We start from the raw sequence: 514,163 nt of genomic DNA on the forward strand, positions 1-514,163 counted from the left end.
CCCTATTTTGTACGCCACTGTATATTTGGAAAAACAGCACCCTTGATTAATTTTGATTATAACAACCGTTTTTGAGATAATTCAGTTTTAATGTTTGAAAAAATAATTTCAATATGAAATCAAGATCTTTTGTACTTGATACTTATCAATAAGTAACAAAAAATAATTCCTTGGAAATTATTGATATTAAATTTATTTATTTACCAAAAATATTAATATTTTTACCAATGTGAAATAAATAAAATTATTTCAGTTAATAAAATAAATAAATGTAAATTTCAGTCACAATTAAAAAGTCATTTATATATATATATATATATATCTAAATTTATTCTTTTTTCATTTCATTTAAATCTTCATTATTGGGCGTATTATATTTGATTCTAAATTTTGATTCCCTGTTTTAGAAATACCTTGTAAATATAAAATACAGTTCCCTGAAAATTGTTTATATTAAATTTATTTTTTATGAAAATCAATGTAATATTAAAGTCTATAATATTCTTTTTTATTTCCTTTGAATATAAAACAAATTTTTATTAATATAAAACTGCAAATTATAAATTTATATAAAATTATGAAATATATAAAAATTAATAATAAATATACGTAAATATATAACTATATTTTGTTATGTAGTTATTTTATGATTAGATATAGTTATAAATAAGTAACAAAATATAATTTCATGGAAATTGTTAATATTAAATTTATTTATTTACCATAAATACTATAATAATATATTTATCATAGTGAAATTAAAATTTATCAAGTTCATTTTTATTTTATAAATAAAATAAACTTAAATTTCTTTCACAATTCAAAAGCTCTTCATTCATATTAATGGAAAATTTTAATCTCTTTTGATTTCATTTAAATCTCCATTATTGGAGATAATATATCTTATCCTAAATTTTGACCAATATGTATAGAAATACCTTGTATATCAATGATTAATACAATTGTTAATGTAATATTTTAAAGTTAAATACTTCTATGTTGTAACCAGGCGTACTACTATAAAAATACAGTTTCATGAAAATTGTTAATATTAAATTTATTTTCTTATGAAAAACAAAATAATATTGAGGTCACATAGAAAAATAAAAGGAATAATATTCTTTTTTATTTCCTTTACCGTAAATACAATAATAATATATTCATCAGAGTGAAATTAAAATTTATCAAGTTCTTTTTTATTTTATAAATAAAATAAACTTAAATTACAATCACAATTCAAAAGCCCTCCATTCATATTAATGCAAAAATTTAATCTTTTTTGATTTCATTTAAATCTTTAAATTTTGACCATCACATTTAGAAATACTTTGTATATCAATGATTAATACATTGTTAATGTAATAATTTAAAATTAGATACTTCTCTGTTATAATCAGGCATACTTATATGTAAAAAATACAGTTCCATAGAAATTGTTAATATTAAATTAATTTATTTATAAAAAACAAAATAATATTTGTCATATTGAAAATTAAAACTGATAAATTTATTTCCCTTAAATTGTAAGATAAGACAGATTTTTATTTATATAAAACTGCAAATTATAAATTTATATAAAATTATGATCATTAATAAATATTAATAATTATTAATAAATATATTAATATTATAATATATATTATAATATATTAATATTAATAATTATTAATAAATATATGTTAATATAAAACTATATTTTGTTATGTAGTTCTTTTATGATTAGAAATACTTATAAATAAGTAACAAAATTATTTACCAAAAATACAATATTAATATATTTCTCAGAGTGAAATTAAAATTGATCAAGTTCTTTTTTATTTTATAAATAAAATAAATTTAAATTTCATTCACAATTCAAAAATTCTTCCATTTACATTAATGTATAAATTTAATCTTTTTTGATTTCATTTAAGTCTTCATTATTGGACATATTATACCTTATCCCAAATTTTGACCACCATGTTTTAAAGTTAAATACTATATTATAACCAGGCATACTAATAAGTAAAAAATACAGTTCCAAATTGTTAATATTAAATTTATTTGTTTATGAAAAACAAAATATTGGTCATATTCAAAAATAAAACAGATAATTTTTTTTTATTCCCTTTGATTTTTATTTATATAAAACTACAAATCATAAATTTATATAAAATTATGAAATGTATAATAATTATTAATAAATATACGTTAATATAAAACTATATTTTTTTGCGTAGTTAAAAGTATGATTATAAATACATATAAATAAGTAACATAATATAATTTTATGGAAATTGTTAATATTAAATTTATTTACTTACCAAAAATAAATAATATTTATCGGAGTGAAATTAACATTGATTGAAGTTTTTTTATTTTATAAATAAAATAAACATAAATTTCATTCGCAATTCAAAAATCACTCTGTATTAATGCATAATGAAAAAAAAAATATTTTTTTGATTTCATTTAAATCTTCATTATTTTCCCTCTTTTAGAAATATCTTATACATTACATTGTTAATGTATTAATTTAAAGTTAAATACTTCTATGTTATAATTGACATATTAATAAATATTTCCTTTCAGTTGTAATATGATATTAATATATAACTGCAAATTATAAATTTACATCAAACAATAAAAAATTATAATTAAAAATAAATATGCATTAATATAAAACTATTTTTTGTTATGTATTTTTGTGTCATTAGGAATATTTATAAATCAGTGATAAAACAAAATTTCATGGAAATTGTTAATATCAAATTTGTTTATTTACCATAAACACGATAATAATGTTTATGTCAGAATGAAAATAATAATAATTTTCATTAAATTTATTCTTTTTTGAATTTACTTTTAAAATTTAAATTATATGGTTGTATTTTTTTCAGGGGAAAAAATTATTTAGAATTTTTTTGAAGTGCGGTGGGCATTTTTTGGTAGGGGGAAAATATTATGCGTTCGCGTCACCGACATGCTTATACCAGTATATCTGTAGCTATACAGTTGACATATAGTGTTGTCTATATCTTATAAGTGAAATTGACAGGATTTAGTCAAAAATTTATTTAAATGTGTCCAATGATCGAAAACTCAGTACCACAAAACATAAAACGACAATCTAATAATTGAAAGTACAAAAAGTCTAAGTATTGTTGAAATTAATGGTGACAATAATGCAAACAATTAAAATAATATTAAAAATCAAGTACATTGAAATTTAAGTAAATACAAATACTATCCATAAATAATATGATTGTATATTAATTGTTATTTCAATTGAATTGTATTTATATTTTGTCACGATCTTGTACAGCCCGTAATATATTTAAATAATAAAAAACCACATAATCATGCATAAAATTGTTGCTCAGAGTGTCAATAGATGTGAAAACCAGATTGATGTTGATTTGATGAATTTAATTCAAACGTTATGAAATTTCAAATTTTAATGCTAAAAGTTCTAAGTTTTCACTTCTATCGACAGTGTCCATAACTGCCAACTTTAATTTTTCATCATTGAACATGTTCTGTCTGCTCCTTTTAGTATTTTTTTTTTTGTTATTTGAATATTATTTTTATTTACTTAAATAGAGATAATTATTACAACTCGGCAACGTCGCAAAACACATATAGCTGAACACCAATCCGGCGCATGTATAAATGTCAAACCTGTGTTCAGCCAATCTTACCTGTTAGTTATACGGTTTTATTGTATGTGCTCAAATTTAAACTGACTAATTATTTATGGTGTTTTAACCATCTTTGTCATGGAAATATTCGACGCTGATTCAATAAAAATAATCGCTTTTATGTAAATTATTTAACGTATACCGCCAAAACATAAAGTAACGCCAATTTCAAATTAAAAGCACATAGAATCGTTACATTCACAGAATGTCCAGTCAGAACAATTAAAAATATGGAACTGGTGGTGGTTCTGGAGAATTTAATGATTTGTGAACAGTGTGGTGAAAGTTTTAAGAAAAATAGTGAATACAACAACCATTTACAAACCCACAAAGTGTGCTCAGATTTCGTTACAAATAATTATTCTGAACCCCCATTGAGTCCAAACTCGGGTAAGTTCAACAATTAAATAAATTACGTATAATCCAATCACAAATCGGATTAACAGGTGAAGAGTCAGATGACCGCGACCAACGGCGTAACCTAGCTTCGACTTCGCAACTGACCCCACCCAAGGATGAAGAAGGAAAAAAGAACTTCCGGAAGAGGCTCCTCGATGTGACCGAGGGACCAAGTCCCAAAGGGAAAAACAAGTTCGTGTGCAATATTTGCGGAAAGATATTCTACTCTAAGTCCCATTTCTATGAACACATTCAGCTTCACACGGGCATCAAGAAATTCGGATGTCACATTTGCGAAAAGAAGTTCGCTTGTGAGTCCTATGTGACCAAACACAGGCTGATCCACGCAGGGCATAAGAAATTCAAATGCGACGTTTGCGGAAAAAGTTTCTGCGATCGGTCAAATCACGCCAGACACAAGATGATTCACACCGGGGAGAAGAAGTTCGAATGCGGCGTTTGCGGGAAGAAGTTCGTGGACAGCTCCAATCGTGCCAAACACGAGAAGCTGCATGATAAGAATGGAGAGAACTGAAGACTGTTTTGGGTACTATAATGATGGTTATAGTGCACGTTTATAAACACATCTCTTTTTTGATACACCTTTATGTAGTGATTTATTTTGTATTTTTGAATAAAGAAATATATTAAGAATATTTGAAGTTATTTGTTACCTATATATAGGGTGATTCATGGTAACGAAAGAGACAGGTTGATTCACCTAACTTATTTATTAGAAGTGTGTGGAGAACGGAAGGAGGTATTGATTTGAAATTTTCATAGCAATTATAACTTGACTTGAATTACTCTTTTAATTTATTTCCAACAAAATTTTGTTTCCGGTTGTTCCGGAAATGACATCAATTTTTTTATCTTCACTGGTCCACCCTGTATATTTATGGATTTTTAAATTCTACGTATAATTGCAAATAAAATTGTTGTACCATGTCCTATACCTAAACTGAATAGTTTTCGGATTATTAATATTTTTTCAAATATTTCGACAGTTCAATTAATCAATTAAAATGTCTGTAAAGCCACTAATTTTGATGCTATTTAATTTGTGTCATACACGTTAACCATCACATCCTTTATGTAGTCATAATTAGTACTTCCAAATTTTATACAGGGTGTTCATATTTTACGTATATTTGTGTGCATATTAAAATATCAAGAGCACGTATAATTCTTACGTCCCTCAGAACGCCCAGTTTTAATTTCTGATAAGAACGTCAATTAAAAATATGGAACAATTGGTGATGGTCCCGGAGAATTTAATACTTTGTGTACAATGCAGTGAAAAAATTAAAGAAAATGGTGAAGCAATAACAAGTTACATAAATAAATTATGTATACTGTCAAATTGAATTAAAGGTGAAGCGTCAGACCAGTGTGACCAACGGCATAAATTAGCTTCGCCAACTGAAAACTCCAAACAAGAAAAAAGAAGTTAAAAGACATTTGGAGGAAGTATTTTGACATAACCAACGTGTCAACTCCTAAAGAGAAAAAGAAATTGGGGTGCAATATTTGCGGAAAGATATTCTGCTTTAGGTCCCTTCTCTGTAAACACATTCAGCTTCACACGAATATGAAGGAATTCAGATGTGACATGTGCAAGAAGGTGTTCGCTTGTCAGTACTATATGATGAGACACAAGTTGATGCACAAGAGAAACAATAAATTCGAATGCGACGTTTGTGGAAAGGAGCTCTCTGATATGTTCAATCTCTCCAGACATAAGGTAATTCACACGGAGAGGAAGAAATTTGAATGCGGGGTGTGCGGGAGGAAGTTCGCAGATAGGTCCAATTGCACCAGACACGAGAAGATGCATAATAAAAATTTATAGAATCGAAGACTGGGTACTAACCATAATTATGGTTATAGTGCAAGTTTATAACTACATCTTTTAGGATACACCTTTATTTAGTGATCTATTTTGTATTTTTGAATAAAGAAATATATTAAGAAAATTTGAAGTTATTTGTTATCCATATATAGGGTGATTCATGGTAACGAAAGAGACAGGTTGATTCATCTAACTTATTTATTAGAAGTGTGTGGAGAACGGAAAGAGGTATTGATTTGAAATTTTCATAGCAATTATAACTTGACTTGAATTACTTTTCTAATTTATTTCCAACAAAATTTTGTTTTCGGTTTTGCCGGAAGTGACATCAATTTTCTTATCTTCAATGAAACACTCTGTATATTTTTGGATTTTTAAATTCTACATATGTTTTCAAATAAAATGGCTGTACCATGTCCTATACTTAAATCGAATAGTTTTCGGATTACTAACATTTTTTCAAATATTTCGACAGTTCAATTAATCAATTAAAATGTCTGTAAAGCCACTAATTTTGATGCTATTTAATTTGTGTCATACACGTTAACCATCACATCCTTTATGTAGTCATAATTAGTACTTCCAAATTTTATACAGGGTGTTCATATTTTACGTATATTTGTGTGCATATTAAAATATCAAGAGCACGTATAATTCTTACGTCACTCAGAACGCCCAGTTTTAATTTCTGATAAGAACGTCAATTAAAATTATGGAACAATTGGTGGTGGTGCCGGAGAATTTAATAATTTGTGTCCAATGCAGTGAAAAAATTAAAGAAAATGGTGAAGCAATAACAAGTTACATAAATAAATTATGTATACTGTCAAATTGAATTAAAGGTAAAGCGTCAGATCGTGCGACCAACGGCATAAATTAGCTTCGCCAACTGAAAACACTAAACAGGAAAAAAAAAGTTAAAAGACATTTGGAAGAAGTATTTTGACATAACCAACGTGTCAACTCGTAAAGAGAAAAAGAAATAGGGGTACAATATTTGCAGAAAGATATTCAGCTTTAGGTCCATTTTCTGTAAACACATTCAGCTTCACACAAATATGAAGGAATTCAGATGTAACATTTGCAAGAAGGTGTTCGCCTGTCAGTACTATATGATGAAACACACGTTGATGCAGAAGAGAAACAATAAATTCGAATGCGACGTTTGTGGAAAGGAGCTCTCTGACATGTTCAATCTCTCCAGACATAAGGTAATTCACACGGAGAGGAAGAAATTTGAATGCGGGGTTTGCGGGAGGAAGTTCCCAGATAGGTCCAATTGCACTAGACACGAGAAGCTGCATAATAAAAATTTATAGAATCGAAGACTGTTTGGGTACTAACCATAATCATGGTTATAGTGCAAGTTTATAAACACATCTTTTAGGATACACCTTTATTTAGTGATCTATTTTGTATTTTTGAATAAAGAATTATATTAAGAAAAGTTATTTGTTATGCGTATATAGGGTGATTCATGGTAACGAAATATATAGATTGATTCACCTAACATATTTATTAGAAGTGTGTGGAGAACAGAAGGAGGTATTGATTTGAAATTTTCATAGCAATTATAACTTGACTTGAATTACTTTTCTAATTTATTTCCAACAAAATTTTGTTTCCGGTTTTGCCGGAAGCGACATCAATTTTCTTATCTTCAATGGAACACTCTGTATATTATTGGATTTTTAAATTCTACATATATTTTCAAATAAAATGGCTGTACCATGTCCTATACTTAAATCGATTAGTTTTCGGATTATTAACATTTTTTCAAATATTTTGACTGTTTAATGGATCAATTAAAATGTCTGTAAAGTCACTAATTTTGATGCTATTTAATTTGTGTCATTCACGTTAACCAAAGACCATCCTTTGTGTAGCCACAATTAGTACTTTCAAATTTTATACAGGGTGTTCGTATTTTACGTATATTTGTGTGCATATTAAAATATCAAGAGCACGTATAATTCTTACGTCACTCAGAACGCCCAGTTTTAATTTCTGATAAGAACGTCAATTAAAAATATGAAACAATTGGTGGTGGTGCCGGAGAGTATAATAATTTGTGTCCAATGCAGTGAAAAAATTAAAGAAAATGGTGAAGCAATAACAACTTACATAAATAAATTATGTATACTGTCAAATTGAATTAAAGGTAAAGCGTCAGATCAGTGCGACCAACGGCATAAATTAGCTTCGCCAACTGAAAACACTAAACAGGAAAAAAAAAGTTAAGACATTTGGAAGAAGTATTTTGACAACCAACGTGTCAACTCGTAAAAAGAAAAATAAATTAGGGCGCAATATTTGCAGAAAGATATTCAGCTTTAGGTCCATTTTCTGTAAACACATTCAGCTTTACACAAATATGAAGGAATTCAGATGTGACATGTGCAAGAAGGTGTTCGCTTGTCAGTACTATATGATGAAACACACGTTGATGCACAAGAGAAACAATAAATTCGAATGCGACGTTTGTGGTAAGGAGCTCTCTGACATGTTCAATCTCTCCAGACATAAGGTAATTCACACGGAGAGGAAGAAATTTGAATGTGGGGTTTGCGGGAGGAAGTTCGCAGATAGGTCCAATTGCACCAGACACGAGAAGCTGCATAATAAAAATTTATAGAATCGAATACTGTTTGGGTACTAACCATAATCATGGTTATAGTGCAAGTATATAATTACATCTTTTAGGATACACCTTTATTTAGTGATCTATTTTGTATTTTTGAATAAAGAAATATATTAAGAAAATTTGAAGTTATTTGTTACCCATATATAGGGTGATTCATGGTAACGAAAGAGACAGGTTGATTCACCTAACTTATTTATCAGAAGTGTGTGGAGAACGGAAAGAGGTATTGATTTGAAATTTTCATAGCAGTTATAACTTGACTTGAATTACTTTTCTAATTTATTTCCAACAAAATTTTGTTTCCGGATTTGCCGGAAGTGACATCAATTTTCTTATCTTCAATGAAACACTCTGTATATTTTTGGATTTTTAAATTCTACATATATTTTCAAATAAAATGATTGCACCATGTCCTATACTTAAATCGAATAGTTTTCGGATTATTAACATTTTTTTAAATATTTTGACAGTTCAATTGATCAATTAAAATGTCTGTAAAGCCACTAATTTTAATGCTATTTAATTTGTGTCATACATGTTAACCATCACATCCTTTATGTAGCCATAACTAGTACATTCAAATTTTATACAGGGTGTTCGTATTTTACGTTTATTTGTGTGCTTATTAAACTATCAAGAGCACATATAATTCTTACGTCACTCAAAACGCCCAGTTTTAATTTCTGATAAGAACGTCAATTAAAAATATGGAACAATTGGTTGTGGTGCCGGAGAGTATAATAATTTGTGTCCAATGCAGTGAAAAAATTAAAGAAAATGGTGAAGCAATAACAACTTACATAAATAAATTATGTATACTGTCAAATTGAATTAAAGATAAAGCGTCAAATCAGTGCGACCAACGGCATAAATTAGCTTCGCCAACTGAAAACACTAAACAGGAAAAAAAAAGTTAAGACATTTGGAAGAAGTATTTTGACATAACCAACGTGTTAACTCGTAAAGAGAAAAAGAAATTAGGGTACAATATTTGCGGAAAGATAATCTGCTTTAGGTCCATTCTCTGTAAACTCATTCAGCTTCACACTAGTATGAAGGAATTCAGATGTGACATTTGCAAGAAGGTGTTCGCTTGTCAGTACTATATGATGAGACACACGTTGATGCACAAGAGAAACAAGAAATTCGAATGCGACGTTTGTGGGAAGAAGCTCTCCGATATGTCCAATCTCTCCCGACATAAGGTAATTCACACGAAGGAGAAGAAATTTGAATGCGGGGTTTGCGGGAGGAAGTTCTCCGACAGGTCCAATCGCACCAGGCACGAGAGGCTGCATAATAAAAATTTATAGAATTGGAGACTGTTTTGGTGCTAACTATAATCATCATCATCATCATCATAGTGCATGTTTATAAACACACCTCTTTGGATACAACTTTATTTAAAAATATATATAAAAAAAGAAAATTTGATGTTATTTGTTATTATTATACAGGGTGTTTCATGGTAACGAAATATAACTTGAATTACTTTTCTAATTTATTTCTAACAAAATATCGTTTCCAGTTTTGCCGGAAGTGACATCAATTTTCTTATCTTCAATGGAACACTCTGTATATTTTTGGATTTTTAAATTGTACATATAATTTCCAATAAAATAGTTGTACCATGTCCTATACCTAAACCGAATAGTTCTCGGATTATTAATATTTTTTCAAAAATTTTGACAGTTTAATGGGCCAACTAAAATGACTGTAGAATCACTAATTGTGATACTATTTAATTTCTGACATACACGTTAACCAATGACCATTGTTTAAGTAGTCATAATTAGTATTTTCAAAATTTATACAGGATGTACGTATTTTACGTTTATTTTACATTACAGATAAAATTCTGTAACAAGTCATATACCTAAATCCACTCATTTTTGAATTGCTTTGGAGGAGTCATTATTAATTCTCTCAAATTTTTACTTTTTTAATATATAATTTAATTATGCTAAATATGTGGTACATTGTGTTACATTGAAAATAACAAAGTTATTCATTTTTTAAGATGTACTATATTAAACAAAATATCCCCTTTATTTAATTTATTTGACAAAAAATATTTTTGTATATTATTTTCCATTATTAATAAAATAAAATTGAAGTTTATTCAACCTTTATATTAATAATTTATACAAAAATGTATTTTTTATAAATATATTTAAATTGAAATGTTGTAAATTTGTTTAATAATAAAATATACATAGTGAATTAAAGAATTGTTATCAGTTAAATTGAATGTTCACGCATGCGCCTGAATGTAAACTACAAAATATTTTGTATTTTCAATCAGTATATATTTTTGTGTTTTAATTAATCTACTTATATTTAATTATAATTTATTAAATAAAGTGTAAAATGATTTATGATTAACTATTGAATAAATAAATAAACTGATATTTGCTTATTATCCATGTACAAGGAGATTCAGTGTTTATCATATCAAAAGAGTCCACAAAGCAAAAATATATTAAAATATAAATTTATTAAACCCGTATATTAATCAAATATATATGGTAATTAAAATAATTGTTATCAATTAATTTGTATGTGGTTTGTTATACATTATAAAATATTTGGTATATTTCTTTTCACGTAATCTATAATCAATATTATTTATAAACGTCAACTTTTGCCGCCTGTTTTGAGATGGCGCCATGCTCGTTCTAATATAAATATGCTGTGGTCTATTTTTCTAAACAATTTTCTTGATTAAAGTATTGCGAAGTGTTAAAACAACAGCAAAATTTTGAGTGATTTTTTACAATTATAAAAATTGCAATTATTAATTAGATTACGATAATTTCCAATGCATTTAGTATTCCCTGGCTTTCGGCACGGCGTCAAAGATGGCGCTCCATTTGCAACACTTCAAAAAGTTCACGGACGAATTTTTAATATATAAATATCCCATCAGCCAATAAATTCACAACATCTAGAATTTCCTCATTTAAAAACATTAAAAAGAATGCGACATGTACCGAAAATTCAAAAAGTTTCGGGCAAAAATCGGCTTGTCTCAAAATGTTATCAGATTGGCAGCCCTGCGTCGTCCACTCGATCCGTCAAACTTGTGTACTGTAAATATTTGGGCATCTCGTTGCGCCGTACGTACGCGTAATACAAAACAAACAAAAAAAAAAAAAATGCACGAGTCGAAAACAACGAATTCCTGACTGGACCGCAACGCAATTCCGTCCGTGACGCAACGACGCAACTCAAAATCGGTCGGCGAGAGGTGCCCGTAACCCGGTGTCCAGTGTTGGCCGTAAAACCCATGTTTGGACCAGTGCCGCAAATCTAACTGTAACCGAAGCGGATCGGGCAACGAAAAAAAAATGCGTCCGAAAACGTTCCCGCGATTCTAATCGGTGCGGTATTTTTGATGACACGGACAGTTTGCACGGTGGCAACATGAGTAGGACCTTTTGTGCTTTCATTTGTGCGTTTATGGTGTCGGTTGCCTTAAAACACGGTGAGTGATTTACAATCTGTCGGATAGGATTTTCAATGGGGCTTTTGTTTGCCGGATGCGTGAGGTTTAATTGATAGACGGAGTTTCGTATTAGAAAGCATCGCTGAATGGTTAAACTGGCACGTTAATCCACTTTTTTAGGGGCCGTAGCATGCACATGGTACAATTGTTGCGTCTGTTCGATTGAAATTGGGGTGGAAACTGGATAAAACCGTATCGTGAACGGTAATTTCGATGATAATAATCGTATTAACTGAATGGATTTAATAATTGATTTATCTAACTAAGTGTCTAATGATTATGATAAAATATTGCTGGTACAGTAATAACAACATAAGGTTTTATTGTTTTATTAATTTATGCGATAAGTTGGAAAATGGTCTTTTGTAATCAGAAACCTTTGTACTTGTATGCATTAAAATAGATTCACAATGTTCATTTGTATTTTTTTCTTTTGCTTATATACAAAGAAATTATAATGATAAAACCTATAAGCACAAACAAAGTTTAATTATTGATTAACTGTTGATAAATGAAAGTGATAAACATGAAAGAAAATCTAAACAAACTTTTTTGATTTATACATTTATTTCTTAGAATGAAATTCATACTGTAACAACCAGGTACACCTCCTGTGATTGTATGTAGCTCCATTTGATTGCTAATATGTATAACATATATATTTATTACATAAATACAATTTTCTAAATGTTTCAGATATCAACTGCTGATAAAAAATTCGTGGAAGAATAATTTTTAATGTTTTTTCACTGTTCACAAGATAAACAAGATAATTACACCAAATATTAGGAGTACGGTTTTTGTCTGTAAATTGCTTATTTTATGCCCTAAGGTTATGAAGACCTGATTAAAATTTAAGGATTTCTTCACGTTCTATCATTCATATGTAAAAATAGTTTCTTTGCTTGAATTATTTGAGGAAACCTAAGGAAAATACTCAATTTTGCTTTATACTATCTTATTTCATATTATAACAACTATAAATTATCTAATAATTGGGATGAAGCTTAAAAAGATCTTTCGTTTGAATACCAACATGTATATTGAAATTATTCATTTAATTGAGTTATCAAAAAATAATATTTTTCCCTCCATAAATCATATACCTATTGCTGCCGAAAAACTTATTTTAAAATAGTGGTTTTAAATGTTTGTACTAATAAAGAGAAACAGGTTTTAGAAGTTTTTACTTTTCTCATAAACACAAATTGAAAATAATAACAGGAAATGTCAGGAATCGATTTTTTCTATATAACTTTCTTATTCCATAGCCCATGGATTATGAATATCTGCAATAAAATGAGAAATTTCTTCATAAACTTTTGTTTAAGTATCAACAATTATAGTGAAGTATTTTACTTGGTTGAATTAGTTGAGAAAACTACAAAAAATCATACATTTTTGACTGCTTTTGCTTTTAACTTTCTTATTTCATACGCTAACGACTATGAATTATCTAATAATTGGATGAAGCTTAAAAAGATCTTTCGTTTGAATACCAACATGTATATTGAAATTATTCATTTAATTGAGTTATCAAAAAAATAATATTTTTCCCTCCATAAATTATATACCGATTGCTACCGAGAAACTTATTTTACAATAGTGGTTTTAAATGTTTATAGTAATAAAGAGAAACAGGGTTTAGAAGTTGTTACTTATCACATAAATTGAAAATAATTACAGGAAATGTCAGGAATCGTTTTTTTCTATATAACTTTCTTATTTCATAGCCTAAGGATTATGAATATCTGTAATAAACTGAGAAATTTCTTCAGGAACTTTCGTTTAAGTATCAACAATTATAGTGAAGTATTTTACTTGGTTGAATTAGTTGAAAAAACTACAAAAAATCATAAATTTTTGCTTTTAACTTTCTTATTTCATACGCTAACGACTATGAATTGTCTAATAATTGGATGAAGCTTAAAAAGATCTTTCGTTTGAATACCAACATGTATATTGAAATTATTCATTTAATTGAGTTATCAAAAAAATAATATTTTTCCTTCCATAAATCATATACCGATTGCTACCGAGAAACTTATTTTACAATAGTGGTTTTAAATGTTTATAGTAATAAAGAGAAACAGGGTTTAGAAGTTGTTACTTATCACATAAATTGAAAATAATTGCAGGAAATGTCAGGAATCGATTTTTTCTATATAACTTTGTTATTTAATAGTCCGTGGACTATGAATATCTGCAATAAAATGAGAAATTTCTTCAGAAGCTTTCGTTTAAGTATTAACAATTATAGTGAAGTATTTTACTTGGTTGAATTAGTTGAAAAAACTACAAAAAATCATAAATTTTTGCTTTTAACTTTCTTATTTCATACGCTAACGACTATGAATTATCTAATAATTGGATGAAGCTTAAAAAGATCTTTCGTTTGAATACCAACATGTATATTGAAATTATTCATTTAATTGAGTTATCAAAAAAATAATATTTTTCCCTCCATAAATCATATACCGATTGCTACCGAGAAACTTATTTTACAATAGTGGTTTTAAATGTTTATAGTAATAAAGAGAAACAGGGTTTAGAAGTTGTTACTTATCACATAAATTGAAAATAATTGCAGGAAATGTCAGGAATCGATTTTTTCTATATAACTTTGTTATTTCACAGTCCATGGATTATGAATATCTGCAATAAAATGAGAAATTTCTTCAGAAACTTTCGTTTAAGTATCAACAATTATAGTGAAGTATTTTACTTGGTTGAATTAGTTGAAAAAACTACAAAAAATCATAAATTTTTGCTTTTAACTTTCTTATTTCATACGCTAACGACTATGAATCATCTAATAATTGGATGAAGCTTAAAAAGATCTTTCGTTTGAATACCAACATGTATATTGAAATTATTCATTTAATTGAGTTATCAAAAAAATAATATTTTTCCCTCCATAAATCATATACCGATTGCTACCGAGAAACTTATTTTACAATAGTGGTTTTAAATGTTTATAGTAATAAAGAGAAACAGGGTTTAGAAGTTGTTACTTATCACATAAATTGAAAATAATTGCAGGAAATGTCAGGAATCGATTTTTTCTATATAACTTTGTTATTTCACAGTCCATAGATTATGAATATCTGCAATAAAATGAGAAATTTCTTCAGAAACTTTCGTTTAAGTATCAACAATTATAGTGAAGTATTTTACTTGGTTGAATTAGTTGAAAAAACTACAAAAAATCATAAATTTTTGCTTTTAACTTTCTTATTTCATACGCTAACGACTATGAATTATCTAATAATTGGATGAAGCTTAAAAAGATCTTTCGTTTGAATACCAACATGTATATTGAAATTATTCATTTAATTGAGTTATCAAAAAAATAATATTTTTCCCTCCATAAATCATATACCGATTGCTACCGAGAAACTTATTTTACAATAGTGGTTTTAAATGTTTATAGTAATAAAGAGAAACAGGGTTTAGAAGTTGTTACTTATCACATAAATTGAAAATAATTGCAGGAAATGTCAGGAATCGATTTTTTCTATATAACTTTGTTATTTCACAGTCCATGGATTATGAATATCTGCAATAAAATGAGAAATTTCTTCAGAAACTTTCGTTTAAGTATCAACAATTATAGTGAAGTATTTTACTTGGTTGAATTAGTTGAAAAAACTACAAAAAATCATAAATTTTTGCTTTTAACTTTCTTATTTCATACGCTAACGACTATGAATTGTCTAATAATTGGATGAAGCTTAAAAAGATCTTTCGTTTGAATACCAACATGTATATTGAAATTATTCATTTAATTGAGTTATCAAAAAAATAATATTTTTCCCTCCATAAATCATATACCGATTGCTACCGAGAAACTTATTTTACAATAGTGGTTTTAAATGTTTATAGTAATAAAGAGAAACAGGGTTTAGAAGTTGTTACTTATCACATAAATTGAAAATAATTGCAGGAAATGTCAGGAATCGATTTTTTCTATATAACTTTGTTATTTAATAGTCCGTGGACTATGAATATCTGCAATAAAATGAGAAATTTCTTCAGAAGCTTTCGTTTAAGTATTAACAATTATAGTGAAGTATTTTACTTGGTTGAATTAGTTGAAAAAACTACAAAAAATCATAAATTTTTGCTTTTAACTTTCTTATTTCATACGCTAACGACTATGAATCATCTAATAATTGGATGAAGCTTAAAAAGATCTTTCGTTTGAATACCAACATGTATATTGAAATTATTCATTTAATTGAGTTATCAAAAAAATAATATTTTTCCCTCCATAAATCATATACCGATTGCTACCGAGAAACTTATTTTACAATAGTGGTTTTAAATGTTTATAGTAATAAAGAGAAACAGGGTTTAGAAGTTGTTACTTATCACATAAATTGAAAATAATTGCAGGAAATGTCAGGAATCGATTTTTTCTATATAACTTTGTTATTTCACAGTCCATAGATTATGAATATCTGCAATAAAATGAGAAATTTCTTCAGAAACTTTCGTTTAAGTATCAACAATTATAGTGAAGTATTTTACTTGGTTGAATTAGTTGAAAAAACTACAAAAAATCATAAATTTTTGCTTTTAACTTTCTTATTTCATACGCTAACGACTATGAATTATCTAATAATTGGATGAAGCTTAAAAAGATCTTTCGTTTGAATACCAACATGTATATTGAAATTATTCATTTAATTGAGTTATCAAAAAAATAATATTTTTCCCTCCATAAATCATATACCGATTGCTACCGAGAAACTTATTTTACAATAGTGGTTTTAAATGTTTATAGTAATAAAGAGAAACAGGGTTTAGAAGTTGTTACTTATCACATAAATTGAAAATAATTGCAGGAAATGTCAGGAATCGATTTTTTCTATATAACTTTGTTATTTCACAGTCCATGGATTATGAATATCTGCAATAAAATGAGAAATTTCTTCAGAAACTTTCGTTTAAGTATCAACAATTATAGTGAAGTATTTTACTTGGTTGAATTAGTTGAAAAAACTACAAAAAATCATAAATTTTTGCTTTTAACTTTCTTATTTCATACGCTAACGACTATGAATCATCTAATAATTGGATGAAGCTTAAAAAGATCTTTCGTTTGAATACCAACATGTATATTGAAATTATTCATTTAATTGAGTTATCAAAAAAATAATATTTTTCCCTCCATAAATCATATACCGATTGCTACCGAGAAACTTATTTTACAATAGTGGTTTTAAATGTTTATAGTAATAAAGAGAAACAGGGTTTAGAAGTTGTTACTTATCACATAAATTGAAAATAATTGCAGGAAATGTCAGGAATCGATTTTTTCTATATAACTTTGTTATTTCACAGTCCATAGATTATGAATATCTGCAATAAAATGAGAAATTTCTTCAGAAACTTTCGTTTAAGTATCAACAATTATAGTGAAGTATTTTACTTGGTTGAATTAGTTGAAAAAACTACAAAAAATCATAAATTTTTGCTTTTAACTTTCTTATTTCATACGCTAACGACTATGAATTATCTAATAATTGGATGAAGCTTAAAAAGATCTTTCGTTTGAATACCAACATGTATATTGAAATTATTCATTTAATTGAGTTATCAAAAAAATAATATTTTTCCCTCCATAAATCATATACCGATTGCTACCGAGAAACTTATTTTACAATAGTGGTTTTAAATGTTTATAGTAATAAAGAGAAACAGGGTTTAGAAGTTGTTACTTATCACATAAATTGAAAATAATTGCAGGAAATGTCAGGAATCGATTTTTTCTATATAACTTTGTTATTTCACAGTCCATGGATTATGAATATCTGCAATAAAATGAGAAATTTCTTCAGAAACTTTCGTTTAAGTATCAACAATTATAGTGAAGTATTTTACTTGGTTGAATTAGTTGAAAAAACTACAAAAAATCATAAATTTTTGCTTTTAACTTTCTTATTTCATACGCTAACGACTATGAATCATCTAATAATTGGATGAAGCTTAAAAAGATCTTTCGTTTGAATACCAACATGTATATTGAAATTATTCATTTAATTGAGTTATCAAAAAAATAATATTTTTCCCTCCATAAATCATATACCGATTGCTACCGAGAAACTTATTTTACAATAGTGGTTTTAAATGTTTATAGTAATAAAGAGAAACAGGGTTTAGAAGTTGTTACTTATCACATAAATTGAAAATAATTGCAGGAAATGTCAGGAATCGATTTTTTCTATATAACTTTGTTATTTCACAGTCCATAGATTATGAATATCTGCAATAAAATGAGAAATTTCTTCAGAAACTTTCGTTTAAGTATCAACAATTATAGTGAAGTATTTTACTTGGTTGAATTAGTTGAAAAAACTACAAAAAATCATAAATTTTTGCTTTTAACTTTCTTATTTCATACGCTAACGACTATGAATCATCTAATAATTGGATGAAGCTTAAAAAGATCTTTCGTTTGAATACTAACATGTATATTGAAATTATTCATTTAATTGAGTTATCAAAAAAATAATATTTTTCCCTCCATAAATCATATACCGATTGCTACCGAGAAACTTATTTTACAATAGTGGTTTTAAATGTTTATAGTAATAAAGAGAAACAGGGTTTAGAAGTTGTTACTTATCTCATAAACACAAATTGAAAATAATTGCAGGAAATGTCAGGAATCGATTTTTTCTATATAACTTTGTTATTTCACAGTCCATGGATTATGAATATCTGCAATAAAATGAGAAATTTCTTCAGAAACTTTCGTTTAAGTATCAACAATTATAGTGAAGTATTTTACTTGGTTGAATTAGTTGAAAAAACTACAAAAAATCATAAATTTTTGCTTTTAACTTTCTTATTTCATACGCTAACGACTATGAATCATCTAATGATTGGATGAAGCTTAAAAAGATCTTTCGTTTGAATACCAACATGTATATTGAAATTATTCATTTAATTGAGTTATCAAAAAAATAATATTTTTCCCTCCATAAATCATATACCGATTGCTGCCGAGAAACTTATTTTAAAATAGTGGTTTTAAATGTTTATACTAATAAAGAGAAACAGGGTTTAGAAGTTTTTACTTATCTCATAAACACAAATTGAAAATAATTACAGGAAATGTAAGGAATCGATTTTTTCTATATAACTCTCTTATTTCATAGCCCATAGATTATGAATATCTGTAATAAACTGAGAAATTTCTTCAGGAACTTTCGTTTAAGTATCAACAATTATAGTGAAGTATTTTACTTGGTTGAATTAGTTGAAAAATCTACAAAAAATCATACATTTTTGCTTTTAACTTTCTTATTTCATACTCTAACGACTATGAATTATTTTATGATTGGATGAAGCTTAAAAAGATCTTTCGTTTGAATACTAACATGTATATTGAAATTTTTCATTTAATTGAGTTATCAAAAAAATACATTTTTCCCTCCTTAAATCATATACCCATTGCTGCCGAAAGACTTATTTTAAAATAGTGGTTTTTAGATGTTTATACTAATAAAAAGAAACAGGATTTAGAAGTTTTTGCTTATCTGACAAACACAAATTGAAAATAATTGCAGGAAATGTAAGGAATCGATTTTTTCTATATAACTTTCTTATTTCATAGTCCATGGATTATGAATATCTGAAATAAAATGAGAAATTTCTTCAGAAACTTTCGTTTAAGTATCAACAATTATAGTGAAGTATTTTACTTGGTTGAATTAGTTGAGAAAACTACAAAAAATCATATATTTTTGCTTTTAACATTCTTATTCTATACACTTACGACTATGAATTATCTAATAATTGGATGAAGCTTAAAAAAAGTTTACACCAATAAAGAGAAACACGGTTTAGAATCACAAACACAAATTGAAAATAATTACAGGAATCGATTTTTTCTATATAACTTTCTGATTTCATATCCCATAGGTTATGAATATAAAATGAGAAATCTCTTCAGGAACTCTTGTTTAATTGTCAATAGTCTTAGTGAAATATTTTACTTGGTTAAATTAGTTGAAAAAGCTACAAAAAAGATATTTTTGTTTTGATCTTTCTTATTTTTCACTTGTTTCATAAACACAAACTGAAAAAATTTACAGAAAATATTAGGAGTCCCTGTATTCTCTCTAAATATTTTATTTCATACTCTTGGTTATGAAGATTGGATATCAAATGAAAAATATCTTTGGGAACTGTCATTAAATACCAACAGGCAAGTGAAATATTTTATTTGATTAAATCATTTGATAAAAACTACAAAAAAATACACATTTCTGCTATAAATTTTCTTTAACAATTTCAAGTACCAAAAGTCCATAGCGAAATATTTATTGGTGGTTGCCGCCAAGTACGTAGAAATACACAAAAAAAAACGATTCAAAAAGTCTCTTGAACGTAACGAGGTCGATAAAAACGAAAGTCCGTCCGTAATCCCGTTTATTTATGACACGTAATAAAAGAAGTCCATTTTACAAGTGACGTAAAAACAAAGTCACCGTCACAAACATCCGTTACCCCAGCACCCGCACCACGGCACTTTTCCGTTCAGAGGCACGTTCGACAGCGTGGACATCTTCCTCTGCGTGTTCATCGTTTCGCAGCTGCTCATGCTGGTCCTGTCGCTGTCGTCGTACGCGAATCCCATACGGTAGTCCAGCGAACGGTCGGTGCACACGGAGTAGGAACGTTCTCGCAGCAGGCGCGGGTCTATGCTGGACATGGTGTTGCGTCTGATCTTGCTGCGGTCGGAACGTTTGTGCTTTTTGTGCTTCTTGTGCTGGTCTGAAATTACAAAAAAATTATAGTCGTAAAAATTATGTTATTTGGACATATTTTTCTTCCGAAGAGGTTCGGCTTCCCCAGGTCCTGGTGACCTCCTCGGAGATGATGTCCACACCTAAGAAATATTACACCGCGGAACCCCAGGTCCTGGGGGACCCGCTGCAGATGGTGTCCACATCGGAGATGACGTCCACCATGTGACAATAATCATTACCTTCTTCTTTGACGTGTACGTGTTTCCTGTCCGGACTGACCGAAGCGCTTTTCCTGCCCTTCTTCTCCGACGGCTCCTTCTTGTCCATCTGCGAGTTCCGCTTCTCCAGACTCGTTTTGCTGTCCGAACTCGTCGGCGTTTTCGGTTCCACGTTGCTCGTCTCCGTCGTCGACTTCTTGGACTCTATACTGGGCGTTTTTTGGTGCAGTCCTTTGCTCTTGTCGCCGAATTTTATGTCGAAGATCGAATGTTTCTTGGTGTCCGGTTTCTCAGCTTCCGCCTTCTTCTTGTCTTTCTTGCCCTTGAAGTGTATCGACACCTTTCGTCTTATGCTCAGTTTCGGCGATTTGGCGGTTTCTTGGGTTTCCTCTTTGAGATCGGCTTCGGGTTTTTCGGGTTTGGTCGTTTTGAACTTGAGGTTCTCCTCGTTCTCGCTGGACACTTGCTCCGACGAGGCGTCGTTGGATTTTGACTTCTTCACCTCCTTATCTATAACAAATATCAAATCTAATATCTATTCTATCCAAAAATTAAGCAGGAACATACCGTTTTCTTTAGGTGTGACCAGGAAGTTGTCCGGGTTGTATCTCATGTGAAAATAGTCCGAGTTCACGTAATTGTCCTTCAGGTTGCCGAAGAAGAACGGATTGTTGTCGGGTTCTTGAGGCGGTGGCGGCGGCGGCAGAGGACTTACACTCAAAGGGGGTGGTTCACCGAAAGCTGGAGTCGTCAAAAATTGCACGTCCGGCGGCTGGTGAATTTCGGGCGGCAGGAGGCACAGGTTTTGTTGGGAGGCTGACAGGTCCTCCAGGGGTTGTTGGTTCAGACTTTCGAAGCTCCTGTAAGTGTTTTATTTATTTAAATCACTTTCATTGAACAACTTGTAGTTTCAGTGTAAACTTGATATGTTGCAGTTATATCAGAGTTGCAGAGTATTACATGCGAAAATTAATTATTACATTATTACGTTACAAAAAAGGTTTCATTCTTACAAAGAAAGTAAACATAATTATAATTACTCATGGAGGGGTTGAAAAGGGTGAAACTGGACAATTAATGTTGGTTACATCGTTAGAATTAAAGATTTCACTCTCAAATTTTTAGAATAAGCACTTTTAATATTTATGAAGAAGATTCATTTAATTTTATTTACTGACAGAGGGTTGTAGAGGTAAAAATAATTAATTAATATTATCTGCGTCGTTACAAAAGAGGTTTCACTCTTAAATCTTTAGGAAAAATGACTTTAGACACTCAGAAAGAAAATAAACATAATTATAATTACTCATAGAGGGGTTGAAAAGGGTGAAACTGGACAATTAATGTTGATTACATCGTTAGAAACAAAAATTTCACTCTCAAACTTTTAGAATAGGCACTTTTAATATTTATGTAGAAGATTCATTTAATTTTATTTACTGACAGAGGGTTGTAGAGGTAAAAATAAGTAATTAATATTGTCTGCGTCGTCACAAAAAATGGTTTCACTCTCAAATCTTTAAGAAAAATGACTTTCGATACTTACAAAGAAAGTAAACATAATTATAATTACCCATGGAGGGGTTGAAAAGGGTGAAACTGGACAATTAATGTTGGTTACATCATTAGAAACAAAGATTTTACTCTCAAATTTTTAGAATAAGCACTTTTAATATTTATGTAGAAGATTTATTTAATTTTATTTACTGACAGAGGGTTGTAGGGGGTAAAAATAAGTAATTAATATTGTCTGCGTCGTTACAAAAAAAGGTTTCACTCTTAAATCTTTAGGAAAAATGACTTTAGATACTCACAAAGAGAATAAACATAATTATAATCACTCATAGAGGGATTGAAAAGGGTGAAATTGGGCAATTAATGTTGGTTACATCATTAGAAACAAAGATTTCACTCTCAAATTTTTAGAATAGGCACTTTTAATATTTATGTAGAAGATTCATTTAATTTTATTTACTGGCAGAGGGTTGTAGAGGTAAAAATAATTAATTAATATTATCTGCGTCGTTACAAAAAAGGTTTCACTCTTAAATCTTTAGGAAAAATGACTTTAGACACTCACAAAGAAAATAAACATAATTATAATTACTCATAGAGGGGTTGAAAAGGGTGAAACTGGACAATTAATGTTGATTACATCGTTAGAAACAAAAATTTCACTCTCAAACTTTTAGAATAGGCACTTTTAATATTTATGTAGAAGATTCATTTAATTTTATTTATTGACAGAGGGTTGTAGGGGGTAAAAATAAGTAATTAATATTGTCTGCGTCGTCACAAAAAATGGTTTCACTCTCAAATCTTTAAGAAAAATGACTTTCGATACTTACAAAGAAAGTAAACATAATTATAATTACCCATGGAGGGGTTGAAAAGGGTGAAACTGGACAATTAATGTTGGTTACATCATTAGAAACAAAGATTTTACTCTCAAATTTTTAGAATAGCCACTTTTAATATTTATGTAGAAGATTTATTTAATTTTATTTACTGACAGAGTGTTGTAGGGGGTAAAAATAAGTAATTAAAATTGTCTGCGTCGTTACAAAAAAAGGTTTCACTCTTAAATCTGTAGGAAAAATGACTTTAGATACTCACAAAGAGAATAAACATAATTATAATCACTCATAGAGGGATTGAAAAGGGTGAAATTGGGCAATTAATGTTGGTTACATCATTAGAAACAAAGATTTCACTCTCAAATTTTTAGAATAGGCACTTTTAATATTTATGTAGAAGATTCATTTAATTTTATTTACTGGCAGAGGGTTGTAGAGGTAAAAATAATTAATTAATATTATCTGCGTCGTTACAAAAAAGGTTTCACTCTTAAATCTTTAGGAAAAATGACTTTAGACACTCACAAAGAAAATAAACATAATTATAATTACTCATAGAGGGGTTGAAAAGGGTGAAACTGGACAATTAATGTTGATTACATCGTTAGAAACAAAAATTTCACTCTCAAACTTTTAGAATAGGCACTTTTAATATTTATGTAGAAGATTCATTTAATTTTATTTATTGACAGAGGGTTGTAGGGGGTAAAAATAAGTAATTAATATTGTCTGCGTCGTCACAAAAAATGGTTTCACTCTCAAATCTTTAAGAAAAATGACTTTCGATACTTACAAAGAAAGTAAACATAATTATAATTACCCATGGAGGGGTTGAAAAGGGTGAAACTGGACAATTAATGGTTATATCGTTATGATATATAGATTTCACTCTTAAATTCTTAGAATAAGCACTATTAATATTTATAAAAAAATTTATAATTTTATTTACTTACAGAGAGTTGTTGGGGGGGTAAAAATAGCCAATTCATGTTGTTTGTGTGTTTAAAAATAAAGATTTCACTCTTCAGGGTGGAAAGTTTAATTAATATTAATTAATTAGTTAGTGAAAATGATATTTTTAAAGACTTCTTAATGTGACAATCAACATAAATCAATATTAATTGTCCATTTTCACACACTTCAATTTTCCATGAGTAAATACAATTTAATGAACATGTTACGTCAGGTATTTACATTAAACAAGCCTGTTAATTTTATCCTTCCAAGTGTACAGCAGCACCTGCCCTTGTTCTTTACCTTTGAATGTTCTTGTACTTCTCGAAGCCGATGAGCGGCATCGCCGTGGGCATCAGCACCACATTCAGCTCGCTCTTGTACGGCTTCTGCTCCTCGTGTTGCGCCGGCTCCTGAACGGGCTGCTGCTGTTGTCCTCCTCGCTGTAAATTTGAGATCCTTAGTATTTCCTAACGGACGTCAGAGGCGTGAGAAACACAATTCTACCGTGGGGCCGCGTGCGAACTGACCTGCGATATCGACTCTATGTCCTTCAGCAGCTCCTCCAAGTTGCCGCCGTTGCTGAAGGTGCTCTGACTCGGCGTGTTCGTGTACACCAGCCCGTTCTCGCTGGACGTGCCGAACGGCACGTTGTCCATCTTCACCAGCAGGTCCGTGGTCGTCTTCTCCATGCCGTGCAGCTCGGGACGTTCCAGCGCACTCTTCGGCACCAGCGTGATGTTCTGGTAGATGTTGTTGGCGGACGTGTTGACGATTTTCTTGCTGACGTAGTTTCGGTCGGCGTCCGAGTAGTACTGGCCCGGGTACAGTTGGTCGGTGCGCATCTCGTCGCAGCTCTTGCTGGTCTGGATGGGGGAGAAGAAGTGCCGGGGGGATCTGTCTTGGACCGGCAACGTACGGGACTTGGGGACGTTCTCGTAGATGGGGTAGCTCTGGTCCGGCTGGATTACGTTGTTGTCGTACCAGTTATCGTTGGGCAGTGAGTTGCGGGCCGATGTGCGGTCGGAGTTTTCGGTGCTGGGTTCCTCCGGCACCACCGACAGGTGGTCGAAGTCTTTGTGGATGTTTTTCAGGTTGGTTTTTTGGACGTTCTCCAAGTTTTGGGACGTTTCCACCTCCTCCGACTCCTCCGAGCAGGAGCTGCAACTTTCCTGCGTAACAATGTATCAACAACTTTAAAAAAAATTGAAAATTTTAGTTTTTCTCACAGACGAAACATTTTTGGTGGTTATTTTGCTTTTTAGTTTTTTGAAATTTAGATGGAAAAACTAAATATTATTGTTTTTGTGTTTTATTATAATTTATTTTATAGTACTTCTTTTGCTGCTTTCTTGTCGTAAATTATTCGTGAAAATCAAAAATTTATCATTCTTTCATTCATTTTGAGTGTACATTCTATAAGTTTATTATAAATAATAAATAAATACTGCAAAAACTCAATTAATAGTTGAGAGAAAAAAAAAAATATATTATTCTTGCCTTTATTTTAAAACTTGTTGGTTTCATAATTTAAGTATATTTTTGAATATTAAAAATTAAACAACAATAGTTATTTTGGCACCTTTTTGTCGTAAATTATTCTTGAAAATCAAAATTTGTCATTTATAACGAATATCTTAAACTAATTACAGTAAGAAATTAATTAATTACTGCGAAAAATTAATTAACAGTTTTTTCGTTACTTTTTTGTCATAAAATTTTTGTGGTTTTTAATGACTTCGTTGATTAAATTTATTTGTTTTATTTTGTTTTTGTTTAAATATATAAAAATAATCATAACAAAAAACTAATTGATGGTTTCCAATATTTTTCTTAATTCAATTTGTTAATTTTATTTAGCAAAAATTTAATTTTTTAATTAATTTATTTTAGCAAAAAAACTAATTAATTGTTATTTATTATTATTTATCTTAAATACAATTCAAAAACTAATATATATTTATTCTGCCCACTTTTGGTCATCGATATTTGTGTCCCAAAAATCTAAAGTTTGTTAGTCTCTAATTTTTTTAATTAAATTTATTGATGATATGATTAATTTTAATTAAATTAATTATTTTAATCATATAAATGTAATCATTACTAAATTTTTTTTAATATTTTAAATATCTAAAAAGAGTCACTGTAAAAAGTTAATTAATGATTATTTTGCCTCATTTTTTCTGTTAATTATTTGTGAAAACTAAAAATTTATTCATCTGTAAATATTTTTTTTTTAATTAAATTTATTATTGTTTTAAATAATTTCTTAAATTTCTAAAAATAATCACAAAAAAAACTAATTGAAGTTTATTTTGCTGAATTTTTGCAGCAAATTAATAATAAAAATCTAAACTTTGTTGGTTTCTTAATTTATTTTTTTATTTCAATTTATTAATGATTTGTTTATCTTTAAATATATAAAAATAATCACAAAAAAACTAATTAATTGATATTTCGCCGTCATTTTGCTGTGTATTAGTTTTGAAAACTAAAAGTTTGTTGGTCTCTAATATTTTTTCTAATAAAATTTATTCATATGATGTTTTAATATTTTAAATATCTAAAAAGAATCATTGTAAAAAGCTGATTAATGATTATTTTGCCGCATTTTTGCTGTAAATTATTTGTGAAAACTAAAATTTGTTGATCTTTAAATATTTTTTTTAATTAAATTTATTATTAAATTATTATCTTAAGCAATTTCTTATATATCTAAAAATAATAAGCACAGAAAAAACTAATTAAAGTGTATTTTGCTGAATTTTTGCCCTAAATCAATAATAAAAATCTAAAATTTGTTGGTTTCTTAATTTATTTTTTTTTATTTCAATTTATTGATGATTTGTTTATTTTTTAAATATATAAAAATAATCACAAAAAAAACTAATTAATTGATATTTTGCCGATGTTTTGCCGTGTATTAGTTTTGAAAACTAAAAGTTTGTTGGTTCTAATATTTTTTCTAACAAAATTTATTCATGTGTTTTTTTAAATATCTAAAAAGAATCATTGTAAAAAGCTGATTAATGATTATTTTGCCGCATTTTTCCATAAATTATTTGTGAAAACTAAAAATTTGTTGATATCTAAATATTTTTTTTTAATTAAATTTATTATTGTCATAAATAATTTCTTAAAAAAAAAATAAGCACAAAAAAACTAATTAAAGTTTATTTTGCTGAATTAATAATAAAAATCTAAACTTTATTGGTTTCTTAATTTATTTTTTTATCTAAATTTATTAATGATTTATTTATTTTTTTAAATATATAAAAATAATCACAAAAAAAACTAATTAATTGATATTTTGCCGCTGTTTTGCTGTGTATTAGTTTTGAAAACTAAATATTTGTTGGTCTCCAATATTTTTTCTAAGAAAATTTATTCATGTGTTTTTTAATATTTTAAATATCTAAAACGAATCATTGTAAAAAGCTAATTAATGATTATTTTGCCGCATTTTTGCTGTAAATTATTTGTGAAAATTAAAAATTTGTTGAACTCTAAATATATTTTTTAATTATTATATTTTTATTAATTATTGTTATAAATAATTTCTTAAATATCTAAAAATAAGCGCAAAAAAACTATTTTAAGATTTATTTCGCTGAATTTTTGCCGTAAATTAATAATAAAAATTTAAATTTTATTGGCTTCTTAATTTATTTTTTATTCCAATTTATTAATTATATGTTTATTTTTTAAATATATAAAAATAATCACAAAAAAAATAATTAATTGATATTTTGCCTCTATTTTGCTGTGTATTAGTTTTGAAAACTAAAAATTTGTTGATTTCTAAATATTTTTTTAATTAAATTTATTATTGTCTTAAATATCTAAAAATTAATACACAGAAAAAAAACTAGTTAATTTTATTTTGATGACTTTTTGACGCAAATTAATAATAAGTAATTTAAATATATATGATAATGTTTTTTTCTATTTAAATTTATACATATTTTCTTTATTTTCATAAATATCTTAAAATAGTTATTAGACAGAATTAATTTATTGCTTATTTTGCCTTTTTTTGTTGTATATTTGTTACGAAAACCAATAGTTTGTTGGTTTCTTTTTAAAGTTTCCTTCATGATTTGACATAAGAAATCAAAAAATAATATATTCTTTATTTCGCTGATTTTATGTCGTAAATTAATTTATTTAATCAAAAATTTTCCAATATTGTATTCGTTTTAAAGTTGAACTGTTTGGTAATTTATTTAATTGTTTAAAGATATAAAATTAATTACTTCAAATAATTAAACAGTGTTGATTTTGCCACTTTTATGTCGTAAATTTGTCATTATAACCATAAAGTTGTCACTCCTGTATTTGTTTTGAAATTTAATTGTTCCTTTGTTTATTTAATTGTTTAAATATCTTAAAATTAAATAGTGTTTATTTAGCTAGTTTGCCACTTTTCTATGCATCTTTAAATTGGATTGTTCCAAAATTTATTTAATTGTTTAGAAGTCTAAGATTAATTAAAATAATAATTTATTTTGCTTTTTTGTCTTGTGAAAACCAAAATTGTGCCACCAGTATTTATTTGGAATTTGATTATTTCATAATTCATTTAATTTTTTAACAGCAAAAAAATTGATTAGTGATTATTTTGCCTCCCAAATCACCAATGATTTACCGTATCACTGCTGCTGCTGCACGTGGTCGACGACGACGAAAACTCAATTTTCTTTTCCTTCAGCAACTTGTCGAGCTTATCGTACTCATCCCTGAGGCACCAGATCTCCTTTTTCAGCATCTCGTTCTCCCGTTTCAGCTTCTTTATGTCCGACTGTCCTGCAACCATCGTCATTATTAAATGCCGAGACGTTTGGCAACCAAGCCTGGCCGTGTCAAACGGTTATTAATGTCAGTGAGTGTGCTGGCCTAAATCCAGAAATAAAATCAGCAAATTTTCGCCAAAATCGGACGAATTTTTCACGACCTTGGCACCGATTTTCGGTCCCGACTATCCAGGTCACGTTTGAGTTATTAGTTTTGATGTTAATCAAGTGGAGTTAACGTCCCAATTTTTGACGTTATTTTTAGTTAACGAAATATATTTTTCACGGTTAAATTCTTTGATGTTTGGGACGTTCCTTCGGTTCCGTTGCTTTGTCGGATTTACGACTTTGTTTTGCGTTATTTTAACTTATCAAATGCCCAAAGTATTTTAAGCCTCCGACGCAAACACCGACCACATAAAATAAACAAGCCAAGCCAGGTACGAACACTATGGCAACAAACCTCTTTCGATTTCTGCGTTGATGTTGATGGTTTTCAGTCTTAGCTCCTCGTTCTCGTACAGCATGCCCCGCGACGACTTCCGGTCCAATCTACGAACAACAGACAAACCGTTTTACACCCGAGGTGACCAACAACAACAAAGTATAAAGAGGTCGCAGAAATTCCAGCTCAAAATAAAAACAAAATAAAAACATCGTGTTACTCAGCCAAAACTCAAAAGCACTGAAGGAACGTGGGGCCCCGACGAAAACACCGGACTTACAGTTCCTCGTCCTCCCAACAAAAAACACCCTCCATTTTTTCGACAAACTGAGAGCAGTTTTTATGTTGTGCGGAGGTTAAAATTAGAGCGGAACGGGAGACGCCGACTTGGGAGCAGCCCGGCACTGAGACGCGTGGAGGGAATCTCTCGACGTTTTCGTCGGTCACGGCGCCGTCGATCGGTTCCGCCAAAGGGATAAAGGCACTTTCGGTTTCGTGCGAATTCGATTTTTACTTTTTGTGCTTTCGCAGTTTGCGTCGCAGACGATTGTTCGGCATCATGAAGTCCATCGGGTTGGAGTCCTGCTCGTAGTTCGCCATTGGGTGTTTGTTTTGTTTTGTTTTGTTGTTGGTGGTAGCACGCACGTTCTGTGACTGAAGTCGAGTGGTTTGGCGGTGTTTATTTTTAATCGGACTCGTATGAGTTAGGGCCGCGTGCCGTTTTCGTTTCACGTTTTTGTCGGTTGTCCGTGCGTTTTTAATTATTTACTTGTCGACGGTTGGATGTGGGATGATTAAAAATAGGTTTTTGGTGGTCGAAACTTTTCAGTGCCTCGATGGAGGGTTTGCTAATTTTTTTCTTACATTGAATTATATTGTTTGTGAACTTTCACCACCCAATACTGATTATAAAACAGTTATTTTATTTGAATTTTTAATGAAGAAACTAAGAAACTACATAAACTAAACATTTACAAAGACCTCAATTTTTCAAAGAGATCTAGAAGAACAAGAATTACTAGAAAAAACATAAATTTTTCTTTAAACTTTCTTATTTGATATATCAAGGTCTATAAAAAACTTCATTATTGGACAGAACTTGAAAAGGTCTGTCATTTGAGTACCAACATGGATAAGGAAATATTTCATTTTGTTTAGTAATTAAGAAAACTATGAAGTGTCTACAATTTTGATTTAAACTTCCTTAGTCGATCCTCTAAGAATTATGAAGACCTTAATTATTGGATAGGGCTTAAAAAGACCTGTAATTTAAGTACCAATATTTCTAACAAACTATTTCAGTTGATTTAGTTGTTTAAGAAATACCACGAATAACAGAATTTATTCTCTAAACTTTCTTAATTGATATTCTAAGGACTATAAAAAACTTAATTATTGGATAGAGTTTGAAAAGATCTGTCATTTGAGTACCAACATGGATAGGGAAACATTCCATTTTGTTTAATAATTAAGAAAACTGTAACGTGTCTACAATTTCGTTTTAAACTTCCTTATTCGATACTCTAAAAATTATGAAGACCTTAATTATTGGATAAGACTTGAAAAGACTTGTAATTTAAGTACCAATATATCTAAAAAACTATTCCATTTGATTCAGTTGTTTAAGAATTACCACGAAAAACAAAATTTATTCTCTAAACTTTCTTAATTGATACTCTAAGGACTATAAAAAACTTAATTATTGGATAGAACTTGAAAAGATCTGTCATTTGAGTACCAACATGGATAGGGAAATATTTCATTTTGTGTAGTAATTAAGAAAACTGTAAAGTGTCTACAATTTTGTTTTAAACTTCCTTATTCAATACTCTAAAATTTATGAAGACTAGTTATTGGATAGGGCTTGAAAAGACATGCAATTTAAGTACCAATATATGTAACAAACTATGTCATTTGATTTAGTTGTTTAAGAATTATCACAAAAAAACAGCATTTGTTCCCTAAACTTTCTTAATTGATACTCTAAGGACTATAGAAAATTTAATTATTGGATAGTACATGAAAAGATCTGTCATTTGAGTACCAACATAGATAGGTAAATATTTCATTTTGTTTAGTAATTAGGAAAATTGTCTAGTATCTACAATTTTGTTTTACACTTCCTTATTCAATACTCTAAAAATTATGACCTTAATTATTGGATAGGGCTTGAAAAGACCTGTAATTTAAGTACCAATATATCTAACAAACTATTCCATCTGATTCAACTATTTAAGAATTATTACTTAAAACAGAACTTATTCTTTAAACTTTCTTAACTGATACTCTAAGGACTGTAAAAAACTTAATTATTGGATAGAGCTTGAAAAGATCTGTCATTTGAGCACCAACATGGATAGGGAAATATTTCATTTTGTTTAGTAATTAAGAAAATTGTAAAGTGTCTACAATTTTGTTTTAAACTTCCTTATTCGATACTCTAAAAGTTATGTAGATCTTAATTATTGGATAGGGCTTGAAAAGACCTGTAATTTAAGTACCAATATATCTAACAAACTATTTCATTTGATTCAGTTGTTTAAGAATTACCACAAAAAAACAGAATTTATTCTCTAAACTTTCTTGATTGATTCTCTAAGGACCATAAAAAACTTAATTATTGGATAGTGCCTGAAAAGATCTGTCATTTGAGTACCAACATGGATAGAGAAATATTTCATTTTGTTTAGTAATTAAAAAAACTGTAAAATGTCTACAATTTTGTTTTAAACTTCCTTTTTCGACACTCTAAAAGTTATGAAGATCTTAATTATTGGATAAGGCTTGAAAAGATCTGTAATTTAAGTACCAATATATCTAACAAACTATTTCATTTGATTCAGTTGTTTAAGAATTACCACAAAAAAACAGAATTTATTCTCTAAACTTTCTTGATTGATACTCTAAGGACTATAAAAAAACTTAATTATTGGATAGTGCCTGAAAAGATCTGTCATTTGAGTACCAACATGGATAGAGAAATATTTCATTTTGTTTAGTAATTAAAAAAACTGTAAAATGTCTACAATTTTGTTTTAAACTTCCTTTTTCGACACTCTAAAAGTTATGAAGATCTTAATTATTGGATAGAGCTTGAAAAGATCTGTCATTTGAGCACCAACATGGATAGGGAAATATTTCATTTTGTTTAGTAATTAAGAAAACTGTAAAGTGTCTACAATTTTGTTTTAAACTTCCTTTTTCGATACTCTAAAAGTTATGTAGATCTTAATTATTGGATAGGGCTTGAAAAGACCTGTAATTTAAGTACCAATATTTCTAACAAACTATTTCATTTGATTCAGTTGTTTAAGAATTACCACAAAAAAACAGAATTTATTCTCTAAACTTTTTTGATTGATACTCTAAGGACTATAAAAAACTTAATAATTGGATAGAGCTTGAAAAGATCTGTCATTTGAGCACCAACATGGATAGGGAAATATTTCATTTTGTTTAGTACTTAAGAAAACTGTAAAGTGTCTACAATTTTGTTTTAAACTTCCTTTTTCGATACTCTAAAAGTTATGAAGATCTTAATTATTGGATAAAGCTTGAAAAGACCTGTAATTTAAGTACCAATATATCTAACAAACTATTTCATTTGATTCAGTTGTTTAAGAATTACCACAAAAAAAACAGAATTTATTCTCTAAACTTTCTTGATTGATACTCTAAGGACTACAAAAAACTAATTATTGGATAGAGCTTGAAAAGACCTGTCATTTGAGCACCAACATGGATAGGAAAATATTTCATTTTGTTTAGTAATTAAAAAAACTGTAAAGTGTCTACAATTTTGTTTTAAACTTCCTTATTCGATACTCTAAAAGTTATGAAGATCTTAATTATTGGATAAGGCTTGAAAAGACTTGTAATTTAAGTACCAATATATCTAACAATCTATTTCATTTGATTCAGTTGTTTAAGAATTACCACAAAAAACAGAATTTATTCTCTAAACTTTCTTGATTGATACTCTAAGGACTATAAAAAACTTAATTATTGGATAGAGCTTGAAAAGATCTGTCATTTGAGCACCAACATGGATAGGAAAATATTTCATTTTGTTTAGTAATTAAGAAAACTGTAAAGTGTCTACAATTTTGTTTTAAACTTTCTTATTCGATACTCTAAAAGTTATGAAGATCTTAATTATTGGATAAGGCTTGAAAAGACCTATAATTTAAGTACCAATATATCTAACAAACTATTTCATTTGATTCAGTTGTTTAAGAATTACCACAAAAAACAGAATTTATTCTCCAAACTTTCTTGATTGATACTCTAAGGACTATAAAAAACTAATTATTGGATAGAGCTTGAAAAGACCTGTCATTTGAGCACCAACATGGATAGGGAAATATTTCATTTTGTTTAGTAATTAAGAAAACTGTAAAGTGTCTACAATTTTGTTTTAAACTTTCTTATTCGATACTCTAAAAGTTATGAAGATCTTAATTATTGGATAAGGCTTGAAAAGACCTATAATTTAAGTACCAATATATCTAACAAACTATTTCATTTGATTCAGTTGTTTAAGAATTACCACAAAAAACAGAATTTATTCTCTAAACTTTCTTGATTGATACTCTAAGGACTATAAGAAACTTAATTATTGGATAGAGCTTGAAAAGATCTGTCATTTGAGCACCAACATGGATAGGGAAATACTTCATATTGTTTAGTAATTAAAAAAACTGTAAAGTGTCTACAATTTTGTTTTAAACTTCCTTTTTCGATACTCTAAAAGTTATGAAGATCTTAATTATTGGATAGGGCTTGAAAAGTCCTGTAATTTAAGTACCAATATATCTAACAAACTATTTCATTTGATTCAGTTGTTTAAGAATTACCACAAAAAAAAACAGAATTTATTCTCTAAACTTTCTTGATTGATACTCTAAGGACTATAAAAAACTAATTATTGGATAGAGCTTGAAAAGACCTGTCATTTGAGCACCAACATGGATAGGGAAACATTCCATTTTGTTTAATAATTAAGAAAACTGTAACGTGTCTACAATTTCGTTTTAAACTTCCTTATTCGATACTCTAAAAATTATGAAGATCTTAATTATTGGATAAGGCTTGAAAAGACCTGTAATTTAAGTACCAATATATCTAACAATCTATTTCATTTGATTCAGTTGTTTAAGAATTACCACAAAAAACAGAATTTATTCTCTAAACTTTCTTGATTGATACTCTAAGGACTATAAAAAACTTAATTATTGGATAGAGCTTGAAAAGATCTGTCATTTGAACACCAACATGGATAGGGAAATATTTCATTTTGTTTAGTAATTAAGAAAACTGTAAAGTGTCTACAATTTTGTTTTAAACTTCCTTTTTCGATACTCTAAAAGTTATGTAGATCTTAATTATTGGATAGGGCTTGAAAAGACCTGTAATTTAAGTACCAATATTTCTAACAAACTATTTCATTTGATTCAGTTGTTTAAGAATTACCACAAAAAACAGAATTTATTCTCTAAACTTTCTTGATTGATACTCTAAGGACTATAAAAAACTTTATTATTGGATAGAGCTTGAAAAGATCTGTCATTTGAGCACCAACATGGATAGGGAAATACTTCATATTGTTTAGTAATTAAAAAAACTGTAAAGTGTGTACAATTTTGTTTTAAACTTCCTTTTTCGATACTCTAAAAGTTATGAAGATCTTAATTATTGGATAAGGCTTGAAAAGACCTGTAATTTAAGTACCAATATATCTAACAATCTATTTCATTTGATTCAGTTGTTTAAGAATTACCACAAAAAACAGAATTTATTCTCTAAACTTTCTTGATTGATACTCTAAGGACTATAAAAAACTTAATTATTGGATAGAGCTTGAAAAGATCTGTCATTTGAGCACCAACATGGATAGGGAAATATTTCATTTTGTTTAGTAATTAAGAAAACTGTAAAGTGTCTACAATTTTGTTTTAAACTTCCTTTTTCGATACTCTAAAAGTTATGTAGATCTTAATTATTAGATAGGGCTTGAAAAGACCTGTAATTTAAGTACCAATATTTCTAACAAACTATTTCATTTGATTCAGTTGTTTAAGAATTACCACAAAAAAACAGAATTTATTCTCTAAACTTTCTTGATTGATACTCTAAGGACTATAAAAAACTTAATTATTGGATAGAGCTTGAAAAGATCTGTCATTTGAGCACCAACATGGATAGGGAAATATTTCATTTTGTTTAGTAATTAAGAAAACTGTAAAGTGTCTACAATTTTGTTTTAAACTTCCTTTTTCGATACTCTAAAAGTTATGTAGATCTTAATTATTGGATAGGGCTTGAAAAGACCTGTAATTTAAGTACCAATATTTCTAACAAACTATTTCATTTGATTCAGTTGTTTAAGAATTACCACAAAAAAACAGAATTTATTCTCTAAACTTTTTTGATTGATACTCTAAGGACTATAAAAAACTTAATAATTGGATAGAGCTTGAAAAGATCTGTCATTTGAGCACCAACATGGATAGGGAAATATTTCATTTTGTTTAGTAATTAAGAAAACTGTAAAGTGTCTACAATTTTGTTTTAAACTTCCTTTTTCGATACTCTAAAAGTTATGAAGATCTTAATTATTGGATAAGGCTTGAAAAGTTCTGTAATTTAAGTACCAATATATCTAACAAATTATTTCAGTTGATTCAGTTGTTTAAGAATTACCACAAAAAAACAGAATTTATTCTCCAAACTTTCTTGATTGATACTCTAAGGACTATAAAAAACTAATTATTGGATAGAGCTTGAAAAGACCTGTCATTTGAGCACCAACATGGATAGGGAAATATTTCATTTTGTTTAGTAATTAAGAAAACTGTAAAGTGTCTACAATTTTGTTTTAAACTTTCTTATTCGATACTCTAAAAGTTATGAAGATCTTAATTATTGGATAAGGCTTGAAAAGACCTATAATTTAAGTACCAATATATCTAACAAACTATTTCATTTGATTCAGTTGTTTAAGAATTACCACAAAAAACAGAATTTATTCTCTAAACTTTCTTGATTGATACTCTAAGGACTATAAAAAACTTTATTATTGGATAGAGCTTGAAAAGATCTGTCATTTGAGCACCAACATGGATAGGGAAATATTTCATTTTGTTTAGTAATTAAAAAAACTGTAAAGTGTCTACAATTTTGTTTTAAACTTCCTTATTCGATACTCTAAAAGTTATGAAGATCTTAATTATTGGATAAGGCTTGAAAAGACCTGTAATTTAAGTACCAATATATCTAACAATCTATTTCATTTGATTCAGTTGTTTAAGAATTACCACAAAAAACAGAATTTATTCTCTAAACTTTCTTGATTGATACTCTAAGGACTATAAAAAACTTAATTATTGGATAGAGCTTGAAAAGATCTGTCATTTGAGCACCAACATGGATAGGGAAATATTTCATTTTGTTTAGTAATTAAGAAAACTGTAAAGTGTCTACAATTTTGTTTTAAACATCCTTTTTCGATACTCTAAAAGTTATGAAGATCTTAATTATTGGATAAAGCTTGAAAAGACCTGTAGTTTAAGTACCAATATATCTAACAAACTATTTCATTTGATTCAGTTGTTTAAGAATTACCACAAAAAAACAGAATTTATTCTCTAAACTTTCTTGATTGATACTCTAAGGACTACAAAAAACTAATTATTGGATAGAGCTTGAAAAGACCTGTCATTTGAGCACCAACATGGATAGGGAAATATTTCATTTTGTTTAGTAATTAAGAAAACTGTAAAGTGTCTACAATTTTGTTTTAAACTTCCTTATCCGGTACTCTGAAAGTTATGTAGATCTTAATTATTGGATAAGGCTTGAAAAGTCCTGTAATTTAAGTACCAATATATCTAACAAACTATTTCATTTGATTCAGTTGTTTAAGAATTACCACAGAAAACAGAATTTACTCTCTAAACTTTCTTAATTGATACTCTAAGGACTATAAAAAACTTAATTATTGGATAGTGCCTGAAAAGATCTATTATTTAAGTACCAACATGGGTAAGGAAATATTTCATTTTTATTAGATATTAGGAAAAATTTCTAAGAATCCACAATTTTACTGTATATTTGAAAGCCTTGAAATAAAACTTGAAAAGATCTGTCATTTGAGTACCAACATCAACGGCGAATTACTTCATGTGCCACCACAATCTTGAAAAAACTGAAAAATGCACAAAAAATAAGGACATGCGTCGAATCCCCATAGAATATTCGAAAGCACAGAAAACAACCAATAAAAAAATATCCAAATTCCAAACTAACAAACAAGTCAAAACAAGCAGAAACATGCCCGTCCTTGTTTAACTCAATTCTACCCTCTTTTAATCGTGAATTTAAACCGGCAAAAACCCACACTGACCTGTTAAATCTGGAATCCCTGCAAAAGACCAACAAAACGATACGGAATTAGTACAATTAAACATTAATAAACGTGCCGAATGATTAAATGAAGTCCGATGGTTGGGATGATGTTAGATTTTAATGAGGTGATGTGATCCTTGGTGAGGCCGTCGTTACCTTCGGTTTGGTTTGACGTTGTTGTCGCGTCTGCGCGTGCGCAGCATGTTGGTCGACTTCGACATCTCGGCTACCTGGCTTCAAGTCACCCACGTCGATTTCAACGATAACAAATCGGGCACGGCGGTGGCAGTGACATATCGATGTTTGGCGGCCACACGCGGCGACCACGATCCAAACCAGACCTGGAAAACGGGAACCAAATAAACTGGCTGTCCGGTTGTGCAAGATTTTTTGTTTTCAGTCAACGGATATTTGTTTAGTTTCCACGAATAGTGGCGATAAATTTCAATTGCAACAGGAAATCGTTACGTTTCGATTTATCGCACGTCGGGAATTTGTAATACGTTTTGTAAATTGGTCGATTGTCGGAACGAGAATTCCAAAACTGTTTTACAATGTTTCGAATGTTTCGGCGAAGTTAATTAACACTTTTAATGTACTGAGAGGGAACATTTACTCCATATATTTCATAGTAAAAAATTTATCAGATAATTATTATATCTTATTCAAAGATAATTTAAAAATTATAAATATCACAAGTTGTACAGGATGATTCACTTAACTTATTCGTTAGAAGTTTATTAAAAACTGGAAAAGGTATTGATTTATAACTAGAACTACTTTTCTAATTTATTTTGAACAAAGTTACATTTCCGGTTTTGCCGGAAGTGACATCTACTTTGTTATTTTTAATAAAGCACCCTATATATTTTTGGAGTTTTAAATTCTACATATAATTACAAGTAAAATGGTTATAACATATCCTATACCTAAACACAGGTTTTAAAATATTAATTTTTTTCCAAAAATTTTGACCACCATTTTGTCACCAAAAACTATTGGGTTTTGGTATGGAGCATGGTATAGCCATTTTATTTGTTATATACATGTAGAATTTAAACATCAAAAAATATTATGGAAAATAATAAAGTTGATGTCACTACAATAATGGTAAATATCTCAAAGTTTATCAGATTTTTCGTTATATCTTGGTTAAAAATAATTTAAATATCATAAATTAAATATTTTTGAAATAATATATTAACCATACTTTTATCTTGGGGTATTAGCATGGATACCTATAAAGAATATTATTTTCCATATATTTCATTGACCACAATATTAAGTATCTCAAATTTTATTAAAAATTTCGTTATATCTTACGTAAAAGTAATTTAAATACATCATGAACTATATTTTTTGAATAATACGTTGATAATACTTTTACCATGGTAACATTAGCATGGTCACCTATGAAACTTACTATTTTCCACATGTTTCATAGACAATAATGGTAAATATCTCAAAATTTAACAGATTTTTCGTTATTTCTTGGTTAAAGATAATTTAAATATATCATAAATTATATATTCTTGAAATAATACGTTAATAATACTTTTGTCATGGTGGCTTTAGCATGCGTGCCGATGAAAAATACTATTATCCATATATTTCATTGACCACAATATTAAGTATCTCAAAATTTATCTAAAATTTCGTTATATCTTAGGTAAAAGTAATTTAAATACATCATGAACTATATTTTTGTTGAATAATACGTTAATAATACTTTTACAATGGTAGCATTAGCATGGTCACCTATGAAACTGACTATTTCCCACATGTTTCATAGACAATAATGGTAAATATCTCAAAATTTATCAGATTTTTCGTTATTTCTTGGTTAAAGATAATTTAAATATATCATAAATTATATATTTTTGAAATAATACGTTAATAAAACTTTTGTCATGGTGGCTTTAGCATGGGTGCCGATGAAAAATACTATTATCCATATATTTCATTGACCACAATATTAAGTATCTCAAAATTGATCTAAAATTTCGTTATATCTTAGGTAAAAGTAATTTAAATACATCATGAACTATATTTTTTTGAATAATACGTTAATAATACTTTTACCATGGTAGCATTGGCATGGTTACCTATTAAACTTACTATTTTCCACACGTTTCACAGACAATAATGGTAAATATCTCAAAATTTAACAGATTTTTCGTTATTTCTTGGTTAAAGATAATTTAAATATATCATAAATTATATATTCTTGAAATAATACGTTAATAATACTTTTGTCATGGTGGCTTTAGCATGGGTGCCGATGAAAAATCCCATTATCCATATATTTCATTGACCACAATATTAAGTATCTCAAAATTGATCTAAAATTTCGTTATATCTTAGGTAAAAGTAATTTAAATACATCATGATGATGTATATTTTTTTCGAATAATACGTTAATAATACTTTTACCACGGTAGCATTAGCATGGTCACCCATGAAACTGACTGTTTTCCACATGTTTCATAGACAATAATGGTAAATATCTCAAAATTTATCAGATTTTTCGTTATTTCTAGGTTAAAGATAATTTAAATATATCATAAATTATATATTCTTGAAATAATACGTTAATAATACTTTTGTCATGGTGGCTTTAGCATGGGTGCCGATGAAAAATACTATTATCCATATATTTCATTGACCACAATACTAAGTATCTCAAAATTTATCAAAAATTTCGTTATATCTTAGGTAAAAGTAATTTAAATACATCATGAACTATATTTTTTTGAATAATACGTTAATAATACTTTTACCATTGTGGCATTAGCATGGTCACCTATTAAACTTACTATTTTCCACACGTTTCACAGACAATAATGGTAAATATCTCAAAATTTAACAAATTTTTCGTTATTTCTTGGTTAAAGATAATTTAAATATATCATAAATTATATATTCTTGAAATAATACGTTAATAAAACTTTTGTCATGGTGGCTTTAGCATGGGTGCCGATGAAAAATACTATTATCCATATATTTCATTGACCACAATATTAAGTATCTCAAAATTGATCTAAAATTTCGTTATATCTTAGGTAAAAGTAATTTAAATACATCATGAACTATATTTTTTTGAATAATACGTTAATAATACTTTTACCATGGTAGCATTGACATGGTTACCTATTAAACTTACTATTTTCCACACGTTTCACAGACAATAATGGTAAATATCTCAAAATTTAACAAATTTTTCGTTATTTCTTGGTTAAAGATAATTTAAATATATCATAAATTATATATTCTTGAAATAATACGTTAATAAAACTTTTGTCATGGTGGCTTTAGCATGGGTGCCGATGAAAAATACTATTATCCATATATTTCATTGACCACAATATTAAGTATCTCAAAATTGATCTAAAATTTCGTCATATCTTAGGTAAAAGTAATTTAAATACATCATGAACTATATTTTTTTGAATAATACGTTAATAATACTTTTACCATGGTAGCATTGACATGGTTACCTATTAAACTTACTATTTTCCACACGTTTCACAGACAATAATGGTAAATATCTCAAAATTTAACAAATTTTTCGTTATTTCTTGGTTAAAGATAATTTAAATATATCATAAATTATATATTCTTGAAATAATACGTTAATAAAACTTTTGTCATGGTGGCTTTAGCATGGGTGCCGATGAAAAATACTATTATCCATATATTTCATTGACCACAATATTAAGTATCTCAAAATTTATCAAAAATTTCGTTATATCTTAGGTAAAAGTAATTTAAATACATCATGAACTATATTTTTTCGAATAATACGTTAATAATACTTTTACCATGGTAGCATTAGCATGGTTACCTATGAAACTTATCATTTTCCATATATTTCAGAGACAGTAATGGTAAATATCTCAAAATTTATCAGATTTTTTGTTATACCTTGGCTAAAAATAATTTAAATATATCATAAATTATATATTTTGGGAATAATATGTTAATTATACTTTTATCTTGGTGGTATTAGCATAAACGCCTATGAAAAAGACTTTTTTCCATATATTTCATAGACCACAATATTAAAATATCTAAAAATTCACCAAAAATTTGGTTATATCTTCGGTAAAGATAATTTAAATACATCATGAATTATATATTTTTTCAAATAATACGTTAATAATACTTTTACCATGGTAACATTGCCATGGTCATCTATGAATTTTACTATTTAACATATGTTTCATAAACCACAATATTAAATACCTCAAAATTTATCACAAATTTCGTTATATCTTAGGTAAAAATAATTTAAATACATCATTTCGAATAATACGTTAATAATAGCATTATGCTAGCATTAGCATGGTTATCTATGAAACTTACCATTTTCCATATGTTTCATAGACAATAATGGTAAATATCTTAAATTTATTAGATTTTTCGTTATATCTTGGTTAAAAATAATTTAAATATATCATAAATTAAATATTTTTTAAATAATATGTTAATTATACTTTTATCTCGGTGGTTTGAGCATGGATGCCTATAAAAATACTATTTTCCATTTATTTCAAAGACCACAATATTAAATATATCAAAATTTATCAAAAATTTGTTTATATCTTAAGTAAAGGTAATTCAAATACATCATGGACTATATTTTTTCAAATAATACGTTAATAACACTTTTACCATGGTAACATTAGAATGGTCACTTATGAAACTTACTATTTTCCATATGTTTCATAGACAATAATGGTAAATATCTCAAAATTTATCAGATTTTTCATTATATCTTGTTTAAAGATGATTTAAATAGATCATAAATTAAATATTTTTGAAATAATATGTTAAATATACTTTTATCTTGGTGGTATGAGTATGGACGCCTATAAAAATACTATTTTCCATTTATTTCAAAGACCACAATATTAAATGTATCAAAATTTATCAAAAATTTCATTATATCTTAAGTAACGATAATTTAAATACATCATGGACTATATTTTTTCAAATAATACGTTAATAACACTTTTACCATGGTAACATTAGAATGGTCACTTATGAAACTTACTATTTTCCATATATTTCATAGACAATAATGGTAAATATCTCAAAATTTATCAGATTTTTCGTTATATCTTGTTTAAAGATGATTTAAATAGATCATAAATTAAATATTTTTGAAATAATATGTTAATTATACTTTTATCTTGGTGGTATGAGCATGGACGCTTATAAAAATACTATTTTCCATTTATTTCAAATATATTCAAATATATATCAAAATTTATCAAAAATTTCGTTATATCTTAAGTAAAGGTAATTTAAATACATCAAAGACTATATTTTTTCAGATAATACGTTAATAACACTTTTACCATGGTAACATTAGCATGGTCACCTATGAAACTTACTATTTTCTATATGTTTCATAGACAATAATGGTAAATATATCATAAATTATATATTTTTGGAATAATACGTTAATAATACTTTCGCCATGGTGACATTGGTATGGTCACCTATGAAAAATACTATTTTTATTTGTTTCATAGACGAATATATAAATATCTCAAATTTTATCAGATTTTTTGTTATATCTTAATTAAAGATAATTGTAATAATATTAATATTACTAATAATAATAAATTTTATTTATATCTAACTATATTAACTTTAAATTGACACAACAGCAAATAATTATATATGATCATAAAATAATATATCTTAATTAGAAATAAAAATATCATCGCAATATTTGTTAGCATTCCTGCACGTTTAGAAAACTGGGCTTTTTGGTAGAACATTGGTTCTATGTCTTACTATGGTGAGAGAAACCTCTCTTCTTGAATTAAGTCTTGGTACGTTAAATCCAGTGCTGGCTAATATATATGAACAGTCAATTTTGCCATGTAATATATTGACAAGAAACTTTACTCACGTTTTTTTTCTTTTCTTACTAGCAGTGAGTCCATAGAATGTTTTTACAATATTAGATTCTGATCTGTGTTGTGAGCAGGGTATAGATTGTTCTTCATAGATTCCAGGCTAATTTGATGGCAAGTGTGAATGGGATTCCAGACAACACTGCAATACTTCAATTTGTTTCGTACTAGTGCAGAAAACAGTGTCTGTAAGGCAATTTGAGAATTTGACGATTTCGTTTCGTAAAACAAATCCCAATATTTTGGAAGCTGATGTAGAAACTTCCATTATTTGCGACACAAAAGATAATTCGTTGTCAAATAAAACGCTTAGATCTTTACAGCAATCCTTCCTACCAGCACTCATCCATTTATGTTGTATCAAAATTTGACTGGCAATTTACGTTTGGTGTAGCTTAATAAACCATTTCTTCACATTAAGCTGGAGATTGTTGCCACCAGAGTGTCAATATCTCTTTTTAGATTAAGTGCCTGTATAATACGCTAGACTACAGCATAAAACAAACTCAACAAGTCATTGATGAATAAAAGGAATAATACATTCCTGCAGTACGCCAGACGATGCAGTGTAAGTGTGAGATCTAAATCTGATGCAGTTGACGTAACAAGTTTTGTTTCAAAACCAAAAGTATCAAGTTTGTTCAACAATATAGAATGGTCAGTGGTATCGAATGCACGTGAAAAGACTGTATAAATGACGTCTATTGTCGAATTTACATCATGAGTCGTACATTTCAAATTAGTGGCGATGGACCTGCTTAACATAAAATCGTACTGATCAGGAGAAATAACGAAAACTTTGATAAATGTCACCTTCTACTTTTTGTGAATATTTTTTCAATTGCAGATGATCTTTAAATATTTTCGTATGTTTCACAGACAATAATGGTAAATATTTCAAAATTTATCAGATTAGATATCAAATATCTTAGTTAAAGATAGTTTAAATAAATCATTTTTGCTATAATACGTCAATAATACTTTTACCATGATGGCATTAGCATGGTCACTTTTGAAATATACTAATTTCCATATGTTTCATAGATGACAATATTAAACATCTCATAATTTATCAGGTTTTTCGTTTTATCTTAGTTAAAGAAAATTAAAATGAAACCTATGAAAAATACTATTTTCCATATGTTTCATACACGACTATAATAAATATCCCAAAATTTATCACATTTTTCGTTATATCTTATTAAAAATATTTTAAATATATCATATTTTTGGAATAATACATTAATAATATTTTTACCATGATGTCATTAGTGTGGTCACCTATGGAAAATACTATTTATCTAATGTTTCATAGATGACATTATTAAATATCTCAGATTTTTCGTTATATCTTATTAAAAATACTATATAATATATCATGAATTATATATTTTTGGAATAATACATTAATAATATTTTAACTATGGTGTCATTAATGTTGTCACCTATGGATAAAATACTATTTTACAAATGTTTCATAGATGACATCATTAAATATCAGATTTTTCGTTATATCTTGTTACAAATAATTTAAATATATAAAGAATTATAACATATATTTTTAGAATAATATGTTAAGAATACTTTTATTATGGGGGCATTAGCATAGTCACCTATGACACATACTATTTTCCATACGTTTCATAGATGCCAATATCAAATAACTCAAAATTTGACAGATTTTTCATTATATTATATTAAAAATAATTTACATATATCATATATTATATATTTTTGGAATAATACGTTAATAATAAATTTTACCATGGAAGCATTAGCATGGTTACTTATGAGATATAATATTTTCCATATATTTCTTAGACGACAATATTAAATATCTCATAACTTATCACATTCTTCTTTTTATATTACAGAGAATTAGAATATATTATAAATTATATGTGGGTCATTAGCATAGTCACCTATGAAAAATGTTATTTTCCATATATTTCATAAACTACAATAATAAATATCTCAAAATTTATCAGATATTTCGTTATATCTTATTAAAAATAATTTAAATATATCATGAATTATATATTTTTGGAATTATACATTAATAATATTTTTACCATGGTGTGGTGACCTGTGGAAAATACTATTTTACAAATGTTTCATAAACGACATTATTAAATATCTCAGATTTGTCGTTATATCTTAGTTACAAATAATTTAAATATATAAAGAATTATAACATATATTTTTGGAATAATATGTTAAGAATACTTTTACCATGGAGGCTTTAGCATAGTCACCTATGACACATACTATTTTCCATATGTTTCATAGACAACAATATTAAATATCTCAAAATTTATCAGATTTTTCGTTATATCTTATTAAAAATAATTTAAATATATCATGAATTATATATTTTTGGAATTATACATTAATAATATTTTTACCATGGTGTCATTAGTGTGGTGACCTGTGGAAAATACTATTTTACAAATGTTTCATAGACGACATTATTAAATATCTCATATTCGTCGTTATATCTTAGTTACAAATAATTTAAATATATAAAGAATTATAACATATATTTTTGGAATAATATGTTAAGAATACTTTTATCATGGGGGCTTTAGCATAGTCACCTATGACACATACTATTTTCCATATGTTTCATAGACAACAATATTAAATATCTCAAAATTTATCAGATTTATCGTTACATCTTATTAAAAATAATTTAAATATATCATGAATTATATATTATTGGAATTATACATTAATAATATTTTTACCTTGGTGTCATTAGTGTGGTCACCTGTGGAAAATACTATTTTACAAATGTTTCATAGACGACATTATTAAATATCTCAGATTTGTCGTTATATCTTAGTTACAAATAATTTAAATATATAAAGAATTATAACATATATTTTTGGAATAATATGTTAAGAATACTTTTACCATGAGGGCTTTAGCATAGTCACCTATGACACATACTATTTTCCATATATTTCATAGACGACAATATTAAATATCTCAAAATTTATCAGATTTTTCGTTATATCTTATTAAAAATAATTTAAATATATCATGAATTATATATTTTTGGAATTATACATTAATAATATTTTTACCATGGTGTCATTAATGTGGTCACCTGTGAAAACACTATTTTACAAATGTTTCATAGACGACATTATTAAATATCTCAGATTTGTCGTTACATCTTAGTTACAAATAATTTAAATATATAAAGAATTATAACATATATTTTTGGAATAATATGTTAAGAATACTTTTACCATGGGGGCTTTTGCATAGTCACCTATGACACATACTATTTTCCATATGTTTCATAGACAACAATATTAAATATCTCAAAATTTATCAGATTTTTCGTTATATCTTATTAAAAATAATTTAAATATATCATGAATTATATATTTTTGGAATTATACATTAATAATATTTTTACCATGGTGTCATTAGTGTGGTCACCTGTGGAAAATACTATTTTACAAATGTTTCATAGACGACATTATTAAATATCTCAGATTTGTCGTTATATCTTAGATACAAATAATTTAAATATATAAAGAATTATAACATATATTTTTGGAATAATATGTTAAGAATACTTTTACCATGGGGGCTTTTGCATAGTCACCTATGACACATACTATTTTCCATATGTTTCATAGACAACAATATTAAATATCTCAAAATTTATCAGATTTTTCGTTATATCTTATTAAAAATAATTTAAATATATCATGAATTATATATTTTTGGAATTATACATTAATAATATTTTTACCATGGTGTCATTAGTGTGGTCACCTGTGGAAAATACTATTTTACAAATGTTTCATAGACGACATTATTAAATATCTCAGATTTGTCGTTATATCTTAGTTACAAATAATTTAAATATATAAAGAATTATAACATATATTTTTGGAATAATATGTTAAGAATACTTTTACCATGGAGGCTTTAGCATAGTCACCTATGACACATACTATTTTCCATATGTTTCATAGACAACAATATTAAATATCTCAAAATTTATCAGATTTTTCGTTATATCTTATTAAAAATAATTTAAATATATCATGAATTATATATTTTTGGAATTATACATTAATAATATTTTTACCATGGTGTCATTAGTGTGGTCACCTGTGGAAAATACTATTTTACAAATGTTTCATAGACGATATTATTAAATATCTCAGATTTGTCGTTATATCTTAGTTACAAATAATTTAAATATATAAAGAATTATAACATTTATTTTTGGAATAATACCTTGACAGAATTAGCATGGTCACCAATGAAATATACTATATTCCATATTTCACAGACGATTAAATAACCCAAATTTGTCAGATTTTTCATTATATCTTATTAAAAATAATTTAAATTTATCATAAATTATGTATTTTTACACCATGCATTAGCATGGTCACCTATTTTCCATGTGTTTTATAGACGAAAATATTAAATATCTCAAAATTTATCGGATATTTTGTTATATCTTAGTTACAGATACTTTAAATATATCATGAATTATATATTTTTGAAATAATATGTTAATAATACTTTACCACGGGGCATTAGCATGGTTACCTGGAAACATACTATTTTCCATATGTTTCATTGTTGGCAATTAAATATCTCAAAATTTATCAGTTTTATATCTTTGTTAATAGTTCCTTTAAAACAATTAATAATTGTAATAATATATAAGTTAATCGATAATTTACTCAATTATAAACATTTCAAATCTTAGCAGAGGCAGTATAAAGAGTAAAAATGTTACAACAGAACGTAGAAAAGTGGGGTATTTAAATTTACTGATAAATTTTTATGTTCCACTTGTTTGAACTATGTAAAGAGGTTCCACATGAACTTTCACGTTTCTTATCGGTCATATCTTCTCTCATAAGGAACCATCATTTGCAAATGACTGAAGCTTCAACATCTTCTTTACTGTCATAATCTTCCACCTTGTTCATCACTTCATGACTTAAAGAAATAATGCATCTTTTTTGTCATATTCGATATTGGAAATCGAAATTGGATATTTTGACAACAATACCATATGTCTTAGAATAAATGGGAATTAATTAAACTATTAGGTCTTAGACATTAGTAGCAATGTGCTGATCTTTTTGTAGCCAATTTCACAGAAACTTGTCAACAATTCCCAAGAATACTGTTATGGATTCATTCATTAAATTCATTCTTGTTATACTGTATTGACTTGAAAACAAAAATTAATTTCAATTTTGCTTGTTTGTTAATATCAAACATTTATTTTTAGTAAGCCTACACCATTCAAATTATAGAGAATTTTAATTAGTCATTTTTCGTCGGTTAACACAGTTCAAACGATTGAATAACATAAAGATTTACCAACAAGACAGCTGGTATATAGCTTTTTCTTCTTTCAGTCATAATATTTTCATTTTTTATCTGTTAGTATTTGAAATGTTTATAATAATTGGATATTGAAGTACATAAGCCAACAGCCAATGATTGTTCAACCATTTCTGCGTTGTATTTTATTACAGAATTTACTATAGTTATTAGATTTCATATATCAGATTTAGTTTTTGAGATAATTTATATTTATAGATTTATTTTTTCACGTTATTACTATTTGTATTGGCTCTGACTGCTAGTTAAGAAAACAGCAACAATATAAGTTAAATATTTATTTTAAACAGTTACATTACATACGTACATTTATTACATTACTCATTAAACATTTTTCTTTAATGACTTTGTAGCATGGAATTTACTTTCTAGCATGGAACAGTTTTTGCTAAAGTAGTTGGCCATCTTATGTTTATCTCTTTCTCATCTATTATATGATAAAATTATCTTATATCAGCTGTTCGTCTTCGAGAATAAAAAACAGCACAAAGTAACTCATAACAACTTAATAACATACTAATTTGGGGAGGGCAGAGAAAGACAGAAGATTTAAACAGGTCTGGAAGAGAAATTAATGAGGTATAAGAAGGCCAGTCCTATAAAGGACAATTCCAGTTATATCTGGCTAATTGTATTTTAATTTTTGTCATGAAATTTCCATTTTGACCTCAAAAGATGGCTTTATTTCTTTGCCTTTCGTCAGAACTAACTTCAATTAGGCTATATCACAAAAACTAGAAGTGATGGAAGATATCTGACTGCATTTTTGGAATTAATACATTTTAATTATCCTAAATCAGCTCTTTGTCTTCAAATATAAGGAAACAGTTCAAATTTACTCATGACAATTTAATAACATACTAAGTTGGGAAGGGCAGATGAAGACAGAAGATTTAAATGGGTCTAGAAGGGAAATTAAGGAGGTATAAGAAGGCCAATCCTATAAAGGGCAATTCCAGTTATATCTGGCTAATTGTATTTCAATTTTTGTCGTGAAATTTCCATTTTGACCTCAAAGGATGTCTTTATTTCTTTGCCTTTCATCAGTACTAAATTTAATTGGGTTATATATTAAAAACTAGAAGTGATGGAAGATATCTGATGGCATTTTTGGAATTAATACAGTAAAATTATCCTAAATCAGCACTTTGTCTTCCAGTATAAATAACTGTACAAATTTAGTCGTGACAACTTAATAACATACTAAGCTGAGAAGGACAGAGGAATGGAGAAGATTTAAATAAGTCTAGAAGGAAAATTAAGGAGGTATAAGAAAGCCAGTCCTATAAAGGACAATTCCAGTTATATCTGGCTAATTGTATTTCAATTTTTGTGGTGAAATTTCCATTTTGACCTCAAAGGATGTCTTTATTTCTTTGCCTTTCATCAGTACTAAATTCAATTAGGCTATATCTTAAAAACTAGAAGTGATGGAAGATATCTGATGGCATTTTTGGAATTAATACAGTAAAATTATCCTAAATCAGCACTTTGTCTTCCAGTATAAATAACTGCACAAATTTAGTCGTGACAACTTAATAACATACTAAGCTGAGAAGGACAGAGGAAGGCAGAAGATTTAAATAAGTCTAGAAGGGAAATTAAGGAGGTATAAGAAGGCCAGTCCTATAAAGGACAATTCCAGTTATATCTGGCTAATTGTATTTCAATTTTTGTCGTGAAATTTCCATTTTGACCTCAAAGAATGTCTTTATTTCTTTGCCTTTCATCAGTACTAAAGTCAATTAAGCTATATCTTAAAAACTAGAAGTGATGGAAGATATCTGATGGTATTTTTGGAATTAATACAGTAAAATTATCCTAAATCAGCACTTTGTCTTCCAGTATAAATAACTGCACAAATTTAGTCGTGACAACTTAATAACATACTAAGCTGAGAAGGACAGAGGAATGGAGAAGTTTTAAATAAGTCTAGAAGGAAAATTAAGGAGGTATAAGAAAGCCAGTCCTATAAAGGACAATTCCAGTTATATGTGGCTAATTGTATTTCAATTTTTGTGGTGAAATTTCCATTTTGACCTCAAAGGATGTCTTTATTTCTTTGCCTTTCATCAGTACTAAAGTCAATTAAGCTATATCTTAAAAACTAGAAGTGATGGAAGATATCTGATGGTATTTTTGGAATTAATACAGTAAAATTATCCTAAATCAGCACTTTGTCTTCCAGTATAAATAACTGCACAAATTTAGTCGTGACAACTTAATAACATACTAAGCTGAGAAGGACAGAGGAATGGAGAAGTTTTAAATAAGTCTAGAAGGAAAATTAAGGAGGTATAAGAAAGCCAGTCCTATAAAGGACAATTCCAGTTATATCTGGCTAATTGTATTTCAATTTTTGTGGTGAAATTTCCATTTTGACCTCAAAGGATGTCTTTATTTCTTTGCCTTTCATCAGTACTAAATTCAATTAGGCTATATCTTAAAAACTAGAAGTGATGGAAGATATCTGATAGCATTTTTGGAATTAATACAGTAAAATTATCCTAAATCAGCACTTTGTCTTCCAGTATAAATAACTGCACAAATTTAGTCGTGACAACTTAATAACATACTAAGCTGAGAAGGACAGAGGAATGCAGAAGATTTAAATAAGTCTAGAAGGAAAATTAAGGAGGTATAAGAAAGCCAGTCCTATAAAGGACAATTCCAGTTATATCTGGCTAATTGTATTTCAATTTTTGTCGTGAAATTTCCATTTTGACCTCAAAGGATGTCTTTATTTCTTTGCCTTTCATCAGTACTAAATTCAATTAGGTTATATCTTAAAAACTAGAAGTGATGGAAGATATCTGATGGCATTTTTGGAATTAATAGAGTAAAATTATCCTAAATCAGCACTTTGTCTTCCAGTATAAATAACTGCACAAATTTAGTCGTGACAACTTAATAACATACTAAGCTGAGAAGGACAGAGGAAGGCAGAAGATTTAAATAAGTCTAGAAGGGAAATTAAGGAGGTATAAGAAGGCCAGTCCTATAAAGGACAATTCCAGTTATATCTGGCTAATTGTATTTCAATTTTTGTCGTGAAATTTCCATTTTGATCTCAAAGGATGTCTTTATTTCTTTGCCTTTCATCAGTACTAAATTCAATTAGGTTATATCTTAAAAAGTAGAAGTGATGGAAGATATCTGATGGCATTTTTGGAATTAATAGAGTAAAATTATCCTAAATCAGCACTGTCTTCCAGTATAAATAACTGCACAAATTTAGTCGTGACAACTTAATAACATACTAAGCTGAGAAGGACAGAGGAATGCAGAAGATTTAAATAAGTCTAGAAGGAAAATTAAGGAGGTATAAGAAGGCCAGTCCTATAAAGGACAATTCTAGTTATATCTGGCTAATTGTATTTCAATTTTTGTCGTGAAATTTCCATTTTGACCTCAAAGGATGTCTTTATTTCTTTGCCTTTCATCAGTACTAAATTCAATTAGGTTATATCTTAAAAACTAGAAGTGATGGAAGATATCTGATGGCATTTTTGGAATTAATAGAGTAAAATTATCCTAAATCAGCACTTTGTCTTCCAGTATAAATAACTGCACAAATTTAGTCGTGACAACTTAATAACATACTAAGCTGAGAAGGACAGAGGAAGGCAGAAGATTTAAATAAGTCTAGAAGGGAAATTAAGGAGGTATAAGAAGGCCAGTCCTATAAAGGACAATTCCAGTTATATCTGGCTAATTGTATTTCAATTTTTGTCGTGAAATTTCCATTTTGACCTCAAAGGATGTCTTTATTTCTTTGCCTTTCATCAGTACTAAATTCAATTAGGTTATATCTTAAAAACTAGAAGTGATGGAAGATATCTGATGGCATTTTTGGAATTAATACAGTAAAATTATCCTAAATCAGCACTTTGTCTTCCAGTATAAATAACTGCACAAATTTAGTCGTGACAACTTAATAACATACTAAGCTGAGAAGGACAGAGGAATGCAGAAGATTTAAATAAGTCTAGAAGGAAAATTAAGGAGGTATAAGAAGGCCAGTCCTATAAAGGACAATTCCAGTTATATCTGGCTAATTGTATTTCAATTTTTGTCGTGAAATTTCCATTTTGACCTCAAAGGATGTCTTTATTTCTTTGCCTTTCATCAGTACTAAATCAATTAGGCTATATCTTAAACACTAGAAGTGATGGAAGATATCTGATGGCATTTTTGGAATTAATACAGTAAAATTATCCTAAATCAGCACTTTGTCTTCCAGTATAAATAACTGCACAAATTTAGTCGTGACAACTTAATAACATACTAAGCTGAGAAGGACAGAGGAATGCAGAAGATTTAAATAAGTCTAGAAGGAAAATTAAGGAGGTATAAGAAAGCCAGTCCTATAAATGACAATTCCAGTTATATCTGGCTAATTGTATTTCAATTTTTGTCGTGAAATTTCCATTTTGACCTCAAAGGATGTCTTTATTTCTTTGCCTTTCATCAGTACTAAATTCAATTAGGTTATATCTTAAAAACTAGAAGTGATGGAAGATATCTGATGGCATTTTTGGAATTAATACAGTAAAATTATCCTAAATCAGCACTTTGTCTTCCAGTATAAATAACTGCACAAATTTAGTCGTGACAACTTAATAACATACTAAGCTGAGAAGGACAGAGAAATGCAGAAGATTTAAATAAGTCTAGAAGGAAAATTAAGGAGGTATAAGAAGGCCAGTCCTATAAAGGACAATTCCAGTTATATCTGGCTAATTGTATTTCAATTTTTGTCGTGAAATTTCCATTTTGACCTCAAAGGATGTCTTTATTTCTTTGCCTTTCATCAGTACTAAATCAATTAGGCTATATCTTAAAAACTAGAAGTGATGGAAGATATCTGATGGCATTTTTGGAATTAATACAGTAAAATTATCCTAAATCATCACTTTGTCTTCCAGTATAAATAACTGCACAAATTTAGTCGTGACAACTTAATAACATACTAAGCTGAGAAGGACAGAGGAATGCAGAAGATTTAAATAAGTCTAGAAGGGAAATTAAGGTGGTATAAGAAGGCCAGTCCTATAAAGGACAATTCCGGTTATATCTGGCTAATTGTATTTCAATTTTTGTCGTGAAACTTCCATTTTGACCTCAAAGGATGTCTTTATTTCTTTGCCTTTCATCAGTACTAAATCAATTAGGCTATATCTTAAAAACTAGAAGTGATGGAAGATATCTGATGGCATTTTTGGAATTAATACAGTAAAATTATCCTAAATCAGCACTTTGTCTTCCAGTATAAATAACTGCACAAATTTAGTCGTGACAACTTAATAACATACTAAGCTGAGAAGGACAGAGGAAGGCAGAAGATTTAAATAAGTCTAGAAGGGAAATTAAGGAGGTATAAGAAGGCCAGTCCTATAAAGGACAATTCCAGTTATATCTGGCTAATTGTATTTCAATTTTTGTCGTGAAATTTTCATTTTGACCTCAAAGGATGTCTTTATTTATTTGCCTTTCATCAGTACTAAATTCAATTAGGTTATATCTTAAAAACTAGAAGTGATGGAAGATATCTGATGGCATTTTTGGAATTAATACAGTAAAATTATCCTAAATCATCACTTTGTCTTCCAGTATAAATAACTGCACAAATTTAGTCGTGACAACTTAATAACATACTAAGCTGAGAAGGACAGAGGAAGGCAGAAGATTTAAATAAGTCTAGAAGGAAAATTAAGGAGGTATAAGAAAGCCAGTCCTATAAAGGACAATTCCAGTTATATCTGGCTAATTGTATTTCAATTTTTGTCGTGAAATTTCCATTTTGACCTCAAAGGATGTCTTTATTTCTTTACCTTTCATCAGTACTAAATTCAATTAGGTTATATCTTAAAAACTAGAAGTGATGGAAGATATCTGATGGCATTTTTGGAATTAATACAGTAAAATTATCCTAAATCAGCACTTTGTCTTCCAGTATAAATAACTGCACAAATTTAGTCGTGACAACTTAATAACATACTAAGCTGAGAAGGACAGAGGAAGGCAGAAGATTTAAATAAGTCTAGAAGGGAAATTAAGGAGGTATAAGAAGGCCAGTCCTATAAATGACAATTCCAGTTATATCTGGCTAATTGTATTTCAATTTTTGTCGTGAAATTTCCATTTTGACCTCAAAGGATGTCTTTATTTCTTTGCCTTTCATCAGTACTAGATTCAATTAGGTTATATCTTAAAAACTAGAAGTGATGGAAGATATCTGATGACATTTTTGGAATTAATACATTAAAATTAATTAAAACAGTACAAATTTACTCGTGACAACTTAATAAGCAGAGAGGGCAGAGGAAGACAGAAGATTTAAATAGCTTTAGAAGAGAAAATAAGGGGGTATAAGAGGGCCAGACCTATCAAGGACAATTCCAGTTATATCTGGCTAATTGTAAATTAGTTTTTGTCATTCCATTATGACTTCAAAAGATGTCTAGTCTGTATTTCTTTGCCTTTGATCGGAACTAAATACAATTAGCCTATATTTCAAAGGCTAGAAGTGATAGAAGATATCTCAGGACATTTTTGGGATCAACAGATTGTAAATCAAATCTTTGTCTTCCAGTACAAAAAAAAAAATAATTTAATGAATGAATTTTTACTATAAACTAGTTATTTATTTGAGTATATGAACATAAATCATTTCTTTGAGTCATTAAAAGTCATTTGATCAATTTACTTTTGTTGAAGTTAACAAAATAAGTAAGTCTGTGATTTATGAAACGATTACGTCATAACATAAATATAAACAATCGTTAAAATGCATGCTTTTTTTAAAATACACATTCAGGAAATTAGTTCAAGACTGTATTTGTTTATGCTTGTTTATGAATCACAGTTATAAAAAGTAAATAGAATAACACAATTAAAATATTAATTATAACTATAAGTCGACAAGCTGAGAAGAAACAATTTTTTGTTTCAAGTTATTGTTGAAATGAATTTGCAAAAATCCATCGAATGTGACTAATTGAAAATGGTATAAATAGTACGTTGAATAAACAGAAATCAGTACCAATCAATCTTGTTCATTGAAAACTGGTAAATGTTTATTTAAAACTCGTGTGATGTGTACTGATGAAAGAGGAGCCCGATTGTTTGAATGACCTATTTGTGGCCGGACATTGTAGTTTTCACCCCTCTTAAGTCAACGGAACTCACCCTGTGTAAACCTGAAAGTAACGACTCGTACCGACGGACGCACAAATATTTACTTAGGTCGGGGGAATCACAGACACTGCTCACACGTTTCGTCCTGCGACTTTCGTTCCGGACTCGCCTCACACTTTCGGTTGTTCCGGTGCGAACCGGTCTATTGTTCCGACACCGACTGACTGGCCAGAGTGGGAACGGGAACCAGTGTCCGGCACACCGTTCGCGTACCGCCGGACGGGAACAAATACGTGTGTTTATATCTTTGAAATCTAAATATATCGCGGATTATTTTCGGGGGCCGGCGCAAGGAAGTGCGGGTTTCGACGCGTTGCTGCGCACCCACACGCACGGTGCGTAAGTTTACAGCTATTTGATAACGTATCGGTTGCTTGGCGGAGGCTTGATTTGTTGGTGTCCGTGTGGAAGTGAATGATGAGGTCGTTTATCAATGGATTTGGAGTTTTATTCAGCTGTTCTGTCTAGGTTATGTACTTGGCACCAGTATGCTTTGAATTTTGTCAGTTTAGCTTAATTTATTACCTTGGAAAAGTGTAAAAATGTTAATAACTAAAAAGTACCATTAAAATCTGGTAATAAACAAAAATTGACTAATTGACTAAATCACTATTGAATAATGTGGTAATTACTTAATTAGTCCATTTGTATTTGAATATCATTTTATTATTTCAGAATTTATAAAAATTTTAATATAACTTAGAAAACTTTTAATTAAAAATTTTAAAAAATTCAATAATTTTGAATTTTTTTAAAATATACACTTTTTTAAAATTTGTACAAATTGAATGAAAATTTCAAAAAAAATATAATTGAAAACTTAGAAATTTATAAAAATTTTAATATAAAAATTAAGAAAACTAATTAAAAATTTAGTGATCTGGTAATAAACAAAAATTGACTAATTGACTAAATCACTATTGAATAATGTGGTAATTACTTAATTAGTCCATTTGTATTTGAATATCATTTTATTATTTCAGAATTTATAAAAATTTTAATATAATTTAGAAAATTTTTAATTAAAAATTTTAAAAAATTCAATAATTTTAAATTTTTTTAAAATATACACTTTTTTAAAATTTGTGCAAATTGAATGAAAATTTCAAAAAAAATATAATTGAAAACTTAGAAATTTATAAAAATTTTAATATAAAAATTAAGAAAACTAATTAAAAATTTAGTGATTTTAAAAAAATTTAAATCTTAAAAACTTGTATAAAAATTTCTAAAAGTGTAATTGAAAAGTGTGCAAATGTGGAAATTCATAAAGATGTTATTATAAATATTAAAAAAAAAAACTAATTAAAATTTTAAAAAAATATATAAGTTCAAATATAAAAATTACCTAAAAATTGTTATTATTGTTACAAAAGGAATTATATGAAGATTTTAATATAAAAATTAAGAAAACTTCTAATTAAAACTTTAGAAATATTCAATAATTTGGAAATTTTTAAAACATACAAATCTTAAAAATTTGACATTTCTAAGAAATGTAATTGAAATATTTAAAAATTTGAAATTTATAATGATTTTAATATAAAAATTAAGAAATATTATAATTAAAAGTTAAAAAAAAAGAAATAATAATTTTGAATTTTTTTAAAATATACAATTCTCAAAAATTTGTACAAATTCAAATATAAAAATTTCTAAAAAAATGTAATTGAAAAGTTCAAAAGTTTGGAAATTTATAAAAATTAAGGAAACTTCTAATTAAAAATTTAAAAAAATTCAATAATTTTGAAAATTTTTAAAATATACAAATCTTAAAAAATTGTATAAATTTTATGAAAATTTTAATATAAAAATTAAGAAAACTTCTAATTAAAACTTTAGAAATATTCAATAATTTGGAAATTTTTAAAACATACAAATCTTAAAAATTTGACATTTCTAAGAATGTAATTGAAATATTTAAAAATTTGGAATTTATAATGATTTTAATATAAAAATTAAGAAATATTCTAATTAAAAGTTAAAAAAAAGAAATAATAATTTTGAATTTTTTTAAAATATACAATTCTCAAAAATTTGTACAAATTCAAATATAAAAATTTCTAAAAAAATGTAATTGAAAAGTTCAAAAGTTTGGAAATTTATAAAAATTAAGGAAACTTCTAATTAAAAATTTAAAAAAATTCAATAATTTTGAAAATTTTTAAAATATACAAATCTTAAAAAATTGTATAAATTTTATGAAAATTTTAATATAAAAATTAAGAAAACTTCTAATTAAAACTTTAGAAATATTCAATAATTTGGAAATTTTTAAAACATACAAATCTTAAAAATTTGACATTTCTAAGAAATGTAATTGAAATATTTAAAAATTTGGAATTTATAATGATTTTAATATAAAAATTAAGAAATATTCTAATTAAAAGTTAAAAAAAAGAAATAATAATTTTGAATTTTTTTAAAATATACAATTCTCAAAAATTTGTACAAATTCAAATATAAAAATTTCTAAAAAAATGTAATTGAAAAGTTCAAAAGTTTGGAAATTTATAAAAATTAAGGAAACTTCTAATTAAAAATTTAAAAAAATTCAATAATTTTGAAAATTTTTAAAATATACAAATCTTAAAAAATTGTATAAATTTTATGAAAATTTTAATATAAAAATTAAGAAAACTTCTAATTAAAACTTTAGAAATATTCAATAATTTGGAAATTTTTAAAACATACAAATCTTAAAAATTTGACATTTCTAAGAAATGTAATTGAAATATTTAAAAATTTGGAATTTATAATGATTTTAATATAAAAATTAAGAAATATTCTAATTAAAAGTTAAAAAAAAGAAATAATAATTTTGAATTTTTTTAAAATATACAATTCTTAAAAATTTGTACAAATTCAAATATAAAAATTTCTAAAAAATGTAATTGAAATATTTAAAAATTTCTAAAAAAATGTAATTGAAATGTTCAAAAATTTGGAAATTTATAAAAATTAAGGAAACTCCTAATTAAAAATTTAAAAAAAAAATTCAATAATTTTGAAAATTTTTAAAATATACAAATCTTAAAAAATTGTATAAATTCAAATATAAAAATTTCTAAAAAATGTAATTGAAATATTTAAAAATTTGGAAATTTCGATAAATTTAACAATTTTGAAAATTTTTAAAATATGCAAATATTAAAAAATTGTACAAATCAAATATAAAAATTTCTAAAAAAAATGTAATTGAAAAGATAAAAAATTTGGATATTTATAAAAATTAAGGAAATTTCTAATTAAAAATTTTAAAAAATTCAATAATTTTGAAAATTTTTAAAATGTACAAATCTTAAAAAAATGTATAAATTCAAATATGAAAACTAAACTAAACTAAAAAATAAAATCAATAATTTTGATTTTTTTTTAAATATCCAAACCTTAAAAATTTGTACAAAATTTCTAAAAAATGTAAGGAAAAGTTCAAAAATTTGGAAATTTATAAAAATGTTAATACAAAAATTAAGAAAACTTAATTAAAAATTTTAAAAAATTGAAGAGTCCAAAAATGTCGAAATTTATAAAGATTTTAATATAAAAATTAAGAAAACTTCCAATTAAAAAATTAAAAAAATTCTATAATTTTGAAATTTATTAAAATAAACAAATTTTAAAAATTTGTACAAATTCAAATATAAAAATTTATAAAAAATATAATTGAAAAGTTCAAAAATGTGGACTCAAAGATTTTATTTATAAAAATTAAGAAAACTTCTAATTAAAAATTTTAAATTTTTGAATTTTCTTTTAAATATACAAATCTTATTTGAAAAGACAAAAAATTTGAAAATTTATAAAAATTATTGAAATTTCTAATTAAATATATTAATAAATTCAGTAATTTTGAAAATTTTTAAAATATACATATCTTAAAAATTTGTACAAATTCAAGTCCAAAAATTTGGAAATTTATAAAAGTTTTAATATAAAAATTAAGAAAATTTTTAAATTATTCAAATATTAAGAAATTGTTCAAATTCAAATACAAACATTTCTAAAAAATATAATTGAAGAGTTTCGAAATTTATAAAAATTAAGGATATTCAAATTAAAAATTTTAAAATATACAAATCTTAAAAATTTGTACAAATTCAAATATAAAAACTTTTAAAAAATTAATTGAAAAAGCCAAAACTGTGAAATTCGATAAAGATTTTAATATAAAAATTAAGAAATTAAAACTTTCATTTTGAATTTGAAAATTTATAAAAATTTTAATATAAAAACTTCTGATTAAAAATTATAAAAAATTTAATAATTTAGAACAAATTCAAGCCCAAAAATTTCTCATTAAAAATTTAATAATTTTGAAATTTATTAAAATATATAAATCTTACAAATTTATGCAAATTCAAATATAAAGTTCTAACATGTGAAATTTTATAAAAACTTTTAATATTAAGAAAACTTAAATATTTTAAAAAATTTAATAATTGTGAAATTTTTTAAAATATACAAATTTTAAAAATTTGTATAAATTCAAATATAAAAAAATGTAATTGAAGAGTTCTAAAATTTGAAAATTCATAAGAAAAATTTACAAATTTTAAAAAGTTGTACAAATTCAATTATAAAAATTTCTATAAAAAATGTAATTGAAAAGTCCAAAAATGTGGAAATTCGTAAAGATTTCAATATGAAAATTAAAAAATATCTAAAAATTTTTAAAAAATTCAATAATATTGATTTTTATTTTAAGTACACAAAGCTTAAAAATTTCTACAAATTCAAATATAAATATTTCTAAAAAATATAATTTTAATGTTCAAAAATGTGGAAATTCGTGAAGATTTCAATATAAAAATTAAAAAAAATTCTACAAATTTTTAAAAATTAAATATACAAATCTTAAAAATTTCTACAGAAATATAAGTGAAAATTACAGACTTATTCAACTTTCAATCAAAAAGACAAAGAGAATAGGTATGAAATTATCAAAATTGTAGTTTTTTAACAAACACATATTATTGTATAAAACTATAGATAATGTAACCATTAATTAATCAGTTTCTACTTGAAAATACAATTATTGGCCTTTAGGGTGTTACTCAACAAATTATTAAATTTACTTGAACCACCTGTGAGGTTTGAATATGAAATTTCTACCATTATTTTGAGCTGACATTTGTGAGCATTTGTAAATAAAAGTACTTCAATTTATTATTCCAAAATGTATAAAAACTATATTAAAAATTATAGACTTATCCAATTTTCAACTAAAAGAACAAAGAGAATAGACACGAAATTATCAAAAATAAAGGATAATTTAAGTTCTTTAACAAACAACAATTTTTTAAAACTGTTGAATAATGAGACCATTACTCGATAGATTATTAAATTTATTTGACGAGTTTGAATATGAAATTTCTACCAGTATTTTGTGTTGACATTTATAAATACTCCAATTTATTATTCCAAAATACATAAAAAGTACAATGAAAATTACTTATCCAACTTTCATCCAAAATAACAAAGAGAATAGACACGAAATTATCAAAAAATAAAAAAGGAAATTGAAGTTCTTTAACAAACAAAAATTATTGAAACTATTCAAGCTATTGAATAGTTTTATCAATTGGTTTTTACAATGAAGTGTTCAAAATTCGATAAAAGGAAAAGTGATCTCACAATAAAATATATTTTTAAGTTAAGCTTTAATTTAATAATGAGTCCCTTAATCACTGATAAATAATTTATATTATTTGATTTCAGTTACGTCGACGATCAGCGATGGCTACGACGACGAATTCGCAGACGAAGACTACGACGAGGACTTCTCCAACTTGACGTCGACGACTCCAAACGGTAGTAAACCTCATTCTCCAAACGTGAATCCGATAAAATCAATGTCCCATTTCAGGAACGTTATTTTTCATCCAGGAACTGCACAACACAACGAAGGATTCGGGCATCAAAAACTTGAAACTGACATGCGAAGTACGGAACAACGACATCAACAACACGAACAAAATCAACTTCATGTGGCGCAAAAACGAGGCGCAGGTTGAGACCGACTACAGGACCAGGGTGAACACGACGGTACGTTGTTGTTGTTGTATTATAACAGAAGTCAGTTGATAAGTCGACCGTTTATTTTGTAGCGCAAAGACAACACCGCCAAATCGGTGTTGAGGATTAAAGATCCCAACACCTTGGACGCAGGCTTTTACGAGTGCATCGTCAGTCACGGCCCCCACAAGATCAAGTCGTCTAGTTACATCACGTTTACTCCTGACGCCAGTTTTGGGGTCTCGGACCTGGGGACCTTCAAGTTGGACCACACAATCGTCAACGAAGGGTAAAATCAATTTGTTCCTGGGGAATTTTTGGGTGTTGAATCCAAAATAGCCATCAGGTTTCGTCTATGGTATCAGATGTTGTTTTTGGAGTAACCTATTTATATTTATCGTATTATTTTTTGACTTGTGTACTTTTCCTGTTATTAGTATTACTTAAAAACTGAAACTAATTGGCTAATTGGATTTTTATTGCTGGATCTGAAATTTCTATTTTGACTTCAAAAGATATCTTTATCTCTTTTATTAGGTCTTTCATCAGAACTAAATTCAGTTAGCTTGTATCTCAAAAACTAAAATTGATAGACGTTGGCACCAAAAAAATTATTTGAGTTTATTCACTTGTGTAGTTTAATAAAAAGATATGTAGTTTAATATAAAGATAAAAAGTAAAGGTATTATGACGGAGAATTAAATTTTCTTCCACTCATTTGTTAAAAAAAAAAATAAAATTAGTATTATAGTAAACATAAATAAGTACATTTTGAAAAATAATAATAAAAATGAAATTAGTAATTTAAATTTATAAAATTTAATATAAGAAAGTTAAAATTAATCAACTAAATTTAAAAAAGCTTAATTTATTAATAAAAATAATAATTTATTTATTAAATTTTAAAAATCAAAATTAAATAGTAAAATTTAATAAATAATAATAAAGTTGGTAAATTAAATTTGTAAAATTTAACAACTTAAGCTTATAAAGGAATATTAATCAACTATATTAAAAAAAACATTAATAATAGAAATTTAAAATTGACTAATTAAATTAAAAGAAGCTTAATTAATAATATATTTAATAAATTTTAGAAATAAATAGTTAAACAATAGAATTTAAAAAATAATAATAAAATTAGTAAATTAAATCTGTAATTTATCAAAAAAAAAAATAAATAAAATTAATATCAATAAATTAAAAATAATAATAATAATAATAATAATAATAATAATAATTGGTATTTATAAAATTCAAAAGATTGATATTAAAATATTCAATTTTATAAGATTAAAAATATTAAATTAATATTAAATTATAAAATTAAAAAAATAAAATCGGTAATTTATATTCATGAAATTCAAAAAATTAAGTTTAAAAAATTAAAATCAATTTAACTTAATTTAAAACGTTTAAATAAATGTGAAATGGCCTATGAAATTAAAATTAATCATTAATATTATAAAAAAAAAAATAAATTAATAAAATTTAATGTAAAGAAGTTAAAATTAGTCAATTAAATTAAAAAAGGTTAATTAATTGATAAAAATTAATAATGTATATATTAAATTTTAAAAATTAATAGTTAAACAATAGAATTTAAAAAATAATAATAAAATTAATAAATTAAATCTGTAAAATTTAACAAAAAAATATAATAATAATAATATAAGGAATTTATATCAAAAAATTAAAATTTGTCAAATGAATAAAATTTTAAATTTTTATAAAATTATAAATTTTTGAGTTAAAAAATTAAATAATAATTAATTAATTTTATAATTTTTACATTTATAAGATTTAAAATAAATAGTTTAAGATATTAAAATTAATGAACGAAATTAAAATAATGATATATATTTACAAGATAAAATAAGTTTAACAAACTAAAAATAACAAAATTAACAAATTAAAAATAAAGAATAAAAATGAAAAATTAAATTAAAAAAATGAACAATAAAAAATTAGTAATTTAAATTTATGAAATGTTAAAAAATAAAATTTAATAATTACATTAAAAAAAATTAAAATTTACCACAATTAATATCTAAAGATTAAAATAAACAAAATTATTTAATTAAATTAGAAAATATATAATAATCAATATTTATAAAATTTAGAAAATTATTCTTAAAAAAGTAAATTTATAAGCTTAAAAAAATAAAATTTAAATATTAAAATTATAAATAATAATAAAATTGTAATTATTCAATTTAATATATATATATATATATATATATATATATATATATATATAATAAAATTTAATAATTACATTAAAAAAAAAATTAAAATTTACCACAATTAATATCTAAAGATTAAAATAAACAAAATTATTTAATTAAATTAGAAAATATATAATAATCAATATTTATAAAATTTAGAAAATTATTCTTAAAAAAGTAAATTTATAAGCTTAAAAAAATAAAATTTAAATATTAAAATTATAAATAATAATAAAATTGTAATTATTCAATTTAATATATATATATATATATATATATATATATATAATAAAATTTAATAATTACATTAAAAAAAATTAAAATTTACCACAATTAATATCTAAAGATTAAAATAAACAAAATTATTTAATTAAATTAGAAAATATATAATAATCAATATTTATAAAATTTAGAAAATTATTCTTAAAAAAGTAAATTTATAAGCTTAAAAAAATAAAATTTAAATATTAAAATTATAAATAATAATAAAATTGTAATTATTCAATTAAATTAAAATATAATTATATTAAAAACTATTATGAAATTTAGTAATTTAAATTTATAAAATATTAAAAATAAAATTAGGAAATAAAAACAAATAGTATTTTAAAGAGTTTAAAAAATAAAAATTTACCACGTTAATTAATATCTAAAAATTAAAATGAACAAATAATAATAATAATTTGTTTTTATTAAATTTAGAAAATTATTCTTGAAAATAATAAATTTATAAAAATACAAAAAATAAGCTTAAGAAAATAAGAATAAATGTCAAAACCAATAAATTAATAATAAAATAATAATTTAAGTAATCAAAATTTTAAAAATTAGGCTTAAAAAATTATAATAATTCATTCATATTAATAAAAAATTATTCATTTTATATTTATAATTTATAAAATATTAAAATTAAATACAATTACATTAAAAATATTAAATTCAAGTAATTAAATTTAGAAAAAAAAAACAAACAAATAGTAATTTAAAGAGTTTAGAAGATATATATGTTTATAAAATTTAGAAAAATATTCTAAAAAATAATAAATATATGAGATTTCAAAAAATAAGCTTAAGAATATAAAATTAAATATTTAAACTATAAATAATAATAAAATTAGTAATTTAAATATACAAAATTAAAATAAACCAATTTAATTAAATAAATTAAAAAAAATTTAATATTCTATAAATAATAATTTTTGTATTTATAAAATTTTGAAAATTATTCTTGAAAATAAATTTATAAAATTATATAAAATAAGCTTAAGAAAATAAAAATAAACATCAAAACTAATGAATTAATAATAAAATTTGTGATTTTAATATACAAAATTTTAAAAATTATGCTTAAAAAATTATAATTATTCAATTATATTAATAAAAAATAGTCAATTATATTAAAAACTTAAATTAAAATTTAATAATTTAAATTTATAAAATATTAGAAATATTAATTTAATATTAAACAATTACTTATAAAAATTAAACACAAATAATTAAATTAAAAAAACAAATAGTAATTTAAAAAGTTTTAAAAATAAAATTTACCACAGTTAATATCTAAAATTAAAATAAACAAACTTAATTAATAAAATTAAAAAAATATGTAATATATGTTTATAAAATTTAGAAAATTATTGTTAAAAATAATAAATATATTAGATTACAATATTAAATATGAAAATTAGTAAAATTTTATTAATTAAGCTTAAAAAATATAATTATTCAATTATATTAAAAAAAAATTCATCAGTTATATTAAAAATTGTGATAAAATTTAAATTTATAAAATTTTGAAAATAAAAATAAAAAAATTACATTAAAAAAATTAAGCTTAAGAAATAGAATTAACATTATGCTTAATAAACTAATAAATAAATAAATTATATTAAAAATAATAATAAATTAGTAATTTGAATTTATAAAATTTAATAATTTAAAGTTAAAACTAAAAACAATCTAATGGTATTTTAAATTTTTAAAACAAAAAAATAAAATATTAAAAGGAATAAGCTTAAAAAAATTAAATTAAATATTAAAACTACAAATAATAAAGTTAGTAATTTAAACTTATTAAATTTAGTAATTTGCAATAAACAATTAAATTAAAAAATAAACAAGTAATTTAATAAGTTCACAAAATTAGACTCTTAATTGGACCAATTTTTATTTGTAGCAACAATGGAGACATCACCACGTTCGTGCCCAACCTGCCAACTAAACTAGAAGATGTGGAGCACTCCACAGCCTCGAAGACCAACACGTTCTCACCCCCCATCGAATTCGACGTGCCCAACCAAAGGGTGACGGAAAACAAGCCCATCTACAACGGCAGCGAACCGTTCTGCCAGCAGTACCGCGGAAGAGTTTGCCACGACTACCTGAGCAACAAGTATGTGTACGTCGAACCGCCTTACACCCAAGACGAACTGGAGGAAAACATCCACAAGGTGTTCATGGTCACCAGACAATCTAAGTACGAATTAAATGTTAAAATGTTACCCAGCAATCCATTTATTGTTGCCACTTTTCCAGTGACATCACCTCGAGCTGCGCCAAGTTCGTCTACTCCATCATGTGCTTCTCAGCCTTCCCCATCTGCGAAAACCCCCGCGAAATAAACCAGTACCAGTCCAAGCACATGGCCGAACTGAAGGCGATCACCGAGAAACAGAGGACCAAATTCAAGACTTACCGGTCGAAACTGAACAACCACCTGAGACGGATCTGTCGGGAGGATTGCGTGCTGCTTGAAAACGACCTGTGCAGCAAGGAGTACGCCATCGCCAAACGGCATCCGATCCTCAAAATTATCATGGAGCTAGAAGACTGTCACGAGCTGCCTGTTGAAACGGACAAGAGTTCGATACAATGTTTGAGCTTGGGTGTTGGAGATTTAAACATCAACAAAGGTTTGTTTTCATATTTTTACTATTTAATTTCGAATTTGGTTAAGAAAACATAAAAAAATCGTTGAAATATAGAGAATAGCAATAGAACAAAGACAAAAGGCACTAAAATACTAAAAATAAAAAGGAATCATTGAAATCTGTTTATAAATAAAAATTATTGATTGCAACTGTTGAATAATGAGTCTATTACTTAATTAATTTTGACTCGATAATGCTTCTGATGGTCCATATTAGGTGAATAATGAGACCATTACTTAATTGACAAACGAATTTGATAATCTAATCTGTCAAATTTGAATGTGATACTGCCACAACCTTTTTTGTCATTTGTGGGCATCCAAAAATAAAATGCTTTAATTTTTTACGTTATTAATTATAAAAAACTACAATAAAAATAACATTTTTCTAACTTTCAAGCAAAAGAACAAAGATAAAAGCCACCATAATATTAAAAATAAAAAGGAGTCAATGAAATCTGTTAATAAATAGAAATTATTAACTGTAACTGTTGAATAATGAGTCTATTAATTAATTTTGACTCGATAATGCTTCTGATGGTCCATATCAGGTGAATAATGAGGCCATTACTTAATTGACAAAGAAATTTGATAAACTAATCTGTCAAATTTGAATGTGAAACTCCCACAACTTTTTTTTGTCATTTGTGGGCATCCAAAAATAAAATGCTTTAATTTATTACGTTTTTAATTATAAAAAACTACAATAAAAATAACATTTTTCTAACTTTCAAACAAAAGAACAAAGACAAAAGGCACCAAAATATTAAAAATGAAAAGGAATCATTGAAATCTGTTAATAAATAAAAATTATTAACTGTAACAGTTGAATAATGAGTCTATTATTTAATTAATTTTGACACGATAATGCTTCTGATGGTCCATATTAGGTGAATAATGAGACCATTCCTTAATTGATAAAGAAATTTGATAAACTAATCTGACAAATTTGAATGTGAAACTCTCATAACTTTTTTTTTGTCATTTGTGGGCATCCAAAAATAAAATGCTTTAATTTATTACGTTATTAATTATAAAAAACTACAATAAAAATAACATTTTTCTAACTTTCAAGCAAAAAGAACAACGACAAAGGCACCAAAATATTAAAAATGAAAAGGAATCATTGAAATCTTTTAATTAATTTTGACTCGATAATGCTTCTGATGTCCATATTAGGTGAATAATGAGACCATTACTTAATTGATAAAGAAATTTGATAAACTAATCTGTCAAATTTGAATGTGAAACTCCCACAACTTTTTTTTTGTCATTTGTGTGCATTCAAAAATAAAATGCTTTAATTTGTTACGTTATAAATTATAAAAAACTACAATAAAAATAACATTTTTCTAACTTTCAACTAAGACAAAAGGCACCAAAATATTAAAAATAAAAAGGAATCATTTAAATCTGTTCATGAAAAAAAATTATTAACTGCAACTGTTGAATAATGGGTCTATTACTTAATTAATTTTGACTCAATAATGCTTCTGATGGTCCATATCAGGTGAATAATGAGGCCATTACTTAATTGATAAAGAAATTTGATAAACTAATCTGTCAAATTGAATGTGAAACTCTCACAACTTTTTTTGTCATTTGTGGGCATCCAAAAATAAAATGCTTTAATTTATTACGTTATAAATTATAAAAAACCAGAATAAAAATAACATTTTTCTAATTTTTAAGCAAAAGAATAAAGTACAAAAGGCACTAAAATACTAAAAATAAAAAGAAGTCATTGAAATCTGTTAATAAATAAAATTATTAACTACAACTGTTGAATAATGAGTTCATTACTTAATTAATTTTAACTCGATAATGCTTATGATGGTCCATATCAGGTGAATAATGAAACCATTACTTAATTTACAAAGAAATTTGATAAACTAATCTGTCAAATTTGAATGTGAAACTCTCACAACTATTTTTTGTTATAATTTGTGGGTATCCAAAAATAAAATGCTTTAATTTATTATGCAATAAATTATAAAAAACCACAATAAAAATAACATTTTTCTAACTTTTAAGCAAAAGAACAAAGTACAAAAGGCACTAAAATACTAAAAATAAAAAAAAATCATTGAAATCTGTTAATAAATAAAATTATTAACTGCAACTGTTGAATAATGAGTCTATTACTTAATTAATGACTCTCGACAACGCTTCTGATGGTTCGTATCAGGTGAATAATGAGGCCATTACTTAAGAACAAAGAGAAATGTCATGAAAATACTAAAAATAAAAAGGAATAATAAATAAAAATTATTAACTACAACTGTTGCCAACATCAGTTCAATAAAGGGATCATTACTCAATAGATATGCAAATTTCTTCTCAATTGACCTATTAATTAAATAACACTGATTTTCATTATTTATTATTTTCAATGGCTTGTATTCAATCTTACTGTAAAATCACAGAAAATAACAAATTGTTGTTTATAGAAGACAAATGCTTCTGGGACACCGGTTCGACGTACAGGGGCACCAAAGACACCAGCATCAACAACAACAAATGTCTGAGGTGGGCCCACCAATTCCACATACCCACGTCCAAACACCCCGAACTGACTGGCCACAATTACTGTCGAAATCCCGGCGAAATGGAGGACGAACCCTTCTGTTACGTCGAACAGGATCGACGGGAACCTTGCGGCATAAACAAGTGCGGTAAGTGTACCAACCGATTAATTTATTTTGGTGTACTTAACGAAGAGTTTACAGTTTACGTCTTCGGTGTGTACATGATGTTCATCATCCTGGGCATTGGGCTGTTCATCGGCGCCGTCGTCTCCTACTGTTACTGCCGGCGCAAGAACCGCAACACCAGGAACCTCCAGAACGTAAGTACATGTTTGTCTTCAATCAACTTGTGCTCTGTGACAGAAAATGAAACACGTAGATCCAGTGGTCAGTCTAATATATGTGTCTATGGTCTATATGTTCTGTTTCCTGTGCCACCGAGTATATTCGTACACACACACACTCGATTACTCATCTCGTTCACCCCCCGTTCCGTCCATTACTCGTGACACCTGTGACGACTGTTCAGAAGGCACTGCCTCAGGTCGCGAAGAACATCTACGGCAACCCGGGACCGTCCAGCCCCATCGAGATGAACACGCTGCTGCCGCAGAACATGCCCCCATCACGCAACCACGGCTCCGGTAAGAACGGCCTGCAGACGGTGCCGCAGTACACCTACAAGGAGGTCAGGTTCTTGGAGGAGCTGGGAGAAGGAGCGTTCGGTAACAATGCCCAAAATAAACCTTTATAAGTTTGATTTTAAACGTGTGGTTTCAGGCAAGGTGTACAAGGGTGAGCTGAAGACCAAGAACAGCAAAACGTTCGTGGCCGTCAAGTCGTTGAAGGAGAACGCCAGCGCCAAAACCCAGGCGGATTTCCAACGTGAAATCGAACTGATTTCGGAGCTGAAGCATTCGAATATTATTTGCCTGTTGGGGGTTGTGATGAAACAGGAGCCCATGTGCATGTTGTTTGAGTTTATGTCCGAGGGGGATCTGCATGAGTATCTGATAGCCAACTCCCCGCCTGAAGGCAGGAGCTTGACGCACGATCAGTTCCTGCACATCGCCATACAAATTGCACAAGGTAAGCTGAACTATATTTCAGAACTGACATTTAAAAACATAATCCTTTGAGATGAAACTACAAAATTTGGAAAGTGCTTTCCATTTTCTATTCCTTGATAGAGAACTATTAATGACATTGTAAAAGTCAGGATCAGTACCTGTAAACATTGAGAGAACTCTTTATATTAAATTTAACAGATACTGACTTAATAATATAATCATTTCATGGAATAGATAAAATGGTTTAATTAATTTTCAGATTAGATTAGGAATGTGCGGAAATAAATACAATAGTTATACTTGTTTATTATATACTTTTATTTTATTACACTATTACAAATAATGTAAATTTTATATATTATATTCTAATTAACTATTTAGATGTATCTAATTGGATTCTGATAAGAAAATATCAATGTCAGCTCAATTATCTTACATATAAATTATAATTTTGTATTATTTTTTTGGGCCACAGTATAAAGTTTATGAATATCTGATATTTTCTATTTTTATATCAAATTTTATAATTTTCTAGGTTGAATTTAGATTTTCTAAAAATTTGAAAGGGCCTTCTACTCACTTTAAAACTTCGTGGCAATATTTATTAACATTTTGTGTAAATTTTTAGACAAGAAAATAAAACAAATATATTACATTAAGAATATTTGATTTTCTCTATTCTTATTTCAAATTTGTTGATTTTCTAGTTAGGCTAACTTTGATTTCCTAAAAATTAGAAAGAAATATGTCTTCTACATTTACATTTGCCGTATTCTTCCTTCTGTTTGAAATATTTTATATTAATTTTGTAGATAAATATTTGTTTATTATGTGGTAAAAATATCTTATAATTTAAATATTTGAGTTGTGAGATGCAAATCTAACTTTGATTTCCTAAAAATGTGATAGAAATATGTCTTCTATGTTTATATTAACCCTATTTTTCCTTCGATTTGAAATATTTTATATTCATTTTGTAGATAAATATTTGTTTATTATGTGGTAGAAAGATCAAATAATTTAAATGTTTGAGTTGCGAAATACAAAGCTTTAAAGTTATTCAACATTTGCCCCACATGTCTCATCTATCGATTATGACACATTTTGAAGCTCCGTAGTGGCAATATTTATTAATCTTTTGTGTTAATTGTTTAACAAGAAAATAAAACAGATATATTACTTTTAGAATATTTGAATTTCTCTATTCTTATCTCAAATTTGTTGACTTTCTAGCTAAAACTTTGATTTCCTAAAACTGTGAAAGAAACATGTCTTCTATGTTTATATTAACCGTATTTTTCCTTCGATTTGAAATATTTTATATTCATTTTGTAGATAAATATTTGTTTATTATGTGGTAGAAAGATCATTTCATTTAAATGTTTGAATTGCGAAATACAGAGCTTTAAAGTTAACCAACATTTGCCCCACATGTCTCATCTATCGATTACGACTCATTTTGAAGTTCCATAGTGGCAATATTTTATTTAGACAAGAAAATAAAACAAATATATTACTTTAAGAATATTTGAATTTCTCTATTCTTATCTCAAATTTGTTGACTTTCTAGCTAAAACTTTGAGTTCCTAAAAATGTGAAAGAAATATGTCTTCTATGCTTATATTAACCGTATTTATCCTTCGATTTGAAATATTTTATATTCATTTTGTAGATAAATATTTGTTTATTATGTGGTAAAAAGATCATATAATTTAAATGTTTGAGTTACGAGATACAGAGTTTTAAAGTTAACCAACATTTGCCCTATATGTCTCATCTATCGTTTACGTCTCATTTTGAAGCTCCGTAGTGGCAATATTTATTAACATTTTGTGTTAATTTTTAAACAAGAAAATAAAACAGATATATTACTTTAAGAATATTTGAATTTCTCTATTCTTATCTCAAATTTGTTGACTTTCTAGCTAAAACTTTGATTTCCTAAAAATGTGAAAGAAATATGTCTTCTATGTTTTTATTAACCGTATTTTTCCTTCCATTCGAAATATTTTATATTCATTTTGTAGATAAATATTTGTTTATTTTGTGGTAAAAAGATCATATAATTTAAATGTTTGAGTTACAAGATACAGAGCTTTAAAGTTAACAACATTTGCCCCACATGTCTCATCTATCGATTACGACACATTTTGAAGCTCCTTAGTGGCAATATTTATTAACCTTTTATGTTAATTGTTTAACAAGAAAATAAAACAGATATATTACTTTTATAATATTTGAATTTCTCTATTCTTATCTCAAATTTGTTGACTTTCTAGCTAAAACTTTGATTTCCTAAAAATGTGAAAGAAATATGTCTTCTATGTTTATATTAATCGTATTTTTCCTTCGATTTGAAATATTTTATATTCATTTTGTAGATAAATATTTGTTTATTATGTGATAAAAAGATCATATAATTTAAATGTTTGAATTGCGAAATACAGAGCTTTAAAGTTAACCAACATTTGCCCCACATGTCTCATCTATCGATTACGACACATTTTGAAGCTCCGCAGTGGCAATATTTATTAACCTTTTGTGTTAATTGTTTAACAAGAGAATAATACAGATATATTACCTTAAGAATATCTGAATTTCTCTATTCTTATCTCAAATTTGTTGACTTTCTAGCTAAAACTTTGAGTTCCTAAAAATGTGAAAGAAATATGTCTTCTATGTTTATATTAACCGTATTTATCTTTCGATTTGAAATATTTTATATTCATTTTGTAGATAATTATTTGTTTATTTTGTCTTAAAAAGATCATATAATTTAAATGTTTGAGTTGCGAGATACAGAGCTTTAAAGTTAACCAACATTTTCCCCACATTTCTCATCTATTGATTATGACTCATTTTGAAGCTCCGTAGTGGCATTATTTATTAACCTTTTGTGTTAATTTTTAAACAAGCAAATAAAACAGATATATTATTTTAAGAATATCTGAATTTCCCTAGTCGTATCTCAAATTTGTTGATTTACTACCTAAAACTTTGATATCCTAAAAATGTGAAAGAAATATGCCTTCTATGTTTATATTAACCGTATTTTTCCTTCGATTTGAAATATTTTACATTCATTTTGTAGATAAATATTTGTTTATTATGTGGTTAAAAGATCATATAATTTAAGTTTTTGAGTTGTGAGATACAGAGCTTCAAAGTTAACCAATATTTTCCCCACATTTCTCATTTATCGATTGCGACTCATTTTAAAGCTTCATAGTGACAATATTTACTAACAATTTGTGTTATTTTTTGGACAATAAAATAAAATAGATATTTTACTTTAAGAATCTCTGAATTTACCTATCTTTATGTCAAATTTGTTGATTTTCTAGCTCGAACTTTTATTTCATAAAAATTTGAAAAAAATGTTTAAGACATTTTTTTAACATTTTGTGTTAATTTCTTGACAATTATCTAAACCAGATATTTGATTTTAAGAATATATGAATTTTTGACCTGAAGATTTTTATAAAATTTTGTACTATACCGAGTAATTCATCGAATAATTCTTTAAAAGCTTATGAAGCTCGAAAAAGATATTGAAAAAAATTTAATCAAACTACTCCAAAATATGAGCAATTAATTGAAAATTAAATAAATTATTTAGGCATAAATTTCTGTCCGTTTCAGGCATGGAATACCTGTCGGAGAACCACTACGTGCACCGAGACCTGGCCGCCCGCAACTGCCTCGTCTCCAAAGACATGATAGTCAAGATCAGCGACTTCGGCCTCAGCCGCGACATGTACAGCTGCGACTACTACCGCGTCCAGTCCAAGTCCCTGTTGCCGGTACGGTGGATGCCACCGGAGTCGATCCTCTACGGCAAGTTTACGACGGAGAGCGACGTGTGGAGTTACGGCGTCGTCCTGTGGGAGATCTACAGCTACGGCGTGCAGCCGTACTACGGCTACAACAACCAGGAGGTGATCAATCTGATCAGGTCGCGGAAGCTGTTGCCGTGTCCGGACGCCTGCCCGAGCTACTGTTACGCCCTGATGGTCGAGTGTTGGGCGGAGCAGGCGATAAGGCGGCCGAATTTCAGCGAGATTGCGCACCGATTGAAGATTTGGAAGCAGTCTGAAGTGGGAAATGGTGGGTAAATGGAGTTTCAAACTACTTATTGAAGTATTAGTTAGTCAATGATTTTTATTCATTTCCATGTTGCGGAGCTCTGAAGGAGAAGCAAAAATTGACTGATCATATTTTTAAAACGTCTTCGGTCATTTTGTGTTGACAATTTATATTTAAGAACTACGTCTTTGAAATTTAAATATGTATTGTAAAAATGTATTTTACATCTATTTCCCATATCAGAATTTTGGTAATTATTATCCTTTTGATGTTGCAGAGCTTTGAAGGCGAAGAAATAATAGAATGATAATGCTAGTAAAACGTTTTTAGTTAATATTTGTTGACAACCTAAATTTGGGAGCTACATTTATGAAATTTTAGTATGATACCTAAAAATGTGTAGTAAATCTATTTCTCCATAGATAATTTTTGTATTTGATGTCGTTTCCATGTTGCGGAGCTCTGAAGGAGAAGCAAAAATTGACTGATCATATGTTTAAAACGTCTTCGGTCATTTTGTGTTGACAATTTATATTTGAGAGTTACGTCTTTGAAATTTTAATGTTTTGTAAAAATGTATTTTACATCTATTTCCCATATCAGAATTTTGGTAATTATTATCCTTTTGATGTTGCAGAGCTTTGAAGGCGAAGAAATAATAGAATGATAATGTTAGTAAAACGTTTTTAGTTAATATTTGTTGACAACCTAAATTTGGGAGCTACATTTATGAAATTTTAGTATGATATGTAAAAATGTTTAGTAAATCTATTTGTCCAATCAGAATTTTTATATTTGGTGTCGTTTTCATGTTGTGGAGCTCTGAAAAGGAAGCAAAAATTGACTGAACATATTTTTAAAACGTCTTCGGTCATTTTGTGTAGACAATTTATATTTAAGAACTACGTCTTTGAAATTTAAATATGTATTGTAAAAATGTATTTTACATCTATTTCCCATATCAGAATTTTGGTAATTATTATCCTTTTGATGTTACAGAATTTTGAAGGCGAAGAAATGATAGAATGATAATGCTAGTAAAACGTTTTTAGTTAATATTTGTTGACAACCTAAATATGGGAGCTACATTTATGAAATTTTAGTATGATATGTAAAAATGTGTAGTAAATCTATTTCTCCAAAGATAATTTTTGTATTTGATGTCGTTTCCATGTTGCGGAGCTCTGAAGGAGAAGCAAAAATTGACTGATCATATTTTTAAAATGTCTTCGGTCATTTTGTGTTGACAATTTATATTTAATACTACGACTTTGAAAATTAAATATGTATTGTAAAAATGTATTTTACATCTATTTTCCATATCAGAATTTTGGTAATTATTATCCTTTTGATGTTACAGAGCTTTGAAGGCGAAGAAATAATAAGAATGATAATGCTAGTAAAACGTTTTTAGTTAATATTTGTTGACAACCTAAATTTAGGAGCTACATTTATGAAATTTTTGTATGATACGTAAAAATGTGTAGTAAATCTATTTCTCCAAACATAATTTTTGTATTTGATGTCGTTTCCACGTTGCGGAGCTCTGAAGGAGAAGCAAAAATTGACTGATCATATTTTTAAAACGTCTTCGGTCATTTTATGTTGACAATTTATATTTAAAACTACGACTTTGAAAATTAAATATGTATTGTAAAAATGTATTTTACATCTATTTTCCATATCAGAATTTTGGTAATTATTATCCTTTTGATGTTACAGAGCTTTGAAGGCGAAGAAATAATAAGAATGATAATGCTAGTAAAACGTTTTTAGTTAATATTTGTTGACAACCTAAATTTAGGAGCTACATTTATGAAATTTTAGTATGATACGTAAAAATGTGTAGTAAATCTATTTCTCCAAACATAATTTTTGTACTTGATGTCGTTTCCACGTTGCGGAGCTCTGAAGGAGAAGCAAAAATTGACTGATCAATATTTTTAAAACGTCTTCGGTCATTTTGTGTTGACAATTTATATTTAAGAACTACGTTTTTGAAATTTAAATATGTATTGTAAAAATGTATTTTACATCTATTTCCCATATCCGAATTTTGGTAATTATTATCCTTTTGATGTTGCAGAGCTTTGAAGGCGAAGAAATAATAGAATGATAATGTTAGTAAAACGTTTTTAGTTAATATTTGTTGACAACCTAAATTTGGGAGCTACATTTATGAAATTTTAGTATGATATGTAAAAATGTTTAGTAAATCTATTTGTCCAATCAAAATTTTTATATTTGGTGTCGTTTTCATGTTGTGGAGCTCTGAAAAGGAAGCAAAAATTGACTGAACATATTTTTAAAACGTCTTCGGTCATTTTGTGTAGACAATTTATATTTAAGAACTACGTCTTTGAAATTTAAATATGTATTGTAAAAATGTATTTTACATCTATTTCCCATATCAGAATTTTGGTAATTATTATCCTTTTGATGTTGCAGAGCTTTGAAGGCGAAGAAATAATAGAATGATAATGCTAGTAAAACGTTTTTAGTTAATATTTGTTGACAACCTAAATTTGGGAGCTACATTTATGAAATTTTAGTATGATATGTAAAAATGTTTAGTAAATCTATTTGTCCAATCAGAATTTTTATATTTGGTGTCGTTTTCATGTTGTGGAGCTCTGAAAAGGAAGCAAAAATTGACTGAACATATTTTTAAAACGTCTTCGGTCATTTTGTGTTGACAATTTATATTTAAGAACTACGTCTTTGAAATTTAAATATGTTTTGTAAAAATGTATTTTACATCTATTTCCCATATCAGAATTTTGGTAATTATTATCCTTTTGATGTTGCAGAGCTTTGAAGGCGAAGAAATAATAGAATGATAATGCTAGTAAAACGTTTTTCGTTAATATTTGTTGACAACCTAAATTTGGGAGCTACATTTATGAAATTTTAGTATGATATGTAAAAATGTTTAGTAAATCTATTTGTCCAATCAGAATTTTTATATTTGGTGTCGTTTTCATGTTGTGGAGCTCTGAAAAGGAAGCAAAAATTGACTGAACATATTTTTAAAACGTCTTCGGTCAATTTGTGTTGACAATTTATATTTAAGAACTACGTCTTTGAAATTTAAATATGTATTGTAAAAATGTATTTTACATCTATTTCCCATATCCGAATTTTGGTAATTATTATCCTTTTGATGTTGCAGAGCTTTGAAGGCGAGGTAATAATAGAATGATAATGTTAGTAAAACGTTTTTAGTTAATATTTGTTGACAATCTAAATTTAGGAGCTACATTTATGAAATTTTAATATGATACGTAAAAATGTGTAGTAAATCTATTTCTCCAAAGATAATTTTTGTATTTGATGTCGCTTCCATGTTGCGGAGCTCTGAAGGAGAAGCAAAAATTGACTGATCATATTTTTAAAACGTCTTCGGTCATTTTGGGTTGACAATTTATATTTAAGAACTACGTCTTTGAAATTTAAATATGTATTTAGTAGTTAAATTACAAATGCATCGTTATTTAGATATATGTAAGAGGAAATCTCTAAATTTTCATTTAATACTTGCAAAAGAAACTAATTAAGCATATGATTATTTTGGTTTCAGGGGCATATTTCAGGACGCCGTCGAACAATCCGACGCCCGCCAAACACGTGCACGGGTCCAAGTCGAGTCACACGAGCGATTCGCAGACATTGTGTCCCATGAACGAGAACCAAATGGCCAATTTTACGTTGGAACGGGAACGGGAGAGAAACAAACCCTCTTCTTCAAAGCTCCACGACAGTATGAACAGTCTTACGTCACGATCTTCTAGCATGGGTAAATATTCAAGTAGAGATTATTTATTTTCATTACAACAATTTTTAACTTTTAACAAATGTGTCTAACTTAGATTATGATTAATAATCATAATTCGTGGTCAAATTTAAAATCATATGTTTTTTTTGGGTTGAGCAACATCAGAAGAGATTTTCCCTACATTTTTACTTGTTTACTAAAAATATACTTATATCATTTACTATATTTAAAATATTCCATCATTAAATTTATTAAATATTTGAAAGTTTAGTTAAAATTTACCAAAAGTTGGTGTCAGTAATAAACAGCTTAAAACAGTTTTGTTGTTAAGTTTAAAGACAAGGGTATCGAATTTTTAAAATCTTTACACATTGTTCAAATAAGTTTCTTGCCAATATTTTGAAATTTCTCAACGAATTCCTTTAAGTTTTTTATTTGTTAATCTTTTTATGTGTTTGGAAAGGATAATGAAACCTGTAACAAAAGTAAATTTTTTACAATACACCTATATATACAACATATATAATACAGTATCATATTTTTCATTAAACTGTTCTTCATTACTTTTAGAAATTTAATTGATCAGTATTTTCCACCACACTGGGAGAACTAAAGCTCCCATCACTTATTAAAAAGTTCGTGTTCGCTTAATTTATAGAGATAATTGCACGTTACATGGAATAAAATTGAAGTATTCCAGATAGCACGTTGTTATTGACCTAAATTGGAATTGATTTGGTTCCTTTTCCACTTGTCAATTGTATTTTTGGTGTGGCCGATTCGTTCTCCATGTGTAGGCAACCAACATTACATAGTTGTCGTTGCCCTACAACACACAAGAAAATTAACTAGACTGTACCATCTCAAGAAAAATTACTGGTCTACTTCACATATTATAAAATGCCTCTTTATTAGCCGGATAAATTTGTGTATTCTTCAGTTGGCTACTGTGATTACTTAAATGTAATCAGGGGAATCACTGCTGTACGTCCGAAGTTGGGACGTGGCCAAAGTTTCATGCGCCGCAACAGCTCAGTTTTGTACGATATCCTCGTTAGGTGCGACGTTGAAAACTTATCAAGAAAAAAATGAAGAGAATGGGAAAATATTGTTGGGATTCAAGTGATGTCCTCGGCGAAGGTGGTTTTGGGAAAGTGTACCGCGGCTTGAAGAACAACTCCACCCAGGTGGCGATCAAGAAAATCAAAGCCTCGCCTCAAAACGAAGATATGATTGAACGTGAATTAACCATGATGGAAATCCTGAGGCATGACCACGTCATCAAAATTTTGGGTCACGCGTCCACGTCCAATCACCAATACATTTTCATGGAATACTGTAACGGAGGCGATCTGCAAAATTACGTGGACACCGTAGGACCGATGTGCTTATGCGCACTGTCGGTATTTTTGGGGCAAATTGCCTCAGCTTTGAGACTGCTGCACAAAGAAAACATAGTTCACAGGGACCTGAAGCCGAACAACATTCTTTTGTCCTACCCATCCCGCTATAACGAATACCCTTCGCCGACCAAGATCACATTTAAGATCGCCGACTTAGGGCTGGCCCGCATCATGAGCTCGTCAACTCCCACAGCTTGCGGCACGTGGATTTATACGGCACCGGAGATCCTGGCCGGCGAAAAGATCAGCTGCAAGTCGGACTTGTACAGTGTTGGCGTAATTACTGTTTTTTGTGTTCGTGGTAAACCCGATTTGAAGAACCTGCACTTCGACGACGATGATCTGACATCGCTAGTTGCTGGTTTGGTCCAAAAGAAGGTGTCAAAGCGCATGACACCTAGCCAATTTTTTCATCATCGCTTGGTGGAGTAATTTTCTGTTTTTCATATTGTTTTAGACATGTCTTATGTTATTCAGTATATAATATGTTGTATGTCATTCTAATTATTTAATTATTATGTGTAATTCATTGAAATAAATACGAACATTAACTTTATTTTAATTTCATTTAACAACATGAAATGACATTTCCAAATTGAGGTTTTCGAGTTATTAATGTTTCATTTTGCATCCTATTCACGTCCAAGTCGTCATTCCTATTCTATTAAGCGTCGCTCTGTTAAATTCTTTGTACAAACGTTGTCGACGATTTGGAACTAAACTCAAAAACAACGTCATCAATCGTTGTGGATTAATATTTGATATTCTTTAATAGCTAAAATATTAATGATCAAACTTGCGTCATTTTCTACCACGTTTGTGCAGCAAATAATCGAATTTTTAAAACCTTTAAATACTATTTAAAAAGTTACTTGCCAATATTTCGAAATTTCTCAACGAATTACTTTTAAGTTTCTTTATTTGTTGACTTTTATAATACTTAATTTTTGTGGTTAAATAGGACCACAAAACTCCGTTCTCCATGTGTTGGCAACCCACTTTACGTAGTTATCCTAAAACACACAAAAAAATTAATTAGGTGGTACTTTCTCAAGAAAGACTATCTGCCTGTTTCACATATTATAAAATACCTGGTAATTTCCATCAGAATTAATAGGATAAATTTGTGTGTTCTATTACCGCTATACATCGGAAGTTGGAGCATGACCAAACACTTTTTACGATATTCTCGTAATCTGTAAAACTTAAACCTGTAACAAAAGTTATATACAAAATATATAATACAGTGTCATATTTTACATTAAACTGTTCATCGTATCTTTTAGAAATTTAATTTATCAGTATTTTCGACAACACGGTGGGAACTGAGTCTCCCATCACTTAGTAAAACGTAACGTGTATACAAGTCCTACACATATTCATATATTTTATATATGATATTTTAGTATATTTTCGTATAAATCATGTATAAATTTATAGATGATTAAAGATGAATATTTGTTCATATATGACAAAACTTTTCTGAAGATAAAAAGGGATGTAAAATAATATAATAATATACAAATCCTATATATCTTCATATGAAGTTCTATACAGGTTCAATTTTATAAATCTATACATAATTGTGTATTATATTTTATTTTTGTATCTAGTGATATACATATACAGTGTAAATATATGATCTTTTAATTTCATATGTAAACCTACATATGAATAAATGTATATACATATATATAAATCATCTTTTTAAGTCCATATATGCCAAATTTGTTATCTAGATTTAATTATGTATAAACATATATATTATCATACATCAGTCCTATACATGATCATATTATTGTATATGATCTTAGTTTCGTATATTCTCTTATAAAATCATTTATAAAGCTATATATGAATAAATGATGAATATATATTTAACTGTGACAAGATTTTTCTGAAAATATATTATATGCGTTCTTATATAATCATATATAGGTTTTATACACGACCATATTCATAAATTTATATATGAATGAATAAATGATGAATAAAATCACACATAAGTTTTATACACCATCATATTTATAAATCTGTATATAAATAAATCATCATTTAAAGTTCATATATGCCAAAATTTGTATGGATATTTAATTTTACGTAAACTTATACATGTTGTTATATACAAGTCCTACACATGTTCATATATTTTATATATATATATATATATATATATATATATATATATATATATATATATCTTTTAGTATGTTTATCATGTATAAAATTGTAGATGAATATTTGTTCATATATGATAAAACTTTTCTGGAAAATTACATAATAATATACAAATCCTGTATATGATCATATGAAGTTCAGTACAGGTTCATATTTATAAATCTATACATAATTAATCATAAGTAATTCATATATGGCTATATTATTCATATATATTATATAAGGGATGTAAAATTATATAATAATATACAAATCCTATATAGGATCATATGAAGTTCTATACAGGTGCTTATTTATAAATCTGTACATAATTGTGTATGATATTTTATTTTTGTATATAGTCATATACAATAAGTGATATTCATATATGGCAATATATACATCTAGGGTATATAATCATATTACTAAATATGATCTTTTGCTATCATATACAAACCCACATATGAATAGATATACACGGTAATATTTAATCTCTCTTAAATGATACTCAATATATTATAAGCTAATACAAATAATTTTGTTTTATTTTTAGGTAACACAACCCAAAGTACGACGGTGAGCCTGGAACACAAAAGGGACAAACGTCCGAAGAGGAACGTCGACTCGATCGAACGTCTGAATCCAAAGAACACGATCGTGAACAGTTACGGCGACAATTTCGAGACTAAAATCACTCAATGAGGCTCAAACACTTTTTTATATCAATTTTTTTATAATACGGTCGGCTCATTAGACGATCCAAACGCGGCAGCTCATAATCGTGTGTATCAATCACATTTTTTCAAGCGTTTCATCCCCACAAATCCATTGAATTGATTCAATCGTTTCCCTTTTTTTTATTATATACATATACAATCGTAGCTATTTTTTTTTTTAACGGAAAGACTTGTTTTTTGTGATTAGTTCCTAGTATTTTAAGGAAGATTCCTTTTTCTGAAACTGTCGAATTTTTTATTGTGTACAAGTAAACACGAGTCGTTCGTTAATGTTAATTAATTAAGTCAAACCAATGCCAAATTTCGTTAGTTTTAGGTAGTACTACTTATAGTTAACGGTTCTTTTTATATCTACTTTATATTTTTAATTATATTTTCGAAGTATATACAATTATTATTATTATTATACATTATTAAGTCACACTATTTATTTTTATTGTTGTTTTATAATTCAGTGTTTTATCAGTATGTGTGAGAGTGTGGAAAAAATAATATGAAATAAAACATTTTTATATGTGTTTAAATGTTGGTTTTATTTTCATCTCAAATAATACATTAATAATATTTTTTCAGTCAAAGAGTATCACATATTAATAATAAATTTTACAGTACAAATTATACATTATAAAATGTCGAAAATATTCCTACATTTAATACTGAGTACGTCCTCCTCTCCTTCACTTATATTAACATATGATATGATATATGATAGATATATTAACAAAACGTCAGAAAATAATTCCAATTAATGCAGACCTACAATTAATTAAAACCCTGTATATTATAATATTTTAGAATGGGGTGTTACATTGATATTATTAACAGCCGGTTTCAAGAGTCACCACTCTATCGTTTGATGTAAAGTTAACAAAAATTTGTTATTAGATTTTTTTTGAGGTCTGAAACAAACTCTAAAGTGTTTTGGCATTTACCAAATAGAGAATAACTAATTTATCAACGAACTTAACTATAATAATATATAACAATTTGAATTAGATTATCGATAAATTATTGAGGGATATTAATACGTTCCTCAACTGCAGCCTGAAGTAGCTCTGGCATACTTTTGGATCAATTTAAACAATGTCCATTTAATCTGCATAAGTAATCACATATGTACATGCTCAATTGGGTTCACATCCGGGGAAAGTGGTGGCCACATCATTCTTTCAATTTCACCTTCTTTAAGAACGTCCCAGCCACTTGGCTTCGATGTGAGTGTGCTCTGTCTTCTAATACGAAATTGGGTACTACCTTCTCTCTTATTGTTAGTACTATAGGTAAAAATCATGAGATCTATGTAAATTTGTTTAGTTATTATGACAGGAACACGTACGTACATGTAGATTTGATCATATTAAACTGAAGAACTATGAATGCTTACTTAACCAATTACTACTCCTTTTCCTCAAGAATTTGGAATTGAAAGTACTGTTGTTGGTGCAATTTTGTTAAATTTATGAGGAGGGGATCATATTGTTTATTCAAACTTACTTTAGTAACATATTTATAGCAATATAATGCCAATGGTATTCTGTTTTTTGAAATAATTTAAATTATTCACTTCAAAAGGCACATATTTTAAGGACCTATATAATTTGATTTTTTCTACATTCTTATAGTAACAATTATGAGTCTTCTTTTATTTTGGCTACATAGACTGGGAAATATTTTACTAATTTTCTATGTAATTTACTGTTAACAAATGCCAATTTTTTGAAGTTTTCTACTTATTTCATAAGCACAAAACGACAGTAGTCATATTTTTTCCACAACATTTGAATTTCTTAACCTTCTGTTATTCATAAATCTTACAAAAATCTGAAAAGTATCTTAAAGACTTCTCAATAGATTACCAATCATTGTTGCAAAAATTTACATATTTTTGCTTATTTAATTTATCAAAATATATAGTAATCTGACATGGTTAGATAAGGCATATTGTTATTTGAGTACCAACATAGATAAAAAATATTATATATTAATAAACTATGATTAATCGTAAAAGGATGACTAAGGTATGAGCTAACAAAGAAAAAAAAGGTTTTTGTATATATTTCACAAATAAAAAATGAAAACAAACACATTATCATTTTTTGTAGTTTACTTATAATAGATTTTTCTTATATTTCGCTCCCAACATATCATTTTATTATTTTCCTAACGTTTTCACTTTTTCATCAATTCATTTATGTAATTTTAAGTTGAAACATATATAATTATTCTTCTTATTATTTATTATAACTTATTATATATTAACTTATACATTATCATTTTTATTAATTTAATTTTAGTTCTACATAAAATTTATATTTTAAAATTTAAATCTTTTATAACTCAATAATAACAATATCAAGTTTAATTCAATTAATTAAAATTACATAAACACCTTTTCATTATTTTTTATTAAGTTTGAGTATTATAAAATATTTTTTTTGTCTCACTTACGTATTTTATTTAATATTGTTGATATTTTATTTTGTTTTTGACATTTTTCATCTGTTTCTATCAATTTATTAATGTAATAAATTGAATAACACGTTTATCTGATTTTAATTTAATATAAAACTTATTAAATATTATTGTTTATTTTAATTTTTATTTAATACCTAATGAATTGTTTTATCATTATTTTAACGTTTTTTTATCTCTTCTGATGAATTTGTTTATGTAATTTTAATAAATTGACTAAAACTATATAACTATATAATTATTATTTATTTTTTTGAGTTACAAAAAATTTAAATCTTAAAATACAAATTTTTGTGTATAACTTTCCTATTTCATAGACATTAAACATTTTATTGAGTTATATAGGATAATAAAATCTTAAAATACAATTTTTTGTCTATCACTTTCTTATTTCATACCCATGGTATGGTTTTATCATTGTTTTAAAGTGTTTTATCTTTTTTATCAATTTGTTTATATAAATTTCAAAAATTGAATAAAGTTTGTTACAATTATTCTTATTATTATACATTTTATTGAGCTATAAAAATATAAATCTTAAATTACAAATATTTTTGTATCACATTTCATTACCCAATGATTCATTTTATCATTCCTTTTAACTGTTTTCATCACTGTATCCATTTTTTTAAGTAATTTTATCAATTAAATAAAACTTATTATTAATTTTATTGAGTTATAATGGATAATAAAATCTTAAAATATAATTTTTTGGCTATCACTGTCTTATTTAATATCCAAGGAATGGTTTTATCATTGTCTTAACATGTTTTATCTTTTTAAACAATTTCTTTATATAATTTTCAAAAATTGAATAAAGTTTGTTACAATTATTCTTATTATTACTCATTTTATTGGGCTATAAAAATATAAATATTAAAATACAAATATTTTTGTATCACTTTCTTATTGCATAATCCAATGTATCATTTTATCATTCCTTTTACTATTTTGCATCACTTTATTCAGTTTTTTAGGTAATTTTATCAGTTAAATAAAACTTAGTATTAATTTTATTGAGTTATAATGGATTATAAAATCTTTAAAAAAATTGTTTGTCTATCACTTTCTTATTTCATACCCAAGGTATGGTTTTATTATTGTTTTTTTTGTAAAACTTATTTTTATTATTATTCATTTTATTCATTTATCATTCTTTTTAACGTTTTTCATCAGTTTAACCAGTTTTAATCAATTAAATAAAACCTTTTAATTAATACTATTATTATTCATTTTATTGATTAAAATACATTCCAAAATACAATGTTTTATCATTTCTATTAACGTTTTACATCATTATTTATCTAGTTTTTTAGTAATCTTAATTAATTAACTAAAATTTATAATTTCATTGCTCTCATTAATGAGTAATAATAAAAAATAAAATACAATTTCAATCTTCTTCTCTCATTTTCTTATATCGTGCACAAAGGTATGATTTTATAGTTTTTTAACGTTCTCCTAATTTTTACATCCAGATTTTTATTGAGTTATAAAAAAATATAATCTTAAAATTAACAATTTTTTTACCATTACTATTTAATTTCACACTCCAAGTTAACGTTCTATTGTTTTTGTCGTTTATTATCAGATTCTTTTTCAGGTTTATATGTTTTTCATTTGACTGACTTAAAAAATAAAATAAAAAATATTAAAAAGCAATTTTTTTTACATTAATTACTTATTTCATTCCCCCAAGGTATTCCTTTCATCGTTGTTTAATATGTTCTTTCATCATTTCTTATCAACTTTCTATACCAATTTTGAATTGAGTATTGACTTTTCAAATAATTTTAATTATGTGAATAAAACTTATTACAAATGTTATTCATTTAATGGAATTTTTAAAAAATTTAAGCTTAAAAATCAATTTTTTTGTCTATCACTTTCTTATTACATACTTCAGATTATCATTTTTTATTTGTTTTTTATACAGTTTTTTATGTTTTTCAGGGGATTTACTTATAAATAAATTCATCACCATTTCCTTATTTCATTTACCAATTTATTATTTGCATTCATATAATTTTAATTAGGTTGATAAAACCTATTAAACTTAAATATTAATATTAAAAATATAAAACCTTAAACAACAAGTTATTGTTCAGTTTTTTATTACATACTCCAAGGTGTATAAACACTCCATAAATGTTGACCTTTTATTAGAGCACCTTAATAACGAAATAAATTATTTAATTTCATGTTTTATTGTTTTTTCTTTTTTTTTTAAAAAAAAAACTGGTCCCCCAAAAAGAACGGATCAAATCAAAAACCTTTTATTCCAATTAAAACAGGTTTCAAATACAACTGACCAAAAAAAGAAACGAAAAAAAAAATAATAAATAAAATAACAAAGACCCGTTCCGCGGACACAATTATTCGTTCCTCATACGACTGTTTGCACGCGCCGCGAATCGCCAATCCGGCAGCCCACTTTCCAAAAACCGGGCCGACCATTTAAAAAAGCGCCGCGTGCGAATTTCCCGCAACGCCGAAAACCGCCGTCAATCGAAACGGCGTCGCCTCGACGCCCCACCACCCCGCATCATGTGCGGCGTTTCGCACCGTGTGACGTTCTCTGGTCAATCGAGCGTTTCTCTGGGCCGGTACGTGGCACGCGCGCCGTTGCCGCGTCGCCGCGCCGCGGCCGCTCTCGCTCGGCCGGCGCCGTCGTCGGCCGGCGCGGCCCGAGGGACGACAGAGGCGGCGCGGCAACGGCGCGGCGCGCTCGCGTAGTGGTCGCGGCCACGGAGCATCGGTGCCGCGCACCACACAAACTCCGGGCACGCGGTCCACCCGAAATCCGCATCCCCACCACCGCGCGTTGCCGTCGTCGTGCCGGTGTCGTGGCGTCGGGGAAGTTTGCCGAGGTACGGTCGAATTTGTTGCAACAATATTGATTTGGGAGCCTTATTTGGTGATGTTCCGTTAAATTTAATTGATTTTATCAGTGATAAAATGTTGTTTATTAAATTAATAAAGAAACTTTCTTATTATCCAATGAATTCATACACAGTGGTAGACAAAAATATTGGAATTTTTATTTAATTGTTACAAATGATACTTAATGTTTTCCCTAATTGCTTACAAATCTGAACAAATCTAAGGTAATTGTTTAGAATCACGTCTTTACTTATTTTCAGCCATAAAAAATGGAAAAATTGAGCTTTTTTTTTCAAAGTATTTTGCTCTTTGGCCCATTAAAGACTATGTTTTGATCGAGTAAAATATTAAATATTTCTTAGAGAAAAATTAATTTTAAAATTGAAAAAATTGAGATCTTTTCTTGAAATTTTTATGAAAATTTTTTATACTATGTGACTATATTTTTAAAAAGAGTTCATCAAAAATAGTATATTTTTAAAATGAAAAAAAAAAACATAATTTCATCAGTTCATCAAAAATAGTATATTTTCAAAATGAAAAAAAAAAAAAAATGTCGATAACGTAATTTTTCAATTTTTTATGAATTTTTGAAAATTTAACAATTTTTATTAAACCGAAGTTTCAAGTTTTATATCATAAAAAATAGAATAATCAATTTTTTTAAATGTTCTAAATTGAGTTTTTGACAATTTTTTTTTCAAAATATTTTCCTCTTTGGCCCATTAAAGACTATGTTTTGATCAAGTAAAATATTAAATATTTCTTAGAGAAAAATTAATTTAAAAATTGAAAACATTGAGATCTTTTCTTGAAATTTTTATGTAAATTTTTTATACTATGACTATATTTTTAAAAAAAGTCCATCAAAAATAGTATATTTTTAAAATGAAAAAAAAAAAAAAATAATAATTTCATCAGTTCATCAAAAATAGTATATTTTCAAAATGAAAAAAAAAATGTTGATAATGTAATTTTCCAATTTTTTATGAATTTTTGAAAATTTAACAATTTTTATTAAACTAAAGTTTCAAGTTTTATACCATAAAAAATAGAATAATCAATTTTTTTAAATGTTCTAAATTGAGTTTTTGACAATTTTTTTTTTTTTTCAAAATATTTTACTCTTTGGCCCATTAAAGACAATGTTTTGATCGAGTAAAATATTAAATATTTCTTAGAGAAAAAATAATTTTAAAATTGAAAAAATAGAGATCTTTGCTTGAAATTTCTATGAAAATTTTTTATACTATATGACCATATTTTTAAAAAAAGTTCATCAAAAATAGTATATTTTTAAAATGAAAAAAAAAAAACATAATTTCATCAGTTCATGAAAATTAGCATATTTTCAAAATTAAAAAAAGTCGATAACGTAATTTTTTTTTATTTTTAATTTTTTATGAATTTTTGTAATTTAACAATTTTTATTAAACTAAAGTTTCAAGTTTTATATCATAAAAAATAGAATAATCAACTTTTTTAAATGTTATAAATTGAGTTTTTGACAATTTTTTTTTTTTCAAAATATTCTACTCTTTGGCCCATTAAAGACTATGTTTTGATTGAGTAAAATATTAAATATTTCTTAGAGAAAAAATAATTTTAAAATTGAAAAAATAGAGATCTTTGCTTGAAATTTCTATGAAAATTTTTTATACTATATGACCAAAAAAAAATAATTTCATCAGTTCATCAAAAATAGTATATTTTCAAAAAGAAAAAAAAAAAAAATGACGACAACGTAATTATCCAATTTTTTACGAATATTTGAAAATTTAACAATTTTTTTTAAACTAAAGTTTCAAGTTTTATATCATAAAAAATAGAATAATCAATTTTTTTAAATGTTCTAAATTGGTTAATAGAAAAAATTAAAATTTCTTACGAGAAAATTTTTATATAACTTTAATTAATCGAATAAAACTTCTTATCATTGTTATTATTGATTTTATTGAGATTTATTACTATTATTGTTCATTTTAGTGATTACAATAAAAAAATCTTAAAATACAATTTTTTTTGTTCTATCACTCTTTTATTTTATGTCCCAAAGTATGATATTATAGTCTTTTATCATTATCATAATTTCGATAACGCAATTTTCCAATCTTTTATGATTTTTTGTAAATTTAACAATTTTTATTAAAAGTTTCAAATTTTATATCATAAAAAATAAAAAAATCAATATTTTTTCATATTTTTTTTTTTAAATGTTCTATTTTTAGGCGTGATGAAGAACTTAACTTGGTCATTAGAAAACAACACACAAACAACAACAAAAATTTTTGTGTAACTTTAATCAATTGAATAAAATATTTTGTTATAGTTATCACTGATTTTATTGTCTTTTTATATCATAAAAAAAAGAAAAAACAATATTTTTTCATATATTTTTGTTGCATTTTTAGGAACTTATTTTGGTCAATAAATATTTCAATATTTTGTGCACACTGTAGTCTTGTTAGAGTGTTCTCTTTTTGATACCAATATTTAGTGACATCCTTGGAAGTTTTGTTTATTTAGTCGACATCTGATTACACTACAATATACAATGGATATTGTATGACTCAATTATTAAATTTTATTTGTCTAAAAAATAAAAAAAATATTTCTGATTCTTTCAATTCGTGTATCTATAAAAGGAGTTGTTTATTTGTTCAAAAAATAAAAAAACAATTAATTTACATAAACTTTAAACAAATAGAAACAGTAATAACAGAAAAATATTGATTATTTTAATATCAGGTTTTTGTCTAAACTTTTTTTAATTCATGCCATAAAGTATACGAATATTTTAGATAATTGCATATATTTTTTTAATATTAATATTTAATTTGGTCAAGTTATTAAAGAAAATTTCCAAAAAATTGGCATGTACCCCATATAATCGGAGAGATGTTTTCCAGACCTTTTATTTGAGTACCAAAATCCATAGTGAGATATTACATTTGATCAATTTATTCACGAAAAATTATTTTTCCAATCTCTTCAGGAAATAACTGTTACTGTCTATCATATATGAATTTTTACATTCAACAAATGAAAATCAGTTAATTTACATAAATTTTAAACAAATAGGAACGGTAATAACAAGAAAAATATTGTTTACTTCAATATTCGATTTTTGTCCAAAATTTTGATTATTCATACTATAAAGTATGTGAATATTTTACATCATTGGATATAGTTTTTAATATCTTTTATTTAAATACGAATATTCGTAGTAAAATATTTAATTTGGTCAAGTTATTGAAGAAAATTTCCAAATAATTGACTTTTTTGGTCATATCTTTTTTATTTCATACCCTAAGATGTATGAATTCTTCATATAATCGGAGAGATGTTTTCAAGACCTTTTATTTGAGTACCAACATCCATAGTGAGATATTACATTTGATCAACTTATTCAAGAGAAACTATTTTTCCAATCTCTTCAAGAAATAACTGTTACTGTCTATCATATATGAATTTTTACATTCATCAAAGGAAAAAAACAATTAATTTATATAAATTTTAAACCAATAGAAACAGTAATAACAAGAAAAATATTGATTACTTTAATATTCGGTTTTCGTCTAAAATTTTGACTGTTCATACCAAAAAGTATGAATATTTTACATCGAAGGATATATGTTTTTAATATCTTTTATTTAAATACGAATATTCATAGTAAAATATTTAATTCGGTCAAGTCATTTAAGAAAACCTTTAAAAAATTCATATTTTTGATAATATTTCTCATTCCTCAATGTACATATTCCTGGCAAAATTGTAGAGATACTTTAAGACCTTTTATTTGAGTACCAACATCAATAGTGAGATATTACATTTGATCAATTTATTCAAGACAAATTATTTTTCCATTTTCTTCAAGAAATAACTGTTGCTGTCTATAGAAAGGAATAGAAACAGTAATAACAAGAAAAATATTGATTTCTTTAATATTTTTTTGGTTTTTGACTAAAATTTTGTTAATTCATACTATCAATTATGTGAATATTTGGTATCATTTATTTAAGTACTAACGTTGATAGTGAGATATTATTTTTGATCAATTGATTCAGGAGAAATTATTTTTTCAATCTCTATAGCAATGACAGTTGCTGGTTAAAATTAGTACTTTCTATATGAAATTTTACGTTCATTAGTTAAATGATAAACAGTTAATTTACATAAATTGTAAATGAACAGCTACACTAATGACAAGAAAAAATATTTGTACATAAGTATGTTAATATTTTACATCGTTAGAAAATTTTTTTGGCCAAGTTAATTAAGAATATTTTCCAAAAAATCCGCAATTTTGGTCATATCTTTCTTGTTTCACTTTTCTAATTTATTTAGAGACCTCATATAATCAGTCAGATTTTTTAAAAACAACATTCAAAGTAACAAACACTTTAATTAATATTTTACATTGTTAGAAAATATTTTTGGCCAAGTTAATTAAGAATATTTTCCAAAAAATTCGCAATTTTGGTCATATTTTTCTTGTTTCACATTCTAATTTATTTAGAGACCTCATGTAATCAGTCAGATTTTTTAAAAACAACATTCAAAGTGACAAACACTTTAATATTTTACATTGTTAGAAAATATTTTTGGCCAAGTTAATTAAGAATATTTTCCAAAAAATCCGCAATTTTGGTCATATCTTTCTTGTTTCACATTCTAATTTATTTGGAGACCTCATATAATCAGTCAAATTTTTTAAAAACAACATTCAAAGTGACAAACACTTTAATATTTTACATTGTTAGAAAATATTTTTGGCCAAGTTAATTAAGAATATTTTCCAAAAAATTCGCAATTTTGGTCATATTTTTCTTGTTTCACATTCTAATTTATTTAGAGACCTCATGTAATCAGTCAGATTTTTTAAAAACAACATTCAAAGTGACAAACACTTTAATATTTTACATTGTTAGAAAATATTTTTGGCCAAGTTAATTAAGAATATTTTCCAAAAAATCCGCAATTTTGGTCATATCTTTCTTGTTTCACATTCTAATTTATTTGGAGACCTCATATAATCAGTCAAATTTTTTAAAAACAACATTCAAAGTGACAAACACTTTAATATTTTACATTGTTAGAAAATATTTTTGGCCAAGTTAATTAAGAATATTTTCCAAAAAATTCGCAATTTTGGTCATATTTTTCTTGTTTCACATTCTAATTTATTTAGAGACCTCATGTAATCAGTCAGATTTTTTAAAAACAACATTCAAAGTGACAAACTTTAATATTTTACATTGTTAGAAAATATTTTTGGCCAAGTTAATTAAGAATATTTTCCAAAAAATCCGCAATTTTGGTCATATCTTTCTTGTTTCACATTCTAATTTATTTAGAGACCTCATATAATCAGTCAAATTTTTTAAAAACAACATTCAAAGTGACAAACACTTTAATATTTTACATTGTTAGAAAATATTTTTGGCCAAGTTAATTAAGAATATTTTCCAAAAAATCCGCAATTTTGGTCATATCTTTCTTGTTTCACATTCTAATTTATTTGGAGACCTCATATAATCAGTCAGATTTTTTAAAAACAACATTCAAAGTGACAAACACTTTAATATTTTACATTGTTAGAAAATATTTTTGGCCAAGTTAATTAAGAATATTTTCCAAAAAATCCGCAATTTTGGTCATATCTTTCTTGTTTCACATTCTAATTTATTTGGAGACCTCATATAATCAGTCAAATTTTTTAAAAACAACATTCAAAGTGACAAACACTTTAATATTTTACATTGTTAGAAAATATTTTTGGCCAAGTTAATTAAGAATATTTTCCAAAAAATCCGCAATTTTGGTCATATCTTTCTTGTTTCACATTCTAATTTATTTGGAGACCTCATATAATCAGTCAGATTTTTTAAAAACAACATTCAAAGTGACAAACACTTTAATATTTTACATTGTTAGAAAATATTTTTGGCCAAGTTAATTAAGAATATTTTCCAAAAAATCCGCAATTTTGGTCATATCTTTCTTGTTTCACATTCTAATTTATTTGGAGACCTCATATAATCAGTCAAATTTTTTAAAAACAACATTCAAAGTGACAAACACTTTAATATTTTACATTGTTAGAAAATATTTTTGGCCAAGTTAATTAAGAATATTTTCCAAAAAATCCGCAATTTTGGTCATATCTTTCTTGTTTCACATTCTAATTTATTTGGAGACCTCATATAATCAGTCAGATTTTTTAAAAACAACATTCAAAGTGACAAACACTTTAATATTTTACATTGTTAGAAAATATTTTTGGCCAAGTTAATTAAGAATATTTTCCAAAAAATCCGCAATTTTGGTCATATCTTTCTTGTTTCACATTCTAATTTATTTGGAGACCTCATATAATCAGTCAAATTTTTTAAAAACAACATTCAAAGTGACAAACACTTTAATATTTTACATTGTTAGAAAATATTTTTGGCCAAGTTAATTAAGAATATTTTCCAAAAAATTCGCAATTTTGGTCATATTTTTCTTGTTTCACATTCTAATTTATTTAGAGACCTCATGTAATCAGTCAGATTTTTTAAAAACAACATTCAAAGTGACAAACACTTTAATATTTTACATTGTTAGAAAATATTTTTGGCCAAGTTAATTAAGAATATTTTCCAAAAAATCCGCAATTTTGGTCATATCTTTCTTGTTTCACATTCTAATTTATTTGGAGACCTCATATAATCAGTCAAATTTTTTAAAAACAACATTCAAAGTGACAAACACTTTAATATTTTACATTGTTAGAAAATATTTTTGGCCAAGTTAATTAAGAATATTTTCCAAAAAATTCGCAATTTTGGTCATATTTTTCTTGTTTCACATTCTAATTTATTTAGAGACCTCATGTAATCAGTCAGATTTTTTAAAAACAACATTCAAAGTGACAAACTTTAATATTTTACATTGTTAGAAAATATTTTTGGCCAAGTTAATTAAGAATATTTTCCAAAAAATCCGCAATTTTGGTCATATCTTTCTTGTTTCACATTCTAATTTATTTAGAGACCTCATATAATCAGTCAAATTTTTTAAAAACAACATTCAAAGTGACAAACACTTTAATATTTTACATTGTTAGAAAATATTTTTGGCCAAGTTAATTAAGAATATTTTCCAAAAAATCCGCAATTTTGGTCATATCTTTCTTGTTTCACATTCTAATTTATTTGGAGACCTCATATAATCAGTCAGATTTTTTAAAAACAACATTCAAAGTGACAAACACTTTAATATTTTACATTGTTAGAAAATATTTTTGGCCAAGTTAATTAAGAATATTTTCCAAAAAATTCGCAATTTTGGTCATATTTTTCTTGTTTCACATTCTAATTTATTTAGAGACCTCATGTAATCAGTCAGATTTTTTAAAAACAACATTCAAAGTGACAAACTTTAATATTTTACATTGTTAGAAAATATTTTTGGCCAAGTTAATTAAGAATATTTTCCAAAAAATCCGCAATTTTGGTCATATCTTTCTTGTTTCACATTCTAATTTATTTAGAGACCTCATATAATCAGTCAAATTTTTTAAAAACAACATTCAAAGTGACAAACACTTTAATATTTTACATTGTTAGAAAATATTTTTGGCCAAGTTAATTAAGAATATTTTCCAAAAAATCCGCAATTTTGGTCATATCTTTCTTGTTTCACATTCTAATTTATTTGGAGACCTCATATAATCAGTCAGATTTTTTAAAAACAACATTCAAAGTGACAAACACTTTAATATTTTACATTGTTAGAAAATATTTTTGGCCAAGTTAATTAAGAATATTTTCCAAAAAATCCGCAATTTTGGTCATATCTTTCTTGTTTCACATTCTAATTTATTTGGAGACCTCATATAATCAGTCAAATTTTTTAAAAACAACATTCAAAGTGACAAACACTTTAATATTTTACATTGTTAGAAAATATTTTTGGCCAAGTTAATTAAGAATATTTTCCAAAAAATTCGCAATTTTGGTCATATTTTTCTTGTTTCACATTCTAATTTATTTAGAGACCTCATGTAATCAGTCAGATTTTTTAAAAACAACATTCAAAGTGACAAACACTTTAATATTTTACATTGTTAGAAAATATTTTTGGCCAAGTTAATTAAGAATATTTTCCAAAAAATCCGCAATTTTGGTCATATCTTTCTTGTTTCACATTCTAATTTATTTGGAGACCTCATATAATCAGTCAAATTTTTTAAAAACAACATTCAAAGTGACAAACACTTTAATATTTTACATTGTTAGAAAATATTTTTGGCCAAGTTAATTAAGAATATTTTCCAAAAAATTCGCAATTTTGGTCATATTTTTCTTGTTTCACATTCTAATTTATTTAGAGACCTCATGTAATCAGTCAGATTTTTTAAAAACAACATTCAAAGTGACAAACTTTAATATTTTACATTGTTAGAAAATATTTTTGGCCAAGTTAATTAAGAATATTTTCCAAAAAATCCGCAATTTTGGTCATATCTTTCTTGTTTCACATTCTAATTTATTTAGAGACCTCATATAATCAGTCAAATTTTTTAAAAACAACATTCAAAGTGACAAACACTTTAATATTTTACATTGTTAGAAAATATTTTTGGCCAAGTTAATTAAGAATATTTTCCAAAAAATCCGCAATTTTGGTCATATCTTTCTTGTTTCACATTCTAATTTATTTGGAGACCTCATATAATCAGTCAGATTTTTTAAAAACAACATTCAAAGTGACAAACACTTTAATATTTTACATTGTTAGAAAATATTTTTGGCCAAGTTAATTAAGAATATTTTCCAAAAAATCCGCAATTTTGGTCATATCTTTCTTGTTTCACATTCTAATTTATTTGGAGACCTCATATAATCAGTCAAATTTTTTAAAAACAACATTCAAAGTGACAAACACTTTAATATTTTACATTGTTAGAAAATATTTTTGGCAAAGTTAATTAAGAATATTTTCCAAAAAATCCGCAATTTTGGTCATATCTTTCTTGTTTCACTTTTCTAATTTATTTAGAGACCTCATATAATCAGTCAGATTTTTTAAAAACAACATTCAAAGTAACAAACACTTTAATTAATATTTTACATTGTTAGAAAATATTTTTGGCCAAGTTAATTAAGAATATTTTCCAAAAAATTCGCAATTTTGGTCATATTTTTCTTGTTTCACATTCTAATTTATTTAGAGAACTCATATAATCAGTCAGAATTTTTAAAAACAACATTCAAAGTGACAAACACTTTAATTAATATTTTACATTGTTAGAAAATATTTTTGGCCAAGTTAATTAAGAATATTTTCCAAAAAATCCGCAATTTTGGTCGTATCTTTCTTGTTTCACATTCTAATTTATTTAGAGACCTCATATAATCAGTCAGATTTTTTAAAAACAACATTCAAAGTGACAAACACTTTAATATTTTACATTGTTAGAAAATATTTTTGGCCAAGTTAATTAAGAATATTTTCCAAAAAATTCGCAATTTTGGTCATATTTTTCTTGTTTCACATTCTAATTTATTTAGAGACCTCATGTAATCAGTCAGATTTTTTAAAAACAACATTCAAAGTGACAAACACTTTAATATTTTACATTGTTAGAAAATATTTTTGGCCAAGTTAATTAAGAATATTTTCCAAAAAATCCGCAATTTTGGTCATATCTTTCTTGTTTCACATTCTAATTTATTTGGAGACCTCATATAATCAGTCAAATTTTTTAAAAACAACATTCAAAGTGACAAACACTTTAATATTTTACATTGTTAGAAAATATTTTTGGCCAAGTTAATTAAGAATATTTTCCAAAAAATCCGCAATTTTGGTCATATCTTTCTTGTTTCACATTCTAATTTATTTGGAGACCTCATATAATCAGTCAGATTTTTTAAAAACAACATTCAAAGTGACAAACACTTTAATATTTTACATTGTTAGAAAATATTTTTGGCCAAGTTAATTAAGAATATTTTCCAAAAAATCCGCAATTTTGGTCATATCTTTCTTGTTTCACATTCTAATTTATTTGGAGACCTCATATAATCAGTCAAATTTTTTAAAAACAACATTCAAAGTGACAAACACTTTAATATTTTACATTGTTAGAAAATATTTTTGGCAAAGTTAATTAAGAATATTTTCCAAAAAATCCGCAATTTTGGTCATATCTTTCTTGTTTCACTTTTCTAATTTATTTAGAGACCTCATATAATCAGTCAGATTTTTTAAAAACAACATTCAAAGTAACAAACACTTTAATTAATATTTTACATTGTTAGAAAATATTTTTGGCCAAGTTAATTAAGAATATTTTCCAAAAAATTCGCAATTTTGGTCATATTTTTCTTGTTTCACATTCTAATTTATTTAGAGAACTCATATAATCAGTCAGAATTTTTAAAAACAACATTCAAAGTGACAAACACTTTAATTAATATTTTACATTGTTAGAAAATATTTTTGGCCAAGTTAATTAAGAATATTTTCCAAAAAATCCGCAATTTTGGTCGTATCTTTCTTGTTTCACATTCTAATTTATTTAGAGACCTCATATAATCAGTCAGATTTTTTAAAAACAACATTCAAAGTGACAAACACTTTAATATTTTACATTGTTAGAAAATATTTTTGGCCAAGTTAATTAAGAATATTTTCCAAAAAATTCGCAATTTTGGTCATATTTTTCTTGTTTCACATTCTAATTTATTTAGAGACCTCATGTAATCAGTCAGATTTTTTAAAAACAACATTCAAAGTGACAAACACTTTAATATTTTACATTGTTAGAAAATATTTTTGGCCAAGTTAATTAAGAATATTTTCCAAAAAATCCGCAATTTTGGTCATATCTTTCTTGTTTCACATTCTAATTTATTTGGAGACCTCATATAATCAGTCAAATTTTTTAAAAACAACATTCAAAGTGACAAACACTTTAATTAATATTTTACATTGTTAGAAAATATTTTTGGCCAAGTTAATTAAGAATATTTTCCAAAAAATCCGCAATTTTGGTCATATCTTTCTTGTTTCACATTCTAATTTATTTGGAGACCTCATATAATCAGTCAGATTTTTTAAAAACAACATTCAAAGTGACAAACACTTTAATATTTTACATTGTTAGAAAATATTTTTGGCCAAGTTAATTAAGAATATTTTCCAAAAAATCCGCAATTTTGGTCATATCTTTCTTGTTTCACATTCTAATTTATTTGGAGACCTCATATAATCAGTCAAATTTTTTAAAAACAACATTCAAAGTGACAAACACTTTAATTAATATTTTACATTGTTAGAAAATATTTTTGGCCAAGTTAATTAAGAATATTTTCCAAAAAATCCGCAATTTTGGTCATATCTTTCTTGTTTCACATTCTAATTTATTTGGAGACCTCATATAATCAGTCAGATTTTTTAAAAACAACATTCAAAGTGACAAACACTTTAATATTTTACATTGTTAGAAAATATTTTTGGCCAAGTTAATTAAGAATATTTTCCAAAAAATCCGCAATTTTGGTCATATCTTTCTTGTTTCACATTCTAATTTATTTGGAGACCTCATATAATCAGTCAAATTTTTTAAAAACAACATTCAAAGTGACAAACACTTTAATTAATATTTTACATTGTTAGAAAATATTTTTGGCCAAGTTAATTAAGAATATTTTCCAAAAAATCCGCAATTTTGGTCATATCTTTCTTGTTTCACATTCTAATTTATTTGGAGACCTCATATAATCAGTCAGATTTTTTAAAAACAACATTCAAAGTGACAAACACTTTAATATTTTACATTGTTAGAAAATATTTTTGGCCAAGTTAATTAAGAATATTTTCCAAAAAATCCGCAATTTTGGTCATATCTTTCTTGTTTCACATTCTAATTTATTTGGAGACCTCATATAATCAGTCAAATTTTTTAAAAACAACATTCAAAGTGACAAACACTTTAATATTTTACATTGTTAGAAAATATTTTTGGCCAAGTTAATTAAGAATATTTTCCAAAAAATTCGCAATTTTGGTCATATTTTTCTTGTTTCACATTCTAATTTATTTAGAGACCTCATGTAATCAGTCAGATTTTTTAAAAACAACATTCAAAGTGACAAACACTTTAATATTTTACATTGTTAGAAAATATTTTTGGCCAAGTTAATTAAGAATATTTTCCAAAAAATCCGCAATTTTGGTCATATCTTTCTTGTTTCACATTCTAATTTATTTAGAGAACTCATATAATCAGTCAGATTTTTTAAAAACAACATTCAAAGTGACAAACACTTTAATATTTTACATTGTTAGAAAATATTTTTGGCCAAGTTAATTAAGAATATTTTCCAAAAAATCCGCAATTTTGGTCATATCTTTCTTGTTTCACATTCTAATTTATTTGGAGACCTCATATAATCAGTCAGATTTTTTAAAAACAACATTCAAAGTGACAAACACTTTAATATTTTACATTGTTAGAAAATATTTTTGGCCAAGTTAATTAAGAATATTTTCCAAAAAATCCGCAATTTTGGTCATATCTTTCTTGTTTCCCTTTTCTAATTTATTTAGAGACCTCATATAATCAGTCAGATTTTTTAAAAACAACATTCAAAGTGACAAACACTTTACTTCAGAGGAAAACACTTCTTTCAACCCTTTCAACAAGTGATTGTTAATTAAATTTATTAGTTTCCATGTGAATTTATGTACAACATTAACTTTGAAATTTGTTTTCCTTTCAAATTCGTCCGAAGCTATTGAAAACATTCAATAGTTAACAAAGTTAACGCCACATAATTTCGCTATAGTGCACCATGTGAACCCTAAATAAGCCGTGCTCCCGATGCCGGGGACTTTCGAACACGTCCCGCAACTTGTGTACGTGCTAAAACCACGACCGCCGTCCGGGTAAACTACACCAACGGCATCGGCAACAACGCAGACACGCAGCACAGCTCGAGCGGGCGTGCTGCTGGCCATTCGCCGAACGGGTGTCGTGACCGACGTGCCTCCGCGTCTACGTCCGTCCGTCCATCCGTTTCATCATCACAATCCCCACAGCCGGGGCGTTTTCGACAGCCGGCGCAACAGTGTCGGCCGTTCGTGCAGCGGCCCGTGGGCCTGGTGCATAGCGAAGTGCGTGAACCGAGTGCGTGAGCCGGGCCGGACTTGTTGTTGTTTTGGGGGCGACCGGAACGTCGACGATCGATTCGGGCGGGCGACCCGGCTCGCCGACGGGACCGGCACGGGTTTTTCGGACGTGCGAAAAACAATCGGGAACGTGCGACGCCCATGACCGGACGCGGGAGGTGAAAGTTACACGTACCGGACAGGAGGAGAGCGACGACACCGGAACCGAACGCACGGCCGCACCGAGGCTGCACAGCGACGTTGATGCGAAGGTGAGGACGGCACCGTCGGCGGCGGTTGGGTCGGTGGTGGTTTTCGGGCCGGTTTGACGACGCGATTTCGGGGAGTGTGTCGCGGGGCATTGCCCGGATTGAACCTCGTGATGTCACCATGTGCGTCGATTTGATTGGTCGGCGGCACGCTCCCCCCTCGCCGCGCCGCCACGGCTTCTTTGTTTATTTTCGCCGGACGGCGGTGTCCAATTCGATTCGGGTTTGGCGGGGCCCGGGGCGGCCAAGGTGGGTTGTTGTCGTGTTTTGGGGTACGGTACGTGCTGGCGTACACACACACACATTTACACGTTGTGCATCGATACGCAGGCAGGCGGCGTTGTCGCTTCGCTCCGACGCCACTCCTTCACTTACGTGGCTTCCCTTTTTCTCTTTGTAATCACCTAACGCACAACCCAAACCTATCGGCAATCACCCCGAAACCTCACACCGACCACAACCTCGCCAAAATCCCCAAAAATCCACCCGAAATCTCAAAACAAACCACGTCAAACTAAGGTTAGTTCCCCAAAGCTGCCACGGAAGTTGACCTATGGCAACGTCGCACGGCAACCTGACAAAGAAGAATCGTTGGACCCGCTTGATTATTATGCATGGTGCGCGCCGCGACCGAAAGCGAGCCTCTGCGCAGGGCACGTGGTTGTTGTGGCGTGTGTACGTGTGTGTGTGTGTTGCGTTCCGGTGCTTTTTATGGGGGAACTGGTTTTGTGCGGCGTGCGCATGCGTCCTCTACAATTTTGTAATGCGTCCGGACAAAGGACTTTTCCCTCTTCGGGTTTATTTGTTTATTTTTGTTTTTAAATTGCCACGTGACGTAACGTTTATTTACCAGGAATTTGGGGACGGGATGCAGTTATTTTTGTCTGTCGTCACGGAAAACGGAAATCCATTATCGGGGTCACAAATTGACTGTTAATCGTGTTATCTGTTGGCATTTTGTACCTGTGACTCAAAAACGTCTCCGGTTACTCTTATCTTTTGTTTATGTGTTTTTTGTACAACATACGCACAGATAAAAAAAGACAGAAGTTGAATGTAGTACGAATACAGTTACGCAAACAGTAAATGAAATTTATGTAAACAACCGTTAGTGGTTTGTAAAAACTGTAACGATAAACAAAGATGTTATTGCGGCGTACAAAATGAAAATTGAACCAGTCGATTTTTGTTTTATAAACGGATCGAACGTGAGACAATGACTCACGAACGTCGGAATCGATAGTATAAACTAGTTCCTTCGCTTTTGCACATGTGATACTTTCATGGAAATCCACTTTGTCAGTGCAAGGTGCACAAAATACGAGGACTGAACAACAACTGACGCCGTGTTGTATCGGGGATATTGCCTTAACACCAAAAGGTGCATTGAAACTGTTGAATGGATCTTTTGAAGACCTTTTATTTGAGTACCAGCATCCCTTGTATTTAAGAAAAACCATTTATCCGTATTCTTTGATATATAACAGCTGGTGGTAGAAATTATTACTTTCTATGAGAATTTTTACGTCTGTCTAAGGAAAAACAATTAATTTGCATAAATTTTAGGCGAACTACGACGGTACTAACAGGAAAATATGTTAACTACTTTAAAATTTGGTTTCCTTCTATAATTTCTTTAATTTATATTATAAACCATATGAAATTTCTGTACAGCTGCATAGATTTTTTCAAAATATTTATTAATTATTTGTGAATAAATATTCGAAGTTTAAAATTTAATGTATAAATTATTTAAGAAAAAATTAATTTTGGTCTTATATTTTATATATAATGCCTTAAAGTTTAAGTAAAGCTTATATAACGACATAGGTCTTTTCAAGACCTTTCACTTGAGTACCAACATCCCCAATGACATATTTCATTTAATGGACTTATTCAAGAAAACCCATTTATTCAACTTGGTGAGCAAATGATAATACATTGTGGTATAATAAATTTTATTCTATTTATATCATTACGTCTATTAAACAACAAACAACTTATTTACATAAAATTTAAACTAACGACAATAGTAATAACAAGAACATTTTAAACTAACAAGAATAGTAGTAAAATATGTTGATTACTGTAAAATTTGGTTCTCATATATAATTTTATTAATTTACCCCATAAACGACACGAACTTTCTGTATGGCTGGATAAACATTTTCAAATCTTTTCATTAATGTGTAAATATTTACAGTATATAATTTAATTTTGATAAATTATTTTAAGGAAAACTCCAAAATTTTTATAGTTTTGGTCATATCTTTCTTATATTAGATCGTAAAGTATATGTAAACTTTATATAATCAGATATATCTTTTCAAGACCTTTCATTTGAGTACCAACACCCCCAATAAGATATTCCTATTGATAAAGGTATTCAAGAAAAATCATTTATTCAATCCCGTCAACAAATGACACTTTGTGGTTAAAGAATTATTATTCTATATATATTTGTACGTCTATTAATTAACAAATAACTAATTTACATAAATTTCAAACTAAAGGTAATTGTAATAACAAGAAAATATGATGATTACTTTAAAATTTTGTTCTCGTATATAATTTTGTTAATTTGTATCATAAACAATACGATATATCTGTATGGCTGGATAGACTTTTTCAAACCCTTTCACTTGAATGTGAATATTCATAGTATAAAATTTAATTTGGATGAATTATTTAAGAAAAACTTCAAAATTTTTATATTTTCGATCATATCTTTCTTATTTTATACCGTAAAGTATACGCAAATCTTATATAACTACATAAATCTTTGCAATACCTTTCATTTGAGTACCAACTCGACCAATGAAATTTTTCATTGGAAGGACTTATTCAAGAAAAACCATTTATTCAACCCTGTTAACAAATAACACATTGTCGTAAAATAAATTTTATTCTACTTATGTTTTTACGTCCATTAGATGGCAAACAACTATTTACATAAATTTTAATCTAACGATAATAGTAATAACAAGAAAATATGTTGATTATTTTTAAATTTGGTTCTCGTATATAATTTGTTAATTTACCTCATATACGATACGAAATTTCTATATGGCTGGATAGACTTTTTCAAACCCTTTCACTGGAATGTGAATATTTATAGTATACATTTTAATTTGGATAAATTATTTAAGAAAACCACCAAAATTTTCATATTTTTTATCATATCTTTCTTATTTTATACCATAAAGTATATGTAAATCTTATATAATTTGATAGATCTTTTCAATACCTTTCATTTGAGTACCAACTCCGCCAGTGAGATATTTCATTAAATGGAGTTATTCAAGAAAAACCATTTATTCAACCCCTTCAACAAATAATACATTGTGGTGAAATAAATTTTATTCTACTTATATTTTAACGTCCATTAAATGACAAACAACTAATTTACATAAATTTTAATTTAACGATAATATTAATAACAAGAAAATATGTTGATTACTTTAAAATTTGATTCTCGTATATAATTTTTTAAATTACCTCATATATGATACAAAATTTCTATATGGCTGTATAAACTTTTTCAAACCCTTTCACTTGAACATTCATGGTATAAAATTTAATTTATGAAGTATTTAAGAAAATCACCAAAATTCTCATATTTTCTATCATATCTTTCTTATTTCATACCATAAAGTAGATGTAAATCGTATATAATTTGATAGATCTTTTCAATACTTGTCATTTGAGTACCAACTCCGCCACTGAGATATTTCATTGGGTGGAGTTATTCAAAAAAATCCATTTATTCAACCCCGTCAACAAACAACACATTGTGGTGAAATTAATTTTATTCTACTTATGTTTTTACGACCATTAAATGACACACAACCAATTTACATAAATTTTAATCTAACGATAATAGTAATAACAAGAAAATATGTTGATTATTTTGAAACTTGGTCCTCGTATATAATTTGTTAATTTACCTCGTATACGATACGAAATTTCTATATGGTTGGATTTTTCAAACCCTTTCATTAGAGTGTGAATATTCATAATATAAAATTTAATGTTGATGATTTATCTAAGAAAACTTTCATATTCATAATCTGTCTGATATTATACCTAAATCTATGTGTAATTCTTATATAACCAGATAGATCTTTACAAGGCCTTTCATTTGAGAACCAACACCCCCAAAGAGATTCCATTTGATGGAATTATTCAAGAAAAACCATTTATTCAACCCCGTCGATAAAGGCACACTTTTGTGATAAAAAAATTTTATTCTATTTATATTTTTACATCCATTAAATGATGATCAACTAATTTACATACATTTTAAATTAACAACGACAGTAATAACAAGAAAATTGTTAATTACTTTAAAATTTAGTTTTCGTATATAATTTTGCTAATTTACACCATAAACGATACCAAATATCTGTAAGCAGGAATATTATTTATCAAAGCCTCTTTAATTTGAGTGTAAATATTTATAGTATCAAACAATATTTATAGTAATCAAACAGATATTTTAAAGCCTTTCATTTGAGTACCAACATCACCTGTTAAATATTTGATTTCAAGAAACACAATTTTTTCAATCCCTTCAACAAATGGCAGTTCCTTAAACAAAGGGCAACGCCAGAAGCCAGAAAGAATATGGTTTTCTTTAAAATTTTATTTATTAATCTACACCATAGATTGTACGAATATTGTTTTGTAGAAATTTTCAAGGTTTCTTAATTGTACAATTTTAAGATTATTAACATAAATATAATACGTAAATTTTGTAGGATTCCTATAAGAAACATAAGCAACTTTCTAATTCGTATTTACTTTATACCTTAAAGCCAATAAAAACCGGATAATTCTTGTCAAACTCCTTCATTCAATAACCAAAGCGGGTATTACATTTAATATAATTTTTTAAATTAATATTATAGTTGTTCATTTTTGATGACATTGTGTTTTTATCTTTAATTCTAGTAACCCAAATCAAACAAGCAGAAAAAATCAAACATGAGTTTAAGCACGTTAATCGAGGCGGCAAAGTTCCTGGAACAGCAGGAACAGGACCAGAAGCTGCAGCAAATGCTGTCGCTGACGGCGGCTGAGCCGCTGCCATCGACGCCTCAACCCGCCCTCACCATCGCCACACCCACCGCCAAAAGTATCAGTCTCAATCAAAACGGCACAGTGCTGCTATCCTCACCCGGCATCGCGCTTCAAGGTCAACTGACCTTATCAACAGCGCCTGTCGTCAAGAAGGAGCAGGACCACCAGGTCTCCAGCACGGTGGCGGGCCAACCTCAGAGGCCTAGAGTGCTGCACAACAGTTTCGACATCATGAACCCGCTGGTCATCGACGAGAGCAACAGGGACGTCAAACGGAGGGTACCACCCATGGTCTTCAGGGCCGGTACCCGCGAAGTCCACAACAAGTTAGAGAAGCACCGACGGGCACACCTGAAGGAATGCTTCGAATTCTTGAAGAAACAACTGCCCCAGAACCAGGACGAGAAGAAGACATCGAACCTGAGCATCCTGCACCACGCCCTGCGCTACATCCAGTCGCTGAAACGGAAGGAGCGCGAGATGGAGCACGAAATAGAGCGGCTGGCACGCGAGAAGATCTCCAATCAGCAGCGGGTGCTGGTGCTGAGGAAGGAGCTGCCGACGCCCCTGCCCTCCGAGATCGCCAAGCTGCTGCTGGAGTTCGGGGGCACCAACACGAACGTGGAGGTGAAAGCCGAGTCGCCGGTCACCACCACCAGCGTCATACAGCAGAACGGCAGCGAGAAGGTGTCCATACCGATCCTGGCGAAGGCGCAGACTCCCAGCGTGACCACCGTGAACGAGGTGCGTATTTTAAGCCGCAGGCGATGGACGTGGATTAATTAATAGTTAATGTTGCAGGTTTCGTCGAGCCAGTCGGCGGTGCAGACGACGCAGCTGTCGGTGGTGCCGGTCAGCTATCCGGTGAACCCGGGATTGGTGGCGATCGTTCCGAAGGCGCTGACCGACGCGCTGGTGCCGACGCACTTTATTGCGACGCAGCAGCAGCTGAACGGGAAAGTGGTGCCGGCCCTCCAGTACGTGGTGAAGCCGACCGTCGTGGTCGTCAGCACCGCGTCGCCGAGGCCGAGTTGAACTGACACGATGTGATTGGATTCTTGCGTACTCTCTCCAGGATTTTGTTCTATGCATATCAGTATTTGTTTCAAGCCTGTACTATTTTTATTAATATTATTTTTTGCTAGTCCTACAAATTGTATATAATATAAATTCGGGAAGACGGTCCAAAAAGTTAATACAACTACGAGATTAATCAATACAGTAGTGGACTTCCACTTTAACTTATTCCATTAATTTTAACACAAAACTACAAAAAAAATAACGTATTACTATTATAGATAGAGAGTGTAAGAATTGTAAATAATATTTTTTTTGGGATGTGCCCAAAGTTTAGATCTCTTTATTAGTTTAAAAGATAATAATTATGATTACAAATAAATTTATTTTATTGATTTGTAAATATACTGATTGGATGAATGTACGATATATATACATATAAGAGATGAGAATTGTATCGTTTTTAATTTGTACATAGAATTGAATGCATCTCTTGTTTGCGAGTTAATTATATTTTATTTCATGATTCTGACAAACAAGGACCCAATTGTAAATATCAAAAAATTTATTCTGTTTTAAATGTATTAATAATAAATTATTCAACAGTAGACGAGGCTGTGTTTTAATTACTGATTAAGTTGCTTACAGACGTTCCAAATTTTGCATTATGTAATTACTTATTTGTTATGTACATGATTAGTTTTACTTTGGACTAAATTTATTCTGATTTATGTGCAACATTGAACTATAACATTAAAAATTAGATCATATTTTTAAGTTAATAGTACGTTTAAATTGTCAAAATTAAATATGTAAAATTTGAAAGCAATGTTGTTTGTAAAAAGGAATAATTTACGTGAATTAAAACATTTAATTTTCGCCATAAAACTGAAAACCTCAAAACAAAATGTAAAAATTAAATAAATAAATATTGTGATTTTTTTTAAAAAACTTTTTTGCTGTAAAAGATGTAAGTTTCCATTTATTTTCAGAAACCATTGTGGAAGTAAAACAATTTCTGCGTCGTAAAAAAATCAGTTTTCAATTTTTTCGTGTGAAATTTTCAAAATATCTAGTTTGAAATATGTTGAACCAATTGCTGAAAACCTCATATTTATATCATTCATAATTTTGTCACAAAAAATTGTAAAAGTTTAATGTATGAATTTTGTAAATGTTTATGAAAGAAGTCCGCTTTTTTGGTGTAAAAAATTCAATATTTAAAATAGGGCTGCAAAATTTTAAAACAACATAGAAGAAACAATGAGGAATCTACTGGTAAAGGCTGCAAGTTTTCATCCATTGTCAATTTTTCAGAAACCATTGTTGAAGTAAAACAAAATCCTGAGCAATTTCTTCATAGTAAAAAATTCAGTTTTACATTTTTTTGTGTGAAATTTTGAAAATAAGTACTCCAAAATATTCTGAATTAATTGGTGACAACCCTACGATTAAATAAATAATAATTTTGTTAATAAAATTGTTAAAATTTGATATATGAATGAGTATAAAAGTTTTATTGTTGTAAAAAATTCAATAATTACAAGACCCTTACCAAATTTTAGATTAATAAAGAAAAAACATTGATAAATCGACTGGTAACGGCTGCAAGTTTTTATTTATTCTCAATCTTTCATAAAACCTTCATTTTTGGTTCCATATTAAAATTTTTATGATCTATTATTTGTATAAAATATATTAATTTGAAAGTGATAATTAATAAGATTCATATAGTAATTTTCACTATTAGTATTGCTGATTTGTATTATCGTTGTAAAAATTTGTTTACTCCTAAAAAGATATTTATAATTGGAGTAGTAAATAAATAGGTTAGGTATAAACATTTTAATAAAATATATTTTTTATAGAAAAATATACTTATTTATGTATTGTTTACAGGTGGATAAAATATCACAATAATTAATTATTAATTTATAAATACCTTTTAAATTTTGTTTAACAAAGAAAAAAATTTAAATCACCAACACTTTTAAAAACGTTACTAGATATACAAAGAACGGACAACCCACACTCGTTAATCATAAAAGTGTAACAACAATAACACAACAATATTCACGTTAATAATAGGATCAAACTAAAAACCACAGCGATAACAAACGCCGGAGAGGAACAAAACTCAGCCCGGGGCACAAATTCCAATCGTATCAGGTGGTCAACATTTAAAACGTCGCTAGTTTTAAACTCATTTGTATATAAAAATATAATATTTAAAAACGATTTTTTTCTTGATTATTTTGTTTATAAGTTATTCAATTAGAGCAGTGATAAGTTTTCGCGTTAACGATAAACGGAACGGTTGCACCAGGAAATCAATAAAACCACTTTTATGGGCGACAACAGCCAAGCAACAAGTTGTTAATATCAACGAGATGAATCAAAATTTGTGAACCGAATTATTATTTATACAACAGCAACACAAACAGGTAATAAAATTGGTTATTTAACGGAAAAATCTTCGGTAAGTTACTTGTTAAGGGGTTTTAAATGCGGATTTTGGGGGGATAATTGTTTTAGGTTATGTGTCTCTGTTTATTTTAACTTTATTTGATGTTTATCATTAGTAAAACGGTTTAAATCTTATCATTGTTTGATGATAAGTCAGTTTTAATGTTAATGTGATTTCAGGTTGTGATTTACATTCCAAAACCAAACACCACGAACACACACACACAATGTCTCGACAGGAGAAAGCAAAATCTGGCAGTTTTGTAAGTGATTCACATTTGTACCACGTATTAATTTATTAAACAACTCTCAGTATAAAACTTATCAGATAATATTCATCGAAAAGTAGATAAGTCAGTATGAAAGTAAATAGATTAAGGAATTTGTACGACCCAGGCCTGCAATAATCTTATCAATATCAGTAAGTAAAGTAAGGTTTAACCAGTTAATATGTCAATTTAATACCCAAGAAAAATGTCTGAAGACCAAAGGAGACACAAAAGGGACTACCCGAAGCCCATGCAAAGAAGGAAATCAGTCGTGAGTGTTTTCATTTATCAAATACAAAAACAGGAACGAAAACGAGCGTGAAAACATAACGGTAACGGCAGATAATTTAATACGTTACGCGAGCAATTAACGTATTAACGGTCCAATTTATTCCATGGAGAGATTTTTTTATGAGTCACACTTGTGTTTTGCAATTTGAACAGATGCGCCACGGATATTAATAAACTGAGTCGATTTTTGTAGTATTTAATTGTTCAGTGTTGGGCCTGAGGCTTTTACTAAGCTGAAATAAGGAAAATGAATCAGGAATTTTAATAAACGAGGAGATTAATGCAAAAAGTACGACTTAAACGACGAATTTATATGTAAAATTAACTGAATTAAGTAGTTTAGCGTATTGAAAACTGAAATATTGAAGAACAGCACTTGTTTATCGCCGAATGTACTGTTTTAGCGGTGACATAACTCGTGCATAAGTAGGGGGAAGCCGCGTCGTGCGGTTTTGATCAGTACGAAAGTGAATTTCAAGCGCACTCAATCGGTTTGAAATCGGGACCGCCAGCCGGTTTGTTATTGTTTTAATGTGCCATTTGTTGTGTGACATTGTTTTTATTAGTTAAGATGTATACTTATGTAAGTTTTCTTTGGTTTTGTTGTGCTAATTACGATAATAATAATAATAATGGAACAACCATGACCCCAATATCGTCCTGATTCATATCTCCTTGACCACACTCAACACATTGTGATTTTTTATTAAATTTATTCATCATTGGTTTATTTATAAACTATTTTTTTACTTATACTGATGGTGTTCTTATCGCCTCGTTCGTTGTCGCTTTGTTGTAATTGTTATTTATGTTATTTACCGTTTGCATGGAATAAATATGTATGAATCGACTGGTAAAAATTTAATAAATCCGTCATAAATTGTCAAAGTTTGATGGATGGATATGACTGGAATCCTGAAAAAGGTCAGTTATTCAGTTATAATCATTCGTTTTTTGTTTTAATATTGTTATTAGATTTTAATACCAATTAGTTAAATAATGGATACATCAAAAATCATATTTGTATCTTGGCTGCACTGTAAAGGTAAAAACAAATGATTGGTTTGATTTTTTTCTTAAAAATATAAATGTCTAGGTCTCCCTTGTAACATTTTAAGAAAACAAATATGGTCAATTAATTGCCAAACTAATAAATTTTGAAAACAATTCTTATTTCTTCGCATCCAGTTTTTGGAATTCTTTATATGTGATTTTAAAAATATATACTTAAAAATGTGCTAAATTAATTGCATGTTTCTATTTTATATAGTTTTGTAGCAAAAAATTGCCAAAAAATATAAAAAATATTCAATTGTTGAAACATATTTATGAAATTTTAAAATAACGAAGAAAAAAGAATTAAGAATTGATTTTAAAAATTGCAAGTTTGTATCTTTTCTCTGTTTTTGTTAAGACGTTGTTAAAATGGAGTAATTTCATTTTTTATTTCCTCGTTCTAGTAAATCGAGTTTTAAAAGTTTTTGTATGAGATCTTGGAAATATATACTTTAAAATATGCTAAATTAGTTGGTAAAAGTTGCATGTTCCTATTTTCTATAGTTTTGTAGCAAAAAATTGCCAAAATTTGATCGATGAATTTTTGAAATATGGTTTATAAAAGTGGTCAGTCTTTTTATTTTAAAATATTCAGTTGCTGAAACACGTTTATGAAATTTTAAAATAATGAAGAAAAAAGAATTAAGAATTGATTAGTAAAAATTGCAAGTTTGTATGTTTTCTCTGTTTTTGTTAAAACGTTGTTAAAGTGGAGTAATTTCATTTTATGTTTCCTCGCTCTAGTAAATCCAGTTTTAAAAGTTTTTATGTGAAATTTTGAAAATAGATACTTTGAAATGTGCTAAATTAGCTAGTCAAAGCTGCATGTTCCTATTTTCTACAGTTTTGTAGCAAAAAATTGCTAAAACTTGATAGATGAATTTTTGAAACATGGTTTATAAAAGTGGTCAGTCTTTTTATTTTAAAATATTCAGTTGCTGAAACACGTTTATGAAAATTTATAATTATGAAGAAAAAAGTATTAAGAATTGATTAGTAAAAATTACAAGTTTGTATCTTTTCTCTGTTTTTGTTAAAACGATGTTAAAGTGGAGTAATTTCATTTTCAGTTTCCTCGCTCTAGTAAATCCAGTTTTAAAATTTTTTGTGTGAGATTTTGATAATATATACTTTGAAATATGCTAAATTAATTGTACAAAGCTGCATGTTCCTATTTTCTACAGTTTTGTAGCAAAAAATTGCTAAAATTTGATAGATGAATTTTTGAAACATGGTTTATAAACGTGGTCAGTCTTTTTATTTTAAAATATTCAGTTGCTGAAACACGTTTATGAAAATTTAAAATAATGAAGAAAAAAGAATTAAGAATTGATTAGTAAAAATTACATGTTTGTATCTTTTCTCTGTTTTTGTTAAAACGTTGTTAAAGTGGAGTAATTTCATTTTCTGTTTCCTCGCTCTAGTAAATCCAGTTTTAAAAGTTTTTATGTGAAATCTTGGAAATATATACTTTAAAATGTGCTAAATTAGTTGGTAAAAGTTGCATGTTTCTATTTTCTACAGTTTTGTTGTAAAAAATCGCCAAAATTTGATAGATGAATTTTTGAAACATGGTTTATAAAAGTGGTCAGTCTTTTTATTTTAAAATATTCAGTTGCTGAAACACGTTTATGAAATTTTAAAATAATGAAAAAAGAATTAAGAATTGATTAGTAAAAATTGCAAGTTTGTATGTTTTCTCTGTTTTTGTTAAAACGTTGTTAAAGTGGAGTAATTTCATTTTTTGTTTCCTCGCTCTAGTAAATCCAGTTTTAAAAGTTTTTATGTGAAATTTTGAAAATAGATACTTTGAAATGTGCTAAATTAGCTAGTCAAAGCTGCATGTTCCTATTTTCTACAGTTTTGTAGCAAAAAATTGCTAAAATTTGATAGATGAATTTTTGAAACATGGTTTATAAAAGTGGTCAGTCTTTTTATTTTAAAATATTCAGTTGCTGAAACACGTTTATGAAAATTTATAATTATGAAGAAAAAAGTATTAAGAATTGATTAGTAAAAATTACAAGTTTGTATCTTTTCTCTGTTTTTGTTAAAACGTTGTTAAAGTGGAGTAATTTCATTTTCAGCTTCCTCGCTCTGGTAAATCCAGTTTTAAAAGTTTTTGTGTGAGATTTTGATAATATATACTTTGAAATATGCTAAATTAGTTGGTCAAAGCTGCATGTTCCTATTTTCTATAGTTTTGTAGCAAAAAATTGCTAAAATTTGACAGATGAATTTTTGAAACATGGTTTATAAAAGTGGTCAGTCTTTTTATTTTAAAATATTCAATTGTTGAAACACGTTTATGAAACTTTAAAATAATGAAGAAACAAGAATTAAGAATTGATTAGTAAAAATTGCAAGTTTATATCTTTTTTCTGTTTTTGTTAAAACGTTGTTAAAGTAAAGAAATTTAATTTTTTGTTTCCTCTCTCTAGTAAATCGAGTTTTAAAAGTTTTTATATGAGATCTTGAAAATATATACTTTAAAATATGGTAAATTAGTTGGTAAAAGTTACATGTTTATATTTTCCATAGTTTTGTAACAAAAAATTGCCAAAATTTAAAGGGTGAATTTTGGAAACCAGGTTTTTAAAAGTGGTCAGCCTTTTTATTGTAAAACATTCAATTGTTGGAATATTTTTAGGAATACGTTTATAAATTTAAGTATCTACTTTAAAATCTGCTAAATTAAATGGTGGAAGTCACATCTTTCTATTGCTTATAGTTTTATTTAAAAAAAAAAAATTATGAGTTTATGAGAGGTCTGTTTTTTTATTATAAAACTTTTTGAAATAAGTTATTTAAATATTAAAATTATAGTGAATCTTAAGTTTTTATTTCATATCAGTTTTTCTTAAAATAGCGTTGAAGAGAAAAATCTGTACAAGAGAAACCAAAAACTCCTCTTTAAATATAAATACATGTACTGTACTTGAATGAAATCAAGTGAGTCTTGATTGTATTTATCTAAAAATGATTAAACCTTCTAATCAGTTGTTTTGTTTGTTTGTAGCCATTTAGTTGCCAGCTCCCTTTTTTTATTCACCATTGTTTCAATTACAATCACTCAATAAATTAAAAATGAGAACTCGGTCGTAGCTTATACTAATTATCTTATCTGGGGGCAAACATTCAAATTCTCACCTCAGCTCCTCAAGCCTCATTAGCGAGTTTCCGTGAGTCGGGGTCCGTCATGTCCTCGGAATGTGGCAGTGTCTGCACACGAATTTGCTCCTGCATCATCGAACAGGTAACACGACAAAAAAAAAATCACATTCGTGAGTCGGAAAATCAACAGGTAATCGGTATTAATAGAGAAGTGTGTTTTTTTAATAAAATCGGCGCGTGGGCGGGGAATAAACACGTATCGGATCCAAAATAAACATTCCGTAATGTTTGTCACGTGGTGCCGTGTACTTCGCATTTAAAGGCGAATTTAGAGAAAAAATGTGTCAAAGTTTGTTGAGTGACGATCGGGATTTGGGCCGTCGAAATGGACTTGGAAAGTTCCTTTGGTTTTTATTTTTTTTTTAATTTAGTCGTTGCTTTAAATACTAATCTTAGTTACGTTAATCCGGATTTGTTTGAGGTTGTTAATTAACACGCAGACCAACACAATGAAGTTTGAGTTTTTTGGTGTCTGATATCGAAGAACTGATTCAGCATATTTTTGACGTGCTGTTTTCAGTTGGAGTTTTTGAGAGACAGGCTAATTGAATTTAGTTCTTATGACAGGCTTAAGTAAATAAATCCAGATATAGCTGGAATGGCCCATGAGTTATTTTTTTTCTTATTCTTGCTCAATTCCCTCCTAGGTCCCCATATAATCATTCTGAGTTTTACTGATCTAAGGTTGTTTTAAATCTTTGTGAGTGAAGTTTTGTTATTATTTTATAAATTTTTGGCATTGTTCAATATTAAAAGACAGTCCACGTCCGTGGCAAAATAGATAATTTTAATTTAAATAAAATGTCAGAAATTATACATATTTAGGAGTAGGAAAGAATTAAAAATTAAATGCTGAATTTCTATTTCAAAATAATAAATAAATAATTGAAAATATGATTTTTATTTTTATATAAAAATTGAGAATTTAAGGGACAAATTCAACTAATATTTCTCAATTTTTACTAAAAAAGTCATAAAATTTTCAGAAATTTGACAATTTTACAATAAATTTCCCATAACATTTAAAAATTATTATAAAATCCAACTGATATTTTTCAATTTGTACTTAAAATTTATAAATATATCAGAAATCAGGAAATTTTACTGTAAACTGAAGTTTAAAATGTTCAATTTTCATTTAAAAATAATAAGAAATTGTAAATTTCAGAAATTAAATATTTTGGGAGAGTTTGATGTAAAAATTGAGAATTTGAAGAAATTACACAATATATCAGAAATCAGATAATTTTACTATAAATTGAAAGTAAAATTAAGTTCAAATGCCACAACTTTATTTGAAAATAATAAAAAATTGAAAATTTCAGAAATTAAATATTTTGGGAGAGATTTACTTATAAACTGAGAATTTGAAAGACAAATTCAGCTAAGATTTTTCAATTATTACTTAAAAATCAGGAAAATTTCAGGAATTACACAATTTTACAATAAATTTTCTTTAAAATTGATAAAATTATGAAAAAGTCCAATTGATATTTTTCAATTTGTACTTAAAATTTTTAAATATATCGAAAATCAGGTAATTTTACTGTAAATTGAAAGTAAAATTAAGTTCAAAATGCCCCAATTTTATTTGAAAATAATAAGAAATTGAAAATTTCAGAAATTAAATATTTTAGGAGAGATTTACTTATAAACTGAGAATTTGAAGGACAAGTTCAGCTAAGATTTTTCAATTATAACTTAAAAATCAGGAAAATTTCAGGAATTACACAATTTTACAATAAATTTTCTTTAAAATTGATAAAATTATGAAAAAATCCAATTGATATTTTTCAATTTGTATTTAAAATTTATAAATATATCGGGAATCAGGTAATTTTACTGTAAATTGAAAGTAAAATTAAGTTCAAAATGCCCCAATTTTATTTGAAAATAATAAGAAATTGAAAATTTCAGAAATTAAATATTTTGGGAGAGATTTACATATAAACTGAGAATTTGAAAGACAAGTTCAGCTAAGATTTTTCAATTATTACTTAAAAATCAGGAAAATTTCAGGAATTACACAATTTTACAATAAATTTTCTTTAAAATTGATAAAATTATAAAAAAGTCCAATTGATATTTTTCAATTTGTATTTAAAATTTATAAATATATCGGAAATCAGGTAATTTTACTGTAAATTGAAAGTAAAATTAAGTTCAAAATGCCCCAATTTTATTTGAAAATAATAAGAAATTGAAAATTTCAGAAATTAAATATTTTAGGAGAGATTTACTTATAAACTGAGAATTTGAAGGACGAGTTCAGCTAAGATTTTTCAATTATTACTTAAAAATCAGGAAAATTTCAGGAATTACACAATTTTACAATAAATTTTCTTTAAAATTGATAAAATTATGAAAAAGTCCAATTGATATTTTTCAATTTGTACTTAAAATTTATAAATATATCGAAAATCAGGTAATTTTACTGTAAATTGAAAGTAAAATTAAGTTCAAAATGCCCCAATTTTATTTGAAAATAATAAGAAATTGAAAATTTCAGAAATTAAATATTTTAGGAGTGATTTACTTATAAACTGAGAATTTGAAGGACGAGTTCAGCTAAGATTTTTCAATTATTACTTAAAAATCAGGAAAATTTCAGGAATTACACAATTTTACAATAAATTTTCTTTAGAATTGATAAAATTATGAAAAAGTCCAATTGATATTTTTCAATTTGTACTTAAAATTTATAAATATATCGAAAATCAGGTAATTTTACTGTAAATTGAAAGTAAAATTAAGTTCAAAATGCCCCAATTTTATTTGAAAATAATAAGAAATTGAAAATTTCATAAATTAAATATTTTAGGAGTGATTTACTTATAAACTGAGAATTTGAAGGACGAGTTCAGCTAAGATTTTTCAATTATTACTTAAAAATCAGGAAAATTTCAGGAATTACACAATTTTACAATAAATTTTCTTTAGAATTGATAAAATTATGAAAAAGTCCAATTGATATTTTTCAATTTGTACTTAAAATTTATAAATATATGGGAAATCAGGTAATTTTACTGTAAATTGAAAGTAAAATTAAGTTCAAAATGCCCCAATTTTATTTGAAAATAATAAGAAATTGAAAATTTCAGAAATTAAATATTTTAGAAGAGATTTACTTATAAACTGAGAATTTGAAGGACAAGTTCAGCTAAGATTTTTCAATTATTACTTAAAAATCAGGACATTTTCAGGAATTACACAATTTTACAATAAATTTTCTTTAGAATTGATAAAATTATGAAAAAGTCCAATTGATATTTTTCAATTTGTACTTAAAATTTATAAATATATCGGAAATCAGGTAATTTTACTGTAAATTGAAAGTAAAATTAAGTTCAAAATGCCCCAATTTTATTTGAAAATAATAAGAAATTGAAAATTTCAGAAATTAAATATTTTAGGAGAGATTTACTTATAAACTGAGAATTTGAAGGACAAGTTTAACCAAGATTTTTCAATTATTACTTAAAAATCAGGACATTTTCAGGAATTACACAATTTTACAATAAATTTTCTTTAGAATTGATAAAATTATGAAAAAGTCCAATTGATATTTTTCAATTTGTACTTAAAATTTATAAATATATCGAAAATCAGGTAATTTTACTGTAAATTGAAAGTAAAATTAAGTTCAAAATGCCCCAATTTTATTTGAAAATAATAAGAAATTGAAAATTTCAGAAATTAAATATTTTAGGAGAGATTTACTTATAAACTGAGAATTTGAAGGACAAGTTCAGCTAAGATTTTTCAATTATTACTTAAAAATCAGGACATTTTCAGGAATTACACAATTTTACAATAAATTTTCTTTAGAATTGATAAAATTATGAAAAAGTCCAATTGATATTTTTCAATTTGTACTTAAAATTTATAAATATATCGGAAATCAGGTAATTTTACTGTAAATTGAAAGTAAAATTAAGTTCAAAATGCCCCAATTTTATTTGAAAATAATAAGAAATTGAAAATTTCAGAAATTAAATATTTTAGGAGAGATTTACTTATAAACTGAGAATTTGAAGGACAAGTTCAGCTAAGATTTTTCAATTATTACTTAAAAATCAGGACATTTTCAGGAATTACACAATTTTACAATAAATTTTCTCTACAATTAATAAAATTATTAAAAAATTAAACTGATCTTTGTCAATTTGTAATTAAAATTAACAAATATATCAGAAATTATTAGGTAATTTTATTGTAAATTGAAATTAAAATTAAGTTTAAAATGTTCAATTTCTATTTAAAAATTGAGAATTTGAAGGACAAGCTCAGCCAAGATTTATCAATTTTTACTTAAAAATCATGAAATTTTTAGGAATTACACAATTTTACAATAATTTTTTTCTAAAATGGATAAAATTATTAAAAATTCAACTGATATTTTTCAGTTTGTATTTAAAATTAATAAATATATCAGGAATCAGGTAATTTTACTGTAAATTGCATATAAAATTAAGTTTAAAATTCTCCATTTTTATTTAAAAGATAATAAGAAATTGAAAATTTCAGAAATTAAATATTATAAGGAGAGTTCCACTTAAAAATTGAGAATTTGAATAGTTCAACTAAAATTTTTCTATTCTTACTTAAAAATTAGAAAATTTACAGGAATTTTTGTAGTTTTGCTTAAAGAATTAAAAATGAGACAATTTTACAATAAATTGTCTTTAAAATTGACGAATTTCATAAAAAATTCAACTATTATTTTTCGAATTTTACTTAAAATTAATAAATGTTTCGAACATTAAATAATTTTATAATAAATTGATTATAAAATTAAGTTCAAAATGTTTAATTTCTATGTAAAGAATAAATAATTGAAAATTTCAAAAATTAGACATTTTTAATTAATAATTCTCCATTTCAATTAAGATATGTCAAATATTATTGAAAAATTATATGTTTTTTTTTTAAAATTTCATAATAATGTTTCTTTAAATTTGACAAATTTAATAAAAATTAATGAAAATTAAAAAATTAAAAAATTTAGAATAATGTCTACGAATAGATGAAGTCTAATTAATATTTTAGAATCTGCACATAAAAATTATTCTGGAACGGTCGAAAATAACTGTTGGTCTATGTAATCAATTCACCTGTTCGATTCAATAAATGCGTCACGTTGCATTCGACCTTCATGACTCACGCCTTCTTATTTCCCCTCAAGTGTAACGTTATGGTATCAACAATCAGCTTGACTATATTAGATGTCTGTTTACAGCTCGAGTCATGGTTCAAGCCGGGCACCGTGAGGAAATCACAGACGCAAACGCGTCCCACCAGCATGACCCAGAGGCCCAATTCGGACATCGATATCGGCGAGCAGGACGACCTCCTGAACCTGTCCGTCAAAGAGGTCGATCTACGGTTTCAAGATCTAATGGTAAACACTGGTTAAGCCTACCCGGTCTTTAATTTTAAGCTCGTTGCGTTTGTAGAACGACATGAACTTGTCTGAGGAGAAAAAGAAGCCGTTACTGAGCCTGCCGACCGACCAGAAGCGTAAGATGTTGCTGATGAATCGGAAGAACGCCACCAAAGAGACCGGTCAGAAGTTCGACAAGCCGGAAGACTACAAGGACTACCTGACCAAGTATTTGGAGATGGAGGACCAGGCGAAGTTGCACAACTGCGTCGAATCGTTGAGGGTGGCCGTCACCAACAATCCCATCAGTTGGGTGCAGGATTTCGGCGAGAAAGGCATACAATTGGTCTACAACGTCATAGAACAAGCGTTCAAACAGTCAGTTCATATAAAACTAGTTTGTGTGGAAAGTTTAGAAATTTTCTCATATATTTATGTTAATTAATTGACCATCGATAAAAAGTAGCTGAGAAGCTAGTGAAATATCAATTTTTGACGATTTTCAGTCAAGTTTATAATTTAAGTAATTTTCTCCAATAATTAATTTACAAGTATTCCAAGTTTTACCTATTTTAATTGATGGTTTAATTTAGTTTCTTTAAAAATGATAAATTTGATAGAAATTTCAGCTGAATTAGACAATTTTACAATAAAATTTTTATTACATTGACAAATTTATAAAATAATCCAGTTGATATATTTCAATTTTTACTTAAAAATAATAAATATTTCATAACTTAGACAATTTTACTAAAAAATTTAATTAAAAATTTAGCTCAAAATGCTTAATTTCTATTTGAACATAAAAAAATACTGAAAATTTCTTAAATTATATATTTTTAGGTGTTATTTACGTTTACCTTAAAAGCATAATTTAACAGAAATTAGACTCCTTTGGGGACTGTTTACAACAAAATTGTGGATCTGAAAAAAGAATTCCACTAAGATTTTTCAGTTTTCAGTTATAATTCACGAAATTTAAGGTAATTTCCTTTAAAAATGACAAATTTAATAAAAATATTTTATTTAATTTTTACTTTAAAATCATAAAAAATTCTCAGAGACATTTAAACCAAAATTGAATACTTCAAAGAAGAATTTAATTAAGATTTCTTAGATTTCATATAATATTCATGAAATACTCAGTAAGTTTTAGAAATAACAATAAATTAAATGAAAAATTGAGCTCAATTTTCTTAATTCATACTAAAAAATTATAAATGGATTGAAAATTTTAAAAATTAGACATTTTTAAGAGACATTTACACTTTAACGAAGGATTCAACTAAGAATTTTTAGTTTCCACATAGAATTCAAGAAATGCTTTTCCCTTTTTTACTTAAAAATTCTAAAAATTTCAGAAATTAAACAATGTTATGATAAACCAAATTAAAAGTTGCGCCCAATTTTATCAATACTTACTAAAAATAATAAATGGGTTGACAATTTTAAAAATTAGACATTTTCAAGAGACATTTGCTCGAAAAATGGGGAATTCAAAGAAGAATTCAACTAAGAATTTACAACTTTTTACATAATATTCATGAATTACTCAGTAATTAGGTAATTTTACTATAAATTTTATTTAAAATTAACAAATCTAATAAAAATCTAAATATTTTTGATCTTTTTTACCAAAATATTTTGAAAATTACAGAAATTAAACAGTTTTATATAAACTAAATAAAAAACAAATTAATAAAATTAGATAATAATAATTTTAAGACAAATTTATAAAATTGATATATTTACTAAATATAAGATTTCTCAATTTTTGCTTAAAAATAATGAATATTAAAAAGCTTCAGATATTAAATATTTAAAAATTTATAAAATTTATCATAGAATTCAGCAAAAATCCCTAATTTTACATTTAAAAATAATAAAAATTAAAACATTTTATATATTTCAAATATATTTCAACTAAAATTTATAAAATTTAGCTAAAATTGACCAATTTAACATGAAATTTGGCAAAAATTCCTCAATGTATATTTAAAAATAATACAAATTAGAAAATTTCAGATATTTCAAACATTTTTAGGGTAATTATCAGCTAAAATTTATCAAATTTAACTAAACTATAAAATTTAACATAAAATTCATATAAAATCCTTCATTTTACATTTAAAAATAATAAAAATTAGAAAATTTCGCTGAAATTTATAAAATTATACATGAAATTTAATTAAAATTTCTCAATTTATATTTAAAACTAATAAAAATTAAAAAATTTCAGATATTTCAAATATTTTTAGGATATATTTCAACCAAATTTTTTAAAATTTCGCTGAAATTTATAAAATTATACATGAAATTTAATTAAAATTTCTCAATTTATATTTAAAACTAATAAAAATTAAAAAATTTCAGATATTTCAAATATTTTTAGGATATATTTCAACCAAATTTTTTAAAATTTCGCTGAAATTTATAAAATTTAACATAAAATTTAATTCAAATTCCTCAACTTATATTTAAATCTAATAAAAATTAGAAAATTTCAGATATTTCAAATATTTTTAGAATATATTTCATCTATAAAATTTTTAAAATTCAGCTGAAATGTATAAAATTTAACATAAAATTTAGCTAAAATTACTCAATTTATATTTAAAATTAATAAAAATTAGAAAATTTCAGATATTTCAAATATTTTCAGGATATATTTCAACTAAAATTTATAAAAGTCATCTGAAATTTTTAAAATTTAACATAAAATTTAGCTAAAATTTCTTAATTTATGTTTAAAGCTGATAAAAATTAGAAAATTTCAGATATTTCAAATATTTTTAGGATATATTTCATCTAAAATTTTTGAAATTCAGCTGAAATTAATATATTTCAACTAAAATTTATAAAATTCACCTAAAACTTACAACATTTAACATAAAATTATGCTAAACTTTAATTTTTTATTTAACACATAAAAAATTAGAAATTTTGTTAAAATTCATCAATTTGTATTTAAAACTAATAAAAATTAAAAAAATTCTGATATTTCACACATTATGATAAATTTCAGATCAAATTTATAAAATTTGTATTTAGTATATTTTTAATCTAAATTTTCAGCTAAAATATATAAAATTTAATATTAAATTAATTAACTGACGTTAAATAATTATAAATAAACATCAATATACTGTCAACTAGATGAATCACCTAAATGAAGAAAAATTGAATATATTTTTCGTTCAAACAATTCAAGAGAAAATTTCTACATTTTTAAAACTAAAACTTATAAACCAGCAACTAACAATCAATTTTAATAATTCCAGAAACGACACAAAACTAAAATACGAATGTCTGCGTTGCATAGAAAAAATAATGAACAACACGTGGGGTTTGAAAACGGTCCTCGAGTACGAAAAAGAATCCGAAAAGAAGAAGTCCAACAAGGCCCTCAACTTGATAGCCAAGTGTCTGGACCACAACAAACCGAGTCTAACCACACAAGCACTGAAAGTAAGTCGACGCATTTTCGTGCCCACAAACTCATAAACTAAATTTGCATCAATCCACAGATTTTGGCGGCCGTTTGTCTGGTCGACGAAGAGAAAATACTGCTGGCTATCACCGAGGTGGCGGAGGAACGGGGCAGGGAACGGTTCGAGCCGATCTCCAACTCGATCAAGACGGGCAACAGCGAATTGCAGGTTTGTTTATCGTATTGTTGAAAAAAAAAAAATGATTCGTTTAGTTTGGTTATAATGTAGTTGTTTTTTGTTTTGTTGTTCCGCCACGTGTTTATGATTGTTGTTTGATTTTAATGGTGATTTTGTGATTTGGTGATGTAATTTTTTGACGCGTAATGAAGCTGAAGATCAAGAACAAGGCGAAGAAGAAGCTGCTCAATTTGGTGGTACAATATAAATGAGGAATTCAGTGCACTGTTTTTTATGTCGTAAATATTTCAGTTATTGAGATTTTCTGTGATATTTAGTTTAATAATTATTGTTAATAAATAAACCAGTTTAATTATTTATAAATATACCAAATTATATTGGTACAAATTTATTTTTACTCGATTTTTAATTTAATTTATCTTTTTGTACAATTATGTCTTAATTTACTTCTTTAATTATTTAATATCATAATAATTTTGTTTTAGAATAATAATTTGTAATATTGATTGATTGAACTGATTATAACTTGTATAAAGTAATTTGAATCTTCTTTAACCATTCACATTTTGTTGTTTTTTGTTCTAATTAAGGCTTTTACATTTTGCCTCAATTATCTCTAAAGGCGTATGCTTTTATTTATTACTTGGAATTTATTATTTGGATAGATTATATTTTTAAATAAAGAATTAATTGATTTTTTTATCATTTACCTCTTTTAACTATTCTACATCTATTATTTTTTGGTTAGATTTATACCATGTATAGTTATTATTATTTAATAAATGAAAACAAATTCTTATTAAAGTTTGTGCATTTCTAATGACTTAATTTGTTCTGCCTTTTATAATTTTAACCAATTTTCTCTGTACCTCTAAAGACGTATATTTTAATTTATTTTCTAAACTAGTTTTTATATAATAATTTTATATTTGAGGAGTTATTAGAATAATAATGTTCTTATTTATTATTTGGACAGATTATATTTTTAAATAAAGAATTAATTGATTTTTTTATCATTTACCTCTTTTAACTATTCTACATCTATTATTTTTTGGTTAGATTTATACCATGTATAGTTATTATTATTTAATAAATGAAAACAAATTCTTATTAAAGTTTGTGCATTTCTAATGACTTAATTTGTTCTGCCTTTTATAATTTTAACCAATTTTCTCTGTACCTCTAAAGACGTATATTTTAATTTATTTTCTAAACTAGTTTTTATATAATAATTTTATATTTGAGGAGTTATTAGAATAATAATGTTCTTATTTATTATTTGGACAGATTATATTTTTAAATAAAGAATTAATTGAGTGTTTTTACCATTTACCTCTTTTAACTATTCTAAATCTATTATTTTTTTGTTAGATTTATATCATGTATAGTTATTACTATTTAATAAATGAAAACAAATTCTAATGAAGGTTTCTGCATTTTCTATGACTTAATTTGTTCTGACTTTTATAATTTTAAGCAACTTTCTTAGTACCTCTAAAGACGTATACTTTAATTTATTTTCTTAACTATTTTTATATAATAATTTTATATTTGAGAAGTTATTAGAATAATAATGTTCTTATTTATTATTTGGACAGATTATATTTTTAAATAAAGAATTAATTGATTGTTTTTACCATTTACCTCTATTAACTATTCTACATCTATTATTTTTTTGTTAGATTTGGATCATGTATAGTTATTACTATTTAATATATGAAAAGAAATTCTAATTGAGGTTTCTGCATTTCTTATGACTTAATTTGATCTGCCTTTTATAATTTTAACCAACTTTCTCAGTACCTCTAAAGATATTTACTTTAATTTATTTTCTTAACTATTTTTTATATAATAATTTTATATTTGAGAAATTTTTAGTATAATAATATTCTTATTTATTATTTGCACAGATTATATTGTTAAATAACCAATTCATTGACTGTTTTTACCATTTACCTCTATTAACTATTCTAAATCTATTATTTTTTTGTTAGATTTGGATCATGTGTAGTTATTACTACTTAATAAATGAAAACAAATTCTAATGAAGGTTTCTGCATTTTTTATGACTTAATTTATTCTGTCTTTTATAATTTTAACCAACTTTCTCAGTACCTCTAAAGACGTATACTTTAATTTATTTCCTTAAGTAATTTTTATATAATAATTTTATATTTGAGAAGTTATTAGAATAATAATGTCCTTATTTATTGTTTAGACAGATTATATTTTTAAATAAAGAATTAATTGATTGTTTTTACCATTTACCTCTTTTAACTATTCTAAATCTATTATTTTTTTGTTAGATTTATATCATGTATAGTTAATTACTATTTAATAAATGAAAACAAATTCTAATTGAGGTTTATGCATTTCATATGTCTTAATTTGTTCTGCCTTTTATAATTTTAACCAACTTTCTCAGTACCTCTAAAGTACTTTAATTTATTTCCTTAACTTATTTTTATATAATAATTTTATATTTGAGAAGTTATTAGAATAATAATTTTCTTATTTATTATTTAGTCAGGTTATATTTTTAAATAAACAATTAATTGTTTGTTTTTACCATTTACCTCTTTTAACTATTCTAAATCTATTATTTTTTTGTTAGATTTATATTATGTATAGTTATTACTATTTGATAAATGAAAACAAATTCTAATGAAGGTTTCTGCATTTTTTATGACTTAATTTGTTCTGTCTTATAATTTCAACCAACTTTCTTAGTACCTCTAAAGACATATGCTTTAATTTATTTTCTTAACTATTTTTATTTAATAATTTTATATTTCAAAAGTTATTAGAATAAAAATTTTCTTATTTATATTTGAGCATATTTTAAAATAAAGAATTAATTGTTTGTTTTACCATTTACCTCTTTTAACTATTCAAAATCTTTTATTTTTTGGTTAGATTTATAACTTATATAGTGTATTATTATTTAATAAATGAAAACAAATTCTAATTAAGGTTTCTTCTTTCTTATAATCTGTTCTGCTTTTTATAATTTTAACCAACTTTCTCAGTACCTCTAAAGAAATATGCCTTAATTTCTTTTCTTAACTATTTGTGACTAATAATTTTCATATTTATTAATTGTATAGGTTATATTTTTGAATAAAGAATTATTGATTGTTTTGGGTTTTTCACCTTTTTCTATTTTCAATCATTTATAACATGTTGTTTTTTGACTAAATTCATAATTTGTATTGCTTTTATTATGTAAAGAAATAATTTGAATTGATTTTTGGAAGCTCCTAGTTTTTATTTTTTTACAAAAGGTTGTTAAAGTATAATAACTTCTATAATATGTGTGTATGTTTAATTTTCTGAATGTAAAATTTAAAACAGATATTATTGAATGATGTATAGAAATGTTAATAGTTTTATGTATAATAGTTTAAAACCACAAACTTAAAATACATTTATATGTTTTCAGAGCGTCTGTTTCCAATTCATCAACGCCCTGTTATCTAGAACTGAAGACTTCGAGTTCAGGATCCACTTGAGGAACGAAATCGTCCGACATGGACTCTACGAAAAGCTCAGTAAGTTCCCAATTTTAAACCTGTCAAAATCTCCCTTCATTGAAGGCTTCATTTTGCAGATGAACTCAAAAACGAAACGAACCCAACGGTCAAAGTCCAGTACGACATATTCGAAAGGGAACGGGAGAACGACGCGGACGAGCTGCACGACCGCTTCGACAAGGTGAAAGTCGACATGGACGACATGCAGGACTGTTTCGAGGTGCTGAAGAACACCACCCTCGACACCCCGTCCGAACCGTTCTTCCTCAGCATACTGCAGCACCTGCTGTTCATACGCGACGACGTGACCGTCAAGCCCGCCTACTTCAAGATCATCGAGGAGTGCGTGTCGCAAATAGTGCTGCACCGTTCCGGACTCGATCCGGACTTCAAGAAGAACCACGTCGAGCTGGACCTGGGGCCGGTGCTCGACGAGCTGCGCGAGAAGCCCATCACCAACGCGGACAATCCGAAGATCGAGGACCTGCGCAAGCAGCTGGAGGAGGCGATCTCCGAGAAGACGGAGCTGGCCGCCAAGCTCGCGATGGTGAAGGAGGGTGGCGCCGCCGTCGGAGACGGCAAGTTGGATCCGGCGCTGGTGGAAAAGATGAAGAACGCCCCGATACCGGGGGCGCCGCCGCCGCCTCCGATGCCCGGTAATACATCCGGTTTTATAATACTGATGGTTTTGAAAATTTTCACGTTTTCTCAAGCTGTAAAACTTTCTGAAGAATTTAAAAATGTTTTTTAAAATCCTGAAAATTCTTAAACAAATAGATTTTTAATTTTCAATTCGTCATTAATTTTATTACTTAGTCTAAAGTTTCTTTAAGTGGAGAAAATTGTTAATTCCAGGATATTAAATTAAGAGATTGATTTTTTTATTGTTCTAATAAATTTTATAGGAAACAACAAAATAAGTTTTCTCTATTATATTTATCAATTTTGTTTCTAATTTTTGTGTTATGCTTTGGTAATATTTTTAAAAATTACAAAATTTAAATTGTTTTTACTAAAATTTTCTGAAGAAACCTGAAAATTATTAGATATTAAAACAAGAAATTGTTTTTGTCTAACATTTTCTTGAGAAACATATTGGACAATTAGATTTTCAATTTTCTATTCTTCAATATAACATATTCTCTTCTCCAGGATAATATTGCATTATTTAGTATTAATTATTAAATTCAGGATATTAAAACATGATTTTTTATTTTCTATTCTTGATTACTTTTTCTACTTCATTCTTAAATTTCATTAATTAGTATTAATTAATTAAAGTATTTAGATTTTAGAATACTAAATCAGGAAATTGGTTTTCTTTCAGTTTTCTTAAGAAACTTGAAAATTATCGGACAATTAGAATTTTAACTTTATGTTCTTTATTACTTTTTCTACTTCAGACTAAAAATTCATAATTAGTATTAATTAATTCAAATATAATAGAAAAAATTGTTGATTTCATAATACTAGAACAAGGAATTATGTTTGTTTCAATTTACTAAGGAAACCTGAAAAATATTGGACAATTAGACTTTTAACTTTCAATTCTTCATTACTTTTTCTATTTCATTAATTAGTATTAATTGATTAAAGTATAATATAAAACATTGTTGATTTCAGGATATTAAACAAAGAACATGTTTTTATTGAAATTTATTTAAGAAACCTGAAAATTATTGAACAATTTGATTTTTAATTTTCTATTTTTCATTACTTTTTCTACTTCAGTGTACAAGTAAAATTAAAATTAATTTCAGGATAATAAAAGAAGTAATTGTTTATTTCAATTTTTTAAGAAATCTGAAAATTGTTGAACAATTTGATTTTTAATTTTCTATTCTTCATTAGTTTTTATTAAGAAATCTGAAAATAATTAAACAATTTGATTTATAATTTTCTATTCCTGGTTACTTTTTCTATTTCGGTCTAAAATATAATTTTTTAATATTAATTAATTAAAATTTGATTTTTAATTTTCTATTCTTGAATTACTATTTCTACTTCGGTCTAAAATATCATTAATTAATATTAATTAATTAAAATTGATGATATCAGGATATTAAAACAAATTTTTTTTTTTTAAATTTTCTTAAGAAACCTGAAAATTGTTGAACAATTTGATTTTTAATTTTCTATTCTTCATTAGTTTTTATTAAGATATCTGAAAATATTTAAACAATTTGATTTTTAATTATCTATTCCTGATTACTTTTTCTACTTCGGTCTAAAATATAATTTATTAATATTAATTAATTAAAATTGATGATTTCAGGATATTAAAACAAGAATTTTTTTTTTTGAAACTTTCTTAAGAAACCTGAAAATTATTGAACAATTTGATTTTTAATTTTCTATTCTTCATTAGTATTTATTAAGAAACCTGAAAATAATTAAACAATTTGATTTTTAATTTTCTATTCTTGATTACTTTTTCTACTTCTGTCTAAAATATCATTAATTAATATTAATTAATTAAAATTGATGTTTTCAGGATATTAAAACAAGAATTTTTTTTTTTTTTGAAATTTTCTTAAGAAACCTGAAAATTATTGAACAATTTGATTTTTAATTTTCTATTCTTCATTAATTTTTATTAAGAAATCTGAAAATAATTAAACCATTTGATTTTTAATTTTCTATTCTTGATTACTTTTTCTACTTCGATCTAAAATATCATTAATTAATATTAATTAATTAAAATTGATGATTTCAGGATATTAAAACAACAACAATTTTCTATTCTTCATTAGATTTTATTAAGAAACCTGAAAATAATTAAACAATTTGATTTTTAATTTTCTATTCTTGATTACTTTTTCTACTTCGATCTAAAATATCATTAATTAATATTAATTAATTAAAATTGATGTTTTCAGGATATTAAAACAAGAATTTTATTTTTTGATATTTTCTTAAGAAACCTGAAAATTATTGAACAATTTGATTTTTAATTTTCTATTCTTCATTAATTTTTATTAAGAAATCTGAAAATAATTAAACCATTTGATTTTTAATTTTCTATTCTTGATTACTTTTTCTACTTCGATCTAAAATATCATTAATTAATATTAATTAATTAAAATTGATGATTTCAGGATATTAAAACAAGATTTTTTTTTGAAATTTTCTTAAGAAACCTGAAAATTATTGAACAATTTGACTTTTAATTTCCTCCTCTTTATAATTTTTTCTATTTCAACTAATTTTTATTAATTAGTAATAATTAATTAAAGTATAATAGAAAAAATGATAATTTCAGGATATTAAAACAAGAACTTGTTTTTGTTGAAATTTTCATAAGAAACCAAAAAATTATTAAACAATTTGATTTTTAATTAATTAATTAAAATTTAATAGAAAAAATTGTTGATTTCAGTATATTAAAACAAAAAGTTGTTTTTGTGTAAAATTTTCTTAAGAAAGCTGAAAATTATTGGACAATTAGGTTTTTAATTTTTTATTCTTCATTATATTTTCTTTTTCAGGCTAAAATTTCATTAATTAGTCTTAATTAATAAAAGTATAATAGAAAAAATTAATGATTTCAGGATATTATGACAAGAATTTGTTTTTGTTGAAAATTTTTCAGGATATTAGAACAAGAACTTATTCTTAAGATTATTGATTTCTAATTTTCTCTTCTTTATAATTTTTTCTACTTCAGACTAAAATTTCATAATTAGTATTAATTAATTACAGTATATATAATTATTTTATTTCATTTCAAGATTCATTTAGTAAAAAAATGTTAATTACAGGATAATAAAGTATTATATTAACATTACATAACATTAGAAGTACATTACTAATTTTTTAGAAAATGTAGTTTTCACTATTCATTAATTTATTTTTTTTAATATTTGTTTAAAATTTTGTTAACAATTTATAATTGAAAATACAGAAATATCACCATAACTTTTAAAAAAAATTGTTTCCAATAGTTTATTCATTAATTTAATTTTCTAATTTTTGTCTAAAAATTGTTTCTAATATTTTTTTATAATTTATAAAAACCAGAGTAAAATACTTTGAAAAGTATTATTTTAATAAATCAATATGTGTCTCCATGAATTACTAATAATTAATTTGATGATATAGGAATGGGACCTCCTCCGCCTCCCCCGCCACCAGGCATGGGCCCGCCGCCGCCGCCTCCCCCACCGGGAATGGGGCCGCCGCCGCCGCCGATGCCGGGCATGGGGCCGCCGCCGCCGCCCCCGCCGCCGGGAATGGGAGGACCTCCGCCGCCACCGCCGCCCGGTATGGGACCACCGCCTCCGCCAGGTATGGGCCCGCCGCCACCATTCGGTATGTCGATGGCGCCGGTGGAAGTGCTGCCACACGGCCTGAAGCCGAAGAAGAAGTGGGAGAGCAAGGGACTGAAGAGGGCGAATTGGAAGACGGTTTGTTGTTGCGTATTGTTGTCGTTTTTGTCCTAACCGGTGGTTGTTTCGTAGATTTTGCCGTCGAAATTGACGGAAAAGTCGTTCTGGGTGAAGGTAAAGGAAGAGGAGCTGGCGGATCCGGAAATACTGGATGGTTTGGCGCAGAAGTTCTCCTCCAAGCCTGTCAAAGTTACGTCGGATGTTCCTGATAAGTACGTCCTTAGTAATATATTACGTTTTGTCAGTTTATTAACTAATTATTTATTAGGTCTAGCAACACTGGAACTTTGAAGAAGGTCAAAGAACTGAGGATATTGGATGGCAAGACAGCCCAGAACATTCTTATCCTTTTGAATGGCACTCTGAAGCATAAATCTTATGAAGAGATTAAATCTGCTTTGTTGAGATGCGATGGCGAAACTTTGGATGGAAACGTCACAGAACAGCTCATACAAGTAATTTATCTTATATTTAAACAAAATTATTTTAGCAATTTTACTTCTATCTTTTACAATTCAGTTTTCAAAAAAGTTTATGAAGTCAATATTTTTGTTGTAAAATATTCAGTTTTTTAAATAAGTTTATCATATTTTAGAAAAATGAAGAAAGAATTATTAATTAAATTATCAGGACAAATACCCTAAAATATACTAAATCAAGTGCCAAGATTCGTATTATTTTTTATTTGTAGTTTTGTTAAAAAAAATTGTCAAAATTTGATAGATTAATGTTGCAAATATTTGTGAGTCAAGTCAGTTTTTTTGTTATAAAATATTCAATTTTTGGGATAAATTAATGAAAGTTTAGAAGCATCGAGAAAGAATAATTATGAATCTATTGGTGAAAACTGCAAGATTTTATCTTTTTCCAGTTTTTCTTAAAACGTTGTTAAAATAAAAAATTTTCAAATCTTATTTTTTCTATATAAAAAATTCAGTTATCAAAATTTTTATGTAAAATTATCGGGATAGATGTTCTAAAATATGCTAAATCAACTACCAAGATTCGCATGTTTTCTTTATTTATAGTTTTGATAGAAAAAATTGTTAAAATTTGAGAGGTTAATGTTGCAGACAACATTTATGACTCAAGTCAGCATTTTTGTTGTAAAATATTCAGTTTTTGGAATAAGTTATTGAAATTTTAGAAGAATGAGAAAGAAGAATTATGAATGAATTGGCGGAAACTGCAAGTTTTTATCTTTTTTCAGTTTTTCTTAAAACGTAGTTAAAACAAAAAATTTTCAATTCTTATTTTTCCTATATAAAAAATTCAGTTATCAAAATTTTTATGTAAAATTATCATTATAGATATTCTAAAATATGCTAAATCAACTACCAAGATTCGCATGTTTTCTAAATTTATAGTTTTGATACAAAAAATTGTTAAAATTTGATAGGTTAATGTTGCAGACAACATTTATGATTCAAGTCAGCTTTTTTGTTGTAAAATATTCAATTTTTGGAATAAGTTAATGAAATTTTAGAAGAATGAAGAAAGAAGAATTATGAATGAATTGGCGGAAACTGCAAGTTTTTATCTTTTTTCAGTTTTTCTTAAAATGTAGTTAAAACAAAAAATTTTCAATTCTTATTTTTCCGATATAAAAAATTCAGTTATCAAAATTTTTATGTAAAATTATCAGGATAGATTATCTAAAATATGCTAAATCAACTACCAAGATTCGCATGTTTTCTAAATTTATAGTTTTGATACAAAAAATTGTTAAAATTTGATAGGTTAATGTTGCAGACAACATTCATGACTTAAGTCAGCTTTTTTGTTGTAAAATATTCAATTTTTGGAATAAGTTAATGAAATTTTAGAAGAATGAAGAAGAAGAATTATGAATGAATTGGCGGAAACTGCAAGTTTTTAACTTTTTACAGTTTTTTTTTTAAACGTTGTTAAAGTAAAAAATTTTCAATTCTTGTTTTTCCGATGTAAAAAATTCGGTTATCAAAATTTTTATGTAAAATTATCAGGATAGATACTCTAAAATATGCTAAATCAACTACCAAGATTTGCATATTTTATTTATTTATAGTTTTGATACAAAAAATTGTTAAAATTTGATAGGTTAATGTTGCAGACAACATTTATGACTCAAGTCAGCTTTTTTGTTGTAAAATATTCAATTTGTGGAGTAAGTTAATAAAATTTTAGAAGAAAGAATTATGAATTGATTGTTGGAAACTGCAAGTTTTTATATTTTTTCAGTTTTTCTAATTTTTCCTATATAAAAAATACAGTTATCAAAATATTTATGTGAATTTATCAGGATATATACTCTAAAATATACTAAATCAACTATCAGGATTCGCATGTTTTTTTTATTTATAGTTTTGATACAAAAAATTGTCTAAATTTGATAGGTTAATGTTGCAGGCAACATTTATGAGAAAAGTCAGTTTTTTTTGTTGTAAAATATTCAATTTTTGAAATAAGTTAATGAAATTTTAGAAATCACTTGAAGGAAGCTGCAAGTTTTTATCTTTTTATCAGTTTTTCTTAAAACATTGTTAAAATAAAAAATTTTCAATCTTGTTTTTTCAATATAAATAATTCAGTTATAAAAATTTTTATGTGAAATTATCAGGATAAATACTCTAAAATATTCTAAATCAAGTACCAAGATTCTCATGTTTTTTCTATTTGTAGTTTTGTTACAAAAAATTGTCAAAATTTGAATCTCGCAAATCTGTATTGTTTCCAATTTTATTAGTAAAAATTACCAAAATTGGACAATTGAGGATTATTATTTATCAGTTATCTTTGTTTTAGTATTTGCCTCCAGCCGATCAGTTACAAAAACTGCAATCGCTCAAAGACACCTACGATGACCTCCCAGAGGCGGAACAGTTCTGCGTCAAGATGTCCGAGGTGAAGCGACTGTTGCCGAGGCTGAAGTCCCTCAGCTTCAAGCACCACTACCCAGAACTTGTCAGCGACATTCGACCGGTAAGTATCACCACTCCTTTGACCTAGTACCCGTGTTAACTCAAGTTATCTTTAGGACATAGTGGCGGCCACAGAGGCTTGTAAGGAGGTGATGAAGAGCAAGAAGTTCGCCAAAATGTTGGAGCTGATATTGCTGATGGGCAACTACATGAACTCTGGTAGTAGAAACGGCACGGCGTACGCGTTCGAAATGAGCTTTCTGACGAAGCTGACGAGCACGAAGGATATACATAACAAGCACACCCTCCTCCATTACATAGCCGAAAGCGCCAACACCAAATACCCGGACCTGAAGGACTTCTACAACGAGCTGCCGCACATCGATAAGGCGAGCAAGGTGTCCGTCGACACGGTGCAGAAGACGCTCAAGCAGATGGACACCAGCATCAAGAACCTGCAGCAGGATATTGCTAACAACAGGTTGCCGCAAAGCGACAACGATAGGTTCGTGGAGGTGATGGAGGAGTTCGCCAAGTCGGCGAGGCAGGAGTGTGATATACTTATGACCATGTTCAAGAACATGGAGTCGTTGTACGCCGAAATTGCCGAGTACTATGCGTTCGATAAGCAGAAGTACACCCTGGAGGAGTTCTTCACCGACTTGAAGACATTCAAGGACAGTTTCATTGTAAGTATTTTATTTGTTTTACATGTTATTGCTAAGTAATTTCCTAATATAAGATTTAATATGAAGGTTTACGTTAAAATCTTTCCCAATTTAAATATTTCTTTTGTGTTTTTTGGTTAATTCTTTGCTACAACATTTATTTCTTTTATTATTTACAACGTAGCTTTATTAATTCATCAGTTATTAAAAAAATTCTTTCATACAGATTTGTATCAAAGTTTTCATTAAAATTATCCCAAGTTTAAATATTTTTCTGTGATTCTTTTATTATTTTTTTGCTACGAGATTGATTTCTTACGTTAATTTCAACGTAGCTTTGTTAATCCACCCGTTATTATTAGTAAAAATTCTTTTATACAGATTTATATAATATTTTTCATTAAAATTATCCCAAGTTTAAATATTTCTTGTGCTTCTTTTGTCATTTATTTGCTATAAATTGATCTCTTAAATTAATTTCAATGTAGTTTTTTTAATTCACCAGTTATTATTAGAAAAATTTCTTTTATACAGATGTGTATCAAATTTTTCATTAAAATTATCCCAAGTTTAAATATTTTCCTGTGGTTCTTTCATTATTTCTTTGCTACGAGATTGATTTCTTACGTTAATTTCAACGCAGCTTTATTAATCCTCCCGTTATTATTAGTAAAAATTCTTTTATACATATTTATATAATATTTTTCATTAAAATTATCCCAAGTTTAAATATTTCTTGTGCTTCTTTTGTCATTTATTTGCTATAAATTGATCTCTTAAATTAATTTCAATGTAGTTTTTTTAATTCACCAGTTATTATTAGAAAAATTTCTTTTATACAGATGTGTATCAAATTTTTCATTAAAATTATCCCAAGTTTAAATATTTTCCTGTGGTTCTTTCATTATTTCTTTGCTACGAGATTGATTTCTTACGTTAATTTCAACGCAGCTTTATTAATCCTCCCGTTATTATTAGTAAAAATTCTTTTATACAGATTTATATAATATTTTTCATTAAAATTATCCCAAGTTTGAATATTTCTTGTGCTTCTTTTGTCATTTATTTGCTATAAATTGATCTCTTAAATTAATTTCAATGTAGTTTTTTTAATTCACCAGTTATTATTAGAAAAATTTCTTTTATACAGATGTGTATTAAATTTTTCATTAAAATTATCCCAAGTTTAAATATTTTCCTGTGGTTCTTTCATTATTTCTTTGCTACAAGATTGATTTCTTACGTTAATTTCAACGTAGTTTTATTAATCCACCCGTTATTGTTAGTAAAAATTCTTTTATACAGATTTATATAATATTTTTCATTAAAATTATCCCAAGTTTGAATATTTCTTGTGCTTCTTTTGTCATTTATTTGCTATAAATTGATCTCTTAAATTAATTTCAATGTAGTTTTGTTAATTCATCAGTTATTATTAGAAAAATTTCTTTTATACAGATGTGTATCAAATTTTTCATTAAAATTATCCCAAGTTTAAATATTTTCCTGTGGTTCTTTCATTATTTCTTTGCTACAAGATTGATTTCTTACGTTAATTTCAACGTAGCTTTATTAATCCACCGGTTATTATTAGTAAAAATTCTTTTATACAGATTTATATAATATTTTTCATTAAAATTATCCCAAGTTTAAATATTTCTTGTGCTTCTTTTGTCATTTATTTGCTATAAATTGATCTCTTAAGTTCATTTTAATGTAGTTTTGTTAATTCACCAGTTATTGTTAGAAATATTTCTTCTATACAGATGTATATCAAATTTTTCATTAAAATTATCCCAAGTTTAAATATTTTCCTGTGGTTCTTTTGTTATTTCTTTGCTACAAAATTGATTTCTTACGTTAATTTCAACGTAGCTTTATTAATTCATTCAATTATTATTAGAAAAATTCTTTTATACAGATTTATATCAAAGTTTTCATTAAAATTATCCCAAGTTTAAATATTTCTTGTGCTTCTTTTGTCACTTCTTTGGTACAAATTGAACTCTTAAGTTAATTTCAACGTAGTTTTGTTAATTCACCAATTATTATTAGAAAAATTTGTTTTATACAGATGTATATCGAAGTTTTTATTAAAGTTATCCCAAATTTAAATATTATGTGATTACAGACGGCACAACAAGACAACGAAAGGGAACGCGAACAGGAGGAGAAACGCGAGAAGGCACGCCTGGCCAAGGAGAAGCAGGATAAGGAGCGGCAGGCGCGGGAAGCCAACAAGGTGAAGCTGATCGACATGAACCAGACGGAGACCAAGGAGGGCGTGATGGACAGCCTGTTGGAGGCCCTGTCCACCGGCAGCGCCTTCGGCAGGGAGCAAAGGAGGAAACGCGGTCCGAGACCGGCGGGAGGTAAGAACTGTTTTGCTTAACATCACTAGGTGATTGGCTTGTTTTAACGCAACGAGTTGTCTTGTAAGCTTGCGCAGTGGAACTGGCGGAGGGTAACTAAATCACCATAGCCCTGTTTTATTAGGGGACTTAATGTTGTTTATGCGTTTTTTAGCCGAGAGAAGGGCCCAACTGCAACGGTCTAGGTCGAGGACTGGTCTGATCAGCGGCAGAGAATTATCCAGGTGAGATATGTGTTATTTTATTTTGGTTCATGGTGTCACAAGTTGGTTGATTTGGCTGTTTTGGGAACTCACAGAGAAAAATTGTCCCAATTAGGAGGAATACCCATGATAGCCAATACTAATCAACTTAGTACATAGTTTCTATCCATTCATTGGCTTGTAAACGATTTTTTAAACCCAGGGTAACATCATTGAACACCCCAAGGGACTTGAAATACGCCGAGTACAACACGGACCCCGAATTATTGGGCTCCGTTTACTTTTAAGGCCGAAACTAAGATATGTTGAGTTGTTGTCTGTGCGTTGTTTAAAGAAAGTCTATATTTAACCAGCTTTCGTCACATTTTCCACTAACAAAATCGATTGATTGTTAGAGTAGTTGTATTGGTTGTCTGATTGTTATCTAATGTACCATTTCTAACTCGTATTTCTTTGTTTTTCAGCGAAATAGTGGCGTAGAAAAATAAGTGGCCCCCTTAACAACGAATTCAAAGCTCAAGAGAACGTTAGTTTGTTTTAATTTACGTGTAAATAGTACCGACTCTGTATATTTTTGCATTTATTACAGGACTGGAATCTCTAAGTTTAACGAACGGTATTGATTGTTGTATGTATGTTTTTCCATTTTACCGTTATATTGTATAACTTGTTAATCAAATCCTACTTAATACAAATTGTGATACACGCTTAATTAATTAATAGAGCCGAACACATTAGTTAAGTTTTGGGTGGAATATGTTTACGGTTTATTTCCGGGGTATTGACGTACATTATTTTGACCTTACGTAATTAATATTATTATTTTATAGCAGCAACGAAGTTTTCACAGATATACTTTAACATGCGCATAAGAACTAATTTGATTGAAACTTGCCCCGTTTTAGCTTGTAATTGATTTAATACGCCGGGTGTTTAAAATGAAACAAACTGGAAGCTTGTCATTTAATTATTAAACCTGTAATTTATTTATGAATGAGTCAGATCATATTTATATACATAAATATTTTTTTATTGAAATTGTGAGTACTATATAAGATATATTTTAATAAATTATTGATTGTTATGTGTCATGTTTTATTTACCCTCTCTGTATAATTTTATTGATTCTGATATTGATTATTAATTTCAAGTGATTTAATATAGTTAATATATAAACCCTGATTTGACAGTTAATGTTAACAATGCTCATAACTAATTCATAGTAAATTAAATATTAAATGAACATTTTCAAAAATTTATACTGAAATACTTTTATAAATCTTTGTTTTACTTTTACCTGTCATTATTTTTGTAAAAATTTTTATTTAATTTAATAATCCAATACACTTAAGTATTTTCATGAATTTGTATTGAATTACTTTTATAAAGCTTTGTTTTATTTTATCATTATTTTTGTAAAAACTTTTGTATAATTTAATTAAACAGTACATTTAGATATTTTTATGAATTTCAATTGAAATATTTTTATTTAATTTTGTTTTTGTTATATATTCTCTAAAACTTAGTTATCCAAATAGAGTATATAAAATTTTTCATGAATTTAATTGAAATACTTTTATTTACATTGGTTTCTGTATTATCAAAATTTTAGTTGTCCAAGTATAATTCTTAAATACTTTCATTAATTTAAATTTAAATGTTTTTATTTAGCTACAGATATTAAAATATTGATATTTAGGTTTGTTTCTATGAAAAAATTCAAAACCTTACTTGTCCAAGTATTATACTTAAATACTTTCCTTAAATTAGATTGAAATGTCGTTTTTTTCATTACTTTTTGTTAAAAATTCTGAGTATTTAGTTACCCAAGTAAAACTTTTAAATATTTTCATGAATTTATTCTTAAAATTTTATTTGTCCAAATATAATTCTAAAATATTTTCATTAATTTAAATTGAAATGTTTTTATTTAGCTTTGGTTTTATTTAAAAATTCTACAAAATTTAGTTATCCTAATAAAATACTTAAATATTTTCATGAATTTATATTAAAATATCGTTGTTTAGTTTTATTTCTATGAAAAAAATCAAAACTTTAGTTGTCTAAGTATTATACTTAAATACTTTCCTTACATTAGATTGAAATACGGTTTTTGTCATTTTTGACAAAGGATTTAGTTATCCAAGTAAAACTTTTAAATATTTTCACGAATTTATATTCAAATACTTTTATTTAAATGTTTTTATTTAGCTTTGGTTTTATACAAAAATTGTACAGAACACACAATGCTTTTATTAAATTAGATTGAAATACATTTATTGTTATTGATTTTGTTAAAAATTGTGAGAATTGAATTATCATAGTATAATATTTAAAAATTTTGTTGAATTTGTATTGAAATACTTCTATTTAAATTTGTTTTTGTTATATATTCTTTAGAATTTAATTATCCAAATAGAATACTTAAATATTTTCATATTAATTTAAATTGAAATACTTGTATTTAGCTTTGATTTGTTATAAACCTTCTATAGAATTTGCTTTTTCAAATAGAATATTTAAATACTTTCTTAAATTTATATTGAAACACTTCTATTGAGCTTTATTTCTACAAATATATCTCTGAAATTTAATTATTCAAATAGAAACTTAAACAATTTCATAAGTTCATATTGAAATTATTTTATTTAGGTTTGTTTCTGTAAAAAAAATCAAATACTTAGTATTTATGATTAATTTTTGTAGAAGTTTTTGAATAATTTTACATTCATTATTAAAAACTGTTCTTTTCATAATAGATTATTTATTTATACAGTACGAAAAGAGTTTGACCTATCTAAATCCTGAAAGAGACATCTTGAACAATAGAGACAGTAAGTCTCCCGCCATGGGACATACTTCTACAGTCTCTGTCATGCATGATGTCTCTCTTTAAATTCAAACGGGTCACACGCTTGTCCCACTGTATATTTAAAGACTTCAATGTTTTATAATAATAAAAACATTTTAAACAGGTGCCAAGTATGTATTAAAAGGTGGTATTAAATAATTTGTTAATTCTACTAATAATTAATAAATTAGAAAATTTTAAATGTAAAATAACTTAGGTGTAAACTGGGTTGCCTATCAACAATGAGGTTAGTAAAATTCTCAATTTAAATGGCTTACAAATTAAATGCAGTACATTTGAACTAATATTTAAATTTAAATAAATATGTTTAAATACAATCCATTTTCAATTCTACGACACCTGTTGATTGTAATAGACGCGTGAGGCAATTTATTTATATTATAATAGCATTAAATCAACAACCAAAGAATGACCCTAACCACAAACTTTCTCCCGCCAAGTCCAATTTGTATCAAATAGTGGCGCGCTCCGTTTTAACACAATCACATCCCTCAAAAAAACGTACATAAAAACCAACCACAAATGCAAGTTCATTCAGCGGCGAAGCAGCCATCAAAACACTAATCGGTAAACACAAACCGACGATTTAATTCCGACCGGTTCCCGTGTGTTCTTCGTACGAGATGGTCCTCACTGACGTCGTCGAGTCTGGGGACGACGAGAACACGTCCAAGAAGATCAAAGTTAACAACGATAAAGTCGTTAAGAAGGACATCAAATTGGGCACGACGAAGGCGAAGTTGGAACGATGCGGTACGTGCAAACAGTACCTGGAGGAGTTGACGATCTACAACGGCCACCCGAACAATTCCAGCGAGGAATTCATTGCGCTGACCGACGAAAAACTGTCTTTGTACACCGGTAACGAAGATTTCGGCGACAATCACGACGATTATCCGACGCACAAGGTAAACATTGGATGATGATGATGATCTAGTTGGCATGCAACACTTTTGTTTGTTTCAGGTGACCCATTTCAGTGTGTATGATAAAAAAGGTCACTTGTGCGCGTTCGATTCCGGTTTGATTGAGAACAATGTTGAGCTGTTTTTCTCTGGTTACCTCAAGCCAGTCTTCGAAGAAGACCCATCTACCAACAATGGTATTCCAGCTCATGATTTGGGACCCATTAATGAATGGTAAAGTTTTTTGCATTGTTTACCATATTTGTTATTATATAACTGCTCAGGAAGTTTTACTGTTTAGGATTTTTAGTACTGGCTGGGAAAACATCCTAAATAATTAAACTTGTGAAACCTTGTGAACAATTTTACTGACATTATCTGTTGGTAATTAAGTTGTAGTTAAACTTTTCTCACACTTCTATTGACAGTTACATCTTCTTAAACAGTTCTATTTATAAATAAGTTTGTAGTCAAACTTCCTAAACAATTCTATTGATAATTAAGCCTATAATGAAACTTTATAAACACTTCTGTTGATAATTAAACTTTTAGGTCAACTTTCTTAATATTCAGTTTAGTCAGTTTTTTTATAATTAAACTTGTTCTCTAATTTCTTAAATAATTCTATTGCTAATTAATCTTGTGGTCAACTTTCTGAACAATTTTGTTGATAATTAAGCTTGTAGAGAAACTTTAAACCACTTTTGTCGATAATTAAGCTTGTAGTGAAACTTCATAAACAGTTCTGTTGATAATTAAACTTGTACTCAAATTTCCTAAATAGTTCTGTTGATAATTATGCTTGTGATCAAACTTTCTGAACACTTGTTGATAATTAAACTAGTGATGAAACTTTAAACCAGTTTTGTTGATAATTAAGCTTGTGTCAAACTTCTTTAAAACTTCTGTTGATAATTAAGGTTGTGGTGAAACTTTAAACTAGTTTTGTTGATAATTAAGCTTGTAGCGAAACTTTTTAAGCAGTTTTGTTGATAATTAAGCTTGTAGTGAAACTTTAAAAACGTTCTGTTGATAATTAAATTTATACTCAAATTTTCTAAATAGTTTTGTTGATAATTAAGCTTGTGATCAAACTTTCTGAACAATTTTGTTGATAATTAAACTTGTAGTGAATCTTTGAAGCTGTTTTGTTGATAATTGAGTTTGAAGACACACTTCCTGAATAAATTTGTTGATAATTAAGCTTGTAGTCAAACTTCCTTAACAGTTCTGATGATTATTAAGGTTGTGGTCAAACTTCCTAAACTATTTTGTTGATAATTGAACTTGTAGTGAAACTTTAAACCAGTTTTGTTGATAATTAAGCTTGTAGCGAAACTTTTTAAGCAGTTTTGTTGATAATTAAGTTTGAAGACACACTTCCTGAACAATTTTGTAGATAATTAAACTTGTAGTCAAACTTCCTTAACAATTCTGTTGATAATTAAGATTGTGGTGAAACGTTCTAAACAGTTTTGTTGATAATTGAATTTGTAGTGAAACTTTAAACCAGTTTTGTTGATAATTAAGCTTGTAGCGAAACTTTTTAAGCAGTTTTGTTGATAATTAAGCTTGTAGTGAAACTTTAAAAACGTTCTGTTGATATTTAAATTTATACTCAAATTTCCTAAATAATTTTGTTGATAATTAAGCTTGTGATCAAACTTTCTGAACAATTTTGTTGATAATTAAACTTGTAGTGAATCTTTGAAGCTGTTTTGTTGATAATTGAGTTTGAAGACACACTTCCTGAATAAATTTGTTCATAATTAACCTTGTAGTCAAACTTCCTTAACAGTTCTGTTGATTATTAAGTTTGTGGTCAAACTTCCTAAACAATTTTGTTGATAATTGAACTTGTAGTGAAACTTTAAACCAGTTTTGTTGATAATTAAGATTATAGTGAAACTTTGAAAGTTTGAAATCACACTTCTTGAACAATTTTGTTGATAATGAAAATTGTAGTCAAACTTCCTTAACAGTTCTGTTGATAATTAAAGTTGTGGTCTAACTGCCTAAACAATTTTGTTGATAATTGAACTTGTAGTGAAACTTTAAACCAGTTATGTTGATAATTAAGCTTGTAGCGAAACTTTTTAAGCAGTTTTGTTGATATTTAAGCTTGTAGTGAAACTTTAAAAGCAGTTCTGTTGATAATTAAATTTGTACTCAAATTTCCTAAATAGTTCTGTTGACAATTAAGCTTGTGATCAAACTTTCTGAACAATTTTGTTGATAATTAAACTTGTAGTGAAACTTTAAACCTCTTTTGTTGATAATTAAGTTTGAAGACACACTTCCTAAACAATTTTGTTGATAATTGAACTTGTAGCGAAACTTTAAACTAGTTTTGTTGATAATTAAGCTTGTAGTGAAACTTTTTAAGCAGTTTTGTTGATAATTAAGCTTATAATGAAACTTTAAAAGCAGTTCTGTTGATGATTAAATTTGTACTCAAATTTCCTAAATAGTTCTGTTGACAATTAAGCTTGTGATCAAACTTTCTGAACAATTTTGTTGATAATTAAACTTGTAGTGAAACTTTAAACCTCTTTTGTTGATAATTAAGTTTGAAGACACACTTCCTAAACAATTTTGTTGATAATTGAACTTGTAGCGAAACTTTAAACTAGTTTTGTTGATAATTAAGCTTGTAGTGAAACTTTTTAAGCAGTTTTGTTGATAATTAAGCTTGTAATGAAACTTTAAAAGCAGTTCTGTTGATGACTAAATTTGTACTCAAATTTCCTAAATAGTTCTGTTGACAATTAAGCTTGTGATCAAACTTTCTGAACAATTTTGTTGATAATTAAACTTGTAGTGAAACTTTAAACCTCTTTTGTTGATAATTAAGTTTGAAGACACACTTCCTAAACAATTTTGTTGATAATTGAACTTGTAGCGAAACTTTAAACTAGTTTTGTTGATAATTAAGCTTGTAGTGAAACTTTTTAAGCAGTTTTGTTGATAATTAAGCTTATAATGAAACTTTAAAAGCAGTTCTGTTGATGATTAAATTTGTACTCAAATTTCCTAAATAGTTCTGTTGACAATTAAGCTTGTGATCAAACTTTCTGAACAATTTTGTTGATAATTAAACTTGTAGTGAAACTTTAAACGTCTTTTGTTGATAATTAAGTTTGAAGACACACTTCCTAAACAATTTTGTTGATAATTGAACTTGTAGCGAAACTTTAAACTAGTTTTGTTGATAATTAAGCTTGTAGTGAAACTTTTTAAGCAGTTTTGTTGATAATTAAGCTTGTAATGAAACTTTAAAAGCAGTTCTGTTGATGATTAAATTTGTACTCAAATTTCCTAAATAGTTCTGTTGACAATTAAGCTTGTGATCAAACTTTCTGAACAATTTTGTTGATAATTAAACTTGTAGTGAAACTTTAAACCTCTTTTGTTGATAATTAAGTTTGAAGACACACTTCCTAAACAATTTTGTTGATAATTGAACTTGTAACGAAACTTTAAACTAGTTTTGTTGATAATTAAGCTTGTAGTGAAACTTTTTAAGCAGTTTTGTTGATAATTAAGCTTGTAATGAAACTTTAAAAGCAGTTCTGTTGATAATTAAATTTGTACTCAAATTTTCTAAATAGTTCTGTTGATAATTAAACTTGTGATTAAACTTTCTGAACAATTTTATTGATAATTAAACTTGTGGGAAGCTTTGAAGCTGTTTTGTTGATGATTGAAGACACACTTCCTGAACAATTTTGTAGATAGTTAAGCTTGTAGTCAAACTCCCTTAACAGTTCTGTTGATAATTAAGATTGTGGTCAAATTTCCTAAACAATTTTGTTGTTAATTGAACTTATAGTGAAACTTTAAATCAGTTTTGTTGATAATTAAGGTTGTTGTGAAACTTTAAAAGCAGTTCTGTTGATAATTAAATTTGTACTCAAATTTCCTAAATAGTTCTGTTGATAATTAAGCTTGTGATTAAACTTTATGAACAATTCTGTTGATAATTAAGCTTGTAGTGAAACTGTATAAGCAGTTCTGTTGATAATTAAACTTGTACTTGTACTAAGCTACTAATTAATTAATGTTAAACGATTAGTAAACTGTAATATTATGTTGTTTTCTAACTAAGGTGGACAGCAGGTTACGACGGCGGCGACAAACTACCGATGGGCTTTTCGACCGGTTACGCCGAATATTACCTGATGGAACCGTCTCCCGAATACGAACCAATATTCAAAAAGATCCGGGCCAAAATCAAACTATCGAAAATGGTCATCGAATTCCTGCTGGACCGCGGCTGGGAATCCCCCACCTACGAGGATCTACTGGAGCACGTGTCCAGCTCCGGCGAGTACACCGACGTCGAGGACATGCTGCTGCAAAACGCCCAGTTCCTGTGCGACCAGGTGGTCAACTACGACAAGGGCTCGTCGGAGGACGAGAAGCCGATGATCTCGTACCCGTGCATGCGCTCGTTGGTCAGCATGGCCGGCGTCACGTTCCAGAAGCGGAAGAAGATGCGCAAGCAGGAGAACAAGGGCATCAAGATCAAGAAGAGTCCGCAGTGGTCGAAGGCGACGACCACCAAACTGGTCCGCGACGTGTTCGAGAGCTTCTTCCCCGAGCAGCTGGACCACGGCGGCAAGGGACCGAAGAAGAAACGGTGCGGCGTGTGCGAGGCGTGCCAGAGTCCCGACTGCGGCGAGTGCAACTTCTGCAAGGACATGCTGAAGTTCGGCGGTTCGGGACGTTCGAAGCAGGCGTGCAGGCAGCGACGGTGTCCGAACATGGCTATTATGGATGCGGAGCTGTCCGAAAACGAGGAGGAGGCCGATGCGAAGCTGGAAAGTCCGGTTAGGAAGAAGGGCTGCTCCAAGAGGATATTGCACAAGGTCAAGTTTCCCAATGATCCGATCAAGGAGCTGAAGGGGAAGAAGTGTTACGATTTGGCTGTTGTCGGTGAGTATTTGAATTGTTTCGAATCGTTTTTAGCATGCTTTGCTTATTCGCTTTGTAGGAAGCCACGTTTACAAAAAAGAGTCGATTTTAGAGTACTTTGACTTTAGTGATAACAGTATTGAGAAGGAATACCGTAAGTTAGATGTGGGGGCGTGGTCAGAATTGACTTGTTTTCTGCGCATGTCTGTTTTAATGTGTTCAGTGTAGGGGCGTGGCTGTTTTGGAATTGTTACTTGTGACTTTAAAACATTTCAAAATACAATTAAATATCATTTTTGAACTGGATATAGCTTTCGTATTTGTTCAATATTTTTATACATTTTGTATTTGAAAGTTTTTATTTATCTGTTTTTCTATAGAAATTTCAGATTAAATATTCTCTATAAAACATTACCAAAGTTATCTTAATATCACTTCAGGTTTGGAAGATATGAACTTGGAAAAACTACTGAATATAAAATATAAAAAAATTTATCAATTAACCCTTTAACTGTAACATTCGTGTTTATCCATATTTTCTATAGAAATTTTTGGATTAAAAAAATGCAAAACTTTGAAAGATATGAACTTGGAAAAACTACTGAATACAAAATATAAAAAAGTTTTCTGTTTGTTCATATTTTCTATAGAAATTTTGGAAAAAATTACTGAATATAAAATATAAAAAAGCTTTTTCTTAGTCTTTTAACTGTAACTTTTGTGTTTGTTCATATTTTCTAGAGAAATTCAGGATTTAAAAACTAAAATGTTTCCTTTATAAAATATTTCAAAAGCTATCTAAATATCACTTCAGGTTTGGAAGATATGAAATTGGAAAAAATACTGAATATAAAATATAAAAAAGCTTTTTCTTAGTCTTTTAACTGTAACTTTCGTGTTTGTTCATATTTTCTCGAGAAATTTTGGATTTAAAAACTAAAATGTTTCCTCTATAAAATATTTCAAAAGTTATCTAAATATTACTTCAGGTTTGGAAGATATGATCTTGAAAAAATTTCTGAATATAAAGGATAAAAAGCTTTTTCTTAGTCTTTTAACTGTAACTTTCGTGTTTGTTAATATTTTCTAGAGAAAATTTGGATTTAAAAACTAAAATGTTTCCTCTATAAAATATTTCAAAAGTTATCTAAATATCACTTCAGGTTTGGAAGATATGAACTTGGAAAAATTACTGAATATAAAATATAAAAAAGCTTTTTCTTAGTCTTTTAACTATAACTTTCATGTTTGTTCTTATTTTCTATGGAAATTTTGGATTTAAAAACTAAAATGTTTCCTCTATAAAATATTTCAAAAGTTATCTAAATATCACTTCAGGTTTTAAAGATATGAACTTGGAAAAATTACTGAATATAAAATATAAATAAGCTTTCTGTTAGTTTTTTAACTGTAACTTTCGTGTTTGTTCATATTTTCTATATAAATTTTGTATAGAAAATTTAGAATATTTCCTCTATATATATTTCAAAAGTTATCTAAATATCACTTCAGGTTTGGAAGATATGATCTTGAAAAAATTCCTGAATATAAAAGATAAAAAGCTTTTTGTTAGTCTTTTAACTGTAACTTTCGTATTTGTTCATATTTTCTAGAGGAAATTTGGATTTAAAAACTAAAATGTTTCCTCTATAAAATATTTCAAAAGTTATCTAAATATCACTTCAGGTTTGGAAGTTATGAACTTGGAAAAAATACTGAATATAAACTATAAAAAAGCCTTTTCTTAGTCTTTTAACTGTAACTTTCGTGTTTGTTCATATTTTCTCGAGAAATTTTGGATTTAAAAACTAAAATGTTTCCTCTATAAAATATTTCAAAGGTTATCTAAATATCACTTCAGGTTTGGAAAATATGAACTTGTAAAAATTACTGAATATAAAATATAAAAAAGTTTTCTGTTTGTTCATATTTTCTATAGAAATTTTTGAAAAAATTACTGAATATAAAATATAAAAAAGCTTTTTCTTAGTCTTTTAACTGTAACTTTCGTGTTTGTTTATATTTTCTAGAGAAATTCTGGATTTAAAAACTAAAATGTGTCCTCTATAAAATATTTCAAAAGCTATCTAAATATCACTTCAGGTTTGGGAGATATGAACTTGGAAAAATTACTGAATATAAAATATAAAAAAGCTTTTTCTTAGTCTTTTAACTGTAACTTTCGTGTTTGTTCATATTTTCTATAGAAAATTTGGATTTAAAAACTAAAATATTTCCTTTATAAAATATTTCAAAAGTTATCTAAATATCACTTCAGGTTTGGAAGATAGGAACTTGGAAAAACTGCTGAATATAAAATATAAAGAAGTTGTCTATTAGTTTTTTAACTTTCGTGTTTGTTCTTATTTTCTATAGAAATTTTGGATTAAACTATTTACTCAATATAAAGTATAAAAAACATTGTCTGTTAATCTGTTAACTGTTACACACACAATACAGGGACGTGGCAAGTATTGTCTTATTTACTGCGCATGTCTGCTCCAATAATTTTAATATATGGGCGTGTCTATCGTTGTCTTGTTTACTGCGCATGTCTGTTTCCACTTTAACCTAATACTCCCTCAATTCTCAGATGAACTGCAGATAGCACCAGGCGATTATGTGATGCTAAACTCGGACAACCCGAACGAAGCGCCTTTGGTGGCGCGCGTCTGTTACATGTACGAAATGGCGCCCCTAGGTCCTATGTTCCACGCACAATTGTTCTGCCGAGGTACCGACACCATACTGGGCGTCTGCGCCGATCCCCGTGAACTTTTCGTCGTCGACAGCTGCGACGACCTTCCTTTGGGATCTATCGTGCGAAAGGCCGATGTAAGTTACTGTCCTTGTATTAATAAGTTATCTCGATCATTGTAATCATGTAATGTTATCAGGTGGAGTTCAGGAGGATGCCGGACAATTGGGCGGAAGTGGGAGGCGAGTTGAATCTTCCACAACAACTGGAGGATGACGGCAAGACCTTCTATTTTTCGAAACGTTATGATGCTTCGACTAGTCGTTTTGTGGACTATATTGAAGAGGCGGTGGAGCCCCTAAGTCCATGCTTTTGTTGCAAGTTAGTTTTATTTATTACTTTAATTTTAGAAATGTACACATTGTTAATTACTTTTTGAGGCAATTTGTGTACCCTGAACATGTGATATTTATTCAGCTCAAATCTGAATCATCAGTTTTTGAGAGACTCTTTTATAAATAATGTACATATTAGATTTGGATAAACTATAGCTTAAACTCACCTAAGTTATCCATTAGAACTTACAATTAGCTTAACAGTTTAAAAATATATCTTCTCTTAGATTTCTAACTGAATCTACCTTATTTTTAGATATTTTAAGTGTCGACCAAATATCTCTTCTAGTTTCAGATATATAAGCTTTGAAAGTTGGCTGATTGTGAAGTATTAGCATCACAGTTAAAAATATGTCTTCTTATAGTTTCCTCCCTGTAACTACTTTGTTTTTAGATATTTTCGTGTACAATTTGTGGTACAAATACTGGAATATTTCTTTTATAAAATATTTCAAGTGTCGACCAAATATCTCTTCCACTTTCAGATATATAAGCTTTGAAAGTTGGCTAATTGTGGAGTATTAGCATCACAGTTTAAAAATATGTCTTCTTATAGTTTCTTACCTGTAACTACTTTATTTTTAGATATTTTCGTATACAATTTGGGGTATAAATACTGGAATATTTCCTTTATAAAACATTTCAAGTGTCAACCAAATATCTCTTCTGGTTTCAGACATATAATTTTTGAAAGTTGGCTAATTGTGGAGTATTAGCATCACAGTTTAAAAATATGTCTTCTTATAGTTTCCTACCTGTAACTACTTTGCTAAGATATTTTGGTATACAATTTGGGGTATAAATACTGAAATATTTCCTTTATAAAACATTTCAATTGTCAACCAAATATCTCTTCTGGTTTCAGATATATAATCTTTGAAAGTTGGCTAATTGTGGAGTATTAGCATAACAGTTTAAAAATGTCTTCTTTTAGTTTCCTACCTGTAACTACTTTGTTTTTAGATATTTTCGTATACAATTTGTGGTATAAATATTGGAATATTTCCTTTAAAAATCACTCCAAGTGTCAACCAAATATCTCTTCTGGTTTCAGATATATAAGCTTTGAAAGTTGGCTAATTGTGGAGTATTAGCATCATAGTTTAAAAATATGTCTTCTTTTAGTTTCCTACCTGTAACTACTTTGTTTTTAGATATTTTCAATACAATTTGGGATATAAATACTGGAATATTTCCTTTATAAAACATTTCAAGTGTCGACCAAATATCTCTTCCGGTTTCAGACATATAAGCTGTGAAAATTGACTAATTGTGGAGTATTAGCGTCACAGTTTAAAAATATGTCTTCTTATATTTTCCTACCTGTAACTACTTTGTTTTTAGATATTTTCGTATACAATTTGTGGTATAAATACTGGAATATTTCTTTTATAAAACATTTCAAGTGTCAACCAAATATCTCTTCTGGTTTCAGATATATAAACTGTGAAAATTCACTAATTATGGAGTATTAGCGTCACAGTTTAAAAATATGTCTTCTTTTAGTTTCCTACCTGTAACTACTTTGTTTTTAGTTATTTTCGTATATAATTTGTGGTATAAATACTGGAATATTTCCTTTATAAAACATTTTAAATGTCAACCAAATATCTCTTCTGGTTTCAGATATATAATCTTTGAAAGTTGCTAATTGTGGAGTATTAGCATCACAGTTTAAAAATATGTATTCTTTTAGTTTCCTACCTGTAACTACTTTGTTTTAGATATTTTCGTATACAATTTGGGATATAAATACTGGAATATTTCCTTTATAAAACATTTCTAGTGTCAACCAAATATCTCTTTTGGTTTCAGATATATAAGCTATGAAAGTTGGCTAATTGTGGAGTATTAGCATCAGAGTTTAAAAATATGTATTCTTTTAGTTTCCTACCTGTAACTACTTTGTTTTTAGATATTTTCGTATACAATTTGGGATATAAATACTGGAATATTTCCTTTATAAAACATTTCTAGTGTCAACCAAATATCTCTTTTGGTTTCAGATATATAAGCTTTGAAAGTTGGATAATTGTGGAGTATTAGCATCACAGTTTAAAAATATGTATTCTTTTAGTTTCCTACCTGTAACTACTTTGTTTTTAGATATTTTTGTATATAATTTGTGGTATAAATACTGGAATATTTCCTTTATAAAACATTTCTAGTGTCAACCAAATATCTCTTTTGGTTTCAGATATATAAGCTTTGAAAGTTGGATAATTGTGGAGTATTAGCATCACAGTTTAAAAATATGTATTCTTTTAGTTTCCTACCTGTAACTACTTTGTTTTTAGATATTTTTGTATATAATTTGTGGTATAAATACTGGAATATTTCCTTTATAAAACATTTCTAGTGTCAACCAAATATCTCTTTTGGTTTCAGATATATAAGCTTTGAAAGTTGGCTAATTGTGGAGTATTAGCATCACAGTTTAAAAATATGTATTCTTTTAGTTTCCTACCTGTAACTACTTTGTTTTTAGATATTTTCGTGTACAATTTGTGGTATAAATACTGGAATATTTCCTTTATAAAACATTTTAAGTGTCAACCAAATATCTCTTCTGGTTTCAGACATATAAGCTGTGAAAATTCACTAATTGTGGAGTTTTAGCGTCACAGTTTAAAATATGTCTTCTTTTAGTTTCCTACCTGTAACTACTTTGTTTTTAGATATTTTCGTATACAATTTGGGATATAAATACTGGAATATTTCCTTTATAAAACATTTTTAGTGTCAACCAAATATCTCTTTTGGTTTCAGATATATAAGCTTTGAAAGTTGGCTAATTGTGGAGTAATAGCATCACAGTTTAAAAATATGTCTTCTTATAGTTTCCTACCTGTAACTACTTTGTTTTTAGATATTTTCGTATACAATTTATGATATAAACACTGGAATGTTTCTTTTATAAAACATTTCAAGTGTCAACCAAATATCTTGTCTGGATTTAGAGATATAATCTTTGAAAATCGAGTAATTATAAAGTATAAGCTTCACACATTAACATTTTTATTCTCATGCTCAGTACACTAAAATTACTCTAAATAAAATATAAGTTTAATTGTTTTGGGTGGAAACATTAATTATTTATTAAATATTAATTAATTCTTATTTTTGTAGACGTAAATCTTCCCAAAAGAAGTACGAAACTCCCACTTATGCGGATGGTAAAATCACATGGAGAAATCAAGTATATAAAGTCGGCACTGCTGTTTATCTTAAACCTGAAGTTTACAATTTCGAATCCCTACGTAGCAAAGACTTTGAAGAAATAAACGAAGTAAGTTTCAACTATCATTCCACAATTTTTTTATGTATATATAATTAACAATTTTTGTACAGAAAGAAAACAATGTGAACGCAACGTTGTATCCGGAATTTTGGCGTAAAAACTCCGACAACATCAAAGGATCAAACAACGACACGCCCGAACCCTACACGATAGGCTTGATAGAAGACATCGAGGAAAGGAAGCCAGATATTAAAATTAAAGTCAGGATTTTCTACAGACCTGAAAACACCAAATCAGTCCTGACGTCCTACACCAAAGACCTGAATTGCTTGTACTGGTCAGAGAACAGTAAGTGTAAATTAAATAAAATATCTTATATTATTATTAATTCGTTTTAATGCCACCAGTCGTCACCACGTCGTTCAACGAAAACGCAGTGGGCAAGTGTTACCTGTCCTTCGAACAGAACATCGTCGACTTGGAACGTTGGCGTCTGGAGGGCCCGGACCGTTTCTACTTCACCGAAACCTACGATTACGTCAGCAACGTCTACGGCGAGGTGCCGCACGTCGCCAAGAAAATTGGCTCGATGGGCAAAGGTGGCGGCAAAGGCGGCGGCAAGGTTAAAGGGAAGTCGGCACGTGACCTGCCTGAGGCGCCAAGCACTTGGGACAAACCGGACAGGCCTTTGGTGTGCATGGATGTCTTCGCCGGCTGTGGGGGGCTGTCCGAAGGGCTGCACCAATCTGGAATTGCTGAAACCAAATGGGCGGTAATGAAACTGTTTTGTTTAATTGCAATGGATGAAGTTCTTGTTGATTAAAACGTTTGAATATTGTTAAATTTGTAAATAATAATAAATTGGTTTCAGATCGAAATGGAAAGCTCGGCAGCTCAAGCTTTCAGGCTCAACAATCCCGATTGTAAAGTGTTCAGCGACGACTGCAACGAAATTCTTAAAACGGTCATGGCTGGAGAGGGTAAACAACGACATTTACCGTGCAAGGGAGAGGTGGAACTGCTTGTTGGTGGTCCCCCTTGTCAAGGTTTCAGTGGCATGAACCGCTTCAACGCTGGACAATATTCGGCTTTCAAAAACTCACTGGTTGCCTCTTATTTGAGTTACTGCGAGTACTACCGGTAATTACTTTTAATTATGAGTTTTATGATGACTTTAAAAATTGACTAATTATGAATAATGTCCAAATGTCTTTCTTATCTGTGACTTTTGTCTTTTTAGTAATTTTAAAATGCAGTGTATGGTATAATTAATTGAATATTTCCTCTATAAAACATTTCAAGTGACAACCAAATGTCTCTTCTGGTTTCATAGATATACACTTTGAAAATCCTCTAATTATGGCATATTAGCTTTGCAGTATAAAAATATGTCCACTTATAGTTTCTTACCTGTAAATACAATTTGTGATATAAATACTAGAAAATTTCCTCTATAGAACATTTCAAATGTTAACTAAATATCTCGTGTAGTTTCAAAGATATAAACTGTGAAAATTGATTAATTATGGAGTATTTGGTCTACACTTTAAAAATATGTCCTTTCAGTTTCTTGTCTGTTCCTTTAGTGTTTTTAGATATTATTAAATACAATTTATAGTATAAACAGTAGAACATTTCCTCTATAAAACATTACAAGTGGCAACCAAATATCTCTTCTGGTTTCTGAGATATACACCTTGAAAATACACTAATTATGGAATATTAGCTTTACAGTGTAAAAATATGCCCACTCATAGTTTCTTACCTGTAACTTTCGTGTTTTTGCATATTTTTAAATACAATTTGTGATATAAATACTAGAATATGTCCTCTGTAGAACATTTCAAATGTTAACTAAATATTTCGTGTAGTTTTAGAAATATAAACTGTGAAAATTGATTAATTATGGAGTATTTGGTTTACACTACAAAAATATGTCCTCATTCAGTTTCTTATCTGTATCTTTCGTGTTTTAAGAGATTTTTAAATGCAATTGGCGGTATAAACACTCGAACATTTCCTCTATAAAACATTTCAAGAGGCAATCAAATATCTCTTCTGGTTTCAGAGATATACACTTTGAAAATCCACTAATTAGGGAATATTAGCTTTACAGTATAAAAATATGCCTACTCATAGTTTCTTACCTGTAACTTTCGTGTTTTTGCATATTTTTGAATACAATTTGCGATATAAATACTAGAATATTTCCTCTATAGAACATTTCAAATGTTAACTAAATATCTCGTGTAGTTTCAAAGATGTAAACTGTGAAAATTGATTAATTATGGAGTATTAGGTCTACACTTTAAAAATAGTCCTCTTTCAGTTTCTTGTCTATTACATTTGTGTTTTTAGATATTATTAAATACAATTTGTAGTATAAACATTAGAACATTTCCTCTATAAAACATTTCAAGAGGCAACCAAATATCTCTTCTGGTTTCAGAGATATACACCTTGAAAATCCACTAATTATGGAATATTAGCTTTACAGTATGCCCACTCATAGTTTCTTACCTGTAACTTTCGTGTTTTTGCATATTTTTTAATACAATTTGTGATATAAATACTAGAATATTTCCTCTATAAAATATTTCAAATGTCAACTAAAAATTTCGTGTAGTTTCAGAGATATGAACTCTAAAAATTGATTAATTATGGAGTATTTGGTTTACACTTCACAAATATGTCCACTTTCAGTTTCTTTTCTGTAATTTTTGTGCTTTCAGAGATTTTTAAATACAATTTGTGGTATAAACACAAGAATGATTCATCTATAAAACATTTCAAGTGACAGCCAATTATCTCTTCTGGTTTCAGAGATGTACACTTTGAAAATCGACTAATTATGTACTGTATTTGTTTTATAGAAATATCTTCACTGTAAACAGAAAAAAAATATTGATTTGAAATTTAAATAGCACTTGTTCTCTAATTTATACCTATAAGAAATATAATTTCCATTTTCGCCAGAAGTGACATCAACTTTCTTATTTACGATGGAATACCAATGAAATTTTTCTCAAAAATTTGGATACACATAACATAACTAAATTGTTTGTAAAGCCACCAGTTCTGATGCTGAAAAGTTCTTTTTTGACATTCAGGTTAACCAAGAACCATCCTATAAGAAGCCAATAATAATACTACCAAATTTTATACAGGGTGTTTTAAAACACTACCTAACATTATTGTTTTCAGTGGAACACTAGTAATGTTTTAGCATAACTAAATTGAATATTAAAAAACTTTTCGATTGGTATAAGTATTTTCTATACACAAAATAAATATTAACAGAGATTTATTAGATTTTCTTAAACTAATTGTTGGTTTTGGAGGTGCAATTTCGTAATTTATCTGTTAAATAAGTTTTAATCATTTTAAGAAGCATAATTAATATAAATTTATTTCAGCCCCAAGTACTTCATACTGGAGAACGTACGAAATTTCGTCTCGTTCAAACGCAGTATCGTCCTGAAGCTGACGTTACGTTGCCTATTAGCTATTGGCTACCAAGTGACCTTCGGCGTCCTACAAGCGGGCCATTACGGAGTACCACAAACTCGGCGACGTCTAATAATAATGGCCGCCGCCCCCGGTTACGTCCTGCCCAAATACCCTGAACCTATTCACGTGTTCAACAAGCGTGGCTGTCAACTGTCGTTCGTGGTGGACGGCACCAGGTACGAGAGCGGCATCCAATGCCAGTCGGCTCCGTACAGGACGGTCCGTGTGCGGGACGCCCTGCTGGACCTCCCAGAAATAAAGAACGGCTGGAACAAGCCCGAGATGTCCTACGACACGGACGCGACGTGCCACTACCAGAAGATCATGCGTGTGGGCGGCGAGGACGAGGGAGTCGTCAGGGATCACGTGTGCAAGGAGATGTCGGCGATAGTGGAGGGCAGGATATCGCAGATTCCCACGTATCCGGGTGCCGACTGGCGGGACCTGCCCAACATCAGCATCAAACTGAACGACGGCACCAAAACCAGCGTCTTACGTTATCCCTACAAGTAAGTACTCTAGACACACATTACCTTGTGACATCCGCCAACAAAACGTTTCGTTTGCAGGACGAAGAAACAGAACAAGGACGAGCCGCCCAGAGGTGTGTGCCAGTGCGCCACTGGTCGCAGCTGCGACCCGGCCGACCGACAGTTCAACACGTTGATACCGTGGTGTCTGCCGCACACGGCCGACCGCCACAATCACTGGGCCGCCCTTTACGGCCGTCTCGAGTGGGACGGCTTCTTCGGCACCACCATCACCAATCCCGAGCCGATGGGCAAGCAGGGTAGGGTCCTGCATCCGGAACAGAATCGCGTGGTCAGCGTGAGGGAGTGCGCTAGGTCGCAGGGATTCCCCGACAGGTTCAAGTTCCACGGCGGCATTCTGGACAAGCACAGGCAGGTGGGGAACGCCGTGCCTCCGCCCCTGGGCGCTGCGTTGGGCAGACAGATCGCCAAGGCATTGGTCGAAACCGTCAGGAAGGATGCGGACGTTAAAATGGATGCTAGTTGAATTTTTAAATATTAATACTGTGTCAATTTGTCACTGATTTGTTTTATAATATTTTAACTATTTTATTTTAATTACAATATGTTGTTCTGGTTGTTTATGTTGTAATGCAATAAAACGTTGTAAACAAAGTTTGTTCATTTTATGTGAATGTAATAAGTGATGTTTTATATCCCATGGGTAATAAGTATGTACTATGTACTTTAAGAAACGTAACTGTTTTTTTTTATTTTAATATTTTCATCAACATTTAACTAAGTTTTATGAAGTTTTAATTGTTGTAGAAGTTGATATATAGATGACTTAGATTTAATTATATATTGTAGTTATTTTTTTATAAGGAACTGTTTCAATTATTATAGTTAAAAAATACGTATCATCAAAATGTCACAAATCTTGTTTTTCATCTAGATTTTTAAAATATTAAATTATAATTAATACAAATTGTTTTCAATTATTTGTTTATATTAGTAATTGAAGGATAAACATTTATTTTAAACTTTACTGTTAATTTTTTATGTATTTTTCTGTATCCTGTATTTTTTTTTTTTTTACAAAATAAATATATTTATGTGATTTTCCAAAATGTTACACATTAATTGTTAAATTCTGGAAGTTTGTGTATAAAATAAAGAAACAATTAAAATTAATATATTGTTTTATTTAATAATATAAAATAAACCTAACACAAAAAAGGTAAGTAAATCAAATTTTTATTATATATCACATCACGTCATGCCAATCACATCATGCCAATCACATCACATCATGCCAATCACATCACGTCATGCCAATGACATCACATCATGCTAATCACATCACATCATGCCAATCACATCACATCATGCCAATCACATAACATCATGCCAATCACATCATGCCAATTACATCCCATCATGCCAATCACATCACATCATGCCAATCACATCATGCCAATCACATCATGCCAATTACATCCCATCATGCCAATCACATCACGTCATGCCAATCACATCACATCATGCCAATCACATCACATCATGCCAGTCACATCACATCATGCCAATCACATCACGTCATGCCAATCACATCATGCCAATTACATCCCATCATGCCAATCACATCACATCATGCCAATCACATCATGCCAATTACATCCCATCATGCCATTCACATCACATCATACCAATCACATCACGTCATGCCAATCACATCATGCCAATTACATCCCATCATGCCAATCACATCACATCATGCCAATCACATCATGCCAATCACATCATGCCAATCACATCGCGTCATGCCAATCACATCATGCCAATTACATCCCATCATGCCAATCACATCACGTCATGCCAATCACATCATGCCAATTACATCCCATCATGCCAATCACATCACATCATGCCAATCACATCATGCCAATCACATCATGCCAATTACATCCCATCATGCCAATCACATCACGTCATGCCAATCACATCACATCATGCCAATCACATCACATCATGCCAGTCACATCACATCATGCCAATCACATCACGTCATGCCAATCACATCATGCCAATTACATCCCATCATGCCAATCACATCACATCATGCCAATCACATCATGCCAATTACATCCCATCATGCCATTCACATCACATCATGCCAATCACATCACGTCATGCCAATCACATCATGCCAATTACATCCCATCATGCCAATCACATCACATCATGCCAATCACATCATGCCAATTACATCCCATCATGCCATTCACATCACATCATGCCAATCACATCACGTCATGCCAATCACATCATGCCAATTACATCCCATCATGCCAATCACATCACATCATGCCAATCACATCATGCCAATTACATCCCATCATGCCATTCACATCACATCATACCAATCACATCACGTCATGCCAATCACATCATGCCAATTACATCCCATCATGCCAATCACATCACATCATGCCAATCACATCATGCCAATCACATCATGCCAATCACATCGCGTCATGCCAATCACATCATGCCAATTACATCCCATCATGCCAATCACATCACGTCATGCCAATCACATCATGCCAATTACATCCCATCATGCCAATCACATCACATCATGCCAATCACATCACGTCATGCCAATCACATCATGCCAATTACATCCCATCATGCCATTCACATCACATCATGCCAATCACATCACGTCATGCCAATCACATCATGCCAATTACATCCCATCATGCCAATCACATCACATCATGCCAATCACATCATGCCAATCACATCATGCCAATCACATCACGTCATGCCAATCACATCATGCCAATTACATCCCATCATGCCAGCCAATTACATCCCATCATGCCATTCACATCCCATCATGCCATTCACATCACGTCATGCCAATCACATCACGCCAATTACATCCCATCATGCCATTCACATCACATCATGCCAATCACATCACGTCATGCCAATCACATCATGCCAATTACATCCCATCATGCCAATCACATCACATCATGCCAATCACATCATGCCAATCACATCACGTCATGCCAATCACATCACGTCATGCCAATCACATCATGCCAATTACATCCCATCATGCCATTCACATCACATCATGCCAATCACATCATGCCAATCACATCACATCATGCCAATTACATCACATTATGCCAGTCACATCACATCATGCTAATCACATCACGTCATGCCAATCACATCATGCCAATTACATCCCATCATGCCAATCACATCACATCATGCCAATCACATCATGCCAATTACATCCCATCATGCCATTCACATCCCATCATGCCATTCACATCACGTCATGCCAATCACATCACGCCAATTACATCCCATCATGCCATTCACATCACATCATGCCAATCACATCACGTCATGCCAATCACATCATGCCAATTACATCCCATCATGCCAATCACATCACATCATGCCAATCACATCATGCCAATCACATCACGTCATGCCAATCACATCACGTCATGCCAATCACATCATGCCAATTACATCCCATCATGCCATTCACATCACATCATGCCAATCACATCACGTCATGCCAATCACATCATGCCAATTACATCCCATCATGCCAATCACATCACATCATGCCAATCACATCGCGTCATGTCAATCACATCATGCCAATCCCATCATGCCAATCACATCACATCATGCCATTCACATCACATCATGCCAATCCCATCATGCCAATCACATCACATCATGCCAATTACATCACATTATGCCAGTCACATCACATCATGCCAATCACATCACGTCATGCCAATCACATCATGCCAATTACATCCCATCATGCCAATCACATCACATCATGCCAATCACATCATGCCAATTACATCCCATCATGCCATTCACATCCCATCATGCCATTCACATCACGTCATGCCAATCACATCACGCCAATTACATCCCATCATGCCATTCACATCACATCATGCCAATCACATCACGTCATGCCAATCACATCATGCCAATTACATCCCATCATGCCAATCACATCATGCCAATTACATCCCATCATGCCATTCACATCACATCATGCCAATCACATCACGTCATGCCAATCACATCATGCCAATTACATCCCATCATGCCAATCACATCACATCATGCCAATCACATCACATCATGCCAATCCCATCATGCCAATCACATCACATCATGCCATTCACATCACATCATGCCAATCCTATCATGCCAATCACATCACATCATGCCAATTACATCACGTCATACCAATCACATAAACATTATTTTGTTTGCGCCAAAATAGTATCAGGAGTTTTTCCGACTTTTTTTTGTATTAGGAGCTGCCTACCTCCTCGAATTCATGTTATCCTGTTACAAAACTCGAAATATCACGATTATGAGTTATAAATAGGTTTTCGTGCCAAAATAGTATCAAGAGTTTCCTCGCTTTTTTGTATTAGGAGCTACACACCTCATCGCATTTCTTTTATCCTCAAATGGCGGGAAAACTAATATTATTTTGGCTCGAATAACCATTTGCAATAATTGCGTCATCTATCGCAAATACATTAAACTATAAGAGAATATAAAAATTAGCACTGCAGATTCTTGTGATTTATACTGGTGTCATCTATGGTAAATGTCTTAAACTAGTAACATTTGTATTACAGATTCCTGTAATTCATACTCGTTGAAAACAACTACATTACAGATTCCTATAATATATACTAGTTTAATCTGTTACATGTAACATAGAGGGCGATAGTTCCTATATGTTACCTAAACTTTGAAACAGTTTCTGGGCGGTAAACGCCTTTAAGCGTGTGATTTTTATATATTTCTTTATAACTTTTTTTTATCATAGTTAAAAAGTTGGGTAATATAATTTTTATTGTTTAACGTTTTAAGTGGTATTAATGGGGTTAGTGAAATAAAAAACAAAACGAATAGATTGATTTTTCTTTATTTTACAAATATCGCGAAGGCACAAATCTCAAAAAATAACAATGTAACAACAAAATTGACTAATGATAATAATCAATGTAACAAACAAGATAATGAATAATGAACATGCACAAAACCAGGCTTAACTCCTACAATATTGTATTCTCATGCATTCGAATGTCTTTTACGTAATTTAACCTAATCTAATTAGAACCGAATCAAGGTGCCACCGGATCCGGTGTATTGTCTTTACGATAAGCGAGATAATTTTGATTGGACCGGCGACACCTTATCAATGAATCACTCATACGGAGAACAAAATTTAAAACCTACAACTACTGTTTCTTGTATTAATGTAACTTTGAAATGAGCAATGTGGCGATCTACTTGCAATACGATACTTATCAGGTAAATCTAAATTAGAAAACAAAACAAAAAAAAAAAGAAAAAAACATGCGACGAATTTTAAAAATAGGACTGTCGACGCCCTTCCCCTTAAAATTGACTGATTGAGCTTTTAGAATCAACAAGAAACAATGTTTTATTTTTTGATTGGTGGGACTGGCGTCTGTTGGGCATATAACAATAACAATAAAAACAAATCTACTAGCTAATTGGTTTAGTTCCTCGACACCCTAAACAGTGCGCATCAGTCTATAACTTGCCTAGGCCTAGTGGGGACGTTCCGACGAACGTCTAGTTAAGGTAATTCGAGTGACGAACGACGTGGAAACGTTCGAACGTTGCCAGGCCGTTCAGTCCAATAATCGCGTTCCTCCAAAAAAAAAAAAAAATTAATATGTCGATTGATCCACGTGCGGATGCGGGACTCGTTAAAACTTTGTACTGATAACGATATATTATAGATATATTTATATATATATTACAACGGTAGAATTTTTAACAGTGCAACAGTGGCTTAAGTACAAATCAACAAAAAGGATTCACATGATTTCGCAGCAGACGGCCCTGTACGGTAGGTTCCCGTGTCTGGGTTTCGGCTGTGCCTTCCGGACCTCTTCTTTAAGCTTAAGATAATCCTCGTTCTTGCCGTATTTACTCTCGTACACCGGCGGCACGTCTTCATTCTCGCCATCGGTCGCACATTTGGAACAACACCGCAACCCATCATCATCGTCCAACCCCAAACAAACAGTCTCATCCCGCGGAGCACTGTACAACTCATCCTCCCAGTACTCCTGATTGGGCTCCCGCGCGTACACCACCACCTCCTCCACGTCCGGACCGAATTCCTCTTGGATCGCCGTCGGGCTCTTCAATATCTCCACCTCCGGCGTCCGTTCTCTGGTCTCGTTCATCCATTGCTTGACCGCCTCGGTGATCGGGTAATGGTACGTCTCAGTGGTGTCTTGGCAGTCGTCGTCGCGGACGCGCAGGAGCCGTTCCACCCGCGGGTTCTCTAGAAAAAATCCATCTGTCGCAGCGGATGCAGCGCCGTCTGTGCCAGATGGTGTCGATATATTAGTTGAACCCAGTTCGACGCCCACACTTACCGGCTCCGTGCACAGTCGCCTCGTGCTCTGCAATATGCGCGTGAAGTCCAGGCGCTTCTGCTCGCCCGCCTCCGGGCTCCTGATCTTGCTCAGCACCGACTCGAAGAAGTCGTCGTTGCGTTCAATGTTCAACGTGCGCATCTTCGTCTCCAGGCTGCTGTACATGCCCTTCTGTATCAACTTGTCCAGTTCCTGGTACACTTCCACGTTCGTTTTGGCGTCGTTCTCCTCAAGGAAATCGTACGTGTCGTCGGTGGCGTTCAGCGTCGTGGTCGAGCTGCTCACGCTACTCGTCGACGCCTTCTGGCTCTTCTTCTTCTTTTTCTTTTGCTTCTTCTCGCCCTCCACCTTCTCCTCCTTCACTACCTCCTTGGCTACTTCCTCCTTGGCCACTTCCTGCGACGGCTCCACCTCCTGTGGTGGCTCCGCCTCCTTAACTTTAACTTCCTTGTCCTTGTCTTTGTCGTCTTTTGTCTCTTTAACGGGAGATTCGGGCCGGCACAGGTCGGTGATGATGACCCTCTTGGTCAACGGTTTTTGCGTGCCCTTCTTGGACTTTTTCTTCGTCTTTTTCGTTTCATCCACGTCGTCGGCCGCAGCGTCTTCGGCCTGGGCCGCGACCATTTGTCTTTCAATTTCCTCCACAACGGGAATTCGGTCTGAAACTAAATTGTTTTCTAAATTGGCAGTTTCGTTTACTTTGATGTCGGTGAGGATACTTTCGATCGTTTGCGCTTCGACCTTGGAGGGTGGCACGACGTCCACCAGCTGCGTGACGTCGTAGCTTTCGAACTCCTGGCCGGAGTCGTCCACCTCATCGTCATAAAAATCGTCGGCCTCTTCCACGACCTTGTTTTTACGCTTTTTCTTGCTGGAGACTGATATCCATTGGCTAGTTTTCTGAGGGGACTTGGGTTCGGGTTTCTTGGGCACCACGTCCGCTTGCGGGACGGGTTCTTTGACTTTCTCCGAGTAGTTTAGTTTGTCGTCTTTGGTGATGCGCTTAGGGCTTGAATAGTTTTGCTTTCTGGCTGTGTTGTTGTTGTTGCTGTAGTAACGCTCGGGCGTCTGACGTTCCTTGTCGTAGTTCCTTCTGTGGTTGTTCCTTTCCGGCGTGTTCCTGAACTTGTTGTTGTTGTTGTGCCGATTGTTCCTGAAGTCAGGCTTGGTTGACAGTTTGGCTGGGCTCTGCTCGGGTTTTTGCACAGTTTCCTTGCTCTCCTCCCTTTCCTTAACCTCCTCCAGCTTGGAAACAATCTGGTTGAGATCAATTTGCCTAGCCTGTACGATTTTTACCTCCTGCGGCTGCGCGTCGTCCGCCTGTTGCGGCGCAGGCTCAGCCTGCACCTCCTGCGACGGCGCCACGCCCTCCTCGCCCTGCTGCTTGGGCACGTACTGGGGCACGTAGCCGATCACGTTGGGCGGATAGCCGAACGGTATAAATGCGTTGGGCGGCACCAGGTGCATGGGCACGACTCGCACGTAGCCCGGGGCGACCGGATACTCGGGCGGCCGGTAGGCGCGAGGCACGAACTCCTCGGCGTCCGGTTTCAGATCGTATTTGGGACAATCGTCGGGCGTCGGGTCCGTGTTGGGTGACGTGCACGTCGACGTGTTCGACAACGATTGTTGCGGCTTGGCGTCGCGGTCGGTCGACTCCTCGTCGTCGGTGTACTCGGACGTGCTGTCCGCCTGGCCGGCCATCGTCTTCGACGACCTTCTGCGTCTGCGCTTCTTCAGTCTGCGCGTGTCTGACTGAGCGTCTGCAATATTGACAAGTGATTAATTGATTCTATTGTTTTTAGTTGTTAACGTCAACGTTAATTGTTTCTAAAATAACTTACCCTGCGTCGGACACGACGGATTGACGTAGTACTCGGGATAGACCATGTTGCACACGGGGTATTCGGACACGTTGCCCGGCACCTCGTTCAAATCTTGACTGGACGACGCCTCCTCCGTGTTGGGGCTCATCGATTCCGTCTGCAAATTGAAATAATATTCATCTTCCAGCACTTCCTGTCCGTGAGTGGTTTCGATAGGTATTTGCGGAGCAATCGATTAACATTTACGAAAATAAACTGGAGAGTGATTAACACCGCTCTGACCCTGTTCCTATAAATAAAAGCCCGGCACAGGATTTTTCGGTATTTTACCCGATGGATGGGCTCTAGAAAACTGATTATGTAAAGGCGGGAAGTGAAAAGAAAAAAATCTCACGGTGTTCCTTTCTTATCGCTTAGATAAACTATGAACCTGTTCAACCAAGAGTGGAAATCTTGTTTGAGGGCACATAAATTGTGACGTTTTATCTTATCACGAGATGAAATGTGAAACACTATTTCTCGCTTATCAAACTGTTTAATGTAAATGTTTGTAGTGGAATTATTGATGAAGCAGTGAGGTTACACAATTTTTACATAATAATTATTTACTTGTATACCGTATGTTTCTTTTTCTACTACAAATTTTTCAATATTAATTTATGTTTAATTTCCAATCAGGCTTAACAAATAAAAAAACTGATTAATTATTTATAATTTTAGTTATAAAAATAATGCCACTTTAGTTTCTCAAATTCTTAGATATTATTAGATAAGATCCTTGATAAAATGTTTTTTTTTTCAGTGATACTTTCCATCCAAGCTATATAAATATTTCTTTTAGTTTTGGACATAAACATTGAAAACTGATTGATACCTTTATAGTTAAAAATAGTATTTAAATTTAGTTTCTTTTGAGCTTTCCAATATATTTAAATAAAACTTTTTGTATAAAAATTTTGTAATATCATTTATAAAACGGTACAAAATAAAAATTTTAAGAGTCTCAATTAACAACAACTACAAAATCTTAATAGCAAAATATTTACAAATATTACTTCTGGTATCGCGGATATAAACATATAATGATTGATAAACAAATTTAATATTGTAGACAGTGTCGTCACTTAAATTTTTAACTTCAATTTCCAAGAGTTTCGGTTAGAAAACTGTTTCTAACAGTTATAGAATTAATATATTCAAATTTATGGATAAAAGAACTGATAATATGTAATTTCTTATATATCTTTTATATTCTTCGATATTTTTTAATGAAATTCTAGATATAAAAAAATAGAATATAATATGGTTTAAAAATTATACAAATATCTCTTTTGGCTTTGGGTATATAAATATAGAGAATTGACAGTTAACACATTGAAATTTATAGTCAAAAGTTGTCTTACATATCTTTTGTTCTTTAATATTTTTGAACGAAATTCCTGGCATAAATACTAGAATGTTTTCTCTATAAAATGCTTTAAAAATTATACAAATATCCCTTTTGGTTTCGGTGATATAAATATGGAGAAGGGACAGTTAACGCACTGAAGTTTATAGTCAAAAACAAAGTTGACATGTACTTTTTTAAATATTTTTTGTGTTTATTAATATTTTTAAATAAAATTCCTGGCATAAATACTAGAATGTTTTCTCTATAAAATGCTTTAAAAATTATACAAATATCCCTTTTGGTTTCGGTGATATAAATATGGAGAAGGGACAGTTAACGCACTGAAATTTATAGTCAAAAACAGAGTTGTCATGTAGTTTTTTAAATATCTTTTGTGTTTATCAATATTTTTAAATAAAATTCCTGGCATAAATACTAGAATGCTTTCTCTATAAAATACTTCAAAAACTATACAAATATCTCTTTAAGTTTTGGAGACATAAACATGGAGAATCGACAGTTAACACATTGAAATTTATAATTAAAGGAAGAGTTGGCAAGTAGTGTCTCAAATATCTTTCGTGTTTTTAGATATTTTTAAATGAAATTCCTGGTATAAATACTAGAATGTTTTCTCTAGAAAATGCTTTAAAAAATATACAAATATCCCTTTTGGTTTTGGTGATATAAATATAGAAAAAGGGACAGTTAACGCATTGGAATTCATAGTCAAATATAGAGTTAACAAGTAATTTTTAAATATCTTTTGTGTTTATTAATAGTTTTAAATAAAATTCCTGGCATAAATACTAGAATACTTTCTTTATGAAATGCTTTAAAAATTATACAAATATCTCTTTAGGTTTTGGAGATATAAACATGGAGAATCGACAGTTAACACATTGAAATTTATAATCAAAAGAAGAGTTGACATGTAGTGTCTTAAATATCTTTCACGTTTTTCGATATTTTTAAATGAAATTCCTGACATAAATACCAGAATGTTTTCTCTAGAAAATGCTTTAAAAAATATACAAATATCCCTTTTGGTTTCGGTGATATAAATATGGAGAAGGGACAGTTAACGCACTGAAGTTTATAGTCAAAAACAGAGTTGCCATGTAGTTTTTTAAATATCTTTTGTGTTTATCAATATTTTTAAATAAAATTCCTGGCATAAATACTAGAATGCTTTCTCTATAAAATACTTCAAAAACTATACAAATATCTCTTTAAGTTTTGGAGACATAAACATGGAGAATCGACAGTTAACACATTGAAATTTATAATTAAAGGAAGAGTTGGCAAGTAGTGTCTCAAATATCTTTCGTGTTTTTAGATATTTTTAAATGAAATTCCTGGTATAAATACTAGAATGTTTTCTCTAGAAAATGCTTTAAAAAATATACAAATATCCTTTTTGGTTTTGGTGATATAAATATAGAAAAAGGGACAGTTAACGCATTGGAATTCATAGTCAAATATAGAGTTAACAAGTAATTTTTAAATATCTTTTGTGTTTATTAATAGTTTTAAATAAAATTCCTGGCATAAATACTAGAATACTTTCTTTATGAAATGCTTTAAAAATTATACAAATATCTCTTTAGGTTTTGGAGATATAAACATGGAGAATCGACAGTTAACACATTGAAATTTATAATCAAAAGAAGAGTTGACATGTAGTGTCTTAAATATCTTTCACGTTTTTCGATATTTTTAAATGAAATTCCTGACATAAATACCAGAATGTTTTCTCTAGAAAATGCTTTAAAAAATATACAAATATCCCTTTTGGTTTCGGTGATATAAATATGGAGAAGGGACAGTTAACGCACTGAAGTTTATAGTCAAAAACAGAGTTGCCATGTAGTTTTTTAAATATCTTTTGTGTTTATCAATATTTTTAAATAAAATTCCTGGCATAAATACTAGAATGCTTTCTCTATAAAATACTTCAAAAACTATACAAATATCTCTTTAAGTTTTGGAGACATAAACATGGAGAATCGACAGTTAACACATTGAAATTTATAATTAAAGGAAGAGTTGGCAAGTAGTGTCTCAAATATCTTTCGTGTTTTTAGATATTTTTAAATGAAATTCCTGGTATAAATACTAGAATGTTTTCTCTAGAAAATGCTTTAAAAAATATACAAATATCCTTTTTGGTTTTGGTGATATAAATATAGAAAAAGGGACAGTTAACGCATTGGAATTCATAGTCAAATATAGAGTTAACAAGTAATTTTTAAATATCTTTTGTGTTTATTAATAGTTTTAAATAAAATTCCTGGCATAAATACTAGAATACTTTCTTTATGAAATGCTTTAAAAATTATACAAATATCTCTTTAGGTTTTGGAGATATAAACATGGAGAATCGACAGTTAACACATTGAAATTTATAATCAAAAGAAGAGTTGACATGTAGTGTCTTAAATATCTTTCACGTTTTTCGATATTTTTAAATGAAATTCCTGACATAAATACCAGAATGTTTTCTCTAGAAAATGCTTTAAAAAATATACAAATATCCCTTTTGGTTTCGGTGATATAAATATGGAGAAGGGACAGTTAACGCACTGAAGTTTATAGTCAAAAACAGAGTTGCCATGTAGTTTTTTAAATATCTTTTGTGTTTATCAATATTTTTAAATAAAATTCCTGGCATAAATACTAGAATGCTTTCTCTATAAAATACTTCAAAAACTATACAAATATCTCTTTAAGTTTTGGAGATATAAACATGGAGAATCGACAGTTAACACATTGAAATTTATAATTAAAGGAAGAGTTGGCAAGTAGTGTCTCAAATATCTTTCGTGTTTTTAGATATTTTTAAATGAAATTCCTGGTATAAATACTAGAATGTTTTCTCCAGAAAATGCTTTAAAAAATATACAAATATCCTTTTTGGTTTTGGTGATATAAATATAGAAAAAGGGACAGTTAACGCATTGGAATTCATAGTCAAATATAGAGTTAACAAGTAATTTTTAAATATCTTTTGTGTTTATTAATAGTTTTAAATAAAATTCCTGGCATAAATACTAGAATACTTTCTTTATGAAATGCTTTAAAAATTATACAAATATCTCTTTAGGTTTTGGAGATATAAACATGGAGAATCGACAGTTAACACATTGAAATTTATAATCAAAAGAAGAGTTGACATGTAGTGTCTTAAATATCTTTCACGTTTTTCGATATTTTTAAATGAAATTCCTGACATAAATACCAGAATGTTTTCTCTAGAAAATGCTTTAAAAAATATACAAATATCCCTTTTGGTTTTGGTGATATAAATATACAAAAAGGACAGTTAACGCATTGGAATTCATACTCAAAAATAGAGTTAACAAGTAATTTTTTAAATATCTTTTGTGTTTAAAATATTTTTAAATAAAATTACTGGTATAAATACTAGAATGCTTTCTCTATGAAATACTTTGAAAATTATACAAATATCTCTTTAGGTTTTGGAGATATAAACATGGAGAATCGACAGTTAACACATTGAAATTTATAATCAAAAGAAGAGTTGACATGTAGTGTCTTAAATATCTTTCACGTTTTTCGATATTTTTAAATGAAATTTCTGGTATAAATACTAGAATGTTTTCTCCAGAAAATGCTTTAAAAAATATACAAATATCCCTTTTGGTTTTGGTGATATAAATATACAAAAGGGACAGTTAACGCATTGGAATTCATAGTCAAAAATAGAGTTAACAAGTAATTTTTTAAATATCTTTTGTGTTTATTAATATTTTTAAATAAAATTACTGGCATAAATACTAGAATGCTTTCTCTAGAAAATGCTTTAAAAAATATACAAATATCCCTTTTGGTTTTGGTGATATAAATATACAAAAGGGACAGTTAACGCATTGGTATTCATATTCAAAAATAGAGTTAACAAGTAATTTTTTAAATATCTTTTGTGTTTATTAATATTTTTAAATAAAATACCTGGCATAAATACTAGAATGCTTTCTCTATGAAATGCTTTAAAAATTATACAAATATCTCTGTAGGTTTTGGAGATATAAACATGGACAACCGACAGTTAACACACTGAAATTTATAATCAAAAGAAGAGTTGACATGTAGTGTCTTAAATATCTTTCACGTTGTTCAATATTTTTAAATGAAATTCCTGGCATAAATACCAGAATGTTTTCTCTAGAAAATGCTTTAAAAAATATACAAATATCCCTTTTAGTTTTGGTGATATAAATATACAAAAAGGACAGTTAACGCATTGGAATTCATAGTCAAAAATAGAGTTAACAAGTAATTTTTTAAATATCTTTTGAGTTTATTAATAGTTTTAAATAAAATTCCTGGCATAAATACTAGAATGCTTTCTCTATGAAATGCTTTAAAAATTATACAAATATCTCTGTAGGTTTTGGAGATATAAACATGGACAATCGACAGTTAACACACTGAAATTTATAATCAAAAGAAGAGTTGACATGTAGTGTCTTAAATATCTTTCACGTTGTTCGATATTTTTAAATGAAATTCCTGGCATAAATACCAGAATGTTTTCTCTAGAAAATGCTTTAAAAAATATACAAATATCCCTTTTAGTTTTGGTGATATAAATATACAAAAGGGACAGTTAACGCATTGGAATTCATATTCAAAAATAGAGTTAACAAGTAATTTTTTAAATATCTTTTGTGTTTATTAATATTTTTAAATAAAATTCCTGGCATAAATACTAGAATGCTTTCTCTATGAAATGCTTTAAAAATTATACAAATATCTCTTTAGGTTTTGGAGATATAAACATGGAGAATCGACAGTTAACACACTGAAATTTATAATCAAAAGAAGAGTTGACATGTAGTGTCTTAAATATCTTTCACGTTTTTCGATATTTTTAAATGAAATTCCTGGCATAAATACCAGAATGTTTTCTCTAGAAAATGCTTTAAAAAATATACAAATATCCCTTTTGGTTTTGGTGATATAAATATACAAAAAGGACAGTTAACGCATTGGAATTCATAGTCAAAAATAGAGTTAACAAGTAATTTTTTAAATATCTTTTGTGTTTATTAATATTTTTAAATAAAATTACTGGCATAAATACTAGAATGCTTTCTCTATGAAATGCTTTAAAAATTATACAAATATCTCTGTAGGTTTTGGAGATATAAACATAGACAATCGACAGTTAACACACTGAAATTTATAATCAAAAGAAGAGTTGACATGTAGTGTCTTAAATATCTTTCACGTTTTTCGATAATTTTAAATGAAATTCCTGGCATAAATACTAGAATATTTTCTCTATAAAATGCTTTAAAAATTATACAAATATCCCTTTTGGTTTTGGTGATATAAATATAAAAAAGGGACAGTTAACGCATTGGAATTCGTAGTCAAAAATAGAGTTAACAAGTAATTTTTTAAATATCTTTTGTGTTTATTAATATTTTTAAATAAAATTACTGGCATAAATACTAGAATGCTTTCTCTATGAAATGATTTAAAAATTATACAAATATCTCTTTAGGTTTTGGAGATATAAACATGGAGAATTGACAGTTAACACATTGAAATTTATAATCAAAAGAAGAGTTGACATGTAGTGTCTTAAATATCTTTCATCTTTTTCGATATTTTTAAATGAAATTTCTGGCATAAATACTAGAATGTTTTCTCTATAAAATAATTTAAAAATTATACAAATATCTCTTTAGGTTTTAAAGATATAAATATGGAGAATCGATAATTAACTCATTGAAATTTATAGTCAAAACTAGAGTTGACAGATAGTGTCTTAAATATCTTTTGTGCTCTTTGATATTTTTTAATGAAATCCTTGAAATAAACAATAGAATGTTTTTCCTACAAAACATTTTAAAAATTACCCAAATATCTATGCTGGTTTTGAAGATATATATATATATATATATATATATATATATATATATATATATATATATATGGAGAAGTGACTCCAAATTTCCTCTAAGATATGTAATTGTAATTTACACAGTTTTCAGTACTTTTGAATGAAAAATAGAATATTTTTTCTATAAAATCTTACACCACATAAATGATATACAAATATCTCTTTCAATTTTGGAGATAAAATATGGAACATAAACTGATAAGCACATTTAAATTATAGCTACCGATAAGTGTTTTCAAGTGGTTCCTTAATTATCTATTTTTAGACTTTTGATTTATTAACTCTAACATTCATGTTTTCGATTGTTCAGAGAGAAATTTTTGGTACAAAAACTAAAAAGATTCGTCCAAGAAATGTACTAAATGCTCTTCTAGATTCGTAACATAAAAAAAAATGGAGAGAACAAAATGTTTGATCTAAAAATTAGAATATTTTATCCATAAAACACATTAAAAGTTAAATAATAAATGAATTTAACCAGTTCCTGGAATGAAAACTAAAAAGTTTCAATAGTAATAAATCACTTTCAATTTCGAACTTTCAAAGTTCATTCTGAGCAACAAGTATTCACTTTTACATTATCCAAACCCACAGACAAAATCCAGAAAAAAACCTTTTCATTTATAACTCGAAAAACAGAACGGTTCAGTGACAAATCATAGTTAGTGCTTATTATATAAGAGTGTCGTTTAAAAATGTACGTTTGTGACAAATTAACATCGTAGCCCGTAATGTGTAAAGGTTGGAATTACTTCAAAAACCATTTGGACCGACGCCAACGTTCCGGAACATTTCGACAACAATGTACTTTGGACGTTGTTTCCGTAATCGTGTCTTCCAAAAATTTAAGAAAAAAAAAAAAATCGTAGAAAATTCCAGTGATAAGGGAGAGAAAAAAAATCTATTTAATTGTGCCTTATCTTCATCAAATACGAAAATGTGCCGTACATAATTCTATTTACTGTGGCACGGATTCGCGGAAAGAATTGTTCAACCTTTGGACGGGCAAACATGAGACTGGCGGAGATAGGAGCTTGTTTGTTTTAGTGATCGTCTCCTCTTACAATTATGTAAAACCGTAGGTCGTGTAACTTGTCGGCCGATAATGTTTTGCTTACCAACGATCCGGTGCTGAGTCTTTTCGTCCTGGAATAGTCTGGGTAGTATTGCGGGGGATTGTACACCATTAACGGGTACGGTTCGTAACCTGAAACAATTTACACGTTTAGAAATCAAAAAAAAATAGTTAAAACTAATTTGGTTTAACTCACTGTTAACGTAGTAAATTCCATTTTGGTCGACGAAACCGTTGGGGAAGACAAACTGGGACTCGTACTCTATATCTGGAACAAGAGGTGTTTTTTTTTTAGTTTTATTCGTTTCGATAATTGATTTTTTCGCATTTCGAACGTCGGCCTGTCTAATTATAAAGGCCAGGTATTTTTGGACACGTCCGTCTGTCTTTGTGACAGGTTTATTGTGATGCACACCTCATTAAAAACAAATAGGACATTAAGCATCTTTTACTCATTTGACGAGTTTTACAGTCAGTTAATTAATTAGTAACAGAAAACAGGCTTTTTCAGTCAATAACTAAGGTGGGCTTTCAATATTTTTAAATTAAATTTAAGGTTCGATTAGTGCCGACCTTTAATTTATCAATATTTTGAAAAACATTCAAATATAATTTCAGGTTTTAGAGGTTTATCTATTGAAAGTAGCAACATTATATTGAAAAACAGTGTCAAGTTTTAATTTATTACTTGTTACTGTTGTGTTTATCAATATTTTTAAATAAAAATTATAGAATAAATGCTAAAATGCTTCTTCTAAAAAATATATTGAAAGTAGTAACGTTACATTGAAGAACAGTATCAACTTTTAATTTATTACATGTAACTTTTGTGTTTATTAATATTTTTAAATAAAATTTACAGTATAAAAGCTAAAATACTTCTTCTAAAAAATATATTGAAAGACATTCAAATATCACCGGTTTTAGATGTATATCTGTTGGAAGTAGTAGCTTTACATTGAAAACAGTGTCTACTTTTAATTTATTACTTGTATCTTTTGTGTTTATGAATATTTTTAAATAAAAAATACTGTATAAGAGCTAAAATGTTTCTTCTGTAAAATATATTGAAAAACATTTAAATATCACTTCCGGTTTTAGAGATATATCTGTTGAAAATAGTAACGTTACATTGGAGAACAGTGTCAACTTTTAAATTATTACTTCTAATTTTTGTGATTATCAATATTTTTAAATAAAATTTATAGTATAAAAAAGCTGAAATATGCTTCTTCTATAAAATATATTCAAAAACATTGAAATATCTCTTTCGGTTTTAGAGGTATATCTGTTGAAATTAGTAACATTACATTGAAGAACGATGTCAACTTTTAATTTATTACTTGTTACTTTTGTGTTTATTAATATTTTTAAATAAAATTTACAGTATAAAAGCTAAAATACTTCTTCTAAAAATATATTGAAAGACATTCAAATATCACTTCCGGTTTTAGATGTATATCTGTTGGCAGTAGTAGCTTTACATTGAAAACAGTGTTTACTTTTAATTTATTACTTGTAACTTTTGTGTTTATGAATATTTTTAAATAAAAATTACTGTATAAAAGCTAAAATGTTTCTTCTGTAAAATATATTGAAAAACATTTAAATATCACTTCCGGTTTTAGAGATATATCTGTTGAAAATAGTAACGTTACATTGAAGAACAGTGTCAACTTTTAATTTATTACTTGTAACTTTTGTGTTTATTAATATTTTTAAATAAAATTTACAGTATAAAAGCTAAAATGCTGCTTCTAAAAAATATATTCAAAAACATTCAAATATCTCTTTCGGTTTTAGAGGTATATCTGTTGAAAGTAGTAACGTTACATTGAAGAACGGTATCAACTTTTAATTTATTACTCGTAACTTTTGTGTTTAATAATATTTTTAAATAAAATTTATAGTATAAAAGCTAAAATACTTCTTCTAAAAATATATTGAAAGACATTCAAATATCACTTCCGGTTTTAGATGTATATCTGTTGGCAGTAGTAGCTTTACATTGAAAACAGTGTTTACTTTTAATGTATTACTTGTAACTTTTGTGTTTATGAATATTTTTAAATATAAATTACTGTATAAAAGCTAAAATGTTTCTTCTGTAAAATATATTGAAAAACATTTAAATATCACTTCCGGTTTTAGAGATATATCTGTTGAAAATAGTAACGTTACATTGAAGAACAGTGTCAACTTTTAATTTATTACTTCTAATTTTTGTGATTATCAATATTTTTAATTAAAATTTATAGTATAAAAGCTGAAATATGCTTCTTCTTTAAAATATATTCAAAAACATTCAAATATCTCTTTCGGTTTTAGAGGTATATCTGTTGAAAGTAGTAACGTTACATTGAAGAACGGTGTCAACTTTTAATTTATTACTTGTAACTTTTGTGTTTATTAATATTTTTAATTAAAATTTACAGTATAAAAGCTAAAATGCTTCTTTTAAAAAATATATTGAAAGACATTCAAATATCACTTCCGGTTTTAGATGTATATCTGTTGGAAGTAGTAGCTTTACATTGAAAACAGTGTCTATTTTTAATGTATTACTTGTAACTTTTGTATTTATGAATATTTTTAAATAAAAATTACTGTATAAAAGCTAAATTGTTTCTTCTGTAAAATATATTGAAAAACATTTAAATATCACTTCCGGTTTTAGAGATATATCTGTTGAAAATAGTAACGTTACATTGAAGAACAGTGTCAACTTTTAATTTATTACTTCTAATTTTTGTGATTATCAATATTTTTAAATAAAATTTATAGTATAAAAAAGCTGAAATATGCTTCTTCTATAAAATATATTCAAAAACATTCAAATATCTCTTTCGGTTTTAGAGGTATATCTGTTGAAAGTAGTAACATTACATTGAAGAACGATGTCAACTTTTAATTTATTACTTGTTACTTTTGTGTTTATTAATATTTTTAAATAAAATTTACAGTATAAAAGCTAAAATACTTCTTCTAAAAAATATATTGAAAGACATTAAATATCTCTTCCGGTTTTAGATGTATATCTGTTGGAAGTAGTAGCTTTACATTGAAAACAGTGTCTACTTTTAATTTATTACTTGTAACTTTTGTGTTTATGAATATTTTTAAATAAAAATTACTGTATAAAAGCTAAAATGTTTCTTCTGTAAAATATATTGAAAAACATTTAAATATCACTTCCGGTTTTAGAGATATATCTGTTGAAAATAGTAACGTTACATTGAAGAACAGTGTCAACTTTTAATTTATTACTTCTAATTTTTGTGATTATCAATATTTTTAAATAAAATTTATAGTATAAAAAAGCTGAAATATGCTTCTTCTATAAAATATATTCAAAAACATTCAAATATCTCTTTCGGTTTTAGAGGTATATCTGTTGAAAGTAGTAACATTACATTGAAGAACGATGTCAACTTTTAATTTATTACTTGTTACTTTTGTGTTTATTAATATTTTTAAATAAAATTTACAGTATAAAAGCTAAAATGCTTCTTCTAAAAAATATATTGAAAGACATTAAATATCACTTCCGGTTTTAGATGTATATCTGTTGGAAGTAGTAGCTTTACATTGAAAACAGTGTCTACTTTTAATTTATTACTTGTAACTTTTGTGTTTATGAATATTTTTAAATAAAAATTACTGTATAAAAGCTAAAATGTTTCTTCTGTAAAATATATTGAAAAACATTTAAATATCACTTCCGGTTTTAGAGATATATCTGTTGAAAATAGTAACGTTACATTGAAGAACAGTGTCAACTTTTAATTTATTACTTCTAATTTTTGTGATTATCAATATTTTTAAATAAAATTTATAGTATAAAAAAGCTGAAATATGCTTCTTCTATAAAATATATTCAAAAACATTCAAATATCTCTTTCGGTTTTAGAGGTATATCTGTTGAAAGTAGTAACATTACATTGAAGAACGATGTCAACTTTTAATTTATTACTTGTTACTTTTGTGTTTATTAATATTTTTAAATAAAATTTACAGTATAAAAGCTAAAATACTTCTTCTAAAAAATATATTGAAAGACATTAAATATCTCTTCCGGTTTTAGATGTATATCTGTTGGAAGTAGTAGCTTTACATTGAAAACAGTGTCTACTTTTAATTTATTACTTGTAACTTTTGTGTTTATGAATATTTTTAAATAAAAATTACTGTATAAAAGCTAAAATGTTTCTTCTGTAAAATATATTGAAAAACATTTAAATATCACTTCCGGTTTTAGAGATATATCTGTTGAAAATAGTAACGTTACATTGAAGAACAGTGTCAACTTTTAATTTATTACTTCTAATTTTTGTGATTATCAATATTTTTAAATAAAATTTATAGTATAAAAAAGCTGAAATATGCTTCTTCTATAAAATATATTCAAAAACATTCAAATATCTCTTTCGGTTTTAGAGGTATATCTGTTGAAAGTAGTAACATTACATTGAAGAACGATGTCAACTTTTAATTTATTACTTGTTATTTTTATGTTTATTAATATTTTTAAATAAAATTTACAGTATAAAAGCTAAAATGCTTCTTTTAAAAAATATATTGAAAGACATTCAAATATCACTTCCGGTTTTAGATGTATATCTGTTGGCAGTAGTAGCTTTACATTGAAAACAGTGTCTACTTTTAATTTATTACTTCTAATTTTTGTGATTATCAATATTTTTAAATAAAATTTATAGTATAAAAAAGCTGAAATATGCTTCTTCTATAAAATATATTCAAAAACATTCAAATATCTCTTTCGGTTTTAGAGGTATATCTGTTGAAAGTAGTAACATTACATTGAAGAACGATGTCAACTTTTAATTTATTACTTGTTATTTTTATGTTTATTAATATTTTTAAATAAAATTTACAGTATAAAAGCTAAAATGCTTCTTTTAAAAAATATATTGAAAGACATTCAAATATCACTTCCGGTTTTAGATGTATATCTGTTGGCAGTAGTAGCTTTACATTGAAAACAGTGTCTACTTTTAATTTATTACTTCTAATTTTTGTGATTATCAATATTTTTAAATAAAATTTATAGTATAAAAAAGCTGAAATATGCTTCTTCTATAAAATATATTCAAAAACATTCAAATATCTCTTTCGGTTTTAGAGGTATATCTGTCGAAAGTAGTAACATTACATTGAAGAACGATGTCAACTTTTAATTTATTACTTGTTACTTTTGTGTTAATTAATATTTTTAAATAAAATTTACAGTATAAAAGCTAAAATGCTTCTTCTAAAAAATATATTGAAAGACATTCAAATCTCACTTCCGGTTGTAGATGTATATCTGTTGAAAGTAGTAGCTTTACATTGAAAACAGTGTCTACTTTTAATGTATTACTTGTAACTTTTGTGTTTATGAATATTTTTAAATAAAAATTACTGTATAAAAGCTAAAATGTTTCTTCTGTAAAATATATTGAAACACATTTAAATATCACTTCCGGTTTTAGAGATATATCTGTTGAAAATAGTAACGTTACATTGAAGAACAGTGTCAACTTTAAATTTATTACTTCTAATTTTTGTGATTATCAATATTTTTAAATAAAATTTATAGTATAAAAAAGCTGAAATATGCTTCTTCTATAAAATATATTCAAAAACATTCAAATATCTCTTTCGGTTTTAGAGGTATATCTGTTGAAAGTAGTAACATTACATTGAAGAACGATGTCAACTTTTAATTTATTACTTGTTACTTTTGTGTTTATTAATATTTTTAATTAAAATTTACAGTATAAAAGCTAAAATGCTTCTTTTAAAAAATATATTGAAAGACATTCAAATATCACTTCCGGTTTTAGATGTATATCTGTTGGCAGTAGTAGCTTTACATTGAAAACAGTGTCTACTTTTAATGTATTACTTGTAACTTTTGTGTTTATGAATATTTTTAAATAAAAATTACTGTATAAAAGCTAAAATGTTTCTTCTGTAAAATATATTGAAACACATTTAAATATCACTTCCGGTTTTAGAGATATATCTGTTGAAAATAGTAACGTTACATTGAAGAACAGTGTCAACTTTTAATTTATTACTTCTAATTTTTGTGATTATCAATATTTTTAATTAAAATTTACAGTATAAAAGCTAAAATGCTTCTTCTAAAAAATATATTGAAAGTCATTCAAATATCACTTCCGGTTGTAGATGTACATCTGTTGGAAGTAGTAACGTTACATTGAAGAACGGTGTCAACTTTTAATTTATTACTTGTAACTTTTGTGTTTATTAATATTTTTAAATAAAATTTACAGTATAAAAGCTAAAATGCTTCTTCTAAAAAATATATTGAAAGTCATTCAAATATCACTTCCGGTTGTAGATGTACATCTGTTGGAAGTAGTAGCTTTACATTGAAAACTGTGTCTACTTTTAATGTATTACTTGTAACTTTTGTATTTATGAATATTTTTAAATAAAAATTACTGTATAAAAGCTATAATGTTTCTTCTGTAAAATATATTGAAAAACATTTAAATATCACTTCCGGTTTTAGAGATATATCTGTTGAAAGTAGTAACATTACATTGAAGAACAGTGTCAACTTTTAATTTATTACTTGTAACTTTTGTGTTTATGAATATTTTTAAATAAAAATTACTGTATAAAAGCTAAAATGTTTCTTCCGTAAAATATATTGAAACACATTTAAATATCACTTCCGGTTTTAGAGATATATCTGTTGAAAATAGTAACGTTACATTGAAGAACAGTGTCAACTTTTAATTTATTACTTGTAACTTTTGTGTTTATTAATATTTTTAAATAAAATTTACAGTATAAAAGCTAAAATGCTTCTTCTAAAAAATATATTGAAATATATTCAAATGTCACTTCCGGTTTTAGATATATATATATTGAAATTAGTAACGTTACATTGAAGAAGTGTCAACTTTTAATTTATTACTTATAGTATAAAAGGTGAAATATGCTTCTTCTATAAAATGTATTCAAAAACATTAAATATCTCTTTCGGTTTTAGAGGTGTATCTGTTGAAATTAATTTCATTCATTACTTTTATTATTTTTAAATACTTAGAATATATAAACTAAAATATTTCTTCTATAAAATATACTGAAAGCCACTTAAATATTGATTCGGACCTCAGAGTTATAAGCTTATATAATAATGTATACATAAAGAAACACTATCAATCATTCAAATATCACTTCCTGTTTCGGAAATTTACAATTGTACCTGTATCTCGGAGCTTCTATATATTTCTAAATGGAACGTTAAGTGTAAACATTAGAATAACAAATTAGGGTGCATTTATTGCACAACAACCCACCTGTAAGTTGGTAGTCGGGCGTGCCGTTACCGGTGGAGTTGCCGGTAGATGTGGTCGAATTGCCGGTCGACGTCTGACTCTGATAAGTCTTCGGCTTGTTGAGGTAGCCCTTCTTGAACAGCACGTCCTGTCTGGGCGTCGTGATTTTCGTGTACTCATCTGTAACACAAGCTGACGTCAATTTCACATCAATTCGGACGCGCTGCGGCTAATTTAATCAGGCACCCGTTTCGGGCGGTTCAAACTCGACGTTGATCGCGTCAAATATTATGAAGTAAGTGCCCTTTTTAACGATTGTTAGCGGAAAATACGATCGCCATTGGGCTTTTTCTTTGTCCGTTCGTTTCGGTGCCGAAATAACTCGGATGGTGCCAACTTATAAATAGGGTAATTACATAAGGCGGCACCGAAATAAAACGTGTGGTCTCACTCGGAAATGTCGTAAAAATCAAGGCCAACTGTGCACCCCATTTTCTAAAACAATGACGCACTTTTAGGTAACTGTAATATTACAGTTATCTGTAATAAAATCATCTTTATAAAATAATCGTAAAAAGTTGACAAACTTTAAAAGGAGTTTACTAATTAGTTAATGAACAAAATTTGATTATAAACTTTTCTGTTTTATCTTGTCCTGATAAAAACTGGACAGACAATAACTGAAACCAGAAGACACTTTTTGAATCTGGTTGAATCTGGTGCAAGTATGTTTTATAAATGTAATTTATATGTAAAAGAGCAGAAATTAGATTGTGCTTAAAGTGTTTGTAGAGAGATAAATTGACTGTAGTAAATAAATAAACAATACTTAAATATATCTCTCAATAAAAAAGTATCCACTGAAAACAACTGAAAACTTTGTAGGTAATTTGTGTAAGTTAGTTAAGAAGATACAATTACAGGGAACTGTAAAATTACAAAATCAAAATGGTGTTAAGAATGTCAATTGGCAGAGAATTTTCTCTTTTGTCCTGTGCACCTCTGTATGCTGATAAAAAACTGGATAAAAACTGTACTTTTAGAACAAAAACATTATAATAACAGAAGAAGAAACAGTAAGAAAGTAACTGTAATAAATATATAAATACTACTTAAATATATCTGTCGACAAAATTGTATCCAATTAATACTGAAAGTTTTGTAGGTAATTTGTGTAACTTAGTTAAGAAGATACAATTACAGGGAACTGTAAAATTACAAAATCAAAATGGTGTTAAGTATGTCAATTGGCAGAGAATTTTCTCTTTTGTCCTGTGCACCTCTGTATGCTGATAAAAAACTGGATAAAAACTGTACTTTTAGAACAAAAACATTATAATAACAGAAGAAGAAACAGTAAGAAAGTAACTGTAATAAATATATAAATACTACTTAAATATATCTGTCGACAAAATTGTATCCAATTAATACTGAAAGTTTTGTAGGTAATTTGTGTAACTTAGTTAAGAAGATACAATTACAGGGAACTGTAAAATTACAAAATCAAAATGGTGTTAAGTATGTCAATTGGCAGAGAATTTTCTCTTTTGTCCCGTGCACCTCTGTATGCTGATAAAAACTGGATAAAAACTTTACTTTCACTACAAAAACATCACAATAACAGAAGAAGAAACAGTAAGAAAGTAACTGTAGTAAATAAATAAATAATACTTAAATATATCTGTCGATAAAATTGTATCCAATTAATACTGAAAGTTTTGTAGGTAATTTGTGTAACTTAGTTAAGAAGATACAATTACAGGGAACTGTAAAATTACAAAATCAAAATGGTGTTAAGTATGTCAATTGGCAGAGAATTTTCTCTTTTGTCCTGTGCACCTCTGTATGCTGATAAAAACTGGATAAAAACTTTACTTTTAGAACAAAAACATCATAATAACAGAAGAAGAAACAGTAAGAAAGTAACTGTAGTAAATATATAAATAATACTTAAATATATTTGTCGATAAAATTGTATCCAATTAATACTGAAAGTTTTGTAGGTAATTTGTGTAACTTAGTTAAGAAGATACAATTAGAGGGAACTGTAAAATTACAAAACCAAAATGGTGTTAAGAATGTCAATTGGCAGAGAATTTTCTCTTTTGTCCCGTGCACCTCTGTATGCTGATAAAAACTGAATAAAAACTTTACTTTTATAACAAAAACATCACAATAACAGAAGAAGAAACAGTAAGAAAGTAACTGTAGTAAATAAATAAATAATACTTAAATATATCTGTCGATAAAATTGTATCCAATTAATACTGAAAGTTTTGTGGGTAATTTGTGTAACTTTGTCAAGAAGATACAATTAGAGGGAACTGTAAAATTACAAAATCAAAATGGTGTTAAGTATGTCAATTGGCAGAGAATTTTCTCTTTTGTCCTGTGCACCTCTGTATGCTGATAAAAACTGGATAAAAACCTTACTTTTAGAACAAAAACATCACATTAACAGAAGAAGAAACAGTAAGAAAGTAACTGTAGTAAATATATAAATAATACTTAAATATATCTGTCGATAAAATTGTATCCAATTAAAACTGAAAGTTTTGTGGGTAATTTGTGTAACTTAGTTAAGAAGATACAATTACAGGGAACTGTAAAATTACAAAACCAAAATGGTGTTAAGAATGTCAATTGGCAGAGAATTTTCTCTTTTGTCCTGTGTACCTCTGTATGCTGATAAAAACTGGATAAAAACTTTACTTTTAGAACAAAAACATCATAATAACAGAAGAAGAAACAGTAAGAAAGTAACTGTAGTAAATATATAAATAATACTTAAATATATCTGTCGATAAAATTGTATCCAATTAAAACTGAAAGTTTTGTGGGTAATTTGTGTAACTTAGTTAAGAAGATACAATTAGAGGGAACTGTAAAATTACAAAACCAAAATGGTGTTAAGAATGTCAATTGGCAGAGAATTTTCTCTTTTGCCCTGTGCATCTCTGTATGCTGATAAAAACTGAATAAAAACTTTACTTTTAGAACAAAAACATCACAATAACAGAAGAAGAAACAGTAAGAAAGTAACTGTAGTAAATATATAAATAATACTTAAATATATCTGTCGATAAAATTGTATCCAATTAAAACTGAAAGTTTTGTGGGTAATTTGTGTAACTTAGTTAAGAAGATACAATTACAGGGAACTGTAAAATTACAAAACCAAAATGGTGTTAAGAATGTCAATTGGCAGAGAATTTTCTCTTTTGCCCTGTGCATCTCTGTATGCTGATAAAAACTGGATAGAAACTTTACTTTTAGAACAAAAACATCACAATAACAGAAGAAGAAGCAGTAAGAAAGTAACTGTAGTAAATATATAAATGATACTTAAATATATCTGTCGACAAAATTGTATCCAATTAATACTGAAAGTTTTGTAGGTAATTTGTGTAACTTAGTTAAGAAGATACAATTACAGGGAACTGTAAAATTACAAAATCAAAATGGTGTTAAGTATGTCAATTGGCAGAGAATTTTCTCTTTTGTCCTGTGTACCTCTGTATGCTGATAAAAACTGGATAAAAACTTTACTTTTAGAACAAAAACATCATAATAACAGAAGAAGAAACAGTAAGAAAGTAACTGTAGTAAATATATAAATAATACTTAAATATATCTGTCGATAAAATTGTATCCAATTAAAACTGAAAGTTTTGTGGGTAATTTGTGTAACTTAGTTAAGAAGATACAATTAGAGGGAACTGTAAAATTACAAAACCAAAATGGTGTTAAGAATGTCAATTGGCAGAGAATTTTCTCTTTTGTCCCGTGCACCTCTGTATGCTGATAAAAACTGGATAAAAACTTTACTTTTAGAACAAAAACATCACAATAACAGAAGAAGAAACAGTAAGAAAGTAACTGTAGTAAATATATAAATAATACTTAAATATATCTGTCGATAAAATTGTATCCAATTAAAACTGAAAGTTTTGTGGGTAATTTGTGTAACTTAGTTAAGAAGATACAATTACAGGGAACTGTAAAATTACAAAACCAAAATGGTGTTAAGAATGTCATTTGGCAAAGAATTTTCTCTTTTATCCTGTCCAATTCTTTACGTTGATAAAAACTGGACAAATACTTCACTTTTAGTACAAAAACGTTACAATAACAGGAGAAGAAATAGTAACAAAGTACTGTAGTAAATAAATAAATAATATTTAAATATATCGTCGATAAAATTGTATTCAATTAACACTGAAAGTTTTGTAGGTAATTTGTGTAATTTAGTTAAGAAGATACAATTATAGGGAACTGTAAAATTACAAAATTTTCTCTTTTGTCCTGTCCACCTTTGTATATTGATAAAAATTTTATCAGTAATTAACCAATATTTAAAGTAGTTGATGTCGATATTCAAACGTGACTGGGAATATCTTATAACAAAATTTCAGTTCAGTTTCAAATCAATACTTTTTACTTTCTCCATAAATTAAAAATTTAGGTGAATCACTCTGTATATATAAATGTGTCCCAACCTACGGAAAATAATAAGGAAGATTCTATTACAGAAAACTGTAAAATTGCAAAACCAAAATGGCGTCACACGTCAATTGGCAAATGTTTTCATTTTTGTTTTGTAAACAACATTATTCATTTGAGTAATTTTTTATGTTATTTAAGGGGGAGGAAAATATGGCGGAAGTACCGTTTAAAGCAAAACTATTTTACATAATAATACAAATAATTGAGCTCTTTTTGAACAGCGTATGCTTTTGTGTTCCCGCATACAAATTCGGCCGGAACTGCAATTAGTTTAATAGTCCGTTTCTGGAAAGAAATTACACGATAATTGCATCAATTTTGGAGCACGCACCATCTTATCATTCATTTCCATTCCACGGTGGTACAAATCTAATTAAAAATCGTACCAGAAAAACAAACAAAATCGTTCGTCGCACGAAAAAGGTCATTGTATTTACAGATAAAATTATCCCCGTGCATCACACCGTCCGTCCAGGTCAAGGCGTCCCCTGATCGTTACACAATAACGGTCCAAGCGGACCGTCAAATGTTTACCCAAACAATTCGTACGGGGTGCGAATAGGAACGGACAACAACCGACTTGCCTTCGTTGAAGGTGATCTTTGTTTCGCTGGTGGTGCTCGACGACCTGGTGCTGTCGTACTGGTACCGTCTGCGCGGCGACGACCTGTCGGAATACGAAGACCTGGTAAGCAGGTACGAAGTCTTCGTCTGGTGGTACTTGGACAGCCTTTGGCCCGGGGCCACGTTCGATTCCTCGCTGTCGCTTTGCTCGTCTGTAAAAACGCAAATTATATATTAAAATGCAACAATCTAAGATTAAATAAACACTTTGTGGGTTTAAAAGTATAAATACTGTTACGCAAGTGGACGTCATATGAGCAAACATTTTTAAAGTATGTTAATCAATCAAATAAATGTTGCATAATTGTTATCTCCGGGCTTTGGGGCCCAAAAGAATTTGTGCAATGCACCTTACTTTAATACATTATTAAATGAGTCATGGAAACTGTAAAATTTATCAGCGATAAAGTAAAGTCCCAGATTAATTATTGCCATAATATCATTGATGATCAGTTGTTGTGACTTCGCAACTGGCTTTTAAGATTACATAAATATTTAAGTAGCCAACGTATAAAATGTTATTGATAAGAATAAACATTAGTATTTACTAAGGATCGTAAATAAAAATTATCAAATTATGTAATTTTGTCTTCTAGACATAAATATCATAAATAAAATTTATCAAAAATATTTTATTTTGCTTCTTTTAGGAAAATTTGTGACAATTTTGCTTGTATTCCAATGTTTGTTTAGCTATTTCAAATCCGACAAGTACAAAATGCGAGATAAGAGTAAATAAATATTTAATTTGCATGTATCACTAACATACTAAAATTTAGATATTACGTTACAATTTTATATTTAGTTTATAATAAATAATATGTACTTTTTGGACAAGAATAAAACAATTATAAATATAAAATTTGTTAATTAAAAAAAGTAATACAATAATTGGGAAGATTCTATTGCAGAAACCTGTAATTAAATAACCAACATGGCTTTTTATGTTTGTCAATTTTGTAAGTCTGTCTGTACAACAATAAAGAGCGAAATAGTGCAGATATTTCGACCATAGAAACTATAGAACAACACAAATAAGATGGTGTTTAAATTGTACTTTTGAAAGTTTAATAGACAAATAACAAAGGAGTTTATACCGATTATCAAGTATGATTAAGCATTTTCTAAAATAAAAACAGTATAAAGTAAATAAATATTGTTTAAATATATGTTTACAAAAAGGTGTCAACATACACAAAAAGTTCAATGTAATAAAAGGTAAAAGAAAATTGGTATCAGTTAATTTTCAAATGTGGATGGGAAGATTCTATTATAGAAAACTGTAAAGTTAAGTTAAAATAGAATAAATTTTTAATCTACAATAACAAAAAGCAGGGAAAATAGTGTAGATATTTTGAATCTGATGTGGAAATTGTATAAAAAAAAGCTGTAAAAGAACAGAAATAAAATGTTATTTCAATTGCTTTTTCATAGAGAAATGGACAAACAATAAAATAATTTGTTAGAAGATGATGGAAATCTAAAGAAAATATAGTTTATATCAAGTTTGAAGCAAGATTTAGCATTTTTTTCAATAAAAAACAGTATCAAGTATATAAATAATGTTTAAATATATGTTTACAAAAAGGTATCAACATGCACAAAAAGTTTAAACTAATAGAAGATGAAAGAAAATTAGTATCAGTTATTTTTCAAATGTGGTTGGGAAGATTCTATTATAGAAAACTGTAAAGTTACAAAATCAAAATGGCGTTAGAGTATCAATTGGCAAAACTCCCTTTTGTTCAATTAATTTTCTTCAAGCTGACACCAACTGAAGAAAAATTTTACATTTAACAGTAAAATAGAATAAATTTTTAAACAACAATAACAAAAAGCAGGAAATATAGTGCAGATATTTTGAATCTGATGTGGAAATTTTATAAAGAAAGCTGTAAAAGAACAGAAATAAAATGTTATTTAAATTGTTTTTTCATAGAGAAATGGACAAACAATAAAATAACTTGTTATAAGTTGATGGAAATCTAGAGAAAATATAGTTTATATCGAGTTTGAAGCAAGATTTGGTATTTTATACAATAAAAAGCAATATAAAGTATATAAATAGTGTTTAAAAATATGTTTACAAAAAGGTGTCAACATACACAAAAAGTTTATAGTAATAAAAGGTGAAAGAAAATTCGTATCAGTTAATTTTCAAATATTGTTGGGACAATTCTATTATAGAAAACAGTAAAGTTACAAAATTAAAATGGCGTTAGAGTATCAATCGGCAAAACTCTCTTTTGTTCAATTAATTTTCTCCAAGCTGACACCAACTGAAGAAAAATTTTACATTTAACAGTAAAATACAATAAATTTTTAAACTACAATAACAAAAAGCAGGAAAAAGAGTGCACATATTTTGAATCTGATGTGGAAATTTTATAAAGAAAGCTGTAATAGAACAGAAATAAAATGTTATTTAAATTGTTTTTTGATAGAGAAATGGACAAACAATAAAGTAATTTGTTAGAAGTTGATGGAAATCTAAAGAAAATATAGTTTATATCGAGTTTAAGGCAAGATTTAGCATTTTATACAAAAAAAAACAACATAAAGTATATAAATAGTGTTTAAATATATGTTTACAAAAAGGAGTCAACCTACACAAAAATCTTAAAATAATAACATTAGTGTCAAATAATTTTGAAATGTGATTACGAAGAACCTATTACAGAAATCTGTAAACTTACAAAACCTAAACACCATTTGAAGAAGAGCTTAACAAATTTTTGAATTAAAATATCAAAAAATAAAATAACTAGATCAGATATTTCGAATTCGATGTGATTTTAAATGAACATAAATAAAATAGTGTTTAATTTTTTTTAATAGGAAAACAGAAACAATAAAATAATTTATTATTAATTATCGAAAATCAAAAGAAAATGTAGTTTGTTTTAAAACAGATTTTTTTTTTAATTGAAGAGTATTTGAATTTGAAATGTACTTAAGAAGATTCTATTACAGATAACTGTAAAATTAAAAATCCTTTATTTCTCTATTTTCAGAAACTGTAACAACTTTAGAAAAGAATTTTAACTTATGAATGATTATGAAATGTATATTGTGTTTACTTTTAGTGTGTGGTTTAACATATTTGCGTGCAAACAAGTTTAACACCGAGCAAACAAGAAACCTTAAAATACATTCAATTTGCATATGCATCATACATAATTGTTGAAGCATTCCTTTAAAATAACCAACGTAAATCCCAACCAACTCAAACGCACATTACGAAACAAAACGGTTAAGATCAAATTCCTTATTTTTCTCCAAATCTCGAAAAGCGATTGAATGACAGCACCAACAAATTCTTCCGCTTCGTAACCACGTGAGCGTTGTTGTTGATGTGTCTACCGAAAAATGTGCCGCAGTGGAAAAAAATAGAGTGATATCATGAACCTTGCAACACTGACCGATATCTATAAATCAAAACTCAGACATAGACAAAAAGTTTAAAGTAATAAAAGGTGAACAAAAATTAGTATCAGTTAATTTTCAAATGTGGCTGGGAAGATTCTGTTATAGAAAACTGTAAAGTTACAAAATCAAAATGGCGTTAGAGTATCAATTGACAAAACTCTCTTTTATTCAAATAATTTTCCCCAAGCTGATACCAACTGAAGAAAAGTTTTACATTTAACAGTAAAATAGAATAAATTTTTTAACTACAATAACAAAAAGCAGGGAAAGTAGTGCAGATATTTTGAATCTGATGTGGAAATTTTATAAAGAAAGCTGTACAAGAACAGAAATAAAATAGTATTTAAATTGTTTTTTGATAGAGAAATGGACAAACAATAAAATAACTTGTTAGAAGTTGATGGCAATCTAAAGAAAATATAGTTTATATCGAGTTTGAAGCAAGATTTAGTACTTTATACAATAAAAATCAATATAAAGTATATAAATAGTGTTTAAATATATGTTTATAAAAAGTTGTCGACATACACAAAAAGTTTAAAGTAATAAAAGATGAAAGAAAATTAGTATCAGTTAATTTTCAAATGTCGTTGGGAAGATTCTATTAAAGAAAACTGTAAAGTTACAAAATCAAAATGACGTTAGAATATCAATTGGTAAAACTATCTTTTGTTCAATTAATTTTCTCCAAGCTGACACCAACTGAAGAAAAATTTTACATTTAATAGTAAAATAGAATAAATCTTTAAACTACAATATCAAAAACAGGAAAAATAGTGCGGATAATTTGAATGTTATGTGGAAATTTTATAAAGACAGCTGTAAAAGAACAGAAATAAAATAGTATTTAAATTGATTTTTCATAGAGAAATGGACAAACAATAAAATAATTTGTTAGAAGTTGATGGAAATCTACAGAAAATATAGTTTATATCGAATTTGAAGCAAGATTTATTATTTTATACAACAAAAAACAATATAAAGTATATAAATAGTGTTTAAATATATGTTTATAAAAAGTTGTCAACACACACAAAAAGTTTAAAGTAATAAAAGATGAAAGAAAATTAGTATCAGTTACTTTTCAAATGTGGTTGGGAAGATTCTATTATAGAGAACTGTAAAGTTACAAAATCAAAATGACGTTAGAGTATCAATTGACAAAACTCTCTTTTGTTCAATTAATTTTCTCCAAGCTGACACCAACTGAAGAAAAATTTTACATTTAATAGTAAAATAGAATAAATCTTTAAACTACAATATCAAAAACAGGAAAAATAGTGCGGATATTTTGAATGTGATGTGGAAATTTTATAAAGACAGCTGTAAAAGAACTGAAATAAAATAGTATTTAAATTGTTTTTTCATAGAGAAATGGACAAACAATAAAATAATTTGTTGGAAGTTGATGGAAATCTAAAGAAAATATAGTTTATATCGAGTATGAAGCAAGATTTAGTATTTTATACAATAAAAAACAATATAAAGTATATAAATAGTGTTTAAATATATGTTTATAAAAAGTTGTCAACACACACAAAAAGTTTAAAGTAATAAAAGATGAAAGAAAATTAGTATCAGTTAATTTTCAAATGTGGTTGGGAAGATTCTATTATAGAAAACTGTAAAGTTACAAAATCAAAATGATGTTAAAGTATCAATTGACAAAACTCTCATTTGTTCAATTAATTTTCTCCAAGCTGACATCAACTGAAGAAAAATTTTACATTTAATAGTAAAATAGAATGAATCTTTAAACTACAATATCAAAAATAGGAAAAATAGTGCGGATATTTTGAATCTGATGTGGAAATTTTATAAAGACAGCTGTAAAAGAACAGAAATAAAATAGTTTTTAAATTGTTTTTACATAGAGAAATGGACAAACAATAAAATAATTTGTTGGAAGTTGATGGAAATCTAAAGAAAATATAGTTTATATCGAATTTGAAGCAAGATTTATTATTTTATACAATAAAAAACCATATAAAGTATATAAATAATGTTTGAATATATGTTTACAAAAAAGTGTCAACACACATAAAAAGTTCAATGTAATAAAAGGTGAAAGGAAATTAGTATCAGTTACTTATCAAATGTGGTTGGGAAGATTCTGTTATAGAGAACTGTAAAGTTACAAAATCAAAATGACGTTAGAGTATCAATTGACAAAACTCTCTTTTGTTCAATTAATTTTCTCCAAGCTGACACCAACTGAAGAAAAATTTTACATTTAATAGTAAAATAGAATAAATCTTTAAACTACAATATCAAAAACAGGAAAAATAGTGCGGATATTTTGAATCTGATGCGGATATTTTGAATCTGATGCGGAAATTTTATAAAGACAGCTGTAAAAGAACTGAAACAAAATAGTATTTAAATTCTTTTTTCATAGAGAAATGGACAAACAATAAAATAATTTGTTGGAAGTTGATGGAAATCTAAAGAAAATATAGTTTATATCGAGTATGAAGCAAGATTTAGTATTTTATACAATAAAAAACAATATAAAGTATATAAATAGTGTTTAAATATATGTTTATAAAAAGTTGTCAACACACACAAAAAGTTTAAAGTAATAAAAGATGAAAGAAAATTAGTATCAGTTAATTTTCAAATGTGGTTGGGAAGATTCTATTATAGAAAACTGTAAAGTTACAAAATCAAAATGACGTTAGAGTATCAATTGACAAAACTCTCTTTTGTTCAATTAATTTTCTCCAAGCTAACACCAACTGAAGAAAAATTTTACATTTAATAGTAAAATAGAATAAATCTTTAAACTATAATATCAAAAACAGGAGAAATAGTGCAGATATTTTGAATCTGATGTGGAAATTTTATAAAGACAGCTGTAAAAGAACTGAAATAAAATAGTATTTAAATTGTTTTTTCATAGAGAAATGGACAAACAATAAAATAATTTGTTGGAAGTTGATGGAAATCTAAAGAAAATATAGTTTATATTTAATTTGAAGCATGATTTACCATTTTATGCAATAAAAAACAGTATAAAGTAAACAAATAGTGTTTAAATATATGTTTTCAAAAAGGTTTCAAGAAACACAAAAAGTTTAAAGTAATAAATGGTGAAAGAAAATTAGTATCAGTTAATTTTAAAATGTGATTAGAAATATCCAATTATAGATGTCTGTAAACTTACAAAACGAAAACACAATCTGAAAAAGGATTTAACAAATTTTTGTATTAAAATATCAAATAGTTCAGATATTTCGAGTTTGGTGTAATTTAAATGAACATATTATAAATAAAATGGTGTTGTTTTTTAATTGTTTATTTAATAGTTTATTATTTTATTATTAAATATCGAAAATCAAAAAAAAAAAATGTAGTTTATGTGTTATAGAAAAAACTGTGTTTTTTTTTTTTAAATTGATGAATATTAATATCAGTCGAATTTGAAATATAGTTAAGAAGATTCTATTACAGGTAACTGTAAAATTAAGAAAACAAAATGGCCAACGTAAATCCCAACAAACTCAAAAGCACATTACGAAACAAGACGGTCAAGATCAAATTCTTTATATTTCCCCAAATCTCAAAAATCGATTGAATAACAACACCAACAAATTCTTCCGGTTCGTAATCACGTGAGCGTTGTTGTTGATGTGTCTACCGAAAAATGTGCCGCAATGGAAAAAAATCGAGTGATGTCATGAACCTTGCAACACTGACCGAAATCTATAAATCAAAACTCAGACATGACCGAAGCGGCGATTCCGTTTCCTATTTATAGGAATCGATTTATCGGTGTTTACCCAGAAGCACGGCCGAGTGGAAACCGCCAGTCAGACGGTACGGTACTGACACATTTACCCTTGCCACCAACAAATCTCTTACCGATCCTCATCAACAGCTTCATCTCCTTATTGAAACCCGCCATATAAAAATCGTGCATGAACTGACCGACTTCCATCCGGTACTTCCCCATTTATCGGCGCCCCACCATCGACGGGCCCGAAAATGTTGGCCCTTGCGGCCGCCGCACGCGGAAACGTGACGGCACCACGTGAAGTCGGGTGCTCCCTTTTTTTTCGTCGTCTTCTCGCAATTAACCATGCGACGGATTCCCTCGGGTATTTTTGGAGTGCGGCGCACCGTTCGGTACCCGAAATAGCGGGCACATGACCAACGAGGTATGTGCGTAAAACCTTCGTACCATGTGATTCCGTATTATTTTTTGGTGCGGTGACGTTGTTTAATTATAGGCTTGTAGTTTTGAAATTCCAACCCCTTGTTTTGTTTGTTTTCTGGTCTGTTTTTGCCTATTAATTAAGCGGGACGTGTTGTTTTGATGGTTGAAAATTATTCAAGAGAAAGTGACTGAGACATTAAAATAATAGAGTTGATAATAAATGGCCTAACGTCACAACTGGGATGTTTAGTAATTAATAAAAAGGCAAAGATGATTTTATTACAGAAATCTGTAAACTACAAATCAAGTTTTGACATTTGAACTACCTGTTTTAAAAACCTAATGAAGAATTTTCGAATTAGTTGTATTAATTTATTTTACAAAGAATGTTAAAACAATAAAAATAATTATTTAAACTTTGTTTGAAATTTACGATAAGCAAGAAAAGTTGTAAATGTCAGAAATAAACTGTGTTTAAATTTGTTGACAGATAAATGGTCAAACAACACAAAAACTTTGTTTGAAATTAACGAAAAGAGAAATAAAATCAAGATTTAGTCGACTTTTAAACATAATTAAAGAGAAAACTATAAAATTACTTAAATAAATTAGTGTTAAAGTCTCTGCTAGTAAAAGTTTTGCTAATTTGTTCTGTATATCTTTCTAAACCGATACAAGTTACAGAAAAATATTAATTTATGTATTAAAATAGTGTAAATTTTAAATACTAAAATATTCAACAATAATACAATAATTTAAAACTGAAGAAATAGTGGAGAATTTTCAATTTGTACCATATTTTATAAAGAAAAGTTGTAAATGTCAGAAATAAGCTGTATTTAATTAATTTGTTGACAGATAAATGGTCAAACAACACAAAAACTTTGTTTGAAATTAACGAAAAGAGAAATAAAATCAAGATTTAGTCGACTTTTAAACATAATTAAAGAGAAAACTATAAAATTACTTAAATAAATTAGTGTTAAAGTCTCTGTTAGTAAAAGTTTTGCTAATTTGTTCTGTATATCTTTCTAAACCGATACAAGTTACAGAAAAATATTAATTTATGTATTAAAATAGTGTAAATTTTTAATACTAAAATATTCAACAATAATACAATAATTTAAAACTGAAGAAATAGTGGAGAATTTTCAATTTGTACCATATTTTATAAAGAAAAGTTGTAAATGTCAGAAATAAGCTGTATTTAATTAATTTGTTGACAAATAAATGGTCAAACAACACAAAAACTTTGTTTGAAATTAACGAAAAGAGAAATAAAATCAAGATTTAGTCGACTTTTAAACATAATTAAAGAGAAAACTATAAAATTACTTAAATAAATTAGTGTTAAAGTCTCTGTTAGTAAAAGTTTTGCTAATTTGTTCTGTATATCTTTCTAAACCGATACAAGTTACAGAAAAATATTAATTTATGTATTAAAATAGTGTAAATTTTTAATACTAAAATATTCAACAATAATACAATAATTTAAAACTGAAATAATAGTGGAAAATTTTCAATTTGTACCTTATTTTATAAAGAAAAGTTGTAAATGTCAGAAATAAACTGTGTTTAAATTATTTGTTGACAGATAAATGGTCAAACAACACAAAAACTTTGTTTGAAATTAACGAAAAGACAAATAAAATCAAGATTTAGTCAACTTTTAAACATAATTAAAGAGAAAACTATGAAATTACTTAAATAAATTAGTGTTAAAGTCTCTGTTAGTAAAAGTTTTGCTAATTTGTTCTGTATATCTTTCTAAACCGATACAAGTTACAGTAAAATATTAATTTACGTATTAAAATAGTGTAAATTTTTAATACTAAAATATTCAACAATAATACAATAATTTAAAACTGAAGAAATAGTGGAGAATTTTCAATTTGTACCATATTTTATAAAGAAAAGTTGTAAATGTCAGAAATAAGCTGTATTTAATTAATTTGTTGACAGATAAATGGTCAAACAACACAAAAACTTTATTTAAAATTAACGAAAAGAGAAATAAAATCAAGATTTAGTCGACTTTTAAACATAATTAAAGAGAAAACTATAAAATTACTTAAATAAATTAGTGTTAAAGTCTCTGTTAGTAAAAGTTTTGCTAATTTGTTCTGTATATCTTTCTAAACCGATACAAGTTACAGAAAAATATTAATTTATGTATTAAAATAGTGTAAATTTTTAATACTAAAATATTCAACAATAATACAATAATTTAAAACTGAAGAAATAGTGGAGAATTTTCAATTTGTACCATATTTTATAAAGAAAAGTTGTAAATGTCAGAAATAAACTGTGTTTAAATTATTTGCTGACAGATAAATGGTCAAACAAGACAAAAACTTTGACTGAAATTAACGAAAAGACAAATAAAATCAAGATTTAGTCGACTTTTAAACATAATTAAAGAGAAAACTATGAAATTACTTAAATAAATTGGTGTTAACGTCTCTGTTAGTAAAAGTTTTACTAATTTGTTCTGTAATCTTTCTAAACCGATACAAGTTGAAGAAAAATATTAATTTAAATATTAAAATAGTGTAAATTTTTAATACTAAAATGTTCAACATTAACACAATAATTTTAAACTGAAAAAATGGTGGAGAATTTTCAATTTGTATCTTATTTTATAAAGAAAAGTTGTAAATGTCAGAAATAAACAGTTTTTAAATTATTTGTTGACGGACATTATTTTTGTGTTGTTTGACCATTTGGCCAACCTGTCCACCTTTCTAAACCAATACAAACTGAAAAAATAAAAATAAAAATATTAATTTACCTACAAAAATGGAATAAATTTTAATATCAAAAGGTTCAACAAGTTTCAATCAATTAGTAAACTACAATAACTTAAAACTGAATAAAGGAAAGTTGTAAATGTCAGAAATAAACAGTGTTTAAATTGTTTGTTGACAGATAAATAGTTTAACAAAAAAAAAAAAAAAATAGGCTAGGAAGATTAAATTACAGAAAACTGTAAAATTATAAAACAAAATGAGGTAATTAATTAGTTAAACATCTCTCAAATTAGTTAAAGTATAATAAATTTACTGAATATTATATAAAAAAAATAATAATAACCTTAAACTATTTTGGCTCAGAAAAAATGTTAAAAATAGTATATAAAAATATAACACAATACAAAAAAAAAAACATTGGAAAAATTCTTCAAGGTGACAAACTTGTAGCAACAACGTAACAAAAATTTAATAATAATTGCACAGTTGCAAAAGTTTTCTTCACAAAAATTACCAGTTGTCCATTCTGATGGGTCGGTTAAACACATGTTTTCTAAATAAAAAAAGAAGAATGTTTTGAAACTAATAATATAACTGGACATGCAACCGAACTTTTCACATTATATTATGTGATTATTGTGTCTAATACGAGAGAGGTCAAGTGCTGTAATTGAACGTTTAATTAATTCGTTGGAATGGTGGTATTAACATAATTTTTAAATACTATCAAACGGGTTATTTAATTGAAAGGAAAATTTGTTACTTTATCGGATAGGTTTTAGTTTCGATACTTATTGTTTATTAAAGCTAATCACAAAAAGTCATTAGTTGATTTTAGAAACATTTAGCAAACAAACTTCATTTTATTTTAATTCTTAGTAATTTATTACCATATTTTGATTTTATCGAAGGGTATTTTATTAAAAAAGACAATCATTAATAAGTTTTCACACATTTTGTATAGATTACAATTATTATTTTAAATTTTTGTGAGATATACAGTTAAAATTGTTTTTAATTATACTTTCTTCTGCGTTTTAACTGAAGATATGATTTATTATTGTATTTATTTTATTTTTTCTAGATTTTTTTCAATTTTTATTTATTCAAAATTGTTTTATTAATAAAAAAAAATATGTAAAAAGCTGGTTTATAAATATTTTTACAGTTTTCACACATTTTATAGATTATAATTATTATGAAATTATTTACATTTTAAATTTTTATGAAATATACAGTTAAAATTGTCTTTAATTATATATTTCTTCTGCATTTTATCTGAAGATATGATTTATTATTGTATTTATTTTAATTTTTTCTAAATTTTTTTCCAATTTTTATTTATTCAAAATTGTTTTATTAGTACAACAAGATATTTAAAAAGCTGATTTATAAATATTTTTATAGTTTTCACACATTTTGTAGATTACAATTAATATAAAATGGTTTAGATTTTAAATTTTTCAGTAATATACGGTTAAAATGTCTTTAATTATATTTTTCTTCTGCGTTTTAACTGAAGATATGATTTATTATTGTATTTATTTTAATTTTTTCTAAATTTCTTTCAATTTTTATTTAAAAAAAAAGGAAAATTTGTTACTTTATCGGATAGGTTTTAGTTTCGATACTTATTGTTTATTAAAGCTAATCACAAAAAGTCATTAGTTGATTTTAGAAACATTTAGCAAACAAACTTCATTTTATTTTAATTCTTAGTAATTTATTACCATATTTTGATTTTATCGAAGGGTATTTTATTAAAAAAGACAATCATTAATAAGTTTTCACACATTTTGTATAGATTACAATTATTATTTTAAATTTTTGTGAGATATACAGTTAAAATTGTTTTTAATTATACTTTCTTCTGCGTTTTAACTGAAGATATGATTTATTATTGTATTTATTTTATTTTTTCTAGATTTTTTTCAATTTTTATTTATTCAAAATTGTTTTATTAATAAAAAAAAATATGTAAAAAGCTGGTTTATAAATATTTTTACAGTTTTCACACATTTTATAGATTATAATTATTATGAAATTATTTACATTTTAAATTTTTATGAAATATACAGTTAAAATTGTCTTTAATTATATATTTCTTCTGCATTTTATCTGAAGATATGATTTATTATTGTATTTATTTTAATTTTTTCTAAATTTTTTTCCAATTTTTATTTATTCAAAATTGTTTTATTAGTACAACAAGATATTTAAAAAGCTGATTTATAAATATTTTTATAGTTTTCACACATTTTGTAGATTACAATTAATATAAAATGGTTTAGATTTTAAATTTTTCAGTAATATACGGTTAAAATGTCTTTAATTATATTTTTCTTCTGCGTTTTAACTGAAGATATGATTTATTATTGTATTTATTTTAATTTTTTCTAAATTTCTTTCAATTTTTATTTATTCAAAATTGTTTTATTAATAAAACAAGACATTTAAAAAGCTGATTTATAAATATTTTTACAGTTTTCACACATTTTGTAGATTAAAATTATTATGAAATGGTTTAGATTTTAAATTTTTATGAGATATACAGTTAAAATTGTCGTTAATTATATTTTTCTTCTGCATTTTAATTGAAGATATGATTTATTATTGTATTTATATTAATTTTTTCAAAATTTTTTTCAATTATTATTTATTCAAAATTGTTTTATTAATAAAACAAATTATTTAAAAAACTGATTTATAAATATTTTTACAGTTTTCACATATTTTGTAGATTAAAATTATTATGAAATGGTTTAGATTTTAAATTTTTATGAGATATACAGTTAAAATTGTCATTAATTACATTTTTCGTCTGCATTTTAACTGAGGATATGATATATTATTGTATTTATTTTAATTTTTTCTAAATTTTTTTCAATTTTTATTTATTCAAAATCGTTTTATTAATAAAACAAGACATTTAAAAAGCTGATTTATAAATATTTTTACAGTTTTCACACATTTTGTAGATTACAATTATTATGAAATGGTTTCGATTTTAAATTTTTCTGAGATATACAGTTAAAATTGTCGTTCATTATATTATTCTTCTGCATTTTAACTAAATATATGATTTATTATTGTATTTATTTTAATGATATTCTCAGCTTCTTTCAATTTTTGTTTATTCAAAATTGTTTTATTAATAAAACAAGATATTTGAAAAGCTGATTTATAAATATTTTTACAGTTTTCACACATTTTGTAGATTACAATTATTATGAAATTGTTTAGATTTTAAATTTTTATGAGATATACAGTTAAATCTTTCTTTAATTATATTTTTCTTCTACATTTTAACTGAATATATGATTTATTATTGTATTTATTTTAATTTTTTCTACATTTTTTTCAATTTTTGTTTATTCAAAATTGTTTTATTAATAAAACAAGACATTTAAAAAGCTGATTTATAAATATTTTTACAGTTTTCACATATTTTGTAGATTAAAATTATTATGAAATGGTTTAGATTTTAAATTTTTATGAGATATACAGTTAAAATTGTCATTAATTACATTTTTCGTCTGCATTTTAACTGAGGATATGATATATTATTGTATTTAATTTAATTTTTTCTAAATTTTTTTCAATTATTATTTATTCAAAATTGTTTTATTAATGAAACAAGATATTTAAAATGCTGATTTATAAATATTTTTACAGTTTTCACACATTCTGTAGATTACAATTATTATGAAATGGTTTAGATTTTAAATTTTTCTGAGATATACAGTTAAAATTGTCTTTAATTATATTTTTCTTCTGCATTTTAACTGAAGATATGATTTATTATTGTATTTATTTTATTTTTTTCTAGATTTTTTTCAATTTGTATTTATTCAAAATTATTTATTAATAAAACAAGATATTTAAAAATATTTTTACAATTTTCACACATTTTGTAGATTATAACTATTATAAAATGGTTTAAATTTAAAATTTTTGAGATATATACAGTTAAAATTGTTATTAATTATATAATTTTTCTTCATTTTAACTGAAAATATGATTTATTATTGCATTTATTTTAATTTTTTTAAGATTGTTTTCAATTTTTATTTATTCAAAATTATTTAATTAATAAAACAAGATATTTAAAAAGCTGATTTATAAATATTTTTACAGTTTTCACACATTTTGTAGATTAAAATTATTATAAAATGGTTTAGATTTTAAATTTTTATGAGATATACAGTTAAAATTGTCATTAATTATAATTTTCTTCTGCATTTTAACTGAAGATATGATTTATTATTGTATTTATTTTAATTTTTTCTAAATTTTTTTCAATTATTATTTATTTAAAATTGTTTTATTAATAAAACAATATATTTAAAAAGCTGATTTATAAATATTTTTACAGTTTTCACACATTTTGTAGATTACAATTATTATAAAATGGTTTAGATTTTAAATTTTTCAGTAATATACGGTTAAAATGTCTTTAATTATATTTTTCTTCTGCGTTTTAACTGAAGATATGATTTATTATTGTATTTATTTTAATTTTTTCTAAATTTCTTTCAATTTTTATTTATTCAAAATTGTTTTATTAATAAAACAAGACATTTAAAAAGCTGATTTATAAATATTTTTACAGTTTTCACACATTTTGTAGATTACAATTATTATAAAATGGTTTAGATTTTAAATTTTTCAGTAATATACGGTTAAAATGTCTTTAATTATATTTTTCTTCTGCGTTTTAACTGAAGATATGATTTATTATTGTATTTATTTTAATTTTTTCTAAATTTCTTTCAATTTTTATTTATTCAAAATTGTTTTATTAATAAAACAAGACATTTAAAAAGCTGATTTATAAATATTTTTACAGTTTTCACACGTTTTGTAGATTAAAATTATTATGAAATGGTTAAGATTTTAAATTTTTATGAGATATACAGTTAAAATTGTCGTTAATTATATTTTTCTTCTGCATTTTAATTGAAGATATGATTTATTATTGTATTTATATTAATTTTTTCAAAATTTTTTTCAATTATTATTTATTCAAAATTGTTTTATTAATAAAACAAATTATTTAAAAAACTGATTTATAAATATTTTTACAGTTTTCACATATTTTGTAGATTAAAATTATTATGAAATGGTTTAGATTTTAAATTTTTATGAGATATACAGTTAAAATTGTCATTAATTACATTTTTCGTCTGCATTTTAACTGAGGATATGATATATTATTGTATTTATTTTAATTTTTTCTAAATTTTTTTCAATTTTTATTTATTCAAAATCGTTTTATTAATAAAACAAGACATTTAAAAAGCTGATTTATAAATATTTTTACAGTTTTCACATATTTTGTAGATTAAAATTATTATGAAATGGTTTAGATTTTAAATTTTTCTGAGATATACAGTTAAAATTGTCGTTCATTATATTATTCTTCTGCATTTTAACTAAATATATGATTTATTATTGTATTTATTTTAATGATATTCTCAGCTTCTTTCAATTTTTGTTTATTCAAAATTGTTTTATTAATAAAACAAGATATTTGAAAAGCTGATTTATAAATATTTTTACAGTTTTCACACATTTTGTAGATTACAATTATTATGAAATTGTTCAGATTTTAAATTTTTATGAGATATACAGTTAAATCTTTCTTTAATTATATTTTTCTTCTACATTTTAACTGAATATATGATTTATTATTGTATTTATTTTAATTTTTTCTACATTTTTTTCAATTTTTGTTTATTCAAAATTGTTTTATTAATAAAACAAGACATTTAAAAAGCTGATTTATAAATATTTTTACAGTTTTCACATATTTTGTAGATTAAAATTATTATGAGATGGTTTAGATTTTAAATTTTTATGAGATATACAGTTAAAATTGTCATTAATTACATTTTTCGTCTGCATTTTAACTGAGGATATGATATATTATTGTATTTAATTTAATTATTTCTAAATTTTTTTCAATTTTTATTTATTCAAAATCGTTTTATTAACAAAACAAGATATTTAAAAAGCTGATTTATAAATATTTTTACAGTTTTCACACATTTTGTAGATTACAATTATTATGAGATTGTTTAGATTTTATATTTTTATGAGATATACGGTTAAAATTGTCTTTAATTATATTTTTCTTCTGCATTTTAACTGAAGATATGATATATTATTGTATTTATTTTAATTTTTCCTAAATTTTTTTCAATTTTTATTTATTCAAAATCGTCTTATTAATAAAACAAGATATTTAAAAAACTGATTTATAAATATTTTACAGTTTTCACACATTTTGTAGATTACAATTATTATGAAATGGTTTAGATTTTAAATTTTTATGAGATATACAGTTAAAATTGTCATTAATTATATTTTTCTTCTGCATTTTAACTGAAGATATGATATATTTTTGTATTTATTTTGATTTTTTCTAAATTTTTTTCAATTTTTATTTATTCAAAATTGTTTTATTAATAAAACAAGACATTTAAAAAGCTGATTTATAAATATTTTTACAGTTTTCACACATTTTATAGATTATAATTATTATGAAATTATTTACATTTTAAATTTTTATGAAATATACAGTTAAAATTGTCTTTAATTATATATTTCTTCTGCATTTTATCTGAAGATATGATTTATTATTGTATTTATTTTAATTTTTTTTTAATTTTTTTCAATTATTATTTATTCAAAATTGTTTTATTAATAAAATAACATATTTAAAAAGCTGATTTATAAATATTTTTACAGTTTTCACACATTTTATAGATTACAATTATTATGAAATGGTTTAGATTTTAAATTTTTATGAAATATACAATTAGAATTGTCTTTAATTATACTTTTCTTCTGCATTTTAATTAAAAATAATTATTATTGTATTTATTTTAATTTTTTCTAGATTTTTATTTATTCTAAATTGTTTTATTAATAAAACAGGGATATTTAAAAAGCTGATTTATAAATATTTTTACAGTTTAAATTTTTTGAGATATACAGTTAACATTGTCATTAATTATATATTTTTTCTACATTTTAACTGAAGATATGATTTATTATTACATTTATTTTAATTTTTTTCTTCAGATTTTTTTCAATTTTTATTTATTCTAAATTGTTTTATTAATAAAACAGGGATATTTAAAAGGCTGATTTATAAATATTTTTACAGTTTGCACACATTTTGTATACAGTTAAAATTGTCTTTATTTATATTTTTCTTCTGTATTTTAATTAAAAATATGATTTATTTTATTTTTTTCAGATTTTGCTAATTAATTATGTTTTTTTTAAAAAAAAAGAGTTATTTAATTTAAAAGTAAATTTGTTACTTTATTAGATAGTTTTTAATTTGGACAATTAGATTTTTTAACTAGAAAAACTGTTTTTAATATTTTTAATTTATTTTATATATTATGAATAAGTATTACTTAATTTCAAATTAAAATAGGTCGTTACAAGTTTCGTGACTTATCATTATAACAGAACGGAAAACACTAGTCATTAAAAGAAAATTAAATTAATTGTGGATCAATTGAACGAATAACAAACAGGGAGTAAAGGTTACGCACACTCACAATTTGTACAATTACATAAAAATCTTATCTAAAACGAAATTCGTGCTTTGTCACACATCTTATCTACCATTGACCCACTTAGTAATAGTCACCAGATCATTAGGATCAGGGTTTAAGAGGGCCCAACTCTGGTCCAAACGTCGGGGTGGACCTTTCCCAAAAACCACCAGCAAAAAAAAAAAAACAAGTCAACGGAGACATCAATCAATCGTTGTGACAGTGCGTGAAGACCCACACCTCGACTTATCCTTGGCCACATGTGCACCACACCGACCCGAATCTCCAAGAGGGAGCACCAACCCACGATGGATCATTAGACGAGGCTGAGACGGGAAAACACGTGTTTTTCGACGATCGATGCCTTAGGTTATTTACGGGTCTTTCGGACTTGTTCATTCATCTCGTGGCACATATTTTTTGCCGTCGCCAAGGACACCCGATTAATTTACATTATGGACGGACCCCATTCACGTATTCGTGATAAATTTCCGCGTGCGAAAGCAGTCGAAAATATGCCGTATTTTTTTCTGGTGTTTTCGGTTTTTTCGCGGGCGCGTGACTTCTATTAATAAACGAGGGGCCGTGCATTATGCAATACGGTTTTACGGTTCCAAATTGATGCTCCACTCGATTTTCTGAGTAAATGTTTTATTGGGTTGGGAGCGTGATTGATTATTGATTTGTGTGTTTGACGGATGATCGGGAGTTTGTGGCTTGTTGTGTAACGATTCGTGGTTTAAATGTTTAAATAATTAATTGTGGGGAGATGGACTTTATCTGAGTCGTAACAATTTGTAGTAACATTAGGTCATTTTTTAAACAAATAAGAATTTTGCAAGAGTAACAACAATTTCTTTACCATAATTAAATAATGTAAATTAAAATGAATTGATAATTGAAGTGGACTTTAGATAATTGACTTCGTACTTAACACTTTAATACATTATTCTATTTCTTAAAATATTTAAATTAGTGATATCTAAAAATATAATTTTAATGTATATTTTTATGTCTTAAAAATTAGACCAAATAAACATATAAATAAATAAATAAAAATCATTCAAATAACTAATAATAATTTGTAGTATTTATTAATATTTTATAACTTTTTATCTAAAATAAAAAGATGTTTGAAACAATTAAACATGTAAAAATACAGAAATTCAATAAAAATTATTTTTAAAATTAAATTTTAATATTAAATTAATTTAATTAATTTTAATGTAAAAATTAAAAGAAGAATATTTGGAATAGTAGAAAAATGAATAAAAGTAAGAAATGTAATAGTTTAAAATAATTATTAATAGAAAGTGTTTTAAAAACTTTTTTAAGCCTAAAATGAAAAAAATTAAAATATATTTGGTATAATTAAACATAGAAAAAATGAAATTTTTTAAAAATTTAATTTTAATAAATTTTAATAGAAAATGTTTCAAAAACTTTAATGCCCTAAAATTGAAATTATTTAAAAATAATAATAATTAATAACATAAGGAGGAGTTTTAAAAACTTTTGAATTAAAAATAAATAATTAGAAAATATTTGGAACAATTTTTATTTAATTATTTTTTATTATATTATTTATTAGTTTTTATTATATATATTCATTTATTATATTTTTATTTTATTATTTTTATTATATTTATTATTTATTTCATATTTATATTTTTTATTATATTTTATTATTTATTTTTATTTAGTCTCTAAAATAAATAAGGAATTTCTTATTTTATTGAGTTTAAGATTTTATTTTTCACTCACCTTTCATTTCATTTCATTTTTTTTTAATTTAAGAAATGTCTTTATAGTTTAATAAACATTATTGAGAAATACTTTAGATTTAATTTCTTATCATTTATACTGTTTAAGTTTGGTTTCCATCTTTTTATAATTTAAATGTTTAATATTTTATCGAATTTGTAATTTTTCAAAACAAATTTAATTAATTAAATTAAATTAAATTATATATTTTAAAGAAATTTAGAATAATTAAACAGTCAAAAATATACAAAAATTAAATTGAAATTTGAATTTTAATGTTATTTCATTTATTTTTTTTTTTATTTCAGATTAAAATAAATTAAGGAATTTCTTATTTTATTTATTTTAATTATTTGTTTTTCAATCACTTTTTATATTTTTTCCAATACAAAAGATGTCTTTATTCACAACATTGTGAAATAAAAAAATCAAAAAAATTATTTTAAAAATTATTTTAAAAATTATTATTATTTTTTAAATATATACTTTAAACATATTTAGAATAATTTAACTGTCAAAAATATACAAAAATTATTTTGAAATTTGAATTGTAATGTTAATTTAATAAAAAATGTTTTAAAAATTGTTACGTAAAATTAAAAAGTTATTTATAAAAATACTAATAACTAAAACAATTATTCATAAAAAATGTTCTTAAAACTTTTTTATGGTTAAGATTAAAAAATAAAAGATATGTAAAAAATATAAAAAAATATTTAAAAAATAATAAAATTATTTTAAAAATTTAAATTTAATAATTAATAAAAAATATTTCAAAAGATGTCCAAAAATTAAAAAATATTTACATAATTAGAGAAATTATATAAAAATAATATATAATAATTGATAATTAATAATAAAAAAAGTTTAAAAAACTTTTATATTAAAAAAACATTTGAAAAATATTTGGAATATGTTTATTTTTATAACCATTTAATTTTTAATATATTCTTTACTTCAAATTTTATAAAATGATATTTTTACATATTATTTTATAAAATAAAATATTTATTATTTTATAAATAATTAAGGAATTTCTTATATTATTTATTTTAATTTTTTGTTGTGAAGTACTTCAAATTTAATTTTTTATCGTTTATACTGTTTAATTTTCATCTTTTAATAATTAACTTGTAATTTTTCAAAACAAATTTAATTTAATAATATTTAATAAATAATATATTTTAAAGAAATTTAGAATAATTAAACAGTCAATAAATAATATTTGGAATAAAAAAATATTTAAAAAATAATAAAATTATTTTAAAAATTTAATTTTAATATTTATTAATAAAAAAAATTTCCAAAGGTGCCTAAGAAATTAAAAAAATATTTATATAATTAGAGAAATTATTTAAAAATAATAACTAATATATTTTATATTTTATTTATTTTAAATTTTTGTTTTTCAACCACTTTTTTATATTTTAAACACATATTTTTAACAACATTTTATCGAATTTGTAATTTTTAAAAGCAAATTTAATAAATAAATTAAAATATGTAATTTAAAAAAATTTGGAATAATTAAACATGCAAAAATATTCAAAAAAATCAATAACAATTATTTTAAAAATTAAATTTTAATTTTACTTAAATAAAAAATGCCTTAATAATTGTTACGTAAAATTAAAAATGAATAAGATATTTAAAAAATACTGATAATTAAAATAATTAACAATAGAAAATTTGTTTTAAAAACTTTTTTGTTTAAAATTAAAAAATAAAAAATATTTTAAAAAATTAATTTTAATAATTATTAATAAAAAAAAATTTAAAAACTGCCCCCCAGAATTTACATTTTATTTAATTCAAAATTATATATTATTATATTTAAGGATTATCTCATTTTATATAATTTAATTTTTCTAATTTTTTATATTTTTTTAAAATAATTTTTATTTTTTTACATTACAAAATTAATATTAATCTACAATTCTTTACTTAGTTTTTTAGCTTGCAATATAAATTTAGTAATCAGTATTATTTATTTGTATTTTAATATAATAATTTTTATTAGGAGACATATCTATGTAAAGATTATGTGAATTTTTTTAATATTCCTAAATTTAGTGCGTAGTAATTAAAAAGATAAGCCATATCATTTCATCTTACAATAGATCATCAATACAGATTGTATTAGGTATACATATAGTATGTTGCAATTTTAACATAATTCTCACTAATAATGTAAGGAACTTTGTCAATATTGATAATATCGATTATTTCAAACAGTTCAATTTGTTTACGCAATTTTGATAATAAAATCAAATAACACAGTCGACACCACATCACAATCGTTATCGTACGAACAATTCTCATTACTATTTAATTTGTTAAACAATCATTCGCCTTTTATTAACATACCTTTAATGATTCAATAAAGTAGCAAAATATGACTAATCCAATTGTAACAAATACGTTTTTCATATTGTTCATATTTTTAAAAATTTAATTACTGTTTTATTGATTCTGCGAAACAATTTAAACATATTAAAAGTACAACAATAATTGCACAATAAACCACGGAATTTCAACGTTTTGCGTAACTTAAATCAATAAATCAATAACAGAATTTAAATAGAGGTGATTTGCAACATTTTCTGCACATAAAACTTAAATGGTTTTTTTGTATTTATTTCTTATGTATTTATATGTTTAATTATTCCAAATATATTATATTTTTTAATATTAAACATTAATTATAATTATTTATTATTATTTTTTTAAATAATTTTATTCACTTTTATAAAGTTTAACTATTCCAAATATTTTATTACACACTATTTCAAATTATAAATAGTTTTTTAAGTAATTCTTATTAATGTTTATGTTTAATTGATCTAAATATATTTTTTTTACTTTTTAGGACATAAAAATATTTTTTTTATATGTTCAGTTGTTACAAATATTTTAATTTTTATTTATTTTTAAAATTTTTGTTTTATTGTTATTATTATTATTTTCTTTAATTTCAGGCATAAAAGTTTTTTATTATTTTCTAATTTTTTTTTGTTTAATTGTTTATAATTTTATTTATGTTTATTAACATTAATAATTATTTTAAAATTATTACATTATATTTTTATATGTTTAATTGTTCCAAATATATTTTTCTTTTAATTTCAAACATAAAAAATTATTATTAAAATTTATATATTTGTTATTTAACAATTTTGTTTTTGTTTAATTGTTCATAATTTTATTTATTTTTAATATTTCAGACTAAAAAACGTTTTTTATTATTTTGTCAAATTCTTGTTTAATTGTTTATTTTATTTATTTTTTAAATTTTGGGCATACTGTTTTTAAACAAACAACAAACAATAAATTATATTAAATTATTACGAATTATTTAAATATTTTTTTATGTTTAATTGTTCCAAATACATATTTTTTTAATTTCAGACATAAAAAAGTTTTTTAATTATTTTTTTATATTTTTTATATTTAATTGTTTATATTTTTATTAATTTTTAAAATTTTAGACATTCTAGTTTTTTTAACATTTATTCTATTAATATTTTTTTTATATGTTTAATTGTTCAAAATATCTTTTTTTTTAATTTCAGAGTTTTTTATTATTTTTTTATAATTATTTTATATTTAAATCTTTACATTTTTATTTATTTTAAAAATTTTATTTAATTTAAGACTAAAAAAGTTTTTTATTATTTTCTAAAGTTTTCTTATGTTTAATTGTTAATTTTATTTATTTTTAAAATTTTGGGTATTTAAACATTTTTTCTATTAATTATTTTAAATTATTACGAATTATTTTTTTAATAATTTTTTATGTTTAATTGTTTCAGACAGTTTTCTGTTAATAATAATATTTTAAATTGTTACGAATTATCATTCTTTTAATAATTTTTTATATGTTTAATTGTTCCAAATATCATTTTTTTGTTTAATTTCAGACATAAAAGTTTTTCAAACACTTTTTACATTATTTTATATTATTTTTTTTAAAATAATAAAATAATTTTAGTCATAAAAGCTTTTTCAAAAGTTTCTTCTATTAGTTATTAGTTTAAATTACTATGAATTTATTTTAATTGTTCAAAATATATATTTTTTATTCAGACGTGAAGAATTTTAAAACATTCAATTTTTTAAATTTAATTGTTCCAAATATCTTTTTCATTTCAGACCTAAAAAAAATGTTATTTTATAAATTGCTTTTGTTTATTGTATATATTTTTATTTAATTTTAAAATTTTAGACATAATAGCTAAACACTTTTTCTATTAATAATAATTTAATTCTGACCTAAAAAAAATGTTATTTTATAAATTGCTATTGTTTATTATATATATTTTTATTTAATTTTAAAATTTTACACATAATAGCTAAACACATTTTCTATTAATAATAATAATTTAAAATTGTTACGAATTATCATTCTTTTAATAATTTTTTTATATGTTTAATTGTTCCAAATATCTTTTTTTTTTAATTTCAGACATAAAAGTTTTTAAAACACTTTTTACATTATTTTATATTATTTTTTTAAAAATAATAAAATAATTTTAGTCATAAAAGCTTTTTCAAAAGTTTCTTCTAAATAGTTATTAGTTTAAATTACTATGAATTTATTTTAATTGTTCAAAATATATATTTTTTATTCAGACGTGAAGAATTTTAAAACATTCAATTTTTTATATTTAATTGTTCCAAATATCTTTTTCATTTCAGACCTAAAAAAAATGTTATTTTATAAATTGCTTTTGTTTATTGTATATATTTTTATTTAATTTTAAAATTTTAGACATAATAGTCAAACACTTTTTCTATTAATAATAATATTTTAAATTGTTACGAATTATCATTCTTTTAATAATTTTTTTATATGTTTAATTGTTCCAAATATAAATTTTTTTAATTTCAGACATAAAATTTTTTAAAACACTTTTTACATCATCTTATACTATTTTTTTAAAAATAATAAAATAATTTTAGTCATAAAAGCTTTTTCAAAAGTTTCTTCTAAATAGTTATTAGTTTAAATTACTATGAATTTATTTTAATTGTTCAAAATATATATTTTTTATTCAGACGTGAAGAATTTTAAAACATTCAATTTTTTAAATTTAATTGTTCCAAATATCTTTTTCATTTCAGACCTAAAAAAATGTTATTTTATAAATTGCTTTTGTTTATTGCATATATTTTTATTTAATTTTAAAATTTTAGACATAATAGTCAAACACTTGTTCTATTAATAATAATATTTTAAATTGTTACGAATTATCATTCTTTTAATAATTTTTTATATGTTTAATTGTTCCAAATATCTTTTTTTTTTTTTTAATTTCAGACAAAAATTTTTCAAACACTTTTTATTATTTTATATTTTTTAAATTACTATGAATTTATTTTAATTGTTCAAAATATATATTTTTTATTCAGACGTGAAGAATTTTAAAACATTCAATTTTTTAAATTTAATTGTTCCAAATATCTTTTTCATTTCAGACCTAAAAAAATGTTATTTTATAAATTGCTTTTGTTTATTGCATATATTTTTATTTAATTTTAAAATTTTAGACATAATAGTCAAACACTTGTTCTATTAATAATAATATTTTAAATTGTTACGAATTATCATTCTTTTAATAATTTTTTATATGTTTAATTGTTCCAAATATCTTTTTTTTTTTTTAATTTCAGACAAAAATTTTTCAAACACTTTTTAATATTTTATATTTTTTAAATTACTATGAATTTATTTTAATTGTTCAAAATATATATTTTTTATTCAGACGTGAAGAATTTTAAAACATTCAATTTTTTATATTTAATTGTTCCAAATATCTTTTTCATTTCAGACCTAAAAAAATGTTATTTTATAAATTGCTTTTGTTTATTGTATATATTTTTATTTAATTTTAAAATTTTAGACATAATAGTCAAACACTTTTTCTATCAATAATAATATTTTAAATTGTTACAAATTATCATTCTTTTAATAATTTTTTTATATGTTTAATTGTTTCAAATATATATTTTTTTTAATTTCAGACATAAAAGTTTTTAAAACACTTTTTACATTATTTTATATTATTTTTTTGAAAATAATAAAATAATTTTAGTCGAAAGCTTTTTTAAAAGTTTCTTCTATTAGTTATTAGTTTAAATTACTATGAATTTATTTTAATTGTTCAAAATATATATTTTTTATTCAGACGTGAAGAATTTTAAAACATTCACTTTTTTAAATTTAATTGTTCCAAATATCTTTTTCATTTCAGACTTAAAAAAATGTTATTTTATAAATTGCTTTTATTTATTGCATATATTTTTATTTAATTTTAAAATTTTAGACATAATAGTCAAACATTTGTTCTATTAATAATAACATTTTAAATTGTTACGAATTATCATTCTTTTAATAATTTTTTATATGTTTAATTGTTCCAAATATCTTTTTTTTTAATTTCAGACATAAAAATTTTTATATATATATATATATATATATATATATATATATATATATATATATATATATATATTGGATGTATATATATATATATATATTATTGTTATTCAGACGTGAAGAATTTTAAAACACATTCAATTATTTAAATTGGTATGTGTCCAATAATTATTATTATAAAATATTAATTATTTATTTTTTTTTAAATAGTTTTATTAATTAATTTCATTATTTCAAATATATTAATATTATTATTAATTAATTTTAGACATAAAAGTTTATTTTAATTATAATGAATTATGATTAATTTATATGTATAATATTAATTTATATTTTAATCTCTATAATTTTTATAATTTACGTTCAATTCTTCATTTTAAATACTTAGGAATGAATAGCCAAATTTTCCCAAAACAACTAAGTGTTTTTTTTTATATTAACGTCCATCTTTCAGTTTCCCTCAATCTCCAAACGAAACCCATTACAATAATCCACCAAATGGGTGCAGGACCCTCCCCCAAGTCCTCATCCGTTTCCGCTCCCCAAAAAAAAAAACAACCCGGCGAATGATTAATGATCGTGCATCGATTAAACTTCCCCCCCAACAAACTCTGTAGAAGCTGTACGTCCTCGCCATCCCCAAACCTCCACCAAACACAGCGTGTTAACATTCCCAGGTAGATTTTCGGTGTTTATCGCCGCTCAAATATTTACCGGCCCCACTTATCTCGCGTACCGTTTCCCGATTTGATTGACGTGCATTATAAATAAATCGATGGCCGTCGGCCAGGATCTACCCAAACGGGAAACGTTCGAATTTAGGTTTCTGGACGTTCGGGCACAGGTTGAACGCACTCCGGACCCGTCTGTGGAGAACGACTTTGCACCCGAGGCGTCCTCCCGAACTGAATCAATACGATGCGGGGGGAGTTTCACCCCAATTTCCAACGTTATCGTTTCGGCCTTTCGGAAATTATTTCTATCGGTTATTGGATTGTTTTGGAGTTTATCGTTTTTTCCTGCGGTTAGATAAATAACTTTATTAGACTTTGACTCTAGGACTGTTTTGGTCGTGTTCCTTGTTGTTACTTTCGTTGTTATTGTTTTTGTTTTGGTCGTTTATCTAGGTTTTTAAATTTTTTTTTTCTAAAGCAGAAAATTGTTCCTCTTGTTTGTATAAACATCGAACGAGTGATGTTTGCTTGATCTTTGATCTGAAAAGTCTAGGATGCATTTGAAAAATCGGCCAGATTTCGACCTTGGTTCTAATCGGTTTCTTATAATAATTTAGCCAATTTTATAAACAAATACTCGTAAAAAATGGACGATAATATCAATCAAAATATCAATTTAACATTGACTTTGAAATGTAAACCAACTTTAAAATAGAAATTAAAAAAATTTAAAAGAACATTAATTAAAAAAAGTTATTTTAAAAATTTAATCATAATAGTTGAAAACAAAAATTTACAGAAGGTTTCAAGAATATGTTTGAAGTATTAAACGTACAAAAATATATAAAAAATAAAATTAATCAATAAATTAATATAAATTTAAAATAGTTTAATTTAAATTAACAATAGTATAAACTGTTTAAAAAAACACTTTTTATGACAAAATTTAATTTGAAAAATTTAATATTAACACATAATAGTTTAAATTATTAATAGAAAATATTTTGAAAAAAAAAATATAAAAAACTATTTAAAAACTTTTTTTATGAACAATTAAAAAGGCCAAAATCAGAAAATAATAATTATTTAAAATAATAAAAAATAGAAGAAAATAAAATAGTTTTAATATAAAATAAACAATAGTATAAACTGTTTAAAAAAACACTTTTTATGACAAAATTTAATTTGAAAAAATTAATATTAACACATAACAGTTTAAAACAATTATTAATAGAAAATATTTTTTGAAAAAAAAAAAAAAATATATAAAAAACTATTTAAAAACTTTTTTTATGTACAATTAAAAATGCCAAAATTAGAAAATAATAATTATTTGAAATAATAAATAATAGAAGAAAATTTATTGTAATATTTTAAAAATTTAAATAAAAAAAATAATTTAATAATAGTTTAAAACAATACTTAACACAAAATATTATTATATTTATTTATTTATAACAATTAAATTATAAAAAAATTATAAAATTTTAATAAAATCATTTAAAACAAATTAATTAACACAAATACATATAAATAATATAAAAAACTGTTTAAAAAACTTTTTTGTCTAAAATTAAAAAAATATATATATTTGGAATGTAAAAAAATATGAGAAAAATTAATAACATTTAAAAAATTTAATTAAAAAATAATATTAGTTTATAATATTTTAAAAGATTAATTAGTAAAAAGTGTTTTAAATATGTTAACAAAATACATTTTGGATAAAAATTAATATAAATTCATAATAATTTAAAATAATAAATAATAAAAGAAATTGTTTAAAAAACTTTTTTTATATTGGGACAATTTAAACATCAGAGAAGTTAAAAAAATATAGTTTGAAAATATAAATAAAATATTTATAAGAATTAAACTACAAAAAAATTATAAACATTAATGAAATAATTTAAAAAAATTAATTAATACAAATAGATAAAAATAATATAAAAAACTGTTTAAAAAACTTTTTTGTCTAAATATATATATATATATATATATATATATATATATATATATATATATTTGAAATGCAAAAAAATATCAGAAAAATTAATAATATTTAAAAAATTTAATTAAAAAATATCGAAAAAGATTTAATTAATACAAATTCATATAAAATAATATAAAAAACTGAAAAAATTTTTGTATGTCTAAAATTAAAAAATATATATATTTAGAGCAATTAAAAGTTCAGAAAATATCAGAAAAATTTGATTAAAAAAAAGTTTTAAAGATTAATTAGTAGAAAGTATTTTGAATAAATTAACAAAATATATTTTGGATAGAAATAATTATAAAAATTTAATATAAATCCATAATAATCTAACCTAATTTAAAAAATGAGAAAATATATATATTTTTATTAAATGTTTTAAAAATTTAAATAAAAAGATAATCTTAATTTATAATACTTTTAAACATTAATTAATAGAAAATGTTTTGAACAAATTTTGAACAATTAAATGTATATTATAAAAAATTTAAAAATTAATAAACATAAAAAAAAATAATTTTAAAAAATCAACGTTATTAGTTTTAAACTTTAGTAGATGTTTAGAAAAATATAATAAACATTCTGAAGCAATTAAATATATAAAAGTATTAATATTTAATTAAAATTTAAAAATTTAATTAAAAAAAAATATATAAAAATCAATAAGTTCAATAAAAATTTGATTAAAAAATTAATATTTTTTATAGCAATTAAACACATATAAAAAATTATAATAATTAATAGTTATTTTAAAAATTTTAATGTTAATTATGATAGTTTAAGATAATAATTAATGGATAAAGTGCTTTAAAAACTTTTATGTCTAAAATTAAAAAATAAATAAATTTAATTTATAGAAAAAATATGTCAAAAACTGATATTTTGCCTTTTAATAACAATAAAAATTATAATTACTTCGAAAGATTAAAATAATTTATTTAAATGTCGCTTTAAAAATTGGTCCAAATTTTATATTAAATAATAAAAGAATATGTTTGCATAAAATAAACAATAACAACAGTTTAAAGTAGTATTAAATGTTAATGTATGTTGAGAACATAATTACAACAACAACATTAAGTTGCATCATAAGTAAATAATTAATTTATTTAGTTTAGTTTCGGGCAAAATAAGTAGAATTGAATTCGTATAATAATTTAAAAATAAAAAATATAAAGAATTAATATATTTAAAATTTTATTTTATTTAATTAATATTGATACTGGTAATATACGTAACAAAATCATTTCATCATTTCTGCCAAACTAAACCTGATAATACAAATATATATTGATAACTGGTAATAACAGAAATATTTATTTTGTATAAAATGAAACAACAAAATTAACACTAAATCTAAACAAACAATTAAACCATAATTATTTTTAAAAAAGAAAAATTATTTTTATCTATAAATTTTGGAACCACAGATAAAAAGAATAAATTAAAATTTAAAAATAAATGTACATCCATTAAGTTCAGAATTAAATTATTTATAAAACATTGATTTAAATTTGTTTTATGCGAGAACTGAAAGAAAATGTGCAACTCAACATACATACATTGTAATTGTTGAAATATTATAAAAATTAAATTAAAAAAAAATAGTGTTAATTAAAAATTATAAATGATAAAAGATAAAAAATTAAATAAAATAAATACATTTTGGAACAATTAAACGTATAAAAAAATATGAATATTATTTTAAATTAATATAAAGTCATAATAATTTAAATAATAACTAATAGAAAAAACTGTTTAATTTTTTGTGTTTAAAGTTATTTAATTATTATATTAATTAAAGTAAAAACATAAATTATACAAATGTGCTTAATTTATTGAACTGAAAATCTAGAAAAAAAAACTAGAAAAATATATTTCAAAAATGATAATATCTGAAAGATTTATGTTATAAAAATAAAATAACAAAAATAAAAATTATCAAAAAAATCTAATTTTAAAAATTTTAATATTAATTTATAATGGTTTAAAATAATAATTAATAGAAAAAGTGCATTAAAAACACTTAAGTTTGCAATTAAAAATTAATAAACAATTAAATTTAGAATTATTAAACATTAAAACAAAAAATATCATAAGAAGAAAATTATTTCAAATAAATTTATCTTATCTTCAAGTTATTTAAAAGTAATTAAATAATATGTCAAAATATTAAAAGATACATTTGTAATTAGAAATACAATAAACTTATGAACAAAATAGAATTTAATATATATTATAGTTTAAAGTAGTATTAATTGAAAAAAGAAATAAAAAAATTATAATTTTAATAACTTTCAAAAACTTAATTTTAAAAATTTTCAATTTATAATAAATTAATATATTTAAATTTATAAATAAAAAAAATTAATAAAATTAATTTAAACAATTATAATGCTCTTTTTTGTATGTTTAGAAGATCAAAATTTAATTTAATTTAATTAAAAATTTTATAATTTTTATTGAAAATAATTAGAAATATAAAAATCAAGAGGATCAATATTTTTATAACTAATAATTAGAATAATTGATAATATATGTAGAAAAAAAAAATGAAAAATGTAAATCATACAAAATTATCTGTTTAAAATATGAGTAAGAAGGAAAAAATACATCAATAATATCAAGATATTTTATCATTAATTTGTTATAATTGAAATTTTTTATTTTATAGAAGAGATGAAAGTAAAAACATAAATTACATAAATAGGCTTAACTTATTGAACTGAAAATAAGGTTATACATAATAAATTTCCATCAATTAGGAAAATATATTTAAATACTAAAATGTCATTTCTTGATAATAACTTATATATGTTATTTTAAACAAAATAAAACAACAAAATTAAAGTAAAAATAAAAATTATGTGATTTGATTTATGGCAACATTAAAACTAATTAAACCTTTGTACTAAAAATGTGATTTTTATTACAATTTAATTAAAAGGAAAAGTTAATATTATTTATAAATTTTAAAACCGCAGATAATTAACGGGAATAAATTAAAACTTAAAAATATCCTTGCATCCATTAAGTACTGAATTAAATTATTTATAAAACATTGTTCCAATTTTACATACATTAATTTAAATTTATTTTATCCAAGCACCAAAAAAAAAATGCACAAAAGTATACGTGCTGCCAAAAATATCCACATTAATTTATTTTTGTCAAGTTACATAAATTGTACTTGTTAATTGTTGAGATTTTTCTTCCACTATACGTTAAACGTGGGCGTTTTTAGAGTACCTTCGATCGTGGGTAAACAGGAAACGAACAAATTAACCTGAGAAAAACCAAAAGGAAACCACCACGGTATAAATGCACCAGCAAAATGTCATTTAAGGTCACGCCGGCGTTGAAAATGTCAAAACCGAATCGAAAATAAACCCGACAATTTAAAACGGGCCTTGAGGCAACAATCATATGATCATGGGACACCGAACAATTTTAGCAGCACGTAAACCGAAGCTAGGCACAAAAATTCTAGGTTAAGGGTCTCGATTAAAACACATACCAGCGATGGATAGTGTGCGCCACCTCGTCTTCCTCGCTCTCCTGCCCATCGTCCAAACGCCAATCAACAACTCTCAATTCTCCTGCCAGTCAACTCCGCACGTCTCCTCTCCACCAAATCTCACCACACCATCCTCGTCGTGCCCCGATTGTGCACCTCGTTACAGCCTCCTCCTACGGCCCGATCCGGTACCAACTCGACCGCCACCCGGAAACGTCAAACGGACCTGGATATCAATTTACTCGGTATGCGGTCTCGGCGTGTGTGTGTGGGTGAGTGTGTGTCACATAACGCGGCCGCCGCCTCGACTGCTCCTCGCGCTACCGACGATCGAATGGACGCATGTTCCGGTTGGTGGTGGGCACCGTGATACGGTCGTCGGTTACGTAACCGCCGTCGGCCGGTATCGACTGAATGTGGTGGTAGAACGTCGTCGGGGACGACGTCGACGACGTAAGGCGAACGGGCGACCGATGCGCCGACGCGACGGCGGCGCCGTCACGCGGCGGCCACACTACTCTTCCAATTATTTATGTTAACGTAATTCAGTGTTGGTAATTTGTATTATACTATAAAACGATTGAACTATACAGCTGGAAAGAGTTCTGTAAATCGATTTAAAAAAAGTATTTTTTTGTACAATAAGATTATCTTGTATTTATTCTTTGAATCAATGCCAAATTATATATAAAACGGAAATTGTTTTGAAAACTTGTTAGTTACTGTATAAACAAACTGACAAAACTTGTTAAACTGTTACAAAATAAAGAAGAATAGTCATAACTAAATTTAATAACAGCAAATTTAAACAATAATGTTATTACGAGTTTTCTAGATTAATAATAATAACCTTAAAAAATATAAATTTGTTTAATTGCAAAAAATCATAGGTCAATTTGTAGCAATGTTTAAAAAACAATTAATCTTTGACTTATTTAAGTTGTAGTTATTGTTACAGTAAATCTTTGTAACAGTTAATTATTTTAATACATTAATATTTAATTTTTTTATTAAATTATATACTGCTCATTTTTTGTGCTCAAATTTCAAACTTTTTCTTTTTGTATTTTACCTAATAGATGTTAATTAAAAATATCCATTAACTGTTAATAATTAATCTTTGAATTCTTTAGTTGTATAACTCCTTTTTAATAGTTAATTATTTTAATAGATAATTTTTTTAATAGTTAAATATATATTTTTTTATTAAATTCTGCAATGCACATTTTTTCTGACCAAATTTCAAACATATATATTTTTATATCTTACCTAAAAGAAATTAATTAATATTCATTAACTGTTCATAATTAATCTTTGAATTATTTAACTGTTAGTTATTGTTATAGAAATCCCTTTTAACAATTCATTATTTTATTTTAATTTTTTATGACCAAATTTCAATATTTTAATACATAAACTCTTTAATATTTAATTTTTTTATTAAATTATATACTGCTCATTTTTTCTGCTCAAATTTCAAACTTTTTCTTTTTGTTTTTTACCTAATAGGTGTTAATTAAAAATATCCATTATCAGTTAATAATTAATCTTTGAATTCTTTAGTTGTATAACTCCTTTTTAATAGTTAATTATTTTAATAGTTAAATATATATTTTTTAAATAAATTCTACAATGCTCATTTTTTCTGACCAAATTTCAAACATATATTTTTATATCTTACCTAAAAGAAATTAATTAAAAATATTCATTAACTGTTCATAATTAATCTTTGAATTATTTAACTGTTAGTTATTGTTATAGAAATCCCTTTTAACAATTCATTATTTTATTTTAATTTTTGTATGACCAAATTTCATACATATATTTTTGTATCTTAGCTAAAAGAAATTAATTAAAAATGTTCATTAATTGCTCATAATTAATCATTGAATTATTTAACTATTAGTTATTGTTATATAACTCCCTTTTAACAATTAATTATTTTAATAGATAATTTTTTTGGCCAAATTTCAAACATATATTTTTGTATCTTACCTAAAAGAAATTAATTAATAATATTCATCAACTCTTCATAATTAATCTTTAAATTATTTAACTATTAGTTATTGTTAAAGAAATCTCTTTTAACAGTTCATTATTTTAATAGCTAAATTTTTTGATAGTTAAATATATATATTTTTTATTAAATTCAACACTGCTCATTTTTTCTGACCAAATTTCAAACATATATTTTTGTATCTTACCTAAATGAAATTAATTAAAAATATTCATTAACTGTTCATAATTAATCTTTGAATTATTCGACTATTAGTTATTGTTATAGAAATTCTTTTTAACAGTTCATTATTTTAATAGCTAAATTTTTTGATAGTTAAATATATATTTTTTTATTAAATTCTACACAGCTCATTTTTTCTGACCAAATTTCAAACATATATTTTTGTATCTTACCTAAAAGAAATTAATTAAAAATATTCATTAACTGTTCATAATTAATCTTTGAATTATTTAACTATTAATTATTGTTATAGAAATCCCTTTTAACAGTTCATTATCTTAATAGCTAAATTTTTTGATAGTTAAATATATATTTTTTTATTAAATTCAACACTGCTCATTTTTTCTGACCAAATTTCAAACATATATTTTTGTATCTTACCTAAAAGAAAGAAATTAATTAAAAATATTCATTAACTGTTCATAATTAATCTTTGAATTATTTAACTATTAATTATTGTTATAGAAATCCCTTTTAACAGTTCATTATCTCAATAGCTAAATTTTTTGATAGTTAAATATATATATTTTTTATTAAATTCAACACTGCTCATTTTTTCTGACCAAATTTCAAACATATATTTTTGTATCTTACCTAAATGAAATTAATTAAAAATATTCATTAACTGTTCATAATTAATCTTTGAATTATTCGACTATTAGTTATTGTTATAGAAATTCTTTTTAACAGTTTATTATTTTAATAGCTAAATTTTTTGATAGTTAAATATATATTTTTTTAATAAATTTTACACTGCTCATTCTTTCTGACCAAATTTCAAACATATATTTTTGTATCTTACCTAAAAGAAATTAATTAAAAATATTCATTAACTGTTCATAATTAATCTTTGAATTATTTAACTATTAATTATTGTTATAGAAATCCCTTTTAACAGTTCATTATCTTAATAGCTAAATTTTTTGATAGTTAAATATATATTTTTTTATTAAATTCAACACTGCTCATTTTTTGTGACCAAATTTCAAACATATATTTTTGTATCTTACCTAAAAGAAATTAATTAGAAATTATCATTAACTGTTCATAATTAATCTTTGAATTATTTAACTATTAGTTATTGCTATATAACAGTTAATTATTTTAATAGATAATTTTTTTGATAGTTATATATATAACTTTTTTTAATAAATTCTACAGTGTTCATTTTTTTTGGCTAAATTTCAAACTTTTAATTTTAAATTTTTTCTAAAAGAAATTAATTAAAAATATTCATTAACTGTTCATAATTAATCTATGAATTATTTAACTATTAGTTATTGTTATAGAAATCCCTTTTAACAGTTCATAATTTAATAGCTAAATTTTTTGATAGTTAAATATATATTCTTTTATTAAATTTTACACTGCTTATTTTTTCGGGCCAAATTTTAAACTTTTCTTTTTGTATTTTACCTAAAAGAAATTAATTAAAAATATTAATTAACTATTCATAATTAATCTTTGAATTATTGTTATACAACTCCCTTTTAACAGTTAATTAATTTAATAGATTTGATAGTTAAATATATATATTTTTTTAGTATTTTATGCTGCTTATTTTTTTGGCCAAATTTCAAATTAAATTGTTATAAAATTAAAAATAACACACACATATAAGAATGCTTAATTTAAAAGGTAAGATAAACTCTTAAAATCACTAATAACAATCAACTTTTGTATCACATTACTAAACATAAAATTGAGTAATGTTGTGAAATCTTGCTAGTTTGTATAAAAACAATATGAAAAACTGTTAAATCAAGAAAAATACAATAATAATAAGACATAATAAAGATATATTACATCCACATCCATTTAAATAGTAATAATGACGAAATATATTTAAAAATTGAAAAATTAAATATTCTAGTTGAATAAAAATAATAATATCAAAATTTTTAATTTTTAATTAATTAAACAATTAATTTTTGTTTCTGTCATTACTAAACTTAAAATTAAATAATGTTATAAGAACCAAAATATGTTATATAAAAAGATGTGTATGTTAATTGAATAGAAATAACTAATAAAAATGAATTAAAAAAAAAACTAAATTAACAAAAGTATAATATAAATAAACAATAATAATTTAAATTAAAAGAGAAAATCACATCCGTTTAAAAACAATTAATTATGGCAATGACGAATTCTAACAGTAAAATTTAAACAAAATATTTTGTAAGTTTTCTGGATAAATATAGATAACTATTAAAAATATTAACTTTTATTTTTAAAAAAATCTTAGATAATATAATTTTACCTTTGTAATATGACAATATTAATAAGTTATACCATAATTTATAAGGTAAGCTAACATACATTAAAAACATTAATAACAATTAATTATAACAGTTATCAATTCTAACGGTAAATTTAATACAAAAAATGAGTATAAATTTTATAATAATATAGCAAAAAATTATTAACACATAACTTAATCCAAAAGATAAGTTAACATTAATTTAAACAATAATATTAATTTATTAATATGGAGACAATATGTTGTATTAAAAAATTAAATATTCTAGTTAATAAAATAAAACTAATATTAAAATTTGTATTTAGTAAACAATATTAAGAAAGCTCAACTTAAAAGGTAAGTTAACATATCACTAATAACAATTAATTTTTGTAACCCTCATCACTAAACATAAAATTAAATAATGAAAATTAACCTAAAATATGTTATATAAATATTTTTGTTGAAAAAAAATAATTAACAAAAATGAATTAAAAAAATAAATTAAAGTAATAAAACTAGTACAATAAAATTAATAACAATTAACTTTAACAATTTAAATTGAATAAATTTAACAGCAAAATTTAAACAATAATATTGTTGTAAATTTTCTAGATAAAGATATCTATTAAAAATATAAACTTATTTCATTGCAAACAGTCTTAGATAGTTTTATTTTAGCACCTTTAGGTTAAAAATAATAAAATGTTAATAAGTAATAGAGGTAAAGGTGAGCTAACATTTAAAAATACTAATCACAATTACTTGTAGCAATTATCTAACAGTAAATTTAACACAAAGTAGAAATAAGGTGTATAAAAATGCTAATTTTGGTAATATTTTGAAAACTTGTTAAATTATGACAAAATTAAGAATAATACAATATTAATAAATTATAAGAAAGCTTAACTTAAAAGGTACGTTCACATACATTTAAAATCAATAATAATAATTAATTTTTGTATCATTCAGTACTACTTTTGTATAAAAACAGTATGACCAAAACTCTTAAATTAAAAAAAAAAATGCAATAATAATAAGACATAATAAAGATAAGTTAACATACATTTAAATAATAGTATTAATTAAATAATATTGAGAAAAAATGTTATATAATAAATTTAATTTTCTGGTTGATTAAAAGTAATTAATAAAAAATTATTAAAAAACTTGTTAAGTGACAAAACTACTATATCAACAATTTAGTATGTGTGCACAAGTGCACTTTAATTATGTTGTTGAACGTTTCTGAGTAATTAGAGAATCTACTTAAATATACTCTAGAAAAAGTTTCGGACATGTTTAAATTTTTTGTACAAAAAATTATCTTTTATTTATTCTTTGAATCAATGCTAAGTTATTCAAAACACAATAATTTGTTTTGAAAACTTGTTAGGTTCTGTATAAACAAAGTGACAGAACTTGTTAAAGTGTTACAAAATGAAGAATAATAGAAGATACAACTAAACTTAATAATGAGATCTAACAACAAATTTAAACAATACTGTTATTGTGAGTTTTCTGGATTACAAAAAAATAACAAACATATAAACTTGTTTAATTATAAAAAATCCTAGATAATTTAATTTCTACTTTTTTAAGTCAATTTATAATATTTTAAAAATGTATTAGTTTAATAAAAATACATTATTAATAAATTATAATTATTATAACTTAAATAATGTAAGCTGACATTTAAAAACACAATAAACAATTACTTACAGCAATTATCTAACTGTAAATACAATATAAAAGTTGTATAAAAATGCAATTTGTGGTAATATTTTGAAAATTTAACAAATTGAAACTTGAAAGGTAAGTTAACATGCACTTAAACTCACTAATAACAATTAATTTTTGTATCACTCTGTTCTAACAATAAAATTGAGTAATATTGTGAAAGCTGTTAGTTCGTATAAAAGAAATGTGAAAAAAGCTACTAAAATAAGAAAAATAAAATAATATTAAGACACAATAATTTGAGTAAATGGTATTTAAAATAAATAATTATTATAATAGTAATAGCAATAATATATATTATAAAACAAAATAAATCCTTAAAATCACTAATAACAGTATTACAATAATAATTCAATATTAGTAAGAAATTTAACTTAAAATATATTTATTAATTATTTTGGATGGATATAAATAACTAATAATAAATAAACTAACTTAGCTTGTGTAAAAAGGAACTGACAAACTTGTTAAATAATTAAAAATAATAAAATATTAAGTTATAATAACAATAAAATTAATCATAAATTTTTATGTACTAACATTAGAAAAATAAGTTACATAAAATGCAATTTTCTAGAAAAATTTTACAAATTTGTAAATTTGTGTAAATATAAATATACTAAATGTTATAGTAAAATATAAAAAAATTAAAAATAATACAATTTGAATAAGTTGAGAAGTAAATTAACGTTCATTAAAATGACTAAAAACAATTACTTACTATAATACTTAATAATAACAATAAAATTAAACAAATATTCAATTTTCTGGTTGTATTAAAAAAAACTATATTGTAAAAATATAATTTTTTTTCACTTTGTAGTAGTTTCGAAAGCTTATTAGTTTGTATAAAAATTATTGTTATTATTATTACAAAATTAAAATCAATAAAATATTAATTCATTTAAAATCAGTCACAAATTTTGCTCAGTTGTTACAAAAGTGAAAATAATATAAGATTAATAAGTAACAACAAAAAGTAAATCATATGAATCTAAAAATACTAATAAAAATTAATTATGGTAAAAATCAATACTAATACTAAAATTAGACAATAATTTATATGTATTAAAAGATAAGCAACATTAATTTAAAAAACTAATAAAAAATAATTATTGTATATCAATACTAATAGTAAAAATAAACAATACTATTATGATTGGAAAGAAGTAACTTATTCAAATCTATTAACAAAAGTAAATTTGTTCAGTTGCAGGAAATGTAAAAATAAAAATTTAAACTTAAAATTATTATTCCGAATTTACCGTTGCAAATTATATAATTAATGGCAATTTTTAGGTGGATATTCGAAATGGTGTGTGTATGTGTTACTGACAGAAATGTATGGCAAATTATATTAATATACACTTACCTAGAAGTCACGGCTATTTTGTTTTCTAAAATACAAAATACATTTTTGTTATATTGACAATTTTTTGACAAGTGATACGTCATTTTTGTTGTAATAATGTACCAATATCTAAAATACCAAATGATTGTCATTCCAGATTGATATGAGATTTAAACAAATAAGATTTCTTATCCTAAATATTATAGTTTATACCATTATTTACATAAAAATATTCTTTTGTTGTAATAATACTCAGAATTTAAATAAAATAAATATTCAAATTTATAAAAATGCATTATTATGATTATTTTTATAATTTGAATATTTAAAGATTAATTATAATTGATATAAACCACATTTTTTAATATTTGAACTTATATATTTGCATAGAAAATATTTTATATATTGTTTTAATATTAAATAAAAAATATATATTTAATTTTAATTCAATTTAAATAAAATTTAAAATATATATTTATTATAATTATATTATTTTGTGGGACTTATATTTTGATTATATTTCAAAGCCTCATTTAAATTTGAATTAATTAATTCAAAATGTACAAATAAGTAAAAAAGTACGAAAATTATTGTAATTATAAGACAACAAACTTGTAAATTGTAAATTATTCAAATTTATCGATATTTTATTATAATATTGATATTTTGCAGTGGCAATATATTTATATCACTTAAAATTTTAATATTGTAAATTTTTAGATATGAAAACCTCGTTTTATTATAATTATTCCGTATTTTTAGATTTTATGTTGATGGAAATATCTGTGAAGTTGAATGTTATTTTTTGATGTATATTTTGTTTTTAAACAGTTTTATTTTAAATTAATTAATTCAAAATGCATAAACAATTTAAAAAAGAATACATTCTAGAAAAAAAATTAATATAACCAACCTGTAGACCGCAAAAACGTTTTTCTGCTTAATCCCTTATATTTGCTAGAAACTAGCAAAAATTTACTCACGAAAAATACTAATCAAAACTGATGCCTGATTGAATAACCATAAAAATTCAAAGATGAAGCCGCAACTTCATCACAATCTTGACAACTGTGACAACTTGCAATAAAACAACACAACAATATCACATTTAATATTTCAACAATTAATAAATTAATTCTGCATTTTGCGCACCTTCATTATGCAACCCAGATTACAAGCCGAGTCAGCCGGACTAAACGTCAAACGGCGCAAAATAAACAACCAGACATGAACCTCCCGGACTCGGACTCGGAAGACGAACTGCCCCCCGGCTGGGAGGAACGGGTGACCTGCGACGGCAGCGTCTTCTACGCCAACCACCTGACGAAGGCGACGCAATGGACCCATCCCCGGACCGGCAAGAAGAAACGCGTCTCCGGCGACCTGCCCTTCGGCTGGGAACGGTGCATCGACAAGAACACGGGCAAAGTAATCTACGTGGACCACGAGAACCGCCGGACCACTTACACGGATCCGCGGCTCGCGTTCGCCGTCGAGGAGAAGGAGCACGTCAACGATTTCAGGCAGAGGTTCGACGCCTCCAGCACTGCATTGCAGGTGTTGCACGGTAGGGATTTGAATGGGAAATTGGCCGTTATTACGGGGGCGAACGCCGGCATCGGCTTCGAGACGGCACGCTCGTTGGCCCGGCATGGGTGCACCGTTGTTATGGCCTGCAGGAACTTGGTGGCAGCCGAAGAGGCAATCAATCAGGTAAATATTAATTCACGTACTTCAGTACGTGATAAATTTTAATAATAATACATTTGCTAGATTAGGGAGGATAAACAACAAGCTGGAGAAAATTGTGTGGCAATCCACTTGGACCTAACTCTCTTGGCATCTGTGGTTCAATTCTCAAACATAATCAAAAGCAAATATGACAAAATTGACATGCTCATACTAAATGCCGGAGTATTCGGTCTTCCATACACTAAAACTCCTGATGGCTTTGAAACAACCTTCCAGGTCAACCATTTGTCTCATTTTTACTTGAGTCTTTTGCTCAGACCTCTTTTAGTAACTGGAAGTAGGGTTGTGGTTGTTTCTTCCGAATCACACCGGTAAATATCAATTTCAAATGCATTATTCTTTAATATTAATATTGTGTTGTCTTTTAGGTATGCAAATCTAACTGTCGACAACATGTCTCCTTTAACTCTATCCCCAGACATGGCAAGTAGATATTGGGACATGATGGCCTACCAAAACTCCAAACTGTGCAACATCCTGTTCGCCAGAATGCTAGCCAAAAAACTACAGCGTGATGGCATCTCTGTATTCAGCCTCCATCCTGGCAACATGGTATCCTCAAAGCTGGCCCGCAACTGGTGGATTTATCGACTCTTATTCGCTCTAGTCCGGCCTTTTACTAAGTCGCTACAACAGGCAGCCAGCACAACAGTCTACTGCGCCACCGGATTGGAATTGGCAGGAGTAACGGGGGATTATTTTAATAATTGTTGCAGGTGTCAAGAGAGTGCGGCGGCCAGAGATGATCAGCTAGCCGCCGCCCTTTGGGACACCAGTCTGGATATGGTGCAAAACGTTCTGGGGAACAACGCCCCCGGTCTGGAGCCATTGTAATGTTAGATATTAAGATTCCGTGTCCGTTTGTAACAGTTTAAACGAATTCACGCCAAAAATAAATGTATTAAATGTCGATAGATTAGTTATTGAAGGGTGTGGGTTGATTCGGAATTATTGTAAGTAATTTCGGATGATCACTCACTATTAAACTTGTGGAACAAACTTATATATGGATAAAAACACCAATTTTTTATATAAATATGCAGGAATTAGTGTAAACAGTCAATAAACACTTTTGGATTGCACCCTTTTATCAATGACACTCATTCCTGTGTATTAATTTTTAATTCCGGTACAAAGACTTATATTTTAGGAGAAAAATACATATGATAATTTTAATTGTTTTGGCAACCAACGAAAGTGATTATTTTGTAAAATGGATATTTATATTATGTATATTTTTTGTATAAAACTTTTGTTATATTGATAAATGTAATATTAAATGAACATTCAATAAAACGAATTATTCTATGTTATTTACGATTTTTATTTCATTAAATTGTTAAGTTTCCTGGTTCTGGAAGTTTTGTAATCACGAAATGTATTAAATATTATTATATTTATTTAATAAAATAGATTTAATGGTCCAATTTAAGGAAAAACTTGTCAAAACTATTGATTAACTATAAAAATTATTTTATATTTTATTTATTTACGATAACTTTAAGACTACATAATGTTTTATACTGTATAAAATGCTAAATTTTAATATTATTATATTTGTTACACATAAGAGAGGATAAAGTACAAGCTGAAGAAAATTGTATCTCAATACACTTAAATCTAACTTTCTTGGTGTCTGTAATGACCTTCTAGGTGAACCCTTTGCCTCATTTTTACTAAATTCTTTTGCTCAGACCTCTTTTAGTAACTGAAATTAGGGTTGTGGTTGTTTCTTCCGAATCACACCGGTAAATATCAATTTCATATGCATTATTCTTTAATGTTATGTTAATATTATGTAATGATTATTTTGTAAAGTAGATGTTTATTTTATGAATATTTTTTGTATAATACTTTTGTTATAATGATAAATGTAGTAATACATACAATAAACATTCAATAAAACGACTTATTCTATATTATTTGAAAATTTTAAGTTTATTATATTTATTTACCATAATAGAGTTCCTGATACAATTCGTTCAAAATCTGTTCTAGTCCTGACAGATTTTTAAATGTACAAATACACAGAATAAAATTTATTTTTGATTTATATTTATTTATATTTTGTTTATATAACATAATTAAGTCTTAAAATTAGTAAACAAACCACAAAAACATTCAAAATTACTCTGGCATATTTGAACTATTGTGACACATTTAAGCTACTATTTAATCATAATTTATAATGATTTCTGTAAATTAACCCATTTAATACAGTCTGAAAACTAAAAGTCTATGAAATAATTAATAATAATCTAAACAATTAGAAAGTTTAAAACCATTTAACACAAATTCAACACAAAACATGACAGTTCTCAACCTAACCTAAAAATGTAAATAAACAGAAATGAAATCCCGAATATCTCCATCGGATTTCCTAAGAAAAAACTGGCTGCTGGTCGGAATACTATTTTGCATCATCCTCGCCGCAATTTACCCCCATTTGGGCTCAAAAGAAGGTTGTAATCTAACTTAAACCCAACACTCATCAAAACGTTCAATGTTTCAGGCCCATTACGAACCGAATACACGGTAAAATACGGAGCCGTTTTCATAATATTCCTAATCAGCGGACTGAGCATCAAAACCGACAGCATTTTAAAAACATTCCGGCATTACAAACTCCACCTGTTCATACAATGTTTCACCTTCATTTTCGTGCCGTATTTCACGCAGAACTTCATCAAACTGTTAAATCTGTTCGGCATCAATGTCTGGATACTTAAGGGGTACCCTCAAATCAATACCATCCGCCACAAAATTAAGATGTAACATTTCAGACTGATAACGGTTGCGTGCATGCCACCACCAGTTTCAAGCGCTGTGATACTTACAAGGGCGGCCCAAGGCAACGAAACTGCCTCAATTTTCAACTCAATAATAGGCAGTTTCATGGGAGTTTTGCTCACACCTCTGCATTTATTGAATCAAGTAAGGTTTTGGTACAACTTACCAATGCACAGCGTTGTCAGTATAAACAAGTTAAACTCCACAAAATTGTATTTGTGGTTAAACTAATATCAATATAGTAATTTTTGAGTATTTGAGTTTTACTTACATAATTTATTTTAGTTGGGTTCGACTACAATCATTCCAATAGGCAGTACAATAGTACAGCTGACTAGTACAGTATTGTTGCCTCTAGTTTTGGGGCAATTTGTTATAAGTGTGACTGGATTTAGGGGGCAAAAATACAGATTAAACACTATAAGTCAGTTTGCTTTACTTTTTGTGATCTATACCACGTTTTGTGACACTTTTACAACACCAGAAGCTGGGTTATCTGCTTTAGATGTTATCATTACTATACTTTCAGGTTTAATTTATAATATACTTTTAATTGAGTTGTACTGATGAGCTTTTTTTAGTGTTTATACTACAGATTGTTTTAATGATTTTAAGCTTCAAATTGTCAGCTTTATTGAACAAAGACTTTAGTCCACAGGACAAAATTGCTATTGTATTTTGTTCAACCCATAAGTCACTTACTTTAGGTATAATTTATTTACGTTATTAATGCAGGATATTGTTTTTTTGTGGTTGTAGGCATTCCAATTTTAAGGATAATGTTCCACGGATATTCCCACTTGAGTCAAATAAGTTTGCCCTTATTAGTATACCATCCAACCCAGATAATCCTGGGTGGTTTAATAGTGCCCCAGCTAAAAGACTGGGTACATTCCCAAAGGAGATACAAAGCCTTAGTATAAAAATATAAATATATAATAAATAAATTGTTATTTAAAGTATCGTATTTTTATTGTCACCTGTCAGTGGGACAAAGTCGTCTTAGAATAATACCAAAGGTTAAATATATACGATTACAAATCTTTTATAATACCGAAAATTTACGAATTTAAAGAACTCCTAAAGTAAATATAAATAAATAATTGTTGGCTTAAGAATTAGATTCAACGTATATTCCCATTACAGTGAAATAAAATTGGCCTTATTAGTATTCCATGTAACCCTGATATATCTGGATGATTTATTTGTACCCCAGTTAAAAAACTAAAGAAAATAAAGTTTCAATGTAAAAATCTAGTTGTAAAATAAATTGTTATTTTAAAAAAGTCAGTTTCATTGTTTCATTGGCATGTGTCAATAACTGAAAATCTCTCGTACATAACTCCTCCTCATAAATCATCACAAAAATGTCCCTATTTTGGTCGCGTAAACTCCTAAACCCCATCAGCAAATTCTCCACAATCACCAGCACCACGTGCAATGCGGAAGGCACGCAAAACGCCAAAACTCCACAACTGCCCAAAATTTTGACTCCCAACCTGACGGAGGAGGAATGTACGAAACTGGCCATGTCGCCAAAAGAGCCCCAAATCTCGAAACACAAGCACTTGTCGGAGTGCCAGCTGACGGGCGCCTTGTACCCGAAAAAGGACCTCTTCTGGAAACCGGAGACCGAACAATCGAGCTTCGACGTACTGCTCGAGGGGCCGACGAATTTCTGGAGACGGATCGGCGGAATGGACGAAGTACCGCAAACGGTAACGAGTCCGTCGCCGTGTCGCATCAACGGGGCCCGGATTCCCGTGATCATGGAGAAGGGGACTGCTCACTACGTCGATTTGCCCGCCTTCAATCCGGGCGACAAGCTTCAGGTAATAATTTTTAAGGTAAGAAGGGGTGGAGGTTGAATTAATGCTAATTACAGCTGGGGAAGAGGGAGTGTCCCTCCAAGCCGCCGGGTAAGGATAGAGCACCCAAGAGAGACCCAGACTACATTCCGGACAACTGTCGCGAGGGCTACTTCGACCCGGACTATTTCGAGCCACAGCCGGCACCCACCAGCGATAAGAAGTACAAAGTGAGGGACAAGCGCTACTTCGAACCGCATGAAGTCCCAAAGGACAGGACGGTAGAACGCGGTTCCAAAAAGGGAGCCGGTTGGAGAAGGAAACCCAACTACGATCATCAGCCCTGCGGACCCGTGACCAAAACTTGGGATTCCGATTGGAGGAAGAAAAAATAAGAATCCAATCAGTTTATTTTTTAATTAACCAATAAAAACATTCGATTGAACAACTTTGTTTGCTTGGTGTTAAGAAAAAAAAAAAAAAATAAATAAAATGTAAATAAATGAACGGGTCGTCAAGGTAAATCTGTTGGTTGTCAACCGACGACTGTCATAGTCATAAAATTTCAGTAACATCACCGACCGCACATAATGTTCCTCCGCTTGAACAAGGCCAATATTCCCAGTCATTTCTATCGACTGTCGAATCTGCACCAGTCTTCACCCAACTTTCGACCGGGGAGAAGAACGGCGGACCAGGAGCGTGACCACGCGGATCGGAAACGCAGTCTCGCCGAAGTTGCGCTCGAGGAAAGGAAGTTGAGACTTCTGCAAAACCTACACGACTTGGAGGACCGAGGAAGGGAGGTCGAAAATCTCACCCACCAAACCGAGGTAAGTTGTATTTTATTGTGTTCGAAGGGGGCCCCCCCCATTTCTGACAACCGTGGTTGTTTAAGGTGTGGTGGAGGGAGAAGTACATAATGAAGAACATAGCGGCGGTGCAGAGGAAATGGCCGAAGAAAAAGAACAAGAAAGCAGAGGACATTAGGCAGCGCAAGAAGTATCAGTTCGACCATGGTGAGGGCTTCATGCTGGTAGAAAATTTGCGGGAGCTCATCGAAAGGAAGAAATCTTATTGACAAACATTTACGCATTAATAAATGAAACATAATATTTACATTTGTGTTTTTATTTTGACTTAAATTATGTATGACGTTTTCAAGGATGACATTTTCCATTGTTTTTAGATTTAACATATTTATACTGCTTTTTCTGTAACCAATTCTAATAACGAATCATTTAGAATAATTAAATGTCAACGTGACATTGGAAGGTAAGTTAAGAGATTTTTCACATTGAGATTGTCAAATTGTTTAAATAATAAAAATAAAATATCAGTTTGCCTTTGAAGAATTTTTTATTCAAATGTGAATTAATAGATTGACATGACAACAAAAATGTTGATTTAGTAATTAAATTTATTATAACTATGACTACATACAGTTGTTATAAATACAATTTTAAAAAGAGAGACATTCTAAAGAATAACAATTGAATGATTTGTTAATATTTAATTTAATTATGTTAAAATTGGGAAGTACTAATAATAACTCCTTATAGGATGGTCTTTGTCAAAAATGAACTTTCCAGCGTCAAAATCGATGGCTCTAAAAACATTTTCGTCAGATTTTCAAAATTTTACAAAAAAATAAACTATTGGATGTATGTATAGAATATGGTATAGCTATTTTATTTACTATTTTATGTAAAATCTAAAAATCCAAAAATATACATGCATTGGGATTCGAATGTGAATATCTTCTAAATGATTGGCGTAATTGATTAAACACAGGAGGCCTTTTTTGTAGAGCATTTAATTTCCTACAAAAATATATGTTGGGAATTTTATAATATTTACTGATTCGCGAGTTATATATACATTAAAAATAAACTACAAAAAATTATTTCAAACCTTAAAATTGGCAAATTATAGGGTGTAAGTAATAAAGAATTTAAAGAATATTTTAACGAAGGTGCTACAGCCTTAAAAATCTAAAAAGAAATACAGAAAATGCTTATATGAAAAATATTAGAATAGTCAAAGTATCTTATCAGTTATTCTCTATATGAATGATATACAAAATCATCATCTTTTTAAAATAAATAATTTATAAAAATTATAAACAAAAACAAAAATTGAAAAACTCAATTTAAAGAATTAAAATTGGAGTAAAGTATACTTAAGTGTAAAAAATATTCTTATAAAGAAACTAGAGTCATATATACAAAAAATGTCATAAGAAAAATATTCGAATATTTAAAGTATTTTAGCAAATATTTTCCTTAAAAGGAATATTCAAATTGAAATAAGAATTTATGGAATATTTTTATGAAAATGCTACAAAATTCTGAAAAATAAAAATAGAAAACTGTGATAGAAAAAAATATAAGAATACTTAAAGTATCTTATCAGTTATTCTCTATATGAAGGATATACAAATCATTACTTTTTAAAATAAATAATTCTTAAAAATTATAAACAAAAACAAAAATTGAAAAACTCAATTTAAAGAGTTAAAATTGGAAAGTGTATAAAGTATACTTAAGTGTAAAGACTATTCTTATAAAGAAACTAGAGTCATATATACAAAAAGTGTCATAAGAAAAATATTCGAATATTTAAAGTATTTTAGCAAATATTTTCCTTAAAAGGAATATTCAAATTGATATAAGAATTTAACGAATATTTTTATGAAAGTGCTACAAAATTCTGAAAAATAAAAATAGAAAACTGTCATAGAAAAAAATGTATGAATACTTAAAGTATCTTATCAGTTATTGTCTATCAGAAGGATATACAAAATCATAACTTTTTAAAATAAATAATTTTTAAAAATTATAAACAAAAACAAAAATTGAAAAACTCCTCCGGCCCGTCCATGTCCAACTGCTGCTGGACGGGGTCCTGGTACTGGTACTTCAGAGCGGGAAGGCAGAACTGAAACCGAAATGGCTAAATTTAATAAGGGTTGACGGCAAGGTGGTGTGAAAAATCTTAGAATATACACTACAAAAAATTGTGAAAAACCATTTAAAATCTTAAAATTGGCAAATTATGGGGTGTAAGTTATAAAAAATTTAAAAAATATTTTTAAGAAGGTGCTACTACCCTAAATATCTAAAAAGAAATACAGAAAATTCTCATAGGAAAATATTTGAATACTCAAAGTATCTTATCAATTATTTTCTATATGAAGGATATACAAAATCAGGACTTTATAAAATAAACAATTTATAAAAATTATAAATACACAAAAACAAAAATTGAAAAACTCAATTTAAAGAGTTAAAATTGGAAAATCTATAAGTAAAACTGTCTTAAGAACAATATTAAAATATTTTAAGTATTTTAGCAAATACTTTCCATAAAAGAAATATTCAAAATTATTCGTTTTCCAAATGAAAAAATATCTATAAACATTAAAAATAAATTACAAAAAATTGTGAAAAACTGTTTAAAACCTTAAAATTGACAAATTATAGGGTGTAAGTAATAAAGAGTTTAAAGAATATTTTTAAGAAAGTGGTACTACCCTAAATATCTAAAAAGAAATGCAGAAAACTCTCATAAGAAAATATTAGAATACTCAAAGTATCTTATTAATTATTTTCTATATGAAGGATATGCAAAATCATAACTTTTTAAAATAAACAATTTATAAAAATTATAAATACACATAAACAAAAATTCAAAAATAACTCAATTTAATGAGTTAAAATGAAAATCTATAAGTATAATAAAAAAACTAGAGCCATAAATTAAAAAAAAAAAAATAAATATAAAGAAAACTGTCATAAGGACATTATAGAATACTCAAAGTATCTTATCAGTTATTCTCTATATGAAGGATATACAAAATCATTACTTTTTAAAATAAATAATTTATAAAAATTATAAACAAAAACAAAAATTGAAAAACTCAATTTAAAGAGTTAAAATTAGAAAGTATATAAAGTATATTTAAGTGTAAAGAATATTTTTATAAAGAAACTAGATCCATATATACAAAGTGTCATAAGAAAAATATTCGAATATTTAAAGTAGTTTAGCAAATATTCAAATTGAAATAAGAATTTAACGAATATTTTTATGAAAGTGCTACAAAATTCTGAAAAATAAAAATAGAAAACTCTCATAGAAAAAAATATAAGAATACTTAAAGTATCTTATCAGTTATTATGTATAAGAAGGATATACAAAATCATTATTTTTTAAAATAAATAATTCTTAAAAATTATAAACAAAAACAAAAATTGAAAAACTCAATTTAAAGAGTTAAAATTGGAAAGTGTATAAAGTATACTTAAGTGTAAAGACTATTCTTATAAAGAAACTAGAGTCATATATACAAAAAGTGTCATAAGAAAAATATTCGAATATTTAAAGTATTTTAGCAAATATTTTCCTTAAAAGGAATATTCAAATCGATATAAGAATTTAACGAATATTTTTATGAAAGTGCTACAAAATTCTGAAAAATAAAAATAGAAAACTCTCATAGAAAAAAATATAAGAATACTTAAAGTATCTTATCAGTTATTCTCTATAAGAAGGATATACAAAATCATTATTCTTTAAAATAAATAATTCTTAGAAATTATAAACAAAAACAAAAATTGAAAAACTCAATTTAAAGAGTTAAAATTGGAAAGTGTATAAAGTATATTTAACGAATATTTTTATGAAAGTGCTACAAAATTCTGAAAAATAAAAATAGAAAACTCTCATAGAAAAAAATATAAGAATACTTAAAGTATCTTATCAGTTATTCTCTATAAGAAGGATATACAAAATCATTATTCTTTAAAATAAATAATTCTTAGAAATTATAAACAAAAACAAAAATTGAAAAACTCAATTTAAAGAGTTAAAATTGGAAAGTGTATAAAGTATATTTAAGTGTAAAGAATATTCTTATAAAGTAACTAGAGTCACATATACAAAAAGTGTCATGAGAAAAATATTTGAATATTTAAAGTATTTTAGCAAATATTTTCCTTAAAAGGAATATTCAAATTGATATAAGAATTTAACGAATATTTTTATGAAAGTGCTACAAAATTCTGAAAAATAAAAATAGAAAACTGTCATAAAAAAAAATGTAAGAATACTTAAAGTATCTTATCAGTTATTCTCTATCAGAAGGATATACAAAATCATAACTTTTTAAAATAAATAATTTTTAAAAATTATAAACAAAAACAAAAATTGAAAAACTTCTCCGGCCCGTCCATGTCCAACTGCTGCTGGACAAGGTCCTGGTACTGGTACTTCAGAGCGGGAAGGCAGAACTGAAACCGAAATGGCTAAATTTAATAAGGGTTGACGGCAAGGTGGTGTGAAAAATCTTAGAATATACACTACAAAAAATTGTGAAAAACTATTTAAAATCTTAAAATTGGCAAATTATGGGGTGTAAGTAAAAATTTAAAAAATATTTTTAAGAAGGTGCTACTACCCTAAATATCTAAAAAGAAATACAGAAAATTCTCATAGGAAAATATTTGAATACTCAAAGTATCTTATCAATTATTTTCTATATGAAGGATATACAAAATCAGGACTTTATAAAATAAACAATTTATAAAAATTATAAATACACAAAAACAAAAATTGAAAAACTCAATTTAAAGAGTTAAAATTGGAAAATCTATAAGTATAATAAACAGACTAGAGCCATAAATTAAAAAAAAATAATTATAAAAAAAACTGTCTTAAGAACAATATTAAAATATTTTAAGTATTTTAGCAAATACTTTCCATAAAAGAAATATTCAAAATTATTCGTTTTCCAAATGAAAAAATATCTATAAACATTAAAAATAAATTACAAAAAATTGTGAAAAACTGTTTAAAACCTTAAAATTGACAAATTATAGGGTGTAAGTAATAAAGAGTTTAAAGAATATTTTTAAGAAAGTGGTACTACCCTAAATATCTAAAAAGAAATGCAGAAAACTCTCATAAGAAAATATTAGAATACTCAAAGTATCTTATTAATTATTTTCTATATGAAGGATATGCAAAATCATAACTTTTTAAAATAAACAATTTATAAAAATTATAAATACACATAAACAAAAATTCAAAAATAACTCAATTTAATGAGTTAAAATGAAAATCTATAAGTATAATAAAAAAACTAGAGCCATAAATTAAAAAAAAAATAAATATAAAGAAAACTGTCATAAGAACATTATAGAATACTCAAAGTATCTTATCAGTTATTCTCTATATGAAGGATATACAAAATCATTACTTTTTAAAATAAATAATTTATAAAAATTATAAACAAAAACAAAAATTGAAAAACTCAATTTAAAGAGTTAAAATTAGAAAGTATATAAAGTATATTTAAGTGTAAAGAATATTCTTATAAAGAAAATAGATCCATATATACAAAGTGTCATAAGAAAAATATTCGAATATTTAAAGTAGTTTAGCAAATATTCAAATTGAAATAAGAATTTAACGAATATTTTTATGAAAGTGCTACAAAATTCTGAAAAATAAAAATAGAAAACTCTCATAGAAAAAAATATAAGAATACTTAAAGTATCTTATCAGTTATTATCTATAAGAAGGATATACAAAATCATTATTTTTTAAAATAAATAATTCTTAAAAATTATAAACAAAAACAAAAATTGAAAAACTCAATTTAAAGAGTTAAAATTGGAAAGTGTATAAAGTATACTTAAGTGTAAAGACTATTCTTATAAAGAAACTAGAGTCATATATACAGAAAGTGTCATAAGAAAAATATTCGAATATTTAAAGTATTTTAGCAAATATTTTCCTTAAAAGGAATATTCAAATTGATATAAGAATTTAACGAATATTTTTATGAAAGTGCTACAAAATTCTGAAAAATAAAAATAGAAAACTCTCATAGAAAAAAATATAAGAATACTTAAAGTATCTTATCAATTATTTTCTACAGAAAGCATAGACAAAATAATTTTTGAAATGTAATCTAGAAAATGTATCGATTTTAAAGATTTATGGCTATTATTTGACTTAAATTTATTTTGAACAATATTTAATTTCAGGTTTTGTCGGTACCATTTCTTAATATAATTAATATTTATTAAAATATTTTACATTTTTTTATTATTTTGTTTCATTTATATGTTTAATATTAAAATGAAATAAATGAGTGAAACATATTTTCTATGACTATTTATTTTTTAAGTATTTTATATTTTCTATAAATTTGTTTTTATATATATTTTATAAAGCATATTAATTGTGTCTTTACTATGGAAGTTTTAATTTGTCACAATACCTGATATTGACTCAAACAGAACATAGCAACTAAAAATGACATTTTGCTATGGAAACCATACATAAGTATTTAATAGTACCAATCTGATTCAACATAACATATTCTAAAATACAAATCGAAAAGCGTTTCATATATTTGAATGTTGAGACATCATGCACCACAAAGACAGCAAGTTACCATTATTCTATCGTCCTTAATGCTCCTCTCAAGATTCAGACGGATGAAACGTTTTTCGATCTGTATATCTAAATCTTAATTTTAATATTTTCTGTGTTGAGGTATTTGATTATTTTTATATTTTATACTTGTTTATATATTATTAAGTGCAATTTTATTTGTACTTTTAAATTTTTAATAAAAATTATAAAACAAAGTTGCATTTTAATTGAGTTTTATTATCCCAAACAGAGATTCTACATATATTCAAAATATTTTCCTAGCGGTCATAATAGGGCTTCTTGAGGGGTCGTCTTTGATACTTCCTCCTGTTGCCATGCTCATCATATCTTGGATGGTACCTTTTGTTGTAAGGCGCTTTCCTTGTCTTGCAGGGGGGATGGGTGCACGGATAGTAAAAGCAGTTGGGATTTTGGCATTTACCTGTGAAACAACGAAAACTTAATCCATGAAAAATCCGGGGACCAACCCCAACGCAAAACTCACCCGCAGTCCCTGGTTCACCGTCACGCTCGTCTTTGGCAAGCACCTAGAGGGGGGAAAAGCAATCAGTTTAATTCCTTTTGTAGAAGGGGTCGCGCAGAGGTCTCTCGTTCCTGTACTTGGGCTTTTTCATTTTTTTTTTAGGACAACATTTACTTTTCGGGCAGCATTTGCCGTCTTTGTGTTTGTTGCAACCTTCCTGTTTCACGCACTCGACCTGCAACCAGGGGAAGATGAACTTTTGCCCGGGAAAAATGACCCAAAAAAGTCATCTTCCCCGTTCCGCCCGAACCAATTATAGTTACCTGTTGCCTTTCCTCCGGTCCGTCCATGTCCAACTGCTGCTGGACGGGGTCCTGGTACTGGTACCTCAGAGCGGGGAGGCAGAACTGAAACCGAAATGGCATAATTTAATAAGGGTTGACGGCAAGGTGGTGTGCAACTAATTAATCACCTGAACCGCTTTCTTCAAGCCTCAACATCCTGCAAACAGAAAATCGGTTAGTGTTGGATGTTCGGCCAAAGAAAACGGTGCAGACTTACTTAAATTACTAAACTAGAAAACTCAATTATGAATGGGGCATTTTATAAGTTTGGGGGGGGGACGTAATTAAATTTTGCCCTTGGGCCATTTGTCGTCCGATGGGAAATGGCACGAGTCGTAATCGACGGGTTCGGGGACGTACACCCTCCATCTGTTTACTTTCCTGGCCCTCCGTTTCGGACAACAAGGGTTGACCGCGTTGTTAGGGTCGACCTGCAAAAAAATCATCCCTGTCACTTTGTGCCGTCGCTTTTGACCTTGCGACCGCATTCCGGACAAGTTTTCGACGGTTTGGGCTTGCGTTTCGGACAGCAAGGGTTTACCACCGCGTTCGGCTGCAAAAAAATCCTCGTTTTGTGCCGGACACATTCAACAACAACAACAACAACAACGAATGGGTTAAGACGCATTCAAAGTGTCAACGAATGACAACAACAAGTGTGACTTACACTTAGGTTTTACCAGTCGGCTTGCGGGTTATAGGGCCCGTTTCCGGGCAAGTCGACAGTTTCGGGACATTGGCCCCTGGATTTGGGCTGTTTGCCCTTGATCTGAGGCGGCCAGCCCTTGTGCACCTTCTTCCTGACCATGCCCCTGTTGCCCTGGTTCATTCTTTCCTTGGTCTTGGGATTTCTGGAGGGTGGATCCTGGTCCCTCTGACAAGGACCTTTGGCCAGCTCCATGCCGATGATGTCGTCGTCATGGAGGCCGGAGGCCTTCTTCTTGTTCTTTTGCCTGTTTATCCAGCACTCCTTCCTGCGTCTCTCCTCGCACGACTCCGGACATTTGATCGGACAGATGGGATGCGGATAGCTGTGCGGCTCCGGGTAGACCTTCGGACGCATTTTAGGCTTCTTGCACGGACACGGCGGCTTCGTGCTCGGCTGGAAGAAAAATATTTCTCGGTGAGTCATTTACAGTAACTACCTAACCGGTGCAACCAAGAAATATTTTCCTTCGCAACCGCAAAGTTTGTTTGGTTTGAGATTTTGTTTTGGGTCGTTGGGGGTGACGCGCTAGGAACATATTTCTTTCCAGTTGTACGGGCGTGCTAGTGTTTCCTTTTGAATTCGTCGTTGCACTGCCATCTCTGTTCGTCGGCGCTCTTGGGACGTTTCGGTCCCCTGTTCCTCGGCTTGCGTCTGAGCCGTGTGCTGCGGAAGTTGCTGTTTTCCGGGTCGCGGAACGGGCTCTTGTCGACGATTTTGTACGGGTATTTGGGACACTCGTCAAGGCACGGGTCATTCGGGTCGTCACACTTGTTGCAGTCGAGCAACATGCCCTGCAAAAAAATATTTCTTGGTCGGACACTCCGGAACGGACTATTTAGAAACTAGTGTCTGGGGCACCAAGAAATATTTTTTCACCCACTCAACAAACTAACTAACTAGAGTCTTGGGACGCCACGAGGCTAAACGACAAAAATGGGTTCTTGGCGCCCACGATAAAACGTTCAAGCTACTCACGTTCTTGCTGTAGTCCACCTTGGGGCATTTCTTCTTCCTGGGCGGGCACGGCGGGTGCGGACTGCTCATTTCCAACGCGTCCAAGATCGGCGCCAGACGCATGGTCTCGTTGATGGGCAACGGGGCGGCGGAGCAACGTCCACAGCCCGGCGGACAGTCCTTGACGGGCTTGTTGCGTCTGCCCTTGCCGCAGTGGGGCGGCCTCCTTTCTACGCCCCTCCTCTTCCTCTTGTGCTCGAGATCGGCTTCGCGTGGGTCGTACTCGAACTGAAACCGCACAATTTACGCAACTGCCAAAGGAGACGGTCACCTCAAGTTACGGCTTCGTAGGTCTGCGGGTCGTCCTCCCTCACTGCGTCGTGGTCGTTGCGTTTCTTGTGCAAGAAGATGTCGTCGCGGCCCAGGAGATGTGGGTTGCGCTTGTAGTACCACATGCGCACGATCTCGCTCCAGTCCATGGCCTTTTTCTTGTTGGTGCGTAGCGAGTCCTCGCAATCCTTCTTCTTCTGCTCCTCCTTCTGGCGTTCGCGCAGCTTGCGTTGCTTCTCGCAGATGCTGGGCGGCCTCTCGCAGGGTTTCTTCTTGATGAGGAATATCGACTGCAAACTCTTGCTATCGCCCTGTTGGTTAAAACGTGGGGTTGGGTATGGGTTATCAGGGGTCTGGGAACTAAGTAATTACGTATTGTGGTTGCTGAAGCTGTTGGGTAGCTTCCACTTTCTGGTGGAAACCGCGGTTCTTCGGTTTGAAGTTGGGGCAATAGCGCCACGGACATTGCACGCACTCAGACGGATTCTCCGCCAATTCCTCGACGCAAGCTTCGCTGTATGCGGGATAGGGAGCCTCACGCTTAGTACATTTTAATTTCTGTGAATGAAATCGATGAATTAACAACGTTAAGTTGGTCGTAAGTCGCTTTAAGTAACCTTCTTGGGTTCGCATTTGGGGCATGAGCATCCCTTGAGGTAAAACTTGGGACATTTGTTCATTTTCGGACATGACGGCTGTTTGCAACCAGGCTTCCTGCTTGCGTAAGTTCTTATTTGACCCTCACTGAGAATGTGACTGTATAAAAAAAAATCATAAATAAAAGCTGAAATTAATAAATAACTAATGATTAAACCTGGGAAGAGACTTCTCAGCAGAGAACTCCGGTGCAGTGGCAACAGCTTGGGGGAAGTTGCCCTCGGAGTGGAAGTTTCTAGACAACGTCTCCGTTGTAGTGGCCCAAAGGCGTTGTCCCTGTTGGATTGTAATTAATAGTTAATGGTTTCATTAAATTGTTTTCATTTAACTTACATTTTGTATTAAGTTACGAGGAATTTTGTGGAGCTGAAGTGCCATTCTTATGAGATGAATGATGTTTGGATTCTCATAAGTTGTACATTGCTATGACGAACGAAGTAAAATTTATTTTGGGTGACTTGATGAATTTATCGAGTTATTCAATTTTTTTAGCTGACGTGATTTGCGTTTGAAATAATTCATTTTACGTTATTCGACGATGGAGTTTCGATTTTACAATTCTAATATCTTGGTGTAACTACAAGATACATATTAAAAATATTATAAATGAAATATTTAAAAGGTATTAATTAATAACACTCATTTAAAAAAAATCGTAATTTGTAGTAATTTTAGACACAACAATAGATATATCAAAAATATAGAATAAAATATTTATATAATTGAAGTTCTTCCATTAATTAACTTACACCTATAATTAATTGCTTATTAGTATCCATATGTTTAAAAATTAATCAGTAATCAATTGAAATAACACATAAATTTGTTAAAATTGTGTCTAATGTACCTTATTTTTATTAAAAACAAAGAAATTTTTCAATTTTTTTATCAACAAAACATTTAAATCACGTCCTCATAAAATCATATATAATCTATGGTATATAAATGTCAAAAGTAGAATCCCTGTATATAAAAAAATATACAATAAATATATGATGTCCAAATATTGTTGTAAAAATATTATTAATATAATATGTATAACAATTTATTTAAAAAATATATAAAGTTTGGTAAATTTTAAAATAATAAATTGTTTTTATAATTCCCCATTACATACTTCAGCAGTCTTACTCCACTGCTAGAAGAGGATACATAAATATCCTTTGAAAAAAAAAAAATAACTACAGTGATTTTGAATCAAATTTAACAATTCCTCAACGTTTTAATCAGCATCAGTAAACAATATTGTAGTCTTGATCTGACTATTCTAATTAATAGTGGAACATGAATAAATTTTAATCTGTCCCTTAGAAGAAGGAGACAACTGTTTAATAAGCCTTAAGATCCCCAAAGTTTATTGAGCAAAACTTCTTGATCCTCATTACTCACATTAAATAAAATTGTAGTGACGACTTACCATTCTAACTAATTGTAGTAGGTGCAGAACATGAAGAAATTATAATCTGTCCTTTAGAAGAAAGATTCAGAACTGCCACAATAAAAAACTATCTAGTATAATACACATCTGATTACAGTAGAAGGAAGAGATACTGTAGGAACTACTTTTGTAGTTGATTCTTCTATTTATCACACTAATTTCAAGTTACTAGTGTTTCATAACAGTTTGACATATTCTTTATAAGCCTGATGATAACTCTGGAGTTCATTGAGCATAATGTCTCGATCTTCAGTACTTATATTTGCCAAAAGTGTAGGGTCAGTTTGACCACTTAGCCTAATTGAGGGCACTATTGTACATGCAGAAATTGTAGTCTGTCCATTAGAACAAGATTACAATAAAAACAGTCTTAGATGTTAACCTTTTGGTTACATTAGAAATAAGATATACGGTTGGAGCATAATTTCTACAGTTAATTCTTCTCTTTACAAATGTAATTCCTGGCTACCATTTATGGGGAATAGTTTAGTAAATTCTTCCTAAGCCTTAAGGTCAATTCAGAGTTCATTGAGCAAAACTTCTTGATCCTCACCACTCACATTAAATAAAATTGTAGTGTCGACTTGACCATTCTAACTAATTGTGGTAGGTACAGAACATGAAGAAATTTTAATCTGTCCTTTAGAAGAAAGATTCAGAACTGCCACAATAAAAAACTATATAGAATAATACACATCTGATTACAGTAGAAGGAAGAGATACTGTAGGAACTACTTTTGTAGTTGATTCTTCTATTTATCACACTAATTTCAAGTTACCAGTGTTTGATAACAGTTTGACATATTCTTTATAAGCCTGATGATAACTCTGGAGTTCATTGAGCATAATGTCTCGATCTTCAGTACTTATACTTGCCAAAAGTGTAGGGTCAGTTTGACCACTTAGCCTAATTGAGGGCACTATTGTACATGCAGAAATTGTAGTCTGTCCATTAGAACAAGATTACAATAAAAACAGTCTTAGCTGTTAACCTTTTGGTTACATTAGAAATAAGATATACGGTTGGAGCATAATTTCTACAGTTAATTATTCTCTTTACAAATGTAATTCCTGGCTACCATTTTTGGGGAATAGTTTAGTAAATTCTTCCTAAGCCTTAAGGTCACTTCAGAGTTCATTGAGCAAAACTTCTTGATCCTCACCACTCACATTAAATAAAATTGTAGTGTCGACTTGACCATTCTAACTAATTGTGGTAGGTACAGAACATGAAGAAATTTTAATCTGTCCTTTAGAAGAAAGATTCAGAACTGCCACAATAAAAAACTATATAGAATAATACACATCTGATTACAGTAGAAGGAAGAGATACTGTAGGAACTACTTTTGTAGTTGATTCTTCTATTTATCACACTAATTTCAAGTTACCAGTGTTTGATAACAGTTTGACATATTCTTTATAAGCCTGATGATAACTTTGGAGTTCATTGAGCATAATGTCTCGATCTTCAGTACTTATATTTGCCAAAAGTGTAGGGTCAGTTTGACCACTTAGCCTAATTGAGGGCACTATTGTACATGCAGAAATTGTAGTCTGTCCATTAGAACAAGATTACAATAAAAACATTCTTAGATGTTAACCTTTTGGTTACATTAGAAATAAGATATACGGTTGGAGCATAATTTCTACAGTTAATTATTCTCTTTACAAATGTAATTCCTGGCTGCCATTTTTGGGGAATAGTTTAGTAAATTCTTTCTAAGCCTTAATGTCACTTCAGAGTTCAATGAGCAAAACTTCTTGATCCTCACCACTCACATTAAATAAAATTGTAGTGTCGACTTGACCATTCTAACTAATTGTGGTAGAAAAGAACATGAAGAAATTTTAATCTGTCCTTTAGAAGAAAGATTCAGAGCTGTCACAATAAAAAACTATTTAGAATAATATACATCTGATTACAGTAGAAGGAAGAGATACTGTAGGAACTACTTTTGTAGTTGATTCTTCTATTTATCACACTAATTTCAAGTTACAAGTGTTTGGTAACAGTTTAATATATTGTTTGTAAGCCTCATGAAAACTCTAGAGTTTATTGAGCATAACTTCTTGATCTTCAGTACTTATATTAGGCAAAAATGTAGGGTCAGTTTGACCATTTAGTCTAATTGCCCTCAATGCACAATACTACCCTTAGCATAATTTCTACAGTTAATTCTTCTCTTTACAAATGTAATTCCTGGCTACCATTTTTGGGGAATAGTTTAGTAAATTCTTCCTAAGCCTTAAGGTCACTTCAGAGTTCATTGAGCAAAACTTCTTGATCCTCACCACTCACATTAAATAAAATTGTAGTGTCGACTTGACCATTCTAACTAATTGTGGTAGGTACAGAACATGAAGAAATTTTAATCTGTCCTTTAGAAGAAAGATTCAGAGCTGTCACAATAAAAAATTATCTAGAATAGTAGGAACTACTTTTGTAGTTGATTTTTCTATTTATCACACTAATTTCAAGTTACCAGTGTTTGATAACTGTTTACTATATTGCTTGTAAGCCTCATGATAACTCAAGAGTTCATTGAGCATAGCTTCTCGATCTTCAGTATTGATATTTGGTAAAAATGTAGTTTTGCCTAATTGAGGGCAGTATTGTAATACAGAAATTGTAGTTTGTCCTTTAGAACTGCCTCAAAAAACAATCTAGAATGTTGGCCTTTTGCCTTAGAAATAAGAAATACAGTTGGAATATAACTTCAGAAATTGTCAATGAGAACTAAATGTTAGACTTTGATATCATATATAAGACATACAGTTAGAAGTTAACTTTTACAGTTGATTCTTCTGTTTACATTGTGGTGTCGAAATGACTATTTTGTCTAATTCTGGTCAGTATTAAAAATGAAGAAACAAGGATTCTGCTGCCACAATAAAAATAATTTCGTATGTTGGAACTTTGATTGCATTGGAAATAAGAGATACATTAAACATTGAAACATTACTTGATTTATTCTTCTATTTACAATTCTAATTCATAACTATTAGCCTTTGACAATGGTTTGTTGTGTGGCTTGTTTACATCTAACATCATTAAAAATATTATAAATGTAATTAATTATAATTGCACCTTAAAAAATTATATATTTCACAAAGGTTTTACTCAGAATAAAATGTTTATATAATTCAAATTCCATCGCTTATAAAACTATTGAAATTAACTGCCTATTAGAGATTAAACATGAGAAAATTAATACTAATTAAAGTATTTATGATTATAAAAAATAGTTTAAACATTAACCTGTGGTTAGTAAATTTTAAAAATAAAACAACCACTTAAAAAATAAAAAGTATAATAACAATATAAATACAAAAACAAGATTTGTTCGAATATCACTGATAATATTATTCAGAATCGCTGTTTCCGACCAAAACATCGCCCAAAACAGTCGTCGAGTAAGTGGAATCGATACATCTACCTAAAATCCAACAAAAAAATTAAACATTTTAATTATACTAGAGGTGTATAAAGTACCAAAGACATGTTTGATCTTTTTACGCCTTGGAGATTCAGGTGAGGCTGGCAACACATCCATATCTTCATCATCATCATCCACGTTTTCTTTTGAAGCTCTTTGTATTGTAGCTTTGCCCATCAATTCTTTGAAGCTTTTATTCTTGTTGGCTCTTAGTTTGCCTTTGACGCTTTTAGTTGTTAGTATTTCATCACTACTTTCTGTTGTTGTACTTCTTTCTGATAAAGGTTTTTTGTTGTTTTGCTTAGATTTGCTTTTGATAGATTGGTTGTCACCTTCGAAGTCATTCCAGAACTCGTTGAGCACAGCTTCTTGATCCTCGACACTCATGTTAGCCAAAATTGAAGTGTTACCTTGACTGTTTTGTGTAATTCTGGTTGGTATTGAACACGCCGTTACTGTGGTTTGTGCATCACAATAAGGATTCAGTGTGGCCACAATAAAGATCACCTCGAACGTTGGACTTTTCATTATAATAGACATGGGCCTAAAACAAACAATTAGGAGGCAATTTTCAAAGTTAATACGGTCACTTACAGTCCTCCCTTTTCGAAATTAAATCCAACATTCAAGTTCAAACCATCAGCAAAATGTATGGCAGTCCTGAGGGGTTTCAGGGAAAAATTCAATGTGGTGACAGTTTCAATTTTGTATATGATAAATTCGTGAGCATTTAAACTCACTTGACTCCTCACACTCTTCGGTCTGGGCACCGACCCTAAAACACACCATTTTATAATTAAATTTTTTATTAACTGGTGGCAAACTTGCCCACATAATAATTTCTGGCCATCAGTTTTTCTTTGTTTATTTCGAATGTTATTTCATCATCCGAATTGCTGAACATCTGCAGCAGTTGGTTGAAAAACGAGCTTGTGGCACACATGTTGTTACAACCTGAGGTTACGTTTACGCCAATTTTTAAGACTTCCGACTCCATGAGTCTTAGTTTGTGCAACATAATTATGTCGTCGCATTTGTACTTCATTTTGAACAGTATCAGATCTTCGTTCGCTCCATAACTGATTTTTAAATACTCCAGCTGAAAAATTACAAAACAAGTAAATATAGATTGTTGTTTTAATATGTATTTTATACCTTTCTATCTAAGTGTAAGCCTTTAAAAAGTGGTAACAGTATTTTAAGGTGGATTTTACAGGTAATCGCATGGTTGTCATGAGATTCAATTTGCTCCCCATTGATTTCATATGATGAAAAAAAACTGTACAACAAATCGAATCTACTGCATACAGTTTTGCTTTGGTTCAATGTGATGAATGAGACGGTTTCCTCCTTGAATTCTATGAACAGTTCATCCCCTACTTTAGACAAGGCGCTTAAACCTTTGGCTAAAACTAAAAAAAAAAATGTTTTTAATTACAAATTTATTGTTAAGTTTAAATGAGTTTTATTAAAACCTTTAACGTTACTGCTTGGAATTATGCAGTTCATTTTGTTGAGATTTTGTACATTGTTGTTTGTTTTGTTGTGCTGTTCTAACCTAAATTCTAACAGCTGTCAATATTTAAAAACAGCTGTCAAATTGGAGGTTTCAAATTTTTATTATGTATTATTAATTTATTTTTATTTTTAATGTAGGTACCTGAACAGTGATACTAATTAATTAGGTAAATTTAAACAAAAATTTATGTCAATTTTTTTTATAAATATAAAACACATATAATGAATTGATATTTTAATAAATATAAATTTATACATTAATAAATAAATATTTATTTTTATATTTGATTTATACTACTTATTATTATAGAAGTGTATGCTTCTAAAAAATATCCTAATGTATAATTCTAAATTTAGTTTCATTGTAATGTTTATTTAATGATAGTAACTGTACATCAAGTACTTTTTAAATTTAATTATTATATGATCTACTTCTAATATATAATTATATATATATATATATATATATATATATATATATATATATATATATATATATATATATATACTTGTATCAATTAAATTTAAACTAAAATTTATGTTAATTTCTTTAATTTGTTTTATGCTAACTTAATAAATAAATATTTATATTTGATTTTCTCTACTTATTTTATTCAAAATATATAATTCTAAAAATAGTTATATTATTTTGTCTATTTAATAATAAAATTTAACTCATATTGAAATTGAAATTCTTTTCAACTTATCTTTTATTTATATTAAATATATATAATTTATATATATATATATATATATATATATATATATATATATATATATATATATATAACTAGTATAAATTTAAAATAAAATTTATCAATTTTTTAAATCTGTTTGATGCAGTTCTAATAAATAAATAGTTATATTTGTATTTGAATTACTCTACTCTATTCTAAAAAAATAGTTTCATTGTCATATCTATTTGATAATAAAATTAAGGTGCACATCAAATATTGTTTAAAATTAAATTTTTATGTAATTGATTTTAATTTAATTTTTTATTTAAGTACATAAATTTAAATTAAAATTTATGTTAATATCCTTAATTTGTTTTATGCCAGCATAATAAATAAATAGTTATTTTTAGATTTGAATTACTGCACTCAATTGATTCTAAATATTAATTCTAAAAATAGTTTAATTATCATTTCTATTTAATAATAAAATTAAGGTCCACATAAAAAATTGTTGAAAATTAAATTTTTATGAAATTCATTTTAATTTTATTTTTTATTTAATTATATAAAATTAAACTAAAATTTATGTTAATTTCCTTAATTTATTTTATACTATCTTAATAAATAAATAGTTATGTTTATATTTGATTTTCTCTATTTATTTTATTCGAAATATATAATTATACAAATAGTCTCAGTGTCATGTCTATTTAATAATAAGACATCAAATATTTTTTCAAAATTATTTTATTATATGATTCATTTCAATTATTTTTTTATTTCAAATATTTGAGTAATATTTAATTATATAAATTTGAACTAAAATTCTTTTCAATTTAATATTTTATTTATTTTAAATACTATAAATATACATTTATATCAATTTGTTTTATTCTGGTTTAATAAATAAACAGATATTTTTATATTTGAATTATACAATTTATTCCAAATATAGTTTCATTGTCATGTCTATGTTCATAATAAAATAAAAAAAAAAAAATAAAATTAAAAATTGTTTAAAATTAAATTTTTATGTAATTTATTATAATTTAATTTTTTTATTTAAGTATATAAATTTAAATTAAAATTTATATTAATTTCCTTAATTTGTTTTATGTCAGGATAATAAATAAATAGTTATATTTGATTTTCTTTACGTATTTTATTCAAAAATAGTTTCATTATCATGTCTATTTAATATTAAAATTTAGCTGAATATCAAATATTTTTTCAAAATTAATTTAAATTAATTAAATAATTAATAATTAGAATTAATAATAATATATTTAATTATAATAATATTAATTCTAAATATTAATTCTAAAAATAGTTTAATTATCATTTTTATTTAATAGTAAAATTAAAGTGTAATTTTTATTTTTATTTAATTATATAAGTTTAAACTAAAATTTATTGTTTTATTTATATTATTCTTGTCATGCCCAATTAATAATAAAAAAGGTGCACATCAAAAATTATTTAAAATTAATATTTTATATAATCATTTTAATTATGTAAATTTAAACTATTTGTTAATTTTATAAATTTGTTTTATACTAGTATATTGATAAGTGTTTTTTTAAATTGATTTTCTCTGCTCATTTATTTTAATAAATAATTAATGAATTATAAATAATATAAAATTATTTTATAATTCATTTTAATTTAAATTTTTATAATAATTAATATTTCATTATAAAAATTTAAACTAGTACTTTTGATTTAATCTACACATTTTATCCTAACCATATAAATCTAAAAATAGTTTCATTGTCACATCAATTTAAAAAACCCATCTTAGTTGCAATTTGATAATTAAACATGTCAACAAAAATATGACACCACAGAAAGAATCAAAAAACAAAAATTAACTAAAGAATTTAATTTTTTCCACCATATTTAATATTATTTTCCCTCTCTCGTATAAAATAATTGGTTTCCACAAAAGTAATTTTCAGGGTCAACGTCCCAATTAGATTTTAGGATAAGAACAAGATTAATTGTAACACACGCACCGTTCAACCTTGATAAGTTTCAAACGCACACCTTTTCCAATTCGTTTTCCTTAATTCGTACTCACACTTTAAACATTTTATTTATCGAACATTTCAAGTGAATCGAGCGCATAAATAATTAATTTAAAGCGTTATCGATTGTGACCGCAGTCATGTAACTGATAAGATTCAATCAGTGGCTTGTTGACACCATCAAATTAAATAACAAGTTAATACAACCAGTAGTTAATTGATGTTAAATAAATGGTGTCATATCATTGCAATAAAGTATCGTCCGATTAAATGCGAAGTGTATCCGTATGCGCCCGAAGATCTCGTGTTCCCACTCACGGGCGGCTCGTTATTTAGGGTTTATTAAACATGTGGATTTTAGTCAATAGTAGTTCTGATTAATCATTAGTAATGCAACTTAACCTAGATTTAATAATCAAATATAAATAGAAATTAATTTCGACGGTATATATTTAAGGGATTGTAAGCACAACTTTGAATAATCATCTGTTTGTCAATAGTTGTCAATGAATAATGTAACAGTTGTATGTATGTAGTTATTAATCTGTGATAAACTTCTAAATGATAATTTATCACAGGGTTTAAATCTTAATATAACGTTAACATTTATAAAGTCAAATCAGTTGGAAACTTATTTGTAGTACATTGACGTTTATTATTTGCTTGATGTACAGATATATATAACGAACATGTTAATGAAGAATGTATGAAAATTAAAACATGTTTGGGTGAGATTGAAAGTAAAAAGTATTAATATAATAAAATTACTTAAATTTTGTAAGAAACAACAATTAATATAGTTATTAACAACTGATTGTTAATCAATCCTATTAGTAATTTAATTTAATAAACTAAATTAATCATAAAAAATAAATCTAAAACCATTAGACTAAGTTCACGTAATATCACCTTGGTGGGTAATCTGAAATATAAAGATAATTTAACATTGAATAGTTCTTTTTTAAAACATTTTTACCTTATATTGGGGTACAATTACCAATAATAATAATCTGAAGCATTTATTGTCATCTGCACAACAATCACAGCTTTGTAAAATAAAATATCCTATTGTAAAAGCTAAAATATGAATTATAATATACTATATATTTAAATATACATATTATCTCTATTATATGGAGCTGAAATACTTATTCAAATTAGACATTTTACCAAATTTTTTTATATAATTAAGTACCTTATTGATACAGATCTTGCCTCGTAATTATACACAAATTTAGCTTTAAACTTAATCCCGTAAAAAATTTCAACAATATGTCTAATTAATTTTAATTCCCTCCAATTAAATGTCTTTTGTCACTGTACGAAGATGGATGGAGGAGAACCGGTGCTAAAATACATATTCAACTTGATTTGTCAATAATATATTTTGTTAATTTTAATTACCTTAAGTTAGGTTAGGTTAGGTTAGATTAGTTAGTTTGACCATTAATATGTTATTAAAGAATATTACGACTTCAAAACTATGTCATGTCAAAGATCAAACATTTATTAATCCATAGGTCATTTACTGCCATGTTTGTACAGCAAATTCTAACCTAACTTAACCTAACCTAACCTAACCTAACTTAAGGTAATTAAAATTAACAAAATATATTGTTGAAAAATTTAAGTTGAATATGTATTTTAGCACCGGTTCTCCTCCATCCATCTTCGTACAGTGACAAAAGACATTTAATTGGAGAGAATTAAAATTAATTAGTCATATTGTTGAAATTTGGCACGGGGTTATGTTTAAAGCTAAATTTGTGTATAATTACGAGGCAAGATCTGTATCAATAAGTTAATTAATTATATAAAAAATTTGGTAAAATGTCTAATTTGAATAAGTATTTCAGCTCCATATAATAAAGATAATATGTATATTTAAATATATAATATATTATAATTCATATTTTAGCCTTTACAATAGGATATTTTATTTTATAAAGCTGTGATTGTTGTGCAGATGACAATAAATGCTACAGATTATTATTATTGGTATTTGTATCCCAATATAAGGTAAAAATGATTTAAAAAAGAACTATTCAATGTTAAATTATCTTTATATTTCAGATTATTCACCAAGGTGATATTACGTGAACTTAGTCTAATAGTTTTAGATTTATTTTCTTATGATTTATGTAGTTTATTAAATTAAATTACTAATAGGATTGATTAACAATCAGTTGTTAATTACTATATTAATTGTTGTTGCTTACAAAATTTAAGTAATATTATTACATTAATACTTTTTACTTTCAAAGCCACTCAAACATGTTTTAATTTACATACATTCTTCATTAACATGTTCGTTATATATAAGTGTACATCAAGCAAATAATAAACATTAATGTATTACAAATAAGTTTCCAACTGATTTGACTTTATAAATGTTAACGTTATATTAAGATATTAAACCCTGTGATAAATTATCATTTAGAAGTCTATCACAGATTAATAACTCAATACATACAACTGATACATTATTCATTGACAACTATTATCAAACAGATGATTATTCAAAGTAGTGGTTACGATCCCTTAAATATATACCGTCGAAATTAATTTCTATTTATTTTTGATTGTTAAAAAATCCACATGTTTAATAAACCCTAAATAACGAGTCGTCCCACATTACGCGCGAACACGAGAACTTCGTGCGCGTTCGGGTACCCTTCGCATTTAATCGGATGATACTTTATTGCAATGATATCACACCTATGTGTATTTCCAGTTTAAATTATTTGACAAAATGAAATAAAAGTAACAAATATTTATTACACATTTATAATTATTTATTATTTTAACAAGTATTTAATATTATCTAAGATTATTAATTGATACTCATAAATAAAAGAATACAGGGTGACTCACTTAACTTTTTCGTTAGAAGTTAGGCAATTCCCAGTTGTGTTTCGATTCCAACTATGATATGGACCCTGTTAAATGAATGAACGAATGAATTCCAAGCGATTACGGGGCGCAAACCCGCCCGGAGGTAACCACCGCCGGCGACGGTGACGCAGAGAATCCCCCGGAAAGTAGGTCGACCTTCGGGCACGGTCGCCAGACTGTCAGATAATCATGCCGCTCGCTCTCGGGAATTTCCTGCGACGGCCGCAGTCGCTTGAGCTCCTTCGCCGAGTCGCGTGCGGTTTCACGTCGAAAGTCAGTGGTCCAGTGAGGGATATTCGCACGATGGGTTGTTCCCAGTCGAAGATCGACATCACCACCGAGAAAAGCAGTAAGTGTTGCCGTCGTTCCTGCTGCGTCGGGGAAGCGCGGCACTTTCAAATGTTGATTTGTTGCTGTTCAACAAGTTGGGATTTAAAGTGCGTGGTTGCGAAACGAGCGTGTGTCTATTTGGGTTGGACACACTTTCGTTTTCGTCGTACCTGACGGGTCGACAAGGTTGAAAGCGTGTCGAAATTTCGGTGCGAGTGTTCTTGATTTTTGTTGTTAAATTCACAGTGGTGATTCAGTTGTGTAATTCCCAGACGAGTTTCGATTCCGACTAATGCCTCACATTTTAATATTGGTTATTATTTATGGACCCACGCTTAATAACTTAATAATTAAACAATGGTAGGGGAGCTGAGGCGTGCCTCTAGCCAATGAGATAACTCCAAATACCATCACAAAAGAACATTACTGATTCTTCAGTTTCAAAAACTACTTAATCGTCTTTTTTTCTGATGAATTCAGTTGTGGAAAGGCTTTTAAATACTTCATTTCTCTTCAATATGATGTGACATTAAATAAATGTGTATTTCCAGTTTTAATTACTTGACAAAATGAATAATAATAACATTTTAAAAGTAACTAATATCTATTACACATTTATAAGTATTATAAATTTGTTATTTTAAACAAGTATTTAATATTAACTATTAAAACTATTAATTAATACTCATAAATAAAACAATATAGAGTGACTCATATAACTTTTTCGTTAGAAAAACAAAATAAAATATTGGCTTTATTTAAGAACCTAAACGTTGTTGACACAATTTCTTAACATTACTCATTGTTAAATTGTTAAATAAGTATGAAAGTGAATCATTATTAGGATATTATTTTTAGAACAATACATATTTAGATGTGTTTGTTTAAAAACAGCAACCAACAATAAATTGTGATATGGAAATATTAAATTACAAACAAACAAACTAACACAAATGATAATTGATTTTTATTTATCACTTACAAATAGTAAAATAGTTAATATTAATTACTTAGTATATTGTTTGTAAAGGTAAATTAATCGTTTTTTAAATAACAAATATTTGAAGCATATTTCTAATTAGTGTAAAACTTATTTATTATTTTTTAAATATTATCTAATCTTATTAATTAAATATGGTGATTCATATAATTTATTCATATGAAGTTTTTGGAGAATGGAAAAAGGTATTGATTTGAAACTTGTTCACCAATTATTAATTGACTTGAACTACTTTTATTATTACTTAAGTTCGATTTTGTGTATCTTAAACTATCAACAACTTTGATTATTATCAATTGCCACTTATAAACACACGTAAACTGTATCTGTATTATTCTAATAATAAATAAGTATCTGTCATTTAATAAATTTAATAATATTCTAAATTTAAAAATGATTTTTATAGAAAAAAGTATATAAATAATAATTAAATTTATTTTATCATCCGATTATAACAACATTTCATATAATTAATATTAATATTCAGTTTGTTTAAAAAATGATGTAATTTAACATTTTTTCACAAATTATTATTAATTGTTACTTACAAAAAAACATAAATTGTATGTATATTAATTTAATTATAGCTCAATTTTGTGTCAATGTAACACTTTAATAATATTTTAAATTTATATCAATATTATTAATTTATTTATTTTTCACATCAAAAAAAATGATTTCTATATAATAAAAGTATAAAAACTAAGAAAAGGGGATAAAAATAATATAAAAGGATTTTAGTAACTAATGAATTGTGTGTCGATGTAACACTTTAATAATATTTTAAATTTATATCAATATTATTAATTTATTTATTTTTCACATTAAAAAAATAATTTCTATACAATAAAATTATAAAAACTAATGAAATAATATAAAAGAATTTTATTAATTAATGAATTGTGGTTATTATAATAAGATATATGTAATTTAATATTCTGTTATCATGTGCTGCTTATGAACAAATATAAATTAACATATATATTATAAAAACCTTAAGTATATTAATTAAATTTTGTGTCAACGTAACACACATTTTAGTAATTAATAAACAATCGTTACATTTATAAATATATGTTCACTTCAAAAACAATTAAAGATATTTTGTTAAAAATATTTTATGCAATTTCATATAAATAATATTATATGATTTTAGTTCTTAATTATCAAATACTTCATGTTGTTGAATTAATAATGAATTGTTTTCATTACATTATGTTAAGTAAATTTATTTTATCGTCACAATTATAAATATTCAAACAATATTATGTGCATTCTAAAAAAATAATTTTAATAGTTTTTAAACAGATATCATGTAATATTAATATTTAATAAGTTTACTAATTACGGTTCATAAATAAAAATCAATATGAATTTATATCAGTCTGTTTAAGAATTAATGTAATTATCATAAATTATTATCAGTTGCTGCCTTTAATCAGACAAAAAATGCCTGGTTAAAGGCATTTTCTGATAATAGTTTAGTTTTGCGTTTATTTAACATTTTATCATTATTTAAATTTAAATAAACGTTAATTTATTAATCAAGTGAATATTAAAATAAGATTTTTATATGTTAAAATTTAATGGATATTAATATAACTGTGTATTATGGGTTGCCTAACGTCAATATAAAACCAAGTTGCGTGGATATGAGTTTTAAATGAATTCAACCTAAAATGTCAAACAGAAAATCAATTCCCCAAATATTCAGTATTTTTTTATGCAAATCAATACCTCACAACTTTAATAATAAAAGTACTGCCGACGATGTTAGGCAAAGGGTGCTCAGGTATTATTTAAAGAACGTCACTTTCTATTTCATTTCAGTGGTATTGATCCACACTAAAATACTAACTCGTAAACATGTTTAGTTCTATGTACGTCTTCACGCGAATCAACTGGAAATATTTATTTTCAGCGTCCAACGATGAGGACGAGTACGTCGAGAAGGTGCTGTGCAAGGAGGGCGACCTGCAGGACAACGAGATGAAGACCTATGACATGCTCGAGGATGCAAAGGTACATATATAAATGCAATGACTTCCAAAACACTAAAGCAAACCGTTGCCGTAGGTCCTACTGGTGAAACAGAAGGGAAAGATAAGCGCCATCGGCCCCAAATGCACCCACTACGGCGCTCCGCTTGTGAACGGCGCCCTGGGCGACGGACGCGTCCGTTGCCAGTGGCACGGCGCCTGCTTCAACATCCTGACCGGCGACATCGAGGACTTCCCCGGCCTCGACAGTCTGCCCTGTCATCAGGTCACCGTCGACGGCAGCGGCAACGTGAAGGTGCGGGCCAAGCGTACCGAACTGACCAACCTCAAACGGTTGAACGCAATGGTGGGCCGGGACGGCTGCGAGAAGCGGAAAATCGTGGTCATAGGCGGCGGACCGTCGGGCGGCACCTGCGTCGAGAACCTGAGGATGAACGGGTTCAAGGGTGAGATCACGTTGGTGTGCAGGGAGGACGCGTTGCCCTACGACCGGGTGAAGGTTAGCAAGGCTATGGACTTCGAGTTGGACAAGAACCAGTACCGAGATGACCAGTTTTACAGTGAAAAAGGTCAGTACTAAACGGAGCAACTGATTGGTACGACCTAACGTTGTGATTTTTTAGGCATAAACGTGATTAAGGGCGTCTCTGCCACGGCAGTGAACACTTGCCAGAAGAAAGTCACGCTGGAGGACAACCGGGTGTTGGACTACGACAGGCTCTACATCGCAACCGGCTGCAAACCTTACAAGCCAGATATCCCGGGCAAAGACCTCAACAATATATTCGTCCTGAGAGACTATGCGGATTCGAAGAGTTGTTTGGCGGCCCTCGCCGAAGACAAAGAGGTGGTAGTACTAGGGTCCAGCTTCATTGCCTTAGAAGCGGCCAATTACTGCCAGAACAAGGTGGCCAAAACTACTGTGGTAATGCGAGGAGAGGTACCTTTCGCCCACTTTTTGGGTGAACGTGTCGGTGCCGCCGTCAAGAAGTTGTTTGAGGAGAAAGGCATCTTGTTCCAAACCAAAAGTGGCCTAAAAAAATGCAATGGTGACTGTAACAACAACGTGACATCGGTGGAGCTTGTTGACGGTACCATTTTAAAGGCTGACGTGGTAATTATGGGCACTGGAAGTACTTATTACACCGACTTCCTGAAAGGATCTGGCATTGAAATGCGACCAGATGGTAAACAATTAACTAATTTTGTGTGAATGTTCAGTAAATAATCCTTTGTAGGTACAATCGAGTGTAACGAGAAGCTTCAGACGAACATACCGGATGTGTTCGTGGGCGGCGACATCGCTTACGCCCCAGTTTGGTCGTACGGCAATAACAAATCAGCAATTGGTCATTATCCTTTGGCCCAGTACCACGGGAAAATAGCCGCCTTAAATTTGCTGGGTATAGACACTCCTTTAAAATCTGTACCCTTCTTCTGGACCATGTTGTATGGAAAAGGAATCAGGTTCATACTTTAAACACCACAATCCGAACAAAATATAAACCAACCTTGTCATTTACAGATACGCTGGCCACGGAAAGTTCAACTTCATCCACTACGAAGGCGACGTGGAAGGTTTCAAGTTCGTGGCGTATTATCTGCAGTGTGAAGAAGTTGTCGCAGTCGCCTCCATGGGTATGGACCCGGTGGTTTCCCAGTTTGCTGAGCTGTTGGCCCAGGGTCAAAAACTTACAAAGGACGAGCTCGTGAACCAGGAACCACTCACTTGGACGCAACGAATCAAATCCAAAGCATAATTTTTAATATATTTATTTATTTATACTCACAGTAATTGCAACTGCACTTGTTTATATATCGAAAATTGTTGTACACGTAAACAATGGTGGATCAGATGTTGTGATAATAATATTGTTTTTTAAATACTTGTATTTTTGTATACTTTTTTGTACAGTCTTATTTTATTGTTGATGCAGTATTTTATTTTGTTGTCAGTATTACATTTTTGTATAACAGGGTTTATTAAATAAATATTTCACATGAGATTCTGGTATCACTAACTTTTGAGCTTATGTTATGCTTATACATAATTAACACTTACTAATTATAAATTTGGACATTTAATTTATTTGAATGAAACTACATACTAGACAGATCAAAATTATTAAAAACGTATCAACAAAATTATTCAAAAAATGGCATTTTCAAATTATATTCCATTCCACTCACAACCAAAAAAATGATACAACTTAAAACTACGGTGTCGCAGGTATCAACATGATTAAAGACATGTTTGCCATGGCAGTGCATACGTGTCATAATAAAGTAACGTTGAAGAACAACAGGGTGTTGGACTACGACAAGCTCTTCATCGCAACCGGCTGCAAACCCTACAAACCGGACATTCCGGGCAAAGACCTCAACAATATATTCGTCCTGAGAGACTACACGGATTCGAAGAGTTGTTTGGCGGCCCTCGCCGAAGACAAAGAGGTGGTAGTACTAGGGTCCAGCTTCATTGCCTTAGAAGCGGCCAATTACTGCCAGAACAAGGTGGCCAAAACTACTGTGGTAATGAGAGGAGAGGTACCTTTCGCCCACTTTTTGGGTGAACGTGTCGGTGCCGCCATCAAGAAGTTGTTTGAGGAGAAAGGCATCTTGTTCCAAACCAAAAGTGGTCTGAAAAAATGCAATGGCGACTGCAACAACAACGTGACATCGGTGGAGCTTGTTGACGGTACCATTTTAAAGGCTGACGTGGTAATTATGGGCACTGGAAGTACTTATTACACCGACTTCCTGAAAGAATCTGGCATTGAAATGCGACCAGATGGTAAACAATTAACTAATTTTGTGTGAATGTTCAGTAAATAATCCTTTGTAGGTACAATCGAGTGTAACGAGAAGCTTCAGACGAACATACCGGATGTGTTCGTGGGCGGCGACATCGCTTACGCCCCAGTTTGGTCGTACGGCAATAACAAATCAGCAATTGGTCATTATCCTTTGGCCCAGTACCAAGGGAAAATAGCCGCCTTAAATTTGCTGGGTATAGACACTCCTTTAAAATCTGTACCCTTCTTCTGGACCATGTTGTATGGAAAAGGAATCAGGTTCATACTTTAAACACCACAATCCGAACAAAATATAAACCAACCTTGTCATTTACAGATACGCTGGCCACGGAAAGTTCAACTTCATCCACTACGAAGGCGACGTGGAAGGTTTCAAGTTCGTGGCGTATTATCTGCAGTGTGAAGAAGTTGTCGCAGTCGCCTCCATGGGTATGGACCCGGTGGTTTCCCAGTTTGCTGAGCTGTTGGCCCAGGGTCAAAAACTTACAAAGGAGGAGCTCGTGAACCAGGAACCACTCACTTGGACGCAACGAATCAAATCCAAAGCATAATTTTTAATATATTTATTTATTTATACTCACAGTAATTGCAACTGCACTTGTTAATATATCGAAAATTGCTGTACACGTAAACAATGGTGGATCAGATGTTGTGATAATAATATTGTTTTTTAAATACTTGTATTTTTGTATACTTTTTTGTACAGTCTTATTTTATTGTTGACGCAGTATTTTATTTTGTTGTCAGTATTACATTTTTGTATAACAGGGTTTATTAAATAAATATTTCACATGAGATTCTGGTATCACTAACTTTTGAGCTTATGTTATGCTTATACATAATTAACACTTACTAATTATAAATTTGGACATTTAATTTATTTGAATGAAACTACATACTAGACAGATCAAAATTATTAAAAACGTATCAACAAAATTATTCAAAAAATGGCATTTTCAAATTATATTCCATTCCACTCACAACCAAAAAAATGATACAACTTAAAACTATGGTGTCGCAGGTATCAACATGATTAAAGACATGTTTGCCATGGCAGTGCATACGTGTCATAATAAAGTAACGTTGAAGAACAACAGGGTGTTGGACTACGACAAGCTCTTCATCGCAACCGGCTGCAAACCCTACAAACCGGACATTCCGGGCAAAGACCTCAACAATATAGTCGTCCTGAGAGACTATGGGGATTCGAAGAGTTGTTTGGCGGCCCTCGCCGAAGACAAAGAGGTGGTAGTACTAGGGTTCAGCTTCATTGTCTTAGAAGCGGCCAATTTTTGCCAGAACAAGGTGGCCAAAACTACTGTGGTAATGAGAGGAGAGGTACCTTTCGCCCACTTTTTGGGTGAACGTGTCGGTGCCGCCGTCAAGAAGTTGTTTGAGGAGAAAGGCATCTTGTTCCAAACCAAAAGTGGCCTGAAAAAATGCAATGGCGACTGCAACAACAACGTGACATCGGTGGAGCTTGTTAACGGTACCATTTTAAAGGCTGACGTGGTAATTATGGGCACTGGAAGTACTTATTACACCGACTTCCTGCGAGGATCTGCCATTAAAATGCAACCAGATAGTAAACAATTAACTAATTTTGTGTGGAGGCTCAGTAAATAATCTTTTGTAGGTACAATCGAGTGTAACGAGAAGCTTCAGACGAACATACCGGATGTGTTCGTGGGCGGCGACATCGCTTACGCCCCAGTTTGGTCGTACGGCAATAACAAATCAGCAATTGGTCATTATCCTTTGGCCCAGTACCACGGGAAAATAGCTGCCTTAAATTTGTTGGGTATAGACACTCTTTTAAAATCTGCACCCTTCTATCAGTACTATTTTATTGTTGATGCAGTATATTATTTTGTTGCCAGTACTGTATTTTTATGTTTATTAAATAAATATCTAATATGATTTTGTATGGTATTATTAATTTTTAAAGTCAGGTTAACTTGTCATTTATTAATCAAGTTATGAAAATTAATACGTCACACTAGACAAATCAAAATTGTTAAAAACGTACTATCAAAATTATTCTCAAAAATGGCAAGTTTGGACAAGTCGTTTGAAAAATTCCTGAAAATCTTCCGTGCCACTCACAAACACTGGCCAGATAATAAAATTGAAGAAAAAGGAGCTATCTTGTGGAGCATAATGTCGGACAGTAAAAAATCAATCTGGGACAAGTCGAAAAATATCAAAACAGTTAAGGTCAAACGTGGCAGACCTAAGTTGAAAACTCAGAGGGTTTCCAGAAAAGCTGACATTCAAGACAAAGAATTTGTGACCTTCATTAAAACAAGATATATGTAGAATTTTATTTTTTCATGTTTTTTGTTAATAGTCCGAATGTGAGTGTATAAGAATTGATAATAAAAATCTCAGTACTTTTAATGGTTGTTTTATTTTAAATGAAATAAATTATTGTTATAAAATGTTAATCTAATATGAGGTATAAGGGGGATTCCCGAATATGTTATACAAATATTGGTAAAAACGTATGGCTCTGTCATTAGGATTAACTCCAAGTGTTAAGTTTGTTCCAATATTCATGTAGGTGAGATCTGATGACATATTTGATGATCTTGCTGGCTTCCAAATGACATTATCCAACAGGGAGACCTTTTCTGGAGTAGGCGTACTAAAAAGACATAAACACGGTGCTAAAACATTAACTTAAGTTGTGTGTTAACTATTCTTACCCGAATTTAGCGAAATTCGTCCACATCGTGGTCATCCTTTGAATAGTTCTTTGGTCTGATGCATTAATGTTGGTTTCGTTGCCTTTGAACAGATATCGTAGCTCCTCAGCGTGACCAACACCTAAAGAAGGAGTGTTAGAAGTTTAATTAATCAGTTTTAGTTACGTACCCGGCATTGTCCTGTTGGAGGTGGTACCCAAGACGCCTTGGTAGGAGAAGACATAGAAGTATACTGGCGTTAACATTGATTGAAGGCGGACTGTTTCTGTGATTGGTCTATTAAACTGATCGTCACTGATGAACTAAACAAATAATATGGTGTTTAATTGAGACAATTTAATAATATTGAGTTGATGAATTAACCTGTGCTAGTTTTGAGCTGCTGGACAGAATAAGATCGAGTCCGAAGTAACGGAATTTAATAATATTACCCACTAACCACTTGGCAAAACCGGATTTTATGTTCATGTCGTCAGGTACTAAGTTGGATGGTTGAAAATCGTATTTTGCCAGTAATAACTTCAGCAAATCTACAAATTAAATGTTTAAGGCTTGAGATTATTGTGTTAGCTTTTAAGGTTACCTGGTATGGCAGAAGCAGAGACAGCTTCTTCTGAATTGTAACCTATAATCATTGGAACCTTGTGGAAGCCGCCATTTTTCAACAACTCGTGACTTTTACTTGAAAAGAAGGCACCTTCGTGATCTGGTTCCATAACTGGTCCATAGGGAAGGCCGTTCAAAGGGTTCCTGGTACCCACAACGTATAAATAAGTAGCAGAAGACGAATTATGTAGCTGTTCCACAGTCATTTGCTTTAATCCGTTTATCAAAGTTGTGGAGTTGGTTGTGTCAACCCTCAACCTTCTACCTAAATTGAAAGCCGTGTCTTTTGCATCTCTGGTCAAACCCCACGAACAAAGACTAGTACCGCTTTCCATGATGGCCCCCTGGAATAAGCCTAAACCAACAATATGATTAACTAGTAAATAATTGTCGTACCTCTGGTCAGGTTCGACTGAGTCAAATACGAAACGGAGGCGCTTCCGGCACTTTCGCCCCATATCGTCACTTTGTGTGGGTCACCTCCGAATTTTGCTATGTTGCTTTGCACCCACTTCAACGCCAGCACCTGGTCTTTGAGTCCGGCGTTTCCGGGCGCCACCAAGTCGTCCGTGCTCACAAATCCCAACAGTCCCAGACGGTAATTGAACGAAACGAAGAGCACGTCCTTTTCCAGGGTCCAAGCTGGATTATTGGTGCCATCACCATTTATAAAGGCGCCTCCGTAGATCCAAACCATGACGGGCAAATTGGCGGTGAGGCTCGGCGTGAAGACGTTGATGAAAAGACAGTCTTCGGAGCCGGTTCCGTCCGATTGGACGCAGGAACTTCCGTAGTTTGTGGCGTTTAGGGTGTTGGTCCATGGGGATTTTGGTACTGGTGGCTGGAATTTAAGGTTGTTACAAAAATGTTGTTGTTGAGTGAAGGTATGGGTTTACCTCGAAACGTAAGTTACCAACTGGAGGTTCTGCATAAGGTATTCCTTTGAAGGAGAGTACTGTTAGGTTAGGGTTGACGACAGTGTGTGATCCAAGAACTGGTCCAGTTGTAGTTTGTACAATTGGTGCCTAGAAAATATTAGATTATTATTGCTAAAAGAAATCACCCTTGGATGGCTTTACTCCTTACATGGGTCTGCAAGTGAACTCCGAGGAGGAGATTAAGGAAGACAGACACTAACGGAAGCAGCATTTTGTTTTACAACGCAATATTGTAAAACATTGTCAATTTATACAATTACAGGTTTAGATAAAGAAATAATTCGCAATTTTTTCCGGTCTATAAAAACTTTCGACTAAATAATTTACATTCTAAGTAAAGCGATAAATCATTTAAAGTGTGTGTAATCGGATATTCAAATGAACCTATGCTTGGAAATTACTTTAAATTTGACTGTAAATTATACCTTTTAGGTACTTACTAACGACAGGTGGAATTTTACATGAATTTTTGTACGTTGAAACTGCAAATAATTATTCAACATAATGGTGACTTACGCCAACAATTGCGTGTTGCTTTGTGTTTTATAAATACCACTTAGATAACAGATTAATTATTAATAAGTTTGGTGGTTAAAATCTCCCATTTACTTTCAAATTTGTTATACAAAACTTTATAGAAACAGAGACGGCTTTTTCTGAACTTGGAACCTTGTGGAAGCCGCCATTTTGACCGAAATGACTACTACTTGAGAAAAAGGCACCTTCTTGATCTGGTTCAATAACTGGTCTATGTGGAAGACCACTCAAAGGGTTCTTTGTACCAATAGGATATAAATAAATACCAGAAGAAGAATTAGGAAGACCTTTCGCTCCAGTTAATTGCCAGTAGGATCTTAGGAAGTTTGGTAGTTAAAACTTTATATATTTTTGCAAACTTTATTCAAATTATACAATCTAGTATGTAGTATAAGGAGGATTTCCGAACTTATTATACAAATCTTGATAGAAACGTACATCTTTTTCATTTGGATTAACTCTAAGTGCTAAGCTAACTCCAATGTTCAAGTACTTGAGATCTGATGAAGCGTTTGACGCTCTTGCAGGTTCCCAAATCACATTATCAAACAGTGAGTCCTCTTTTGGAGTTGGCGTCCTAAAAAAATATTAACAATATATAAAACTGTCAATGAAAATTAAGTTTCAGCTATTTATACCCAAATTTAGCAAAATTCGTCCACATAGTGGTCATCCTCTGAATAGTTCTTTGGTCTGATGCATTAATGTTGGTTTCGTTACCTTTGAACAGATATCGTAGTTCCTCAGCGTGTCCAACTCCTAAAAAAACCTTCTGTAAAGATTTTAATTAATTATTTTGTTTACATACCGGGCATGGTTCTGTTTGAAGTGGTACCCAAGACGCCTTGGTAGGAGAAAACTTAGAAGTAAACTGGGGTGAATATTGATTGAAGGCGGACGGTTTCTGTGATTAGTCGAACAAATTGATCATCACTGATGAACTGAATAAATAATATGTTGTTTAAATTAAAACAATTTGATAATATTGAAGTAGTAAGCTAACTTGTGCTAGTTTTGTGTCGCTGGATAGAACAAGGTCAAGTCCGAAGTAACGGAATTTAATAGTATTGCTCACTAACCATTTAACAGAACCTGATTCTATATTCATGTCGTCTGGTACTAGATTGGCTGGCTCAAAGTGGTATTTTATCAGTAACAGCTTCAGCAAATCTACAAATTAATGTTGCAAACTTAAGATTACCATTCTAGATGTTGAAGGTACCTGTTATGGCAGAAACAGAAACAGCTTCTTCTGAATTACACCCAATAATCATTGGAACCTTGTGGAAGCCACCATTTTGTAACAACTCGTGACTTTTACTTGAAAAGAAGGTACCTTCGTGGTCTGGTTCTATAACTGGTCCATATGGAAGTCCGCTCAAAGGGTTCCTGGTACCAATAGTGTATAAATAAATAGCAGAAGAAGAATTTTGAAGACCTTGCACTCCAATTTGCTTCAATCCGCTTATCAATGGTGTGGAGTTGATTGTGTCAATCTTTAATTTCTTTCCAAGAGCAAAAACTGTTTCCTTAGCATCTCGGGTCAAACTTCAAGAACGGAGGTTAGTACTATTTTTCTTAATTGGTTGATGTAATAATTCTACACAACACAATGTTTAAGTGCCAAAAAATGAATTTATATACGTCGAAACTACAAATAATTCTCCAACATAATGGTGACTTACGCTAATAATTGCCACTAGGATAATAGATTAATTTTAGGAATTTTGGTAGTTAAAACTTAATATATTTTTGCAAACTTTATTCAAATTATACAATCTAGTATGTAGTATAAGGAGGATTTCCGAACTTATTATACAAATCTTGATAGAAACGTACATCTTTTTCATTTGGATTAACTCCAAGTGCTAAGCTAACTCCAATGTTCAAGTACTTGAGATCTGATGAAGCGTTTGACGCTCTTGCAGGTTCCCAAATCACATTATCAAACAGTGAGTCCTCTTTTGGAGTTGGCGTCCTAAAAAAATATTAACAGTATATAAAAATGTCAAAGAAAATTAAGTTTTAACTATTTTTACCCATATTTAGCAAAATTCGTCCACATAGTGGTCATCCTCTGAATAGTTCTTTGGTCTGATGCATTAATGTTGGTTTCGTTGCCTTTGAACAGATATCGTAGTTCCTCAGCGTGTCCAACACCTAAAAAAACCTTCAGTAAAGATTTTAATTACTTATTTTGCTTACATACCGGGCATGGTTCTGTTTGAAGTGGTACCCAAGACGCCTTGGTAGGAGAAAACGTAGAAGTAAACTGGGGTGAATGCTGATTGAAGGCGGACTGTTTTCGTGTCTGGTCGAACAAACTCATCATCACTGATGAACCAAATAAATAATATATTGTTTAAATTAAAACAATTTGATAATATTAATTTAGTAAACTAACCTGTGCTAGTTTTGTGTCGCTGGATAGAACAAGGTTAAGTCCGAAGTAACGGAATTTAATAGTATTGCCCACTCACCATTTAACGGAACCTGATTCTATATTCATGTCGTCTGGTACTAGATTGGCTGGCTCAAAGTCGTATTTTATCAGTAACAGCTTCAGCAAATCTACAAATTAATGTTGCAAACTTAAGATTACCATACTAGATGTTAAAGATACCTGGTATGGCAGAAGCAGATACAGCTTCTTCTGAATTATACCCAATAATCATTGGAACCTTGTGGAAGCCACCATTTTGTAACAACTCGTGACTTTTACTTGAAAAGAAGGCACCTTCGTGGTCTGGTTCTATAACTGGTCCATATGGAAGTCCGCTCAAAGGGTTCCTGGTACCAATAGTGTATAAATAAATAGCAGAAGAAGAATTTTGAAGACCTCGCAATCCAATTTGCTTCAATCCGCTTATCAATGGTGTGGAGTTGATTGTGTCAATCTTTAATTTCTTTCCAAGAGCAAAAACTGTTTCCCTAGCATCTTGGGTCAAACCTCAAGAACGGAGGCTAGTACTATTTTTCTTAATTGGTTGATGTAATAATTCTACACAACACAATGTTTAAGTGCCAAAAAATGAATTTATATACGTCGAAACTGCAAATAATTCTTCAACATAATGGTGACTTACGCTAATAATTGCCACTAGGATAATAGATTAATCTTAGGAAGTTTGGTAGTTAAAACTTTATATATTTTTGCAAACTTTATTCAAATTATACAATCTAGTATGTAGTATAAGGAGGATTTCCGAATTTATTATACAAATCTTGATAGAAACGTACATCTTTTTCATTTGGATTAACTCCAAGTGCTAAGCTAACTCCAATGTTCAAGTACTTGACATCTGATGAAGCGTTTGACCCTCTTGCAGGTTTCCAAATAACATTATCAAACAGTGAGTCCTCTTTTGGAGTTGGCGTCCTAAAAAAATATTAACAGTAAAAAATAAAAATGTTAAAGAAAATTAAGTTTCAACTATTTTTACCCATATTTAGCAAAATTCGTCCACATAGTGGTCATCCTCTGAATAGTTCTTTGGTCTGATGCATTAATGTTGGTTACGTTGCCTTTGAACAGATATTGTAGTTCCTCAGCGTGTCCAACTCCTAAAAAAAACCATCTGTAAAGATTTTAATTAATTATTTTGTTTACATACCGGGCATGGTTCTATTTGAAGTGGTACCCAAGACGCCTTGGTAAGAGAAAACGTAGAAGTAAACTGAGGTGAATGCTGATTGAAGACGGACGGTTTCCGCAAATGGTCGAACAAACTGATTATCACTGATGAACTAAATAAATAATATGTTGTTTAAATTAAAACAATTTGATAATATTGAAGTAGTAAGCTAACCTGTGCTAGTTTTGTGTCGCTGGATAGAACAAGGTCAAGTCCGAAGTAACGGAATTTAATAGTATTGCCCACTAACCATTTAACGGAACCTGATTCTATATTTATGTCGTCTGGTACTAGATTGGCTGGCTCAAAGTCATATTTTATCAGTAACAGCTTCAGCAAATCTACAAATTAATGTTGCAAACTTAAGATTACCATATTAGATGTTAAAGATACCTGGTATGGCAGAAGCAGATACAGCTTCTTCTGAATTATACCCAATAATCATTGGAACCTTGTGGAAGCCACCATTTTTCAACAACTCGTGACTGTTACTTGAAAAGAAGGCACTTTCGTGGTCTAGTTCTATAACTGGTCCATATGGAAGTCCGCTCAAAGGGTTCCTGGTACCAATAGTGTATAAATAAATAGCAGAAGAAGAATTTTGAAGACCTTGCACTCCAATTTGCTTCAATCCGCTTATCAATGGTGTGGAGTTGATTGTGTCAATCTTTAATTTCTTTCCAAGAGCAAAAACTGTTTCCTTAGCATCTCGGGTCAAACTTCAAGAACGGAGGTTAGTACTATTTTTCTTAATTGGTTGATGTAATAATTCTACACAACACAATGTTTAAGTGCCAAAAAATGAATTTATATACGTCGAAACTACAAATAATTCTTCAATATAATGGTGACTTATGCCAATAATTGCCACTAGGATAATAGATTAATTTTAGGAAGTTTGGTAGTTAAAACTTTATATATTTTTGCAAACTTTATTCAAATTATACAATCTAGTATGTAGTATAAGGAGGATTTCCAAATTTGTTATACAAATCTTGATAGAAACGTACATCTTTTTCATTTGGATTAACTCCAAGTGCTAAGCTAACTCCAATGTTCAAGTACTTGAGATCTGATGAAGCGTTTGACCCTCTTACAGGTTCCCAAATCACATTATCAAACAGTGAGTCCTCTTTTGGAGTTGGCGTCCTAAAAAAATATTAACAGTATATAAAAATGACAAAGAAAATTAAGTTTTAACTATTTTTACCCATATTTAGCAAAATTCGTCCACATAGTGGTCATCCTCTGAATAGTTCTTTGGTCTGATGCATTAATGTTGGTTTCGTTGCCTTTGAACAGATATCGTAGTTCCTCAGCGTGTCCAACACCTAAAAAAACCTTATGTAAAGATTTTAATTACTTATTTTGCTTACATACCGGGCATGGTTCTGTTTGAAGTGGTACCCAAGACGCCTTGGTAGGAGAAAACGTAGAAGTAAACTGGGGTGAATGCTGATTGAAGACGGACGGTTTCCGTGATTGGTCGAACAAACTGATCATCACTGATGAACTAAATATATAATATGTTGTTCAAATTAAAACAATTTGATAATATTGAAGTAGTAAGCTAACCTGTGCTAGTTTTGTGTCGCTGGATAGAACAAGGTCAAGTCCGAAGTAACGGAATTTAATAGTATTGCCCACTAACCATTTAACTGAACCTGATTCTATATTCATGTCGTCTGGTACTAGATTGGCTGGCTCAAAGTCGTATTTTATCAGTAACAGCTTCAGCAAATCTACAAATTAATGTTGCAAACTTAAGATTACCATACTAGATGTTAAAGATACCTGGTATGGCAGAAGCAGATACAGCTTCTTCTGAATTATACCCAATAATCATTGGAACCTTGTGGAAGCCACCATTTTGCAACAACTCGTGACTTTTACTTGAAAAGAAGGCACCTTCGTGGTCTGGTTCCATAACTGGTCCATATGGAAGTCCGCTCAAAGGGTTCCTTGTACCAATAGTGTATAAATAAATAGCAGAAGAAGAATTATGAAGACCTTGCACTCCAATTTGCTTCAATCCATTTATCAATGTTGTGGAGTTGGTTGTGTCAATCTTTAATCTCTTTCCAAGAGCGAAAACTGTTGCCCTTGCATCCCTGGTCAAACCCCAAGAGCAAAGACTTGAGCCACTTTCCATAATCGCTCCCTGGAACAAACCTACCCAACAATTGTGTTGACATGTTAAACAAATGTGATACCTCTAGTTAGATTCGATTGTGTCAGATACGAAACGGAAGCGCTTCCAGCACTTTCACCCCAAATCGTGATTTTCTGAGGGTCACCTCCGAATTTGGCGATGTTACTTTGCACCCACTTCAACGCCAACACCTGGTCTTTGAGACCGGCGTTTCCGGGCGCCACCAAGTCCTCCGTGCTCACAAATCCCAATATGCCAATGCGATAGTTGAACGACACGAACACCACGTCTTTTTCCAGGACGTAAGACGGGTCATTTATGCCGTCACCGTTTATAAATGCGCCTCCGTAAACCCAAACCATGACGGGCAAGTTACCATCAAGTTTAGGGGTGAAGACGTTGAGGTAGAGGCAGTCCTCGTTACCCGACCCGTCTTCTTGGATGCATGAACTGCCGTAGTCTGTGGCTTTTAGTGTGTCGTTCCACGGAGATTTCGCCACTGGAGGCTGAAATTTGAGGTTGCTTCAAAGATATAATTGTTGAGAGAACGCAAGAGTCTACCTCGAAACGTAGGTTACCAACTGGTGGTTCTGCGTAAGGTATTCCTTTGAAGGAGAGCACCGTTAGGTTGGGGTTGATGACAGTGGGTGATCCGAGGACTGGTCCAGTTGAAGTTTGCACAATTGGAGGCTAAAAATATAGAGTTAGAAGAAATTACCACATGTTCATCATAATTTCTAACCTCACTTTGTGAGTTAACTCCAATAAAGGAGGCAACAAACATACACACCAGCAAGACTTGCATTTTCTTTAAAGAATATCCCACAAACCATGACATTTTATAATATTACTGGTTTAGATAAGGAAACAATCAATTTTTCCATCCTATTAATTCCACTAACTAATCTAACATACTAATCAGAGTAATTAAAAAGTTAATGTGAGAGTAATCGTAAACTCAGATGAACCATTACTCACATTTTACCACAAATTATATCCTTTTAGGTATTTATTAACAACCGTGGAATGAATTTATGTACCTTGAATCTATAAATAATTAATTGTATTAGATAATAATAACTTAAGCTTCTTTGTGTGACTTGATTTATTTTAAAAAATGCAACTTAGATAAGAGTTTAATATTAGGAAATTTCCTAAATGATCTAATTGACAACATGAGTAAGCAAATCCATCTTTTGTTGTTAGTTAGAAGATTGAATGAGTATGGACGACCATTTTGTTAACTTTTAAGAGTTTTACCAATAAAATTGTGTCTAAAATTAAAGGGTTACTTCAAAGACAATAAGTTATGGTGATGTTGACAATTAAAACCTTGTATTTATTAACAAAAGTTTATTTATTTAATTTATACATAAAATAATCAGCTTAATATGAAGTATAAGGTGGATTTCCATATTCATTGTACAAATCTTGATAGAAACGAATAGCTTCATCATTAGGATTAACTCCAAGAGTTAAGTTCACGTCAATGTTCAAGTACTTAAGACCTGATGAAGCATTTGACGTTCTTGCAGGTTCCCAAATCACATTATCAAACAATGAGTCTTCTTCCGGAGTTGGAGTCCTAAAAAACATTAACAGGTCATTAAAATGTCAAGATAAATATGGGGTTTTATCTATTTTTACCCAAATTTAGCAAAATTGGTCCACATTGTGGTCATCCTCTGAATGGTTCTTTGATCTGATGAATCAATGTTGGTTTCATTACTTTTAAATAAGTATCGTAGTTCCTCAGCGTGACCAACACCTAGAAAAACCCTCAATAAAGGTGTTAATTAATGTTTTCCTTACATACCGGTCATGGTTCTGTTTGAGGTGGTACCCAAGACACCTTTGTAGGAGAAAACGTAGAAGTAAACTGGGGTGAATGCTGATTGAAGACGGACGGTTTCCCTAATTGGTCGAACAAACTGATCATCACTGATGAACTAAATCAATAATATGTTGTTTATATTATTATAAAATAATTTGATAATATTATTTGATAATTGTTTAGTAATATTGAATTAATGGTTAACCTGCGCCAGTTTTTCGTCGCTGGACACAATAAGGTCTAGTCCAAAGTAATGGGATTTGATGATGTTGCCCACTGTCCATTTAACAAGAGATGATTGTATATTCATGTCGTCAGGTACTAAATTGGCTGGCTGGAAATCGTACTTCACCAACAACAACTTCAGCAAAGCTACAAATTAATTGTTACAAATTTAAGATTACCATGATTGCATTTACAATTACGTGATATGGTGGAAGCAGAAACAGCTTCTTCTGAATTGTATCCAATAATCATTGGAACCTTGAGGAAGCCACCGTTTTTCAATAACTCGTGACTTTTACTAGAAAAGAAGGCCCCTTCGTGGTCTGGCTCCATAACTGGACCATACGGGAGACCGTTCAAAGGATTCCTGGTACCGATAACGTACGAATAAATAGTAGAAGAAGCATTTTGCAGCTTTTTGGCATCCACTTGCTTCAACCCGTTTATCAACGTTGTGGAGTTTGTCGTGTAAACGTTCAACAGCATCCCGACTTCGAAAGCAGTCTCCCTCGCATCCCTGGTCAAGCCCCAAGAGCAAAGACTGGTACCACTTTCCATAATCGCCCCCTGGAACAAACCTACACGAACATAGTGCTTAGAATTCAATAAAAATGTTACCTCTAGTCAGATTCGATTGGGTTAAATAAGAAACAGAAGCACTTCCGGCACTCTCACCCCAAATCGTCACGTTGCGGGGGTTGCCACCGAATTTTGGGATGTTGCTTTGCACCCACTTCAACGCCAGCGTCTGGTCTTTGAGGCCCGCGTTTCCGGGCGCCGCCAAGTCTTCCGTGCTCACGAATCCCAGGACACCCAGTCGGTAGTTGAACGAAACAAAAATGACTCCCTTTTCCAGAATGTAAGCGGGATTGTCGTTGCCATTGCCACCTACAAAGGCACCGCCGTAAATCCAAACCATAACGGGTAAATTACCATCAAGTTTCGGTGTGAAGATGTTGATGTAGAGGCAGTCCTCAGAACCCGAACCGTCTTCTTGGATGCACCAACTTCCGTAGTCTGTGGCATTCAGGGTGGTGTTCCATGGGGACTTGGCCACTGGTGGCTGAAATTTTAGGTCGTTTCAAACATGTCGTAGTTGAGTGAAGGGATGGGTGTACCTCAAAACGTAAGTTACCAACTGGAGGTTCTGCGTAAGGTATTCCTTTGAAGGAGAGCACTGTTAGGTTGGAGTTGATGACTGTGTTTGATCCCTGAACTGGTCCAGAAGAAGTGTTTACAATTGGTGGCTGGAAAATATAAAATTATTAATCGAAAATCAAACCAGGATTGTTTCTTTACATCTGCCATTGAGTAAACTTCTAATAGGAGGCTTAAGTAAGTGAACACTATTGGAGTCTTCATTATGTCCAATTTACACAGTTACACAAATACAAATAATCCACAAATTTTTTCCACCTATAAATACTTCCGATCAGTTAATTTATATTCAAAATAAAACCATAAATCATTTATTGTCTCCCTGATAGGAAATTCAAATGATCTCCATGGAAATTGGCCAAAATTTTGTCGTATTGATAACTTTTAGACAGTTATTAGCGGAAGGTTTACACGACAAGGAATTTTCTGTACATTGCAACTATGAATATTTATTCAAGATAATGGTGTCACACTTCCAATTGCCTATTAGTTTATTTTTTTCAAACTGCAACTTAGATAAGAGATTCATAGTAGGAAATTTTCGCAATTTGCTAATTTAAAACATATAATTATTCCTAAATATTCCGACAATTTGTTTCTAACAATGTAGTACCATTTGGTTAAATTCCTTGCTTCCAATTAGAGATTGGAGTATTACATTGTGGATTATGTCTAAAACTAAAAGTGTACTTTCAACGTCAATCAATTAATCTATTTAGTAAGCAAGTTGTCACAAAAATACACTTTAATGTTCTGGTTCCATAATGTGACCTTTGAAAGGGTTCCTTGCACCTACATCATATAAATAAATGTCCCGTTTGTTCAACCTATTTTATGAATATTGTGTTATGCTTTATTATTAATGTATTGAAAATGTTAATTTGAGACTTGGTAATTAAAATTTAATATTTATTAGCAATGGTTTATTTTATCTACATAAACCATCAGTTTCATACGGAATATAAGGTGGATTTCTGTAGTTACTGTACAATTTGCTCCAATTTGCTTCAATCCTCTTATCAATGTTGTGGAGTTGTGACAATCTTTAATCTCCTTTCAAAAGCGAAAACTGTCTCCATAGCACCTCAAACCTTAAGAACAAAGACTGGTACCACTTTTGCCAATTGGTTCCTAGAATAAACCCACACAATAACAAGGTAAGAGATTAATATTAGGAAGTTTGGTAGTTAACTTAAATTTCAGCTATTTTTACCCAAATATAGCAAAATTCTTGGACACACTTAATAGTTCTTTGATCTGATGCATTAATGTTGGTTTCATTGCTTTTGAACAGATGTCGTAGTTCTTCAGAGAGTACAACTTCTAAAACAACCTTCTGTATAGATTTTAATTACTTATTTTGTTGACATACCGGGCATGGTCCTGTTTGAAATGGTACCCAAGACGCCTTGGTAGGAGTGAACGTAGAAGTAAACTGGAGTTAAAGCTTATTGAAGACGAATTGGTCATCACTGATGAACTAAATAAATAATATGTTGTCTAAATCAAAACAATTTAACCATTTAACAGAAGCTGATTTTATATTCATGTCGTCTGGTGCTAGATTGGCAGACTCAAAGTCGTATTTTATCAGTAACAGCTTCAGCAAATCTACAAATTAATGTGGCAAACTTAAGATTACCATCCTAGATGCTAAAGGTACCTGGTATGGCAGAAGCAGATGCAGCTTCTTCTGAATTATACCCAATAATCCTTGGAACCTTGTGGAGTCAACCATTTTGCAACAACTCGTGACTTTTACTTGAAAAGAAGGCACCTTCGTTGTCCGGTTCCATAACTGGTTCATATGGAAGTCTACTCAAAGGGTTCCTTGTACATATAGTGTATAAATAAATAGCATAAGAAGAATTATGTAACCCTTCTACTCCAATTTTCTTCAATTCACTTATCAATGTTGTGGAGTTGTGTCAATCTTTAATCTCCTTCCCAAAGCAAAATCTGTTTCTATAGCATCTCCGTACAAACCTCAAGTACAAAGACTAGTATCACTTTCTTCAATTGGTTCCTGAAATAAACCCACACAACACAATGTCTTAGTGCCAAAAAATGAATTTATACATCATGCTAGATGTTAAAGATAACTAATATGGCAGAAGTAGGTAAGATTCTTCTAAATTATAACCAATAATCATTGGAACCTTGTGGAAGCCACCATTTTGCAACAACTCGAAACTTTTACTTGAAAAGAAGACACCTTTGTGATCTGGTTCCATAACTAGTCTATATGGAAGTCTGTTCAAAGGTTTCCTTGTTGCAAGTTCATATAAATATGAGGTCATTAATTGTGAATAATATAAGAATGCTAATTTAAAACTGAATTAAAACCTTTTATTTATTAGTATAAGTTATTTTTTTATATAAAATAATCAGTTTAATATGAAGTATAAGGTGGATTTCCGTATTTATCATACAAATCTTGATAGAAACGTATGGCTTCTTCATTAGGATTAACTCCAAGAGTTAAGTTCACTCCAATGTTCAAGTACTTGAGATCTGATGACGCATTAGACGTTCTTGCAGGTTCCCAAATTACATTATCAAACAATGAGTCTTCTTTAGGAGTTGGCGTCCTAAAAAACAAATAAAACGATATAAAAATGTCAAAAGATAGTTTGGTTTTAGCTAGTTCTACCCAAATTTAGCAAAATTGGTCCACATTGTGGTCATCCTCTGAACTGTTACTTGATCTGACGAATCAATGTTGGTCTCGTTGTTTTTGAATAGGTATGGTAGTTCCTCAGCATGTCCAACACCTAAAAAATCCTTCTATAAAGGTTTTAATTAATTTTGTCCCTTACATACCGGGCATGGTCCTGTTTGAGGTGGTACCCAAGACGCCTTTGTAGGAGAAAAGATAGAAGTAAACTGGCGTTGATATTGATTGAAGGCGGATTGTCTCCGTAATTGGACGGAAAAATTGATCCTCACTGATGAACTAAGTAAATAATTTGTTGTTTAGCACAAAACAGTTTAGTAATATTGAATTAATGGTTAACCTGTGCCAGTTTTTCGTTGCTGGACAGAATAAGGTCTAGTCCAAAGTAATGGGATTTGATGATGTTGCCCACTGTCCCTTTATCAGAGGATGATTGTATATTCATGTCGTCAGGTACTAAATTGGCTGGCTGGAAATCGTACTTCACCAACAACAACTTCAGCAAAGCTACAAATTAATTGTTACAAATTTAAGATTACCATGATTGCATTTACAATTACGTGATATGGTTGAAGCAGAAACAGCTTCTTCTGAATTGTATCCAATAATCATTGGAACCTTGTGGAAGCCACCGTTTTTCAATAACTCGTGACTTTTACTAGAAAAGAAGGCTCCTTCGTGGTCTGGCTCCATAACTGGACCATATGGAAGACCGTTCAAAGGGTTCCTTGTGCCAGCAACGTACAAATAAGTGGTAGAAGAGACATTTTGCAGCTTTTTGACGTCCACTTGCTTCAACCCGTTTATCAATGTGGTGGAGTTTGTTGTGTCAACGTTCAACCTCTGTCCGAGTTCGAAAGCTGTGTCCCTCGCATCTCTGGTCAAGCCCCAAGAGCAAAGACTTGAGCCACTTTCCATAATCGCCCCCTGGAACAAACCTACACGAACATAGTGCTTAGAATTCAACAAAAATATTACCTCTAGTCAGATTCGATTGGGTTAAATAAGAAACAGAAGCGCTTCCGGCACTCTCACCCCAAATCGTCACGTTGCGGGGGTTGCCACCGAATTTTGCGATGTTGCTTTGCACCCACTTCAACGCCAGGGCCTGGTCTTTGAGGCCTGCGTTTCCGGGCGCTACCAAATCTCCCGTGCTCACGAATCCCAGGATACCCAGTCGGTAGTTGAACGAAACAAAAATGACTCCCTTTTCCAGGATGTAAGCGGGGTTATCGTTGCCGTCGCCAGTTATAAAGGCACCGCCGTAAATCCAAACCATAACGGGCAAATTACCATTAAGTTTCGGTGTGAAGATGTTGATGTAGAGACAGTCTTCAGAACCAGAACCGTCATCTTGGACGCAGAAACTTCCGTAGTTTGTGGCGTCCAGGGTGTCATTCCACGGAGATTTTGGTACTGGGGGCTGGAATTTAAGGTTGTCTCAAAGAAATCGTTGTTGGGTGCTTAGATGAGCTTACCTCAAAACGTAAGTTACCAACTGGAGGTTCTGCGTAAGGTATCCCTTTGAAAGAGATGACTGTTAGGTTGGTGTTGATGGGAGTGTGTGATCCCCGGACTGGTCCAGTTGAAGTTTGTACAGTCAGTTTCTGGAAAACAATAAGTTATATTTAAATAATAAGTGAAAACTGTTGGGTTAGATTCCTTACGTCGCATTTTGAGTAAACTCCAACTAGGAAGTTTAAAATAGTAAACACAATCAGAGTCTGCATTTTCTTGAAACAAAACATTTTAAACCTTTGACAATATAGAAATACAGATAATCCTCAAATTTTTCCCACCTATAAATACTTCCGAGTGGATAATTTACATTCAAAGTAAAGTCATAAATAAAATCAGAAATTCAAATGATCTTATATCTGGAAATTAGCCAAAATTTTGCCGTAATTTATAACTTTAAGACACTTATTAGTGGAAAGTGGAATTTTCTATACGTTGAAACTATGAATATTTATTCAAGATAATGAAGTCACTCTTCCAATTGACTGTTAGTTTGCAACTTAGATAAGATGATTCATATTAGGAAATTTCCGAAATAAACTAGTTTGTGAATATGTTTAAAAATTATAATTATTCCTTACTTTCCAACCATTTATTTCTAAGAATGTGGTACCATTTGGTTAAATTCCTTGTCCCCAATTGGAGTTTGGAGGTTATGTCTAGAATTAGATTCAACGTTAACATAGGATAATGAAGAAAATGTTAATTAATAAGGAAATTGATTTGGTTCCATAATATGGTGGGTCATACAAAGGGTTCCTAACACCTACATCATATAAATAAATGATACAAAGAAGTATTTTGTGACTCTTCAACACCTCTTTCCATCAAAGATCATTATCGATATTGTGTCAGATTAATTATTAATATATTGTAAAAATTTGAGACTTGGTAATCTTTCATTTATTACCAAAAATGTATTTTTCTATATAAAAGAATCAGTATTTATTATATAAATCTTGATAGATATGACTTCTTCATAGGATTAACTCCAAGAGTTAGGTTCACTTCAATACCCAAGTATTTGAGATTTGACGAAATGTTTGGTGCTCTTACAGGTTCCCAAACCAAATAGTAAGTCCTCTGTTGGAGTTGGTGTCCTAAAAAACATTAATAGTGTATTGGTTCATGTAAAAATTTTACACAACACAATGTTTAAGTGTCAAAAAATGAACTTATATACATCGAAACTACAAATAATTTTTCAACATAATGGTGTCTTACGCCAATAATTGCCACTAGGATAATAGATTAATCTTAGGAAGCTTGGTACTTAAAACTTTATATTTATTTGCAAACTTTATTCAAATTATACAATCTAGTATGTAGTATAAGGAGGATTTCCAAATTTGTTATACAAATCTTGATAGAAACGTACATCTTTTTCATTTGGATTAACTCCAAGTGCTAAGCTAACTCCAATGTTCAAGTACTTGAGATCTGATGAAGCGTTTGACGCTCTTGCAGGTTCCAAATCACATTATCAAACAGTGAGTCCTCTTTTGGAGTTGGCGTCCAAAAAAAATATTAACAGTATATAAAAATGTCAAAGAAAATTAAGTTTCAGCTATTTTTACCCATATTTAGCAAAATTCGTCCACATAGTGGTCATCCTCTGAATAGTTCTTTGGTCTGATGCATTAATGTTGGTTTCGTTGCCTTTGAACAGATATCGTAGTTCCTCAGCGTGTCCAACACCTAAAAGAACTTTCTGTAAAGATTTTAATTACTTATTTTCTTTACGTACCGGGCATGGTTCTGTTTGAAGTGGTACCCAAGACGCCTTGGTAGGAGAAAACGTAGAAGTAAACTGGGGTGAATGCTGATTGAAGACGGACGGTTTCCGTGATTGGTCGAACAAACTGATCAACACTGATGAACTAAATAAATAATATGTTGTTTAAATTAAAACAATTTGATAATATTGAATTAGTAAGCTAACCTGAACTAGTTTGGTGTCTCTGGATACAACAAGGTCAAGTCCGAAGTAAGGGAATTTAATAGTATTGCCCACTAACCATTTAACGGAACCTGATTCTTTTATTCATGTCGTCTGGTGCTAGATTGGCTGGCTCAAAGTCGTATTTTATCAGTAACAGCTTCAGCAAATCTACAAATTAATGTTGCAAACTTGATTACCATACTAGATGTTAAAGATACCTGGTATGGCAGAAGCAGACACAGCTTCTTCTGAATTATACCCAATAATCATTGGAACCTTGTGGAAGCCACCATTTTGGAACAACTCGTGACTTTTACTTGGAAAGAAGGCACTTTCATGGTCTGGTTCCATAACTGGGCCATATGGAAGTCCGCTCAAAGGGTTCCTGGTACCAAAAGTGTAAAATAAATAGCAGAAGAAGAATTATGAAGACCTTCTACTCCAATTTGATTCAATCCACTTATTAATGTTGTGGAGTTGGTTATGTCAATCTTTAATCTCCTTTCAAGAGTGAAAACTGTTTCCCTAGCATCTCTCGTTAAACCTCAAGAACGAAGGTTAGTATCATCTTTTTTAATTGGTTGATGTAATAATTCCACACAACACAATGTTTAAGTACCAAAAAATGAATTTATATACGTCGAAACTACAAATAATTCACCAACAAAATGGTGACTTACGCCAATAATTGCCACTAGCATAATAGATTAATCTTAGGAAGCTTGGTAGTTAAAACTTTATATTTATTTGCAAACTTTATTCAAATTATACAATCTAGTATGTAGTATAAGGAGGATTTCCGAATTTGTTATATAAACCTTGGTAGAAACGTACATCTTTTTCATTTGGATTAACTCCAAGTGCTAAGCTAACTCCAATGTTCAAGTACTTGAGATCTGATGAAGCGTTTGACGCTCTTGCAGGTTCCCAAATCACATTATCAAACAGTGAGTCCTTTTTTGGAGTTGGCGTCCTAAAAAAATATTAACAGTATATAAAAATGTCAAAGAAAATTAAGTTTCAGCTATTTATACCCAAATTTAGCAAAATTCGTCCACATAGTGGTCATCCTCTGAATAGTTCTTTGGTCTGATGCATTAATGTTGGTTTCGTTGCCTTTGAACAGATATCGTAGTTCCTCAGCGTGTCCAACACCTAAAAGAACTTTCTGTAAAGATTTTAATTACTTATTTTCTTTACGTACCGGGCATGGTTCTGTTTGAAGTGGTACCCAAGACGCCTTGGTAGGAGAAAACGTAGAAGTAAACTGGGGTGAATGCTGATTGAAGACGGACGGTTTCCGTGATTGGTCGAACAAACTGATCAACACTGATGAACTAAATAAATAATATGTTGTTTAAATTAAAACAATTTGATAATATTGAATTAGTAAGCTAACCTGAACTAGTTTGGTGTCTCTGGATACAACAAGGTCAAGTCCGAAGTAAGGGAATTTAATAGTATTGCCCACTAACCATTTAACGGAACCTGATTCTTTTATTCATGTCGTCTGGTGCTAGATTGGCTGGCTCAAAGTCGTATTTTATCAGTAACAGCTTCAGCAAATCTACAAATTAATGTTGCAAACTTGATTACCATACTAGATGTTAAAGAGACCTGATATGCCAAAAGCAGATACCAGCTTCTTCTGAATTATACCCAATAATCATCGGAACCTTGTGGAAGCCACCATTTTGGAACAACTCGTGACTTTTACTTGGAAAGAAGGCACCTTCATGGTCTGGTTTCATAACTGCGCCATATGGAAGTCCGCTCAAAAGGTTCCTGGTACCAACAGTGTAAAATAAATAGCAGAAAAACAATTATGAAGACCTTCCACTCCAATTTGCTTCAATCCACTTATTAATGTTGTGGAGTTGGTTATGTCAATCTTTAATTTTCTTTCAAGAGTAAAAACTGTTTCCCTAGCATCTCTGTACAAACCTCAAGTACAAAGACTAGTATCACTTTCTCCAATTGGTTCCTGGAATAAACCCACACAACACAATGTCTAAGTGCCAAACAATGAATTTATATATCATGCTAGATGTTAAAGATAACTGGTATGGCAGAAGTGGGTAAGATTCTTCTGAATTATAACCAATAATCATTGGAACCTTGTGGAAGCCACCATTTTGCAACAACTCGTGACTATTACATGAAAAGAAGGCACCTCCATGGTCTGGTTCCATAACTAGTCCATATGGAAGTCCTTTCAAAGGTTTTCTTGTACCAAGTTCATATAAATATGAGGTCATTAATTGTCAATAATATAAGAATGGTAATTTAAAACTTGATTAAAACATTTTATTTATTAATATAAGTTAATTTTTTTATATAAAATAATCAGTTTAATATGAGGTATAAGGTGGATTTCCGTATTTATCGTACAAATCTTGATAGAAATGTATAGCTTTTTCACTAGGATTAACTCCAAGAGTTAAGTTCACTCCAATGTTCAAGTACTTGAGATCTGATGAAGCATTCGACGTTCTAGCAGGTTCCCAAATCACATTATCAAACAATGAATCTTCTGTCGGAGTTGGCGTTCTAAAAGAAAATTAACACGATATTAAAATGTCAAAACTAAGTTGGGTTTTTGGTGTTTCTACCCAAATTTAGCAAAATTGGTCCACATTGTGGTCATCCTCTCAATGGATCTTCGATCTGATGAATTTGCGTTGGTTTTGTTGCGTTTGAATAGATATTCTAGTTCTTCAGCGTGTCCAACACCTAAAAAAACCTTCTGTAAAGATTTTAATTACTTATTTAGTTTACATACCGGGCATGGTTCTGTTTGAAGTGGTACCCAAAACGCCTTGGTAGGAGAAAACGTAGAAGTAAACTGGAGTTAACGCTGATTGAAGACGGACGGTTTCGGTGATTGGCCGAACAAATTGATCATCACTGATGAACTAAATAAATAATATGTTGTTTAAATCAAAACAATTTGGTAATATTGAATTAATAAGCTGACCTGTGCCAGTTTTGAGTCGCTTGCTAGAATAAGATCGAGTCCAAAGTAGTGGAATTTGATTTTATTGCCCACCAACCACTTAGTCAGACTTGATTTTATATTCATATCGTCTGGTACCAAATTGGTTGGTTGGAAATCGTACTTCACCAACAACAACTTCAGCAAGTCTACAAATTAAACGTTGAAAACTTAAGAAATGTTGCTGAGGTATTGAAAATTACCTGGAATGTTATCAGCATAGACTGCTTCTTCCGAATTGTATCCAATAATCATTGGAACCTTGTGGAAACCTCCATTTTGCAACAACTCGTGACTTTTACTTGAGAAGAAGGCACCTTCGTGATCTGGTTCCATAACTGGTCCATACGGAAGACCGTCCAAAGGGTTCCTTGTTCCAACATCAAATAAATAAATAAAGGAAGAAGAATGTTGCAGCTTTTTGGCATCCACGTGTTTCAATCTATTTATCAATTTCGAGGAGTTTGTTGTGAATATATTCAATTTCTTCCCCACCATGAAAGCCGTCTCCTTGGCATCCCTGGTCAAGCCCCACGAGCAAAGACTGGTACCACTTTCCATAATGGCTCCCTGGAACAAACCTAAACAACACACATGCCTGGGTGTCAAACCAATGTTTTACCTTTAGTCAGGTTAGATTGTGTCAGATAAGAAACCGAAGCACTTCCGGCACTTTCACCCCAAATCGTCACGTTGCGAGGGTTGCCTCCGAATTTGGCGATGTTGCTTTGCACCCACTTCAAAGCCAGCACCTGGTCTTTGAGTCCCGCATTCCCGGGCGCCACCAGATCTCCCGTGCTCACAAACCCGAATATACCCAGTCGATAGTTGAAGGAAACGAATACCACGTCTTTGTCCAGGATGTAGGCGGGGTCGTTCGTGCCGGCACCGTTTATGAAAGCGCCTCCGTAAATCCAAACCATGACGGGCAAATTACCATCGAGTTTAGGGGTGAACACGTTGAGGTAGAGACAGTCTTCATTACCCGACCCGTTTTCTTGGATGCACGAGCTTCCGTAGTCTGTGGCGTTTAGTGGGTCGGTCCATGGTGATTTTGCTACTGGAGGCTGAAATTTGAGGTCGTTTCAAACATGTCGTTGTTAAGGGAAGGGATGGGTTCACCTCGAAACGTAAGTTACCAACTGGTGGTTCTGCGTAAGGTATTCCTTTGAAGGAGAGCACCGTTAGATTGGAATTGATGATAGTGTGTGATCCAAGAATTGGTCCATATGAAGTTTCTACAGTTGGTGGCTGGAAAATATTAGGTTAAGTTTTAAAGGAACCTCAATCTTAATTCCTTACATTAGCCAGTGTAGGATGGGTTCCAATTAAGAAGGTTATAAAACTACAAACTATCCACACTTTCATTTTATTTAAGACATTTTGGAAAACATGGCAATATATACCAATACAAATTTGGATAAGGAAACAATCAATTTTTTAGACTATTAAAGCGACTAACTAATTTACATACTAATTAAAGTTAATGTGTTAATTATCGTAAATTTAAATGAACCAACACCTCAACGTTTACCATAAATTATACTTATTTACGTACTTATTAACGACAATGTAATTTCAGATTCATTTCAATATGTCCAATCTGTAAAAATTATTCAAGATAATGGTGACCTACGCCTGCAATTGCGTGCTGATTTATTTTTTCATAATATAACTTAGATAAGATACTGCACAAGAATAGAAGGCCATTTCTTTAAGCTTCTTGTGGTTCCACAAATTTTAGAAATCAGCAATGAGTCCTCATTTGGTGTTGGTGTCCTGAGAACAACAAGGGTAATGTTAAATAATACGTCTGTTAATATATTTTACCCAAATTTTGCAAAGTTGGTCCACATTGTGGTCATCCTTCGAATGGTTCTTAGATCTGATGCATCAACGTTGGTTTGGTTGCCCTTAAATAAGTACCGTAATTCTTCAGCGTGTCCCACACCTAAAAGAACCTTCTATATTGCTTAAATTAATTTATTTGTACGTACCAGGCATGGTTCTGTTCGTTGTGGTTCCTAAAACACCTTGGCAGGTGAAAACGTAGAAGTAAACTGGACTGAACATTGATTGAAGTCGGACTTGCTCATTGACTGGTCGATTGAATTGGTCATCACTGACAAACTGAAAGAATATGTTGTTTAAGTAAAATAATTTAGCAAAATAGAATGAACCAGATTACTTGTGCAAGTTTTGAGCTGCTGGACAGAATTAGATCCAGCCCGAAGTAATGGAATTTAATAATGTTGCCCACTATCCACTTAACAAAACTTGATTTAACGTTCATGTCCTTTGGTACCAAGCTTGTTGGTAGGTAATCGTAATTTATCAGTAACCACTTGGGCAAACCTAGAAGTTGAGTGTTGAACAATTATTCAAGATAATGGTGACTTACGCCTGTAATTGAGTGCCAATTTATTTACACAAAATGTCACTTAAATAAGATTTAACATTTACTAATCAGAATACTGCATAAGAATGACGTTTCTTTAAACTCCTCGTGGTTCCATAATTTTTGGAAATCAGTACAAACTGGAGTGACTTTTAATTTCAATTTGTTTTAAACTTGGTGTTAATAACGTGGAGAAGATGTATTATGCTAATTATAACATTTTATTTATTTGCATTTGTCAATTATTTTCCTCAAAATAACAAAGCTAATATGTAGTGTAAGGTGGGTTCCCAAACATTTTATACAAGTATTGATAGAATTGTACAGCTTGGTGATTAGGATTCACTCCAAGATTCAAATTCGATCCTATGTTCAAATAGGTCAGATCCGATGATGAATTTGATGATCTGGCAGGTTCCCAAATCACATCATCCAACAATGAGTCTTGGTTTGGTGTTGGTGTCCTAAGAATAACAAGGGAATATTATAAAAAACGTTTGTTAATATATTTTACCCAAATTTTGCAAAGTTGGTCCACATGGTTGTCATCCTTCGAATGGTTCTTTGATCTGATGCATCAACGTTGGTTTGGTTGCCCTTAAATAAGTATCGTAATTCCTCAGCGTGTCCCACACCTAAAAAAAAACCTTCTGCATTGTTTAAATTCATTTATTTGTACGTACCAGGCATGGTTCTGTTCGTTGTGGTTCCTAAAACACCTTGGTAAGAAAAAACGTAGAAGTAAACTGGAGTGAACATTGATTGAAGTCGGACTTGCTCATTGACTGGTCGATTGAATTGGTCATCACTGACAAACTGAAAGAAGATGTTGTTTAAATAAAATAATTCAGCAAAATAGAATGAACCAGATTACTTGTGCAAGTTTTGAGCTGCTGGACAGAATTAGATCCAGCCCGAAGTAATGGAATTTAATAATGTTGCCCACTATCCACTTAACAAAACTTGATTTAACGTTCATGTCCTTTGGTACCAAGCTTGTTGGTAGGTAATCGTAATTTATCAGTAACCACTTGGGCAAACCTAGAAGTTGAGTGTTGAACAATTATTCAAGATAATGGTGACTTACGCCTGTAATTGAGTGCCAATTTATTTACACAAAATGTCACTTAAATAAGATTTAACATTTACTAATCAGAATACTGCATAAGAATGACGTTTCTTTAAACTCCTCGTGGTTCCATAATTTTTGGAAATCAGTACAAACTGGAGTGACTTTTAATTTCAATTTGTTTTAAACTTGGTGTTAATAACGTGGAGAAGATGTATTATGCTAATTATAACATTTTATTTATTTGCATTTGTCAATTATTTTCCTCAAAATAACAAAGCTAATATGTAGTGTAAGGTGGGTTCCCAAACATTTTATACAAGTATTGATAGAATTGTACAGCTTGGTGATTAGGATTCACTCCAAGATTCAAATTCGATCCTATGTTCAAATAGGTCAGATCCGATGATGAATTTGATGATCTGGCAGGTTCCCAAATCACATCATCCAACAATGAGTCTTGGTTTGGTGTTGGTGTCCTAAGAATAACAAGGGAATATTATAAAAAACGTTTGTTAATATATTTTACCCAAATTTTGCAAAGTTGGTCCACATGGTTGTCATCCTTCGAATGGTTCTTTGATCTGATGCATCAACGTTGGTTTGGTTGCCCTTAAATAAGTATCGTAATTCTTCAGCGTGTCCCACACCTAAAAAAAACCTTCTGTATTGTTTAAATTTATTTATTTGTACGTACCAGGCATGGTTCTGTTCGTTGTGGTTCCTAAAACACCTTGGTAAGAGAAAACGTAGAAGTAAACTGGAGTGAGCATTGATTGAAGTCGGACTTGCTCATTGACTGGTCGATTGAATTGGTCATCACTGACAAACTGAAAGAAGATGTTGTTTAAATAAAATAATTCAGCAAAATAGAATGAACCAGATTACTTGTGCAAGTTTTGAGCTGCTGGACAAAATTAGATCCAGCACAAAGTAATGGAATTTAATAATGTTGCCCACTATCCACTTAACAAAACTTGATTTAACGTTCATGTCATTTGGTACCAAGCTTGTTGGTAGGTAATCGTAATTTATCAGTAACCACTTGGGCAAACCTAGAAGTTGAGTGTAGAACAATTATTCAAGATAATGGTGACTTACGCCTGGAATTGAGTGCCAATTTATTTACACAAAATGTCACTTAAATAAGATTTAACATTTACTAATCAGAATACTGCATAAGAATGGAAGGACGTTTCTTTAAACTCCTCGTGGTTCCATAATTTTTGGAAATCAGTACAAACTGGAGTGACTTTTAACTTCTATTTATTTTAAAATTGGTTTGGTAACATGGAAAAGATGTATTATGCTAATTATAACATTTTATTTATTTGCATTTGTCAATTGTCTTCCACAAAATAACAAATCTAATATGTAGTGTAAGGTGGGTTCCCAAACATTTTATACAAGTATTGATAGAATTGTACAGCTTGGCGATTAGGATTCACTCCAAGATTCAAATTCGATCCTATGTTCAAATAGGTCAGATCCGATGATGGATTTGATGATCTGGCAGGTTCCGAAATCACATCATCCAACAATGAGTCTTGGTTTGGTGTTGGTGTCCTAAGAATAACAAGGGAATATTATAAAAAACGTTTGTTAATATATTTTACCCAAATTTTGCAAAGTTGGTCCACATGGTGGTCATCCTTCGAATGGTTCTTTGATCTAATGCATCAACGTTGGTTTGGTTGCCCTTAAATAAGTATCGTAATTCTTCAGCGTGTCCCACACCTAAAAAAAACCTTCTGTATTGTTTAAATTCATTTATTTGTACGTACCAGGCATGGTTCTGTTCGTTGTGGTTCCTAAAACACCTTGGTAAGAAAAAACGTAGAAGTAAACTGGAGTGAACATTGATTGAAGTCGGACTTGCTCATTGACTGGTCGATTGAATTGGTCATCACTGACAAACTGAAAGAAGATGTTGTTTAAATAAAATAATTCAGCAAAATAGAATGAACCAGATTACTTGTGCAAGTTTTGAGCTGCTGGACAGAATTAGATCCAGCCCGAAGTAATGGAATTTAATAATGTTGCCCACTATCCACTTAACAAAACTTGATTTAACGTTCATGTCCTTTGGTACCAAGCTTGTTGGTAGGTAATCGTAATTTATCAGTAACCACTTGGGCAAACCTAGAAGTTGAGTGTTGAACAATTATTCAAGATAATGGTGACTTACGCCTGTAATTGAGTGCCAATTTATTTACACAAAATGTCACTTAAATAAGATTTAACATTTACTAATCAGAATACTGCATAAGAATGACGTTTCTTTAAACTCCTCGTGGTTCCATAATTTTTGGAAATCAGTACAAACTGGAGTGACTTTTAATTTCAATTTGTTTTAAACTTGGTGTTAATAACGTGGAGAAGATGTATTATGCTAATTATAACATTTTATTTATTTGCATTTGTCAATTATTTTCCTCAAAATAACAAAGCTAATATGTAGTGTAAGGTGGGTTCCCAAACATTTTATACAAGTATTGATAGAATTGTACAGCTTGGTGATTAGGATTCACTCCAAGATTCAAATTCGATCCTATGTTCAAATAGGTCAGATCCGATGATGAATTTGATGATCTGGCAGGTTCCCAAATCACATCATTCAACAATGAGTCTTGGTTTGGTGTTGGTGTCCTGAGAACAACAAGGGAATATTATAATTAATAATTATTGTTAATATATTTTACCCAAATTTTGCAAAGTTGGTCCACATGGTGGTCATTCTTCGAATGGTTCTTTGATCTGATGCATCAACGTTGGTTTGATTACCCTTAAATAAGTACCGTAATTCTTCAGCGTGTCCCACACCTAAAAAAAAACCTTCTGTATTGTTTAAATTAATTTATTTGTACGTACCAGGCATGGTTCTGTTCGTTGTGGTTCCCAAAACACCTTGATAAGAGAAAACGTAGAAGTAAACTGGAGTGAACATTGATTGAAGTCGGACTTGCTCATTGACTGGTCGATTGAATTGGTCATCACAGACAAACTGAAAGAATATATTGTTTATGTAAAATAATTTAGCAAAATAGAATGAAGCAGATTACTTGTGCAAGTTTTGAGCTGCTGGACAGAATTAGATCCAGCCCGAAGTAATGGAATTTAATAATGTTGCCCACTATCCACTTAACAAAACTTGATTTGACATTCATGTCGTCTGGTACCAAGTTTGTTGGTAGGTAATCGTACTTTAACAGTAACCACGTGGGCAAACCTAGAAGTTGAGTGTTGAACAATTATTCAAGATAATGGTGACTTACGCCTGTAATTGAGTGCTGATTTATTTTTACAAAATGTAACTTAAATAAGAATTTAACATTTATTAATTAAAATACTGTACAAGAATAGTAGGACGTTTCATTAAACTCCTTGTGGTTCCATAATATTTGGAAATCAATATAAATTGAAGTGAATTTTAACTTCTATTTATTTTAAACTTGGTTTGGTAACATGGAAAAGATGTATTATGCTAATTATAACATTTTATTTATTTGCATTTGTCAATTATGTTCCTTAAAATAACAAATCTAATATGTAGTGTAAGGAGGGTTCCCAAACATTTTATACAAGTATTGATAAAATTGTACAGCTTGGTGATTAGGATTTACTCCAAGATTCAAATTCGATCCAATGTTCAAATAGGTCAGATCTGATGATGAATTTGATGATCTGGCGGGTTCCCAAATCACATCATCCAACAATGAGTCTTGGTTTGGTGTTGGTGTCCTGAGAACAACAAGGGTAGTGTTAAATAATACGTCTTTTAATATATTTTACCCAAATTTTGCAAAGTTGGTCCACATGGTGGTCATTCTTCGAATGGTTCTTTGATCTGATGCATCAACGTTGGTTTGATTACCCTTAAATAAGTACCGTAATTCTTCAGCGTGTCCCACACCTAAAAAAAAACCTTCTGTATTGTTTAAATTAATTTATTTGTACGTACCAGGCATGGTTCTGTTCGTTGTGGTTCCCAAAACACCTTGATAAGAGAAAACGTAGAAGTAAACTGGAGTGAACATTGATTGAAGTCGGACTTGCTCATTGACTGGTCGATTGAATTGGTCATCACAGACAAACTGAAAGAATATATTGTTTATGTAAAATAATTTAGCAAAATAGAATGAAGCAGATTACTTGTGCAAGTTTTGAGCTGCTGGACAGAATTAGATCCAGCCCGAAGTAATGGAATTTAATAATGTTGCCCACTATCCACTTAACAAAACTTGATTTGACATTCATGTCGTCTGGTACCAAGTTTGTTGGTAGGTAATCGTACTTTATCAGTAACCACGTGGGCAAACCTAGAAGTTGAGTGTTGAACAATTATTCAAGATAATGGTGACTTACGCCTGTAATTGAGTGCTGATTTATTTTTACAAAATGTAACTTAAATAAGAATTTAACATTTATTAATTAAAATACTGTACAAGAATAGTAGGACGTTTCATTAAACTCCTTGTGGTTCCATAATATTTGGAAATCAATATAAATTGAAGTGAATTTTAACTTCTATTTATTTTAAACTTGGTTTGGTAACATGGAAAAGATGTGTTATGCTAATTATAACATTTTATTTATTTGCATTTGTCAATTATGTTCCTTAAAATAACAAATCTAATATGTAGTGTAAGGAGGGTTCCCAAACATTTTATACAAGTATTGATAAAATTGTACAGCTTGGTGATTAGGATTTACTCCAAGATTCAAATTCGATCCAATGTTCAAATAGGTCAGATCTGATGATGAATTTGATGATCTGGCAGGTTTCCAAATCACATCATCCAACAATGAGTCTTGGTTTGGTGTTGGTGTCCTGAGAACAACAAGGGAATATTATAATTAATAATTATTGTTAATATATTTTACCCAAATTTTGCAAAGTTGGTCCACATGGTTGTCATCCTTCGAATGGTTCTTTGATCTGATGCATCAACGTTGGTTTGGTTGCCCTTAAATAAGTATCGTAATTCTTCAGCGTGTCCCACACCTAAAAAAAACCTTCTGTATTGTTTAATTTCATTTATTTGTACGTACCAGGCATGGTTCTGTTCGTTGTGGTTCCTAAAACACCTTGGTAAGAGAAAACGTAGAAGTAAACTGGAGTGAACATTGATTGAAGTCGGACTTGCTCATTGACTGGTCGATTGAATTGGTCATCACTGACAAACTGAAAGAAGATGTTGTTTAAATAAAATAATTTAGCAAAATAGAATGAACTAGATTACTTGTGCAAGTTTTGAGCTGCTGGACAGAATTAGATCCAGCCCGAAGTAATGGAATTTAATAATGTTGCCCACTATCCACTTAACAAAACTTGATTTGACGTTCATATCGTTGGGTACCAAGCTTGTTGGTTGGTAATCGTACTTTATCAGTAACCACTTGAGCAAATCTAGAAGTTGAGTGTTAAACACTTAAGAGTTTGAATCAAAGGAGTTAAAATCACCTGGAATCTGTGAAACATAGACTGCCTCTTCCGAATTGTAACCAATAATCATCGGAACCTTGTGGAAATTGCCGTTTTGCAGCAATTCATAACTTTTACTTGAAAATACTGCACCTTCATGATCTGGTTCCATGACTGGCCCGTATGGTAGGCCGTTCAAAGGGTTCCTCACAGGAATAAGGAACAAATAATTGACGGAAGAAAACTGATGTAGTTTATTCGCATCCACTTGCTTCAACGCGTTGATCAACGTTCTGGAGTCAGATGTGAAGATTAACAATTTCTCACCCACATTGAAAGCAGTTTCCCTGGCGTTGCTGGTCAAAGCCCAAGGTATGAGAGTCGTACCGCTTTCCATGATGGCACCCTGGAATAAACCTGCACCAACACACAATGCCTAGGAGTCAAAAAATTGTCTCACCTGCCGTCAAATTCGACTGCACCAAATACGAAACGGAAACGGCTCCAGCGCTTTCACCCCAAATGGTGACGTTCCTAGGGTTACCACCGAATTTGGCGATGTTGCTTTGCACCCACTTCAAAGCCAGCACCTGGTCCTTAAGTCCGGCATTTCCTGGGGCCACCAGGTCTCCTGTACTGATAAACCCGAACAGCCCCAGTCGATAGTTGAACGCCACGAACACCACGTTTTTGTCCACAATGTAGGCGGGGTCCTCTGTGCCGGCACCCGATACGAAGGTACCACCGTAAATCCAGACCATAACAGGCAAATTACCTGTGAGGTTTGGGCTGTAGACGTTGACGTAGAGGCAGTCTTCGGCACCCGTTCCATCCTCTTGGATGCACGAGCTTCGGAAGTCGGTGGCGTTTATGGTTTGGTTCCACGGGGATTTTGGTACTGGTGGCTGAAATTAAGCGTTGCTTCAAAGGTTCTTTGTAAGTTGAGTGGTGTTACCTCGAAACGTAAGTTACCCACTGGAGGCTCGGCATATGGTATTCCTTTGAAGGAGAATATTGTTAGGTTGGAACTGATGGTGGTTTGGGTTCCGAGGACGGGCCCAGCTGAAGTCTGCACAATTGGTGGCTGAAATACGTTAACTTAAAGGAAATGTAAACTTGGTTGCTTTGATTTCTTACGTCATCCTTTGAGTGCACTCCAATTAGGAAGGCAACAAATATGCACGTTATCGACACCTGCATTTTGTTTAAAGGAAACTACAGACAACGTGACAATTTATACAATTATCGTAATAGATAAGAAAATCCGTAAATTTTTCCGGCCCATAAAAGTTTTTCAGATTGCATTTTGCATACTAAGTGTTATGTTAATTAAGCACAACAACAATTTATAGTTGGAAAAACTACGCCTCGTTTTTACCGCAAAATTTTTTTACGTAGTTTAAATAATGGAACATTTCCCAGCCAGAATAAAAAAACAATTTAATAATAAATTGTATATTTCACTCTTTAACAACCTTATAAACACACTTCTTTCTGGTTCTTGTCTTCTTCGTTGAGTCCTCGCCGCAAGGTGGCGCCATGGCCTTCCCGTGGTGGATGTAGTTAGCCAAAATCTGCTTCAACTCCTTGTTTTGCTGACGAAGCTGCACCACCTCGACGCTCAACATCTTCCTCTTCTTCAGGATCTCGTGGTACTTCTTCAGGCCGGCCAAAAGGGCGCTCCACAACGCCTGCTTTTCCTGTGGGAACGCATTTTTGTACCTGGCCCAGAATTTTTTGATTTCGATGCTGGGTATTTGTCTGGAGATGGTCTCACGTTTGTTGCTCAGCCGGTCCTGCATCGTTAACTTGCTGCAAAAACGGTCTCAGTAAACAAAAGCCAACGACAAAGTTGAAGTTTTACATGATCTGGTTGTTGCCCGAGTAAAACGCCTCGACGAACTTCTTCAGGGCGGTCAACACGTGAACGGGGCTGATGCTTAGGGGATGTTTCATGGCGCACTCCAGCACGTTCATCTGCGCCGGATTCTTCATCGAGTCCTGAGGTTTCATCTCCTTGAACCTGGCGCTTTTGGTCGATTGTATGGCCGTGGTTTCTGTGTGGACTGAGTACAGTGAGTTTTTTTCCATCACCTCCTGGAACTCGCTGAGGTCCTCCAGTTCACCTTCCTCCACGTTGTCCAACACGAATTCCGTGTAGGTTTGGTCCGGCTCCCAAATGGCGTTGGTGATGGCCGACTCGTTGAACTCCTCCTGTCCCATCATGTCTTGGATGTTGGGAAGTTTGTCTGTAATCGTGTTGTATTAGTGAGTTGAAGTCTGAGTTGTTGTTGGAGGTTACGAAAGCTTTCCTGGCTGTAGAACGAAGTACTGTCGTCCAAAAATTGTTCACTTTCCAGCTTTTTCTCGTCCTCCTGGCAAATAACGCAGTAGGTGTAAGGCAGGAAACACTGCACCAACAAATCTATGTCGTCCTTGTTGTTAACGCCAAGAGCCTGCAAAAATCGCAGTACCTTAGGAACGTGCTGTCAAATCTAGTACGATAAACAGTTTGTCAGTTTCCACAATGGACGAATCATCTAGCACATTTGTGGATGAGAGAATCCGTAAAATGCCCACCGGCTATGCGGATCTTCCCAATCACATTTTGCTCAACATTTTCAACCACATCACCGAAAACGACTTGTCCCGCGTAGGTTTGGTGTGCAAAAATTGGCGCCAGGTTTCATCTTCGCCCGAGTTATGGAAGACCTTTCGGGCCACGCGTGATATGTCGGAGACGTACATACGCGAACGGATCCAGAAGTTCACCAAATTGAAGAGCCTGTTCTTGATCAGCGTCGAAGACGTCGTCATCGAGGACGTCGGTAAGAGTAATCCCCACTTGAACAACAAAATTCTCAAGGTTTGTCCGCAGCTAAGAACCTGACCAACCTAACAAGCCTGACGATACGCCACAGCACACCAAGCGAAGAGGTGCTGTGCCTGGTGGTGGCAAACTGCCGGCAGTTGCAGCGTCTGGACATCAAAGGGTGCAAATTCACCAGCTCCGTGTTCTTCCACGACTTGGCCAAGCTGCCGAACCTCAAGGCCGTCAATGTGGGGGACAACTACCACATGAACCTGTACCACCTGTTCACCATTTGCACCAAGTGCACGGATCTGGAGGAGCTGCATCTGATCGGGTTCAACCCGGGGAAGGAGACGTTCGAGGACATGGATTGTCGCTTCATATTCACCTATTTGCATCACCTCAAGAGAATCTACTTGGACGCCTTGGACTTGACCGACTACACCTTCAGGACGATCTGCGACATCGGAGACCTGGAAGGATTTGGTGAGTACCTCTTGTACCACTAACACACTTTACGTCGGTTTTGTTAGGTTATTATTGTGCGGAAAACCTGACTGCAAACGCCCTCATGTCGTTGGGACCAAGAATGGCGAGGATGAAGGTGTTAAAGATCCGCGAAGCTTGCCAACTCCTTTCAACCGACTTAATAAGCTTCTTCTCCACTAACAAGTCACCAAATTTGGAAGAGTTGGACCTGATGTGCGCAGACCTTACAAACCAGTGCCTCAAGATAATCGTCGCCAACTGTCCACTGCTTAAGAAGTTAATACTAAGAAGCTGCAAGAGAATAACTGATTTGGCTCAGCTTCTAAAAGCCTTGAAGCACCTGGAAATGTTGAACGTGGCTTTTTGCGACCAACTGTTGCTAAATTTTGAACGGCCCAGTACCTTGAGGATTTTGTTCTTGGGAAACGATGACGGATCTCTGAAGTTTGCTCGAGAATTACAAATGAGTCACCAGGATTTGCTTATTAGGATCTGCATTTCTGAGGACAACAAGAAATGGAAGCCATTCAAGTCTGACAAGGTGGACGACTATAGATAATTAGAATTTGTGTATTAAAATCCAAAACACCTTGTGAAGATAATAAATAAAGTAACTTTAAATTAACTGGTGGTTATTTTACCTCAAAAGTAGTATCTAAGCCGACGATGCACTTCTGTACATCAATATAAGGTTCCAACACCTTCATCAGCTTCTCCTCGGTCAGAAATCCAGTGTGGTCAGCAACTTTGTACAAAATCTTCTTCACCAAGCTGCAATATTGAGATGAGTCTGTGGTTTGTTTCCAGTCCAGCATCATGCTGGCAGTTTTCTTTGTGCTAAGTGCTTCTGTAGACAAAACTGCCGACGTCAACGACTCATCGTCTTGGTCTTTGGTTTGAGTGGTCAGTTTAGCTGAGCTGTCCCGTCTGTTCCTCAATTTGTCGTAGTAGACGAACCGTAAGTTGACCTCGAAAGGTTGCCACTCCTCCCCCATTTGTTGGGCGTGTAAAATTTTGTCCACCTCTTGAATACGTCTCAAAACTTTCTCGGCCTCCTTCTTGTTCATCTCCAGAACCATGTGGAACTTTTTGTCGTTGATGATGGCGAAGTGATCAGCTTTTGATTCCACCTCCAAGATGCAAACGTTCAACTTCTTGATCTCATCCTCAAGTTTTTTGATCATGTTTAGAGAGTTCTCTTCGTATTCGTGGTTCTTCTTCCTTAGAGCTATGACGACGTCCCTTAACTTGTTGATCCTGCGTTTCTGCTGCGACTTGATTTTGATGTTTTCATCCTCACGTTTCTTCAATATTTGATAATTATAGTCTAGTTTTTCGTTGTTGAGCAAAGTTAGGGCTTTGATGCTCTCCAATTGTTTCTGTAGCTCTTCAATTTCTCGTTCTATTCTAATTTTGGTGGCTCTATAAAAAGAAAACTTAGTACCAAAGCTGCCATTTTGAGTTAATTATAAGACCCACCGATAGATTTCCTGAAAGTCGATTCTGAGCAGGTTGGTCTGCTCGTGGAACCGCTCCAAGGAGGCCTCCTTGTCTTCATACGTCTTCAGCTCCTGCGCGTCCCGTTCCTCGTACAAGGCGTCCCAGCGTTTCTGGGCCTCCTCCCTCAACCGCTTCCTTTCCGCATCCAAGGCCTGCACCACGTGCATCAACTCCTGGTTGTACATCTTCCTCATGAATATGACCTGCGTCTCGATCCTCTTGGCCAATGTGCTGATGTCTTCGTTTTGCTTGCGCTGATCCAACATGAAATCCTGTTCGGCGTTCCTGAGCTGCGACTTCAGCATCTCGATGAACTCGTCCTTCTGCGCGATCAGCACGTCGCCGGCCTCCTTCTGCTCCTGGATGGCGTCGCGTATGTCCATCGGGTCCTTGTACTCCATTATGTCGGACCACTTGGCCGCTATTTCGTCGAATTTCGTCTTCGCATCTTCCGCCTCCTCCTCCAGACGCTGTATGATTTTCTCGTTGCTGAGGCCTTCGCGTTCGCGACGGCTCACTTCTCTGGCGTCGTTGATCATTCGCACGTTGGTTATGTACTCCTCCGAGTTTTGGATGTACTTCTCCATCAGTTCGTAGCTTTTGAGGATTTGCTGTTGGACCGTGTTTTTGACCTCTTCGTCCTCGACATCTCCGTGTTCCGCTTCCATTTGTTGCCTGCAAGTGATGGTGTAAAATTGTTGGTCTTTGTGATTGAGTGTTTACTTTTTTAAGGCCTCCAAACGTCTTTGAATTCTGAGCTGTCGGGCGAGTTTTCGTTCATTCGGGTCGGATGAAAAGAGGTTTGGAAGTTTTTCTAGGTTTTCGTCTTCTTCATTTCCCTCCATTACTGTTTAATATAATGTAAATTCAATGTAAAAATGTCAGAAATATATGTAAAATGATTTATTATAGATCAATATATAAATAATCATGGTCTCCTAGGTAACCATATTAATATTTGTTTGACATTTTCAAAATGAATTTGAAATTTTTGTTTTTTCATTTAGAAAAGTTTGGAACAATGGAATTATGTTACATTCATAATTAATCTGAATTAAAAACAAATATTAATTTTATCTCATTGTTAATCAGTTAATTCTATCACTGTCTGCTTCCTTATTTTTATTATAATTGTTTTGTGACCTTAAACTAGTTATTAATAAAACTAGTTAAATCAAATAAACAGAAAATAAGATATATGTTATCATATAGTATACTACAAACAATATTACAAATCTATACATATATTAATTTGCCAAACTTAGAAGTAAAGCAGTGCCCCTTTTGGTCCAAAAATCTGCAAATTCTCCTCCACTTTTCAAATCAACCGCCACAACAAACGCCGGCCTGTTTTGTACTCCTGTTCTTATTGGGAAATAGTAAGTTGGACATTGATACAACTCTGAAATGAAACCAATTAGTTCGAAAGTAAGTAAACAAGAGCTTCCACAAAACCTTTAGTCTTCTTTTTGAGTACCTCCATCGGTTTGAAATTTATCAAAGGCATTGGCACAACCAGTTGCATTGGTTGAGGCTCAATCAAACACGCCATTTTCTTGTCCCATCCACCACCTTCTAAATACAATCCTTTGACGTACACTCCGGTTTCAGGGGTGGTTTGTATTGTGTTCTCGTCCACTGTCAACACATCAAACTCCCTACTTAAGGTGTCGATTGGTACCTGTGTTGCACGTGCTGTTGTCTAAAATATTAGCTGATAATTAAAACTTTCGTGAAGTTGAGAAATATTTTACTTGGAGAACAGCTGTAAGGTACCCTGTAGGGAACGTGTAAGCGCTGAGCCAGAAGAACAATGGTGGTTTGACTGTGGCAGCCCAGGTGCCGAAGTGATCCACTCTTGCCATCAAATCTCTGGTCCAAGAACCAAGTAGTTTTGGTTGGTGAAGGATAAGCTACAGTTGACTAGTTATTATATGCAAAAGGGTTGGAAGGTTTTGTACCTTTGAGCCACTCTCCTGGAACTCTAGCTTCATAAATACAATTGAAAATGTCCTCCAACTCACTGGACATAACCACGAAGCCTTCTATTGCCTTCCCAAGCTCCTCCAAAGAAGTTTTTATTTTGATCAATAGTTTGTTGTATCTAAAAACAACAACAAACGTATTGTGTGTAAGTTTTAGTGGAAATATTTCACCTTTGTATCTCCTGAAGCAAAACAACATCTAAAGGAGTCTTATGTAAACCAGTAAGCTTGTCAGTTCTTTCATAATCAATGACGTCGAGCACTTTGGACAAAACATCATTAGCTAACTCAGAAACTCTGTGTTCCTTGCTCTCAGATTCGCCTCCAGAAGCTTGAATTTGCAACGACATTAAAGTCTCGAACAAATTCCTCTACTCAGTGATTAAAGAAATGATATCAGCATTAGGATGTTGTCCAAAAGTTTCGAGACGATCTACATTCGGTAACAATGTTATGTAATCTAAATATGATTGAATTGATCCACCTTTGGGGATGTAATAGGTTGCCAATGAAGAAAGACTGTGATAAGGAATCTGAAAAGAATTGTCTGATAAGTATTGGCCAATGTAAGTCAATAGTAATTTTCTGTCCCAGTCGTCGGTTACGTGTCCTCCATAATTTACGCCAGCAATTAAATATTTTAAGGCATTCCAAGGGGTGCTGTTTTCGTACTCATCGAGGTAAGTAGCCAGAAGGTTCTCTGAAATCTACATCAACAACTAAAAGGATAAGTTAAGGGCTTGAACATTATTTCAAAATCTGAATCGTTGAAGTTATAAATCACATTCCACCTTAATTGTTGAACTTCTTCGTTCTCAAAAGTATTGAGTGGAAGAAACGACAATGCACTTAATTCTACCAACGTATTCTTCGTTATTTTTGTTAGAATTGTCTTATGACCTTAAACCAGTTATTAATAAAACTAATTAATTCAAATAAACAGAAAATAAGATATATATTATCATATAGTATACTACAAACAATATTATAAATCTATACATATATTAATTTGCCAAACTTAGAAGTAAAGCAGTGCCCCTTTTGGTCCAAAAGTCTGCAGATTCTCCTCCACTTTTCAAATCAACCGCCACAACAAACGCCGGCCTGTTTTGTACTCCTGTTCTTATTGGGAAATAATAAGTTGGACATTGATACAACCCTGAAATAAAACCAATTAGTTCGAAAGAAAGTAAACAAAAACTTCCACAAAACCTTTAGTCTTCTTCTTGAGCACCTCCATGGGTTTGAAATTTATCAAAGGCATTGGCACAACCAGTTGCATGGGTTGAGGCTCAATCAAACACGCCATTTTCTTGTCCCATCCTCCACCTTCTAAATACAACCCTTTGACGTACACTCCGGTTTCAGGGGTGGTTTGTATTGTGTTCTCGTCCACTGTCAACACATCAAACTCCCAACTTAAGGTGTCGATTGGTACCTGTGTTGCACGTGCTGTTGTCTAAAATATTAGTTGTTAATTAAAACTTTCGTGAAGTTGACAAATTTTTTACTTGGAGGACAGCTGTAAGGTACCCTGTAGGGAACGTGTAAGCGCTGAGCCAGAAGAACAATGGTGGTTTGACAGTGGCAGCCCAGGTGCCGAAGTGATCCACTCTTGCCATCAAATCTCTGGTCCAAGAACCAAGTAGTTTCAACGAAGGGTAAGCTACAATTAACTAGTCATTATATGCAAAAGGGTTGGAAGGTTTTGTACCTTTGAGCCACTCTCCTGGAACTCTAGCTTCATAAATACAATTGAAAATGTCCTCCAACTCACTGGACATAACCACGAAGCCTTCTATTGCCTTCCCAAGCTCCTCCAAAGAAGTTTTTATTTTGATCAATAGTTTGTTGTATCTAAAAACAACAACAAACGTATTGTGTGTAAGTTTTAGTGGAAATATTTCACCTTTGTATCTCCTGAAGCAAAACAACATCTAAAGGAGTCTTATGTAAACCAGTAAGCTTGTCAGTTCTTTCATAATCAATGACGTCGGGCACTTTGGACAAAACATCATTAGCTAACTCAGAAACTCTGTGTTCCTTGCTCTCAGATTCGCCTCCAGAAGCTTGAATTTGCAACGACATTAAAGTCTCGAACAAATTCCTCGACTCAGTGATTAAAGAAGTGATATCAGCATTAGGATGTTGTCCAAAAGCTTCGGGACGATCTACATTCGGTAACAATGTTATATAATCTAAATATGATTGAATTGATCCATCTTTGGGGATGTAATAGGTTGCCAATGAAGAAAGTCTGTGATAAGGAATCTGAAGAGAATTATCTGATAAGTATTGACCGATGTAAGTCAATAGTAATCTTCTGTCCCAGTCGTCGGTTACGTGCCCTCCATAATTGACGCCAGCAATTAAATATTTTAGGGCATCCCAAGGGGTGCTGTTTTCGTACTCATCGAGGTAAATAGCCAGAAGGTTCTCTGAAACCTACATCAACAGTTAAAATGATAAGTTAAGGGCTTGAAAATTACTTCAAAATCTGAATCGTTGAAGCTGTAAACCACATTCCACCCCAATTGTTGGAACTTCTTCCTTTCCAACAGTATCGAATGAAAGAAACACAAACAAAATAATAACTTCTTGTACTTTTCCTTCGACTTGCACTTGTTGAATTGATCTTCGGTGACGATCTGGTACAGTCTTCTCAAATTAGCTTTTATTCCCTACGAAAGATAAAGCTTCAACACAAATCATAAACAAGTCAAAAATTACCTTGGGTGGTTCAGTGGTCATTTTGATGGCGACCTGCAAAATCGAAATGGGGAAGTCCGGGTGGGGGCTGGAACTGAGCCACAATCTGAAGTTCTTGTGCACCTTCCCGCTTTGCAACGTGTCCACGATTTTGTCCAGTTTGGGCATCCAGCTCAAAGACAAGTGACAGTTGGCCAAGAATACCCAGTGGCCATCTTTCACTCCTCCTTGCAACAACCTTGTGGCAACAGGTGCTTGTCCCTGTCCCAAGCTGCACGAGTGGAACTTGGTCATCATTCCGCAACCCTGAGCCAATTGTAAGAGGCTGCTAGTTGGGTCGACTCCAGGTGATAGTACGAAGATCAAGGGTGTTTGGGGAACGGATTCCTCCAACACGGATTTGATGTCTAACACTGGAGGTTCCACAAAAGTGGGCCCGAGCTGATTGATGACGAAATTGGCGATGCAAAACGACACTCTGTCTTGCCGCAAGGATCTCACGAACAACATCTTTTGAAACTCATTGCAGATGTCGTTCCATTCAGCTACAATGTTCAACTGCCATTAGTTTCTTTAATTGTGTTGTAGGTTTAATCTTACCAACTAAAGGAGTTTGTTCTGGCTCAGTGTTTATGTACCACATGTACCAATCTCTTGGGTACTGCTCGAAGGTGTCGATGATCCCGTGGAAACCTTGGATCTTGTCCAGTTCTGTGATGTTGTCCCAAGCTTCATCGCTCAACCAAACTTAAATTAAATTCATCAATACCTTTATAAATAGTTTGTACTTAGCAAAATCTTACCACTGGGCTTGTCGATTTGATTGGCACGATCCAAAACAATTCCACCTTTGAGCAAAAATTGGTACTCGTGGCTGAGAATCTTGCCTTGAGCCTCCAGAATCTTCACACACATGTGAAACGAGAACATCAATTTGTGGTGCTCAAACAAAGCCCTACATGTGTTCCTAAAATTGACATAACATTAACAAATAATATGTAACAGCAGTACCAAAGTACTTGTAAACTGCGTAGGTGTGATATTCGTTCAAGGAGTAAATCCTTTCCGCCAAATTGTTGCTCTTTTTGCTTTTCATTATGGAGTTAATAAACAAGTAGATATATGCGTCCAACGAGAACTGATACATTGGATCAATTCGTCCCAAGTCATACAAAACAAAATACAAAATGGCTGCCCTTTTGGCGCTCGGTTGATAACCCTACAAAACAATATTTCAGCTTCAAGGATTGTGATAAAATCCAAAGTACCATTCGGGCCAGATCAATTTGTATTTCAGTCTTCTCGGACGCCTCCAAACTACTCTTAACCTCTGCAGCGGTGGCTTTGGAAGTTTGCAGGTTGTTGAACAGTTCGACATCTTCTAAAATCTCGCCTCTGGTTTCGTTCAACAGTCTCAGCAACTCATTTTCCAAGTCCACCAATGATCTTTTGCCTTTGGCGATGGTCATCACCATCTCGTCCTTCTGTTCCTCCAATTCCGGCTTCTCTTTCCTCACGACGATGCCCAACAGCTGGTTCTGAAGACCCACTTCCTTAACAGCAAAGTTGACCAAAGTAGTTTTGGTGGAGATTTCCGGAGGATAGTGAGGGTTAACCAATTTGGTCGTCATGAAGAAACGGAAATTATAATTGTAGGAGACGGGAGTGTCGTCTATTGTCATTAAATCATCACCGCCTTGCCTCACAATTTGTTTCGAAACAATTGGTTCAATGGAAGGATCGATTGACTCAGCAATATTCTGGATGAGTATGGGAGTTCCCATTTGTACAGCCCTCATTATTATTTTAATGTAGTCGGGCACTTCGAAGTCCACCACCTCCAAATTGTTCTGTTCTTCCATGGCTTTGATCCATTTGGCTGCTTGGATTTGTGGGTCGATGACCAAAGGCCATCTCGTACCTCTCGTTACTATTATGCCGTTTTCTGTGCTGAAAGAGTCCTGAGGCAGCCCGAAGATGTTCCATTCCCTTATTGTTGTAGGATCAGTTAGGAAATGTATCACGTTGAAGTTGGGTGAATATGGAATCTCTTCTTCATTCACCTGAAATTGAGGAGGGATTATAGACACGTGCCTAAAAGGTGATGTGTGTGGTACCCCATCAATCCAAATGGTTAACAGTTCCTCTCTGTAGTTGGTGACAAATGGACCCAGGTAAGAGATAAAAGCAGTAGCCAACAAACAATCACCAGGAAGACGATCAAAAACGTTATCTAAGACCGCTACAGTTTCAGTCCAACGCTCTCGTTCACCGGAAAGACACTCCACCAACATCGCAGCTCGTTCCAGTTTGAGTTTCAACATTTCAGCCTGTCACCATTAAAAAAAATAATTAAAGGAACTATTTAGGCAAGTTAGTGTACCTTTCTGGTTAGTTCCTCTTTGAGTGCAAGCTTTTCATCGTATTCTTTTTGGAGTTTTTCAAGGGTGGCGTTGATTTCAGCTAATTTTTGTTGTGCTTCCGCCAACATTCTCTGTTTTTCAGCCAGAGATTCCATTGCTTCTTCCAGACGTGCCTGTTTTGGACCAACGATTCTGGAATAAGGTTCAGTTAATCAAAGAAGATTGGAAATTGGATCCTTACTTCCAAACTTTGGCATATTTTTCTATGGCAATCACCCACATGCACAAAGATTTAGCTGCAAAAGACACAAGTCCGACTTTATCCGGTACGAACTCTTCGTTGGATGTATAACCGGCAATTCTTTTCAGAGTCTTTTCACTTATGTGGTTCCTGTCGAACTCCTTCAACGCCTTCAAAAAGTCTAACTCTCCGAGTAATTTCTTGGCTGAGTCCCAAGATATGTCTACCTATAAGTCACTTATATAATTAACGATAATTCCTGTCTCAACAATTAATTACCCCTTTGAGTATACAAACAGCCTCCATAACCATTCGTACTTTTTGAGGAGGTGAAGAGTACGACTTCATCTCACTAATGTCCTTCTTGCTCAAAGCATCCAACGCAGCAATAGCTTCGTTCAACGCCGGCATAGCTTCATCCAAATCTGCCTGGGCGATCTCCGCCATCTTTTTGCATTCAACCTCTTCTTCACCAATTTTGATGCTTTTAATTGTGACTTCCTTTTGTTGTTCGTCAGCTTCTTTCCTTTGAGCGACGATGATGACCAAATACTCGTCGCACTGCTGCTGGAATTCTGCCACTTTAACCTGCGCCTCCTCCAATTCTACGGACATGGTTTTGACTTTTTCTCTGCAGTCGTCAATTTTCCAAAGACCGTTGCGCAGCTTGTTGGCGTCCGTTGATGTTGTTAGTCTCTTTTCGGCTAACATGCTATCAAAGACAAAAATAAGTAATAAATCTTAAAAGGGTTCAAAGTACTGACCCTTTAAAACCTGCCACCAACTCCAGATAGTTGGTGGGTGTGACGTAGTTGTACCGTTTCATTTCGGTTACCATTTTTCTTGAGTACTCAATTACAGAACTGTGTATAACACTCATCGTTTTAGCCGTGGATTCCCTTAGTTTATCTTGACTGGACACCAGAACTGAACCTCGTCGTTTTTCCTTTCGAATAAAATCCTCAGCCCTCTTTAGTAATTAAACAGTACCGTACAACTTACAATAGTTTTTCCGGTAATGGTGGCTACAAAATTAACGTCTTCGATATATTTATTGGCGACCTCCAATAAAGCCTCTTTAGGCCACTCCGTGAACCAATCGATGGTCGTGCAGTTCACCAAAGCCGGATACTTCCTCAGCCTGTTGCGGAAGCTCTCACCAATCGGACTCATGCAAAGTACCACGTGCATGTTCGATCTGACTCTTTCGATCAAAAACGAGTACATGTCTTCGTTGTTGCTGGACACAATCCCCGCTTTGGTGGCGTCCTTCTCCATTTTACCCTTGACCTCCTCGAACTCCTCCGGTTTGTACAAGTTGGCGACCTCGCCCGTGCTCAACATGTTGTTGACGATTTCCAAGAACGACTCGTCAGCTATTTGGGTGTCGTTGAAGAGGAAGGTCGTAGCTTTGTTTAGCACGCCTGAAGTGTTGTACAGGGTCTTCAAGTCTTCCTTGAATTCTTGCACTCTGTACTGCTTTTTCAGTTGTATTGAGAAGACGGAATACTCGCAGATGTACGACGCCAGACGTGCCAAAGACTGTCTTCCGCTTCCACCTTCAAAGACACATTAATTAATGGGGATTAACTTTAGGTGGGGTTGGTACCAATTCCGACTAGGAGCATGTGTCCTCTTGGTTGTGAAATAACTCTGACAACTCTGGTGACATGTTGCATGGCATCCTGGAAGAGCACCAAGTTCATTCTTACAACTCCAGGTGAAGCGTTGTACTCCTCCAGTTGGTTGTCCAAGTATTTCCTTAAGACTGCGTTATCTACTATGTCTTCGTAGACGCTGTAAGGGTTGATGAAGTCTGCGAAAATTGGTATGATTCGTTGAGGACACAGGCTGTGAAGGGTTAATTCGAAGGAAGCTCCCAGCTGTGTGTTAACTTGTTCATAAAACCATTCTCTATCCCTGATTAATTGGGTGATTATTAGAGTATGGTGGAGGTTGTACTTGGTACTCACTTATCGTCTATTAGTCTGTCAAAGAATATTCTGAAAGTCTCATGAATCCACAGTCTTAGTATCGAAGGTTTGTTGTTCTGATAGTCTTTGTGACTCCTCAACAAACCTTGGAAAATTTTGGAAATGTCCCTCAAATTGAACATGTAATGGATCTTTGTAGGAGTTGGTAGTAGTTTCTGTATGACATGTGCATAAAGGTTAATCGTCATCTTGGTTATCTTGTTCCCAATCATCTTCATATCTTCGCCAAAGGCGTTGAGGTGTTGCTGCAGCATCCTTCCGAATATCCTTTCAATGGTTTCGTCATTGGGGAACGTCATGTAAAACACATTGAACATATTCAACAACCTTTCAGTAATAACATTCCTTCCACCTCCTGGAGGACCCATCGCAGCCAAAACGTTCATTTGCTACAACACAATGTCTATAAAACAAAACAGGGAAGACGCAAGTAGTTACCATGACGTAAGTCCTGGTCTGGTACTGCCTGTTGTACCAAAATCCATAATCCAACAACTGACGAAGCAGCTCCAAAGGAGGCTGCGACCCATACGTCTCCTTAGCCGGCATATTCATGTCGTCCAGGAAGGTGATCATGTTCTTGTTACCGATGGGCACGAATACCCCTTTGGTTCGTTTCTCCAAGCGTGCTTCTATGGCTTCCTGGAGGTTCAAAGACGAGGTCTGCGCAGACATGTTTACCACGCACACTGAATACTTAGCCGGATCGAACATTTGGAGGACTGAGTGGGCGGATGACGTTTTTCCGGTACCGATTGTTCCTGTTAGCAGTACCGGTTTACCGTCATACAAAAGGGCGCTGATCAAGTACTGGTATCTTAATGTGTCGATGGTGGGCACCATTATTTTGTAAAATGGGGCACTGCGGGTTAAATGACGTTAACGTTAACGAAGCTGTGGGCAGAAAATACTGACTCATCATCGTATTTCCAATTTGGAGGCAACTTGTTGTCCCAGTGCAAGAAAGTACCGTTGATTTGGTCCACGTAGTACTCATAAACGCTGTCTTGGACTGGAAATGATCCGTCCTTTTCACGAATGTAATTGTCCATCTTTTTGCGGCCCTCCTCATTGGTGGTACAAGCCACAGACCAAATTAGACTGAAACGTAATCATGAGCAGGTGCGAAGTACCAACAAGTTATTGTTACCAGAAGAGGAACCAAGCTTTGGCGATTTCCCAATAGCGTTCTTCAATGTTGGGATCCAGCCCGTACTTCTTCCTCCCGAATATGTTCAGAAGTTTGCACAGCGACTTCACCACGTTGATCTCGGGGCAAACTACAGCTTCCTCGCAGTGCAACCGCTTGAACTCCAAGATGTTGTGCAGGTAAAACTCAAAGAACTCCTTCATCTACAAGAACCATCTTTAGTACCTCCAGGTTTCCTGTTGATTATTTACATACAGTTGTCTTAAAGATTTCCCCCTTTTCCGACTGGGAGTTCAACCAAGACTCGACGTAAGGCTTCCATCCCCAGTCTCTGTAGTCGTGATAGACCATGCCACATCTGCTGACGGTAGCAGGAGACGCAACGGCCAAATCTTCCACTTCAAACAGCAAGGAGACTTGTTCCGGCATTGTAATTCGATCGCTGTTGATGAGGGTCAGCACCTTGTTGTCATCCATGACGCTGTTCATGTTTTCTATCCATACTGCGTCTACAGGTCCGTCGAAAAGGATCCACTTCTCTGACGGCGTCTCCTCTATGAAAGTAGATAGAGTAAAGGGCAATAATGGGTTTAATTACAAGTAGTACCGGAGCAGGTTTGCCTCATGACAGCACTGATCACCCCATCTAACCATTCACCAGTTGCCAAATTATATTCCCCGTAGAGTTCCCCCAGGTTTAAAGCTTTGGGGTTTATTGGATATTCGAATACCTTTTGGAAACCGGGGTTCTTCTCTGAAAGCTTCTTCATGGCGTTTTGTAACGTCCTCCATGTGGTAGTTTTGGCAGTTCCAGTCTTGCCCAAGATCATCACGGAGTGGCGGGAACTTTTCGTCTCGTACAACTGGATTACTTTGTTGATGGCTGTTTTGATTGGCTAAAAACAAAGACAAATTGTAATAAACCATCATCCTGTAGGAGTTGTAGTTTACTTGAAGATTGGATTCGGTCATGTAATCAACGATGGCGTTGTTCATTTCTATGTAATCGATTAAAGGAATGCTGACGCCAGGGAAGATGTCAGACATAATGCCGTTGAATAAAGGCACGTCGGCAGCGGTTAATCTGGCAATATTCATGTCCCTCATGGCCAGATATACAACTTGCTCCTCAGGTACCGCCGTCAGTAGTCTCCTCTTCCTCCCAGCATACCTCAAAAGCGCCACCATTGACCTCAGCCCAAAGTCATAGTGGTCTTGCTTGCTCAGTTGTTGTATGGCAAGTTGGTACAACGTGTAAACCTTCTTGGCCAACACCTTGGTGTTTTGGAAGCCGTCGCTGAAGAGGATGTTCTCGGCGATGATGTTACTGTCCGGTACCATCATGGAGATTGGACGGAACATGGACTTCAGATTGTCGGGCAGCTCAGTCCTTCCCGCGTAACCGGGATTCATCGTGATGAAGATGCCGCAAGTTAGCTTCAGTTTGATTTCGGTACCTTCGAACACGAACAGTCGCTTCTTGAACGACACAGCTTGGAGGATGGACAAAATTTGCTGCGCCACCACCGACAGCACTTCGATGTTGATGCGGTTGAACTCGTCGAAACAACCCCAGGCACCGGTCTGAGCCAGACCGGAGAAGCACTTGCCCATGCTTTTGTAGTCCAAGCCTTCGGAGCAATTGGTGACGATCACCCACATTCCCATCGCCTTTCCCAAGTCCTTTACGGTTTCCGTTTTGCCCGTGCCTGCCGGTCCTTTGGGGCTTCCCCCACGGAACAAGTGCAAGGCTGTTGTCAAAGTTATGTAGCACCTGTGAATGTCTGATTGAATGAGCCCTTTCGTTTGATAGCAGGATTTTTTACCTATCGGTTAAAGGAGTAATCACAAGCCTTCCGGAGTTGCCGTTGTACTCGTAACCGTATCTGAATTCAGTGTTGGTCTGTCTGATGACGCACTCTTCTGAGTCACGTTCCCACATAAACCTCAACTGAGAGAACCACTCAAAAGAGTTGGCATCTCTTACGTCTGAAATCGGATTTTGGTGAAATTGCTTCAACAATTATTGAGGTTAATTTACTGGCTTTGTAGAGACGATCAATCACGTCCCTGGAATGAATTTCGATGGTGATCAAGGCGTTCGCCTTCAGCCTTTGGATCTTTGTCAAATTTTGCCTGCTAAGTTCGCTCAGCTTGCTCAAAACTCCCGTCTGTTTCCTCCTTAGCCTCTTCAAAGGCTTCTTACTGTCCAACATGCTGGCATGTACAATTGCTCTGGTACAATCGGTTGTCCATTGAATCTGTAATTGTTACAATGAAGTTATGGTACTCCAAACTCTGGTACGTACCAAACTGCAGGCGTTGCATATTTGCCCAATGTTACTCAACAACCATTTGTCTCTTTTGTTCAACATTTTCTTCAGCTGTTGCCTAACTGGCTTAAACTCTTGTTTCAATATTGCCCTCATTGCACCCTCCACTTCCAACAGCCAGTTCTCCACGCTTCCTTGTATTATAATTGGATGGATGAACTCCACGTACTCCCCGTCGTCTGAGAACATCCCTAATGCCTCAATTTTATTGGACCCAATGTTTTTCTCCACTTTAAGTTTGCAGAGGTTGTCGAACAGCTTCTTCAAGTGCGGTTGTATCATCTCAGGCTTTTTAGAGTTGCCCAAAATTTCCAGCATGTCGTCGTTGGAGATGAAGTAAAAGCGAGGAAAGATGTTCCTCTTGGTCTCCAAATACTTCTCCAACTCACGTTGAATGTTATCCAACTTGGCGCTCATCTGGTTCAGTTTGTTCAGCAGGTAAGGCGCCGGTCGGAAATGCGTCGCCTTCAGTACCTTCTTGGCGTAAGACATGTACGAGGTGATGGTCTTCCAATCGTCCGTTATCCTGTTGAAGTTGTCCGCCTCTTTGGGCAACTGCTTTCGGATGTCTTCACCGTAGAATATCACCTCCAGGTAAATCCAAATTTTTTGAACGTTCAAGGCTGCTTCCAAAGTTTCCATGATGTACGATAATGTTTTTTCCCAATACTCCACCTCCCGAATGAACGGCTGCACGAATCTGGTGGCCTTCATCGCCGATATCTGCGACATGTTCTCTTCCAACGCCTGAAATATCTCGTCCACCGTTTTGATCCTAAAGAAGTGAGTTAATAGATGCGAATTTGAGGTGTTTACTTTAATTACTTGTATACGCCTTGATCTTTGTACGGAATCATCTCTAGCAGCATGTTCCTCCAAAACTCCGCAATTGCCTTCAGTCCGTTTTCGATTTGAAGCTCCATGGTGGCAGCGTTGGAGATGTCAGTGATTTCGTCAACAAAATTGTGCATTTTAAGGGAAGCTATTGCTTCAAGGTTGAACTCCTTGGAGTTCTCGTCGAAATCAATGCCAACCAGTTCTCTGACTTGGTCCCAATGTCTGGGTCTCATCGCCGGGTTCTTCAAGGCTCCAATCAAGGGTAAAGTGCGTCGGAATGCGTCCACTTTAGCTCTGGTGTCTTCTACGATGGTCCACCTGAGTGTCAACGAGGTTAGTTTATGTAAGTAGGAGGAAATGAAGGGTGTACCCTTTGTCTTTCAGTTGTTGGGCAAGTTTCGTTAGTTTCCTGAACAAATTTTGGGCTGTTTCCTCCATTTCAGCCGTTTCAATTTCCCAAAACTCCCCCGACTTGTACTTTTCCCAAGCGTTTTCCCATTCATCAGCCAAAAGCCAAACCAGCTCAATCATTTGGAGCTCCTAGACCAAATCTATGAAATAAATGCGGCGATTAAGTACCACAGTAACCTTTTCCAAAGTCTTCAGTTCCTCATTTTCAGGCAGGCTGAAGCCGAACAAAGCTAGATTGGCCCTTAAATCATCTTCCTTCTCCTTCATCCTGGCGAGCTGCTCCTTCAAATCTGCAATGTAGGCTAGCGCCATTTTCGGCGACCAGTCAGAATTAAATGGACCGGCTTTGGTGAATTCCTCCATCATTTGATGGCCTTCTTGTTTCAGCTGGTCCGTTTCCTCCAACAGCTGCGTCTTGAACTCTTGCTGCAATAAACAAGACAAAGGAGGAATTTGAATAGGAAAATGAAGAGGATGTGTGACTTTCGAGGGTGTAACTGAATGACTCTGTTTACAAGACATGTTTTATTGTATACACTTGTTCATTTTATCGAGGACTACCTTGTAATAGTTAAGAAGTTTCTCAGCTTCATCCAACAATAGCAAATACTCGGCCCACATGGACTGAATTTTACCGGGGCCGTTTTTAATCTCATCCGTGTAGGTGAAACCGTACTTGTCCAAAACTGCTATTTGATCTCTGAGGGCGGGGAACATTTCCTCCTTCTCCGGTACTTCAATCCTCAACATGTCGTAGTACATCAATGACTCCTGCATCTGGGCAATAGACTCTGGAGGCTTCATAATCCTGGCAAAACGATAATAATTATACCAATAGGTAATTGTGGAGGAATTCAAGAAGACTTACACTTCAGAACTATGCTGGATGTAAGCAATGAGGTGATGGATAGTAGTAAGGATGGTTTCGGTCAGTTTCTGGGCCAGAACTTCCTCCCATTCGATTATGTGGTCGATTAAAGACTTCTTGAAGTCGTTGCAGTTGATCAAAAGGAAATGAATGGAGACCACTGACTCCTGAATTTGAACGTCATTGGCGATTTCTCCATATCTGAAACTGTTGTTTGAAAACAGTACCCTTAATAGAAGTACAACTCACCTTTGAATGTTTGAGTCATAGACAATTGCTGATGGATTGGAGGCAGCAAATCTCACAATAAACTTGGCCTTGTCAATTTCCCACAATGGCTTAAACGGATCCCAGACCTTCAAGTACTCTCTGATCTTCTCCACGTTTATCATCACCTCTGTAAGGAATTTAATTGCTACATTTAAAGACGCTATTAATTAACTATTTGGTTGGTACCTTGATTGATTTTATTTTGTAGGTTGCAGCAAGCTGGATCAGTCTCGATGATGTAACTAAATGGAGGAGTTTCTACGTTTGCTACGTGGAACTTGTCGTTCAATCTGGGAATTTGTCTCAAAACTTGAACCAAGGAGTTGTGGAAGTTTGCCATCACTCTTGCTATCTCCGAGATTGAAGGAGTGAACGTTATCTAAAAGACCTTACATGCATCAAACACTTTTGACTTTGAATGCATAACTTACCACGTTTTTGGTCAAATTGATTTTGGTCTTAGCTATTGCGGTTGGTCCCATGTTTTCTTCGCCGTGAAGCTTCTCGAAGACGTGTTGAAGGGAGTTTTTACAACAAGTCTTCAAAGCTTCCTCAAACAAGCTATCGAAATTGTTTATGTACCTAATCCATTGTTCGCACATCTAAAATTCATGCTTCATCAAGAGTTTCCGAGGATTATTTATGTTGTTTTACCTGTTGCATGTGAAACTCGAAGCCTTCATACACCACCACCAAAAATTGGATTATTTCCTTAAAATAGCCTATGATGACGTTAATCTGTTCCGCCATGCATTTGCTGAGGTGGTCCACAAACTCCTCCAGCTCAAATTTGTGGTTGGGAGTGATGATGATCAGTGGGGAGTCACAAATCTTCTCGCAGATACTAATAATTTTCATGTTGCAGTTCTTGTAGTCGTCCACGACTGCTTGAAGCTGAAAGACTTCTATGAGAAGCAAGGAAATGTTTATAAACCATTTAGTACCTCTGCAGTGTTGTTACAGCAGTCAGCAATGTATTCATCAACCACATCAAACGACCAAGTTAATTTTGTAAGACCTGGAGATATTTTCCTTTCAACAGCAGTGATTAAAGGTTTAAATAGTAGCCTTTCTTCGTCCGATAAACTGGAAATCACTCTGTTGTAATCCAGAACAACAGTCAAAACACTTTCGTAGACAAAAAGTATGGTTTTCGCCTTTTGGTACAGCCCTTTAATGTGAAAGGGGACCTCAAAGTCTAAAGCTTCATTAAAAATTTTGGTCTCTCGAAAAATCTTCAGCAAAGATCTGTCAATGTTGCACTCCAAAAGACCTGGCTTCATGCGACTCCTGCACATCAAAGGTCTGTTGAGTCTGGAAATCACATCTTCTCCAGTACTGGCCACCCATTTTTTGTACAAAAACAATATCTTTTCCTGCATCGACTCCAGAAGCTTGAAGTAATGTCCGAAAATCTCTTTGGAAATGCTGCACGGCATCAACCATCCGGCATCATCGAACATCTTTTTCAGGTTCATCAATCGCTTCTGCTTCATCTTGATCATCAGAGCTTTGCCCGCATGAATCGGACTAATAGCCATGTACCTGATGTTGTCCTGGGCAATTTCCTCCTTGCAGTCCTGCACCTCCTTGTAGAACATCTTGTAAATCTGTGCCGTCTTCTGCTCGAACAACAGCTGCAGCGACTTCTTCTTCGAGTAGTTGTACAAACAGGCCAAATACAAAATCCCATCCTCCAAGTTGGCGACATCGTGAAAAACCGCATTGGCCAAATTCTCCACCACCACTTCGATGTCCTTGGTCTTGGTCCTGAATTTGAGTATGTCCTCGTACCATTCCACAGCTTGCACGTCCAAAATCCTGTGCTTCACCTTCATCACCTGGCGCAGCACGTCGTCGAACATCTTCTCTATCCTGCGCACCCAACTGTCGAACTCCGGCCCTTTGGAACCTATGAACTGAGGGAACGGGATGTTCTCGGTTTCGTCGTAGCGCCCGAAAACGATCATGGCGTCGCATATTTCCAACACGTCCCTGCAACGCTGGATGTACGAGTCGATGTGGTTGAAGATCGGCGCCTTCGTCAGGTTCCAAGGCTTATCTCCGTGTTTTATGTGACTCTCACTAACCTAAATATAAAAACAAATCAGTTGTGAAATGAGGTGACTTAGCTGACGTACCAGGACGTAGGCCTTGATGTACTGCGACATGCACTCGATGACCTCCTCCAACATCTTAATGCCCAGCCTAGTCTTCTTCTCGTCGAAAATGATGTCCAGATTTAGATAGTGGGTGCACTGAGCTATGATTTGATTGCTGAGGGCCTTGCACAGCAACGAGATCCTTTCGTGGGTGTTGTAGTAAGGGCTTTTGAGCCAAATGTATCGGATGAGCTGCAGAATTTTGACCAGATTGGAGGGTATGTCTTTCGGATGGGTCTGTTCCTTCAGTTCGGCGATCGGCTTCTCCAACACGCGCAGGAAATCAATGTTGGACTTGGCCTCTTGGATGTTACTTTTGATCTCCTCCAGCAGGATCATGAACTGACGCACGTAGGTCGATTGCACCATCACCAGGATGTCGCAGATGTGTTTGACTGAGGCGTCGTCGATTTGGTACTGCACCCCCAACAGGTTCTGGTCTGGAACCGCATAATTAATTAAACAATTAACCGGTTGGAAGTCTTACATCTGAACTTCCAGGCCTCGTACTCGTCCATGATGGTACGTAGGTCGGTGCTGGACGATTGGCTTTGTTCTTGGATTCCGACCCTGATTTGTTTGGTCCAGTACACAACGATGGCCTCCAGACGTTTGATCAGCTCTCGATCTTGTATGGCGTCTTCGGCCGTTATGTCCTGCACCTCCCTGGGTACGTAGAGGACGGTGGCGCCGCACTGCTTGTGACGCACGTCTGTCAGCTTCGCCAGGAACATGTGCATGGAGTAGTAGAGATAATTACGAACACCTACGAACATTAATTGCTGTAACACAAGTAGGTGGTACTTTTAAGGAGTTTACTGTTAGGCCATCTCGTGGTCTCCAAGAAGACCGGCAGATAAACGTTGCTTATTGTGTGCAGGATGGCCCCTTCTATGTCACTATCGAGTAGGCCAAACACCACCACGTCGTGGAAGGTGTGAACGTCGAACACTTCTCCGGGTTCCCTGGCGAAGTACATCATGTCGACGATGCGAGTGGTGGGCACCCCCAAAGTGGCACACAGGTTACGTTCGTCGAAATAGATGGACAGCAACGGCAGCTTCTTGTGCTGCAGCCATTCCTTTATGCACTCCTCGACAGTCTGGTTCCAATCGGACTGTCTCAGGTCGTAAAGCGTGGTCATGTCTTTGACATAACCGACCAAGGTGGCCAGATCCTCCTCCGCATAGTCGACGAATTCCTCTTCCTGTTCCTCCTGTTCGGTTTGCGGTTCCGTTTGGTCTGTAACGTAACCATGGCAACGGTTGCTTAGTACTACTGTTTTAAAGCAACAAACAATGGACTACGCATACGGGTTCGCAGCTTTCGGTGTGCTGCTCGTTGCTTTTTATTTTTGGTGTAAGTACCAAGTTTTCTTAACATAATTTTGTACCCAACAGTTACTTTATTTCAGATATATACAACATAACAGCAATGAAGTAAAAAGGAAGCAGCAACTCCCCGTTTACAGTTTTCCTAATGTAGGTAAGTGGTACTTTAGTGGTAAAAATTTCAAGGACCATTTAATTTGAATGAAATTTTCTTTAAGCTTTAAGTTTTTTGTTTGCTTACCATCCGCCGATTCAGTGGAGAAGAGCGAATCCTTCTCCTTGTCTTCTACTTTGATTGGCTTCGGATCTGGCCTAGGTGAAGTTGGCATTTTGCTTCACGATGTGCCGAAGTTTACGGAGAAATGATTTGATGTATTTAATGACGTTGCTATGTTAGTGAAAATGACAGACGTGTTTGATCGATATTGCTGAATTCCATGAACGAACTTATTTCTTTACTATGTTTTAACGTATATTGTTTGTGATATTCATTTATGTGTGTATTTTTTATGAAAATTATAATGTTTAAATGATTTAAGGTATTTTTTTTATTGTGGTTATTAATAAATAAAATCTGTAATAAATTTATAATATGATTTTACCATCATTAATGTATTTAATGTATTAAATAATATTATTAAATATTTAATGTATTAAATAAAATTATTAATATTCAATTGTTTTTTTTATAAAAATATATATATTAAATAAAATTTGACATTATAGTAAATTAACCTTAAAATATTCTAGTGTATGTAAACAATTTTTTCCATGAAAATTTTATTAGTTAAATGTAATTATAATAAAGTTTAAAGTGTTACAATTTTCACCACCACCAATTAATGTACATCTTTATGGAAATTATTATGTTTAAATGATTATTTTTTAATGTAGTTTCTTACTTTATTATTAATAAATAAAATCTATAGTAAATTCATAACCTGTTTTTATCATTACTAATGTATTTAATGTATTAATAAAATTATTCAATTGACTTTTTTAATAAAATGTTTGTATTAATTAAAATTTGACATTTGGGTAAATTAACCCTACTTTTTTACATAAAAAATTTAATAATTAAATGTCACTTTTTGTTTTGTAATTATAATAAGACAGTTTAAATAGTGTTACAATTTTTATCACCTCCAATTAATGTGTATGTTTTATGAAAATTATGTTTGAATGATTTAAGGCATCATTTTTATTATTTTATTATTAATAAATAAAATCTGTAAATTCTTAACTAGTTTTTACCCCATTGCTTAAATAAAATTATTAATATTCAATTGATTTTTTTATAAAATGTTTGTATTTACCATTACTAAAGTATTTAATGTGTTAAATAAAATTATTCAATTAACTTTTTTGATAAAATGTTTGTATTAATTAACATTTGACATTGGGGTAAATTAACCATACTTTTTACATGAAAATTTTAATAATTAAATGTCACTTTTTGTTTTGTAATTATAATAAGGCAGTTTAAAAAGTGTTACAATTCTCATCACCACAAATTAATGTATATTTTTTATGAAAATTATGATGTTTGAATGATTTAAGGCATCATTTTTATTGTAGTTACATATTTTATTATTAATAATTAAAATCTGAAAACTCTTAACTAGTTTTTACCCCATTGCTTAAATAAAATTATTAATATTCAATTGATTTTATTATAAAATGTATGTATTTACCATTACTAAAGTATTTAATGTGTTAAATAAAATTATTCAATTGACTTTTTTAATAAAATGTTATGTATTAATTAAAATTTGACATTATGGTAAATTAACCCTACTTTTTTACATAAACATTTTAATAAATAAATGTCACTTTTTGTTTTGTAATTATAATAAGGCAGTTTAAAAAGTGTTACAATTCTCATCACCACAAATTAATGTATATTTTTTATGAAAATTATGATGTTTGAATGATTTAAGGCATCATTTTTATTGTAGTTACATATTTTATTATTAATAAATAAATCTGTAAATTCTTAACTAGTTTTTACCCCATTGCTTAAATAAAATTATTAATATTCAATTGATTTTATTATAAAATGTTTGTATTAATTAAAATTTGACATTAGGATAAATTAACCGTACTTTTTTACATAAAAATTTTAATAAATAAATGCCACTTTTTGTTTTGTAATTATACTAAGACAGTTTAAAAAGTGTTACAATTTTCAGCACCACTAATTAATGTATATTTTTTATGAAAATTATGATGTTTGAACGATTTAAGGTATCATTTTTATTGTAGTTATATATTTTATTATTAATAAATAAAATCTGTAAATTCTTAACTAGTTTTTACCCCATTGCTTAAATAAAATTATTAATATTCAATTGTTTTGTTTATAAAATATTTGTATTAATTCAAATTTGACAATAGGGTAAATTAACTTATTACTAAATATTCTGTATATGTAAACAATATTTTTACATGACAATTTTAATAGTTAAATGTCACGTTTTGATTTATTACTATAATAAGACAGTTTAAAATGTTTAACAATTAATAAAGAGCAATCGATTTCAATTCTTTTTATGACTATTATAATAGTTTGACATTAAAGTAGGTTATGTAGATCACTTAATCTGAGAATTAAAAATATTTATGTTTTTATTATTATTTTGAATATTTCCAAAAGTCAGTAGTTTAAGTAATTAACTCTTTACATATTTTTTTAAATTACAATTATGGATTATTTAAACAAAAATACAAATAAATTAGATATAAAAATAATTTGACAAATAATATTAAATTAATGTCTCATTTTTTGAAAATATCTCTGAATTTTGGTAAAACTATAATAAAATTAATATCTTAACGGTACCATCTCCAATGTCTGCTTTAAGATGGTGTTACTTCTTCAAATAATACGGATTGATGAAGTGGAAAAATAAATAAAAATGTAACTACACTTCAGAGGCAAAAATAAGAACTGACTTTATTATTTCCGTTACCAAGTCCGCCATCACAAACTAACTAATCAATGATACCACAACTAAAAATATCAGTGATACCAACTTTTAATTTAAGTTTTAATAAGTATTATGAACACTTCAACGTAATAAATATGAATATTTTATATAAATAAAAAAATAATTTTACATTAAGATAAGTAAATTAATAAAATAATCAATATGAATTTTTATAAAATGTTAAATTAATTTGTTTATCTAATTTAATTCATAGGTGACGTTGGGTTTATGAAATTTAATCAAAAAACAGTATATCAATAATAAATTAATAGTTTTTGTATATTTTTTATAATAACTGTAATAATTAAATAATTTAATGTGTCATATTTTGTTTCTAACTAAACCCAATTATTTTGTGAAAGAAATATTTTCTATATATATATAACATAATATTATAATAAAAATAATAAATTTGATTTTTCTTTTGAGATATTAAAATTATTTATCTTATCTCACGATCTAAAAATATTCTTGTGGGAATTTCAGAACGTTATGATGTTGAAATTTAATAAAGAGTCAATATTTCCATAATACATTAGTAGTTTTTATTGAATTTTAATATAAATTATAAATAATTTGGCATTAATGTAAATTTGATATTTAGAAGTAAGTAGAACTTAATTCACAATTTAAAAATATTTTTTAAATTTTTTATTTAATCAAAAATCATTAATTTAATAATAAATTAGTAATTTTGGAATCCTTTTTATATAAATTATGAGACTTAATGTCCCATTTTTGGCTTTTAAGGTAAATATTATTTATAAGAAGTTCAAAGTATATGAGAATATAAACATAATATATAATAAATTATTGTTGTTAAATTGTTTTATGATGTTTTAAAATAATATGACATGTAGATGGGTAAATTAGACATTAAGTATTTTATTTTACATTAATCACTATATTAAATAAAATTTATAAATTATAATATAATAACTCATACTTTAATAATTTAAGTGGGTAATTTCTATTTCCACAAAAAACTACTTAATTTATTTTCATTCAAACATTTTTATAAAATTATAGAATGTATAGAATGGATTACATTTGACAATAACCGAAAATTTCCGAACGTTATGATGTTGAAAATTAATAAAAAGTCAATATTTCTCTAATACATCTGTAGTTTTTATTGATTTTTAATATAAAATATAAATAATTTGGTATTAATGTAAATTTGATAGTTAGAAGTAAGTAGAACTTAATTCACAATTTAAAAATATTTTTTAAATTTTTATTTAATCAGAAATCATTAATTTAATAATAATATTAGTAATTTTGATATCCTTTTTATATAAATTATGAGACTTAATGTCCCATTTTCGACTTTTAAGGTAAATATTATCTATAAGAAGTACAAAGTATATGAATGTATAAATATAATATATAATAAATTAATATAAATTGTTTTATGACGTGTTAAAATAATATGACATGTAGATGGGTAAATTAGACATTAAGTATTTAATTTTACATTAATCACTAAATTAGGTAAAATTTATAAATTATAATATAATAACTCCTACTTTAATAATTTACGTGGGTAATTTCTCCTTCCACAAAAAACTACTTAATTTATTTTCATTCACACATTTTTATAAAAGTAGATACAGAACGGATTACATTTGACAATAATTGAAAATTTCCGAACGTTATGATGTTGAAAATTAATAAAAAGTCAATATTTCTCTAATACATCTGTAGTTTTTATTGATTTTTAATATAAAATATAAATAATTTGGTATTAATGTAAATTTGATAGTTAGAAGTAAGTAGAACTTAATTCACAATTTAAAAATATTTTTTAAATTTTTATTTAATCAGAAATCATTAATTTAATAATAATATTAGTAATTTTGATATCCTTTTTATATAAATTATGAGACTTAATGTCCCATTTTCGACTTTTAAGGTAAATATTATCTATAAGAAGTACAAAGTATATGAATGCATAAATATAATATATAATAAATTAATATAAATTGTTTTATGACGTGTTAAAATAATATGACATGTAGATGGGTAAATTAGACATTAAGTATTTAATTTTACATTAATCACTAAATTAGGTAAAATTTATAAATTATAATATAATAACTCCTACTTTAATAATTTACGTGGGTAATTTCTCCTTCCACAAAAAACTACTTAATTTATTTTCATTCACACATTTTTATAAAAGTAGATACAGAACGGATTACATTTGACAATAATTAAAAATTTCCGAACGTTATGATGTTGAAATTTAATAAATAGTCAATATTTCTATAATACATTAATAGTTTTTATTGAATTTTAATATAAATTATAAATAATTTGGCTTTAATGTAAATTTGATAGTTGGAATTTAAAAATATTTTTTAAATTTTTATTTAATCAGAAATCAGTAATTTAATAATAATATTAGTAATTTTGGTATCCTTTTTATATAAATTATGAGACTTAATGTCCCATTTTCGACTTTTAAGGTAAATATTATCTATAAGAAGTACAAAGTATATGAATGTATAAATATAATATATAATAAATTAATATATATTGTTTTATGACGTGTTAAAATAATATGACATTAAGTATTTAATTTTACCCTGATCACTATATTAAATAAAATTTATAAATGATAATATAATGAAGCCTACTTTAATAATTAAAGTGGGTAATTTCTCTACCACAAAAAACTACTTAATTTATTTTCATTCCCACATTTTTATAAAAGTAGACACAGAACTGATTACATTTGACAATAATTGAAAATTATAATCTCATCTTAAGTTTCTCCTTCGCCATTAAACCCAGATTTCAAATATTTCTCACTATTTATTAATTTATCGACACAATAAAGAATTACTTTCTAAACTATTAAACTCAAACAAACTAACAATTTAAGTGGTAATGGTGTAATTAGGCAATCGCAGTTGCATCCATTTACCACATGTTCGATGGCAAATTGCCAATTACCGAATCTCTATTCGAACTGCGTGAATTTTAATAAACCACTAAAGGCAATAGGTCAGTAATGTGATGAGTACTTTCACGGCCGCTCCAACAAGCAGTACCGTACTGAACCCGAAATGAAACAAGTGGAGGTATACTAAAAATACATTTATTTGTCACCGTATTCATTAAAATATACAAAAATATATAATATAAAAACATAATATTTATTGCACGATATTTACAAAAAGAGAAAATAAAACGGCGACGTGGACGGCGAGCCCGACCTCCCCCAATTTGATACGGCGAACATTTTTTTAGTCTTGGGACAGAGGGTGCCGGCCTCGGCCGCGTCGCGCCGCCGCCTTACGAAATAAAGAGACAGACCCACCGTGTCCGTTACGCGGGTAGACGGACGGTGGATCCGCGGATCACCATTGCAGCATTGCGTTGTGACCCGGTCCGGGCGCCGGAGCGGGTCGAGGTACTCGTTACGTCGATCAGTACGGGCCGGACTTGCCGGGCGGGCCGTAGCTGCCGGAGATGCCGCCGCCACCGCCGCCGCCGCCGCCGTGACCGCCGCCAATGCCGCCGCCGATGTCGCCGCCGTGTCCTGAAATTAGGGGGGGTTAGTTTTGCCTATTGGGGGGTTGGGTGTGGGGTGTTACCTCCTCCAATGCCGCCGCCGATGCCGCCGCCGATTCCACCTCCGATTCCGCCGCCGATACCGCCGCCAATGCCGCCGCCAATTCCGCCGCCGATGCCTGAAATAAGTTTGAGTTTGTGGAGGAACGTTTTGAGGTGTCGGTATAGCTTACCTCCGCCGATGCCGCCGCCGAAGCCGCCGCCGCCGCCTCCGGCAGCCTTCTGCAAATAAAAAACAACCATCATTAGCAATAATGAATGAATGAAATTATCTGGGAACAATCTTTGATTGTACAGAACCATAATTTCAGGTTTGGGATTGTGTTGTGTTACATGGAAGATTAATTTGTTGTAATTTACTTTCTCTATTGCATCTTGAAAATATGATATAATGTAATTTGGCACTAAAGATCATCATTAGGTCCAATTACACACAAATTGTCGTTGCATGTTTGGCTAAATCTGGAATGATTAATGTCAATAAACTTTATGAAGGAACTGGACAATTTTGGGAATCCCACAAATTGAAAAGTAATATTACAACAATAAATAAAACAATTTAAACCCACAAATTGGAAATACAAACATCCTGCTTGGAACCCACAAGTCGGTAATTACCGGAGTCTAATTAATAATTACCAACACAAACACTAACAATCCTACTGTCGTTTAACGTTAGGAGAGAAAGTTGATGAAAAAAGTAAAGTACCATAAATCAAATCTTAAAAGACAATACTAATTAAGGATTAATGATTAATTGTTTTACCTTAATAAATTGTCATTTTTAGCTGTGAAAAGCTGTTAAGTTAATTTGGCTGTATAAAGAATTTTATTTTCTAATAATTAATTGGAAAAGATTTATAGTACTGTTTTAGTTCAGAACTTTGCCTTTTTGGGTCATGAGAAGATTTTAATTACCACAATTAATTAATCTTAATTGTTTTACTTTGTTCATTCAGACTCATAAGATAATATAATAAATTCTTACTACTTTATTTCAATTTGTTCATAAGAAGAATATCTAAAAGTACCATACTGTTTTATTTCGATCTGATTTATTAGAAAAAACTTTAAATAGGTATAAAAGTGACGTAGTGAGTACTAGATTGAATATTTATGTTGTTACCTTAAGAATATTCAAATTTTGGATCATACAAACAAAATTCTAAATGGTTCTAAAACTGAAGTACTGTAATGAATGCTGCTTTACTTCAGTATTTATTATTTTGAGATCATAAGAAGGTTTTAAAAAGGTTCCAATGGTACTAAAATCAATGCATGGCATTTTAATTTGGTAATTTATAAAATTTGACTATTCCAACAAGACTTTAAATAAGCCTAAAGATGATCAAGTACTACAGTTGGATATTTGTTGTCAAAATAATTCCAAATAGTTCTAAAGTTACTATACTGTACTATAATATATTCTTGTTGATTTACTTCAATTTTTATTATTTTGAGTTCTTGAAATATTTTTAAATGGTTCTCATGGTACTATAATCAATTCATGACATTTTACTTTGGTAATTTATCAAATCTGACTCATAAAACATGACATTAAATAGATCTAAATATGATCAAGTACTACAGATGAATATTTATTGGTTTAACTACAGAAATTTGTTAATTTTGAATATGTAAAAGATAATTCTAAATAGTTCTAAAGCTGATCAAGTACTATAACAGATTCTTTTTTATTTCAATATTTAATATTTTGACTTCTTGAGAATATTTCAAAAAGGTTCCAATGGTACTACAATCAATTTATGGTATTTTACTTTGGTAATTTATCAAATTTGACTCTTGAAACAAGACTAAATATACTTAAAGATGATCAATTATTACAATTGGATATTTATTGTTTTTACTTCAGAAATTTATTAATTTTGAATCAATAAAAGATAATTCTAAATAGTTCTAAAATTGATAAAGTACTTTAACAGATTATTGTTTTATTTCAATATTTAATATTTTGAGTTATTGAGAATATTTTAAAAAGGTTCCAATCGTACTACAATCAATTTATGGCATTTTACTTTGGTAATTTATCAAATTTGACTCTTGAAATAAGACTTTAAATAGACTTAAAGATGATCAAGACTACAGTTGGATATTTATTGTTTTTACTTCAGAAATTTGTTAATTCTGAATCAATAAAAGATAATTCTAAATAGTTCTAAAGCTGATCAAGTACTATAATATTTTCTTGTTGATTTAATTCAATATTTATTGTTTTGAGTTTATGAGAACATTTTGAAAAGGTTCCAATGGTACTACAATCAATTCATGGCATTTTACTTTGGTACTTTATCAAATTTGATTCATCAAACAAGACTTTAAATAGATAGATAGAAGAAGATAGATAGAATAGATGATCAAGTACTGCAGTTGGATATTTATTGTTTTTACTTCAGAAATTTATTAATTTTGAATCAATAAAAGATAATTCTAAATCTGATCAAGTACCAAATATTAAGATTCTTGTTGTTTTACTTCAATATTTCTTGTTTTGAGTTCATGTGAACATTATAAAAAGATCCAATGGTACTACAATCAATTCATGGAATTTTACTTTGGTAATTTATCAAATTTGACTCATCAAACAGGACTTTAAATATACCTAAAGATGATCAAGTACTACAGTTGCATATTTAGTGCTTTTACTTCAGAAATTTATTAATTTTGAATCAATAAAAGTTAATTCTAAAGTAGTTCTAAAGCTGTTCAAGTACTATAATATATTCTTGTTGTTTTACTTTATTAATTAATATGTTGAGTTTATAAGAATATTTTAAAAATTTTCCAATGGTACTACAATTAATTCATGCCATTTTACTTTGGAGCTTTATCAAAAACATGATCAGATACTACAGTTGGATATTTATTGTTTTTACTTCAGAATTTTGTTAATTTTGAATCAATACAAATCTAATCTAAATCTAAATAATTCTAAAGATGATCAAGTACTATAACAGATTCTTGTCCATGAGAATATTTTAAAAATGTTCTAATGATACTACAATCAATTCTTGGCACTATAAATTTTACTTAATTTGCTTCACAATAAATAGTTAGATCTAAAGAGAATCCAGTACTACAACGAATTATTAAATATTCCTAAACAGTAATATTGAAAATCAAGTACTAGATTTAAATTTCATTGCGTTACATGAATGAATAATTTGTTATTTTTATCTTATGAAAAGAGGACTTCAAAACTTTCTAAAAGTGGCCAAGTACCACCATTCATTTGTACCGGTTGATTTAAGTCATTTGTCATCTGCGGCTCGTAAAGCTTCAAGTATTTCTAAGAATTTCTACGACTTTTAAAGTTAAGGAAGCAATAAAATTAAATAGTTATTGCTTCATTTTCATCACAATAAAGAACAGTTTTTTGTATAATTGTAAAGATGATCAGGTACTATAATAGGCAAATTTATAAACAGTGAAAGTAACCAGCATATTAGGCTGTATTACTGCTAGTTAGCTTAAAATGGTCGTACGGCCATTACGTGTGTGAGATTCCATCGACAATTAGTTTGCAGGAAGATGAGATTAGAGAAAGTGCAATTGTCTCCGACAAAAGCCTGGAAAAAATACGCCAGAAAGTGAATCCGTACCGAAGAGTATCGACTTATCCATGAACTTCGATGTGTGTGGGTAAAACGGTTGATTACAATATGCTTTCTCTCCGCGACCGACAGTCTGTTGTTTGTTCAAATCACGAGAGAATAAAATAATCGAAAGCCCGCCGCGAAAATTTCACCCGCCACGCCGTCCGTCACTAACCTGAGTCTTGTATCTGATGAAGTAGACTTCCGGCTTGCTTGGCTGAGTCGGTGCCGGCGTCGGGATGACGATGTCCGGCTGTTCTTCCGGCTTCTTAACCAACACGTAGACCAGCGTCTTCTCCTCGTTCTGAGGCTGGACGGGGATGACCGGGGCGGTCGGCGTGGGCGCGCTTGGGGCCTTGATGAAGATGATCTTGTAGTGCTTCTGGGCCTGGCCGACGGAGATCGGTCTCTGCGGCCTGAACTCCTCGGGTTCCGGTGGCGGCACGTGCACGTAGATGTGCTTCTGGATGGTGGTACCGCCGCCGAAGCCGCCGCCGAATCCGCCACCGAATCCGCCGCCACCGCCGCCGCCGCCTCCGAATCCACCGCCGATTCCGCCACCGAAGCCGCCGCCGCCAAAGCCGCCGCCTCCGCCGGTGCCGCCGAAACCGCCGCCGAAGCCGCCGCCGCCGCCTCCTCCGAATCCACCTGTGGGGGTAATTGAGGTGATTAATTCGTTGTGGGGAGTTGTGGATTGAGGGGGGTGTTACCTCCGCCGCCGCCGCCGCCTCCGTGGCCGCCACCGCCGAAGCCGCCGCCTATGCCGCTGCCGCCGAAGCCGCCGCCGCCTCCACCGCCGGATGGTGCTCCGTACGAGCTGCTCGGCGGGCTGTAACTGTAGCCGGCTTCAGGTCTGGCGCTCGCCAGCGCCACCAACGTGGACAACAACTAGAAAAGAAGAAGGAATATTAAAAATTTTGTTGTTACACTGACATTTAACATTTTCTTAATGTACTATATAACATTTCCTCTTCCCGCTTAATCAAAAATCCAATTCCAACATTCGACTATTATAATTAACCTGCTCATTAATTATTACAATCAACTTTTAGCTGAACGAGTACTATTATGAATTCTTGGTACTTTAAATAAACCTAAAAGTGATCAAGTACAACATATAAACATTTATTATTTTGCTTTAGAAATTTACTAATTTTTGATTATGTAATGACAAATTTAAATACACCTAAAGCTAGTACTACAATATAATGGATTCTTGCTTTTTCACATCCAAAATTTCAAAGGTACTACAATCAATTCTTACAGTCTTACTTTGGTAATTTATCAAATTTGACTCATCTAACAAGATTTTAAATATACTTAAAGGTGACCAAGTACTATAGTTGAATACTTATTGTGTGTACTTTGCCAATTTTGAATAGTGAAAAGAAAATTATTATTAGTTCTAAAGCTGATCATTTGAAAGATCTATCAAGCAAATTTTTAAATATATCTAAAGGTGATCAAGTACTACAGTTTATTGTTTTTACTTTAGAAATTAACTAATTTTGAATCATGGAGAGACAATTCTACTTCAACATTTATTAATTTTAAAACAAGAGAAGATTTTAAAAAGTTCCAGTGGTACTACAATCAATTCTTAGAGACTTTACTTTGGTAGTTTATCAAATTTGACTTTTCAAACAAGACTTTAAATAGATTTAAAGATGATCAAGTACTATAGTTGAATATTTATTGTTTTTACTTTAGAAATTAACTAATTTTGACAATTCTACATCAATATTTATTAATTTTAGTACATGAGGAGATTTTAAAAAGTTCCCAGTGGTAGTACAATCAATTCTTAGAGTCTTACTTTGGTAGTTTATCAAATTTGACTAATCAAACAAGGTTTTAAATAGATCTAAAAGTGATCAACTGTTGAATCATGGAATGACAATTCTACATCAATATTTATTAATTTTAGTACATGAGGAGATTTTAAAAAGTTTCAGTGGTACTACAATCAATTTCTAGAGTCTTACTTTGGTAGTTTATCAAATTCGACTCATCAAACAGGACTTTAAATAGATTTAAATAAAGGTGATCAAGTACTACAGTTGAATATTTATTGTTTTTACTTTCGAAATTAGCTAATTTTGAATCATGGAGAGACAATTCTACTTCAACATTTATTAATTTTAAAACATGAAAAGAGTTTTAAAGGTTCCAAGTGGTACTACAATCAATCCATAGAGTCTTAATTTGGTAGTTTATCAAAATTGACTCATCAAACAAGACTTTAAATAGATTTAAAGGTGATCAAGTACTACAGTTGAATATTTATTGTTTTTACTTCAGAAATTAACTAATTTTGAATCATCGAGTGACAATTCTACTTCAACATTTATTAATTTTAGTACAAGAGAAGATTTTAAAAAGTTCCCAGTGGTACTTCAATCAATTCTTAGAGTCTTACTTGATAGTTTATCAAATTTGACTTATCAAACAAGACTTTAAATAGATCTAAAGGTGATCAAGTACTACTGTTGAATATTTATTGTTTTTGCTTTAGAAGTTAACTAATTTTAAATCATGGAGTGACAATTCTACATCAACATTTATTAATTTTAGTACACGAGAAGGTTTTAAAAAGTTCCCAGTGGTACTACAATCAATTCTTAGAGTCTTACTTTGATAGTTTATCAAATTTGACTTATCAAACAAGACTTTAAATAGATATAAAAGTGATCAAGTATTACTGTTGAATATTTATTGATTTTACTTCAGGAATTAACTAATTTTGAATCATGGAGAGACAATTCTACTTCAACATTTATTAAATTTAGAACAGGAGAAGATTTTAAAAAGTTCCAGTGGTACTACAATCAATTCTTAGAGTCTCACTTTGGTAATTTATCAAATTAAACTCATCAAACAAGACTTTAAATAGACCTAAAGCTGGTCAAGTACTACAATTGAATATTTAATGTTTTTACTTCAGGAAATAACTAATTTTGTATCGTGAAGAGACAATTCTATTTCAACATTTATTAATTTTAGAACATGAGAAGATTTTAAAAAATTCCCAGTGGTACTACAATCAATTCTTAGAGTCTTACTTTGGTAGTTTATAAAATTTGTCTCATCAAACAAGACTTTAAATAGATCTAAAGGTGATCAAGTACTACAATTGAATATTTATTGTTTTTACTTTAGAAATTAACTAATTTTGAAACATGGAGAGACAATTCTACTTCAACATTTATTAATTTGAGAGATTATAAAAAGTTTCAGTGGTACTACAATCAATTCTAAATAGGTTTAAAGCTGATCAAGTACTGCAATAGATTCGTGCTGTTTTTCTTCATTATTTATTATTTTGAGTTCTTGAGTAGATTTTAAGTTCCAATGGTACTACAATCAATTTGTAGTCTTGCTTTTGTAATTTATCAAATTTGACTTATAAAAATATTATCTTACTTTAGAAATTTATCATTTTTGGATCATGTATGACAACATTAAGTAGTACCAAAGCTGATCAAGTACTCTAAAGGTACTACAATTAATTCTTAGCTCCATCAACAACAGCTAAGACAAAAGGAAGAAACATTAAAAACTTTATTGTTCCATTAACATTTATCATTTCCTTGATAATCTACGACATTTCCTCTTCCCATTTAATCAAAAATCCATTTTTACAATCGACCATAATAATTAACCAGCTCATTAATTAACCAACAACATATGACCGAAACGATTTGCATCGCACAATGTCTTGTCTGTGCGTTAGAAATGGAATCTTCACTTTCACGGGGACGCGGGCACACATCGCGGAGGTCGTGGGCCGCATTTCTCTAAGGTCAAGAAGAAATTCTCGCGGCACTAACTGGCAAGCAATTGTCCGAGTTTCCGCGACGCCTAAACGGAAACTGTTATTATAACATTTTGAATGTTGCATTGTGGTTGCACAAGTTTCGATTGTTGTCTTCTCACGGTTTCGCGGTGTCGAGATGATTTAATTAGTGTCGGTTGTGGGAATGGCGGTGTTAATGGGGGAAATTCTGGTCCGTTGCGACAACGTGCGTGGGAGGTGGTGGGTGCTAAAAGGATTCTGGTTTCATGTTTTGTAATTTTTAATTTGATAACATTTGAAATTTATGCTTATTGTTATGTGTTTATGTTTTACTCACAATTTTACTAATTTTACGTAATTACTGTTAACGGTAAATTCAGAAATAATAAGGAAAGTTAGTTAAAATTTGGCAAAAGATGTAATTAAATAAATAAATATCTTTCAAATATACTGACAAATAATTTAACAACAAAAAATACTGTTTTTTATTTATTATTTTAAAGTAAAATAAGTAACAACAAAAGTAAATTATAAGAATATATATATTGTGTCTCATATACTTCAAAATTTAACCAGAAAATGTCCTTAAAGGAACATATTTCCTTCAAAGTTAGAAACAAATATTTAATAACAAAAATACTGTATTCTATATTTAATGTGGCGTTTTAAAGGCAAAATTTTATTCATCTAAAGTAAATTATAGTATAATATATGTTGTTCCACTTCTTCTACAAAATTTAGACAGAAAATGTATTTAAAGAAACACATTTTCTTCAAAGACAGAGACAAATAGTTTGACAATAAAAATGCTGTATTTTATTTTTATTATGTTGCTTTGAAAGTAAAAATGTAAACATCAAAAGTAAATTATAATAAAATATATATTGTACTCATATACTTCAAAATTTAATCAAGAAATGTCCTTAAAGGAACATATTCCCTTCAAAGTTATAAACAAATAATTTAACAACCAAAATACTGTATTCTATATTTAATACAACGTTTTACAAGCAAAATTTTATTCATCTAAAGTAAATTATAGTATAATATATGTTGTTCCACTTCTTCTACAAAATTTAGTCAGGAAATGTGTTTAAAGAAACACATTTTCTTCAAAGACAGAGACAAATAGTTTGACAATAAAAATGCTGTATTTTATTTTTATTATGTTGCTTTGAAAGTAAAAATGTAAACATCAAAAGTAAATTATAATAAAATATATATTGTGTCTCATATACTTCAAAATTTAATCAAGATATGTCCTTAAAGGAACATATTCCCTTCAAAGTTAGAAATAAATAATTTAACAACCAAAATACTGTATTCTATATTTAATACAACGTTTTACAAACAAAATTTTATTCATCTAAAGTAAATTATAGTATAATATATGTTGCTCCACTTCTTCTACAAAATTTAGACAGAAAATGTATTTAAAGAAACACATTTTCTTCAAAGACAGAGACAAATAGTTTGACAATAAAAATGCTGTATTTTATTTTTATTATGTTGCTTTGAAAGTAAAATTGTAAACATCAAAAGTAAATTATAAGAAAATACATGTTGTGTCTCATATACTTCAAAACTTAACCAGAAAATGTCCTTAAAGGAACATATTCCCTTCAAAGTTAGAAACAAATAATTTAACAACCAAAATACTGTATTCTACATTTAATATGGCCTTTTAAAAGCAAAATTTTAATCATCTAAAGTAAATTATAGTGTAATATATGTTGTTCCTCTTCTTCTACAAAATTTAGTCAGGAAATGTACTTAAAGAGACACATTTTCTTCAAAGATAGAGACAAATAATTTGACAATATAAATGATGTATTTTATTTTTATTATGTTGCTTTGAAAGTAAAATTGTAAACATCAAAAGTAAATTATAAGAAAATACATGTTGTGTCTCATATACTTCAAAACTTAACCAGGAAATGTCCTTAAAGGAACATATTCCCTTCAAAGTTAGAAACAAATAATTTAACAACCAAAATACTGTATTCTATATTTAATTTAGCGTTTTAAAAGCAAAATTTTATTCATCTAAAGTAAATTATTGTATAATATATGTTGTTCCACTTCTTCTACAAAATTTAGACAGGAAATGTATTTAAAGAAACACATATTCTTCAGAGATAGAGACAAATAATTTGACAATAAAAATGCTGTATTTTATTTTTATTATGTTGTTTTGAAAGTAAAATTGTAAACATCAAAAGTAAATTATAAGAAAATATATATTGTGTCTCATATACTTCAAAACTTAACCAGGAAATGTCCTTAAAGGAACATATTCCCTTCAAAGTTCGAAACAAATAATTTAACAACCAAAATACTGTATTCTATATTTAATATAGCGTTTTAAAAGCAAAATTTTATACAGCTAAAGTGAATTATGGTATAATATATGTTGTTCCACTTCTTCTACAAAATTTAGTCAGGAAATGTACTTAAAGAAATACATTTTCTTCAAAGATAGAGACAAATAATTTGACAATAAAAATGCTGTATTTTATTTTTATTATGTTGCTTTGAAAGTAAAATTGTAAACATCAAAAGTAAATTATAAGAAAATACATGTTGTGTCTCATATACTTCAAAACTTAACCAGGAAATGTCCTTAAAGGAACATATTCCCTTCAAAGTTAGAAACAAATAATTTAACAACCAAAATACTGTATTCTATATTTAATATAGCGTTTTAAATGCAAAATTTTATTCATTAAAAGTAAATTATAGTATAAAATATGTTGTTCCACTTCTACAAAATTTATACAGGAAATGTATTTAAAGAAACATATTCTTCAGAGATAGAGACAAATAATTTGACAATAAAAATGCTGTATTTTATTTTTATTATGTTGCTTTGAAAGTAAAATTGTAAACATCAAAAGTAAATTATAAGAATATATATATTGTGTCTCATATACTTCAGAACTTAACCAGGAAATGTCCTTAAAGGAACATATTCCCTTCAAAGTTAGAAACAAATAATTTAACAACCAAAATACTGTATTCTACATTTAATATGGCCTTTTAAAAGCAAAATTTTAATCATCTAAAGTAAATTATAGTGTAATATATGCTGTGCTACTTCTCCAAAATTTAACCAGAAAAAGTACTTAAAGGAATATATATCCTTCAAAAATAGAGGAGAATAATTTAACAATAAAAAATAATATTTTCTTTTATTTATTTTCATGTTTTAAGAGTAAATTTTAATTATCAAAAGGAAGTTATTATATAATATATGTTGTCTCTTTTAGTAAAAAAAAAAAATTACCAGGAAATGTACTTCCTTCAAAATTAGAAACAAATAATTTAATATTAAAAAATATTGTATTTTATATTTATTGTTATATTATAGCAATATTTTAGCATTCAATAGTATTATAAAAATAATTATAATATAACATAAGTTGTATTTCTTCAACTACCAAATTCAGCCAGAAAATGTACTTAAAGGAAAATATTTCCTTCAAAGGTAGAGACAAATCATTGAATAATAAAAAATACCTTATATAGAAATATTCGATAAGTTGCTTTAATTAAAATTTTAATATAAAATTTCTCTTTTATACAATTTAATACTACAAAAATATTAAATTAATTTATTTATATTGTTAAATTAAATTACAACTACTCAAAAAAGTCTTTTGTTTCAAATAATAAATCTTTTTACTAAAATATTACCAATAACCAATTTTTTTTTTTAATTTTAATTTTAAGTACAATTGGGCGTCTTACTGATTATTTTGAAACTATGGTGGTACCAATTTTGTCCAAGAAAACTAAAATAAAATATACAAAAACATGAAAGAATAACAACTGATTGACGAAAATAATTTTTAAATTTTAATATAATACGTTTAAATCGTTAAAAAATTAATTTTCTTTGATACACAACATTGAATCATTTGGTCCGGACTTCACACTAAAAAAAATTTACAACTCCCAGTCACTTCAAAGTACAACCGTTAATCCAACCCATCGAAGTACCACTGTCACAAAATTATGTTAAGGCAAAGGACAAACAAAAAATAAAATGTAGCAGCATAGTCTGTTAGTTAGTTGGGTACATACCACAAAAGGCCTCATATCAACCACTGCACTATAGACCACAATGTGAATGATGCATGCGTTAGATCCGTCCCCGGTTTAAATAGACGTTCCCTACCATCGCCGGTACGCGGTGCCGTCGACGTCGCGCCGCCACAAAGATGCCACGGCACCGGGTTACCATTCACTTCGTCCCCGGAAAAACATCACTTTTACCGTGCGCTATCGGAAAGTTCAAATGTTAAATGGCGGACGATGATGAGTGCACACGAAGCAAAAAAAAAATTGTATGATTTGATGCTTATGAAGTTTTTGGTTTCGATTCGTTCTACATAGGAGATTACATGTCAGAAATTAATTAGCACTTCGTTATAAACGTGTTTCTTGCTGCACTTTAATTAACTGGAAATGTTTTATAGTAATTTTTTATTAAAAATATTGTCCACAATTTAATTAGACACATAAAGTACATTAAATTAGTTTATGAAAAGGAATATTATTTATATTTACTGATGATTTAATTATTTATTTTTAAATTTACATAAAATTCAACTAAATAAAAGCTAATGAAAATATTTTTAACGTAAAATAAATAATGGTATTTTTTATAATAGATATTTGTAATTATTATGGTTTTACCATATTTATAATAAAATTAGCATCTATATTAACACTTTTAAGTTTCTATGTGTTATAATTTATATTAATTTGTTGTTAGAAAACATTTAACTTAATTTTGATACCCATAACACCTAAATATCTGTATTAGTATACACAGTGACAAAGACATTGCATCACAAAGAAGGGGATGTTCAAATTTAATATCGTTTTGATGAAACAAGGAATAAACGATTAAATTTTGGAAACAAAATATCAAAGATTTTAGATTTTTTTTAATAATTTAATAAAGGGGAGTAAATACACCATGTACCACCGAAGTTTATGGGGGTGGTACTCATAATAAATTTTATTTATGTCCAACAAAATTAACTTTAAATAGACACAATAATAAATAAATATATATCTATAGTTATTCGAGTTTATGGATTGACATGTGTTGGAATTATTTCCTGACGTTTCCCTAGCACGAGTGGCCAACATCTTCAGAGGTCTGACTTGGTTCGTATAACTTTCACATCTGATTGACAACTTAGACAACTGATGTTCTAGAAATTTCGTTCTGTTCGTTGGCCGTTGTTATCTGCTTAGAGATTTTGGTGTTTTTGAGCACTGGTGTCCATATTTTATCCAGCTTCAATGCTTCCTCTTGTCTGTTGAAGTTGTTTCCGTGTTTATGGATTTCAATTGCTTTCCTAATCATTCTCTTGTGATATCCAGTTGTCGAGGCAAGCAATTGTGTTTGTTGGAATTTTATCTTATGATTTCCATCTAACAGTGCATGTTCAGCTTCAGCAGACTTGTCTGATTGTCCTAGTTTGCGGTTTCGTTTGTGTTCCTTAATCCTAGTACCTATTGAACGTTTTGTGGTACCGATGTGTACTTTACTTCAAGAGCATGGGATGCGGTATATCCCAGAAGTTATTTGATGGTCTCTCCTATCTTTGGCAGATCTGAGACTGTGTTGAATCTTCCTTTTTGATATAAAAACAATATGGATGTTATGTTTTAATAAGATTTTTCCAATTCCATCGGTAACTTTACATATATAAGGGAGAAAAGCTTTACCAATTATGGGCTCACTAGGTGGATCTTTATTATTAGTATCAGGCCTCATTGTACGTCTTATTTCTGAGCATTTGTATCCGTTGGCCTGTAACGTTTCTTCCAAGTGTTCTTGTTCTTCAGCGAGGAGGTGTGGAGCACATATCCTTTTGGCCCGTTGGGTTAGTGTTTTGATGACTCCTTGTTTTTGACTTGGATGATGGTTAGATAGTTTATGTTGATACCGATCTGTGTGTGTAGGTTTTCGGTATACTGTATGGTCTAAATGTTCACCCATTCTTTCTATTAGGACATCCAAAAAAGGTATTTCCTTCTCTTTCTCCAATTCCATTGTTAATTTGATATTGTTATGTTGAGAATTTAGGTGTTTTAGAAAGTGATCTAGTTTTTCTTGTTCATGTTTCCATATCACGTTAAGTATCATCAACGTAACGATACTAAACAGAAGATTTATGTCTAGAAGTCTCAATTGCTTTTGTTCAAACTTTTCCATAAAGAAATTGGAGATCAGTGAACTAAGAGGACTGCTCAATGCTAATCCTTCAATCTATTCGTAGAATTTGTTGTTTCAAACGTTACGTAGATGATACTTTCTACTCATCATATAATAATAATAATAATAAATTTTATTTATATCCAAAAAAATTAACTTTAAATAGACACAATAATAAATAAATAACTAAATATATATCTATAGTTATTCGAGTTTATAGATTGACGTGAGTTGGAATTATTTCCTGACGTTTCACTATCACGAGTGGCCAACATCTTCAGAGGTCTGACTTGGTTCGTGTAACTTTCACATCTGATTGACAACTTAGACAACTGATGTTCTAGAAATTTCGTTCTGTTCGTTGGCCATTCTTATCTGCTTAGCGATTTTGGTGTTTTTGAGCACTGGTGTCCATATTTTATCCAGCTTCAATGCTTCCTCTTGTCTGTTGAAGTTGTTTCCGTGTTTATGGGTATCAATTGCTTCCTTAATCATTCTCTTGTTATATCCGGTTGTCGAGGTTACCGATAGAATTGGAAAAATCTTATTAAAACATAATATTCATATTGTTTTTATATCAAAAAGGAAGATTCAACACAGTCTCAGATCTGCCAAAGATAGGAGAGACCATCAAACAGCTTCTGGGATATACCGCATCCCATGCTCTTGAGGGAAAGTACACATCGGTACCACAAAACGTTCAATAGGTACTAGGATTAAGGAACACAAACGAAACTGCAAACTAGGACAATCAGACAAGCATGCTGTAGCTGAATATGTACTGTTAGATGGAAATCATAAGATAAAATTCCAAGATACACAGTTGCTTACCTCGACAACGGGATAAACACGGAAACAACTTCAACAGAAAAGAAGAAGCATTGAAGCTGTATAAAATATGGACACCAGTGCTCAAAAACACCAAAATTGCTAAGCAGATAAGAACGGCCAACGAACAGAACGAAATTTCTAGAACATCAGTTGTCTAAGTTGTCAATCAGATGTGAAAGTACACGAACCAAGTCAGACCACTGAAGATGCTAGCCACTCGTGCTGGTGAAACGTTAGGAAATAATTCCAACTCACGTAAATCTATAAACTCGAATAACTATAGATATATATTTATTTAATTATTTATTATTGTATCTATTTAAAATTAATTTTGTTGGACATAAATAAAATTTATTATTATTATTATTGTTATATGATGAGTAGAAAGTATCATCTACGTAACATTTAAAACAACAAATTCTACGAATAGATTGAAAGATTAGCATTGAGTAGTCCTCTTAGTTCAGTGATCTTCAATTTCTTTATGGAAAAGTTTGAACAAAAAGCAATTGAGACTCTTAAACATAATTCTTCGGTTTAGTATCGTTACGTGGATGATACTTACGTGATATGGAAACATGAACAAGAAAAACTTGATTACTTTCTAAAACACCTAAATTCTCAACATAACAATATCAAATTAACAATGGAATTGGAGAAGGAGAACCAAATACCTTTTTTGGATGTCCTAATAGAAAGAATGGGTGAACATTTAGACCATACAGTATACCGAAAACCTACACACACCGATCGGTATCAACATAAACTATCTAACCATCATCCAAGTCAAAAACAAAGGGTCATCAAAACACTAACCGAACGGGCCAAAAGGATATGTGCCCCACACCACCTCGCTGAAGAACAAGAACACTTGGAAGAAACATTACAGGCCGACGGATACAAATGCTCAGAAATAAGACGTACAAAGAGACCTCATATTAATAATAAAGATCCACCTAGTGAGTCCACGATTGGTAAAGCCTTTCTCCCATACATATGTAAAGTCACCGATAGAATTGGAAAAATCTTATTAAAACATAACATCCATACTGTTTTTATACCAACAAGGAAGAATTAACACAGTCTCAGATCTGCCAAAGATAGGAGAGACCATCAAACAGCTTCTGGGATATACCGCATCCCATGCTCTTGAGGGAAAGTACACATCGGTACCACAAAACGTTCAATAGGTACTAGGATTAAGGAACACAAACGAAACCGCCAACTAGGACAATCAGACAAGTCTGCTGCAGCTGAATGTGCACTGTTAGATAGAAATCATAAGATAAAATTCTAACATACACAATTGCTTGCCTCGACAACTGGATATCACCTGAGAATGATTAGGGAAGCAATTGAAATCCATAAACACGGAAACAACTTCAACAGAAAAGAAGAAGCATTGAAGCTGTATAAAATATGGACACCAGTGATCAAAAACACCAAAATTGCTAAGCAGATAAGAACGGCCAACCAACAGAACGAAATTTCTAGAACATCAATTGTCTAAGTTGTCAATCAGATGTGAAAGTACACGAACCAAGTCAGACCACTGAAGATGCTAGCCACTCGTGCTGGTGAAACGTCAGGAAATAATTCCAACTCATGTAAATCTATAAACTCGAATAACTATAGATATATATTTAGTTATTTATTTATTATTGTGTCTATTTAAAGTTAATTTTTTTGGATATAAATAAAATTTATTATTATTATTATTATTATATGATGAGTAGAAAGTATCATCTACGTAACGTTTGAAACAACAAATTCTACGAATAGATTGAAGGATTAGCATTGAGCAGTCCTCTTAGTTCACTGATCTCCAATTTCTTTATGGAAAAGTTTGAACAAAAGCAATTGAGACTTCTAAACATAAATCTTCTGTTTAGTATCGTTACGTGGATGATACTTAACGTGATATGGAAACATGAACAAGAAAAACTAGATCACTTTCTAAAACACCTAAATTCTCAACATAACAATATCAAATTAACAATGGAATTGGAGAAAGAGAAGGAAATACCTTTTTTGGATGTCCTAATAGAAAGAATGGGTGAACATTTAGACCATACAGTATACCGAAAACCTACACACACCGATCGGTATCAACGTAAACTATCTAACCATCATCCAAGTCAAAAACAAGGGGTCATCAAAACACTAACCGAACGGGCCAAAAGGATATGTGCCCCAGACCACCTCGCTGAAGAACAAGAACACTTGGAAGAAACATTACAGGCCAACGGATACAAATGCTCAGAAATAAGACGTACAATGAGGCCTCATACTAATAATAAAGATCCACCTAGTGAGCCCATAATTGGTAAAGCTTTTCTCCCTTATATATGTAAAGTTACCGATGGAATTGGAAAAATCTTATTAAAACATAACATCCATAACAAACAGGAAGATTCAACACAGTCTCAGATCTGCCAAAGATAGGAGAGACCATCAAACAGCTTCTGGGATATACCGCATCCCATGCTCTTGAGGTAAAGTACACATCGGTACCACAAAACGTTCAATAGGTACTAGGATTAAGGAACACAAACGAAACCGCCAACTAGGACAATCAGACAAGTCTGCTGTAGCTGAATGTGCACTGTTAGATAGAAATCATAAGATAAAATTCCAAGATACACAATTGCTTGCCTCGACAACGGGATATCATCTGAGAATGATTAGGGAAGCAATTGAAATCCATAAACACGGAAACAACTTCAACAGAAAAGAAGAAGCATTGAAGCTGGATAAAATATGGACACCAGTGATCAAAAACACCAAAATTGCTAAGCAGATAAGAACGGCCAACGAACAGAACGAAATTTCTAGAACATCAGTTGTCTAAGTTGTCAATCAGATGTGAAAGTTACACGAACCAAGTCAGACCACTGAAGATGCTAGCCACTCGTGCTGGTGAAACGTCAGGAAATAACTCCAACTCACGTAAATCTATAAACACGCACCACTATAGATAAGGAAGAAGTAAACGATTACAATTTGGAAACAAAATATCAAAGATTTTAATTTTTTTAAGATAATTTAATAAGTATCGGGGTTATCTAAACACTCCCCAATAGGTCTTGGCATTGATTCAATGAGCTGGTCTATTTAGTCTAGAGGTTTAATATCCCAAGCTACATATACTTCATGTCTTAGAACCTCCAAATTTCTTGGGGGTGGGGTAAATTGTAATATATAAAATAATACATCTTAATTAAAAATAAAAATATCATCTTCTCAGTAGAACATTGCTTCTATGTCTTGGTATGGTGAATTAAGTCTTGGCACGTTAAATCCAATGTTGGCTAATATAAAAGAACAATCAATTTTGCCATGTTATATATTGACAAGGAACTTTCCTGACGTTTTTCTTCTTCTTACTAACAGTGAGTCCATAGAATGTTCTTGCAGCAATAGATTGCGATCGGTGTTACAAGCAGGGTATACATTGTTCTCAAAGCTTAAGTACTTAAGTTATCGTCGTTGAATAGATTCCAGGATAATTTGATGGCAAGTGTAAATGGGGTTCCAGACAACACTGCAATACTCCAATTTTCTTCGTACTGATCATCCCCTTCAGTTTTTTTGTTGTAGACTTATCACCTTTTTTGAATGATGGGGTAATTTTGGCAGTTTTCCATATAGATGGCAATGTATTAGTTTTCAGGGACAAATTGAAAATAATTTTTAATGGTTCCAAAAATGTAAATTTGCAATCCTTGATCAAAAATGATGGTATCTGATCATCCCCTTCAGTTTTTTTGTTGTAGACTTATCACCTTTTTTGAATGATGGGGTAATTTTGGCAGTTTTCCATATAGATGGCAATGTATTAGTTTTCAGGGACAAATTGAAAATAATTTTTAATGATTCCAAAAATGTAAATTTGCAATCCTTGATCAAAAATGATGGTATCTGATCATCCCCTTCAGTTTTTTTTGTTCTAGACTTATCACCTTTTTTGAATGATGGGGTAATTTTGGCAGTTCTCCATATAAATGGCAATGTATTAGTTTTCAGGGACAAATTGAAAATAATTTTTAATGATTCCAAAAATGTAAATTTGCAATCCTTGATCAAAAATGATGGTATCTGATCATTCCCTTCAGTTTTTTTGTTGTAGACTTATCACCTTTTTTGAATGTTGGGGTAATTTTGGCAGTTTTCCATATAGATGACAATGTATTAGTTTTCAGGGACAAATTGAAAATAATTTTTAATGGTTCCAAAAATGTAAATTTGCAATCCTTGATCAAAAATGATGGTATCTGATCATCCCCTTCAGTTTTTTTGTTGACCAACTTGTCGATACCATTTAGTATGTCAGACTCATTCACTCATATTAAGTTCAAATTTTTATGTTTTATAAACACCACAAATTTTATTAATTTTTTAGAAAGACAATATTTTTCTTAGATTATATGATTTTAATAATATTATATGACATGACAATAATGTTTTCTTCCATTTTAATATTTTAATATTTTTTTATATTTATAAAAGTTTATTAATTTTTTATCCTTAACTAAATATTTGAATTGTTCAATTACAATTTTAAAAGTAAAATATCTTATTTATTTATTTATACCGATTTTTTTAGAACAAATTTCTACAATAAACTATCTTAATTAAACTATTTATTTTACAATGGAAAATTAACAGCTATATTAACACTTTTCAGTTTCTATGTATTATAATATAGATTAATCTGTTACAATTATTATCTATGAAGCATTAAACATAATTATAATACTCATAAACCTATAAAATCCATATTTGTAAAATAAATAATTAATTTTCATTGATATAGATATTAATTATAGTTTTAGTGTTTTAAATTTGTATTCAATAAATATAAATAATTATAATTGCTGTCAGGTTTTAATGTTTAATATTTTTAATATTTCTAAAGTTTATATTTAACACAAACAATATTTAGTATTTTCATTATTTATTAATTATAAAATATGCAATTTTAGACATTTCTATTATAATTTTGTTAAATTTCACTTTTTCTCAATGTTTAAAAAAGTGTAATTTATGCTGCTTGCAATTAAAAAATATTGTAATAATAATTAACCATTTTTAATTAAAAAATAAGGAATCTTAGACACTTCTGTTATAATTAATTTAAACATTTTTTTAATTTCACCTTTTTAAATACGTACAAAGTGGAATTAGTGGAACAATTGCAATTAAAAAATATAAAACATAACATACATTTTATATTTGTTTATATCTCTAATTATTACAAAATAATTTTAGATTACAAAAGTGAGTGGAAATTAGTGTTAATATTATTCATTGTTAAAAATTAACATAGTGAATAAATATTCCGAAATTATAAAATATTAAAAAATATGTAAAAAGGTTCTATATTTGTATAAAACGAACAAATTTAAACATTTTCTTTGTACGAATTGAAGTAAGAATAATATAATATATTCATAATTAGCAAAAATGTAATATACGGAAAATGTTATCTTAATAATTATTCAAAATCAATAAAATGAATAAAAATATTAAAGATTAACGTAATTGTAAAAATTATGAAAAAATAATATGAACAAATTTTAAAAATTAATTAGATTAAAACATATTTAGAAATTTAAAAAACATAATTTTAGATAATCAATTAATTAATTAATTATTAATAAGAAATGTTGAAATATAAAAGATTTTATGGGTAAAATTTATGTAATTTTAATACTTATCTAAAATTAATGAAATGAACAAATTTAGATATTTTAAAAACCCTAAATAATGTAATAAGTAATTTGTGTAAAAGTAAAAAAAATATTTAAAATGTTATGTAATTTTAATTGTGATATAAAATTAATAAAATAAACTATTTTAGACATTTTAACAGTTTAATTAATTAATTAATCATTTATAAGCAAGGAATGTCAAAATACCAAAAAATATGCTTGGAAAACATAATTTGTTTTTTTGTGTAAAAAATTATATGTAAAATGTAAAACTAACAAAATAAACAATTTTATATATTTTAAAATTCCTTATTAATTAATCATTTATTAATGAGAAATGTTAAAATAGAGAAAATTTAAAAACAGTTCTAATTAATTAAAAGCATTTTTAACTAATACAAGTTTAAAAACTTATTTTAAGTAATTAGTATTAATTAAATTTTAGATAAAGACATTACCAGTTATCTAAAATACCTAAATAATTAATTATTCATTACTAAGAATTGTTAAAATGCAAATGTTTTATCAGTTTCTTTAAAACATTTTTATTTAATTAATACGTAAGTAAAAACATCATTTATATAATTTGTATTAAAAAATTATAGGTAAAATGTATTGTAATTTTAATTGTTATAAAAAATTAATAAAATTAACAATTTTAAACATTTTAAAAGTCTTAATTAATTAATTCATTTATTTTTAAGAAATATTAAAATCAAAAAAGGACATTGCGAGTTAATTAGAAATAATTTTAAGTAATACAAGTTTAAAACACTTAATTTAAGCAATTTGTGTTAAAAAATTATAGATCTAATATTGTGTACTTTTAATAGTTATTTAAAATTAATAAAACAAGAGATTTTAGACATTTTAAATACAAAACTTTTAGGGACATTACCAGTTAGCTAAATTTAATAATTTGAACAGTTTCATACATTTTTAAAATACCTAAATAATTAATTATTCATTACTAAGAATTATTAAAATGAAAATGTTTTAAAGAATTTATCAGTTTCTTTGTAACATTTTTAACTAATAAAATAATACACTAATAATCATTTATACAATATAATTTGTGTTAAAAAATTATAGGAAAAATGTTTTGTAATTTTAATTTGTTAGAAATAATTAACAAAATTGTCGATTTTAAACATTCTAAAAGTCCCAATTAATTAATTCATTTGTAAGAAATCAAAAAAGGACATTGCCAATTAATTAGGAACATTTTTAACTAATACAAGTTTAAAACATTTAATTTAAGCAATTTATGTTAAAAAAATTATAGATCTTAGATAAAAATTAATAAAACAGGCGATTTTAGACATTTTAAAACTCCAAATTAATTAATAATTTATTAGAAAGAAATATTAAAAAAACAAAATTTTGGGACCAGTTATCTAAAATTAATAAATTGAACAGTTTCATAAATTTTTAAAACACCCAAATAAACTATTTATATTAATTGTTAAAATGCAAATTAAATTAACAATTTTTTACATTTTAAAAGTCCTAATTATGTAATTCATTGATAAAAAATATTAAAATACAAAAATTTTAAGGATATTGTCAGTTAATTAACATAGATATATTTTTAACTAATACAAATTTAAAAAATTTAAGTAATTTGTATTAAAAAAATTATAAATATACTTTTAATAGGTATTTAAATGTAATAAAATAAAAGTTTTTAAACATTTTAAAGCACATAATTAATTAACCATTCATAAGTAACAAATCTTAAAATACAAAAGTTTTAAGGACATTTATTTGAAATTAATAATATGAATTTCTGACATTTTAAAATACCCAAATAAATAATTATTTCTTACTAAGTTCTGTTAAAATGTTAAAAACATTGCCGGTTACTTTAAAACAAAATTTAAATTTTAAATGGCATATAAAATTAATAAAATAAACAATTTTATACGTTTTAAATTAATAAATAAATTATTTGTTAGTAAGAAATATTAAGATATAAAAGCTTTAAAGACATGAAATGAACACATTTAGAAAATTTCTCCTAATTAATTAATTAAATAATTAATCATTAATTAGTTAAGAACATTTAAATACCATAAAACAACAATATTAAAACACGTTTTATTAACACAAGTTTAAAGCATCATTCATATATTTATTTATTATATAAATAATGTGTTATGAATTATAAATAAAATAATTTTATTTTAATAGTTATCAAGAATTAATAATGATGAAAAAATGTGCAATTTACAAAGATTTTAAAAAATGTACAGCAAAATATTTTAATGTATTAAATTTTTGCATAATTAAGTTAGTTTGAACATTAAAATTTTTTTATCGTTTTGTAAATAACAATAAACATTTTTAATGGGCAGATTTAAATGACCAATTCATTTTAGAAAATTTAAAATAAAACTAAAAAAAAATTATTACTTTGTATCTTTGTCTTGAGGTTGTTAAAAGGTTTATTCTTCGACATTAATGAACACAATTTTACACGTTTTAAAATATTTACTTAGTTATTAATTGTTGCCTATAAAATTTTAGTACAACAATAAAGTTGTTTCCACTTTTTAGCATAAAATTGCAAAAATTTGGAAAAATATTTATATATTTATTTTAATATTATTTGAAGATGTTAATTAAATTAAATATTTTTATTTATGGCTAATTAGTAACAAACCATTTTATGAAACTGATACAAAAAGTTTTGCATGGATTACTCAAATTGTTAATTAAACATTTCACTAGTCGCTCATTTATTTTTACTTTTTTAATCTGCATTTTATAATCAGTGAGTGTTTTAATAAATTTTAAATTACCCCAACTTTTACAGCATAATTTAGGTGATTACAAAATCAGAAAGTACAAAAAATCGTTTCCAAAAAACGGCGGAATCTCGAAATAATTGTTTTTAAATTATTGCTCGGATGCAAATGAAGTAAAAGTAAATAATTATCAATAATAAAATGAGCGCTTCATGTGCCTGACACACTTTCGGACAACTCGAAAAATGTAGGCGGAATTCTATGCTTAATTGCAGATCCATGCTAAGAAAAAAACACACACACACACAATTACGAAAGAATTTTGATATGGCAAAAGTTCACGTTGATATTCTCGTTTTCACGTGCAATTGTTTAATTACTTCTTTTGCAAAATTGAATTAGTTTTAACGTTACGTTTCCCCTTTGTTCACGACGGTTGCAAAACGGTGTCGGATCTTCTCATGGCATGAATTATGGGCTGTGCAAGTAAACTGGCGAGGGGAACGACAATAAGTGACGAAATTGAGGCTGAGTTTTGTTTAAAACCGTTCGGAGCAGACGATGATCGTTGTTGGATCTGCGATGGTGACCTAAGAAGTGGCATGAAATTTGAAATAAAATGATTTGTGGTATGTTCCTTGAAAGGATTTAAATCAAAATTTGTACCAGTAAGTGTATAAAAGACACACGTGCTTAGTTTTTGTTACAGTTTGTTTTACTTAGTCATTTGTACAAATGTTTATCATGCCTGAAGTACGAAGAAGAAAGAATGAAGAGGGCAGAAGACATTTTGGAGCCTTATTTTCATCCCTACATAAAAAGAGTTCTCGGAGTATTATTTCAACAAGATAATGCCCGTCCACATAATGTTACACTTTAATATATTTACGTCTCCAGCAACTATTTTACAATACTCTTAATAGTAACAATTTAAGATTTAGGATAGTATAGTCTTACTTTCAGTAATAAGAAATGAACATTGTACTCCAGAGAAAAGATAAATAATAATTAACATAATAATTAAGGTTGGTTGGTTTACAATGTTATTAACAAATAATATAATACATAATAATTTGAAAATATAATAAATATTTTAACAATATGTCAACTCTTTTCATAGACAGAAAACTTGAACAATGAATATTATCAGATATTTTACCAAAAATGTAAAATAGTACTTATTTTCCTATATATACTGATAATAGTGTAATATTGATGGTATCCAGCGTACATTAAATCCCCTACAATGTACATTACTGTGTTATTTCGGTAACTGTACAAAACTGTACACCCTGTATAAAATTTAGGGGTACTAATAACGACTTACTATATGATGGTACTTAGTTAACATTTATACCAAAAATGAAGCTTCCAGCATCCAAATTGGTGGCTTAACAGACATTTTAGTTAGACCATCAATCTGTCAAAATTTTTAGAAAGATATTAATATCTCAAAAACTATTGGCTTTAGGTATAGGACACAGTATAATCATTTTATTTGTAATTATATGAGGAATTTAAAAATCTAAAATTATACAGGGTGTTCAATTGGAAATAACAAAGTCAGTGTCACTTCCGGAGAAAACCGGAAATGAAATTTTGTTTAAAATAAATTAGAAAAATACTTCAAATCAATTGAATACATTTTATTATAATTTCCTTCAGAAAAAAAATTAAAATTTTTTAAAATTTAATAATACATTATTGTATACTACTTAGTTTATAATTTATTTTTTTCAAAGGTTTCAAATGAATATAAATTTTCTTCATATATCACAAAATAAAGAAATAAATTTAGTAGTTTCTTTTTTTATCATTGAATATGTGCATTAATTTTAAACTAATTAAAAACTTAAGTTTAATTTCAATGTTTGAATAAATACATATTTATAAATCTTTAACATAATTAATAAATATTAATATTTAAATTATGCAAAAATTGTTTATATCTTATTTATTAATTCAATAAAATGTTTCTTACAGTTCAAAAAGAAGTTAACAATAGAAAATTAAAACAAATAAATTCTTATAATTAAATTAATTTATTTTGTTACACTTTAATATATTTACGACTCCAGCAACTATTTTACAATACTCTTAATAGTAACAATTTAAGATTTAGAATAGTATAGTCCCACTTTCAGTAATAAGAAATGAACATTGTACTTCAGAGAAAAGATAAATAATAATTAACATAATAATTAAGGTTTAAATATTGTTGATGTTGAAGATGCTTTCGAAAAATGGTTTACAATGTTATTAACAAACAATATAATACATAATAATTTGAAAATATAATAGTAAATATTTTAACAATATATCAACTCTTTTCATAGACAGAAAACTTGAACAATGAATATTATCAGAGATTTTACCAAAATTGTAAAATAGTACTTATTTTCCTATATATACTGATAATAGTGTAATATTGATGGTATCCAGTGTACATTAAATCCCCTACAATGAACATTACTGTGTTATTTCGGTAACTGTACAAAACTGTACACCCTGTATAAAATTTAGGGGTACTAATAACGACTTACTATATGATGGTACTTAGTTAACATTTATACCAAAAATGAAGCTTCCAGCATCCAAATTGGTGGCTTAACAGACATTGACCATCAATCCGTCAAAATTTTTAGAAACATATTAATAACTCAAAAACTATTGGATTTAGATATAGGACACAGTACAATCATTTTATTTGTAATTATATGTAGAATTTGAAAATCTAAAAATATACAGGGTGTTCAATTGGAAATAACAAAGTCAGTGTCACTTCCGGAGAAAACCGGAAATGAAATTTTGTTTAAAATAAATTAGAAAAATACTTCAAATCAATTGAACACATTTTATTATAATTTCCTAAAAAAAAAAAGTTAAAATCTTTTAAAATTTAATAATACATTATTGTATACTACTTAGTTTATTATGTATTTTTTTCAAAGGTTTCATATGATTATAAATTTTCTTTATATGTCACAAAATAAAGAAATAAATTTAGTAGTTTCTTTTTTATCATTGAATATGTGTATTAATTTTAAATTAATTAAAAACTTAAGTTTAACTTTAATGTATGAATAAATACATATTTAACAAATCTTTAACAATAATTAATAAATATTAATATTTAAATTATGCAAAAATTGTTTATATCTTATTTATTAATTTAATAAAATGTTTCTTACAGTTCAAAAAGAACTTAACAATAGAAAATTAAAACAATTAAAATATTATAATAAAATTAATTTATTTTGTTACTCTTTAATAGATTTACGTCTCCAGAAACTATTTTACAATACTCTTAATAGTAACAATTTAAGATTTAGGAAATGAACATTGTACTTCAGAGAAAAGATAAATAATAATTAACATAATAATTAAGGTTTAAATATTGCTGATGTTGAAGATGCTTTCGAAAAATGGTTTACAATGTTATTAACAAATAATATAATACATAATAATTTGAAAATATAATAAATATTTTAACAATATGTCAACTCTTTTCATAGACAGAAAACTTGAACAATGAATATTATCAGATATTTTACCAAAAATGTAAAATAGTACTTATTTTCCTATATATACTGATAATAGTGTAATATTGATGGTATCAAGCGTACATTAAATCCCCTACTATGTACATTACTGTGTTATTTCGGTAACTGTACAAAACTGTACACCCTGTATAAAATTTAGGGGTACTAATAACGACTTACTATATGATGGTACTTAGTTAACATTTATACCAAAAATGAAGCTTCCAGCATCCAAATTGGTGGCTTCACAGACATTTTAGTTAGACCATCAATCTGTCAAAATTTTTAGAAAGATATTAATATCTCAAAAACTATTGGCTTTAGGTATAGGACACAGTATAATCATTTTATTTGTAATTATATGAGGAATTTAAAAATCTAAAATTATACAGGGTGTTCAATTGGAAATAACAAAGTCAGTGTCACTTCCGGAGAAAACCGGAAATGAAATTTTGTTTAAAATAAATTAGAAAAATACTTCAAATCAATTGAATACATTTTATTATAATTTCCTTCAGAAAAAAAATTAAAATTTTTTAAAATTTAATAATACATTATTGTATACTACTTAGTTTATAATTTATTTTTTTCAAAGGTTTCAATGAATATAAATTTTCTTCATATATCACAAAATAAAGAAATAAATTTAGTAGTTTCTTTTTTTATCATTGAATATGTGCATTAATTTTAAATTAATTAAAAACTTAAGTTTAATTTCAATGTTTGAATAAATACATATTTATAAATCTTTAACATAATTAATAAATATTAATATTTAAATTATGCAAAAATTGTTTATATCTTATTTATTAATTCAATAAAATGTTTCTTACAGTTCAAAAAGAACATAACAATAGAAAATTAAAACAAATAAATTCTTATAATTAAATTAATTTATTTTGTTACACTTTAATATATTTACGACTCCAGCAACTATTTTACAATACTCTTAATAGTAACAATTTAAGATTTAGAATAGTATAGTCCTACTTTCAGTAATAAGAAATGAACATTGTACTTCAGAGAAAAGATAAATGATAATTAACATAATAATTAAGGTTTAAATATTGTTGATGTTGAAGATGCTTTCGAAAAATGGTTTACAATGTTATTAACAAACAATATAATACATAATAATTTGAAAATATAATAGTAAATATTTTAACAATATATCAACTCTTTTCATAGACAGAAAACTTGAACAATGAATATTATCAGAGATTTTACCAAAATTGTAAAATAGTACTTATTTTCCTATATATACTGATAATAGTGTAATATTGATGGTATCCAGTGTACATTAAATCCCCTACAATGAACATTACTGTGTTATTTCGGTAACTGTACAAAACTGTACACCCTGTATAAAATTTAGGGGTACTAATAACGACTTACTATATGATGGTACTTAGTTAACATTTATACCAAAAATGAAGCTTCCAGCATCCAAATTGGTGGCTTAACAGACATTTTAGTTAGACCATCAATCTGTCAAAATTTTTAGAAAGATATTAATATCTCAAAAACTATTGGCTTTAGGTATAGGACACAGTATAATCATTTTATTTGTAATTATATGGGGAATTTAAAAATCTAAAATTATACAGGGTGTTCAATTGGAAATAACAAAGTCAGTGTCACTTCCGGAGAAAACCGGAAATGAAATTTTGTTTAAAATAAATTAGAAAAATACTTCACATCAATTGAATACATTTTATTATAATTTTCTTCAGAAAAAAAGTTAAAATTTTTTAAAATTTAATAATACATTATTGTATACTACTTAGTTTATTATTTATTTTTTTCAAAGGTTTCAAATGATTATAAATTTTCTTTATATGTCACAAAATAAAGAAATAAATTTAGTAGTTTCTTTTTTTATCATTGAATATGTGTATTAATTTTAAATTAATTAAAAACTTAAGTTTAACTTCAATGTATGAATAAATACATATTTAATAAATCTTTTTGAACTGTAAGAAACATTTTATTGAATTAATAAATAAAATATAAACAATTTTTGCATAATTTAAATATTAATATTTATTAATTATTGTTAAAGATTTGTTAAATATGTATTTATTCATATATTCAAGTAAAACTTAACGTTTTAATTAATTTAAAATTAATACACATATTACACACTAAATTTAAAATATAATAAATAATTTTTTGTTATTAAATTTTTGAGTTCTTTTATCTTTTTTCTGAAGAAAATATAATTAAAAATATCTTTTGCCTAGAGTAGTAAATTTATTTTTCAAAAGATATTTTAATAACAGTTCAATTGATTTGAACTACTTTTCTAATTCATTTTGAACAAAATTTCATTTCCAGTTTTCTCCGGAAGTGACACTGAATTTGTTATTTCCAATTGAACACCCTGTATATTTTTAATTTTTTAAATTCTACATATAATTACAAATAAAATGATTATACTGTGTCCTATACCTAAAGCCAATAGTTTTTGAGTTATTAATATGTTTCTAAAAATTTTGACAGATTGATGGTCTAACTAAAACGTCTGTTAAGCCACCAATTTGAATGCTGGAAGCTTCATTTTTGGTATAAATGTTAACTAAGTACCATCATATAGTAAGTCGTTATTAGTACACCTAAATTTTATACGGGGTGTACAGTTTTGTACAGTTACCGAAATAACACAGTAATGTACATTGTAGGGGATTTAATGTACGCTGGATACCATCAATATTACACTATTATCAGTATATATAGGAAAATAAGTACTATTTTATATTTTTGGTAAAATCTCTGATAATATTCATTGTTCAAGTTTTCTGTCTATGAAAAGAGTTGACACATTGTTAAAATATTTATTATTAAATTTTCAAATTATTATGTATTATATCATTTGTTAATAACATTGTAAACCATTTTTCGAAAGCATCTTCAACATCAACAATATTTAAACCTTAATTATTATGTTAATTATTATTTATCTTTTCTCTGGAGTACAATGTTCATTTCTTATTACTGAAAGTAGGACTATACTATCCTAAATCTTAAATTGTTACTATTAAGAGTATTGTAAAATAGTTGCTGGAGTCGTAAATATATTAAAGTGCAACAAAATAAATTAATTTTATTATAATAATTTAATTGTTTTAATTTTCTATTGTTATGTTCTTTTTGAACTGTAAGAAATATTTTATTGAATTAATAAATAAGATATAAACAATTTTTGCATAATTTAAATATTAATATTTATTAATTATGTTAAAGATTTATAAATATGTATTTATTCATACATTGAAATTAAACTTAGGTTTTTAATTAATTTAAAATTAATGCACATATTCAATGATAAAAAAAGAAACTACTAAATTTATTTCTTTATTTTCTGACATATAAAGAAAATTTATAATCATTTGAGACCTTTGAAAAAAATAAATAATAAACTAAGTAGTATACAATAATGTATTATTAAATTTTAAAAAATTTTAACTTTTTTTCTGAAGGAAATTATAATAAAATGTATTCAATTGATGTGAAGTATTTTTCTAATTTATTTTAAACAAAATTTCATTTCCGGTTTTCTCCGGAAATGACACTGACTTTGTTATTTCCAATTGAAATTTTAGATTTTTAAATTCTACATATAATTACAAATGAAATGATTATATTGTGTCCTATACCTAAAGCCAATAGTTTTTGAGATATTAATATATTTCTAAAATTTTGACAGATTGATGATCTAACTAAAATGTCTGTTAAGCCACCAATTTGGATGCTGGAAGCTTCATTTTTGGTATAAATGTTAACTAAGTACCATCATATAGTAAGTCGTTATTAGTACCCCTAAATTTTATACAGGGTGTACAGTTTTGTACAGTTACCGAAATAACACAGTAATGTACATTGTAGGGGATTTAATGTACACTGAATACCATCAATATTACACTATTATCAGTATATTAGGAAAATAAGTACTATTTTACATTTTTGGTAAAATCTCTGATAATATTCATTATTCAAGTTTTCTGTCTATGAAAAGAGTTGACATATTCTTAAAATATTTATTATTATATTTTCAAATTATTATGTATTATATTATTTGTTAATAACATTGTAAACCATTTTTCGAAAGCATCTTCAACATCAGCAATATTTAAACCTTAATTATTATGTTAATTATTATTTATCTCTTCTCTGGAGTACAATGTTCATTTCTTATTACTGAAAGTAGGACTATACTATCCTAAATCTTAAATTGTTACTACTAAGAGTATTGTAAAATAGTTGCTGGAGTCGTAAATATATTAAAGTGTAACAAAATAAATTAATTTAATTATAATAATTTAATTGTTTTAATTTTCTATTGTTAACTTCTTTTTGAACTGTAAGAAACATTTTATTGAATTAACAAATAAGATATAAACAATTTTTGCATAATTTAAATATTAATATTTATTAATTATTGTTAAAGATTTGTTAAATATGTATTTATTCATACATTAAAGTTAAATTTAAGTTTTTAATTAATTTAAAATTAATGCACATATTTAATGATAAAAAAGAAACTACTAAATTTATTTCTTTATTTTGTGGCATATAAAGAAAATTTATAATCATTTGAAATCTTTGAAAAAAATAAATAATAAACTAAGTAGTATACAATAATGTATTATTAAATTTTAAAAAAATTTAACTTTTTTTCTGAAGGAAATTATAATAAAATGTATTCAATTGATTTGAAGTATTTTTCTAATTTATTTTAAACAAAATTTCATTTCCGGTTTTCTCCGGAAGTGACACTGACTTTGTTATTTCCAATTGAACACCCTGTATAATTTTAGATTTTTAAATTCTACATATAATTACAAATGAAATGATTATACTGTGTCCTATACCTAAAGCCAATAGTTTTTGAGATATTAATATCTTTCTAAAAATTTTGACAGATTGATGGTCTAACTAAAACGTCTGTTAAGCCACCAATTTGAATGCTGGAAGCTTCATTTTTGGTATAAATGTTAACTAAGTACCATCATATAGTAAGTCGTTATTAGTACACCTAAATTTTATACGGGGTGTACAGTTTTGTACAGTTACCGAAATAACACAGTAATGTACATTGTAGGGGATTTAATGTACGCTGGATACCATCAATATTACACTATTATCAGTATATATAGGAAAATAAGTACTATTTTATATTTTTGGTAAAATCTCTGATAATATTCATTGTTCAAGTTTTCTGTCTATGAAAAGTGTTGACACATTGTTAAAATATTTATTATTAAATTTTCAAATTATTATGTATTAAATCATTTGTTAATAACATTGTAAACCATTTTTCGAAAGCATCTTCAACATCATCAATATTTAAACCTTAATTATTATGTTAATTATTATTTATCTTTTCTCTGGAGTACAATGTTCATTTCTTATTACTGAAAGTAGGACTATACTATCCTAAATCTTAAATTGTTACTATTAAGAGTATTGTAAAATAGTTGCTGGAGTCGTAAATATATTAAAGTGCAACAAAATAAATTAATTTTATTATAATAATTTAATTGTTTTAATTTTCTATTGTTATGTTCTTTTTGAACTGTAAGAAACATTTTATTGAATTAATAAATAAGATATAAACAATTTTTGCATAATTTAAATATTAATATTTATTAATTATGTTAAAGATTTATAAATATGTATTTATTCATACATTGAAATTAAACTTAAGTTTTCAATTAATTTAAAATTAATGCACATATTCAATGATAAAAAAAGAAACTACTAAATTTATTTCTTTATTTTCTGACATATAAAGAAAATTTATAATCATTTGAGACCTTTGAAAAAAATACATAATAAACTAAGTAGTATACAATAATGTATTATTAAATTTTAAAAAATTTTAACTTTTTTTCTGAAGGAAATTATAATAACATTTTATTAATATAATACATTTATTCAATTGATTTGAAGTATTTTTCTAATTTATTTTAAACAAAATTTCATTTCCGGTTTTCTCCGAAAGTGACACTGACTTTGTTATTTCCAATTGAACACCCTGTATAATTTTAGATTTTTAAATTCTACATATAATTACAAATGAAATGATTATACTGTGTCCTATACCTAAAGCCAATAGTTTTTGAGATATTAATATCTTTCTAAAAATTTTGACAGATTGATGGTCTAACTAAAACGTCTGTTAAGCCACCAATTTGAATGCTGGAAGCTTCATTTTTGGTATAAATGTTAATTAAGTACCATCATATAGTAAGTCGTTATTAGTACACCTAAATTTTATACGGGGTGTACAGTTTTGTACAGTTACCGAAATAACACAGTAATGTACATTGTAGGGGATTTAATGTACGCTGGATCCATCAATATTACACTATTATCAGTATATATAGGAAAATAAGTACTATTTTATATTTTTGGTAAAATCTCTGATAATATTCATTGTTCAAGTTTTCTGTCTATGAAAAGAGTTGACACATTGTTAAAATATTTATTATTAAATTTTCAAATTATTATGTATTATATCATTTGTTAATAACATTGTAAACCATTTTTCGAAAGCATCTTCAACATCAACAATATTTAAACCTTAATTATTATGTTAATTATTATTTATCTTTTCTCTGGAGTACAATGTTCATTTCTTATTACTGAAAGTAGGACTATACTATCCTAAATCTTAAATTGTTACTACTAAGAGTATTGTAAAATAGTTGCTGGAGTCGTAAATATATTAAAGTGTAACAAAATAAATTAATTTAATTATAATAATTTAATTGTTTTAATTTTCTATTGTTAACTTCTTTTTGAACTGTAAGAAACATTTTATTGAATTAACAAATAAGATATAAACAATTTTTGCATAATTTAAATATTAATATTTATTAATTATTGTTAAAGATTTGTTAAATATGTATTTATTCATACATTAAAGTTAAATTTAAGTTTTTAATTAATTTAAAATTAATGCACATATTCAATGATAAAAAAAGAAACTACTAAATTTATTTCTTTATTTTCTGACATATAAAGAAAATTTATAATCATTTGAGACCTTTGAAAAAAATACATAATAAACTAAGTAGTATACAATAATGTATTATTAAATTTTAAAAAATTTTAACTTTTTTTCTGAAGGAAATTATAATAACATTTTATTAATATAATACATTTATTCAATTGATTTGAAGTATTTTTCTAATTTATTTTAAACAAAATTTCATTTCCGGTTTTCTCCGAAAGTGACACTGACTTTGTTATTTCCAATTGAACACCCTGTATAATTTTAGATTTTTAAATTCTACATATAATTACAAATGAAATGATTATATTGTGTCCTATACCTAAAGCCAATAGTTTTTGAGATATTAATATCTTTCTAAAAATTTTGACAGATTGATGATATAACTAAAATGTCTGTTAAGCCACCAATTTGGATGCTGGAAGCTTCATTTTTGGTATAAATGTTAACTAAGTACCATCATATAGTAAGTCGTTATTAGTACCCCTAAATTTTATACAGGGTGTACAGTTTTGTACAGTTACCGAAATAACACAGTAATGTACATTGTAGGGGATTTAATGTACACTGAATACCATCAATATTACACTATTATCAGTATATTAGGAAAATAAGTACTATTTTACATTTTTGGTAAAATCTCTGATAATATTCATTTTCTCCGGAAGTGACACTGACTTTGTTATTTCCAATTGAACACCCTGTATAATTTTAGATTTTTAAATTCTACATGTAATTACAAATGAAATGATTATACTGTCTCCTATACCTAAAGCCAATAGTTTTTGAGATATTAATATCTTTCTAAAAATTTTGACAGATTGATGGTCTAACTAAAATGTCTGTTAAGCCACGAATTTGGATGCTGGAAGCTTCATTTTTGGTATAAATGTTAACTAAGTACCATCATATAGTAAGTCGTTATTAGTACACCTAAATTTTATACGGGGTGTACAGTTTTGTACAGTTACCGAAATAACACAGTAATGTACATTGTAGGGGATTTAATGTACGCTGGATACCATCAATATTACACTATTATGAGTATATATAGGAAAATAAGTACTATTTTATATTTTTGGTAAAATCTCTGATAATATTCATTGTTCAAGTTTTCTGTCTATGAAAAGAGTTGACACATTGTTAAAATATTTATTATTAAATTTTCAAATTATTATGTATTATATCATTTGTTAATAACATTGTAAACCATTTTTCGAAAGTCTCTTCAACATCAGTTACCGAAATAACACATGCACATTATAGGGGATTTAATGTACACTGGATACCGTTAATATTACACTACACTTGGGAAACGATAAGTAGAAATTATTTTGAATTAAGCACAAACTGAAAAATGGGGGGAAAGAATATTGCGTAAATATTTTAAGTAAAACACTTTGATTGCATTTAATCACCTCTGCGTGCATTTCCCAATTAACAATAAATAATAACGATGTGTGCTATTTCTCCGGTGAACATCCGAACAAAATTACACTTTCGATTTTCGATCTCTTGTACTCGCTTGGGAATGTGCGAATTAATTGCCGAAACGCCGAAACAATTCGGCCGCCAAATCGACCCGACACGGATCCACGTTGTGGCTTGTTAAACGGTCCATTGTTGCATTTTTCGTTTTGGTACCGCTAAAGAATAAAAAAAGCAATTTCTAATCGCGTTAATTAGGCGACGTGTGTGAATGTGTATTTTTTTTCACATCCGCATCGTGTCGACAAAAGGTTCGGAAACGAGACGACGAGGAAACAAGCGTAGAACAATGACGATTCATCGCTGTCACTTTACATGTGTTTCTCGATTGCGTATGAGTAGTACCAAGTGTCCCAATCGTTCTTCAACGGAAAGAAATATGATTATGTCGTTATTAAACATTATTATCGTTGTTCACAAATTTTTTTTATAAAAATGTCTTCAGCTAAAATGAGTAATTAGGAGGAAAATTAGTACAGTTTGTTGTGAAATTTTTTAGCAGCCCTGTAATGAATTAAAACCGTTGTGAAACTACCTAAAAAGTTCTGTACTAAGTTAATATTTTATTTATACTTTCTCATGAATTCTGTATAAAATTGGACAATAGTTAAATTTCTTCAAAACTTCTGCATAAAATTAAATGTTTTGCAAAACTTCCTCAACAGTGTTGTATAAAATTAATTGAGTTTCTAATTTTCTCAACAGTTCTGTATTAAGATAAAGGATTTATGAAGTTTTCTAAGTAAGTGTGTTCTGAACACACCTAATCAGTTTTGTATACAATTAAAACAATTTTAAAACTTCTGTAGTACCGCAATATATTAATAGATTTAGTTGTTAATTAAGGCAACTTGGAAAGTTCCTAAGAAATTACAATATTTTTTATATATTCACGACAATTCTGTAGAAATTAAGGCATTGGTTAAACAACTTAAAAAGTTCTGTATACCATAAAATTATAAGAGTTGCAAAACATCTCCAACAGTGCTCTATAAAATTAGCAAAGTTATAAGCTTTCCTAATAACTCTACATTAAGTTAAAAGACTTGTAAAGCTCCCTAACCAAGTTTATTCAGAAATTTCTTAAGTAGTTTTGTATAAAATTAAAGGAATGTTGAAACTTCTTAAACAGTTTTCTATACAATTAAAATAGTCGCAAAATTTCTTCAATAGTACCTCGTTAAATTAATACAGTCAGTTGTGAAACTTTCTAACAGTCCTGTTATTAATTAAGGCAACTTTGAAAGTTCCTAAGAAATTACAATATTTTTTTATATTTTCACGACAATTCTGTAGAAATTAAGGCATTGTTTAAACAACTTAAAATGTTCTGTATACCATAAAATTAAAAGAGTTGCAAAACATCTCCAACAGTGCTCTATAAAATTAGTAATGTTACAAACTTTCGTAATAACTCTACATTAAGTTAAAAGACTTGTAAAGCTTCATAAACAAGTTTATTCAAAAATTTCTTAAGTAGTTTTGTATAAAATTAAAGGAATGTTGAAACTTCTTAACCAGTTTTCTATCCAATTAAAATAGTCGCAAAATTTCTTCAATAGTACCTCGTTAAATTAATACAGTCAGTTGTGAAACTTTCTAACAATCCTGTTATTAATTAAGGCAATTTTGAAAGTTCCTAAGAAATTATAATATTTTTTATATTTTCTCGACAATTCTGTAGAAATTAAGGCATTGGCTAAACAACTTAAAAAGTTCTGTATACCATAAAATTAAAAGAGTTGCAAAACATCTCCAACAGTGCTCTATAAAATTAGTAAAGTTACAAACTTTCGTAATAACTCTACATTAAGTTAAAAGACTTGTAAAGCTTCATAAACAAGTTTATTCAAAAATTTCTTAAGTAGTTTTGTATAAAATTAAAGGAATGTTGAAACTTCTTAACCAGTTTTCTATCCAATTAAAATAGTCGTAAAATTTCTTCAATAGTACCTCGTTAAATTAATACAGTCAGTTGTGAAACTTTCTAACAATCCTGTTATTAATTAAGGCAACTTTGAAAGTTCCTAAGAAATTATAATATTTTTTATATTTTCACGACAATTCTGTAGAAACTAAGGTATTGGTTAAACAATTTAAAAAGTTCTGTACACCATAAAATTAAAAAAGTTGCAAAACATCTCGAACAATGTTCTATAAAATTAGTAAAGTTACAAGCTTTCGTAATAACTCTACATTAAGTTAAAAGACTTGTAAAGCTTCCTAACCAAGTTTATTCAGAAATTTCTTAAGTAGTTTTGTATAAAATTAAAGAAGTGTTGGAACTTCTTAAACAGTTTTCTATACAATTAAAATAGTCGTAAAACTTCTTCAACAGTAAATCGTTAAATTAATACAGTCAGTTGTGAAACTTTCTAACAGTCCTGTTATTAATTAAGGCAACTTTGAAAGTTCCTAAGAAATTATAATATCTTTTATATTTTCACGACAATTCTGTAGAATTTAAGGTATTGGTTAAACAATTTAAAAAGTTCTGTACACCACAAAATTAAAAGAGTTGCAAAACATCTCCAACAGCATTCTATAAAATTAGTAAAGTTACAAGCTTTCGTAATAACTCTACATAAAGTTAAAAGACTTGTAAAGCTTCCTAACCAAGTTTATTCAGAAATTTCTTGAGTAGTTTTGTATAAAATAAAAGGAATGTTGAAACTTCTTAAACAGTTTTCTATACAATTAAAATAGTCGTAAAATTTCTTCAATAGTACCTCGTTAAAATAATACAGTCAGTTGTGAAACTTTCTAAAAGTCCTGTTATTAATTAAGGCAACTTTGAAAGTTCCTAAGAAATAACAATATTTTTTTATATTTTCACGACAATTCTGTAGAAATTAAGGCATTGGTTAAACAACTTAAAAAGTTCTGTATACCATAAAATTAAAATAGTTGCAAAACATCTCCAACAGTGCTCTATAAAATTAGTAAAGTTATAAGCTTTCGTAATAACTCCATATTAAGTTAAAAGACTTGTAAAGCTTCCTAACTAAGTTTATTCAGAAATTTCTTAAGTAGTTTTGTATAAAATTAAAGGAATGTTGAAACTTCTTAACCAGTTTTCTATCCAATTAAAATAGTCGTAAAATTTCTTCATTAGTACCTCGTTAAATTAATACAGTCAGTTGTGAAACTTTCTAACAATCCTGTTATTAATTAAGGCAACTTTGAAAGTTCCTAAGAAATTATAATATTTTTTATATTTTGTCCACAATTCTGTAGAAATTAAGGCATTGGTTAAACAACTTAAAATGTTCTGTATACCATAAAATTAAAAGAGTTGCAAATCATTTCCAACAGTGCTCTATAAATTTAGTAACGTTACAAACTTTCGTAATAACTCTACATTAAGTTAAAAGACTTGTAAATCTTCATAAACAAGTTTATTCAAAAATTTCTTAAGTAGTTTTGTATAAAATTAAAGGAATGTTGAAACTTCTTAACCAGTTTTCTATCCAATTAAAATAGTCGTAAAATTTCTTCATTAGTACCTCGTTAAATTAATACAGTCAGTTGTGAAACTTTCTAACAATCCTGTTATTAATTAAGGCAACTTTGAAAGTTCCTAAGAAATTACAATATTTTTTATATTTTCACGACAATTCTGTAGAAATTAAGGCATTGGTTAAACAACTTAAAAAGTTCTGTATACCATAAAATTATAAGAGTTGCAAAACATCTCCAACAGTGCTCTATAAAATTAGCAAAGTTATAAGCTTTCCTAATAACTCTACATTAAGTTAAAAGACTTGTAAAGCTCCCTAACCAAGTTTATTCAGAAATTTCTTAAGTAGTTTTGTATAAAATTAAAGGAATGTTGAAACTTCTTAAACAGTTTTCTATACAATTAAAATAGTCGTAAAACTTCTTCAACAGTAAATCGTTAAATTAATATAGTCAGTAGTGAAACTTTCTAACAGTCCTGTTATTAATTAAGGCAACTTTGAAAGTTCCTAAGAAATTACAATATTTTTTTATATTTTCACGACAATTCTGTAGAAATTAAGGCATTGTTTAAACAACTTAAAATGTTCTGTATACCATAAAATTAAAAGAGTTGCAAAACATCTCCAACAGTGCTCTATAAAATTAGTAAAGTTACAAACTTTCGTAATAACTCTACATTAAGTTAAAAGACTTGTAAAGCTTCATAAACAAGTTTATTCAAAAATTTCTTAAGTAGTTTTGTATAAAATTAAAGGAATGTTGAAACTTCTTAACCAGTTTTCTATCCAATTAAAATAGTCGTAAAATTTCTTCATTAGTACCTCGTTAAATTAATACAGTCAGTTGTGAAACTTTCCAACAATCCTGTTATTAATTAAGGCAACTTTGAAAGTTCCTAAGAAATTATAATATTTTTTATATTTTGTCCACAATTCTGTAGAAATTAAGGCATTGGTTAAACAACTTAAAATGTTCTGTATACCATAAAATTAAAAGAGTTGCAAATCATTTCCAACAGTGCTCTATAAATTTAGTAAAGTTACAAACTTTCGTAATAACTCTACATTAAGTTAAAAGACTTGTAAAGCTTCCTAACCAAGTTTATTCAGAAATTTCTTAAGTAGTTTTCTATAAAATTAAAGAAGTGTTGGAACTTCTTAAACAGTTTTCTATACAATTAAAATAGTCGTAAAACTTCTTCAACAGTAAATCGTTAAATTAATACAATCAGTTGTGAAACTTTCTAACAATCCTGTTATTAATTAAGGCAACTTTGAAAGTTCCTAAGAAATTATAATATTTTTTATATTTTCACGACAATTCTGTAGAAACTAAGGTATTGGTTAAACAATTTAAAAAGTTCTGTACACCATAAAATTAAAAGAGTTGCAAAACATCTCGAACAATGTTCTATAAAATTAGTAAAGTTACAAGCTTTCGTAATAACTCTACATTAAGTTAAAAGACTTGTAAAGCTTCCTAACCAAGTTTATTCAGAAATTTCTTAAGTAGTTTTCTATAAAATTAAAGAAGTGTTGGAACTTCTTAAACAGTTTTCTGTACAATTAAAATAGTCGTAAAACTTCTTCAACAGTAAATCGTTAAATTAATACAGTCAGTTGTGAAACTTTCTAACAGTCCTGTTATTAATTAAGGCAACTTTGAAAGTTCCTAAGAAATTACAATATTTTTTCATATTTTCTCGACAATCTGTAGAAACTAGGCATTGGTTAAACAACTTAAAAAGTTCTGTATACCATAAAATTAAAATAGTTGCAAAACATCTCCAACAGTGCTCTATAAAATTAGTAAAGTTACAAGCTTTCGTAATAACTCTACATAAAGTTAAAAGACTTGTAAAGCTTCCTAACCAAGTTTATTCAGAAATTTCTTGAGTAGTTTTGTATAAAATAAAAGGAATGTTGAAACTTCTTAAACAGTTTTCTATACAATTAAAATAGTCGTAAAATTTCTTCAATAGTACCTCGTTAAAATAATACAGTCAGTTGTGAAACTTTCTAAAAGTCCTGTTATTAATTAAGGCAACTTTGAAAGTTCCTAAGAAATAACAATATTTTTTTATATTTTCACGACAATTCTGTAGAAATTAAGGCATTGGTTAAACAACTTAAAAAGTTCTGTATACCATAAAATTAAAATAGTTGCAAAACATCTCCAACAGTGCTCTATAAAATTAGTAAAGTTATAAGCTTTCGTAATAACTCTATATTAAGTTAAAAGACTTGTAAAGCTTCCTATCCAAGTTTATTCAGAAATTTCTTGAGTAGTTTTGTATAAAATAAAAGGAATGTTGAAACTTCTTAAACAGTTTTCTATACAATTGAAATAGTCGTAAAACTTCTTCAATAGTACCTCGTTAAGTTAATACAGTCAGTTGTGAAACTTTCTAACAGTCCTGTTATTAATTAAGGCAACTTTGAAAGTTCCTAAGAAATTACAATATTTTTTCATATTTTCTCGACAATCTGTAGAAACTAGGCATTGGTTAAACAACTTAAAAAGTTCTGTATACCATAAAATTAAAATAGTTGCAAAACATCTCCAACAGTGCTCTATAAAATTAGTAAAGTTATAAGCTTTCGTAATAACTCCATATTAAGTTAAAAGACTTGTAAAGCTTCCTAACTAAGTTTATTCAGAAATTTCTTAAGTGGTTTTGTATAAAATTAAAGGATTGTTGAAACTTCTTAAACAGTTTTCTTTACAATTAAAATAGTCGTAAAATTTCTTCATTAGTACCTCGTTAAATTAATACAGTCAGTTGTGAAACTTTCTAACAATCCTGTTATTAATTAAGGCAACTTTGAAAGTTCCTAAGAAATTATAATATTTTTTATATTTTTTCGACAATTCTGTAGAAATTAAGGCATTGGTTAAACAACTTAAAAAGTTCTGTATACCATATAATTAGAAGAGTTGCAAAACATCTCTAACGGTGCTCTATAAAATTAGTAAAGTTATAAGCTTTCGTAATAACTCTACATTAAGTTAAAAGACTTGTAAAGCTTCCTAACCAAGTTTATTCAGAAATTTCTTAAGTAGTTTTGTATAAAATTAAAGGAATGTTGAAACTTCTTAAACAGTTTTCTATACAATTAAAATAGTCGTAAAACTTCTTCAATAGTACCTCGTTAAATTAATACAGTCAATTGTGAAACTTTCTAACAGTTCTGTTATTAATTAAGGCAACTTTGAAAGTTCCTAAGAAATTACAATATTTTTTTTATATTTTCACGACAATTCTGTAGAAATTAAGGCATTGGTTAAACAACTTAAAAAGTTCTGTATACCATAAAATTCAAAGAGTTGCAAAACATCTCCAACAGTGTTCTATAAAATTAGTAAAGTTACAAACTTTCGTAATAACTCTATATTAAGTTAAAAGACTTGTAAAGCTTCCTAACCAAGTCTATTCAAAAATTTCTTAAGTAGTTTTGTATAAAATTAAAGGAATGTTGAAACTTCTTAAACAATTTTCTATACAATTAAAATAGTCGTAAAATTTCTTCAATAGTACCTCGTTAAATTAATACAGTCAGTTGTGAAACTTTCTAACAGTCCTGTTATTAATTAAGGCAATTTTAAAAGTTCCTAAGAAATTATAATATTTTTCATATTTTCTCGACAATCTGTAGAAACTAGGCATTGGTTAAACAACTTAAAAAGTTCTGTATACCATAAAATTAAAAGAGTTGCAAAACATCTCCAACAGTGCTCTATAAAATTAGTAAAGTTATAAGCTTTCGTAATAACTCTACATTAAGTTAAAAGACTTGTAAAGCTTCCCAACCAAATTTATTCAGAAATTTCTTAAGTAGTTTCGTATAAAATTAAAGGAATGTTGAAACTTCTTAAACAGTTTTCTATACAATTAAAATAGTCGTAAAATTTCTTCAATAGTACCTCGTTAAATTAATACAGTCAGTTGTGAAACTTTCTAACAATCCTGTTATTAATTAAGGCAACTTTGAAAGTTCCTAAGAAATTATAATATTTTTTATATTTTTTCGACAATTCTGTAGAAATTAAGGCATTGGTTAAACAACTTAAAAAGTTCTGTATACCATATAATTAGAAGAGTTGCAAAACATCTCGAACAATGTTCTATAAAATTAGTAAAGTTATAAGCTTTCGTAATAACTTTACATTAAGTTAAAAGTCTTGTAAAGCTTCCTAACCAAGTTTATTCAGAAATTTCTTAAGTGGTTTTTTATAAAATTAAAGGAATGTTGAAACTTCTTAAACAGTTTTCTATACAATCAAAATAGTCATAAAATTTCTTCAATAGTATCTCGTTAAATTAATACAGTCAGTTGTGAAACTTTCTAACAGTCCTGTTATTAATTAAGGCAACGTTGAAAGCCTAAGAAATTACAATATTTTTTATATTTTCACGACAATTCTGTAGAAATTAAGGCATTGGTTAAACAACTTAAAAAGTTCTGTATATCATAAAATTCAAAGAGTTGCAAAACATCTCCAACAGTGCTATATAAAATTAGTAAAGTTATAAGCTTTCGTAATAACTCTACCTTAAGTTAAAAGACTTGTAAAGCTTCCTAACCAAATTTATTCAGAAATTTCTTAAGTAGTTTTGTATAAAATTAAAGGAATGTTGAAACTTCTTAAACAGTTTTCTATACAATTAAAATAATCGTAAAACTTCTTCAATAGTACCTCGTTAAGTTAATACAGTCAGTTCTGAAACTTTCTAACAGTCCTGTTATTAATTAAGGCAACTTTGAGGGTTCCTAAGAAATTATAATATTTTTTATATTTTCTCGACAATTCTGTAGAAATTAAGGCATTGGTTAAACAACTTAAAAAGTTCTGTATTGTAAAGTAAAATTACAAGCTTTGTATAAAATTAAAGGAATATTAAAACTTCCTAAACAAATACATCTGTATAATGTTATAAATAAATCTGTATACTATTAAGAGAGTTCTGAAGTTTTCTGAGCAGTAAAATATTTGTGAAAGTTCCTAAACAGTTTTAAGTATAATTAACACAGTTGTTAAACTTCCTCAACAAATTAAGACAGTTGGGTAAGACAATCCTGAGCAAAAAAAAGTTAATTGTGATTATTAATAAATTATGTATGTGTGTGAAATCTTCCTCGTTCAATTCCATCCCGCGTCTTCGGCTCATCGTCAGACAGGAACACCATCCGGAATGTTCGGTTTCCTGTTTTCACTCCAAAAACGGCACCGCCCATTAATCACCATATCCGACGCATCGCAGTCAATATTGACGCGCCTAATCGAACTACCTTGTTGGATCGAAGAATCGAACCGTGCACCGTAAATCACACACAAGATGTAATCGCGTTCGTTACATAAAGACGCATGCACCGCATTCGGACTGTTTATTTTTTTTTTTTTTTTTGTTCAGCTAGATCACCGTAGGTTCGAAATGACTTAATAACGGTGGGTCGGTAGAAAGTTCAAATGCAGTAAATGCGGTTAATCTCGGTACGAATTTTAGACTGAGTCATGAAACAACAATACTGAAGTGATTTGAATTGTAAAGAGGTTTTCTAAATGTGCAGATTTTACATTTTAGATCGCCGCCGCGAACGGTTTAATGTGGTTTTGTAACGCCCTTAGCAATATTTTCAGGCTATGAAAAAGAATGGTGTTATTTTGTTACATTTTACATATAGTTATAATATATATTTAAGATATTTCCAAAATAGTTCTTTCTATATACAATGTAGAATATGGTAAAAAGTTGAATTTACAATTAACCCTATGGTTGATCTTATTTTTATAATTAAGCTACTGAAACTTCTAAAAACTTCTTTTAACGTAAGTTTCTGTATATTTTTTTTATTAAATTAAGATAATTATGAAACTTCGTAAGCTGTTTGTTTATTATACTTTTAATGGTATACATTTAAGTCAATTATAAAACTTCCTAAGTGGTTATGTATAAAATTAAGTTGAGCAACTTCTTTGTATAAAATTGAGTTATGCATCTTCTTAAGCAGTTTATGTATCATTAAGTCAATGAAAAAGTTCGTAATCCGTAATTTTTAAATGAAAACGGTCGGAAATCTTTTTAAGTTGTTTTCAATACAATTAAGAAATGATAAAATTTTCTAAATTATTATATATAAACAGAATTTGGGAGACTTTTTTGTATACAATTAAAATAGTAATAAAATTTCTCAAGCAGTTTATGTTTGAGTTTAAATAAAAACAATTGAGAAACATTTTACGTAGTTTTCTATAAAATTAAAACAATGATAAAACTTCCTAAGTAGTTGTGTATAAAATTAAGTTGAGACTTCTTTGTGTACTATTAAGGCCATGTAAAATTTCCTGAGAAGTTGTATGTAAAAATAAGTTCAGACTATTCTTTGTATAAAATTAAGATAGTTATGAATCTCCTTAAGCAGTTTGTATATAATTAAGACAATGAAGAAACTTCCTAATCCGTTGTTTTTTAAAGAAGATAGTTGAGAATCTTTTTAAGCAGTTTTCTATACAATTAAAACAATGGTAAAATTTCTTAAAATGTTGTATATAAACATAATTTAGGGGACATTTTTGTATACAATTAAAATAGTAGCAAAATTTCTCAAGCAGTTTGTAGACAACTGAGTCAATGAAGAAACTTCCTAACCAGTTGAGGTTTAAATGAAGACACTTGAGAAACATTTTAATGGTTTTCCATAAAATTAAAACAATGATTAAACTTCCTAAGTAGTTGTGTATAAAATTAAGTTGCAACTTCTTTGTATACTATTAAGGCCATGTATATTCTTTGTATAAAATTAAGATAATTATCAATCTTCTTAAGCAGTTTGTATATAATTAAGTCAATGAAGAAACTTCCTAATCCGTTGTTTGAAAAAGAAGATAGTTGAGAATCTTTTTAAGCAGTTTTCTATACAATTAAAACAATGGTAAAATTTCCTAAAATGTTGTATATAAACATAATTTAAGGGACATTTTTGTAAACAATTAAAAGAGTAACAAAATTTGTCAAGCAGTTTGTAGACAACTGAGTTAATGAAGAAACTTCCTAACCAGTTGAGGTTTAAATGAAGACACTTGAGAAACATTTTAATAGTTTCCTATAAAATTAAAACAATGATTAAACTTCCTAAGTAGTTGTGTATAAAATTAAGTTGCAACTTCTTTGTATACTATTAAGGCCATGTATATTCTTTGTATAAAATTAAGATAATTATCAATCTTCTTAAGCAGTTTGTATATAATTAAGTCAATGAAGAAACTTCCTAATCCGTTGTTTGAAAAAGAAGATAGTTGAGAATCTTTTTAAGCAGTTTTCTATACAATTAAAACAATGGTAAAATTTCCTAAAATGTTGTATATAAACATAATTTAAGGGACATTTTTGTAAACAATTAAAAGAGTAACAAAATTTGTCAAGCAGTTTGTAGACAACTGAGTTAATGAAGAAACTTCCTAACCAGTTGAGGTTTAAATGAAGACACTTGAGAAACATTTTAATAGTTTCCTATAAAATTAAAACAATGATTAAACTTCCTAAGTAGTTGTGTATAAAATTAAGTTGCAACTTCTTTGTATACTATTAAGGCCATGTATATTCTTTGTATAAAATTAAGATAATTATCAATCTTCTTAAGCAGTTTGTATATAATTAAGTCAATGAAGAAACTTCCTAATCCGTTGTTTGAAAAAGAAGATAGTTGAGAATCTTTTTAAGCAGTTTTCTATACAATTAAAACAATGGTAAAATTTCCTAAAATGTTGTATATAAACATAATTTAAGGGACATTTTTGTATACAATTAAAAGAGTAACAAAATTTGTCAAGCAGTTTGTAGACAACTGAGTTAATGAAGAAACTTCCTAACCAGTTGAGGTTTAAATGAAGACACTTGAGAAACATTTTAATAGTTTCCTATAAAATTAAAACAATGATTAAACTTCCTAAGTAGTTGTGTATAAAATTAAGTTGCAACTTCTTTGTATACTATTAAGGCCATGTATATTCTTTGTATAAAATTAAGATAATTATCAATCTTCTTAAGCAGTTTGTATATAATTAAGTCAATGAAGAAACTTCCTAATCCGTTGTTTGAAAAAGAAGATAGTTGAGAATCTTTATAAGCAGTTTTCTATACAATTAAAACAATGGTAAAATTTCTTAAAATGTTGTATATAAACATAATTTAAGGGACATTTTTGTTTACAATTAAAATAGTAACAAAATTTCTCAAGCAGTTTGTAGATAACTGAGTCAATGAAGAAACTTCCTCACCAGTTGAGGTTTAAATGAAAACTGTTGAGAAACATTTTAGTAGTTTTCTATACAATTAAAACAATGATAAAACTTCCTAAGTAGTTTTGTATAAAATTAAATTGAGACACTTCTTTATACACTATTAAGACCATGTAAAATTTCCTAAGAAGTTGTGTATAAAAATAAGTTCAGACTATTATTTGTATAAAATTAAGATAGTTATGAATCTCCTTAAGCAGTTTATATATAATTAGGACAATGAAGAAACTTCCTAATCCGTTGTTTTTAAAAGAAGATAGTTGAGAATCTTTTTAAGCAGTTTTCTATACAATTAAAACAATGGTAAAATTTCTTAAAATGTTGTATATAAACATAATTTAGGGGACATTTTTGTATACAATTAAAATAGTAGCAAAATTTCTCAATCAGTTTGTAGACAACTGAGTCAATGAAGAAACTTCCTAACCAGTTGAGGTTTAAATGAAGACACTTGAGAAACATTTTAATGGTTTTCCATAAAATTAAAACAATGATTAAACTTCCTAAGTAGTTGTGTATAAAATTAAGTTGCAACTTCTTTGTATACTATTAAGGCCATGTATATTCTTTGTATAAAATTAAGATAATTATCAATCTTCTTGAGCAGTTTGTATATAATTAAGTCAATGAAGAAACTTCCTAATCCGTTGTTTGAAAAAGAAGATAGTTGAGAATCTTTTTAAGCAGTTTTCTATACAATTAAAACAATGGTAAAATTTCCTAAAATGTTGTATATAAACATAATTTAAGGGACATTTTTGTATACAATTAAAAGAGTAACAAAATTTGTCAAGCAGTTTGTAGACAACTGAGTTAATGAAGAAACTTCCTAACCAGTTGAGGTTTAAATGAAGACACTTGAGAAACATTTTAATAGTTTCCTATAAAATTAAAACAATGATTAAACTTCCTAAGTAGTTGTGTATAAAATTAAGTTGCAACTTCTTTGTATACTATTAAGGCCATGTATATTCTTTGTATAAAATTAAGATAATTATCAATCTTCTTAAGCAGTTTGTATATAATTAAGTCAATGAAGAAACTTCCTAATCCGTTGTTTGAAAAAGAAGATAGTTGAGAATCTTTTTAAGCAGTTTTCTATACAATTAAAACAATGGTAAAATTTCCTAAAATGTTGTATATAAACATAATTTAAGGGACATTTTTGTATACAATTAAAAGAGTAACAAAATTTGTCAAGCAGTTTGTAGACAACTGAGTTAATGAAGAAACTTCCTAACCAGTTGAGGTTTAAATGAAGACACTTGAGAAACATTTTACGTAGTTTTCTATAAAATTAAAACAATGATAAAACTTCGTAAGTAGTTGTTTATAAAATTAAGTTGAGACACTTCTTTATACACTATTAAGACCATGTAAAATTTCCTAAGAAGTTGTGTATAAAAATAAGTTCAGACTATTATTTGTATAAAATTAAGATAGTTATGAATCTCCTTAAGCAGTTTGTATATAATTAAGACAATGAAGAAACTTCTTAATCCGTTGTTTTTAAAAGAAGATAGTTGAGAATCTTTTTAAACAGTTTTCTATACAATTAAAACAATGGTAAAATTTCCTAAAATGTTGTATATAAACATAATTTAGGGGACATTTTTGTATACAATTAAAAGAGTAACAAAATTTCTCAAGCAGTTTGTAGACAACTGAGTCAATGAAGAAACTTCCTAACCAGTTGAGATTTAAATGAAGACAGTTAAGAAACATTTTACGTAGTTTTCTATGCAATTAAAATAATGATAAAACTTCCTAAGTAGTTGTATATAAAATTAAGTTGAGACACTTCTTTGTACACTTTAAGATCATGTAAAATTTCCTAAGAAGTTGTGTATAAAAATAAGTTCAGACTATTATTTGTATAAAATTAAAATAGTTATCAAACTTCTTAAGTAGTTTATATATATATATATATATATATATAAACTATAAAGTCATAGAAGATAGTTGAAAATCTTTTTAAACAGTTTTCTATACAATTAAGACGTGGTAAGCAGTTATGCATAAAATTATATTATATTATTAACAATTAAGACCAAGTAAAATGTCCTAATAAGGTGTTTATGTATAAAAAGTTGAGATTATTCTTTGTGTAAAATTATGATGACTTATATTCAATAAAAACAATGATAAAACATCCTAAAATGTTGTATATAAATGTATCTTTAAAACAATTTTTTGTATCCAATTAAATAATTATAAAACTTTTTATAACTTCCTATGTGTGTACAATGACGATTTAATTAAATTAAGACAAGGTAAAACTAACGAAAAGATAATATCTGAACAATTCTAAATAAAATAAACAGTACAAGGGGGGAGGGATTTGTATACAATTAAATCAATGTTGAGAGTTCCTAAACATAATTAAGATATTAGCGAAGTTCCCTAAGAAGTTGTAAAACTTGCAGTACATTTTGTACTTAATTCAAAACAGATGTAAACTAATTTTAACTTCAACCAAGTAAACGGCAATTACAATTTTGAAACAATCAAACAAAATTTCGCAATCCGAAAGATGGTCAAGTACAATATGAGACTGTTAATAAGTGAATAGGAAAGTTTAGATTGGATTACTCAACGCCTAAATCACCGATTGTCTTCGAACGAAAGAAAACTCGATTGGCGTCGCATCGGTACGACTCGAGGGTCGACATTCCGTAATGAACGGCGTGGAATTCACGGTGGTATATGATGGTTCGGTACTCGGTCAGTAAACTGACCCGTGAAAGTAAATCTCCCAACGAAAAACCCATGCACATTTCCTAGCCATTACCGCCTCGAACAACTATCCACGTTCGCATTGTATGTTAATGGACAGGGACGTACTTTATTAATATCTTTCCACCGTTTTATGAGGCATCTAGCGACTTTTTTATTGGTTATTTTATTTTTTTCTTGTGTGACTGCCGTAGTTCAAATCGTAAAAGCATAATGGTGAAAGGTGGCGGGCATTAACATTATTTCTATGGCTATTTAAATTATGCACTTGCTCAAACAGTTTTGATGACTATAGATTGCAGATAAAACTTTTGTATTTGAACACTTGTAATAAGCAGTGAAACTACTGCTGCATTTAAAGTATAGAAAATATAGTTTTGCATTAATTAATACATTTCTTATGACATTAAGATATACAATTCTTTGAGTTGTATAACTTCTATGTATAATTAAGAGTTTTGAATACATTTTAACTTAAATTACATTTTATACAATCAAGACATTTGCCAAACCATCAAAAATAAATGTGTACATAATTAAGACAGTTGGAAATATTCGAAAATATTTTTTATATAATTATATCTGAAGTTAATCTTCCTACACAACTCTATAAAATTAAAATATGTTAAGCAGTTCCATATACAGTTGTGGAAGTTCCTCACTAATTCTGTATGTGTAAAATTAAGACAGTTAAGTATATTTTTAAGCAATTCTGCATATAATAAATTCAAAAGTGCAACTTCCCATACAAATCTCTTCAGATTTTATTACTATTTTAATTGTATACGAGGAAAATGTCCTAAATTATGTTTAAATTCAACATTTAGGAAGTTTTATCACTGTCATAATTGTATACAAAAGTGTTTAAAAAGTCTCTCAACTATCTTTATGTAAGATACAACTGATTAGGAACTTTCTTCATTGTCCTAATTATATACAAACTGCTTAAGAAGATTCATAACTATCTTAATTTTATACAAATAATAGTCTGAACTTATTTTTATGCACAACTTCTTAGGGAATTTTACATTGTCATAATAGTATACAAAGAAGTGTCTCAACTTAATTTTATACACAACTACTTAAGAAGTTTTATCATTGTTTTAATTGTATAGAAAACTACATAAAATGTTTCTCAATTGTCTTCATTTAAACCTCAACTGGTTAGGAAGTTTCTTCATTGACTCAGTTGTCTACAAACTGCTTGAGAAATTTTATTACTATTTTAATTGTATAGAAAAATGTTTCCCAAATTATATAAAATTTTTATACGCAACATTTTAGGAAATTTTACCCATTGTATTAATTGTATAGAAAACTGCTTAAAAAGATTTTCATCTATCTTTTTTTAAAAACAACGGATTAGTTGAAGATTCTTCATTGTCCTAATTATATACAAACTTCTTAAGGAGATTCATAACTATATTAATTTTATACAAACTACTATACAAACTGGTTGAGAAATTTTATTTCTATTTTAATTGTATACAAAAAAGTGTCCCAAATTATGTTTTCATTTAATATCTTAGGAAGTTTTACCATTTTATACAAAACTACTTAACACCCAAATCTGTAGAAAATTGAGGTAAGTAGTAATGTATACAGTTAAGTGAATTGTTAAAGTTCTTCATTATTTCTCTATAGAACTAAAAAAGTTGCAAAGTCTTCTAAACAATAATATATATAATTAAGACAATTACGAATATTTCTAAAGAATTGTATACAATTAAATCTGAAGTACAACTTTCCATACAAATATGTAGAAAATTAAGGTAAGTGGTATTGAATATAGTTAAGTGAATTGTTAATGTTCTTCATTAGTTTTGTATAGAACTAAAAAAATTGCTAAATCTTCTAAACAATTGTGGATACAATTAAGACAATTACGAATATTTCTAAAGAATTGTATAAATTAAATCTGAAGTACAACTTTTCACACAAAGCTGTAAGAAATTAAAGTAAGTATTACTGAATATAGTTAAGTGAAATGTTAAAGTTTTTCATTAGTTCTGTATAGAACTAAAAAAGTTGTTAAATCTTCTAAACAATGGTGGATACAATTAAGACAATTACGAATATTTCTAAAGAATTATATATATACAATTAAATCAGAAGTACAAACAAACTTGTAGAAAATTAAAGTAAGTAGTACTGAATATAGTTAAGTGAATTGTTAAAGTTCTTCATTAGTTCTGTATAGAACTAAAAAAGTCTTCTAAACAATAGTGTGTATACAATTAACATAGTTACGAATATTTCTAAACAATTTTATACAATTAAACCTGAAGTACAATTTTCGATAAAACTAAAAAAGTTGCTAAGTCTACTAAGCAATTGTGTATACAATTAAGACAGTTACGAATATTTCTAAACAATTGTATACAATTAAATTTGAAGTACAACTTCCCATACAGACCTGTAGAAAATTAAGGTAAGTAGTACTGTATACAGTTCAGTAAGTTGTGAAAATTCTTCGTTATTTCTGTATTCAACTAAAACAATTGCTAAGTTTTCTATACATTTCTGTATATAATTAATACAGTTAAGAATATCACTAAGCAATTCTGTATAAAATTAAACCTGAAGTACAATTTCCCATATAAATCTGTAGAAAATTAAGGTAAGTAGTTATGTATACATTTAAAAAAGTTATGAAAGTTCTTCATTAATTCTGTATACAATTAAATCTGAAGTACAAGTTCCTACACAAATCTGTAGAAAATTAATATAAGTAATTTTGTATACAGTTAAGTGGGTTGTGAAAGTTCTACATTAGTTCTGTATACAAGTAAAACACTTGCTAAGTTCTCTAAACAGTTATGTATACAATTAAGTTATTCTCTATACAATTAAATCTGACGTGCAACTTCCCATACAAATTAGTAGATCTGTAGTTCTATATACAATTAAGAAAGTTATCAAAGTTCTTTATTAGTTGTGTATACAACTAAAACAGTTACTTTTCTAAAAACTGGTAGTATATATACAGTAATAGTATATAGACAGTTAAGAATATTTCTAAGCAATTCTGTATCTGACCATTATGTATATTTAATATTTTTAAGAAGTTCTTAATATTAAATAAAATTTTTAGAGTCAAGGAAGTTGTCAAGCAATTTTAAACAGTTGTGAAACTTCCGAGTCAATTCTGTATATAATGAAGTACCAGCTTGTAAAAATCTTTAGCAGTTCTGTACTTCTGATAAAATAATAAAGTAATTTTATATATTACAAAACATTTTTCATAAGATTTAAGTGTTTGGAAAACGTTATCACTTATGAACGATCTAAAGTGTGTGTTCCAACATGTTGTACCACCTTCCAAAAACGTATGCGAGTACCGTACTTAACCGTACACGATCCCATTGATAGAGATCGCGTGCACCTCGAACAATTCCCATCAAAACCGATCGGGATTAATTGCGGCCCGGCAATAATTCACTTTCCCTGAATCCGAACGTCATACATCACGAAAGATGTCTTGGATCTGGACCGCGAAAGAAAGGAACGAGAAACAAGGAAATCTCGTTGTCTAATGGTCGCGGGTCATCGGAATTGAACTTTAACGTTTTTTTTTTTACGTGGCGGGACTATTCCGCCGGTACGCCTTCGCATCGTCGTACCGGAGCTACCGCGATCGAAGTTTGCGTTCGCAATAATAGGAAGCGGATTCGATGTGACAAGGCGGACGGTTATTACCGTCTGGTTGTTTGTTTTAGCGCCGATTTAATGGCTACGACCGCCACGTCCTGTCTCCGGTACTCACTTTCGTGCACTGCCGTTTCCCGTGGCAACATATATTAAATAAATGGAAAAAAGTGCGGCTCGTAGAAATGATTTCGGTCGGACATTTTAAGCGTCAATTAATATTGTGTGCCGCATCTTCCTTGTTATGTAAACAAACGTTTCGTACGAGACTGTGCGATTTAAAATGGGAAAAGAAAGCTGTCGACCGTCGTAATGACTAAAATTCACAATTAAACCGACGGTGGATGAGGCCAACATCCTTTTTACAGATTCTTTTCCCAGATTAAGATGATTAGGTGTAATCTTCTTAAAATTTGTACGTGGATTTCGATATTATGGCGGTATCGAATCTCGGTGTAACACTTTAGGCGTGTCTGATGTTTTCTATTTTGTTAACCTCGTTAGACTCGTTAGTTAATAAAACATGATCAACACTTTTTTTGGTGCCTTCTTTGATTTAACCATATATTTGGAGCTTAGCTTGTCATGTTAAGATCATTTCATTACTTCCTTACACAACCTCACGTCGTCGTGAAGAAACTAAATAAAGAAAGGCGGCACATGTTTAACTGTCATGTACACTATCTCTAATACATCCAGAAAATATTAAGATATTTTTATAAAATTTAAAGTCAGACGGAAAAGGTGTTGAAGGTTTTTGATTTCTTTTCTTCATTTCTTTGGGCTACATGAAGCAGGAATATCGTTTAGCCGTCATAATAATAATAATAATAATAATAATAACAATACATTTTATTTGTCCAACAGAATTAACTTGAACTAGACATAACAACAAATAAATAACTATACTTAAAAAATAATACAACTTATTTAAAAGTTAAAAATAACATCGCAATATTTGTTGGCATTCCTGCACATTTGGAAAACTGGACTTCTGAGTGGAACATGGGTTCTATGTCTTGGTTTGATGAAAGAAAGTAACAGTAACAGTAATAGTAATAGTAATGTAACAGTAACAGTAACAGTAACAGTAACAGTAACAGTAAAAGTAACAGTAACAGTAACAGTAACAGTAACAGTAACAGTAACAGTAACAGTAACAGTAACAGTAACAGTAACAGTAACAGTAACAGTAACAGTAACAGTAACAGTAACAGTAACAGTAACAGTAACAGTAACAGTAACAGTAACAGTAACAGTAACAGCAACAATAACAGTAATAGTAATAGTAAAATAATAATCATAATAATAAATTTTAGGCACATCCCTATAATATTGAGACAGCTGTGAAACAACAGTTAAGCTGATATGTATAAAAATTAAGGCACTTTTGGCAGTTCATAAATAATTCTGTGTAAATTAAAATAGATATGAACCTTTTTTAATCATTTTCTTTAAATTAAAATTGTCATTAAACTCTCCTACACAATTCTGTGTACAACTAAAACACTTGAGAAACTCCCTAAACAATTCTCTATACAATTAAGACCATTGAAAAACTTCTTAAATAGTTCAGTACAAAATTAAGTTATAAAACTTATTAAACTGTTTTGTAAAATATTAAGACAGTTGTGACGCTTCTTAAACAATTCTCTCTAACACTGTTATAGCTGTAAAACAACAGTTAAACTGGTGTGTGTAAATTTAAGATCATTAAAAAGAGACTCCTTAAGCAGTTCTATACAAAATTAAGCCATGAAACTTTCTAAGCTATTCTTTATAATATTAAGGCAGTTGTGACACTTCTTAGGCACGTCCTTATAATATTGAGACAGCTGTAAAATAACAGCTAAGCTGTTGTATATAAAAATTAAGGCACTTTTGAAAGATCATAAGTAGATCTGTGTAAATTTAAATAAATATGAACCTTTCTTAATTATATTCTTTAATTTAAAACTGTCATTAAACTCTCCTAGATAATTCTGTGTACAACTAAAACACTTGAGAAACTCCCTAAGCAATTCTGTATACAATTAAGACCATTGAAAAGCTTCTTAAGCAGTTCAGTACAAAATTAAGTTGTAAAACTTATTAAGCTGTTTTGTAAAATATTAAGACAGTTGTGACGCTTCTTAAACAATTCTCTCTAACACTGTTATAGCTGTAAAACAACAGTTAAACTGGTGTGTGTAAATTTAAGATCATTAAAAAGAGACTCCTTAAGCAGTTCTATACAAAATTAAGCCATGAAACTTTCTAAGCTATTCTTTATAATATTAAGGCAGTTGTGACACTTCTTAGGCACGTCCTTATAATATTGAGACAGCTGTGAAACAACAGCTAAGCTGTTATATATAAAAATTAAGGCACTTTTGAAAGATCATAAGTAGTTCTGTGTTAATTTAAATAAATGTGAACCTTTCTTAATTATATTCTTTAATTTAAAACTGTCATTAAACTCTCCTAGATAATTCTGTGTACAACTAAAACACTTGAGAAACTCCCTAAGCAATTCTGTATACAATTAAGACCATTGAAAAGCTTCTTAAGCAGTTCAGTACAAAATTAAGTTGTAAAACTTATTAAGCTGTTTTGTAAAATATTAAGACAGTTGTGACGCTTTTTAAACAATTCTCTATAACATTGTGATAGCTGTAAAACAACAGTTGAACTGGTATGTGTAAATTTAAGATCATTAAAAGGAGAATTCTTAAGCAGTTCTATAGAAAATTAAGCCATGAAACTTTCTAAGCTATTCTTTATAATATTAAGGCAGTTGTGACACTTCTTAGGCACGTCCTTATAATATTGAGACAGCTGTGAAACAACAGCTAAGCTGTTGTATATAAAAATTAAGGCACTTTTGAAAGATCATAAGTAGTTCTGTGTAAATTTAAATAAATATGAACCTTTCTTAATTATATTCTTTAATTTAAAACTGTCATTAAACTCTCCTAGACAATTCTGTGTACAACTAAAACACTTGAGTAACTCCCTAAGCAATTCTGTATACAATTAAGACCATTGAAAAGCTTCTTAAGCAGTTCAGTACAAAATTAAGTTGTAAAACTTATTAAGCTGTTTTGTAAAATATTAAGACAGTTGTGACGCTTCTTAAACAATTCTCTCTAACACTGTTATAGCTGTAAAACAACAGTTAAACTGGTGTGTGTAAATTTAAGATCATTAAAAAGAGACTCCTTAAGCAGTTCTATACAAAATTAAGCCATGAAACTTTCTAAGCTATTCTTTATAATATTAAGGCAGTTGTGACACTTCTTAGGCACGTCCTTATAATATTGAGACAGCTGTAAAACAACAGCTAAGCTGTTGTATATAAAAATTAAGGCACTTTTGAAAGATCATAAGTAGTTCTGTGTAAATTTAAATAAATATGAACCTTTCTTAATTATATTCTTTAATTTAAAACTGTCATTAAACTCTCCTAGACAATTCTGTGTACAACTAAAACACTTGAGTAACTCCCTAAGCAATTCTGTATACAATTAAGACCATTGGAAAGCTTCTTAAGCAGTTCAGTACAAAATTAAGTTGTAAAACTTATTAAGCTGTTTTGTAAAATATTAAGACAGTTGTGACGCTTTTTAAACAATTCTCTATAACATTGTGATAGCTGTAAAACAACAGTTGAACTGGTATGTGTAAATTTAAGATCATTAAAAGGAGAATTCTTAAGCAGTTCTATAGAAAATTAAGCCATGAAACTTTCTAAGCTATTCTTTATAATATTAAGGCAGTTGTGACACTTCTTAGGCACGTCCTTATAATATTGAGACAGCTGTGAAACAACAGCTAAGCTGTTGTATATAAAAATTAAGGCACTTTTGAAAGATCATAAGTAGTTCTGTGTAAATTTAAATAAATATGAACCTTTCTTAATTATATTCTTTAATTTAAAACTGTCATTAAACTCTCCTAGACAATTCTGTGTACAACTAAAACACTTGAGTAACTCCCTAAGCAATTCTGTATACAATTAAGACCATTGAAAAGCTTCTTAAGCAGTTCAGTACAAAATTAAGTTGTAAAACTTATTAAGCTGTTTTGTAAAATATTAAGACAGTTGTGACGCTTCTTAAACAATTCTCTCTAACACTGTTATAGCTGTAAAACAACAGTTAAACTGGTGTGTGTAAATTTAAGATCATTAAAAAGAGACTCCTTAAGCAGTTCTATACAAAATTAAGCCATGAAACTTTCTAAGCTATTCTTTATAATATTAAGGCAGTTGTGACACTTCTTAGGCACGTCCTTATAATATTGAGACAGCTGTGAAACAACAGCTAAGCTGTTATATATAAAAATTAAGGCACTTTTGAAAGATCATAAGTAGTTCTGTGTTAATTTAAATAAATGTGAACCTTTCTTAATTATATTCTTTAATTTAAAACTGTCATTAAACTCTCCTAGATAATTCTGTGTACAACTAAAACACTTGAGAAACTCCCTAAGCAATTCTGTATACAATTAAGACCATTGAAAAGCTTCTTAAGCAGTTCAGTACAAAATTAAGTTGTAAAACTTATTAAGCTGTTTTGTAAAATATTAAGACAGTTGTGACGCTTTTTAAACAATTCTCTATAACATTGTGATAGCTGTAAAACAACAGTTGAACTGGTATGTGTAAATTTAAGATCATTAAAAGGAGAATTCTTAAGCAGTTCTATAGAAAATTAAGCCATGAAACTTTCTAAGCTATTCTTTATAATATTAAGGCAGTTGTGACACTTCTTAGGCACGTCCTTATAATATTGAGACAGCTGTGAAACAACAGCTAAGCTGTTGTATATAAAAATTAAGGCACTTTTGAAAGATCATAAGTAGTTCTGTGTAAATTTAAATAAATATGAACCTTTCTTAATTATATTCTTTAATTTAAAACTGTCATTAAACTCTCCTAGACAATTCTGTGTACAACTAAAACACTTGAGTAACTCCCTAAGCAATTCTGTATACAATTAAGACCATTGAAAAGCTTCTTAAGCAGTTCAGTACAAAATTAAGTTGTAAAACTTATTAAGCTGTTTTGTAAAATATTAAGACAGTTGTGACGCTTCTTAAACAATTCTCTCTAACACTGTTATAGCTGTAAAACAACAGTTAAACTGGTGTGTGTAAATTTAAGATCATTAAAAAGAGACTCCTTAAGCAGTTCTATACAAAATTAAGCCATGAAACTTTCTAAGCTATTCTTTATAATATTAAGGCAGTTGTGACACTTCTTAGGCACGTCCTTATAATATTGAGACAGCTGTAAAACAACAGCTAAGCTGTTGTATATAAAAATTAAGGCACTTTTGAAAGATCATAAGTAGTTCTGTGTAAATTTAAATAAATATGAACCTTTCTTAATTATATTCTTTAATTTAAAACTATCATTAAACTCTTCTAGATAATACTGTGTACAACTAAAACACTTGAGAAACTCCCTAAGCAATTCTGTATACAATTAAGACCATTGAAAAGCTTCTTAAGCAGTTCAGTACAAAATTAAGTTGTAAAAGTTATTAAGCTGTTTTGTAAAATACTAAAACAGTTGTGACGCTTCTTAAACAATTCTCTATAACACTGTGATAGTTGTAAAACAACAGTTAAGTTGGTGTGTGTAAATTTAAGATCATTAAAAAGAGACTCCTTAAGCAGTTCTATACAAAATTAAGCCATGAAACTTCTTAAGCTATTCATTAAAATATTAAGGCAATTGTGACACTTCTTAGGCACGTCCTTATAATATTGAGACAGCTGTAAAACAACAGCTAAGCTGTTGTATATAAAAATTAAGGCACTTTTGAAAGATCATAAGTAGTTCTGTGTAAATTTAAATAAATATGAACCTTTCTTGATTATTTTCTTTAAGTTAAAACTATCACTAAACTCTTCTAGACAATACTGTGTACAACTAAAACACTTGAGAAACTCCCTAAGCTATTCTGTATACAATTAAGACCATTGAAAATCTTCTTTGGCAGTTCATTATAAAATTAAGTTGTAAAACATATTAAGTTGTTTTGTATAATATTCAGACAGTTGTGACGCTTCTTAAACAATTCTCTCTAACACTGTTATAGCTGTAAAACAACAGTTAAACTGATACGTGTAAATTTAAGATCATTAAAAAGAGACTCCTTAAGCAGTTCTATACAAAGTTAAGCCATGAAACTTCCTAAGCTATTGTTTATAATATTAAGGCAGTTGTGATACTTCTTAGGCACATCCTTATAATATTGAGACAGCTGTAAAATAACAGCTAAGCTGTTGTATATAAAAATTAAGGCACTTTTGAAAGATCATAAGTAGATCTGTGTAAATTTAAATAAATATGAACCTTTCTTAATTATATTCTTTAATTTAAAACTGTCATTAAACTCTCCTAAACAATTCTGTGTACAACTAAAACACTTGAGTAACTCCCTAAGCAATTCTGTATACAATTAAGACCATTGGAAAGCTTCTTAAGCAGTTCAGTACAAAATTAAGTTGTAAAATTTATTAAACTGTTTTGTAAAATATTAAGACAGTTGTGACGCTTCTTAAACAATTCTCTATAACATGTGTAAATTTAAGATCATTAAAAAGAGACTCCTTAAACAGTTCTAAACAAAATTAAGCCATGAAACTTCCTAAGCTATTCTTTATAATATTAAGGCAGTTGTGACACTTCTTAGGCACGTCCTTATAATATTGAGACAGCTGTGAAACAACAGCTAAACAGTTGTATATAAAAATTAAGGCACTTTTGAAAGATCATAAGTAGTTCTGTGTAAATTTAGATAAATATGAACCTTTCTTGATTATTTTCTTTAAGTTAAAACTATCACTAAACTCTCCTAGACAATTCTGCGTTCAACTAAAACACTTGAGAAACTCCCTAAGCAATTCTGTATACAATTAAGACCATTGACCATTTTCTTGATGGTCGTCCGAAATTGGTTAAGGGTGTTCGACAGTTCTTCGATTATTTGACATGGATTTGCTTCCACTTCTGTCCTTAGCATGTCATTGATCTTCCTGATCTCTGTAACCGGATCTGAACTCGGTAAACCATCTTTGGGAATAAATTGAATTAAATCTTTTTATTAAACATCTCACAAAATGTACCATATGTGTTAATCAAGATTCGAAATACCAACAACGATTCTAAAAATCTCATAAACATTTGGTCGTGAACCGACAATTTTTCAATTTGCCACCGATTGTCTCGCTAACAAGGTTTCTTTCAGACCGCACACAACAATAGTCTATTGACTGTGCTCCTTATTTGTCGAGTTGTGTTCTCGATTCTAATTATCGTTATTAATCCGTCGGAGATCGTTGATTCTCTTGCCGACAATTAGTCCCATGTGTTTCATAATCGTCACTTTCGTTTGTGGGAAAAACTGATTTGAAAATGTCTTATTTTGTTTTACAACGATTTATATTACTAAATTACAACTAAATTAGTTGTGAAACTTGTTGACCAACTTTGTATATAATTTATAAATTTACCAAATGACTTCATGTATAATGAAAACAATTTGAGCTTCCTTGAGAACCCTCTAAAGAAGTTCAATATACAATTAAGTTGTAAAACTTATTAAACTGATTTGTATAATATTAAAACAGTTGTGACACTTCTAAAGCATTTCTCTATAACACTAACTTAGATGTGAAACAACAGTTAAGCTGGTATGCATAATTTTAAGACCAGTAAAAAGAAACTCCTTAAGCAGTTCTATACAAAATTAAGCCATGAAACTTCCTAACCTATTCTTTACAATATCAGAATTCCATTAAAAATTATTTTCAATTTCTCCTTGAAAACTAATACCTTCCCATCTGTATGGAAATCTGCCAAAATTACCCCAGTATTCAAAAAAGTCTAATTTTAATAATTACAGACCTCCCTCTATATTAAGTAATTTCTCTAAAATATTTGACCAAGTGTTATATTCTGTCATTTATCAAAGTGTTCGTTATAAAATTTCTCCTAATCAGCACAGTTTTATGTTAGACAGGCAGGTTAACACATATGGTACAGTGAACGTCAGATAAAAAATTAAACATTCTGTGAGATGTTTAATAAAAGGATTTAATTCTAGTTTTCCCAAAGATGGTTTTCCAAGTTCAAATCCGGTCATAGAGATCAAGAAGATCAATGACATGCTAAAGACAGAAGTGGAAACAAATCTATGTCAAAAAATCGAAGAACTGTCGAATACTCTTAACCAACTTTGGTCGACCATCAAGAAAAGTTTACTGCAAATTGTAAAAATAAGCAGGGCAGGTGTCTGTATCCTCCGTATTTCATCCATCACATGCAAAGTATATGCCACATAGAACCGTTTTTTGATTGGATTTACCATGCTACTTTTGAAGATGTCGAAGATTGTACCACAGAATATTATAGAATGCTTTATGGTGTACTTGATGCATCCGTACCGACTTCTAACAGCATATCCAGCTTTTAAACTTAAAGAATATAATTAAAAAAGGTTCATATTTATTTAAATTTACACAGAACTACTTTGATCTTTCAAAAGTGTCTTAATTTTTATATACAACAGCTTAACTGTTGTTTCACAGCTGTCTCAATATTATAAGGACGTGCCTAAGAAGTGTCACAACTGCCTTAATATTATAAAGAATAGCTTAGGAAGTTTCATGGCTTAATTTTGTATAGAACTGCTTAAGGAGTCTCTTTTTAATGATCTTAAATTTACACACACCAGTTTAACTGTTGTTTTACAGCTATAACAGTGTTAGAGAGAATTGTTTAAGAAGCGTCACAACTGTCTTAATATTTTACAAAACAGCTTAATAAGTTTTACAACTTAATTTTGTACTGAACTGCTTAAGAAGCTTTTCAATGGTCTTAATTGTGTACAGAATTGCTTGGGTAGTTCTCAAGTGTTTTAGTTGTACACAGAATTGTCTAGGAGAGTTTAATGATAGTTTTAACTTAAAAAAAATAATTAAAAAAGGCTCATATCTATTTTAATTTACATAGAACTACTTATGAACTGTCAAAAGTGCCTTAATTTTTATACACATCAGCTTAACTGTTGTTTCACAGCTATCTCAATATTATAAGGACGTGCTTAGGAAGTGTCACAACTGCCTTAATATTATAAAGAATAGCTTAGGAAGTTTCATGGCTTAATTTTGTATAGAACTGCTTAAGGAGTCTCGTTTTAATGATCTTAAATTTACACATACCAGTTTAACTGTTGTTTTACAGCTATCACAGTGTTATAGAGAATTGTTTCAGAAGCGACACAACTGTCTTTAATATTTTACAAAACAACTTAATAAGTTTTACAACTTAATTTTGTACTGAACTGCTTAAGAGCTTTTCAATGGTCTTAATTGTGTACAGAATTGCTTAGGGAGTTCACAAGTGTTTTAGTTGTACACATAATTGTCTAGAAAAGTTTAATGATAGTTTTAACTTAAAGAATATAATTAAGAAAGGTTCATATTTATTTAAATTTACACAGAACTACTTATGATCTTTCAAAAGTGCCTTAATTTTTATATACAACAGCTTAGCTGTTGTTTCACAGCTATCTCAATATTATAAGGACGTGCCTAAGAAGTGTCACAACTGCCTTAATATTATAAAGAATAGCTTAGGAAGTTTCATGGCTTAATTTTGTATAGAATTGCTTAAGGTGTCTCTTTTTAATGATCTTAAATTTACACATACCAGTTTAACTTGTTGTTTTACAGCTGTAACAGTGTTAGAGAGAATTGTTTAAGAAGCGTCACAACTGTCTTAATATTATACAAAACACCTTAATAAGTTTATAATTTAATTTTATACTGAACTGCCTAAGAAGATTTTCAGTGGTCTTAATTGTATACAGAATTGCTTGGGGAGTTTCTCAAGTGTTTTAGTTATACACAGAATTGTCTAGAAAAGTTGATAGTTTTAACTTAAAGAATATAATTAAGAAAGGTTCATATTTATTTAAATTTACACAGAGCTACTTATGATCTTTCAAAAATACCTTAATTTTTATACACATCAGCTTAGCTATTGTTTCACAGCTGTTACAATATTATAGGGACGTGCCTAAGAAGTGTCACAACTGCCTTAATATTATAAAGAATAGCTTAGGAAGTTTCATGACTTAATTTTGTATAGAACTGCTTAAGGAGTCTCTTTTTAATGATCTTAAATTTACACATACCAGTTTAACTGTTGTTTTACAGCTGTCACAGTATTATAGAGAATTGTTTAAGAAGCGTCACAACTGTCTTAATAATATACAAAACAGCTTAATAAGTTTTACAACTTAATTTTGTACTGAACTGTTTAAGAAGCTTTTCATTGGTCTTAATTGTATACAGAATTGCTTAGGGTGTTTCTCCGGTGTTTTAGTTATACACAGAATTGTCTATGAGAGTTTAATGATAGTTTTAACTTAAAGAAAGTTAAGTTGATGGTAACCAATTGAATCCTTTTATGAAATATCTTAAAAAATGTTTCATTTTAAAATTACGTCCGGTGAAGATTAAATTAAGTAATTAACCGCCCCATTTTCCGTTATTAACGTTCTCATGCAAAAGTTCGAAATTATTCAAATGAAAACGCCGACACACAATGCGAATTAATTGCAACGTTGCACCAACGTGCATATCTGCGAATTATGATAATCGAATGTGGCAACCGAAAGGAGTGAATTACGGAATTACGTCAAAACAAAAAAAAAAAAAAATTAAAACTGGAAAACGGATATGTGGAGCAAGGAGATTGATCTTTTTTTTACTTGGAAACGTGCAATTAAACGCATTGCGCAACCGCAACATCTTCGGATGTTAATTAGGATTCTACGGGTTGTTGCGTTACACATTCTGGCTATTATTTATCCGGTTAATGTCTATAATTTAACAGCCTTTAATGTTCATTGGCTCGGGTTGTGTTATGTGTTTGTGGTTGGTTATATTTGTGCCGACTTTGTGATATAAGATCGAAAACAAACATTGTAATATACTTGCAACAACAACAAATAATAAAACATAAAAAACCAATTCGGAAATGTGTCTGGGACATACTAAAAATTCACTGGAAACATTAACTAGAAAGTAATAGTCGACTAACATATTTCACATATTTATTTCTGTAAACACAGAGTTCATATAAAGAGAAAGTGTCCAAGGAAAAAAAAAATATATATTTACTCGATAATGGCGAGCTGACACTGAAATTATTAGACACACACTAATTGTTTCATTTTGCGATCGATATTAACAACAAACAGACCCGCTAATTTTGTTTAATACGCTCTCTTTGGCATGTTTGCCAAAAAAATTATCATCCTAATCATTTGAATCCTGTTTGAATTTTTGATTACTTTATGGAGGATTATTTAGGAAGGTTGACATTAAATAATTGATAAGGAAGTTTCACATTTGTCTCATCCTAATCATTGGAATCCTGTTTGAATTTTTGATTACTTTATGGAGAATTGTTTAGGAAGGTTGACATTAAATAATTGATAAGGAAGTTTCACTTTTGTCTTTAGTTTACACAAAATTGCTTAAGAAGTTTTACATCTGGCTTAATTTTAAACAGTTTCTTTCTTTTTTCAATGACTAAACGTTGCACAGAACTTTGAAGAAATAGATGAGGACATACTCACTATCAAATATGGGGATATTTTATAATGTTATATTAGTTTCTCTTAAATAATTGATAAGGAAGTCTCACTTTTGTCTCATCCTAATCATTTGAATCCTGTTTGAATTTTTGATTACTTTATGGAGAACTGTTTAGGAAGGTTGACATTAAATAATTGATAAGGAAGCTTCACTTTTGTCTTTAGTTTACACAAAATTGCTTATGAAGTTTTTCATCTGGCTTAATTTTAAACAGTTTCTTTCTTCTTTCCATGACTAAACGTTACACAGAACTTTGAAGAAATAGATGAGGACATACTCACTATTAAATATAGGGATATTTTATAGTGTTATATTAGTTTCTCTTAAATAATTGATAAGGAAGTTTCACTTTTGTCTCATCCTAATCATTTGAATCCTGTTTGACTTTTTTATTACTTTATAGAGAATAGTTTAGGAAGGCTGACATTAAATAATTGATAAGGAAGTTTCACATTTGTCTCATCCTAGTCATTGGAATCCTGTTTGAATTTTTGATTACTTTATGGAGGATTGTTTAGGAAGGTTGACATTAAATAATTGATAAGGAAGTTTCACTTTTGTCTTTAGTTTACACAAAATTGCTTAAGAAGTTTTACATCTGGCTTAATTTTAAACAGTTTCTTTCTTCTTTCAATGACTAAACGTTGCACAGAACTTTGAAGAAATAGATGAGGACATACTCACTATTAAATATAGGGATATTTTATAATGTTATATTAGTTTCTCTTAAATAATTGATAAGGAAGTTTCACATTTGTCTCATCCTAATAATTTGAATCCTGTTTGAATTTTTGATAACTTTATGGAGGATTGTTTAGGAAGGTTGACATTAAATAATTGATAAGGAAGTTTCACTTTTGTCTTTAGTTTACACAAAATTGCTTAAGAAGTTTTACATCTGGCTTAATTTTAAACAGTTTCTTTCTTCTTTCAATGACTAAACGTTGCACAGAACTTTGAAGAAATAGATGAGGACATACTCACTATTAAATATAGGGATATTTTATAATGTTATATTAGTTTCTCTTAAATAATTGATAAGGAAGTTTCACATTTGTCTCATCCTAATAATTTGAATCCTGTTTGAATTTTTGATAACTTTATGGAGGATTGTTTAGGAAGGTTGACATTAAATAATTGATACGGAAGTTTCACTTTTGTCTTTAGTTTACACAAAATTGCTTAAGAAGTTTTTCATCTGGCTTAATTTTAAACAGTTTCTTTCTTCTTTCAATGACTAAACGTTGCACAGAACTTTGAAGAAATAGATGAAGACTTACTTACTATTAAATATAGGGATATTTTATAATGTTATATTAGTTTCTCTTAAATAATTGATAAGGAAGTTTCACATTTGTCTCATCCTAATCATTTGAATCCTGTTTGAATTTTTTATTACTTTATGAAGGATTGTTTAGGAAGGTTGACATTAAATAATTGATAAGGAAATTTCACATTTGTCTCATCCTAATCATTTGAATCCTGTTTGAATTTTTGATTACTTTATGGAGGATTGTTTAGGATGGTTGACATTAAATAATTGATAAGGAAGTTTCACATTTGTCTTTAGTTTACACAAAATTGCTTAAGAAGTTTAAGAAGTTTTTCATCTGGCTTAATTTTAAACAGTTTCTTCCTTCTTTCAATGACTAAACGTTGCACAGAACTTTGAAGAAATAGATGAGGACATACTCACTATTAAATATAGGGATATTTTATAGTGTTATATTAGTTTCTCTTAAATAATTGATAAGGAAGTCTCACTTTTGTCTCATCCTAATCATTTGAATCCTGTTTGAATTTTTGATTACTTTATGGAGAACTGTTTAGGAAGGTTGACATTAAATAATTGATAAGGAAGCTTCACTTTTGTCTTTAGTTTACACAAAATTGCTTATGAAGTTTTTCATCTGGCTTAATTTTGAACAGTTTCTTTCTTCTTTCCATGACTAAACGTTGCATAAAACTTTGAAGAAATGGATGAGGACATACTCACTATTAAATATAGGGATATTTTATAATGTTATATTAGTTTCTCTTAAATAATTGATAAGGAAGTTTCACTTTTGTCTCATTCTAATCATTTGAATCCTGTTTGAATTTTTGATTACTTTATGGAGAACTGTTTAGGAAGGTTGACATTAAATAATTGATAAGGAAGTTTCACATTTGTCTCATCCTAATAATTTGAATCCTGTTTGAATTTTTGATAACTTTATGGAGGATTGTTTAGGAAGGTTGACATTAAATAATTGATAAGGGAGTTTCACTTTTGTCTTTAGTTTACACAAAATTGCTTAAGAAGTTTTACATCTGGCTTAATTTTAAACAGTTTCTTTCTTCTTTCAATGACTAAACGTTGCACAGAACTTTGAAGAAATAGATGAAGACATACTTACTATTAAATATAGGGATATTTTATAATGTTATATTAGTTTCTCTTAAATAATTGATAAGGAAGTCTCACTTTTGTCTCATCCTAATCATTTGAATCCTGTTTGAATTTTTGATTACTTTATGGAGAACTGTTTAGGAAGGTTGACATTAAATAATTGATAAGGAAGTTTCACATTTGTCTCATCCTAATCATTTGAATCCTGTTTGAATTTTTGATTACTTTATGGAGGATTGTTTAGGATGGTTGACATTAAATAATTGATAAGGAAGTTTCACATTTGTCTTTAGTTTACACAAAATTGCTTAAGAAGTTTTTCATCTGGCTTAATTTTAAACAGTTTCTTCCTTCTTTCAATGACTAAACGTTGCACAGAACTTTGAAGAAATAGATGAGGACATACTCACTATTAAATATAGGGATATTTTATAGTGTTATATTAGTTTCTCTTAAATAATTGATAAGGAAGTCTCACTTTTGTCTCATCCTAATCATTTGAATCCAGTTTGAATTTTTGATTACTTTATGGAGAACTGTTTAGGAAGGTTGACATTAAATAATTGATAAGGAAGCTTCACTTTTGTCTTTAGTTTACACAAAATTGCTTATGAAGTTTTTCATCTGGCTTAATTTTAAACAGTTTCTTTCTTCTTTCCATGACTAAACGTTGCATAAAACTTTGAAGAAATGGATGAGGACATACTCACTATTAAATATAGGGATATTTTATAATGTTATATTAGTTTCTCTTAAATAATTGATAAGGAAGTCTCACTTTTGTCTCATCCTAATCATTTGAATCCTGTTTGAATTTTTGATTACTTTATGGAGAACTGTTTAGGAAGGTTGACATTAAATAATTGATAAGGAAGTTTCACATTTGTTTCATCCTAATAATTTGAATCCTGTTTGAATTTTTGATAACTTTATGGAGGATTGTTTAGGAAGGTTGACATTAAATAATTGATACGGAAGTTTCACTTTTGTCTTTAGTTTACACAAAATTGCTTAAGAAGTTTTTCATCTGGCTTAATTTTAAACAGTTTCTTTCTTCTTTCAATGACTAAACGTTGCACAGAACTTTGAAGAAATAGATGAAGACTTACTTACTATTAAATATAGGGGTATTTTATAATGTTATATTAGTTTCTCTTAAATAATTGATAAGGAAGTTTCACATTTGTCTCATCCTAATCATTTGAATCCTGTTTGAATTTTTTATTACTTTATGAAGGATTGTTTAGGAAGGTTGACATTAAATAATTGATAAGGAAATTTCACATTTGTCTCATCCTAATCATTTGAATCCTGTTTGAATTTTTGATTACTTTATGGAGGATTGTTTAGGATGGTTGACATTAAATAATTGATAAGGAAGTTTCACATTTGTCTTTAGTTTACACAAAATTGCTTAAGAAGTTTTTCATCTGGCTTAATTTTAAACAGTTTCTTCCTTCTTTCAATGACTAAACGTTGCACAGAACTTTGAAGAAATAGATGAGGACATACTCACTATTAAATATAGGGATATTTTATAGTGTTATATTAGTTTCTCTTAAATAATTGATAAGGAAGTCTCACTTTTGTCTCATCCTAATCATTTGAATCCTGTTTGAATTTTTGATTACTTTATGGAGAACTGTTTAGGAAGGTTGACATTAAATAATTGATAAGGAAGCTTCACTTTTGTCTTTAGTTTACACAAAATTGCTTATGAAGTTTTTCATCTGGCTTAATTTTAAACAGTTTCTTTCTTCTTTCCATGACTAAACGTTGCATAAAACTTTGAAGAAATGGATGAGGACATACTCACTATTAAATATAGGGATATTTTATAATGTTATATTAGTTTCTCTTAAATAATTGATAAGGAAGTTTCACTTTTGTCTCATTCTAATCATTTGAATCCTGTTTGAATTTTTGATTACTTTATGGAGAACTGTTGAGGAAGGTTGACATTAAATAATTGATAAGGAAGTTTCACATTTGTCTCATCCTAATAATTTGAATCCTGTTTGAATTTTTGATAACTTTATGGAGGATTGTTTAGGAAGGTTGACATTAAATAATTAATAAGGGAGTTTCACTTTTGTCTTTAGTTTACACAAAATTGCTTAAGAAGTTTTACATCTGGCTTAATTTTAAACAGTTTCTTTCTTCTTTCAATGACTAAACGTTGCACAGAACTTTGAAGAAATAGATGAAGACATACTTACTATTAAATATAGGGATATTTTATAATGTTATATTAGTTTCTCTTAAATAATTGATAAGGAAGTCTCACTTTTGTCTCATCCTAATCATTTGAATCCTGTTTGAATTTTTGATTACTTTATAGAAAAGTGTTTAGGAAGGTTGACATTAAATAATTGATAAGGAAGTTTCACATTTGTCTCATCCTAATCATTTGAATCCTGTTTGAATTTTTGATTACTTTATGGAAAATTGTTTAGGAAGGTTGACATTAAATAATTGATAAGGAAGTTTCACTTTTGTCTTTAGTTTACACAAAATTGCTTAAGAAGTTTTACATCTGGCTTAATTTTAAAAAGTTTCTTTCTTCTTTCAATAACTAAACGTTGCACAGAACTTTGAAGAAATAGATGAGGACATACTCACTATTAAATATAGGGATATTTTATAATGTTATATTAGTTTCTCTTAAATAATTGATAAGGAAGTTTCACTTTTGTCCCATCGTAATCATTTGAATCCTGTTTGAATTTTTGATTACTTTATGGAGGATTGTTTAAGAAGGTTGACATTAAATAATTGATAAGGAAGTTTCACTTTTGTCTTTAGTTTACACAAAATTGCTTAAGAAGTTTTACATCTGGCTTAATTTTAAACAGTTTCTTTCTTCGTTCAATGACTAAACGTTGCACAGAACTTTGATGAAATAGATGAGGACATACACACAATTAAATATAGGGATATTTTATAATGTTACATTAATTTCTCTCCACTATGATAATTATTTTAAATAAAATATAAAATATTTTGATTGCATGTAATTAAAGGTGTGCGTTGCCTAATTTAAGTTAAGACTGTAATGTTACCACTTCTCTGGCCACCACTGTAAGTAACCCAACCCAATAGTTGTGCGATTTTCTAATGGGCGATTTTTCTATGCGCCTTATAAATTTAACACGTACGGATTATTGAAGTCGTAAATTGAATTCATTGTTGATGAAAATGAAGCGAGTGCAAATGAAATGGCCGGGCAAAAAGTAATTGTCGGTCATAAACCTAGTTCACTGCTAGTTACATAAAATCACTTATTAGATGTTGCCGTATTAATATGACCATCTAACATTTGATATTTACTAGCACGAAAATTGAAAGCGAATTCTCACGCAATTCGTTGGTTCTGGGGTTAATTTGATATTAATAAGTTTTGTTAATGTTTCAATGGGTCATGAGTTTGTCGCTGATAAGTGGCTGGTTGATGTTCGCAATTAAAAAAAAAATAGTTTTCAATACATACGTCTGACTAATTATGTTGAAATGTTTAAAATAATTGTGATAAACTATTGACATCTAATAAATAAATTAAACTTACATTGGTTAGTAAGAACAGCTAACCTCACCTGGTGTTGAGAAGACGAACTGCTAGAAGATTTCTCAAGTTTTCTAAACGTTAGTTCTTATGGCTGTTCTGAGATGTCTCCGCGATGAATATATTTTTAAATGCTTTACTTATTAATAGAGATATTCAAATTATTTATGTTTATTAGATTTTAAGTATATATAATTTAATTTCTTAATATCATTGACTTTTTAATAATTGAAATAAATATTATATTTTCTTTCAAAATAACAATTTAATTTATTTTGTTTTATGTTTTAAACTAAAATAGTTCAAAATAGACAATAATTTATTATAGAATAAATTATACATTATAAATATGAATGTTTTATTCTAAACCACCTTAAACTTTGATTTTACTTCTTATATACAAAAATTTCTTTCTAAGCAATTTAAACAGTCTTTTTTCCTAAATATTCTGATACTTCAAACCATTTTAAACATTAATTTATTTTGTAAATAAACACTTTTTTCTTTATAAACATTGATATTTCCTTTTAAACCTTAATGTCTAAATTCTACATATTTTTTGTCCTTAAAATCATTTTACACATATTAACGATTAATTGAAAAACATTTAAAACATCAATCTATTCTTAATAAGTTAATTTTCTTCTTTATAAATATTAATTTGTCTTCTCAAACTTTATTTTTTTATTCTGAACATGGTTTTGACAAATCTAGTCGTTTTAAGCAGTAATTTATTGTTAATATGCAAACTTTTTTCTTTCTAAATATTAATTTTCCCTCCCGAATCATAATATTTATTCTAAACGTTGTTCTGATACTTTAAACCATTTTAAACATTAATTTATTTTGTAAATAAACACTTTTTTCTTTATAAACACTGATATTTCCTTTTAGACCTTAATGTCTAAATTCCACATATTATTTGTCCTTAAAATCATTTTACACATATTAACGATTTAGTGGAAAACATTTAAAGCATCAATTTATTGTTAATATACCAAATTTCTTCTTTATAAATATTAATTTGTCTTCTTAAACTTTAATTTTTTATTCTGAACGTGGTTTTGACAAATATAGTCGTTTTAAGCAGTAATTTATTGTTAATAAGCAAACTTTTTTCTTTCTAAATATTAATTTTCCCTCCCGAATCATAATATTTATTCTAAACGTTGTTCTGATACTTCAAACCATTTTAAACATTAATTTATTTTGTAAATAAACACGTTTTTCTTTATAAACACATATTTCCTTTTAAACCTTAATGTCTAAATTCCACATATTATTTGTCCTTAAAATCATTTTACACATATTAACGATTTAGTGGAAAACATTTAAAGCATCAATTTATTGTTAATATACCAAATTTCTTCCTTATAAATATTAATTTGTGTTCTCAAACTTTATTTTTTTATTCTGAACATGGTTTTGACAAATATAGTCGTTTTAAGCAGTAATTTATTGTTAATAAGCAAACTTTTTTCTTTCTAAATATTAATTTTCCCTCCCGAATCATAATTTTTATTCTAAATGTTATTCTGATACTTCAAACCATTTTAAACATTAATTTATTTAGTAAATAAACACGTTTTTCTTTATAAACACATATTTCCTTTCAAACCTTTATGTCTAAATTCCACATATTATTTGTCCTTAAAATCATTTTACACATATTAACGTAAATAAACACGTTTTTCTTTATAAACACATATTTCCTTTTAAACCTTAATGTCTAAATTCCACATATTATTTGTTAATATACCAAATTTCTTCTTTATAAATATAATATTTGTCTTCTCAAACTTTAATTTTCTATTCTGAACGTGGTTTTCACAATTCTAGTCGTTTTAAACAGTAATTTATGTTAATGAGCAAAATTTTTTCTTTCCAAATATTGATTTCCTTCTCAAATCATAATTTTTATTCTAAATGTTGTTCTGATACTTCAAACCATTTCAAACATTAATTTATTTTTAACTAAGCACTTTTTTATTGTAAACACATTACTTTTTAAACCTTAATGTCTAAATTCCACAAATTTTTTGTCCTTAAAATAATTTTACACATTTAAATATTTAAAATATCAATTTATTAATTAATATAAATATTAATTTGTGTTCTCAGACTTTAATTTTTTATTCTAAACATGGTTTTGACAACTCTCATTGTTTTAAACAGTAATTTATTGTTAATGAGCAAAACTTTTATCTTTGTCAGTGTTGATTTTCCCCTCTCGAATCATTATTTTTATTCTAAACGATATTCTGTTCCTTCAAACCATTTAAAACATTAATTTATATTTAAAATAAACAGTTTTTTTATTATACACTGACATTTCTTTTTAAACCTTAATGTCTAAATTCCACATATTTTTTTGTCCTTTAAAATAATTTTACACATATTATAGATTAAACACATTTAAAACATCATTAACAATAAAATGGTTAATATACCAAGTTTCTTCTTTATAAATATTAATTTGTTTTCTGAAATTTTAGTTTTTTATTATGTACATGATTTTGACAGTAATTTATTGCTGAGCAAAATTGTTCCTTTCTAAATATTAATTTTCTCTCCCAATTTATACTCTTTTATTTTATAAAATAAACATTTATTATTCATTTTTAACACCGATATTTCTTTTTAAACCTTACTGTCTAAATTACACATATTTGTTATCCTTTAAAATTATTTTACTCATAAAAAACATTTTAAACATGAATTTGTTGTTAATATGCCAAATTTTGATTAATTTGACTTTTCAAACTTTTTATTCCAAAATTGATTTTATCAAATCTGATTATTTTAAACAATAATTTATTGTTAATGAGTAGAGTTTTTTTTAGATTTACTTTATTTTGTTGTTTAAATAACTTTTTAATTGATATATTATGAAATTTAATATATTTCATTTTGTTAACATCTATTTAAATCACTTTTATTATTTATTTAAGCATTCTACAATAGAAATCAGCAGTTTTTGGTACATATTTCTTTTTTTATGTTTTAAATTTTGTATATCTTGTTTAAAGTATTTTTTAATTGATAGATTAGGAAATTTTTTCTTTATAAATATTAATCTGTCTTTTTAGGTCTTTATTGTGAACATGATTCAAAAATATTTTAGACATAAATTTGTTGTTAATATGGCAAATTTCTCGTTTATAAGTATAATTAGTCCTCTCATATTTTATTCTAAATGTGGTTTTACCAATTCTAGTTATTTTAAATAATAATTTACTGTTAATGAGCAAAGTTTTTACTTTCTAAATATTAATTTTTCTACTCAAATCATAATTTTTTATTCTAAACAATTATTTATTCTCAGTTTTTCCCTTTTATTAATCTAATTTATAGATGGAATAAAATTTAAAGAAATATTGACATTATTCCTCCATTGTTACATTTCTCCTACATTCATCGACTTCTAAAGACTATTTATTTATGACATTCATAAATTTTTATTTCAGCAAATATAATTCGACATTTCGTGATAAATTATACTTGCAAATCTTTTTGAACAGCAATAAATCGACCGGAACACCCAATAAAAATGTTTGAACGATGATCCTTCGAATATGATAAAGGAATTAAACCAGTTTCGTCTCACTAATGGAATCTATTACTGAGAAAACGTCGCCCCGAATAAAGAAAACAACCGGATGACACGGAGAAAGACGCCCACGCGAAGAAAACTATTTGTACCACAATTGGACAAATTTATCGTGAACTTTAATTAATCGTTTTAATTACCTGCCGTTAATTGTACCTCGTTCCGTCACTAATTCGTCGTTATTACACAGATTTTTTGAATAGTTTTTCAATTTATGAAACCCCGAATTAATCATTACTTAACCTCATTTATTAATGCATAATATGCAACATAAATTACTCGATGTCATAAACATGTAAATTAATGTATGCAACTGATGTTACGTGATGGTGATTTTCAGCCCGATTTGCCGAAATGTCGGGGGTTGGAGAGTTTCGGGGGCGGCTGTGACTCCCACGACTCCGGGGCGCGGGTATATAACGGTGGGAACTCCCAACGACTTTCCAGTGTTTAGTTTGCAACTCGAATAGTTCTGTTCTATTGGAAGTTTTCCTTTTTCAGGCAATTATAATATTTTGTAAGTTAATTTTAATTATAATTCATTTATTAAAAATAATCTATTATTTGTACGATAAATTTAATGGCAAATATATTTTATTTAATTTGAATAATTATTTTATTTTGAGTAGTTGCTTTTAAAACTTGTCAAATAGTATTACATAATAATTATTTCTCTTTTTAATTAACACTAAAGAGAGAAATATGTTTTAAGAATACAATAATATTTTAAAGTGTTCATAATAACAATGTAATGTTTGGGATAAATAATATAAGTATAAAAAATTTTTAGAAATAAAATTTTGAACAATAAATTAATAATTAAAATATTTAAATTGTAATAGAACATATTTTTCAAGAAAAAATCAATATTTAAAAACAAAATACCTTTTCTTTTTAACAATAAACTAAATATTCTTAATAATAAATAAAATATTTAATTTTAAGAACAACACATTTTAGTTTACAGTAATTTACTTTTCTTAGTAACAAAATAATATAAAAAATTAAAGGAAAACGCAATATTTAGAAATAAAAAAATATTTAAAACATTTAAGTTTACATTTAAAAATATTTTTTGTAAAAAAAAAATTATGTATAAAGGGAAAAAAATACTTTTCTTAATGAATAAATAATATGTAGAATTAAAAATGAAAGTTTAAAAGGAACAAAAAAACATTTATAAATAAAATATTGATTGTTATCAACAAATAATATTTAAAACGTTTCAGTTTATAATAAAATATATTTTTTGGAAAAGAATCAATGTTTAAGGAGCAAAATTTACTTTTCTTAGTGACAAAATAATATGTAGAATGAAAAACCAAAGATTAAAAAGGAAAAACAAAAATCTCTGATTGTTACTAACAAATTAATATTTAAAACATTTAAGTTTATAATTAAAAATATTTTAAAGAAAAGAATCTATGTATAAAGAGAAAAATTTACTTTTCTATATGATAAAATATGTAGAATGAAAAATCAGAAATTAAAAGGAAAAAACCATATTTAGAAATAAAAAAGTTTGATTATTACTAACGAATTAACTTTTAAAACATTTAAGTTTATAATAAAAAATATTTTTGAATAAAAAATAAATATTCAAAGAGAAAAAGTTACTTTTTTGTGCATAAAAAATTATGTAGAATGAAAAATCAAAGATTAAGGAAAAATAATGTTTAGAAATAAAAAACTCTAAATCTCTGATTGTTACTAACAAATTAATATTTAAAACATTTAAGTTTATAATTAAAAATATTTTTTGGGAAAAAATCTATATATAAAGGGGAAAATTACTTTTCTTACTGACAAAATATGTAGAATGAAAAATCAGGAATTGAAAATACAATATTTAAAAATAAAAAAATTAATAATTACCAATAAATTATTACAAATTTAAGTTTGTAATAAAATATATTTTTTGGAAATAAATGAATGTTCAAAGAAAAAATATTACTTTTTTAGTCACAAAATATTATGTAGAATTAAAAATTAAAGGTTAAAAAGGAAAAACAATGTTTAGAAATAAAAAAACTATGATTGTTACCAACAAATTAACATTTAAAACGTTTAAGTTTATAATTAAAAATATTTTTGGAAATAAATGAATGTTCAAAGTGAAAAAAATACTTTTTTTAGTCACAAAATATTATGTAGAATGAAAAATCATTGATTAAAAATTAAAAAAAGAATGCTTAGAAAAGAAAACTATGGTTGTTACCAACAAATTAACATTTAAAACATTTAAGTTTATAATTACAAATATTTTTTGTAAATTTATGTATAAAGAGGAAAAATTACTTTTCTTAGTGACAAAATAATATGTATAATCAAAAATCAGGAATTAAAAGAAGGAAACAATATTTAGAAACAAAAAAAAGTTGATTATTACCAATAAATTAAATTATTAAAAACATTTATGTTTATAATAAAAAAATAAATTTTGGAAAAAAATGAGTACTCAAAGAGAAAAAGTAACTTTTTTTAGTTACAAAATATCATGTAGAATAAAAAATCAAAGATTAAAAAGGAAAAACAATGTTTAAAAACAAAAAACTATAATTAAATATATTTTTGGAAAAAAATCTATATATAAAAAGGAAAAAATTTTTTTCTTAGAAACAAATAATAGGTGAATGAAAAATAAAGGATAAAAAGGAAAAAAACATTATTTAGAAATAAAATATTTTGATTGTTACCAACAAATTAATATTTAAAACATTTCAGTTTATAATTAAAAATATTTTTTGAAAAAATTAATCTATGTATAAAGAGGAAATTTTACTTTCCTTAGTGACAAAATAATATGTAGAAAGAAAAATCAAAAATTAAAGAAATAATGTTTAGAAATGAACAATTTTGATTGTTACCTATAAATTAGTATTTAACAGATTTGTGTTTATAATAAAAAATATTTTTTGGAAATAAAACAATGTTTAATAAAAATAAAAAAGGTTTTCTTAGTAATGAAAAAATATGTAGAATAAAAAGTCAAAAATTAAAAGGAAAAAAAAAAAATATTTAGAAATTTTGATTGTTACCAACAAATTAATATTTAAAACATTTCACTTTATAATTAAAAATATTTTTTGGAGAATTAATCTATGTATAAAGAGGAAATTTTACTTTTCTTAGTGACAAAATAATATGTGGAATGAAAAATCAATATTTAAAAGGAAAAATAATATTTAGAAATAAAAAAATTTGATTGTTACCAATAAATTAATATTTAAAACATTTCTGTTTATTAAAAATATTTTATGAAAAAAAAAAAAATATGTATATAGAAGAAAATTTACTTTTCTAAGTGACAAAATAATATGTGGAATGAAAAATCAAAAATTAAAAAGAAAAATAATGTTTAGAAATAAAAAACTTTGATCGTTACCAATAAATTAATATTTATATATTGATTGGGTTATTTATAATAAAAATATTTTTTTGGAAGGAAATAAATTTTTAAAGAAAAGAAAAAAGATATTCTTAGTAATAAAACAACATGTAAAATAAAAAATCAAAGATTAAAAAGTAAAAACAATATTTAGAAAAAATTGATTGTTACTAATAAATTAATATTTAAATATATAAATAAATATTTTTTGAAAAAATCTATGCATAAATATTTAAAAATACAAATTTTTATTGTTACCAACAAATTAATATGTAAAACATTTTATTTAATAATAAAAAATATTTAAAAAAAAAAAAAATATTATTAACAAATAACAGTTTAATTAGTTTTAAATGATATCGTAATATTAAAAATAAAGTATAATATTTTAAGATGTGAAATCATTGATTCTAAACACACTTAACAGAATTGATCAGTGTTTAGAATTACGTATTACAATCAATAAAATGTGTACACACATAAGTGTCTTCAAATTATTCATATCCGTAATTAATTGTTGAATTAATGAACGTTTTAGGCAGTTAAATTTAGAAACTACTTTTTCGACATTCTAGTAATAAATATTAAGTAATTAACAAATTTTAACATGTATAAATATTTATTAACATCACAAATAAATGGGATCAGTTAATTTGGTCCAATTGAGTGAGTTAATTTTTATATTATTTCCAGCAAGACAAAGATGTTCTCCAAACAGCTGGTGCTGGCCATGTTCCTGGTGATGTTCGCGGCCACGTTCCTGGACCACGTCGCCGTCGAGGCCCGTTACCTGCCCACCCGTTCCAACGGCGAAAGAATAGACAAGCTCAAAGAGTTGCTGAGAGAAGTGAGTAAAATTTATAAGGTATTTAACCCAGACATTCTTTGCATGCGTTTGCGATTGTCTTAATTCAGTTTCCATGTAGTTTAATGATATAATTCCCGTGCGGAAGCCGTCGCCACGGAGTGTTTAAGTCAATTCGTCCATTGACGGGACAATGGGTCGTTGTAACAGTTGAAGAAGTGCTTTCACTGGCAGCTAAATCATAAAAAAAAAATTGAATTGAACGGACGCGTCGCTTGTTGTTGCAGTTGTTGGAGAACGAGATCGAGAAGGACGAGCTGGGCGACGTGCCCAGATGGCATCCGGAGAGCAGGACGTTCTACAAGAGGGAGGCGAAGCCCGCCAACTAAACCGACCGACACTCACCCACCCCCGCTGGACGAACGACGAAAGAAATAACAAAAAACGACAATAAATAAGAAAAAAAAAAACAAAAAACAAATTCAACTAAATCTATAGTTAGTGTTAACACAAAAATAAAAAAAAAACCGGCGCAACTGACGGACGGACGGACGGAAAGTTTAATTTTTGGGTACCGTACCATGGTCTGATTAGTTCGCAGAAGATGTGTTATTAGATTTTGTATGTAATGTGGGATTAACGGAAAATTTAGAAAGCCAATTGTTTCAGACTTAACGACCGGATTGTGGTAACATAGATAATTTACGTTTTGCAAAAAAATTGTGTGGATGGCTCAATCATTTTATTATTGTTATTTATTGTTGTTGTTACGTTTATTATTTTTTTGTTGTTGTGGTGTCCGTTCGTCGGTTGACTGTTCGTTGTTTCGAGGGCAATAAATGTATTTTTAAAATGGATGTGATTTTTAAAAACAATAAACGTGTCTTAAAACGTGTATAAAATGCATGGAATTAAAGATTATCCTAAAAATTAATCGGTTTGCGTTTTATTTCCCACACTGAATACATAAGTTGTTTAAATAAATGTTGTAAATAATAATAATTACTATTTAAAAACAGTATTTGAGATGAAAAAATTAGTTTTTTAGGAATTTTTACTCTAATAGGAGTAATATTAGTTTAGAATTGAATTTTAATATTTTAAAAAAAGAAATCAAAGTTAAGTAACTAATATATTCTTGTGTACAGGGTGATTCACCTAACTTCTTCGTTAGAAGTTTATGAACGAAAATTAAACCTAAATTACAGACACCCTGTATAAATTTAGGGGGTACCAATAATGACTCCTTATAATATGGTTCTTAGTTAACATGTATGCCAAAAACTAACTTTCTATCATTAAAATTGGTGATTTTACAGACATTTTAGTTAGACTACCAATCTGTCAAAATTTTTAGAAAAAAATTAATAAGTCAAAAACTGTTAAGTTTAGGTATAGGACATGATATATTCATTTTATTTATAATTATATGTAGAATTCAAAAATACAAAAATATACAAGGTGTTCCATTTAAAATAACAATGTTATTGATGTGTAAAGTTAAATGTAAATAACGAACACCCTGTATAAAATTTGAGAATACTGATAGTGGCACCTTATCGGACAATCTTAAGGTAACGTGTATGTCAAAAATGAACTTCCCAGCATCAAAATTGATGGCTTTATGGACATTTTAGTTAAATCATCAATCTGTCAAAATTTTTAGAAAAAAATTTATATCAATTGGGCTTAATTACAGTTAAATAAATGGTCACAAGAAATAAACATACTTTTTACAATGAATTAATTTTTAAATTAGTTTGGAATGAATGAAACACGTTCAAAATTAATAATTAAGGTTTAGAAAGTTAAATCCATGTTTAGAAAGAAATATTATTCCCTATTTATCAATAAATTCTTATTTAACTTTCATTATTATCAAAAATTAATGTTTAAAATAATTTGTAATTAAAATAATAAAATTATAACATAAGTTTATAATAAAAAATTAAGGATTAAAAATAAAATCAATAAAAAAATTATATTATTTAAAAGTTAAATAAATGTTTACAAAAAAATAAACGTGTATTTTACAATTAATTAATTTTTAAAATAGTGTAAAATGAATTAAATTACGCTTAAAATTAATAATTAAGGTTTAGAAAGTGAAATCAATGTTTAGGAAGAAATATTATTCCCTATTAACAATAAATTCTTGTTTAACTTTCTTTGTTATCAAAAATTAATGTTGAAAATAATTTGTAAATAAAATAATAATTATAAATTTATAATAAAAAATAAAGAATTAAAAATAAAATCTATAAAAAAATTATATTATTTAAAAGTTAAATAAATGCTCACAAAAAATAAACGTGCTTTTTACTATTAATTAATTTTTAAAATAGTGTGGAATGAATGAAATTACGTTCAAAATTAATAATTAAGATTTAGAAAGTGAAATCAATGTTTAGAAAGAAATATTATTCCCTATTAACAATAAATTCTTATTTAACTTTCTTTATTATCAAAAATTAATGTTTAAAATAATAATATAGATTCATAATAAAAAATTAAGAATTAAAAATAAAATCGTTAAAAAATTATATTATTTAAAAGTTAAATAAATATTTACAAAAAAATAAACGTGCTTTTTACAATTAATTAATTTTTAAAATAGTGTAAAATGAATGAAATTACGTTTAAATTTAATAAATAATGTTTACATATTACATATAAATACATATAAAGTTGTAAAAGAAAATCAATTAAAAAAAAATAAATAAGTGGTTGAATAAACTTTATTTACTGACAATAATTAAAAATAAACGATAAAAACATTAGTTTACAAAAAACAATGTTTATTAATCTGTTAATTGGTAATAAATGGCTGTTACTAAATTAAAAATTAAGATTTGAAAATAAAAAATTGTTTGAAATAAGAAACTAAAGTTTTAAAAGAAAATCAATTTAAAAAAATAAATAAATGGTTGAATAAACTTTTGTTTATTGACAATAATTGAATGTTTAAAATACTTTGACTAAATTAAAAATTAAGGTTTAAAATTTAAAAATTAGTAATTAAACAATAAAAACATAAGTTTATAGAAAACAATGTTTATTAATAATAAATGACTGTAACTAAATTAAAAATTAAGGTTTGAAAATAAAAAATTATGATTTGAAAAAATAAATTTTTATTATTATCAAAAACTAATGTATAAAATGAGTAATTAAAAAAAAACAATAAAAACATAAGTTTATAATAAAAAATTAAGAATTGAAAATAAAATCAATTAAAAAAATTAATATTATTTATACACATTTAATATATATTAATGTTTGTATAAAAATATAAATCTGTAAAAATTTACTATAATATAAACATTCCTTTTTAACAATGATTAATATTTGTGAAACGAAGAAATTTTACGTTTAAAATTAATTATTAAGATTTAGAAAATAAAATCAATGTTTTGAAAAAATAAATCATTTCCTATTAACAATAAATTATTGTTTAAATTAATTTGAATTTAAAATACAATGTTTAGAATAAACAAATAAGGGTTTAGAAGAAAATTATGTTTAAAATTAAAAATTAATATTTAGAAATTAAAATCAATTTTTATAAAGAACATACATTTCCTATTAACAATAAATTCTTGTTTAAATTGGTTAAAGTTAAAAAAACCACAATAATCAATGGTTAGAAAAAAACCATTCCCTATTAACAATAAATTGTTATTTAAATTGATTGAATATGAAAAACAATGTTATGAATAAAAAATAAGGTTTTAAAAGAAAATCAACTTTTAGAAAAAATATACCTGTTTTTTTGGGAATTAATTAATTAAATTAAATTAAAATAATTTGTAATTAAGAAAATTATGTTTAAAATTAAAAATTAATATTAAGAAAGTAAAATCATTGTTTAGAAAAAAAATAAAATTTCAAATGAAAATTAATATTTAGAAATAATAAATAATGATGATTTAAAATTAATAATTATTAAGATAATTTGGAATATTATGTTTAAAATTAAAAGTTAATATTTAAAACGTAAAGTCAATGTGTACAATTTATTCTAAACATTGTTTTACTTTCTGAACTAATTCATTCATTCAACAAAAAAACAGGTTTATTTTTTCTAAAAGATGATTTTCTTTTAAAACATTATTCTAAACATTAATTTTGATATTCAGGCCAATTAAAACAATAATTTATTGTTAATAGAGAATGATTTTTGGATTTGAAAAGAAAAGTAACTTTTAGAAATTGTTTATTTAAAATTAATTAATTATTAAGATAAATTGGAATAATAAAAATTATGATTAAAATTAAAAATTAATATTAAGAAAGTAGATTCAATTTTTAGAAAGAAAAGCCATTCCCTATTAACAATAAAAACTTGTTTAAATTGGTCCAAATTAAAAAAAATAGAATAGAAAAATAAGGTTTTAAAAGAAAATAAACTTAAATAAATAATGTTAATAATAAATGTTTTTTTTTGTAATTAATTAATTAATTAATTATTAAAATAATTTGGAATAAAGATAATATGTTTAAAATTAAAAATTAACATTTAAAAAGTAAAATCAATGTTTAGAATAAAAAAATAAGATTTTAATAGAAAAACATCTTTAAGAAAAAATAAAGCTGTTTTTTGATAAATTAATTAATTAGTTTAAAATTGAAAATTAATATTTAGAAAGTAAAATCAATGTTTAAATATAAAATAAGGTTTGAAAAGAAAATTAAATTTTAGAAATAAAAAACATTTTTTATTTAAAATTAATTAATTATTAAAATAATTTGAAATAAAGAAAATTATACTTAAAATTAAAAATTAATATTTACAAAGTAAAACAATTTTCATAAAGAAAACACATTCCCTATTAACAATAAATTCTTGTTTAAATTATTTGATGTTTAAAAGCAATATTTAAACCTTAATTAAAAAAATAAATTAATAAAATTAATTAGAGCGCAAATCAATGTTATGAAAAAACCTTTGTTAATTAACAACAATAAATCCCTGTTTAAAATTATCTGAATTTTTAAAACAATGTGTAAATTTAAAATTAGGATTTGAAAGTAAAATCAGCTTAACAGAAACGCTTTTTCAAAATTAATTAATTTTTAAAGTAGTTGGGAATGAAGAAATTAAGGTTTAGAAAGTGAAGTCAAGGAAGAGGAAACATTTTGTACAATAAACAATGTTTACAATAAAAAAACCAAAGTTTACTTAATAAATTTTTTTAATCTATATGTTAATAATAATTATTATTTTAATTTAAAACTATATTTTTAATTGTATTTTTTTTTCTTAATATTATTACACAGAAAATTATAAATGTATTTTGTAGATTTATGCAATATAAACATTAATATTCAAAATTAAAATTTTACAATAAAATCTTTACAACAAAACTAAAATTAATATTCAGGAAATAGAGACCATAAACACAGCAAATTTTATAAAATTATAATTCAGGAAATTCTGACCATAAACTATATACATACATACATCAATATTGCAGATTAAAATTGTACCATAAAATTTGTATTGAAATCGATGAATATGACTGTCTGGCGACAAAATTATACAGTTAATTGCCCAATTCTTGAAATTTTAGGGTAGTTTAGAACATAATACGTTTACCTGTGTGTCCAATGTCGGATTATATGCACAGGTGAAATCTGCATACATTTAGGGGTGGGTAACCCTTACTTAGATCAGCACTGAGATAGTTGATGTCATTCCATCACCGATTTTAGTACGAGCACCACGAACAGCGAACGTTTTGAGGTGATAGTGTCAGTTGGTGATAGCAAAACAACACAAAGATGTTGTGGCTACACTTTTGTATATGTTTGGTTGTCTTTCTTCCACCCGATGCCATCACAGCAACAGAGCAGAACAAGGAGATCACCAAACGGCACATTTCCCTCAACCCCATCTTCCAAAGAGTGTTCAGCAGCGACGCACCTTTGATTGAGAAGTTCTTTGGTCCTGAGCACGGTTATCAACAGTCGTATCCTGAACCAGTTTACTACAATGGAGGTGAAGTGTACGCCCCCCAGGTCGAATATGTCGATGCTGGTTACCATGGTGGACAAGTCTATGCTCCTCAGGTCGACTATATTGATGCTGAAGAACAAGGACAAGTGTATGTTCCTCAGGTCGAATATATTGATGCTGACGTGAGTGGTCACATACCCTCAATTCATGTTAGTTACTTGGAAGACAATAATGAAGAAGACAGCGATGAAGAAACCGAAGAAGAAGTCAAGGAACCAGTTAAAGCAGTTGAATATAAAGACTACGGCTTCAAGGATCTTCCCCTTTATGACAGATGGAACGTGTTTAGGACTCAGCAGCAATTAAACAATTTTAAAATTGATAAAATTAAGCCATCACCAACGAAGTTTTTGCCAGAGAAGCCGATTATTCCTCCAACTTCTAGTTCTGTTCTCATTGTTCATAAAGCACTAACTCCTCCAGGACCTTTCGGAGGATCGGTCTTCAAGCCAACAGATAAAAAGCCACAAGAAGATAAGCCAAAGTCGCCAGCATCAGAAGCAGTTACTTCAACCGGTGAAGAATACATCTTCAAATTACTTCCACACTTCGATCGTCCCACAAAGTTTAATAGCAACCTCAAACCCAGTGCTCAATCTGAGAAGACGATTTCTGAGCCAAATCGTAAAGGTGAAGAATTCATCTTTAAGTTACTTCCACACTTTGAAACCTCCACAAAATTCAACGCCGTTCTAAAGCCAAAACCTCAAATATCTTCAGAAACAAAACCTGAGAAGGTAAATATAGAAGCACACTTTGGAACCTCCACAAAAGTCAATGGTGACTTAAAGCCAAAGCCTCAAATATCTTCAGAAACAAAACCTGAGAAGATAAATACAGAATCACACTTTGGAACCTCCACAAAAGTCAATGGTGACTTAAAGCCCAAGCCTCAAATATCTTCAGAAATAAAACCTGAAAAAGTAACTACAGAACCACATACTAAAGGTGAAGAGTACGTCTTTAAGTTGCTTCCACACTTTGACCGTTTTGCAACCTTCAAGACACAGTCCCAAAAATCTCCTGACGATACAATAATTATTGAAGCGAAACCATTTCTTCCGAAGCTAGACCGAAAAATGGATTTCAAAATGAACGCCTTGAAGGAAGAAAAACCCGTCCTGCTGAAGAAGATTCAAGTACAGAAGTTCATGGAGGAAAGAGGTCGTATTCAGTTGAACACTGAAGCTAAAAAAGTACCAGTTATAGATAGTCCTGTCAAAAACGAGGCTTCTAAACCGCTTTCGAATGGTCAGGAGTATGTTTTTAAGCTTCTTCCACACTTTGAACGTGGCACAGCCTTTAACAACAATAATAACGAACTTATATTCATAAAACAGGCTATTGACAACATTAAGAAGATTGTTCCTGATAGAGTACCCAAACCTAGTGGACAAATACAAGTTGCTAAACAAAATATTATTCAAGAAAGCTTCAAGAATCTTCCAGTGTTTGAAATCAAACCTTCTTCGGAGGTTACCACGAAGAAAGTTGAAGTGATCAAAGCTAAACCTCTTGAAGAAGGGGAGCAAGGATTGTTCAATGCCTTGCCTCACTTCGACACAAAACCATTCAATAAGGCTTTTGCCAAAGTTGAAGCTATGAAACCAACGTCAAGGCCACAAGTACAGAGAGTGGAACCCATTATTGGACCAGTAAAATTGACCAAAGATGACGTTGAAAAGATAAAGAACAACAACAACGAACTGAAATTTATAATGCAGGCTGTTGAACATATTCAAAAGATTGTTCCTAATACTGTACAAAGACCAAGTGGACAAATACCCATTGTTAATCACAATACCATTCAAGATAGCTTCAAGAATCTTCCATTGTTTGATACGAAACCTTTTAAAGGTTCTTCAGAGGGACCAACAAGTGTTATTACAAAGAAAGTTGAAGAAGTGACGAAAGTTAAACCTGCTGTGGAGGGGGAACAAGGATTCTTCAATGCTCTGCCCCATTTTGGCACGAAACCGTTCAATAAAGCTTTTGTGCAAGTTGAAGCTGCGAAGCCAACTATATTGCCACAAACTTTTAACAGCGTTGAAGCTAATGCAGTCAAAATCGTTAAGCCAAATCAGCCTGAAGTACACAAGGAGGAACATGTTATTGGACCAGTAAAATTGACCAAAGGTGACGTTGAAAGGATAAAGAACAACAACAACGAACTGAAATTTATAATGCAAGCTGTTGAAAATATTCAAAAGATCGTTCCTAATAATGTACAAAGACCTGGTGGGCAAACGCAAATTATTAATCACAATACTATTGAAGAAAGCTTCAAGAAACTTCCATGGTTTGACACAACACCTTTCAAAAACATTGCAACCACAAAGAAAGTTGAAAGTGTGACCGAAGCTAAGCCTGTTGTGAAAGGGGAACAAGGACTCTTCAATGCTCTTCCTCATTTTGGTGCGAAACCTTTCAATAACGCATTTCATAACGTTGAAGCTGTAACAACAACATCAATCCCGCAAACTTCGAACTTCAGCACCAAGAAAGTTCAAAGTGAGATAGAAGCTAAACCTGTTGCTGAGGAGCACCAAGGATTGTTCAATAGTCTTCCCAGTTTCGACACAAAACCATTCAAGAACACTTTTTTTAAGGTTGAAGCTGTGACATCAACACCAAAGGCGCAAACGTCCAACTTCAGCTTTGGTACTAAGAAAATTCAAAGTGGTACTGAAGCTAAACCTGTTGCTGAGGGGCACCAAGGATTATTTAATGCTCTTCCCAGTTTCGACACAAAACCGTTCAAGAGCACTTTTGTTAAGGTTGAAGCAGTGACATCAACACCAAAGCCGCAAACTTCCAACTTCAGCTTTGGTACTAAGAAAATTCAAAGTGCTGCTGAAGCTAAACCTGTTGCTGAAGGACACCAAGAATTGTTCAATGCTCTTCCCAGTTTCGACACAAAACCATTCAAGAGCACTTTTGTTAAGGTTGAAGCTGTAACATCAACACCAAGACCGCACACTTCGAGCTTCATCTTTGGCACGAAGAAAATTGAAAGTACCACTGAAGCTAATCGTGTTGCTGAAGGAGAACAAGGCTTCTTCAATGCTCTACCTCATTATCGCACTAAACCTTTCAAAACCGCCTTTGTTAGTATTGAACCAACATCCAAACCGACGAGGTTGCCACATCATTCGAAGAACGTTGATGTGCCGTTTACTTCTCGACCAATAACTAACTCATTCAAGGAGCCAGAGGTAGACATTCGTGGAGGTTTCATTAAGCCAGAGATTCCCCGACCACCTGTGAGTAAGCCTGGGGCTAAAATTTTAAATATTGGACCTTTAGACTTTGCCATCAGCCCGTTTTCACAAAATTTACAAGAGATTCCGAAGAAGCCACCCTCCCATTTTGGGGACAAGCCACAAATTGCAGCGGGATTGAAGCCTTTGCTTCTACCAGATAGCCTTCTTAAAAGTGTCCAGCCTGCGAACACTTTCCAGACTATTTCAGTGAAGGTCAACAATCCACAAGCAAATCTGAAGGTGCAAATTGGCAAGGATGGCAATAATGTCAACAACAACAATGTGTTTAGTTCTTTGCCTAAGCAACAAGAGGTTGAGCAACAAAGAGCCTTCAAAGACGCCGACAATTTGAATAAGAACATGATCCTCAACAAAGTTTTGCCTGAGGTACAAAAACCAGCACAAAACAACGTCTGGCAAAACTTCCTGCCACATCAAAATGAACACAAGGGTGAATTCTTTAAGGCCTTCAAAGACGCCAACAGTTTGAACAAGAACGTGATCCTCAGCAAAGTTTTGCCTGAAGTACAGAAGCCCCCACAAAACAACATCTGGCAAAACTCTCTGGTAAACCAAAATGAGCACAAGAGTGAATTTTTCAAGGCTTTCAAAGATGCTAACAGCCTGAACAAAAACGCCATCGTCAACCAGGTTTTGCCCAACATACATCACGGCTTCAAACCTGCCGAGAATAAAATGGAACAGGCCTTGCCAATGACAAAACGTGTCACACCACCAAGATTTAAGACAATTTTCCTCAGAACGTCTCCAAGCGCCAGACCTGCAGCCTTCCCAGTCCCGGAACCAGCCGTCAAGGAAGAACTTGCTGCCGCAACATCGCATGTGCCAAAACGCATCTTACCACCACGATTCAGGAAGCAAAAATTAGGAGTAAAGAACTACTTCAACAAAAAACACAACAAGGGGGTCATCAAAACCATCGAATTGGAGAAGACCCCCAAAAGGAAAGTGGTGGTGAACGTGAGGAAACCTGGTGCGAGAGCCAAACGCCACATCGACACCGACAGTTATCCAGAGTACGACAATCTAATGTACAAATTGTACGAAGACGACCAAGAAGACGGTTTCATGTTCCAACCACTCGAATACGACGACGACCAGATCGTTTACTTGGAAACTAACGGTCCTTATGGACCTTACGCCAAGATCAACTACAAACAACTGGCCAAACTGTCGACCCTGCAACAGAACATAGAACTGAACAAGTTGGACGACATGCCTCAGTACCAAGACATGATTCCGATGATGGCGAAACGGTCCATCAGGTCTGCACAAGTGCCCATCGATTTTAGGCGAATGTTTATCAACAGGCCTCCGTTCCAGACTGTTGTGAGGCCCAATTTCGGGCAACCGGTGATTAAGGATGAGGTGGCGAGTAGAGTACCTGTTGGTAATTTGCCTTTGGACCCACATAATATTTTTGACGTCCGTCCCAGTTATATTACTGATTCCTATGGAAGGAGAGTGCTGAGAGTGTTTTAATAGTTTTAGTAGTTAATTTTATTTTTTAGTTAATGTTTAATAGTATATTTTATTTTATAATTATTACAAGCTTGAAGCTGTGTAACTGTGTATTATATGTTTTATTGTAAAACATACTTGGCTAGAATAAATAAACACATGTTATTAATATTTGTAATTTTACTTGTGTCTTTAGTTGCTTAAAGACAAATTTCCTTCCCCAATTCAGAAAACCTCAAATGAAATAGTTTGGACAAGAAAGTAATTAGTAATTTGGCCAGAAGCACGAAACAATGTCTGGCAAAATTGTCTACTCTACCAAAATGAACAGAAGAATGAATCTTCAAAGCATTTAAAGATTTGAAAAGTTTCAACCAAAGCACTACTCTCAATTAAGTTTTACCCAACATTCCTCATAGCTTCAAACGTGTGGAAAATAAAGAAGAGTAGGCTTTGTCAATAACAACACATCACACCTTCAGATTATCCAGTTCCAAGGTCACCAGAAGTAACAACAAAGAAAGAAGTTGGTGAGGCAAAATGCTCAAATAACTTCAATATTAAGACATTGGAATAGTTTGAACAAGAAAGTAATCATTAGTAGAGTTTAGTCAGAAGCACGAAACAATGTCTGGCAAAATTCTCTACTCTACCAAAATGAACAGAAGAATGAATATTCTAAGTATTCAAAGACTCTAAAAGTTTGAACCAAAGCACTACTCTCAATCAAGTTTTACCCAACATTCCTCACAGTTTCAAACGTGTGGAAAATATAGAAGAGAAGGCTTTGTCAATAATAACATATCACACCTTCAGATTATCCAATTTCAAGGTCACCAGAAGTAACAACAAAGAAAGAAGTTGGTGAGGCAAAATGCTCAAAAAACTTCAATATTAAAACATTGGAATAGTTTGAATAAGAAAGTAATTATTAGCAGAGTTTAGCCAGAATCACGAAACAATGTCTGGCAAAATTGTCTACTCGACCAAAATGAACAGAAGAATGAATCTTCAAAGCATTCAAAGACTTGAAAAATTTCAACCAAAGCACTACTCTCAATTAAGTTTTACCCAACATTCCTCATAGCTGCAAACCTGTGGAAAATATAGAAGAGTAGGCTTTACCAATAACATCCCATCACACCATCAACATTATCAGAACCTTCAGCTTATCCAGTTCCAAGGTCACCAGAAGTAACAACAAAGAAAGAAGTTGGTGAGGCAAAATGCTCAAAAAACTTCAATATTAAGACATTAGAATAGTTTGAACAAGAAAGTAATCATTAGCAGAGTTTGGCGAGAAACACGAAACAATGTCTGGCAAAATTCTCTACTCTACCAAAATGAACAGAAGAATGAATTTTCAAAGCATTCAAAGACTTGAAAAGTTTCAACAAAAGCACTACTCTCAATCAAGTTTTACCCAACATTCCTCATAGCTTCAAACCTATGGAAAATAAAGAAGAGTAGGCTTTGCCAATACCAACATATCACCCCATCAACATTATGAGAACCTTCAGTTTATCCAGTTCCAAGGTCACCAGAAGTAACAACAAAGAAAGAAGTTGGGGAGGCAAAATGCTCAAAAAACTTCAATATTAAGACATTAGAATAGTTTGAACAAGAAAGTAATCATTAGCAGAGTTTGGCGAGAAACACGAAACAATGTCTGGCAAAATTCTCTACTCTACCAAAATGAACAGAAGAATGAATCTTCTAAGCATACAAAGACTCTAAAAGTTTCAACCAAAGCACTACTCTCAATCAAGTTTTACCCAACATTCCTCATAGCTTCAAACCTGTGGAAAATATAGAAGAGTAGGCTTTGTCAATAACAACATATCACACCTTCAGATTATCCAGTTCCAAGGTCACCAGAAGTAACAACAAAGAAAGAAGTTGGGGAGGCAAAATGCTCAAAAAACTTCAATATTAAGACATTAGAATAGTTTGAACAAGAAAGTAATCATTAGCAGAGTTTGGCGAGAAACACGAAACAATGTCTGGCAAAATTCTCTACTCTACCAAAATGAACAGAAGAATGAATCTTCAAAGCATTCAAAGACTTGAAAAGTTTCAACCAAAGCACTACTCTCAATTAAGTTTTACCCAACATTCCTCATAGCTCCAAACTTGTGGAAAATATAGAAGAGTAGGCTTTGTCAATAACATCCCATCACACCATCAACATTATCAGAACCTTTAGCTTATCCAGTTCCAAGGTCACCAGAAGTAACAACAAAGAAAGAAGTTGGAGAGGCAAAATGCTCAAAAAACTTCAATATTAAGACATTAGAATAGTTTGAACAAGAAAGTAATCATTAGCAGAGTTTGGCGAGAAACACGAAACAGTGTCTGGCAAAATTCTCTACTCTACCAAAATGAACAGAAGAATGAATCTTCAAAGCATTCAAAGACTTGAAAAGTTTCCACCAAAGCACTACTCTCAATCAAGTTTTACCCAACATTCCTCACAGTTTCAAACGTGTGGAAAATATAGAAGAGAAGGCTTTGTCAATAATAACATATCACACCTTCAGATTATCCAATTCCAAGATCACCAGAAGTAACAACAAAGAAAGAAGTTGGTGAGGCAAAATGCTCAAAAAACTTCAATATTAAGACATTGGAATAGTTTGAACAAGAAAGTAATCATTAGCAGAGTTTGGCCAGAAACACGAAACAAAGTCTGGCAGAATTCTCTACTCCACCAAAATAAACAGAAGAATGAATCGTCAAAGCATTCAAAGACTTGAAAAGTTTCAACAAAAGCACTACTCTCAATCAAGTTTTACCCAACATTCCTCATAGCTCCAAACCTGTGGAAAATATAGAAGAGTAGGCTTTGCCAATAACATACTATCACACCATCAACATTATCAGAACCTTCAGCTTATCCAGTTCCAAGGTCACCAGAAGTAACAACAAAGAAAGAAGTTGGGGAGGCAAAATGCTCAAAAAACTTCAATATTAAGACATTAGAATAGTTTGAACAAGAAAGTAATCATTAGCAGAGTTTGGCGAGAAACACGAAACAGTGTCTGACAAAATTCTCTACTCTACCAAAATGAACAGAAGAATGAATCTTCAAAGCATTCAAAGACTTGAAAAGTTTCAACCAAAGCACTACTCTCAATTAAGTTTTACCCAACATTCCTCATAGCTCCAAACCTGTGGAAAATATAGAAGAGTAGGCTTTGCCAATAACATACTATCACACCATCAACATTATCAGAACCTTCAGCTTATCCAGTTCCAAGGTCACCAGAAGTAACAACAAAGAAAGAAGTTGGGGAGGCAAAATGCTCAAAAAACTTCAATATTAAGACATTGGAATAGTTTGAACAAGAAAGTAATCATTAGTAGAGTTTAGTCAGAAGCACGAAACAATGTCTGGCAAAATTCTCTACTCTACCAAAATGAACAGAAGAATGAATCTTCAAAGCATTTAAAGATTTGAAAAGTTTCAACCAAAGCACTACTAGTAGACCTGAGAAAGTGGAATTTGTAAAAAGTAAAATTTCAAATTACTACAGACTCTTATGGAACATGATTGTCGACATTATTTTTTTATTTTGAAGAGTAACTTTGGTATTTAATTCAATTTTATAGTTTATGTTTGATAATCCATTTTAATTTATAGTTGTTAAGAACATTTTATCCATCAATCAATGTAAATAACTCAACAATATAGGTTTTCATTCCAAAAACACGAATAATATTATATTGTAAACTCGCCCACTCGAAGAACAAGAAAGACAGTTAAAACAAAACCATGATCAATATTCAATACATCAAATGAAAGTGGAATAAATAGTGTAATTTTTAATCCCGACGAAACAACCCTACTTCTCGAAACAATGCAACACAATTGCATGTTTGAACACGAATAGGTGCGTAGCGGAACCACAAATTCAATGGCAAGCCCCTACAATAAATATTATAAGCTTGAAGCAGTGAAACTATGTGTTACATGTTTCATTATAAAATATGTCATGCCTGATTAAATATCCATTAAATATATTTAGTTAGTTGGAAAAATAAATTACTTTTCTGAATTCTTAAATATTTTAATACAGAAACAACCTTAATATTTAATCTTTAAATGCATTTTATTTTATTTATTTGTGTGTGTGTGTGTGTGTAAATGTGTAAATTAATATTACATTATATTTAATAAATTTTATTTTTTAATTTTAATTATACTTAATATATATTTCCACATATTTCTATCTGAATGAAATATATTTATATTTATTAGTTATATTCTATAATTAGTTGAAAAATACAGTCAATAAACCGTCCTCTTTATTGGCAGCAATTTGTGTATTTCCCGTACCAATATTTCGCTAGTGCAGACAACATTTTTATTTTTAGGTTAGGTTATTTTAATATATGTAATCTACATAAATTTATTAACAAACTTTGTTTATAAATATTAATAAATTAATCAATTTCTTAACCACAAGTGGTAATATATTTAAAGTATTAAAATTGGACAATAAATTGACCTATATCAAACACTTATAATTATAATTTCTTAAATATATTGATTTGAAGTAAATAGATGTGATTTATGGCTTTTCATATTAGTTCTATTCATAAAATACTCTTAGAATACATTTACTTTGCATTTTTTTAACTGCAATCACATAAAATATTTTCAGTACCATTTTACTGTCCAATTTATTGGTAGAAATTTATACATTACACACGAATATTGTACCAGGGTGGGCAACATTTATATTTTTGGTTAGAATAATTTAGCATATGTATCCCGCATATGTTGGTAAACAAACTTTGTTTACAGGTTGGTAATATTTGATAAAGTTACCAGAAAGTTCTTAGAAAATTGGTAATAATGGAACTTATACTTTTTTCCAGCACAGTATTATCAATTTTTTTCTACTTAGCAGTAAATTTAAGGCATCAAAATGGAACAACAAATTGGCCTGAATCAAACAATTGTATTAATAATTTATTAAAAATAATTCTTAAATATATTCACCTGAAGAAATCAGAAATAATTTATATTTTTTTATATTTATTCCATTTCTGAAATATTTGTGTGGTACAATTTTTAATAAATTTTACCCATAACTAAATAATTTGAATAGTAATTATAATTTAAACAAATTCTTAAATATTTCTGTTTGGAGTAAGTAGAAACGATTTATTACATTTCTATATTAATTCTGTTCACAAAATATTGGTAAAATATAATTTCTTTAACAATACTTACAATTAATTTAATAATAAACAATGATTAGAAATAAATTGTACTTTTTATGTCTATTGTATTGGGGAATATAATAAATAAACTGTTCAGTTTATTGGTAACAAATTGTGTATTTCACCAGTGCAGGCAACATTTTTATTTTTAGGTTAGGTTATTTTAGTATATGTAATCTACATAAATTTATTAACAAACTTTGTTTATAAATATCAATAAATTAATCAATTTCTTAACCACAAGTGGTAATATATTTAAAATATTAAAATTGGACAATAAATTGGCCTATATCAAACACTTATAACTATAATTTCTTAAATATATTGATTTGAAGTAAATATATGTGATTTATGGCTTTTCATATTAGTTCTATTCATAAAATACTCTTAGAATACATTTACTTTGCATTTTTTTAACTGCAATCACATAAAATATTTTCAGTACCATTTTACTGTCCAATTTATTGGTAGAAATTTATACATTACACACGAATATTATGCCAGTGCAGCCAACACTTTTATTTTTAGGTTAGGTCATTTTAGTATCTATAACCTACACCAGTTTGTAAATAAATTGTATTTATAAGTTGGTAGTATTTATATATGTAAAGATGGAACACGAAAAGAGAACAACAGCGCTGCCAACATTAGAATAAATAAAATGGCGACAGTTATCACAGAAACTTTATATAAAAATCCCGAATATATTACTATTGTTGACTTCAAAGCGTAAAAATTGAGGCTATGAATAAAACTATTGATTAAATATTAATATTTATTGCATCAAATAAATACTTAAAATTAATTTAATAATAAACAGACGCAAATGAAATGAACTATTCACAACGTCATATAAGAATAAATAATTACGATAACAAAGGTCAAAACTTTGTTGTTAATACTGGTCTATGATTTATGTACGAGCCAAATGCTCGAACTCCTGGGCTTGCCTGTAGTTCTCCAGAATCTTGTTGGTCAACTCCATATCGTCAGCGGACGCCAGGTTGGCCAGAACAGCCTGCGACACAGCCTTGGCCGGCTCCTCGGGCAGTCTGGCTTCTTCGAAAGGGGCAACCACCTCCTCGACATTGGACTCGGCGAACACTTCGTCGGGTAAAGCCCTTTCGGTGGTGTACGGGAAGAGTCCGGTCCTGGTCAGGATCAGGTTGGCCACCTTGTCGTAGACGTTGGCGCCTTGGAAGCCGTCGCGTGGTATGAAGTCCATCACGTAGTTGGAGAACCGGGCCACCAGGCCGAGGGACGAACGCAACAGCTGCAGGTTTTCGGGGGTCCACAGCGAGGCCAGGAGGTTGATGAAGCGCAGCTTCACGTTGAAGACTTCGATGAACGTGTTGAGTTTGGAGGTAAACTGGTTGACAGCTGTTTCAGCTATTATTGATCCGACGTCGGGTTTTTGCAGAGGTACTACTTGTTGTTGTTGTTGTTCTTGGCATGTCACCAACGACAACAGGGCGACCAACGCCAGGCAGACCTGTTGATTTAATAATTAAGTACTGTGCTGCTGTTTATTTAATGGTACTCACCAGAGTTGTCCTCATTGTTGTGTGTGGTTGGCCGAAGGGATTAATTTCGACTGACTGTCAAAGGTTGTGATTAAGGGTTATTTATAAATCATTTGTCTCAATGTCATTATCAAATATTTCCACTTAACTTAACACTTTCCACAAATGATAATGGTGGTTTTTGCACATTAGTCAGTAAATGAAGGTAAAGTACTGGGACGACGAAATTATGTAAAAATGGGAAAACAATCGTCGGTGAAAGTTGGGAAATTTAAATATTTTTAAATAATACGACACATATAATATTAATTATTTATAATAATTAACAAACTTTATTAGTTTCCTGATTTAAACACGTGCATTAAAAACAACCGTGTTAAAATTATTATTGAACAGTCAAGTTTCATAACATCCTCAAACAAACAAAAAACTCATCCCATTGTTGCATTCTATCAGTTCCTAACTAAAATTATCACATAATAAAAACAACGTACAAACGCCGGAATGACAAATTACACTATTATTCGATTATCTGGGAAAGTAAGAGGCACGAACAAAGATGATGAGAACATAGCATCAATAATATCAAATTTTTTTTTGTGTAAGCAACGATTGTGACACACTAAAACCATTCACTGTGCCATTTTTCTTTCACCTCCCATTTCACAACGTCTCTAGTGAAAAATGAACGATATAACATATATATATATATATATATATAAATATTTTATTGTTGTCTGGTTGAGTTTCCCAATGGTAATTCGTCGGCGAAATCATCGTCCATTTCATAGTTATTGTGTGTGAGTTTACGGCCTCAATCGATGTATTGGTGTTGACACATGGACAGACAGTTTGTTGACTGATTTTACACACAACATAACAATATACATAATATAAAATGAAAAGGAAACACTACTAGTATTCAATTAGTTTTATGTAACTTTAAAATGTCGTAAAATAATATTTTTAACGACTAAATTTTATGAATAAATTATGGTTAAAGCAAAAATGTCTTCTTATGAACATTAGCTAACGACTAAAATGTAATAGTCGTTAAAAAATGACGAGGTTTTTAAAAATCTTTTAAAAACTTTCAACTAATTCATTGTGTTATGACCACAACTTATGGATAACATTCAACTTTCGTCGTTAAAGATAAAACGTTTAACTTGTTTGTTACTCGTGACTTTTATAAAAATTAGTCAGAATCAGTATTTTATGTAGTTTTTAGTAATCAGTAATTAAATACATTATTGTTGAATTTAGTTAAGTCATAATTTTTATGATGCACTTTTTAAAGATTTAAATAAAATCATTATTTATTTATTTATGTATTTATTGGTTTAGCCACAATTTACTTATGACCTAAAAATGTCAGTTCATAAAATTAGTGTTTTAAATACCAATCAGTGTTTTAATGATATGACATTTAACTAAAACATTATTGGAGCATAACTTGGTTCAGCCATAATTTATTCATTCTCTTTATAAAAGTTAGTTGTTAGAAATTAGTGTTTTATGACGTTTTCAACAATTGACTTTTACAAATTTTAGCCTTTATAAATTACTGTTTTTTTGTTTTAGGTACAACAAATTTTAGTGGTTAAAATTTAGTATTTTATCCACTTTTTGGAGATCTGTCTTTTAACTAAAACATTATTGGTGTATAATTTGGTTTAACTATAATTTACCCATGATTGATATCAATTAAAACATTAAAGGCGAATTTCTTTGTTTAGCTACATTTTATTAATGTCTTTTACAAATGTTAACATTTAGAAATTAATATTTTATACACTTTTGAAAGATATGACTTTTAACTAACAACATTATTGGTACATTTCTTGTTTTAGTTACAATTTGTGATGACTTACAAATTTTAGTGGTTAAAATTTAGTGTTTTATCCACTTTTTGAAGTTTGTCTTTTAACTAAAACATTATTGGTGTATAATTTGGTTCAACCATAAATTACTCATGATTGTTATAAAAATTAGTCATTAGGAATTAGTGCTTTACGCCCTTTTTAAAAACTCGACTTTCAATTAAAACAATAAATGCGAATTTCTTGGTTTAGCTACATTTTATTAATGTCTTTTACAAACGTCAACACTTATAAATTAATGTTTTATGCACTTTTGAAAGATATGACATTTAACTAACAACATTTTTGGTACATTTCTTGTTTTATCTACAATTTGTGATGATTTTTACAAATTTTAGTAGTTAAAATTTAGTGTTTTATCCATTTTATGGAGATCCGTCGTTTAACTAAAACATTATCCGTGTATAACTTTAACTAACAACATCATTGGTACATTTCTTGCTTTAACTACAATTGTTGTTGATATTTACAAATTTTAGTTATTAAAATTTAGTGTTTTATCCATTTTATGGAGATCCGTCGTTTAACTAAAACATTATCCGTGTATAACTTTAACTAACAACATCATTGGTACATTTCTTGCTTTAACTACTATTGGTGATGATATTTACAAATTTTAGTTATTAAAAATTTAGTGGTTTCTCCACTTTTTGGAGATCTGTCGGTTAACTAAAACATTACTGGTGTATAACTTGGTTCAGTCATAATTTACTCATAATTTTTATAAAAATTAGTCATCAGAAATTAGTGTTTTATACCCTTTTTAAAAATTCGACCTTTAACTAAAACATTAAAGGCGAATTTCTTGGTTTGGCTACATTTTATTAATGTCTTCTACAAATGTTAACACTTATAAATTAATGTTTTATGCACTTTTGAAAGATATGACATTTAACTAACAACATTTTTGGTACATTTCTTGTTTTATCTACAATTTGTGATGATTTTTACAAATTTTAGTACTTAAAATAAGGTGTTTTATCCATTGTTTGGATGTCCGTCGTTTAACTAAAACATTATCCGTGTATAACTTTAATTAACAACATCATTGGTACATTTCTTGCTTTAACTACAATTGCTGATGATATTTACAAATTTTAGTTATTAAAAATTTAGTGTTTTCTCCATTTTTTGGAGATCTGTCGGTTAACTAAAACATTACTGGTGTATAACTTGGTTCAGTCATAATTTACTCATAATTTTTATAAAAATTATTCATCAGAAATTAGTGTTTTATGCCCTTTTTAAGAATTCGACCTTTAACTAAAACATTAAAGGTGAATTTCTTGGTTTAGCTACATTTTATTAATGTCTTTTACAAATGTTAACACTTATAATAATATAATGTTTTATGCACTTTTGAAAGATATGACATTTAACTAACAACATCTTTGGTACATTTCTTGTTTTATTTGTGATGATTTTTACAAATTTTAATAGTTAAAATTTAGTGTTTTATCCATTTTATGGAGATCCGTCGTTTAACTAAAACATTATCCGTGTATAACTTTAACTAACAACATCATTGGTACATTTCTTGCTTTAACTACAATTGCTGATGATATTTACAAATTTTAGTTATTAAAAATTTAGTGTTTTCTCCACTTTTTGGAGATCTGTCGGTTAACTAAAACATTACTGGTGTATAACTTGGTTCAGTCATAATTTACTCATAATTTTTATAAAAATTAGTCATCAGAAATAAGTGTTTTATGCCCTTTTTAAAAATTCGACCTTTAACTTAAACATTAAAGGCGAATTTCTTGGTTTAGCTACATTTTATTAATGTCTTTTACAAACGTCAACACTTATAAATTAATGTTTTATGCACTTTTGAAAGATATGACATTTAACTAACAACATTTTTGGTACATTTCTTATTTTATCTACAATTTGTGATGATTTTTACAAATTTTAGTAGTTAAAATTTAGGTTTTATCCATTTTATGGAGATCCGTCGTTTAACTAAAACATTATCCGTGTATAACTTTAACTAACAACATCATTGGTACATTTCTTGCTTTAACTACAATTGTTGTTGATATTTACAAATTTTAGTTATTAAAATTTAGTGTTTTATCCATTTTATGGAGATCCGTCGTTTAACTAAAACATTATCCGTGTATAACTTTAACTAACAACATCATTGGTACATTTCTTGCTTTAACTACTATTGGTGATGATATTTACAAATTTTAGTTATTAAAAATTTAGTGTTTTCTCCACTTTTTGGAGATCTGTCGGTTAACTAAAACATTACTGGTGTATAACTTGGTTCAGTCATAATTTACTCATAATTTTTATAAAAATTAGTCATCAGAAATTAGTGTTTTATACCCTTTTTAAAAATTCGACCTTTAACTAAAACATTAAAGGCGAATTTCTTGGTTTGGCTACATTTTATTAATGTCTTCTACAAATGTTAAAACTTATAAATTAATGTTTTATGCACTTTTGATAGATATGTCATTTAACTAACAACATTTTTCGTACATTTCTTGTTTTATCTACAATTTGTGATGATTTTTACAAATTTTAGTAGTTAAAATTTAGTTTTTTATCCATTTTTTGGAGATCCGTCGTTTAACTAAAACATTATCCGTGTATAACTTTAACTAACAACATCATTGGTACATTTCTTGCTTTAACTACAATTGTTGTTGATATTTACAAATTTTAGTTATTAAAATTTAGTGTTTTATCCATTTTATGGTGATCCGTCGTTTAACTAAAACATTATCCGTGTATAACTTTAACTAACAACATCATTGGTACATTTCTTGCTTTAACTACAATTGTTGTTGATATTTACAAATTTTAGTTATTAAAATTTAGTGTTTTATCCATTTTATGGAGATCCGTCGTTTAACTAAAACATTATCCGTGTATAACTTTAACTAACAACATCATTGGTACATTTCTTGCTTTAACTACAATTGTTGTTGATATTTACAAATTTTAGTTATTAAAATTTAGTGTTTTATCCATTTTATGGTGATCCGTCGTTTAACTAAAACATTATCCGTGTATAACTTTAACTAACAACATCATTGGTACATTTCTTGCTTTAACTACAATTGTTGTTGATATTTACAAATTTTAGTTATTAAAATTTAGTGTTTTATCCATTTTATGGAGATCCGTCGTTTAACTAAAACATTATCCGTGTATAACTTTAACTAACAACATCATTGGTACATTTCTTGCTTTAACTACTATTCCTGATGATATTTACAAATTTTAGTTATTAAAAATTTAGTGGTTTCTCCATTTTTTGGAGATCTGTCGGTTAACTAAAACATTACTGGTGTATAACTTGGTTCAGTCATAATTTACTCATAATTTTTATAAAAATTATTCATCAGAAATTAGTGTTTTATGCCCTTTTTAAGAATTCGACCTTTAACTAAAACATTAAAGGTGAATTTCTTGGTTTAGCTACATTTTATTAATGTCTTTTACAAATGTTAACACTTATAAATTAATGTTTTATGCACTTTTGAAAGATATGACATTTACTAACAACATTTTTGGTACATTTCTTGTTTTATCTACAATTTGTGATGATTTTTACAAATTTTAGTGGTTAAAATAAGGTGTTTTATCCATTGTTTGGATGTCCGTCGTTTAACTAAAACATTATCCGTGTATAACTTTAATTAACAACATCATTGGTACATTTCTTGCTTTAACTACAATTGCTGATGATATTTACAAATTTTAGTTATTAAAAATTTAGTGGTTTCTCCATTTTTTGGAGATCTGTCGGTTAACTAAAACATTACTGGTGTATAACTTGGTTCAGTCATAATTTACTCATAATTTTTATAAAAATTATTCATCAGAAATTAGTGTTTTATGCCCTTTTTAAGAATTCGACCTTTAACTAAAACATTAAAGGTGAATTTCTTGGTTTAGCTACATTTTATTAATGTCTTTTACAAATGTTAACACTTATAAATTAATGTTTTATGCACTTTTGAAAGATATGACATTTACTAACAACATTTTTGGTACATTTCTTGTTTTATCTACAATTTGTGATGATTTTTACAAATTTTAGTAGTTAAAATTTAGTTTTTTATCCATTTTTTGGAGATCCGTCGTTTAACTAAAACATTATCCGTGTATAACTTTAACTAACAACATCATTGGTACATTTCTTGCTTTAACTACAATTGTTGTTGATATTTACAAATTTTAGTTATTAAAATTTAGTGTTTTATCCACTTTTTGGAGATCTGTCGGTTAACTAAAACATTACTGGTGTATAACTTGGTTCAGTCATAATTTACTCATAATTTCTATAAAAATTAGTCATCAGGAATTAGTGTTTTGTGCCCTTTTTAAAAATTCAACCTTTAACTAAAACATTAAAGGCGAATTTCTTGGTTTAGCTACATTTTATTAATGTCTTTTACAAACGTTAACACTTATAAATTAATGTTTTATGCACTTTTGATTGATTGACATTTAACTAACAACATTTTTGGTACATTTCTTTTTTATCTACAATTTGTGATAATTTTTACAAATTTTAATAGTTAAAATTTAGTGTTTTATCCATTTTTTGGAGATCCGTCGTTTAACTAAATCATTATCGGTGTATAACTTTAACTAACAACATCATTGGTGCATTTCTTACTTTAACTACAATTGGTGATGATATTTACAAATTTTAGTTATTAAAAATGTGTTTTCTCTACTTTTTGGGGATCTGTCGGTTAAATAAAACATTACTGGTGTACAAATTGGTTCAGTCATAATTTACTCATAATTTTTATAAAAATTAATCATCAGAAATTAGTGTTTTATGCCCTTTTTAAAAATTCGACCTTTAACTAAAACATTAAAGGCGAATTTCTTGGTTTAGCTACATTTTATTAATGTCTTTTACAAATGTTAACACTTATAAATTAATGTTTTATGCACTTTTGAAAGATATGACATTTAACTAACAACATTTTTGAAACATTGCTTGTTTTATCTACAATTTGTGCTGATTTTTACAAATTTTAGTAGTTAAAATTAGGTGTTTTATCCATTTTATGGAGATCCGTCGTTTAACTAAAACATTATCCGTGTATAATTTTAACTAACAACATCATTGGTACATTTCTTGCTTTAACTACAATTGGTGATGATATTTACAAAATTTAGTTATTTAAAATTTAGTGTTTTCTCCACTTTTTGGAGATCTGTCGGTTAACTAAAACATTACTGATGTATAACTTGGTTCAGTCATAATTTACTCATAATTTATATAAAAATTATTCATCAGGAATTAGTGTTTTGTGCCCTTTTTAAAAATTCAACCTTTAACTAAAACATTAAAGGCGAATTTCTTGGTTTAGCTACATTTTATTAATGTCTTTTACAAATGTTAACACTTATAAATTAATGCTTTATGCACTTGTGAAAGATTTGACATTTAACTAACAACATTTTTGGTACATTTCTTGTTTTATCTACAATTTGTGATGATTTTTACAAATTTTAGTAGTTAAAATTTAGTATTTTATCTATTTTATGGAGATCCGTCGTTTAACAAAAACATTATCGGTGTATAACTTTAACTAACAAAATCATTGGTACATTTCTTGCTTTAACTACAATTACTCATGATATTTACAAATTTTAGTTATTAAAATTTAGTGTTTTATCCACTTTTTGGAGATCTGTCGGTTAACTAAAACATTACTGGTGTATAACTTGGTTCAGTCATAATTTACTCATAATTTTTATAAAAATTAGTCATCAGAAATTAGTGTTTTATACCCTTTTTAAAAATTCGACCTTTAACTAAAACATTAAAGGCGAATTTCTTGGTTTGGCTACATTTTATTAATGTCTTCTACAAATGTTAACACTTATAAATTAATGTTTTATGCACTTTTGAAAGATATGACATTTAACTAACAACATTTTTGGTACATTTCTTGTTTTATCTACAATTTGTGATGATTTTTACAAATTTTAGTAGTTAAAATAAGGTGTTTTATCCATTGTTTGGATGTCCGTCGTTTAACTAAAACATTATCCGTGTATAACTTTAATTAACAACATCATTGGTACATTTCTTGCTTTAACTACAATTACTCATGATATTTACAAATTTTAGTTATTAAAAATTTAGTGTTTTATCCACTTTTTGGAGATCTGTCGGTTAAATAAAACATTACTAGTGTATAACTTGGTTCAGTCATAATTTACTCATAATTTCTATAAAAATTAGTCATCAGGAATTAGTGTTTTGTGCCCTTTTTAAAAATTCAACCTTTAACTAAAACATTAAAGGCGAATTTCTTGGTTTAGCTACATTTTATTAATGTCTTTTACAAATGTTAACACTTATAAATTAATGTTTTATGCACTTTTGATTGATTGACATTTAACTAACAACATTTTTGGTACATTTCTTTTTTATCTACAATTTGTGATAATTTTTACAAATTTTAATAGTTAAAATTTAGTGTTTTATCCATTTTTTGGAGATCCGTCGTTTAACTAAAACATTATCGGTGTATAACTTTAACTAACAACATCATTGGTGCATTTCTTACTTTAACTACAATTGGTGATGATATTTACAAATTTTAGTTATTAAAAATGTGTTTTCTCTACTTTTTGGGGATCTGTCGGTTAAATAAAACATTACTGGTGTACAAATTGGTTCAGTCATAATTTACTCATAATTTTTATAAAAATTAATCATCAGAAATTAGTGTTTTATGCCCTTTTTAAAAATTCGACCTTTAACTAAAACATTAAAGGCGAATTTCTTGGTTTAGCTACATTTTATTAATGTCTTTTACAAATGTTAACACTTATAAATTAATGTTTTATGCACTTTTGACTGATTGACATTTAACTAACAACATTTTTGGTACATTTCTTTTTTATCTACAATTTGTGATGATTTTTACAAATTTTAATAGTTAAAATTTAGTGTTTTATCCATTTTATGGAGATCCGTCGTTTAACTAAAACATTATCCGTGTACAACTTTAACTAACAACATCATTGGTACATTTCTTGCTTTAACTACAATTGGTGATGATATTTACAAAATTTAGTTATTTAAAATTTAGTGTTTTCTCCATTTTTTGGAGATCTGTCGGTTAACTAAAACATTACTGGTGTATAACTTGGTTCAGTCATAATTTACTCACAATTTTTATTAAAATTAGTCATCAGAAATTAGTGTTTTATGCCCTTTTTAAAAATTCGACCTTTAACTAAAACATTAAAGGCGAATTTCTTGGTTTAGCTACATTTTATTAATGTCTTTTACAAATGTTAACACTTATAAATTAATGTTTTATGCACTTTTGAAAGATATGACATTTAACTAACAACATTTTTGAAACATTGCTTGTTTTATCTACAATTTGTGCTGATTTTTACAAATTTTAGTAGTTAAAATTAGGTGTTTTATCCATTTTATGAAGATCCGTAGTTTAACAAAAACATTATCAGTGTATAACTTTAACTAACAAAATCATTGGTACATTTCTTGCTTTAACTACAATTGGTGATGATATTTACAAATTTTAGTTATTAAAATTTAGTGTTTTCTCCACTTTTTGGTGATCTGTAGTTTAACTAAAACATATAACTTGGATCAGTCATAAATTATTTATGATTTTTATAAAAATTAGTCATTAAAAATTCAATTTATCTAAAAACATTAAAAGAGAATTGGGTTTGCTACATTTTATTCGTAACAATGACAAACGTTAGTTGTTTTATGTACATCTAATATTTATCTATAACATTTCAATTCAATTTAATTAATTTTTTAATTAAAGTATAGTTATTCAGTCTTTTATTAGTTTTAATCACAAATTAATTCATGTTACTACATTGAATACATTTAAATGAGTGTTTTATACAATTCATATAAACTAATTTAGTAAAATCGAGATCTAGAAAGATAAGTGACCAATTGTCCGGTCAATAGATTGGGTAACTCGTTACATTTCCACCCGGTTTCGTTCTGTTTACATAAACGGAATACGAAACTATCTACGCAACAATTCATTGTTATCTGGCGCATCATTTTTCGAAATCAAAACACCTTCCGCGTTTTCCCGAACGATAATTGGCCTCATTTGCATCTCGACATGATGGATTTTATTTTATTCGTTCTCCTATTTCGTATTTTGCAACTGTAAATGTTTCAAACTTTGTTGTACGGATAATAACTGTGAAATTACCAATCCCGTCAATAAATTGTTTATTGTTCGAAAATGAGCACGTATTAAAGCGACAATTGAACAAACGTGTTTTAAGGAAAACATCGATTAGTTCAAATTAAGTTTCATGAATTGTGCATTTCACCTTCTAATTATAATGATTAACATAATTCACACCTCTGCCAATAACTATATACCCGATGCACTTTAACTGTGTGATAATGTATACACATAAATATTATTAATGTATTTCTGGTTTTACACGCAATTATTAACAAACGAATTTGATCAATTTGTAAATAATATAAACTTTATACACATTATTTTTGCATTAAACATAATTTATTTTTTAACAGTATTTAAAGATTAGTTCTCAATTATTTGTGCCTTTCCCATTTTAATGACAATTTGTTCATGAAGTTTCTATTAAATCAAAAAACTGTTTCAATTATTATTTTTTAAATTTGTTTGACTGATGCAAAAGCTTATAATTATCTTCAATGTCTGAAGCTGTTTCCATTAAATATTATTATGTTTATTTTTACTAAATCTTAAAAAACAGCATTATAAAGTCTTATGACCTATTTTTTTTTTTAAATAATGAAGTGAGATTAAAAAAAATAAATTCACCAATAATAATATTTTGATTAGTGGTTCCTTCTTATGATCAGTCGTTTTGGTTATAACCTTTTTCAAAGCCTGAAACTTTGTGTCAAATAATGTTAAAATATTTGATTTTATTAAACCTTTAAAATATTTATTAAATGCTTATTTTTAGGCACCAATATTTTGAGAAATAATTAATAAATTGAGATTAATACAAAAAATTTAGGGATAGTAATTTTTTGATTAGTGGTTTTTGTTTATGATCATTGACAATGCCTGAAACTTATTATTAAATGGTCTTAAAATATTTGTTTCAATTAAGTATTAAAAAATAACCACAATTACTTCATTTATAATAATTGTAATATCAGTTTTTTGATTAGTACATTTGCTTATGACCATTTTCAATGTCTGAAGCTTGCTTATTCTTAAATAATCTTAAGTCGTTTGTTCAAACTAAATCTTGGAAAGCAGCAACAAACACTTATTTTATAACAACTTCAATAATTATTTTGTGAATAGTACTTTTGGTTATAACCATTTTCAAAGCCTGAAGCTTAGTGTTAAATAATGTTAAGATATTTGACTATATTAAAACTTAAAAAAATTCATTATATACGTATTTGTAGATAACAACATCCTGAAAAGTAATTAATAAATTGAAATTAAAACAAGAAATGCACAGATAGTAATATTTTGATTTATGTTTTATTGCTTATGATCATTTACAATCTCTGAAGCTTATAATCAAATAGTCTTAAGATATTTGTTTCTATTAAGTATTAGAAAAATACCTCAAATACTCTCTTTTATAATAATTTTAATAATAGCTTATTCTTAAATAATCTTTAGACGTTTGTTCATATTAAATCTTGAAAAGCTGAATCAAACACTTATTTTATAACAACTTTTATAATTATTTTTGGATTAGTACTTTTGGTTATAACCTTTTTCAAAGCCTGAAACATTATGTCAAATAATGTTAAAATATTTGATTTCATTAAATCTTTAAAATATTAATTAAATGCTTATTTTTAGGCAGCAGTATTTTGAGAAATAATTAATAAATTGAGATTAATACAAAAAATTTAGGGATAATAATTTTTAGATTAGTGGTTTTTGTTTATGATCATTGACAATGTCTGAAACTTATTATTAAATGGTCTTAAAATATTTGTTTCAATTAAGTATTAAAAAATAACCACAATTACTTCATTTATAATAATTGTAATATCAGTTTTTTGATTAGTACATTTGCTTATGACCATTTTCAATGTCTGAAGCTTATTCTTAAATAATCTTAAGTCGTTTGTTCAAACTAAATCTTGAAAAGCAGCAACAAACACCTATTTTATAATAATTTTAATAATTATTTTGTGATTAGTACTTCTGTTTATAACCATATTCAAAGCCTGAAGCTTAGTGTTAAATAATGTTAAAATATTTGTTTATATTAAAACTTAAAAAAATTCATTATATACTTATTTGTGGATACCAACATCCTGAAAAATAATTAATAAATTGAAATTAAAACAAGAAATGCACAGATAGTAATATTTTGATTTGTGTTTTATTGCTTATGATCATTTACAATCTCTGAAGCTTATAATCAAATAGTCTTAAGATATTTGTTTCTATTAAGTATTAGAAAAATACCTCAAATACTCTCTTTTATAATAATTTTAATAATAGCTTATTCTTAAATAATCTTTAGACGTTTGTTCATATTAAATCTTGAAAAGCTGAATCAAACACTTATTTTATAACAACTTTTATAATTATTTTTGGATTAGTACTTTTGGTTATAACCTTTTTCAAAGCCTGAAACATTATGTCAAATACTGTTAAAATATTTGATTTCATTAAATCTTTAAAATATTAATTAAATGCTTATTTTTAGGCAGCAGTATTTTGAGAAATAATTAATAAATTGAGATTAATACAAAAAATTTAGGGATAATAATTTTTTGATTAGTGGTTTTTGTTTATGATCATTGACAATGTCTGAAACTTATTATTAAATGGTCTTAAAATATTTGTTTCAATTAAGTATTAAAAAATAACCACAATTACTTCATTTATAATAATTGTAAAATCAGTTTTTTGATTAGTACATTTGCTTATGACCATTTTCAATGTCTGAAGCTTATTCTTAAATAATCTTAAGTCGTTTGTTCAAACTAAATCTTGAAAAGCAGCAACAAACACCTATTTTATAACAATTTTAATAATTATTTTGTGATTAGTACTTTTGTTTATAACCATATTCAAAGCCTGAAGCTTAGTGTTAAATAATGTTAAAATATTTGTTTATATTAAAACTTAAAAAAATTCATTATATACTTATTTGTAGATACCAACATCCTGAAAAATAATTAATAAATTGAAATTAAAACAAGAAATGCACAGATAATAATATTTTGATTTGTGTTTTTTTGCTTATGATCATTTACAATGTCTGAAGGTTATAATTAAATAGTCTTAAAATATTTTTTTCTATTAAGTATTAAAAAGCTACCTCAAATACTTCTTTTATAATAATTTTAATAATAATATTTTAATTAGTGCATCTGCTTATAACCATTTTTAATGCATAAAGCTCAATGTTAATTAATCTTAAAATATTTCAGTTTATCACATTTTAATTACCTCATTAAATATTTATTTTTAGCTATTAAAATATATAAAAATCATTAATTAATTTTGTTTAAAACGAGAAAACCACAAAATAATAATTTTTTGATTAAGGTTTTTTTAATTTAAATATGTTATATCATCTTCATACTCGTTTCTATTCTATTTTATGAAAATGCATCAAACACTTATTTGTAACTACTCAAATTTGTTAAGAAAAAAAGTAATAATATTTTTTTATTAACATATTTATGTTAAGAATCTTATAACAATAATTTGCTTTAAACCTTGAAAAATTACTAAAATTTATTATTTTTTTTCAATTATATCTTTGAAAACTAACTAAAACACTAATTTTATAAAAAAACGAGAAAGGCACTAATAATATTCTCTGATTTGTAAACACAAGCTTATTGTTAAAAAACTTTTATACTATTTATTTCTGGTTAAATATGAAATCTTAATTCTAAACACTAAAATTTGTTAAAATCAAAAGTTAATTACGTTTATGGTGAGACAAGTTACAGCAAAAAACAATATTTTTCTGCAAATTAAACCAGAAAACACTAATCAAACAAAACCCAATAATTTAAAAAATCCTTGACGAACAAATTACTCAATTGTCTAATGAATGAATCAATAATCCTTCTCCCGATTACTTTGTCCCAACGTTAATAAATAGTTAACAACAATCGCGTTGCATCAAAAACGGGCACAAGAACATTGTGAAACATTTTTAATAAACAGTTTCGACAAGTCGCAAACAAAGCACGGTGTGTTTTTTTTTTCTCTTCAGTATGCGCAACATCCCACAATTACGAATTAATAACGCGATTTATATTATTTTAATGCCTTTCGCGAGCGTTGCATATTAAACGAAACGAAAGCCGACGATTTGCCAACGGCACGTAAATTCGTGGCGGCTAATTAAACGAAAAAAAAGCGGCGACTCGACTCGATAAATTGTTTTAAGCCCGCTTAGCCCGCTTAAGCGGGGTGTTGGCTGCGCATGCGCCTCGTGCGGCGCACAACAGACTTAACTAGATGTGACTTAGACTTAGACTTAGGAAATTGTTGTGAGTTGCATTTTCGGACGATTAATCGGGGTTAAAGTTACGTGCAAACGTTCAGACGGACGATGGAAAGTCCGAATCGATTTTGGATCACGTAGTGGACATTAAATTTAACGGCGTTTTAAGACGGGTCGTGAGAGAAAAAGTGGATCGATAATTTTTTGGCGGATTGCGTAACCATTTTGCTCGTCTTCTTCCTGATTATGGGCAAAATGTGATCGTCGACGATCACTTTCTAGATCCGTTTCTTCGATTGTTCCCGGCAACGTTCTCATTGTTTCATTCGCTGATGACTTTTACGACGGTTTTGTGTTCGTAAAACCGTCGACGTAAAACGAATCTATATAAATTTTATATTTTTTTTAATTAAAATGCACGTTTTCAATTGTTTTGTTTTGTTTAATTGCCTTTTTTTAGTGGGGAAGTGGATAAACAAACATTCCTAATTTTTAAAAATTTAATTAATATTTACCAAAAACAAAAAGTTTTATATGTTTTACCTAAATAACTTTATTTAATTGTTGTTATTCAAGAATCATTTGTTGTGAAATTCTAAAATTGAGTATTTTACCTTTTAAAAATTTAATATTTGATTCATAATAATTACTTAAACTTAATATATTTAAACCAAAAAATACATTCATGTTTTAAAAATTAAAAATTTTGGTATATAAATATTGAGTATTTCACCTTTTCAAATTTAAATGTTCGATCCATATAAGTTAATTTCATGTTTTTAAACTAAAAATCACATTTTCCGTTATTATATTTTGTTTAAATGTCATTTATTCAGAACAATGGGTTGAAGTATATTTCTTTTTATTATAATTTATTAATTTCAAAGTATTTCTTCACATAATTTTTTTAATTTTACATATTTAAGTATATAAAATTGTCTATTTCATCTTTTAAAAATTAAATATTTCATTCTAAATCAATAATTTATTATTTTTAAAACAGAAACGACATTTGTAATTATTACTTTTGTCTAATTGTCACTTTTGTTATGATTAATTGAAGAATACTTTATGCCTTTTTGAATAATTTATAAATTTTCCGGTTTTTCTTCAAGAAAGTTATTGTTTTATAAAATTTTGATATTTAAAATTGAGTATTTCACATTTACAAACTTAATATTCGATCTATAACAATTAATTCATAATTTTTAAACCAAAAATTATAATTTCCATCATTATGTTTAGTTTAATTGTTATTTTTTAGTTGAAAAAGTTTTCAAATATATATTTTGTTAATTGTCACTTTTGATATGATTAATTTTTTCTGGTTTTAGATAATTTCCCATTTTTTCTTCGATTTATTTATTATCTATTGAAATTTTGGTAACTGGTTGAAAAATATATATATATGTTTTTTCTAATTTATGATTTTCTCAAAGTTTCTTCAGATAACTATTTTAATTTTACATAATTTAGTATTTAAAATTGACTATTCCATCTTTAAAAAAATAAATATCTGAGCCAAAACAGATAATTTAATAGTTTTAAAACAAAAAATACATTTTTAAATATTAGATTTTGTTTAATTGTCACTTTTGATATGATTATTTAAATAATGGTTTTGCTATTTTGGATAATTTATGAATTTTCCATTTTTTCTCCTTTAAATTTTATAATTTTTGAAATTTTGATGTCTAAAAATGGAACTTAACGTTTCAAAAATTAAATATTCAATCAATAACAATTAATTTAATAGTTTTAAACCAAAAATCACATTTTCCATTATTATGTTTTGTTTGTCATTTTTAGTACAATTAGTTGAAAAATATTTCTGTTTTTTTATAATTTATGCTTTTCTCAGTTTATCTTCAAATAAATTTTTTAATTTTACATATTTGATTACTTAAAATTAATATTGACCAAAAACAAATTGTTTTATATGTTTTACCTAAATAACTTTATTTAAGTGTTGTTATTCAAGAATCATTTGTTGTGAAATTCTAAAATTAAGTATTTTACCTTTTAAAAATTTAATATTTGATTCATAATAATTACTTTAATATATTTAAACCAAAAAATACATTCATCTTTTAAAAATTAAAAATTTTGGTATATAAATATTGAGTATTTCACCTTTTCAAATTTAAATGTTCGATCCATATAAGTTAATTTCATGTTTTTAAACTAAAAATCACATTTTCCGTTATTATATTTTGTTTAAATGTCATTTATTCAGAACAATGGATTGAAGTATATTTCTTTTTATTATAATTTATTAATTTCAAAGTATTTCTTCACATAATTTTTTTAATTTTACATATTTAAGTATATAAAATTGTCTATTTCATCTTTTAAAAATTAAATATTTCATTCTAAATCAATAATTTATTATTTTTAAAACAGAAAACACATTTGTAATTATTACTTTTGTCTAATTGTCACTTTTGTTATGATTAATTGAAGAATACTTTATGCCTTTTTGAATAATTTATAAATTTTCCGGTTTTTCTTCAAGAAAGTTATTGTTTTATAAAATTTTGATATTTAAAATTGAGTATTTCACATTTACAAACTTAATATTCGATCTATAACAATTAATTCATAATTTTTAAACCAAAAATTATAATTTCCATCATTATGTTTAGTTTAATTGTTATTTTTTAGTTGAAAAAGTTTTCAAATATATATTTTGTTAATTGTCACTTTTGATATGATTAATTTTTTCTGGTTTTAGATAATTTCCCATTTTTTCTTCGATTTATTTATTATCTATTGAAATTTTGGTAACTGGTTGAAAAATATATATATATGTTTTTTCTAATTTATGATTTTCTCAAAGTTTCTTCAGATAACTATTTTAATTTTACATAATTTAGTATTTAAAATTGACTATTCCATCTTTAAAAAAATAAATATCTGAGCCAAAACAGATAATTTAATAGTTTTAAAACAAAAAATACATTTTTAAATATTAGATTTTGTTTAATTGTCACTTTTGATATGATTATTTAAATAATGGTTTTGCTATTTTGGATAATTTATGAATTTTCCATTTTTTCTCCTTTAAATTTTATAATTTTTGAAATTTTGATGTCTAAAAATGGAACTTAACGTTTCAAAAATTAAATATTCAATCAATAACAATTAATTTAATAGTTTTAAACCAAAAATCACATTTTCCATTATTATGTTTTGTTTGTCATTTTTAGTACAATTAGTTGAAAAATATTTCTGTTTTTTTATAATTTATGCTTTTCTCAGTTTATCTTCAAATAAATTTTTTAATTTTACATATTTGATTACTTAAAATTGTTTATTTCATATTTTAAAAATTAAATATTTGACCCAAAACAGATAATTTAATATTTTTAAAATAAAATATACATCTTCAAATATTATATTTTGTGTAATTGTCACTTTTCACATGATTAGTTGAAATATGTATTTGCTTTTTAGATAATTTTTCAATTTTCCATTTTTTCTTCCATTAATTTATTATTTTATTAAATTTAGTTGTTTAAAATTGAGTATGATACCATAATATTTGTAAACCAAATATCACATTTTCTATTAGTATATTTAGTTTAATGGTCATTTTTTAGTACAATAAGTTGAACAATATTTCTGTTTTTAATAATTTATTAACTTATCAGTTTTTCTTTAGATAACTTTTTTTTAATTTTACATACTTAAGTACTAAAAATTGTCTTTTTCATCCTTTAAAAATTAAGTATTTGATCCAAAACAGAAAATTTAATATTTTTAAAACAGAAAATAAATTTTCAAATATTATATTTTGATTAATCGCCACATTTGATATGATTGGTTGAAGAAAGTTTTTCCTATTTTGAGTAATTTATGAATTTTTTATTTTTTCTTTAGTTAAATTATTATTTTTTGAAAGTTTGATGTCTTAAATTGAATATTTCACGTTTTAAAAATTAAATATTCAATCTACAACAATTAATTTAATATGTTTAAGCCACATTTTCCATTATTATGTTTTGTTTAATTGTCATTCTTAATACAATTAGTTGAAAAATATTTATTTTATATAATTTATGATTTTCTCAGCGTTTCTTCAAATAATTTTTTTAATTTTACCCACTTTAATATTTAATATTGACTATTTCATATTTTAGAAATTAAACATTTGATCCAAAACTGATAATTTAATATTTTTAAAACAAAAAATAAATTTTCAAGTACTATATTTTGATTAATCGCCACATTTGATATGGTTGGTTGAAGAAAGTTTTTCCTATTTTGGGTAATTTATGAATTTTTTATTTTTTCTTCAGTTAATTTATTATTTTTTGAAAGTTTGGTGTCTAAAATTGAGTATTTCACCTTTTAAAAATTAAATATTCAAACTATAACAATTAATTTAATATGTTTAAGCCACATTTTCCATTATTATGTTTTGTTTAATTGTCATTTTTTAGTACAATTGGTTGAAAAATATTTATTTTATATAATTTATGATTTTCTCAGCGTTTCTTCAAATAATTTTTTTAATTTTACCCACTTTAATATTTAATATTGACTATTTCATATTTTAGAAATTAAACATTTGATCCAAAACTGATAATTTAATATTTTTAAAACAAAAAATAAATTTTCAAGTACTATATTTTGATTAATCGCCACATTTGATATGGTTGGTTGAAGAAAGTTTTTCCTATTTTGGGTAATTTATGAATTTTTTATTTTTTCTTCAGTTAATTTATTATTTTTTGAAAGTTTGATGTCTAAAATTGAGTATTTCACCTTTTAAAAATTAAATATTCAAACTATAACAATTAATTTAATATGTTTAAGCCACATTTTCCATTATTATGTTTTGTTTAATTGTCATTTTTTAGTACAATTGGTTGAAAAATATTTATTTTATATAATTTATGATTTTCTCAGTGTTTCTTCAGATAATTTTTTTAATTTTACCCACTTTAATATTTAATATTGACTATTTCATATTTTAGAAATTAAACATTTGATCCAAAACTAATAATTTAATATTTTTGAAGAAAGTTTTTTCTATTTTGGGTAATTTATGAATTTTTTATTTTTTCTTTAGTTAATTTATTATTTTTTGAAAGTTTGATGTCTAAAATTGAGTATTTCACCTTTTAAAAATTAAATATTCAAACTATAACAATTAATTTAATATGTTTAAGCCACATGTTCCATTATTATGTTTTGTTTAATTGTCATTTTTATTTTTTATAATTTATGATTTTCTCAGTATTTCTTCACATAATTTTTTTAATCTTACTTACTTTAGTATTTAATATTGTCTATTTCATATTTTAGAAATTAAACATTCGATCCAAACCAGATAATTTAATATTTTTAAAACATAAAATAAATTTTCAAATATTATATTTTGTTTAATTGTCACTTTTGATGTGATTAGCTTAAGAAAGTTTTTGTTATTTTCGGTAATATATGAATTTCCCATTTTTTCTTCAATTAATTTACTATTTATTGAAATTTTGTTGTCTAAAATTGAATATTTCTATATTTAAAAATTAAATATTCAATCCATAACAATTAATCTACTATATTTAAACCAAAAACAGTACATTTAGTTGAAAAATGTTTCTGTTCTTTCTAACTTTTTTTATTTTATATTTTTCAGTATTTAAAATTGTCTATTTCTTGTTTTAAATATTAAATACTATTAATATATAATTTAAATTTTAAATAGAAAATACCGTTATAATTATTATATTTTATTTAAATATCACTTTTGGTATGATTAGTTGAAGAATGTTTTTGTTTTTTTTTGAGTAATTTGTATATATTGTATTTCTTCTTTAGTTAACTTATAATTTGTTTATGTTTGAATATTTTACCTTATAAAGATTTAATATTTGATCATAACTCTTTCTTCATATATATTTTTTTAATTTTACTGCTAAAACCACAGTTAAACAGAATAAATCAGTTAAATTATTATTATTTACTGTTGGTGACACATTAGATCTTTAACCTAACCTAAAATCATTTGTTTTGGTTTAAACGTCAAATAATTAAAAGTAAACAATCAATTACCAACCATAAAATTTAAGAAGTTTCTCGTTACCTTAGAAAACAAAAGTAAAAACACCAAATTAAGCAAACGAAGATATCATTACAGTTCTTATTGAGGTTAATTAAACGTTGCATTAGCAATTTGTCCAAATTTTCCAGCGCAGCGACAAATTAATTTAACGTGAAAGTCGTCCGAAACCCGAAATACGCCCTCGTGCCGAAATTTTTCGACAAACCGGACTCAATTAACGCACGTTAATTACCGCATAACACCGTATTTGAACGCTCATTATGTAAAGTGCATTAAGTAACGTGCGATTTTAGTACCAAAACAGAAATGCAGGTTCAAAAATCGAAATGTGAGGTTATGGTGCGACTTTACGACTGCGAAGATGAATGTTTGAGAAAAACCAGGAATAACATAATATGATATTTCAACGAACCCGTCACGTAACCGAAATGCAATTTGCTTGTGTGTCTAATCGCGTTACATAAACGCGAGTATTTTGCCAACCGTTTGAGCACCGACAAAAGATTTTCATAACGTCCATCTAGGAAGGTAAAAAAAATGAAAGAAACAAACGATTTGCATACGTGAATAAGATCATTTAAGACAATGAACGAAACGTTCTTTCATGTATTTCCTGTCGAATTAACCGCTCCGCAGAGTACGCGTTGTAATTACAACGTTCCAAGTGTGCCAAACAATTCGTTATTTACACGCAATATTACTGGCTTAAATTATTCATCAGGTGGTACACTTTCGATTTTTTAGGTCGTTCGTTACATTGAAATGCTTAAAATGAAAGGATTATCGGTAAAATGTAAGTATTATCGAATAAATATAGCTTTTGACTGATAAACATTAAATTATTTATTTTTAAGTTAAATATTAAGGTTGTCCTACTAAGTACAACAAAAAGAAGAGAAGTAAACAAAACATAACAATTGAATATTGTGTTTTTAGGTTGGAGAATAATAGACATACTGAGAACATCATAAATTATAAAAACAGAACTATTTTTCCATTAATTATACTAAAAATAGTTAATTACACAATACATAATAATGTATATTGTAATTTTTGGTTTAAAAATATTGAATTAATTGTTATGGGTCGAATATTATATTTTTAAAAGGTGAAATATTCAATTTTAGAGGCCAACATTTGAAAAAAATAATGAACTAACTGAAGATAAAATGGGAAATTCATAAATTATACAAAGAAGCATAAACATCCTTCAACTAATCATACCAAAAGTGACAATTGAACAAAATATAATAATTAAAAATGTGATTTTTGGTTCAAGAACACTAAATTAATTGTTATGAGTGGAATAATTAATTTTTGAAGGGTGAAATACTTACTTTTAGACACTAAAATTTGATAAAACTGTCATTTAACTGAAGAAAAAATGGGTCACTCATAATTTATACATACAAACAAAAACATTCTTCCACTGGTCAGCCTAAGGGTGACAATTAAACAAAATATAATAATTAAAAATGTGTTTCCTGTGGTAAAAATATTAAATTATTTGTTTTAGATCAAATATTTAATTTTCAAGAGATAAAATACACAATTTTAAATATTAAATAAGTAAAATTGAAAAGTTATCTGAAGAAACACTAAGGAAATCATGAATTATAAAAAACAGAAATATTTTCAACTAATTGTACTAATAAAATATATAATTAAACTAAACACAATAATGGGAAATGCTATTTTTAGTTTAAAAATATTAAATTAATTGTTATGGTTGGAATATTAAATTTTTAAAAAGTGAAATATTCAATTTTAGACTCCAAAATTTGAAGAAAATAATAAATTAACTGAAGAAAAAATGGGAAATTCATAAATTATCCAAAGAAGCAAAAACATTCTTCAACTAATCACACCAAAAGTGACAATTAAACAAAATATAATAATTAAAAATATGATTTGTAGTTCAAAAACGCTAAATTCATTGATATAGATGGAATATTTAATTTTTAAAGGTAAAATATTCAATTTAATAAAATTGTCAATTAACTGAAGAAAAAATGGGTCACTTATAATTTATCCATACAAGTAAAAACATTCTTCAACTAGTCATCCCAAAATTGACAATTAAACAAAATATAATAATTGAAAATGTGTTTTCTGTAGTAAAATATTAAATTATTTGTTTTAGGTCAAATGTTTAATTTTTAAGTGATAAAATAGACAATTTTTAATACTAAATAAGTAAAATTAAAAAGTTATTTGAAGAAACACTAAGAAAATCATGAATTGTAAACACAGAAATATTTTTCAACTATTGTACTAAAAAATGACATTTAAACTAAATACAATAATGGAAAATGTTATTTTTTATCAAAAATATTAAATTAATTGTTGTGGATGGAATATTAAATTTTTAAAATGTGAAATATTCAATTTTAGACGCCAAAATTTGAAGAAAATAATAAATTAACTGAAGAAAAGATGGAAAATTCATAAATTATCCAAAGAAGCAAAAACATTCTTCAACTAATCATACCAAAAGTGACATTTAAATAAAATAAAATAATTAAAAATATAATTTTTGGTTCAAAAACGTTAAATTAATTGATATGGATGGAATATTTAATTTTTAAAGGGTGAAATATTCAATTTTAGACACTAAAATTTGAAAAAACTGTCAATTAATTGAAGAAAACATGGGTAACTCCTCAATTTATCCATACAGACAAAAACATTCTTCCACTGGTCATCCTAAAGGTGACAATTAAACAAAATATAATAATTAAAAATGTGTTTTCTGTGGTAAAAATATTAAATTATTTGTTTTAGATCAAATATTTAATTTTCAAGAGATAAAATACACAATAATAGAAAATGTTATTTTTGGTTTAAAAATATTAAATTAATTGTTATGGATGGAATACTAAATTTTTAAAAAGTGAAATATTCAATTTTAGAAACCAAAATTTGAAGAAAATAGAAAATTAACTGAAGAAAAAATGTGAAATTCATAAATTATCCAAAGAAGCTAAAACATTCTTCAACTAACCATACCAAAAGTAACAATTAAACAAAATATAATAATTAACAATGTGATTTTTGGTTCAACAACGCTAAATTAATTGTTATGGATGGAATATTTAATTATTAAAGGGTGTAATACCCAATTTTAGACACTAAAATTTCATAAAACTGTCAATTAACTGAAGAAAAAATGGGTCACTCATAATTTATCCATACAACCATAATTTTTTTTCTTTTCACCCCAAAGGTGATAATATATAATAATTGAAAATGTGTTTTCTGCATTAAAAATATTAAATTATTTGTTGTAGGACAAATGTTTAATTTTCAAAAGATAAAATAGACAATTTTAAATACTAAATAAGTAAAATTAAAAAGTTATTTGAAGAAACACTAAGGAAATCATGAATTATAAAAATCAGAAATATTTTCCGACTAATTGTGCTAAAAAAATGACAATTAAACTAAACACAATAATGGAAAACGTTTTTTTTTGTTTTAATAATATTAAATTAATTGTTATGGATCGAATATAATCTGTTTTGGGGCGAATATTAAATTTTAAAATATGTAATAAGAAATTTTAAATACTCTTGAATTATATAAAATAGAAATATTGTTTAACTAATTGTGCTAAAAAGTGATAATTAAACAAAAGATAATATTAGAAAATGTGAATTATGACTTGAAATTATTAAATTAATTGTTTTTGATCAAATAACAATTTTTTAAAAGGTGAAATATTCAATTTTGAACGCAATACTTTTGTGAACACTGAAAAAAATTATATGTTACAAAAAACAGAAATATTTTACAACTAATTCTACTAAGAAAACCACAATTAAACAAAACATTCTAATAGAAAATGATATTTTTGGTTTAAAGATATTGTTTTTGAGTCATATATTAAGATTGTCCAACTAATTTAATAGAAAGAAGATAATTAGACAAACCATAATAATGGTAATTATGTTTTTAACTTGTAAAATAATTAATATTTGGTTTTGGTCAGATATTCAGTCTTACAAGATGAAATACACTTTTAGACACTAAAATTTGTAAAAATTAACAGATATAAACTCAGTAAAATAGAAAATGGGGCACATATTCAATAATCCAGTTTTAACAGAATTTGGTGTGTACACTCACTCATGTGAAGACAAAACACGATTAGATTTTGAAGGTTGTTTATAGAAGAGTTTTGTGCAACATTTTGTACAATTTGTATGTGTATTGAATGCACACATTGTTCAGTATTCATGTCACTTTCGTGCTGTTTAAAAGATTCTGTCATTCATTTCAAAAGCCATTAGCAAAATTTAGCCATCTAAGTGAGTTTGATAGAGGACAAATCATTTATTTAAAAAAGTCTTTCGTTTGTAAAAATGGCCATTTGGATGAATTGGGGTCGAAGCACTGTCTAGAGTTTAAGGAAGAGGAGGAGCAACAAATAACTGCCAATAAAATCGGTTCATTAAGCCCCTTTTGAAACCTCTTATGTAATTGTCAATCAGTAACTTATTTACATCTATTATTCAACTGATTAAACAAAACATAATAATTAATGTGTAAAGGTTAAGGATTTCGTGAATATCCTTTGAGTATCTGGTCACAACGAAATAATTATCACTTCAATGAGTGTTTCTAACTTTTTATTTAATAAATATATCCAAATAAAATTTTGATCTAACCAGTTAACACCTGAGTATTATAGTTTACAGAATTTAATCATAGTAGAAAAGGGAGAAACAAAATTCAACATCTTCATCTCGATTGAGATGTCTTCTTTGTACAATAGGACTTCCAAGAGCATCGTTGTTCATCATACAGCACGATAAGTTTACATCTTCAGAGGTCTGATTTGGTACGTGTCTCTTTGACCAAAAATAAGTAATTTATTATTATTTAACTAAAAACACAAATTTATGTATTTCTCTTTGAGTATTTTATCTTTTAAAAATTTAATATTTGACCAAAAACAAGTAATTTAATATTATTTAATCAAAAACCACATTTTCAATTGTTACGTGTTGTTTCATTGTTCTTTTTCCAGTACAATTACTTAAAACATATGTTTCTTATAATTAATGTTTTGTTTAGTTGTTGTTTACTTATTATAATTAGTTGAAATGCGTGTTTCTTATTAAGTATTTCATGTTTTAAATATTTATTATTTGACCAAAAATGCATTAATAATTGTTCAGTAATGTAGTTTTTCTATTATAATTAGTAATTGTTATATTTTTGCTTTAGATAAAATAAATTGTATTTTTCTCATTTATGCCTCAGTCAAAATTTTACAAATTTTAGTGTTTCATGTTAAAGATTTTAACTTTATTATAAATTAACATAAAATCAAAAGTTGTAAATAAATAACTCATTTTTGAATGGTATTATTTGTTTAATTCACATTTTTTCATAATGCTTTAATCGATTAATTTAATTTTTTTAAACTAAAACACTTTTCGATTATCCCATTTTATTCTACTGTAATTTTTCTAATATAATTGTTTGAGAAATTATATATTTTTCTGATCAAAAAATAATTTATTAATAATATTGAAAACAAAAAAATATATTGATTAATACCAAAATATATAAATTGTAAATTTCAGACACTGATACAAATGAAAAAAATTATTAATATTAAATTCTCTTTTTTCCAAATTAATTTTAATACTTTAAAATATGTAAATTACTTCTATAATAGTTTTTTTTATTTTAATAATTTATACATTTCTCATTATGTTTACAAATAATTTTTATGTTCAAAATTCAAATTTTAGTGTTCAAAATTAGGTATTTCATTTTCGATTGTAATATCTTGTTAATGTAGATTTTTCTGGTATAATTACTTGAAAAAAAATTTTTTTCTGATAACTTATGGATTTCTGACTTTAAGTTTAATTAATTTATGGTTATTACAAATTCTAGTGTCTAAAATTGCATATTTCCATCTTTAAACACACAATTTTGTGTAAAGACAAATAATTTAAAATTTTTCCAATGGAAAAAATATATTTTCTATAGTCAAGTTCTGTTTAATTGTCCCGTTTCTAAATATTTCAATATAGATTTTGGGAAACATTGTGTAGTTCCCATTTATTTACAATTAATTTATTTTATTTTTTACCAGTTTTAGAGTTTTAAATTAGATATCTCCTGTTTAAAATATTTAATTTTCTAGACAAAAAAAAATATTAACTATTTTTTAACTAAAAAATTATAAATTGTTAATTTCAGTTACTGAAACAAACGAAAAAAAATATATTAATTGTAGATTCTTCTTTTTTCAAAATTAATTTGTGGTTTTTAATAATATATTGATTATTTTTCAACCAAAAAAAAAATTTTTCAGACACTGAAACAAATGAAAAAAATATTAATTGTAAATTACTTCTATAACATATTTTAAGGTTTGAACAATATATATTGATTATTTTTCTCCAAAAAAAATACATTATTAATTTCAGACACTGAAACAAATGAAAAAAATATTAATTGTAAATATTCCTGTTTTCAAAATTAATTTTAATATGTAAATTACTTCCATTATAGTTTTTCTTATTTTAATAATTTATGCATTTCTCATTTTGTCCACAAATAATATTGATGTTTACAAATTTTAGTGTTAAGAATTAAGTAATCATCTTTTAAGGTGTGAACATTTGTTTTTAATAAAGTTAATTAATATTTTTAAACGCAAAAAAAAAACACATTTTCGATTTTAATATCTTGTTAAATATACATTTATAATGTATTTTTCTGATAACTTGTGGATTTCTAATTTTAGGTTTAATTAATTTATGGGTTTCAAAAACACATAATATTTGTCTAAAAACAAATAATTTAATATTTTTTTAATGAAAATTTTTTTTTTTACTATCGTCATTTTCTCTTTAATTTAATTTCTAAATAATTCAATATAGATATTGAGAAACTTTATTCAGTTTTCATTTATTTACAATTAATTCATAATTTTTTATCAATTTTAGTTTTTTAAATTAAATATATCCTGTATAAAAAATTTAATATTCAGAACAAAAATAAAATATTAACTATTTTTTAACCAAAAAAATATAAATTATAAATTTCACACACTGAAATAAATGAAAAAAATAATAATTGTAAATTCTTCTTTCTCAAAATTATTTTTAATACTTAAAAATTTGTAAATTACTTCTATAATAGTTTTTTTATTTTAATAATTTATACTCTTCCCATTTTGTCCAGTGTTCAAAATTAGATAGTTTATCTGTTAAGTATTGAACATTTATCTAATAATAAATAATTTAATATATTTCCAATGAAAAAATATATTTTCTATGGTCATGTTTTGTTCAATTTTCCTGTTTCTAAATAATTCATATAGATTTTGCGAAACTTTATTCAATTCTCATTTATTTACAATTAATGTATATTTTTTTATCAATTTTAGTGTTTTAAATTAAATATATCCCGTATAAAAAAAAAATTAATATTCAGAACAAAAATAAAATATTAACTATTTTTTCACCAAAAAAAAATAAATTGTAAATTTCACATACGGAAATAAATGAGAAAAATAATAATTGTAAATTTTCTTTTCTCAAAATTATTTTTAATACTTAAAAATATGTAAATTAATTCTATAATAGTTTTTTTATTTTAATAATTTATACTCTTCCCATTTCGTCCAGTTTTCTAAATTAGATAGTTTATCTCTTAAGTATTGAACATTTGTCTAATAATAAATAATTTAATATATTTCCAATGAAAAAATATATTTTCTATAGTCATGTTTTGTTTAATTTTCCTGTTTCCAAATAATTCAATATAGATTTTGGAAAACTTTATTCAATTCTCATTTATTTACAATTAATTTATAATTTTTTAACAATTTTAGTGTTTTAAATTAAATATGTCCCGTATAAAAAAAATTTAATATTCAGAACAAAAATAAAATATTAACTATTTATTAACCAAAAAAAATAAATTGTAAATTTCACACACTAAAATAAATGAAAAAAATAATAATTGTAAATTCTTCTTTCTCAAAATTATTTTTAATACTTAAAAATAATTAAATTATTTCTATAATAGTTTTTTTTATTTTAATAATTTATACTTTTCTCATTTTGTCCACAAATGATTATAAATTCTAATGATCAAATTTAGGCATTTCATATTTTAAGGTTTGAACATGTGACTTTAATAAAACAATTTAATATTTTTAAACAAAAACAAACACATTTTCTATTGAAATATCTTTTTAAATGTACATTTTTCTAGTATAATTTGAAAAATATTGTTTTTCTCTGATAATTGTGGATTTCTCATTTTAGGTTTAATTAATTTATGGTTTTTACAAACTAGTGTCTAAAATTGCATTGAGATTCCATCTTTAAACATACAATATTTGTTTAATAACAAATAATTTAATATATTTCCAATGAAAATAAAATATTGACTATTTTTTAACCAACAAAATATAGATTATTTAATTTCAGACACTGAAATAAATGAAAAAAATGTTAATTGTAAATTCTCCTTTTCTCAAAATTATTTCTAGTACTTAAAAAAATGTATATTTTATTTTATTTTAATAATTTATACTTTTCACATTTTGTCCAGTATTCAAAAGTAGATAGTTTATCTCTTAAGTATTGAACATATGAAACATATGAACATATGAAACACATTTTGGATTATAATATCTTGTTTATGTTAATTTTCATTTTTCTAATATAATTACTGAAACAAATAATAAAAAAAACATTAATTGTAAATTATTTATAGGCACAATCAATGTATGATTAAAAATAATTCTCCTTAAGTGCTTAAAATAACTTAGTACATCTTTTATATAACATTTGAACATGAGAAAATAATTTAATGCCATTTTAAGCAAACCAAACAACACAAAATCACTTAAAATAATTATAAAATGATGTAGTCGATGTAACGTATTAATTTCCTTATAAGCCTCAGATCATAGATCCAACAATTGTTGGTTTAGTGTTTTAAATTAAGTATGCCCTACATACAAAATGTAATATTCTGAACAAAAATAAAATATTGATTAAATGAAAAAAATTGTAAATTCTCCTTTTCTCAAAATTATTTCTAACACTTAAAAATGTCTAAATTACTTCTATAACAGTTTTTTTTTATTTTAATAATTTATACTTTCCTCATTTTGTCCACAAATAATCTTAATGTTTACAAATTTTAATGTTCAAAATTAGATATTTCATCTTTTAAGGATTGAACATTTTATTTTGATAAAATTATTTAATATTTTTAAACAAAAAAAAAACACATTTTGGTTTTTAATATCTTATTTAATTTTCATTTTTATAGTATAATTACTTTGTAGGACAATTTGTGTCTTTCTCATTTTAGATTTAATTAAATTTATGGTTTTTACAAATTGTAGTGTCTAAAATTGCACATTTTCATCTTTAAACACACAATATTTGCCTAATAACAAATAATTTAATATATTTCCAATGAAAAAATATATGTTCCAGAGTCATATTTTGTTTAGTTTTCCTGTTCCTAATTAATTCAATATGGATTTTAGGAAACTTTATTTACTTCTCATTTATTTACAATTAATATATATCAATTTTGTATCAATTTTGGTGTTTTAAATTAAATATGCCCTATATAAAAAATGTAATATTCTGAACAAAAATAAAATATTGACTAAATGATAAAAATTGTAAATTCTCTTTTTACAAAATTATTTCTAACACTTAAAAATGTCTAAATTACATCTATAACAGTTTTTTAATTTTAATAATTTATACTTTCCTCATTTTGTCCACAAATAATCTTAATGTTTACAAATTTTAATGTTCAAAATTAGGTATTTCATCTTTTAAGTATTGAACATTTGATTTTGATAAAATTATTTAATATTTTTAAACAAAACAAAACACATTGCATATTTCCATCTTTAAACATACAATATTTGTCTAATAACAAATAATTTAATATATTTTCAATGAAAAAATATATTTTCTTTAGTCAAGTTTTGTTTAATTTTCCTGTTTCTAAATAATTCAATACAGATTTTGGGAAACTTTATTCAGCTCTCATTTATTTACATTTAATTTATAATTTTTTATCAATTTTAGTGTTTTAAATTAAATATATCCTGTATAAAAAATTTAATATTCAGGACAAAAATAAAATATTGACCATTTTTTAACCAAAAAAATATAAATTTCAGATACTGAAATCTCAAAATTATTTCTAATACTAAAATGTATATTTTTTTTATTTTAAGAATTTATACTTTTCTCACTTTATCCAGTGATCAAAATTAAATAGTTTATCTCTTAAGTATTGAACATTTCACTTTCATAAAATTATTTAATATTTAAAGAAAAAACACACAGTTTGGATTACAATATCATGTTTATGTTAATTTTCATTTTTCTAATATAATTACTTAAAAAATTATTAATTGTAAATTATCTATAGCTACAATCAATGTATGATTATAAATAATTCTCCTTAAGTGCTTAAAATAACTTAGTACATCTTTTATATAACATTTGAACATGAGAAAATAATTTAATGCCATTTTAAGCAAACCAACAACACAAAATCACTTAAAATAATTATAAAATGATGTAGTCGATGTAACGTATTAATTTCCTTATAAGCCTCAGATCATAGATCCAACAATTGTTGGTTTAGTGTTTTAAATTAAGTATGCCCTACATACAAAATGTAATATTCTGAACAAAAATAAAATATTGACTAAATGAAAAAAATTGTAAATTCTCCTTTTCTCAAAATTATTTCTAACACTTAAAAATGTCTAAATTACTTCTATAACAGTTTTTTTTATTTTAATAATTTATACTTTCCTCATTTTGTCCACAAATAATCTTAATGTTTACAAATTTTAATGTTCAAAATTAGATATTTCATCTTTTAAGGATTGAATATTTGATTTTGATAAAATTATTTAATATTTTTAAACAAAAAAAACACATTTGGGTTTTTAATGTCTAATTTAATTTTCATTTTTCTAGTATAATTACTTTGTAGGACAATTTGTGCCTTTCTCATTTTAGATTTAATTAAATTTATGGTTTTTACAAATTCTAGTGTTTAAAATTGCCTATTTCCATCTTTAAACATACAATATTTGTCTAATAACAAATAATTTAATATATTTCAAATGAAAAAATATATTTTCTTTAGTCAAGTTTTGTTTAATTTTCTTGTTTCTAAATAATTCAATACAGATTTTGGGAAACTTTATTCAGCTCTCATTTATTTACATTTAATTTATAATTTTTTATCAATTTTAGTGTTTTAAATTAAATATATCCTGTGTAAAAATTTTAATATTCAGGACAAAAATAAAATATTGACCATTTTTTAACCAAAAAAATATAAATTTCAGATACTGAAATCTCAAAATTATTTCTAATACTAAAATGTATATTTTTTTTATTTTAAGAATTTATACTTTTCTCACTTTATCCAGTGATCAAAATTAAATAGTTCTCTTAAGTATTGAACATTTCACTTTCATAAAATTATTTAATATTTAAAGAAAAAACACACAGTTTGGATTACAATATCATGTTTATGTTAATTTTCATTTTTCTAATATAATTACTTAAAAAATTATTAATTGTAAATTATCTATAGCTACAATCAATGTATGATTATAAATAATTCTCCTTAAGTGCTTAAAATAACTTAGTGCATCTTTTATATAACATTTGAACATGAGAAAATAATTTAATGCCATTTTAAGCAAACCAAACAACACAAAATCACTTAAAATAATTATAAAATTATGTAGTCGATGTAACATATTAATTTCCTTATAAGCCTCAGATCATAGATCCAACAATTGTTGGTTTAGTGTTTTAAATTAAGTATGCCCTACATAAAAAATGTAATATTCTGAACAAAAATAAAATATTGATTAAATGATAAAAATTGTAAATTCTCTTTTTACAAAATTATTTCTAACACTTAAAAATATCTAAATTACTTCTATAACAGTTTTTTTATTTTAATAATTTATACTTTCCTCATTTTGTCCACAAATAATCTTAATATTTACAAATTTTAATGTTCAGAATTAGATATTTCATCTTTTAAGGATTGAACATTTTATTTTGATAAAATTATTTAATATTTTTAAACAAAAAAAAAACACATTTTGGTTTTTAATATCTTATTTAATTTTCATTTTTATAGTATAATTACTTTGTAGGACAATTTGTGTCTTTCTCATTTTAGATTTAATTAAATTTATGGTTTTTACAAATTCTAGTGTCTAAAATTGCACATTTTCATCTTTAAACACACAATATTTGCCTAATAACAAATAATTTAATATATTTCCAATGAAAAAATATATGTTCCAGAGTCATATTTTGTTTAGTTTTCCTGTTCCTAATTAATTCAATATAGATTTTAGGAAACTTTATTTACTTCTCATTTATTTACAATTAATATATATCAATTTTGTATCAATTTTAGTGTTTTAAATTAAATATGCCCTATATAAAAAATGTAATATTCTGAACAAAAATAAAATATTGACTAAATGATAAAAATTGTAAATTCTCTTTTTACAAAATTATTTCTAACACTTAAAAATGTCTAAATTACTTCTATAACAGTTTTTTTATTTTAATAATTTATACTTTCCTCATTTTGTCCACAAATAATCTTAATGTTTACAAATTTTAATGTTCAAAATTAGGTATTTCATCTTTTAAGTATTGAACATTTGATTTTGATAAAATTATTTAATACTTTTAAACAAAACAAAACACATTGCATATTTCCATCTTTAAACATACAATATTTGTCTAATAACAAATAATTTAATATATTTCAAATGAAAAAATATATTTTCTTTAGTCAAGTTTTGTTTAATTTTCCTGTTTCTAAATAATTCAATACAGATTTTAGGAAACTTTATTCAGCTCACATTTATTTACATTTAATTTATAATTTTTTATCAATTTTAGTGTTTTAAATTAAATATATCCTGTGTAAAAAATTTAATATTCAGGACAAAAATAAAATATTGACCATTTTTTAACCAAAAAAATATAAATTTCAGATACTGAAATCTCAAAATTATTTCTAATACTAAAATGTATATTTTTTTATTTTAAGAATTTATACTTTTCTCACTTTATCCAGTGATCAAAATTAAAAAGTTTATCTCTTAAGTATTGAACATTTCACTTTCATAAAATTATTTAATATTTAAAGAAAAAACACACAGTTTGTATTACAATATCATGTTTATGTTAATTTTCATTTTTCTAATATAATTACTTAAAAAATTATTAATTGTAAATTATCTATAGCTACAATCAATGTATGATTATAAATAATTCTCCTTAAGTGCTTAAAATAACTTAGTGCATCTTTTATATAACATTTGAACATGAGAAAATAATTTAATGCCATTTTAAGCAAACCAAACAACACAAAATCACTTAAAATAATTATAAAATTATGTAGTCGATGTAACGTATTAATTTCCTTATAAGCCTCAGATCATAGATCCAACAATTGTTGGTTTAGTGTTTTAAATTAAGTATACACTACATAAAAAATGTAATATTCTGAACAAAAATAAAATATTGACTAAATGAAAAAAATTGTAAATTCTCCTTTTCTCAAAATTGTTTCTAACACTTAAAAATGTCTAAATTACTTCTATAACAGTTTTTTTTTATTTTAATAATTTATACTTTCCTCATTTTGTCCACAAATAATCTTAATGTTTACAAATTTTAATGTTCAAAATTAGATATTTCATCTTTTAAGGATTGAACATTTTATTTTGATAAAATTATTTAATATTTTTAAACAAAAAAAAAACACATTTTGGTTTTTAATATCTTATTTAATTTTCATTTTTATAGTATAATTACTTTGTAGGACAATTTGTGTCTTTCTCATTTTAGATTTAATTAAATTTATGGTTTTTACAAATTGTAGTGTCTAAAATTGCACATTTTCATCGTTAAACACACAATATTTGCCTAATAACAAATAATTTAATATATTTCCAATGAAAAAATATATGTTCCAGAGTCATATTTTGTTTAGTTTTCCTGTTCCTAATTAATTCAATATAGATTTTAGGAAACAATTTTGTATCAATTTTAGTGTTTTAAATTAAATATGCCCTATATAAAAAATGTAATATTCTGAACAAAAATAAAATATTGACTAAATGATAAAAATTGTAAATTCTCTTTTTACAAAATTATTTCTAACACTTAAAAATGTCTAAATTACTTCTATAACAGTTTTTTTATTTTAATAATTTATACTTTCCTCATTTTGTCCACAAATAATCTTAATGTTTACAAATTTTAATGTTCAAAATTATATATTTCATCTTTTAAGGATTGAACATTTGATTTTGATAAAATTATTTAATATTTTTAAACAAAACAAAACACATTGCATATTTCCATCTTTAAACATACAATATTTGTCTAATAACAAATAATTTAATATATTTCCAATGAAAAAATATATTTTCTAGTCATATATTGTTTAGTTTTCCTGTTTCTAAATAATTCAGTATAGATTTCGAGAAACTTTATTCAACTCTCATTTATTTACATTTAATTTATAATTTTTTATCAATTTTAGTGTTTTAAATTAAATATATCCTGTATAAAAAATTTAGTATTCAGGACAAAAATAAAATATTGACTATTTTGTAACCAAAAAAATATAAATTGTAAATTTCAGACACTGAAATCTCAAAATTATTTCTAATACTAAAATGTATATTTTTTTATTTTAAGAATTTGTACTTTTCTCATTTTATCCAGTGCTCAAAATTAAATAGTTTATCTCTTAAGTATTGAACATTTCACTTTCATAAAATTATTTAATATTTAAAGAAAAAACACACAGTTTGGATTACAATATCAAGTTTATGTTAATTTTCATTTTTCTAATATAATTACTTAAAAAAATATTAATTGTAAATTATCTATAGCTACAATCAATGTATGATTATAAATAATTCTCCTTAAGTGCTTAAAATAACTTAGTACATCTTTTATATAACATTTGAACATGAGAATATAATTTAATGCCATTTTAACCAAACCAAACAACACAAAATCACTTAAAATAATTATAAAATGATGTAGTCGATGTAACGTATTAATTTCCTTATAAGCCTCAGATCATAGATCCAACAATTGTTGGTTTAGTGTTTTAAATTAAGTATGCCCTACATACAAAATGTAATATTCTGAACAAAAATAAAATATTGACTAAATGAAAAAAATTGTAAATTCTCCTTTTCTCAAAATTATTTCTAACACTTAAAAATGTCTAAATTACTTCTATAACAGTTTTTTTTTATTTTAATAATTTATACTTTCCTCATTTTGTCCACAAATAATCTTAATGTTTACAAATTTTAATGTTCAAAATTAGATATTTCATCTTTTAAGGATTGAACATTTTATTTTGATAAAATTATTTAATATTTTTAAACAAAAAAAACATATTTGGGTTTTTAATATCTTATTTAATTTTCATTTTTATAGTATAATTACTTTGTAGGACAATTTGTGCCTTTCTCATTTTAGATTTAATTAAACTTATGGTTTGTGCAAATACTAGTGTCTAAAATTGCATATCTCCATCTTTAAACATACAATATTTGTCTAATAACAAATAATTTAATATATTTCCAATGAAAAAATATATTTTCTAGAGTCATATTTTGTTTAGATTTCCTGTTCCTAATTAATTCAATATAGATTTTAGGAAATTTTATTCATTTCTCATTTATTTACAATCAATTTATAATTTTTTATCAGTTTTAATGTTTTAAATTAAGTATGCCCTACATAAAAAATGTAATATTCTGAACAAAAATAAAATATTGACTAAATGGAAAATTGTAAATTCTCCTTTTCTCAAAATTATTTCTAACACTTAAAAATGTCTAAATTACTTCTATAACAGTTTTTTTTATTTTAATAATTTATACTTTCCTCATTTTGTCCACAAATAATCTTAATGTTTACAAATTTTAATGTTCAGAATTAGATATTTCATCTTTTAAGGATTGAATATTTGATTTTAATAAAATTATTTAATATTTTTAAACAAAAAAAAACACATTTGGGTTTTTAATGTCTAATTTAATTTTCATTTTTCTAGTATAATTACTTTTTAGGACAATTTGTGTCTTTTTCATTTTAGATTTAATTAAACTTATGGTTTTTACAAATTCTAGTGTCTAAAATTGCATATCTCCGTCTTTAAACATACAATATTTGTCTCATAACAAATAATTTAATATATTTTCAATGAAAAAATATATTTTCTAGAGTCATATTTTGTTTAGATTTCCTGTTCCTAATTAATTCAATATAGATTTTGGGAAACTTTATTCACTTCTCATTTATTTACAGCAATTTATAATTGTTTATCAATTTTAATGTTTTAAATTAAGTATGCCCTACATAAAAAATGTAATATACTGAACAAAAATAAAATATTGACTAAATGAAAAGTTGTAAATTCTCCTTTTCTCAAAATTATTTCTAACACTTAAAAATGTCTAAATTACTTCTATAACAGTTTTTTTTTATTTTAATAATTTATACTTTCCTCATTTTGTCCACAAATAATCTTAATGTTTACAAATTTTAATGTTCAAAATTAGATATTTCATCTTTTAAGGATTGACCATTTGATTTTGATAAAATTATTTAATATTTTTAAACAAAACAAAACACATTGCATATTTCCATCTTTAAACATACAATATTTGTCTAATAACAAATAATTTAATATATTTCCAATGAAAAAATATATTTTCTAGTCATATATTGTTTAGTTTTCCTGTTTCTAAATAATTCAGTATAGATTTCGAGAAACTTTATTCAACTCTCATTTATTTACATTTAATTTATAATTTTTTATCAATTTTAGTGTTTTAAATTAAATATATCCTGTATAAAAAATTTAGTATTCAGGACAAAAATAAAATATTGACTATTTTGTAACCAAGAAAATATAAATTGTAAATTTCAGACACTGAAATCTCAAAATTATTTCTAATACTAAAATGTATATTTTTTTATTTTAAGAATTTGTACTTTTCTCATTTTATCCAGTGCTCAAAATTAAATAGTTTATCTCTTAAGTATTGAACATTTCACTTTCATAAAATTATTTAATATTTAAAGAAAAAACACACAGTTTGGATTACAATATCATGTTTATGTTAATTTTCATTTTTCTAATATAATTACTTAAAAAATTATTAATTGTAAATTATCTATAGCTACAATCAATGTATGATTATAAATAATTCTCCTTAAGTGCTTAAAATAACTTAGTGCATCTTTTATATAACATTTGAACATGAGAAAATAATTTAATGCCATTTTAAGCAAACCAAACAACACAAAATCACTTAAAATAATTATAAAATGATGTAGTCGATGTAACGTATTAATTTCCTTATAAGCCTCAGATCATAGACAATTGTTTATGCAATCACAAATAATATTTTCCCTTGCAACTTGCACCGAAACATTTACGATTATATGATCAGACATTTTCGTTTAAATCGTAAATTTACGATAGTTGTTATTTGTCTCGTCCGAAAATATACAACTCGTCTCACGATTTCCTTATCATAAACGTCCGCTTATTAAACGCCAATCGGTTTCGAAAGTGCCCCGAAAAACGAAAGTGCAAATCAATAATAACACCTCTTTAAAAAAATTTAATTTTTCCTTTTATTATAATTTTTTGTGGATTATTACAGTAATAACGGTAATAATGGAGTCGTTGTGCAACTGGCAAAGGCACCAAGGACGAGATGCGAACGAATTTGTGGGAAAACACGTTTTCCCAAAGCGTTGGCCAATTGTTTGGCACGTCCCGAAGATTAGACAAGGTCGCGGACGGGTGCACTTAAGAAATTGCCAACCAACGCTGAATTATTCAGAGTCTTTGACAACTCTTACCCGTCCGAATTGTCTCACGTGCCCGTCGAACGAATCAATTACATAATTCACCTCTTTTAGCGGGCCAAAAGTGTGTCAGAAATCCTTCGGCCGAAATGAATTAATCGAATTATCCAAACGTAATTAGTGAGGGTACGATAAATTCGACTCGTTTTGAGCGTGAACTTTTACCCGTTCCGAACGAGAGGAAAAAAATAGTAGGAGTACCACCTCCAGAGGTGGGCGAGACGTGGGGCCGCGGGCGATGCGGATATATAAACGGGGGGCGCACCGGGTTCGGCAGTAGTGCACCTCAAGTGTCCCCCCAAAAAGTAACATACGACGAAGATGAGATTTTTCGTGGTACGTATCATTTTTGTGTGGATAAAAAAAACGTGAAGTGATTGTGGATTACGTGAATGGAGTTTCTCGTTGGTGGTTCGGGGGTTGTGAATTCTTTGAGGGTCCCAGTCATTTCTGCCATGTCTAAAATGTGTTCTATTTAATTTTATAAATTTGCTTAATTCGATGAGAAACTAATTTATTCTTTTTTTAGAATTTTTCTTTTTATTTTTTTAATATTAATTAATATTATATATTTTTTTACTTAACTAAGATTTATTTAGTTAAAAATTTTGATTCATCCTACGCAATAAAAATTAAATTTATATTTTTTTACATTTTTGTTTTTTAATGACCATTTATTTTTATTTTGCTTATTTTTAGAATTATTTTAAATTTTAGTTTTCGTTTCCTCTCACATTTGCTTAATAAACATATTAAATTAAATTTTCTGGCATTTGTAAATTAATATTTACTAAATAAAAAGTAAATATTATAGTTACTTTCATTATATCTATATATCTTTATCTGAATATTTTTTTTTTTTTTAATTTATTATTTTTACATTTTTTTATTGTAACTTAATTCTTACATTGTCTAATCTATCTTTATATATAATATTTTATTTTACTTAATTTAATATATTTCAAGGAACAAAAATACAAAAAAAGTTTTCTTTTTATTTTTTAATTATTTTATATTGTATTGAATTTTATAAAACTATTTTATTATTCAGTATTATAAATTTCAATAAAATATTTGAATTTGTCAATTTATCAATACAAAAAAGTTTTCTTTTTATTTTTTAATTATTTTACATTGTATTGAATTTTAAAGTTTTCTTTTTATTATCTAATTTCTTTGATTTCTATTAAATATCATAAATTTACTTTGTATTTTAATTATTTTATTATTTAAGTATGATTTAATAAAATATTTGAATTTGAGATTTTATCAAATACAAAGAAAAAGTAAAGTTTTCTTTTTAATTTTTAATTCTTTTACTTTTTTTTACAAATAAAATGTTTTCTTTTTATTATTCAAGAATTATAATTTTTAATAAAATATTTTAATTTGTCAATTTAACAAATACAAAAAGGTGAAATATTCTTTTTATTTTCTAATTAATCTGGTTTCTGTTGAGTATCATAATTATTATTATTCAATTTTACATTTTATTAGAAGTATTTTATTAATTCAGTATGATACATTATAATAAAATATTTTAGTATGTTAATTTAGTAAAGGTAAAGGTTCCTTTTTATTGCATAATTTATTTAATTAATTTCTGTTGAATGTTCTAAAATATCTCTTTAAATTTGTGTTTTAAGTGTTTTATTTGTGCAAATATAATAAATTTTAATAAAATAGTTAATTCATCAAATGGCAAAGAAAATATTTTCTTCTATTTTTCTTATTTATCTATTTTAATTTGTCAATTTATCAAACATTTATCAACAAGATCTAAAATTTTCTTTTTTCAATTATCTATTTTCTGTTGAATATAATAAAATTATATTTTTGTTATTAGTATTTTATTTATTATTCAAGTCAGATAATTTAAATAAAATATTTTAATTTGTCATTTTATCATATCATATGAAAGGTAGATTTTTCATCAAATACGAAGAAAATGTGAAGTTTTCTTTTAATTTTATTATTAATTTAATCTATAAATAATTATAAAATTAATTTTCAATTTTATGTATTATTATAAGTATTTTATTATTCGAGTTTGACAAATTAATTTGACTATTTATCAAATTCAAAAAAATTTTCTTTTATTTTCTAATTTATCTGTTTATTCTGTTGAATATCATAAAATTATTTTTTGATTTTATATTTTAAATAAGTATTTTACTATTCCGGTAGAATAAATTACAAAAAAAAATAATTTGTCAATTTATCAAACACAAAGAAAATTTAAAGATTTCTTTTTTAATTTATCTATTTTCTGTTGAATATTATAAAATTATATTTTTATTTAAATAAAATATTTTAATTTGTCATTTTATCGTATTATATAAAAGGTAAATTTTTCTCTTTCTTGTCTAATTTATAAATAAATAAATAATAATATAAAATTACTTCTCGATTTACAATTTTAAGTATCATAAATTGTAACACAATAATTTAATTTATCACATAGAAAGAAAATTTTTTTTCTCCAATTCTCCAATTTATCTAATTTTTATAAATTTTAAAATATTTGTTTGAATTTGTATTTTATTATAAATATTTTATTTATTTAAATCTAATAAATTTTAAAATATTATATTAATTTTTCAATTTATAAAAAATACAAAAAATTTTTTTTTAATTTCCCTAATTTTTATTGAATATCATAAATTATTTATTTGAATCTATATTATCAGTATTGTATTTATTCAAATATATAATAAAAACCTTCAATTTGTCATTTTATCAAATGTAAAAAATAAAGTGTATATTTTATAATTTTCTAATTTTTATTGAATATTATACAACTTTTTATTTGAATTCATATTTTATTACAAGAATTTTATTTATTCAAATTATAAAAAAACATTTTATTATGTCAATTTATTAAAACAGAAAACTAATATTTTTAACATTTTTATTTGCACTTTACATTTGTAAACTGATATTTTTTTATATTTTTATTAATATAAATAAAAATGATGATATTTGAATATTATTTAATTCTCTAATGGATTTTTTTTTTAATTTGTGACACTTCATATGAAAAATTATTATTATTATTATTATTCTTTAATAATTATTATTATTATTCTTTAATAATAATTTATTTACAAATTTATTGATTTGTCTTTCGAATTATTTTTATTTAATAATAAATTTTCTATTTTTAAATTGAATTATTTTTTAATTTAATAATGGGCTTTTGTGTTTGTATTCATATCAACTTTAAATAAAATCAAAAACAATAATAAAAATATTAAAATTAATTATTTAATACTGTACATGTAAATATTTATATTTAATATTTTTTATATATTATCTAATTTTTAAAATATATTATAAAAAATAATTATTCTGCAAATAGTTAAAATACTTTTTATAATAAATTTATTTTTTAATTTAATAATGGGCTTTTGTGTTTTTATTCATGTCAACATTAAATAAAATCAAAAACAATAATAAAAATAATAAAATTAATTATTTAATACTGTAAATGCAATTATTAAATTAATATTTTAACTTAGTTTACATTCAAGTCTATATCTATTAAAATTTATTTATACATAATAATTTAAACAATTTTTTCATTATATTTTACTGTGAAAAATATTTGTGTTTCTTTCATTTTTTTAATTATTAAAAAATATATGTTTCTTTTAATAACTTGTATTTTAATTTAATATTTTTTATATATCTAATTCTTAAAGTATATTATGGAAAAATAATTATTTTATAAAGTTTATTTTACTTCAGCTACTTATTTGTATATTTTGTAGATTAGAACATAGTAGAACATATCAACATTAAACAAAAGTAAAAACACGTAAATATTAAAATAATATTTATATTTATTTCACTTTCAATTTATATTTCCATTCAAATTTGTTTACATAATAATTTTTTATTACATTTTATTATCTACTATAATTGTACTTCTTTAATTATTAAAAAATGTTTTTCCACCATATATATTATTTAAAATAAATAAACATATTACATAAATTTAAATTAATATTTTTGTATAACATCATATTTTATTGTTATGGTATTATAAAACATTAACTACCTAATTTACGATTATTCATTATGTCACCACAAATTTTTATTGTCATTAACTGTACAATTAATTATATAATGTTTATATAAATTTATAATTAATTTATTAATAATATTTGCTTTGTTACCATTTAATTAAATCCATATTTTGCAAATACTTTATTAAATTTAGAAAGTTATAAGTGTATGAAGAAGTATTAATTAATGTTTTGATATATCTTGTTATTAGAGAGTTAAATATAATTAAATAACATATTATTAACAAAATTTAAGTTTTAAATTTTACGTTCTGGGTTAAAAATGCTGAAATTAAATAATGTGTTTTTGGGCCAATGAATTAATAAATATTTATAACATTTTATTATAATTACAAATGTTTATATAAGAAAAAGAAAAAACGGACAAACTGAACCAAAATTTATAAAAAATTAAGGCAACAAATTATTATTATTATTATTAAAATTGCAGTGGTCAATATTAATAATTTGCATGGGCAGGTGAAACCATCTTCCTGTTGACCTGGTACACATAAACCCGACATTATTATGCAGATCGGTCGCTTCATTTAACCATAAGCAACCGAATGCAATTAAGGAGCATTGTAGAAAGGCGTTGTGCAAACATCATATTTACTTTCTAAATCATACATTCGAACATCCAGACACAAACAATGATTTTACGCAACCAACACAGAAAATTACTCTATTGAATGTATAGAAAATTATGTGTAAACATTATACCCATCCATTTAATAACGACCTTCGCAATTTTTATATTCAATGAGACTTTACCCAATCATATAATCCATTAAACAATGACGTTTAGTAATTTTTCCGGCCGGACAATGGAAAGTTTAGATAACTCGAACAATGCTAATTGTACGGTAGCGATCTTGTCAATTTAACATTGTCGCAACAACGAAAGTTAATTGCCTTAAAATCTTATCGAATTTAATTGTCATGTGAACTGGGTTGTCTACTTTTAGTTAATCGTCGCACCGCCCTCTACTTTCCGATAGACTTAACACCCACTTTCTATAAAAACTAATAGTTTTTGTCGTTTCAAGGCGATTTCGGCACTCTTGGCAGTAGCGGCAGCTAGGCCAGAGGCAGGATTCAGCAGCAGCTACAGCGCCCCGCCGAGCGGCCCCAGCGGCGGCAGCTACGGCCCACCACCTCAATACGGTCCACCGGCTCAACCACCGTCAGTCCACAAGCACGTCTACGTCCACGTACCGCCACCAGAGCCCGAGTACCAGGCACCCAGAAAACCCATCCAGGTAGCGGCACCCCAAAAGCACTACAAAATCATATTCATCAAGGCGCCAACCGCCCCAACTCCGACCGCCCCCGAAATCCCAGTCCAGCCGCAGAACGAGGAGAAGACCCTGGTCTACGTGTTGGTTAAGAAGCCGGAAGAACAGCCGGACATTGTCATCCCGACACCAGCACCAACTCAGCCAAGCAAGCCGGAGGTCTACTTCATCAGATACAAGACACAAGTATGAGTTTGACACGTATTTCTGAGCGGTGTTGTTTAACGATTTGTGTTACAGAAACAAGAAGGTTACCCAGACTCCGGAGTACCCCAGAACAAGTACGGTGCCCCAGCTCCAGGTGGCTCAGGCGACTACGCACCGCCAAACACAGGCTCCGGACCTTACTAAGAACGAACTGGTCTTGCTTTGACCCTTGTACATAAATAACTCATGTATGCATACCTCCAAATATGCCAGTATCATATACAAATATTTTATTGTGATTTTTAAAACTAGGTGACAAATGTATTGAGTAAGTTATTTTTTTAATGCTGTTAGTCATTATGAAGTTGCAGTTAATCTTGTATATAAATAGGTTTAAGGCCTGCAAAGCTTTATACAACTAGTGTTTAAGGATTGTCTTTTTTTTTGTACCTATTCTTAGTATTTTTTTATACTTGTTTTATACGAATGATTAGCAGATAATAGAAAATATTTCTATAATAATTAAACTGTTTTATTTCACCCCCAAACCCTGTTCATTCAACAAGACCAAATGACTTCAGAAACAAGCACAAACAACTTTTTACTTGGTTATAAAATATTGCTTTTATTATCTGTAGTCCCCGGATTTTTCTCGGAAAAGAGGCTAAGGTCGTCCGGGGTATAAGGCTGAAACTATTGCCGTTTTGTGTCGGAACAGCGTCGCGTTGGCTAGACGCCGCGACGCCGCCGTTGTGAGGAAAATTCGACGCAGATCCGGTGGTTCTTAGTCACTTAAACTAATTGGAATTGTCTATTGTGTGTGTTTGAATTGGATATCGGGTTATTAATGGCGTTTTTCAGTCCAAGAGGGTGTTTGGTGTTGATTTTCCTGATGTGTTTCTTTCACAATGGATGCAAAGCTGCATTAAAAGTACAATAAATTGTTTATTTATTACAATATAATAAGGCCATGTATTTATAAAATTCTAGAATCATTTTCTCAATTGGCAATGTAAAAAGTGTTTTATTTATTTATACCAAAATATTGTTTTTATTGTTATTCTTTTATTTGCCCATAATCTGGAAGTAATATATCTTATTATTATTAATATATAAAATAAAGAATAATTAAAAATAACGTATTGTTTCATTTAATAATATAAAACCTAATACAGAAAAGAGAAGTAAATCAAAATTATCAAAAACAAAAATTAAATAAAATATGTAATTTTACTTCTGCCATCTTGATATTAATAACAATTGATAAGCAACGAATGTGAAAATTAAGATTTTAAGATTAGTAACAGGATAACAGAAATGCGAGGAGGTGTGTAGCTCCTAATACAAAAATGGCGGGAGATTTACCGATTCAAAAATTGGCGGGAAAACTCCTGATATCAAAGTGAGGCGAAAACATCTCTTCGCATTTCTGTGATCCTGATACAAACCGTTAAATTTCTAAAATTTCAAACGTGAGTTGATAAGCAACGGGTGTGAAATTAAGATTTTAAGATTTGTAACAGGGTAGCAGAAATGCGAGGAGGTGTGTAGCTCCTAATACAAAAATGGCGGGAGATTTACAAATTCAAAAAATGGCGGGAAAACTCCTGATATCAAAGTGGGGCGAAAACATCTCTTCGCATTTCTGTGATCCTGATACAAACCGTTAAATTTCTCAAATTTCAAAGGTGAGTTGATAAGCAACGGGTGTGAAATTAGGATTTTAAGATTTGTAACAGGATAGCAGAAATGCGAAGAGGTGTCCAGCTCCTAATACAAAAATGGTGGGAGATTTACCGATTCAAAAAATGGCGAGAAAACTCCTGATATCAAAGTGGGGCGAAAACATCTCTTCGCATTTCTGTGATCCTGATACAAACAGTTAAATTTCTCAAATTTCAAAGATGAGTTGGATAAGCAACGGGTGTAATATTAAGATTTTAAGATTTGTAACAGGGTAGCAGAAATGCGAGGAGGTGTGTAGCTCCTAATACAAAAATGGCGGGAGATTTACCGATTCAAAAATTGGCGGGAAAACTTGTGATATCAAAGTGGGGCGAAAACATCTCTTCGCATTTCTGTGATCCTGATACAAACCGTTAAATTTCTCAAATTTCAAAGGTGAGTTGATAAGCAACGGGTGTGAGTGAAATTAAGATTTTAAGATTTGTAACAGGGTAGCAGAAATGCGAGGAGGTGTGTAACTCCTAATACAAAAATGGCGGGAGATTTACCGATTCAAAAATTGGCGGGAAAACTCCTGATATCAAAGTGGGGCGAAAACATCTCTTCGCATTTCTGTGATCCTGATACAAACCGTTAAATTTCTCCAATCTCAAAGGTAAGTTGATAAGCAACGGGTGTGAAATTAAGATTTTAAGATTTGTAACAGGGTAGCAGAAATGCGAGGAGGTGTGTAACTCCTAATACAAAAATGGCGGGAGATTTACCGATTCAAAAATTGGCGGGAAAACTCCTGATCCCAAAGTGGCGCGAAAACATCTCCTCGCATTTCTGTGATCCTGATACAAACCGTATGAAAAATAATTTATTGTCTATTATTTCAGGGGATACTTAATGGAATTAGTAAAATCAAAAACAAAACGAGTAGATTAATTTTTCTTTATTTTACAAAAATTACAAAGGCACAAATTTTAAAAAATAACGTTACAACACATTTGATTAATGTCAATAATTAATGTAACAAACCAGATAGTGAATAATGAACATGCACAAGACCAGACTTAATTCCTACAATATTGTATATCCTACATTCTAATGTATTTTACTTAATTTAAACTAATTTGTAGAAAAATAAAGAATAAAACTGAATGTCAAAAAATAACCACTTAATCACAAATTTAGACTTTGATACATTTTTAATTACAATTATATACGCTACGGCCATCTATTTGTAAATATTTGAAACTATTACGAATGCAAAGTAGATTTCTTTATCTGGACCTTAATTATGTTTCATTAAATAGAACGGATTTAAAAATTTTGTAAATGGTCAATTAAACGTTTTTAAATTAATTCAATTAGATACAAGTATATTAATCATAAATTATTATTAAAAAGATTTCAACAATTTTCCACTTCATAGTGTCACAAAATTATCAACACTGTTGGCAACATCCAGTTACGACCAGGCAAAATGGCGTCGATGCTGAAGTTGTCCAAAGCAGTCGCCAATTTAGGCAAAAATTCCAATGCTCTGCAGGTAATTTGCATCGAATCGAACACAACAACCCCCTGTGCTCCGTTCACAATAAAATCCGATTAATTTCACCCATCATTTCCACCCGTAACATTACGTAACATACACCTAACCTAAATCAAGCCAAAACCGTAAATAAAAACTCCCATTTCGTAGGTACTGAGACATGCCTCGGCGAAAGCTGAGCTGCAGCAGGTGCAGGTCAACGTGCCCCCAACCAAAGTGACCACCCTTAAATCAGGTAAGCACTTCGAACTTTGCCAAAGTGCACAGTGTTGTAATGTATATCGTTGCAGGCATTCGTGTAGCTACAGAAGACTGGGGCAGCCAAACCGCCACCGTGGGCATCTGGATCGACGCCGGCAGCCGTTACGAGAACGCCAAAAACAATGGAGTCGCCCACTTCATGGAACACATGGCCTTCAAAGTAAATTTCTTCCTGTTACATAATTTCCAATTAAAAGTCTCTTTTGTAGGGTACAGGAAAGAGGACACAGAGCCAATTGGAAATTGAAATTGAAGACTTGGGAGCGCAACTCAACGCGTACACCAGTCGGGAACAGACTGTTTACTATTCCAAGTGTTTAAGCAAGGATGTGCCGAAAGCTATTGAAATCTTATCCGACATTGTACAGAACGCCAAGTTGGGCGAAGCCGAAATCGAACGTGAACGTAGCGTTATCCTCAGGGAGATGCAGGAGGTCGAGTCTAACTTGCAGGAAGTTGTGTTTGATCACTTGCACGCCATCGCCTATCAGGGCACCCCATTGGCCAACACCATCTTGGGTATGTTCACAACTAGTATTTGAAAAGTGGAGTGTTTTAATTGGTTGTAATTTTAGGCCCCACTGCCAACATCAAGTCAATCAACGCCACCGACTTGAGGAACTACTTGGACAACCACTACAAGGCGTCCAGGGTTGTGGTGGCCGGCGCCGGCGGCGTCAACCACGAGGAACTCGTCAAATTGGCCGAAAGCAACTTGAGCAAACTCAGTAAGTCCCGCCCACTCTAAGCTCCGCCCACATCCGCAAACTAACCGGATCAATTACAGACAACAACTACTCCGGAGAGGTCCCGACCTTGACGCCCTGCCGTTACACCGGAGCCGAGATCCGCGTCCGCGACGACTCCCTTCCTCTAGCCCACATCGCCATCGCCGTCGAAGGTGCCGGCTGGTCCGACCCCGACACCCTGACCCTGATGGTCGCCTCCACCCTGCTGGGCGCCTGGGACAGGAGCCAGGCCTCCGCCAAGCAGAACGCCACCAATTTGGCACGTGCCAGCGGCGAAGGTGACCTCTGCCACTCGTATCAGAGTTTCAACACTTGCTACAAGGACACCGGACTGTGGGGCTTGTACTTCGTGTCTGACCCTCTTAAGATCGAAGACATGGTTTACAACATCACCGAGGAGTTGATGAGGCTTTGCACCAGCGTTACCGAGGGCGAAGTCGAGCGTGCCAAGGCCCTCTTGACCGCCAACACTTTGTTGCAACTCGACACCTCCACCGCCGTCTGCGAAGATATCGGTACTACCTATTAAAAATTAATCAATTACATTTTATTAACGTATTGTTGTTGTTTTAGGTCGCCAACTGTTGTGCTACGGCAGAAGACTGCCCCCTAATGAATTGGCCCACCGTATTAACAGCATTACTGCCCAAAACGTCAGGGATGTTTGCTACAAATACATCTACGACAGGTGCCCCGCTATCGCAGCAGTCGGACCTGTTGAACAGCTGCCCGACTACACCAGGATTCGTGCCTCCATGTACTGGTTGCGCGTCTAAGTCGACGTTCCATTTTGTCAACTTAAATAATAAATTATTCGTTGTAATTTAGTTTTCATTCATGGATTAATAGTGAAATGATTTCTTGCTTTACCAACATCTGTAAATATACTGTTTAATTTTTATTATGATTAATAAATAACTTGGTTTTTACAAAGGTTTTATTTACATAATATTGATTGATGTATTATAGGGAAGAATATTAATTATATAATGATTGTCTTTTACACAAGTCTCTTGTTAAGTTATATAATACAAAAGAGAAATAGTAAAATGAAGTTTTATTAAATTAGTATAGTTATTAGTTATATATTGTAGTAAATTTTAAATTTACTGGTTTATTTGTTATAATTAATAAATCTTATTAATGTTCCTTTCATATTCTATTGAATATTATTCATTGTTTTACACACAAATCTCTGGTGGCATAATATAAAACAAAGACATCAGTACATTCTACAACATATTTAAATAAATCATTTGTCTGACAGTCCAAATGTTATATTTTCTCAAAGAAAATGTTAAAACAATCGTTTTAACATAAGTTTCATTCACAGATAAACATTAGAATGAGTTTTTGGTTTACTATAACTGTAAACTGAGTTACATAACACTTAAAGAAAAACAGAAGAACTGTTTTTTATTAAATATTAATGAATTTACAACATTCTACAACACATTTAAATAAATCATTATTGGTCTAACCATCTTAATGTTACACTTTCTCGAGGAAAATGTAAAAAAATTCGTTTTAATTTAACTTATTCATAGATTATAATTAAAATGAGTTTTTAGTTTAGTACAGCTGTAATTATACTGTTCATTAATAAAAATATTGATATATTAATCAAGTTAATAACAATATAAAGACTTTTTTACACACATCACTTGTTAAGTTACGTAATCCGACTTTTTATAGTAATTAATATAAATCACCTGATTTTTGTAAACGTTTTATTAACAATATTTTGATGTATTATAGAACAGAATAAATCCTAACTTAGTACAACTTCTACAACAAATTTAATTAAATCACTGTCTTACAATTGCTGTCGCCTCTTGTATAGCTTTTCCCTTATGCGTTCCATCGCAAAACGGCCGGTTCGCCGTGTGTTTACAGTTACAAATCCAGTAATCCTTAGTTTCAGCTACGGCAAACCTCACAGGCCTAAAAATGACCCACAATTAGTTGGTTCACAGGTGGTATTAACAAAGAGTTACTTTTGGGTGATTTTCAGTTGTGCGAGTTTATGTGTGCCGTCACAAAACGGTTGGGTTTTACTCCTGCCACACAGGCACCACGAGTACTTCTTTCCAGCCTCCAGGGTGGTTCTGAACGGCTTTTTGTCGTACACCGCACCGTTTTCTTGTTGCGTTTGGGCGGATATTGTTGATTCTAAGACGTTTTTCGGGATTTCCGGCGTAGTTTTCGACGAATAAAGGCACTGAAACGGCATGAAATTTTTCAATGTGTTTATTAATGTTACTAGGTTACAGCTAAGTGTAAACGCACCTTTGAAATGTAATTTGAGCCAACGGTACCGTTGGGGACAAATTTTATCAAGTGTTTCGCCCTTAAAGCCATTTTTTCAGGGATTTAAACTAAAACTATAAACATAACCTTTGCACCTTTTAGGTTATTTTATTTTGGGTCAATGTTTCAACAATTAGTATTTTATTTATAATTATTTATTTTAAAGCTTTTAAATAATTAAAACACTTTCATTTTTCACTAAACTTTATTAAGTTAAAAATTATATTGTTTTTATATAAATTTTTAGAAACCATAAACAAAACAAATTATAGATTAAAAATAGAAAGGACAAGACATGTGACAAGATCCAAAATAGTTTTAAATTATAATCAATTAAAAATGAAAACTATTTAAGTATTAAGTAAATTTTAATAAATTATAAATTATTTGTTTTTATTATAAACTTTTAAATATATATTTGGAAACTTATGTCTCCATTTTTTTATTGTAAACTATAATATTAACAGTTATTTATTATTCATATGTTTTACAAAAATTTTATTGACACATTTTCTTTAAACTTTATTCAAGTTAGTTAAAAATTATACTGTTTTATATAAATTTTTAGAAACCATAAACATAACAAATTATAGATTAAAAATAGAAAGAACAAGAAATGTGACAAGATCCAAAATAGATTTAAATTATAATCAATTAAAAATGAAAACTATTTAGGTATTAAGTAAACTTTATTAAATTATAAATTATTTTGTTTTTATTATAAACTTTTTCTAACTATAAATTTGGATATTTATGCCTCCATTTTTTTACTATAAACTATAATTTTAATAGTTATTTATTATTCATATGTTTTACAAAAAATTTATTGACACATTTTTTTTCAAATAATAAATAAATAGTTAATAAAATTCAAGAAAGAAATGTAACAAGGTCCAAAATGGTTTCAAAGTATTATTAAGTAAACTTATTCATTATAAAATATAATTTTTAGAAATATTTTGGGAAACCACAAACATTATTTATTGATGAAAATTGTGTTGTCTTCATTTATGCATGAAAATTTAATTTTTAATATTAATTCGTTACTTGTCAGTAACAAAATGTCTTTTGTCACTCACAAAAATACAAAGAACTATTAAAACTGTTTGTGACAAAGTCAATCAGTCAATGAATATTATCAATGAAATTTGACAAGGTTCAAAACCGAAGACACTAGAACCCAAATAAAAAATGACCAGTAAAACAATACTAAACGTAATCGATATCTACCAAAAAGCACGTCTTTGCTTCGCCCAATCAATCGCCGACATATCGAGCAGAGCAGGCAACGTGGATGTGCTTCTGAAAGCAGGAGCAATCGGTGTGTAACCCCCTAAAACAACACCAAAACTAAAGCATGAGTTACAGATCTTCTTAAGCCATTACTGTCCGATCCCTGTCCGCAAATCCAACAGTGCGCCGCCATTGCTTTGGGCAGGATGGTGAGCTTCGACATTAACGTGGCCCGAGAAGTCTTGGAATCCGGCATACTGCCTCTGTTGGTCGACAGAATCGCACACCAAAAGGTAAATAAATGAGGTAGTTGACTGGACAAAAACTACGGAATGTACGGTTGCAGAAGCATCAGAAGAAGGCGACCATGTTCGTGCTGCGCACCCTGTGTAAGCACGGACCGGAGCTGGCCAATTTGGTGATAGCGGGCGGAGGTTTGGTGAGCCTCGTCACCTGCCTGGAGGACTTGGAGTGTTACGTAAGTGCCGGACTCCTCAATTAATCAGTTTAACGTGTGGCCGTTAGGTGAAAGAGTCGGCCGCCTGGGGTATAGGCTACATAGCCCGTCACGATGCGGAACTGGCCCAGTGTTGCGTCGATGCGGGTTGCCTGCCCTTGCTGGTGCTGTGCTTGCAGGAGCCGGACTTGGCGCTCAAACAGGTTACCACCAGCGTCCTATCAGATATAGCCAAACACAACCTGGAACTGGCCCAAGGTGTGGTCGACATCGGTGCGGTGCCGCATCTGGTGAAGAATCTGAGTCACACGGACGAGAAGTTGAAGAAGCAGACATTGTGCGCGCTGACCAACTGTGTGAAACACAATGCGGAACTGGCGGAGATGGTGGTGGAGGCCGAGATCTTCCCGACCGTGCTGATGTTGCTGGTGCACCAGTCGCAGGCCGTCAGGAGGAATGCCGCTTGTTTAATCAGAGACATTGTTAAGCACAATTTGGAGCTGGCGCAGCTGGTGGTCAATACTGGAGGTGTTGGAGCTTTGGTCGAAGTTGTGGCGTTGGCTGATGATGAAACGAAGATTCCAGCCATCACCGCTTTGGGTTTTATGGCCGGTAATTGTATAATCTTAATAAGTTTAGGGTAATAGAGGGTAATAAATAATTCAAATCGGAGACAAAAATATTAGATAGATTGATTAGATATTTTTTCTAAAACGAATGTTAAGTTGAACCTCTACGATGATCCAGTCACTCATTGACTCTCCTTGGCACTGATTTAATGGGGTGGTCTTGTGGTACCCCATTCGCTGCTACTTCTACTTCATGCTGGAGGTTCAAAGTCTGGATCTTTGTCTCATTGAGCATGCTGTTGTTGTAGTTAAACAAGTAAAACATTAATCTATTCTAGGACATTCTGAGCAGATGGCCCTGTCAGTCATGGGCTGCAATTTGGTGCTAAATCTGGCGGACATACTCAGAAAGTCCCACAACGAGGATCTACTCAGCGTCACCGCCTGGACTTTGGGGCAAATCGGAAAACACAGTCCGGAGACGGCGAATGCGGTGGCATCAACAGACGTTTTCGAAAAGTAACTTTCACTTAAAAAACTTACCTCACACAATGTCTAATTTGACTATTATTGAAATAGATTGACGGATATATGCTCTAGCAAAATTGGCTCGGAGGATTTGCAGTGTAAGGCGAAGAATGCACTGAAGTTGTGCCTCCAGAAGAGCATGTTGCTGTCGGCTTTGGAACCGTTGCTTTTCAATGCTCCTTCCTACATTTTAAAATATGTTTTGGGACAGTACAGCAAGGTAGTACTAGTTTTACGTTTGTTTTTTAGTGGACATATCTTTTTGTAACCTTTTTATAGTTTTAAGATTTTAAAGAGATGATAATGAATTATGTTTGAATGAAAACAAGGATTTTCAAACAATATCGTACATATTAACAAATTTAAGTCTCTTCAATAAATTGATTAGAGATTTAAACTAGATTAGTACTTACACAAATCATTCTTATTAGTTGATTACTACCTATATTACCTCAGATATCTGGTTAAAAAAAATATAGTTCTTAATGATTAAAACTTTGATTAATCTGCTTCAAAGTTACAAATAGATGGAATAGATGTTTTTCCAGAATATGATACATGTCTTGTTGATCTAGATTAGCATATATACATTTGTGTCTATTGTCCCTATTAATACCTTGATATTGACGAATATATTGTTTCGTTATTCCCATCAAAACTTTTGTATGCCAAAGTGCAGCATTGTCCCATTATCGATTGTTGTAAATAGTCAGATCTAAACTACAGTTTTAGCTAATATGAGTAACGATGACCAAATAGTTTTGTCTTATGTGAACCTTTAGGCTTACAAACAGTACTGAACTGTTGTTAAAGACAGCTGACCATAAATTTGAGATGTAAGTAGAAGAATCAAGGGTAGAAGTTATGTTCCTGGTCTTGTTCAATAAACTCTGAAGTTACAAACTATTTACTAAATTATTATCAAAGACTAGTAACCAGAATTTAGAGCAGTAAATAGAAAAATCAAGGATAAAAGTTGACGAATATATTGTTTCAGGATTCCTATCGAAACTTTTGTATGCCAAAGTGTAATATTGTCGTATTATCCATTGTTGTATATAGTCAGGTCGAAACTACAGTTTTAGCTAATATGAGTAGCGATGACCAAAAGGTTTTGCCTTATGTGAACTCTGAATTAACCCTTAGACCTACAAACAGTACTAAACTGTTATTAAAAACAGCTAGCCAGAAATTTGAGATGTAAGTAGAAGAATTAAGGGTAGAAGTTATGTTCCTGGTCTTGTTCAATAAACTCTGAAGTTACAAACTATTTACTAAATTATTATCAAAGACTAGTAACCAGAATTTAGAGCAGTAAATAGAAAAATCAAGGATAAAAGTTGACGAATATATTGTTTCAGGATTCCTATCGAAACTTTTGTATGCCAAAGTGTAATATTGTCGTATTATCCATTGTTGTATATAGTCAGGTCGAAACTACAGTTTTAGCTAACATGAGTACCGATGATCAAAAAGTTTTGCCTTATGTGAACTCTGAATTAACCCTTAGACCTACAAACAGTACTAAACTGTTGTTAAAAACAGCTAGCCAGAAATTTGAGATGTAAGTAGAAGAATTAAGGGTAGAAGTTATGTTCCTGGTCTGGTTCAATAAACTCTGAAGTTACACACTATTTACGAAATTATTATCAAAGACTGGTAACCAGAAATTATAGCAGTAAATAGAAGAATCAAGTATAAAAGTTGACGAATATATTGTTTCTTGATTGCCATCGAAACTTTTGTATGCCAAAGTGCATCATTTTCCCATTATCTATTGTTGTAAATAGTCAGGTCAAAACTACAGTTTTAGCTAATATGAGTAGCAACGACAAAAAAGTTTTGCCTTATGTGAACTCTGAATTAACCCTTAGACCTACAAACAGTACTAAACTGTTGTTAAAAACAGCTAGCCAGAAATTTGAGATGTAAGTAGAAGAATTAAGGGTAGAAGTTATGTTCCTGGTCTGGTTCAATAAACTCTGAAGTTACAAACTATTTACTAAATTATTATCAAAGAATGGTAACCAGAAATTAGAGCTGTAAATAGAAGAATCAAGGATAAAAGTTATGTTCCAAATGTATTTCTTATTTCTAATGCAATCAAAAGTACAACATTCAAGTTTGTTTTTATTGTGGCAGCTCTTACAATTTCTGAATGACATTTACAATGAATACAATTTTTACTAATAAGGATAGTGAGGATCAAGAAGTTTTGCTCAATAAGCTCTGAAGTACTTTTCGACATTTAGACATTGTAGCAACTGAATGTTGGTTTCTATAGTTTTTAAACATACCTGTGTAGCTTTTGGGTACTCTGATATCTTTATAAGAATGCTCAGTTCTTGTTGATTATAACGTTGAGGAATTGTTAAATCAGCTTCAAATTCACTGGGGGTTTTCTTCTTAAGACATTGATAGATATTTCCGTACCATCTTCTGACAAATCAGGAAAGCTGCTGAAGAATTAAATGTCTACTTCTTTAGGATGGTGTGCAAGTCTTACACCTGAAGTTAGATTAGGGTATGTCTACTTGTGTCTCTTGTTACCATTAATAGTTTTGATATTTATAAAACTAATATAGCAGCTATTATGATGGTTTCCTGGTCTTATATAAATCATTTGTGTGTCAGACTATGTTTTATATCTTTCATATGAATGGCTATCGATAAGATTTATCTTGGTCTCCCTTTCCACAAAGCCAAGAGTAGGTTTTCTACTTTCTTTTAAAGTGCGTTCCTCTCATACACAACAAAAAACGTTTGTATGATGTACATAGTAACAACTTTACTCATGAGACCTCAATAACATACTGAGCCTGGCAAGACAGAGGAAGGCACAGGAAGGCAGAGGATAATACTTGGATGGGATGATTGACCTCAAAATACATATTCATTTCTTTACTTCAGTTAAGCTGAATAGAACCTTTGTTTACCAGCACCAACAAAATTTATTTTCTTTCTGGCCTCTGTCATTCAACCGATGTTTGAGGTGAAACAAGGACTCGTAAAAGACACATTAAACGAACAATAAAACCATGGCAACAAAAACGAATCGATAGCCGCCCATAAAAATCTAATCAGCCGTCAAAAGCCCGCTGAATAATTGAACGGGCACGTCCGACGTTGATGGCGGACGCCCGGACGGCCGGAAACCCATTAAAAATGCAACGCGCCCATCGATTGCGACGTTCAATGTCGCCCGTTCAATTGATTGCCGCGGAAGCGGCGACATGTCGCGTTTTACGGGCGCGGCCGTTACGCAACAGCACCGCAAACATGTCAGTCCGATTGATGGGACATCGATTTCCGCCTTTGGGGGGCGGCTTTTATAATTAGAATGTTGCGGAGTGCTGTTTACTTGGCCAATTTTTTTTTTTTTTTTGATTTGATTTGTTTTGTATTTTTCGGTCGGGGCCTCAGAAATAGAATTGTTTATGTGCGATAAATAAACGCCAGCACATGTACAAACAGTGAGTTTATTTTTATAAAAAATTTCTTCACCTACATCGTAATATATTTCAAATATATAAATATCTACAGTACATACAATTTGCAGTCGGATACAAGTGGTTAAATTTGTTTTTGTTTTGGGTTCGTTTTATTTTACTTTTTATATCATTTAAATCCACAATTGGCAGTTTTAGGGGTTGAACGGAACGCAGCGAAAAACCTGAAATTGTTTTTTTTTTTAATATAAAAGGACATTGAGTAACGAGGGGTTGACATAAAATCGTTATGTTTTAACCCTGTTGAATATTATTACACGCTGAACGTATAATACCAGTTTACTGTGGTAAAATATAGAAACTTTCCCTGACATTTTCATTTTCTGAGTAATTTAGTGAACACGAAAAACATTAATTATTTTCCCATTCGGACCCTTTGCCCAGACAACCGTATATTTGTGATTTTACGAACTACTCTCCAGATGATTAAATTACACGTCCACCTATTTTCAGTTTGTTTCAGCCAGATGAAATATAGTTAAGTTATGGTTATTGACAGACTTTTGAAGATTTCGTGACTGAAAAACTAATATTAACTAAGTTCTGACTGAAATTGTCTGTAATTTCAGTAGTTTGAATAAAAATATGTCTTGAAAGAAAAAAATATCTATTGTGTAAGTTGGTGGTTAAACTCACACTACATTTTTCACTCATTTGAACTGAAACTTTGAATAAAATATGAAAATGTTATGATAGATAAAAGAAACAGCTAGCACATAAGTTTATAGCTAAAACATATATATTTTTAATTCATTTGAACTCCACCAGTTGATGAAAAATGTCTTAATGACATTGTCTGTAATTTCAATAGTTTAAATAAAATATGAAAATGTTATGAGAGGAAAAAGAAACAGGTGGAACATAAATTTGTTGTTAAAGTCTCTAAATTTTTTATTCACTTAAATTGTACCAATCAACAAAAGTGATTGACTAAAGTGGTCTGTAATTTCAGTAGTTTGAACAAAAAATGAAAAAGTTATGTTAGAAAAAAGAAAAAACTTGTACATAAGTTTGTAGCTAAAATCTTTATATTTTTAATTCATTTGAACTGCACTAATTGATGAAAAATGTCTTAATGAAATTGTCTGTAATTTCAATAGTTTGGATAGAATATGAAAATGTTATGAGAGAAAAAAGAAACAGGTGATACATAAATTTGTTGTTAAAATCTCTAAATTTTTCATTCACTTAAATTGTGTCAATCAACAAAAGTGATTGACTCAAGTTGTCTATAATTTCAGTAGTTTGGACAAAAAATGAAAATGTTATGTTAGAAAAAAGAAAAGGCTGGTACATAAGTTTGTAGCTAAAATCTTTATATTTTTAATTCATTTGAACCGCACTAATTGATGAAAAATGTCTTAATGAAATTGTCTGTAATTTTAATAGTTTGTATAAAATATGAAAATGTTATGAGAGGAAAAAGAAACAGGTGGTACATAAATTTGTTGTTAAAGTCTCTAAATTGATGTCTGTAATTTCAGTAGTTTGGACAAAAAATGAAAATGTTATGTTAGAAAAAAGAAAAAACTAGTACATAAGTTAGTAGCTAATATCTTTATATTTTTAATTCATTTAAACTACACCAATTGATGAAAAATGTCTTAATGAAATTGTCTATAATTTCAATAGTGTGTATAAAATATGAAAATGTTATGAGAGGAAAAAAAAACAGGTGGAACATAAATTTGTTGTTAAAGTCTCTAAATTTTTCATTCACTTAAATTGAGCCAATTAACAAAAGTGATTGACTGAAGTTGTCTGTAATTTCAGTAGTTTGGACAAAAAATAAAAATGTTATGTTAGAAAAAAGAAAAAACTAGTACATAAGTTTGTAACTATAATCTTTATATTTTTCATTCATTTGAAGTGCACCGATTGATGAAAAATGTCTTAATGAAATTGTCTGTAATTTCAATAGTTTGGATAAAATATGAAAATGTTATGAGAGAAAAAAGAAACAGGTGGTACATAAATTTGTTGTTAAAGTTTCTAAATTTTTATTTACTTAAATTGTGCCAACCAACAAAAGTGATTGACTGAAGTTAACTGTAATTTCAGTATTTTGGACAAAAAATTAAAATGTTATGTTAGAAAAAAGAAAAAACTAGTACATAAGTTTGTAGCTAAAATCTTTATATTTTTTAATCATTTGAACTGCACCAAATTGATGAAAAATGTCTTAATGAAATTGTCTGTAATTTCAATAGGTTGGATCAAATATGAAAATGTTATGAGAGAAAAAAGAAACAGGTGGTACATAAATTTGTTATTAAAGTCTCTAAATTTTTTATTTACTTAAATTGTGCCAACCAACAAAAGTGATTGACTGAAGTTATCTGTTATTTCAGTAGTTTGGACAAAAATGAAAATGTTATGTTAGAAAAAAGAAAAAACTAGTACATAAGTTTGTAGCTAAAATCTTTATATTTTTAATTCATTTGAACTGCATCAAATTGATGAAAAATGTCTTAATGAAATTGTCTGTAATTTCAATAGTTTGAATAAAATATGAAAATGTTATGAGAGGAAAAAGAAACAGGTGGAACATAAATTTGTTGTTAAAGTCTCTAAATTTTTCATTCACTTAAATTGAGCCAATTAACAAAAGTGATTGACTGAAGTTGTCTGTAATTTCAGTAGTTTGGACAAAAAATAAAAATGTTATGTTAGAAAAAAGAAAAAACTAGTACATAAGTTTGTAACTATAATCTTTATATTTTTCATTCATTTGAAGTGCACCAATTGATGAAAAATGTCTTAATGAAATTGTCTGTAATTTCAATAGGTTGGATCAAATATGAAAATGTTATGAGAGAAAAAAGAAACAGGTGGTACATAAATTTGTTATTAAAGTCTCTAAATTTTTATTTACTTAAATTGTGCCAACCAACAAAAGTGATTGACTGAAGTTATCTGTAATTTCAGTATTTTGGACAAAAAATTAAAATGTTATGTTAGAAAAAAGAAAAAACTAGTACATAAGTTTGTAGCTAAAATCTTTATATTTTTAATTCATTTGAACTGCACCAAATTGATGAAAAATGTCTTAATGAAATTATCTGTAATTTCAATAGTTTCAATAAAATGTGAAAATGTTATGAGAGAAAAAAGAAACAGGTAGTACATAAATTTGTTGTTAAAGTTTCTAAATTTTTTATTTACTTAAATTGTGCCAACCAACAAAAGTGATTGACTGAAGTTGTCTGTAATTTCAGTAGTTTGGACAAAAAATGAAAATGTTATGTTAGAAAAAAGAAAAAACTAGTACATAAGTTTGTAGCTAAAATCTTTATATTTTTAATTCATTTGAACTGCATCAATTGATGAAAAATATCTTAATGAAATTGTCTGTAATTTCAATAGTTTCAATAAAATGTGAAAATGTTATGAGAGAAAAAAGAAACAGGTATTACATAAATTTGTTGTTAAATTTTCTAAATTTTTTATTTACTTAAATTGTGCCAACCAACAAAAGTGATTGACTGAAGTTGTCTGTAATTTCAGTAGTTTGGACAAAAAATGAAAATGTTATGTTAGAAAAAATAAAAAGCTGGTACATAAGTTTGTAACTATAATTTTTATATTTTTAATTCATTTGAACTGCATCAATTGATGAAAAATGTCTTAATGAAATTGTCTGTAATTTCAATAGTTTGAATAAAATGTGAAAATGTTATGAGAGAAAAAAGAAACAGGTGGTACATAAATTTGTTGTTAAAGTTTCTAAATTTTTTATTTACTTAAATTGTGCCAATCAACAAAAGTGATTGACTGAAGTTGTCTGTAATTTCAGTAGTTTGGATAAAAAATGAAAATGTTATGTTAGAAAAAAGAAAAAACTAGTACATAAGTTTATAGCTAAAATCTTTATATTTTTTATTCATTTGAACTGCATCAATTGATGAAAAACGTCTTAATGAAATTGTCTGTAATTTCAATAGTTTCAATAAAATGTGAAAATGTTATGAGAGAAAAAAGAAACAGGTGGTACATAAATTTGTTATTAAAGTCTCTAAATTTTTTATTTACTTAAATTGTGCCAACCAACAAAAGTGATTGACTGAAGTTATCTGTTATTTCAGTAGTTTGGACAAAAATGAAAATGTTATGTTAGAAAAAAGAAAAAACTAGTACATAAGTTTGTAACTATAATCTTTATATTTTTCATTCATTTGAAGTGCACCAATTGATGAAAAATGTCTTAATGAAATTGTCTGTAATTTCAATAGGTTGGATCAAATATGAAAATGTTATGAGAGAAAAAAGAAACAGGTGGTACATAAATTTGTTATTAAAGTCTCTAAATTTTTATTTACTTAAATTGTGCCAACCAACAAAAGTGATTGACTGAAGTTATCTGTAATTTCAGTATTTTGGACAAAAAATTAAAATGTTATGTTAGAAAAAAGAAAAAACTAGTACATAAGTTTGTAGCTAAAATCTTTATATTTTTAATTCATTTGAACTGCACCAAATTGATGAAAAATGTCTTAATGAAATTATCTGTAATTTCAATAGTTTCAATAAAATGTGAAAATGTTATGAGAGAAAAAAGAAACAGGTAGTACATAAATTTGTTGTTAAAGTTTCTAAATTTTTTATTTACTTAAATTGTGCCAACCAACAAAAGTGATTGACTGAAGTTGTCTGTAATTTCAGTAGTTTGGACAAAAAATGAAAATGTTATGTTAGAAAAAAGAAAAAACTAGTACATACGTTTATAGCTAAAATCTTTATATTTTTTATTCATTTGAACTGCATCAATTGATGAAAAATATCTTAATGAAATTATCTGTAATTTCAATAGTTTCAATAAAATATGAAAATGTTACGAGAGAAAAAAGAAACAGGTAGTACATAAATTTGTTGTTAAAGTTTCTAAATTTTTTATTTACTTAAATTGTGCCAACCAACAAAAGTGATTGACTGAAGTTGTCTGTAATTTCAGTAGTTTGGACAAAAAATGAAAATGTTATGTTAGAAAAAAGAAAAAACTAGTACATAAGTTTGTAGCTAAAATCTTTATATTTTTAATTCATTTGAACTGCATCAATTGATGAAAAATATCTTAATGAAATTGTCTGTAATTTCAATAGTTTCAATAAAATGTGAAAATGTTATGAGAGAAAAAAGAAACAGGTATTACATAAATTTGTTGTTAAATTTTCTAAATTTTTTATTTACTTAAATTGTGCCAACCAACAAAAGTGATTGACTGAAGTTGTCTGTAATTTCAGTAGTTTGGACAAAAAATGAAAATGTTATGTTAGAAAAAATAAAAAGCTGGTACATAAGTTTGTAACTATAATTTTTATATTTTTAATTCATTTGAACTGCATCAATTGATGAAAAATGTCTTAATGAAATTGTCTGTAATTTCAATAGTTTGAATAAAATGTGAAAATGTTATGAGAGAAAAAAGAAACAGGTGGTACATAAATTTGTTGTTAAAGTTTCTAAATTTTTTATTTACTTAAATTGTGCCAATCAACAAAAGTGATTGACTGAAGTTGTCTGTAATTTCAGTAGTTTGGATAAAAAATGAAAATGTTATGTTAGAAAAAAGAAAAAACTAGTACATAAGTTTATAGCTAAAATCTTTATATTTTTTATTCATTTGAACTGCATCAATTGATGAAAAACGTCTTAATGAAATTGTCTGTAATTTCAATAGTTTCAATAAAATGTGAAAATGTTATGAGAGAAAAAAGAAACAGGTGGTACATAAATTTGTTATTAAATTCTCTAAATTTTTCATTCATTTAAATTGTGCCAATCAACAAAAATGGTTGATTGAAGTTATCTGTAATTTCAGTAGTTTGGACAAAAAATGAAAATGTTATGTTAGAAAAAATAAAGAGCTGGTACATAAGTTTGTAACTATAATCTTTATATTTTTAATTCATTTGAACTGCACAAATTGATGAAAAATGTCCTAATGAAAGTGTCTGTAATTTCAATAGTTTGAATAAAATATGAAAATGTTATGAAAGAAAAAAGAAACAGGTGGTACATAAATTTGTTGTTAAAGTCTCTAAATTTTTCATTCACTTAAATTGAGCCAATTAACAAAAGTGATTGACTGAAGTTGTCTGTAATTTCAGTAGTTTGGACAAAAAATGAAAATGTTATGTTAGAAAAAGAAAAAACTAGTACATAAGTTTATAGCTAAAATCTTTATATTTTTTATTCATTTGAACTGCATCAATTGATGAAAAATGTCTTAATGAAATTATCTGTAATTTCAATAGTTTGGATAAAATATGAAAATGTTATGAAAGAAAAAAGAAACAGGTGGTACATAAACTTGTTTTTAAAGTCTCTAAATTTTTCATTCATTTAAATTGTGCCAATCAACAAAAATGGTTGACTGAAGTTATCTGTAATTTAAGTAGTTTGGACAAAAAATGAAAATGTTATGTTAGAAAAAATAAAAAGCTGGTACATAAGTTTGTAACTATAATCTTTATATTTTTGATTCATTTGAAGTGCACCAATTGGTGAAAAATGTCTTAATGAAATTGTCTGTAATTTCAATAGTTTCAATAAAATGTGAAAATGTTATGAGAGAAAAAAGAAACAGGTGGTACATAAATTTGTTGTTAAAGTTTCTAAATTTTTATTTACTTAAATTGTGCCAACCAACAAAAGTGATTGACTGAAGTTGTCTGTAATTTCAGTATTTTGGACAAAAAATTAAAATGTTATGTTAGAAAAAAGAAAAAACTAGTACATAAGTTTGTAGCTAAAATCTTTATATTTTTAATTCATTTGAACTGCACCAAATTGATGAAAAATGTCTTAATGAAATTGTCTGTAATTTCAATAGGTTGGATCAAATATGAAAATGTTATGAGAGAAAAAAGAAACAGGTGGTACATAAATTTGTTATTAAAGTCTCTAAATTTTTTATTTACTTAAATTGTGCCAACCAACAAAAGTGATTGACTGAAGTTGTCTGTAATTTCAGTAGTTTGGACAAAAAATGAAAATGTTATGAATGAAAAAAGAAACAACTATTACAAGTGTGTTGTTAAAGTCTCAATATTTTTATTCATTTAAACTGTGCCAAAGGTTGACAGGAGTTGTCTGTATTTTGGATAAAAAATGAAAGTTGAATACCAATGGATGTGTTATTTAAACAAATTTTTAACAAAATAAAAATTTATTTAGATCCAGCTTGCTTGACCAGGTTGAAAATCGATAGTTTAAATAAAATGATAACTTGTAAACCACAAATATACGTTTATCCAGGTGAATCCACCCTAAGGTTTTTTATGTCCAACACCTCCAAACCTACATTTTAAAAAATATAAGAGAAAATTTCTATAATTCTAAAATTAAAATATGTAAACCAGCTTATATTATCTAAATTCGTGTTGTGTGAAATGGAAAAAAAGGGTTAACAATTAATCCAACCAACAACTACTGTGTGTGAACATTGGCTCGTCGCCAAATCGGATTGCGAACCACCCCCTTGCAAATAAAAGGGGGAGATTAACCCACTTTCCAGTCCTCAATCGATTCCACCACCACCACCACCACCAACAACAATAACAGGTACACGTTAAAACGGACCAGTCCTCAAACTTCTACCCTGTTAGTTCGGTTAGTCTATGTTCATGTAACAATAAAAAAGCACAAAACTAATAGATACAATAACAAAGTCACACTAGAGTTCGTCTATTCGGATTCCCCGTCCTGCTTGATCACGTTGTAGTTGGACTTCTTGGTCTTGAGCATGCGCAGGAAGGAGCCCAAGGCGAATATCGACTTCCGGTGGCGCTGCATGATCTCCGAGTAGAGCGTCTCGCGCATCACCTTGCGGTCGAGGTCGCGCGGCTTGGCGCCGCTGGTCGAGGCGCCCGGCGGCGGCGAACTGGTAGACGGCGACCTGCACTCCATGGCGTTTATCACAGTGTAAGGCGGGGCGGCATGGCGGCTAGGCGATCAGGTCGACGAGGCGGCGATAGTGGCGGGCGAAGTGGCGCCGGTGCAGCGCATCGGGGTCGAGGCGGGCGAGGGGACGGTCGGCCAGGCTTGGGGCGAGGATGCGGAACGCGTCGCTGCGGTACAGGTGCTGGAAGATGCGCCGGAAGTCGTCCGTCTCCTTTGTCCGGTAGATCTGGGGGAATGGCACGGATTAGTGGGACGTTTAAGACGGTTTGGGGGTACATAAATGTATAACATTTCAGGATTTGTTAAAGTATTGGCAGACCAAAGTGCTCAATAGTAAAAATTACAAGAAAACTAAAATTAATGTGAATTATTTACTCTTAAATAAAATTCACAAACTAATATTAAAATCAAAAACTATAGAGAATTAAATAAAATAACTTCACAAATATAAATCTAAAATAAATAAAAAATAAAGGACTAAACACAAAATAAACTAGATTAAAGTGAATTTGTATGAATTCAAGATAAATAAATTATCTATTATGACGTAAAAATATAATTTTAAAATATTCTCAAACTCAAATAAATTTTCTAAAACTAAAATAAATTAAAATAAAATTAATTTGTGTAAAATTAATAAAACTAATTTACATTAATTAATATTATTAAATGAGAGTATTTATAAAAGTATAAAATGTTAACTCTTCAATTTCTATTTATAAATAAATATAAGTTGGATAATTTATATAGACTCAAAAAGTTCTCTAAAAATAAAATAAATTAAAATAAAATTAATTTGTAGAAAAAAAAAGATAAATTATTTAATGAAATTAAAAAATAAAATATTTGATTATTTATATAATAAATGCTCACTCTTCAATTTATAATAAATTCTATAAAAATAAAACAAACTAAAATAAAATTAATTTGTAGGAAGACTAGATAAATAAATTATTTTACAAATCTAAAAAATAAAATATTAGATTATTTATAAAAGAATAAATTGTTCACTCTTCAATTTCTATTTATTTAACAATAGCAGATTCTTTAAAAGCAAAATTGAAGAAAATTATTATTAATTATATAAAGAAAATTGAATAATTTAAGTAGAGATAACAAATAAATTCTCTAAAACTAAAATAAACCAAAAAAGAAAATTAATTTGTAGTAAGACTAAATAAATAAATTATTTAATAAGACTAAAAAATATAATATTAGATTATTTATAAAAGAATACAATTCAATTAATATTTATTTAATCATAACAGATATTTTAATAGTACAATTGAAGAAAATTTTTATTAATTGTATAAAAATATAAAATATTTTACGTAGACATTCTTTGAAAATAAAATAAACTAAAATAATGTAAATTCATAGTAATAAACAAAGATAAATAACTTATTTAACAAGGCTAAAAAAGTAAAATATTTGAATATTTATAACAAAATAAAATAGTACCTCTTCAATTAAAATTTATTTAATAATAGCAATTTTTTTAACAACAAAATTGAAGAAAATTACTATTAATTATATGAAGAAAATTGAATAATTTAAGTAGAGATTCAAATAAATTCTCTAAAAATAAATCAAATAAATTAATATTAATTTGTAGGAAGACTAGATAAATTAATTATTTAATAAGACTATAAAATAAAATATTAGATTATTTATAAAAGAATAAAATGCTCACTCTTCAATTTTTATTGATTTAACAATAGGAGATTATTTGAAAGCAAAGTGAAAGAAAATTATTATTAATTTTATAAAAAAAGTTGACTATTTTAAGTAGAGACTCAAATAAATTCTCTAAAAATAATATAAACTAAAATAAAATTAATTTGTAGGAAGACTGGATAAATAAATTATTTAATAAGACTGAAAAATAAAATATTAGATTATTTATAAAAGAATAAATTGCTCACTCTTCAATTTCTATTGATTTAACAATATGAGAGATTATTTAAAAGTAAAGTGGAAGAAAATTATTATTAATTATATAAAAAAAGTTGAATATTTTAAGTAGAGACTCAAATAAATTCTCTAAAAATAAAACAAATTAAATAAAATTAATTTGTAGGAAGACTGGATAAATTAATTATTTTATATAACTAAAAAATAAAATATTAGATTATTTATAAAAGAATAAAATGCTCACTCTTCAATTTCTATTGATTTAACAATAGGAGATTATTTAAAAGCAAAGTTGAAGAAAATAATTATTAATTATATAAAAAAAGTTGAATATTTTAAGTAGAGACTCAAATAAATTCTCTAAAAATAATATAAACTAAAATAAAATTAATTTGTAGGAAGACTGGATAAATAAATTATTTAATAAGACTGAAAAATAAAATATTAGATTATTTATAAAAGAATAAATTGCTCACTCTTCAATTTCTATTGATTTAACAATATGAGAGATTATTTAAAAGTAAAGTGGAAGAAAATTATTATTAATTATATAAAAAAAGTTGAATATTTTAAGTAGAGACTCAAATAAATTCTTTAAAAATAATATAAACTAAAATAAAATTAATTTGTAGGAAGACTGGATAAATAAATTATTTAATAAGACTGAAAAATAAAATATTAGATTATTTATAAAAGAATAAATTGTTCACTCTTCAATTTTTATTGATTTAACAATAGGAGATTATTTAAAAGCAAAATGGAAGAAAATTATTATTAATTATACGAAGAAAATTGAATAATTTAAGTAGAGACTCAAATAAATTCATTAAAAATAAAACAAACTAAAATAAAATCAATTTCTAGGAAGACTAAAATAAATTAATTATTTAATAAGACTTAAATATAAAATATTAGATTATTTATAAAAGAATAAATTGCTCACTCTTCAATTTCTATTGATTTAACAATAGGAGATTATTTAAAAGCAAAATGGAAGAAAATTATTATTAATTATATAAAAAATGTTGAATATTTTAAGTAGAAACTCAAATAAATTCTCTAAAAATAAAATAAACTAAAATAAAATCAAATTGTATGAAGAGTAGATAAATAAATTATTTAATTAGACTAAAAAATAAAATTTTAGATTATTTACAAAAAAATAAAATACAATTTATATTTATTTAATCATAGAAGATTCTTTAAATGCATAATTGAAGAAAATTATTATTAATTGTATAAAAAAATTGAATAATTTTTGTAATAAATCCTCTAAAAATAAAATAAACCAAAATAGGAAGAAAAAAAAGATAAATAAACTATTTAATAAGGCTAAAAAAGTAAAGTATTGGAATATTTATAAAAAAATAAAATGCTGTCTCTTAAATTTAAATTTAATTAACAATAATAGATTTTTTAAAAACAAAATTGAAGAAAATTATTATTGATCATATTAAGAAAGTGGTCTCAAATAAAAACTGTAAAAATAAAATAAAGTAATGTAGAATTAATTTGTGGAAAGACAAAATAAAGAAATTATTTAATAAGATTGAAAAATAAAATTGTAGAGTATTTATAAATAATATATATAAAATGATATATGTTCAATTCCATTTTTTAACAATAACACATAATAAATCTTTAAAAATAAAATACGTAGAATAAATTATATAATAAAATTGAAGTATAAAATTGCGTACAATTTCAATATTAATAAAATTTTATGGTGAGTTTTAATAGAAAAATATAATAAAATATAAAAATAATGATTAATATTTGAATGGGAATCAAATACTTATAGTCTAAAATAAATTAAACTAAAAAAAAAATGAATTAGTTATATGACAAAATAAATAACATAATTAAAAATATAATTTTACAAATAGAATAAAATGATGGTTTTTCAAATTTAAAGTTATTTTGGCAACAGCAGATTTTTAAAGGACAAAATTGGATAAATATTATTATTTTATAAATAATATTGATGTTAATTTATGTGTAGAATCAATTAAACAGTCTAAATATAAATCAAACTAAAATAAATTCAATATGTAAGAAGACAAATAAAAATTTATAATGTTTATAAAAGAATAAAATGAACTATGAAAATTTTATGACAAAAAACACATTCAGGTTCTAAAATAAAATTGAAAAATAACATCCATTTTCAATAACAAAAAATAGAACACATTAAGTATAAAATTAAATAAATCACCTAAACATGGAAGAACACATAATGACAAAAAAGATTAAACGGAAGGATCAATACTAATTAATAAAATAAATTAATTGGATCAAAATATTACTTCTTGCATAACAAATTACCTGTCACTAAACCACCAACCCTCCAACACGTCGCAAAACGTCGAAACACAAACAAAACCAGCCCAATTGAACGTCAAGACGTAACGAGGAAGTTACACACCATAAATGGATTGAAAAGAAGGAAAACTGCGGTTCTATAATCTTATTAAAAACATGTAAAAAACATGACGAACGATATATTTAGACACAGACGACCGCATCGATACTAAAAACCGTTTCTAGAATCGCAAAACATCATGATTTATCAATGTTTACGGGATTTAACCGAATAAATTGCCAAACCGTTTGTTTTCGACCAATTAATGTTTATTGATAATTGTAAATGAAGTTGTTTTCGGACGCACCGATTTGAGGGGTATTGCGACATTTCAAGCAAACATTAAAATTCGAAAACAAGTATGTAAATGGAAGTGGGCAAATATAAAATGTCACGAAAGGTTAACGTGTTAATTGATAACAAATACGAGTTTTGGACAAGTGAGTTAATAAAAATATGACCGGCAACATTTTAAATTGATCGAAAACTATTTATAGGGTGAAAATGTGGCACCAATCGATCGTGGGACGACGGGAACGGTGCAGGTGAAACAATCGATGCCGACGACGTCGACGTCGCCGTCGTGCTCACCCACCTGTTTCAGCTCCTTGGAGCACACCTCCCTGTTCGAGCACTCGGTCCTCTTCGGCACCACCTGCACCACCTTCTGTCGCCGCGTCGCGTGCGTGCGATGCGACGCCGCGGCCGCCGTCGCGTCCTCCTCCTCCACGGGCCGGTCGAGCCGCAGCCGACGGCGGAGACGGGTCGCGGTCGCTGCCTCCGCCGGCCGCAGGCGGTGGCCGCGGACGTTCAGTGGCTGATGGTAGAGGCCGGTGGACGGTGCGCCGCCGGCGGCCGTTTGCATTATTCGCACTCCAGGTGGGGCGGTCACGCGGACGCGGTGCCGCCGTCACGGTCCACGACAGAGGTACGGCACACTTGTCGTCGGCGGCCGGATCGATAATCGCCGTCGCGGACGGCGGCTCTGGGACGTTTGACGGCGGCGCACGTTCGACGAGGGGGGCACCAGCTCTCACGCACGCTCCGTATTTTTATTTTTTTTTTTTTTTTTTCATGCTAAATTTAGGTTGATTGTGTCAATTGAACGGTCAATCGAGTGATAAATGTGCTAGAAATTAAATTAAAATCCGATTTGGACTATCGGGGAAGCGAAAAGGAAGTCCTTCGTCAAAATTAATTAAATCATGCTAAAAATGTGAAATTGACAAATTAACATATCTTGTTTCTGTTCTGGCAAAGTTACCATCATTCATACATCCCTCAGACAATGAATATATTAGAAATTAATATCTGATATAAACCATTAGAGGGGATAAAATGAATTTAATTTCTGAAAGAAGTACTGAAACTTTAGAACTTGTTATATTTCAGAAAAACAAAATGTTGCCTTACTAAAATTGATAAATTAAAGCATCAACAGATTTTTGAAAAACAAATTTAAAGAACAACGTTGATAATTTCTTTCATTCTTCACTTGTGTGTTAATTTTACACATCATTCCTTGAGAATGTTCTGCCAATGAATCCTCTGTTCATTCATCCCTCAGATAATGAATATTCTAATAATTAATTAGTTTCCAATAAAAACCTGCTACAAACTATTAGAGAAGTTAAAATGAAGTTAATTTCTTAAATGACAAGATCAAAACTGATTAAAAAATACTGAAACTTTAGAACTTGAGTTACTTATGAAGAAGAAACTGTTTCCTTCCTAAAATTGAGAAATTAATAGCATGAACAGATTGTTTAAAGGCAAATTTAGGAAACAACGTTGATAATTTCTTTCTTTCTTCTCTTGTATGTTAATTTTAGACAGATTTTGCCTCAAATAAAGGAAACATCGTGCCTTGATTATGTTCTGGCAATGAACCCACTATTCATGCATCCCTCAGATAATGAATATACTAATAATTAATTAGTTTTTAATAAAAACCTGCTACAAAATGCTAGAGAAGTTAAAATAAAGTTAATTTCTCAAAAGACAAGGCAAAAACTGATTAAAAAATACTGAAATACTTTGGAACTTGTGATACTTATAGAAGAAGAAACTGTATCTTTTCTAAAATTGATAAATCAACAGAAAAAACAGATTATTTAAAGACATATTTAGGGAACAATGTTGATAATCTCTTTCTTTCCTCGCTTGTTGTTAATTTTAGACATATTTTGGCCCCCAAATGAAGGAAACATCTTTCTTTGACAATGGTCTGCCAATGAAACCACTATTCATTCATTCCTCAGATAATGAATATACTAGTAATTAATTAGTTTCCAATAAAAACCTGCTATGAAATATTAGAGAAGTTAAAATGAAGTTAATTTCTTAAAAGACAAGGTCAAAACTTATTAAAAAATACAGAAACTTTGGAACTTGTGATACTTATAGAAGAAGAAACTGTATCCTTTCTAAAATTGATAAATCAATAGAAAAAACAGATTATTTGAAGACAAATTTAGGGAACAATGTTGATAATCTCTTTCTTTCCTCGCTTGTTGTTAATTTTAGACATATTTTGGCCCCCAAATGAAGGAAACATCTTTCCTTGACAATGTTCTGCCAATGAAACCACTATTCATTCATTCTTCAGATAATGAATATACTAATAATTAATTAGTTTCCAATAAAAATCTGCTACAAAATATTAGAGAAATTAAAATTAAGTTAATATCTTGAAAGACAAGGCAAAAACTGAATTAAAAAATACTGAAATTTTGGAATTTGTGATACTTATAGAAGAAGAAACTGTATCCTTTCTAAAATTGATAAATCAATAGAAAAAACAGATTATTTAAAGACAAATTTAGGGAACAATGTTGATAATCTCTTTCTTTCCTCGCTTGTTGTTAATTTTATTACATATTTTGGCCCCCAAATGAAGGAAACATCTTTCCTTGACAATGAATGATTAGAGAAGCTAAAATGAAAAGACGTTAAAACTGATTAAAATATACAAAAACTTTGGAATTCATAGAAGAAGAAAATACTACCCTCCTAAAAATGATAAATTAGTAACAAAAAATTTCAGGTTTTACCAGAAGATCCAAAGGCCAGAAGACTCTTCGTGACGTCGGGCGCTTTGAAACGGGTGCAAGAAATCGAAGTGACCCCCGGCACAGCCCTGTGCGAATACGTAAACATAATAAACGCCTGCTTCCCTGAAGAGATCGTCCGGTTCTATTCGCCCGGATATTCGGACACGTTGTTGGAGAAGGTGGAACAATATTCTCCTCAGGTATAATTAATTTGTTGTTTATAGGGAAGTCTATTAATCATTAATTTGTAGATTTTGACCGTACTGAGGGAGACCAGTGTACAAAATACGGACATTCAGACGGACTTGACGACCATTGTTGACGATACGGATTATGATGCTAATATTGATTGTCAGATGTAGCCCAATTTATGTAAAATATACAATTTATTTTTAATCATTTTATTTTAATTATTTAAATTTTTAGTGGAGGTAATCTTGGTTGCCTATTTAGTTACGAATATATACACTGCACCACAAAATTATAGAATACTTTTAAAAATTAACAAAAAAGAAATAAGTTTGTTAATTTTCTTATACCATTTTTTTAAATAGATTAATGATACAGTTTTAAGGAAAAGCACTGAATATTTATTGAAAAAGAAAATAATATAATGCTATTAGCAAAACAAAATTTTAACATTTTTCAAGATAAGTATATTTACGCTAATATGGTATATTTTCACCACGTGAGCTAATTATGTTTTTACAACCTCATGCTTAAAATTAACGTGGTGGTTTAAGTACTCTTATTTGTCTTCCTATATGGTCCCATAATTGTTCAATCGGATTTAAGTCCGGGCTTCTAGCTGGCCAGTTCATTAGCGGAATGTTTACCTCGTCAAAACCAAGTTTCTGATAATTCTCACAGTATGAGGTCTTTCCTCCACCAAAAGGAGGAGTTACAGTTACACTTCATTGAATATAACGTTCTCCTGGTCGTCTATATACTCTTCTACGATAAAGCTATCCAGAATCCTTCAGGAATTCCGTCATAAACAACAAATCTTTCTAAAATTAGAGTGTATTTTAAATTAAAATATATTAATTAAGAATAAATCTTCAATCTCACCGGTACTGTTCACAATATAAGTCAAATGTTGCCATTTGGAGACCACCTTAGGATGGATCCACCTTACCGTGGTCTGGTCCTGGTGCTCAGTACTGCTCCACAATCCAGTGGTGGTGGGAAGCAAACGGGTCCAACCCCCAGCAAGACCAACCCTTCCCCAGGAAGATCTCGTATCTTCCTCAGATTGGTCTTGCTCCTCCCGAACCAGTTGACAGTGGTCTGGCATCTACGTCAGCTTCAGTCTTCTGGTTCAGCTCACCCGCATACGTTTACGCATACGTTTTCTATCTGGGTTGAGATTTTTTGGATCGGTACCCGGAGGGGGCTTTTCTGTCTTCTGACCCCTCTCGATAAAAAAAAAGTTGGAGGCTAAGTTTTTGATAAATTTATCTAATATTAAACATAAAAAATATTAATTACTTAATTACAGCCACAATAATATTTTAAAAAATAAAATATACTTAATGATAACTCTTTGAAATTCACATTACACAGAAAATGTGTGCGGGATTAGTTCAGAGTAAAATAGTTATGGTCATAATATTTAACACATCTCCTTGTCCAATCACAATTATAATGGTGTATGGTACTGGACTACAAATGGTAATCCACTAACTTTTCAAGATGGTTGGGAATCTGGTCAACCAGACACAGCCTCACAGAGCTGTGCCACCTTACATTCTGGTGGTTTTGATAATGATTATTGTACAAAGTTGAGAGGATTTATTTGTGAAAAACAATATTATTGCTAAATTGTGTGAAAAAATTGTCAACTTTTTGATATTATACACTTCTATATTTACACAACTTGTTGCTTAATGTGATCTGATTATAATGTAAATAATAAAGATAGTAAACTCTTATAATTTTTTCTTATAATATCTTTATAGTGGTAGTGCCCAAATTGACTTGTCCTCTTATTATGTGTATTCCCCACTTTTCGGTGCCATTACAACTTCTAAAAATAATTTTTTGAAAATATCTATTATTAGGATTATTAAACTTTCGAATCATGAACACACACCGTGAAAATGGAAACAAAAATTATTATCAATATAACGTATTTATCCAAATGGTCACATGCAAATTGTAGTGTTTTGTCATAATGCAAAAACGTTTAAAAATGTTTTCGACTAGTTTTAACACAGCATTGATTACAATTTCTCAGTCTAAAGTAGATCAGTTTCTAAAACACGCAAACTCCCAACATAACAATATTAAATTCACAATGGAATTGGAAAAAGAGAACCAAATACCGAACACAAGAGTTCATCACAACACTAATCGAAAGAGCCAAAAGGATATGTGCCACACACCACCTCGCTGAAGAACAAGAACACTTAGAAAAAACACTACAGGCCAACGGATACAAACGCTCAGAAATAAGACGTACAATGAGACCTCATACTAATAATAAAGATCCACCTAGAATTGGAAAAATCTTATTAAAACATACTGTTTTTATGCCAACAAGGAAGATTCAACACAGTCTCAGACCTGCCAAAGATACGAGAGATCTTCAAACAGCATACCATGCTTGTGTAAGAAAGCATACATCGGTACCACAAAACGTTCAATAGGGACTAGGATTAAGGAACACAAACGAAACTGTTTTCTAAGACAATGTAACTGAACATGGAAGATGGATCTCTTAAGTTAAGAGAAGAGAGAATTATTAAGGAAGCAATTGAAATCCATAAACATGGAATCAGCTTCAACAGAAAAGAAAAAGCATTGAAGGTGGAGGGTTCATGTGAAACTCAAGTTGTATTCAGGGTTGCATACATATAGTACTTTGGTGGAATCAGCGGAAGTGCTAAGTAGGGGATGGTACTCAAACCGAGGGTGACGGTAGAGGAGACCTGCGAGGGCTCTTCTTCGTACTCTAGGCACAATATAAATAAGTAAATAAAACAATTTATGACAAAAACTCTGTACACCCTTGTTTGTTTATTAAATAATTATAATAAACGAAACACCTCTGGTAAATTATCAACTGAGTCAAAATGGGTCATTGAAATACTAAGTAAGTAATGACATGACATATTGAACATAACAATAATAGTAAGAACAAGAAACTGGACTCCAATTCAAGTATAGTAGTACAAACCATATTTTCGATACATTTTAATAAGTTACTATAATTATGGCGACTACTGTAATTAACAAAGTATTAAATCAAAGGGTCACAGAGCTTAATAATTATGATAAAATATATCATGAGATGATAATATTTTCCGTAAAAGCATATTTGAATTAATATAAACATTCAGTCAATCAAATGGGTAAGTCTAATTTTTAAATTGCCTTTGCATGATTATTGTTACATGTAATATAAAGATTTCTCCTATTATTGATTATCCCTCAATTATTTTATATGTAACATCTACACTTCATTAAAATGGAAGAGATAAAAGAAAGGAAAAAAAGAACAACAATTTAAGTACATATAAAATAATGAAATTAAATGTACTTTTCAGGAATGCAATTTCTAAAACAATGTATCTAAAGGTGTTCATAATATTAACAACTGTTTGTGCCATTGTTTTTGCACGAAATATTGGTGACGGTAAGTTTTTAAATATTTATTTCATTTATTTGTAACAAAATAATATGTTATACATACAATGCGCCGCAAAATTATTATTATATTAAAAATTAACAAAAATAAAACAAGTATGTGAGTAAGTAACCTTTTTAAATTTTTTAAAAATAAATTAAGGGTAGTTTTAAGCAAAAACTATGAATATTTATTGAAAAAGGATAAATTATAATGCTATTATAGAAATATTTAAAGTATTTGGTGGTGGTTGAAGTGCTCTTATTTGTCTTCCCGTTTGGTACCACCATCCATATTTAATCGGATTTAAGTTTGGACTTGAAGGTGTCCTCATCATCTTCGCATTCTTGAAAAAAATAAACTCTTTATCAATAAATAGAGCAAAGGGTACAACATGAGGTTCTAGAATTTCCCTTATATACCTATCAATCATTAAACATCCTCTAGTAATGACAACCAGTTCCGTAAGTACCAGCAAACTAACGCCACCACAAACTAGTACCCATTCTCCACCAAAAGTAAGGGTTTCAGCTATATTACATTGAGGAGTAACCTTCTCTTGGTCGTCCATATATTCTTTTATGATCATTGCTTTTTAAAGAAAACCTAGACTCATCACTAAACAATATATGACTTCACTCAGCTTCTTTCCAATGAAAGTACTCTCTAGCGAAATTTAGTCAATAAGGGACTAGTTACAGCACATTTTCTGCCTTTAGTCTTCTCCTTATGGTGTCCTGGCTTATTCTTACATTATACGTTAATGGAAACTGATTCTGCAGTAAAGTACTGGTTACAAACCTTTGTCTAAGAACTCCGGACCAGGTCAAAGCTAGTAATTTAATATACAGACCGATTAAAATTTTATGTTAAAAAAAGATATTCAAACTTTAGCAAATATTCCATAATTCAAATTATTCAAATAAAATAATACTTGTTTAATCTTTTAGGATTTGAAGTTGTTGGAAAAAAATCATACTTGATTATTGATTTTATAAAGGTAAGAAAAATATAATTACAATTATTATTGATTGTTATAATGGTTTTATGTCTTAGATAAGTCGGTTTGGGGCAGAATTATTTTGCAAAAAAATTGGATCTGATCTGGCAGCATTAAATACACGTGCTGAAGAGTTATTACTACTTAATTATCTGAATTCTACTGGTAAGTGTTTGAAATATTATATTCTGACAGTTTACACTAAACTACAATAACTACATCAGGACGAAAGCCAATTGGTACTGACGGTGGTTTATGGGTCTCTTTGTCCAGTCAAATTTATGATGGTTTATGGTATTGGACTTCAAATAGTAGACCACTAACTTATCTAGATGGGTGGGAATCTGGACAACCAGATACAATGGAACAGACTTGTGTCACCTTACGTTCTAACGGTTTTGATAATGATTATTGTACAAACAAGAGAGGATTCGTTTGTCAAAAATAAATTTGATATAAAATTGTGTGAAAAATTTTATCTATTATTATATACTTTTAAATTCACACAACTTCTTGTGCAATGTGATTTCATTATAATGTAAATAATAAACATAGTTTTCTTTATAATGATACTATTAAGTGTATTGCGGTCTGGTCTTTGTGCTGACCAATACATTAGACCATTATACGTACTCCTTGAGAAGCGAACCATTATTTAACTAACTTAGACACCATTTTTAAATAAATTAAATGGAAGCTCATCAGTAAAAACCGTCCTTCGTCACCGTTCTGTGGACATGATCATGAACAAATCCAAATCATATCACTTAGTAGAAAGCAGGAACAAACCCACTAACCTTTACAGTCCTTAAACTAAATTTCAGCAGGTCCCATTCCCTCCAGGTTGGTCTTATTTTAACTTGACGATAAGAATGGATTGTTTTTTGATATTCGAATTATTCATTTATTGATTCTTATGTCTCTGAATATTTTTTGTAGCCATCACTTGACCTGTTTCTTTAAATTTTTTATTATTATGGGAAACAATTGACTTATTTAGCCCTTAGTAACCTTCATTGTTGTTGTTGTTGTTGTTGTTGGAGAAAATTCATATTTGATTATTAATTTTATAAGGGTAAGAATGTAACATAACATCATTATTATAATTGCTTATTTTTGTGATGTAGATAAATCGGCATCAAGCAGAATTGCTTTGTAAAAAAATTGGAGGTGATCTAGCAACATTCAATACACGTAATGAAGAATCATCTAAAAGAAACTAGTAAGTGTTTGAAATATTATATTCTAGCAGTTTACACTAAACTGTAATAATAATTTTAGGACGAGACCCACTTAGTAACGGGGGTGGATTATGGATTTCCTTGTCCAATCAAAATGATGATAATGTATGGTACTGGACTGCAAATGGTACACAACTAACTTATGACGACGGTTGGGCACCTGGTCAACCAGATTTAAAGGAGCAGACCTGTGGCACCTTACAGAATATTGGTTTTGATAATGATCATTGTGGAAGTTTGAGAGGATTCATTTGTCAAAAATAAATTATTTGGAAAAATTGTCAACCTTTTTATATTTCACACATAACTGTTTGTCTAATGCGATTTGATTATAATATAAATAATTTTACTCTTTTAGTGGTTCGTGTCCTAAAATTTCCACTCCCAATTTTGGAAAACAGTTATGACTTATATCAATAATAATTTTAATAAGACTTGAAGAATTGTTAATATGCACATATAATGTAAAACGAACATTTTTCTTATATTTTATCGATTAATGTATAATGGCAATTAAGCAACATAATAAATAACCCCTGTATTATAAAACGAACGTCCCTCGTAATGTTGCCCGCTTCGAGTAGTTCAAATAAGATTGCGTCGGTCAGCTGATCTCCGTCAAAACAAAATTTGACAGTAAAAGTAAACGTCAACAAACATTTAAATGACCACATTGCCATAACACTCCCCAAAAAAAGTTGAAAACAACCCCAAAATGACGGACGTTAAGGTCGACGTGACCGGTGAGATGGAACCGCCACCCCAACTACCCCCTGCGACCAGTTTAAAGAGGTAACCTACTTAATTCATTAAACAAGTAACCGTGTCCATTTCACATTGTTTTCGACTAGCCTGTTGCAGATTCCGACGCAGATTCCCGACCCGAAAGAATGGATCCAACAGCAGCGGCAGAACGTGAGGCCGTGGCTCGTGTTCGTCCAAACGTCGAATTTCAAAACGCCTCCATCGATACCCCGACTAGGCAAACGTATCATGAGAAACATCGAGTACTTTCAGGCGAACTACGTGTTCGTGTTTCTCGGTCTGATCGTCTATTGTCTGTATGTTATTGTGTCCGATATAAAATTGCCCACTTACAGTGTTGTGCTTGCAGCATTACTTCGCCCCTGTTGCTGTTCGCTTTGGCAGGCACATTCTACGTCGGTTTCAGGCTGAGCAAACGCCACGCCGAAACCAAAACCGTCGTGATGGGCAAGGAACTGACGTTGGCGCAGCAGTATGCGATTTTATGGATCTGTTCACTGCCAGTTTACTATCTGGTCGGGGCACATGGGGCCATGTTTTGGGTTTTGGGTGCCTCCTTTTTCATTATCGGTTTGCACGCCAGCTTTTATAACATTGAGGCTTTAGTGCCCAGGCACGAAGACGGATTTCCTCTTTTGGAACAAGTTTAATGATGCTTTAATGGGCCAGATTTTGTATAAATGCAATATATTTATGTTTTGTGGATTATTTTTTTGTAAATAAAGTTTATGACTTACTGTTTTTTATACATAATTATGTTTCTTACTATTGTAAATTATAAATATATAAAAAAATCGTCTCAAAATATACTTAATCTTGCTCTATTATTAAAAATTTTAAATATTAAACAGATGAATAAAAGAATAATGTAATCTTCCCTAAAAGGTTCTTATCTATTAGTTAATCTCTCAAATACACTGAGAATTATGCAAATATTTACAAGACATAAATATAATAAAATAAGAATCCTTATCAAATTAAAAAGGATAAACAAAACTACTATACTCATCTTCATCATTATTTTATAAACAAAAAAGCTTTCTGGAATGGGAAATATAAAAGAATGGTCTAGTATTTAATATTTTATTCAAAACAATTAATTAATTTGCTTTATCTTTAAAAAAAAATTACGCTCATCAATATTAAGACACGTAATAAAAAGCTTTGTAGACTATGGAAGTTACAACACGTTTTAAAAATCATTTAACATTTGTGAATCATTTTGAAGAGGTCTGTGAATTCAATCAGTCAATTTGAAAGCCGAATTATAATGAGGCACAGCTGAGTTTGAATAATTTAAGAGAATATCCTCGTTTTAGTTCACTACAATACTTAATCATGATATTTTTATGTTATAAAGGGATTAAATTATTTATGTTGTGGGAAAGAAATAAAAAAATCATTTAGTATTTAATATTTTATTGAAAACACAATTAATTAATTTGCTTTGTCTTTAAACATATATTACAAATATTGTTAAATATTCAGCAGAAGAATAACACAGAGCAATTGTTTCACATTTTAAATATTTCCATTTTATAATAAAATCCATTAATATTGCTTTCTTTAAAATTGTGAAAAAACTCGTATACAATAAGCTTACACTATACAGAACGACTCATTTATATTTAATATTTCAAATACATCGAGTTTTAATTATGCAATTATTTACAAAACGTCAATATAACAAAATTAGGCTCGTTATCAAGTTAAAAAAAAATGAGAAACAGACCGTGTTTGTGAGGAAAAACAGCCGAGTTTTGTACAGGGAGTGGATTAAGCCTTGTATCAAAAAGCTTTGTAGACTATGGGAGTTAAAACACGTTTTAAAAATCCTGTACAACTATTATTTTAATATTTATGTTTAATGTCGGAAAAGTCGGCGAAAGTTCAGTCAATTTAGAAGCCAGTACGTTTATAATACGCGTTCGAAAAATTATAGTCAGTCACACTTAAGTTTTTTTTTTTTAATAATTTGAAGCGGATATGCACTTTTCAAATCACGACAATCAATGAAAACTCATAAATAAATGCATTAAATCACGTTTAATCGAAACAAATAATAATAATAATAATAGGTAAAATAATATTACAATAATAATAATAATATACTTAAAAAAATCACATTTATAGTATGTACATTCCATGTAATGATAAAAATATATACAAATAACATATATAATTACTGAATGATTAAAGCACAGTTCCAATAAAATTTGTTGAACAACAAAAAACAACCAAATTAACAAAACATGAGGGGACGAAAATTTAAAATAATTTAAAAAAAAAAGTGTAACCACAACACGCTCTTATGAATGTGCCTCCACACTATCACTATTATACATTACTAGAAACTTGTATATTGCAAAAAATTTACATTTACACAGACTAGATAGAAATTATTGCTATATCAATCAGAAACGAAACCGGACAACACAAAAAACCTTCAAAGGCCTACACTTTTTTTTTGGATTTGGTTTAATCAGAGGGGGGCGGGGGGATATGTACTCTCGCACGCGCTCAACAAATTTTACGCAGTTCCAATCGGTATATATTTTCTCTTTCCTAAAAACGTACATGGTGGAGGGGGCGGGGCGCAGAACGGCGGGGGGCGTGGCCCACTACTCAATGGCCTTGGACATGAAGTCTATGAACCTGGAAAATACACAATTACAATTACGTGCGTTCTACATTCCCTGAAAAGGGGACGTCATCTTCAGTGGGAGACCAGTTGGACACCTTTACCATAGGGTCTTCAGGACTTGGGACTTGGTGAGAGTGCACCACATACCGGAGAGAGATTTGTGTAACAATATCCATGCTCACCTCTTTGCGTACTGTTCGGGGTCGCACGTGCTGATGCCGTCCACGTTCGAACCGTACTTGACGGTCTTTGCAGCTTTGGCCGCCTGCTTTTTCACCCCATAATGGGTCAGCACGTCGATTATGGCCACGAAGTAGATCTCCTTGACTGGTGCGGTTTCGCAGCTCGGTATGGCGTAGATGTCCAGCTCGGGGATGATGCCACCTTGCAACAAGCACAGAACATGTCATATCGAATCGAAATTTGTGTTATTCAATTATTTTGTCATGTTTGGGAACGTGTGTGGGTAAAAAATTGGCGATTAAAGTTGTCCTGGCGTAGCTGAAAGCTGCGACATGAATTTACATATCTAAATGTTTTGATGACATTGACTTTCAAAATTTCTGTCACCAAAACCAGAGATGACCCTTATGTAACATTTGAAATATTTTGTGAAGGACACATTTTAGTTTTTATATATATTTCTTTTAAAAACCCAACAAAACTGTTAAAATTATTTGTGGGGGATACACTATATATTAAATGAAAATATTGATAAACATCGTTATTTCACAAAATATTTACAATACGATACAAATAATTAAAGAAACTATCGTAACTATCAAACTTATCCATATCTAGAAAACTTAAATCGCCAACTGCGTTCAAAACATAAAAAGCCATGCATAAACCAACAAAACAACACTTGGTGGGCGTGGCTCGGGTAGCGTGAAGGTCACAACCTGGCTGCGTGATGGGCGTGGCCAGCCACTTAAAGCAAACACCGAAACACGAAAACAGTGCGTGTGGCGTGTGAGTGTGTTAATGCGTAAAGTCAAAGGGAAAACCCGTACCTGTCAACACATCAAGATATTGGTAAATTTGAAGTTTACCTTCGTACTGGAGGCTGTGCTCCCGAACGAACTGACCGACGGCGTTCGGACTGTCGGGCGGCGTGTTGAAACCGAACGGTCGGTTCTCCAGGCCGCTGCCCGACTCGCTCTCGTCCGAGTCCTGCGGATTTTCCGCCTCGCGTTCCCGCTGCGCCTGCAGCTCCTGTTCGCCGCGTTCCACCTCGTGGATGCCTTCAATTAAAATTACCATTAATGTACAATTCACAAGACAAAATGTATTTTCTTGATAGGTCTCCGTGGAATTAAAATATATTAGAGAATAACAGAATAATTACTCTCTAATATTAAGATCAATAGATCAGAAAAACTGTAAACAACTGTAATTCAATAAAAACATTTCAATTTTATAAAGTGTCCGGGTTATATTGTCGGAATAAAAATTGAAAAAAAATGTGGTTTTCACCCAACGATTTGTTGAATATATTTACGTAATTTACTATAATTTCACAACTATGTCCCTAATATTAAGACGAAGAGAATAGAAAAACTAGGAATACTTGTGATGCAGTAAAAATATTCTATTTTTATGTAGTTTCCGGGTTATTACTTTGGAACGGAAATTGAAACAAAAATGTGGTTTTCACCCAACGTTTTGTTGAATATTTCAACACAATTTACTAAAATCTCAAAACAATATCTCTAATATTAAGTCCAAGGGAATAGAAAATCTAGGAATCATTGTAACACAATAAAAATACTTCGTTTTTACGTAGTTTCCGGGTTATTACTTTGGAATAGGAAGTGAAAGAAAAATGTGGTTTTCACCCAACGATTTGCCAATCATTTTTGCATAATTTATTAAAATTTCAAAAGGATGTCTCTAATATTAAGATCGATACAGCAGAAAAGCTGAAAACAACAGTAATTCAATAAAAACATTTCAATTTTATAAAGTTTCCGGATTATAACTTCGGAATAGAAATTCAAAGAAAAATGTGGTTTTCACCCAACGATTTGTTGAATATATTTACGCAATTTACTACAATTTCACAACTATGTTCTAATATTAAGACGAAGAGAATAGAAAAACTAGGAATACTTGTGATGCAATAAAAATACTCTATTTTTATGTAGTTTCCGGGTTATTACTTTGGAACGGAAATTGAAACAAAAATGTGGTTTTCACCCAACGTTTTGTTGAATATTTCAACACAATTTACTAAAATCTCAAAACAATATCTCTAATATTAAGTCCAAGGGAAGAAAAAATCTAGGAACCATTGTAACATAATAAAAATACTCCGTTTTTATGTAGTTTCCAGGTTATTACTTTAGAATAGGAAGTGAAAGAAAAATGTGGTTTTCACCCAACGATTTGCCAATCATTTTTGCATAATTTACTAAAATTTCAACACTTTGTCTCCAATATTAAGATCAATACAGCAGAAAAACTGAAAACAACTATAATTCAATAAAAACATTTCAATTTTATAAAGTTTCCGAGTTATAACTTCGGAATAGAAATTGCAAGAAAAATGTAGTTTTCTCCCAACGATTTGTTGAATATATTTACATAATTTACTAAAATATCTAAACTATGTCTCTAATACTAAAACTAAGATAATAGAAAAACTAGAAATAATTGTGATACAATAAAAATATTCTATTTTTATGTAGTTTCCGGGTTATTACTTTGGAACATAAATTGAAACGAAATTGTGGTTCTCACCCAACGTTTTGTTGAATATTTCAACACAATTTACTAAAATCTCAAAACAATATCTCTAATATTAAGTCCAAGAATAGAAAAATAAATACGTCATTTTTATGTAGTTTCCGGATTATTACTTTGGAATAAAAAGTGAAAGAAAAATCTGATTTTTACCCAACGATTTGCCATTGCATCATTTTTGCACAATTTACTAAAATTTTAAATGTTTATATTAAACCAGAGAAACAGAAAAACTATTCAATTTTTATATATAGTGATTTCAGAACCGGAGGCTGATTATAAGAACGAATTCTAGTTTTGTAAAATGATTATAACTTTTCAAGAGGTATAAACTAGTAATAGAGTAATTAAACTTATATACCAAGCAACAGACTGTAGTCCATCAAGTGTAGTTTGGTGAGGAAATCAACGTCAGCACTCAACGTTTCCATAAGCTTCGACTTCGCCTCCTCTCCTATATACACCTTAAAAACAAAAAACAATAAATTGGCCCTGAATTAAACAAATTATTTAGTCATTACTTTCATCTGTTCGTTCACGAAGTCGTTATCCTTCAGAGTGGGCAAATCCTTTTCACGTTCTTTCTCCGAAGCTTCACGATCAACGGTCGAGCCTTTCAAATCGAATTTTCTGTGCGTGCTCAGGTGGTTCGAGAACACGTTCCTGCTCACCACAATGTAGTGTTCAACGTTGTCCACCGTCAGACGGTACATCCCCAAGTACTGGGGCAACAAAGTCTTTCCGTGTCTCTCCACAATATACTGCCAAACATTTAACAATAAATTAATTTAAAACGCCAAAATTAACAACGAACAAAAGACGTACGGGATGGTAATGTTTAAGGAAGGAATGCATCCGTTCGACCTCCTCGGAGGTCAGTGTTTTAATGATGAATATCTTATCGTAGCTCAGGTAGAACTTTGCGCCGCTCTTGCCCGACGAATCATCCGGCATTGGTTGCGATCTAAAAATAAAACAAACATATTACGATACTAAATCGCGTTCTTATCAGACGTTTTACGATATGTTTAATGTTTAATCGTACGGAGAAATTCGTTATCGAATTGTTTGCAGTTTTGCACTCAAGTTACATCGTATTATTCATGAATTCCTTTACCTAGTCAGCGACTCTTTGTAATCCAAATCGTCGATGCCGAATCGCTCCCTGATATTCCTGAACACCATCGGACAATATTCCTTGACTTTGAAATGTGACGGCATGTTTTCCCTGTTGTTGGAAAGGATTTGAATTATTCAATGGAATTTAATATTATTTTATGTTTGCTTACTTGTTGAACAGATGGTTATCGATTTTTATTTTCGAATAGGCCCTGAAATCGTCCGGCAGGAGCATCACCGGAATTGTGACGTGCATCAACTCATTTATCTGTAAAGTAACAGTAAAAATAACATTAAACTGATGATAAAAAAGGCTGAAGCAACGTAAAAACTCAACAATACAATTGAAATTCAATAAAATGGGATAAAAAGTGGAAGAAAAATGAAAAAACTAGGGATAAATGTAATTTAGTTAAAATATTCCATTTCTGTGTAGTTTCCGGGTTATAACATAGGAATGGAAAGTGGAAGAAAAATGTGGTTCTCACGCAACGATTTGATTGATATTTTTACATATTTTAATAAAATTTCAAAACTGTGTCTCTGAAATTTACACCAAGAGAACAGAAAAACTAAGGACAATTGTAATTCTATTAAAATATTCCATCATTGTCTAGTTTTCGGTTTATAACTTGGAAATGGAAATTGAAAGAAAAATGTGGTGTTCACATTTCAAATATGCTGAATAATTATACATAACTTACTAAAATTTCAAAAGTCTGTCCCTATAAAAAAAACCAGAGAACAGAAAATCGAAGAAGAATTATAATTCAATAAAAATATTCCATTTTTGTTTATTTTCCGACTTCTAACTTAGGAATGGAAAGTGAAAGAAAAATGTTGTTCTCACCCAACGATTTGATTGATATTTTTACATAATTTAATAACATTTCAAAACTGTGTCTCTGAAATTTACACCAAGAGAACAGAAAAACTATGAACAATTGTAATTCTATTAAAATATTCCATTTTTGTCTAGTTTTCGGTTTATAACTTGGAAATGGAAAGTGAAAGAAAAATGTGGTGTTCACATTTCAAATATGCTGAATATTTTTACATAACTTACTAAAATTTCAAAAGTCTGTCCCTAAAATTAAAACCAGAGAACAGAAAATTGAAGAAGAATTATAATTCAATAAAAATATTCCAATTTTGTTTATTTTCCGACTTATAACTTAGGAATGGAAAGTGAAAGAAAAATGTTGTTCTCACCCAACGATTTGATTGATATTTTTACATAATTTAATAAAATTTCACAACTGTGTCTCTGAAATTTATACCAAGAGAACAGAAAAACTATGAACAATTGTAGTTCAATTAAAATATTCCATTTTTGTCTAGTTTTCGGTTTATAACTTGGAAATGGAAATTGAAAGAAAAATGTGGTGTTCACATTTCAAATATGCTGAATAATTATACATAACTTACTAAAATTTCAAAAGTCTGTCCCTATAATTAAAACCAGAGGACAGAAAATCGAAGAAGTATTATAATTCAATAAAAATATTCCATTTTTGTTTATTTTCCGACTTCTAACTTAGGAATGGAAAGTGAAAGAAAAATGTTGTTCTCACCCAACGATTTGATTGATATTTTTACATAATTTAATAACATTTCAAAACTGTGTCTCTGAAATTTACACCAAGAGAACAGAAAAACTATGAACAATTGTAATTCTATTAAAATATTCCATTTTTGTCTAGTTTTCGGTTTATAACTTGGAAATGGAAAGTGAAAGAAAAATGTGGTGTTCACATTTCAAATATGCTGAATATTTTTACATAACTTACTAAAATTTCAAAAGTCTGTCCCTAAAATTAAAACCAGAGAACAGAAAATTGAAGAAGAATTATAATTCAATAAAAATATTCCAATTTTGTTTATTTTCCGACTTATAACTTAGGAATGGAAAGTGAAAGAAAAATGTTGTTCTCACCCAACGATTTGATTGATATTTTTACATAATTTAATAAAATTTCACAACTGTGTCTCTGAAATTTATACCAAGAGAACAGAAAAACTATGAACAATTGTAGTTCAATTAAAATATTCCATTTTTGTCTAGTTTTCGGTTTATAACTTGGAAATGGAAAGTGAAAGAAAAATGTGGTGTTCACTTTTCAAATATGCTAAATATTTTTACATAACTTACTAAAATTTCAAAAGTCTGTCCCTAAAATTAAAACCAGAGAACAGAAAATCGAAGAAGCATTATAATTCAATAAAAATATTCCATTTTTGTGTATTTTCCGGGTTATAACTTAGGAATGGAAAGTGAAAGAAAAATGTGGTCCACACCCAATGATTTGATTGATATTTTTACATATTTTAATAAAATTTCAATACTGTGTCTCTGAAATTTACACCAAGAGAAGAGAAAAACTAGGAACAATTGTAATTCAATTAAAGTATTCCATTTTTGTCTAGTTTTCGGTTTATAACTTGGAAATGGAAAGTGAAAGAAAAATGTGGAGTTTACATTTCAAATATGCTAAATATTTTTACATAACTTACTAAAATTTCAAAAGTCTGTCCATAAAATTAAAACTAGAGAACAGAAAATAGAAGAAGAATTATAATTCAATAAAAATATTCCATTTTTGTGTATTTTCCGGGTTATAACTTAGGAATGGAAAGTGAAAGAAAAATGTGGTCCACACCCAATGATTTGATTGATATTTTTACATAATTTAATAACATTTCAAAACTGTGTCTCTGAAATTTACACCAAGAGAACAGAAAAACTATGAACAATTGTAATTCTATTAAATTTTTAATTAAATTAAATTCATTTTTGTCTAGTTTTAGGTTTATAACTTGGAAATGGAAATTGAAAGAAAAATGTGGTGTTCACATTTCAAATATGCTGAATAATTATACATAACTTACTAAAATTTCAAAAGTCTGTCCCTAAAATTAAAACCAGAGAACAGAAAGTCGAAGAAGAATTATAATTCAATAAAAATATTCCATTTTTGTGTATTTTCCGGCTTATAACTTAGGAATGGAAAGTGAAAGAAAAATGTGGTTCTCTCCCAACGATTTGATGATTATTTTTAGATAATTTAATAAAATTTCAAAACTGTGTCTCTGAAATTAAAACGAAGAGAACAGAAAAACTTGGGACAATTGTAATTCAATTAAAATATTCCATTTTTGTGTATTTTCCGGCTTATAACTTAGGAATGGAAAGTGAAAGAAAAATGTGGTTCTCTCCCAACAATTTGATGAATATTTTATCATAATTGAATAAAATTTCACAACTGTGTCTCTGAAATTAAAACCAAGAGAACAGAAAAACTGGGAACAAATGTAATTCAATTAAAATATCCCGTCCCATATATTTTTAAATATTTTATCATCAAACATGATTAAAAATATTATTAAGAATAGCTAAATAAATATTTTTAATGCACAAAAACTTCACAATAAAATAAAAAAGTATATAAATTATTTCTAAGGAATAATTCATTTTAAAAACATATTATCGTTAAATAAATATTAGTAACGCACATTTATTTGAAGGACACGATTTTCTTACAGTTATTTGTTTATTAGATAAATAAAACTTCCTCCAAAATATCTCCGGAAAAAATAATTAAATAGATAAGTATAAAAATTTTCAAAACTGCCTCTAAAATTTAAACCAAAGAACAGAAAAACGGGGAGCAATTATGATTCAATAGAAATATTGCATTTTTTGTGTATTTTCCGGGTTATAACTTAGGAATGGAAAGTGAAAGAAAAATGTTGTTCTCACCCAACGATTTGATTGATATTTTTACATAATTTAATAACATTTCAAAACTGTGTCTCTGAAATTTACACCAAGAGAACAGAAAAACTAGGAACAATTGTAATTCAATTAAAATATTCCATTTTTGTCAAGTTTTCGGTTTATAACTTGGAAATGGAAAGTGAAAGAAAAATGTGGTGTTCACATTTCAAATATGTTGAATATTTTTACATAACTTACTAAAATTTCAAAAGTCTGTCCATAAATTAAAACCAGAAAACAGAAAGTCGAAGAGGAATTATAATTCAATAAAAATATTCCTTATTTGTGTATTTTCCGGGTAATAACTTAGGAATGGAAAGTGAAAGAAAAATGTGGTTCTCACCCAATGATTTGATTGATATTTTTACATAATTTAATAACATTTCAAAACTGTGTCTCTGAAATTTACACCAAGAGAACAGAAAAACTATGAACAATTGTAATTCAATTAAAATATTCCATTTTTGTAAAGTTTTCGGTTTATAACTTGGAAATGGAAAGTGAAAGAAAAATGTGGTGTTCACATTTCAAATATGTTGAATATTTTTACATAATTTACTAAAATTTCAAAAGTCTGTCCATAAATTAAAACCAGAAAACAGAAAGTCGAAGAGGAATTATAATTCAATAAAAATATTCCATTTTTGTGTATTTTCCGGGTTATAACTTAGGAATGGAAAGTGAAAGAAAAATGTGGTTCTCTCCCAACAATTTGATGAATATTTTATCATAATTGAATAAAATTTCACAACTGTGTCTCTGAAATTAAAACCAAGAGAACAGAAAAACTGGGAACAAATGTAATTCAATTAAAATATCCCGTCCCATATATTTTTAAATATTTTATCATCAAACATGATTAAAAATATTATTAAGAATAGCTAAATAAATATTTTTAATGCACAAAAACTTCACAATAAAATAAAAAAGTATATAAATTATTTCTAAGGAATAATTCATTTTAAAAACATATTATCGTTAAATAAATATTAGTAACGCACATTTATTTGAAGGACACGATTTTCTTACAGTTATTTGTTTATTAGATAAATAAAACTTCCTCCAAAATATCTCCGGAAAAAATAATTAAATAGATAAGTATAAAAATTTTCAAAACTGCCTCTAAAATTTAAACCAAAGAACAGAAAAACGGGGAGCAATTATGATTCAATAGAAATATTGCATTTTTTATGTATTTTCCGGGTTATAACTTAGGAATGGAAAGTGAAAGAAAAATGTTGTTCTCACCCAACGATTTGATTGATATTTTTACATAATTTAATAATATTTCAAAACTGTGTCTCTGAAATTTACACCAAGAGAACAGAAAAAAAACTATGAACAATTGTAATTCAATTAAAATATTCCATTTTTGTCAAGTTTTCGGTTTATAACTTGGAAATGGAAATTGAAAGAAAAATGTGGTGTTCACATTTCAAATATGCTGAATAATTATACATAACTTACTAAAATTTCAAAAGTCTGTCCCTAAAATTAAAACCAGAGGACAGAAAATCGAAGAAGAATTATAATTCAATTAAAATATTCCATTTTTGTGTATTTTCCGGCTTATAACTTAGGAATGGAAAGTGAAAGAAAAATGTGGTTCTCTCCCAACAATTTGATGAATATTTTTACATAATTTAATAAAATTTCACAACTGTCTCTAAAATTAAAAGTAAGAGAACAGAAAAACTAGAAACAATTGTAATTCTATTAAAATATTCCATTTTTGTCTAGTTTTCGGTTTATAACATAGAAATGGGAAGTGAAAGAAAAACGTCGTTTTCACCAAACGATTTCCTTAAATTTTTTACATAATTTACTAAAATTTTAAAACTGCATCTCTAAAATTAAAACCAAGAGAACAGAAAAACTAAAAACAAATGTAATTCAATAAAAACATTCAATTTTTATGTAGTTTTATATATGAAACTATATAAAAAGTTATATCTTTGGAATGGGAGGTGGAAAACAAGTGGGTGAAGACCACCACTTGTATATTTTTAAATAAATTACTAAAATTTCAAAACAACATATCTAATATTAAGGCTGGGACGACAGTAAAACTAGAAACCATTGTAATTCAATAAAAAAATAACCAAATCGAAAATGCAAAAATACCAGGATCACTGGAATGTTACATCAACCAAATTCTTAGTAAAAACAAAAATATTTGTAATATAATAATATATAAACAGTGTGTTAAATGTTTAAACTATGACTAATAATTTTATGTCTGTACTTTATATATACTTAATAACGACTGTCGGAAATTTAATAAAACGCAACTAATTAAATAGTTTTTTTATTATTTATTAGTGTTTTGCAGTAGTTGTTTGTTGTTTATTAATAGAATTTAATGTGTTTTTGTTGTTTTAATTACGGGTTAATTACAAAAATTACAGCCCGAGTTCAGTTCTAAATAAATAAAATCTTTTGCAATCCACGAATATCATAAATTTCCAAACAAAATTGCACATGAACATTTGGTGCACAATCTGTTATAACTTTTACGACCGTCGGTTAATTAAAGACCCACAAATATCCGATTGGAACCTGCACAAACCGCACGTAAACAATCGCCGGAATGCCAACAAACCGAAAACGTTGTGCAATGTTTATAAATACAAGCGAAATTAAGCCGGTGACTTGTGTATTATTTTAGCACCGAAATTTGAAAAGTTTTGACAGCCGTCCGGGTCCGGCCGATCCGCCACCCCTCCCGGCTTTCGTCCGGCACACTCACCGTATGATTGATGCCCCACATGAAGACGGACAGGAACGGCTCGTTCGCCCTGAACAGCTTCACCTTCTGGTGCTTGACGCGGAAGTGTTTCTTCTTCAGCTTCGACATTTGCATTGACGACATTTTTTTTGACAGCCACACAGCACAACAACGGTCGTCAAGGGATGGTGATTTGTTTACGGTTTATCCGTCCGACGTTCACCGTCTGTGCATGTTCGGTTGGCGCGACGCTCAATCAATCAACGTCCCGACGCCCGACACGGTACTTATGGGCCGACCGAATTTGTTGTCATGCTCGACTATTTAAGAAACACACCTAGACTGGTGATAACGTCGCGCACTACCTTATCTCGCGGTGTTGTTCCTGAGCGTACGGTTATTAGACTACAATTTTTATAGAACTCAAAATAAACCAGACAACACTGTTCTGATACGTACAATTCACTTTTTTAAATTGATTTTATTTAAAAAATCAACTTTTTAATAAATAGTTTTTGGGATTTTTCTATTTAACATAACAGATTTCTTTTATACCGATAAAAAGAGTTGTTCTTAGATCGAGGTTGGCACACAATTTTGCAGCTAAAAAAATTCGGAATAATAAAATCATCAAAGTACGCCAAACACTTTTTTAAATTATATAATTATAAATAATTTTTTAATAGATAAAATAATTCCATCCGTTTCTGTGATACCAAGTTTGAAATTGTTTCCTTGATCTAATATGATCACAGTACGTTAGTATGTTTATACGCATGCGCAATAGTTTTCTAGGTTTAAAATTAATATAATTAATTATTTATTCCAATAAAAAAGTTGATAATATTTCAATTTTAACATCTATAAAAAAGTATTATATAAATAATTATTATACAATATTATATTTAACGAATAAATTGTATTTCAATTAAATAAGTATTTAAGGAATTAAAAAGAAATAATATTTAAACAATCATTTTCCAATATTAGGACATATTCGTTCATTTAAAATGAGGTATTTCAAATGAAAAAGCCCATTTTAGATAATATATATTTTTTAAACAATTATTAGTTATTAGTAATATATTATATTATATATTTTAAAGGAAATCTGCATTTAAAATAAATAAATAATATATAAACAATTATTACAAAATATTAGTATAATTCGTTCAAGTAAAATGAGGTATTTTAATGGAAAAATTATATTTCAGTTGAATATATGTTATTTAAACAATTATTTAAGCAATTATCTTTAAATATTAGGAAAGATTCGTTCATCTAAAATGAGGTATTTAATGGAAAATTGTGTTTTACTTAAATTTACATTTAAACTATTATTGTATATTATATTAGGATATTTTTATGGAAAAAGTGATTTTCAAATAAGTAAATAATATTTAAATGATCATTTCTGAATATTAGAACAATTTCGTTCAATTAAAATGAGGTATTTTAATGGAAAAATTGTATTTAAGTTGAATATGTACTATTTAAATAATTATTTAAGCAATTATTTTTAAATATTAAGTAAGATTCGTTCATTTAAAATGATTTATTTAATGGAAAATTGTGTTTCACTTAAATTTACAACATTTAAACTATTATTGTATATATTATTAGGATATTTTAATGGAAAAAGTGCTTTTCAAATAAATAAATAATATTTAAATAATCATTTCTAAATATTAGAACAATTTCGTTCATTTAAAATGAGGTATTTTAATAGAAAAATTGTATTTGAGATGAATATATATTATTTAAACAATTATTTAAGCAATTATTTTTAAATATTAAGTAAGATTCGCTCATATAAAATGAGGTACTTAATGGAAAACTGTCTTTCAGTTCATTTCTAAATATTAGAACAATTTCGTTCATTTAAAATAAGGTATTTTAATAGAAAAATTGATTTTCAGTTGAATATATATTATTTAAACAATTATTTAATTAATTATCTTTAAATATTAAGTAAGATTCGTTCATTTAAAATGAGGTATTTAATGGAAAATTGCGTTTCAGTTAAATTTACAACATTTAAACTATTATTGTATATTATATTAGGATGTTTTAATAGAAAAAGTGCTTTTCAAATAAATAAATAATATTTAAATAATCATTTCTAAATATTAGAACAATTTTGTTCAATTAAAATGAGGTATTTTAATGGAAAAATTGTATTTCAGTTAAATATATATTATTTAAACAATTATTATACAATGCTGATAAAAATGAATATTTTAACGACATAATTTAACGAAAAAATTGCATTTTAATCAAATAAATAATATTTAGTCATATATTTTTAAATATTTAGTAAGATTCTTAAATTTTAAATAAGATATTTAACAGATAAATCATTTCTCAGTTGAATTTATAATATTTAAACCATT

General features: G+C 28.4%; 38 protein-coding genes and 3 long non-coding RNA genes across 120 annotated transcripts; 20 read left to right on the forward strand and 21 right to left on the reverse strand.

Moving 5' to 3' along the window:
* The first annotated feature begins 3,861 nt into the window (after positions 1-3,861).
* Positions 3,862-4,618, forward strand: LOC109606547 (zinc finger protein 454-like). Its single transcript, XM_020023085.2, has 2 exons — positions 3,862-4,070; positions 4,127-4,618. The coding sequence occupies exons 1-2, from the start codon at positions 3,911-3,913 to the stop codon at positions 4,612-4,614; spliced, it is 648 nt and encodes a 215-aa protein (XP_019878644.2). The 5' UTR covers positions 3,862-3,910; the 3' UTR covers positions 4,615-4,618.
* Positions 4,619-11,652: 7,034 nt separating this feature from the next.
* LOC109605682 (tyrosine-protein kinase transmembrane receptor Ror-like) lies at positions 11,653-83,905 on the forward strand. 2 transcript variants are annotated; one of them, XM_049968638.1, is made up of 13 exons: positions 11,653-12,062; positions 62,273-62,365; positions 62,421-62,599; positions 62,662-62,858; positions 66,974-67,273; positions 67,333-67,709; positions 70,177-70,401; positions 70,456-70,574; positions 70,784-70,979; positions 71,035-71,343; positions 74,967-75,431; positions 78,991-79,206; positions 83,299-83,905. In XM_049968638.1, exons 1-13 carry the CDS (start codon positions 12,002-12,004, stop codon positions 83,445-83,447), a joined length of 2,886 nt encoding a protein of 961 aa, XP_049824595.1. In that variant the 5' UTR covers positions 11,653-12,001; the 3' UTR covers positions 83,448-83,905. The 2 variants fall into 2 exon arrangements, with proteins under 2 accessions (XP_049824595.1, XP_049824596.1); XM_049968639.1 differs by having other exon boundaries at positions 70,799-70,979.
* On the reverse strand, positions 20,306-56,741 carry LOC109606353 (dual specificity protein kinase splA). Of its 4 annotated transcripts, none has more exons than XM_049968645.1 (10): positions 56,543-56,741; positions 38,178-38,362; positions 38,020-38,037; positions 29,634-29,722; positions 29,026-29,183; positions 24,908-25,549; positions 24,681-24,820; positions 21,634-21,926; positions 21,088-21,576; positions 20,306-20,873 (listed from the first exon to the last, which is right to left on the reverse strand). In XM_049968645.1, exons 2-10 carry the CDS (start codon positions 38,240-38,242, stop codon positions 20,590-20,592), a joined length of 2,178 nt encoding a protein of 725 aa, XP_049824602.1. In that variant the 5' UTR covers positions 38,243-38,362; positions 56,543-56,741; the 3' UTR covers positions 20,306-20,589. The 4 variants fall into 4 exon arrangements, with proteins under 4 accessions (XP_049824602.1, XP_049824600.1, XP_049824601.1 ...); XM_049968643.1 differs by having other exon boundaries at positions 24,681-24,847; XM_049968644.1 differs by lacking the exon at positions 38,020-38,037 and having other exon boundaries at positions 24,681-24,847.
* LOC126265819 (uncharacterized) lies at positions 31,926-34,758 on the reverse strand. Of its 2 annotated transcripts, none has more exons than XR_007548279.1 (3): positions 34,717-34,758; positions 33,948-34,100; positions 31,926-31,948 (listed from the first exon to the last, which is right to left on the reverse strand). It is a non-coding gene; the product is annotated as an uncharacterized LOC126265819 (long non-coding RNA). The 2 variants fall into 2 exon arrangements; XR_007548278.1 differs by lacking the exon at positions 31,926-31,948 and adding an exon at positions 33,581-33,641.
* LOC109605681 (serine/threonine-protein kinase ULK2) lies at positions 80,129-81,144 on the forward strand. The gene has a single exon (XM_020022275.2). It carries the CDS (start codon positions 80,274-80,276, stop codon positions 81,018-81,020), a length of 747 nt encoding a protein of 248 aa, XP_019877834.2. The 5' UTR covers positions 80,129-80,273; the 3' UTR covers positions 81,021-81,144.
* Positions 83,906-102,121: 18,216 nt separating the features above from the next.
* On the forward strand, positions 102,122-108,980 carry LOC109606718 (max-binding protein MNT-like). Of its 3 annotated transcripts, none has more exons than XM_020023250.2 (3): positions 102,122-102,276; positions 107,227-108,099; positions 108,157-108,980. In XM_020023250.2, the coding sequence occupies exons 2-3, from the start codon at positions 107,260-107,262 to the stop codon at positions 108,388-108,390; spliced, it is 1,074 nt and encodes a 357-aa protein (XP_019878809.1). In that variant the 5' UTR covers positions 102,122-102,276; positions 107,227-107,259; the 3' UTR covers positions 108,391-108,980. The 3 variants fall into 3 exon arrangements, with proteins under 3 accessions (XP_019878809.1, XP_019878811.1, XP_049824604.1); XM_020023252.2 differs by lacking the exon at positions 102,122-102,276 and adding an exon at positions 102,321-102,522; XM_049968647.1 differs by lacking the exon at positions 102,122-102,276 and adding an exon at positions 103,102-103,654.
* Positions 108,981-110,581: 1,601 nt separating this feature from the next.
* On the forward strand, positions 110,582-139,788 carry LOC109605812 (protein diaphanous). Of its 6 annotated transcripts, XM_049968401.1 has the most exons (16): positions 110,582-110,816; positions 111,019-111,101; positions 120,868-121,029; positions 121,085-121,389; positions 124,293-124,479; positions 124,539-124,670; positions 128,083-128,191; positions 128,251-128,829; positions 132,275-132,579; positions 132,634-132,773; positions 132,830-133,016; positions 135,346-135,522; positions 135,578-136,150; positions 138,261-138,501; positions 138,656-138,725; positions 138,907-139,788. In XM_049968401.1, the coding sequence occupies exons 2-16, from the start codon at positions 111,066-111,068 to the stop codon at positions 138,989-138,991; spliced, it is 3,288 nt and encodes a 1,095-aa protein (XP_049824358.1). In that variant the 5' UTR covers positions 110,582-110,816; positions 111,019-111,065; the 3' UTR covers positions 138,992-139,788. The 6 variants fall into 6 exon arrangements, with proteins under 6 accessions (XP_049824358.1, XP_049824357.1, XP_049824361.1 ...); XM_049968400.1 differs by lacking the exons at positions 110,582-110,816; positions 111,019-111,101 and adding an exon at positions 111,275-111,378; XM_049968404.1 differs by lacking the exons at positions 110,582-110,816; positions 111,019-111,101 and adding an exon at positions 111,275-111,378 and having other exon boundaries at positions 139,169-139,788.
* A 2,035-nt stretch (positions 139,789-141,823) lies between these two features.
* On the forward strand, positions 141,824-158,751 carry LOC109605810 (DNA (cytosine-5)-methyltransferase PliMCI-like). 2 transcript variants are annotated; one of them, XM_049968764.1, is made up of 12 exons: positions 141,825-142,484; positions 142,543-142,715; positions 146,590-147,419; positions 147,478-147,552; positions 149,992-150,233; positions 150,296-150,477; positions 153,621-153,780; positions 153,843-154,080; positions 154,140-154,504; positions 154,604-154,872; positions 157,149-157,751; positions 157,812-158,751. In XM_049968764.1, exons 1-12 carry the CDS (start codon positions 142,200-142,202, stop codon positions 158,257-158,259), a joined length of 3,870 nt encoding a protein of 1,289 aa, XP_049824721.1. In that variant the 5' UTR covers positions 141,825-142,199; the 3' UTR covers positions 158,260-158,751. The 2 variants fall into 2 exon arrangements, with proteins under 2 accessions (XP_049824722.1, XP_049824721.1); XM_049968765.1 differs by lacking the exon at positions 147,478-147,552 and having other exon boundaries at positions 141,824-142,484.
* A 1,044-nt stretch (positions 158,752-159,795) lies between these two features.
* Positions 159,796-163,404, forward strand: LOC109604439 (polyadenylate-binding protein 1-B-like). The gene is made up of 3 exons (XM_049969111.1): positions 159,796-160,204; positions 161,519-161,901; positions 163,315-163,404. The coding sequence occupies exons 1-3, from the start codon at positions 159,796-159,798 to the stop codon at positions 163,402-163,404; spliced, it is 882 nt and encodes a 293-aa protein (XP_049825068.1).
* A 150-nt stretch (positions 163,405-163,554) lies between these two features.
* Positions 163,555-227,808, reverse strand: LOC109604438 (neurofilament heavy polypeptide). Of its 4 annotated transcripts, XM_049969191.1 has the most exons (10): positions 227,687-227,808; positions 226,795-226,819; positions 219,202-219,427; positions 186,857-187,048; positions 181,788-181,946; positions 174,644-174,715; positions 174,491-174,579; positions 166,063-166,201; positions 164,219-165,981; positions 163,555-164,163 (listed from the first exon to the last, which is right to left on the reverse strand). In XM_049969191.1, exons 3-10 carry the CDS (start codon positions 219,248-219,250, stop codon positions 164,125-164,127), a joined length of 2,502 nt encoding a protein of 833 aa, XP_049825148.1. In that variant the 5' UTR covers positions 219,251-219,427; positions 226,795-226,819; positions 227,687-227,808; the 3' UTR covers positions 163,555-164,124. The 4 variants fall into 4 exon arrangements, with proteins under 4 accessions (XP_049825148.1, XP_019876522.2, XP_049825149.1 ...); XM_020020963.2 differs by lacking the exons at positions 226,795-226,819; positions 227,687-227,808 and having other exon boundaries at positions 164,219-165,463; positions 165,515-165,981; positions 219,202-219,670; XM_049969192.1 differs by lacking the exons at positions 226,795-226,819; positions 227,687-227,808 and having other exon boundaries at positions 164,219-164,883; positions 164,938-165,981; positions 219,202-219,670.
* A 130-nt stretch (positions 227,809-227,938) lies between these two features.
* On the forward strand, positions 227,939-229,838 carry LOC109604440 (WW domain-containing oxidoreductase). Its single transcript, XM_020020965.2, has 3 exons — positions 227,939-228,486; positions 228,547-228,836; positions 228,894-229,838. Exons 1-3 carry the CDS (start codon positions 228,001-228,003, stop codon positions 229,357-229,359), a joined length of 1,242 nt encoding a protein of 413 aa, XP_019876524.1. The 5' UTR covers positions 227,939-228,000; the 3' UTR covers positions 229,360-229,838.
* An 894-nt stretch (positions 229,839-230,732) lies between these two features.
* LOC109604441 (sodium/bile acid cotransporter 7-B) lies at positions 230,733-232,275 on the forward strand. Its single transcript, XM_020020966.2, has 6 exons — positions 230,733-230,987; positions 231,038-231,257; positions 231,309-231,459; positions 231,601-231,844; positions 231,897-232,022; positions 232,075-232,275. Exons 1-6 carry the CDS (start codon positions 230,876-230,878, stop codon positions 232,236-232,238), a joined length of 1,017 nt encoding a protein of 338 aa, XP_019876525.1. The 5' UTR covers positions 230,733-230,875; the 3' UTR covers positions 232,239-232,275.
* Positions 232,276-232,605: 330 nt separating this feature from the next.
* Positions 232,606-234,242, forward strand: LOC109604444 (uncharacterized). Its single transcript, XM_020020968.2, has 3 exons — positions 232,606-233,147; positions 233,201-233,956; positions 234,022-234,242. The coding sequence occupies exons 1-2, from the start codon at positions 232,683-232,685 to the stop codon at positions 233,516-233,518; spliced, it is 783 nt and encodes a 260-aa protein (XP_019876527.2). The 5' UTR covers positions 232,606-232,682; the 3' UTR covers positions 233,519-233,956; positions 234,022-234,242.
* Positions 234,243-235,989: 1,747 nt separating this feature from the next.
* Positions 235,990-244,540, reverse strand: LOC109604449 (uncharacterized). Of its 10 annotated transcripts, none has more exons than XM_020020977.2 (9): positions 244,384-244,539; positions 244,208-244,326; positions 244,011-244,149; positions 243,766-243,951; positions 243,405-243,704; positions 243,085-243,351; positions 241,380-241,463; positions 241,078-241,120; positions 240,789-241,014 (listed from the first exon to the last, which is right to left on the reverse strand). In XM_020020977.2, the coding sequence occupies exons 1-9, from the start codon at positions 244,426-244,428 to the stop codon at positions 240,851-240,853; spliced, it is 1,347 nt and encodes a 448-aa protein (XP_019876536.2). In that variant the 5' UTR covers positions 244,429-244,539; the 3' UTR covers positions 240,789-240,850. The 10 variants fall into 10 exon arrangements, 7 of the variants coding, with proteins under 7 accessions (XP_019876534.2, XP_049825195.1, XP_019876536.2 ...); XR_002191886.2 differs by having other exon boundaries at positions 240,835-241,014; positions 241,078-241,291; XR_007548477.1 differs by lacking the exon at positions 240,789-241,014 and adding an exon at positions 242,068-242,502 and having other exon boundaries at positions 241,076-241,120; positions 244,384-244,540.
* Positions 244,541-248,783: 4,243 nt separating this feature from the next.
* Positions 248,784-250,487, reverse strand: LOC109604448 (cell cycle checkpoint control protein RAD9A). The gene is made up of 6 exons (XM_020020972.2): positions 250,402-250,487; positions 250,082-250,338; positions 249,755-250,025; positions 249,521-249,701; positions 248,983-249,470; positions 248,784-248,926 (listed from the first exon to the last, which is right to left on the reverse strand). Exons 1-6 carry the CDS (start codon positions 250,433-250,435, stop codon positions 248,853-248,855), a joined length of 1,305 nt encoding a protein of 434 aa, XP_019876531.2. The 5' UTR covers positions 250,436-250,487; the 3' UTR covers positions 248,784-248,852.
* Positions 250,488-256,033: 5,546 nt separating this feature from the next.
* Positions 256,034-264,589, forward strand: LOC109604447 (apoptosis-inducing factor 3). Of its 5 annotated transcripts, none has more exons than XM_049969197.1 (6): positions 256,039-256,392; positions 259,295-259,395; positions 259,450-259,942; positions 259,997-260,560; positions 262,219-262,447; positions 262,506-262,984. In XM_049969197.1, exons 1-6 carry the CDS (start codon positions 256,233-256,235, stop codon positions 262,738-262,740), a joined length of 1,782 nt encoding a protein of 593 aa, XP_049825154.1. In that variant the 5' UTR covers positions 256,039-256,232; the 3' UTR covers positions 262,741-262,984. The 5 variants fall into 5 exon arrangements, with proteins under 5 accessions (XP_049825156.1, XP_049825154.1, XP_049825153.1 ...); XM_049969196.1 differs by lacking the exon at positions 262,219-262,447 and adding an exon at positions 260,612-260,840 and having other exon boundaries at positions 256,043-256,392; XM_049969195.1 differs by lacking the exons at positions 262,219-262,447; positions 262,506-262,984 and adding exons at positions 260,612-260,840; positions 260,899-261,373 and having other exon boundaries at positions 256,046-256,392.
* LOC109607146 (juvenile hormone esterase) lies at positions 264,581-273,607 on the reverse strand. The gene is made up of 9 exons (XM_049969200.1): positions 273,508-273,607; positions 273,327-273,455; positions 272,827-273,271; positions 272,466-272,785; positions 265,481-265,538; positions 265,261-265,427; positions 265,067-265,199; positions 264,898-265,018; positions 264,581-264,836 (listed from the first exon to the last, which is right to left on the reverse strand). Exons 1-9 carry the CDS (start codon positions 273,601-273,603, stop codon positions 264,638-264,640), a joined length of 1,668 nt encoding a protein of 555 aa, XP_049825157.1. The 5' UTR covers positions 273,604-273,607; the 3' UTR covers positions 264,581-264,637.
* Positions 268,712-269,266, reverse strand: LOC109604446 (uncharacterized). The gene is made up of 3 exons (XM_049969241.1): positions 269,188-269,266; positions 269,018-269,138; positions 268,712-268,956 (listed from the first exon to the last, which is right to left on the reverse strand). The coding sequence occupies exons 1-3, from the start codon at positions 269,192-269,194 to the stop codon at positions 268,758-268,760; spliced, it is 327 nt and encodes a 108-aa protein (XP_049825198.1). The 5' UTR covers positions 269,195-269,266; the 3' UTR covers positions 268,712-268,757.
* A 511-nt stretch (positions 273,608-274,118) lies between the features above and the next one.
* LOC109607150 (juvenile hormone esterase-like) lies at positions 274,119-276,274 on the reverse strand. Its single transcript, XM_020023675.2, has 8 exons — positions 276,124-276,274; positions 275,943-276,071; positions 275,443-275,887; positions 275,025-275,402; positions 274,805-274,971; positions 274,582-274,714; positions 274,413-274,533; positions 274,119-274,350 (listed from the first exon to the last, which is right to left on the reverse strand). The coding sequence occupies exons 1-8, from the start codon at positions 276,184-276,186 to the stop codon at positions 274,152-274,154; spliced, it is 1,635 nt and encodes a 544-aa protein (XP_019879234.2). The 5' UTR covers positions 276,187-276,274; the 3' UTR covers positions 274,119-274,151.
* Positions 276,275-278,319: 2,045 nt separating this feature from the next.
* LOC109607149 (venom carboxylesterase-6-like) lies at positions 278,320-280,425 on the reverse strand. Its single transcript, XM_020023674.2, has 8 exons — positions 280,327-280,425; positions 280,138-280,266; positions 279,638-280,082; positions 279,220-279,597; positions 279,000-279,166; positions 278,806-278,938; positions 278,636-278,756; positions 278,320-278,573 (listed from the first exon to the last, which is right to left on the reverse strand). Exons 1-8 carry the CDS (start codon positions 280,405-280,407, stop codon positions 278,375-278,377), a joined length of 1,653 nt encoding a protein of 550 aa, XP_019879233.2. The 5' UTR covers positions 280,408-280,425; the 3' UTR covers positions 278,320-278,374.
* Positions 280,426-282,893: 2,468 nt separating this feature from the next.
* LOC126265994 (acylcarnitine hydrolase-like) lies at positions 282,894-283,870 on the reverse strand. The gene is made up of 6 exons (XM_049969112.1): positions 283,759-283,870; positions 283,608-283,686; positions 283,519-283,537; positions 283,324-283,456; positions 283,154-283,274; positions 282,894-283,092 (listed from the first exon to the last, which is right to left on the reverse strand). Exons 1-6 carry the CDS (start codon positions 283,868-283,870, stop codon positions 282,894-282,896), a joined length of 663 nt encoding a protein of 220 aa, XP_049825069.1.
* A 560-nt stretch (positions 283,871-284,430) lies between these two features.
* LOC109607147 (juvenile hormone esterase-like) lies at positions 284,431-286,482 on the reverse strand. Its single transcript, XM_049969113.1, has 8 exons — positions 286,417-286,482; positions 286,237-286,365; positions 285,737-286,181; positions 285,318-285,695; positions 285,097-285,263; positions 284,902-285,034; positions 284,732-284,852; positions 284,431-284,669 (listed from the first exon to the last, which is right to left on the reverse strand). The coding sequence occupies exons 1-8, from the start codon at positions 286,480-286,482 to the stop codon at positions 284,471-284,473; spliced, it is 1,638 nt and encodes a 545-aa protein (XP_049825070.1). The 3' UTR covers positions 284,431-284,470.
* A 96-nt stretch (positions 286,483-286,578) lies between these two features.
* Positions 286,579-295,216, reverse strand: LOC109606910 (juvenile hormone esterase-like). 44 transcript variants are annotated; one of them, XR_007548474.1, is made up of 11 exons: positions 295,144-295,216; positions 294,962-295,090; positions 294,467-294,911; positions 294,046-294,423; positions 293,825-293,991; positions 293,670-293,766; positions 291,453-291,488; positions 291,284-291,404; positions 290,557-291,230; positions 287,112-287,244; positions 286,945-287,065 (listed from the first exon to the last, which is right to left on the reverse strand). XR_007548474.1 is itself a non-coding variant. In XM_049969234.1 (10 exons), exons 1-10 carry the CDS (start codon positions 295,204-295,206, stop codon positions 286,731-286,733), a joined length of 1,548 nt encoding a protein of 515 aa, XP_049825191.1. In that variant the 5' UTR covers positions 295,207-295,216; the 3' UTR covers positions 286,716-286,730. The 44 variants fall into 44 exon arrangements, 35 of the variants coding, with proteins under 35 accessions (XP_049825192.1, XP_049825191.1, XP_049825189.1 ...); XR_007548469.1 differs by lacking the exon at positions 291,453-291,488 and adding an exon at positions 292,543-292,578; XR_007548468.1 differs by lacking the exons at positions 291,284-291,404; positions 291,453-291,488 and adding exons at positions 292,374-292,494; positions 292,543-292,578.
* A 229-nt stretch (positions 295,217-295,445) lies between these two features.
* Positions 295,446-299,681, reverse strand: LOC109606911 (dynein regulatory complex protein 1-like). Its single transcript, XM_049969194.1, has 6 exons — positions 299,531-299,681; positions 298,787-299,482; positions 297,949-298,729; positions 296,309-296,462; positions 295,871-296,255; positions 295,446-295,818 (listed from the first exon to the last, which is right to left on the reverse strand). The coding sequence occupies exons 1-6, from the start codon at positions 299,650-299,652 to the stop codon at positions 295,467-295,469; spliced, it is 2,490 nt and encodes an 829-aa protein (XP_049825151.1). The 5' UTR covers positions 299,653-299,681; the 3' UTR covers positions 295,446-295,466.
* On the forward strand, positions 296,472-297,932 carry LOC126266012 (F-box/LRR-repeat protein 7-like). Its single transcript, XM_049969240.1, has 3 exons — positions 296,472-296,834; positions 296,885-297,304; positions 297,352-297,932. Exons 1-3 carry the CDS (start codon positions 296,534-296,536, stop codon positions 297,864-297,866), a joined length of 1,236 nt encoding a protein of 411 aa, XP_049825197.1. The 5' UTR covers positions 296,472-296,533; the 3' UTR covers positions 297,867-297,932.
* A 373-nt stretch (positions 299,682-300,054) lies between the features above and the next one.
* Positions 300,055-300,696, reverse strand: LOC126265995 (dynein axonemal heavy chain 2-like). The gene is made up of 3 exons (XM_049969114.1): positions 300,562-300,696; positions 300,263-300,509; positions 300,055-300,209 (listed from the first exon to the last, which is right to left on the reverse strand). The coding sequence occupies exons 1-3, from the start codon at positions 300,670-300,672 to the stop codon at positions 300,055-300,057; spliced, it is 513 nt and encodes a 170-aa protein (XP_049825071.1). The 5' UTR covers positions 300,673-300,696.
* A 34-nt stretch (positions 300,697-300,730) lies between these two features.
* LOC126265996 (dynein axonemal heavy chain 2-like) lies at positions 300,731-301,195 on the reverse strand. The gene is made up of 2 exons (XM_049969115.1): positions 300,964-301,195; positions 300,731-300,911 (listed from the first exon to the last, which is right to left on the reverse strand). The coding sequence occupies exons 1-2, from the start codon at positions 301,140-301,142 to the stop codon at positions 300,731-300,733; spliced, it is 360 nt and encodes a 119-aa protein (XP_049825072.1). The 5' UTR covers positions 301,143-301,195.
* A 527-nt stretch (positions 301,196-301,722) lies between these two features.
* Positions 301,723-317,376, reverse strand: LOC109608005 (dynein axonemal heavy chain 2-like; the record flags this gene model as incomplete). Its single annotated transcript, XM_049969116.1, has 41 exons — positions 301,723-301,951; positions 302,005-302,251; positions 302,304-302,458; positions 302,507-302,649; positions 302,702-303,237; positions 303,282-303,473; positions 303,523-304,046; positions 304,102-304,248; positions 304,305-304,468; positions 304,521-304,720; positions 304,770-305,564; positions 305,619-305,831; positions 305,885-306,056; positions 306,106-306,332; positions 306,385-306,817; positions 306,870-307,051; positions 307,108-307,664; positions 307,715-308,025; positions 308,079-308,488; positions 308,538-308,961; positions 309,015-309,200; positions 309,250-309,452; positions 309,505-309,803; positions 309,857-310,145; positions 310,201-311,023; positions 311,076-311,238; positions 311,291-311,510; positions 311,559-312,357; positions 312,408-312,737; positions 312,790-312,959; positions 313,008-313,256; positions 313,392-313,638; positions 313,699-313,899; positions 313,948-314,095; positions 314,155-314,347; positions 314,400-314,570; positions 314,623-314,862; positions 314,913-316,058; positions 316,110-316,570; positions 316,618-316,896; positions 316,950-317,376. Coding segments are annotated over 41 exons (13,431 nt in total), but the record flags the coding sequence as incomplete, so codon positions are not given.
* A 5-nt stretch (positions 317,377-317,381) lies between these two features.
* Positions 317,382-317,994, forward strand: LOC109606987 (uncharacterized). Its single transcript, XR_002192143.2, has 3 exons — positions 317,382-317,489; positions 317,545-317,615; positions 317,680-317,994. It is a non-coding gene; the product is annotated as an uncharacterized LOC109606987 (long non-coding RNA).
* A 5,547-nt stretch (positions 317,995-323,541) lies between these two features.
* On the reverse strand, positions 323,542-335,592 carry LOC109608062 (uncharacterized). Of its 2 annotated transcripts, XM_049968512.1 has the most exons (6): positions 335,530-335,592; positions 328,358-328,535; positions 327,823-328,295; positions 324,207-324,255; positions 324,057-324,152; positions 323,542-324,001 (listed from the first exon to the last, which is right to left on the reverse strand). In XM_049968512.1, the coding sequence occupies exons 1-6, from the start codon at positions 335,542-335,544 to the stop codon at positions 323,889-323,891; spliced, it is 924 nt and encodes a 307-aa protein (XP_049824469.1). In that variant the 5' UTR covers positions 335,545-335,592; the 3' UTR covers positions 323,542-323,888. The 2 variants fall into 2 exon arrangements, with proteins under 2 accessions (XP_049824469.1, XP_049824470.1); XM_049968513.1 differs by lacking the exon at positions 324,057-324,152 and having other exon boundaries at positions 323,542-323,988; positions 324,206-324,255.
* A 4,918-nt stretch (positions 335,593-340,510) lies between these two features.
* Positions 340,511-341,043, forward strand: LOC109606905 (uncharacterized). Its single transcript, XM_020023429.2, has 2 exons — positions 340,511-340,838; positions 340,922-341,043. Exons 1-2 carry the CDS (start codon positions 340,511-340,513, stop codon positions 341,041-341,043), a joined length of 450 nt encoding a protein of 149 aa, XP_019878988.2.
* A 57,749-nt stretch (positions 341,044-398,792) lies between these two features.
* Positions 398,793-403,002, forward strand: LOC109605489 (uncharacterized). Its single transcript, XM_020022079.2, has 3 exons — positions 398,793-398,913; positions 402,478-402,631; positions 402,877-403,002. Exons 2-3 carry the CDS (start codon positions 402,488-402,490, stop codon positions 402,976-402,978), a joined length of 246 nt encoding a protein of 81 aa, XP_019877638.1. The 5' UTR covers positions 398,793-398,913; positions 402,478-402,487; the 3' UTR covers positions 402,979-403,002.
* A 16,352-nt stretch (positions 403,003-419,354) lies between these two features.
* Positions 419,355-420,551, reverse strand: LOC109605490 (uncharacterized). Its single transcript, XM_020022081.2, has 2 exons — positions 420,130-420,551; positions 419,355-420,077 (listed from the first exon to the last, which is right to left on the reverse strand). The coding sequence occupies exons 1-2, from the start codon at positions 420,142-420,144 to the stop codon at positions 419,499-419,501; spliced, it is 594 nt and encodes a 197-aa protein (XP_019877640.2). The 5' UTR covers positions 420,145-420,551; the 3' UTR covers positions 419,355-419,498.
* A 38,201-nt stretch (positions 420,552-458,752) lies between these two features.
* LOC109605098 (proline-rich protein 2-like) lies at positions 458,753-464,562 on the forward strand. Its single transcript, XM_020021665.2, has 3 exons — positions 458,753-458,867; positions 463,651-464,085; positions 464,140-464,562. The coding sequence occupies exons 1-3, from the start codon at positions 458,853-458,855 to the stop codon at positions 464,248-464,250; spliced, it is 561 nt and encodes a 186-aa protein (XP_019877224.2). The 5' UTR covers positions 458,753-458,852; the 3' UTR covers positions 464,251-464,562.
* A 2,556-nt stretch (positions 464,563-467,118) lies between these two features.
* LOC109605097 (mitochondrial-processing peptidase subunit beta) lies at positions 467,119-469,215 on the forward strand. Its single transcript, XM_020021664.2, has 7 exons — positions 467,119-467,269; positions 467,423-467,507; positions 467,563-467,693; positions 467,743-468,052; positions 468,109-468,261; positions 468,321-468,797; positions 468,856-469,215. Exons 1-7 carry the CDS (start codon positions 467,204-467,206, stop codon positions 469,056-469,058), a joined length of 1,425 nt encoding a protein of 474 aa, XP_019877223.1. The 5' UTR covers positions 467,119-467,203; the 3' UTR covers positions 469,059-469,215.
* A 780-nt stretch (positions 469,216-469,995) lies between these two features.
* On the reverse strand, positions 469,996-470,721 carry LOC109605100 (CDGSH iron-sulfur domain-containing protein 3, mitochondrial). The gene is made up of 3 exons (XM_020021667.2): positions 470,572-470,721; positions 470,280-470,503; positions 469,996-470,226 (listed from the first exon to the last, which is right to left on the reverse strand). The coding sequence occupies exons 1-3, from the start codon at positions 470,641-470,643 to the stop codon at positions 470,091-470,093; spliced, it is 432 nt and encodes a 143-aa protein (XP_019877226.1). The 5' UTR covers positions 470,644-470,721; the 3' UTR covers positions 469,996-470,090.
* Positions 470,722-471,699: 978 nt separating this feature from the next.
* Positions 471,700-492,564, forward strand: LOC109605096 (sperm-associated antigen 6-like). The gene is made up of 9 exons (XM_020021662.2): positions 471,700-471,913; positions 471,961-472,118; positions 472,172-472,303; positions 472,351-472,894; positions 473,190-473,370; positions 473,431-473,599; positions 492,113-492,319; positions 492,371-492,491; positions 492,546-492,564. The coding sequence occupies exons 1-8, from the start codon at positions 471,784-471,786 to the stop codon at positions 492,479-492,481; spliced, it is 1,632 nt and encodes a 543-aa protein (XP_019877221.1). The 5' UTR covers positions 471,700-471,783; the 3' UTR covers positions 492,482-492,491; positions 492,546-492,564.
* Positions 479,054-484,563, forward strand: LOC126265792 (uncharacterized). 5 transcript variants are annotated; one of them, XR_007548258.1, is made up of 6 exons: positions 479,054-479,098; positions 479,966-480,297; positions 480,587-480,875; positions 481,453-482,030; positions 482,320-482,608; positions 483,475-484,563. It is a non-coding gene; the product is annotated as an uncharacterized LOC126265792 (long non-coding RNA). The 5 variants fall into 5 exon arrangements; XR_007548257.1 differs by lacking the exon at positions 479,054-479,098 and adding an exon at positions 479,375-479,676; XR_007548256.1 differs by lacking the exon at positions 479,054-479,098 and having other exon boundaries at positions 479,907-480,297.
* LOC126265791 (uncharacterized) lies at positions 484,802-490,065 on the reverse strand. Of its 2 annotated transcripts, none has more exons than XR_007548253.1 (2): positions 489,030-489,587; positions 484,802-485,016 (listed from the first exon to the last, which is right to left on the reverse strand). XR_007548253.1 is itself a non-coding variant. In XM_049968441.1 (2 exons), exons 1-2 carry the CDS (start codon positions 489,929-489,931, stop codon positions 484,834-484,836), a joined length of 453 nt encoding a protein of 150 aa, XP_049824398.1. In that variant the 5' UTR covers positions 489,932-490,065; the 3' UTR covers positions 484,802-484,833. The 2 variants fall into 2 exon arrangements, 1 of the variants encoding a protein (XP_049824398.1); XM_049968441.1 differs by lacking the exon at positions 489,030-489,587 and adding an exon at positions 489,662-490,065.
* Positions 492,565-498,614: 6,050 nt separating the features above from the next.
* LOC109605099 (prenylated Rab acceptor protein 1) lies at positions 498,615-499,509 on the forward strand. Its single transcript, XM_020021666.2, has 3 exons — positions 498,615-498,783; positions 498,843-499,052; positions 499,106-499,509. The coding sequence occupies exons 1-3, from the start codon at positions 498,707-498,709 to the stop codon at positions 499,404-499,406; spliced, it is 588 nt and encodes a 195-aa protein (XP_019877225.1). The 5' UTR covers positions 498,615-498,706; the 3' UTR covers positions 499,407-499,509.
* Positions 499,510-501,243: 1,734 nt separating this feature from the next.
* LOC109605103 (phosphatidylinositol 5-phosphate 4-kinase type-2 alpha) lies at positions 501,244-512,113 on the reverse strand. 2 transcript variants are annotated; one of them, XM_020021669.2, is made up of 9 exons: positions 511,792-512,113; positions 505,435-505,532; positions 505,263-505,373; positions 504,971-505,109; positions 504,667-504,906; positions 504,507-504,609; positions 502,414-502,644; positions 501,583-501,784; positions 501,244-501,411 (listed from the first exon to the last, which is right to left on the reverse strand). In XM_020021669.2, the coding sequence occupies exons 1-9, from the start codon at positions 511,912-511,914 to the stop codon at positions 501,378-501,380; spliced, it is 1,281 nt and encodes a 426-aa protein (XP_019877228.1). In that variant the 5' UTR covers positions 511,915-512,113; the 3' UTR covers positions 501,244-501,377. The 2 variants fall into 2 exon arrangements, with proteins under 2 accessions (XP_019877228.1, XP_019877230.1); XM_020021671.2 differs by having other exon boundaries at positions 502,453-502,644; positions 511,792-512,112.
* Positions 512,114-514,163: the final 2,050 nt, after the last annotated feature.

This window comes from Aethina tumida, chromosome 6 (genome assembly GCF_024364675.1).
Source record: "Aethina tumida isolate Nest 87 chromosome 6, icAetTumi1.1, whole genome shotgun sequence".
Taxonomy (NCBI): domain Eukaryota; kingdom Metazoa; phylum Arthropoda; class Insecta; order Coleoptera; family Nitidulidae; genus Aethina; species Aethina tumida.

Coding starts and splice junctions, on each gene's coding strand:
- LOC109604439 (XM_049969111.1), top strand. CDS start 159,796: ATGCCAATTACATCCCATCATGCCAATCACATCACATCATGCCAATCA. Junction 160,205..161,518: donor TGCCAATCACATCACATCAT/GCCAATCACATC, acceptor ACATTATGCCAG/TCACATCACATCATGCCAAT. Junction 161,902..163,314: donor TGCCAATCACATCACATCAT/GCCAATCACATC, acceptor CAAATCTACTAG/CTAATTGGTTTAGTTCCTCG.
- LOC109607149 (XM_020023674.2), bottom strand. CDS start 280,407: ATGTTTTGTTTCAAGAAAATGCAGACTCTGATTGTGTTTACTATTTTA. Junction 278,939..278,999: donor GCAACGAAAAACTGGCACAG/GTTAACCATTAA, acceptor TTATTTACTTAG/TTCATCAGTGAGGATCAATT. Junction 278,757..278,805: donor CTCAAACAGGACCATGCCCG/GTATGTAAGGGA, acceptor AGGATTTTTTAG/GTGTTGGACATGCTGAGGAA.
- LOC109607150 (XM_020023675.2), bottom strand. CDS start 276,186: ATGAAGACTCCAATAGTGTTCACTTACTTAAGCCTCCTATTAGAAGTT. Junction 276,072..276,123: donor AAGTTTACTCAATGGCAGAT/GTAAAGAAACAA, acceptor TATATTTTCCAG/CCACCAATTGTAAACACTTC. Junction 274,534..274,581: donor CTCAAACAGAACCATGACCG/GTATGTAAGGAA, acceptor GGGTTTTTCTAG/GTGTTGGTCACGCTGAGGAA.
- LOC109604446 (XM_049969241.1), bottom strand. Junction 268,957..269,017: donor ACGAATTTTGCTAAATATGG/GTAAAAATAGTT, acceptor ATATTTTTTTAG/GACGCCAACTCCAAAAGAGG.
- LOC109606911 (XM_049969194.1), bottom strand. CDS start 299,652: ATGGAGGGAAATGAAGAAGACGAAAACCTAGAAAAACTTCCAAACCTC. Junction 298,730..298,786: donor GACTTTCAGGAAATCTATCG/GTGGGTCTTATA, acceptor TTCTTTTTATAG/AGCCACCAAAATTAGAATAG. Junction 296,256..296,308: donor CTACAGCCAGGAAAGCTTTC/GTAACCTCCAAC, acceptor ACACGATTACAG/ACAAACTTCCCAACATCCAA.
- LOC109604447 (XM_049969197.1), top strand. CDS start 256,233: ATGCCGCTCGCTCTCGGGAATTTCCTGCGACGGCCGCAGTCGCTTGAG. Junction 256,393..259,294: donor CATCACCACCGAGAAAAGCA/GTAAGTGTTGCC, acceptor ATTTATTTTCAG/CGTCCAACGATGAGGACGAG. Junction 262,448..262,505: donor TTGTATGGAAAAGGAATCAG/GTTCATACTTTA, acceptor TGTCATTTACAG/ATACGCTGGCCACGGAAAGT.
- LOC109606905 (XM_020023429.2), top strand. CDS start 340,511: ATGGAATTGGAGAAAGAGAAGGAAATACCTTTTTTGGATGTCCTAATA. Junction 340,839..340,921: donor ACCTAGTGAGCCCATAATTG/GTAAAGCTTTTC, acceptor CATAACAAACAG/GAAGATTCAACACAGTCTCA.
- LOC126265994 (XM_049969112.1), bottom strand. CDS start 283,870: ATGAAACCAGACCATGAAGGTGCCTTCTTTCCAAGTAAAAGTCACGAG. Junction 283,687..283,758: donor GTATAATTCAGAAGAAGCTG/GTATCTGCTTTT, acceptor ATTAATTTGTAG/ATTTGCTGAAGCTGTTACTG. Junction 283,093..283,153: donor ACGAATTTTGCTAAATTTGG/GTATAAATAGCT, acceptor ATATTTTTTTAG/GACGCCAACTCCAAAAAAGG.
- LOC109606910 (XM_049969211.1), bottom strand. CDS start 295,206: ATGCAGGTGTCGATAACGTGCATATTTGTTGCCTTCCTAATTGGAGTG. Junction 291,405..291,452: donor AACGAACAGAACCATGCCTG/GTACGTACAAAT, acceptor GTTTTTTTTTAG/GTGTGGGACACGCTGAAGAA. Junction 287,977..291,283: donor ACCAACTTTGCAAAATTTGG/GTAAAATATATT, acceptor TGTTATTCTTAG/GACACCAACACCAAACCAAG.
- LOC109606718 (XM_020023250.2), top strand. CDS start 107,260: ATGAGTTTAAGCACGTTAATCGAGGCGGCAAAGTTCCTGGAACAGCAG. Junction 108,100..108,156: donor GCGTGACCACCGTGAACGAG/GTGCGTATTTTA, acceptor TTAATGTTGCAG/GTTTCGTCGAGCCAGTCGGC.
- LOC109605103 (XM_020021669.2), bottom strand. CDS start 511,914: ATGTCGTCAATGCAAATGTCGAAGCTGAAGAAGAAACACTTCCGCGTC. Junction 505,533..511,791: donor TGTGGGGCATCAATCATACG/GTGAGTGTGCCG, acceptor GTTACTTTACAG/ATAAATGAGTTGATGCACGT. Junction 501,412..501,582: donor CCCGAACAGTACGCAAAGAG/GTGAGCATGGAT, acceptor TGTATTTTCCAG/GTTCATAGACTTCATGTCCA.
- LOC109604438 (XM_049969191.1), bottom strand. CDS start 219,250: ATGGGCAGGAGAGCGAGGAAGACGAGGTGGCGCACACTATCCATCGCT. Junction 165,982..166,062: donor TCCGTCGTGTCCGACGCAGG/GTAAGTTATTTT, acceptor TCAATATTGCAG/ACGCTCAGTCAGACACGCGC. Junction 164,164..164,218: donor GGCGACTGTGCACGGAGCCG/GTAAGTGTGGGC, acceptor CATCTGGCACAG/ACGGCGCTGCATCCGCTGCG.
- LOC109606353 (XM_049968643.1), bottom strand. CDS start 38,242: ATGTCGAAGTCGACCAACATGCTGCGCACGCGCAGACGCGACAACAAC. Junction 29,184..29,633: donor CAACGCAGAAATCGAAAGAG/GTTTGTTGCCAT, acceptor CGATGGTTGCAG/GACAGTCGGACATAAAGAAG. Junction 21,927..24,680: donor AAGTACAAGAACATTCAAAG/GTAAAGAACAAG, acceptor AAACACTTACAG/GAGCTTCGAAAGTCTGAACC.
- LOC109605097 (XM_020021664.2), top strand. CDS start 467,204: ATGGCGTCGATGCTGAAGTTGTCCAAAGCAGTCGCCAATTTAGGCAAA. Junction 468,262..468,320: donor AAGCAACTTGAGCAAACTCA/GTAAGTCCCGCC, acceptor GATCAATTACAG/ACAACAACTACTCCGGAGAG. Junction 468,798..468,855: donor CGCCGTCTGCGAAGATATCG/GTACTACCTATT, acceptor TTGTTGTTTTAG/GTCGCCAACTGTTGTGCTAC.
- LOC109605682 (XM_049968638.1), top strand. CDS start 12,002: ATGAGTAGGACCTTTTGTGCTTTCATTTGTGCGTTTATGGTGTCGGTT. Junction 62,859..66,973: donor CACACAATCGTCAACGAAGG/GTAAAATCAATT, acceptor TTTTATTTGTAG/CAACAATGGAGACATCACCA. Junction 79,207..83,298: donor GTCACGATCTTCTAGCATGG/GTAAATATTCAA, acceptor TTTTATTTTTAG/GTAACACAACCCAAAGTACG.
- LOC109604440 (XM_020020965.2), top strand. CDS start 228,001: ATGAACCTCCCGGACTCGGACTCGGAAGACGAACTGCCCCCCGGCTGG. Junction 228,487..228,546: donor CCGAAGAGGCAATCAATCAG/GTAAATATTAAT, acceptor TACATTTGCTAG/ATTAGGGAGGATAAACAACA. Junction 228,837..228,893: donor GTTTCTTCCGAATCACACCG/GTAAATATCAAT, acceptor GTTGTCTTTTAG/GTATGCAAATCTAACTGTCG.
- LOC109605100 (XM_020021667.2), bottom strand. CDS start 470,643: ATGGCTTTAAGGGCGAAACACTTGATAAAATTTGTCCCCAACGGTACC. Junction 470,504..470,571: donor GCTCAAATTACATTTCAAAG/GTGCGTTTACAC, acceptor ATGCCGTTTCAG/TGCCTTTATTCGTCGAAAAC. Junction 470,227..470,279: donor CAACTGAAAATCACCCAAAA/GTAACTCTTTGT, acceptor GGTCATTTTTAG/GCCTGTGAGGTTTGCCGTAG.
- LOC126265995 (XM_049969114.1), bottom strand. CDS start 300,672: ATGGCAAGAGTGGATCACTTCGGCACCTGGGCTGCCACAGTCAAACCA. Junction 300,510..300,561: donor ACCTTACAGCTGTTCTCCAA/GTAAAATATTTC, acceptor CTAATATTTTAG/ACAACAGCACGTGCAACACA. Junction 300,210..300,262: donor ACTCAAAAAGAAGACTAAAG/GTTTTGTGGAAG, acceptor GTTTCATTTCAG/AGTTGTATCAATGTCCAACT.
- LOC109605810 (XM_049968764.1), top strand. CDS start 142,200: ATGGTCCTCACTGACGTCGTCGAGTCTGGGGACGACGAGAACACGTCC. Junction 150,234..150,295: donor CTATCGTGCGAAAGGCCGAT/GTAAGTTACTGT, acceptor TAATGTTATCAG/GTGGAGTTCAGGAGGATGCC. Junction 157,752..157,811: donor GTCTTACGTTATCCCTACAA/GTAAGTACTCTA, acceptor TTTCGTTTGCAG/GACGAAGAAACAGAACAAGG.
- LOC109607147 (XM_049969113.1), bottom strand. CDS start 286,482: ATGAAAGTGTGGATAGTTTGTAGTTTTATAACCTTCTTAATTGGAACC. Junction 285,264..285,317: donor CTATGCTGATAACATTCCAG/GTAATTTTCAAT, acceptor TTTAATTTGTAG/ACTTGCTGAAGTTGTTGTTG. Junction 284,670..284,731: donor ACCAATTTTGCTAAATTTGG/GTAGAAACACCA, acceptor ATTTTCTTTTAG/AACGCCAACTCCGACAGAAG.
- LOC109605099 (XM_020021666.2), top strand. CDS start 498,707: ATGACGGACGTTAAGGTCGACGTGACCGGTGAGATGGAACCGCCACCC. Junction 498,784..498,842: donor CCTGCGACCAGTTTAAAGAG/GTAACCTACTTA, acceptor GTTTTCGACTAG/CCTGTTGCAGATTCCGACGC. Junction 499,053..499,105: donor GGTCTGATCGTCTATTGTCT/GTATGTTATTGT, acceptor TTGTGCTTGCAG/CATTACTTCGCCCCTGTTGC.
- LOC109604444 (XM_020020968.2), top strand. CDS start 232,683: ATGTCCCTATTTTGGTCGCGTAAACTCCTAAACCCCATCAGCAAATTC. Junction 233,148..233,200: donor ATCCGGGCGACAAGCTTCAG/GTAATAATTTTT, acceptor TGCTAATTACAG/CTGGGGAAGAGGGAGTGTCC.
- LOC109604449 (XM_020020975.2), bottom strand. CDS start 244,428: ATGGCACTTCAGCTCCACAAAATTCCTCGTAACTTAATACAAAAT. Junction 244,150..244,207: donor GCTGAGAAGTCTCTTCCCAG/GTTTAATCATTA, acceptor TTTTTTATACAG/TCACATTCTCAGTGAGGGTC. Junction 243,352..243,404: donor ACCCGCAGACCTACGAAGCC/GTAACTTGAGGT, acceptor GTGCGGTTTCAG/TTCGAGTACGACCCACGCGA.
- LOC109605681 (XM_020022275.2), top strand. CDS start 80,274: ATGAAGAGAATGGGAAAATATTGTTGGGATTCAAGTGATGTCCTCGGC.
- LOC126266012 (XM_049969240.1), top strand. CDS start 296,534: ATGGACGAATCATCTAGCACATTTGTGGATGAGAGAATCCGTAAAATG. Junction 296,835..296,884: donor CGTCGTCATCGAGGACGTCG/GTAAGAGTAATC, acceptor GTTTGTCCGCAG/CTAAGAACCTGACCAACCTA. Junction 297,305..297,351: donor CGGAGACCTGGAAGGATTTG/GTGAGTACCTCT, acceptor CGGTTTTGTTAG/GTTATTATTGTGCGGAAAAC.
- LOC109605489 (XM_020022079.2), top strand. CDS start 402,488: ATGTTCTCCAAACAGCTGGTGCTGGCCATGTTCCTGGTGATGTTCGCG. Junction 402,632..402,876: donor TCAAAGAGTTGCTGAGAGAA/GTGAGTAAAATT, acceptor TTGTTGTTGCAG/TTGTTGGAGAACGAGATCGA.
- LOC126265791 (XM_049968441.1), bottom strand. CDS start 489,931: ATGCAAACGGCCGCCGGCGGCGCACCGTCCACCGGCCTCTACCATCAG. Junction 485,017..489,661: donor GCTCCAAGGAGCTGAAACAG/GTGGGTGAGCAC, acceptor CCATTCCCCCAG/ATCTACCGGACAAAGGAGAC.
- LOC109604441 (XM_020020966.2), top strand. CDS start 230,876: ATGAAATCCCGAATATCTCCATCGGATTTCCTAAGAAAAAACTGGCTG. Junction 230,988..231,037: donor CCATTTGGGCTCAAAAGAAG/GTTGTAATCTAA, acceptor TCAATGTTTCAG/GCCCATTACGAACCGAATAC. Junction 231,460..231,600: donor CTCTGCATTTATTGAATCAA/GTAAGGTTTTGG, acceptor AATTTATTTTAG/TTGGGTTCGACTACAATCAT.
- LOC109605096 (XM_020021662.2), top strand. CDS start 471,784: ATGACCAGTAAAACAATACTAAACGTAATCGATATCTACCAAAAAGCA. Junction 471,914..471,960: donor TCTGAAAGCAGGAGCAATCG/GTGTGTAACCCC, acceptor CATGAGTTACAG/ATCTTCTTAAGCCATTACTG. Junction 472,119..472,171: donor ACAGAATCGCACACCAAAAG/GTAAATAAATGA, acceptor GTACGGTTGCAG/AAGCATCAGAAGAAGGCGAC.
- LOC109606547 (XM_020023085.2), top strand. CDS start 3,911: ATGGAACTGGTGGTGGTTCTGGAGAATTTAATGATTTGTGAACAGTGT. Junction 4,071..4,126: donor CCCATTGAGTCCAAACTCGG/GTAAGTTCAACA, acceptor TCGGATTAACAG/GTGAAGAGTCAGATGACCGC.
- LOC109608062 (XM_049968512.1), bottom strand. Junction 328,296..328,357: donor AGGCGGCGGCGGCGGCGGAG/GTAACACCCCCC, acceptor TTACCCCCACAG/GTGGATTCGGAGGAGGCGGC. Junction 324,256..327,822: donor TCATCAGATACAAGACTCAG/GTTAGTGACGGA, acceptor TTTTATTTGCAG/AAGGCTGCCGGAGGCGGCGG.
- LOC126265996 (XM_049969115.1), bottom strand. CDS start 301,142: ATGTCGTTGCAAATTCAAGCTTCTGGAGGCGAATCTGAGAGCAAGGAA. Junction 300,912..300,963: donor TTGCTTCAGGAGATACAAAG/GTGAAATATTTC, acceptor TGTTGTTTTTAG/ATACAACAAACTATTGATCA.
- LOC109605098 (XM_020021665.2), top strand. Junction 464,086..464,139: donor TCATCAGATACAAGACACAA/GTATGAGTTTGA, acceptor TTTGTGTTACAG/AAACAAGAAGGTTACCCAGA.
- LOC109604448 (XM_020020972.2), bottom strand. CDS start 250,435: ATGAACTGCATAATTCCAAGCAGTAACGTTAAAG. Junction 250,026..250,081: donor GCTTACACTTAGATAGAAAG/GTATAAAATACA, acceptor GTAATTTTTCAG/CTGGAGTATTTAAAAATCAG. Junction 249,702..249,754: donor GGCCAGAAATTATTATGTGG/GCAAGTTTGCCA, acceptor GGTGTGTTTTAG/GGTCGGTGCCCAGACCGAAG.
- LOC109607146 (XM_049969200.1), bottom strand. CDS start 273,603: ATGTCATGGTTTGTGGGATATTCTTTAAAGAAAATGCAAGTCTTGCTG. Junction 265,428..265,480: donor CTCTGCTTCTGCCATACCAG/GTAACCTTAAAA, acceptor TTTAATTTGTAG/ATTTGCTGAAGTTATTACTG. Junction 264,837..264,897: donor ACGAATTTCGCTAAATTCGG/GTAAGAATAGTT, acceptor ATGTCTTTTTAG/TACGCCTACTCCAGAAAAGG.
- LOC109605812 (XM_049968400.1), top strand. CDS start 111,313: ATGTCTGAAGACCAAAGGAGACACAAAAGGGACTACCCGAAGCCCATG. Junction 128,192..128,250: donor TGGACTCTACGAAAAGCTCA/GTAAGTTCCCAA, acceptor TTCATTTTGCAG/ATGAACTCAAAAACGAAACG. Junction 132,774..132,829: donor ACGTCGGATGTTCCTGATAA/GTACGTCCTTAG, acceptor ATTATTTATTAG/GTCTAGCAACACTGGAACTT.